This window comes from Serinus canaria, chromosome 14 (assembly GCF_022539315.1).
Source record: "Serinus canaria isolate serCan28SL12 chromosome 14, serCan2020, whole genome shotgun sequence".
NCBI lineage: Eukaryota > Metazoa > Chordata > Aves > Passeriformes > Fringillidae > Serinus > Serinus canaria.
The window spans coordinates 12,310,376-12,830,245 of record NC_066328.1 but is presented as its reverse complement, the minus strand read 5'-3'; the positions used below and the strand labels follow the sequence as shown (position 1 = coordinate 12,830,245).

Here is a 519,870-nt window from a genome sequence, read left to right as displayed (position 1 = left end):
TCACTCTGCTGTGAGTCAACAGCTGCCCAAATAACTGACAAGGGATCAAAAGTGGGGTGTGTGAACTCCAAACACTGCAAGGTGTGCAGATACACACTTCCTTCCTAGATGAAAAAAAAGGAAAAAATATTAAACACACTGTCCCCTCACTGCTGCAGGAAACTCAACCCCCCTGGGATGTTACACTGCAAGGAGCCAAATGTGGCACCCAAAAACAGCAAAGCAATTCAGGGCATTTTCTCTTTCATATATAATTTTATTTCTGGTTATAGAAACAAATGCTAAGAGGAGAAGCAACATTCCCCAACCACATACATCAAATTAAGGTAACAGAACAGTTAAAATAAATGAAAAAAAAAAAAAGTAGAAATTTAAACCTTTGTTATAGCTTTAAAATATTAACGTTCTCGATACATTAGAAATCACATTCAGATCTCAAATTACTTAAAAAATGTATGGCTCTATATTAAAAAAACAAACAAACAAAACCACTGTATCCCATCTGAAGTGGAAACACAGGTCCTGCTCCTGGGATGCAGGATCCCACACCCTGCTGGGAGCCAGGGCTGCCTTGAGCATCTCACAGGAGCAGCACTGCAACATGGCCAGAGAAAGAACATGAACTTCACATCCACTGCCCCCATGGAGCTTCCCCCTTGGGATACACACCTGCTTTTTAAAAAGCACTGATAACGAAAACAAGTCACAAAAAAACCCCAAAACAACTTTTGATATCAGCTGTAAAAAAAAAAACAAAAAACCAACCCACAAACCCCAAAACATCTGGCTGGAGGTGTCTTGCACAGGCAACACCAGGAACTGAAATGCAAGCATGGCTTTAGTTTCCCCTTTCCATCACCCTCTTATTGTATAAAATAAGTGCCAAACTGAGGTGAAAGGGGTAAGGCTGGCCCAGATCTCTGTAGCAAACCCTTCTGTGAAGCCACTGAGGTATTTCAGGTTTTCCTCTCAGCCTTCCCCAAGGACTCAGTGGGAATGAGCATCTGCAGAACAGGGGGGAGAGTTGGATTTCTCTGAATTCATTTTTTATTAGAGCAATTATTCAGAGTTGGATCTGAATTTCCAGCTTTCCCATCCGTTGCTCACACACAGCTTTTGATTTATCCCTAAACAGCTTTTAACAGTCCTTTGGATAACAGTCCTTTGGATAGCTACAGACTCTTAAAATGCTCTTTTTGGCTACGTGGAGGTTGGCTGGCAGGCTGGGCAAGGCCAGCCTCCTCAGCACAAACAGCATGTCCAGAACCCAACACAACATATGGTCTTGTAAGATTTTCATGTTTTAAAGCCATTTTCTGTATCACTATATATTTGAACGAGTTTGGTTTTGCTTTTGTTTTGTTTTTTTCTTTTTTTTTTTTTTTTTTTTTTACATTCTGTTTTCTATTAAATCAAAAAGATCTTACAAACAATACTCTGGTTCCCTCTACAAGCCCATTTGAGGGAGGAAAAAAAAGAGATTAAGCAAGTTTAGGTTTACAGTAATTCAATAGCTACAGAACCAACTTAGCAGCCTGCCCACCTCCCAAGAGCAGCATATAAATCAGCAGAACATCAAAATGCTCTGCACCAGACTTTTAGCAGCAAGACAGTGAAACAGAAGGAATTCTCACTTTTTCTGCTCCATTTAAATCTCATTTTTCTTCAGCTACCAGACATTTCTCACCATTGCCCTTAGCTTTAAGGAAGGCTCTGTTTCAGACTGCTTGAAGTGGGGTAGGAGCAGGACAGAGAGGTCCAGATCACAGCCTGGCAGCAAACACGAGGCAACAACCAAATATTAGGGGAAGTCTGGGTTTCACAGGGGCTGTTTTCTGCTGGATGAGGAGGAAAGCTGCTTCCTTCCACTGCTCCTATTCTGGTCACTCTTCCTATCACCAACCCTGTCCTCCCTGAAGAACTGAAGCCCCATCACCAGGCAGGGATTACTGAGGTGAAGCTTTCACTCAGATCCTCAAAGAGAATTTCTGCTTCTGGAAGAGCAATTAGGATTAGGAAGTCAAATATCACCTGCTTTTATTCTCAAAATATCCAAGTGGTTCAAAATACACCCTTCTGTGAATTTAGTGATTCCTGTGGAATTAAATCACAACTGAACTTTGGCCAGTTCAGTAAAATTTACTCCCTGTGAACGGAAACATTAGAAAAACTCTTCTGTGCTTGTTTTTAAGGGGATATGGACACACCTCATCTCAAAAAGAGATAGAAGCATGACAAAAGGAAAATAATCTCACCACAGAGGAAAAGAAACAATTTCCTAGCACCCCAGTGTTAGCTTAGCCACCTGACAGAGAGGAATTCCTCAGCCTTACAGCATCCTCGTGGACCCCCATCAATCTCCTCTGTTAGAAATCAGGTCCCATTACTTACAGAGCAGAATCTGTAAAGAACTCCCTGATATTGCACCTAGAGAGAACTGCAGACAAGAAAGGATTCCAGCTTTCATTAGTGCCATTTGAGGGGGTTTTCTTGCAAGAAAAGCAGCGTGCTCTGGGGTTGCTGCAAGCAGGACAAAGCCAGAAGCAGGGATCCTACACAAGGAAGATGCAAGTACCAAGCTGCCTCTTCTGCTCTGTGAGAGGAATGAAAGCAATCACTGAAGTAAAGCTGCTTCCACTGGCTGCTCACATTGGTTACAAAAATAGGTTTATCATTCTTTCAGAGTCAGTGCCTGGTGCAGGAATTACCAACACACTGTATAAAAGTCTGTGTAAGTACCATTCCAGAGAAAGAAATAGTCATGGACCATTTATATATCAATATTGACACACACACTCACACACTCACACATTAATAAATATAAATTTTATGTTTACACAGATCTAATTTAATATTCTCTGAAAAAAAATATTTAAAGGGTTTCTTCCTTAGCTGCCACCCATGAATTGTCAATGTTTTTTTTTTTCCTGTCTTGAGAACAAAGGAGTAGATTTGGCACAACTACCCTCGTGCTCTGAAACTTAAAGTGACACATAAGGAGAGGACCAACCATACATTCTGAAAGGTTTTAATTCAGTGTTGGTAAATTGAAAAGGTATCAAAAGAATTTTCCAAACATATAAATACAAACGTCACAAATTGATTTAAAATTTGGAATTTAAATATAGTGCTCCAAGAAAACCAAGTATTTTTCAAAATGTCTTGCTCAGGCCAAAGTAAAATGCTCCCTGGTGTTTTACTGCCCCATGAAAGACACCCTAACAGAGAAAGCCCACCCTCACAGCTGCAGAATTCCCACTGCTGGTTTTGTGGGAATGCACCCACACCTGCATGCACAAACACGTGCACTGAGCTGCAAACAACCCACCCAGCAGAGAGAGGTGCTGATCTAACACATCCCAGCCCAAGAGCTGCCTGGCAGCCCAGAGAGAGATTCCCCAGCCATGTTTTGATCAGGTGCAGATCAAGATGCAAGAAGGCATCAGCTCCAGCAGCCCAGATGACCTTGTAGTGTACCTGTTTTCTGCAGCACAGCTGGCTCCTTTGGAAGCTACACTTTCCAGCAGTAGTGTATGCTACAGTAGCAGCAGCTTGGACATAATTTTTCACCCAGAAGGACACAAAAAGTTCTACAACAGATTGTTTACTCGTGTAACTGCAACCTAACACAAGAATCCTCGCCAGATGCAGACCTTCAAGCAATAGAATTAAATTAGGAGTTGGATTAAAGGACTCTGGAGTTGACCGATGTAACTACAAATAGAGGGGAAAAACTGATGAAGAGCAGAAACAGGAGCTGCCCAAGAGACTGGCTGGCAAGAGAAGATAGATCATTTGCTGCAGGATGGCATCTGCAAGCTCAAGAACTCAGTGTGCAGCAAGGGCAAAATTATGAAGCAAATCCTGTTCCTTTAGAGGTTCATTCTTAATGCCCTAGTCCAACTTATTAGCAGCAGGACTTAAAAAAAACCTCACAGACTTTGCAGCAGGTAGAAACTCAAGGCAATTTCCACACTGGATTGAAACTATCACTTGATAAGATTAAGCACAGGTATCTTTAAAAGAGATCAGGATCCTTCAGTGCTGCTTCCTGCTCAGAAAGACCCAAGCTAGGACTGCTCCTTGGAAGAGAGACAACAGGGTTGCATCTGCACAAATGCAATCCAGCTTACTCTGTGATTTGCTCCTTACACTTCACATCTGTCATGCAGCAAGAGACCAAACAGGTACTGGGCTGTACTGGCAGAAGTGTAGCTACCAGGCCAAGGGAAAGGATTCCTCTTCCAACCCATCCATCATTCCCAAGATCATGTCTGCAGCACTGTCTCTGCCTCTGGGCTCCCCAGCACAAGACTCACAGTGACCTGCAGCAATTCCACCTGATGGACAAAAAGAGACCAGGACAACCAGGCTGGTTCAGCCTTAAGAGAAGGAAGCAAATTGGAAAAATCTTACTGGAATCTTCAAGTACCTATTTGCAACAGGCAGAGGAAGCAGAGCTGGTTTCTCCTCAGAGGCCAGGAACAAACGCAGCTGACCAGGAAATTCTTATGTTGCTGAGAAGTTTTCACCTTGTGTGGTGAGAGTGGATTCTCTAAGGAATGGTACAGAACTACCACTAGGTGAAATCCAAGATCCCCAAATCCAGGGAAACACTTCTCTTTCACCCTACACTTTGACATTCACTTACACACTAGCACACACCAGTGATATCAAACAAATACCCCCTTGCTGACACAGATGAAAAGCTCCAACACCAACAGAACATCCCCAGCAGGCAGGGAGAAGTGTCCCACACCACCCTGCAAAAGAGCTCAGGTCATATGCTCCCACTTGCTTAGATACAGGTCCCTAGCCTTCTGTGCTCCAAGTTTGATTTCATTGTGGGCATTTCTACTGAAAAAGGAAAGAGAGAAAAAAAGTGGAAATTAACTCTGAATGACAACTCTAAGTCAGTACAAAATACCAAACATACAAAATCAAGTTTACCCCCCTCAAAATCTGATGCTAGACCATGACATTGATGGCAGAAGCACTGTAAGAGCTTGAGCTGTTATTTCTTTCCTCTTAGAAAGCTTTAACTTGTGTCTGAAAACACTCTCCTGAATAAGCTCTGCCCAACAGTAACATGTCTAGAACACAACATGAAAATTCATACAGGGTGACCAAATTGACTCTTCTCAACCTGTTCTGGAGCTCCATGTATTCCACAGGTATTTTCATCCATGAGTCCTTAGACAGAGTTTAATGCCAGGTGCTGCTCCTGTCAGTGGATAAAAATGACTGGATATGCTACAGGGGACAGTGTTAATGGTATGGGGGAGGGAGGAATATGGGAAGGAAAAAGAGTTGAAAAGAATATATGAGCTAATCATGAACTTCAATTTTGTGCTCAGTACTGTGCTCTGTTATCACTAAATCAGATTAAATTGATCTTTCTCTAAAAAGCTTTCTGTAACATAAGAGCCAAGGTCAAGACAAACAACATGGAATTCCAGTGGAACAGAACAAAGAACAACTGCATTCAACTCTTGCAAACTGGGGCAAAGAAAGTTGCTATAAACTAACTGTGATCAAAGTAAAATTAGTCAATGTCATTGCCTAAGGTGAAAAAAAAGAAATCAATAGGGAATGGTGGGAAGTGAATTCACACATGAAGAACTTGCCTTTACAGTTCTCCCAGGTCCAAGTTATCGCAGTTTAAATATTCAATATGCCTTGACCTTCATTACACAGAGAGCAGAAAATCCAGTGAAACCTCCACCTTCACTTCCCCTCAAACCTTCTTTAGTTAATGTAATCAAAGATGAGATGCAACTTTTTAGACAATAAAAACAAGTCAGATTATAAATTTAAAATAATCAGAGTATGGCATATAACCATTAAGGTAAGCATTTTCTTCCTAGTTGAAGACTTAATTCTACTACCACACCTTTGCAGCCTGGAGAATCAGGACTGGTATGTAGAAAGAATGGTGCTGTCATCCAGACTGATCAGTGCTGAAAGAATTCATCTGGAGGCCTGAAAGGAGATGTCTTCATTTCACATGTTCTGGATGAGGACCACGCTTTTCCACAGCTCTCAACACGATTTAGCAAGACCAGTTATTTTACCTGGTACTAGGCAATGTTTAGACAAACCTACAAAAAAATCTGCAAGTGGCAGGACTGCTTCCTACAGCAGCAGAGGGATGCAAGACTGATAAAGCAAAAACCCCCTGACAGGGTGAACTGACAAGTTCCAGACATCTCAAGCAGAAAGGGTGAGCAGAACAAAGATATTTGCTTATCCTCAACTCCCATTTGAACCAGCAGGCACTGTGAGCTACAAAAAGAAGAGACAGAAAGTGTTATTCTGTTCTAAATACTCAGGAGGCAGATCTACACATGCAACTTGAGGATGGACTTTCAAGAGGTATCTACAAAGCAGCAGCTTTATGGTGGATGAAAACATTGTCACTCAGCTGATGTCTTTCCATGGTGCTGGATTATTTTACAAAGTTCAGGGCTTAATTATTTAGACTCTTCAAGAGAAAAGCAACAGCAGAGAAAAATCCACAGAATCTTGGCAGCTCCACATTCTGAACAGTTTTCTGTTGGTTTTTCATCTTGCTCTGACTCACCCAACATTCTGGAAAGCCAAGGACTCCTGCGCTTCCGGAGCGTTCCCGAGCCTCGGGGCTGTTTCAGAGGCGAGCCTGTACCTAAACCAGCAGTCACCCGAAAGTAATGATTCATCACAGACACTGCTGCACTCTCACTTGTGCCCTCTGCCTAGAAGTTCATTTTATTGACTCCTGGCTTTGAAAAGGCTACAGAAAACAGAGCTAATCTGTGTGCTCTTCTGCTGCGCCACACCTTGCCTTCCTAGCGGGAGAAGGGACAGCTGGAGGCCAGCCTGCTTCAATTACTTTGTGGTCTCTAACAATCCTCCTTCACAAAACCATTTCAAAGTACTAAAATCCCATCTAATAACTTGTCACTAAGGGCACACACCTGAATTCTGAAAGCCCAGCTGAGATAAATGATCTGTCATGAATATTTTATGTGCCTCTCTCCGCAGAAAGCAACCGCAAATCATGAGAGCAAGAAATTCTTTCCTTCTTTCAGCAATATTTCTCACAAAATAATGGACTTGAGAATTAAACATGTCTGGATCTTATTCAAGTGGTGGGACTTGATTATTGAATAGGATTTGGCAAAGACAAAGGAAACCTAGAAGGGAACAAGTGATGCCAGCTGTTACCTTGTGGACTTCCTCCCCAGATTCCAGCAGGCACCGAAGGGCTGTGCCTTGCCCTTAATCCCCATGGATATGCTGACAGTATCATTTACTGCACACTGGGGAAGGCTTTTTGCAATGTTTCTGCAGTGGGTTTTGCCTGTCTGCCTTGTCAGACTGCACAGGACAGCAAATCAGTACAGATGGGGGAAAGCCCACCAGAGGCACTGCCCACCCCTCTTAAGTCTCTCTTGCCCTTACCAAAGCTGTAACATTTGCTAAATTAAAAAATCTCTGCTGTGCTGCCAGAAGACATGTTAGCCAAGGGGACTGCAAAGGGTGTAAAGCCAAAAGGGTTTGCTGGAGGCTACAGGTAGGGGTGGATTTATTTGCCAGTCATAAGGTGTCACAAGTCAGATCTGCCTTCCTCAAAAGACATCCCTGTACTCCTCCTTGTGAGGAGCCTGGAATACAGTTTGAGTAAAGGCCTCCTCCTACTGGCCAACCCAAATGGTCCTCAAGGCAGATGAGATGAGAGAGGGAGCCAAGCAATGAAAGCAAACCTCCAAATCAACTTTGGTAAAACTGTTTGAAGACCTCCAGTGAGTTTTGCCACATGGAAAATAAAAGAGAAGTCTTTTGCCTTGGTCTACTACACCCTGACAGAATTTGAATGAACCATGGTATGACCTCTGCTGCCTCTCATCCAAGCCCTAAACTTCCCTCTCCCAAGAGTAACACAGGAATTTTGCTGTTAGCCATGAAAGAGGGTCAGCTCTGACTTCCTGACCAGGGTCCATCAAGCTAAGGACCACATCACCACCAGGAGATGAAGGTGACAGCTTTAGTGCAGGACATCAACCAATAGTTTCTCAAGTTCACAAAGACAGTGGCCATTCCTTCACCTACAGTGCTAATTTGAACAAAAGCTGGTGCTTCACACAAGCTGTGATCAATCAAATGCACACAGAGCCTCCTGGAGACACCCTTCCCCATGGGATCCTCAGGCATCAAGATACTTTGGCTGTTGTCCAGAGCAAGTGATGAACAATTGTAAGAAATTATTTGTAAAGATACAAACCCCTTTGTTTTTAACATCTTTACAGGAACCAAGTTAATACAGTTCCTCTGTCATCCTATTCTCCCTCAGAGGGAATGGAGAGAAATTTCATCTGGAAATCCAGGTGGCTGAGCCCTGTAACTCTTCCTTCTGAATCCCCATATAAATAAACATTTGTATTCAGAATTTTCTGTTTTAAAAGCCAGAATCATTTGCCTTTTTTTTTTTTTTTACGCTTGGTACCATGTTTCTTTAATGTTGTTGTGAGATACTGCACCCATCTTTCAGCATTTGATTGCCTTAGGTGACCTTTTTAAAATGGTCCTATGGTTCAAAGCTCTCAGAAGCGTGGTATTAAGGCATACAACGTGAGGAGTTTTCTTTCCAGGGAGCAGACTGTATTTGTATTACATTCCTTTAGATTCTGAACTGCAAATCCCATCCCCTTGGAGCCAAAAGGGGAGAAGACAGTTAAAAATATCCCAGCAGTCATACAATCAGTTGTCTGTACTTTTTTGAATCTTAAAAAAAAAAAAAAAAAAAAAAAAGAAAAGAAAAAAAAAGGAAAAAAAATCCTGTAAGTAGAGACAGAACAGAGTTCCAGATATGGGTTCTTGGGAGGGATTTTCCATTCTTTTTGGCACCTTGTGATTATAACAGCTGTTGTCCTCCCATTGAAAAATCTGCCTTTCAAAAGAGCTCTTTATCAGCTGTGTTTTGAGCTGTTACAGTTGTGGTTGGTTTCCTGTGAAAGCTGCTTTAGGGCTCCTCCCATCCCATGCCCACCCCGCCATCACTCCAGCTCCTCCCACCGCTTCTTCATTCACTGGTTGCCTGTCCTTGTGGCACTGTGGATGTGATGACTCCAGCCTGGGCTGGCACTGCTCCACTGGGCTCTTCTAGCCGTGCTCTCTTCACTTCAGGCTCGCTGGAGGAGGCTGCTGCCGTCTCTTCGGTCCCTGGCTCGCACACCCGGCTGACGACAACAGGAGTGGACGAGCTGGCCTGGGCTGCAAGGAGCTGCAGTGGATTTGTAAGGGCTGGGAAGGAAGATAAGAAAGAGAAGCAGAATTAGTGGGGTGAAGCAGAACAAGTGTTTGCTATTCCAAGAAAAGCAAGAAAAGAAAATCCCACTGTTAAACGCGACAGCTGGCACACGGTCAAGTGTTGCTTCCCAGTGCATTCTGAAAGCCTGGCTTGCCTTGTCCTTCCCTCTCCCCCCACAACCTCAGCTTTTGGTTTACCAAACCAGCAACAACCCCCCTCACTGGAGAACTTCCTTCTTCCCATGCACTGTCAAACAAGGCATTGCTAGCTAAGTATTTGGTCCCAGCAGGGGAGGATCAAGCTCTAGTTAAAATTACAGCACATCTCTTTGAGAGGTAATTCTGATTGTAGGTGGTCAGAGAATTTCTCATGAACTCCAGCATCCATGTGCTGGGCTTTTTATTTGGAGGTTTAGAGGCTCTCTTGGGCCCTGCTCACACAGGAAGAACAAACCAGGCTGTTGGGAAATAGAATCAAAATACTGAATGTACTGACATCCCACTTGTAAAAGGGGCAGGAAAAAGCTTACCCTGGACAACCACATGTGTTCCCATCAGAACTGGGATCAGAACAAAGGAATTTCTGGCTTCTAATCTTGTATTGCATTACTGACACAAGAACTCACCCTCCCATTAATAAAAGTGGTAAGAAAAAAGATGATTTAAGTAGCAACCCTCAGTAAAAATGTCTACAATTCCTAGTTCCAGACAGAGAATGTGCTTACACACTGACTTTGGCACACACCACTGCTTGGAAAACAAAACACATGCAGTTTTTGGACTCTGCATCAATCAGAGAGGAAGCCAAAGGGGACTCAGGAAACAGCACATCCTCTGCCCTCCAGACTCATTTGCAAGGGATGGAATGACTGAACATCAGTGCTGTGTTCACTGCTAAATGCATGAAAAAGGAGCCCTAGGATAAATAAATAAAGCCAACAGAACAAAGGCTCTCAAAGCCCAGTAACTTCTACCAAGGCATGAGAAAAAAGCTGTAGAGTATCAAGAAGATGAAGGGAAAAATATAGGGTATAGATGAGGGCAGTCAGCAATTACAGCTTAATGACTTAGAGAACCTAAATCTTTGAAGAGATTTTTAACTCTTTGAAGAGAAGTTAACTTAGTACAGATGAGAGTCAAGAGACTCAGGCTTTGTGAACCAGAAAATTTACTGCCACTTACAAAAAAAATCAGATGCAACTGGAATACTATCTACTTTACCCACTTTGATGAGAGTTAAAAATTTGATGAGATTAAAATATTTTAACATAAAAATGTTAAATAAAAAAACTGTCTGATTCTATATTAGACAAATGCTGCTGCTGGTTAGTAGAAGCTTGACTTATCTCATCTATTAATAGTTTCTAATAACTGCCCAAAAACCTTATCACTATCATTTTTTCATAGTTCCAATGAGATTCTTGCAATTGAAGTGCATGCCAGGTGATAACTGTGAAGAGAAATGGCAGACTGTGGCAGAAATTTCTGTAGAAACATTCCTACCTTGAATGAAAGGCATCCAAAGCCCAGCAGTGCCCTTCATCTCAAACTCCCAAAAGCACCAGCCTGAGGCAGCAGAAGTGCTTGGCTTCTCAGAGAAAAAAGCCATAAGAAACCTGGATATTCCCATCCCCAGCTGAATAAAATCTGAGGTGCTGAGCAAGCAAGAGGAGACTGCCAAGACATGGCTTGTATGGAATTTCAAGAAACCTTGCTTGACAAATGACTAGAACATATCCTGTGTATACAAAAATCCTACATTCATTCACCTGGTGAAATAGAGCTTGTTTCTCTCAGGCTCTAAGACAGTAAGATGGGAAAGTATGTTATTTTCCTTTTACTCTACTGAGTCATGTTTCACAAGATCTAAAGAGCACCATGGAAATTTTATTATTTGGCACGCTGCAAGCAAAGGCTGCTGATCAGAAGAAAATAAATGAAAACAGGCTCTCCACAAGAATCACTAACACTTTCAACAAGTAACCTCAAGAGGTAGAGAGCCTCAGTACTAATAACTGCATAGCCAAGGGCAAAGGAAGGACAGAGCTTTTCTGCCAGAGAGCAGGGCTTTTCCCCCAGGAGAGGCAGCAGAGGTGGACAGAAGGGAACCTCCCACTGATTTACAGCACTGGAAGCGGAAGAATTTCAGTACCTCTGAGCTGGACACATGGAATAACTTGACACACAGAAACCAAGAGGAGAAAACCCTTGCAGCTTTACCCCCTGGCTGCTGAGCTGGGGGAGCAGGGGCAGCCAGGAGCTGGGGAGCAGACCCACCGTAGGCGCTGCCGGCGATGCTGTTGGTGGGCACGGCGTGTTTGCCGTTCTGGGTCACCGCCCGCACCGGGAGCTGGTGCTGCCCCAGGGCCACAGGAGCTGCCTGCTGCAGGATGGTGACAGTCTGCCCAGGGACACCCTGGGCCATCTGGCTGGCCACTGTCTGGATAACACGGCTGGCTGTGGGGATGGTGGCAAACGCGATCGTTGGCTTCTCGTCCATGCCTGCGGAAGGGCAGAAGAAACAAGGATCAGTCACTGCCCTGGCTTAGAGGCAGGTTTATTCTCATTAATACTTTACAGGGATACACACCCCAGGATTAAAATACCTCAGCACCACAGAAGGTCAGGGATGAGTATTTGGAAACGTTAAAATATTCTCTATTGTACATTTACTCTATCAATATTAAAAACATTTTCCTTACAGCATAAGAATAATTTTAAAAAAATCAAACCCATCAATTTGACCTTTTGCCCTAAAAAGGCATCACCTCCCTTACTGGCACATCACAGCTGTGATATGGACAGCAAGCACTGCAAATCTCATAGCTTACTTTGCAATTTCAAACAAACTGGCCTGACTTTCAATACCACACAGCAGGAGAAGGCATTAAGATCTTAAACAATGCCTGGAGCCAAAAGTCTGCAGCAGCTTGCTGTCAGGCCTGCAAGGAGGCTGATTTACAAGGAGGTCTTCCCACAGTTGCCAGCTTTTGCTGTGGAAATACAGGAAAAAAACAGGATGGAGAAAAACAGAAAAGGAGAGCAAAGTTTCTGGGCAGAAGTAACTGCTTGAGAGCACTAAACCACTTTTCTCACTTCCCAGGATAAGTAAGGGGTCAATTCAGCAGGTATGCCACAGATCCAGGACAGCATCCTGCCAGGCATGCATGAAAGGAGAGGAACCACTCTTCCAGGGGCTCTGTGGGTCTCAAAGGAGAGAGGGCAGGAAGAACAATCTCATTAGTCCTGCAGGAAAAGAAGGCCTCTCCCATTTTAACGTTTGCACACATCAAGAGGAGTTAAATGGGACATCAGCACTAAGGTGAAACCAGCAGGAAAGCTGATGGGAATGGGGAGAGAAAAGGCAAGGAAAGCAAGGAGTTTAGGAAGGAAACAGCAGCAAACAAGGAAAGTAGAGACTAGAAAAGGATACAAGAGAGACAAGAAGGGAAAGAACAGGCAACATCAAGAACCAGTGAATGAGAGAAGGGAGCAGGTGATAGGCAGCTGCAACGGTTAGTGCTTCAGGAACATGTATGGGATCCAGACAGGAATTTCTAGAGAATGCAAGTGAAATTCAAGCAAGATAACCAGTGCTGAACTAAAAATGCCATGGGTCCTGCTGCTGCAAGAGGGGAAGCTCTTTGTCATTTTTTCCTTCCCTTAGAGAGAGGGACCATTGTCCCACTGCCCACATAAAAGCAGTCAGAGAAACCAGCCTTGCTGCTGCTACAACACACACTGACCTTGTAGCACTAAAACCTCCTGAAATGGGGAGCAGACAAGGTGTTGTCTAGATCACAGCAAGAGAATATTTAACTCACTAAATCCCCCAAGGCTGGAATTTCCAGCTTAGGGACAAAAAAAGGCCTTTGTTCTAACTGGTTTTTGAAGATTGCTGTAATGGGGCACTGCCTGCACTTCCAGAAGCACATGCTTTCCTCTAGGAATCCAGGCCTGCAGAAAAGAAGGGCTCAGTCATTTATTTACAAAGCCATCCTGAAGCAGAGTTGCAGCCTTTCCCAGGCTCTCTTTTGGCTGGCAAGTGCACGTGTTTTCATAGCCAATACACAGGCATAATACTGGTACTGGGGATAATTACAAAAGCATGGAGAAGGACAAAGGGGAATGGCTTCAAACTGAAAAACCAGGTATAGATGAGATATTACAAAGAAATTCTTTCCTGTGGAGGTGGTGAGGCCCTGGCACAGGCTGCCCAGAGCAGCTGTGACTGCCCCATCCTTGAAGTGTCCAAGGCCAGGTTGGATGGGGCTTAGAGCATCCTGGGATAGGGGAAGGTGTCCCTGCCCATGGCAGGGGGATTGGAATGAGATGATCTTCAAAGCACCCTCCAATCCAGATCATTCTATGATTCTATGGTAATAAGCAAATTTTAAGCACTGCACATTTTCTCAGGCTCTGAAGTCTGTTAGTTTTGTTTCCCAGGAGACAAGAGAACACAGTTGTCCTGCTCTCTGGTGGAGACAAAAAATGGATGAGCTCTCATTTGGTTTAAGTTTTACCTGGAGAACCATCTTTTTTAACGGCTCAGTGCCCAGTGAGTGAAAACGTTCAAGACTTATTAGCAGAGTAGCAAGGGAGGTGAACGCTACCTCGGTGGTCAGCAGCTAAGTCCAACACTGCTCCTGCAGCTTCATGAGCTCCTCCTGCCGTGCCCTGGTTTGTGAGGATGTATCCATTTGCAGAGTTTGCAGAGGAGGTCACCACTCGGACCATGGTGACAGTGGGGGCTTGCTGAACGACGTGGATTGCGTGGCACGAAGGCTGCTGGGAAGTCACTATGGAGGCTGGCATGTAGGCCACTGGTTTGGCCACCAGGGTGGATGGTCGGGGAGGAACAGCCATAATCACTGGCTGGGCACTCACTGGAGATCCTGAACAGAAAAGAGAAGCACACATTAACAGGAGAACAAAAAGATCCCCATTTATTTCATCTGTGCACTTCCAGCCTACTCAGTGCTTCAGTAGTGCATTCAGGAATGGAGGTAGAAATGAACAAATAAAAAAAAAAATCAAGCCTTCAAAAATACCACCCTCAAACTTCTCCTTCCTAATGTACAAAAACCCTACTTGTCATCTGAGCACATTTCTGTGAATAAAAGCCATAACAAACATAAGAAAATACCCCAAACCAAGCTTTCCTTAATGAGCTTTGTCTTCCAACCTCACCCTACACCCCAGATCAGCACAGCTGATATTCAGGTATTTACCAGGTCCTGGCCACAGCACCAGAACTTGGAGTAGCCAAGCTGATCTTACCCAGAGGCTGATAAATGAGAACAAGTGAGCTGTGTGTTGCCATGGCTGCTCTGCCGTCAGATCTTTACAGCCACCTAGCTCAAGGTTAGATCAGCTGTCTCTACACTTTCTGCCCCTCATCCAAAGAAGAGTCAGAAAAATGGTTTGAAGTTGTACTTGCACCATCAGTCTCTAACAACAAAGTGGAAAGACAGTCCTGGATCCTCCAGAAAAACACTGCAGAAGCCTTCCTGTGGTGTCCTCAGCATGGCACATGGGGCAAGGGAACAGCCAGGCTCTGGAACAAGAGCTACTCACCGGGTGCGCTCTGGGAATAGCGATACTCTGGAACTGAGGCCAACTTTGACCCAAAGTCGTGATCGTGCGGAATGGGTGAGCCCTCCCGTGACAGGCACTCTGGAGTCTGTAGGCCACTAGAGTGAGGGGACAGCAGGCCAGGGTGAGTAGGGGAGGCAGGAGCACTCCTGAAACACCAAAACATAGCGTTGGCAAGTGCAGATGCATTTTGACCACAAGACAGCAGCAGAGACCCAGAGTTATGTCCAGGAGAGGATTCTCTAGGAAGGACAGCCTTTCCTCCACACCACCCACTGCAGTCCTGCTGGGAAGAGCTGAAAGGTACACAGGGACCCCACAAACACTCCAGCTTCAAATATTATTGTGTTATTCCTTGCTGAAGGAAACTGGACCCTTCAGAGTACTGTTAACACTTCACTGTTAGACCCACTGCTGACAGAGAATCCCCAAATGCTGCACGCTCAGATCAGTTTTATAACCTCAAGTCATTCTCAAAGAACCTATGTCAGAGTTTGAGAGTGACAGAGAGAAGAAGAAAGATGCAAGTAGAGACAAATGTCTGGCCCTGCACATGCTTGCAGAGCAGTTGCTTCCCCTTCTCCCTGTTGCCTCCCTCCTCAACCACTTGGTTCCCACCTCTGGTCCCAAACACGTGAGGAATTGTACATTTCTTTAATGACAAACCAGAATAAAAAGCTGAAAAATTCCCCTCCTGTTTCCACCACATTTTAACAGAGAAAATAGGAGGTGTGGGAGGAATGTTCCATGAAATTGCTGCAGCTAGTGCTGAATTCTATGTCTTCTCCTCACAGCTACCAGGCTCAAAGAAGCTCTCATTGCACAAGGCAGTGGAGCTGACTGGAGCAGCCACACAGAACTCCTGTTGCTCCACTGCTGACAACCACCATCAACCCAATCTCCCTATAGGAGGGTGTTTTAAATACCACAGAAGTTATTCCCACTATGATCTAATCCACATCTAAACACAGCTTTCCTGAAATCAGAGATTGGCATCTGAAAACACTCACTCCAGTGATAACTGCTTTGAATTTCTTTGAAATGATGCCAAACCAGATACGTTATTTGATGCATTTTTGTAGTTTGCTCCTGGATTTTTTTTTTTTTTTTTGTTAAACACTTAAGAAGTCAGAACAATTTTCAGATTATGCCTCAGGACTAACTACATCACCTCTCAAACTATAAACAGAAGCAGAGTATACTCACTGTACTTCAGGAGAAGTTTTAGTTTATTTTCTTTGTAATGAGTTTGGCAGAGAGATGAGAGGAAATTGAAGTTACCTGGAGGAGAGAGGCCCAAAAGGTGTTCGGAAGCAGGACACTCCTCTTTGCCTTCTTTTTCTAAATGCTTGTTCTACAAGTTTGGCTTCAGAGGCAGGGTCAATCCTCCAAAAGGAGCCCTTTCCAGGCTCCTCTTGGGAGCGTGGGACTTTAATAAAGTAACGGTTCAAGGAGAGGTTGTGCCGAATGGAATTCTGCAGGAAGCAGAGGAATGAGGTGATTATTTTGCCAGGAAGTAACAAAGACAAATGAGTTGCACCACACAGCTTGGAAAAATAAATCCACACTGCCAGAATCAGTGTGGAAGGTAGAAACAAGTCACTCAACTCACACAGCTCAAAAGTCACAGGAGAACATCAGGAGAAAACCTGGGGGAAAGTGTCAGAATTTCTCCTGACCAAGCTGAAAGATGGGTTTGCCTGGTTGGTACTTAAATACATCTGGAGCCAGAGCAGTGACTTCTCTGTGGAAAGCCAAGAAAGCAGAGCTTTTGCTGAGGCAGGGGGAAATCACTGTAAACCACATCAGAACTCTCTCAAAAGTCAGGCTTTATTCTTGGCAAGTGGAAAAAGTTGCCTGAGCCTGTGCTAACTGCTCACCTGCCAAACGATTACCAGGGTGCCCAAACATGCCCTAGAGGACACTGCACCTCACAGTAATCACAATGCAAGGCAGCCAACATGCCCTCAGCCAGCTCTGGGAGGAATCCATGAGCTCTGTGGCACTCTGCAGCTCTCTGGATGATGACAAGACTGTTTATCCTTTCCATTGTAACAGCCCACCTCTAACAGGGTGTAATGCTGCCTTTTGGGCTGGGGAAGAGCTCAGCAAGCCTCTGTGTGCACAAACTCATCTCTCTTCCACTTCTAAAACAAAACAAAAGCTTTTCTACCAGGTTTAGACAACCTCCTCACTGGTGAAGCCTTACAATGCCACTGGAGGGGAGAGAAAAAGGTAGCAACTTCACTCCCTGCTGAAATGCAGCTCTCTGAAGCAGGATGCAGCAACTGGTTCACAAAGCACAACTCTGCTGAGCAGGTTAGGGCAGGAAGTGAATTCCACAATTAATTAGAACTGCAGGGAAAAGCCAGGGAGGCAGAAATGTATTTATTCCAACTGCACTCAAAGTGCACCAAGCAGTACTGCTCCTGCCAGTTGCACACAGTGAAATCAGCAGCTGCAAGAGCCTTTGCAGCTGTATTAGTGTATTACATTCAAATGCCAACACCCATGGCAGAGGTGTGATGCCAAGAAAAAGTCTGAAAGCAGGTGGAGTTGAGGTTCCTGAAACTTTGGAAGCAGCCCTCAAGTGAACAGTGAAGTTTGATTTAGCATGTGTTAACTACATCCAAACTCTCCTCTGAAGCTGGTCAGGTTTCCTTGAGTACCACAAGGAGTCCATGGACTCCCAGTTTCCCAAGTTCCCACTCAAATTCAGAACTGCAAACTGACTTAGGCAGTGAAGTTGATACACTGGGAAAACAAAACATCTGTAATGATTTAAGGAGTTATGATTAAAAACTGGAGCCTCAGTTTTAGGCTGGATATCCTCTGCTTGGAGAAATCATGTCAAAGATGAGGTGAAGGATTAAGCAAGTATCTGGGCAGAGGAGTGACTGATAGCAAGGATATAGGGAAATAAAATACAAAATGAAAGACACATGACTACAGCATTAAAAGAGGAACTAGAGAGCCCAACAGTAACACACTACATTGCCCTACAAAGTATTCAAAAAAAACCCCAACAGAACTAATCACCCACAAATGAACTAGTCAGCTTGTGTTAAACAAATTCACTCTGGGAACAGTCAAAGCAGCTCTATTCCCAGTGCCCCAAATCTTTAATAAATGCATTTCAAAGCAGATAAGCCATGTCAAAGTAGTTTAAAAGCTTGTCAGTGTCAAGAACTCACCTGCCAGCCTTTGTCAGCAGTCCTGTAATATGGATAATGCTTGGTAATGTGGGCATAGATCCCACTTAGTGTTAATTGCCTGTCCTGTGCTGAAGATATAGCCTGCACAATTAGCTGAGCATAAGAATAGGGTGGCTTGGATTCATCCTAAGCAAGAGAAAAAAAAAATGAACAAACAGAAATTTAGTAACTAACAAAGAATTCCTATGCTACAGTGTACCACAGCCCAAACTTAAAAAGCACATTGGGCTGTAATTTTCACTGATGCCAAGGGAGCAGCAGGGCAGCTAAGAGAGCATCAGCTCTCTCATTGCTGTTTTATGCTGCCACCAGCCCATTCTGCACAATCATTTGTGTTCAAACAGAGCTACAGGGCTGAGTCAGATGAAAGTATCTCCTTCCATCTCTCCACAAACACAGATAAACTCCAACTTCAGTCTGATTCCATTCCCCACTGAATTTCCCACACATGCTTACACTGGCACAAGGAAAGGGGTCAAGATAGGCAATTGGAATTAAAAAATAGAGTATAGGTACAGTCACTGCTTTCTGTGATCATGAATTAAAGCCTTCAGTTCTGCCTAGCTACAGCTCCACTCTGCTGGAAAGGTTTGAGGCTGTCTGTTATCAGCCCTCCTCCCAGCAACAAGCCCAACATGAAACCTGATCCCATCCCTTCCCTTCTCCAGCAGGATTTGTTTCATTCTAGGAACTTTAATTTGTTTGCTAGATCTCGTATTTCCAACTCTTCACATTACTGCATCAAGAACAACCCTTCTTGTCTCAAGGGAGAATTAAGTCTACAAAAAGAAGCCATCTACTAGTGTGCTCCTCCACCCAATCCCAAATCAGGTGGTTTTGGATATGGAACTTTTAACTTTGATCTGAAGATCAGCTCACCAAAATTACATTTTATCACTCTAACGAAGTTATTTTTTAATCTAGATTCCACTTGCCACTCTCCTCGTTTAACGCCTACTTGACAGGCCTTCATGTTTGTTTTAAAGTCTGACTACAGACTTCTCATGACAAGGATCTGGTTTCTTCCCCTGCTTCTGCTTTCTCCAACTGTGTTTTGCAAAACACCATTAATTAAAAGAAGAAAATGAGATGCTGAATTTTATGTGCCTGTTCTTTATGGGATCTTGATTTATCAAACAAGTAAAAATATTATTCTTGCTTAAACATTTTAGTGAGTGATTTAAATATATTTTAGGCAGCTAAGCAAGCAGAGACTACCACTAAGCCAAGCACAGTTTGAAGGAATGACCTCCACACCCTGCAGGACACTGTACACAGCACCCTTATGGTTCTTAAACCCCTTTTACTCTAACCAGGACTAGCAATAAAGCCCCAGGCTTTAATAATCCTCCCAAGGAGCACTACTGGGTAAATAATGTTTGTGTGAACCTTTGGGCTGTCCCCGCCAGATGCATCTGCCTGCTGCTCTGAGGCTGCCTTTGCCGCATACTCTGCTGCCAGCTGCAGATCCGAGGTAATGTTGTGAACAAAACGATATCCTGAGGATCCAGCACCACGTGGACTGGCTGGGCAAGAGTTGGGAACACTGGAGAGGCAAAAAAACCAAAATTAAATACAGTTGCTATTTCATTTATTACCAACGCATGCAGTTTACTCTCGAAGGTACAGTAAAGCTCTCTGGTCATGGAGAAGCAGATGCAATGGCCTTACTTTTGCCCCTGTGGCTTATCCAAAGCCCAGACAGATTGAGAAAAAAATCCACCAGAGATAAAATTGGAATTTCTACAAAATCCTGACACTCCCTGCCATATACACTTCCTGCAATCACAACAGAGCAGCGTTTCAAAGTATTAAACAACTTCTTTGTGTTTAGAGAAGCACTGCAAACTTCAAACAGCATACAGTGTATGAGGGATGAATATTTAAGTAAATGGATAGTTTATTACTATGACTTGTTAAGGAACAACACACCAATCTCCTTGTAACACAGATCACAGTTAATCAATCCTTCTAAGAGACAGTTCTACAGCACCAGAGCTGAAGCACCCAGAGCAGGGACCTGCCATGAAGGTCCCTGACACCACATCTGAGCCCCACAAGGCCATTCCCTGACACCAAACAGCTGGAGACAGGCGTTTCCTTGATTCACCCCACACCCATGCAGCCAGCAAAGGGGAGCTGCACTCACTGCCTACACACAGAGGTAGCCCAGCATCAGTTCTGGCTGGAAAAGGCACATTCAGAGTGGCAGGGCCACCACAAGATGGCATTACAGGAACGGTGACTGAGCACCACAGGCTGGGAAAGGTGATAAAATGCTACAAACACATAAAAGGGGCCTATAATTTGCAACATCACTCAGGCACACAGAAATGAGTGCTACAAGATGAGAACTAATTAGAGAGGCTTGTCTAGGGATCACACGTTCTTGATTTTTAGGGTTGGAAGAATCAAAGAATGGTTTGGATTGGAGGAGACCTTAAAGATCACCTTGTTCCAACCCCCTGCCGTGGGCAGGCACACCTTCCACTGCACCAGGTTTTTCCCAGCCCCATCCGACCTGGCCTGGAAGGATGGGAGGAGAGGGATGAGTCTGGGAAGCTGAAGTTCCCTTTCTCTGTCTCTCCTTGTCCTGTGCTGTCCAGAATTGAGGGATTCAGTGCCAGAACAGCAGGATGCACAGCCAAATCCCAGGATTACAAATGTCTTCTAGGAGCAGAGAAACAGTAAACAAGAAAGCAAACCAATACACAGAAGATTTACATAGCAAAACAAGCAGTTCAAATTGTATGAAAAGATGCAAATTGAAGCTCACAGCTGGAACTAGAATTCAGTAAAACTGGCATAAACAATCCTCTTACTGGTGAAATGCCTGATAACTGACACAAACAAACACTGACACTCATCACAGCACTGCACCAAATGCTGTATGAAAAAACACTGACCATGGGCCCTTCCTCAAAAGGTGATGGCTGGATAGATTGCCCCACATAGACACAGGGATGGAGAGGAAGCAGTGAGACAACCCTTGTTTGCTCAGGGAGCAATACCTTGGGTGCAGAAGCAATTTGTCAGTGTAAGGAATGAGCATTTCCTACCAGTCCAGCCTGTAAACTGAGAAGTGCTGCTACTCCTTGTGGTATCTCTGCAAATGGCTGCAGTGCTGAGCTCAGCACAACCCAGACTGGTTTCTTTTAAAAGTGAATTACAGAATGGGGGAGCTGGGGGCAGAGAAAAGGCAGCAGAAATATCCAAACAGCAAATCCTTGAAACAGGGAACTCAAGCCTTGTACAGCACCTGGTAACCCTTGCAGTGCCCACCAACAGTCCTGGGCATTCATGGGTGATGCTGTTCAGAAGCACAGCAGAAGGTAAAGCTTTCAGGTAGTGCAAGGTATAAAATGTTGATGAGCCCATACTTATAGATCTCCCTTTGCCAGAGATAAAGGCATTTCTTACCCAGCCTTTCAAAGAGCAGACACCTATTTGTGCAGGAAAATGAATGAAAATTTCCTACTCCAAGCTTTGGAAGTGGGTAATACTAAACCACAGAAGACACTCTTGATGTCTTAGTATTCTCATGAGGAGCTGGTGTGAATTTAATTATTCTGCTGTCATTTTTCCATAGCTTCTTCACGTACACACTTCTTATAATGTGCAGATAATTACAACCGAAAGCCATTTTCATACATGAAACAATGACAAACTAAAACCACAGTGATTCTTTTTGTGTTTGGCACCCAAGCAATTATTGTAACACACGGGCTAGAAGTGGAAGAGGATGAAACAGTTTTCTGATTTTGTTATTTGTCTGCAGAAATACACAAACAGCAAACCACAGAGACTGCAGCCAAAACTCAGGACAAAGATATGGAAGAAAGAAAAGTTCTCCAATAAATCCATGCTCTTCAGAGCCATATTTCTTGCTTTTCCTTTTTAAGAAATACATAAACAAAAATAGATAAAAGAATTTATTCCTTTATTCAAGATCAGCAGAGCAAGCAGCTCAGTTTTTGCCTCTCCAGCTGTAGCATCTGAATTTTAAGTATAATCTCATGCTTAAAAAAACAAACAAAGAAAAAACCAAAGAGAGAAACCCATTCCTTGCAGGGCTGTGATTCTCTGGAGTGTTGACAAAGCCCCTCCAAACTAAAGTGTTAGTAACTTGTAGAAAAGCCAGGCTCTCCCAGCAGATATTCACTGAAGAAGAGGATCAGATCATTCCCTAAAGAACCAGCTGCCCCTTGGGACAGCCACAGGTGATACCAAAGATTTGGAAGAGATCCTAATCTTTTATCAGAATGAAGCCCTTTTGTCCAGGTAGATCTGCTTCCTTTCAACCTGGATCAATGATCAAATCAAGAGATGTGGGGACAGAACAAACACCAGTGTTCAGGCACTCCAAGCCTAGACAGGGTAACATGCTGCTGAGTGCTCAAGCTCTCAAGTCAATCATCACAGCTCTTCAGAGGGGAGGCAGAAAGAGCTGACTGCTGGAAAAAACAAGGAGACACAATCTGTTCCCCTCCCAACACGGGACAGAAGGAGTGAAGAAACAGTTTTACTAAAAATACCCCTCTGAGGGTTAAGTTAAAATTAAACATTAGTGCAGTCAAAAGAAAACAAGCAAACACAATGCAGTGACATCAGTTTCCTGGAGTTCCTGGAATTCTCCTCACCACCCAAAGCCAGGGGCTGGCCGGGGATGCTTGCATGCATTCACACCCCCTTTAAAAATATTATGAAACAAAAAGTTTTCCCTACAAACACCTGTAAATCAACTGCAAGGACACTAATAATGATTTGCTGGATATTAACACGGCATCAATACTTGGCACTGACTTGATCCATGTTGATACTATAACCTTTCAATGAGAAAAGCACCCCTAGGTCTGCAATTTCACCCTGCTCTCACATCCCACCACGCTGCTGTGATCCATGCTCACTGTCCATGCTGGCAAACTCAGCTTACAAGCAACCCAAGCTAATTTGGGTTAAGCTTGCTTGATATTGAAGAGAGCATTTTGGAGAGGAACCAAGTGTTTTACACCACTGAAAGACACACAGAGCATGGAAGCAACCCAGCTGCAGTTACCCACAGTCTTAATCCTATGGTACCATGGCTAATGCCCCAAGTGCCAGAGATCTTTGATATCCATTGAGGATTCAGCATCTCAACTTGAAACAGTGACTGCAGGCAGCCACTGAGCCACAGTTCTCTAAATACCATGCTGAGAACTCAGCTTTAGAATCAGACTACAACCACGTGCTGAATCACACCAGTCCTCTGTAGCATGTTTTCCATTTCAGACTTAACCCTTCTCTGGCAGGAAGGCCAGAAAGTTGAGGGCTGAAGGCAGTGTCTGCAATACACTCACCCATGCTAGTGGCAGGATGCCTTTTAAACACGGGGCTTGAACGTTCTTTGTAACACCACAATTCACTTTCAACTCCTGCCAAAAGGAACCCAGCCTGCAAGTTCACAGCACTTGCTAGCAGCAATTAACTCTAAGCTGCTGGAGAGTGTGTACAATGTGCTGCATTGCTGTTGGAATGTCCACAATCAGTTTGTTTAACCAAAGAATCAGCCTGGACGTACCACTGTGTGCATGGGGCATTCCCACCAGGACACTGTGTGTTGCTTGTCTACTCTCATTAAAGAAAAAAAGAAAGGAAAAAGAATAAAGCAGATCCAGAAAAGGTACTGACAGGGATAAGTAGGATGATTGGAGGTATGGAATGGATTTCATATAAGAAAAAATTGTTAAAGACAGAAGCTGAGGTGCAAAGTGACAGAGCTATAAAAACAAAGCCAACAGGAAGTGTTTAGCTCCTGGCCTCCTGCACCAGAAGAGAGGGTGAGCACAAAATGAAACCAAGCAGCACGTTCAAAACAAAAAAAAGTGCTTCTGCTTCTGTGGCTTCACTGTGGGGTGCCATGCTCTAAGATGGGGCTGATGAGAAAGTCTGTGTGAATGGAGAAGGCCAGTACACAAATTCTTGGGGAAAGGGAAGGACAGGGAAGCTCATCAGGGCTTTAGAAGACAGTCAGCAGGCCCTGGTTCAAGTTAGTCTCCTGTCCAAGAAAATGGAGGCAAACTACACCAAAGTCAGCATTTCTCTGTTTTCTATGTTATACAATCCCCAAGATATCCATGTCTGAGGCAGAACACTGCTAGAGGGATCAGCTCCCTGGGCACACTGAGATTCTCACATAAGGATTTCTACAGCCTCTCAATACTAGGCACATTTTATTGACTAGGCAGTAATAAAAATAAAAATGAAGCAACAAGTACTTACATTATTTATTTATGGTCATATTACAAGTCTGTGAACAATCTGGAAACCAAAACACTCCCAAATTCCAGTGCCAACTTCCCCAGAAGGAGAGGCAGTAGTAGAATGCAGGAAAGTTGCCCTATTACTCAATCGAGGGATCAAGCTATGGAGGCTAAATTTAAGCCAGGTATATGGAAAAAAACACCCATCCCCTCTAAGACAAAGAGGAAAGATTACCTGGGATCCCATAAAGAATTGTTCACCTAACTTGGAACCTGCACTGCTAAAGAAGAACAAAACCATTGCTGGTTTAGGATATGGTATGCACATGGTAGTGCCTTTGAAATAGTCCCATGGGCATGGGAAGCAGGTACAGAGACACAGCAAGGTAAGAGTTACAGCCTTGGCATCTCTGCCAATATACAGATTCCAGTCTGACCGGGCATTTTTCAAGCCCCTGTTGGGTACAGGGGAAAAAAAAAATCACCATTTCTTATAATCCTCCCCAGTCTGTTCCTGGAATGCAAGCTGGAAGTGTGTTGCCCTGGGCACAAGGACTATGGTTAGGGAAATAGTACAAACCTCTGACTACCACAAAACTCCACTTCATGAGCCTGCAAAAAGGGGCATGAAGATACAGGGACGCTTTTCATGTGCAATAAGCAAGAATCAGGTCAAAGTACAGCCCTTGGACTTGCGAAACAAGCCCTTCCATGATACACCAATCAGCAAGAATGGCTGAGAATCCTCCACTGCTCTCACCTTCCCCAGCCTAGCCCCAAAATTGTAGCTCAAAGAAAGGCAAGTCCTTGCACGTTGCGTGTTTCAGACAGGTTTCAGAAGCAATCACAAGTGGTGAGACTGCCAAACCAAGCTGGATTTTGATGTGAAAGGAGAAATCTGAGAGCTACCCTGCATGCTTAATGCTGAAGAAAACCAAAGCTGTCGAACAAGCCACAAGTGAGAGAAAGTGAGCTATCCACGAAAGGTGAAATTGTTATTACTCGTCAGTTCTCCAGTGGTTCCCCTGGAAAGGAAGTGACTTCACTCCAACTGTGGATTCAGTGAGCATTTTATACTCATTGGGGAAGAGGAAATGCTCCTGTAGCTGGTGACATCTGCAACCCTTCCTCCAGCACATGGCTTGGCACATGTCCTCTAGCACACGGTCCATTATCTGCAATAAACATGCGTAGGAGCTCCCCAGCCCAGCACAGGCTGCTGCTTCTCTTCTGTGATGTATATGCATCATCCTCCTTGGCTTGTGGTTTGGAGACTTGGGTGATTAAAAATAATCACCTCTCTGTCCAACCGTGGGAGTTGCCTGAGCTGTGCATTCTGCCTGAGTGCAGGAAGTAATGTATAACTGAGATGATGCAAAAGAGCCTGCAAAAAACCTGCCTTGGAGCTCTTCAGGAGCGTTTCAGTTCAATGGCTCACAGTGCTCGGGGAAGAGGCAAAGCCTCAATGAAATGGAACAGGGAATATTTATGCATCCTGCTCCAGTGAGTGAAGGCATCCACTGAAACCAGGCTTCATTCAGCTTCCCCTACACACCTTCAGAGTAAACGTGCAAGCGCAGACTAAATCCCAAGGGCTGTGAAACAGCAGTGCATGGCTATCCTGGAGCCTATAAAAAACCCCCCTCCTTTTCCCCAGCCAAGTCTGGATCAAAGCAGAGCCAGCATTTGCAGGAACATGGCTCACACACACTCATGTCATGCTTTATGGAATAAGAGCTCAATACATAATTTATCTACTACACACGCTTGTGAAGCAGTAATTACACTATGCATGCATAAAAATCAGACAACGAATTTAAATGACCTGTTAAAGGCCACAAAACAAGTTGGTGGCTAAGTCAAGATAACTGCAGTTACTTCTGAGTAATCCACTATCAGAACATGCAATGTGTTACTGAACTTATTTCTCTCAGTGAAAAAAGGACCATATGAAACCAAGCAATTCAGCTCACACCTCCTGTTTTACTAATCAAGCTTATAGAACAAAAGAAGTTGATCTTTCATTATTCATGTCATTAACTGCATTGCAAACTAGTTATCAACCCTTCTAGTAACAGCCAGACATGGGCAGACACATTAAGAGCTAACAGTTAAAATACCAATTTGGCTTCACACACAAATATGTACCAGACTAGCTAGTAACACTGAACCTCACCAGGCACTTTTGGAGCATGGTTCTCATAGGACCCTAAGGACTTTTACTCCTACATGTCAAAGAAATTTTTTTACTGATAAAGACTTTGTTTGCGAGCTAAGACTCCATGCCCTTTCTGTGAAAAAACCCAAACAAGTACGAGACAAAACGTTCAAGCCCCAAGTTATTCTAGTGCAGAGATAAGCCAGAAGTAGCAGCTGTAAAATATGAATAATACTACTGACCTCCACAGGACTTTCAGTATTTCTGTATTGTAGTGTTTGTGTGTGTGTGTGTGTGTGTGTGTGTGTATCTCACTGAGAACATAATTAAATATTAAAACTACCCCAGCTCTGAGGGGCAAGGCTGCAGAGAAATGCTATTTGGTAAACTGAGTCAAGTTACTGCTACAGGGCCATTAACAATGACTGGATCATAGTAAAAAGGAAACTCAACACAGTAAATCTAAACTCCAACTCAGTAAGACTTTTTAGACCAGGAATAGAGTCCTGCATCACACCTCGTCTCTGTAGATCTGATAATAATCCAAGCACCAGCCACTCTGTGGGCTGGGTTATAACAGTCACATACATGTGGATATTGTGAATTTATCACAAAATCAGGCGAAGTGAAGTGTTTGCAGTATAGGTGAGAAACTCTGTGGAACCACTGTCACTCAAAGAGGAGCCCCCAAATCCAAGGTGCAGAAGCTTAAAGCCATATACTGACAGACAGTTCCTTAACTCCTGGAACTGTGGCTCAGTTTTATCTCCAAAAGGTAGAGCTGAATTCAAGCAAACCCTGCATGATTTTCACAGAGCTTTTCAATACCTTGAAACTACTGAGGAGCAATTTAGTGCTACTCTGCCCTTTCATATGTTGTGCAAAATGGCAGGCTGCTTCTACTGAGTTCCTACAACCACAGTGGCCTTTTCCTTTCTGGAAAATGAAAGAAAAATGCAAGTCTGATTTTTTTGAAAAGGAGTTTTGAACTCAAATCAGGAAGAAATAATCCATGCCTGTTTGCAACTCTCCCAGCATGTTGCCAACCAACATTTTCCCTTACAGCTGTACAACAGCATTCAAAACACATCCACACAGAGCCCCTCCTGGAGACAAAACACCTAGCTGAGAAAACAAAGAGCACATTTCTCCCCAGGAATAAGCAGGAATCTTGCTTTGCAAAGCTGCTGAGGGTGGCAGGTTTGGTTTTGTTTAACTGAAGCTCATTCCCTCTCTAGGCACTGCACTTTGCAGAGAGAAAATAAATAGGCTGGAAAAAACCCAGAAGCTTGCAGGAGAGAACCTGCAGGGAAGCAAGCTGCAGTGTAAACAGGGAGGCAGAGCAGGGTTGGGGGTCAGCGGGGCAGGGCTGGATCTGGAGGGGGGAGTGCAGGTACAGCCCCTGCCCTACACCAGGGCGGAGGCAGGAAAAGGGGGCCAGGAGCCACTTTCCAAAAAGGAAATTTCACCCTGCCCAGGATTTCCAAACTGCAATAATTTTCCATGGGCCAATCAGGGAGGAGCAAGGCAAACGCACCAAATTAGGAAAGTAAATACTAGAAGGGGGAGAGGAAGGAGGAGGAGGAGAACCCAGCAACCACCTCCCAAAGCCAGCAGTTGGAGAGGGGTCTGAGTTTCATGCTGAGTCCCACCAGCCCTCCCAGCTCTGCCTCTGGGAAGGAGGAGAGGACACTGTGCCAGCCTCACCCAGCACTGTGAAGCCACCAAGAGATCAGAGAGCTGCCCTGGAAGTCAGACAGCCAGAATGCATAGCTACATGCTCCCAAAGGAGCACTCCCTTCTCAGGCTGAAACACCCAAGTCACTTCCCAAGCCTGGCCCACAAGGGAGAGCTGCAAGACCCTGCCGGGGGAGAGGGGAAGGCTGAAGGGGCTGAGCAGGGATGTTTACAAACGTGTCAGGCCCTCCTCTGTAAGAGGAACTCGGAAATGAAAAGGCTTCAGCAAGCGAAACCTCAGATGTCTTTTGAGGTTTTCTGAAGACTTGGCTGGCTTAGCTTCTGCTCGAGACAAACGGATGCAATCATTAATCATCCTTAGTAAACACTGTGTTAGGGGCTGAGCACAATTCAACACTACTATTTCCACTTTCTCCTTATGCAAAAGAAACATTCCCAGGGAATCAAATATCAGTTGCAGGCATATGCCAGAGTCAAAAGATACAGCCTCTGTTAGTAACACAAACCACACCGTGCTGCTTTGCACAAGATGACTGAATGGAAACTAACTACCATATGTTGGCAAAGGAACCATCCCCCTCCCCTCCCAGCAACAAGCTTCATCTAAAAAGAGAAGGTTAAATATAAACCAAAAGCAGTGCCTGAACAGAGGACTAAAACCACAGCTACCTCCAGCCCCCTCTTTCTAGAATATCTGCACTGCACATCTGTGCAGCTCTGTAAGGCGGTCGGAAAAACCCAAACAAGCCTCTGGATCATGCAACCCCAAACCAATTTCATTGTGACTCTGAAGTCTCAGTCTCAGCCATGCAGATTTGAATACTACTCACTGAATTAGTGCTGTCAGAAGAGATTTGCATATTATACCTTTTTACAAATGTACAGACAAGAAAACAACCCAAAGGCTACTACTATTACCAGACACACTCTTGCTGTTTTGATGCCTACATGTTTTAAAATTCTAATACATCATCCTATACCGTGAGTCTCCTTTACTTTACAAAATGCATGATAATTCAAGTAACAGATTTAACTTTAAAAGATTTCACTGTAACTCTGTAACATCAACTCTTTGCTGAAGAAGAAAGAAAATATTCCATACAGTAACTTGATGTTCATCTTATTTCTACTGCACATCCACTGATCAGATCATTTACAAAACAGGATACCCACCCAGATGTACATTTAGATTGCTACAGCCCTTCAGTACATGGTCAGCATCCTACCCCCATTTCCTTCCATTCCCAGGAAACCACGTGCCAATGGCCACCCCATCCCTAACTTCAGATAACAGCAGCACCACCCAGCAACAACAGAATATTAATGGGATAAAAATAAAACAGGCAGTCTTAAGATAGAAAGTATATGCCTGCTTTCTTTTCTCCATGCATATAGGTAGCTCTCAATAAATATTTCTAATTCCACTGCTAAAGATAGACTCTATATGTAATTCTATAGTGTGAAACCAACACTCACATTTACCCTTGAACCCTCTGAGCTCTTGAACAAAACCCTTGTGCCCTACTGCTGGCCACCATAACGTTTCTTAGCAGTCTCCCATCGTTTTGAACATGAGAGATTTAATTAGTTATTTTTAATGGGACATTTCCTGCACCAAGGATACCAAGCAACACAGGGCTGACAGACTGATGTCAGAGAAGACATTTTTGAGAATGAACATCTTACCTGATAGTGCCTGTGGGGGATGGGAGGGGACTGACCACGCTCCGGAGATCCGGCTCCGGGATGTGGATCTTCAGAGGTGATATCTGAGGGTAAAGTGGCCGAAGGGGATGTGTTGAGGCTTCCTCTTTTACTTCCTCTTTATGGTATAAAGATGTGAACTGGATTTTTATAACCGTGCTAGGGAATCGGAAAGTACATCTGGAAGAGAAGGAGAGGAAAAAGTCAGTTTCACACATGATACTGAATGGACTTAAGAGGTTTTGTATGCAGCTGATGCATCATTAATTAATTCGAAGTCCAACATTCTCTACTGATCTTTCTGCCTAGTGTCTTGGTCAGAATTACTGATCATTCATAAAGCTCTGTAAATATCTAACAGTGAATCATGGGCCATCTAGAGATGAGATGCAAGCTGAAGATTTGGGTAAGTTCAGTCATTTCCTCAAGGCCATGTATTCAATCAGTGACTAAGCAAGACACTCTCCTGTAACAACAAACTCTTGGGTTCCTGCAATGTATCAAGGACTAGGATCTATCTATCTTTTATTAGCTCACTGCACACATCTCAGCAAGATCCAAGTCACTAGAAAGTATCAAACCACAAGCAATAGGGAACAAAACAGCCATAAAGTCCAGACAGAGCAACAAAGAGCTGCCAGGTAAGACCAGAGAGTACTATTTAAAAACTTGTCTCTATATATTGTATAATTGATATCCATTTATATTATTTGTGCACATGATGTTAAAGGATCATCTAGCAGGTTTCAGATTAAAATACATTACTTTAGAAGTGCCTCCCTTTAGGGTACAGCTAGCAGGTTTACAACAGGGCCCCTGCAAGCCTGTGGGGCCTCATTTCTTCTCTAAGTAACATTTCTTTCCAATTGTTATTTAGGAAAAAAATTAATCACTCAAGTGCAGCCTGCAGGAGATGCTTGGAAATTCAAAAGGAAATAAGCACTGACATTTTCCATATTTGAACAGAAAGCTTTCTAATTTACAGTGTCTACAACGAGCACAGGGCTGTAAGAGTGAGTGTTCTGCAATTCTTCTTATTGCACTTTAATTAGACAATCATGTGCAATCAATACAAGCTTTCCAGGAATCATTTCACTGATACTAAGGTTAAAGCAGCAGGAAATAAAAACCAGGTTTCACCGTGGGAAAGATCAGCAGAGCACAGTAATTGTGCTGGATTCCAGCATCTTGCCTATAGAAGGAAAGGAAGGGATTTGGGTGGTGTTGTTCTAGCACTGTAAGTGCTGGTGTGGGCTGAGCAGAATTCTTTTAACCAGTGCATTATTGAATCCTGCCAGGTAACAACAAGGTGACAAGCAAGTCAATCTGCACCTTATCTTAATGGTGCTATTGAAAGAAATGCAGCTCTAAAACACACTCACTTGCTCTTGGTTCTTTGGCACAAGCAGATTGTGCTGTAAGGTAATGCTCAAAATTATCATTCAGGCATGGGCAGCTCATTCCCATCTCCCACCTCATCTCTCAAATGAGCTGGCTCAGCATTCAGCGGCTCACAATGGCTCTGCTAGTATAGCAGGAGTTTGCATTGCATTTAATTCACTTCAGAGGTCCTGCCACCTGCACTCATTAATGCATTAAATAAGAACATCATTGCTGGCAATGCAACCTAATTGTGTTTATCTAACCCTTCTAAACAAGGTTCCCTGCAGACTCAACATGAAGGCACAGTTCAAAACAGCAGTGCCCATGCCTTGCAGCATCTTCCAGCAGCAGGCACCAACCTCCTGAGGTGAACCTGAAACAAGAATGTTGAGCCACTGCCCTGGATTTTAAGCTTTGTACTGCTACACGGATTTGCTTAAAGAGAAAAAGCTCAAAGTACATATATTTGCAATGAGCATCACATGCACTAAGGCTCAAAACCAGTACAAGCAAAGCTTCATCATTTCTCAAGCCCTTATCAGGGAAAAGCTGAGCTGCCTGTCACAGAGCGATGGAATTCTCTGCTGTAACACCAACTGCTCAGCATTTTCCAACACCTGAGTCAAGGACAAATCAGTCCCTGTTCAGCAGTGTTCAGTGCAATCCCAGCCTGCTGCTGATCAACAGGCCTGACTGCACGGAGCCCTAAGGCAGTTTTGCAGCACTGCTGAGGCCAGGAGATCCCCCACTGCAGCCTCACAGCAGTAAGGAGCTCTATCCCACTGCCACTTAGGTCTTCCTTTCCAGAAGGAGCCAGTAATGCAAGATCCACATCTCCTAAACTGCTCTGAGGTGATGGTAAAGTAACTCCTTAACTCTACCCCACTTACTGATGCTGCAGCAATATTAGATAAAAAGTGAAACCTGCACCCAAACCACTGTGAGAGGCTGTCCCATCAGCCTGTGAGTGTGGGCAATCTCAAGACAATCTGTTACTTTTCCAAAATCATGAGTCAACCTGAAGTGTGAAGCCTAAAGTAAGGCAGTAAATGTGCTGAAAAGGCCCATCCAGCACTGCTTTTCCTGCGAGCCTCCCCAGATCCACCCGAGCCAGCCATGTGATCTACCCGCAATCTCAGCCTGCAAGCAGGGCAGAGAAACAGAGCCTGGGCTGGGCTGACTACACAAGCAAACAATTCCTTGGCTGCTGTGATTTTGTTTTCAGACAGACAGGCTTCCCAGTTCACTGAAGCAGAACCCAGGATGTACAACCAGCTTTCATGGATTATGGGAACTAGCATGAACATGGGCATTTTGTAAGGAACCGGTCCCAGGAAAACAGGGGAGTAGATTTATGCAAGGGTGCTCACAGCTTTAGAAAGTCCTGTAGCCTGCTCTGTGCTGGCTTCAGTACTGACACTGCCTGCAAAGCCAAGCTGGGGTAACATAGCTGTATTTATGCTTTTCCTGATGTAAAAACCTGCGACCCAAGAAATGGAAATGCAATGCAAAACAGATTGTAAATTCCTGCGGAACTCCTCCCTTCCCCCAGGGGTGAGAAAGTGCCCGGGATTAAGGTTATTGTTCCAGTCTATCACAACCACCACAGCAATGCAAACAGGGCCACCAGCACGGCCCAAGCCACTGCTTCAAATCCACACAGCCTAAGCTGGGGAACCGTGTCAGTGAGAAATCAGAAGAACATGATTTTGGGAGCATCGTGTCACAGGAAGCTCACTTTCTTTTTGTTCCCTTAATTACCCTCTTTCCAACCAAGAGGATAAACTTAAATTATATCAGGTAGTCCTTTTTGGGAGTGAGGCACATTAGACTTAAACCTTTGAGAACTACACTTCTACAGAAGATAAGCAGGACAAGACAGACAACCCAAGCAGAACTGAGCATGCATTCCTTAAGATTACTGTGTATATTTCAGGTTATTTAAACTGAGTTATACTATTTGATCCATGTTGCATGATTCCTATCAAAGATGCATTAACAATTTTTACTCCTGCTTAACATTTTCATTATGAGAAAAGGATCAATCTGAAAGCACAGATTAGACTCAACATAAAAAGCATAATGAAGTTAACTGGTATTTCCAAGGGTGCCCAAGAGACAATTCTTTCACACACCTCTGAAATTTCCAGCTGATTAGACGGATGAATTAATGGTCTGCAAAATCTTTGGTCTTGTTATGGGCAGGAAGAGCCCTGCCTCAGTTACAGATCTGCTGAGTTTACTCAATAACCTGCTACAGACAGCTACATGCCGCAATCAATCCCTGGCCACAGAAGTCATATGGACTGAAATCACATTCACATATGGCACATTCATCAGTTCCTTGTGGGACAGGGCTCCCGTTTCTCTAGGATGCCTTGCAAGGCAGTGAGAATAGAAAGCTTTTTTCTTTTTTTGTTTGTGTTAAAGCTAAAAACACACACACAGCCTCCTCAACCTCTACAAACTGCACAGAAACAGTTACTGCTTTCTTAGGCTACAGGCAGGAGAGAGTCACAGAAAATGGATTGCTGGCTCCATGCTGCCTGCTGGAGTGCACAGAATCCATAGCAAGTGGCTAAATGCATGCTATATATACATTGGAGACCAAGGGGAAGAGAAGGAGTACACATGGTTACAGTCACATAAAAGATGTTGCTAGAATTTTGTTTGCTTGTTTTACACAAGACAGATTTTTCCAAAAGTTTCCTGGGTGAGCTCCTCCCACTGACAGCGCAGCTCTCATGCTATTAGGCATCCTTCATGTGGTGAACCAGTGACAGTGACCACAGGCATTTCATCTACATAAAGGCTGAAAATAAAATGCTAGGAAACACTAGACTTTACATAAACAGTCACCCTACAGCAGACTTCAGGAAAGATGGTTAGGGGAAAAAACCCAACAAAATGACTGCATCCCCTGCATGGCTCTAGAAAAAGCATTTTCCTCCTCCTCAAAGCACTCACAGATGCAAAGGGAATGGAGATGCATTTGCCAAAACATAGTACCAGGTTCAATTGAAGCTATTACAGTCACTGACTTCTTTGTTAAAGCACCCTGAGTTTTGTTAGCACCAAATGACTTCTGCTAAGATCTGCTGCATGACAGCAAGAAAAGGCTATTTAAAGATTTTAAAAGGAGGCAGGAAACTGTGCTGGATTTATGCTTTTACATTCACACTGAGGAAAAGCACAATGACAAAAGAAGACAAATCATGAGAAAGCCAAGGTGAAACATATATATAAAATATACATATAACATGCGTATATAAAACTTGGAATTATATATATATATAAAAACATAATGTAGTATGTTATGTTATATATAAGCATCATTCCAGTTAATCATGCAAAAGGAATAACTAGAAAAGTAAGCTGGAACTACTACACATGTGTTGTAATCAGCAAGTTGGTGCCATCTTTGTCTACTTTATCTCTCCATAATTTATGAAATCCTGTTATTCCTGAATGTTGGGGGTATAACTGCACCAGGAGCATCTGTGGTTCAGTGCTGAGATGCAGGTCGAGCGAGAAACATTGTAGGAGGTGCTCTGTTAAAAATATCACTTTTTACAATTTGAATCAGACAGTACCACAGGCCCCGGGTTTCATTCAAATCCTGCTTAAGCACGACTGTCTGCATCAGCCCTTTTCTTTTTAAACATGCAGATACTGTAACCGCCCTGCTGACACTCAGTATCTCAAACATTCCCTCCATCACCCTGACTTTGTATCAGCATTGGTGTGACCAGGGACCAGGACAGGGATTGTCCACTGCGAGGTGAGGCCACACCTCAAACGCTGTGTCCAGCTCTGGACCTCAGTTCAGGGAGGACATTGAGGGGCTGGAGTGTGCCCAGAGCTGGGGAAGGGTCTGCAGCAGCACAAGTCCATGAGGAGCAGCTGAGGGAGCTGGGAAAGGGGCTCAGCCTGGAGAAAAGGAGGCTCAGGGGGAACCTTCTGGCTCTGCACAACTCCTGACAGGAGGGGACAGCCGGGAGAGTCAGGCTCTGCTCCCAAGTAACAAACAACAGGACAAGAAGAAACAGCCTCAAAACCTTGTGCCAAGAGAGGTTCATATTGAACACTGGGAACCATTCCTTCACCTAAAGGGTTGTCAAGCACTGGAACAGGCTGCCCAAGGCAGGAGCAGAATTACTGTTCTGAAGGGATTTAAAAGATGAGTGAATGTGGCACCTGGGGACAGAGAGGAATGAAAAGACCTATGGAAGTGGCACTTGGGGACATGGTTCAGTGGTGTCATTGGCAGTGCTGGGAGAATGGATGGACTCAATGATCTTAAAGGTTCTTTCCAACCTAAACATTTCTGTGATGTGAGGGGACAGTAGTCCAACTCTTGAGGATGGGGCAGTTATCTCTAAGTTATCTCTACAATCAGTAAATACCTTGGATTCAGCAAAAATGGCCAGCCAGAGCTCTAATCACAGCACACATCATGATGATACAGAACTATGCCGTTACTGGCTAAATTTTGACCAAGAGTGCCCACAAAAACCCTTGTAAAAGAGAAAAAATCCCAAACAACCTCCATGAAACAGCTGTTTCTCTGTTCCCTGTAATTTCTCTGAAAATCATTAGTTTTGTGCCAATAACACATAGCTCAGCCCAAAGAATACAGTACTATTTCCATGCACAAAATTCCAAAATCCTGTTGGGTTTCTCAGTACAAGTGAGAATTTGCTGTCAGTCATCTCATGGTCAGGCTATTACCCTTACCAGCTATTTCAAGATACCTGACATAATTCTGTGGAGGGCAAGATGGACAGTTCTCATCCTTCCAGTGAATGTGTACCATAAATATCAACATTTCAGGCTACAATCAATGTGCAGGTGCTGTACAGAGCAGCCACTACAGCAAAGTGCCCAATTACCTCCTGTAACCCATTTTTCTTCATCTTCTGTAACCAGCTAAGCAAAGAACCACAAGCCTGCATCTATGAAAATCCTAAATCCACTCCCTATTCACAAAACCCTTTGAAGCAGTGTGAAAGGACGTGCCTTGGACAACATGAAAGACTCATTGGGAAAGTTTAAGCACCTGTGCATCAAAAATGAAACTAAATTTGGTTAGAAAAAGATAACAGTTTGCTTCACTTAACTAAACATATATCTAAGCCCTGAAGGTCTGCCCACAGACAGATAAACAGACTGAGATAAGAATTACTACCTGAGATTCTAATTTCTTCAAAAACAAGGCTCTGAGAATTGCTGTGACCTCTGCAACAGCTGAGCTGGGAGTATTTATTGACCAAGACTTGTTGCTTTGTGATGCTGCACTCTGCCCAGGGACAGCAATGCTTTTCAGAACTTCAGCTTTTCTACAGCACAAGGCTCACTGCATCACCCAGTACAAAACAAATCACTTCAACTGCAAAATACTGAGAAGGAGATCTCCCATTTCAGTAAGTAAAATAACCAAATCAATGTTCTCTACCTTCACAAAAATAAACTCAACCCTTACATCCCAACGGGAATAATCAACACAAGTATTTTGCTCAAAATGATTATGTTGCTGGAATTAAGCAGTCTGAAGCAGCAAGGTGGGCAAATGCACAAGTACAAAAACCACCTTTCAATCACAAGTGAATTAAAATGAATATTAGTTTGAACAATTGTCATAAAACCATTCAACAAGCTCTGAAAGCTGTCTGAGCTGTCACTGGAGATGAGGTACTATTCACCCCTCCCTTGCAATAAAATAATAATAATAAAATCATCTAACATTTCCTGTTCCACTCCCTACCCTCCAATTTCTCCCCTAAACAGCACTTAGTAAGCAATACCAGTAAGAAGCCAGTTATATCATCCACTTGGGTAGTACTATCTCCAAACAAAAAAGTTAATTGCACTGAGGCTACAGAGAGTTCTGGAGGAAGGCAGACAGGTACATTTTATTCCTTTTAGTCTAAATACACATCACAAAACAAGCATGTGCCTATCACCATGGTAATTTAAGAGTCACTAAAATGCTTTTCCTTACACAACTCTATAGGATATGGGACACAAGCAGTGTAACTGCCAGAGTTTTAAGAGTGCTTGGTTCATTTTGGAGATTACTGCAGTCTAAAATTAAAGGGTTTTCAGCATTTGCTATTTCCCTTTCAACTGCTCTACTGCTCTGAGCAGTTTAAGCATAGAAATCATATTGAAGACCTACCCATAAAGTCCTTTATCAAACACACAGAGAAATACCTCATGGCTGGTAAAATCACTTGTATACATGAAGAGATAAGCAAAGGGTCTGCAAGTAAATGGTGAAGTCCAGAACCCACATTTGTTCTTCCTGTAATGAATCAACTCAATCTGAAGAAAAGCAAGACAGGCACTTGGCCAAACAGCAGCAGGATAAGGAAATAAACTGCAGAGCTGCCTGCAAAAACGCCTCTGGTATTATCCGCTATTGTTCAGTGAGAGGAAAAGCTCGAAAAATCACTGCTACTCTTTGTAACATAACTGACAGAAAACTAGATTTAAAAAGCACTGAGATCATCTGCAAATAAAGGAGTACAGTGATCTCCCCCACTGCTCAATGACAGAGCAACCCATTGTAATGTTTGGTCATAATTAATTTGTAAGTCACCACATGAGTTTAGATCTGGAGGACTGGTTCCTAACCTCAGAGTTACCCTGAGCTCACAAATCGCTTGCCTTGCATGCTTTGTAGCACACTCACTGTATTTAATACATGCTGTCATGCTCAACACTGCAGATACACAAAGGAGTTCATCTGTCAGCCAAGACTGAACCAGAACTGCCTGTGCATATGTGAGCGAGCTCATGTTTGAAATAATTAGTTCAATTCAAAAGAGAGTGGTCTTATTTCTACTTCATGAATTTAATTTTCTTCTGTAGGAAACTTCTTCCAGAAACAGTTCCAGCAACTATTTCCCTTGCCACGTTCCACCAGATGCACAAGGAGCTGAACATCAGTGTTGTGGGGTCCCTGGCATTGCCTTAGGTATTGTTGCTGTGCTACAAATAATGTAAATCCAGTTTCAGTAAAGGCAAACTCACACTGAAGTCATCAGGAACTCCTCATATCCAATTCAGTGGAATTTTTATTGACTACCCTGTAAATTCCAGATTACTGGAAGGATTTTCTGTCCTTCCCCTGAAATACATCTGAGTTAGCTGGAAACCCTAATCTTTCCTGGACTTGCTGGGATGAGTAACGGGAACCTGGGTAAAATTCTGTGTCTCACATGGATGGCTCACTGGTTTCATCTGCCTTAAAAATAATCTCCCCAAAGAGATCTCAATTGTGTCACTCAATCTCATGTAGATTTATTTTAACACAATCTAAACCTGATTCCCTGCTGTAAGAGGCATTGCCTTCACTCCACCACCATTCCTTCTCTTCTGCCATTTTCTTTCAGTCCCACCCTCGTGCCAACAGTATCACCCAAACCTCTGCACAGCAAGGCAAAGCAGGTAATTATACCATCTCCTTTTTGGTGGGACTAAGTTGCCAGGCAGATCAGATCCCTTAGCCTGCCTTCCAGATGGCATCACCAGCACAGAGAAGCTGGAGGGAAAAACCATCAAGCAGAGAAAGGAGAGAAGAAGGTACCAGCAAAAATGCTGCAGGTTTGTCACGGACTATAAAAAAGACAGAGCATGTAACCACAGACTCAGATTTAAGCATCACATGATCCAGAGACTGCATTCTCCTTTCAGAAAACAAACTGCAATTCATTCATTTTGAGAAAAGCTCTGGTCTTTATCAGGCAAATCACATCAGCCACATGCCGATACTCTCAGACTGGAAATTTTCAAAACTTCCTGAATCAGAGAAGTCACCATAAAAAAAAAAAATTCAGCCTAATTATTTCAAATCCCAAGTCACTCAGCTGTGTACAAGGGGACAAAACATAGACCAAAAATGTTTTCTGCATTCCAACAGGAGCCTCCTGTGGCTGTGTACCCATGGCAATCCTCCCATGGCAACTGCCAGGGCCCGTCTGCAGGAGCAGGAGTGGGTTTGTGTATCTCAGATGGGATACACAGGCTCTGCATGCTGCCAAATCAATGCTGTTCAGTAGCTTTGTGCTTCCTGAGCTTATTCACTGAATAGTCTTGAGAAAGCAAGTGCAGTTAAGATGGCTGAACAAGAATAACGCTTCAGGAAAATTCAGAATTGCCATTTCTTGATCACAGACCAGACCTTTTCTTTATGCTCCTTGTTACTGTTTAGCTGGAACTGTGTGCACAATAAAGGGCTTTTTCCCTTAATGAGAAGGCACCCAGGTTACACTGGGATTTGCCTAACACTGCAGATCACCAAGCTTAAAACGAGGTATCCAACACAGCCAGACAAGATTTCAGATGGGCAAAGAGCGTGTGCAGGCAAGTGTATCTACTTAAAACAAATACTACCAGCAGCATCAGGCAAAACCACAACTTATGAATAGTTACATCTCTTAAAAGCACCAAGTAAATTAGCTGTAATGAATGTTTCTATTGAGCACAGTTGCACAGGGCTTCCCTCTATGCCATTTCATCAAGGTTCAAACAAATTGAGAAACACTTCCACATAGAGGCAGATTTTCAAGAAGGTATTTTAGCAAACTCCTTTTGAAGACAGCAAAGTTCACAGCAAAGTTTGGCCAGACTTCTGGTACTCTTCTCCCTGCCAGCAGCAGGCACACAGATGTACACAGAAAAGATCTGTGATCCCTCAGTCCCTGCAGACATCCCCTCACAGCACTGAGAGCAGCACTGCCACTGCCCATCCCAGCCAAAGGCAGCGAGTGAAACTCAGCCAAGCAGGTGGGGGGGGGAACGGAGCACAAATACCCCCAGGCTGATAAGAAAGGCTAAAAGGAAAAGAGATCCAAGAAGCCCAACCCAAAGAACTACAAAATGCTGCTTTGGTTCATATATTATCTTCTTTAAAAGCACACAGAAGAAGATGAGCAGTTTGGTTTGAGGCTCCAACAAATGGATGCCAAAAGTAAAACCTTCAGGAGGGTTTGCTCTGTAGATATCATGCTGTGAAGATTCAACAGTCATTTTATTCTACACATCTTTCCCACAATTTCTTATCTTTCTTAGCAATCCTTTTAATTGCTGTCAGAGAGCTAATGGATAAATTGAGTTAATTTTTCATTCAAGTGAGAACATTGGAGGCTGCTTCACACTGGAGAATTAGCAGTGAACAATCAAGAGCTGCATTTTTGTATATATGTCTTTATTTTACATTCCTTACATCTCTGTATTAATGTTCTGATTTCACTCTTTGAAAATTATTTGAGACATCAAGCGCAGCTTCACTTTCAGATTCTTCCCTTTGAGTAAAACAGCACAGAAAAGGCAAAAAAGAGAGCAAACCAGGTAAGTTATTATAGGTGCTACTTTTTCAGTGTAATGAAACACCACAGCAAGGTCAGGGAATAAATTCATGGAGTATCAAAATAGCAGCTCACAGAAGAGCAGGGGAGAAACTGCCAGAACTGCTGAGAAGGGTGTTTCAATCTGCTAATGGAGAGCCAGCAGGAATAGCAGGAGGCTCCCTCTGAAGTTGCCACCCTGCCTCAAGAACTGACATTATTGACAGGTCTTCTCCATATTTTACTATCCCCAGCTTGGCAGGATGCATCTTATAATAATCCTGCTCAGCCCAATGCCAAAATAACCCCAGCTAGAAGCTGCTCCAGTCTTCTCCAGAGAGCCATCAAAGTGGAAATGGTCAGGTATGTGCATTTTTAAAAGTGACTTTTCTGAAAGTTTTTCAGCAGCAACTACAAGCCAGCCTCAAGTGTCTGTTCATTTACCTTATTGTCTGGAAAAAAAGCTGAAGGATATTCTCAAAATACCATCACTATCACCAGTTATTTACAAACTCAATCCACACCTGACTAGGGATTAATTCACTTATCTTTTTAAAACATAAAAAGCCTCAACTACTAAAACGTATATTAAAATTCACCCAGAAAAATCTTGACAATTATTTCAGGACAAATGATAAGCAAGATGATATCAGAAACCAAGCTGTGGTATAATCAAATTAATGTAATTAGAAGGCTTTTATAACAAACACCATTAAGGTGAAGGGTCTCTACTGAAGCCCACCACAAAGTCACCTCTTAAATACTGATGACAACACGACATGGTTGTTACTGGGTGCCCATCCACTGGGCAGAGAGAAACAAAGAGGTGGTGCTGTAATTGTACCTCCCTCAGCTTCACATTTCAAAACATTGGAGTCAGCTTCAAAATATGCCATTCATTCCAAACCAGGAGCACTGGGCACAGGGCTGGCTATCAGAACACAAATTCCTGCTCCCTTCCCAAGTGCTCCTATTCCTCTGCACACCAGCACACTGCAGGTCAGCAGCATGTAGGGCAGATTTCATGGAGTACAGCCAGTGAAGATCTACCTCAAGTCTGCCAAGGTGCTAAATGTAGGAGCCTTAGTCTTGCCTACGCCCACAAAAATCAGATGTGCTTTTAGATCAAAATAAATTAATCTGCATCAATGACATCTACCTTTGGATCAATATTGGGTAGGGGTTTTGTTTGATTATTTTTATTAAAGGCTCCCCAGGGTGAATTCTGGCCCCACTTCCACCACAGCATTACAGAAGCTGCTCTGTTCTGCTGTCTGCTCCTTACTATAAACAACTTCATGTCTCTGAGCACAGTTAAGTTACAGTGAATTTTTTTCTGTGTGTCATATGGCAAACCACATCTTCACCCAGCACCACACTCTGCCAGACAATTCCACTCTCTCATTTATTCTGCCTTTCAGCTTTTCAATGCTGAAAAGCCCTGCAGTTGCATGCCCAGGGGTGTTAACAGACCTGCAGAGAACATTTAGTAAGATGTCCTGAAAGGCTAAAATTAACCATAAAGCTACTGCTTATTTTGAAGCTTGGGAACAGGGATGTGTTTTATGTATCAGAACGAGTGGCCTGACATCAAAAACCTGATATGAAAGTTTGCCACCGAAGAAGTGGGCTGGCACAAAGAGCAGACGAGGCTTTTATTTAAATGAAGTTGGCTGCCTGCACCAGAAAGTTTCACTATCAGCACTGCAGATGCCTGATACCATCTGTAACACACAGCAAGCCTATTATGTTATTTTGTTGTGTGTGTGGTTGTATACATAAAAATAAGGAGAGTTAAGAGACTCTATATAACACACAACAGCCTGTGTACCACGGCTGCTCTAATCAGGTATTCCAACCTGTGGAGGTCTAGATCCTATCTTAACCATTTCTGTACCAGCCAAGAAATATTTATCTTCAGAGAAAACGTAAATTACGTGCAACACGTGTGCCTATCTCATTTGTATCATCAAATCTTAGAAGTGCAAAAATCCCTTTCCATGTTAGGCTGATCAATCTGTTGATTTTTTAGTATATTGTCAATATTATGTCTTATTTTTTTTCCTGAAACTTGAAAATTATCAGTATTTGTGACTTGAAAATAAATAACCAAAACTTAATATGCTACATATAGACACTCCAAAAGCTAAATAGTTATCTGGTTTGTATCTAACTAAGAGGGGCCAGGAAACAAATTGCTTTAGTTCCACATAAGGATTTTTTTAATGAACTCTTTTAAACTCTATTTTTTAATTTATTTTCCTAAATAGTCTTCCATTTTGAACTTCCTTGCATTCCATATAACAGCACTGTTTTTCAAGATGTCTTTTTTAAAAGGATCACAACTAAAAACTCCTGTAGGTCATAACCCCTTTAGCATGTTTCAAATCCTGATTTCTCTCTGTGGAGATCACAAGCCTCTCCCACCAAGGGAAAAATAGAGATCCCCTCCTCAAGAGCCAAGGGGTGTTTCCAGAAGGCCAAGCTGAAGAGAAAGGAGTGCATCACCTGCACAAACTGCCTTGCTCGAGGTTTTACCATGTCACACAAAGGGAAAAAGGCTGTGCTGCCAGGGATCAGCCCCTTGCCAGTGATTTTGGACAGCAGCCTCTGGGACACACCATGGCCATTGCACAGACACGTGGACAACATCAATAACATCACTATCAGCTGCAAGTAGACACAGATGACCAGCCAGCCACTCCCTCCTCCCAGCCTCCTTTGTGTCAATAAATCTTACCCTGGCTGTTTGAGCAATGTTTAATCATAAACAGTTGGGAACATGCTCCAGAATATAAACAAAGGTGAGTAGGAGAAAAATGGAGAGTGCAGTACTGAGAATCGCTCACCACTTGCTGCTGAGCCAGGTAACAGAGAGCAGAGAAACAAAGAGCTGCTGGGGAACAGCACACAGGCACCTGGTGCTCATGTAAAGCAATGACCATGCAACAGTATTAAAGTATCCAGGACTGCAGCCACGGAAGAATTTGAAGGACTAAATGCATTAACATTCTTGGTTCTCTTAAAAACAAACAAAAAAGAAAAATTAAATTGCTTAGAACACCCACTCAGATGCATGGAAATAAACTAACCTCATTGATCTCATCCCACTGCGATTTACAACAGTCATCTTGATTCCCTTCTGTGTTGCTAATCAAGCTAAAATTAACTCCTCTCCTGCTTACCACACATGCTAGAGTCACAAACATCAACACAGGGGCAGCAGGATCAATTGTTTCTTTCTACAAGTGCAGCCCACCTTGCTCGTGTGGTAAATGTGTATTTAGGATTTACAGGATCTCTCCAGGGATTTTAACCACGTTTATCATGGGGCTGGGTAGCTGTTTAGACTGGGTGGCAGAATAAGTAGTTCTACACTTCAAACTCTCCTGAACAACTTCTAGTCATTACTGGCCTCTATGGACCTCTGTAAAATAGGCTGCAAGAAAGTGGGGATTTCAGTCCTGTTCAGCCAGGGTCCATCTTGGAAGAGTCAACATCATACTTGTCACTCCTATTCTGACTAAGAGCTAAGATGTGTCTTAAGGCAACATCTCCACAAAGCCCTGGAGGACTCTTCATTCCCAGAAGTTTGGAGCTTATTCAGAGGACACAGAACTTTGTTTATATAGCTGTCACTCTAACAACACGGGCAAAACCAAATATCATATCCGAGTGTTCAGTTCTAAAGCAGCTTCACTTTAGATCCCAATGCGATGCTTCAAAGGAAAAAATACCAAAGCAAAACTAAATCCCAACCCTACCAGATAACAGCCATTAAACAAAGCTGAAGTACAGATCAAATTGGCAGAACTGTGGAGTGGAACAGAAGTTTCAAAGAGAAAATGGAGATAAATATACTTCATGGAGATAAATATACTTCAAGTGTGTGCTTGACAGCAGCCTAGGTTTTATGGTATTGGAAAAATATAGTACATTGATAAACAAGGTTAGTCCATCCACCCCCATGGTAACATGCTGTCCCACTAAGTAAATTCAAGTGCACAATGAAAGGCAACTCTTATGAAACAATGCAGGATGACATTTAATTCTGGGTTCTGCTCTGGCCACCTCATCCTGCACTGATCCTTCCTCAGACATCAAATTCTACACTGCAAGGCTGAAATGGCAGACACTGCACAGCCTTGGATCAGGAGCACGTTTTGCTCAGCCTTTGCAAGGGCTCAGAGGTCTGACGTGTCTCACCCTCCTGTAGGATTTCTCATTTCCCACTTTCCCCAGTCCTAAGGGAGCACTGCCAAACCACAGCTCCCAATCCCAATGACAACACGTAACCCCTGGCTGCTTCAAGACTCCTGGACCATAGCTACTCTGGCAGCACCAAGCAGTGAGTCCGACATTGCTTTCCAGAGATGTCACAGAAACACTCAACACCAGCCCTGGAATACACACACATGTACCCATTTTCTGGTGCAGTGAACCAGAAAAGGCTGCCTAGCCCCCATTCACACTCAATTTTTCCCCGCTCCAAGATAAACCTTAAGATAAGAGCCTAAGTCTGGCTTCCATTCTACCACAGAAGAGACCACAAGAGGTGACTCAGACTCTACCACCACCTCTCATTCCTTCCCCACTTCTGTGAAATTCAAGAGCCCTTCTGAGAGTCTTTCCAAGCCTCTGCTGGTCCCACTGATCTTGGTTAAAATGAAAAAGGTCAATATTAACTATTTTCCTTCTTTGCTCATCTTGGCAGAAACACTCAACTATGTTTCCCCCTCAATCATAGACCACAATTAACACCTACCTCAGTGCCAAAAAAAGCCCCATCTGCACCCACGTTCAGAGGAACTTCCCTATACCAGCTTCTACCCAGAGTTCTGTTTTCAATAAGAAATTAAACAGTACACCAAGAATTAAATATGTACTGACAGTATGGAACTAACTGCAGGGCCACAGTTGGCCTCTACAAGAAGCACTGGTTATTCATTTCCATACCTCACTCAATCTCAAGAACTTAAAATCTTTGCTTAACTGCCATAGAACTTTTAGCTGGCTGCAGATCCTGCCCCTTTCACCACACAAGTCTGGCCAACTTCAATTCTACCCCCATCTTCATCCTAACTCCCAATTCCTCGAGAAGACCCTTCCTTATTACTACAAGCATCCAGACTCTTGGGGAGTCTTGGTACCCTGGAGAAGAAGGGGAAACTGTTTTAAAACAGGAGTTCATAAAATCTCCTAATAATCTTTCCAGAGAGAGGCACTTGTTTCAGCATCTTTGCTGGATACACTAGAGCAGTTTGGTTCTTGTGTAAAATCTCATTTACAATGCCATCAACTTTCTTCTAATGGGCCATTCATCATAGCAGGGTTTGCCATCAGGTAGCCAGCCCAATGCCTTGAAAGGTCTCACACAAGTCATTTAGCAGACTCACCCTTCCAAAGCCAGGGAACTACCTATAAACACATTAAGAAAGGCTGCGCAAAACAAAATCACCTCAGTAAAGCTCAGGAAAAAAACTCCTAATTTCCACATATATATGCCAGAAAAAGCCTGTGTGTGGGATGGTACTAACCTTTGAATTCAATCAGGCTCTCTAACAGGGCTCTAACATGCAGAGCATGACTGTGATGTATTTTCCTTTGAGGCTGGTTCAGTTCATTTAGAAAGTGATTTGGAAAAGCTAATGTACTATTTAGGTATGTTAGAAAAAACCACCCATATGGAGTTAAAACTTTGCAAAATGCTCACATAAGTCCGTTCCACTCCCTCTGAAGACATTTCACAATCCATTCAATACACAGTAGAGGAAGCCAGGATTACTGTTTTAAAACAGCTCTGAGGGCAGTTTAAATGTTTTAAAAGCTGACAACTTCTAGACTCAGAGCCAAATAAACATTTGGGGCAACAGTCTCTTACACAAGTGTCTACAAAGTGACATCCACCTGCATCCTTCCAAATACATTTAAAATAAGGGATAAAAGAGAATCCCAGGCACAACCTTCCTTCCTACTAAAAAAGAGAATAATTTTACTATGATTCAGATGATGATGATGTACTGAATTGGCTTGTGAAAGACCACCTAGCAGGACGTGGTTAAGACTGCAAACAATAAAAAAACAATCACAAGATTTCTAAGGTATTTTAAATCCTGCCAGTATATGCAACTGTGCTGAGGGGTTTAGTCCTTGAAAAGAGTTTAACCACTGAAGTGACAATGACTCTTGCAAAACACAGCATATGTGGAAGTTGTCACCCCAGTGGTTTCATTATTTTTAAACTACAAGAATTTTGGAGAGTTGCCTTGTCATATTAATGGCATAGTTTAGTGCTCCCCTTTCTTTTACTTCAGGAGAATATACAGAATTAGGGAAACATTTTACTTTAATGGATGTACCTTACATGGAAGATTTATATGAACTTCACAGTTTGCAGTATCAGCTTTTTGGGGAACAGAATTCTGGCCATTTTCTGCTATAGGATTTTAACAGGAATTCTCATTCTTGCAGTAGAGAACAAAGCAGGAAGAAATTGAGAAGAAACTGTAGTCTCTTGGAGAAGAGGATGCACCCACTCGGTGACAAGAGGCCTCACATTCAGAATCAATATCCACCAAAACAAACTTGTTTCCCAACTTCATCCTGTGGCTGTTTGCAGTGATTTTTACACAATTGTAAACAGACGATGTGCAAGTCTAAACTACTCGATTGTGCCTATTTTCAACAGCCAGTCTGCATATGCCTTGTTTACACAACATACACAAAAAAATTATAGCGATTCTTTTACTGAACCACTAGCCATCAGGAATTTTCTCCTAAGAATTCCTATGCCTGAAGGGAACTTCAGTGCTTGCCTTAATATTCCATAAAGGCATTAGCAGCAAAGCATGTGCCAGCCCTTGTCTTCCTTTGCAGGTCTTCCCAGGACTAAAACAGTTTCATTATCTTGTCTCATTAGACAGTGTCTGAGGGAGAGATGGGAAAAGAAGAGCTATAGTAATTATCCAGCTGAATGGACGAGGCAGAAGGAGGCAAAGCCACCCAACTGCCAGGCTTGCTGACAGCCAACACCCTTTACACATGGTGGGCAGGCAGCCACCAGCACCACGTTATACCAACCATGAGACAATTAAAAAAAGGAACGAGATCAATAAATAAATAGCAGTTGGAACAGCTCCCATATCAAGAGCCTACCCTTACTGGCTTGGGCTATGCCTCAAACTGAATATGAAAACCAAAATCATTTTTGGCCTACCCATCAGGTAGAGACAAAATTTGCTTTCTCTGTTTCCAGTCCTTTTCTCCTCCCACACAATCAGGATTCCGAGTGTGTTAGAGTCCAGAGTTCTTATGCCCTCAAGAGAGGAAAGGCCTGAAGTTGCTCAAGAACAATTCCTTTAACAAGTGCACAAACTGGCTCTGCAGGGAGTCCTGTCCTGCTTAGACAAACTGTTGGTGGCTTCTGTACGTGGCCTAAAGGGAGATGGAAGATTAAAACAGTTTGTGTGGGAAGATTTCCCAAGGCTCTCCTTGAAGTGGCACGAAGCAGAAAAAAGGGGTACAGCTCCAAGGTTGTATTTCAGAGAGAGGGGGAGGGATGTCCTTTTCCACAGTGCTTACACCACCTCTGCAAGGCTTTTTGTCTCCTCATTCTGTCCTAAAAGCTGGAGTGGATTGTACTTGCACATGAAAACAGGCTCTTATGCTAGAAGACTCTTGGGGCAGGTTAATAAGTGGTAACAATGTGCTTAAAGTTTCCTTCCACTTCTCCTCCTATCCTAATCACACAGCATATATTAACAGAACCAGACAAAGACTGTCCATCTTTGCTCCTTTAGCTAAGGCAGAGCTCCTAATTAACTTCTACATTATTTCTCCCCAACTGTCAAGATGTCCTCAAAGAACATGAAAATTACATATCTGGCACATTTAAAGGAGGGAGGAAAACCACCAAAGTAAATTGCACATGCACAACAAAGGACAGCCCAAGAAATTAAACTCACTTTTAAGTTACTAAAAATAGACAGGATGGGAGGGAAGGGACTATCAATCAAATCTTAGAGTTGCTGAATATTCAAAGAACAGCCTTGTAATAGACTGCTCTCTCAAGACTGCTTGAAATTTTTATGATAAAAAATGCACGAGGACATGAAAAAAGGAGCAGAAGGATAACGAAGAGCAAAATACACATGACAGAAGTGGATACAGAGTATTAATTAGGCCATTAAGATACTTAAATGTTTTACTGTCCAATAAAATATGTATTTCATAAAAATTAACTGCCATGCAGAAGGAATGCACACATGCATTTACTGAGCTGTTCTGAAGAAACCAAAGATGTGAATTACCAGCAAAAAAACATTTGTGTACGAGAGTGAATAGACATTAGTAAAATTGTATTTGTACTATGAAAACAAAGAATATACAATTGGATGGAAATTTTCACTCACATTTACTTAAGGGAGAAATTCATCTGCTCTATAAGCATCTCATCAATCTGCTTTTATGAGGAGTCTGCAGTCAACTGAAATAGGGAGACTTATAAATACTCGAAAAAACAGTTCAGTGATTAATACTGAATTATTGACTGAAGTGAATGCATTAAGACCAGACAATAATTTGTACTCACAATTAGTTGATTAACCACGTCTGGAAGTACATCAAGATGTCTTTCCATAGCCCACATTCAGGAGACAGAAAAAAATGCTTCAGCTTTTTCATCTTGCAAATTTATCAAAAAAACCCAAATCACTGCAAAAACGACACCTCCACATTTTCCCTGGTTTCAGTCTTGCAGTCAGTTACATCAGGGCCAATTAGCCATTTCAGATGCATAAACCAACATTTTAACCTAAGTTTACCTGTCAGAAAACACTGCACAATCTCAGGGGACTTCTTAGCATTTGCTGCAAAGTATATTCAACTGTAAGAGAACAATGACCTTCACCACCCAATACCCTGTGGATATTCTTTCTTTACAATGGATATCTCAGTCATGAGTCTTTCAACCTCAGGAAACTCCTGGATGTACAAGGATTGAACCAAAGAGAATGAAAGAAACCTGGTGTTGGGCATGACAACATGTGAGAGAAGCCTCTGTGCTCTGGATAGCTATTAAGGAAAAGGAAAGGAAAGAATCTGTACTAAAAGCAAATAAGAAATTTTCTCCCTTTTCATTAACATCACCAAGTTAAAAGCACATGATTTTTCTTTTTTTAACCACAATTCCACTTGGATTGGAAAGGAAAGCTGTCTCATCCACATACAACCAGCAGTGTGGTGAAGCTTGGTCTGTGAAGCATTTCTGGTTATGGAGCCCCTTGGCTCTGATGGCAGAACACCCAGACACTGCTCAGACACTGAGCTAGGGGGAACTCAGTAAATCACCACATGCCAGAGGAACTGATATGGAGCTGAGTGCTAGCAGAGATCCCCCCAGAATAGGAAAGCCAGCTGGAGGGAATTGTCAGCTCTCTGAGTGGTTTAACAAGCACCTCACCAGCCTGTGTCCCCTTTGTCACCCCAAGCTGTCACAGAGCAGCCCCCAAACCCTCACTGGCTCTGCTCTCTGACATCACTGCACAAACTCCTCTCAATAACAGACACTAATTCCCACACCTGGGCCAGCAATAAGCCTTTATTTGCATGGCATAAGTGGCAAATTCAAGTAGTTCCCTGTTCTCTACCAACATCCTGTTGCCACATCTACTCCTCCGGGCAACTGCAACACCGAGAGAGAGAATTTGGTGTCCCACAGAACAGCTCTGATGCCAAATGGCCAGTGGAGCAGTTACTGGGAGCCTGCTCACAAAGACAACAGGCACATTAATCTGCTTGTCATTTATGCCCTCAGTTATTCAGTGCAAGGCTGCCTATCACGTTTTTCTGGAGAGGGAGGGAAAAAACCAAAGCAAACAGCATTATTTTGATTTGTTACCAGGACAGATGCTCTACCGTGAGTATGCGCAGACAGCTGGCACCAAAATAACTAGGATATGAATTACTACAGACTTCATCACTTTTATTCCCCATTTTCAGAAAAGCAAGAACTTTCACACTCATTCATCCTCTAGATTAATATGAAAACAAAACAGTACCCACAGGAAGGAATCCACAGTCACCTAAGGATACGTGCCATGATTAAGAGTTTGCTAGCACAAAGAAGTTACACCAGCACAACTTGAATCCACATTTATGATTTTATAGCTGAGACTCCATACAAAACTGTACAAGACAAGTGTGGCATGTTCTCGTTAGATTAATCTTTTCATAATCAACACATCAGCTAAGCTAAACCAAGCCTGGCTTAAAAGAATCCATAAGGATATACAGAGTTTTGCATAACCTTAGTTTATATTCACAACCTGACTTACAGCACAGCTATTTTTGAATCAACAAATTGAGCAGCAGTTTCACATGAGAGAAACTTTCCCTTAAACGTTTAATATAACTCATGACAAATTGAGCTGCTTAGCCAAAAATTATTACTTGACATGAATTCCATAATTAAAATCAGGTAATCCTTTATCACATCTTGCTGTGCAACAAAAAAACCTGTTCTCAAAGACAGTCTTTGAAATTAAGTAAGAGCATGAAAAATACAAGATGAAGCACTAAGAAAGCAAATCTTTAAAGGGTTTCTAGCAAGAGTAAAACCACCATCCACAAGCTGTAGCACAGCAAACAACCTATTTCAAACAAAGAACAAAAAAAGGAAAATTGTTGCAAATGCAGATAATGCAATATTTAAAAAGCAAAACTACCTGAGGAGTTACCAGAGACAACATACATATGCAGCATTTCAGAAACAACTAGTTCTGCAGTTGTGGTTCTGTGGTCAAAGCATTTCCTTGGTGTGTACACAGGGTGTGCAGCTGCCCCCAGCTGTAAGGACACCTCCCTCGTACCCAGCGTGATGGCATCGCTCCAGCCACAAGAAGGGAGCTTGAGTGGTTGGTGAGGTCACCAAAACACTGCAGTGCATTGTGCACATCTCCATTTCCCTAGAATATGGCATTTTTTAAAACTTGAATTAGCACCTGGAGTTTCTGGCTATCAGACTGTACAGCCACATCCCTTAGAAATTGGATCTAATTCTCCATTTTCTGGTTGCTGAGACACCCCCACTACCCAAACACCAAAGGGAACTTGTGTACTCACAACATGGAAAGATTAATACATGTGTAAAATTCTGCAGGATCAGCACCTTGGTGTGTGGTCAGAGTATTGGACTATTTATTTTTGTCAAGTTTATTGAGTACCTAGAAAAATCCCATTATAAATAAAGCAGCATGCTCTTAATAAAACTTGACATGCATGGTAAGTTTTCAATTTATAATGGGGCTTACATACAGAATGTTTTTATTTTAAGTCTGTATTTTAATTTGATTTCCTACATCCATATATTTACTTCCCTTGAATTTATTCTCAAGCTAAAAAAGCTCCTCCATTTATTTCCTAAATGCTAAAAGAACTACAGGTTTAAAAACTTGTTTTTATGCTTAGAAACCTCATACTGAAAGAACTCATTTACACTGAAAAACACCAACTTCAGGCTCCATTAATTATGCTACTGCAAAATTCTAAATGGTCACAGCAGCAATAAGCAAATATCCCATGAAACATTCCCAGACAAGCATCATTTTCCAATCTATTGAGCTCACAGCTCAAAAAGCTCAAGTGCTATTATCAGGCTATGCTCAAGCAACACTTGCAGGTTTAGTCAATAGAACTTTTGTATTTAGGAGCATCTGAAGACCTGACTCATAGCTACTTAAAATTCAGGTTAGCAAGTTAAACTTTCAACTGTTACAGTTCCTTCTGTTCTGGGGGACAAAATAAATAAATAACTAAACAAATGCTTATTTTAGTTACTGAAGTGTCTAACTTATTATTGCAAATTATTTTAAAAACTGAGTCAATTTTGAAGAAAACAAAGAAAAAGTTAATAATTCATCATTAACCTGATCCTGTAAACACCTGATTACACCATAAATTTGAAGAAATTACTGTCTTCAACAAGAAAAAATACTGCACTTAATGGTTCCTGCTCTATCTTACACTTTTGCTGGTATCCAAAGTTTTTAAAACCTAGTGCATATTCTCCTGGTAGTTTTCAGTTCCTCTCTTTCTTATAGAAAAATACCCAGATATTTATCTACAGATTTCCAGCTCCCACCAGCACAGCTAAAAAAACATCACAAGCTATAAAAAGAGTTCCTAGCAAATCCTTAATTTGATTTGAAGCACTTAGTTTTGATGTAAGTACTTCCATCATTTCATCTTGATTTATATTTGTAATGTCTGCTGTAGTGTGGCACTTATTAATTAAACTGATTAAGGATCTTCAGCTGTACCATAGGCCCTCCACTCTTTCACCCACTTTGTTCCTAACTGTCATTAACCTCTAGGAAATATCCTCTTTGTTGGTTATTACTGTTTAATTATAGTGTATAGTTATGTCATCACATCTGTGAAATGCAACCTCCCATAACAACACAGCTGTGGAATATGATACTCCTGCCCAGCAGTAAAATCCTGGTTACAGCAGAGAATCCACACACACCACGTTGATGGAGGAAGTGATACAAAGCTTTTCAAAAGCCCTTGATTTTGAGTAGGGCTGTTGAGACAGGAGGTAAGTACAGCTTTAAAGAGAGGTCTCAAACTCCCCCTCTTTCCTTCCTTCCAACCTCTCCTGACAAGATACTCCATACATTTCAGGAATTACTTCTAAACTTAGAAAACTTAGAAAAGCGAAGCTCTACACAGAAATAGTAAAGTGAGAAGGAACTTCAGAAAACAGAATTTATGAGCTCATCATCTATTTTTTGACGAATTGTATGAACTACCACTGAAAGACACTTTTTCCTGGAACCCTCTGCTTCCATTCACCATCTCATGATGCACAAGCATTTCCTCTGCTTGTAAAGTAACAGCAGCAGTGACTGCAGTCATCCAAAGAAAACAGCACTTTGCACATTTCTGACATTCTTTACAGGTGTGGGGAGAAAAGGGAGGACAACCACTCAAAGAAACTGGTTTTTAGAATATTGTCAGTAAGAGCTCCCCACATCACAATGACCTCCCTCTAAAACATTGGATGGAATGGTAACTAATTCCTGAAATTGAACATAAACTGTCCATTCTGCTGGTACACGCAAAAGGTGTGGCTGCATCAAACACAGCAGGAGTGTTACCATAATATGCAGAAAACATTGTGTAAAATCCGTGTACTTACAACCTGTCCTCGCTTTGTCCTCGTTCTGACAACATTAGCTGGCACTAAGCACACAGGCTTCTCTACAGGAAAGAAATGGCACTTTATGTTTACTGGGGAGACATTTTCGTGTGTGTATGTGTGGAGAGGGTGACTGGGAGAGAATTGCCTGATTTTTCAAGAGTGGAGATAATGAGATAACAGCAGACAGTTTCAAGCCTCAATCAAGACTCTGTACGTCAAGCTTCAACAAGATTTTCTTTTTCCTGGTCTGAGTTACAAACCCTTGACTGGCCAGTAACGAGTTGTTTACCTGATAGAAGCAAGGGGGCAAATTCCTTTAGATTGATGCAAAACATTTTCCTACTCTGGAAGTCAGAAAGGGAGGAGCAGCAAGTTTATTTATGTAGCTCAACCAGCAGCCAAGCTATGAGGATGCCTTATTGTGTAGAGTTCAGAAGTGTACATTAAACTCCTCCCTTTAAAGCAACGCAGAAGGAAAGTTGCCATTCCCACTCCAGGAGTCAGGAGCAAAGGGGAGAGAAATAAGCAACGAGGTTGCTGTTTGACATGGTTTTCTGTCACAATGCTTATGATTAACCAAGTGAAGAAACAGAATGACAGGGAGCAGAGAGCTTGCACAGATACCAGAGCCAGAGGGAATGACAACAGAAGTGCCCAGGGCTTCGGGTGGTCTTGTTTTACAAAGGCAGATTAATTAACCAGCCACTAAAGGACATCTCTTTTAGAAAATGAAACACGTTAGAAACCAAAACGCCTCAGAGAGTGAGCAGCTAGGGAGCTATAAGTAAATTACTAAGTACAAAATGAAGCTGCCTGCAGAGGAAATGAGTAATTAAAAAACCCTCCCCTGAGCGACAAGCTGGTGAGAGAGGGATAACTCCAGGACCCTGGTGCTGAAGGTAAACAGTACCTAAGCCAAAAGGTGACAGACGAAAACAGATGTTTTATACCAACAACAACCCCCCAATCTCCTGCCTTTCCAGTGAACTCAGGAATGGCATTAGGCACAGTCAGGCTGGAACAACCTGAGGAGATGCACACAGGAATTACATCACCCACCACTATCACGCTGCTGCCCTGGGGTGAAGCACTGCAGTCACTGGACAGTACTCAGCAACTATAAACAATGTTTTCAGAGGAAGAAATAGAATAACACCAACCTCGTTCTTCTTGCTGCAAGAGAATTAACAGAGCACAGACCCTGGTGGCACAAAAAACCCTTCTGCACCCCTCTCTCCCTCCATAAGGAAGCAAAATGACCCTTGGACACCTGCTGTCCTGGTGAACAGCATCACTCCCAGCCTGGCCTGACTCCTTTTCTCCTGCTGCTTCAGAGAGACACCAAGAACAACACCTAACTTGCCAACCTTTAAGTAAGCTATTCTGGCAAAGTGGTTTCCAACTTTTTCCACTAGATCTCTTCCAAGGAAGACAAGCCTTGGGTGTAGGAAGTTTTAGCCCACTGAGAGTCCTTCCTTCTTCTCTGTCTTTTTGAAACCCTTAAGAAACACCAGTTGAACATGAGTCTGTCTGCAGGCAAGCATGGAGGATGATGACCATGGGGGACACCCTGCAGCAAGGGGCTTACACTTCTTCACACTTTTCCCCCAGACATTGCTCTCACAGAGGGAGCAGCCCCAGTCCCAATGAATATCATCCTCTTTCTCAGCCACAGATGGCATCAAGGCTGGGAAGGTGAGGACATCCCGTGCTGATGCTCAGAACCCCACCAGGCAGATGTCCCTCAACAGCACCTCAAGCCCTCCTCCAGGTGAGTGTTCCTCACCCACTGGAACCAACTTCAAGTTGGGACCTTCACTGCCCCCTAAGGCTCTCTGTGAGCAGAGGGATGCTACCTCAAGCCCTCCGCCTTATTCACAGGCAGATCCTCACCATCCCCTGAGACCCCTGGTGGGCAGGGGGACCCTTGACCCTTGTTTCCTTCATCAGCTGTGGCCCTTCACCATCACCTCAGACCCTTCTCTTGGCAGACACACATCCCCTGCACGGGACACGGGCAGCTCATCGCCGGCTCCGTGGGGCGAGGGACCCCTCACCGTCCCCTCCTCGAAGGAGCCCCTGCTCCGCCCAGCCCCACGTCCCCTCCCCGGGACAGAGAGTCCCTCTCCGCCCGCTGGGGCCGTTCCTGCCCTGCGGAGCGGGCCCGGCCCCGCCGCCCCCGGCCCCCGGCACTCACTGCGGCGGGAGCTGCAGGGCCGGGCCGCCGCGGCGCTGGAAGGCGCCGTCCACGAAGACGCCGTTCTTGCCGAGGCAGCGCAGGTAGAAGTGCGGCTCCTGGAAGCTGAGCTGCAGGTGCCGCCGCGAGATGAAGCTGGAGTGCCCCATGTTGACGTCCACCGAGCCCTGCGAGGAGTTGCGGCCTATGGTGACGGCCGGCTGCCGCATGAGGAACTCGAACTCGCGGCCCTGCAGCCGCGCCAGCACCGGCCCGGTGCAGGCGGCGGGCGGCGCGGCCGGGGGCGGCGGCCCGGGAGGGGGCGCGGCGGCGGGGCTGCAGGGCGCCGAGCGCAGCGCCAGCAGAGCCCGCGCCCCGCTACTGTCCTCCCCGACTTCGGCCATGTTCCCCGGCAGCGAGCGAGCCAGCGTGCCGGCCTCCGGGGCGGGGCCGGCGGGGCGGGGATGGCGGGGACGCGGGGCGGGGCGGGAGCCGCGCCGGCCGCCGCCTCCCCCGGCAGCTCCGCCGGGCGCGGCCGCCCCGCCGCGGTCCGGGGCGCGGGGCGGGGGCGGCAACGGCGGGCGCGCGGCGCCGCCTGCGGGTCAGGGCGGGCAGCGCAGCACGGGCAGGTGTGAGGGAGCGGCCCCGGCGTGGCGGTCCCGGCGGTTTAACCGCTCCGTGCCGGCCCCGGCGCCGCACAAACACCCCCGAGCCGCCGGGGTGCCCCCGCTGCAGATCAGTGGGCTCCGGGCTTTCTGCGGGCAGGGGCAAGTCCGTGCCGCGGCACGGTTCTGGTCACTGACATGGGCTCGCTTCAGCGGCCTCTTGCTGCCTCTCTATGGATTCACAGAATGGTTTGGGTTGGAGGGGCTTTAAAGATCACTCAATTCCTGCCCATGCCATGGCAGAGACACCTTCCACTGTGTCAGGTGGTTCCAAGCCCTCTCCAACCTGGCCTTGAACACTTCCAGGGATGGGGCAGCCACAGCGTCTCTGGGTACCCTGTGCCAGGGCCTCACCTCCCGCACAGGGAAGAATTTCTTCCCAATATTTCACATAAATTTCCACTTTTTCAATTTGTACCCATTACTCCTTGTCCTATCTCTGCAGTTCCTACCAGAGATGCTCTCTCCAAATCACCTCCTAAAGAACTCCCTGTGCTGGAGAGACACCCCAAGCCCAAACCAACCTGCTCCAGGTGTTCTGTGGGGCAGGGGCATGTACATCCTCTGGCTGGGCTCTGGTCTCTGACATGAGCTGGGTTCAGTGGCCAACTGCTGCCTCTCTATGGAATCAGAATTTTGGTTTGGAAGAGACACTGAAACTCATCTGGTTCCACACCCCTGCCATGGGTAAGGACACCTTCCACTAGACCAGGTTGTTCCTAGCCCCATCCAACCTAGCCTTGAACACTTCCTTAATAACCCTGGACTGTATGCTGATGCTTGCTGAAGGGGGAGGATCATTCCACATCCACAAAGGTGTGAGGTTTAAAACACCTTAATTCCATTTTGTAGAGTATATATATATATATACACACACATATATATATATATACACATATATATATAAATATATATACACTCATATATGAATGTATATTATCATATAGTGGTTTTATATAGCTTTACACTCATACAGTTTTTCATTATAAGGGACTGTGTAGGTTGTTTAGCTTGCACTACAGCATTTCTTCAAATTACTTTTTATATTTCTGTTTGATTATGTATTACATTTCTATCTATATTTATATTAATGATAAAGGTCATGTCCTGTGCCACAACAGCATATATTTGGCTCTTGTATAGTCTGTGTATTCATATCCATATATACATATATCCAGATTAAACAAAAAATGTTTCTGTATAGGTGAGCTGGTGATACTTTGCAGGGTTCTGAATAGTTAAGTAATTAGAAAATACAATGAATTTGAGAATTTGGGAGAGGGAGCAGCCGTAGGCTTGTATTGCTTCAGCTTGTATGGGGAATGTGTCAGCTCATAGCAAGGCTGCTCAACAGTTTTGAGGAGATGGGGGAAAAAAATCCCATAACTGGTCAAAAGTGCAGAGCAAATTTCAGCAATGAAAACTGTAATTAAACGAGCTGGAATTGGTCCCGGATCACAAGGTTAACATCCCTCTTCCTGGAACATCTTCCCTGAGATGTTTAATGACTGCTGAGCAGCCGGGACCTGCGGTAGACATCTCACCCGAGACACCATCCTCAGTGAGTGCTCTTTGCCTCTGCAGTTCAATACCAAGCCAGAGGAAGAGACAAAATCACAAAACACCAATGCCACTTCCTCTGCACCAGTGTCAGCTCTGCAGAGAGACTCAGCTGGGCTGGGCACAGCAAAGGGCTGCAGGAGAGGGAGGAAAAGCATCCAGAGGGGGCATAGGGAGGAGGGAGGTGAGCTGAGATCTGAGTTCCTCTCCTGCCCCAAACTGCTCAGCATCAGCAAATGCTTGTGGCCAGAAAGCAAAATGTGGCCATCAGGTAGAGCCAGAGCCACATGGTGCCTGACAAGAGCTGGCTCAGGCTTTTACTCCATCAATCCCTGGATGTGTGTGCTGTTACCTGAGCTTAAAAATGGACCCAGGCTGATAGGCAGGTGAGTGGCAGCAAGCAGGGTGAGACCTTGTATCAGAGCAGCCTGACCTGCCAAAAACAGAAAAAAAAGAAAAAAAATTAAAAGAGAAAGCAGTGCCAGAGATTTTAGTCATGTCTAAAGCTCTTCTAAATCCCAAATTTGACCAGGAGGACCCCGAAAGAACCAGGAATAGGGTGAGGCTGTTAGCAGATGTTGTCAGTAACTGTTTCTAGGGCTGCCTGAGAAAACACATTGCAGGCAGGCTGGGTCAGGGCAGGAGCCAACTCCCCCATGGGCAGGAGCAGGGCCCTGGTTCCAAACACAGGAGGTGCAGGGAAGCCTCGTGTGGCCCTCTGATGTGGGGCCAAGAGACATGTCACTGCAGGGCTGAGTCCTGTTACTGCTCCCACATTCGATACAGGCTATGGAATTCTGCAGCTCCAGTTAGGGAATAACTCGAGGGCTGACAGGTGAGGCTGGCTGGGAAGATCCTTGCCCTGCTCAAAGGCTCCCCAGCTGCTCAGGACAGAGCTGATGCAGCATTGGTGCTCCAGGGCTGTGGAGCTGGTGATGTCAATGGGCATGTCCACATGTGTCATGGTCATCTGCAGCCACTGGGACACTCCAGCCACACCAATTGATGAGATTTTTTTCTAAAAAGTCTAGTCCTTTCTGCTTGGAAATTTCTTCTGAGTAGCATTTGCTGCTTAACCCAGCACCGCTGCTGAGATAAATCCCAGCTTCATGCACAATGTGATCAAGTGGTGTACAGAAACAGGATTCCTCTGAGCTGCCTGGTGGGCTGTGCTTAGCACGGTGTCTCAGCAGCCCGTCTGCCTGCGGCATCCTTTCCCTAAGCTTCTAACAGAGGGCTCTGCTGGCAGCCTGCAACGCTCTGCTCAGCTCTAATCTGCCCTGCAACAGCATCAAACCAGGGGCCGTTCAGCCACGGCAATGCCTCGTGCTCCTCCAGTCAGCTAATCCTGCTTAAAGTCAAGGCGGCTGCCCCGCTGTAAATGCCTGATGTAAACGCACTCAAGATTGTTTGAATTAAGTTTATCTCGTCCTGCATGGCTGGACTTTATAGTTGCTCCTTTTCCTCTGCAGGGTTTTAGATGGATGTGTCAGCAGATGTGGCCAAACTTCTTAACTCTATGAGTTGCCTACCAAAGTGTTGGGATGGGCAGAAGATGCCTGCCAGGTTTTAAGAGGTGTAGGGAGCCAAGCACAGTCCTTGTGCCACCTGAGATGTGGATGTGGGAATGGCACCTTGGCCATCCCCGGCCATCCAAACTGTCCTGCTCCACCCTGTGCTCAGGCACTACCATGGTGTGACACCAACACAACCACATGCAGAAATAACCCCTCCTGGCACTCTGTAGAGATGCCTTTAGCCATTTTGAGATGCTGCCCTGCCTCATCTCTCTGTGCATCAGAACAACCTGAACTGGGAAGAGAAATCAAACATTCAAGCAAAGCAGCTGTGAGAGCAGAAAATAGCTGGGATGGAGTCAGGGTTACTCAGAGAGTGGTGTGAAACCTAAATGTCCTTTGTCAAATATTTGTTTGTCTGTGTGTCTTTGCTGACTGTCTCAATACAGCAAGAATCTGTTTCATGCTATCAGTTGTGGGCAAATGAATGTAATGGGTTGTTATGGTCACCCAGATACCACTGCACTGGGCAAACACAAATCTTGCAAAAACAGTGATAAAAGGGCACGTTTCTGCTTTTATCTGCTGGATGGTGTCTGCTTAAAAACACTGAGTTTCTAGAAGAGAAATGCTGCATTTCTATAGCATTTCACATGGCTGTTGCTCACTGTTCCAATGCGTGAGACTCAATACATATTTATCAAGCCCCAATTCAGCAAGGAATCTGCCCAGCTTCAGCACTGCAGGAAATCTGTTCTACCCCCAGACCAAAGCATCATTGAAAAGCAGCTTGGACAGAAAGGAATGATGAGAGCTGCACACTGGGCGTGAGCCACTTGATGTATTTACCCAGCAGCCAGACAACACATTGATGCTCACAATGAAAGGCAGCCTAATGTGTGCAGCCCTGACCTGGGAAGGAGGAGGAGAAGAGAGAAGGAAAGCAATTACTCTAAGGAAAAGAGAGTCTGCTGTCTCTGTGCCAGCCCAGTCCAGCATTTCTCCTGAGCACTGTGCCAATCTCATGGGGTTAATGGTGATCAGGCTTCCACTGATGTAATGTGCATCATTAGCAAGCAAGCAGAGAATTCAGCACCTGAATCTCACAAACACTTTGATAAAATACAAAAGAAGAGGGCAGTGTTCCCTCAAATTCCAGCCAATCTCTCTGGAACACTTTTTCCTTTCTCTTCTCTTAGCAATCAAGTAGGTTTTAAATGCTGTTGTGGTTTTTGTCCAAACTGATTTAAAGCAGTGTAAGTGATGAGCAATGTGCCTTGGATCTGTGGAGATATTTTCCCCTGCACACCTGAGCTCAGGAGCAGCCTCACTTCTCTCTCCAGCTGGGTGGGTTTTAATTCTGCTTTGTGTCTCAGGGAAATCACCGTGATGTGACACAGGAACAAAAAGGGGTTTGCACTTATACATATCTGGTAGGATTTTCTTCTTAACCAAGCAGCTGCATAAAGTTAAATAAAATTCATTGTTTTGAAATATATTCAGGCACATCACAGTATCTGTCTCTCTCACACACACACACACACACACACACACACACTTGCATGGTGTCTAACTCAGCCTCCCATGGGATTTCTACCTGTTTTCTCATGACCCTTATCCCTGATCTGGGACAACCATATAAATGTCCCTGCCTGCCAAAACTCTATCCATTGCATGGCTCTCTGACTGGAAGGACACATGCAAGGCTCACAGTGGCATTGAGGATGTGAGCTGGCATTGAGTGTTTGGGGAGGACAGCAGCACCCTAATCCCATCTGTGACACCCATAAATACCTTCCCTCTGTCAGAATAACTTTACAGATCTTTTACAGTGGCTCTGAGCCAGGTTTTAATCCAAATGGGCTGATAAGAAAGGGTTGGCCTGTGGAGGAGGTGATCCACTGATAGAGGAATTCTTTCTTCTTCAGAAGGCTGAAGAAAACAACATCAGTGAGTCAGAAATATGGTGGGAGCACTCACAGTCCTGAAAGCTCACAAAGGATACAAACCCTCCATTTTCTCCCCTAATGCCAATAGGTTGCTAAGCTGAAGGGAGCAGAATCAGGGAGAGAAAAAGGCAGGCAAACCTTGCCCTATAGTGAGGGGGCACTGCTTAAACCCTGCTTGTCAGGGCTGCCTCCTGCAAGGTGCTGTGTGCCCTGTGCTGGGTGCTGAGCAGCAGCCCTGCTGCCTGCAGAGATAGGGATAAATGAGATGCTGTGTCTGTTAGCTCCCTCCCAAGAGCAGCACAGCCTGCAAAGACTGTGCTTTCTATAGTAATGAAATTTTTTCATTTTTAAATCAGCTGTGGTCCTGTTTACTGTAAACTCCAGCATGCTTGAAATGTTTCTATCACAGTTTATTTAGGCTTCAGAGAGATTTTTTTTTTTGAATCACACTTATCAAGAATATATTTTCACAGCAAGCTCTCTGAAATACAGTATGGACCTAGGAACATCTGATGCCCAGACTCTGCCATTCCCTAAGATATTATATGATCTGCTCATTCCCCATGCAGAAATGCTGTCACTTTTGTAGAATCCAAGCCAATGCCTGTCTGATGCATGACACCTCACTTTGGAAGGCCTTGAACAAGACTATTTGTTGTCAAGATACTTTTACAAAAGCAATACAATTTCATGGGTTGCAGTTAAAATAATTCATACAGTTTACACTGCTCTGTGTGCTTTGAGATTTAAACCTGCTTAGCTAACTTAACTTTCATTTTGGCTTGAGACTTGGACCGGGGTGAAATGCACAACACAAGCCAGGTCTGAATTATTTGCTTTAGTTTTCTGAATGATCTCATTTTCTCACTATCCATAGATGTGGATAGAGGAAAAAAAAACCCACCAAATACTTTTCAACAGCTGAAAACAACTGAACCAGTAAGTATAAAATCTGATACCAAACACAAAGTATTTCAGCCCAAAAGGAATATGGCTTTGGACTTTTATGAGCCACTGCAGCATATAGAGCCTGTCACTGCTGAAAACAAGCTCCATGCATTGTCTGGAGGGTTGGAAGAAACTGATCTTAAATATCTTGCTTTACAAGCTGCCTGAGAAGCAAGAGGAGACAGAAAAGCTACAAAATTTGCCCTGTATTTTATAAAACATTTAAACAAAAGGCACAGGAAGTGTGTGTTTACTGTCCTAAATCCTAAATCACAATCCACACCTATGATGATGTATCTATCATGGGGTGCAGCCAGTGCAATGTGCTGCCAAAACTACAGCTGATCCCAGCATCCTTCCCCTATTTTCACAGGCACAAACCAAACAGGGAAGGTCAGGGCAGTCTGGAATCAGTTCCAAAGCCAGCCTGTTGTGTGTGTAAATGGCCTCTTTGCTACCTCACCTCTGTGCCATGACCCAGCAGCCCAGACTCTGCATTATCCCAGCCTTTGGAAATGGCTGCATGCAGGTGCTTCTTCAGCAAATTCCCCCCACCAAAATAAACAGCCTCCCTTTCTCTTTTAATCAGCTATCACCTATTAACCTGCTTGATACCAAAAATTTCCCTTCCAAGTACAAAAAAAGCCCCACCAAGCCATGCCAGAAAAATAAGGAAAACATCTGGATCCATCCTTTCTCTCCCTGTTCAAGGCTCCCTGCCTGGAGCATCCCAGGGATGCATGTACACCATGAACACTCTTTTGGATGGACTAGAACAAAAGGAATAATGTTGTGGTGGCTGGTGTTCATATGGCTCTCTTTTTGCTCAAGTAAGGGACAAGGGACCAAGGGCAGAGGGGTCCAGTTCCCAGACATGGACACAACCAAGGCATCCAGGGATCCATGTGGGAGCAGCCCTGAACTTCAGCCTTTGTGTAGCATCCTAGGAGAGGAAATTTGAGTTTCTGTGATCTATTCTTAGCTTTGGCTGTCAACACAGGTTATCCTTGAAGTAGGGACTAGCAAAGGCACTTGTAAACCATAATTGCTTTCAGTGGGACCTGAGCATCTTTTGGGATCTCTGGAGCCTCTCAGCAGGGAACAGATACTGCAGGAGGGACTCTCCTAAAATATTCTGCTGTTCTGCAGACACCTCTAAAGCACTGAGCAAACCCAACTTCTGTTTATAGTTCCAGCACTAGTGATGGTTCCCAATAAAATCCTGGATTAAGTGTGAAACTCTACTTTTCCCATTCTGTGCTTCTCTTTCTGGTTGGTTGCATTTATTAGGTGTATTAGTGACTTAAAGACATTTGATGTAAGTGCTGGGAAACCCTGGATTTACAACCATCAGGCATCACTTTCAGGGCCCACTCTCATCACCTTTAGAAAAACATCTACTATAAACAGTTTTACTTACTCACGTTACTAATAATACCATACTGTATTAAAAGTGAAAGGATTTTAAAAATCCAATTGACTTGTCCTTCAGCTTGGCCAGTGAAAAGAATCAATGAGATTCTTTCAAGTGTCTCACTTCAGTTTGGAGCACTTTTCACTCACCAGTATTCCTCATGCTGATGAACTTGCTTTACAGGAAGGAGAGGTCTTGCTTGAAAAGCCCACCTATGCACCCTGGAAATTGAAAAAAAATAAAACCTCTCCAAAAAAAGAGAGAGAAATAAGAATGCATGAAAACATGTCTATTGATTTTCTTCTTATAAATACATGCTTTACAGAAATGAAACTGTTGCTGAATTTGACTGAAGGTCATTCTTCATCAACAAAATAATAATAATGTAAGAACTTAATGGCTGAATCAAATTCTGTTTACGTTAACAAGAGATCACTATTATGGAGTAATTTTTGATTGAATTAAGGATGTTATTTTCCTTTTTCAAGGTAGTATTTTAAATCCCTAACCCTTAGAAGTAACTTATAGAAAGTTTGGGTTATGGACAAAGGTTGCATTAGCCAAAATAAAATATAAAAATAGGAACTTTGTAGCCTTCAGAAATGTTGACTCTAACACTGACTCTAACCCCAAGGGCTCGTTATGCTGGGCTATGTTCTCGCTTTGGGCTGAAAGGGAGAAACCAAGAGAAAGTGATTTGAAACAGATTTATGGATTTTTGTACCTTTACTTTCTGTATAGCTCAGAGTGGAAACTGGGTGGATGCCAGTGGGTCTAAACTCCCTCCAGGCTCTCCAAGGCATTCTGGAGCCCCAGGTCCCTTCAGCCCCTTTGATTCCCAGCACCACTCACCCTAGGGCACAATCCCTGCCCATGGAGGCACCCAACATTAGGAAGGTACCACTGCTGCTTGTACTGAATCCTTTCTGCCCCATTCACTCAGAAGCTGTTTTCCCTCATCATTTCTTCTTTTTAGAGGTTTGCTCAGAAGCCTGCAGCAGGCAGGCAGGCTGGCTGGCTGGCTGGCAGCACCCATTCTCTTTGGGATGTGCCTGGTTGAAGCCTGGGCACAGCCACAGATGCCCATTTGTGCTGCCCATGGCACAAGGACCACCCCTGGCAGCACTGGCTCTGATGCCAGACCTATTGCTAAATGCCCAGCATGATAATCTGGGATTTTATTTTCCCCCCACCTTGCATCGTGGCTGTAATAAATTGGAGTGATACTGTCTCAGGCTTCCTCTGTGCTTCTCCTGAAGCTTCTATCTAAAATTCAGCATTAGCAAAATGTGCCTCTGGAATAAGGCCTCATAAAATATTGTTAGGATTGCTAGGCAACCCAGAGGCACGTTGGGAGCTGAAAGAAGCCTTAAGTGGGCGTAGCGAGCCTGTGCTGGAGACTCAGATAAAAAAGAGAGGGTATTCTTTGTGTCTCCATGCTGACAACACTTTGCCTTTGATTTTCTTTTGGAAAGAGGTTGAGATACACTGCTTCCAAATGCACAGAGGTACATATCTGGGTAATTGTTGCTGCGGCGGCCTCTAACCTCAGATTAATCAGCTGGATGAGAAATGCACCTATCCAGGGCTTTTCAATAGCAATAAAAGTAAAATGAAGTTTTTATGGCCATGAAAATACCCATATTCCAGCTGCTTGCATCTTCCAAGGGCTCATTTTGTGAGAAAGAGAGGCCGTGCTCAATAAGAACTTGTTTTATGAGGCCACTGAGGCGTTACCTCAACCCCTGTGCACGCTGCAGTGGTGCTTAATGCAAACCGACTCTGGAAGGAAGGGAAACAAATAAGCACACAATTTATTGGCAGGGTCTAGCACAAGTAATCGGCTATTTGCAGATACACACACAGGAATTAAAGGAAAATTGAACTGGGCTTGCAAGAACTTCGGGAGGAATTACTGTAGGTGTAAATAGCTGGGGGTTACTGCTGATTTTGTTAGCTTAGAGGCTAAAGGGAGTTTCTGGTTTAGCCCTTCCTGCCTTCACCTCGAGAGCAGGAGATGCTGCTCTCACAATCTATATTTCAACTCTCCAGGAACACCTTGGCTTGCCCAAAGGCCCTTAGCCAAGCAGGCTCCAGTCCTTCCTTAGGCATATCTGCTTTGCTTCCACTCCAAGCCAAACCTCCAGCAGGCAGCACCATGCTGCACCTTCCTTAGAGGAAACCCTGGAAAAGCACACGCACACTTTGCCAGCAGCACATCACCCAGGTGCTGAAGCTGTCCTTGTGTCTGGCTTTTGCTCCTTCCATCCAGCATTGCCAAAGGCAGATCCTGGTGGCAGGTCCTGCAGGAGGTGGATGTGCCTCTGCTGAGAACAGCTGTCTGTGCCAGAGGCCAGCCTCCCAGCCACGCTGAGTGTGCAATTTGTTTCCCAGGGCTTGATTTAGCACATCATTTTCTGTTAAAACGGCCAGTGGCCAAGCTGACTAACACATCTGTCTGCTCAGAGTCTGTCTGGCTCCTCCATGGGAAGGGCTGCTCCCACCAAATCCTTTCCAGAGGTTACAAACGGCTCCCCCTCCATCTCCAGTGCTCCTGAGTGACTGAAATCCCTCATTCAGACACTCACAAATCCCACCCTGCTTTCCTCCTGTGCTGACAGAGGGCTTTGTCTGCCCTGTTACTGGCACAATGCATTTTGTCAGCACAAATGGAGGCACTGAAAATTAGTGGTGAGAGCAGGAGATGATGATTTTCATTCATCCTTTGTCAATGAAAACATTCCTCAAGCAGCCAACACACCTAGATATTCCCACACAACACAGAAGGGGACTGTTATAAGGTAGATATGCATTTCCCAAGACTATTAATAAATCTTTCCATGAGGCTGTTGTTGGCATAAGGCATCATGGACATATTTAAAAGATGTGTAGGTGTGTGACTTGGGGATGTGGTTCAGTGGTGAGCCTGGCAGTGCTGGATTAATAATTGAACTCAATGATCCTAAAGGTCTTTTCCAACTTAAATAATTCTACAATGCTGTGACCCTTTCTGTTGGAAGCTGCTCTTGAGCTTGATCTTGGAAAACAGAGAACTGATGGGAAGAAACCTCAGATTTCCTCAGTATTGCAAGGTTTCTTACATAACTACAGGTGGTCTAGATATAACTACACCCTTTATTTCTCAGGTCCCTTTCTAGCCAGATTTAGGTCAGGAAAGAAGTTGGTGAGGAGTTTATTCATTCCTGGCAGTGAAGTGGGCAATTTTTCTGCTCTGTTAACATTGCAGGTCTCATGATACATATTGGCCCAGGCCAGAGCAGTTGGCACTGCCGCTCTCTGCCCCTCCAGCCACAGGATGCTGGTGAGTCACGAGGAGCACAGTGGGGTTTCTCCTGCAATCTCCTTTTCCTTCCCCAGTCTCACAGGTCAGTTTTGGAGGCACATGAAATTGGGCCAAACCTGGGCTTTCTCTCAGTTTTCTCAGCAAAGCTCCCTCTTCACAGTGAGCCAGAGATGGGCTGGTCCTCAACATTATTCTAGCAGTTATTTTAATAAAAAAGGTGGCAGCTGGAAGTCTAAGAAGGATGGGAGCCAGGCACCTTAAGAAATTATAATTGCAGACTTGGAGCAGTGTTAAGAGTTAACAGAGAGATGTTTAATCCAATTCTCAGCTTCTATTTTGGGATCCTTTTAACTTTCAAAATCAAAAAAAAAGAAGAGGGGAGGGGAAGAAAAAAATAATCTCCATCACAGTGCAATTTCTTAAGCTTGTTCACAGCCCAAAGGTGAATTTTTGTTCATGTGAGGAGTCTGAAGAAAATCCATTCAGCTGTTTCAGAGGTTTCAGAGCATGAAAGCAACATCTGGTTCAAAAATCAAAAATAAAGAGAAATTCCCTTTGCTCATCAGAGTCAAAATGGGTTTTGGTTTCACACCTCTGATTTGGTGTATCTTGAGCTGTCCCCTGGAGAAAGGGAGCCATTTCTGCATTGATTTGAAGGGGATTAAATTGTGTTGCAAACCCCACAAAAATTATGGTCAGCCAGACAGGAGGGCAGGTGATACTCACACCTCCACTCCCATCCAGTCCAACACAACACGGGCCATGGCCCCTAAATTGCCAATTTAATTCACTGCAGGAAGGTCTCACACAGCCTGCTGCCTCCTTTGGGGTTTTTTTGGGGTCGTGGTGTGATTTTTGGAGCGTGGTTTGCTGTGCTCTGCGATGTGCTATAGGTGGCACTGCAGGATGGAAATTGCAGCCTCTTTGCTCTGGAATAACAACCCTGGGCTGTGGTGGCTCCTGCAGCTTGTCCTGGCAGGGGAAAACAGCTCTGATCACTAATTTCTGCAGCTCTGGTGGCAAATTTCACTCCGTTTTTTACCTGGTTATTAATAACAACACAAACATGACCCCCAGAATAGAGAGCAAGCGTGACAAGGAAGCTCTCTGTAAATTAAAAACCACACAAATGCTCAAAATCCACTGGCAAATGTAGCTATCCTGTTGCAACACAGGAATATTTTGCATTTCAAAGGAGGCAGGCAGTTGATTTCTCTGTACATCACATCTATGATAAGACCCTGCCTGTACTGAAGTTCTGCTGCTGTAAATGAAAGCACAAACTCTCTCATCATCCCATCGATGTATTTAGTATTTATAAGGATACTAAAGTCTACCCAAATCTAACCATGTGCAACAATTTTTTCTGCTCTCTTTGTAGGGTTCCCTGGAGTTCTGGGACTAAAAGTAAGAAAAGAAGCAAAATCCAACTCGGGTCTGCAGAAGGAGATGCAAAGCTAGCAGGAATAGGCATGCTACAGAGGAGATCAGGATGGGAAGTGAAGAATATCATAAGCAATTACAGCAAAATGCTTTTGGAAAATCCCTCCAGGTACCCAGGTGCATCTGTCGATGCTTAAACACCTTCAGAAATCTGGCCACCAGCCTGCTGCTCCAGATGTTAAAAAACCTCCAGCAATCAGAGAAGAGTAAAAGGTGTAAGAAAGACAAATTCCTTTTGCCATTGGCAAAATGAAAGAAAAACGCAACTGTTTTAAGGATTTGTGTGGAGAAAACTGCAGACAATAAATAACAGAAGTTGTCCTTGTATTCCTTTGGAAAATGATGCTGGAGGAGGATTAGATACCTGCAGAACTTTGTTGTTTCATTCCAGTGAACTATCCAAGAGCTGCCATCCACCTGGGCCATCCAAGGACTGGATGGATGAGCTGCTGCAGCTCTCTCTGCCAAGGAGCTGTGCAGCACTTCTCTCCTACGGGAGTTTAATGTGCTCTTACACATCAAGAGGATTCAAATGACAAGAATGAAGGGCAGTAGGCAACCTCATGGTTTGAGATTCTGATGAAATGATGTCCTGGCACATCCATCAGACTGTTCTGCTGTCAAGAGAACTCCCAGCTCTGGAAGATGAGTGTGTTTTTCTTTTACAGTGCTGGGAAAAGAAGCAGGAAAAGAAGAAAAGCAGCTGTCCTCAAATCTAACTACTACACAAATGTAACTTTGAGAAGAGACACAGCCAGATACATGAGATGAGGGCACAAGTGCACCCAGCTCTGTCTGAAGGCACAGGAGTGGGGTGAAGCCTGCACTGTGTGCAAGCAGACCTGGGACTCTGCAGAGCACAGCAGGAGGGACAAGACGAAAGACTGAAGGAAGATTCATTCCTTGCCAGCAGCATATGTAGACTTTGTGTGCCAATCCCTGTGCATTCATCTCAGAGAAGCAGATGCAGACGTGAGTGAGAGGGAGCAAAGTGTAAATCTGAGCCTGCATGGAAGGAAGGACCATGGTGAGGATATTTGTTAAGCACAGGGCTGGGGGGGATGCAGGGATGCAGATGCTGATGTTGCCCAGGCAACACTCACTTTTGCAAGGCGCCCCTTTGTCTCTCCTGATTTTTAAGTGTGGTTCTCACTCTAAAATGCAGATTCTCCAAGCTGTTAATAAGACTTATTATCTCCTAATGCTCTTCCCCTGTTTCCTTTTAGAGGCTGTTCACAGCAGCGCTGCTTGTGACTGAGCAACACAGGAAATTAGGAGCAGCTCTACAGCTGTGGCTGCACAGGATGGGAGAGGAGATCTCTGGAGAGAGGCAGAAGCAAGAATTGGTACTGGGGTGGTGGGTGAAAGACACCCTGAGCTCCATTTCCTACCCCACTGAGCAAACTGTGGCTGTGGAGCCAGCAAAATTTAGGGGAAAGATGAGCCTTTACCAAAAGCCTTGAGTTTATCCTTCATAAAGTCTTTCTTCCAACTTTCAGAGCCCTGATAAAGTTGCTCATGATGTCGCTGCTGTTGCTCTGTGCTGACTGCAAGGTTTCATGCCCAGAGCACAAGATTTAATGCTGGCCCCATCCCCAGCCTACATTTCTGTGCAGTGCCCACTGTTTCCTCCCTCCAGAGTGCTTTCAAAACTCAGGGCTGACATCACCCAGGAAGCACTGGGGACAGTCAGTGTTTTCCCACTGTGTCTCATTCCCCAGGATGTTGTACCCTGGATTATGATCACTAATTATGAGATGCTGATCCAATTATTATGATGGAGCAAAATTGCCAAGTGCTGGAAAGAGCACAACAAAAACTGGTGAAGTGGTAAGCTTGAAGTGAGGTGGAAATAATACCTGCTCTGTATGGGAGGCCTGGATTTGCTAATTGGACATGGCTAAAGTCAGTAAGGTGGAGTGAGGAGAGCAAGACTGTGAGGGAGATGAAACTACCTTTCCTGATGAAGGGGCAGACAGGAGATCCATGGGATAAATTGTGTCTTTGCACCTTCTAACTAGAAAACAGGACCCAAACACAGTGAGAGAGGAATCACAGCAAGCAAGAAACTTCACCTGCAAGAATGAGGTTGCACAGGAAGAAGTGGGGCAGCTGGAGAGATGTATTTGCATTTGGGGTGGGGATGGATTAAGACAGAGCAAAAGCAGGAGCTTTGCTGCCCTATGAAAAGCCCCCAGATTTCTTCTTTACCACAGCCTGGGTGGCTGCCACAACCCCACAAGTGCAACAGCCCCTCCAGGCAACGTGACCTGCCCTGTGTGGAGGACAGAGCTGGCAGCAGCCAACTTGTTTTCATTGCTATGTAGCGTTTGGTCGCCCTATTTTGCTGCTTTTTCTTTGATGCAATGAGCCTGTGGGGAATAAAGCTCAGTGGGAGATTGCTTACGTGGTTTCTAACCCATTAGTTTCTTTTATTGGCTGCTGCCTCAATAAAAAAAAGAAGAAGAAGAAGAAGAAAATCAAGGAAAAGTAGTTCAAGGTGTGAAAACTTCATGTGGCAGAAAAATATATAAAAAGTTATTGGCTCTGTCCCCCTTGGCTCCAACCTCAATCTTATCACCATGCTGTGCATTTATCCTTCTATTATGACACATAATGACAGGGAAATTCTAGCAAGTTCTATGCAAAAAGCCAGCCTGCTCCTCTCCCCTCCACAACAAGAAACTGTCCTGGCTTGAGCTCACATCGTTGGCATCTGATTTCAGCCTAGCAGGGTGTTTCAATACCAATAAACATCTTGTTTTCATGTGAACAGCCGCTTCAGCTACATTCTTTCCCATCTTTTGTGAGCATCAAAGGCTCCATGTAAAACTTTTTATTGATCACATAAATAGCAGCTCTGCTTCCCTACAGGCCCCGTCTCCACCAAGTGTTTTGATATCTGGAGAATGAAAGGTTCAATAGAAAACTGATTCCCCCGGCTTTCTGGGACTCTGAACACAGGGCTGCTAGTTTCTGCTCTCCTTGGCAGAGCAGGGTCTGGGGAGGAGACTGAGGGAGAAGGGAGGGAAAGGTTTGGCTTGTTCTGGCTGGGTTTGAGGCAGTTTTTACAACAGACACATTTTGTCTGCAACAAAGGCAGAAGTAAAGCCACTGTGCAAAGAGCTGGGAGCGATCATTAAGGATTTAATTGGTCTGAAAGCTCCCTGAAATACTAAGGAGAGAGTTAAACCACACAACTCGGAGCAGGAAGCCTCCCAAGCTGGAAAGCATGGGTGGCTTTGCTGCTTAGGGGTGTTGGTATCATGTGCTGGGCAGTCACTTGCCCTGCTGCTATGCTAAGGAATTTCCCAGGGATGGGATGCCTTGGCCCTACCAGGGCAGTGAGGAGCAGCTCCTTCACATCCCTGGAGAAGCTGTCTCATGTCTCACAAGCAGAGACTGAGACCTCTGCCTGCATTTCTGCAAGGCACTGCTGAGACATGCAAAGCATTGCCCCAAAATCCAAAACGCAGCTGGGATCCTTCCCATCCATGTCCTGGCTGTCAGACCCATTGCACCATCACCTTTTGTGCAAATGAAATACAAAACCTCCCCAGCTGCAGCCATGCAGAGCTCACAGGGAAGAAGATTAATGGGAGCTACCAGAGAGCCTCATCAGTCCTTGTTCAGGAATCAGAAATCCCAATCGAAGCCTCCGTGAGTCATGGCTGTGTGCTGGCACAAATTCGACCTCGTTTGGATAAAGAAGGGCACATCCTGTTCAGAGCAATCTCAGAAAACCTTTGTGACCCTGTGTTTATCACACCAGGCTGAAAGGGCACTGAGAACTTTGCTGACCTTGTATGTGGCAGAGTGTGACAGCTACGGAGGCAGCCAGGCTGTGCCAGTGGCTTTTGGAAGAGCCACGATGGCAGAGGCAGTGACTGCCTGAAGCCCTCTGTGGCTGGAGGGACCCAGCCCAGCAGCCTGGGGCTGAGCCACCAGCAGGTGCCCTTGGCTGGTATGAAGGCTCCACAGCTCTCAGATGCTGCACTCTCAATTAATTTGAATAGTGATTACTTGAGATCCACATGCCTTGGGGGAAGGAAGGGTTTGAGGTGTCTGTGCTCAGCTCTTGGGGCCAAAGAACAGATTTATCTCTAACTCCTGAGGTCCTACCAGGTCCTCTGTGGTGTCCCTCTGTTAAAATCTCCTTGTCCATGGAGAGGAAGATACTGAAGTACTTGCAGGCTGGAATTGGGTGGCCAAGCCAAAATCTAGCACCCGTTTCACCTCAAGGACCCAGTCCTGAGTACTCAGAAATCCACTTCTCAAAGCCTCACCTACAAGAGGGGATAATGGGGAGTTATGGGGCTTTTGGTTTGCTTTGCAATTAGACATTTTGGGATTTTCAATAGTTTTTTGTATAGGGAAAATCTGCTTGCAAACTCAGAGGTGAAGCCTGTTGCCACACCAATGTTTCCCCTCCTCTGTTTCTCATGCAACTTTATTTGTAGGGTGGTGATAATGAGAATTCCACTGCTATTGATTTTTTATGAAAACATATATAACTTTGAAACACTGTAGATATTGCATGGACTTTGGAACAAGATAAGAAGAGGTAATCACATTCACAGTATCTCTAGCCCTTTAATGAATCTGGATAGCAAACTCTAGCTGTATTCCTTGAGCAGACTGACTACCTCTCCTGAATATTCTCATTTTCTATGCAAATGTGGAGGTACTGGAGGTACCTCTTCTCTTTTTATAAGAGAAAATTGTCATGGCCCTGCTTGTTTGACACTGACTGCTGCACAGCTCTGTGGAATGGGTGGAAAACAGAGAAATACAGGCTTGACTTATACTAAAATAGTGAACAGTCTCCCTTTCTCAGAACAACCTTAAGATGGAGCAAAACTGTCAAGCTGTAAGAATGTACTGCAGAGGGAAAATAATAGAGATCAGAAGCTGAGAGGGTTATGGCCCAGCTTCCCAGAGACCTGATTGTGGAAGAATTGTCCCTGTGCATTTGTTCTGGGATTTGCAGAACATTCTGGGATTCCAATTTCCCTCATCGTCTCCTGGGAATGGCTCGTGGAGGGTGAGGTGCTGGAGCCAAGGCAGTGCCCTGAGCTCTGGCCTGCAGAGCCTCTGGGAAATGGATTTATAGAAAATTCTCAAAGCTTGACAGAAGGCTCACATAGTATGCATCTGTATGCAAACCTAAATTTTAGTTAAGTGTAAAATTTAGACCCACAAAAAGTAATTTTACATAATTAACTCTAATGCATTTACAGCATAGCATAACAAAAGCGAATAAACAAAAAACCACTTACAATATATTACAATTAAAAATAATTAACTTCTAATTATAATAATGTAAATTGTAACATCTATATTATCTCACCCTTCTCCTAAAAGTAAAAATAAAATGAAGCTTTTCAAAACACCTTTCAATTATCCCATCTCTAAGTCAGAAAAAACCTTAGTCCAATAGATCCCACTGCTGCCTCGCTCCCCACCCTTTGCTCTGGTGAAATCAATAGATTAAATGAGCACAAATGAGGCTGGAGCTGGCTCCTTGTGCTGGGGTGAGGCAGTGAGGAAGCTGGCCCTGATACATCCATCTGAAGCCTTGTATTGGATCGCAGCTGACAGCTCCAATAATGATAATAGATGTGGCCACGGCTGCCTCCTATTTGGAGGAGGCCAGGTTCCTCCTCACTGCTCTCAGGCAGGCTCACCACGCTGCCAGCTCTCATCTCCTGGGCATTCTGAGGGGTCTAAAGGCAAACCCTGCTCCTCACACTGCCAAAGCCCAAAAGGATGACAGACTCTGGCCTGGCTACCCCACACAGTCAATCCAAGTCCTCACAGGGCTCTTTGCAGGAATCCCTCTGGGCTCATAGCCTCTCTAGCACCCCAGGATTCACCTTTAATTTAACGTAAAATTTCCCTGGCTTGGCCTAACATGAGAAATGGTACCAAAGGGATGCCATGAACACATCCCACAAAGCTCTTCTCCAAGCAGAGGCTGCTGCTGCAGATCCAGCCAGCTCCCAGCCCACAGAGCCAAGGACAAGTGCCAAGGACACCGAGTGGATCCGGGGACACGGTGTGGACATGGCTCTTTCTGAACTTGCAAAGCCAGGCTAAGCTAACCCAAAGCTCAGTGACACAAAGTCAAGCCACATCAACATGAAAGGCCTCAAGAAAGAAATAAAAAATCATGCAAAAAACTTCAAGCATCTGGACTTCATTATGGCATTATCCATGCACACATGCTGAAAATCCCTTCGGACACTTCGCCCCTGCAGCCAGCCATGCTGAGTTAGCCATGCCCAAGCCCTGCAGTGGGGTTTAGCAAGGCTCAGGTTTTATCCCATATCCCAAACCCTGCCAAGCTGGGGTTGTGTCACTAAACAAGCTGGGTCAGGTAGCAATAGAGTAGCTCAGGGATGTTTATAAAATAAAGGGAGATGAACCCTAAAGTACAGGGCATGCCATGTGTTTGGGGAGCTAAGTCAGCAGGGAATAAATTGGGCTGCCTGCAGTAAGTGATGCTTCAGGGAGGAATAAAGCAGAGAAGCAGCTGGGACAGGTGCCTGTCCATGCACGGGGTCCCCAGCATGTCCTGCTTCCCTGTGTTTATGCTGTGACAGGGAGCTCACCAGAGCAGCCTCAGGTTTTATGGTGTGTACCCATTATTAGTGCTTCACGAGTAAATAATGTCATATTTCATTGTTTATTGCTGAAAATGCACAGCAAAAAGCTAAAGCCTGAAAAGCACAAGAAAATAATTTATGTGGGAGGAATGAATTTCCCATCATGTCAGACTTCTGCCAGAATTTATCACGGTGCCCTTCAGTTTGGGTCTCTGTCCAACATTTTAAAGGTCTGCCTTTGTTATACACAGAGGCACAGGGAAGCTGAAGGTTATTGGGAAGACTGGGAATTGCTGCTGGTGTTAGAGCAGGAGAGAGGAAAGCATAATGTGAAGCCTTCAAAAAAAGCCTTCCCCCACTTAACATGGAAAATAAGGAGAACTGACCACCAAGAACCACCCTGGTGAAGGGATCAAATGGCAGGAGGTTCAGCACTGGCTCTTGAAATGTGAAAATCAGGATGGAGATGGTCAAGGGCTACTGGCTGAACTGTTGGTAGTGATCAATATCTTAATTAATATCTGATTCCCACTCTCCACTCAGGCACTCAGCACTGTAACTCAGGTCACAGATGTAAGGATTTCTTGAGTGTATAAGGATTGCAGGGTGAGGGCATGAAACTTCAGAGAAATGTTTTGAAGCTGCTTTCCCTCCTGCTGCTTTTTCCTTGAGAACCTGCCATGCTGCTGGGCAGGAGCATCAGCCTAAGGGAATAATTGTGTTTTAAAGCTACTATTTCTGTCCCTGTCATTTATATGTGTCTTGTCAGATTTGCACCTGAATCCATCTCTGAGGTGTCGGTACCAACCAGTGTGGAACCACAGCTGGAGCGCTCTGGTGAGCACACGCCAAACTATTCTCCAAAATAAACTTCTCCCTCAATCAAAAGAACAGATGGAACAGCCTGCTATGGAAATAAGCACCCAAAAGATTTGGAGCTGTGGGGTGGAGATGCCCCCACCAGTCAAGCCAAGCATTTCTGCATATAGGCAAGGTGCCCCCTGCCAGGGGTGCAGAGCTGGTGTGGACAAGTCAGAAGCCAGAGAGGCACAAAATGGCATAAAAGCACAGAAGGACCAAATAAAAGTCTCCTGCTCCAGAGAAACCAGATGCCCAGTTTCTTGGGACTGGTGGGCATTTTTCTGGTGGGACTCATCCTCTCCCATGCTTCTATTAGGGATTTTCAGGCTCAACAAGGTGAGCATCACCACACCATTTAGTGACTGGTTAAATATTCAACCAGGCAAACTGCCTGGGCAAGTCAGGCTGAGAGAAAGGTTTTTACACCTACACCCGAGATCAGAACCCGTGACAACCCAAAGGACTTATTCTTGTGAGCCTCTCAGTTCAGATAAGCCAATTCCAAGGACCTTGTGACCCAGGTCTGTGCTACTGAGTACTTTAAACTCCTTTGACCCCTCAAAGTAATTTCCAATCTGAAATAATGATCCAACTTTTTTCTTTCTAGTTTTTTAAACAGACTTACCCTTAAAACAAATACAAAATACATAAGGACTTATCACACAGTGATTCAAACAACAAGCCTGTATTTTGCTCACATAAGATGATTTTAGGGACTGGTTTTTAAAATAACAAAAACAAGCACAAACAAACACACAAAAAACCCAACCTGACTCTAGGCTAAAACTTAAGACCCTGAGAAACCTCTGTATAGAAAACTATAAAGAAAAAGAACATATCAGGATATGACGTGATATGAAAATAATGCCAAGATAATCCTTTTCAAACTTTACCCGTGTCTAGGAGGGGATCAGGTACCTGATGGAAGGAGAGGCAATTTGGAAACACACCCATTTAGGTGAAAAGCATTAACCCCTAATCATCTCTGTTATCACACTTTCCGTGAAGCTCCAGGTGCTCTGACATTGAGCACTTTGGCACATCTTTGTCAGGAGAGCTGCCACGTCTATCCCAGCCACCAAAGAGCAACTTCCCCAAGTCAAATGATGGAGGCAAGTGATCTATGGTGTGAAAAACACACTGAGAAAGGATCCTGGTTTCATTTATCACAAATGCCGGAGTCTCACGGTCCTTACTAACAGTGTAACTCCAACTACAACGGAGCTGAAGCTAATGAGCTCATGGGAGCAGGTCACCCTGTGGGAGGTGGCAGGGACACCGACTGGAGACATGACGTTATTCCTGCCTTGGGCACAATCTCGGGCACTACTTTGCATAGCAAAAAGTCCTTCATACACCCGATGATTTGTCACCCTCTAAAAGATCCATTGTTCTGAATGAGTCAAGTGCCCTGACTTCACTAGGCTGTGACATCCCAGTGCAGAACTGACAGCCCAAAGCAGAATTCTGACATGCCAAAGCAGGACTCTGCTGGGCAATGGCTTCTTGGGATGACTTTGCCAAAATGATGGCACAACAAAGCACAACTCTCGTGCAGTTTCCTCATCAAAACATCCTCCTCAAAATACCAAGGAAAGAACATGAACTCCCCCTTGTACTGGAAATACATCTCACCTACATTTGCATTTGTCCCTCACCTGTATTTGCTTTTGTCAGGGATTTTTGCTGCTGTTCCCTTGTGGAATGTAACCTTGTCTTTCATTGCATTGTAGGTAAGTCTTGGGTGGAGCTGGCAGGGTATTTTATTATTTCTTAATTCATCTAAAAGGCTAAAGAACCTCGAACAGGCTTTTGTATTGGATTGGGCAAAAGAATGCAGTTCTCAGAGTTAATTAGCCATCCAGATTTCATACAGCTTTTGTAGCTGTCATTTCTTGGCATGGAAAGAAATATAATGATATATTGCAAAGATTATGAAGGAAGATTGGGATATATCAGGGATATTACTTTAACTGAAAAAAAATCAGAAAAATGTCCTAGTTTCTGTTTAATTCCAAAGCTCAGTATATGGAACAAAACATCCAGGGGAATTAATTATGTTTTTGTTGAGGTTTTTTTGCGAGCTTTTAAAATCCCACAGAAATCTAGATGCAGGAGGGTATCAGTCATCTATACACAGAACCACATAAAGTATCATTAGAGAACCCTCCAAATACATTGATTTTTTTTTTTCCAGCAGTAGTGTATCAATATTTTCACCACAGCAAAAAAACTTTACCCTTTATTATGAAGCATTTTTCTGTGGGTAACTAAGCCACTGTGTAACAGGGAAAATAAACAGTTGCAGCCCCATATCTTCTGTGTAGAAAGTGAACCTGCAATGCTCTGGCAGAGGAGCTCTGTAAGTTTAATGTATTACTCTCTCCTCCCACCAGCAGTTCCCTTATCTCTCCTCATTTTACATTATCTGACCCTTTTTTTCTCCCTTTTAACCCTGTAAAGACTCCTGAGCTTTCCAGGCCAGGACTGTGCTCATTTTCAGCCTAGCAGAAACTCATGGCTGGATTATTCCCATTTGTCTCTGGGCCAACATCATAATTTTATTCACTAGCTCTTCTACCTGGCATTTATTCTCATAGCAACCTCCTTCCAGCCCAGCTATCATTTAGTCAGTCTAAACAAACCACAGGGTTTGGGAGCACCTCTCTAAGGGGCTGAAAAGTGCCACTGATTTGCTGGACCTTCCCTTAACTGGACTCCAGCAAGTCACTGTGTTCTAGCACTGGGCTGCTCTGAGTCAGGCACAGCAACAAGAAGATCTTATAGCCAGAACATAAAAATATATAATAATGGATTTTGAACTGCAAAATCTTTGCTGTTGTTTTTTTTTCCTTCACTTCCTACTGGTTTGATTTCTTCTGAGCATCCTTTCAATGCAGCTGTTCAGACAGTTGAAAGTCTCTTGACAGTATTATCACAGGTGACTTCAAAAAGGAGGTTACAGACAGTCTACAGTTAACGTCCTGAGATATGCCACTGGTTTGTTTCACCTGTTTGTCCTCTTGAAAAATGAGGACAAACAGGTGAAAAAACAAAAATCAGTTACAAATTTGGGTTTTCTTTACACTTAATGTTAAATGAAATGAATGTGAATAATTCAACCCAAGGTAATATTACTCTTCACTGTTCTTCCAGAATATCTTAAATTACTCATCAACACTGAAGTTAAATCCATGTCACTGCTTGTCAGTTTGGTGTTTCTCCACCAAACTGGCAAGCAGTGACATGGATTTGACTTTGTTGTTGCCTTCTCCCTCCCATACAGAGATTAGCTGAACTCAGCATGATCAGCAGCAAATTGTATGATCTGTATATAGAGCGTTTAAAGTACTCCATAATGACACAACTTCCAAGTAATAGTTATACCCTGAGTAGCACTGCAGAGTCTCTACTAGTCCAGCCCTGGAAATCAAAAACAAATTCTCCAAATCTCAGGAATACCTCAGGAGAACCTCTTCCACAACCATAATCCAAAGTGAGTTAGACTTAAAGATCTAGACTTCTCCAGCCTGGTCTTCCCTATACTGATAGAATCCTTTTCATCAGGAACACAAGATGTTACCCACTGGGCTTATTTCCGACCCCCTAACAGCTCTTTCTCTTCTGAATGGCTCATTCCTCTCCACACCTGGGTCCCAGTCATAATTGCTATTCCAGGGTGTTCTTTCAGCCCTACATCCTTTGGTTTCACAGCTTGTGAAAGAAAGACATGTTCCTCCATTTTTCTGCCCCACCCTCAGACATTATTCCCCAAAAATCCTTCTTTCTCATTACACCTTGTTCACAGCCTGGATTTGCAGCACTCCCTTCATTAAACTGCACATAACCTGTGGTTCTTTTGCTTTTCTGAAAGTCATGAATCCATTAATCTGAGCATCATCTTAGGGGCATTAGAAATGGGAAAGCAGCTCAGTTCTCCTCTGAATTTGCTGCAAATTTTGGCTTTTTGATGTCTCAGCCATTGACCATCCTGGAAACTCAGTGACAACCGCCTAAATGACAAGGTCTAAGTGTCATATGTGTCACTGTCACCCATGAATGGGACTTGGGGTGTCACAGTAGGGTGTTCCCACAGCCACAATTAGGGGTTGCACCTTCTCATGCCCCTGAGCACTCTGCCTCTGTTCCAGACACCTGGAGGGCTCCCCTAAAGCCAAGGTGGGAAGCAGTGGACTTCCCAATGTCCACAATAAGCAGAGGATGGGCGTAAAAACCTGTGGTGGTGAGGACTAAGATGTTATAAAGGACCTGGAAGGGTGAAGGAACAAGTGTACTGCACCTCTGAGCAGCTTAGGGGACAGCACAGTTGGGACTTTACAGTTTGAATAGAGTGCACCTTTGGGCATAAACTGGCTCTGAGCTGGGCTTACATGTGAAAATCAGTCAATCCTTCCTGGGTCACTGACTTCCCTTTGACATGGATTAATCACCCAGGGCTTTTCCTGTTTATCTACCAGCTGTCTCTAGGGGATGGTGGGGTTGTGTTGCTTGTTTGAAGTCGATTGGCACATTCCATTTGGCAAAGATCATCAGGTCACCATGGAAAACCACAGCAAGACTTTGTTCCTCTGGTTTTTCACACCAATTTTCCCAGAGACTATAATTACCCCTAAAAATGGTGCAAAGAGGACAAAGATTGAGGCTTGTTTTTTCTGAGGATGGAGAGCCCTACAACAATCCCATTTCCTGAATAAACTGTGTTAACCTATTTCCCAACACTGCGAGTTGGGAACATTTTGGTGTCCAGTAAACTCAAATTTCAAGGCTGAGTCAAAATGGGCAAAGGGGACCCTGGGGCACCAGTCACTGCTGAGACCACTTCCTGAAGGGGAAAGCACCTCTTGAACCTTGAACCACGCTCTTGCAACATCTCTGCATCTAGAAAGGCAGAACCCAGCACAAGCTTGGAGACCTGTGTCATGAACTTGTCTGTTCACGTCAAGCGAAAGCAAACTGTGTTTGTTACAAAATAATCCACAACTGTTCTGTCTCCAAAGGCCAGAGCAAAGGCTGGGCAAAAGAGAAATGAGATACAAATGCTGAGATCAGGCAGATAATGCTCCTTGGGATGTGGACTGAGATCCACTGCTCGGTCAGTGCAGCATCTATCACAGCCACATCCTTGCAGACACAAGGCTTCTGAGGTGCCAAAAGATTAAAACACCCACCCAGCTTGCCTCCAGGGCAGGCAGTAAACTCCCTTCTGAAGGCAGCAGCTCTGCTAATAAGAAGGGAATTGCTCCTTCTCGAATTCTGAATAAAGCCCTAAAATTGCTGTAGTGCACACCGATACAAACCATAGAACTTCCTGCTCTGGCTTGATCCCCACTAACAAACACCATCCAAAGAGCTCAGAATTCTCCACATCCTAATCTCTCCTCAGCACATCCACACCTGCTCTTGCTTTTCAGCACCATCCTTACAGGAGAGCCTGTACAAAATTTGTGTTTTCCCTTATCCCGCGCCTTTTCCTCAGCTGTGGCAGAAGGGTGGGCACAGGTTTTTGGTTGTTTTTTTTTATTCACAAGCCACGAGTGCTTGTGCTTTGGAAAGGGTGGCACTTCAACTGTTCACAGTTGTGGAGTGGCAACATTTCTCTTACATAACACGTGCCCACAAGCCAGCAAATAAGGTGGACTGGGCTTCTAGAGCCTTCAGAGGGGACAAATTCCTGCCTCGGTTAGAAGCTGCTTCTGACGCACTACAGGCAGCTCTTGCACTTCACAACAGAGAGAGAGAGAGATTTCAAAGAAAATCTTAAATTCTGTCAAAGTTGATTCATCGGCTAGAAACCCTCTTGTCATACAATATGTGAATAACCTTTTCCCTTCTCTTTCCCTTTTGTAAACAAGCGCTGACACCTGCTTTGGGATTTACCTTTTCATTGTAACCAGATTTTATTTGTTTGGTGTAGGAGCCCAGGGGCATGAGTCAATGGGAAGGCTGTTATTAATTACAATAAGGAGAACAAGTTGAAATGTTTGGCAACACATGCATTAAATAACTTGGACCTTAGACAGTTCAGTCTATCACATGAATGGTGTTTTTCAGATTAGCAGACATTTCTACCTTTACCTTCCACTCCTCCTCCTTTGTCACAGAAGGAGGGCCCCTAAATCATATGACTGCATAAAAAACATTGCACAGCGTGAAACACTTCAATTTCCCACAGACGTGGGGCAAGCAGATCAAGGCAGAGCTCAGAGCCAGTCAGAGTAGAGCTGAAATGAACCTTCTGCCTTCTTTCTCTACAGAAACATGGGCCCTTATACTTCTTTTCGTGGCCCTCCTGCTAGCGTGAGTAAAATATTCTTTATTGATTCTCTGCTCATGCCATTTCTCTCTTCTTGCCTTTGCTCACTGTCATGCAACTAATCTGCTGAATAGTAAATGTGATTCCCAGTTTTCCAGAATCTAACCAGGCTCTGGGATGTAGCAGAGATGTCTAAAGACTGTACATGGGTGTGATCTTGCTCCAAGGTTTGGAATATTCCCATCCAGTTATGAGATTATCCACGAAATAATTGAATAATAATGATGCCAAGTACTGGATCCCATCAGGGTGCTGGTTCAGTCAGGGTCCTGATCCATCAGGGGATTTTTCACAGACATCCACTTGTGCCTTCCTCCCTGAGGCTGCTCTGCAGGCAAGCCAGCAGAAGGTGATCCTGCTGCTCAGCTGGAGAGCAGCAGAAAGGCACCAGGAGAAGAATATCTGTAGGATCAGTTTTTACTCCTTTTGACTTCTTCCATGGTGCCCAGCTAAGATTCTCCTCAGGTGCACCTGGACCAGGAGGGGTCCTTTGCAGAAGTCTGATTTCCATCCCATGTTCCACATCACAGCTACCCATGATGGGGGAAGGAGTGGAGCACAGAGCAATGCCAGCCACCTGCTCCTGGCTTTCCAGACAAAATCCCACAGCAGAAATGTACCCCCAGTGCTGCAAGGCAACCCTGGTAGGGAGGAAATGCTGTCCTTGGCTTTGCTGGTGCCATTCAGCACTGCAGCAGGGCTGGTTTAAAAACCCTGATTGACGTGGTGTACAGAAGCATGGCCTATTTGTCTGCCCTGGCAACTCTCCAGCCACAGCAGCTCAGCAACCTCAGAAAGTTTCAGCCATCTTTTTCAAATATTCCTGTGATTTGGATCACTGAAAAGCCTGTTTGGGGCTGGCTCTTACAAAAAAAAAAAACCCAAGCCACAAACCAAACCAACATAATCAAAATAGGCACCCTGAATATTGACCCAAGTTCTCCCATTTCAGTAACTCTGTGGCTATCTGAGATTGCTGGTTACCAGACTTGCGCCTTTGGGGGGCACCTATAATTCTGTTGCTGCAAAAGGGATTAAACCCAGATTGCTCTGCTTTGATATTAGAGCTAAAATAGAAATTTTGCTGCCCATTGACTCAGAGAAGTTGTTTAGATGCTTCTTGTCCAGCTGGGGCAACACTGATCTAGTTCACACAAGAGGGAATTTCAGGCATTTCTGGTTCACATCCATGGTGGGAAGAAGCAATGACTATACCTTGGCTTTACCCTGAATAGTCCTGTTCAGTCTGCAGAAAACCCTGAGAAAATTCAGTTGTAGGAATGTTAGATTACATTTTCCCGGCCATGCCTCAAGTGGTCTAAGCCTGTTTTCCTACAGTATTTGTGGGCTTTGTATTTCTGGGCTTTGTGATCTGCCCAGCCTCACATCTCCTGGTCTCCCGCAGCCTTGGCCACCTATAAACATTACAAAAGAGAACCCACAAACATTTGATTCTTAGTACTGAATTAACCTTTGACAAAAAAAGATTAAACATTGACAAAATGAATTCTGAGAAACTTTTCTTCACCAGAGGGCTCCCAGCTCTCCATTTTTCACCTGTCCTGTTTGGACCATAAGTTGGGATCTGTGTTTTGTGCTCTGGCAGAAGCTGTGCTGGGGCACACTGATCTCATTTGGGGTTCCAAGAATCTAAAGAAACATTCGTAATTATAAGGGAGACCCTTCCCTAAGTCTTAAACAAGCTTTAGGCTTTTCAAATAAGCATCCCTAAGATCCTGTCTCAGCAGCTGCTGCCTTGTGACCTGAAGAGGATCTCTGATAACATCCCCATGGCAAACCTTCCCTGCTTAACATCCCTTCTGCATTGAATTGCTCACCAGGGAAGCTGCAGCTACTAACTAAAATCAAATATTTTGAGAAGTTCCTTCAACACAGCCAAAGACAAGCTTCATAGGGCTTCAGCATAGGCCCTTGTTGAGAAAGAGAAAGTCCCAAGGTAGGAGCAACAACTCCAGAGCTGCCAGGAAGGGTGCTTCAGAGCAAAGAAACCTACAAGGCCAACAATAAAATCTAAAGAGAAAACCATCAAGACTAGGCTTCCAGTAAGCTAATGCTGGATTAAGGGAAGGAAAACAATTACTGAAATTGAAGTACAGTTTGACAAAAGCCCTGTTAGGGACAGAATTCCTGGCATTGCTTTGATTGCTCCTCAGTACAAACATGTAAGCTTGGTGTTCCTTCTTCCAGCTCTGTTTTCCGCCTCTCCCTATGTAGGCAATGAGCCCATCGCATGACTTTTGCTCAAGATTTCCAGATGTTGTCTCCACAGGTGGTCTGGTGGAAACAATTGCTTTCACACCAAAAGGATCCCTCTGAAGCTCTGTGTGAGCCTTACCATGGTTATGAAATTGTTTTTTACAGGACAGTTTTCACCAGCTTTCTTTCCACCACTTGGTTCAGCCTTCTCTGCCGCATGTCCCAAGGGCTGTTGCTGCAATCTCCAGCTTTAGGAGGGCTTGCAGCCCCAGTGCCACAGTGATGTGACACTGCTCTTTTCTGTCCCACAGATATGGGATCTGGCCATTTGGTCTGTTCAAGAAGTTGGGCATTCCCGGGCCAAGACCTCTGCCTTTCTTTGGGACATCCCTGGAATATCGCAAAGTGAGTGCCTGAAGCTGCCTTTGCTGGCACAGCTGCAGCTGAACAGATACAGAGTGGGGATAAGTTATCTCCAAATGCCAGCTGCTCTGTCAGGCAGGGCCTGTGCAAAGGCGTGCTGGGTTTGCATGGGAGGCACTCACAGAAGAGATGCAAAGCTTTTGTGTAAGTGACAATCTGTTAGAACCACTGGAATGCTTTACACAGCTCTGTGAAAAACACATGCTCAAGACAAAAGAAACCTGGGAACTCTCTGTTTCTTTTCTGGTCAGCAAAGAGGTAACAGGGCCAGGCCTGGTCGGGCCCCATTCCTGAGGTGCCCTCGGGCAGGTGAGGGCAGCGTGTGGGGGCTGAGGCTGGGCCGGGCCATGGCTGTGATTTCTTGCTGCTACTGAGCCCTGCCTGGCTGCCTCCCCAGGGCCCAGCTGGGTCTGCCAGCCTCAGGAGCAGCCCCTGGCCAGGCCAGCTCACCCAAGATTACACCACCATTGAAACAGGCCCAAAACCAGCAGGCAGGGGAGAGGAGAAGCCATCAGCCCCCCTCAGGCACAGTTTCCCCACAAATTACTGGGCCCGGCCAGGGTCAAGTGACCATCTGCAGGCCCTAGGGGAGATATGAACTCTTTGAGTGCCTCAATCCTCCCTTGACTGAGAGCAAGGAACAAAATGCAGGCAGTGTAGAGGAGTAACATGAAGACACCAAAGTCAGTGAAGGAGTCCCAAATGGGAGGGATGAGGAGATGTCTTGATCTTAGGGCTCAAGGAGCATTCGGACAACACTCTCACACATGTGGTGGGATTTTTGGGGCTGACCTGTGCAGGGCCAGCGGTTGCACTTGGATGGTCCTTGTGGGTCTCTTTCAATCCAGGATAGCCCAATAGAATTTTTAAATTGCTTTCCACAGGGTTTCATGCAATTTGACCAGGAATGTTTCAAGAAATACGGGAAAGTCTGGGGGTGAGTATGAACCACTGATCTCTTCTGAGAGTAAAACTAGAATCTGCACAAATGGGAGAAAATGTTCATTCGGAGAGCTCCCTTTTCTCCACCTGCAGCCCTGACAGTCCCAACAGGATGAGAGCAGCAGTGACAGGGTGCTGCATGTAGCTTACTTGGAGCCTGGTGACACAGAGCTGTGTCACTGTCACATCACACGTATATTGACCATACCTATTTTGACCAGTGCCGTGAAAAGCAATTTAAATCTGGTAACAAAAGGCCCTCATCTGCCCCAAACAAAATCATCAGCAGAACTATTTACTTCAGCAGGATCTGGAACAGGGAGGTTGGGTTCGTCTGGTTTACCAATAGCAGAGGAATGTGAGTGACTCCCTTTGGAGCTGACCCAAAGAATTCCTCATTCTGCTGAACCCTACCTGCTGCAGCAGGAGCTGCTGCAGTTTGTGGCTCTTCTGTTCTAGACACCTCCTCCCAGAGCTTTCATCACTGTTGTTTTAACTTAGGCTACAACCTTACATATCCTGTATGATGCATCCACTGGTCCCTACAGCAGCTTTGAGAAATGGAGTCTGGAAAATGTATGTTTGCACAAATGGGTAGAGAGCACAGATCAGCTTAATCTACATCTGTTCCTGGAAAGCCTTCAGAATTGGCAGCTTAAAAAGACAAAAACAAGGGCTGAGTTTCATCTCTAAGGATGTCTCAGTGCTGTCAGCCCAAGCCTCCAGACACCCAACTCAAGAGCCTGAAAGGGGTCGAACAAGTTTCCTTCTAATACTGTAATGTGTTTAAGTGCCTGGAAAAACACAGAGAGTCAGGGGAGGAAGTGAAGACACTTGCTTCATTTAGTATCTGGTCCTTTGAGCAACTGAGCCCTGCTCATTTCCCAGTGAATTTGGAGGGTGTTTATCCCCCTTTACCATTTCCAAAACCAGATGGGAAAAGGTCTGGGAGTCCTTTTCCATCTCTACTTTCTACATTGCTGTACTCAGACAAAAGAGCAACAAGGCTGCTGATGGAAGAACATTTGTTCAACACATGGGCATCTCGTGGGCATCAGCCCAGCCTTACACTTCAATTATCTGGGCTTATTTACCTGGTTCACTTCTCCCCCCACCAGGATTTATGATGGCAGACAACCCACGCTGGCTGTCACAGACCCCCAGATCATCAAATCTGTGCTGGTTAAAGATTGTTACACCACCTTCACCAACCGCAGGGTAAGAGCACAAGTGCTGGGAGGGACCACAGAGTCCAGAAAAGTGCAGGAGGAGACAGGCACGCCAAGCATGCTTTGGGAACCAGTGGCTGCACTACAGGGATTGCTGAACACAACCACTGCACGTCACTGTTCCTCTGCCTTATAGTCTGGACTGCACACATGGGCTGGCAGAGGGAGCAGACCAAGTCTGTTCTCACACCTATTATATATTTATGTATATATGGATGGATTTGAGTCTGTGGGAGAGTGCAGGAATCTGTAAGGGTGCACATGTGCTACCAGCTGGGATGCAGGGATGGGACATGCAGGTGTTAGGCTGATTTGACTTGTTCTGGGGCTGAGAACGGCACCTCACCTCTGTTGGAAAGGGGTTTATTTATGGATGTGTGCCTTGAGAGAGGCTGTTTGTCAGGCCATAGCCAGCTGCCAGCAGCATTGGCACTGGAAGAGCCGGGCAGGAGCTTGTGTGCCACAATGCCACCCCTGCAAGGAGGCTGCTCTCTTTTCTGGGTTAACTCCTTCTGTTTTCCCCTGCAGCGCACGGAACTGGCTGGGGTACTGACCAACGCCATCTCCTTAGCTGAAGATGACCATTGGAAAAGGCTCCGTACTGTTCTCTCCCCAACGTTCACCAGTGGGAAACTAAAGGAGGTAAACCAGAGGGGCAGGTATAGACTGACTCAGTCAGTAAGCAGAGTTTTCAGGCTGTGATTATCACAGGGGGCTGATTTCTTTAGTCAGAGCCTGGCAATTAAGCTGGCCTGTTTGATTAATGCCTAACTGAAACAAGAAAACTCTTACAGTAAAGCCTGAGCAGAGAGATCTTATTTGTAAATATTCATGAAACTCCTCGTAGTCTTCACAAGCCTGTGTAAAGGAGTAAAATGTATTGTCTTAAAGTACCCATGCCTGGTTTGTGTTACAGATGTTCCCTATAATGAAGCACTATGGGGAAGCTTTGGTGAAGAATGTTCAAAAGCAAGTGAAAGAGGACAGCTCAATATCTGTAAAGGAGTAAGTAGCTGCTAAGAGCAGCAGGCAGAGCAAAGCTTGTTAAAAGTGCTGTGGTTCATTGGCTACCAGCAATGCAGATCTTTCCCTGGGTCAGCCAGGGCTCTGAAAGGAGGAATGGGACCTACTGAAAGCCTGACTGGAAATTTAAAAGGGAAAACTTAATTAGGAAACTTCCCAGAGTAGATGGGAAGGGAAATGCTCCAGAACAGCTTTGTGAATCCAGAGATCCAAGATAACTCCAAGACTGGCATGAAAACCCAGTTTCTCCTGCATTCACTCAGGATCTCTGTGCAGCACCCTCTCCTTCCCCAGGACATGGAGGCTGCTGACCTCTGTCCTACACAGAAGTTGGGATGCTCAACCCTCACATGGCCCATTGCTGGGGGGACTGAGGCTGTAGAGTGGCCCTGAGAGGTTTTGCCTCATCTGTGCCCTCCGTATGGGGCTCTGGTCAAAACCCTGTATGTATTGCACCCACAATTTCAAAGCAAAAATGCAGCAGGAGCAGCTGCACAGCAGGAACCACAAACCAGCAAAGCTCCCCTTGGACCAAAACCCTGCAAGGGAGGCCTTGGACAGCTTGGAACAGGGGGCTGTGCTGGGTGGAACTGGACCACTCCCAGGGCTTGCTTGAGGCAAGGTGTGCTGCCACCTCTCCTCAAGAGGTTACCAGGCTAAGTTCCACATCCTGTCCTTCCACCAACCCATTCCATGTTGCTGTAAAATCCTTGGAGAAGCTGTCTGACTTCAAAACCTGTGCAGGCTGGAAACAAAAGCTCTCTAAAAATCTATCCCCTTCTCCAGAAGTGCTGTTTAGTACCACATAGCCAATTTTCTTTTCAAATCTAAGGCAGCAGGTCTTCTGAGACTTTCTATTTGAATGTCACATAGACATGAGGAAAAAATATATTCACTCAGTCCAAATATTTACCCACAGTGTATTTTTTCCTACCTTCCAAAAGCACCTTTGGGAGCTACAGTATGGATGTGGTCACCAGCACTTCCTTTGGTGTGAACATTGACTCCATGAACAACCCCAAGGACCCCTTTGTCAGAGAGATGAAGAAACTGGTCAAGTTTGACTTTTTTAACCCAGTCTTCATCTTGTCATGTAAGTGACTCCAGGTTCTGTTTGGACAACTTCCATTGCTAGGAATGAAGTCCTACAGAGTCCCTTATCGCATCATTTCCTCATTACCACCTTCATATTAAAACCCTGGGGATGAGACAGGTAAAAGCATCCTCCACCTTTGGCATTCCCAGTGCAAGAAACTTATGAACCACCCAGAAATATCCAGTTAAGTGCTGGGAAATTATTTAAAGGTTGAAAAGCAAGTGAGGCTTGAGGAGAGCACTGCTATCTAAAATGCATTTTCTGGAAGAGAGTGCTTAGTGGGGACTGTAATTAGATGCAATTTCCTCCAGTGCAATAGCTTAGCAGCAATGGAGCTTAAATTAATGTCAGATACCTTGCTGAAACCCAGGGAAAGTTTGGATCTGTCCACAGAGGAGGTTCTGGTGCTGTAGATTTCATGAATCTTTAGAGAATATCAAGATCCAGTTTCTGTGAGGAAGGAAAAGCCTTGAAAGGGATTTGAAAATGTTTGCATGATCACAGCAAGGCAGTGAACAGGTCAGCCTGAACAAAGAACTGAGAATTTTCAATATTTCTCTTGTGAGCCACATGCCTGTTGTGTCCAGAAGTAACCTGTCCTTAGAAAACAGAGCCTTAGAAATAGGAGGAGGAATATGCCTTGGTCTTCTCTTAAATGAATGATTATACACAGGTGGGTTGGGCCCATGTGACACAAAAACTATTCCAAGGGAACGAAACAGACGGGAAAAAAGCAAAGTCCATGCTTTTCTCATCTAAATAAATTAAAAAATAAAATAAATTCCCAGTAGCATCCACAGCTATAAGGAGTGTTTATTTACAGGGTGCATTTAATTCTCTATTTGTTTTTCAGTTGCTTTCCCATTCCTTATTCCTATCATGGCCAAGATGAATGTAAACATCTTCCCCAGTGACGCTGTAGATTTTTTCATGCGTTCCCTTACCAAAATTAAGCAGGATCGTGAAAAGGAGGCTCACAAGGTGAGTGGGAATTTGAGAGCAATTGTGGCAGAAAGTACACTGAAGTGAGATATAATTAGGGTGATGATATCAAAGGTGAAGCCAAAGTACAAAACCCTCAACAAAACCCTGAGCCAACTCAAGTGTAAACATTTCATTTTAATACTGTCAGAAAAGCCCCACCTGACCCGTCCTGGCAGAGAATCAGGGGGACTTTGTACATCCGTGATCTGAAGCTAAATCCAGATAAAGGCTCAGCAGAGCTGGACTAACCTCAATGTGCAGCACTTGTAATGAGAGAGTGAGAGACTCCCTGAAGAAGATTAGGCAGAGGATGAGTGAGTGCAGAGCAAGCAGCACATGAGCAGCAAAATCACCTTTAGGGTTATGCCTTCCCCTCTCACTTTTCAAAAACTGCAGCTTGCTTCCTGACCAAATTCTGCCTTGTAGAGTTTGGATTCTTTGCCCAAATTCATTCAAGACACTGCTCTCCCACCCAGTGGCTTAATGGATAGGACAGACAGGTTTCCAAAATAAAAAGCAAGCATTATGTTTTTCAATAAGGAAGTTGTGAGCATTTTAGGGATGCTCAGAGTCTAAAACTTGTGCTTAGGCTGTGAAATCTGCTTATCTGAGCCCTGCAAGGCATCTGTCACCAAAGAGACTCTCCTGCTTTCCCTCTCAGGGCAGGGTAGATTTCCTGCAGCTGATGATTGAACACCAGCGCTCAGCCAGCCAGGGCAACAGCGAAGCAAATAACTCATATAAAGGTAACAATAGCCAAACCCTCATCATGGGCATGGAGCTGTGGGAGTGACGAGAATAAGGGGAGCAGTTTGTGTCACCATCATCTTCACCGCCCAGCTCCAGATGGAGCTCTGTCTCCTGTGGCCAGCACCAGGGCTAAGATCCCTGTCCAGGGAGCTGGACTGCCATGTCACTTATTTATGCCCAGGAAATCACCTGTCTCCTCTATCAAATTGATTTTTCCAGGCAGGTAGAGGAGTTATGGAAGCTTTATCAGAAAACAACTGCAACAAACCTGCCTCAATACCCCCTGCTGCTGCCTGCTCCTTGTTGAGACCATCAGCCAACACTGATTTTTCTCAACTCTCCACAGCCCTGACCGACACAGATGTCCTGGCCCAGGCATTCATCTTCATCTTTGCTGGGTATGAACCCACCAGCAATACCTTAGGTTTCCTGGCCTATGAGCTGGCCATGCACCCTGATGTGCAGGAAAAGGTGCTGCAGGAGATCGACACAGTCCTGCCCAACAAGGTAAGGGGGACCCTGAGTGAGGGGGAGGACACTGACCCTGCAAGGCCTCCTGGTTCAGTCAGAACAATGAGACACCTTTAGCTCCTGAACACCATGGATTTTCCAAGAGCTCTGGGAGACACACACTGAGACAACTCAGCCCTGCAGTGGTTTTCTTTTGGCAGCTGGAACCTTCCAGCCACCCCAACTGCTCAAACTCATTTGCCACCCTCTGCAGAAGAGGATGTGGATTTCCAGGCATTTCCATGACTCAGAGGTGGAAAAATGAAACCAATTGCTCAATTTCTACCTTGCATTTTGCTCCTCAGTGAGTCTGAGTCAAATCTGGAGCACTGCGAGTTGGGGATACCCTTGTTCCACAGTCATTTTAGGACAATCCAGTTCTGATGCCAAAATACCTGGTCACCTTCTTTGTGTTGTCCTGCAGGCTCCTCTCACGTATGAAGCAATTATGAAACTGGAATATCTTGACATGACACTGAGTGAAACCCTCCGGATCTATCCCCTCGGGGGGCGGATTGAGAGAGCCTGCAAGAAAGACGTGGAGATAAATGGAGTGACCATTCCCAAAGGAGTCGTGGTCACAATCCCACCCTATGTCCTGCACCGTGACCCCGAGTACTGGCCCAACCCAGAAGAGTTCAGGCCTGAAAGGTACAAAAAGCTTAATGAAAGGGTAGAAATATCACACTGCTTTTTCTTCAGTAATTAAGCATTAATCTCTGATTAGCTTCCTAATGGTGTTTGTCCTATCTTTTGAGAAACAATACGGATGAGAATTTGTAGGCTTGTGGGAATGTCATTTTAAAAGGGAATTGAGCTTTGTGCTTAAAGAAGGGTTTCAAACAACATAATCTTCTTGGGAGAATAGCACTGATAGCTCACAGGATCTTGTACCCAGTTTTTCAGCATCCCGAGAGTGGGTAAATTTGGGGGTTTTGTAACTGCTGGCCATTGTCTGTATAATCCTTCTTGTTGAACCTGTTCCCTTCATGCAAGCTTCTACTAAATATGCCAGACTCGAACCTTCCAGAATTGCTTTCCCTCCTTGTTTTCAAGGACAACTTTTGCTACTTAGCTGGTTATTTTTGTAATTGATATCTACTTCTCATTCCTAGAGAAACTGAAGCCATAGGCTGCTCCTAACCAAAACAACTTCTGGTTCTTCTCTCTCTAAATACCACAGACAGGAAATAGCTGTCTCTGTGGGAGTGGATGTTGCCTGGATTTTCACCTTGCTTCCAGCTTCCACTAAACTGGATGGACAGAATGAAAATCAAACCCTCAAGTGGGACCCTACCCTGTCCCTGACAAGGGCTTGGTCACAGCACTCAGTTTCAGGGGTAGCCTGAGACACTTTAGGAAAAACCCAAAGCAGTCTCTGCAGGGCAGCAGTGAGAGATCCCAGGATAAATAAGATGAGTAGGTTTTGTGGTTTTCTTTTCCTCAACCATCATCCAGGTTCAGTAAGGAAAACAAGGAGTCCATGGACCCATACACGTACCTGCCCTTTGGGGCTGGGCCCAGGAACTGCATTGGGATGAGGTTTGCTCTCCTGATTCTGAAAGTTGCCATCGTCTCCCTGCTGCAGCATTTCACCTTCCAGACCTGCAAAGAGACTCAGGTGAGGGGCACGTGGAGGCTCAGGGCTGGCACAGGCAGAGCCAGGTGCCAATGTCAGACATTTCACACTTCTGGGCACTGCAGATCCAGTCATGGCTGGACCTCTCATCCCTGCATGTTTCACTTATCCAGCTCCTCCTGTGCTTTCCCTCTCACTGTTGCAGATCCCAATCAAGCTGAGTTCAGTGGGGCTCCTAACACCAGAGAAGCCGATTATTCTCAAGATTGTGCCCCGGACCAGCACCGAGCCTGCCGAGAACTGAAACCCAGCCACAGCCCCCAAGACACAGGGACTGCCAAGCTAACAAAGGGATCATACATCACAGGAATCTATCCTACACATACAGGCACAGAAGAGCAGCTCCAGTTAATTCTGGAAGCAATTACTACATATTTACTAATAAACATAACTGTCAGAAAGGTGACATGGATCACTGGGCAGGGACAATACACAGTCCCCTTAATTTTGATTGCAAAACAAGAAATAGATCCAAATGAGAATCTGATCATTGACTTCTAAAGGGACTTCTCCATCTGGAGGGAAGGAATTACTGCCACCTCCAAGGAAAGCAAGGTGTGATGGAAATTCAGACTGCCAGACCTCACCAGGCAGGGATGGGTATTGTTCTTCTGGGTGTATTGATGCTTGAAATTTCATGTGATCTAATTGAGACAACTGGTGTGGACTACACATCCTAGTTACCAACCCTCTCCTGTGCCATGTGTTAATTAAACTAAAGTGTGTACAAATACTGTCATTAAAAATGTTTGAGAGCTGCTCTGTGTTGTGTATAGTGGCTGATCACTTCCAATTTGAAACTCGTATTCAGCCTCAACCCTTGAAATCATCCATGTACATTGCTTTCCACTTAATTTAATGAATCTGATCCTTCATTTAACACCATCAAACCCTCCCATTTGTACAGTATTTTACAAACACTCCAGCTCCCACCTCTTACGTTGATTAAGAGAGTGCCTTCAGTTCAGTCCTGGCCAACCCTTTCCCATGCTGGAGTGACAGAGGATGGATTAGAGAGAGCAGCGTCTCCCAGGAGGAGAGGACAGTCCTGCAGGAGGGCCAGTGCTGCTGAAGGAATGGTCTGCAGAGAGCCTGGAGCTGAGCCTTTCCTCCCAGATCCATGGATGGGGTATAGTCATTGCTTGTGGTGGGGTTTTAGGTGCTTTGAGCTGCTCCTGTCATCAACAGGATGTTCTGACCCAGTGACTCATGCCATCCCTGGCCATTTAAAAAGGAAATGTCCAAAAGCAGGTGAGAGGTTCTCCCAGATCTGAGTTTCAAGACCGAGTAAATTGTGCTGGTCTTGACACCTACCAGCCAAAACAGAGAGTAGTGAATTGGGAAAGGTTTCTACAAGAGCTGTGGGATTCACATTCTCTGAACCTGAAAAAAGCAGTGAGAAAAGCAGAGAAAAGAATGATGAGAACAAGTCTTAACTCATTTGCTGTTCCTGTGTTGTGCCAAAGTAGAAGGCAATATGGAGATTGTTTACCCACAGTGATGGTGTTTTTTTTCCTTGGCCTATCAGGGCCAAGCATGTGTTCAGACTGTTGGTCAGGAAACAGTCACAAGATTTTGTTCTGTTGAGTTCCTGTTCTGTTTCTGTTTTGATGTAGTGTAATAAAGTGCAATATAGTATAGAATAATATAGTATAATAAAGTAAATAATTAGCCTTCTGATATCATGGAGTCCTCCTCATCATTCCTCCCACCAGTTGGGCAAATTTCAACGATAAAGAGCAGCAAATCAACTCATCCTGTAACTTTCTCTTGGCACCCTTCATCCCAAGGCATTATTTACTGGATCATGGTCTGTAATTTCCTCCTGTGGCAATGTGCTTTTTTCTTTGTCTAGCAGAAGACTTGCACAACACTGCAACATGACCCGAATGCTGCCATGCCACATAGCACAAATTTATTCAACAATTCAGGTCCATTTTTAACTAGTGAATATTCAGCAGTTTGGGTGTGGACAAGCAAGAGCACAGTGGGTTCCTCATCCCTGGAAATCCCCAAATCAAAGCTGTCCATTTTTCTGGAAGATTCAGTGACATTCACTAGGCTCTAATTCAAGAGTAAGCAGCTTGTGCTGTCCCAAAAGGCAGATAAAACAATTATAGTGCTCCCTTCTGATTCATCATCTGTGATAGACTGTTTGGGTTGTGCTGTGTACACAGCAAGGCTCTGAGGAGTGCTACCAATGAGGCCCTGCCTCAGCTTAATCTGTTGCCCATCTCTTACCTGGGATTGGAAACCATCCCTGGAAAACCTGGGCCTGTCTGACTGGCTGTGATGCTGCAGTGGCTCTGATGGGTAGAGGGCAAAGCATAGACAATCAGTTTAAAAAAGGCATTTTTCTGTAGAAAATCCAGTGCCTGGCAAAACTAACTCAGGTTCAAAGAAAGAGAAAAAAAGGGGAAACTATCATAAAAGCAGCACATCACTTACATGCCAGAGAGCTGCTTTGAAGTGATGAAAAATCCTTTTGGCACCTGATGAGGAAACCCAGGTGCCTTTGCCAGAAGCACAAAGGGTTAATCCAGCCACACCCCAAGCCGGGCAGTTCCTTCCCTGCACAGGCTCTCTGGGAATGAAGTCATTAAGTGCAACTGTAACAGATCATTCTTCCAAATGTGAAAAATGTGACTAATTTTCTGGCTTCAGCCAATTATGACCTGCCAGGACTATCATAACAGCACATAAATAATCTGTAACAAAATCATGGTAATGAGTCTTCTAGAAGAAAATTAGATCCTCTGTGTCTTGACTCCATAAAAATACTCTGCTTTTAAGGGCTGCCTCCATCATTCCCAGCACTTCCCATTGCTTTGCTGGTCACCCTTCAGAAGTGACTTGGCCAGGAGTCTGCTGGTCCTGGGCATCCATCAGGTTTCTCTGGTTTGGCTGTTTCCACTTCAAATCAGGCATAGCACTGTTTCGCTCACCCCTTGAACAGCTTTGGCTGATAAAACATTTATTTTATCTGGACTCCTTGCTGATTCATAAAATCAAATAATCTTTATGGTTGGAATAGGTCTCTAAGATCATCAAATCCAGCCATTAACTCACCACCACGCTCACCAGTGAATCATATAAACTCTGTCCCCAGGTGCTACAAACACTTTCTTTGAACACTTCCAGGGATGGAGATTCCCTCACTGGCCTGGGCAACCTGTTCCAGTGCTTGAGCACTGTTTCTACACACCCTTGGCAGGCCTGGGACATGGAATTGTCCCAGAATAGCTGGGTCTCATCAGAGGAAAGAAGAGAGTGTAAGACAGAAGTTAACTGTGAGGACACTTCTGTTTCGCTTTCCCACCAAAGTCCTCTCAAAACCCAAGTGAGAAGGAAAAAAGAACGAAGGAAATTGTTCTTTCCTCATCATTCTAGATCACACAGGCTTTTCTCAAAGGCTTTACAACCTTGTCTCAGAGAAGTTATTTTCACATCACTGCAGTGCAACAGACTCTCACTGAGGGAAACACCAGCATCACTCAGGAACTCCTGTTAATATGCAGATATATAGTCCCCTTAACACAGAAAGGACCTTTTCACAGGAGGTTTCATGGGATTAGTATTTCATGGGATGAGAACTGTTATTGCATCAGTCCTGGTGAAAGACAAAGGGCGGTTTTAAGAGGGGATTTGTTTCCTGTTTTCCAGCTAACTACAGCAGTCACCCTCACTCCTAACTTGCCCAAATGATGTAATGCTTCCAGTTGATTGCATGACCAAAAGGATGTTATGAAAAACATCCTGCTTACAGTGAGGGAAAGTTTCATGTGCTTCACCAAATCAGTTATGAGATATTTCAACACCAGGCTGAGCCCTGACAGAGAGAAAAATGGTCTGACTATTAGCAAACTAAGTGTCCCTAAAGTATTGAAGTCTTTTGCAATTCTGCTGTGCCTTTAAAATGAAGAATGAAACATTTCCAGGCATATTTCACCTGAAAGGAAGAACAGGCAGCATGGCTCCTTTTACCTCTACAGAGGCACAGTTTCTCTGGCACCAGGAGCCTGCAAGTCAAGGGACACAAGTAGAAAAGGCAGCAAAAACAGGGCTGGATTGATCTCATTCCCTTCTTCCTCTCTCCATCTCCCTGGTAAAAGTAACAAGGCAGCTTAGGGAATTACCAGATAGATTGGGAACATGGAAAACCTGTGGCTGAATTTATGCAGCGACATCACTTTTCTCTGCTGTAATGGAGAGAATGAGACATATTGAATTGCTCACCACACAGATATGGAATTTTGAAAGCCCTTACTACTGCACAAATGTTGACAGGATATTTTATTTACTGCATCATTAAAGGTTAAAGAGACTTGTTCTCTGGAGGATTCATTTTTTTCAACTCTTAATATCAATTAAAGCTAATTTCGGCTCTAACCAATGATTAACATAAAATATGGAAAAAGCTCTAACTGAGCATTTCTGTTCATTACTCCAATTCTCTTGTATTGCTGGGGCACTTTATAGGTACTGATGCAGCTTTGTATCACCCATGAGACAGATGATTTTCCCCTCCAAAGTTTTTTTTGTTTTGTTCATGAAAATGTTGCAAATATGCTCAAAATACCTTTGATGATTTGGAACAAAATTCTTATTTAACCATTTCATAGCAGATGATCAGGGATGTTCTCCATGGGCTTCCCTACATGGCTGGGTACAATGTCTGGATACAAATGTACCTTGTTCCAAGGCCTGCAGCTTCCATATCCTTCATATACATAATAAATAAGCCCACTCTGAGGTACTTGTGCAGCCACAAGTTTGCAAATGGAGTGGGGAAGACACTATAACTGTTCAAGGGAAAATGAAAAACCTTGCCTGCCACTTATGAACTGAAGCCAGTCCAGCACAGCTGGATGCATTTACCCATCTTCACTTGACAAAATATTGCACAGAGAGCCCAGGAAAATAAGCTACAGTTCTTCTGCTGGGCAGAGTCAGAGGTTTGTTCAGCCCAGCTGAGGGGGCACAGGTGCCACACCACAGCTCCCCCATCCTGGGGCTAACCAGCCGGTTTTGATTTGAAATTGGAGGTAGTAAAAACAGAAAAGACTTTGGGAAAATAGAGCACAAAGACAAACCCCCAGCATGGCCAGCACAGTCTTGCACTAATTTGCCACAAGATTGTCTAACCTTTTCAGGACTTGTCTACTTGTATCCTAATTTTAGGCTATTTATTGTTAACAAGCACTAATCTGGGATCAATCAGTATCCAAAGGTCACAGCAGAAGGCAGAGAGAAGGCCAGGAGTGGTACAGATGCTCTGAGGAAGGTCAGCTGCTGCCACTCAGGCTGCTCTCTGGGGTAACCACACATCAATCACCCCACCAGCAGCCTGAGCTACATCCAGAGGAGTCAGCAGCTGCCTGGTGCTCCCAGTAATTGTAACAAGCTCCAGTGGAAATCTGCAGGATGCACAAGTGAGAAAAATGCTTTTGGAGTCCAAGAAGGGGGGTGTTTCCCATGCTGTCACACTCCCGTGCCCAGTGCAGCTCTGGGCCAGGGCTCTGCACTGAGCTGCAGGTGTCTCAGACAGGCCACTGAACTAACCACTCTACTTTTCCTCAACTTTTCAAAACTCTAAGTGGCTTTCTTCTTCCCCCTCCTGCATTTTCATGTTTAACTTTCAGTGACTGGAATTCATTCGGCTGGGAGGAAGTGAAACTGCTCTCCTAAGTGGAAGAGCCACCTAATAAAGTTTTAATGGAAGATATCATTTCCAATCTTTACATTACATTAAAAGCCAGTCGGGAAACAAAAGCCCAGGAGGGTTAGGAGTGTTGGAAACACTCAGCAAGACAGCCTTATCTTCAGGGAGTTCATAGAATAAGTGCTGCCCTAAGGAACAGATTTTGCAGCAAGCAGAGAGCTGGGGCTGTTACAGACTTAGCAGCCACGTGTAGATAAATGTATTTATATTTGTGTGCATATCCACACATCCAAAGGGCAGAAGGATATCTTAGCCTTTGGACAGATTCTCCAAATCCAGCTGAGATATCTACCTGGGAGTGCCTGAGGTGATAAGCTTAGAGCCCAGACCCTGGCATGGAGCATTTACCTGCTCTGCACCACCAAGGTGCTCATTTAAACACCAAAAGCACTGCCATCTTCAGGTTTTTTTTTTTTTTTGTGACTTACATAAAATTGGTCAGTTTGGGTTCTTCAATAACCCAGAACCTGAATTTAAGAAACCTTCCCACCACCAGTTCCTTGCTGGGCTGAACATCCACACAACACCAGTAGGAGCAGTTACAGAAATCTGGTTCCAGGAGCAATAGCAGAACTGAGCAGTTCTCAGGCTCACTGTGGAGGGACTGAAACATTCAAGCACATATCAGAAAGACAATTAAAATGGGGCAAAAGAGTACCATGCATTTTTGAAACACTGGCCTTCTAGTTTAAAAATTTAAAATTTATTTTAGTTGCAAATTTTGGTTGGCTGAGAGGAACCATGTTCAGTGATCAATGTTCCTTCTCCCAGGTAACAAGTTGTAGGTCAAGAGAAAACAGCATCAAGTTGCTCCAGAAGAGTTTTAGGGTGGATACTAGTGAAAATATCTTCATGGATAGGGTTGTCAAGCATTGCATCAGGTTGCTCAGGGAAGTGATGGATTCACCATCCCTGGAAATGTTGAAAAACTCTGTAGATGTGGCACCTGGGGACAGAGTTCAGTGTGGGCTTGATCTTAGAGGTCTTTTCCAACCAAGCCAACTTGTGATTCTATAACCACCACCAAGGGTAAAACACATTCAAGAGCTGTTTTAAACTAGCAAAAGCCAAAACTCAGAAAATGCCAGAGTATAAATCTTCTCAGGGACCCAGCAGGCCCCAAGGTGGCAGCAATGAAGTTTCTGCAACAAGAACTGAGAGCTTCCAAAAACAGGAAGGACCTGCCAGGGTGTCCAAGCAGCAGCTGCCCCAGGGAAGTGCTCAGCCCCTCAGCTGGGCTGACCCTGCTCTAAGGACAGCCAGAACAATGAGAAATTAAATTGCACTGTCACAAACCCCCTGCACACAAGCAGCTTCTGGCACTGCTTTCATTTGTTTATTATAAAGCCACTTTGGCTTTGTGTTGGGTTTTCTGTCTTCTCTCTGCTTGCTGGCAGCAGCTCCAGAGAAGATCTTTGGAATTTTGCTAAAAGTTTCAGATATTGGTTTCCTTTGCAGCACCTGCTCCTTTGTGAGGAGTTAGAAGCTCCCTGCAGGCTCCCTCCCTAAACACACACCACAGCTGCACAGCTCATTATTTGCCACATTTATTATATAATCACCAAAAGGTTGAAGGTTTAAACCTTCTTGTCTCTTGCCCATCTCAGAACTGGCTCCCAGGTGGGTTGGAGCACCAGCAGCTGGCACTGCTGGGCTGCTCTGCCCCAGGGGAACATTGCTGTTCTCCAAATCACCCCTGGAACCACAAGGAAGGAAAACAAACCGGTGGATCAGCCTCTCCTCACTGCTCCTACTCGCAGCTGAAAGAGCAAAGCAGGGAAGAATCAAGCAAGTGGCTCTCAGCTGGACACTCTCTGAGTGCTTCCATCCCAGGGCAGCCTGATCCACAAAGCCCTGAGCTTTCCCTGACAAAAATCTGCTGAAATCATCCATTTGAGTATTCATCTTTCACCTGCAATTTCATTTCAAATCCATTTTTTTTGTAGGGGTTGCTGGACTTCAACCAAAATTGCTTTCAGAAATCTGGGAAATGTGAGAGGGGCAGTTTTCCCTGGAAAACTTCACCTCACTGCAGCCCTGAAGTGCAGGCACCACCTCAGGCCCAGAGCTGACCCCTGGGGAGGGTCTGGCAGAGGGAACAATCTGGACTGCACATCACAGACCTGTTAGCCTGGCCTGCCAGGTGAGAACCCCAAAATGTTCAAGTTTGATGGCTCCCACCAAAAATCAGAAAATAAAAAAAAAATCTGCGTTTGGGATAAGTGGGATCTGAGGATTTTTTTTTATCATTCAGGTGGTTTCTCAATGAAAGTTTTGTGGAATATATTGGGTACAACTGATGCTGAGATGCTGGGAAGAGGGAGCAGCAGCTGAGCCAGGAGAAAGTATCTGAAGCTTCAAACCCACCACAGGCAGTGGGTGGGCTTTTTGAATAAGGAGAAAATTCATTAACTCTGTGTCAAAGATCACACAGAATTTAACGAAAATCTTAAGTAAAAGATGCCAAGTGTTTCTGAAGAGGCCTCCTGGATCTTTCCTTGAAGATCTGCAAAGAAATGTGAAGGAAATGCTCCACTTTCAGTACCATACTGTGAAATTAAATGTTATCCTGCTACACATTCTTTTTTTATAGCCCACTTTCTATTTTTATTCCTGTTCTGCTGTGGAAGTGTTTGCTAATAATATATGATAGGATGCTTTGTCATGAAAAAACCTTGTATCATTTATCTGTTCCCGAAAAAAGAAATTCTCAGTACAAATCTAATAAGGGAAAAAATCCTATTCTAGCTCCTGTTGGAGGAAAGGGATTGATTTATGGAGAGAGATGAAAAGCACTAAGTATGTATTGCTTGGCAAAATGAGGAATTGTAGAGAACTGTCTTTATGCATTTGAAGGGTGTAAACATCAAAGAGGCAGAAGAGCTATTTAGAGCATTAGGAAGAGGCACATCTAGGAGACAAGAGCTGAAATTAAATGAACATCCTTAACTTAAAAATCATACTTCTGCCTGCAAATCTATTTCCTGGGATTATTACTTGCAGCACTTTAATGAGTATAAATGAAGCTTATAGAAAAAAACACCTAATCCATTTTTCATATCCGATCAGCAGATCTTCCTGTAACATTTATACAGCCCAGATCCGGCTCCTAATCCAGAAATTCTGGGAGAAGAGCATCCTTTAAGCCTCCTCCTCCACCTTCCTATTGCCCACCAAATGCTGATCGGGACAATGGGTAACCTCCCCACCTCTGCACCCTCTGATTGCAGCCTGTGGGGTCAGTCTGGGATCAGACTCATGGGAGCTGGGTGAGTTTAGCAGCTTTTACTGCAGCCAAAGGATAGTTCTGATTGTTAACAACCCTTCTGGGAAACAAGAGCATCCTCACTCACACCCTGCAGGAAACCCATCACTGATCCTGCAGGATGCCCAAACCTGTCTGCTTGGAATTCAGTTAATTGCCCACAGACCCGAGCTAAAGCATCAGGGAAGGAAAGGCTCTCTAGGAAATCAGAGCCTCTCCTCTCCTCCAGGCTTTGCAGGGCCCTCCAAGAACTCCAGAGTCTCACATGGCCTGACAGCCCACAGAGACCTCAAGGACAGAGTTTTGCTTTCCCAGCTCAAGGATGAAGTTTTGGAGTAAGGACAGTTCAATGACAGAGTTTTGCTCAGCTTTCCAGCAGACTTTTGGAGCCCCCCGTGCCCATCTGGGGTGGGATGGCAGCACAGCCATGCCAGGCTCCTGCTGAGCCGACCTCAGCCTGGCAGGGGTCTGCACATCCATATGGATGTGCCTGGATAATTGGAAATGGCCTGCAGCTGGAGGCTCACAGCTGAAAACCATCACTTGTTACACACCTCCCTTCTGATTCCTACCAGCCAGCCCAGGATAACAAGGCCTGTCTCCCTCCGTGCTTTTTCTCAGCAGCATTTCCAAGGTGACAGATGCTGGAGATGGCAGGAGAGATCTCCCCACTCTCAGCCTCCCCAGAGAAATCCTCAAATCCTTCCAGAATTACAGACACCTTTTATATTATTTTTTCTCCCTAGATTTTTAATGTAAGACAAGACTGCAGTTTCATATTAGCCATTAAAGTGAAGTAAAGGAGGTGCTTTCTGTGCTCCCTCACTTCACCAGCAGGAAAAGAGGTAAAACCCAGGGGAACAGAGGCAACAAAATTGCTAAGTCAGAGCACAGAGGCCATGCAGGCTGTGACTTCCCAAACATCCTGATCCCTTCAGTCAGAAGCCACTTCATCATCAAACACAGCATTTCATGTGCATAAATAAAAAGGAAGAGAAATGATTGCAATAAGCTTCTGATAATAGCTAAGGTTCACAAGTGAATCTGTGATATTTTAACAGAAAGCATATATTCATGTAAAATAAACATGATGCCTGTGAATGACGGGCTCTGATTTATACTCCTGATGTTTCCAGTCCTACAGCATCATAAGAACATTGTAATGAAAAATGTTTAGCAGCAAATAGGAAAGGCTGGATGTCTGTAGGCAAGAAGGGAATTACACTGCTTCCTGTGCCCCTGCCTGGGGCCCCTAAGGTCCCACACTTGTTCACATCCAGAAACATCAGTTCCTGAAGGGACAGAGCTTGTGATGGAGGCACAGCCCTGGGCAGAGCCTGAGCAGCTGAGGAAAGCTCACCCAAGCTGCAGGGCAGCAGCTGTGGTGCTCACCCACGGGCAGGGGACACAGGGCTGGGGCAGGGCTGTCCCCACCCCTCCCTGGACACTCACTCCCACTCTGCAGCCTTTGTGGCAAACTCACAGAGCACAAGCCACAAACGCCCCCAAAAAAATCAAAATAACATCTTACCATCCTGGGGGAAAGGCCAGGTGGGTGAAGGTGCTCCCGTGGTGAGTCAGAGTCATGCTTTCACTGGACACCTGCACAGCTCCAGCTGAGCTCAAAAGAGGACTAGAACCACCAGGCTGAGCTTAAATGGGCTCTGGGCCTGTGGGTGGGGTGTAGAGCCCAGGTGAGGCTGGGCAAGGTCTGCTCTCCCCACCCAGGAAGCCCTCTCCATCTTCAGCTGGAGGAAATCCCTGCCTGACAGTTCAGGGCCTGCCCAGGGGAGGTCTGAGGGTCTCCAAGTTTGGAATAAATTGCAAGAGAATCAAGGGATGCACAGGACAGGTGCTCACCCAAGAGAATCAAGGGATGCACAGGACAGGTGCTCACCCAAGAGAATCAAGGGATGCACAGGACAGGTGCTCACCCAGGAGAATCAAGGGATGCACAGGACAGGTGCTCACCCAAGAGAATCAAGGGATGCACAGGACAGGTGCTCACCCAAGAGAATCAAGGGATGCACAGGACAGGTGCTCACCCAGGAGAATCAAGGGATGCACAGGACAGGTGCTCACCCAAGAGAATCAAGGGATGCACAGGACAGGTGCTCAGCATCCACTGACCAATGCCCAGCCCGTCCCCTGCAGCCACTGGTGACTGCCAGCCAAGTCCCCCAGTTTATACACTGAGCATGGTGTTCTAAGGTAGGAATTTCCCTTTGGCCACTTTGGGTCACCTCTCCTGGCCATGCAAGGCAGAGCAGGAGACACTGAAAAGTCCTGGGCTCGGGGTAAGCTCCCCTCAGCAACAACTCAGCCATTTGGTGTCACCAGCACTGCTCTCACACTGAACCCAAAGCTCTGTACCAGCTACTGAAGAGAAAATTAACTCTATCCCAGCTAAACCAGGACAGTTTCCTCTGTCCTTTCGTGTCCCCTGAACACCAAGCTGTCCCTGCAGGCTGTCACCAGCTGGGGCAGGAACTGGAGCAGAAAGGCACTAACCCTGCACGGGGCTGCAGGAGAAGCTGCCCCAGGAACCACCTGCTGAGAGCTCCCTGCTGCCTCAGGCTGCTGCAGGAGATGCACCACGCCAGGACATGTGGCTCTCTGAGGGAGAGATGAGTCCATTTATATCAGGAGTGAATTTGGCCTCGGGCTGGAGCTGTTTAGAATGAAGTTGGACATGGTGACCTGTGGAAAGCACTTGTTCAGCACCTGGTGCAGCAGAGAGCCCAATCTGCAAACAGTAAAATCTGGATGCTCCATCAACCAGAACATGTCCAAACACTGTCAGAGATTTCTGGTGAGGTTAGAATTTTCCTGTCTCTCAATGGAGTTTCATTCTCAGGGCTCTGTATCCATTTCACTGTCTCCTACATAAACATCCCTTAGTCCTTCCCTTAAAAGGGTGAGTGTGAGCAAACACCCCAAATCTCTAAACTTCTTCTTGTGGTCAATTATTAAAGCCAAGGCACAAGAAACATGTTCAGAGGTGAAAATGTCAGAGCAGAGAAAGGAAAGTCTGGGTGTGGGAGCACCCAGCAGAGAAGAAAAGCTGGGAGAAGATAGTGTGAAAGACTGCCCTGTGCTGGCAAGCCATGGAGATTGGTGCATCTCATGCACCCAGACCAAAAAAACCACTACAATACAGCCAAAACAAGGGGAGGCTGATGAATGAAGCCATTACAGGTGACAGGGGACAGAGACACAAAGCAGAGGAGTTGAAGTGCTGCTTAATGACTCGTGTGGAGGTGTAGGAAAAGGTGGAGAGACAAAACATCCCAATCACTGTCAGCTCCAAATGGGTACAAAATGCTCATTGAAAACCCAGCAGAAGGTGACTGGCCCCTGGGGAGTACAAGGAGGAGGCAGCAGCCAGAACCTCTTGTCCTTTGTGCCACCACAAATAGCCCTGAGCCACCTCTGGACACATTTTGGTGCCTGGGAACACGTGAGGCTTCAGTGAGTGAAATCAGGTTTGTTTCACAAGTTCTCCTTCCTGCACTGCACTGTGCCCAGCTGGGGTTTGCCCCATTGACTGGGCCATGCTGAAGCTTTAATTGCTGCCCAGGAAGTGTGGGATGGGGGCTTTGGAAGGTCACTGCCCTCTGCTGATCTCCCCATCTCCTTTAACTGTGAACTTGTGGGATGAGGTAATGTGGCAGGACTGTTTGGGATGGCTCTGCTTTTCAAAGCTCTGCTCAGAAATCCTGGCAGGAATTGGCCTGTGGCAGAGCTGTGGGAGGCTGCTGCCTTTCTCTGCCCAGGGTTTCTTCAACTTGCCAATAAACTCCATGGGCTCAAAGATGAGTCAGGAAAGTAAGATGCAAGATCCTGATCTAAAGGCAGCACCACAAAAGGCTTCCCCATCCCCAGGCTCCTGGAGGAGGGCAGCAGGTCTGTGATTATTCACACAACCTGAGTGCAGAGAGGCTGTTCCTGTGCATTGTGTGTGTACTTTTGCATGAGAAATGCTTTAAAGAGGAGTAATTATAGAAAAAGTTGTCTAGTATCTGAAAGAAAAAGCAGGAAAGAATAAGCAGGTGTGACACTTCCTGGGGGACATCAATGAGAGCAGGGCAGTGGAAGATAAGCAACTGCATCAACTCTTCCTAGGGGCTGCCAGCAATTTGTCTAAATTGCATTTCTCAGCAATGTTGAGGAACACTCCCCCTTCTCTCAAAGCACAGATGAGAGCAGGGCTCCTGTGAGGTCTCTTTCCCTCATCCCTTCTCACACCTCCCCACACATCTGGGAACTGCTCCCTGCTTTGGGAGCTCCTGCTCAGCAGCCCACCAAGCACACACAGGTCAGGCTCTTCCCTCAGGTCCAAATTCACTGCTTTGGTAAAATTTTGGCCTCTGTTTTGGCAACAATGGGGTAGTTGGAGATCCAAACACAACCATTTTCCTTTTTAACCCTATCCCAATCTTGTGCTTCATAAATCTTGTCTAGATTTACACTGTTTTGGGGCAGGAGGATGTGGGGAACACTCTCCATGGAGCAGCAGAGCAGTGCTGCATTCCTGCATCCCTCAGACCAAAAGTGTTTCACCAACTGATTTAATTACACGAAGCTTATGCTGGAGTTATAGAGGGATTATCTGGGTTTTATCATGGTTATTAGAGAAAATGACTCTATTGTTACTATTACAGAGTTACAAAAAGTAAAGAGGAATCACAGGAAACTTGGCAAGGGCTCATTAGCAGTGTGGTAGTGTCTGCAGAAGCTAATTAAAAATGTCTATACCTCATAATAACCATTTATCTCATCTGAGCCTCCATTCCTTACGTCTCTTTCTCTGGATAGAGTGAGGGGGAATGATCTCTGCTCGCTGGTGAATGCACACACAGCAATCCATCTGAGCTTGGCACAGTACAAATGGCTTTGTTCCGGGATGTGAAGCCACCAGCACTGCTCTTGCCTGCCTGAGCTGGGGCTGGCTGTCCTTGCCTTGCTCACAAGGACACAGAGATGCTCAGGGACATCTGAGAGTCACTTCAGGACTCAACCATCACCTGCTGGGTGTGAGGATGGAGGCAGTGAGCCTGGAAGAGGTGCTGGTTGGAAGGCATGGAAGCAGCATTAAAGCAGAACAATGGCACAAGGGTTTGCATTTGCTGTGCCCAAAGTCCTGCAGAAGCCACTGGTACCTCTGGTGTCTCAGCAGAACTCTGGTCTGAGTCGCTGACGAGGCGGGCAGGATCTCCTCAGACAACATCTGTATCTCCTCTGTCATGTCACTCCTTCTTCAGGCCTCCAAAGCAAACAGAAAAATGACACAGCTCCCAGTTAATCTGTGTTATCTGGAAGAAGAAATCAAGGTGAAATCCAGTTTGTCAACAGGGAGGTGACTGCTGACAGGAGATGGATCGGAACAGGCAAATGCCAGCTGTAGTTTTGCCCGACAAGTCATTTCTCACACAATGCCTGGATGCTGATGGATATTCTGGAGATGATGCTTGATAAACTTGTTTTGGATTGGAGTTTGAGTTGAAGGTGTCTGTAGGCAAAGCAGAGGAGTAAATCCCAAAGGCCATGGTGGTTGTGATACCATTTTCTGTTCTGCCCCGGGGTCCTGGCCAGCACAGAGGAAACAAAGCTGAGAGGCAGAGCCAGCCTGCCTTACTCTCCAGGGAGAGAATTGTGCCTCCACTTCTTAGCCCATCCAAAATATCAGTCCCTTGGATACAAATTCCTCACCATGTTTAATCTTTGTGCACATTTTCAGTAAAGCAGGAGGAGTGGATGCTTCATGACAAAATCCTTGAGCCCATCCCAGTGAAGTCAGAGGTAAAATCCCCCTCAGCAGCACTGAGATGATGCTTCCTGTGAGAGCAAGGACCAAGTCTGAAACCCACTGGCCTCCAACACAACCTGGCTGGACCTCAGTGCTCAGAGATGCTGCTCCTCTTGCAAGAGTTCACAATCTCTTGCCCAATTTAAGTATTTCCCCAGACCTCTGCTTGACACCAGCTGACCAAGGTTTTACTGTGTCTCTTTGCCCAGAAAGAGATCTTACCCCATGACTTTTGGCAGAAATCAAAACATTTTTGTCTCAAACCATACATTTTTTATTCTCCCATGCTAAGGAGAATCTCTGTAAGTTCTCCTATTAGTGTTCTTACTGATGTGCACACAGATGATGAGTAGTGCCTGCTCTCTTCCAGCATATCCAGCTTGACCTCCTTGGCAACTGGGAACACTTTTTCTTTAATCCAGTTAATTAAACCTCACCACTGTGCCTGTGGAGCAGCTCTGGCTCTCAGGAAAGAAAACCAGGTACTGAAAACCCTGGCACATCCCCCAGAAATATCACCCTCCTTTTGAAAACAACACGATAAAAATCAGGATTTTGCTCCCACAATTTCTGCACACTTTCTCCTTTTCAGCTTTCCCTGCCAAACTCCATCCTCAGATGCATTCCTGCCTGGTTCTGTGTTGTGTCAGCCTGTCTCCCAGACATCCTCTGCTTTCTCAGGCACACAGCAGCCCAGCTGCTGCCCTAGATGGGGAAATCTCTTCTTGCAATGGCAGTAGTCACTAAGGGCCTTGGTGGATGAAGCAACCCATGACTCACTTTTACAGCTTTTCCAGAAGATGCTGGAGGCAGGACATTGAGCTCAGCTGAGATTTCCCAACACAGGAAAGAGTCAAAGAGCTGCTGTAATGTTTGGGTGGCCAAACATGAATCATTTCCAAGCCTAGATCATGCTTTTCTCCCCTGAAATCAAATTATCTACTAAGCCAAACCAATCATTCCTAATGAAAACAAGGTGGAACAGCTTTTCTGAAATGAGGGAAGTTATGAGGAGCATGAACATAATTCCCCTTTGATTTTTGGGATGTCCCTCACACCAGGGACTAGGCTGAGAAAACAGGTGGGAGACTGCACATATCCCATCAGATCCTGTCCTCCAAGACTGGAGTTTTGCAGTGCTGCAAAATCTCACCTGAAACAACCTGATGGAGGATCTAGATTTTCTTGCTGTAAATGACTAAAAGAGTAATTAAACAATTATGCAGTTGAGAATTGTTCTCAATTGTTATCTGAGAATTAGCAGGGATAAGCACAGTGGTACAAACTGTGATTCAGGCTAAGAGAGGCAGGGTGTTACACATATTCCATGCATGGAGCATGAGGTGCCTTGACATACACAGAGAGTAGAAATCAGCTGAAAGGAAGGAAGAGCTTTGAGCAGTGAAAAATTAAGAGACAGAAAAGAGGGAGGGGGGTTAATCAGCATTAGTGCTGCTTTCAGTCCCCAGGCCCCCTACAGAAATGGAATTGCTTGACTTGTGCAAGGTTACCCATTATCCATCCATGCCATTGCTTTCATCCCTCCTTTTCCTGGGAGAGGGCAGTGATGTCCTTGTGCTGCAGCCTTGGCTCCAGCACAGAGGGGTTAATCTGCTCTCACTCCCCTCCTCTTTAAATACAAGTCATAAATGTGATTGTTTGCTTGCTTTTATTACAAGAGCTGTAGCTCTCCTGGAGAAAATACACCTTGCACCAATACTCTGGAGTTTCCAAAGGGAAGTTTAGGTCTCCTTCAGCAAACGTAATGGTCACAGGCTTTAAATCTTATGATGTGGGCAATAAGCTGTTATTGGCCACAGCCAAAATAATAGCCAAAAGCCATTATTGCCAGAACATAAAAGCAAAATACAAGGCCTCACAGCCCAGAGCCTGCAGCTCCAAACCATAGATGTAACATAACTAACATATATAGATGTAATTCTTTGTACAGCTGCCATAAATACATGGCACATACCTATGGCACTTGCAAACACACATACACACATAAATAAATAAATATATATATGTGTATTTGATGTAGCCACAAATGGTATTGGAGAAAAACAAGTCTCTGTTTTTCATTACTGCCTGTAATTCCACCTGGGCCCATTACTTCTTTCACTGAAGTAAAGAATGAAGTAATAATTCTCCCTAAAAGCTGTGTGGCCACCAGCCTCCCACATCAATGGGGCACTGGGAATGGGCACTTAGGAGTGGTCAGACCCAGGGATAAGAGCTGAATATTTCCTCTCTACCCCAAATTCAGAAGAAACCCAGCAGTTTTAGGAGATTTACATTTAATTTCATGCTATAAGCCAGAACAAACTGGAGCTGTGGTGAAGCTGCAAGCATTAGGAGGTGCTCATGAAACCAGCACTCAGCATGAGTTGAAAACTTGGCTTTGTGTCCCTGAATAAGCCAAAAATAGGGACTTTTTCCATAGGGACTAAGTGACCTCCCTGCTCCTTCCTAACTCGGTGTGCTTTAACTGATGGGCTTCGAGGGATTTCCTGTGATTATTGCACACACCTCTGGAGACACATTCAGAAGGATCCTGAGTGCCTGTAAAACCTCTCCCTGGGAAGCCAGACCGTGGAGAAACTCACGGAGGAGATGTAAATCTTGGGAGGGTTTATGGCAGCTCCTCCAACATCTGTAATTCTTGTATCAGCAAACACTTTACACGTCGCTCTGGGATGTAGAAGAGGGAGAGTTATTTCAGAAAGCAATCCCTTAACATCCACAGCTCTACATGGCAGCAAAAAAAAAAAAAAAAAAAAAAGTAATCCCAAATAGCTTTCCTAATTCAGACTGTGTTAAAATGTATATATATATATATATATATATATATATGAACTTACAGCATTTCACTGCTGGTCATTTTCCACTGGCTGGCCATGGATAAACTCTCAGTCACGTCCAGACTCTGCTGTGCTACAATGACTGCTGGAATAGTTAAATATTCCTGCTGGCTCTCTTCTAGTGGTTTTCCTTCCTAAAAGAGGAAAATTGCCCTGTTCTGGATTAAAGGAGGTGAGTGGGTTAAGAGCAGAGCATTATTGGGTGGTAAGAGAGGCAGCAGAATTGGGATAAAAAATGAGGGAGAAGGAGGAGGGTTTTGGTGCATGTTGGCATTTAGATAGCACACCTAATTCTGGCCAGACTAAGCCCTCAGCCTGCTTTGGCTGCAGTGGGATGATGGGTTTGCAGCCTATTTTACAAACCCCAAATGTATTTTGATAAAAAGTGCCACAGCAATGAAAGGAATCAATACAGCAGTGCCTCTGTGTGTGTGTTTTATATTAAGACTTAGTTGATGACTTCTCATCATTTGAAAGAAATGTTCAGCCTCAGTGCTTGAAATTATCCAGCTGCAGCATTTTCTACTCAATCCAATCTCCAGTTAATTTGATCCTTCATTTATCTTGAACAAAGCCTCCTAATAAAAACATTTGTATTACAAATGATACACTTGATCAATGGGATTGCTTTAGGCAAGTATTTGATAATTTGAACACTAGCTAAAAAAAGTTCTCATTTAGTCAATGTGGCCGGCCAAAATTTGGTGGGAGAGAAAGCCCCAAACTTGCACATGACTGAACAGCCAGCCTATAATTACATATCAGGTTATTTAGATGTTTTTACCAACATTATTGTTAGAATTGGCCAGTGTAATTGGTGTGATATTAGCCTTAATTATTTTTGGTAACACAATTAATTATTTAGTTCACTCAAAGTGACAAGAATGGAATGAATCAAAATAAGGAGCTGGCTGGGCTAGGAACTATTAATTTTCTTTCAATCCCATGATTCCTTCAGTCTAATCAATGAGATAAATAGTCAGATGGAGAAAGCCAATGGGAATTTCCATTGAACAGGAAGAGCATCCAGGTCCCAGGCAGGTGAGGAGATGATATTGGGCCCTTCACAGGGGCTGGGAAGTTTCCCTTGGCATCATTCAGGTCTGAGATGATGTTTTCTCAAACCTACAAGATCTTCAAGGTCACGGGCTGCTCTGCTAAGGGTGGTGTGTTCCCCCCAAGGCTTGTGTCCAAAGTAGGAAATGTTATCCCTTGGCAGCAAAAGTGAATTTCTGCTTTATTGCATCTGTTGCTATCCTTGGATGCTTTGAGAAGAAAGCATGTTGCTTGGAATGTTATCATGTGTTTATTTTCATTAACAGTGGTATTAATCAACATTTTCCTCTGTTCTCCACAGATGGCTCAGGGGCACCTTTGGATAGCAAAGACAAATTCCAGGACAGGGTTCCTTTTGTTGGACATGATTATATGTGGGAAGTGAAATTATTCCTCTCCTTGCTCAGATTTGTGCAGGAACACTGAAAAACTGCTCAAAGCTTCCCCATCCCTCCTGCACCTTGGCTGAGGAGCTTTATTTGACACAGCCACCAGCAGATATATCATGAAAAAAGTTCAGAAGGACTAAAAAATATCCACATCAGATACAGCATACATCAGCATACATCAGACTGTTTCACTTTGTTTCTTCAACCCTTTAAAATCAGCATTTTAGGACTTTGTTTAAAGTGGGAGACAGGAAGCAGCGCAGTGAGGACTCTCTGCTGTCACTTTATGCACAGAGTTGTACAACACAGCAGCCCTAAATCTCTTTCAATCCATCACTTATTTCCCTCTAGAAACCTTTCCTTTTTTTTTTTTTTCCCCTCCTTCCTGGATTGTCTTTGACTGTTATTTATTTTTTTGGTTAGTTGACTTCAAGGGACATTTCTCATAGCTGGATAAAGATGTTTTACAAACAAATGCAGGGAAACATTTCTGATGAGGCTGCGGAGGCAGCCGGGTCCCCGTGGGCAGGTGAAGTTTTGTGTCACTCAGCTCTGCTCCATCAGGGAGCAGCATTTGTCACAGCTGCTCCACCAACAGGCCCCGAGCAGCAGCGGGGACCAAAGTGAGAGGAATTAAAGGGCTGCTGGAGGTTCCGTGGGGCTCTAAGGGCTCCCCTGGGGAGGATAAAAAAGAATTAGAAAAGGCTTTATTGACGCAGGTATGTTGCCTGTGCTATGAAACACAAGCAGAGAGTAATTGTCAGTGTGGGGAGGAGGGTTCTCCATGGCTGAAACTATCATTCATACCCTGTGGAGAGTTAAAAAACTCTCAGTGAAGAACACAGGTAGGCACGAGGGCCCAAGGCCCAAACAAGGGGTACTAAACAGGCAGCAAGGATTTATGAAGCAGCAATAGATAACATTGCTCCAATTCAGAGAGCTCCACAGCTCCTGCAGCACCCCAAGACACCGAGAGGGAAGGACATCACCATCAGCAAAACGTGTGCTGAAAAAAAAATCCACCACTGGGCAAATCTGCAGCTGCCAGGGGAGAGGCAAACACAGCAAAGCATCAGCTCATCATCTGGAGGGGAGAGCATCTGCTGAGAGACACCTCGATGCTTACTTGGAGTGAGAAATCATCACTCTGGCTGCAATTCTTCACCAGCCAGACGCAGCAAGTGAATGGAATCCACACAAATGAGGTCGTTAGCATAACCGAATACGCTCTTCATTCCTTCAAGAATGAAAAATATGAGTAATTCCCTGGCACAGCCCAATTACAGCCTGCCAGCACTAGCACATGGGTTATATCTATTATGAAATAATAAGATAACATTAATAAGATTCCCAGAAAGGACATTAGATAGCTAATCTCACTACTGTGTACAACTGGTCTAACTATTCAGGCTGTCTCCAGCCTTCATGGCTCTACGCTCTCCAGGTCTTGTCATTTTCCCTGGGAAAAGTTCAGGTCTACCAGCCTTTAAGCAGGAGGTTCTGAATGGGAAGCAGGGTGAGCTCTCTGGGAGTGCTGAGAAACACTGGCTAGCTGCTCTCTTTTCAGGAGTTTCAATAGCAGCCATAAACGTGAGTGCTACAGCAAACAAGTCACACCACCCGTGAAATGTCCCTGTAGACACAGCCGTGTTGGCAGCTGTATTTTGGGTCGTTAACCTGAGTGCTTCACACACCTGCAGGCAGAGCTTCCTAGCACCTCAATAATCTCCTTTTTTCCCTCCATTTCCTTGTGTCCTGAGGCTCCCGACATGCATGCACACACAGCACCCAGAGCTGTTTCACGGGTGTATCAGCAAAGACAAGGAACGGGGTTTCATCTTTTACCTTCCTGAAATATCCACAGCTAGGCTTTAAAGTGAAAAAAATGGACAGTAAAACATACAGAGAGTTGAGCATAACAACACACATTGCTCAGAATCCTGCTAAGGCAGGAGGCAGCCGAGATTTCCATCACTGTAATTTAGCAAGATGCATCTCAGGCTCCCGCAAGGAGCATCCAGCTCCCCAGGACCAAGGACACGTCAATAGCAGCAGTCAGACCCCGCGAGTTTGGCAGGTGGCTAAACTGGCTCCACAGCCTGGCTGGCCCTGCTCGGGGAAGGAAAGACTCCGAGTCTCAGCACAGAGGGCTGTAATGAGGATTAATAAGGCGTGTGAAGACGCTCTGTAATTGTCCAGCCGACTGTTTCCTTTGCACCTTATGCTGTCGTTTATGCTGGTGCAAAGTGGCTGTAAAACGCCCCAGGTCTGATTCAATAGAACTCTGCAGATTCCTCGCACAGGTGTAAATTGCTCTGGGAGGTTCAGGGCACTGTCTAAATGCAAACTAATCTGATCATCTCTGTTGCCTCTTCTTTTTTTTTTTTTTTTTTTCTTTTTTTTCCTCTCTTCTGTAAACTCCTCAGCAGCCAATTGAACATTTTAGTGCCCAATAAACTACAAAATATCAGGTATTTCGTTCGTGAACTTATGTCCCAGAAACAGAATTCGCAGTGCTGGCCTCAAGGAGAGCTGGAGCTGCATCAAGATGCCAAGACTCGACCACCAGCACGGCAGTCCTGTGTGCTGGTTGCTGCCCACAGCCGTGGAACATTCACATCACAAACCTCAGGGGCTGGTGCACAGTGACAGCGAGCCTGAACCCTGGAGAAACCATGAAAAATGAGCTAACGACATAATTTGGGAGGGAACGGGCAAAAAGCAATGCCTGACCTTGTTCAGACATAGGGAAAAACAACTGCAAAACGACAGCAGCTGTAAAATGAGCCTGAACTAAACTGTATGAGCTGGTATTGCGGGGAATAACCCTTAAGATGTGGAAGGCTTTGATAGACGCACTCCTACAGGTAGCTTCAATCCCTGGCAGCTGCAAGGCTTCGGTAATGAATGTCAGACTGCTGGGCAGCTGTGAGGGGAATAAACAGCTATTTGCCTTCAGTGGAAGTAGCATCAGTTTGACATATGACATTCAAATGATACAAGCTTTAAAAGTGTGGTTAAACGACTGCTGTTTGACTTGGAACCTCAGGCCCGCCGAAGCGGCATCACCGCTGTTTACCTTGGCTCTGTGGGGGATTGAATCACTGAGCTTAAAGATGAAAGATCAAAGTGTTTCTGCAAATCCAGCCCGCAGTATGTCGTGTGTCCAGCTGCTGGAGAACGTGTGCTGGAGTGATGAGAGGGGTGAGATGGATCCTCCCCCTGCTGCGGCCTTTGGCTCTGGTGATGGCTGCGGCAGGCACACGTGGGACTGAGGAGACACAAGATGGGGGATGAAATCTGGGGAATGGGGTGAGAAAAAGGATTATCCCCACCTGGTACTTCACACAGCACCCCCTTGTCCTGCCATCCTCCTCCTCCTTCTCCACATTGGTGGGTTCCTCTTCAAGGCTCTTTGCATTTTGCCTTACCAGCCTGCCCTGCACCATCTCTTGCTCAGTTTAGAGAAAAAAGCACTGCCAGAACTTACCTGCCTGTTTTAGGAGCCCTTGTTAGACCCTTGTTACATCAGCCTGTCAGCCAACTACCAGCACTCATAACCCTTTGATAACCTACCTGCTGAAGTGCTTTGGCTTGCAATCTTCACACTGAAACAAGAGCTCAGGACCAAAGTTGCTGGAGGAAAAAAAAATCCCTGCTTCCTGACCTTTGGGCAGACTCTGTGGGCTGATTATCTCATCGATTTTAACCGAATTGAGCATTCAATACGGGTGTCTGGAGGCCTGTGTCTCCTCAGCAGCGGGGACAGTACAGCACCAGCAGCAATAATACAGACAACCTCCATGCAAGCCAGGGTCAGGGGTGGGAGAGCTCCATGCTTCTTGTAAATTGTGGCAGGCATGATTAGTTCACCTGAGCCTGGCCCCGGGAGCACCGGGGCACATGGGGAGCCCACAGTGAGAGCACTTCAGAGAGGGAGCCCCCTGTGAGATGCAAATGGGTGCTCTCGCTTGGAAGGAGCCAAAATAACTGAAGTAGAAATAAGTGGGACCAGATTGGAGAGATGTCACTCGAGGGGGGACTGTCCTTCCAGAAGATGTGCTGACCTGAGGCCTGGTTGCTCTGGGAAGCAGTGCTCTGCTATAAGAGGGGATATGCAGAGCAGAGGAGTTCACACTGAGGGCCCTACAGTCATCCTGGATGGTTTTTAGGGGGAGTGCAGGACTTGCTTCAAGCTGTCAGCAGCTGGAGTATATTAGGGGAGCTCCTGAGGCACTTCTGCTGTAGTGCCCCCCAAAAGGAAGCCCATTTGCTCACTCTGGGACCTCACTGGAATCTGAATCAAAGCATGGCATAAGGTGGACACACATCAAATTTCACTATTGCCTAAGTGTAAATAATAAAAAAAAAATTATAGGTGCAGGTAAACTGAGGCATGGGGCTGTGGAAGAGCACAGCTCCATTTCCCCTGGATATGGGGGAGTGGTTACCTCTGGAAATCAGATAAGAAAGGATTGACACCAAATATCTCCCAGACAGCTGCTCAGTCTGGAATAAACCCAAGAAACAGCATCCCAGGTACGGAACCTGCTGGAGAATTCAGCATCCAAGCATTTCCCCTCTGCAAGATCTCACCCAAACCACTCCCCAAAGCCAAAGCTGTTGGCAAACCTCCCTCTAGGACACTTGAGAACCCATACAGATGTGTGCTTCCTGCTCTTAAGCACAAAATTCAGCAAAATAAAGATGAGATGTGACAAAACTCCAGTTTTGTCCCCTGGCAGAACCCTACCAGGTGCTGGGGGATGAGGCAGTGCTGTATCCATCTCTCTGCAGGTACAGCAGCGTTCCCAGCCCAGCTCTGCTCCCCCCCTCCCTTGGCACAGGGTGCAGCAGATGAAGATGCCTTTGAACAGACATGAGAGGGGCTGAAACCCTTTGACACCTCCAAGTGAACTGTATATTTCCAAAATGTTAAGCAGCTTTGTGAGAGAGATTATCCTGAAGGATGTTTTCCCATAGTGTTGACATTTCTCTGTGAGTGATTAATTCCATCATGGGCATGGGGTGAGGAGGCAAAACCCTCTTCTCACTGCCACCAGGCAAGCTCTGGCCTCTGCCCCAGCAAGGCCATTAACTCATCCCTGTGACACTGCAGGTGACTTTGTCACCCTCACCTTCTTGGTCACCTCTCAAGGCAGAGGATTTTTCATGCCCCTTGTTATGAAGTACTGTGGTGGAACAAGTACTTTTCAGCTGTTTGTCCTCCAAGGGTCTGACTGCTTGTACATTTAGTCCATGTGCTACCACAAGCACCCTGCCTTGACTTTGGAAAACAGGACAGCAACAGCTGAAAACAAAGATGGATTGTCACTTCTGGACATTGGGGGCAGAAGGGAGTTGCAGTGCCACAGGTGAGGAGGGCAAAAGGGCAAGCCATGGCTGCCTGAGCTGCTGGGAATTTTCTAACCCCCTCACCCAGCTCACTGGTGACTCTCTAGAGGAGCAGCCTCACTCCTCCCCTACACTTCCAGTCAAGGGTGCCTTTCACTGGGGAATTTAATTTGCTGCAGAAAGGTTATTATATCCCTTTGGAGGTTTTCTGCTCAATTCCTAAAAAAATATAGAAAGTAAGTATGAAAAGAATATATAATAACATATGTATAATCTATCTACCTCTATAAAAAAGAATATAAAAGAAATATAAAAGCTGCTATGTAGTGAATAAAATTCCTTTTGCAATAGGAATCACTTCACTCCCTCAATGACTCTGCTCAGCTGTTCTTTTTGGGCTGCTGCACCTTCAGCTCTGCATCTCCAGGAGCAGCTCCTAGAATTTATGGTACCCATAGGGATTCATCCAGGATAAAAAGAGTTTTCATCACCTGGCCAAAGGCTTATGAGATCTACAGATGGAGTCACTTGTGTATGGAGAAAGCACAGCAGCAGAGACTGGCATCAGTTGGACACACAAGAGGCAAGTTAACTTTTTATTGCAGTTAGCATTCCTGCAGCAGTTTTTGGAGGAATAATATTAAATCCCAGACTGTACAAAAATTACAAAGTTTGGCAAGATTTTGAAGCTCTCAATAGGCAAAGGCACCTTCCTTCCAGACAGGATTGCCCAGGACATCTGAAGGCTCTCAGTGCTGCACCCTGTATAATTATTATTTTAGTTAAATTGGTCTTACAGTAGCCTAATATAAATCAGACTAAAAGGTGTCATGATAACCATATGGATGGTGCCTGTGTTGACAATCCCTCCCATGGCAGGTGGCTGCATGCCTATGATAAAATAAGCAAACAATCAGGAAACACATGTGGGACACCTCTCCCACTCTGCTAATCTCCAGTCCTTAGGGGTAACTGCTTCTCTCTGGGCTCCTCCAGGTAACCTATCTGCACTTGGAATCACACAAAAGCCATCTAAAATCATTCCAAAATCTAAATAAATCAGCATCAGAAAATCTGCTGCAGGCATTCAGTCCTGTAAGGACGTGACCATTTTAACACTTGTCAGGGTCATAGCACAGAGCTGAGGAAACGCCCTGGACAACTCTGCATTCCCAGGAGAATAAAACCAGGAGATACACAGAATCACCCAGCAGGCAGAGGGAACAGGAGCAATGGCAGCATTACTTAACTATGTGCAATTTGCTCTCCCCATCTTGATTTAAATTACACTGTCAGAAGAGACTGACAGTGTCTGGAATCAAATTGCTTAGAAAAGTGCCTCTTCAGACAGAGAGAAAAAAATGCCCAAATAACTGGAGTGCAAATGGTGTTGCAAAATGCCTATTGTGATTGGGGACAGCAGGACCTGGGGCTCATGTTCATTAGAATAATGCTCATGTAATTTTGCTGGGCCAAATCCCCATGAGATGGGGGGGGCTGCCCCCCTGACACTCCTACAGAGCACACATTAACCTGGTCTCCTCTCAAGAGCTGGAGAAGGCACCATTAGAGTCTCTTGCTCTGTTCCTCCTTCTTTCAATTCTTCGGGTCAGCCTGGGCTCTGGGGACCATCTTCAGGACAATGGGCTTCTTTGGCTGCATGAAACCTTTCGAGTCCAGGACCAGTGGGATCTTGAGCAGGAGGGAGAAACAATGAAACAACCACATCAGCTGGAGAAAGGACAGACAGGAGGACAGGAGCCCTACAGCTCACACACATCCCAGCTACCACTTGTTTTCAATGCATTTCCCAGCTCACAGGTGTACTTACAGCAGGACCATCACTATTGCTCAAGCACAGCCACCAGCAGGTGTTTAACAGCCCTCAGCTCTTGGATAAACTGGTTGGTGAGCTCTGGCTTTCATGTGGCATGGTACAAAGAGCTCAGTGCACTGATCAACAGGCTGCACGTGGAGGGAAGAACAGCCAAACCCCAGCCAGGGTGCTGCAGCTAAATGGGGGCATGCAGTGCCATTCTGTTTGATGCACAACTGTGTCAGTACTAAGGGCTGCTAGATCATAATGGGAGCTGGAGGAGCAATAAGTTCTCCAGGAAGAGCAAATCTAAAATTGCTGCTCAGACCAAGTAGCAAAGCAAAAGCATCCTCAACATGAAAGGTTTCCATGGGTGGGCTGGGAATCTCATTAGAAATAATGTTTAAAGCTGGTGTTGGAGGAATCCCCCACCAATGCATGCTGCTCATATCCCAGCTCTCTTTCTCTCCATCAGGACAAGGGTGACACACCCCCAGCCCAACAGGCCACATTCACCCCCCATATCCCAGTAAGCTTTGTTTCAGAAAATTTAAATAATATGGCTTGGAGCCCAATGTGCCATCAGTGGAGCAGTGAGAGGAGGCTGCAGCTTCCATACACATGTTCCAAAGGGATGTTCCAGCATGAAATTTTCCCTCCCACTCTGATGTACATGACACATCCTGTAGAAAAAAGGGCTGAAAGAGCCCCATAAACCTATGGGCACCAATAATACAATACATATTTAACTTGTCTCCTTTTAATTAAAGGCAGTTATAAAAAGAATCAATTTTATGGATTGCAGAGGACTAGAAAAATGTCATTAGACTTGGGGGAGGGTGGATAGGTCACTACATTGTTAATGGACTATTACAGTCTTTCACCTCCAGGTTACCAGTTGAACTGCAATCTGAATCTGCAGAGATTCCAGCTGAGCACCCGTGCCAAGTAATAATTTAATAAGGACTTTTCTGTTTCTTACAACAAACGTCCTTTGAGTGACTTGTTGCCCCCTCTGCTCTGATTTCCCAAGCTCTCCTCACCAACAGAATATAATAATGGCCCAGCCTCTTGCAGCAGTGAGTGCAAGGAGCTGGGTCAGGCTGGAAACGCTGTGGTGCTGCCTGCCTGAGGCACAGGAGCTGCTGTGCTCTCAGCAGGGCTGGACTGACACATCATTTGCAACAGCTCCTGCTTTTATTTCATGTCAAGCACTCCCACCCTGCAAGGCCCATCCCATCAGTACTGTATGCAGCATTCACTGGGATCCTGGGCAAAACCAAAGCCTGGTGGGATCCTGCATAGCCCCAAACAGGGAGAGGGTCACCAATTCAAACTTAACCCATATTGTGCTTGCTTGAAAATTGCTACCCTTTAGGGACTTCCCTGGGTCATAAGAGATGAACTTTGGTGTCTTGGGATGTCCCACAGAGAATACCCATGTTTGTGTTGCAAAACACAGCTTTGGCATGGGCTGGGGGATTTTCTCTTCCTGCTCTCTGGAGCAGAGTCTTCCTAAGCTGGGTCAAACAGACCAACAGTGCACTGTGGGGGAGAGAGCACCCCACAAGTTAGGTGCACACAATGATAGGCACAGGACTTTAGGGATTTCAGCCTAAACTATCCCACCAACATTAAATATGCTTCTGTAGAGGCTTTTTAAAAAAAGCATAAGTAACTTGTGTTGAACCCCTTACAATTAACTGTGAGGTCTCATGTAACAGTAGGACCATCTCACAGGGAGTAAGGGGCAGATAATGAGAGACATCACCCCACATCCTCACCGGTGTGTCTTTGCAGGGTCTGAATGAGAAGTTCTGCAACAGGACAACCACAGCCACTTTCACAACAAGATGAGCAAACCTCATCCCTATGCAGTTCCTGGGGCCAGCCCCAAATGGCAGGAAGGTGTAGGGGTCAATACCCTCTTTGTTCTCTTTACTGAACCTGATTATAAAAAAAAAAAAAAAAAAAAAGAACAAGTTAGCAAGAGCCCCTCTGTTGCAGGATGTGTTAGCTTCCAAATCTGAAGTAATGAGGGGTCTGGGAAGGGAAAAGCTTTTTGTGTTTCTGTGCATATTAGAAGCTAAGTCCCTTATTTCTGTCTCAATAGATATGTTATGCCTCTGCTTTCATCCCAATGCTCAGACTTGGTTGTGCAAATCCAGGTGCATTGAGTGTCCTGGGAATACCTGAAATACGCTAATGGATTTCTTAACTGCTTTTTTCTCAGAACTCCCTCTCAGCTCCAAAACTGAACCCAGATTTCAAACCCTAAACCACACAGGTCTACAGCTCCACAGCTTCCCTGTAGATCAAAGGACTGAGCAAACACAAAGATGGAGTTCTCCCCCTGTGTGACTAAAGGCAGGGCTGCTTTTGAGACATGCCAGTCCAATTCCTTCCCTCATCATGAAAAACAGGGAAGAACAATCAGCTTCACAGAGAAATTTGCCATTGAGCATTTTCAGTAATACTTCCTAGTGATCAGTTGGTTTTCGTATCAGAAAGCGTTTCATTCCCAGTGCATGAGGTACAAACCTCAGCTATGCTAAGTCAGAAGTGAAGTATCTCACTACTGAGACACCAGCACATTCCTCTGATGAACTCCCAGCAAGGCAAGTGAGCCCTAAAGAGCTCCTGTCCAGCTACACACGCCAAATTTGACAACTGGAATAAGGATGTGGCTACTGGAGCAACTGGTGTAGCCTGGCCCATTGCCAGAGCACTCGTATTTGGGTGTTTCCTTCTGAATCCAACATGAGGTGATCACAGGCTTCACAGGTGCTTCTGCCTGACACCACTGCCATGTTTTGTCTCAAAGATCACCATGTCCCCACACCAGGATTAGCTTCCAGAGGTATTTCAGTTCTTGGTGCAAGGGCAGAGGTCTGGTCCTGCTCTCTCTGGACCAAGCATCAATGTCTTGGTGGCCACCTGAAGTTTACCAGGTTCATGGTATCCCAGGTGTGCCTTGGGCTATTGCATCATTTTGCAGGGTCTGACACAGCTCCTAAGAAAAGATTGCTTCAAAACTTGAGTTAAAAATTAAGTTTTATTTCCTACCCATCTTTGCCCTTCCATTGCTGATTTGCAGGGCATTGTGCCAGTCACCCAATGGCTCTTGCTTTAATATCTGGCCATAAACCCCTCAGTGTTACAGCTGCTGGGAGCTGCTCTCACTGTTGCTCCCTTCAATGCAGTTAATTAAATTCCATGCACAGTTTATGGATGTAGATCATAAAACTCCCCTCACGGTAATGCTGGGACTAGATGTCAGACAATGATAAATGCCTAATTTAAATGTTATAATCATGCATTCCCCACTTTTGCTGCCATTCCCACTCCCAGGGCTGAGGTTGAGTATTCAGCTATTTCCCCCTGTGGCCCTCACCTTTCAGGCCTGAACTCGTCCGGCTCTGGCCAGTACTGTGGGTCCCGGTGCAGCACGAAGGCTGGGATCAGGACCACCATTCCCTCTGCAATGGTCACTCCATTGAGCTCCACAGTCTTCTTGCAGACCCTCTTGAGCCGGCCCCCAGCAGGGTGGAGCCGGATGGATTCGTTCATCACCATTTCGAGGCCTCAGTCACAGCTTTCTCTCAACAACCTGTCCAGAGAGCTCATCTGACTACGACTGAGCAAGGCTCTCCTCCAAAAACCCACACACAGCTCCCACTCCAGCTTAGCATCTACTCCATCTGGGATGGACATGGCTCCTGGGCACGTGGAAAATGGACAAGCCTGGTGTGAATGATGTGTTTAGCAGGATGAACATACAGGCCATAGGACCAAGAGCCTCAGTGTGCAATGCCTCGTGTGCTGTTTCATCCCCCACCCCCTTCTCCTGACTCCCTCCCTGGGATGGCAGCCAGACACTGCATTGCTGAATGGTACCAACAATGCAGGTGCCCATGGATGTGGTCCTGGCAAACAGGGCGACTTCCCCATTTGAGGGGAAGGTCTACACTTAGAAACAGCTCAGTTCTCCTCCAGCTATGGATGCAAAGTACCAGTGGCTTGTGCTTTACCTCCTTCAGCTTCCCACTGGTAAAGGTTGGAGACAGCACCATACGAATCCCTTTCCACTGCTCATCTTCAGCCACATTGAGGGCTGACCCCAGGATCCCATTCAGATGAAAGTTCTGCACAGGGGAATAGGAGACAGGTGAAGGTTTACTGCCCCCTTCCATGTGACAGAAATGCAAAGAAAAACCTTCCATGGAGTGTTGACTCAGCCCCTGAAGTCATCTCAGCTTCACCTCAACCAGCAAACAACAGAAATGGAAACAAAAGTCTAAGAGCCATAAATGACATCAGCCCCTAGGGCACATCCAGGCTGATGGCCCAATTTCCCAGCCAGAGTGGCCCCTACACCTCCCTAGTAGAGTTTTGATGTTGGTACCATCAATAAACTGGGGCACATGAGAGAGCAAGTATCTGCTGAAGGGCTCAGAGAACAGAAACCAAGAAGAAACTCCTTCTTTCTTGCTGCATGTGCTCTGTACTGAAAAGCAAAGCACAGGACTAGGTACCTACCTGGCGATTAGTAAAAATGCTGTAGCACTCTTTCACCAGGATGTTTTTGATGAGGATGGGGTCCAAAACAGCCAGCACAGGCTGCCTGCCATCATAAAACCTAAGCCAATAGAAACCCACAGTCAGTCCATCTTCATGGTCAGCTGGAGCAAAAGCAGCCTCTTCTGCCTATGGCCAGAGCCACGGCACAAAGGGTTTGGGCCCTCTGACAAGACAGCTGGAAGGATGAGGCTGGAACTTGTTTATTATGTAGTGAAAGAGGAGAAAGGGAATGACAGTGACAAACATGGGCAGCACGAGCATTTCTAGCAATTGTCTGTGGTACTGAAGAGTTGCCAAAGCTGTGTGGGTTTAGATAAAAGGCAGCTTTTTGCCACGATGTTGATCCCCTGCACTTGGGATGTCTGAGCTGTTTCCATTGCTGGTGGCTGGAGACAAGAAATACACACCAAACAATCTACCTGTGGAGGAAAGAGATTTCCTGCCTGGCCTACAAGGCACTGAGAGGTGAAAACCTCATCTGTCTCTTCCATTTTCCAATCAACAGAGACAGAAAAACTTAAAAGTCATGGTGTGGGCTAAAGGGCAGGGAGCCCTGGGCCACAGCTAAGGGAAGCTGCCATCTTCAAGAAGCTTGCGAACATTTAATCTTGCAAAAAAATGCACCAGGTTTCATGAAGCCTCCCAGGATTTTTTTTGCAGAGCAATTTTGTTTTGGTTTGAGAGGTTCTCAGTGGAAGCATGATAAGAAGCCCCTACATAAAACAAGCACTGTGCAGGGAGCAGGGAGGCAGGTTGAAAGGTAGCTTGTGCCCCAGCTCTGGGAGAAGCAGGGAGCAAGATGAAAAAGACTGTGGCAGCCTGCAGCTTGCTTTCTGCTCCAGACACAGAAGAGCAGCTTCAAAGGCAGGAGGCTCAGTTTGACACCAAGCAGTAGAGGTGATTTTCAAAGCTTATGCAAAAAAATGACCCCATAAACTGACCATCACCATCCCAGCCCCACACCACACTGAAATCCCAGCTGGAGAAAGTCTTGGAGAGATGGGTGGAGACTTTCCCAGTGCTAAACCTTGATTATCCCACGCTGTCACTGCTGGAATTATAGTACTGGGGAATATAACATCAGTGTAACTTTCCCATTCTATTCTGGGGCTGTGGAGCATCCCAAACTGGTAGTTTTGTTCTGTAGAAACTCACCCCCAGATTTTTTCATACTTTTCAAAGCATTTCTGATCAAAATTGTGGACTCCCTGGAAAAGAAGAAAGGAGAAATGAACAGTTTGCCAGTGAAAAGTGATCAAAGCAGGCCACGGCTGTCAGCACAGTGCATCCCACAGCCCCACTGACAGTGGCAGAGGTTGAGGCTGGGAGGTGCATGGTCCTGTTAAGCATCACACAGATGCTTAGGGGACATTTGCATTAGAGAGAAAAAAGAGAGCAGAGATTGAAAAAAATGAAAAGGTACTTTCAACTTCTACCAGCCAACCTGATTTAAAAATGTAATGAAGACAAGGTATGACAGGGTACAAAGTTTTAGTGAGCAGAGTTAGGAGGCAGAACTGGATCCCAGGGTGTCCTTTCACCTTCTCAACAAGTTAGAGCTGCTGCTGTCTCGTCCTCATACAATCTTCCTCTGCAGTTACTGAACAGATATTTTTATTTTGTTTCCGTTTAGGTTTTAGCTGATGTTACATGTAACAATGAAACTTACCAGACACATAAGGCTCACTAAACCACTAGCAAGAGGCAACAGGAATGATGTGAACCCAGCAAATACAAGTAAAACACGTATTTTATTGAAGCCAATACACTTATTCTGCATTTGTAATCAGTTACCTGTGGTCAGCTACTGCCTTGCTATTTGATGAGGTTTGGTAGCTTGATGATGTTTGAATTCTATTTAAAAATGTATTTGTCTGGCTTAGTCTCAGGCTGGCCCAAAAGTAAGTGATTGGATGAAGCATTTCTGGGGCTAATTCAGCCTCTTAACATTTGTAATAAAAAGAAACATGCAGTTCCCAGAAAACAGCAGTCTTAGGAATCTCTCCAATACTTTTTTTTTTGTTTCCAACAGAACTTCAGTTGCTCAAGAGCAGGTAGAAACACGGGGAGAAACAAAAAAATTTAAATTACAAAGTAGTTTTAAAATACAGCACACCTCATTCAGGTCAGCCTGAACTTTTATGTTCTCCATGTGTCCAAAAAGCCTCCTACCTAAAAGCATAATTTTCATCTGACTGAATCAAGGACAAAGGAAAGAGATGCCCAAAGAATGTGGAAAACAGCACCAGCCACAAGAAGGATCTAAGACACTAGAGAGCAGCAGCTGCTGGTACTCACATGCCGGTACTCCAGGAAAGTTCCCACAAATGGCAGAGGCTGTGGGCCAGGAATGCCCAGCTTCTTGAAAGTCTGGTAGGGCCATATCCCACAGCTGTCAACAAAGAGCATGTGAGAAGTACTTATGCAACGAAAAGAGAGGATACTTCTTCCTGAGCATAGGGAACTGCTCAAATAAGTGGTTTCTGTCATTCAGGAAAAGCTGAAATTGTGGACCAGCAGCAACCTTGCTGAGGATACTCTTTGCAAAGAATGCAGGATCACTTGGGGTATGTTTTAATGGAAGACAAGGTCTGAAAGGAGCTGCAGCCCAGCCTAAGCAAACCAGTGTACCTGGGCACCTCAGGGCCTTATTGAGTTGCCCAGCTGAGACAACTGTGGCCCAGGTGACTCAGCAGAGATCTCGGAGCGATTGAGGCCTGCCCTTGTGTTTGTCTTTGCAAAGACCTCCTGCGATGCTCAGGTGGCCGCGCTACAGCAGCACGGCAGGGACATAAATTACCACAGCAAAATTAAGTTTTTGCCTGTATAGCTCATTACAGCTCCCCTGAGCCATATAAGCCGAAGTTTTGCCAACAGAACTACTTAATCGGGAGAGTTCTGCTAGCAGCAGCTCCGGCATCGCCCTGCGCGGCTCCCAGCTGGCACTGCCCAAGGACGCCACGGGCGCTGCTGTCTTTAAACAACCGAAAGTTCCTTCCAGGAAAAAGCTTTTAAAAAAATCAAGGATCTCCTTTAATTTCCCTCCCCGCCGAGCCCAGCTCGCTTCTTCCCGCTGGCATCGGGGCCCGCAGCCGCCCTGAGCAGCCCTCACTGTGCCCTGAGGGCAGCGCGGAGGCCCCGCGTGGTTTCAGCGCTAATTCACTCAAACCGCACTGGCACTGGGCTCTTCTGCCCGTCCTCCAGGGGACCGGCCTCTACTTACAGGGCCACAAGGCACAGGAGGGAGACGAGGAGCAGCCAGGTGACGGGGGAGAGGCTGGGCAGGAGCTGCATGGTGCCCACTGTCCGCCCGCTTCTGCCACCGCCGCGCCCCGACCCCGGCCCCGACCCCGGCCCCGGCCCCGACCCCGGCCCCGACCCCGGCCCGTGCCCGCCATCACGTGAGGGAGGCGGTGCCTTCCCGCCTGCCCGGAGCCTCAGGGCCGGGCCCCGGGCGCGTCCCCCGGGAGCGGGGTTCTCCGGGATCGAGGTGCCGGTCCGCGGTCCCCTGCGGCTGGAAATTGCAGAAAGGGCGGTTTGCACAAGCGGCAGCGCCTCGAGCTCCTCGTGCTGCCTCTGGAGGGACAAGGAGCTGCTCCTGTGTCCCGACTGTCCCAGCTCCGGGGGTGTCTGTGCAGACACCCCTTCCTTTGTGCCTCCTCTCCCACCGCCGTGTGTCGTGCCCTGTATCTCCTGTTTAGGGTCCAGGAGAGAAGGGGCTGAAGTAGACAGACCTGCGCCAAACACCTGCCCAGGCTGAAAGGCAGATCCTCTGAAGGATCAGTTCTGTGGCAGCATAACTTGTAGTGTCACCTGTGCCGATGGAGCTTCTGCCTGAGTCGGTGACCTGCCAGCCCCGGGAGCCACCCGGGCAGGGCCCTGTGGGCCGGAGGTGCTGCGGGCCGGGCAGTCCCACAGTCGGTGCCCGCATCTCCAGCTCTCCCCAGCCTCATCGCCTGGGGATGGATTCCCACATTCCCTCTGCCCCGGGCATTCTCTCTGCGCTCAGGTTGCACAAGATGATGGCATTTGGCTTTAGGCAGCTCAGTTTCCCCCGGAGGCACTGACACTGGGCTGGCTGCTTTCTGTCGGAGAAATAGGAAGTGCATTATGTGTATGGGAGACGCAGTGGAGCCTCTGGCCAATTTAGTTCCAGCGTGTGCAGACACACCGTGCTGGTGGCTGTGTGTGGGGATGGGTCAGGACATGGTGTCCTTCATCCCCGTCGCACTGGGAAGGGCCACAAATATCTTCCTCTGTTCAGTTCAGCACTGTCCCCTTCTCTGTCTTCCCTGAAGACACCAGTAGACCCACAAGGACCCTACATCACACTCACCTGCATTGGACATTACTCCCCTGCCTTTGTCATGCTCAGCCTTAAGGAAACCCAAGTGCTTCTGCAATTACCTGCCAGTCACATCTCACATGGCTCTACCTGCAGGCCAGCAGTGGATTTTGCCTCTGCCCAAACATTTATTTTGCCTCATAACACACATGCAGCCTGTGCTGAGCTGCCAGTGGGTTCAGCAGTGATCTCCACACCTAGGTGGAAGATCTAAGCAGCAGCACTGCCAGTTTTGGTAGGTCAGTGTCTCAGACATCTCCAGCGTTGCACAGCCACGATGTGCTCAATGGTCACATTATCACTGGCTGGCAGTAATCAATTAACCATTTTATGAAGTCATATCCTTGATTCCTGCTTCTCCAGGCTGCTCTGAAGAGCTGAGCTGTAGCAGTGTGCTATGACAGGAACTTTATTCTCCATTTTATGGAATCTGCCCCTTTTAAGACACCTTGAAGCAACTGTGCTAGGGGAGTTATCCTTTCTCTTGCATCCAAAGGCTGGTTCTTCTCCTTGAGAGGTCCCATACCAGAAGGACATAAAGAACAGCAGTGAAAGGCAGGAGGAGAGACCAGGTGCTAGAGCAGTAACTTCCAAGCTGGGATTAGCTGCATTTCTTCCCTCACACAAACCCTTTGATTTTCCAGTAATTTTTAACAGCTGTTGTGATTTCTCAGTAGGAAGTGGGTTTGTGGTTCAGTATTTTCTCCTCTCTCACACAGAAACTGAAGCAAGGAAAGACTTCAGAGGAAAATAAGAATGTTAGCTAGCCCCCCAAATATGTAAATAAACTGTGCAGCATCTTTGTGTACAAGGAAATTAATAATTTGTCCAAAGTAAATTAGTAATTAGATTTTTTTTTGCAGGTCTCTTGAAGTGCTGTGTCTCTCCAGCTCCCCAGATTTGAGAAAATCATAGTTGATAAAATGTCCACCTCCCAGTCAAAATTGCTGCCATGACTCAGAGCTGCAGGTGGGGCCATTCTGAACACTCTCTGTCAGATAATTTTATACAAATTGCATGTATTAAAGTGATGCTTTTATCCTTACACAGCTCTTTAGACCAAATGTGGTGGTATACTCTGTACTTACTGAGACTATTTTTCTAACGTGAATATAACTGAAATGGCACCCAGGAGGAATAAAGCAGAGGGAAAGGCTCTCCAGATCATTCTTCTGGTAACATTTAAAGGGGTTTAGCATTGTGGGCAAGCAAATTGCACAACAGGGCTGCAGGGGAGCGGCTGCTGTGGCATCCCAGCCTCTTGTCTAAGAGAAGGGAAGAAAATTGCCCGTTGTCTGGGCTACAAAACTTTTGTCTGTCCAAGGCTGGTGATCCAGCAAAAACATCTTGTGGTAAGAAAGGGGAAGCAATGAGTGCTCCCCACTGCACTCGTGCAGCAGATGTGCTAAAACAAGTGAAAAATAACAGCAGCAGCAGCAGCCTGCACATTGACATCACCTAATTCACCTCTTTCACAAAAATGTCACTTCCCCCCACCCCTCCCATTTCAGGTAATAACTTATTAATAGGAGATATCTCCAAGAGAGCTGCTAAACTCCATTGGTAGGAGCCACATCAATGCCAGTGATGTGCTCTGATGTGCTGGTCTATGTGGTTATATATTAGAGTGCAGAGCTGGTTCACAGCCCTTGTGATGCTTCCAGGGTTAGAGATCTGTACCTGTGAAGGACCCAGAGTGGTCCAAAAGGAATGTCCTCCTCTGGGTCATGAGCACACATGGTCTCAGCCTCTCTGACATCTCCCTTCTTACTGACACCATCACAGTGCCACTGTTTTCCCCATTGATAACAAATCCCAAGGGCTCTAAAAAGGCTTGCTGGGGCCCTGAAAATAAACACAGTGCTGTTAAAAGACCATTTATTCTTATGCCCTGGGGAGAGGAGGAATAACTGAGTGTGACCCTCTTCCCCCACAGCAGGGTGGCCCGTGATGGTCCTGGGCAGCACTGAAGCCATGGCCCTGCCCTCCACATGATCCCTCACACTGCGGTGGTTCCTGGCCTGTTTCTTCTTGCTGTGCCAGCCTGGAAACAATCCCAGTTCAATATTAACTCACACATTATCTACCACTCCTCTTTGCAACGGAGTGCTTTCATGCCCTGGGTACCCTTCATGTGTTTGTGTCAGTCACCCTGGAGCACAGTGCCCTTCTGCTGTGCCAACACGCTGCACTCCAAGGAGCCGGGAGGGAACAGGTGGCCAAGGAACAGAGATACCCGGGGGTTCAAAGGCTGATGGTCACCATGGCTAACACAAACATAAGGAGACATGAACTGTGATAATTGGCTGTAGTCACCAGTAAAAATGGGACAGTGCAATTCAGACCAGCTGGGGAGCAGTGACTGAATTGATGGGGCACAGAGGATGATGATATACCTCATGCAGAACTTCAATTTCTTAAAGCTCCTTGAGAGAGAAAACCGAAAATTTTAACTAGAGGGTCCTCCCTGAAGGAGAGGTGATTTTATGCCTGTCTGCTTGGTGGGACTGAACGAGGCCAAGGGGAGAGAAGTCCTGCAAGAGAGTAGAGCACTGGTGGAAGGCCATCCCCAGGAGACAAATGCTCCCCTGCATCTCAGACTCCCTGTTAGAGAGAATAAGACATTGTCTTACAAACAAGATAATGCTTATTATCTTATTTGCAAGAAAATGTCTCGTTAGCTGCTGTGTTACAGACCCAAAGGTTTCTCTTTCCTCCACATACTATGGGAAAAGTCATGTTGTAACACACACAGTCTAACAGCCATAGCAAAATGTCAGCCCCATTAATAACCAGGCTTTTATTCACTGACTGTCCCATCTTTAACAATTCCCTTCTTATTTTCCTCTCATCACACAAATGGCATCATGAGCTGTTTATTCCTGGCTCTTCCTTACAAACCTTGCTCTCAAATGATCCTCTTGAAAGGACTAAATGGGAAAGCACCAGATGTATGACATCCTCAAAGAGCTCCAGCAGCCAGGGGAGGACCAAGGGCTGGCACCAGCTTCTGCCTTCCCTCTCACCAAGCCCAAAACCACAGTGCTTCATGCCTGGGTATTTCTGAGACCTCTGCAGAGCAAAAAGACCACGTTGTTCCTTTCATCCAGCAATGCTGCTGAATGCTCCTGAAGCGTCGACAGCTGAAACCCATCTCCCTTTCACTCCTCTATAATTTCTGAGCAAGGATGGAAAATTATAAGCCACAGCCAGTGTTACAGTGTAAAACCAATTCTGAAAAGCACGGCAGGGGCAGTGCTGTGTGCACTCCCTACTCATGCTCGGACACCAGCTCCTCCAAGGACAACTTCTCCTTTGCCTGTCTCACATTGTACCAGAGAACAACTCTGGCTTTTCAGACCTCCCAGCTGGTAGCTCAGTCTCACTGCATGAAGCAGCCAGTGCTTTTCAGAAAGTGTCATTGCACCATTTGCAATGACCTCAATTTCTACTGAGCCGCTTCCAAACCAGAAGTCAAGCCAGAAAAGACAAAAAAATTATGACATGACCCTGAAACCATCATCTCCAAACACATAATATGCAGCCCTTTCTACCACCATCCCCTTACCTCCAAACCCACCCTATCTCACGAGGACACACATTAGAAACAATCCAGTGTTCTGGAATCTATTTTATAGCCATGATCTCTGTTCAGCCAGACCCAGCACTCAGAGCCATGTCGCTGCCCAAGGGCAAAGTTTAGCCCATTGTTTCTGTCTCCAGTGCCTGGGTTCTGGGTATTTTTTCTGGACACATGCTGGGTATGCACTCAGGGCAGAGATGAAGCTGTTTGGCTCTTGAGTCATTTGGCATTGTGGACTCCCTGTCAGCAGCTGCTGGATGTGAGCCATCCCCAACATGTTCAGGCACAGTCCTTGAGAATCCAAGCAGGTATGGCTGGAGGCTTATCACTCAACCTCACAGGATTTCTTTATTCCAGCTAAAGCCAAGCATTTGGCTGGTTGGATTAACCCTTGCTGGCTTTGTGAAATAGGCTTCATTGAAAACAAGCATCTTTCTCTCACCTTTTAATTTCTTCTGTGGTGTGGAGACAGCTATAGATCAATGAAAGTGTCCTCATCGATCACCCTGGATGTTTTTTGCTGGACAGAGGATTGAAATACTGAATCCTTCCTCTGCCAGTCCTCCCCATGGTGGGGGATAAAACATTTCCCAATTTCCATCAGGTTATGTGAGGTTTAATCCCAGAGGATACAGTCTCCCAGCAGATTAAGTCAGTCTCATAAATACAGCTGAAAAGTGACCCTTGTTTATCCCAATTTTCCCTCTATCAGCTTCTTTGATGACTCCCCTTGCCCTGCTCCTCCCCTGCCTCCCACCTCTGGGGTTCACACCAATCAGATGTGCTTGTACATACATAAAAAATAACCCAAGATTGAAAAAGTTTGTATTTAAAAGTTGAGCCTCGTACTGTTGGAATTAGACTCTAATTAGGTCAGTTGTGTTCCCCTGGTAGGGTAAGAACGATAGTGTCGGAAAACAGACAATTTATAAAGACCCAAAAATAACTCATCCTGTTTTGTAAGAAAGCTGTGCTTTCTTTGCCCTGTGCTGAGGACATTCAGTCAAGGCCACCTGGGCACACTGATAGCAGCCACACAGCCTGCAGCTTGGTCCCATAGGCAAAGCTGGCCTGCGCCTCAATTTCCTCCTACTACAGGTGGGATATTCATCCTTCCCAATTTGGCAGGGCTGTGGTGAGGTCACCTGTACTTGTCATGCATTTTGTCACTCTTGGCATGAGGCCCTAGGTTATATTACACAGGCTCTTTCTCCCAACTTGCCTTTTAGCCTGATCTACACCTTCTGTGAAGTTCACAGGGCACAAACTCAGATTAAGAAGGCTCAGGGTAAAGAACAAGTCCTTGCAGCTGCTTTTCTAGGGTGTATCATCAGCAGAGAACCCCTTGGAAGTTGCACAAAGCAGGAATTACCTTTGAGTGACACCTTGGGTGTTGGTCCCTTCTTCCTCTGAACACATTTTTGTCGTGCAACCATGGTTTGCAGCTTCCTTGTTCCTCCACAGGCAGGTGCTGATCCTCGGATTCCACAAGACTTCACAAGTTTCAGCTGCTGACAAGTTTGCCTTGTAAAGCCTCAAAGAATGACTTCACACATCAGCCTCTTCTGATTTAGGATTATCCTAACTCGTTAACAAATGGTGATGAACGTGCCAGTTGCCTGCTTAATGAAGGTTTCTACCAGGCTGGAAGTCAGTGGCCACACTGCCTTGGCTTGGAGGGACGTGCCAGGCATTTCTAAGTAAACAAGACAGCAAAGCTAAAGAACTCCTGGAGCACCGTGGAAGTGAACAAAAACCCAACAAAAAACATGTGTTCACGTAAAGTTCCTTTTGATTTTGTGGGAAATGCAGGTTTGAAATGAAAATAATTAGTGAGGCAAGAGGAGGAGAAAAAAAATAATAAAAACAAGAGGCAGGCTTACAAAAGAAAAAACAGAAAAGAAAAGGAGTGAAGAGAAAAATAAATAACCCTGGAGCAAAAATGCAGAGGGAAAAAGAGGGAACAAAAGAGACAAATAGCAGGAAAAGGATCAGTAATGAAAGCCCAGATTACTTGATTCAGTCAAACCACTGCTTGTGCTGTTCAGGGCAGGGCGGGAAGCCAATCTGTTTTCTCTGGTATTGTTTAGGCTACGAATACCATGGCAGATTTCCCATCCACTCCCATGTTTATATCCATGCTCCAATCCTAGCCACAAAAACGTGTGGGGGAAACACATCCCGAGAGGAGTAAGGGCTGGAAGCTGAAGGATGATACACTTTGGGGCCAAATGGCCTCAAAAAAGCACTTCTGCACCTTATGGCAATTTTGTAGGATAATGTCTCGTTCACAAAATTCTGTGGCGGGAGGATTTTCATCTTCAAAATGGGTACAGTGATACCTCTGGGTTATTACAAACTCCCAGCTGCAAAGGGCTGCCTGTATTTATACAACACTGCATTATTTATAATATCCTTTCAGGAGCAGGAGAATGAGAGTTCTTTCCTTCACAGTTTGACTATTTTTTTCTTCCCTTCTCCCACTTGGAAAACATTGATTTCTTGCCCTCATTTCTCCCACCAGAGCTGTAGCTGACCTGACTGTGTTTAGTTTACTTCTCTAGGCCAGATGCTCAGTGGGTGAAAACCACCCTGGAATAACAGAGCTGCCCTGATTTTCCCCAGCTGGGATCTCGTCCTGCCTCCCCAACATCTGCACGTTTGTGGGAACTGATTAACAACTGCTACAACTCTGCTAGGGAGAGGACAAAGGCATAAAAAATGTTGGCCCCATGATGTTCTGCTTCTGAGTGGGTTTTGACTCTCCTGTACTAAGGATCTGAGGAAGTTTACTGCTGCAAAATAATAAAATATTTAAGACTGATCAAATTTTGTGTGGAAACTATTTGAGAGTGTCAGCTTTGCTGAGAAGCAGCAGGGGTTGTAAGATTTTACAGTCCAGAGCAAACAGTGAGGAATTTCAGTCCATGTTACATTCTCAGTGTCCTGAGCTGTTAACTCATGTGCATGTTGGCAAGGCACCCAGAAACTTCTTGAGCAACAGAAAAGTCTGGAAAAATCCTTTTTTCCCCTTCTACAGAACAAATGTACCAAGGACACAGATGTTTCCAAAAGGGTTCTTTTAATCAGAAGCAAGTTTGCAAAAGAAGAAGTAACTTTCTCATATAAAATAGTGGAGTGGTGAAGGTGAGGCTAACAAGAGGTGTGGAACAAAAATCCAGGGCAAATCTCCAAGATTTCAGGAGACACTGAATTAAAAGCAATGATCCGATAACCGGAGTACACCGAAGGGTAGCTCAGACACAGCTGTGTGAGGTGTTCCTACCCCATAGCTGACAGCAGATACCAAATCAGAGGATGGACTCCAGCCCAAGAGAGGCAAAGTGACCAACTCCAAACTCACCAGAATATGGGGTTCTTGCACCTTTCTGCTACCTGAGAACTCCCACTGCACTGTGACAGGCCCCATCACGGCCCAGGGGTGTAATGACATCCAAGGGAGTCCTGGTGACACTTCCCACCTGCAGAATGTCACCATTCAGTGGTAGCAGAAATTCCCAAATCTAGTGAATTGGAGACAAATGGGAAAACACCTTGATATAAAGCTCTGTAACCCCAATCCTGTCTCTATATCCAGTGATTCAAGCCCCAAGAAAGTGCACAGTGATCAAACAGCATTGAAATAATGAATTTCCTGTCAAGTCTTGAGGCCCCAAGGCCATTTCAAGCGGGCAAGTGGCAGCTTTGAGAAGATAAAATTCTGAGTCAGAGCTTGAATCTCAAGTGCTAATGGTACTTCACTCCTTGTTCAAACAAATCTCACCTGTCCCAGGTGTCACGTGTGTGCTTATCCATTGTGGCTCTCTGCTGTCAGCATGGCAGACTCTACACCTGCACAAAGTGCAAGGCAGCTTTCTTTTTCTGGGAAGGCAGGGGGAGGACAAAAGGAGTACAGAAATACAAAGAACAGAAGGGAGTGGAAGTGTCCAAGGCCAGGTTGGATGGGGCTTGGAGCAACCTGGTCATAGTGGAAGGTGTCCTTGCCCATGGCAGGGGGGTTCAAACAAGGTGATCCTTAAGATCTCTTCCAACTCAAACCACTCTGGGATTTTATGACTTGTCAGGTGGAGCCATTTCAGGCCCATCGTGCTCAGTATTGGGGTGAGCATGCTCCTGATTCAAGGATGGTTCCCATAACGAGGTTTCAATGGGTTTTGTAGAACCACATCATCACATGTGTGGCTTTGTTTGAACACCACACCAACAAACCTTTCCTCACCTCTGGTAACATCGTAGCTTCTAGGAACACCTTGATAACGTGTGGATTCCACATGTGCTGGCAACAACCTATAAAAGCAACCTAAAAAATGTGACTGAACCAGCAGGAACTCTAGGCTGAGTGGAGCTGTCGGCAGTACAACCTGCTCATGTCCCAGCAGCTCTGTGGTTCTTCCTTTCCAAACATCACCCCTCATTGCATGTGTCCTTCTCGCTGCTACTGGTACAGGAGATCAGCAAAAACAGGAGGTCTTGGCATCTTGGTCACTCTTACACATCACGGGCTTCTGGACTTCAAGACTTCTAATGCCTCTGCCAGAGGTTATCTTTCTTATGTGGTTGTTTGCTGTCTTTTAAAGTTTCTGATAAATTCCTTTTCTAAAAGGATTTTTCTCCAACAACTTGTCCTGTATATCTGAAAGTAATGTGTGGGAGAAGACACCAGTACTCTGTATGTATAAAGATCTCTCTCTCCTCCCTTTTTGGAAAGCAGATAAGATAATCTTTGGATGACCCAATGGATTTCTTGAGGGAAGCAATGGCAAGGATAATAAATGCATCCCCGTGTGAAGATATTTAGTCCAAACAATTGCTACACAGCTTCTGGCAGAGACCTTGGTTTAAGGAAGAAAAATGAGATCTTGGCCCATCTGTAAAACATCACTGGTTTTAACACTCAAAATGAAGAGGGAAAAGAGTAATTTGAATAATAAATTCTTTTCTGTGTATTTTTCTTCTCTCCAGTCACGCCAACTGCTCCCAAAAGTGGGATCACTGGCCAAAGTGTGATTCCTTTAGTAACTGCTGATTAAAGCCTTTGCTCTCACCTCTCCCTGCCCTCTCCATGAACGCAGTCCATGAGTGACTCCCAGGGCAGGGAATAAGAGACTGTCTCTGATGAAAGCAAAGGAGTGCCCTCTCCTGTCCCTTGTCACCACTGCCATTTGTACCTGCACAGCGCTGGCCCTGCCCAAACATCAGAGCATTAAAAGGCAGGAATGGAAAATACTGCACCCAAGGGAGTGGGCCGTGGTGGGGACACACCACGTGTGACATGGATTTTGGGGGGATAAAATGCTCTACTCAGAGTGGACTGGAATAGCACAGCTCCTTTCATGTGTGCACTTCTGCACTTGATTTATGACAGGGACAACTTGAGGTCTGGGGGCATTGCTGACAGTGGTGACTGCTGTCACCTCAGCCCTGCATGGGGTGAAAACTTGGGCCAATTTTACCTGTAGGAGACTGGATATTGTTATGGCTATTGCATGAAAAACAAGCTCCTATTAAACCATTCCCTGAAATGTCTCCCTTGGTCATTTCATGTTGCTGCTTTTATTTTTCAGTAGCAGTCACCAAGAGAACTGAGAAACAGGGGAAGGGAAATAAATAAATAAAAATAAGATATCCTGAGAAGGCATTTTAAACATAAGCCTTCATTTTTCAAGACTATTCTAAACAGGAAGATGGAAATGGAAGCGAATTCAATGGTGAAGTTACTGTAACATGACAACTAATGTTTAAAAGTTGTATTTCAAGGCTGCAATTTCCAAAGATTGCAGCAATGAAATAGAGCTTTCTTCCTAACTGATGGAGTATTTCCTTCCAGATAAAACAATTTCCCTGATATGTGAAGTAAATAAAGCCTACCTATTAACCATATTTTACAAGTTGAGCATGTTAGCAAGAAGGTGGAGGCATCACACATGGAGCTACACACGATCCTGCACAGCAGAAAACACATCCTGTGCTCAGCTGAGGGCTGGGCAGGGCACTGCACCTCCTCACTGTGCAACTGCCTATCGAAAATAAACCCAAGTGTCAGAAAAGCCTGAACACAACATAACCAAGAGGGACAACAGTATGGATGAGAACGTAACAGAAACACCTTTGTTGGGATCAACAGGTCCTAAAGGAATCACACCTAACCTGTTATTTCAACAGCAGTCCGAAGAAAAGAGCCACACAGCCAACTCAGCAGGTCCTCAGCAAGCTCAGGCTTTTTAGTTGCAGCTGGTTCTGAGAAAAAAGGAACAGTTTCTTCTCCTCACTTTGTATAGATTGTGCTGCTCCCCATGTTGTCTCTTCAGCAGACCAGTGGCCATGAAGTCCATTTCCTTTATTCCCCATGGATTTCTTGGGTTTTTTTTCTCAACGTGGTATCAGATCAACCCCAGGGAGTAACTGCACCTTACAGCAAGTGTAAGGCAATCTTCAGGAGATGTGGAGTTACACTGTGCTTTCCTTTAGAGCAAAGTCTTCGGTGTTCCATCTACTTCCTACTAATTTACATCCCTAAAGTCCTCAGTGCTCCTTGGAGGGCTCCTCCTGCAGCACTACTTCTTACACCTGTTGGATAAGGGCTGTTAAAATTCCAAGAGCAATTGCATTGCTGTGTCAAATGTATAAAAACAACATGTCTAAAATATGTAATCTGATGAAGAAAATGGCAAAGGAAAAGGAAAACAAATCAGAAAGTCACGTAGATAATTTTGTCTAAGAAACAAAAAACACAGACTGAAAACAAATTTTGGCAGTTCAGTAATTAAAGCAAAGTCCATATGGCTTAAGAGAACAGTCAAAGTGCACAGAAGGCAGTGGGTTTTTTGTTTGCTTTGCATTCCTCTTCACAGCACACTCCAAGTCATCCTCTTTGGAGCCCCATCTCCATCCCACACACATCCTACCCAGGTGCAGAGAGGGAGATGACTCACAGGGTTTTGGCTCAGCCGTGTCTTTGCGAGTCCCTTGCCATCTAATGAGCCGCTGATCATTATCCCAAACTCAAAAGCCCTTAAACACACCCACTGGAGTTTTTGGTTTTGAACTATTTCTTCCTGGAACCTTTGGAGAGGAACAGCAATCCAGTGCCAAAGCTATGCAGAGTGTGCATGCACCAAGAGCAGCAGTGCTCAGAGGCAGTGCCCAAGAGTAAAAGCAGTTCTGAGATCATTTGCCCTGTCCAAGGGGCACTGAAAGGTGACAGCAAGGCTGAGCTGGCCCTTGGACCTCAGCTGTTCTGGTGAGGCGCCACCAGGATACTCCCAACCAGGCCTCTGGGGAGCCTGATTTCAACAACCTGCTCTGAAGACACCACCTCCCCCTGCCACAGATGTCCCACATCCCTTGAGAGGACAGGGACAATTTTCTGTGGCAGCAACGCCCACATGAGCCTTGACAGGACCAAGCAAGCACCAATTTTCCTGGCTTATCCACCTGGAAGGAAATGCCCGATCCTGATGTGGCAAGGACTCTCCTACTTCCAAATCCACTTTTCAGACTCTTATGATAAAAAGTCTGGTGACCCAGGACTGTTGCTACTTGGGCTCTTTCAACGCCTGACAACTTCCTTGTGAGTAAACAACTTGCTACTAAACATGTCAGACTCAGGAAAAGGATAGAAAAGAAGAAAACAAAAAGTGAGCTGTACAAAAAGATGAAAAATAAACTAAAAGTCTCCTCTTTTCTTTCCAAAGGCTGTAGGTTCAAGTGCACAGAGCAGGCTGTAAACGTGCACAAGGTAATTCATGACCCCAATGCCTGAAAAACCTGGTTAGCTTTATTTGGAGACACTTTTTTGCTTCTCCCAGATAGGAAGCTGCAGAATCAATAAAAGGCACCTGTGGACACCAAAACTCACCCAGTCTGTGTGGTGTGTCTTTGTACTAAAAAAATAAAATCAAACAAACCCTGCCACTGTGTACTTTTTTACAGACCAATAAACAGAACTGCAGAGTCTGGGTGAGAAAGGATGTTCAACTTCTGTTGGCAGGGCATGGTAACTCTGATGATCAAAACCCTCATCAATTAGTAAACTCTCTAGGTTGTCACTGCAATTTTAATTCAAAAATTCCTCTGGCTTGCTGGGTTGTGTCCTCTGACTTTTAAAAATGACTGACTCAAATAGTACACGCAGTCCACAAGGAGCATTAGAGCCACACCAAAAATAAACTGACCTTACATCTGAATTATTCCCACTTGTTTCACCCACCACTGCCTACAGTGCTCTTTTGAGCCATCTCCTCTTCCAAAGGCCCTGGAGTTGGAATATTTAAAGAATGCAGCAGGTCCCATTTGAAGAAGAAAGAAAAGCAGGTCAGTAATTCAATATAAATACACCAGTAGTGAGCTTAGAGCAGACACAGTGACACATCTGAGCCTACATTGATCAGCCAGTGCTCCTAATGTGTGGAGCAGCGAGGAGAAGAGAGGTGTCTGCTTTTCACCTAAAAATGTGTCCATTTTCTATGTTTTACTACTTAACTTGGATGACAGAGAAAAATTAAAAAGAAGAGAAAAAGAAAATAAAAAAGAGTAAGGGAAAAGGAGCCTGGGAGGTTTTATGTATCTCTTCAAATCACATCACAGAATCACTCATTGCATCTAGGGAATTCACCTGCTTGTTTGGGAGCAGTGGGACAGGAGGAGGGGAGAGAAAGAAAGAGGGAAGGAGAAGGGCATGGGAGCTGCTTCCTGAAGCAGTGTTACAAAAAGCGGTTAAAAAACCCCTACTATTCACAAGTGGTTAAAATCATCACTGTTCAGAATTCCTTTTTTTTCTTTTTGTTTTCTTAAACAAAGGTTCAGCTAGTTCAGCTCCGTGTTTTTATAGAGTTGATTGTCTTCAGAAAGAAAAAAAAAAAAAAAACCAAACCAAAAACCAACCAAAACACCACCAACCCAGCCTCAGGTGTGTTCCCATCCGTTTCTACCCTGATACGAGAGGTCCCCCAGAGTTCAGCACCCCGGTCACGCACACGCGGTCACTGCGGCTGTCCCGCCGTGTCCCCAGCCCCGCTCAGACAAAGGACGAGAATCCTGTCACTGGAGTCCGGGAGCCGGGCGCGGGCTGTCCCGTGGGGGTGTACACCCCTCCTGAGCTCTGTGTCGTGATGACAGTCTGGAAATAGGGCTCTGCCTCGCTGCCCGTGCACTCCTCGTATCTGTAGGACGCCGGGTGCTGCTTCACCCCTTTCTGCTGCCGCTTCCACGAGTTGTAGTAGGTGGGGTCGCTCATGTAATGGTTCACAAAGGAGTGCTTGGGCAACTCATCCTCGTAATCCGAGTCAGTGACCTGGGACATCGGGAAAAGTAGAATTAAATAATTGGTCATTAGCATTGATGATTTTTTTTTAGCCTGTTGTGCTCGCAAAGAAATGGGAGGCAAGTTTAGCATCACCAGCTGACTAAAGCTGTAATCTTAAGGTAAGAGGGATGGCAGTCCAAGTGTGGTACAGGCTGGGCTGTGGAAAAGCACTGTGCTCTGCTTTAGCCAGACTTTGCTGCTAGAGGGAGAGTCCCCTGATGATAAGTGACAGAGAAGTCCCTTCTAATTCCCTACAGAACGGTGCAGGGGCAGCCAGGAGCTCCTGCTTGGGCACAAGATGCAGAGAAGTGTAGAGAGGTCACCGTGAAACCAACAGCATTCAATTACAATCAGAAATATTGCAATTGCAACTGAGTATCTCTCTTCTGATGGAAGGACAGCAAGGATGCCTTCCACACAAACACTCTGGGTTAGCCAGGCCAATGTTTGGTGTGGCCAGCCCAAGCCACCCGCACAGGACTCTGGGAGTTAAGTATTGAAAATTAGTTCTATAACTGGAAGGAAGTTAAGTAAAATCAGACTTTTTTACAGGCAAATAGCACAATTTGCATGTTCCAGCTGATTATGGGTGGTACAAGGTACACAACCAGCGGGGAAAGAAGAAAGAGAATGCAAAATCTGGGAAAGAGGAGCTGCCAGGCAGGAGGGGCTGCTTCCTTGGGATGAGTCAGACCCAGCTCTGCGCTCAGAGCGGATCCTACCCCTGAAACATTTATGCATGGTGGCTGGAGAGCTTCAAAGCTCCCATCAATATCAAGCAGCAGCTCTATTGAGATGTAACCAGATAAGCTCTGTGCATCTGCCCCTCCTCTGAAGTGCTGCTGCTGGGATGCAGCTGGAGGAATCACAGAGGGCTTGTACATCTCTGCTGAACGCAGAGACCACGGCAAAGCCTCAGCCCTGGAATCTCAGAGCACTTTTTCCTTCTGTTCCCACTGATGTTCCCACCAGTAACTGCCCCATCCCATCCAGCACACAAACATTGACTCAGGCATTTCCAGGTCTCATGCCTTCCCTCAAAATCTCCAACTAGACCATGCAAAAGCTTTATTCCTTTCCCTCCCCCCACTCAATAATCTGCATTGCCAATTCTAGAGGCAATTAAATATCAAAGTAGGAGCTGCCTAAGACACACAAGAGAGACAGGTAAGTGCAGCTCATCACTGTTGTTGCTGCAATTAGTTTCAAAAGGTTGGTGTGGTTCTGATCTATGACACCACCCAGCAAACACACATCCTTCTTGATCCTGCCTGCCACGAAACTTGTCTTTTCTCCTCTAAAGCTCCTTTTTAATGGTCTCTGAAGAACAATCCTCAAATGCCTTGTGAACCATCATTTGAAAAGGGCACAGCATCCATCATCCCCCTTCTTTGCTTAGGTAGCTGCTTCAATACTATTCCGTGCCCATTTTCCAGCACAGAGGGTGATGGACAGAGCTGAGAAAATTTTCCCAGTGCTTTCCAAAAGTGAGCAAAGCAGCTCTTTACAGCTTTGCAAAAACTTCCCCTCCACTATTACCCAGGCTTTGGCTCTTCAGGAATTATGTACTGTTTGATTTTTAAGAATGAAAAGCTTCAGGTGCCTTGACAAGTAATTACTAATACAACAAAGCATTTCATAATTATTCCAGAAGGAACACAGCAAGCCTGTCTCCTAGAAAAACACTCCTTTGCACCAGCTGCCAGGCTTGGGAAGCCAACACCCGACTCCCTCCAAAGACCTTCCTGAACAGGTGGTTTTTGCAGCATTCCTGGAATATCCCCAGATCTGGACTACCTCACAGCCAGTGGGTGCAGAGAGCAGCTCCAGAGTCTTGGCACTGCTTCCAGGAACATCCTGCCAGCACTGCCCTGTCTGTTTTTGCAAGGGGCTCCAGCAGGAGTGCCATGGATGGCTGCAGATGTGGCAGCATGGCAGGGTCTGGCAGCAGAAGCTCAGGCTGGTCCTCAGCTGCAGACACAGCCAATTTCACCAAAAGATCCCCAAACCCTGGTTCCCTGTGTCCTCAGCAGAAAACAAGTTATTGCGCTCTGCATCAGTCTCCAAACACGATGCTCTGTGTCCATAGTGCAATTTTAAGGTAAATGCCAGGGAAGCTGAGGATGACATGGAAGAAAAGTCTCTGCATCCTGAGCAGAGACAGGATTGCTCACCAGAAGCAGCACCCAGAGGTGTGAGCTCCTCCAGCTCCTGTGGATGTGCTCTCTCTACCAAAGGCATGAGGCACTGCTTTCCCATGGCCTCTGACTCCTTCCCCAGCCCACCATCACTTTTACAGACTCAGACACTCTCAGCCACCCAACAAGGAAACAGAGCCCTGCTGAACAGAGGCATCACAGCTGAGCTGAGGTAGCATAAGCATGAGGAACAAAAGAACTTCCACAAACTTCTAGTGGCTCTTTATGAATCTTCCTGGTGTCCCCAGAGAAGCAGAGGATCTGTGGGGTTGGATAAAGCCAACTAAAAGCTGGAAGACCTAAGGAGAAATGCTAAGAAGCACGTGATGACTTTATAGCTGTAATAGTACTAATGCAGCCACTTGAGCTCTGTCCATCACAAGCAAAAAAACCACTCACTCACAAAGCTAATATAATTTCTGTTCTTAAGCCAAGTTCTTTCAACATTGCCAGAAGTCAACATAATAAAGAGGAGAAATCCTGGGAACACTTTAAGATGAGCTGCTACTGTTTGAAATACGGTGTGCTCAGATTTGCTATGAACTGAAAGAGGGAATTTAAAATAATACCACCTGCTGATAATTTGTCCACTAATTAGTTCATTATGCCAACTGAAAGGGAACAATAATTTGGTGTAAGTAAGGCCAGGGTCTTTCAGAAGGAAAGACTGTCATGAAGCAAATAGAGCTGCAGTAACTTCAGCCTTTCACCATCATTCAGACTGATGCTGAAAAGGATAACCTGCTTGTTAGTGTTGATACAACAGGTTTTTTGCATTTCTTTCAGAACAGGCAGGAAGTGACTGTTGTGTCCCTGTTTCTGAAGTATCTCCTAAGGTCTGCTCCCAGCAAGACTCCAGTAACCACCCTTATCAGCAAGTAATGCTCTAAACTGGCATTCCACAGCCCGATGAAAATCAAGGAGAAGTAAGATAAACCTGTTCAGCATGACAATACAGACAGCTTATACTAAAGGATTACTCTTTAGTGGTTTTTAAACTATTGAGTAAATAGAAATGCTGCAGGGCTTTTTGCTTTGTTTTCAGTTTTCTCCTTTCCCTGCGACTGTGGCAGTGTTACCTTGGAAACCTCCACAGGCTGGAGCGTGATTGGGTGTGTGGTGACATTACACACTGTCAACCAAAGGTGCATGGATGCCTATGAAACAACAAATACAGAAAATGAGAGGCTATTTAGGTATATTTTTCATAGTATAAAATGCATGAATGCTGCTCAGAGGCAAGTCAGCCACCAGAGTTGGCTGGCTTAGTCAGTGGGAAATGTGATAATAAATTTGATAATAGTTCCAGTTATCCTTTTAAGTGACTACAAAAGAAACAGCCTTATAAGATTACTTCTAAAAATGTAGATAACAGCAGGATTTTTTTTTTTTTGTTGGCCTGAAATAAATATGCTGTAAAAGAGACAAGGTAACCCAGTATGCAAAATATTTCTCTGGACAGGGGAACCCACTCTTATTTTATGTGTCACCTGCAGCTGGTTTCCACACAGTGCCCAACTTGTCAAAATCACTGGAGAGCTTTACTGGAAACAAGTTAAACCCTGTTTCCTCTGAAGTGTTAAGTGGAAATGAATATCTTCCCACAGAGCTGAGAAAGCCAAAGCCAGTCATATTGCAGACAGCAGTGGGAAGGCCAGAGCATCCAGCACTGACTGATAATGTGTGCAACCTGTGAGAGTATTTTCTCCTGGAAACAGTTTTTGGGAGACCACAAGGACACGTGAGAACACACAAATGTGCACCAGCCTCCCCTCTCCTCCTGCTCTTCCTTGGCTGGATGACACTGCAGGTACATCATCAGATTTCTATACATGGTGAACACCAAATTTTTTCAGATTATCTGTCCAGAGCCTTGTCCACTTGACTCATTAACTAAAAGCCTATTATTATTAATCATTTAGAATTACACTCATAGCAGTCTCCTGCTCTGTACCTGCCAATTAAACTTCTTTAACCTCATTAACAGGACTGGTGCTTGGCTTTCATGACATGGAGTAAGTTCACCACTTGATTTATGAATATTAAGAGTCCTACTTGATTTCCTCTTTGTTTCTGTGTGTCTCTTCCCTCCAGGAGGGAGCTTGGAAGAATGCTCCCAGGCAGCTGTGTTTTAAGTGCAGTCAGTCAGCCCAAGAGTTCTTCATGTTCAGCAAACCCCAGGAGACTTGAAGCCAGTGAGCTTCCTTCTTTTCCATATAAAATCTTGACACCTCAGGCAACAGGCATAATACTCAGCAGTAACACAGTGACAAGTGGATTGAAGGCAAAGGCACAGATTTTGTCCCTGCCTGCCCTGATGTGCATCACATTAAGTGAAATTTGAGACCCACACACAGATGTATTAGAGGAAAACAGCATCAGGACCCTCTGCTGCAGAGGACCAAACCTGGGTGGAAATCTCACATGAAAAGATGTCTTTGACTCTTCATCTAATGGCAAATGTTTCTCCCTGCTAAGACAGATGGAAAATCTGAAACTCTCAGAAAACAGAGCTTGTCTATTACGATCTCCTCTGAGAACAGAAACGAAAAGAAAATAAAAGACAAACAGGAAGAGCTAATAGGTACAGGAATACTTGAAAAGAGAGTGGTCAGTCATCTATGCCCACCTCTGCCCCAACCCACCCTCACCTCCTGTCTGCACCTGCCAACATAAACAGCATTTTCAGGCTGATCAAAAGGCAGCATCTCCTACTGCTACCTCTACTGGGAGCATATTAACATTTCATGACTAAAAGCACTCCCCACTACAAAAAACCCCAAACAAGCATCAAAGACATTATACAGGCAGAGTGCATCTCCAAGCCTCAAGGAAAAACAGGGGCATATTTTATGCACATACTCACGTGCACACCCACATTCACAAAAACACCAGAATCTCAACTGAGACCTTCAGGCTCAACAGCAATAAAACAGTAAATAAAAAATATCAATAGCCTGAGAAAAAAACACCCAAAAATCACTTCATTCTCTGCTGTACAAACAGTGCATATGGAAGGCATAATGACACCCTGCAAGGAGACTTCTGCACATCACCAGGAAATACCACACGGGACATTGAAATTAATGTCAAAAGGTGCCAGTGCTAAATTCACGATCATGCTCAGCAAACTGTTTTAATGACAGGTTTAATGCTGGGTTGTTACAGTGACATGACCAAAGCACTGTGGGTTTAATCTGGAGGGTAATGCTGGAGCATTGCAGAGACAGCAGCTTGAGCTGCACCAAGGAAAGCTGCCTGCACGACGGGTCGGCCACAGGGCAGCACAAAGCAGCAGGCTGTCGGTGGTAATTAGCAGGAGGTGAGAGCTAGGTAGCCAGGAAAAGCAGCTGTAGCTGCAGGTGCAGAAAAGCTACAGATGAAAACTGTCATCTTCTTTCACGACTTGCTGCCCGTGATATTTTCTTGCTGGAAGGGTCAGGTTTGGCATGGTTTGGCCCACTGCTCGCTTCTTGCGCTGTCAGTTCGGATTCATCAGGATCTCAGCTGACAGCATCTGATTTTAGAGACAGATTTACCTTTCTGGATCTCCTTTGAAGTCTGTCTATTCACCCATGGCCACTGCTGGACTTTCACAGACAGCAAGCACTGTCTTCCTTCTCACAGGGAGTGTGGAACACAAGATGGAGCCCTGCCAGGTGGATAATGCTGGCAAACACCCACCTTCTGTGGAGAGCAGTCTACAGGCAAGGCTGGGGTGTTCAGAGAGCTGAATGCTGGGCCCTCACAGCCATGATCATGTGGCTCCCTGCCAAGTTACTCACTCCCCACCTACTCCCTCTGTAACCAAGGCAGTGTCTGTCACCACTCAGGCCACTCTTCTGACTGGTGGGGTGTGCTGAAGCTGTGAAACTGCAAGCCACATTTCACACTGCAGTCAGTGCAACAGCCCAAAGCACATCTCACCTTTAACCTCACCCAGAAGACAGTAGCTGGTTATTTTGCAGCACATGTGTGTTTTCCCAAAAGTGCTCCAAGTTTGCAGCCCACAGACAGAAGGGGGTGTGTAGATCCTTCCAGAGAGGTCAGCACTCACTGTCTGACTGATTGCACTTATCTTTCTACCTGACTGGCAAACTGAATATCTGCCAAGGCCAAGTCTGGAATCTGCCCTGGCTGGGTCCTGCTTGTCAATCTTCCCTTTGATATTTTTATTTTAAGATGTGATGCAAACAGCCTGGTGAATTGAACCTTTTAAAATCCCTGAGACAGACAGTGACCGCACAGCATGTTGCAGATATGGGACTGGGACTTCAAAGACTTGCCAGGATTCAGCATGGAAATGATTATCTGTGGTGTCTGTGCAATGTGAGGCAGAGGGAAATCCTTACCTCTGACTCTGACACTTCCAGGGGCTTCTCATTGAGGCCCAAGCCCTCGGTCAGCACAGCCCCGTTGTACTTGTTGCAGATATCCTCATCAGAGTAGTGCAGCCCCCCTGGGCTTGGCCGAGGAGGTGACCTAGGAAATGCAAAGGATGAGTGACTGGGATGTTGTTATTCCCCTGATATTAATGAAATCATGCTTAGAAGCCAGAATCACAGCTTGAGGCAGAGACTTGGGTGTTTAAATCCTCTCTCGATTCTTCAGTCTCTCCCTTTTGCTTCCTTACCAGTGCTTGAAGCTAGAAAAAAAGACATTCCAAAAGCACAGCATTCCCAGATTTTTACCTGGTTCCATTCTTCTTTGAGAAGGTGCTCTTGATGTTCAGGTGTCTGCTGTTGAGCTCCAGAGCAGTGAAGCCTCCATTGTCCAGGGTGACTGACTCTTCCACGTTGGAGATGGTTTTACCTGGAGCCAGGAAACGAAAGGTTCAGCAGAAACAAAAACACTTTTCCCCCAAAGAGAACTGCAGGAGTCCTTGTCCTTCTTTCTGTTTATCCTTCTTTCTGGTTTATGACATCATTAATTATTTGAAATTCTCTTTACTTTTTCTCCTCGCAAGTGAGAAGAGAGTGAAAGCAAGGAGTGTATCAGGAAAGTGAAGGGGCAGAGGAAGCCAAAAGAGGAGAAGGGAGTCATGGATGGATGGAGGGATTTCATTCAGAGACAAGTATCTAAAATAGCACAGATAAACTGTGCTTCAAAAGTGCTTATTCTTGATTTTTGACTATAAATAGAAACCTGATAACTAATTTAGGTGGCTACTGAAGATGTCCTAAATCAGGTGCCGTGAATCCCATTCCACTCTGATTGGAGTAAAGCAAGAGAAAGTAAAGCAAGAGAAAGAGGAAAAGAAGAGAGAAAAAAGGCAGGAAAAAAAACAAGAGGAAGGGCAAGTGGATAGCAAATGGGAAAACCATGCCACAGCTGAAATGGGGATCAGGTATGGAGAAATCACCAGACAATGTAAGGCAGGAACAAGCACGGGATGGGAAGAAGGAGAATACAGCCCAGTATACTATTTCTTGTGATCAAATCTAGCAGGAGCTTGTTCTCTCCTGTGCTCATCCTTTGTCATCCCAAAGGTGTGAGCTGAGCCTGTGTCCCAGGGAGAAGGGCTGGCTGCCACTTTGCAGCAGGCAGGTGCTTTATCCTCAGCTTCAATTTCAGTGCTGCATTAAAGCTCTGTGAACACGGATATCTGACAGCACAGGTCAGACCTGCCTTTTCATGTCTGTCCCCCAAACACAGTAAAACTAAGAAGATGAGAGATTTCCTATGAGCTGTGCATACAAATATATAATAGTATTAACTTGGTAAAATGCCACGGTATTCATACATCTTATATCTCATGGGACTGGAATCTGATTTCTAACACTTGTTAGAAGTGAATTACAAAGGAAGAGAAGATCTTCACTTTGGGACTGAATTACTAAATAGTGCCTGGAAGACTTCATTACATTAATCCCTAAGAACAGGTAGTGCAGAGACCCATCCACCTGATCCTTTTCATTAATGTACCTTTTCTGGCACCTCCTGGTATCAGAGAAATTTCCTGCTGCAGGTGGAGGAGGCTATCAGAGAAATATACATGTGAACAACCCTCCCAGGGCTTTATCATGTAGGGAGAAGAAAAGGTAAAAACAATATTCAGAGCTCAAGAATGAGGCTTTTTAAAGGGGACTATTTGACATTCCAAGTTACAGAGCAGGTAACTCCTGTTTCCTTTCAAGAAAGGAGATTGGTAAAAATCATCACTAAAGGAAAATTCAAAGCTTGATGCTCACTATATGTTAAAATCTAACAGGTCCAGATAACCAAGACACCTCCTGGCTGCTTGGATCCCAGCCAGGCAACTGCAGCTTGACTTAGGGAAGGAATGGGAGATGCAGGGCACTCAATACAAAGGAATTGTGATGTAGTCCTCACACAGAGAGATTTAGAATATCCTCATTGGTACAGCCATGGAAAAGCAGAATCTTTCTCCTTCTCCCCGTCTTTCAGGGATTTATGCCAAAGTTAAACAAAGGCTCAGCTAATTTCTTACTTCTTCCTTATCTGCCAAGTGTTTGACCCAGACTCCTTGGCTTTTACTGCAGTCCCTGTGACTTCCAGAGTCTGTCCTGTCTGAGCCCGTGGCTGGTCAGTGTCCAAACCTTGATCCAGTGTAGCTAGGGGCAAAAGCCATTTCTACCAAACCAGACAGCAAAAAGTTCCAAGTCTTCTGCCAAGCAAAATAGCTCTAAACACAGTCCCTGCTGAGGAAATCAGAGGTTCAAAGGCAAGGCATCTCTGATTCCCACAGCTTTTGAGACTTATGCACAGCACAGAGATGATGCCTTACCTCCGTTGCAGTTCTTGTACTTCTTGCTCTGGCCGTGCAGGACCAATGCAAACACCACCAGCAGGATGAGGATGAGGCTTGAAAGAGCCATCACCAGCAGAAACCACCACTCCTCATAGAAAGGGGCTTCTGTTTGTGCTGAAAGAGCAAAAAACAAATAACAGCTCCTCTTTATGCCCCTTTAAAATTTTCTCTTGTTCCCCACAGGGAATGGTGACTCTGCAATGGTGCTCAGGAGAGGGGGGGGGGATTATTCAGACTCTCAAGGGGCTTGCTGACCCTTCTAGGATGGCAGAGAACAGGAGCATATCACAGCCTCAAGCCAGAATCCCAGGATGGATTGTGTTGGAAGGGACCTTAAAGCTCATCCAGTGCCACCCACCCCCTGTCATGGGCAGGGACACCTTCCACTATGCCAGGTTGCTCCCAGCCCTGTCCAAGCTGGCCTTGGACATTTCCAGGGATGGGGCAGCCACAGCTTCTCTACAACCAGTTCCATCTCTACAAGCACCTTTCATACCCCTGGAGCAGCTCCAGAGGCCCCCTAAGTTATCACCAGGAGAAGAGAGGCAGGTTTCTTCCCACAGCTCTGCACACCTACATTTATTGACCATGGCAGGCTTAGCACTCCAGGGTCAAGGAAACCAATAATACACGTGCCATGACCCATGATTATTCTACTTTTTGGGAGGCTTACCTTGCCAAAGTGCTGTTCAGTGGCTCTTTGAAAAATACAGCTAGTGCCAGGGAACAAAGCACACTTGGTTCAGCATCTTTCAGTACCTCCATTAACTCCAACTTCCAACATTCACTGCTACTCTATATCACTTCTCCATCCACTGAGCCAAGCCTGATGTGCAGCACAGGGATATCAATTCAATTGCCTGGATTTTGTGCAGTCTCAGGTCATTTCACCCCATTTGACCTCAAGTGGAAACACAAAATGACACTGACTTCCCCTTTCTGGAGTTACCTCGCCAGTCTTGGTTTAAAGTAATAAGTATTGTTGTTTTCTTGCAGTGATATTCTCTTTGTCCTCCCTTGAGCTCCCTCAGCTTTGGGAAAAAGTGCAGCTTCTGAGCATGAGCCAGAGTTGACATAATTTCCCTGTAGTCCTTAAGGTGGAACACCACCTGGCAGGAATGGGTGATGCCAGCAGAACAACTCAACCCCTCACTATCACCAAGCCCTCTTTCCCTGACTGTCCCAACCCTGGATGTGACTAAAAGTCTGTTTTATGCCCAACAATACGAGCTCAAATTTGTTCCAGATCACTGGGTATTCTGCAGCAGGGAAAAACAGCCACGCTCCTTCTTTGCTAGGAGGACAGTCCAGGCCAATAAAATCCTAGAGACAAACTGCACAAGCCATGCTGGGATGAGCAGATTCAGGGCAATTTATACCTCCCTGTGCCAGCTGAAGTGGCCAGCCTAAAATGCTTTATACTTTTATGACTGTGAATCTCAATGGAAGCCTCTTACTTTCATGCAGCAATTTGAGAGGAACACTGAAGCATCAAAAGGAAGCGAATTAAATAGTTCTGTTCAAGTGGAGAACTTACAAACAAGCAGTTTATTTATAGAAAGCATCACAAGGAGATGCATGCCCTGCTTCAGAGGAATAATGTCTTCGAGCAAAGGAAAGACTGACATGATTGCTGGTCCTTTGCACTGTGTTACAGCCTCTCTGAAACCCCAGACAGGAAAAACACTGACTCTGGGTGTTTGAAGTGGGTTGTCCATGCCCTTGTGCTGAAGCAGAAAAGCAGGGGTAGCACTCTCAGTGAAATCCATGGAAGCTCTCCCGGGGTAAGTGGTTAATTGTGTCAGGACAAGCGCAGCAGCCGCAATGGCGAGAGCAGCACTTGCTTCTCCTGCCTGCTGGGGAGTTGTTGAATGGTGTTCATGCCTTTCACTGGAGCAGCAAAGAGATAAAAGCCACTCCAGATACTGGAGCACTGCCAGGTTCTCAGGACTCTCCAGAATTTTGAATCACAAAGCTGCTTTATCAGGTTCTTTTATTCCCCTTGTCTTTGCTGACACAGCAAGGATGAAACCAATGGCTCAAAAGCAACCTGGAGTAGAGCAGGGGAAGAGGAGACCCAGCAAAGCCTTCCCAAGGGCAAGGTCTCTCACCTCACCACAGGCCAAGGCACTGCAGCTGCCCAGCCCAGGAAAGCTGAGAGGAATTTGATTTTCAAGGTATTCAAGCCCCTTCAGAAAACCAGAGGGCTGGGCTGCTCACAAAGATTTGGGAAGCATGTTTAGGTCATAGCCCTGTTACTGGGAGTAAGCACAGAGAGCAGGGAGAGTGGGAAGAGCCCCAGAGCATCACAAATGAGCTGTTCTGGTGGAGGGGGACTGGAGGCACCACACTGGAGCAGGACTGCCAGCACAAAGGATTGTCAGGAATAATGTGAAGCTACACTTCTGTATTTGTGAGAGCTAAAGACAAAGTAACACAGAACATGTTTATCAGAGTCCAGAGTTAAAAAAAAAAAAAAAAAAAAAATAGAAAGCAGAGCAAACAAAAAACAGACTGAGAATGGAGAAAAAGCAAACAAATTGCAGACTCTACAAATTAGTCTTATGACAAGAGATCTGACATAAACATTCTGAGTAGGTTCTTTATCAAGTTTAAAAATGGCACATGCACATTTTTCCTCTTGAGAATCAAACACACTGTAATTTCAAACCCTAATTCACCACTGTATTACTCCCGTTTTATCCTCAAACAAGTGAAAAAAGCTGCCTTTGACTATTTGCTGCAACTAGAGAGTCTGACTTGTTTCTTTTCCCCCACTTCTCCCTCAGCCTCAGGAAATTCCATTGAAAAAGACTTTTAAAAAAAAATCCATGATTACCTGATACAGCCACAGAAGGAACACTTGGCTCTCCATAGCCAAACTCGTTGACAGCCACCACCCGGAATTCATAGGTGACTCCTTGTCTGAGTTTGTCCAGGCCCACCGTGTAGGAGGTGGCGCTGCGAGGGATGTCCTTCACAAACATATCCCAGAGTCCTTCATCTAGGAGAGCAGCAAGGACAGAAATGGCATCAGCTGTGTGCCCTGGCACTCCCACCTGCTCAGTGAGAGAGGTTGTCACCAATGTCACCAGTGGTGTGCTGGAGCCACAGGCAGGGACACACTCACCTGGAGGCTGCCCTGTGGTACACACAAATGTCAGAATGCCCTGCAAGCCCCATCTATGAATGCATTAATTCAGGATGGGAGCTTTTCATAGCCCAGATGGAAGAGGTCTCTAAAATCAGCAGCAGCACCCACAGAGACCTGAGCTGGCTGGAGCAGCTGCCACTCCCTCCTGATTGGGTATGGTCACCCATCAGCACATCTGTCATTTGACAGATCACATAAACCAAAGGCAACATTAATGGGTCCTGATCACAAAGGTTCTACTTGCCTTTTACACTGCAAAATTTGCTTTGTTGTTGAAGCACTCGAGTGAGGTTTGGACTAATATAAATCCTGGGAGGCTCTGTGGAGCCAGGGGACTGGTGTCACTGGAGTGCTGCTTGCTCCATGACAGCAACAGTGATGAGTGCTTTGCATGGCACAGAGCTGGTGCTGCACTCTATGCTCTGCAGTTTTAAACAGAAATGAGTTTTGTTTATTTTTATAAAGCTGTTGAAATTCTTAGAAGCACAATGCCATTCTGATGGGAATGTTTCAGTAGGGTAATCTTGGCTCTCCACAGCCATAATGACATTAATCCTGATTCACATCCTGACCAGGCACCATTCCCTCACCTGTACCCTCACATTCACCTGACTACAATGGAATGAACTTTCAATGAGATGGATGCTGGTACCAGCAGCAACAAAACCAACTATAATTAAAAATACCACTTAAAAATTTTGAGGGCAGGAGTCAAACATTTATCTGACTGATTAACTTCCCAGTAAAAATTGGTGCCCAGCATTTCTGCTGAGAAAAGGGAGTCTCTATCTACACATGGGGCCAAACCTCATCTCTCCTACCCAGCCTAGCTCTCACAGACCTGACCTCACAAGCATCCCATTGGGCTTTTACTTTTAGCCATCAAAGCAGTTCCAACAATATCTATTTTTCTCTCCATGTCCCACAGCAGTGAGAATAGGATGATAACCTCTCCACAGACACAACTTCAGTGTGGGAGCTGCCTGCTTTGAAAGACAGTCGCCTGCTCTGTGCAGCTCGACAGCAGCAGGACTTCTGTAGCTCGAGGTGTTATCAAGGTAACAATAAAGCAGGAGCCAGCACTGTTACCCTCTGTGACTCGTTCTGCTGCTGCAGTGTGAGGCAGGAATCTGCTCTCATTTGCTTTGCCTTTACCTGAGTGTAACCTAATTGGAGTCACTGCAGCCCTTCCAGAATTGTGCTGGTATAACAGAGCAAGATCTGGCCCTCAGCCTGCTCCTGTGCCATGGGGAATGGCAGCAAAGATGGAGTGATTAACACTGCAGGTGCATTTCCATGTGAATGTTTTAGCTTTGGCACCAGTAAATATTGGCTGGGTGATTTGCACCGCGCTGCACGTCTGGTGACACACACAATGAGTAACAGCCCCAAACTACAGCTTTTCTGGTCAGGAGGATTGGCAGTCCCAGCAGATGCAAAAAGCAGGCTGGATTGTTATTGTTCCAGCTGCATTTGAGAAACACCAAAGAACAATAAAAATAGGTAATTTTCCTGCCATGTTTAAAACTCGGACCAATACATTATTCACCAGCATGATCAGCCTATAATGAAGTTATCATAATGTACCATTGTTATGTATTAGCTGGGTATTACAATGGCTATAAAACAAGAGATAAAATATTGACTTCCCTTTTACAGGGCAATAGAAGCTGAGATTATTTTACCACATAAAGTTACAATGTAATAAAAACAGGAGTTTGGGATTTAGCTTCTCTGAAGAGGGTGGAGTGAGGGATGCATTTTCAAAGTTGGATTGTTGCAGCCACCAATACTCAGAAGATGCATCTCACGACTATAAAATATTGCCATATTTGCTAGAATTGCCTAAGCTTTCATAAACACATTTGTAAACAGCAATAAGAGAATTTGAGCCCATTGTGAATTGTCTGAAAAGCAATTTGTTTGCATTCAAAGCCACTTAAATAGAGGGAGAAAAAGCAACAATAAAAGTGAATGTTCAGCACTCATTACAACAAACTCAACTGTTCAGACACACACTTTCTCACTCATTTTCCTCAAACCTATCAGGGTGCACAGTGCAGAAAACCCAACAGACCAAGAAGTGTAAATTTAAGTGCTTTGTGAAGCTTGCAGTAAGTTGGGACAACCACCCCTGAGAGTCAGCATTGCATTTCCTCCTCTCTGTCTCCTTGGCTATGGTGGAGATGGTGTGGGGCAGCAAAAGATGCTGGTGGATGTTTCTTCAGAGGTATTTCTGTCTCACAGGGACTCACAGATGCTCTGGCTGGTGGCCATGGTCATTGGCCCATCTCCCTTTCATTCACTGAAAGAATCTTTGTCAAAACTTTGGTTCTTTTCCTTGGGGTAGGTCTGTCAGTGCTGAGTTAATGGTTGGACTCAATGATCCTGGAGGTCTTTTCCAACCTTAATGATTCTAAAATGCCCATTAATGATTCTAAAAAGCCCATTATCCCTGGAGTTCCAGAGAGATGCTGATGCAGCTACAGTGGACAGATGTCCTACATCTTCCCCACTGCTGACCCCTAAGCACAGCACAGCCTGTGGCTTCCCAAGCCCTGGCCACCAAGATTTTTAATTCCAGAGCCTCAATTAATTTATCTTATATCCATCTGATACATCCAGACCCCTCTTTGACAACAATGATCATTATCAGATATATCTAACCTAAAAAATCACGTTATTCCAGTAGTGAACTTTGAGATTAAATATTGAACACACACTTGTGAATTCCTTCAGTGCATCTCCCCCCCATCCTCAAAACCAGGTGTGCTCTAAATGTTAGAAGTTCAGCTGAAAGAGAATTCCTTAGAAGGTCACCTGTGATGGCAAAGACTGGCCTTTCACTTCAGTGGAAAATCATTAGTGCACCATACACAGCGTTTTCTGCTCAGTTTAGGTAGGAAAGGTGCACGTGCCATGGCTGGGACTTCAGCTGGGTATAAACTCTTAGATATCCCTGGGAAGAGCAAATTTGCAACACTAAACAGGGCTCAGGTGCAGGGCTCAGAGGGACATCCCCAGGGAGGCTGCTTTGCTTTTTCTTTTCAGTCACATCAATCCCCATCCTCACTCCCCACGGCCTTTCACTGGCACTCAGCCTCTTAAACATGTGATGGAAAAGCAATCACTCCTCAAAAATGAAAGATTTTTTTTTGCTCCTTGTTTCTGCCAGTTTCCCCAGCCCCATCCTAACTCCTGCTGGTGGGAGATTTGCTCTTCACCTCCCAGCCTCGATGCCTCTGTCCCATCAGAGCTTGAGCTTCAGGCATAGGGAGAGGATCTGAGTGACAGGGGAAGGTGAAGCCACCTCTGCCCTGACTCTGTGTCCAGCCCACGTTGGAAAGGAGCTGCTCATCCTTCATCGGGGTCTCCACGCTAAATAAAGCTGTCAGTCAGCAAGGGAGGCTCCCAGCTCCACTAAATCCAGCCACTGACAACCCAAGGCATGGAGAGCTGTCAGTTATTTGGGTTTTAAACGCCAGCCATCCTCTCTCAGAGCAGGAGAGCTGGGCCATAAAGCTCCCTACTAATTACACATTAGAAGGTTTATGAGGGGAGAAGCTGCTGAGAGTTAAGGCCCGGCTGAAAGCCACTGGTGTTCCTCCTACAGAGGACACAATTAAAACGTGGCTGTGTTTGTCAGAGGCAAAGGGCTGGATTATCATGCAAAGCAGTGGAAGGACAAGAATGGGAAGTGAAGGCTGACAAACTGTCAGCCCCGGTGTGTCGCTGGGCAGCAGAAGTGAAAAAGGCCCCATGGCAGATGCTGGGGATGCAGCTGCACCCTTCACTTTGAATTTACTGACTTCTGCTGGTTCGTGTCCATGTTTGACACTGCGCTCCCTCGTTTGGTTAAAAATACATAGAAAAGGAAGAAAACAGAAAAACACAGCTCAAGACACCAGAAAGGAAACTAAAGTGAGAGCTGCCCTCAGGGCGTGGGAAGCAGAACCCAGCATTTATGAGGCAGACATTCCCACTGCAAGTAGATGGGTTCTTTCCCTAAATGTCTGTTGCCTTCATGGAACTCATCATCTTGGAAGCTGGAGAGGGACTTTTTACAAGGGCATGGAGTGACAGGACAAGGGGGAATGGCTTCAAACTGCCAGAGGGCAGGGATAGATGGGATTTCAGGGAGAAATTCCTCCCTTTGAGGGTGGTGAGGCCCTGGTGCAGGTTGTCCAGAGAAGCTGTGGCTGCCCCATCCCCTGAAAGTGTCCAAGGCCATGTTGGATGGGGCTTGGAGCCACCAGGTCTAATAGCAAGTGTCCCTGCCCATGGCAGGGTGTCTTCCTATCCAGACCATTCCATTTAGGTGCAATTCTCTTCCAGTTGCCTGACATCATCCCCTGCTTGGCAAAAGCACACAAAGTCCAAATCTGTGGAGGGGAAAGGAAGCAGAAAAGGAAATCTCCCTCTACTTGTCCTGGGTCAGGGAGGCTCTTTGTGAGGTGACAGAAGCCAGGAAGATGTGTCACTTATGGACATGGTTTTGTGGGGGAATGTGGCAGAGTTTGCTTGGACTTGATGACCTTAAAGGTCTTTTCCAATCTAAATGATTCTGTGGGGCAGATTGACCCAACACCTACAGCTGCTCTGCACAGGCTGATCCAGGGATGGAGGTCTCCAGGGGCAGCTCCACATCCAGGGGCACTCCTGGTCTGTGGATCCCCAGGGTGTTTCACAAACACCTCCCTTGCAGACAGGGGTCACTGGGAAGGCAGCTCTGGGTGAGACTGCTGGGAATGCACAGGTCACAGGCCCACCACTAAAGCACAGTGACAGGAACCTTTGGGTGGGACCTGGAGCTGGGAAAAGAGGGGTGAAGCCAGCTTCTCCCTTCCTCCCAGCAGCACTGGGAACCTTACTATCACTGTGCCATTTGTCTTTTGCTCTGTATATAAAAGCTGAGGGCACAATCTATTCCCCATTCCTCAGCCAGCCCAGCTGATGTCTGGGGAGCACTTACAGTGGCAGAGACAGAGCCTGCTTAATTGCATTTCTTGTAATGCACAAGGAGCTAAACTGGAATCCATTTTTCTAAGGACAGAGAAGTTGAAGGAAAAGAAAAAGTCTTCTGTTTCTGTAATGTCTTCCTCTAGCACAGATCACTCTGGAAAAAAATATTGGCTTGCCTGCTTCATCCCTGTGTGTGAGAGTACTCAAAATGCAGAGGAGGTACTGAGCCTGGTCACCTTCCATAAAGCCAGCAGAGAAACAGGGAAATCAAATGAGCAGTCTCAGCTGCCTGCTGCCACCATTGCTAAACCCAGCAGGGCAGAGGAGCCCTGGGAGACACAGCAGGGCTCCGAAAAAATTCAAAGGGAAGTGACAAAAGGGAGTAGGGTTTGCCATTTCTGACAGAAAGCCATCCTCCTACTCTGATGGAAGAGTCTTGGCAGGGAGCTACAGCAGGGAAAATGAGATGATACAGCATTTAACGTTTGGGGTAATGAGGCCTATAACAGATGACACTTGAGATGTGAAACACTAAGGTAGTGGTATTGCATTTAAATATTGGCAACAAGCTAAAGCTTTTCATCTGTCTGCTCAACACCCCCTTTTTTGACCTCAGAAGGATAAATATCTTTTCCTTTCTTCATTTTATGTGAAGAGCACAAGTCAACTGCTCTTCTCTTGGAACAAATCCTCCCTAAAAACAAAGGTTGGTCCAATCCACACTCTACTGCCTGTATAAATTAACATGCAAAAGCAAATTCTTACAATGATATTAAAACAGGAGCTGCTCTGAATGACCAGCCCTGAGAGGAAGAATCAGTTCCCTGCTTTTGTTAAGCTCGTAATTCAGATTTCAGACTCTTCTGTGCAGAGATGAGGAAGAAAAGCAGCACAGAGAGGAAGCCGAGGCTTGGGTGGAATAAGCAAATCTTCCAATTAGTCTGTCTCCTCTCCTGGATCACATTTCACGCTTCCTACAGCTGCAACCAGAACCAAGGATGAGAATCCAGCATACAAATGCCTAGTTCATTTGCTACAGCAGCATGAATAGGATTAAAATAATCTGAAGAGGAATTAAATGCCTCAACAGTCAGGTTGCAAGAGCGGGAGAATGAGACCTCTTGTGTGTATTTCCAGGATCAGTGGAGTGGGGCCAGCAGAAGTGACCCAGGGTTAATGCAGCTCAGACCTGCCTTGGAGGGACTATTTTCTTCCTACTCAAAAGGAGTGGGCCCCAAATCCTACATCCTTAGCCAGGAGCTGTGAAATGTTTGTTCACATCCAACGGGGAGTGGAGGGGATGAGTTCCCAATGTCACCGCTCGCACGAGCTGGATTTCCGAGCTCGCAGACAATCTGTACATGGGCTGCAGGTCTCCCCCTAAAATACTCTGACTCACAGAAAACCTGTCTGGGGGAAATGTAAGTTGGGAAGTGATTTTAAATGAACAGGCTTGGTTTAACTTGCTAAGAATGCTGTTCAAATAAGAAAATATTTTCTACATCTGATGAAATAAGGACAGAACTGAAAAAGTTGATGCAGGTGAAATAGAAGCACAGCAGTGTCATGCTTCTAATTGAAAGCAAACTTGACCACTCTGGGAAACCCCAGTGCTTTGAGAAGGTATGTATTTCCCTTGTTTTTATTTTGAAAGCAATTGTCAAGTTAAATGACAGAAATAAAGAATTTTTAGGATCAGAGCAGAGCCTCACTACAGAGCAAATTCTATCAGATGCAGGTATGGAAATCTGCATCTTCAGAGATGACCTTAATAATTTTCTTACTGGTCTGGTTAAATGTAATTAAAATAATTTGTTTTAAATGCAACCTCACATTCAAGACACAAACAAGCTTCTATATAATCAAACAGATAAGCAATCATTTAATCAATATATAATCAAGCAATGTGCAAGCACCTAGAAGTGAAAAAGAAAGAGCCAGCAGCCAAGATGGTTATGTCAAGTACAGATCATGTCTAATTTCCTTCTGTGACAGAGTAGCAGACCTTGTCAATAGAGGAGAAAGAGCAGACATCATATATCCTGACTTCAGCAAAGCTTTTGACTTGGTGACATTCAAACACGGCCTGTGTGGAACAAGGAGCTGGTGGAGGTATCACCAGCTGGAAAACTGTACCCAGGGAGAGGTTATCAACATCTCCTGTCAGGGTGGAGGGAAGTTATCAAGGGAGATTACACAGAGGCCTGGCAGCACTCACTGGCTCTCCTTAATGACTCAGTTCCCAGGAAATCTGTGCTTTTTGAATTTGCAAGGGGTACCAAGCTGCGATCAGGCTGGAGCACACACTGACTTTTGAAATTACCTTGTCCAAGTGGGGGAACATTCTGGAAAAAAGCAGAGAACAGCTTCACTGAGATGCAAATCCCAGAAGCAAAGGAGCTCTGGGAAAGCACCAAGGAAAACTGTGGTGATGGGGGATTTCTTCCCCCCTCCTCAGTGCTCTCCCTGCAGAACAAATGGGGGAAGAAATGTGTATGTGCTGCTGAAGCCCTGGCCCTATTATTAACATTAAAACAATAATTAGCTGCTGTGCTCTGCTGCAGAAGGAGATTTCTATCTGTGGTCCTCAAAATACAGCTCACAAATACTTATTAGTCCTTGCTCCTGAAAGATGCTGTAAGCATTTAAATGAGATTTAATTATTAACTATATTAGTTCATCTGTTGGATGATTTTCCAGTGATGTAGCACAGTGAAAGCCAGAGCAGTCGGGGTAATTTTCTGTGACTACTCCTAAAGAGGAGAAAATATGCTAAACTACATAAAAAGCCAGTAACATCTTAATACTGGCTGGAAACACATTCTCTCAAAAATCCCATTCCCTTGCTGGGATGACAAACAACCTCTCCACTTCAGCAGGGGCTGAAGGAAGGGAACTGATGACATCAGACCCCTGCATTTCCTGGGGCTCACCTGAGGGTCGTGCCTCTATTATGTAGCCAGTTGTGGGTTTTTCTCCTGAATCTCCCTCAGTCCATTGCAGTGTCAGCCCAGAAGCAGATTTTGTCACCAGGATTTCCTGAGGGGAGCCAGGAGATCCTGAAGGAGAAAAAGAGAGCAGTAAATGAACAAATGAAGTTGGCATTAAAATGTAGCATGAATTGCTTCTGCTGCGAGAGGGGAAAAATTATCTTGCAGTGTTGGTCAACAAATATGCAACATAAACCAGTAGCTCTATGGGCTAGTGACCTGATTTTTTCAGTAGCTCCAGTACCAGCAGTTACATATCCATGGGGCTTACAGGTCATAGGATCATAAAATATCCTGAGTTTGATGATCCTAGTGGGTCCCTTCCAAGTGCAACTCATGGGGATTAACCCCAAGAAAAGAGGGGGCTACACCTTCTGTGTTAAGAAGGCAAGAGAAAAAGGACTCTCATTTTATCCATTGCTGCTGCTATTTCTCATTCAGAGGTGGCACCAGCCTGGAGAGATTCATGGGGACAGGCACTGCCCATTGGCTTGGGAGGGTGCCATGGTCACATTAGAAAGGATTCCTTATCTATATTTGTCTGTGGTGTGGTGTTAGACTGGAAGTGGGAAACAAACAGAGCTGTGGCCACTGCACTGATGCTCTGACACTTACCTGACAGGTGGTATCATTGGAGGGCATTTGCCTTGTTGAATTATCTGTTTACCAAAGTCACTGATCAAATAAGAAAACCAGCTCTGGGTACAGGCACTGAACCAAGCAGGGAATGCTGCCCTGCAGCTGCTCTTGACACAGCAGGAAATCCACAGATCTCTCCCTCTGCGTAAGCCAACGTGTCAGGAGAGAACAATTGTCAATTCTTTCTGGTTTTGCATCCAGGAACTTCTGCTGGTTTCAGCAGCTACTCCAGTTCTGCCTCCTACTGCAGAGCAGTACAGTCAGAATTATGCACTGCGCTGTCAGACTGCAGCTTGGAAATCCCAGGCTGGCCTGTGCATTATGATTTATTTACAGTGTTTTGTTTATTCACATGAAACTTCTAGGTTTCAGGGAAAAAAGGAAACAAGTTTCTCATGACAGTTGTGAAACGCACTGAATCACGTCCCGTGACTCAGCTTCTCCTTGGAGCTGGAAATTCTCGTGAAGCCCTGAGTGCACCATTCCCTGCTGGTGCCCTGTGACTTGTGATTTGTTTTTATAGTCCCCCTCACCTTCTGCTGGCCCAGCTGTGATGTTGGCTTGCAGTTCAGGTCCATAGGCGATGGTTCGGGCTTGCACTCGGAATAAATAGGTCATGCCCTTGGTGAGGTCCCGCACCTTCAGCCAGCGCTGCCAGTTCCCCTTGATGTCCACAGTCACCACCTTGCTCACCCCTGGAGCAGCCACACAGGTAAAAAAATAAGAGGGAGTTTCGATGGAAAAATAGAAATCAAATGGAGCTTATTACATCTAGATGGTAAGTAAAATCATCTAACAGTTTGCTAAGAAAGTATTTCTTACAATTAGCAGGAGTTTAAGTAGTGATAATAGGCAATTTTCAGCACTGATAAGTATAATTAGAGTTTAAGCTTGATAAGTGGGTACTGACAAGGAAAAAAACCTTACAACACATCTGGGAAATTACCAAGAGACTACATGTAACCTCAGTAATTATTCTGGGAAGAAAGGAGGAGGTAAACGAAGAGGAGTGCACATTCCAGATTGCTTCCCAGGCAAGCATTTCCCTGTTGCTGCTTCCCCAAATAACCTCCAACATGGTCTGGAGGAAGAACAAGGGCCAGGTGTGTTCCATTCATCTCATCCTGCCATACCCACCATCCCCATGTGGATGCAGAGTGAAGGATGTGCAGCTCACCAGGGCCTTGGGGCTACAAATGCCATGGCAACAGGGGGTGCAACCAAAGCACTGTGAGCTTGAACAAGGCTGGAGCTCTGACTTGTGTTTCACTCTTCTCACTCTCTCAGAATTTTTCTAACAGGGATCAGTAGAAATCAGAGTTGTTCCCCTCACCAAGGTTCATAGCTAGTTTCCCCTTTAGGTTCTCAATGCTGCACAAAGGACAGAGGGGCAATGAGTGATTTGAAAACAAAAACTCTGGCTTCCACTGAAATTTTATAGAAGTCAGTCAATGGAAAGGATGTGATCTATAAAAGATTTTACAGAATAAAAATTTCAAATTTAGAGAGTCTTTCTGGTGTATATGTATATGTACATGACACGTTTCAAACCAAGAAGGTTGGATAGGAAGTAAGAAAAGATTTTTCCTGCTAGAAATGGCTGCTTGCTAGTTTATCTTTCCAAAAAATGCAGAAGGAAGAGGTTTTCCAGATGATCATTTTATGCAAATCAGGATGATACTTTCAGTTTTAATCACTTAAATAAAGAGTAATGTCCAAGCAATTTCTGTTCAAAGTTTTCTTCCAGATACAATTTATAACTCAGGGAATCTTTCCTTGGCTAACAAGGATGCAGTAAAAGTGCTCCCTCCTTCCACAGGTGAACTATTTCATTTCTCTCAGACAAATCAGGAGGCATTTGTCATTTTCAAGTTGTGTTCCAAAAAGAAAAAAAAAAAAAAAAGCCAACAAAAAACTGTTGAAAAAGGCTCTGGGGCAATCTTGTTGTCTATTATTGTGTAAAACATAACAGTGTAAAGCTTAAACAATAAAAGGTCAAGCAGGGATAAGACTGTGCTAAAGAACAGATTGCTGCTGGAAAGCTTGGAAAAATGGGCAGGTGAGTGATGGCTGGTGAGTGGGAAGGCAAAAGGTGTCACCAGGGGAGGATGCTCAGCCAATAATCAAGGATGGGTGGAAAGTTAAAATATGAATGAGAAGAGCTCTGAAAGAGGGGCCAGCCCATCCAGGTTGGTGAACTGCAGTGCTCACATGGAGGAATTTGGGTTCTGGTCCTATATGGGCCATTTACTTCAGCTGGACTTGATCCATGTGGGTCCCTCCCAACTTGGGATTTTTGTGAATCTGTGAAAATGATAGCATCAAGGAAGGGATTATTTTCCATGGCAGGAGAATAAATATGTTTGCTGAAAGAAAAATGTTGGCACAAGAGCAAATGGTGGGTAAAGACTGGATAATAAGTTCAGGCAAATGTTTTGCATCTGAGGAAGAGCCCTCCATAACCTTCCTGCTCACATCAGAAATCCTCCAGAGGGGAAGGAGAGACAGGCTGGAGTCAGAGGCAGCACAGGCAGAGGTGAGGAAGAGAGGAAAAGACAACAATGGTTCTGAAGGATGTTAAGTCAAATACATGCAGAGAAAACATGATCTGACACTTCCATATTTTTAGGGGGAAAAAGGTATTCTTGAACATTCTGTAGGAATGAAGGGAGGAAATGCCCAACCAGCCTGAACCTCCTGCATACCCTGTGCACATTTCTTGGCCAGAATTAGAAGTGCTTCCTGTATTAGCTCTTTGTGCTCAGACCTGCCAGCCATAAAGGCTGACAGTGCTTTTATTCTGGTGTTTTCAATCCTGAGTTTAACTTTCTCTGTGCATGAGACATGGATATTCAGACAATATAGATCATTATTTCTTACAGGAGAAGCAAATACAAGTGATTGATATCCTTATTTCTGTGGAAAAGAGTTTAAAATGGATTGGCAATGGCTGAAATTACTCTCCCTGCTGTCATGCTGCCAAAGCTGGACATCCTATTGAACTATTGGCAATCTACCAGGAATATAAAAATATTAATAAGCCCATCCACAAACTATGTCATCTTTTCTAATTCACCTTTGGAATGAATTTACATTTGTTTTCAGAGAAACTGCCAAATCCTTCTCTGTTGCTTTTCTGGCAAATTAATGAGAGGTTTGTGGCCTGCACATTGTTGTGGTTGAACTGAACTCTGGTGCTGGGTTAAAAATGCTGCCTGAGAGCTCCGTGTGAAGAGACACAGCCACGTCCCTGTCCTGTTATCCTGCCTGTCACAGCAGAGGTGCTGCCAGTGATGACCAGCACATTTGATGCCTGGGCAATCTCTGTGATAACAGAAGTGACACATGATGTGATAAGCAACACAAATGTGCCTGACAAGTATTCTGGGATGGAGCCTACTCAGCACTTTCAAAGGCAAAGCGTGGAGACAATCAGGCACTCCCAGGCTGAGCTTCCTCTTCGCCCAGCCCAGGTAATGACGGCTGTAAAATGACTTTTCAAATCACACAGACTACAGTTTGTGCAAGAAAATGAGAGAAGACAAGACAAAAGCTATATTCCACAATATCATGGCTCACTGAAGCATTTTGGCAAAAGTGAAATTGTTTTATTTACCCTTTGCCACCTGGCTTCTCTTGGAAAACAGCAGAGAGCAAGTAGGAAACTGGGCAGAGATGAAAGGTGCTACAGTACCTTTGTGTCATTTGCCATGAATATGTATGATCAGAGGTCTTGCTTACCCTGGACAGGAGCCAGAGGCTCGTAGACAACTCGATAACCCTGCAGGACTCCATTTGCTGCTGTTGGCTCGCCCCAAGACACGTTGAGGGTGGTGCAGGTGATTTCAGAGAAGGCCAGGAAGCTGGGAGCACTGGGTGCTGAAAGGATTGCACGCAGATTGAATTGCAGCAGCAGCAGTCAATCTAATATACATATATATTATAAAACATTGCTTTATTTGCCCAGCCTAGATCTAAAGGAAACAAGCTGAGAATGGGATTTGTCAGTTGTATCCAAATGTCCTGTAATCAGTCACAAACACAGCCTGTCCTAAAAATACAGCCAGTCAGCTGCAAAACTGAACCTCCAGAGCAAACAAGAAGAGAGGGCACAGAAGGGAAGGACTCTCAGAAGGGTGCAGTGGGAGCCACCTCCCCTTCACAGCCACCCCAAGGGCATTGCCTTCACCCTGTGCCAGAGCACTCCCAGCACATCCAGCACAGGGACTGCTCAGCCTGACTGGGAGGCTGCTGCTCCAGCTTAAAAAAAAAAAAAAAAAAAAAAAAAAAGGGAGGAATTCTAAAAAGCATGCTAATTGTTTCACAGGACCATCAGGGCAACTTCCAGGCACTGGAGATGAGCTCCTTCTGATTTCCAGGTGTGGCAGCAGAAAGCCGAAACAAAGCCAGACTGTTTCCTTCTGGACCAGCTCCGTTCAGGGACTGGCCCTTCTGCCACTCCCTTCTCATTCCAGCTGCATCACTCCCTTTCCTCACACTCCACTTATTTTACACCTTTTTTCCCCCTCTTTCAAGACGTGTACAATACAACCCAAAGCGCAGTGTCCTGCTGCGTGCCCCGTTGGCCCTGGCTGTGCCCAGGTGAGCAGGACACGGTCCCGTACCCGCCTGGTGCGTCCTGCCCGGGGTGGGGCTGCTGCGGGGACCATCCCCGGCCGCGTTGAAGGCAGAGATGCACACCAGGTACCGCGTGTGGCTCGTCAGGTTCTTGAGCCGCACGCTGGTCTCGGGCAGGAACAGCACCTTCACCTTCTCCGTGTCGTTCAGGGTGTCGCTCTCCCAGTAATAAATCTGTTGGGACAGCGAGACAGAATCCCAGCATTATTAAGTGTGGTGTTACAGTTTAGTTAAATGGGATGCTCTGTCTCACACCTCGAAAATGTCAGGTTTATCTGAAGCCCGTGATCCTCCCCTGAAGTATCATGGATCTGTAATCCCACTGGCCCAAGTCTTTTTCCATGCCCACTTGGAATCTCCCTGTTTAGCTGTGGGGGAGACCACAGAGTTTTCTCTTGGCCTTTTTTTCCTAGGCTCTCCCTCTCTCCCCCTTCCCCCTTCTCCCTCAGACACCATGCTGCTCCCAGGGGTGGGACCCCCAATAATTAGCACCCTCATCTAATCAGCACCCTCAGAAGCTGTGTGGAGTCTCCTTGCCTGCCTGCTGCTACCAGTGAACACACAGCTTAGGGGGTCCCCTGGGACTCCCTGGGAACCCTCAAATGAACTGCAACAATTAAGGTTGGAAAAGTCTGCTAAGATCACATCAACCCCCAGGTTTGCCACCCAACCATGTTCCCAATCCCACATCCACTTGCCTTTGGAGCACTTCAAGGCTCCACGATTCTACCACCTCCCTGGTCAGCCTGCTCCCATGCTGACCAAGCTTTCTGTGAAGATATTTTTCCTAATATTTAATCAGAACCCCCCTGGCACAACTGGAGGGCATTCCCTTCATCCTGTCATGTGTTGTACTGTATCCTACACCTAGAAAATATGTGGCCACTGCAGCTATAAAACAACCAGAGAGACACTGTAGTCCTGCCCTGGACTCCTCCATTAGCTGGGATACTCAGGTTTTTCAGCACGTGCCAAATCTTTTCCTTAGCAAATTCCTCTGAGTCAAATGACCACATAGCCTAGTACATCACTCAAAAACAGAGCAAAGGCTGAAGAATATGGCTTAATAACAACAGGTATGAGCTGCCAGGGTTCACTGAGGAGAGGTCAGTTTAAGCACTCCCTGCAATGCAAGCTGCCTGTCAGCACTGGCATCCTGACACACCCTGATGGTCCATAGCTCCCCTCTGCACACACACAGCACAGCCAGGAAAATGCCCTCCTGAAGAGGGTAACAAAGATGCTCCCTAAAGTTCCTTGAGGTGCTTTTCCCCCTTCTTCTATTATATAATTTTTACCCTGATGCTATAAAATTAGCCTTTGGAGAAGCTGTTTCCAAGCGGGAAATTTGTGCCAGCCCTACTTATTGGACAGGCCTGGCAGTGAGAGCATTACAACAGGCCAAAGCAAGCCAGAGAGCTGAGAGAACAAGCCAAGGCAAGACTCCACCTTGGCACTCCAAGCCAAGCTGCTGAAGCCATCTATATACGTACAAAAGGGAAAGGACAGGGATTGATATATAAGGATGCTTGTTACTGCCAAGAAGGGATGCCAGATTATTCACATTGGCTTGGCTTTCCTTCACTTATGGATCTAAATTCATGGAGAGAGGCAGAGCCAGACACTGAACCCAAGCCAAGCTCCAGTGTTTGTAGACTTGCCCATTCCCACTCTCTGAGGGTGCATTCTCATGCTGGAGATGCTGAGCAGCGTGCCTCTGCAACGTGCTCATCTCCTGCTAACCAAACACAATTAATACTCTGATTTAATTTTGTTAAAGTTAGGGAAATGAAGCAATGCTTCCAAAATCTGACCAGGCTTAGGATTCCAGCTGGGAGAAAGTTCTGCTCTTCCTAAAGGCTTGGAGTATTTGATGGAGGGAAAGCTTAGTTAATTTTCTTCAGTACATTTCCTGCCCCCAGCTCTTGTGTAGCCATGTTGCTTTTTGTAGCTGATCTGTTGCCTGCATAAGTAGAGCTGCCTCCTTATCTGCATACCCTGTTTCCCCCACGCTGTCTTTCTCCATAAATAATGACACACTCTCCCTTTTCTCTCCTCCCCCCTCCCAATCCCATTCTCTTTCTTTTGGTTCTGGGACTTGCTGCTGTTCCCTGCTGCAGCCTGAGCACTGCTCTAATTTGCCTTATGCGGTGAGGGAGACTGCACTTTGTAGAGCTCTCTCACAAGTAAATAGCAATGCCAAGCAAGATAAATGAAAACAGTAGAAATGGGAGGATTGCCTTGTAGCCTTGGATGTTCCCGTTCTGGCTGTCGGCAGGAGGGGGGTCCCAGGTGAGCTCCAGCTGGCTCGCGGAAAGGGAGTGAACTTGGATGTTCTGTGGGGCCAGTGCCGGTGCTAGAGAGGAAAGAGGACAGAAGAATTAACAGTGACAAGCAGAATTAGCTCTTAGCCAGGTTTTTCATTTGCAGGAGGACCCAGGACAGGCTCTGTTTATGCCACAAGTCAGCAATGAGCCAGCCCCGGGGTATCTGCGTCATCGGGATGTCTCAGCACAAGAGGAGTGAGGAGCAGCTGAGCCTCGGGACGTGGCTGTGCTCTGCTCCACACAGGCTGCCTTAGACATTGAATCAACTCAATCCTGCCAGCAGCTTTGAAAAAGAAAGGAAAATTTTGCCTTGGTTCCCTGGTAGTTTGGGGCTCACCTCTGGCAGTGGACAGTGCTCCTGATCGACTGTTCCTGGTGAGCAAGGCAGCCCCTGCCACCATCAGCCCAAATGCCACTCAGCAGCAAGACTTTGGGCTAAAACACTGCCCAAAATTACCTCCAAACCCAGTCAGCTGCTAATCAATGCACTATTATTTTATGTATGACAGATAACTTTTAGTTTTTTTCTACAACTTTTTGTTAGCTCCACTTTGATTACACCTCCACATGCACACACTGGCCCTCTTGGGCTCCTGATGGCATTTCTTCTTTGCATTGTGCAGTGCTAGAAAACCAATCTTTGAGTGCAGCTGGGTCACTCCATCCCTTCCCTTTGTCGGGATCCCACTTGGTGCAGGTGGATTTTCCTCCCCAGCAGCTACTGAGGATGCTCTGTTCTCCCATCCTGCAGTCTGAGCCTCCGGCAGGTTTTAACAAAGCAGCTCCTGTTCCGTTCACAGGAAAGGTGCTGAAGCGTGTCCTGCTCAAACTGCAGAAGTGGGGAGAGAAAGGCAGGACAGAGGCTTCACTTCTTTCTCTGTGTTCACAGTGTCACAGCCTTCTGCCAGACCCCCTGAGAAAGTTGTCTCTTTTCTCTCTGCCCCTTTCTGGGCCATAAATAGAAGCGATAAAATATTCACCGCGTGCACTGGATAGCGCCGGTTAGCTGCTCCTCTGGAGACTTCTTTCTTAAGAGAGAATGACCTTCATAAGTCACACTTTTCTACCAATACTCCCTCCCCCCAGAGTTATAAAATAAAAAAGTAATTAACACCCACTCAGCCTGACACCAACTATTTATTTTGTTCTAACTGTGTGGTTTCCATATTATCACTGCCCACCCTGCCGTTAATGGAAATGTTAATAACCAGCGCCAGGTTGTTGTGACAGATGCTTGGGCTCATTATCAGAAATTCTTATTTACCGCTCCATTAAACGACAGAATCGCACAAAAAAACAATTCAATCAAAACTAACTGGAGGAATTTTAACAGCCACATTAATAATCCAAAACATAAATAAAGTTAATGTCTTTTGCATGTTTGCCATCGGCAACTCTATTGCAAAATTATTGCTATACAATTAAAACGTGAAAGGTAAAATTGAAAATAGCCTTTATCCCAGGGCTTGGTTAAAACTATTTATTTGTTGTGGGGTTTTTTGTTTTCTTTTTGGCTGGATGGTGAATACATGAGGTGACAGTGACCATTAGTAAACCCTAGCTTGGTCACAAGGGTGCACTTGTCTAATTATTGACCTGCCTTCTGTGCTCATTGCTTGGCTGGATGCCCTCAGTGCATGGCAGTGCTGTTAGGGACCAAAAACCTCAAGATTTTGAGAATTTCACAACACAAACCATGAGTCCAAACTGATCACAGAGAGCAATGCTGAAAACACATCCCAGAGATCTGCCAGGATGACACGCTCAGGGAAACAGGGATGTGTACAATCACAGATGAAAATGGGTCCCTTTAGCAGCGCATTTCCTTTCTAAGGAGTGACACCACTGTCTGTCCTGAGCTGACAGCTTCACAGGGCTCTCAACACCCAGGTCTGAAGCAGCATCTACAAGAGAGTTTTTCTTTGGAAGCCATGTGGCAGCCTGGAACAAATACTGCTTCTGAGACATGACCATCAGAGGAGACGGCGTGTACAACCCACTGCCAGAAAAACACTGCTTTTCCTCAAGCCCTTCATGCAGCACATCTGAGAAACACCGTGGTTAAAGCTGCCAGTGATAACTCTGCACCGACACACTCGCTGCTGGAGCTGCACTTCTGCTGGCGCGCCAGAGGAAAATTCGACGGGAGGAACGAAAAAAAAAAGTGTGGAAAAAGACATTTCTCTTCACTACTCCAGAGCTTCCACAAGATGCAAATTGTTTGGTTTTGTGCCCTGTAAGTCTGTCCCTCTGTTCAACTTTCAAAGGCTGATGTGTGCCCCCTCCTCTGAGCACAGATTTCTTGTTGACAGCGAGGGACAGCAGAAGAGTGCTGCTGACCCTTGATGTGGCTCTGTGTGAGAGCACATTCCATTGAGGGTGAAGTGAAATACTTCAAAAAGAAGGAAACACATCCCTGAAGACCCCACCTGTTTGCAACCCCAAACCATTCCCTGAATATATGCATAGCCTGTGCCAATAAAAGCAAGTGCATTTTAAAGGTGAATTCAAAAGGCTTTTTACCTTCTAGGAACGCACTTCAAGATTACTGAGCTCGGAATTTTTCACGGCTGTTGAAATCTCAAATACATAAAAAGCAAGGTTAGAGCTACACACCTCACACTGCTTTAGGTGTTAGTGACATTATCAACTATAGCAGGAGCAACACAGACCCCTGAGGGTCCAAACACAGCTCTTGGCAGGGGGAAAGCATTTCACTTTCCCTGAAAAAAACATTTGTGTACTCATGAAGTCGAATTCTGCCCACGTATCCTGCCTTGGAATCTCATGCAGATATTTGTAAACATTTCTTTTCTTATCTGATTTCAATTTAGCTTTGAGATTGTCTCCTTGAAACTCTCTCTCAGTCAAAACCTAAGGAGAAAGACTGAGCAGGTTGTGCAGAAATTAGTAACAAACAGTAACAAATATGGGCTGGGCTGCCGCTGGCAGGACCACGTCAAGACAATAAATCTATTCAAAACGTGGCGAGAGTGTCAAAATGAGCCCAGAAATAAAGTTACACATCTAAATCCACATTTAAACATATCACTGCCCTCATTTCCCAGCTGCACCGAGCAGCCTCTGCTCTCACTGCAGGCAATCTGAGCTTGCAAATGCTTCTAACCTTTCAAGAGAAGGTGCTTTAAATCCCTGGTGGCCTCCCTGCTCCGCAGCTCTGTGCTCTGCAGAAGGCTCAGCTCAGCTCATCTCACGTGGGATATTTGTTCTCTGGGCTGTGTGGCACCCAGAGCTTTCCATCAACATGGAGCTACTGTTCCTTTTCCCAGTGACAATCGCCACGGTGCTCTGGGGCACAGGTAGGCTACAAATCCTTGAGATTTATTGGGCAAACTTGATAACTGGTTTTGTGAAGCATTCCTCACTGCTCTCATATCTGCTCCAGGATTTCTCCTCTGTTGGTTTTCTAATTGTTTCTGCAGTGGCAGTGTCACTGGCAGGACACTCACAGACAAGTTTGGGACAAGATTTCCTGATACTCACACGCCATTTAAGTAAAGATTCAGGCCAAAAATGAGGAGAAAAATGCAGTGAAACAGACTGAAGGATTTTCTGTGCATCAGCTTGATCCCAAACAATCCCAAGCAAATTTCTGGTTTTTAAAGACCACTGATCCTTTTCTATCTAGCAAGTGTTTCTCCCAAGTTCTTCAAAGCATGACTTGGAGAACATGCCTGCCTTTCTTCCCTGGTAATCAATATGTTTTGCATTTTGGTGTTAGCACCTAGGGGCCATTTTGGTGTTAGACCTAGAAAATCTCATTGCACAACGTGCTGCATAAACACAGAACAAAGACACAGCTCCAGGCCCCAAAATCCTCCAATCTGTCTCCTCAATCTAATGAAGGGGTGCTTGCAGCATGTTCTGAGTGTCAGCTGCATTTTTCCCCACCTAGTGATTAACAAGAAGGGAGGAGGCACAGCAGTGTTCAGTTCAGTGTGTGCTGATGGTGAAATCTTGCACACCAGAGCTTCCAAAGTTTACACACTGATTCCTGGCACACACAGTCATGGAAAATAGGGGCTAAAAGGCTTTGGAGAGGACTCAGACATCATCCTCTTGGGTCACACTGGGACCAGCTTGGTCAGATTTTCATGTAATCTCAATCACTGACTTCTTTCCAGATTGTGCTGTCATTCCCACACAAACTCTGCCAGCACCTCTCTACTTTAAGAGCTCTTTAAATAGGGGTTTGTGTAATACCCATGTGTTAAAAATAAAAATAAACAGAATAGGGATATCTATAATACAACAATAACTCACAAAATAACTCTCATATTATTCTTTTTTATACCTAACCTAAACCATCCTCACTGTATTGAAGTTATATCCCTGCAGTGACATGGAGATTGCTGCTTTTTCAGCTGCAGCCACTGCCTTCAAGTCACAGTGTAGATAAGCAATAGTTTAGTGGATTCTAAAGCCAAACACAACACAACAAACAGAAGGTCACCAGATAAAGCAGTGAGACTGATCAGCAGAACAGGCAAAGTGGGGTTTTCCTGCAGTACAGGCTTAGAGACAAAATGTGAGGATGGCACCTCCCAGGAACGACCAAAAAGGTGGATCTGCAGATGTCTGCAGTCCCTCCTTGCATGAAGGAAAAGTGGCATGAGAGAAGGATGTTCAGGGTTTATTGGCCATTTTCTGACAGAGCCTGGGAGAGAGCAGTGGGAGGATCTGAGCTCCCCCAAGCAGCAGAGCCCGGTGCCATCAGGAATGCTGCGTGAGGGATGCTGATTAGCTCAATAACAATTAGTCAGTTGTGCTTCAAAACCAGCTACTGTGAAGCTGCTTTCCACTGTGAAGAGCAGCACAAGCTATATTTAGAATGTAAAACACACTTTCCACTAACTTCTGCCTCTTTTAGGCTGGGCTTCGTCTCGTGGTAGAAGTCGGTGCTTTTTCCAAGGGCTGAGCTCTCTGTGGTTACTCAGATGTGTTTCAGAGGCACCAAAGAGAGGCAGAGCCACATTCCAGGGATGTGGGTCTTAACCCCTCCAACACTCTCCATTTGCTACATTGAGTGCTCCTGCCCTCCTACTCAGCAATTTGGCACCAACGCTGCCCTGGCAGGTTTGTGACACCCTGAGACATGAAATGAGTCTCTGCAAAGGAGCAGTCTGGCCTCCCCATCACTGAGATGTTCAACCAGATGGGGGAGGAGGATAAAACAGCTGTAAAAGCCAGATTTTAGTAGGAAATGCTCCTTTCCAAGGGATGGGGATGTATGTGCTGATTTACACAACTGTATAGAACAGTATAAGAGAAACTGAAACACCTCCTCATGCAGTGGAAGTGAACACAAGAAGAACTTGAAAAACATCTCTCTCACCTTCATGAATGCTGAGGAAGACAAGGCAGAAATGCAAAAGTAGATGTAGAATAGAAAGATAAAAATAGAAAAACCCGTTTTAGTGGAGAAGAAAGGGTGAAGAGGAGAAAGAGAACAGCTGTCAGGATGAGAACTTTGGGAGTCTGGAACACCTGCACTTGTTTTACTCTGTGCCATCTTGTCTGGGTAGGCAAACACTTGGCTCTCCTCTCTACACCACATTTAGCACAGTAGCTGTGCTTTGCCACATCAATTTTTTAAGGGTATTAAAGTAATGAAGAAACATAAATTAAAGCAGCTGTAAATGATCCCCAAATGTAACATCCCCAGCTTCTATGCTTAGCACTGGGAAGCTTCCCAATGTTGGCACAGGTATCTTCAGCACCTGCAGAGATCCAGGAGGGAGATGGGGGTGGAGGGGGAGAGGGATGCAAACTGAATTCCTGAAAACTGAAATGAAACAAGGACGAGAAGTGGAGTCTCTTTTCCACAGACACAGATCTAGGGGCTTACCTGCCAGTGCCCTTTTTGAACTGAGGAGCCATTCTCATCCTGTCCCTCACTAACTCTTCCAGTGGGGAGCACACTGTTGCTGTGATCCCTGATTTTTTACAGGGGGTTTGGGTTTCCCATGTGAGTGAGCCATGTGCAATCTGGGAATTTCATGGGGCAGGCATGATCTGGGTATTAGAGCCATGGCAAACCCCACAGAGCAGCACTGTGAAAGAGCCTGCAAACAAAAGCTACACACTTTTCTTTTGCTGAATTCCACAGTTGTACTTAGCAAACACAAGCCTAGAACAGGCTATCAGATTGCATCCTGAGATTATCCATCAAGGAAGTGAGAGAGCCTGGCCCAAAGCAAAGCCCTCACAGAGCTGTCAGACTGCCTCTGGAAAGGGCGTACAGGTGGTTAGAACAACAAGTGGGGGGAATAATAAAATGAGCTTTTCCCTCTATTTCTTTCATGTCAGGAAGGATATGATCACACACAGGCAGGCAGCCCATCAGTCAGCAGAGATGGGCCCTGAGCAGGAACAGCAAGGGCCTGACAGCATTAGGTAGGCACAAGCCTGCAAGCTAAAACCCCCTCTCTCTTACATCCATGCACACCAGGGATGGCTCCTGCAGCTCCCTCTCCCTCACGTCCCTGCACCTGGGGGTTTTCTCCACTGAAGAGCAGAAACAGTTGTGCAAGGAGAGCAGTGCCAGCTCTGATGAGTGCAGGATTCACCCCCAGGAGGGGCTGGAGGTTGTTCAAGGGATGGTGATGAGCTGCTGATCCTCTCTCGTGTGCACTGGGAGCAGTACAGGAGGGGAAAGCACTGCCCTCCACTCACTTACAAACCTACCCATTAGAGAAGCAAAATTACCAATTTCAGATTATTTCCCCTCTCCAGGACCCAAAATTCCTCCTCCTCTATTTGTAGTCACGTTCCACTTATTATAATTTGTTAATGCCACATTTGAATATCATAATATCACAAGTTCATGGCAATTGACAAAAGCACCCACTTCACATCCTCTAACAGCAATGGCAGCACCTACTGAAGTCTAATCCTTCTGCTTCACTGCAGCCAAGGGAGCGTATCAAATACCCTCCCCTGGGTTTGCCATCACCCAAATGTCAAAAGCTAGATCAGAAAAAAGTCAAAGGGCACAGGTGAGATCTGCCCCTGGAATAACCTTTCACTGTGCCTTTAATGCCAGTTTGGGCAGCTGACCCCCACGAAGAATTAATTTAGGATTTACAGATTGCAATGGTCAGGGAACCCCAGGGAGCCTGCAGAAGACTGTGTTCTTGTGCTCCTGGGGAGAGAGAGATTAAATTTAAATTTTCTTGACTCTCAGTGAGAGTTTTCTCTTTATTTTTCATCCCTGAGATCATCGCTGCAGCTTCACACCCCCATTCCATCTCAATGCCTGGACTGCTGCAGCCAAGATATTTTAGATTATTGCTAATACTTTCTTAAGAAAAAAATGCAACTTTTTTGTTTTCAGTCTACAACAGGCATCCTGAAAAGCCTCCAGTTCTGTGATTGACGACGGATCCAGCAAACAGATGTCAGAGAAGAAAACCAACTGTGTTTCTCCACAGCTGGCTTCACAGCAAAGCAGTACAGAGGAGGCAGAGCCACGGGAGTTGAGACCCATATGAAAATACTTACAGCACAAATTTTGCTCACATATCCCAGGATGACTGCAAACAAGCAGAGCAGGACTGCACAATTAGGCGAAATAGGAATTTGGCTGCAAATACAACCCTTTAGTCAAAAGCGCTGCAACTCCAGCCTGGGTCTGCTGGAATAGGAGCCATCAGCCAGGGGCTTCCCCACCTCTTTACCAGGGCAATTTCTGCTTCGTCTGACTTTACTACTGATCGCTCATGTTTTTGAAAGGAAGGTTAATTCCTCTGCTTTTAATGGAGTGGCTGTGCTGTGAGTTCAGCAGAGCTCTGCATACACGATCAGGCTTCTCCTCCCTGCGCGGGGCTGTCCCTCCCTGCTCTCACAGCCCATGGAGCACTGCAGCAGAACAGCTCATCTGTCCTTCCCCTCCCACAGCTGCAGCACACGAGTTCATGATGAATTTGGGCACGGAGGCCTGCCCGTCTCGGGCACCAAAAAAATCAGCATCAAAAGCTTGGGGTTGTGAGTTCATCATCAGAGAGAAACGCTGCCCAGCACCTCCGGCCCTGCCACAGCCTGGACCAGCGCATCAAAACCCACGGAGATTTTTGCTAGGACAGAAACATCTTTCCTACATTGAGACGTGATAAAAAGAGGCAATTAGAGCCGAGCTAAGCAGGAGCTGCCGCACTGCATAAAGCATTGTGCTGTACCAAACGCTGCTGATGACCAATATTAACAACTTAATGAGCTGTTAATGAGGCGCTCGCTCGGCTTTTACTTGCAGCATGAAAACATTGCAAATCATTTTAGGGAGCTTTGGACTGTCAATGGAGAATTAAAGATGTCAAATAAGCCCATCAAATCTATGTCTCAATCTGGACACTGCTTTCCAGTGCATTCGCTTAAAATTCCTTCTCCTGTATGGTAGAATAACTTGCTTTGACAGCACTACGATTCTCAGACTTGGCTTCCTTCTGCCTTGACATTAGATTTCAGTCTCCAGAGAGCTGCAGGGATGTCTTTTTGACATGTTGACATTAAGGACACTTCTTCCACAGACTCACAGTGGCACGGTTACTTTCTGTCTTGCCATTGTAAGAGCAGCTACTGAGCTAAGCTACCAAATCTGGAAGTCTAATTGGCAAAACCTTCACATCATCTGTAAACAGATTAAGAATATAAAATTACCCTTAAAAATAGCCAGTTTGAGTAGGAAAGGGAGCCAAGCCTTACAGAGAAAATTCATTTCCACAACTCCCCAGCATTGTAACAATACCAGCAGCACACAAGCAGTGACTAATGCTTTGATGTGGGCACACTTGAGTTTGTTATTTTCTGCTGTCCTGTCACAGCCCTGCAGGATTAGATCCCACAGCCACATGCTATCAACACTCCTGTTCCCTCCAGTGGAGCTGCACTGAGGGGAGCAACAAATCCAAATTGGACTTGCTGCAGAGAAGCCCTCAGTTGAGCCACTGTACATCGAGTGAAACTGGAGAAGTTTAAAATGCACCAAGAAACACTGATGGGAGGTGCCCAGTGGCCAATCCTGCTCTCAGAAATGGGATGCTGTTGGCATACAGGTGAATTGAATTCCAAGAGAAACTGGAAAGAGGTTACTTTCCCAGACCAACCAGGAAATGTCTCATCACTTCCTTTTTCCTTCCATCTTCCTACAGTTTGCCTTTCTTGCTGTCCTCTGACTTTGTCTTTTAGCATTGTTGGACAAGCTGAGAGGAGAGCTTCTCCTTCCTGGGAGAGAAAGACACTGGGACAGGATGGCAACCCAGTGTCACTCCTGGAGCAAGGCATTACCAGAATGAGAGGGTAAAGCTCATCCAGAACTGAGCATCACATTGGAACAGCTCTGCAGGTTCTTTAAATTTAAAGGGAAGGGGAAAGGACAACCAGTTTCTAAGCCCCTGCCATCCCTCGAAAACAGCCTCTTGCTGCTCTACAGAGGTGTCAGCAGTTAAAAGGCAAACTCCCTTTTATTTCAAAGTCTTGTTGCTCTTAAAGTGCCAAAGTTACCCTTTGTTTAAAGTCTGAGCACGTGAAAGCAATAATTCATTTAGCATTCCATTCCCCCCCAGCTTCCCTCCATCCCCTTTTGTTTATCGAGGGAAGATACTGTCCCCAAGGCTGACAGGTTTTAGACTGCTGCAATGTGAAATGGCCATGATAATCCTTCTCTTCCCTTCTCCAGTGGCATCTGGGATGGCAGTGCCACCCAGCCCTTGCAGCTGTGCCAGCAGCAAGGTGCTGCTATCTGCAGAGGCACAGCCAGCCCACACCGAGATAGGAGAGCACAGCCAGGGGCTGGCAGGGCGCAGCCTGCCAGCTGGGATGCACTGGAATCCTGTCATTCCTCTGCCAGCCTGAGACCAAGGAGGCACAGGGGACTCCACACAGCATCTCCTCTGCTCTTTGGGGCAGGGGAGGAGATAAAGCTGCTGTGCTGGAAGAGAAAAGGGGGGCCCAGGCAGCGCTGAGGGACCCCTTCTCCAGAAAGGGACTGAGGTGACACCACTGGGGGAATCTGGAGCGAGGCCTGAAGGAAGAGATTAAAGCACCCAAGAGCAAAGGAGCCTTGTCCTGCCAACCTTCCTTGCCTTCAGCACAAAGGGACGGTGCCCCAGCACAGGTAACCAGGTAAGAAGGGACATGAGCTCTGTGCTGGAAGCAGTTTCTAAAGGGGAGCCAAGTACTTGGAGTCAAGTCTTTGCTTCCTTACACGGCTTCTTTGTCCTTATCATGGCTCTCTCTCTCTCTCTCTCTCTCAGCCTTTTCTGTCCCAAACCTATTTCACTATTTTTAGTCTTGGAGCTTTCCAGGTGGTTTCTGTTTCTGGCCTGCAAAATGCTGGAGATGGCCAGGCAGCTCCAAGTGCGTCCCCTGACATTACTGGCAGAGCAGATCTTCATGTGTCAGCTACGGGTGAATTAAATAAAATTTGTGAAGCCCAGGAACACCTGTGGAGCTGCAGGCAGGAGGAAAGATGAAAATAATTGCACATAACAGGAAGAAATTTGGTTTGTCTGCTAGCTTTGCACTAAGAGGTGGATTCAGCTTTTGAAGACAGAGGTAAGAAGCAGACATCACTCTGTTCTATTCCTCCTCTTTTCCAAGGTACAGTTCCACTTGGAAGAAAATGAGAGAGCCAGGTAATGTTCTCTGAAAGATGATGGCACAACTAAAGTGGCATTTCAATGGAGGACTACTAAACAAAGGGATTTGTCTCCCAGCTCTTTTTACTCCTTGCCTTTCCCATTACAGCACCAGCTCTCGGAGATCATCATTAAAAAGAACAACAACAACAACCCGGCCTCATCAGTTCTTGTGAATTCTGAAGGTCACCAATGTCACCATCAGTTATAATGACACACATCACTCCCCTCTTCACACAAATGGATTTACAGCCTGTTTAAAGGCTGATGTCTCTCGAAGCACTTCACCCCTTCTGCCACCCCCTCTTTGCACACATTCACTCTACTCCAGCAACAGCTGCTGGAAGAAATGATGAATTTCATTACTTTTCATCCAAAACAGCTTTGCAGTATATGGGAGAAGCACTGAAGGCTGCAGGCTCGTTAGCACAGCATTTGTATTGCCACATTTTACTTTATTCACCTTCCCAAATTAGGTGAAGCAGGTCTGGCCCAAACCTGTGATTTCTGTTTAATTAAAATGCAGGTAGTGGAGTCTCCCGAACTCCAGAGCCCCCCACACAATCAGGTGGTGACAGCAACCTGGTAGAATAATGCTCTTGATGTAGTGGCTGCTCTAACAGAGTCTTAATTTCAGTGGAGCAGAACAGCACCTCTGGTAGCAGCTGCGTTTGGGGCTGGGATGAATATCAGTAGCCAGCCTCTGCTGAACACTCACTGCCTCCCCAATCAGAGCCAGCATCCCTGACAGCTGAACTGTTAAATGAATTAACAAGGCGAAAAGGGGGCTTGCCAGCGGGGCTGCGACTCCCTTCCTAATTTCTGCAAGTGGTGGCTTTCAATTTTTCTGTCGTTTGTCAGGAGATGCACATGGTTCTCTAATGAGCAGGGCAGAGCTGCAGCCAGCTCTAAAAAGGCAGAGTTAGAGGATCTTCTGGGCCTTGGCGGAGAGGGATGCAGATGCTCGAGGCAGGTGGGGGAAGGACACGGGCTCTGCTCAGCCTGAACAGGCAGCACATCCTTCCCAGCTGTGCTGAGCTCAAGGACTCCCAGCCCACTCTCCCATCTTGAGGAAGAACTGCTCTCCACACCAGTGAGTTTTGCCAGTATCCAGGCAGAACTCAAAAGGAAGCCTTTGATCTTATGGGCTAACCAAAAAAGGGAAAGCATTTCCTCCATCTGTAGAATAAAATAAAATACTTACCACCAAGAAAACCCAAAAGATCCAAACCACTGGCATCCAGCTTTCTTGTTCACCATGCAAGCTGGGCTACAGGGGCCTTTTACTCATGGCTGGCCCATTGTTCTCCCCCAGAATTTCCACCTGCCCATCAGTCAGAGGCAGGGAAGATGTGCTCAGGCTGCCCAAGGGGGCACTTGGCTGCAGCACAGCTCAAGAGCACTCCAGGGCTGGAGAGAAACTCCCCATTTGGGTATATTTTGCTCATTTAATTGGCAAAACTTGAAGAAGTTTGGTTTTAGTAGCTTTCTCCCCCCCCCACCCCAAGCTTTTCAGGTGGTTCCATTACCTACTGGAACTTTCACTGTACAAATCCAGGTCTGATCATAGGGAAATTTTCAAATCTAGCAGGGGGAGAGCACAAGAGGGAAGGAAGGAATCACAGACACTCCTCCTTCTGCACCACTCTGTAGAAGCTGAACAGCACAACCAACAGCAACATGAACACCCAACAGAAATGGGTGTTTTGACTGAGCTGGCCTTAGCCCAGCACAATTCCCCAAAGGCACAAAGGCTGTGTATCCCTTTTTATGAGCCAGAGAGGAATGTTCTCCCTTCTCCCAGAATTACTGCAAAGCTTAGGGCAGAACGAGGCCCCATTTAACAGCACTGAGACAAGAGCTACCTGAGAGCTTCAGCCAGGGACTGGCCACCTTCACTCACCCTGTGCTCAGGGCTGTGCCTGTGCCAGCACTTGTTTATTGGGAAGCTTTTCTCTGTTTTTAACCTGGATGCCCCATTGCTGGAGCTGAGCAGACTCATTTTTTTCCAGCTTGCTGCTTAACTGCCTTTACCGTGGGTAAGAACATTGAGCAAACAATAACAGCAAAAACCTTGTATTTCCACAGCACACTTTAACTCAAAGGTGTCACAAATCAATTTAAAACTTAAATTGCAATACCATCTCCAATCACTTTACTCACAGTATAAATCACAGCCAGTTCTGGAGGTGGAAGAGGCAGTTATATAACAAAGTGTAATAACTTCACACAACAAGAGTGAAAATCGGCAGGAAGATCCTACATTCATCATCTCTGCTGTGTGAACCTGGACAGTCCCTTTCCAGAGGTGAATCCAGGAACTCTAAAACAACAGCCAAGTCACACACTACAACTTCAGACACACCAGTCCTGCCTGGGAAAGGAGGCTCCTGGATAGCACAGAATCATGGAAGGGCTTGAGTTGGAAGGGATCTTAAAGCTCATCTAATTCCAGCCTCCCTTCCTTCAGACACTCAGGGGTCCTGTAATTATCTCAGTGTCCTCCCAAGTCTGTCTCCTTCCATTGCCTTGTTCCCTGAGTTATGATAGCAAGATTTGGACTGTGGGATTAAAAGACACAACATAAAGCATTTCCTTGTTTGCCCCAGCTGATTTCCCATGCTGTGTACATAAGTGCATGTGCTGGCTCCATTTGCAGCAGGGAGATACTCAGCTCAGAAACAAAAATGTATTTTGAAGCCAGATACAGTTGGCTCCACCTGGGACTTTCTTTGCTGCAGTTGCAGAAGTAAGTTGGAGCAGAAGCAAACTAGAAAAAAAAAAATGTAAATATTGCCAGCTGTCTCTCCAGGACAACGCTGCTCTGATTAATTTATGATGTTTTCAAAGAAAGATGGTGAATGTTGCACCATATTTGAAAAGAAAAGGTTAAGCAGAGTTTAAAAAAATGCACAGCAGAGTTCTTAAAAAAAATGTGCTTTGCTTAGTTTTGAGCAATAGAATGTTTAAAGAGTAATAATGAAATGAATTAGTGCTGGCTGTGATAGCTCCTCCATCCCACAGCCCTGAGACACAGAACAAAGTGCAATCAGCTCCAGGGCTGGGCCAAGCAACGGGAGGGTCGAGCTGCCTCCCCTTGCTCTGAGCTTCAAACGCTGCTGCTGCTGCAGAAATGGAGACCAGAACTAACGAGGATTTCAGAGCCAGCCTCCCTCCAGCTGGGATCACCATAACCACAGCCCTGCTGGGCTGCAGGAGGGCAGCAGCTATTCCAGTCCTGCCCTTCCCAGCTGGAGTTTCTGGGGGGACAGACTGGCTGGGGGTTATCTGGGCTCTCACAAGCCACCCGTTCCTCAGGGCATGCACAGAAGCGTCTGCTCAACTCTTCTGTCCTGATTTCCACCTCCAGCCTTCCAGTGGGGGGATTTGAAAATGATCAAAAGGACTCAGGCACCAGATGCTGATAAGCCAAGGCCTGAACAGTGGCACTGACTGGGGCTGGATGCAGGGACAGTCTGCACACCCTGTCCAAGCCCTGCCTCCAACACAGCACTGAACCAGACATGAGACATGCATCTCCTGGCTTCAAGAACACCAAAACACAGCCAGGTGTGGTGCCAGGCAATGTCTCTACACAGAGAGTCATAAAACAAAAGGATCAGCTTTCTGAGGGTCCCTTGTTTTGTAGTTTTGTTTCTTTTCCCTTGTGGCTTTCCTGTGCTCCACTTTTCACTTTTTTAACTCAAGTCAATTTTTCCCTCAAGCTAATTTGGTATGAACATTCATCCTCCTGCAACTCTAAAAATGTTTTCTTTTCTTTCTTTCAAATGTCCTTTATTCCCTCCTTCCTGCAGACCAACTGGTTTTCCAATGGCAAGAAACTGCCAGTGCCTATTCCAGGAGAGTGGGCAACAACAAAAAAACCCAAAAAACTGTCAGCAATAATGACTGGGGAATATTTCAAATAATGCCTTTCCTGGAAAATTATTGAACATTATCTGGAGAATACTACAACATGCTGATATTAAAAGAAAAAGAAATCAACTGATTTTCTTTTCACCTACCTGCTTCACCCACAAACACTTCCACTGGTGTGCTGGTAGGGCTCTCACCAATGACATTGTATGCTGTCATTAGTACTTCATATCTCTTGTATTTCTTCAATTCTGAAAAAGTCAAATATTACATGTTAATATTTTATATTATGATTTATACTGTATTACAGCTATCTTTTAGACTCCAACACCTCTTTATCTCCAGACTTGTCTCTCAGAGTAGAGCAGGGGCAATAGAACTCTACAATAGTGCAATGCCTACTTCAAGCCCTCCTGAATTCACACATCACAACAGCATTTGCATCATTTTCAAAGATATTTGTGATGAAATGGCAGGATTTTTCAGAATTCCCTCACAGTGTCACTCCAGTAAGAGGAATAATGATTTCTCTCTATTTCCTATGGATAACTAACCAGAGGAACATCTCTAGGTCATCCTTAAGCACAGAAAATGGCAGGATTTGGCTTTGAATGTCACCATGAGGTCTCATTTTGATCTGCACTGGTAGGGAAGAGCCTGCCTAGCATTTGCCTAATCCCTGAAATGCTCCTTTAGGGGGGCATCTGACAACTGCCCTGCTCCAGAAGAGGTGCACAGGGAGAGCTGCAGTGGGGAATCTGGAGTCCCATTCCAGGTCCTCCACAGGGAACTTCTCCAACGTGACCACAGCCCGACCATCAATCACAACCAGAAAGGAGAATTTGAAGGCTGGACTCCATTTGGCCACCAGGCAACAAATTTCTTTGCTGACACAGAGAAACGACTCTGACAGATGAGGCGGGAGAGTGAGAGAAGCGTGAAAAAATCTAAAAACCCCAATTGTTTGTGGGTAATTAACAGATGCAGCCAGGGTGGGGCAGAATCACATCAACGTCACTGAGGGAGGCAGCGCCTGAGTAGTTTCAGATTTTGCATTTTCAGGATGAAAGAATCAATCCTAACAGATAAATTTATCATCTACAATACTTAACAGGGAAATTAGAGTAAGAGGGCAATCAATAATATAAATTGCCCTATTTAAATGAGCATTGAATTAAGACACGCATGGCCAGAGGTCCAAATTTCTGCCTTTGCCAATAATTTTCCCTGCTATCTATGAATCAAAGTCCCCTTAACACAGGGCTGACAGTGTGCCATTGGTTTGGTATGGTTCAAAAAGTCTAATGAGGCAAGTTTGCCTAATTTCAGTGTCACAGAACTGTTGATGTGTGTTGTGCTCCAATATTTGACTGTGACTTCAGCATCATTCCCCAGTCTCTGGCACACTGTAAATTGTACCTAATATGTCCTCAATTTTTTAAATGTCATGTCACTAAATTTGGATGGACTGCAAAAAATGGAGCAAGCAAATAACAGTGCTGAGTTCATAAACAAACAATAGCAAGATACACACGTTTAGTACTGGGCAGCTTGCTCAAGGAAACTGTTTCTTTTGCCATGAGAAGTCACAAGGGAGATTTTAGTGTAACTGGATGTGGAAGAAAATGGAACAGGAGAGTTCATGCATGCAACTTTCAGTGGGGATCAGGCTTCATTTTTTCTTTTTTTTTTAGTCCATCACAATCTGTGACTCAAAAGCCTTGGGCAAAACCTATCTAGTGAACCATCAGCACCACAAAGCAACTTGCCTTTTAACTCTGTCGAATGTTATTTTATTCATTTCCAATTGAAAACACCTCTGGAGATGCACATAAATTCATTGGGCCCTTTCTAAATTGGCCTTGTACTCCATGGAATGCCCCAGCATCACAATGCTTGAATCATAGGACTAATGATGGGATACAGCTAAACTCAGATGGACTGCAGAATATATAGCAAGTGAATCAAAATTCATTTAGCATCAGCAAGGCTGGGCTGTTACAGTCACTAATGTTTTACCTTCCCAGCAGCCACATTTTTACCACAGCTACCTACTTGCATCATCGATATCTCTGGGTGTAGGGGGAGCAAAGGCTTAAAGAAAAAGAAGCTGGAGAAAGCCAGAGTCATTAATCTGTGTTGATTTCTGCTGGATCCAGGGAGGAGAGCCACAGGAGTTTGCCCAGGGTATATTTTGAACCATTACAAAGAGTCTCAACTGAAGGCAATGTGCACTTACGTGTTAATTCATACGTCGTTAATGCAGAGCTGCTGTTCACTGTCTTGAAGCTGCTTTGGGCTATTCAGGGTAAGCAAAGCAGAAAGCTTGTTACAGTGCAAGGAAATAGTTATTGCAAATGATGTACAGCAGAGACAGAGGCAAATGAGGCAGCACACCCATACACAGTTTAAGCTTTAGGAATATACCTTGAAGGGCAATAAAATCACATCACTCTCTCGTAACACATCGAGAGCATCTCGCCCACATGGGGCTGTTTCATTTCCTCCTCAAACAGAGAGCTCACAAAAATACACAACACAAAGATGTTCTGGCTTTTAGATTAAATAGGACAAATGAGTAAAAACGAAATGATTTCTAGGGGCGAAAGCTCTCAGTGGTGCATTACGCCCTGATTTCTGGAGATGCAAAATTCAAAACCTGAAGAGCTGCAGAGTGCTGAGCTGGAAGGTGGACCACAAAGTGAACACTTACATCAGGGCAGGACCTGTTTCTTTAGGTGTGAATTTGATTTCCCATGGTTTCACTGAAAGAATTCAAGATTCCTGCTGGGAGTGAACTGTAATAATATGCTAAGCTGTGCAGAACTGTGGGTCAGTGAGGAACAGAGGTGTTCTAAGGTGAGAATTATGAGGAGAAAGAGGGAAATTTATCTTAAAATACATTAGTCTCCACCCCTTGCTCTCTCTGCCTCTTGACTCCCTGAGAGGTACAGCTTGTTTTTTCCCCTCTACAGTAATTAGGAACATAGCTGCAGGGCCAGACAAGAAGAGGGAAAAGACAAAACTGGTTGGTTTCACAGGCTCCCCATCTTGTGAGAGCATCCAAATTCATGATTTCATAATGTACACTGTCAGCCATTCAGTTTTTGTCTGAGAAAAACCCTTCTGCATTCCTACACCTATGAGAGCTTTACATCTCTGTCCTGGTTCAAGCTGCTCAGTCTGAGAAGTCTCATTAGCTCTGACCACATAAGTGAGGTCAGAGTTAGGGGCTTTCTTTGTATTTAAAGCACCCACATTAAAATTCACTCTTGCTTTTGTAGAAATCTCTTCTATAGGTTCAGGAAAGCATGGCAATGATATAAGATATTAAAATAGTCTCACTGAACCCTATTCTGCTGCTCTTGGAGCATTATCTTATCCTGAATATTCCAGTGACATTGAAGAGGACAAAAGCTGGTCCCTACATGAGCACATCTCATTGCTGGACTTTATTTCTCAAGCTACTGAGTGTTCACATGTCTGCCTCACATCATCTTATTCTGCCTATTCTTCCCTCTGATTTCCTTTCTAGCCTTTATCTAAAAAGCCTTTTCATTTTTTTCTATTATTCCTCTCCCTCTCCACCTTCTTTCCATGTGAACCATAAATCCCAGTGACTAAAATGGAAAGCAGGCACCTAAAAATTCTTGCTCATCTTTGCTATTTTCTTCTAAAATGTGGACAAGCACCTTGAAATTATAAAAATTCTATTTTAAAATTCTCCTCAGCTGTTTTCCTCATACTGAAAAAAGAAAAACAAAACGTCAATTATAAAAATTATTGAAAAAAAAACAGCAAGAAAGGAAAAAGTTGCCAGCTGAGGAAAATGAAGTCTCTGTCGTTTGAAGGCAGAACAAAGTGTACCAGGGTAATTATGAAGGGGAGGGAGGGGAAGCAGGAAATCAGAGGGTACAGGGGGACAGACCATCAATTCCAGCATGCTGGCAGAGATCAGCACAGACCATTCCAACGCTGATCACACTCAAGGCACTTACATTTTTCAGCATCTTCAGGCTGATTGTGTAAAACCTGAATTATTCCCAGCTCTCTTAGACTTACATTTTATTTCCATGGGGCAAGAGAGATTACCACTGTGGGATATTTTAAGGTCCAAAGCACAGGCTTACGTGTGAGCTCTGCTCTCAGGGCTGAGGGGCTCTGGATGGTTCTGGATTCTGCCCCGGCCCCGCTGTCGTAGTCCAGCTCGCGGTAGTAGATGCGGTACCCCAGCAGGAGCCCGTTCACACTCTCCACCCTGGGGGGCTGCAAAACACCCACGGGAAGAACAGGCTGGTTAGGATGGGCTTGGCAACACATCCAGCACCAGGGCAGTGGCTCTGTATTGGGATTATTACCAATAGAGCCAGTCAGGAGGTGCCTGAGCTTGTCTGGCCCTCGCTGCTGAACCAAACAGCAGCACCCTGGTGTTTCAGCCAGAGACACTTTTGGCCATGGCTCTGTGGTGTTTCCTTGGGGACTGATCACAGGACAGTCTTCATTTGGCATTATTTTACTGAAAGACTGATGATCAAATAAAAAAGGAAAATAAAAAGGAATAATAAAAATGGCTCTGGCTTTGAGTAGGAAGACAAAACTAATGACAACCTCAAAGAGGCATTTAGAGAGGAGTTACAGTGTGATGGGCTCTGGGCTAGGCACAGAGGAGAACCAAGGGCTCCTCCATAACAGCTCAGAGCAGTTTGGCACATACAGCCATGGGATGAGGTTTTTTTCCTTTCAGCATCATGCTGGGAGATGCTCAAAGACAAAACACCTCAGCAAGGCTTCTCCAGCAGCCCCTCACATCCTTCTTCAGCTACAGATACACAGCTGGCACACTGGAAAGGAGATTTGTATCTGGGTGGCTTGCTTAGGTAGAGACAAGCAAAGGGATTCCTCATGTTTTGGGAAAAAAATACTTTCCTGAGTCTAATGCAGGATAAGAACTGCAGAGAAGAGATGCCTTGAGCCATTTATCTTCTAAAGATTCTTTAACTGAAATTTAAGGGGCTGAAAGTATAAATGAAAAGGGTTTTAATGATAATCTTGCCTTTAATCCAGAGAAATCCCTACCAGCCTTGAGAACCTTACTAAGGAAAAGCATTATGTAAAAATTAACTGCTGGTGTGAAACACTGTCACAACAGAAGGTAATGCCCCATGCAATTTTAATGAAGAAAGAAAGGACATCTTGACAGAAATGAGGAAGATCTTTGGTGATTCTGCTTCCAAAAATGACATGAATTTTCCATTACTCCATCTCAATGGCAAGAGGAGGGAGAGAAGTGTCTTGTCTCAGTGCCAAGGGCCTTACTTTGGGTGAGGGCTGAAGGAATTAAGTAGAAAGACTGCAGTTTATGGAAATGAAAAATAGAAAATTACATAAATAAGGAAACTACACCTGCTCCAGGAGGAAGCTGCCTTCTTTTGCAGCTGTCCTGCACAGAGCCTGCTGACAGCAACCCAAACTCTCCCCAGATTTCACTTGCTCTGCCTGGGTGGAGATCTCTTATTCATCATTTCATGCTCATCATTGTGCTCCATCCTCTGGCAAAGCTCTGACCACCTTTCACTGTTATTTGGGATCTGAGTAGAGAATGATGCTGTGGACACAGGATTGGGAAGGACCTCAAGGATCATCAGGGCTGGGAGCTCCCCATGCAGAACCCACCTGCTGAAAGCTTCTCTCACAGACAGAACAACCTCCAGAAACCAGAACCAGAACAACCAACCAGAAATGAGGCTGATTCTTCAGCCTCCCAATATTCCTGATGGGAGCTGTTCCCAGCCTCACCACTCGGGCGTTGGAAACATTCATTTAATTTCTAATCTAAATAATTCATAGCCAGTTTCTCACCATTTGTTCCTGTGCTAACATTGCCTTTTGGGTTAAACTGTTCTTCTCCCTGGGGGGTGTTTACTCCTGTGATGTATTTTAGAAAGGGCAATCATATTCCCTCTACGACTGCATTTTACAAGGCAAATAAATCAAGCTCTCCTACAACAGCCTTTCCTAGGCTCAGGCTGAGCCCCTTGTCCAAGGGACTAAGAAAATAGACCAAATAAAGTGCCAGGTTCCTCTAGGGCTGCCCTGTGATGTCACAGCTGAAACACTCTCCTGTGCAAGCAGATGAGATGGGGTACTGGAAATTATCAGTATCTCTCTCCTGATATTTTCTCTTTTCCTTTCCAGTCTTCTGCCTTTTTGTTTTCTGTATTACACTGAAGTTGCTTTAGCCCTGATGGTGCCCTTGCAGAGAAGGGCTCCACAGCACAGCAGTGTCCTCACCTACCTATGACTTTTCCTATTTTAATTACCAATAAACTTTTTTTTTTTAAATTTAGGAGAAAAAAATAAAAAGCTGAAGTGGAATATCCTGCATAACTCTAAAGGAAAACCCTGCTGAAGCTGAGGAGGAGACTGTGATTCCCTGCTCTGCCATGTAACTGCCTTACAAGTAAAGCTCAATTTCTCATTATGACCCAACACTGATGTTATTGTTTTCTTATAAAACAATACATAAAAAGAAAACATTGCTTTCTTATGCTATCATGTGGTTCTCCATTTTTTTCCTTCCTTGAGATTTAGGACAGAAAGCTCAGAAAATAAACAGCTTGCAAACTGTCTCTCTTTTTGCCATGGAAATGATGATTTTTCCTGGAAAGGGTACTCTGCTAAAAGGTCAGGTCTTCCCCTTCCTATCTGTCTTCTGTGGACAAAACTTTGCTTTTGATGTAATGGATTATTTAGGATTTTGTAGAAAGGCCTGGGGGATCTGCTGAAATAGGTAAAATGGTTATCAGTGGCAGCCCATAATGTTGTACAGAAGTAAGAGAAACATCTTTGTGCTGTTTCTAAAGAGAAATAAATAAATAAAGGCTGAAATGTAAGTCTGAGTAATTGTTATCTCTAAGGTAGGAGCAGAACAGTACATGATCCTGATGTTAAGTGTAACATCCTCCAGAACATTTGAAATAACCCTGCATTATTGATACAACAGACCTCACTGGAAATTACTTATTTTCTTCCTCCTTTAAATTTAAAAATAATGGACTGATTGGACCAAGCAGCTGAAAGCCCAGATAGTGCATCGAGAATTTGTTTGGTGAATTATTAACACAGCTCAAAGTTAAAAATTTAGCTTTGCTTGGAAATCCACTCTCCCATTTAGCTTGACTGCTGTTTTCAGTTTACATTATTTCTTAGACACTGCTGTGAAACTTCCTCTTAATTGGAGGCTATTGTGGGACTTCAAGATTTTTGTTTATTTGAAAAATATAGTACGGTTGAATTACCAGGGCCTATTAATATACATGTGGTAATGACATATAATGGCCCACAACTCCCTTGAGATGGCTCTGGCACAACAACCCCATTTCACTTTCCTGAAATGAAAAGCATCCAATTACCTAAACAACCACCTATTTCACATTAACTACACACCAGTAATCAGTCAGCTGGGGGAATGTTTATTCCTGTGGTCCATCGTGCCTCACATCCTCTTTGGCCTCTCTTTCTGGTTTTTTTTTCCCCTTTGCTGGGGACTCTTGTAGGTGGGGAGGTAGATTTGCATCTCTCCATAATTCCTCTGGTAGAAGTGCCCAACGTGTCTCCTATTTGCTCCACATGCTGTAGGCAATGGTGCTGCTCAGGATCCTCCTGTGAGAGCTGGGCCAGGCACCCAGCAGCACAGCCAGGCAGATTTTCAAGTGCTGCTGCACACCAATAAACACACCCTCATCCATCCATTTCTCTTCCAAAAATGCAAGGAGTCCCATCTGTGCTGTAAATGCATATGTACATTTTTCACTACAATGCAGTCTGTCCAGAGCCATCCTTATGATGTTTGGGGGGCACTGTCTGGGGAGCAGGGTGGGCAGAGGCTCTCCAGGATGGGTTGTGGATAACGTGCAGTGCCCCACTGGGTCCCTCTATTAACGCCCACTCTGCAAAAAGAAACCTCAGGCACTGGATCACAAAATGTTCCTGCATCTCCCAGGAGGCCAGGGCTGAGAGATAAAGGAAGGCAGAGGAAATGCCAATAAAAAATGCAGACTTGACACAAATACTTCCCCATCCAACCCGGAGAGACTGCAGAGAGCTCAAACTTCTTTTCTTTTCTCTGAAGAAACTCAATGTTTCCCTCTCAAAGAGTCAAGAGGGCATGTGGAGCTCCTCAGAGGTATGAATGGGATCTCAGGCACTGATCTCAGGCTTCTGATCATTCCAGCAGCAGGAGGAGGCTGTGCACAACATGAGCTTTTGATTACCTGATCTTACCAACACCATCTCCATGGAGTATTTTCTGTGTAAAGATGCACATCCACGGAGAGCAATGAAAGGGCAGAAGAATCTGACAAGAAACAACCTTGGACATGGCTACAGGCACTCCTTTACCAGTGCCCCAGTGGGGCACAAAGTAAAAGCAACTGACAGGACTCTCCATTCATCACTAAAATTTATGCTAGATCAGGCAAACAAGGAAGGAGCTGCAGTCCTTCAATGTTAGTACAACACTTCCAGCTCAAGAAAATGTCCCTGGCAATGTACCCTTAAATTCAACAAGTCAAAGCAACCAAAAAATTGTTCACAGGAACATCAGAATTTTTCATTTTACCTACCTGCCACTGCACAAGGACAGAGGAAGTCGTGTGGGGAGTTACTAACACGGAGCTGGGTGGTTCATCTGGAACTAAACAAGAGAAAAAGGAAACAAAAGCAGTTACAGCAAGAGGGTGGGAAAGGGACAGCTTTTCTTTCATTCATCAAGTTCTTTTCCTTCACTGCTGAGGGAAATCTGGCCCAGCTGCTTCCTGCTGGGTCCCAAAAGCAGGATGGTGGATGTGGATGCTGGAGCCCAGGGAGAACCCAGGCACTTCTCTCACATCCCCTGCTCTACCTGGGGCCTTGGCAGCTTGAGCAGAGCAAGAAAAGCTCAGGGCATAAACCTGGAGGAAGCTGCAGCAGCCAGCTGCTCACAGACCACCAAAAACCCATCTGTAAGAAAGTTAAACCAGCCGTGTGCTGGCTCCAAAGGGTGAGAAATCTGCTCCCAGATTTTCAGGAGATTTTTTTGCCACCTTTGGGGCAAGCCCACCTTGAATTTAGGAGCGTGTGTCACATAGCCACACATTATTTTAGCCAGGAGAGCTTGATTTACCACAGGTTAACCCTTTCCTGTGCCCATGGCCTGCAGCACTCCCAGACATGCCACAGCAGCTCAAAGACACCAAGCAAAGGCTTATCAGGAGCTCACAGCCCTCCACAGTGCAGTGCTCAAGTGGCAGCACTGGGGCTGCTCAGCAGAATAAATGCTCAGTTTGTTGAGGAGGAGAGAAGCTTTCACGGTTTTTTCCCAGCTGTATTGTGAGGAGGCCAAGCACAACTTTGGATCCTCTGTAGCTAAATTCAAAGAGAACTTAAAATGAAGTTTTAAATTCCAAAACAGTGAGTCAGTGCTGCCTCATTAGCACCAGTTACAGCCTGCACTGACCCTGCTGCTGCTGCTGTGCAGGAAGGTGGAGAGTCAGGATGCCTTTAAGGGGCTGCTCAGCACATTGGTCAGGTATTAAATGGGTTCCTGTTTAACATCCCACATCCCTGAGCTCTGTCCTCTCTCTGGTCTTCTGATTTCAAGAGAAAATGGAAAAATGGCTTCCTATTTTTATATGTCAGCGTCATTTCTAACTTGTCACTCCCTGTAGAAAATAATAGCACTATATCACTATATATATATATATATATATATATATATATATATATATATGTAGCTAAAATCATCCAGTCCAACCATCAGTCAGCACTTCCAAGCCCACTGCTAACTCATGTCCCCAAGTGCCACATGTGCATGGCTTTCAAATCCCTCCAGGGATGGGGACTCCACCACTGCCTCAGGCAGCCTTTGCCAGAGCTTGAGAAACCTTGCAGTGAAGGAGTTTTCCCTAATATTCAATCTAAACTTCCCCTGGTGCAACCAGGCCATTTCCTTATGTCCTACCACTTCTTACTTGGGAGAAGAGATTGACCCCCACATCACATGGATATATTTATCCATGTATGTACCCCAGGATTACCCAATTTCCCAGGGTTAAAGCAGATACTGATGCTTTTCCTACTTTGCAGAGTTCCTTTCTCCATTCAAGACATCAGAGCTACTTCTGCATTCAGACATCGACTTTATACAATCAAGGAATTAGAAGCTGATCTCTAAGGCTAAAAATAAAAGCCTTGTCAATGTCATTCACAGTTTATTAGTCCTGATCTGCAGGATTAAATGCTCATGTTTCCAGGAGCTTCATACTCTTTCTTACTTATACCTCAGCAATTTTGCCATTCTGCAGACTGACGTGGATTGTGAGGAGAAAACAATTGAAGAAACTTCTTCAAATGTATGCAGGGCTCTACATTTATTTTTAATGTTCTCTAGTAAATTATTCAATTTCTGCAAAGATAATGGTTAGTGCAGAGTTTGGAAGCCAATCAAACGAAGTTTAAATCCATTTTGAGACTCCTGAAAGTATGATTCATTATCAGGGGGCACAGCAGGACACTTAAAGGCTGCCTGTTAATTCAGCCATATCTCAATTGCTACCTGTGTCAACTTCCTGTGGACAAAACTGCTTTGGCTGTTGGTTTTCACTCCAGCCTCCATGGAGAGCACCCTGCAGTGGCTCCGGGAGCCCTGGGGAGCCCCCAGTGTGCCTCTCCTCCTCCTCCCTTACCATCCTGCAGGGTTGTGACCGCCTCTGTCTCCGCGCTGAAGTCGCTGTCCCCGATGTCGTTGGTGGCCTTCACTCGCAGCTTGTAGGAGGTGAAAGGGTTCAAGCTGTGGAATGGGCAAAACAAGGCTGAAAAGGGGATGAAATCTCCCTCCCTCATCACAGCTGGCCTCCACCCAGAACCTGCCCACTGCCCACCAGAGTCACTGAGCAGTTTGTCTCCTCTCCCCATCGCCTCTTCTCTGCAGCCTCCCCCATCTCCCACCCCTGCTGCCATCAGCACCTTCCCAGATGAACCCTGCCCTGAGTTCCCAGAAACATCCTTTACTGCTGAATCAATGAGACCACCAGAACACACACCTGAAGCTGCAGCTCATGGAGCAGCCCACGGCTGGGGCTTGCTATCTGAGTTCTGCATGGCTGTGCAGAGCCTGGCTGTCAAGGTGCTTTGCTGAGATAGCCTCCAAAGCCATCTGGGCCAGCCCATCCTCCGAGCACGGGTGGGCAGGACAGGTGGGGAGGAGGCAGGAGACATGCCCAGGGTCAGCCAGGGCCCAGCAGGCTCTGGAATTCAGAGTGCCAGCTCCTGACTAATCCCTTACACCACACCACTTGATCAGTGCATTTTGCTCCTGCTGAATCCCAAATTAATGCCATTACTTGGATTATTTAATAAAGACGGCGACAACAGGTTCCCTGCAGCTCTTTTATCTATGTGGTGCTTTAAGATATGCAAAGAGTGATTTCCAGCTGACATAACCTTGCAAAGAAGATTCTGTCTTGGCTTGGCAGGGGAGGTGAAGGGGAGGCTGCCTTTGGAGTCACAGGCAGAGGTTTGTAATGCAGAGCTGTAACTTATGGGGGATTTCACTAATTAATTGGTAGTGTCTAACCATCCACTGGCAGATGGAACACTGACTACAAACCCAAGCTACTTGTAAGGAATGATTAAACATCAGGGATAATGCATTCTGATGGGCAGCACTCTTACATCCATGACTCTTCTGGTCTTCCAAAGAAAGGGCTTTCAGCAAGGGGGAGAAGAAATCTCTTTTAGCAGTGCCACCCTATCAGGACAGAATTACTTACCTACAGCAACTTAATGGGAATCATCCTTTTTGATCTTTTGTTTTCAGTCATGCCAGTGTCAAGTATAAGTGACATAGATGGTTTTCTTGTTTTTGCAGGTTTTGACTGGAAAGATACTGGCACACAACCAGTCAGCTGCCATATGCCACAGCCACCAATGCTTTTAATAACAGACTCAGAAATCTGTATCTGAATGCTCGGAATACCTGATTCTAAAGCCTAAAGCTCACAGCCTTTTAGAAATAATCTGATTTGTACTGGCTCGTCAGCAGAGGAAATGGACAGCAAAACAAGTACCTGCTCGTAGACATTCAATTACTTCTGCTGATGTTACAAGGACTTTAATTACACCAGTATTGCAGAGGATATAATGAAGCCTGAATAACAAAGTTTAAACATTCTGATGCTATCTATAAACTTCGGTATGGAAAATACAGATAAAAATGGTTCTCATTTCATCTGGAAAAGCTTATATAGAGATAATTGCAATGCAGCATTCGGAGTAGATTTTAACATCAGTCACTACTGAAAGGATTTTTAACTAGTTGTATTTTACAGAGCACTGTGTAGCTACATATGATTTAGCCTGAGTAGTGTTATCTGTGGTGTTGAGCTTCCAGGAAAGGCTTCAAAAAGATGCACTGCAGTCCAACTTTAATTAGATTTATTGCATGACCTTCAGCAAATCTCTCAACTGCTGTTCATAACACCACCTCTAAAATGGGAGCAGTGGCCTCACTTAACCTCTCTCCCCCAAAAAGAACATGAAGCTGAGCGATGCTTGTTTTGGTTTCCTAACTAGTGGGAAAGTATGGGAATTTCTGTGCTAGCCTGGGAGCAGGTGGTACCTTTCGATAAGGCAGGATGTGGCCTCGTGGCTGATGGAGGAGGAGTAGGTTTGCCAGTCCCCGTGCGGCAGCTCCCGCACTTGGACGGTGAAATATCGGATTGGAGATGATCCATCGCTGCCAGGGACCCAGGTCAGCACCAGGCTCCGGGAGGACACGTCAGCCTGGGGGGTCATCACCTGCCTGGGAGGTGATGGTCGCTCTGCAATCAAACCATAATTTAGCTGCTTTGAGAGGGAATTCACAACAATGTAAAATGAGACAGCCTCATCAGATTTTCACAGCGGTAAAGCCACAGGGCATTGAATTTTTGGATTTGCCACATGAAGTATACAACCATCCCATTCCTTAACCTTCTACTGCAAGGAGGAACAGTAAAACTGGTTCTTATCTCCCTGCATCAAAGGTCACCATAGGATATAAACCTTCCTCACAGCAGACCTCAAACTTGGGGGTTCTTGACCCAGCAGGTTAAAGAAGAATCATCAGGACTGGCAGCCAAGCAAAGCAAGGCAATGGCAATCTTTAATAAAACTCAGCTGTGCTTCTGGCTGCACTTGCTCTTTTGACAGAATCTGTGTGTAAATCAGCTCCCTTTTTAACCTGCTCTTACTCCTTGGTACCAGGAACTCTGTTCTCTCTGTGCTACGCAGGCTCCTCTTCCCCCTGCTGAGGCATGAGGAAGAGGAAGGGGTGAGCTGGAACAGGCTGTTGTGTGGCAGAGTCCAAGCACACACAGCTGATGCTGAATTCCTGCACGAGGAGGCACCAGCAGCTCCAAACCCCAGCCTGGACCCAGTGCAGAGCTGGGGCTGGAGCACCTGCTGCAGGTCCCTTCCAGAGCTCCCCAACTCTTCCCTTCACACCCACTAACCTTGAACCTGCAAAGTCAAAGCAGGCAGCGCTGAGGGAGGTCTCTCCAGAGTAATTACCCTCACACCTCTGGGCTGAGCAGGGAATGGCAATGCAGGTGTAAGCATGCCAGCCCCCAACTGTTTCATTACAGATCTCCTTTCCCATCCCCGCGTCTCCGCACTCCATCGATTTCAATAGAGAAACTCTATAGAGTGAGGAATAATTGTTTAATTGTTTATCATGAAGATTATTGATTCTGATTAAAATGTGTGGCATGTTATAAAGCAGAAATTGATTGGAGACACGGCAGTGACTTGCTTTTGAGAAGCAATTCAATTCAACTTCATCAGCACTTGTTTCCATAAACACACCTCTGCCTGCCTGATTCCTCACAGCTCCCTATGGCCAGTGCTTCATTTCCCTGCCATCCCCAACAACCATTTCCTGCATGTTTTGGCATTTCTCTGCAGCCTGCTCTCGCTGACATCAGTGCCCAAAGACTTGTAAGCTATTAGCTGGAGGAAGCCCTGGGTGCCAGCAGCCTGTGAGCAGCAGCACGACGCGAAAGGTCAGTGCCTTACACTGACAGGCAGAGACAGGGACGTGGGGTTATTCCATGCCAGGGAGGGAGAGTCATGCAGGGATTTTATACATTCTGCTGATAAGCTCTGCACTTTTGGGCAGGTCAGATCTTGCAGTCAGTCTCTCATGATTTGGCTTCCTTCTGCTGCTAATGGGAGATCTTAAAATCACCTGTGTTGCAGGATATAGTCCCTGACTGTTTGTACAAACCCATTAGTATAAAGAGTTTATTTATGGGAGTTTAGCCACAAGCAAATGCTAAGGTGAGACTGCCAGTGCAGGCTTGAAAGGCCACGTGACTCCATAGACTACTTTTAATTTCTTGCTCCATTTTGTTTTTTTAACTCAGTTCTGCCCTGATCACCAGTGTTGACTATTCTGAAGTGTAGATTCAAAGCACTGCAGCAGAGGCTCTGGAGAATACAGCCACAGTATAACTTGGGATCTATAAATCACAGGTATCACTGTAAAATGTAAAGATTTATACTGGGATTAACCAAGGAATTTACAAGGGCAAGAGTGACTCATTTTGTTAATTTTTAAGAGAATTTCTGTGTCTCTCTACCTTAGTATCAAGGTTTATGAGGATATTAAATACATCTCTATTAACAGAAATTAGGTATCTTTACATTCTAGGCTATTTATGGTAATGCACACACATTTCAGTTCATTTCTTGTTAGTAAAACAGCTGCACTGGATAAATTTCTTTATCATCCCCTTTTATAATTCTTGCTGATGTGAGAAAACACATTGTTGTCCTTATACTTTCTATGGGATCAGTAAACTTGTGGTTCCCAAGCACGTAGAGACCCAGCAGAGTTGTCCATCAAAAAGAGAAAGGGGTCATGTTACATTGTGATTTGGGTACTCAAGATAACCCTAAAGCATTGATAGCAACAAGGGGTCACTGTTCCCACAGTGGAGCTGGGAGTTCTGCCTTGAGCTGTTGTGCATCCTTGTGCACAGTCTGGGGAATCTCAGCACATTTTATTGAGCAGGAGAGGCTCTGAGCTTTGAGAATTCACATTTTTTGGCATGGTGGGGTTTTTTTGTGGAAGCCTCTACATGTCAGGCTTTGAACCTCTCCTTTGACAGCAATCAGACCGGGGTGGGAGAAATCTTGAGCTGATAAATCTCTTTGATGGACAGTACCTTTAGCAGAGGCACTTCCAATTTCCTAATACATCTCCAGAGGTTCTTTCTCTGAGGACTGCACTGTTCTGCACTGGGAAGGCTGCACATGACCTGCAGAGCTTTGCCAGAGGGAATTTTAAACCCAACCAAATAAAACAGTAGTTGAAATGCTCCTCACAGGCTCTTGCTGTTGGTAAGCTGAACATCAACTTCCTCTCTTAAAAGTGTTAAAAGTGGAAGCCATTGTTGGCAAATACAATGGGAGATCCTTACTCTTGCAATAAATGATGTGCAAGGTGTAGAAAGGACTTTAAACAGATGATTGTTTATCAGGAACATTTTAGGAATTAAAAGCAAATGTCATTGTTTGCATTATAGTGCACCAAGAGCAGGCCCACAGGCACATACAGAAATTCCAACAACAGTTGGAAGATGTCTGTGGAGGCCTGGCCTGGTGACTTGCTGGAGTGTGCTCTTCTCTGAACTGTGACTTTTATAAGGCATGGGAGTTGTATGGTTCTAGTTTTTGAGAGAGAATTTTCCTTAAAAAATATCAATATCCAGACACAGCACAAAACCCAATGGTGCTGGTAGAGTTACCCTGGCTTGTTTTGATTTTGCCAGCTCAAGAGACCAGATACATTCTTTGCAGTGGAACATGGCCTATGTGCAAGACCAGGGGAAAACCCACACTTTTGTTCTCCACCAATATTCAGCAATATATTCTCTTTTAGCTCTGAATAAAAAAAAATTAAAAATCTTCATGCACATGTAGAAAATGCAAATTTTTAAACTGAAGCTCTACAGATCAGTTCTAAAACTGGAGGAATGAGCAGTTCCTTGAGCCAAAGCATTAAAAACAAGCAGTGATGCAGAGCAGATCCTGTAATACCTTACACGTCTTTCACATTTTGGTACATTTGGTATCAAAGCATCTGGTTTCATTTACACACACATATTAATGCCACCTTCTAGATTCCCTTCAGAACAGAACCTGTCTGGAGAGTCAGGATGCAAACAACCATTTAATGGCTGATGCAAGAAGCAGAAAAAGTCTGGGCAATCCAGATGCAAAGGCTCTGCTGGAGCGTGTGGCAGCGAAAGGCCAGAGTAATTACAAACACGTTAGGTCAGGGCTGAGGCACAGTGGAGGAGCTGTGGAGAAATGCTGCAACACCACTGCCTCTCATTTTGCGTTCCCTAATCAATATAATTCATCCATCACTTACTTTCTTAAGATTGCAATCTTTCTAGAAAATGAGAGCGCTAAAAAAAAAGAAAAAAAACAAAAGAAAAAAGCCCATCTGACTGCAAAAGGAGGCTGCACATGGCCAATATAGCAGCTGATGGAAAAATCAATTCCAACAGGCCGGCAGGTTAGAAGAACTGTGTCTCATAAAAGTCTGCCTTGCTTTCTCAAATCATGATGCTGCCATGGACTGGGGCAGGTTTATGGGGTGAGAAGGAGGAGGCGCAGCCTGCTATTAAAATCCCCCAAAGTGCAGTGCAGGCTCCAGGGCAGGCACAGGAACTCCCTGAACCCACGGCTTGCAAGCATTACCTCGTTTCTCAGTGGTGATCACCGTGGCTTCCAGAGGCTCCCCCCAGCCCTGCCTGGTCTTGGCAGATGTCCTGAAGATGTAGGCTGACTCTGGGCTCAGGTCTGTGGCCGTGAACTGCCGGACTGTGGAGCCAACCTCCACCGTGGTGAACTTGTTGGGGCTGCTGCTGGCCAGGCGGTAGGCAACCTGGTACCCTGCAAGCAGAGAGGGGAAAAGACTCAGCTGGCTTCTCTAGCAGGGACAAAAGAGCCCCAGCACTATTAGTTTATCCTAATTACATGCTTATCTGAAGTCGGGAGAAAAGTAATTTACTGCCTTTGGTGTTACACAACTCTGCTTTTTTGGCAGATGCCACACACCTTACAAAGGAAATCACTCACACACGAGGCTCTGCTGGATACAACTGCCATGGAACTGAGCTCACTTTCCATTCCTTAGGCCAACAAGATGCAAAACCAGTTTAATCCTTCCTGAGCATTCTGGCACCTTTTTGGAAAGCAAAGGAACAGAGTTGGTGCAATGTGTCACCTGACTCAGGTGGTTCAAAGCAACGCTCCAGCTCCAGCTTTCCAACCCACACTCACAGGTTGTTCTGCCCTCTCCCACTTTCACCACTGGCTCAAATTCAAGGTTCTTCAGCTGCAGCTCCAGCAGCTAGATTGACCAAACCTCACAGCCTTCACACTGCTCCAGTCAAAGCTTGCTCCTCCTTTCTGCAAGTGCTTTTCCCTCAGCAGTGAGTGGCAGAACTGCCAATGAAGCCACCCTCCTGTCATTCAGCATCGCTGCCCTTGCCCAGAGCCCGAGGAAGGAGCCTGCAAGCTCTGTGGTCCTGCTTCATCCATGCAGGTCTTAATAATCAGTTTTGCTGATGCCTGTAAGTGATAACCCCCCTTCCACCCTGCCTGACAATCAGGAGCTCACAGTTTAGCCTGGGTTATTAAGGATTCCACTGTGCAAGGAGGGCTTCCAGGGTTCTTACGCACCACTAGCGACAACTGTCCCCCAAAGAGGGTCTGCCAAATGTTCAAATCTATTCTGTAAACCCAGCAATTCAATCAGGCTCTCACTTCTGGAGCTCAATGGTAACGTCCAGTCCAGCAGCTGACTTCCAAAATCAATTAATAGCAGAACTGATGTGGGGTTTTATTGCCCGAGCTGAATGTATGATTAAATGCTCCATGGACTTACACAGGGCAGAGCACAGCCAACAAATCCAAATCAAACCAGCTGAAAACAAAACAGCCACGGCACAGTTCTGCCAACCCTCTGCTCACCCTCTGAATGACAAAAGAGGTCTGCAGCACCTGAGCCATCTCTTTCTCATGGAATTAATATCCCAGCTAGAGTCTGAACTCCCACCACATCTTGGCTGTAACAAGACCGAGGGGAGCCAAACCTGGCATGGTTCATTTGGGAAGGTCAGTGCATGAAATCTGAGGGGCTGGTCTTACCTATGGCTATTAGAGAAAACCCAACGACATTTATTTCCCACTGTGAATATGCCACAATTGCCACACTGCTGCTGACAGAAAAGGCCTGGAGTTCCTGCAGCCCCTGGAATTGATGCCACTCACGTGTGGCGCGCTCTGCCACAAACAGTGGAATTTAATTGGGATACAGATGGTATTAATTTTGTTGTGCTGACTCTCACAGTGCCACTGATGATGCACAAGGGTTTCCTTGTCCTTTCTTGTCCGGCAGCTGCTTGGGGACATGGGGCAGCAGTCACGGCTGCTTCATGTGGAACAATTTGCACCGACACCTCGAGGAGTGACCCGGCTTTTCCGAGCACCTGTGGCTTCAGCCCCAACTCCCCCAGGCTGTGCTTGGTTTAATCCTACAGGAACATTTCCACAGCTGGGTGGACAGCTTTAGATTTCTCCAGAGGCTGGCAGTAATGTCCTAGAAGGAGTGCCTGAGGACTTTGGGCTTCTCTAGTCTGGAGGCTGAGGGGTGACCACACAGCTCCCTGAGGAGGGGGTGTGGAGAGGGAAGTGCTGATCTACCAGAGTGCTAAAACAGGTGCAGAGAGGTGGTGGCTGCCCCATCCTTGGAATTACTCAGGTCAGGTTGGACACGGCTCAGAACAACCTTTATCAGTTGAGAATGTCCCCTGCAGGGGGGTTGGACCAGATGGCTTTCAAAGATTGCTGCTAACCCAAACTAGCCAGGTGCTATGATCTCCCTGGGACTGATAGGACACGGGGGAATGGTTCAAAACTCCTTCAGCCAAGGCTCAGACTGGACATGAGGAAGAATTTATTCCCAGAGAGGGTGGTCAAACCCTGGACTGCCTTCCTGGAGAGGTGGGCAATGCCCCAAGCCTGTCTGTGTTTAAAAGCAATTTGGATGAAGGCCTTAATAACGCTGTAACTTGGTCAGCACTGAACTGGTCAGGCAGCTGGACTTAATGATTGTTATAGGTGCCTTCCAACTGGAATAGTCTGTTCTGTTCTATTCTATTCTAATCAATTAAAAAGTCTCCTGATTTTTCAGTGCTCCTGAGTATGCTTAGATCCCAGCAAAGTCTTGGGGTCTTACACTTTCAACATTTCATTCTTTCACCTGCAAATTATCTCCTTTTATCCATGGGACTAGTTCTTCCATTACTGGTCCAATATATTTCAACAAAGTATTTCTGTACCTTTAATGCTGCAATATTTTGATCTTTTTTAAAAGTCCACAGAAAGACAGAGAGCAATGGGGAGAAGGAACTGATATATGTGATCTTTTTTTGTTTATACTGATGTGAAGAACGTGGGAGTGAAAACCCCAGTGCAGGATCTTAACAAGGAGGAAAAAATAGTCAAAGAAAGGCACTGGGGAAATTGTTACAGAAGCAAGAAAGATGAAGGAAAAAAGCAACTAAGATGGCTAAAGAAGCTTGATAAAGGGATATAAGAAGCAAAGAATAAGAGCTGGAGGGAAACAGAGAACATTAAAAGAATAGAAAAGTTGATTTATCTAGTTATTAAAAGATAAGTATGATATCTGGGACATATCCTTGTCGAGTAATTTCCTCTCTTTTCTAAACCTTTGTAAAATATGAAGTGTAGTTAAAGTGTAAGGGGGGAATAGAAAGATAACTATTTACTACTAAATGGTGGCAGTTATGCTGGAAAGCAATTACAAACACACCCAGATTAGGCAAAGGAACACATAGATATCTGGGCCATTACAATATCTTACACAAGAGTGGGTCTGTGGCTAGTGAAATAATTAATTTAGCTGTGAGAAAGAGGAAATCACTTGTCACAGCCTGTCTGTGTGACAGGCTCTGCAAACTCCCTTTCCTTGCGTCTCTGTGAAAAACAGCAGCAGCTTTCACTGTCCCCTCCTACATCTGCTGTTGGCTCAAAGTCTGAGGAAAAATCTGTTTTCCTGAGTTTACACAACCAGAGCCATCACCTTAACAGATTTCTTAAGAAACTCAACACCTCCATAGGTCTGATTCCAAGGCAAATATCCAAGCTCTACCTCTGAACTCAGCTCACTTTTATTGCTACCTACAACCTGCCTGAGAGGCACCCAGTACTTCATTCTGACCCCCTGTTGGAGAGTTTGGGACAATGATGATCCAGGCTGGCATAAAAAACATTACTTTTATTTTTTCTGAGTTGCACAGAAGACTCAGTACTTAAACTACAACTTGGATAAAAACTAGGGCTAATGCAAGATCAAAAAGATAAAATTATTACGTTGATGAATTTCAGCAACAAGGGATAGGAGAAGAAAGGAAATGTTAAGTGAAATCAAACGAGGCAAATCAATAGAGGTAAATGGAAAGTGTTCAAAGAGAAATTAATGTATGCTCGAGGGCTATAACAGGCAATTGCTGCAGTGGAGGAATGAGCAGCTTCTTTTCCTTGCTAGATTATGACAATAAGATGCTGCAGATATCTTAGGGAAAAAAAAAATTAAAAATCAAAGGCTATCAATGAAAGTATAACCTTTAAAAGGTGATTGAAGCAAACTTTTTGGGGAAAGGAATATTTTACAGAATATGAAATATCTGGATGGCCAATAAGAATTCATATTATTTTCTTAACTTTTTTGCCATATAGCATTAGATCCCAACTCCCTTCTGCTATTGGGAGTGCTGCCACTCACCAGGCCAAAACAGCATTAAAAACCCTCCCGAAAAGATCAAGTCTTCATGAGCTTATTTATTCATTAAAACTAGGCTTATTTTTCCCTTTTTGAGCATTTTTTTGCACAAGTGCAAGCAGTTCCACGAGCTGCACACTTCCCAAACTCAGTAAATGGCAGCTGCCTGTTACACGTTAGGTCACCGCGACACAGCCGCCGGATTCCCCGAAGCAAACAGGCAGCAGGAGGGTGACAACACCCCATGAATATCAAAAAGCTTTCAAGCTCATCACCATACAAAGCCCTTCCAGAAGTGACAGCACCCGTTGGTGCAGGCCACGGTGCAGCAGAGATACAAACAATTATTAATTTGTCACAGAACTCGGGGAGAGCCGAGCGATACCGCGAGGTTACGCTCGGCGCGGCGGAGCAGCAATCCGGTTTGTTGATTTTCCTGCTTATCTGTTTTAGGGCCAGCGGGTGTGCAAATGCAGCCTGGGATCAAAATGGGAATTTGCAAACATGGATTACATCCAATTTTGGTTCTAATTCTCAACGGAGATCTTACACTTTTTTTTTTTCAATAAGCTCCAGGTAAATGCTAAATACGAGGATACCGTGAGGAATACTAACCAGGGCCTGGGAGGATGTGGGTTAAGCTCTCGTTTTCAGGGGGAGCTCATAGCTTGAAGTGCACAAATGCACATTAATGCCTCATTTATCTTTAATAGTATTTTAGGGAACTATGTGGGTGCTGGCTGAACTGAGTGCAGGGAGGAAGACAGAGCGAAACCTCAGATGGTTGGAGTAACATTCCCAGAAGGAAAAAAGGGAAATATCTCACAGTCTTGCATGGTAAAATATTTAAACAAACAAACAAGTGGTTTTCCCTCTTGGTGCCTGCCAGTATTTCATCCTGCTAATCTCTCTCTGAAATGCTAGAACATGTTTTTATATAGATTACAAAAATGTGAGCTGCAAAGGTGTGCGTATGCTCAGAGGACAAGGCAGCCAGAGCAGGAACATTAGTTCAAAGGCTCTGAATATAAGTTGCTCTTGCAAAGCAAGTGGTTTTTCTTTTGAGCCCCAGGAGCGAATAGAAGGGCAGCACACAAAATTACATTCACTTATTTTTCCCAATGACTCCACTTTGGTGCACTTGACCAGAGAGTTGGAGTGGTGTTTTGGAGGTTCATTACAGTAATGAGATGTAAAAAGTGTACAGGGAAAAAATAAAACCCAGAAACCTCCCCAAATTTGCAACCTTTCCTTAGAACACTACACATAGTTTTTTATCTATTTTTGAAGCACGGTTCACTTCGTAGGAAAGATCACAGAAGTACCCAGCATGAGCAATTTTCCCTTTTTCTCTCTTTGGCAGCTAACTACTTCCTCCAGGAACCTCAGTGTTTCTACCATTGAGAAAATAAAAGTCAGAACTGTTGAACAAAGACAATGGATTTCAAAGAGGTGGATGGGGGGGACTGGCAGGTAACATCCCCCTGGGAAGGAATTCTAAGGGAAAAAGGAATCCAGGTCAGCTGACCATTTTAAGAAAAAAAAAAAAAAAGGTACAACTATCCCAACACAGACAAAAGATGTTAAGGGGCCAATATGTTTGCATTCAGAGCTCACTAATGACCTGAAAATCAAAAGTGAATTGGACAAAAAGTTGAAACAGGACACAGGTCTAAGGGAGTGTATAAATAGACAGCACAGGCACACAGGGACACAATCACAACGGCCAAAGAGCAAAGTGAGTTATCACCTGAAGGGAAGCAAAGGCAATGAGAAAGATTTCATAAATACATTAGAAATCTGAAGGAGAGAAGGAGAACAGGTCAGCCAGCAGGAAGGAAAAAAATGAGCACAAGACAGGTGAGGCAGAGACGAGATCCTCCACACAAATTAAAAGTGACAACAATGTAAGAAGGGATGCAGGCTGGAATGGAGAACAGGTTAACGAATATTTAGTTAAGCTGGATGTAATCAAGTCAGAAAGGCCAGATGAAGTTTGCCCTGCAGAGATGGAGCCATCTCTGAATAATTAGCCATTCTCATCTAGGACTTGTGGACGACAGGTGTCATCCCAGAACATTACAAAAGGGCAAACAGAGTACACCATCTTTTAAAAGGAGGCAAGACTGACTAAAGAAATTATGGACAAATCAAACTAAAGTTCAATACACAGAAGGAGCCTGGAAAAAAAATATGAGTCAATATACAAGCATCCATGAGGATAATAACGTGCCAGGGAACAGCCAATATCTGTTTGATTGGAGCAAATAATAAATATCAAATAATCTGTTTTCCATTTTGACAGTGTAATTGGCCAGGTGGGAAGAGTAGATATGATCCACATTGACTTTGAGTAAGGCTTTAATATGGTTGCACACAGTCCCACCAAAAGCAAACACAATAACAGAATCTAAGAAAAACATCAAACATTTTGAAATGAATGCTTAAAAACCAAAATGTTGTTATCAATGATTTGCTAACAACCTGGGAGGACACAGAAAGCTCTCATGAGACCTCCTGAATGAGTCTGGTCCTGTTTAATACTTTCATTAATGACCTCGCTGATGGAATTGCCAATCTGCTTGCAAACTCCAAAAATGAAACCAAGCTGTGCACACTTTAGAGGACATGAGTGTCATTTAAAGAGATCTGGGTAATGAAGAGAGATGGTCTGGAATCAGTGAGATGAAATTCAATAAAGGCATCTGCAAATTATCCCACTAAAAGAGAAAAAGCTGAATGTTCTAGTGAAAGGAGGACTGGCTGACCTGGAAGTGTACTGTGGGAAAGAGCAGGAATGAAGAGTGGGACATGAGCTGACTTAGTTACACCATCAGAGTAGTCACAGTGTGTGAAGTATCCTGGGATGTCTTACTGGGCATGGGCTGTGAAAGACATGGCAAACAATAGTCTACACTCCAAACATGCTTTTCCCTTCCCTTTCAACCCTGTTTTTTGTAGGATTTTATCATCACCATAATGGCAGTGAGCAAGAACCAGATGTGGAGGGGATGCACTGCACCAAGCACTCTGCAAAGACAAAATAAAGGAGAGTTCCTACTCCACTGATCTTGCAGCAACTCCAGCAAACGAGGCCGACAAAGTGCAGCAACTTGAGAGGCTGGAGCACAGTTGGGGGAGCAAAATGTCTTTTGTGCTTTCTCATCACTGCTATCAAATGATTTTTTTTCTCCTTAACCACATCCTGTGACTCAAATCTCAATCTCTGCTGAGAGCAAGTTCTAGGACACACAGTTCCTTAAAAAAAGCAACAAATCTAACCCACAAGACAACCTGGAAGCCAAACTTCCTTGAGCTGCAGAGAAACCCTGCGTGGATCCATCTCTGGCAGCTCACCACTGCCAAGCTTCACACAGACTCCTCCTCGTGCTCAGAAAATCCTGCAGACTCTGCCTTTGGATGCTGTTTGATGATTTCCCTGTGTCTTCAGATGCCAGGATTACTTTGGTAAACTACACACCTGAGCAAACAATTTGAGTTCTTGACTCAAGATTTAAGTGCAATGCAGGACAAGTTCTGTATGGAAAGCAATGCCACCTCTGCAGGAGGATTTGAAGCAGGCACCCTCCAGCCAGCAAGGAAGGCTTTAGGGAATATTGCTGGAAGGCAACACATGAGCCTGAATGATGGCAGTGAAATTAGAAGCAGAAAGGCCTGGCAGACTGAGTACTAGATAAAAACAAAAGCTTTTGCTTCTGTTCTCAGAATTGAGACACAAATCTTTGCTCGCCAGCCTGAATTACTGTAAAATGTGTTCAGCAGCAGCAGAAAACACTAAATTGCTTGGTAACTATGAGCCACGTTAATTTTAGAGGCAGGAATGGATTCTTACATTGTAAAAGTCTTCACATTTTAAGTGCAACAGTGGCTGGTGCACATTTTGCAAAGGCAACCCAAGAGTTATGAGATCAGGAAGGTGAGAAGGTTTTCTGCAAATGCCTGTAACGCCTTGCTGCCTCTCTTTCCCTTGATGAAAGGGCAAAAAGGATTTACCTCCTCATGACCTGTCAGACATATTATCTCAAGGAAGCAATAAAATGGAAGCACACATAAAACTGAAACATTGGGCGTGTCTGGCAAAGGTGGGGAAAATCCAGGTCTCCAGGCAGTTTTCCCAACAGCCAGCCAAACAGGTTACCAACCCAAATGCAGATGGGAGGAGAGATGACATTCAGACATGGGGCCTTGAACACCACTGAATTCTGGCTCAGGAAATGTGGTGGTGTTTGCAGGGGTCCCAGGACGAGGGAAGAGAGGAGAATCTTGACTCCATGTTTCAGAAGGCTGATTTATTATGATATATATTGTATTAAAAGAAAATGGTATATTAAAACTATACTAAAGAAATAAAGAATTTAATCAGAAGGCTAGCAAAGAAAAGAATGGAATGATAATAAAATCTTGTGACTGACCAGAGAGTCCGAGACAGCTGGACTGTGGCTGGTCATCAAGTAGAAACAATCCACATGAGACCAATCAAAGATGCACTTGTTGCATTCCACAGCAGCAGATAATTATTGTTTACATTTCATTTCTGAGGCCTCTCAGCTTCTCAGGAGAAAAATCCTAGCAAAAGTGTTTTTCAGAAAATACATCCATGGCAAGGAAAACCCACAGCACGGAGCCCTGCAGACTGGTCCCCTCACCACAGCCCCTCAGCTGACAGCAGCACATTTCCTTTTCTTCAGCCAGAGATTTACTTATGTGCAAGGCAAAGGAAATCCCAACAGCTGTAGCTTGCTCTGATCTCCATCCCTCCTCTCCCAGCCCGGGGTTGCTGCCCTGCCTTACCCAGGATGATCCCGTTGGGCTCCTCGGGCGGCTGCCAGACGATGCGCACGGACGTCAGCCTCACCTCGGGGAACACCAGCCTCACGGGGGGCCCGGGGGCTGCAAGGCAACACAGACACCATGGCAGCAAGGGCTGCACATCACAGGGATCACTGCTTTCCTGCTCACCCTGCACAGAATTACAAGCTGTACCTCCCCAATAGTGGCTGGGAGCAAGCGTGCACGTGCATAATATACATTTATTCTATATATAAATATACATTCTGTCCGTGGATAAAGGCCTCCAACACTCTCAGACACCAAACACAGCACAGACCAGTGCACCCTGTCTGGAAGGTGCAGTAAAAAAGCTCCTCGTGGTTTTTTACTGCACCACGAGCTCTGAGCTCTGTAGGATTTTCTTCACTGCAGGATCACCACTGCTGTAACTAAGAACACACTATGAAGCAAGACACAAAGCTGCCTTTACAGAGAGTTATATAGCTGAATCCACTTCATACCTGTTGGGATTCAATAATATCCCTTCCTTGTTCATCAGAACCAGCTTTGAACTGCTTCCTGACTTTACATTTGCATTTTAAACACTGAGGTGTGAGCAGGAGAACCTGAGGCAGGTGAGAGGCACATTAACACAAATGGTGCTGACCAGCCCAGGTTCACGAGGTGAGGAGATGCTAATTCATACATTACCATCCATGAATTTTCCCCTTCAGCACAAATTCCACCTGCATTACTCCTGGTGATACTTTTAATTAAGTTGAGCCCAAAGGAGACACAACATATTTATGTCAGGGGTATGGAGAGGGAAGAACAATTAGTTTCATTTGCCAACATGCACTTAAGGAGGGAAATGCTATAATGGGGTTATCCAGAACAAACAGTTTTAAGTATTTCTCATTACAGTCTGATATGTACATTTCATTGAGTGCTTTTGTCTCCCTGCAGAGTTCTGCTAACAGTAACTTTTCTTATTTTTCCTTTCAAAGAAAAGCCAGGTCCACACACAGGGAGTACACTGAGAAAAAGGCTAAAAAAATGTCAGGGAGTTGTTGTCCCCGTTCCTGATCCCACATGCTCCCACACTCCTCCCTCCCCTGCACTGCATGAAAAATGTTTTGTTATGCCAGAAGTCTGAATGTGCTTTCAGCCCAACCAAATTATCTTAATGAATTTACTTGTGTGAACCAATGTTTACTCCATTATTATTTTGAAAAGATTTTTATGAGAAAAAGAGAGACTTAAACAGAAGCCTCTCACACTGACCTCAACCTATTTATTCCTGAAAAGGTAATGAAAGTAAAAGCAGTTTTAGCATCTGCAAAGCCCAAAAATATTTCAAGAATTGAACCAAATTTCTGTAGAATTCCATCAGCAGGAATGCTTCCACCACACCAGGGTGCTCAGGGAGTGCTTGCTTAGGTTCCTTCAGGAACCCAACTGCACTGGGAAGCCCCTGGGAAGTGCTGGAGGCAGCTGCAAAAGGAAGCTGATAGGATCAACTTCCAAGGTCAATGCCTTATTCTTTTGGGGTTAAAAAAAAAAGGAGGGTGGATTACTGAAGCTGCAAATTTCACCTCTTTTCTTCAGTCCAGTCAGACCCAGATTTGTTTATTGCTTTCAATTGCAGCACATTTTTTTTTCCCTAGCACTATTGAACTTCAATAGGAATTTATAATTGGTCTCTAAAATTGTCTTCAATAGAAATTATCTCCACCAAGCTACAGAGTTCAATATTAGAAGTTTTCTTCCTCTTCATTAGCTGCAGGGAAGGAGGAAAATAGGGGACACTGTTTTTCTGTGCTTTTGCCAGATTCTCAGCCCATGACCAATGGGATACTGCTGAGTTATATGCCAGGTTCAGCCAGTGACCTTTGGGTTCAAAGCTGAAAAAAAATTCCCCCCAAAATCCAAATATTTGTTGCCTACACTTGCACCACTAGAAGAAATCTGCATTAAAAGGCTGGATCAAATAAGATGGTTGTTTTGGCAGCCTTTGAACTCACCATCATCCTTGGTTCTCTCTGTCACCGCGGGGGAGCTGGGGACCCCATCCCCAATGCGGGTGAATGCCAGCACCTGGAGCTCGTAGAGGACAAATTTCCTCAGGCCTGAGAGCAGCACTGACTGGGTGTGGTTCCCCCTCACCGTTTGGCTCTTGGGTTCTGAGTCCAAATCCTTGGCTTTGTAAAGGATCTGCAGGATAAATGTGGGTGAGACACAGAAGGAAAGAGATTGTTGCATGAGGACTGAAGAGAGGGAGATTCCTCCTTGTCACCCAGTACAAAATGAGATAACATTCACCAATCACCCTTTCCAAAGCCAGCACGCTTCCTGTATCTTCTCCAGCTGACTTTGAACAATAAGAATACCCAGCAGGTGAATAATAAATACAATATCCTGTTCTGGTAATGCACTAAATATCAAATGAGTATGAGACTCCAGTTGCATACCTTGTAGCCCAGGATGAGACCATTCTGCTCAGACTCAGGAACTGCTGCCCAGGTCAGCAGGATCTGGGTCGAGCTCACGGCTTCAGCAGAGACATTCTCAGGAGGAGCAGAGGGAACTGGAACCACACAGCATCACCAAAGAGCAGAAATAGGTCAGACATAGCAGATAAGTTTTCTCCATATCCCTACCTGCCCAGGAATCTTCCAGGATCCCACAGAAGAGTGTTCAAACCCAAAAGAGCTGGGATATGTTTTAGACAATCCCTTCTCTTCTTGTATTCATTCTACATCATCTTTATATTTCAGCCTGTCTCACAATTTCTTGCCAGTTCATCTCAGAAATGACAATGTTTGTAAAGAGCTAAACATTTAATACTTATCAGTGTCTACAGACAGACAGTAAATATTGACAGCTATGAATAAATTTCAAATTCTATATATTTGCAGTAATTAGAACCAAGTTTAAATTCCTGGACTTCTCCAGAAGCCTATCCCCCAGTATTTCTTTACCACACCTTTTATGCCCTATGCCAAAACCCAGAACTCTCTCTGAATGTGAGTTTATCTTATGGCATGATCTGAGTTTATCTTATAGCATGATCTGTTCTAACAAGAAGTTTTATGCCCCCGTGGCTTCCTATATTATCTGAAAGGAAATTGTAACATCTTGTCTAGAGCTAGCAATCATTCCCCCCCTGGATAGCACTGCCACTTCAGTAAGTTCTTTAACCTGTGCAGCCTTTTGATGATGTGATAGCGCTCAACATTTGCAAGACAGCAATTAGAGATGGATGCATTAACACCAGGAGTGTTTTCAGGGATTGATATGGTGTCAATGAGAGATGCCTATTTCATCTCTGTTGCAAAATTGGCTCTCATGAAACTGCAAACATCATTAGGACTGATGGCACAGGAACACTGTAATTTTCTCTGACTCCAGAGAAGAGCAAACTTGCATTTTCCCATGCCATTAAACCTCCAAGTGCTGCAGAACCACACAACTGCAGCCTTTTGTAGGCAAGCTTAATAGCATGTCACGTTATGCAAGCAGGATGCGAGGCTATTTTTAAGAGTTCACATTTTATGCTGCCCTTTTGCATTTTTTTCCCCATGGCATTTCCAGCATCTGAAGGGTACAATCTTTTCTAAAGCCTGATACACCTGTCAGACCTCCAGAGAACATTCACCAAGTTATGTTACACAAGCACTTAGGGACAGAACAGCTTGATTAGGGCCTGAATATATCACAGCAAGCAGCCCAAAGCTCTGCCAAAGGAAAGCTTTCCTGGCTGTCCGAGTGAAAGAGCAGATCTGCTGTTTTGGAGGCGAGCTCCTGAAGCTCCTAGCAACACGAATGAGATAATGAGGATGACACCAGAATTAATAAAAATGGAAACCCCCCACCTCCAAAACGTGGTACCCCCACCCCTGTGCACTCAAGGTTAAGGGCAGAGATGGTAATTTCTGAAACAATTTCCCTGATACTAATTATCTGGGGCATAAGAAACAGAGCACCATCACATCACACTGCAGCAGACTGAAATCCAATTTTTTCCCCTCTCCAACACTGAAGCGTCTTTTTTTAAAAAAAAAATCTTTTCCCAGATTTATCCCTCACAAGGATATAATTATGTTAAAGGAAAATAGATTGCCAGGAGCCATGAATGTCTTTGGATAGCTGCCATAACTTTATCTGTAGATCTTCACAAAGAGCTACTCCCACATGAATCACTCCTGGAGAGAGAAAGGGTGGAGGTGGGTCACAAGAAACCAGGATGTGTAGAGGAAAGAAGCCCTTTCCAGCCACATTTATTTCTGTTTTATCGGGTTTGAGGCCTCTCAAAAGAGAAAAAGTTACTTTATTTTACAAATATTTATTTTCCTCTTTGATCAGCAGCCAGGAACTCTCCCAAACTCAGAGAAGGTAGAGGCTGTGCCCGGGCTGGCCCCGAGAGCATCCTGGCTTTGAGGTGAGGATGGTCACACTGCTGGTGGGGCACTGGACAGCTGACAAAGGAGAGAAGGAGGTTCATTATCTCAGACCTCTCTCAATTCCCAGTGACAGAGCAGCTGAATGCCCCCTCTCACTGGAAAGGAATCTAAGTCCAGTGCCTGAATGGTAAAAATCCTTGTGTTCATTGAGCAAGCTTTAAATCTTCAGTCCTCACCTCAGTGTTGAGAATTTGATTTTAATATGAATTCAGGAACTGCAAGTGATTTTATGGATCTTATTGTTGCCAGCCTTTTATCAACTAACAGACTTTGACTGACCCTTTAAGAATGAATTGAAAGGTAACCTTCATTTCTCTGACCCATCTCCTCTCTCAGGAAGCTGTGATTCAAAGAAATTATAGTTTGCTAAGACTAATTAGTGAGTGAGGCACATAACCCCTCTTTCCTCTGCAAGCTCCCTTCTCTAATGCTGGTTTCCTTAAACTGTTGCACTGAAGACTTTGTTATAAGCTCCAAAAAGCTGAGTTCTCATTAGTAACCTGCAAGAACAGCACAGAGGCCAGGCAACAGTGTTCAAAAAAATCCCAGAGCATGAACAAAATGAACCGGAAACACTGAAACTAAACGATGAGCTAATCCAGCCAAGTGCCAGCACGGAGCACTTCACAAGATCAAACGCAGGAAATCACAGAGTTACTGGCACTTTGCACTGAAACGCCAATAACAGCTCAAGTTTTTAAGGTTATCCACTTTGGCATCTAAAGTCATGCATCCTCTTTCTACATCTGACACAGCCACATCTGATGCACAGCAAATTATGTCGTTTTATGTCTCTAACTGGGCCAAAGGAGGTTTTAATAAGCTACTCTGTATTCTGGCTTTCTAGGAAAGCTAGAGAGTGGGATGCAGTGGTTCTCTGCATTTTTGCAGCTCATTTTAGTGCACATCCCTCACTCTTTTTGAAAGCAAAAATTAAAGCTGCACATTGCGCATCTGACGTTGGCTGAGAAGTGCAAATTTCCAGCAAGGTTCATGGCAAAAGCAGCATGGCTGCAGCACAGATAAAATTAGGTACTGCAGGCCAAATCCTCAGCTTGTACAAATTCCCACAGTGACACTGGACCACATATGAATTGTCAAGAGGTGCTCCATCACAGCCCAGGAACTGCTCTGTGAAGGTCAGACTCCCAGGCACCGGGAGATTGATCCCTGCCATGGATGTGTGACCGTGCTCCTCCAGTAGCTCATCCTGTAAGACAAGTGTACACATTCATGCAGCTGAATATTAAGAGCACAAAATCCATTAAGGCACTGGGTTAGGTGTATCTGAGATGAATTGTTTTGAAAGCAACAGGGTCTGTATCTAAGAGGAAGCAGCCCTGCCAAGGTTGTTCTAATACATCAGATGCTTCTGCAATTTCTTGCTTTCTCTATATTGGACCTACTGTCGTTGTCAATTTATTGAGTGGAAACTGAGCTTGTTACTCTGCAGTTATTTTACACCGTAAAATTTAATGAGCTATTTAATTTCTAACATTACAAAAACATTTTGGATTGATAGAACCTGTCCTGTTTAAAAATCCTAATTCATCTCCCTCCACCTTCAGCTGCTTGCAATCCTATCCCAGATTTTAATTTTAGGAATTCCCAACTGTTTTTCAAGCCAGTGTAACCAAAACCTACAGCATTATTTATTCCCTCATAGTTTCTTTGGTTTTGATTTGTTTTATATATTCAGGAGCTTCAGAAACCAGTGAGTACTTGTAATGACATGCCCCACTATTGTTGTTGGCATTTGTGCTCAGCTATCAGTGCTGTGATTGCACAAGCTAAAGCAAACAAACACTCAAACAGAGCTTTATTTTCAATAAAGATTTTGGGCTCCAGTAGTTGCTCTGCCATCAGATACCATGACCTGGTTTAGTGCCTGGGCTCTACTCCTTATCTCCTTGGATGGCATAAAACATGGAACCAGGAGCTGTGCTAATGAAGTGCCACATGATCCTGGCCAAGGCACCTCTGGCCAGCTGTGCAGGATGTTTACACCCCCCAGCACCAGCAAACCAACTTCCCTAAGACTCTGTGTCTGAAAAACAGAAAAAGAAATATCTTGAAGTGCTTGGAGAACATAAGAGATAAATAGAATTTTTCTTATAGTTCCAAAGACAGACCTAAAAGTGCTTTGACCTTTCTCTCTGGCTTTAAATATCTTTTATTTGCATTTTAACCCCATTTGACTGTGCGTAGAGGTTAATTCCAGATTCCCTGAAGTGCTTTCATACAGTTTGCTGCTAAGCCAGCACATCTTGTATATTCTAAATCTAGGAAGATACAGCCAAAAGTCTGAGCCCCGACTTGCTCTATGCAAGAAATCAGATGTCAGTATCAAAGCAAACACATGGAAAAAACCAAACGAGTCCTTACGGCCTAGATCACAGCTTTGTGTTATTTTGATCCCAGGTTCTGTGTGCCTCCCACAATCAGTTTCAAGTCAACCTTCTCTTAATACTCCCAGAGAAAATGCCAGATCCACGCATAACCTCTGATCTTTAGATGCTGAGCAAGAGCGCTGCAATCCTAAGGTTTTATGAAATGACTTAATCTCAGTATTTACTACATTTCAAAAGAAGTGTTTGAAGAGCAGCGGAGAGGCGAAAGTGGAGGATGTGATATCTTTTTATTACGATAGAGAACTGCTTTGTCTGGGTCGTGCTATCTCTAACTCCAGCACAAGCCTTCTTTAAAACACCTCTGGCAATCGCTCTGCAATTACTCCTTCCCAAAGAGCATCCCTTCAGCGGAGGGGGATGACTTTGTTTAGCTTTCTCCCTGGCTGGTTCAAAGCAGAGTTATCTGAACCAGCAGACCAAACCCTGCTGTGCCTGGCCTCGCTTCCCACCAAGGAACACGGTGTGGTACACAGGGCACAGACATGCACACATCAGGCATGCACAGGATTAAATCCCAAAACTTCTTAAACGAAGAAAAATTGCAAAAAAAACGTGAAAACATCAGCATTGAACCTAGCACAAAGAAGTGTCATAAACAGATTTATTATTAAACTTTTAAACTGCACACGTCGCCCACTTTGTTGCTAACTTGTAACATAACTTTTCACTTTTCTTGGGCTTGTAGGGTAGGCCTGGAAATAAGTTTTGGGGAAGTCAACAGCTAGAGAGCAGCTTTTCAACATCTGCCTTCACTGCTCTCCTGAGCTAACAGTAATTTACTGTTGCCCGAGAGTGACAGCTTCCTTCTTGATATTTGAAGTCTCTGTGCTTGCCTGGACAATTCAGCTCAACAATACAGCCCTGCTGCTCCAGGTCTGTGAGCAGGTTATGTCTACACAGCCTTGTACACACAATTTTGGAAGGCAGGTTTGAAAACGTGCCATCAGAAGCTCAGGTAATTATTTTATTTCTCTCTGGGTAATCAGCTCTCTAACGTGACTTGTGCCCTTTTAGAATTATTTGGTGCTTGAAATGAAATTTCAGGTAACCACAGCTGTGAGAAAATGTGCCTCAGGCTAGAAGCAGACGGGGAAAAGGGGAGGATTAGGGAAAATAGGGTACTGGGAGGAAGAGGAGGCATGAGAGAGCATCTCAGCCAGAAAAGTATGTATATAAGCTTCTCCTCGTGCTGTCCACACTGGGCCAGAAATAGGGAGAGGTTGTTCTGTTTGCTTTAAATAAAAAACCTGAAGGTTTGTGCATGAAAACAAGGTAGGAATAAAAAAAAAGAAATAACCCTTCAAATGTCTATATGTCTTTTTGCCTGCTGTGCATCTCAAGATAATTTTTTTAAATTTAATTTCAGATTTCACGGCTCAGCAAACAAAAAAAAAAAAAAAACAACCCACCCAACACTGAAACACCAAACTAAAAAATTAAAATCTGAACAAAAGCGCAGAAAGTGATGAATTCCCTGGGTCGGATGCGGCGCTTGGACTCACCCGACTCCCGCGTCCGACCTCTGACGGCCTCGCTCCAGGGCCCTGCCCCGATGGCGTTGAAGGCCTGGATCTGCAGCTCGTACTCCGTCCACTCCTGCAGCTCCTCCAGCGTGCACTCCCGCGCCAGGCGGTCGGGCAGCACCTGCAGCAGGGCTGGCGAGGGCAGCTCCACGCGCCGCGCCCGCACGCGGTACCCCACCGACTCGGGGTTCCCGTTGTACTGCGTGTCAGGCAGCGGCTGCCAGGGACAGGAAACAAAACATCCCCGTCAGGACACACGGCCAGAGCTGGGAACTGACCCCAGCCGCTCCTCAGGAGGGGACACAAGTGGCATCAGTAAGAAAAGGATGACAAAAAAACCCAGGACCCAATGGTGTTGGGTCAGCTACAGAGCTTAGGACTTTCTTACTGAGTGTCACTGTGAAAAATCTCCATGGACTGCCACAGTTGTCCGTGTTTCTGTCTCTAGTTTAAGGGACAGAGATGAGAAACAAAGAGCACAATTATTGTTCTTCATTACATAGTTCAGCTTGCCACAGGGATCTGTTCCTCAATCCATGTGCAGGCCACAGCAAGGCAGAAATGATCAAGAGGTTGATTTTTCTGGTTTACGCTTTGTGATCTCTAGGTTTCTGTCCTGCTTGGAATTTTTCTTTTTTAATTTTGAGCCAAGTAGGTTTGCTCCCAAAACCAAGCCCTTTGCTGTGGGTGTATCAACAGAGATGATATGAATACAATATATTTCAGAGCTTTGTGATTAATTATGGAAATGAATGATAAATTGCTGAAGCATGTGACAAATTCATTTATCGTACATTTTTTGCTTTTTTTTACTGACTCTCTGCCTACTCATTTATCAGTAGAGATTCAGTCTAGTATTCTAACTCCCCAAGCAATTTCAGAGATTAAAATATGAAATAATTAGCCTACTTCATGAAGTTTGGAGTTTTTCTGCTGTAAAACTAACTACACCATGCCACGGATGGCTGAGATTCAGTTCTGATTCACTGGGAAAGCTGGATACACATTAACATTTCACAGCTTAGAAGGCTCTACCCCGCAGGCACGCAGGGCTAGAAGCGTGACCCTCATTCTGCAGGAAGGGAGGAATCCCCAGCTCCCAGGGGAAAACAGATTCACCTGCAGGTCTTGAAATAAAAGACATTAAACACTTTCAAATATTGATGTTATTAAGCATGAAAAGCGTTTATCAGGTCATTTTTAGCTGTGGCTGTTGCTTCTCCTGAACCCTGCAGTTTGACTCATGGAAAACAGGCTTTCGGGCAGCACAATCTTCATGTTTTAAAGGCTCTTAAAACAACCTGGAGTTAATTTTGATGGAAGATATGTAGGTCTGGATAGAGTACCAAGGTGGGCACAATATCGACACAGAAAAGCCATGGCAGAGTTGTGTGGGGCCTCTCAAAGGAACTGCAATGGCTCTTCTGTGGGTTGTGAGGTGACACCTTCAAGCTTCAGGTTTGGGTCTGGCAAGGTTCAGCTTTAAGTGCAGTGTCCTGTTGAGAAACTCAAATTATTCCTTTCCAACAGGAGAAAAACCCTCTTGTTCCCAGCCTGATTTTGACTTCCAGCCATAATGAGTTTATGCATGGAAAAGCTAACATTTGGGCAAAAGGAAACCTGTGCTTCATCAACTTCACACCGCAGTAACCCCGGTGGAAAACTCTGCCTAACAGGGGTGAAGAAAAACCATTCTGGAGCAGGTTAATTGCCAAGTAAATCCCAATGTGGCAACTCTGCAGGTAACTGAGATGGGCAAAGGGGCACAGCCATGTCAGCAATTGCCGCATCTTCGCAATTAATCATTTATCTCTGCATTTTAGCGCATAATTCCACACCGATTCAGCTAAATCTAATCTTCCCACAGGAGTGCCAGCCTCGCTGCTGCTGCTGCTGCACCACAGCTCTGAGAACCATGGGATGCTGCCCATGGCCAGGGTGCACCTTCTGGGGACCGTTTTGTACAGAGCAAACAACCGAGCCCTGGAAAGCAGCAAATTGGCTCGAGTGCCCCGTTCCTGCCCTATGTGTTGACCCAGACTGCGGTCCTGGAGCTCCTCAAAGCCAAGCTTTTACACACAGCCACATTCCCCTGATGAAGTGGAAGAAACAGTGGCAGTAGGCAATTTATTTGATTAATAGGCACTTAAGGCAAGGCTCAGATTTCCGACTAGTCTGGAAAAGGAAACAATTTGGCTGCTGCTCCTCTGGAGGAGGCACTTAGGGGAGGGCTGCCCTGGCCCTGGGGGAGCAGCCCCATCCCCAGCCCCATCCCCACGTCCCTCGAGGTGCTCACCACCCATCGCAGCCACAGGCTGGTCTCGCTGGCCGTGCGCACGGTGACGCTGCCGGGGGCCACGTCCGGCGGTGCCTGCAGGGTCTGGATGACCCGCGAGGGTTGGCTCAGGGGGCTGGGGCCCACCACGTTCACCTGGCGCATCCGGAACCTGCAGCAAGGGGGGAAAAAAGCAGCAAGTGACACAGTCAGGGCTCAGGGGATGCTGCCTCGCTTCTCCTGGGAGGCAGGACGGGTGGAAAAATCCGAATTAGCGGCTTCCGAAACGCTCCGCAAAGGTCGCCGCACGCGGGTCCCCTTTGTACTCACTGCTGAATGCTTGATGGTAACTGCTTTCAGATCCTCTCAGGTATTTGAAAAATGAAAATGAGATTAGCTTAGGGTCTATTAGAAACTTAGGTATTTGTGTGAGAAATTTATGTTAATTATACCAAGCCTGATGAGCTTATGCTGGCAGTAAGTGATTTTCTCTGGTGATGCTTATACAATACATTCAGAAAGGTATTAAAATATCAAACTTTGGATAGTCTCATTCCCTGTCAATATAAAAAATATACTGGTGATAACATTTCCCCTCAATTACGTGTTGAAAGAGGCTGATTTATCCCCGTGCTGCATTTTCAGCCTTCCTGCACAAGAAAGATTAAGTTATTTAATATGGATACGCATCTTTAAAAAATACCCTGTCTGCTTGAAACCATCTCTTCTACAATAGAAATCCTTATTGGGTCACAAAAGATTTAGGGAAATCTTTTTTTACAAGGAGCACCACGTAATTAAGATGTGCTATATATTTCAGATGCTCTCCCCCATCACAAGCAACTGGAAGCACCCAGCACTTGCACATAAATACGTGACCTGCTCACATTAAACCCTTAATTTTTGGACCTAATGACAGAGCTTGGGAAAAGGATGAGCCACAGTCAACACAGCAGTGTTTATTTACCTGCTCTGATCTCCCTCCAAAGTGCACTGAAGGAAACACATTAAAAAAATACTGTCCTGATTTCACCCTCAAACACTAGCCCAAAATACAGGAAAGAAGAATGGCCTGTAAATATGTGCTCTGAAAATCAGCTCTCACCATGCATTTCCTCAGTGAGCAATGACTGAAGCTGATCAGGGGACAAAAAATTCATTTGGCAACAGCTTTGTAGGTTTCAAAAATTTGTATAAAATTGGTCAAGACTGAAGCAAAACCAAAAAAGTTCCTATGTTTGCATGCAGTAGAGACAAAAAATAGGCAAAATTCAAGGAGCTGCCTTGAAATGAAAAAAAGTCAAAGGGAAGTGGATGTGTGAAAGATGGCAGCATAAATGGGACCACTCTAGAATTTAATGAATATAAGAGAAAAATGAGATGTAAGAATAAAATGAACCAAAAAGTTTAACAACCGGGAAAAAACAATCAGCCCAAATTTCTCATATTCTTCATTATTTGCTATCCCAAAAATGTTTCTCCTTTTTGCAAGTTTTCCTTATTCTTCATGGACAGTGAAGGTTGAACTGTGGTGCAACCTGCACTTTCTTGCTCGCCCCTGCCTTTTCAGCTTTAGGATCTGTCTTTAGGAGGAGAGCAAAATCCTCTTAACCTGAAGATAATTTTCCTAAACCTCTGCACCAGAAATCTCTACTTAAGTTCAAAAAAAATTTCAAAGACCTTCTAGTAAAACGTTTAGCTTTGGAAGATGAGGTTTAAAACACTTCAGTGGAGAGTTAGTGAGAAATTCAATGTGTTCCTAGGTTTGTGACCAAGGGAGGAAAATTACACGCCAGCCCTGAGTCAGTTGTAAATGACATGAGCCCTCCTTGGGTGCACCTACTCCTGGCTTACAACAGCACATGGGTAACTTAATAGCCCCTTCAGCCAGCACAAATGGACAAGTTTCTTGAGTGCTGATTTAACACTTGCCACTGGATTTCCTTTCCACCAGCCTCTACATTAGCAAGCTGGATCATGAAAGTATTTTCATTAGGGCTGAGGACCTGAAATTCTCCAGTCTTGTCTATACCACAGCATCACTTGGATTGGATTGATTTAAAAATCAATCTTGTTTAACTGGGGTGCACCCACAATGCAGAGTCACCTCAATCAGTTTAGGCATTGCTTATATCTATTAAGCTTAACTTGGTAAATTCCCATAAACAAAGGTTTCATCTAACTGATGTTACCAAATTAAGTTAAATCAATGAAGAGCTGTTTAAGCTGATGCAAATATGTAATTACAGGTTTGCACCAGTTTAACTACGATTGATTTGTCACTGGCTGATGTTCCACTGGTGCTCTCTTCAAGGAGGGAAGTCACAGGATAGCAGCTCCTTGTAAAAGCATCTCACTGAGCACTTGAATTTCCTTCTCAATGTTATCAACTGAATCTTATGTGAATTACAATTAACAATATCAGATTGGTAATTTTAAGTATAACCTATGAAAACAGCAAAGCTTTTCCCTTTTGTTCTGATTATAAAACTCAGCCAAATGTTTCTGAATAGGAAATTTCATGCTGCCATTCGCTCTTTTTTTCCCCCCCCCATGTTGCAGATAATTACCTGCTGTTCTTACCTGTAATGAGTGTAAGGAGTGAGGTTTGGTATTTCCAGCATCTGAGCATCAGGTTCATTCTCCACCTCATGTAGAGTCACCCATTCTTCTTCATCACCCAGCACACCAACCTGCACAAGGGAGAGGTTAAAGGAATGCAAAGTAGGATATATATATATAAAACCTCTTTTACAATGTGTGTCATCACAGCAGTGGAAGCACTAATGTTAAACACATTTTCCAGTTAATACTAATTTTTATATGACTAGTTATTTGTAAAGAGAAAACCCAGCCAAGTTAGCCAAGTCTCCTTGTACCTGATGGGACTTCACTGGATCCTGTGATAAGATCCATTCCAGAAAAAACACCATGAGAGCAATAATACCCTGTTCAATCTTCCTGCCACAATACAAAAGTATCAAGTAGTAATATAAGAGAATGAAAAATAGCCTTGATAATAACTCGCAGGAACTGATGCATACTAAGTAAGTCTCAATGGAGGCAAAATGCCATGGAAATGAAGACAGAGAAACAAGAACAAAGTCAAAGAACAAAAGTGTTTTAACCTCATCTGCTGCTCTGCACTTGGACCAGGCTTTTCCATGAGCAACCCTTTGTAGTAATTAATCACAGCGTGTTGCCCAACATGGGCCCTCAGCCACAGCAGAGTGAGAAGGGACTAAACACTGATGAGAACTGAGCATTGCTTTCTATGCAGCTTTCTGGAGATTAAATGAAGATGAATCAGGACTTAAAAGGAAACCAACAGGGAATGAGAGAGGCCAGAGCCTGACCTGGAAGACGCAGCAGACGTGGGCAGGGCTGTGCCTGAGCCAAGGGGAGAAGAGAAGGGCTGGATGGCCGGGCTTCACTTTGGAGATCTGCAGGTGCTGAAACCCAGGGGAGCTCAGGCAAGGTCCCTGGAATAATCCCCCAGCACTGAGCATGTTCCTCTGGTGTTCCAGCCCCACCACAAAGGGTGGGTGCAGCCCAATTCCCTCACCCTGGCATCCACAGTCAGGGATGAAGGGTGGCAGGGGGTGCCTGGGCAGCTCTTCCCTTCTGTCTATTCACAGACTTAACATCCACAGAGACACCTTATCCCTTTTTAACCTACTGACACTATCCACTCCCACAGGCTGCTGTGGCAATCATTCCAGAAGCTCACAACCCACTGTGTAAAGAGCCATTTCCTTTAATCTTTTTTCAGCAGATCCCTTGCAAGTTCTGTGTATGAGTTAAAGCCACAGACACTGTCAAACACTCCACAGGCACCACAGCCCCGAGTATCTCACATACCCCGAGTACTTCAAATAGAAAATTAGGTTCCATTCACTCTTTTCTTTTTTTTTTTTCCCTTCAGAAGAAGCAGCCTGGTTTATTTATAGATGTTTTAGTTCTTGGCTCACCCAGGACTTGATGTGCTGCATATTTATGTTTGTGCACGAAGAAATGACACAAAGAAAATTAGGCCAGAGAAGAAAGTTCTGCATTGCCCTGTGGAAAGAAGGCTCTCTGATCTTCCCAGCACAACACTGATTCCATGGAGGATGTGGCTGGACAGGTCTTGATGGGCCTTTCAGACTTGTTGGGGGATCAAGGTCGCTGCCATAGACTAAACAACATATAAAATAGATGCTAGTGAAAATTATGGACCTTTTAAAATTCCCAGTCCTAACTAAGCTCCACAAAATGCAGTGAAGCCTGTGGATGTGGAAGCTGAAGGGAAAACAGTTGAGATGGGTCTGCAGAGTAAAACAGAACATCCCTAAACTGAACCTGGAGAACAAAAGGTTGATAAAGAGATTGAAAAGAAAAAAAAGCCCTACACAAACAAAGAAAGGATGAGAGGGTTGATTTCAGTCAAGGAAACAGAGAACACTTTTTATTAAATGAATTTTCTATTAATACTGTAGGAAGTTTATAGTAAATGCTTATTTTTGCAAATTTTGCATGTAACAGCATCACCTCCAAGTGCTGCAGTAATTGTATAGCAACAATCCACAGTGTTCTGGAGGCTGCAAATAATCTCCAGGGGGGACAAAGTTGTCTTTTTTTGTATTCTAAGAGCAGTGAGAGCTTTTAAAAATATTTCTGACCTAACAAAATAATGAGAAGAAAAAAAAAGGGCCCACAGGTTGCAATTGCTGTGCAGAGCAGGCAGGTCATTAATACACATTAAGGGCCACATGGCCCAGCAGGGCTGACTTTGCCTCAGTGAGACCTTTTCTGGTGGGCTGCAAAGGTGGAAATAGAAAGGATCTTGTACTAGGTCTGCATTGCTCAGAAGAAGTTTCATGTATTTATTTAATATATATATCTGTATGTATTCTCAGAAGAAAGCCTTAGAAGAAAACCTTCAGTGATGGACTTTATATTTTTAACTCCCCCAAAATCTATTGCAGATTCCAAGTTTCAGGCTGAGGAAGGAAAAGGAAACTATTTTTGCTGAAACACTCTGATGTCAGATCAGAGGAAAGTTATCAATTTCAAGAATCAGAGTACAAAGGGATTCCCACGGGGCAGAAAGAACCACGGGCAGTGGTTGGGATAAAAGAGTCCTTTGAGGGGCAGGAGAGCCCACTCTGAGCCGCTCTGCAGAACATCAAGTGAAGTTAAAGGCTTTTCTTTCTTGTAGCTGTTTCTTTGGATAACAGTGTATGCACACTTCAGAGCAGGATGGTGTTTGTTGACAGATCACACACGCTGGTGGGTGCTTTGTTTTGGGAGGCAGATGAGGCACCAGCTGCTTTTCTGTTACCATCAGCAGAAAAACTCCTCGAGGAACACTCTCTGCACCTTCCCAGTTCCCTGTGCCACGGGGCCACAGCCCCCAGGGACCCCAGCACTGGCACAATAAAATCACCTCTGTCCCCTGAGACACTTCATGGAATGCTCAATAACCATCAGCCATCACTGCTCAGCACATATTCACTGCCATCCCTCAGCTGCTCCCAAGGCAATCCATCCAATAAAAGGCCATATTCCTTCATTATTGCAGAAATGAGACAGTGTAAAACAATATTGGGAGTGATGTCAGAACCTTTTACTTCCCCATGCATTAGTTTCTCCATTTCTTAAAAGGAAAACATTACATATTTTATAAAATGGCTCAACATATTCTGATGGGATGCACTGCATGAGCAAAGCTGCAGAATTCTGACTTTAAAAAGAAAACCCAAACCATTAAAATTTGGCATGAAAAAAATCATGTGTATAGGACAGAAACGCCTCCAAAACTTCAGTTACGAAGCACAAACTGCAGGAAAGGAAAACACAATGCTCCTGTACAGGAAAGGAAAACACAATGCTCCTGTACATTACAGAGGTAGCCCTTGTCCTGCCATAGTTCAAGATGTGCCAGAGTTTTCGTTTTAGAGGTCCATAACTCACACATTTGAAATCTCTTTGGGAGAAATTCGGTTCAGGGGATGTCAGCCCAGGTGCAATTTTTTTTCTTACTAAATCCTTACATCGATTCAGCCATTTTTGATTTAGAGATTGTCAAGGGCATAAAACTGTCAGAGTTTCAGACACTTTATTTACCAGCTCTGAAGTGAAAACGACACCCAGAGAATCACCTGGTGCAATGGATGAATCCTATCTGGGTCACTGGCTTCACCCACAAAACCACACAAATTCATGGCTAAAGTTGCAACTTCTTTCCCAACTCACAGCTTTAGAAGGCAGCACAGAGATAATACTTTAAAGGTTTTACCACTTTGAAACTCTGCTCCTGCTCACCATGACGTTCATACAAAAACCTTTCTAAAAACAGCAGAAAGGCTTTAAGCAAAAACTCTCTATAACAGCCCACACACACTCATGGCTCCAGGAAATGTGATGTCTCTTCAGAAACAGCTTTCAGCCATTCTGCAGGTCTTGGGCTGCCTGCAAATATCCAGGATCACCAGAAAAACACACCTGACTGGGCAGAAGTTACCCCAGATTCTGTGATCAGCTCGATGGTGTAGACTGAGCACCCACCAAGGCACAGCCAGGGTGGGTTGAAAATGGATGATCCTCAAGGTCCCTTCCAACCCAAACCATTCCATGATCAATTTAAACACATTTTTCCTGAAAAAAAATACCCAGGAAAAATCCAACAGAAGAAAAACTGGGCTCCAACTGCCAGAGAGCACAAACATGAAACTACATGAACACCAGCAGGGATTTGTGGTGATTCTTGGCTGAAAATTGCAAAAAAAAAAAAAAGAAGTCAGCAAAATATGCTCTAACTGCATCTGAGAGGACAGGATGGCTGGAAGGATTGATTGAAATTCTTTGTAGAGGAACAGGTTACCTGTGAGTGTCAATGCCACAAGTCAGGGGGACTGCTGGTCCCTCTGAACAAGTGTCAGTGGAACCTTTATACTGCATTTGAGCCTCATCCCTTTAATTCATACTCTATGTAATACTAAAAAAAAAATGTTAGAAGAATTTTTTAAACAGCATTGGTACATTTTTGTATTTCTCTGTCTGGAAATCCAGTTTCCTCCAGTCCTGAGTCTAGATAAAATGATGGGAAAGAAACAATCTAATGATTTTTTAAAAATCCTTTCACAAGTACAGAGTGTACTTTCACTAGAAACACAGAAATGGGATTTTTAACGCTTGGTATTTCAGTATCTACCAACACTAAACTCTTAAAGACTTGATCTCCTCTCATGCTCATTGACATAATTGGGAATTAGTTCCACAGTAGCTCCCATGAATTTACACCCAGGAACAAAAAGCAGAAACCGAGGCCAGATGCACAAAAATTTCACGTCAGCTGGAATTCCCAGCTGTGTTTCTCATCCAAATTGTTCATGAAGTATCAGACTTCAAAAATGGCTCTCAGCCAAACTGGAGCACTTGGAACATTTTCTAGACCTGCCCTCACCAAGGAAGCTTTCTGCCAAATAAAGGAACAAAGAAGAAAAACACGTTGGTGGCAGGTTGGTTGTGTTTGTGAATACAAAACAGCTGAATTTTGTCTGTAAGGACTCAGAGAGTGAGAGTGCAAGGTAAATTCCCAGTAGAGATGGAAGAGAAGAGTCAGAGTTATCAGGGATGTCCAAAGCAAAGGTGTTGCCCAGCTTACAGAGGGACAGGGACACAGAAGAAGAGCCCAAATCACAGATTAGTGTTTTATAGCTGAATGTCATGCTGTCCCTTGGCAATGCCATCAGCTTTAAAATCAGAGTGTGCAAAACCACCCCTCAAGTGGCTTTTAATTTAATGCCAAGGCATGAAACACTTAACACTGCTGTTAAAAGCTGTGCATGGGTCAGTGATGAAAGATGCAGAAGGACCAAACCCCTCCCTCCACTCCAGTATGGTACAACCACAGCCCTTCAATCCAACACAGTCCTAAGGAGCAGTTACGGCTGTCCCTGCTAAAATACAGATGTTGCAACATCAGCCTGCAGCCCAGCACGGACAAATCCCAGCTGAGAACAGACCACACCAAAGGCAGAAATGGAGACTGGGGTGGCACTGGCAGCAGAAAAAAAAGCTCTTTTAAAGGTGGGCAGGTCCAAGGCAGTTTGGATCCAAGCGGAGACAGAGGCATCCCTGCCCTTCTCTCTGCTCCCAGTCCATGTTCACACCCCCTCCCCTCACAAGGATGTTCTGATCACACACAGCCTGTGCAGAGTTGGTCTGTCTGAAAATCATTTGTTCTTGGCTGGATCAAAGCTCACAGCAGCTCCAGGTCTGATCCTGTGCCAGCAGACACAGGAGGAGGAAAAGTCTTGGTAAGTGGGATGGGGAGAGGGAACAGGAACAGGACAACCAGAGCTGTGCTTTAGATTGGCTGAAAGTGCTGTCAAATTGCACTTTCAGAGAGAAAGAGTTTGAGAGGAGTGCTGGCAGAAAGGGGCTGTGAACAAAGGATTACACACAGCTGTCATCCTGGAAACAGGATTTGCCATATCCTTGAGGACTCACCAATTTCACTGCGTACCTGAACTGATTTTCATTAATCAGGTGAGCAAGAGTTTTTATTTTTTCCTGAAATCCACTAGGAGCAACATTTCTTGTTGTGCTGAAGCTGAGCAGTGAGGTGTGGAGCAGCAGAAACTTGTAGGGCTGCTGTGGTTAAAAGGACTGCCCAGATTCCTCAAGGACTTGGCTGTGCTCCTTCCCCAAAAGGAGCAAATAATTCCTGGATCTGTCAGAACCAAAAAACCCTGGAGTTTTCTAGTGATGCATGAGATGTTGGTGAGAGTTTGTGAACAAGAAAGACCCTCCCTGCACACTGAGGACTGTTCAAACCACTGTTTGTACCCAGGGCTCTTCAAGGATGCAGATGAACTTCATGGTAATTATCAGTGCAGTTTTAAAGCATTCTAATTTGTTTCACTTCAGCAGCAGTCTGTAACTCACTGAATTAACAAATTCCTACCAATATCAATGCGGTGTTCCAGCAGGAAAATGCTCCTCAGAATGTGCTAAGCCACCATATTATTGGATTTTGGTGTTTAATTCTGTAATATGCCATAATGTGTATATAAATGGCACAAAATGTACCAACTTGTTCACAACAATCTCATTACTAAGTGAAGTGATTGTATCAACATGTCTAAGTGGTGACGGTGATTTAAGAAGTCCAACATTTGGTCTTAAAAACAGATTATAGTATTTATAAAGACCTGTGGGAGGAAAGGAAGAAGCAAAGCTCATCTGTCAGGAGAACAAATGAGGAATATATAACTCCTCCAAGGCATAATGACAGCAGAAAGAGGGATATTGTTTAAAGCTGATGAAGAAGAGAATTCATCCTATTCATATCTAGAGGCCTGGATAGAAAACCTTGATATATTCCATTACAAGATAGAAAAATTCACTCAATCTCATGAATAATGGTATCTTTACTGTTCAGTGCAATTCTTCCTATACTTCTGAATCTATGAGATAACAATTCCAAACTTTTGAAAAGACACCTCACAGAACCTGAACACAAGTTTCAAATCCTTTTCGAAATAGAAAGATGGACTAAAGCCCTGCTGTGTGTGCTGTTTTTGGTGTACCTGGTGTTCTTCTGAACATAAACAAAACCCCATGTGAATTATTTAAAGGATAAGCATTCTCACATCTATCCATCCATCCATCTATCTTATATATATATATAGATATATTATATATAACTTTTTTCTGTTGTTCTTCTGAACAGAAGTCCCAGCATTCATCTGCCCCTTTTCTCCCTGGCTGGCACAGACATTTCTGAACTGAGCCCCTCAGACTCCCCTGCATCCCAACCTTCCTAGAACCCCCTGGACAGCAACTCCAGCATTTACAGAGGAGCTCTGCTCCAAAGTTAAACAAAAACTGAAATCCCAAGAGGAATTCATTAGTCAGGCTCATTTAACTCCCCAGAAACTTCATTAAGATAATTTTGTCAGGGACACACCTGGCCTTCCACTATCCACTTGGAGATGGAGGTTTTGCCATCGTATCCCGGGCGGAATTGAAGCGTGGCAGAGCGAGGGCTGATGTTGGAAATCACCAGGTTGGTTGGAGCACCTGGAAGTTCTGGAGAAACAGAAAAATAAATGAGAGGTAGAAACACTCTTTGCTTTGCAAGGGAAAAGGGAAAATTTGCCCCAGTTGTGGTTATTTTTCTTTTTGGCAGAGTTTTACCCACAGCATTACTATTTCTGCTGTCTGAGCATGCACCACATTGCTACAGATCAAATGAAAAAAGAAAGAGCACATCTACAGAATTACAGGTACTGTTTTAGAGAAGCTTTCCAATGAACAAACCCTGGGGGTTCCTGGGGGAAGGCACTTCCCAGCTCCATGTCTGCCAAATCACCTAAGTCCACTGAACTTCTGTTTCCCCAGAATTAAATTACAGTAACGTTTATTTACTTCTTAAAGGACATACAACTTCAACTGGAAAAAACTCAAAGTTTTGCGTAGTGTATTTAATATTGACCTATAATATCTAGGTTTTCCAGGGCATTTCTAAAGCCTGATTAAAGTAGATGATTTTTTTTTTCAATTCCTGTAGCAAATAAAGAGGGTGACCTCCTACGAGGAAAAATCTGAAGCCCCAATCAGATCTTTGCCTCCCATCAGTCAAGATTACAGTGGCATTTGCATTTTTAATATCATCTGAATTAACAACAAAAGCAAGTTCAGGAAAGAGATTAAATATAGAGTGTTTATAATAAATAGTAAATAGTTACCTGCATTTATAACAAAAGGAAATAACTATTATAATCAGTAATTACATAGTGGAAGATGTCCCTGCCCATGGCAGGGGGTTGGAACTAAATTATCTTTCAGGCCCCTTCAAACCCAAACCATCCTGTAATTTTATGATAATGCTGCACTCTGTGCAACAGCAAAAGGCCAAAACTGGGCAGGGTTTTGGCATATATTCCAGATATGCAGAAATACCCAGTATTTCTTGGTTCTTACTTCACATTTGTGGGAACCACGATCGATCAACCAACCCTGCCCAAGTGGGATAATGCTGTTATCTGGCAGGCACCCTGCCATCAGATATCATGGCATTGATCCAGCCTGCAGCTTGTCATAATTACCTACCATTAGGGAACAGAAGGGCAAACATACTTTAGGACACAGAGAAAAGTTAAATAATACTGGGAAAGGGAAAAATTGGATTCCCTCAGCGATGAGCAATAACTGCTCCACTTTGGAAAATTCTACTTCTGTAACCTCTATATTAACTGAAACTGCTTATTTCAGGTATGAATTGGCTGTTTAGTTTGCTTTTTATACTGGATGGGGCAGAGTGTAGAATTTTAAAAAGAAAATACCAAAAGGGTAAATGTACAGGTGCCCAAATGGTAACTCAGACAATGTGGGACAGAACCGCCTCCTCCCAAATAATTTTTTAGGCCAAAACTTCAAATTCTTGTAAATAAGATTTCAGTTTCACTATACAAGTGAAACACTCATAGTTGACATAAGCTATGTTACTTCCACATGGAAATCCTTTCCCTTTTAATATCACCCAAAGTCTGGTTTCTGCCCCAAAGCAACACTTTCAATTGATTCAGGCTTCATTTTGATGTCACTTTGTAAATGTCAAGAGATTCTGTATTGCATCCACTTTATTACTTTGTCCATTCCATTGTCATACCCACATATTTTTTTGTATTTGTATTAAACACCCTCAACTTCCTGGAAATCTCAAACTGCAAATACCTTCACAACAACATTTCAGTCTGTTCCAAAAATTAAATCCAAATTACGCGGCAGAGAACTCCAGTGCTTTACAAATAAAATAACTTTTATTACCGCCGAGCTGAAGTAACCCATGACCTTTGGGAGACAGAAACACCAAGAAGCAGCAGGTTTGGTTTGGTTTGGTTTGCTGCAGGCTGACCAACCTGGGGGCACTCCAGAGGAGATGGTGGAGGAGGTGACCCAGCCGCTGCCCTGGGCGGTGACGGCCGCCACCTCGATGGTGTAGGTGGTGAGGGAGGACAGCCCCGTGATCTTGTACTCCAGGGTGCTGTTGGACAGGCTGCGGGCCAGGCGGGACTCGTTCCTGCCATACACCTCCCAGGAGATCTGGTACCCTGCAAAACAGATCACCCACAGCTCAGGGGGGCACCAGGAACACAGAGAATTCCTGCGTGGGCTTGTGGGCCGTGGTGGATGCTTGTTCCTTATGCCACTCCTTGTGATCACCTTTTATCAACAGAAAAAAAAACTCCTCGAAGTAAACACTGGCTAAAATACCCAAGTATTTCTAAAATATTGTTATTTCCAATAAACAATTGATGCAGACACCCCACTGAGCATTATCTCCCTGTCAGGAGGACATGAGGGCTCAGCTTTTTTTTTTTTTCTGTGCTTGGTATGGAATGGCCCGGAAACCTGGAAATAACCGGACAGAAAGGTGGACTTTCATTCTGTGAACTCTACAAAGCAAATGGGAAGCAACACTGGAAAATACAACATCTGCTGGAATATCTAATTAAAAAATCTCTATGTGCTTAGTAGGGCTTTCTCCCTTTGCATGCTCAAGTAACCTTCAGTGCTGCTTGTCTAGAAATATGACAATAACAAGCAGGCAGGAACATTGTGGGAATCTTCTAGGAACTGAAAAATCTCTACTCCCCACTGCTTGTTCCTTACAGAAATCCTTCAGCAGGGTGAATCATTATCCCTTCTTTCAAAACCATCTTGGAGCCAATGCATTGTCCAAAGCTGCACCTGCCCTGACCTCCATATTATTCTTCTATCATAACCAGACTTTCCTTTTTATCTCTTTGATAACCACTTGCCTTCCAAGAACTTTTGGAACTTTCCACTGTCTGATTTGCTCAGTTTTGCCTCCAAATCTGCTTGTCCTCCTCCTGCCCAGTCCCCCTTTATTCTCATTTGAACCCATGTGAACCTCGCTGTGCCAGTCCTTGGAGAGCATGTCTGAAAAGTTTGCTTGATTGCTGCTTTTTTTGTGATTTGACTCAGAGGGTGAAGAAAAAAAAAATACACATAGCTCTTGAATGCCTGTGAAATTGAAGTGAGTGAAAAGGACTAACAGAAAGGAATCCCACTGAGTGAACCCTGCACAAGGCAAACTGGTTAGAGAAACTCCCTACTGGTTTCCTGTTCCCATCATCTAAGATGAGGAATTCAGACCAGTTGGAGGGCTTGAAGGGTTTTTTAAAATTTTTTTTAAAAATAAAAGGACATGATAAGCTGATTAACATATATGAATTGATGTAGCAAAATCCCTCATGGTATTAACCAGCAAGAAAGAATCATCTCATGAGCCAAAAGCACGGCGAGACAAACATTTCTGCAAGAGCCTGAGAGGTGTGAGACGTTCTCAGTCCTCTCTTTTCAGCTGCCATCACTGACAGGGATTCATCTTGACCTGATTTTGCATGAAAATGGGCTCAGTGTGCTCACACAGTCACTAATTATGTTTCAGGTGAGGGGGCAGTGAGAAAGGGAGGTGATGCTTCAACAATTCCAGCTACACCACAAATGCTCCTCTGACTTTGCACTGCAGAGGGGAAGGGGAAAAACTCCTGAACGCTCATCTGGAACTGGTTTTAAACAATTATCTGAGTGGGAATTAATTAACTCAGTAATTTACTGATGTCTTGGAAACACTGTGGTGCTTGATGCTCTTTGAATAGGCTTAAGAATCATTTGCCAGACCAGAGCTGACGTAGCACAGACAGGATTGTAATCTGGTGGAAGGTTTTGACAAAGTTGAAGGGCTCTGTTGCCTGAATTAACAGAGGATGAGCAGAAAGGTGGGGGCTGACTGTTCCATGTGTTTGATGCTCAGTCAAAGGCACGAAGGAGTTGCAGACAGAAGGACCATCACAAGCCCACTTTTCCTTCAATAGCTGTGGGTGCAGCCTGCTCCAGACAATAAATAACCAGAGGAAGATAAGCAGGGGATTTTTAATGCTCCCTCTATCCATTTGTTGCTTATGGACAATAGAAATTGTCACTCAGCACACACCAGGCAATCTTCAGTGATTGAGATATCTCCTCTCCCATCTGGATAAGCTTAGGTTATACATCAAATGTTGGTGATTATTCTTTGGACATTTTATCTCTTCTCCCTTGTGACCACAGAAGAGACCCAGCTTTCCCGCCCATTAAGCACATAGTCCCTATGTATTTATTTTCTGGGGAAAAAAAGAAAAATGTTCACCAAGAAAATATCCCAAGTTTCTGTGTAAATTGAAGAAAAGGCAGAGAGGCAGTATTTACTGTCAGGGATTTCAGTCCCCAATGCATAGTTAAATTCCAGTCATCTAAAAGATGAGAACAGAAAATCTGTACATACACAGCGAGCAGACACAAAGCCAAATGCAATCAGGCATAACAAAAACAGATGGAAAAAAGAAATGCTGAAGGAAAGGAACAACAAGCACTGCACCCCCAAGCAGCACTCCAGCCACACTGAGTGGCAGATGGGCAGAACTCTGGGCCGTGTGGCTGGTGAGAGCACACTCCCTGTGTTACAGATGTGAGCCCTGCCAGGAACGAGCCTGGGGAGCACAGCTGGATTTTTCCAGGGGGATTCCCCTGGCTCCGGTGTGAGAGAGGACAGGGGAGGTGCCACAGATCCTTCCTGGCACTCTGGCACTCCACAAAACACTGCCTAACGGGAACTAATGACCAGAGGAGTTTCAGAAATAATTTTCTGTTGATGTGGAGTAAATTCTCTACACGAGAGCACTACACCCAATCACAGACTGTCCGTCCACATCCAGATCCTCATAAATCAACGTTTGCTGAGGGAACGAGGAAGATACTGAGATTTACAGCAAGAGTAATGGGCAATTTCCCAGAGCAGGTTGGCTGCTGGGCACCCCCTCCGTGCTTCCCTCCTCCCAGAGCCCCTGCAGGGGACAAGAAGGTCCAGTAAAGACATCAATGAGCAGAAATGATGAATAATTGCCTCCCTGAGCACTCAGATCTCCAAGCAGCCCTCTCTAAACCTTTGAGGTGCTCAGGGCATGAACAATTTTTGCTGTTCTTCTATCCCAAATGCAATTTGCATCAATAAGGAGGTTTCTTTTTCCTTACAGACTCTGCTGGGCACTTTCACACTGGTGTTTTGCCACAAATGTTTTCAGTAGATTCCTTTTGAAACAATTTACCCCAAATACAACCCAGTCCATCATTTGGTTCCATCTGGCTTCAACCCATTCTGGGAGGGGGCAGCTTGTGTTTGGCAAAGTAATTCTGCAACACCAAGCACAGAGCTGCTACCTGCTGCTTATCAAGGACCAGCATTACATCATCCTGGGGGAGGTACCTAAATTTAAGCACTTGGGCTTGCAAGGCTTTGGCCATCCTCTCTGAATCAATACTGCTCTGCTTTCAGGAGTCATTAGGTTCTCTTCTCAAACCACTTAGGTCAGTGCATATTTCAGGCAGGTTTCCACGGTGGAGAGGCAGGAGATGATCTGCATGAGGACTCCACAAACAGCTCAGAGCACCCAGCTACAATGGTGCACGTCACAGGTGCAGAGAGGAAAACACTGACAAGGGAAACCCTACCAAAATAATTACACCTGGCAAAGTGAAAATGCTTCAGGAAATTAGACTGATATAACATTTCAGTGGTCAAAGGTCAGAAAATCTGATTTTTTTAAACTCCTAAAACGCATTCTTAAAAAATGGTAACACAATTAAAAAAAATTAATCATTTTAGCATTCTAAAACCAAAATATTTTGATCCACATGAAATTATTTTCTCCCTTCCCAACTACCTCCAGTAATTTAAAATCTGGGAGCTTTTTTGTGCTTCAAAACCTTGAAAACCTTTGTTAAATGGAATGCTCAGCTGCTGTAGTTTCCATCTGAAAACAATATTGCCTCTGTTGATAAGAACTAGAGGTTTCCTCAAGTATTTATACCTTGCTTTATGAAAAACAATGAAGTTGCTGCTGTTGTATCTGCACTGGCATACAGTAAATAGATAAATAGCTTGTCAAATGGCAGACTCATCAAAGGGAAACAAGAGAGTTCTGAACCCTTGTGGTGGTTGATAACAGATTAAGTAATGACATGCAAATTCTGTCACGCAGTCCACAGCCAGACCACTTGATCACAGAGGAAGGATTCTGCTGATTTCAGGCTTGGTCTTGATTGCAAACCTCAGCAAAGCCAATGCAGACTTTACAGCTGTGAGCTCTGTGAGGGACCCCCCACCCTCGGGGCAAAGGCCAAGCACGGTCTCACAAAATTCCAAAAATTCAGTACAGCAGGTGGAGGGCACGGAGGATTTAACAAGAGCAGACACCCCGTGGGGAGCTGATTTCTAACACAAACTGCTTTTCCAGTAACCACAATCATGAGCTGCCAGTAATTGGAGCTGTACTTTGTGTAACGCTCCCTGGTGACATCTCAATTACCCAGAGGAGGGGCCAGGAAACCAGCAACAGCCCAAATTCTCCCTAAATGCTCCACTACACAGATTTTCACTGCAAAAACACATTCCACCCCCCACACACTGAATAATAATAAAAAAAAAAGAATAAAAGCAGAGATAGCTGCTGGTACCTGTGATGATGCCATTCTTCTCTACAGGTTCTTGCCAGCTGACCTTGAGTGAGGTGTCCAGAATCTCAGTGAAACTCAGGTGTCCCACAGCTCCTGGCTCTGGCAGATCAGAAAAGGAAAGCTGTTAATAGGTGAGCCCACTTGTCTGGGATCAGATTCACTTGGCAGGGTTAGAGATGGAGAAATACATCCCTGAGCCAGGGCTAAGGGAGGCTGGAAACCTCGGTGAGAGGAGAGTGCAAGGTGGGAAGAAACACTCTGGCTATCATTTTGTCAATTATTTCACCCAATCATCATCCCAAGAGTGTGGAGATCTAACAGCATTACTGCTTGACCTCAAGGATACCTGTGAGGTGTTTGCCTGCCCTGCTTTGTGCAGCAACATCACCAGCAATCCCCTCACCTGGAAAGAGCCTTTTCTCTATGCAAGGTCACAGCAAGGACAGAGTCACGAGTCACTGCTTGGATGAATTCCCTCAAAACAACTCTAAAAATGTCCAACATAATGGCAACTGTCTTCTGTAAAATGAATACAAGTATGTGAAACTTTTTAAAGGGTTTTTATGATGTAGCTCAAGAGCTCTTAAAAATTTCAGCTCCCCAGTGTGCAATGAAAGAGCATAAAATGGAATGACTGTCAAGAATATGCCATCCTCCCTCAATTTTGATCTTCAAGGGAGACAACCTGACTGATTTCTGATCCAAATGCTGTTCTGTCCTCAATCGATGCACTGGAAAAAGGAGGTTTTGTTCACTTTATATTCACTGTGCTTCTGTCATTGGATGCCTGCCCGAGTATCCTCCAGCTCCACTGACATCAGTTGGCAATTTCTTGTCTGCAATTTCATGTTTTGTTTCCTCTTCAATTTAGTCCAGCCTCTAATTCCCCTCCAGCTATGACAAAAAAAGCCCAAATCCTGCCAGTAGGTCAGCTACAACCCCATTTGCAATTCTGCAGTCCCAGGGAGGAAAATTCCCAAACCCACTCTGCAGTACCCAGCAGTCAAAGCACACAGAAGAACTGCTGAGCCTGCAGTGATCCCAGGAATGCCCAACAAGAGCATGGAATTATCACAGTTTGGGACTGAGGAGCTGCAGACACTGAAACCACACACTCACAAAGCTTTGCTCCAATCAGCCCCTGCAGTTGCAGCCCAATTTTAAAGACATCAGGAAGCAGAGGTGCAGGTGACTCCAGGCCAGGACACAACGCTTGTGACTGGTTGTCAGGTTTTATCTGACCTACAGCTTCTCAGCAAACAGATCCCTGTTTTCCTAAAGGATTGCCTAACTTGGCTATCCAGACAGAAAATGATCACCTGTGAACATGAATGACAGGCCTTTCACATCTTTTTTCCCATCACATAAATCCTGAAGCAACTCAGCTTCAAGGAGTTCTCTGCCAAGATGCATTACACTGTCCTGCACAGAACTTCTCCAGCACTGTGAAAACCCAGAGAAGCAGCTCTGCAGAATTTATAAATAAATAAACCAACCCTGCTCATCTCTCCTGCTGAGGCTCCTTGCAGCATGCAGCTGGACACACCAAGAAATGTCCCAGATTATCTAGAAAATACAAGTCTGGCTCTCTCTTGGTTTATGTTTCCTGATGGAATTCTCTTGTGTTTAAATCAGCATGGGATCCCAACGTTTCCCTGAGACAGCCTCAAGGACACAGGGCAATGACTCTGCCCCTGCTCCCACTTTGTGGAAAGTATTTAAGGTTCATTTCTGCAGTCTTTCCTTCAGCAGAAATATCAAAAGTCTCTTTCCTCTCCCCAGCTGATGACTTTTTGTGAAATCCAAGGAGTTTTGTACCTTTGGATTCTCACCCCTCTGCACTCACTGAGATCAACCACGGGGTTCTACTGTGCTGAGAGGGAGAAGACAGATGAACTCAAACACACTTATAAATCATCAAAAGCTAAAGCTAAAGCTTTTTTTCCTTAGGAAAATGGGCAAAAAAGCTGATAAAGCACAGAGGAACCTAATACATGTTTCTCCTTCCACCACACCTTTTGCTCCCATCCCAGACACACAAGTTGGAGTTCAGATCAGTGGCTCCCACAGACTTCTGGTCCTTAAATTCCTACCTCTGGCAACCTGTTCTAGTACACAGGGGAGAGTAACCACACTAGGAAAAATCCATGGGAGAGTAATTTACTCCAGGTTCCTTCAAAGTATCTCATGAAAAATTGGATTAGCACTTTAGCCACCCTCCTGTGAATGTTAATGACAATTGGATTCTTCTTTACGGGAACACTGACTAACCCACAAGATCCCTATCGAGGCAGAGCAGTATTTCTAAAAACAATATCTTAATGGATGAATGAGACCCTTTTTATTCTGGTTTAAACCTGCAAATGTGCAGCAGTGTTTATGATCCTCCTGAAGCACTGGCCAGAGCCAAGATCACTGTGGACACAGTCAATTTATCTGCATCAGACACACACTGCACTTGTTAGGCCCAAATATGTCATGAGAAAACAACTTTGGCCACAGAGACCAAACCTTTTTCTGATGCAGGAAATAATTTACATGCTAAACCATTCAGTTCATTTTGTTTAATCCTGCCTCCAGTTTTTCAGGATGCAAGAAACTGCCTTGCTGTGATCCTGGTTCTTTCACAGAAACACCTGCAATGTAATACAGATACAGAGATTTTCAATTTATTGAGTAACAGCAGGAAACAATCGTAAATTAATCATTGACCTCCACAGGAAGTTCCAGTGCTCAGTTCCTAAGAAGATCAATTCATATTTATTTGGGTGCCTGAATGTGGATTTAAGAGCACCAGGATTTGCAGACATAATGCATTATGTGTTGGCTGAACCAGACTACGAAGCTCTTAGCTAATCATCAATATAAAAAAATTCAAAATGAAACAAAAAAAATCAAATATTTGCCACAGGCTGAAAGAACATCCATGGAAAACTGGCTGAGGTCTTCATCTGACCCGAGGTCACATGAGAAGAGATTGCTGGGAGCCCAAGGTCAAATTTTAAGCAGAGAGATTTAACAAGTGGGTACTCACTGTCCTCCAGGGTGCGCAGGAGCTGGGGCGGGCTCCGAGGGCCGTCCCCTGGCGTGGTGAAGCACAGCACTGAGGTGTAGTAGCTGGTGAATTTTTTCAGGTTGGTGATGCAGCCACTGTGAACCCCATGGAAATCCGGAGCGATGGTGACCACGGTCACACTCTCTGGAGCATCCACCGGCCACGCCAGGAGCTGGGAGATTTCAACAGGGATGAGCTCTCATTAGAAGTTGTGTCTGTTTGGAGTCAAATCAGTTTGGCTGCCAAAACCTTCTTAATCTGATTGCAAAGAAGCAAGCAATGCTGTTAAACCACTGTCAGCTCTGATGCTGAGCAGATGGATGCAGCACTGTGACACTGGAGGGATGTGTGTAACACTCACTGCTGATGGGGATACTCCAGCATTGCCATTCTCCATGGCTGCTGCTGAGCAATGCCAAAATTATGGCAAACCATTGTTCAGATGGCACGAGCCTTTTGTCTCATCAGCCTGGCCAGTCTCCACTGCTGAAAGCAGGCTGAAGGAAGAAAAGTACTTTCAGTGCTACTCTGTCATAAATGCTTTATCTCATTTTCTTTAAAGATCCCACAGTCTGGGGAGGTTATTGGGATCAGAGGGAGAGAGATGGGGACACACACCCCCTCCTGCCCCTGCCAGAGCTCCCCCAGCACCCCAGGGAGCAGCCCTGCCTCAGAGGCTGGGAGCATTACAAGCTCAGTGGACTGGGAACAGCCACACTGTGAATGATTCAAGCGGTTCTGGAACTACAGAAAGAATGGAAAAATGGTTGTAAAGATGGTTACTACAATTTTCAACACCTGAGTCCCAAGAGTTAGACTCCCAAAGACATTTTCATGCATTTAAAATAGGGTGCTTGTCAGAGGAGCTCAGTCTTGCAGGTTTCATTCATCTCAGAGGATGTTCTGGGCGATCAATATCTCTGAGAGTGCAATACCTCATGTGTAGGAACCTAAATGAGGACTTAAAAAATTCATTTTTGGCAAACGACTTTGAAATTCTGAAACAATTTTTGAAATCGCCTTAAAGGCTCAGGGGTCTAAAACTTGAAAGTGTTTATGAAATTTTTATTTTGTCCAAAAATCCTTATCATGTGGCTTACAGGAGGATGTTAAAATTCCAGGCCTGACTCACTACCTGTGTAAATCGTGCTACCTGTATTGATTTCAGGCTCATAAACATGAATAGATACCTGAAATTAATAAGCCATATTTGACACATTTAGCCAATGTCTAGAGCCTCTGATAACCAGAAAGCACAGTTAGGGGACTATTAGGAGTAATTTTGTTAGGAATATTTCATATTTGAGAAAGTGCACTTTACAACTTATTGAAATGCAAATAAATTTCAAAGAAAATATAAAAATGTATAATGGCTAAAGAGGACAGTAAGTTTTATTTTCTTTTCTAAATCACCTCTGTGCATTACAATTGGAATTTATAACTTTGGAAGACTGAACTCTTGAGTGCATGTTCATGAGGAAACGTGCAGAAAACACAGGTGAACAATTTTGTCAGTGGAAGGAAAAAATGGGTTTAATCCTTAAGAAAGGCAAAGACCTGGCTTTGACTACTAGAAATTTATAAATCATACACAAAGCTACTGTAGAAATGAGTGACAAAAATGATCTCACACAGTCTTTGCACTGCAATTCCCAACCCCTGGGAGAAACAGGTTGGTAAAGCTATGGCAATCTACTGCAGTCAAAGAAATACAAATTTTGATAATTTCTGAAGTTTTTATTGGCCACTGACAGATACAAATGACAATTTTACTTCTTTTATAGCGTTGATGAAGAAATTGAAACAAAAAGGAGAGGTAGCTCTGCAAAGAGATGAAGGATCTTTAGGCTGGAACTCTGAATATAACAGAGAATGAAAATCTGAAATGAGACTTTTGCAAGTGTGGGCTCACTGTGCTTGGACCTGCACCAGAAAATTACAGTGCACTGCAGGCCACTGAACCCCAAAAGTGCTTTTATTCTCCAGAGTCTGAACAGAAGCCAAGTGCTATTTCTGTGCTGGAGTTTCAGGGTATTGTGCTGCAGCCCTGTCAGTCACTGAGCCTTGAGAGCTGATTCTATCCCTGCCAGAAGCAGACACACACATCTCCACGTATTTATTTACTTCAGCAGAGAGATTCTCAGACCACTGCTGGTCCTGATGAGAAATACATTGGTTTGGGCAGAAATACCAAAATGCCCATGCATATCTCTGTCTCACTTTCTCTCTCACTCTGAGACATTCCTAGAGAAGGATCAAGTCTTCTGAAACATCTCAAATCCTTGCACAATCCCTTAATTCACAGCTTGTCTTTTGAACTACAACATCCTCCTCAAATCACTCCATCCAGCACTCAAACCAACCCTGCTTCTCACTGCTCATAGACCACACCTGTGTTCCCTTTCCTGCTCTGAGATTCCTGCAAGATTTCTCCTTGTTCTCTCTGTGGAGGTTTTTAAACCCTTCATTTATCATGCCCTGACTGCTGAATCCCTGATGGAGGTTCTCTTGAGAGCAAACCACCCTACCCAGCTCCTCAGCAAACACTCCACTGGTCAGAGGCTCTTTTGAGCACTCTCTTCTCTGTGCTCTCCAACAGATGTTGCCTGATTAATAAATTCTACATTCTCAAATCTCAGATCATCACAGTGGGAAAGTCAAGGCAATTATTTAGTGTGATGCCTTGGTTCCCAGTGAAAGGAATGGTGATTCTGCAATAGCATGAACAGAAACCTCAAGGTTGGTTTTCAGTGCCACAATGACCTGTCTCCTGAGGTGACTTTCCAAACTGACATGGAATTGCTTTCTGGCTTTGGAAACTCTCCAGGAAAATGACAAAGGTATGAGGACTTCCACGCTATGACACATTCCCTTTTCAGAACTTACATAAATTGCAAATATTAGAATCATAGAACAGCTTGGGTTGGAAGGGACCTTGAAGATCATCCAGTTCCAACCTCTGCCACAGGCAGGGACATCTTCCTCTATCCCAGGCTGCTCCAAGCCCTGTTAGGAGCAACATCTGCTCACTTCTCTCTTTATTTTACCTGTGTAAGGTACTCCTGAAAGCATGGAGTCACTTTGGAGATTGAGATCATAGGGCTGAAGTTCTGGTTTACACCAGGCTGTTAATGCAGACGTTACTGGAAGGGTGCACTCACCTTGTAGCCCTGGTTGATGCCGTTGATGAACTGCTGGGGTGGAGGGTTCCAGAGGAACCGGATGGTCGTGGAATTCACCGCTTCGACCTGCACGTTCTGAGGTGGGGCTGTGGGCACTGCTCCCAGGAGCAGAGAGGGAGAAAGCACAAACAGAGAGGAGAGGGAATGAGGGAAAAAGAGAAAAATGAACACAGAACCCACCGAGTGTCACTTGCAAGTCGCAGAGTAATAACAACCTTGAGAGAGGGACGCACTTCCCGTGCAACAGCAGCGACTTGGGAAGCTGAATAATTGGGTTAATTTCTCATCCTGTGCTGGAGATTCCTTCAAGGGGAAGAGAAGAAATGGCTTCTGCAGCTTATTATCCTGCAGAGGAGTTTCTCAGAAAGACCTGAGCCACGTAAGGATAGGTGAGCACAGCTCTTTTGGTCATCCACGAACGCACAGAGAGTGAAGAGTTTCTGAGAGAAATTTCTTGGGTCCTTTAATGCTGCTCAATTCCCCAGATCAGACAAGAAAACATGGAGTTTGCACAGTTAAGGTTTTAATTGTGAATTATAATCTGGCAACAGCATCTGTTTATTATTTACTGCTGCTTAAAGAATTAGGACCAGTCATATCACATGTAGTAAAGATTTTTCTTGGGAATTGAGAGTTGTTCTCACTTTATCTTGATATGATATGCACTCATGTATATTGAATTGATTATATATATCCTGAGCCAATACATCCTCTAATCTACTAAAAGTTGCATAAACATTTTATGCCAAGGATTTAATTAGACAGATGTTTTCTCAATACAAAAGCAAGCATGGAACATAAAGGCATGCTGCCTTCAAACAACCAAAACCAGCACTTAAATATTTCACCATTTAATAAAACGTCTCATTCCAAGCAATTTCTTCAACTTACTGCTTTAAGATATCATTTCTATAGTTCTCAGAGGAAAGAATATTAATAGACAGGCCTATTTTTCTGAAATTATCAAGCTTATAGTAATTTTAAGAAGAAAACTGCTATCTGAGTACAAAAAAAAAAAAAATGCACCAAGACACTTTAAATCCCATAAAATAAGCTTAATAATGCTTCAAAAATATCACTATTGACAGCCATGTGCATTTGTATTCTACGAAAGAGGAGCTATCCACAAGTGGTTTTGAAGCCTGGAAGCCTTTGTTCCTTCTGCTTCCAAGGGAAAGTTTGTACCAAAGCCCAATGATTTGTGCTTCTAAGGAGAATCCACGATTCCCACTGAGAAATGGTGGTTCCCTCCACACTTTTCAAAAAACTTTTCAAGTTCCAAAGCACTTTTCAGAAGACGAGTCTTTGTGTGGAGAAGAAATGAAGCTCAAAAATGCAAAAGTGCCCCTCTTCCCACCAAAAGTCATTATTTGTTTGGAAGAGACATAAAGGGGCGTTATCTTAACTAGTGCTGACAACACGGTAAGACAGGACAGTGCACACTTACCAGAGATGTGCACAGCCCAGAGAAAACAACCAGAAAAGTGGAGAAATCCTCAAGGATGTCAGGTTTGAAATGACAAGAACATCCACTCCCATGCCCTCTGTCACTGAAATTCCCTGAAGATTCTGCCATGGCTCCACAACCTCGCTCTGCAGCTTTTTTAAACCTCAGTAGCTCTGTATTAGTCAGAACCTTCTTGCTCTAATTTAAAACTTGATGTGACAATTTATGAACTATGCATAATTATTGAGTTCTGGAAGCAGAGTTTATCTGATAGTACTCTAAATTTTCATTAGAATCTGGGCCCTACTTCCTGCCATGTATCATAATTCCCTGTGTGCTTTTGGAAGGTTATACTATTATCTGAATGACCTGTAGACATCATAAAGTTTTTCTAGTTAAGAGATTCACCAAATCATCCTGAGATACAGTCATAAATATTAAAGTCACTCCAGAGTCATAATGAGTTGCTTTGGCTACAGTCCCCCACTAAATGCATTTTTTTCTTATTCATATTCTTGATGAAACTGTTTATTATGAGAGCCACAAGATATATTTGAATCTGCTTTTGTGTGCAATACCTCATATTATTAATGGTGAACATGCATAAAACTTTTTAAAAGTCAAAATTTTTACTTTCCTGCACATTTTCACGTTCAGATATTGTAACTGCCAGAGAAATGTTATTGCTGAAGAAAACTGTTACAGGTCTTCATGTTAGTTTGTTATCAGAAATTCACCAGGATGCCACTGATAGATTCATCTCCTCCTGTCAAGAAAGCTAAATCAGCTGAGCACCACCAACCTCCAAGTTTTCCTTTGTGGTCCTCACAGTTCTCAAAAAAGCTCAGACAAACACTTGAGGATAGGTTTACTACAGTTTTAGGAATGTGGATAACCAAATGCATTAGTTATTTCTTTTAAAAAGGAAATAGTTTTTGTTCATTAGGAGATACATTTCTGAAACAAGAATATATGGTCATAGCAGAGAAGATACCTGCTGTAATATGAAAAGTGGAAAAAATTATGAACAGAAAACGTAAAACCTTCGGAATGTTGGAAATCATGATTTATATCACATTACCTCCTTGGTTATCTTTATTGAAAAATCAACATCTGCATCTCAATTAATGCATTTAAAAGATGGAAAGAACATGGTCCATCTGATTTGCATAAGCTTAATTATACTGCAGAAGGCATAATGTAATATATTTTTATATTTTTAATCAGTAAAATATTGGCATTATAATCTCAAATTTACTTCAAAGTGCCAGTATAAAATTCTCCTTTTATGTCCCGATATTAAAGGCTTTCTTGGGTATCTGAGCAGTTCTGCATTTTAAAAAGAAAAGAAGTTTGGAAGCTAAATCAGAATTGACCTTCTGGTCACTTCAAAACTCAAATACTTTTCCAAGACCATGGAGAGTAACTTCCTGAAGCTTTGGCTGTCTGCACAAGGGATTTTCTAATTTAGTGGTAGATCCCAGTCCTCTTCCTACAAATTTGTTGTCAAGCTGTACAGAAGCTGCCAATGTCAAACAGGTGTTTCAAGAGTAATCCCCAAGTATTCACACTCCCAGCTTTTAAACCTGCACTCCATCATGTCTGCAAGTATTCCAAAGCCATCTCACACTGGAGATCCATCTGGGAGTCATCTCAGAGCTGCAGATCAAATTGGTCAGACACAACCAACTGTTCCTTTCTTCCTGATAAAGTTCATGTGGTTGGAAATCCGCGGAGAGCTCGGCCCCCGGGACTGCGGGTTAATGCACGGCATTCCAAGCAGAAAAGGTCATGGAAGCACTCTAGATAAAAACCATTAAAAGGGTTTCACTGACAAGATAATTGAGAGGAGACAAGGCACTGAGGTTAAGCATGTGTACATGCAATTATTCTGTCTCTGGCCATGTGCAAACAGCATGGAAATCCCGTGGAGTTTCTGACTGCCAGACTCCTCCTCCTAAATATAGATCTTCAGCACAGGCTTGGAAAAAAGGCTCCTCTGGAGCTCCTGACCTCTGAGATGGCAGCTTGCCTGTCTCAGGCAGGCTTGTGGAAGTGCAGGTTTTCCTCTAGGTGAGGATTTGGTTGTTCCTTTAATGCACCAGTGTGATGTGCTGAGCTGTACATCCCACGGGAGCGGTGGGGATGTGGAGCTGTAATTCCTCCTGGGAAGCCTCTTCCCTCTGCTCCCTGCTGGTGTTCTGGGCTGTGCTCTGAACAGCAGTGGGTGCCTAGGAAAAGTGGTCTCTGTAACACTACACATCTGAAAAACTGAATTCTGAAATTCAGCAGAGTGAGATTTGGCACTAACTGATGAGTTGGGCTTCTTGTGGCTGGGAAATGCCTCCTTCCTTTCCTGCACGTCTCTCACACAGACAAGATTTTATTTCTTTTCAAGAGCTGGGAGCCTCTCTGAGACAACTGCTAATTTCATCACCTTGTGATAGAATTTAAAAATAAAATGAAAGCAGTAGATGGCAAATGACATCTAAGCAAGATAAACCCCCCAGCCACTACAACTCCAACCTGCTTCTGCCCAGGAGCAGCTGGGCCCAAACAGCCAGGGGTGCTCCATCGCTGTTGGGAGCTCCCCAAAGGAAGTGAAAGAGGATTTTAAGGCGTTTTTGCTAAGAAGACCCAAGGGAAAACTAAGGAAAGATCTTTTCACTGAGATAAAGTGAATGGTTGCAGAGGACACTCTGCAGTCAGGGGTTCCTTTTTCAAGATTATTTCCTACATAAAGCAGGAAGCTTTCAGTTACCTGCTTTTCCTCTGGCTCTTCTACACATTTCTCTGATTCATCTCTCAGTGCCTGAGGAAGAAGTTGCTTTGGACCTGGCTGAACAGACTCCTCTTGCTTTTATCCCTTCCACAGCATCGAGACTCACCAGTCTGGTAACTTTTATTCAGGAAGGGCTTTTGCTCAGACCTGCTTGGCCTGGCAAGGTGTCCATGCACAACAAAGAAGGGGAAACAGAACAACATTCAAATACATGTTGAGATCTGTGAACTTTGGGACAAAAGACTGGCTTATCTCAAAAGAAAGACATGGCACTAAAAGCAGAAACTGAAGTGGTTAATGTCAGTGGAGAGGCTAATGGAAGAAATGTCTCTACTTGTAAACCTTGCCCTGCCTAAATCCAAGACATGGTGGGAGTTTATCAAAGTGAGGGTTCAGAGATAATCACAGTGGTGAGATAAAAGGCATGGACCCAAAGTAAGGGGTGGAAGTTGCTGCTTTATCAAATCAACCTGCAAAAAAAGGCAAACATGCCCAACAGTACAGAGCAGAGCCAATACTGTCACCACACAAAGATGTTTATACCTTCACAAAGCTGTTCTTACTTGAAAAGGTATTGGGAAACTTCAGGTTTTCATATGGCAAGGAGAAGTCCTGCAGGACAATGCTTAAATAAGTAAAATTGCCCTATGCAGAGGGCTGGCACAAATCCCTGTGAAAAGTAACATCAAAGCAAGGAACAGCTGGAGAAACTCTGATGCAGAAAGACCTATATATACAGAGCATCAAAGGATTAGGCTGAATATCTCTCTGAAAAGTCTTTCAAGGTTTTAGAGACAGTCAACCTGTCTGACCCTCGTGCTGGGATGTTCAGTGCTCTGCCAGGAAGTCTTCCTGACATTTCATCTCACTGAAATGCACCAGTTTCCCCCAAGTTCAGATCCCTCAGCACCTCATCAGCTTGGTTGTGCTCTGGAAGTTGGTGATTTTTGAGGAGCATGGAGCAGCTGATTAGTTTTCAGTGGCTAAAGCAATGCCAGAGGACTAAAAAGGGATTAATGGACTAGCTCCTGGTATAAATCCACAGCTTATATGGCCAGTCAATACCCCCTATGACAAAGGTGCCAATATGCTGATGTGCTCCTGCCAATGGGCTGAGCTGCTCCTGGGGTTCATTTCCTCCCAGGCTCTCCCTGCACAGCACACTTGATGAGTTTGAGGTATTTTTCATCTGCAGACAGACAGGTTCCTGCCAGCACAGCTCACATCACTTAATGCATGTCAGAGCAGAGGCAGTGGTGGTGTGGTACTAGGAGAGGGGGATGGATGGGAGTGTGTGTCTTTGACATTTATCTCTGCTCATATTAAAATCAGAATATGATTTACAAGGCAGTTTTACACATGGCTTTTTTTTACTCCTGCTAGTTTGGTTGAGGAAAAACATTCTGGAGCAAGAAAAAGTCACTAGATTTCCCTGTCTTTTCTCAACTACAATAAGCATAAAAGAGGAGAGATTTGGACAGTAGCACATTACATATGGAGACTGGATATTAATCCAGTTTCAAATTGTATTTATACCAACCAGTCTCCCTTTTCTAAGTGTAAAAAGACTTCAAACTCTTTATGGAGCAGGACAGATGCCTTTGGTGAACCTAGCAAGGTTCTCCAGGAAGTGGCAGCATCCCTGAGGTAGGTATTAACAGCTATTAGCAAATACCAATATGAAATAAATCAGAAATATCCAGTTTTTCTTCTATGTCTACCCAGCACTGAGGAATTACACGAAGCCAAAGAGGCCATTGCAGGTTGGCCTGCAGTCTAAACACTCTTGCTGATTAACATGAATGCAGGACTGACTACACCTAATTTATAACAGAGGATTTATACCCTTATAAATGACAACAGACAGCCAATCAATAAAGGATGATAATAACTGCACATAATATCAAGGGAAATTAGAGTCAATTACAGGGTTTAAGAAAAAAGAGTGTGAAGTCCAAACCTGGGCCTCAATAGATGGAAGGTTAAGGTGCTATGATAGCTTAAAATGTGCAAATAAACAGGGTAATGAATTACAAGCATAATCACAAAAGGGATTCAAATTCTGTGGGCAAACCAATTCTCTGCAGAGCTTGGGTGTTTAGTGGGATAGAAAACATTAATCCTGGCTGAAAGAGAAGACTTCAAGAAAAACATTTCAAGGTCTGCTATAAATACTTCTAGAATGAGGTTGAGTGTGCCTAGGCTCCTCTGGACTATGAGACTTTGCATGCCCTAAGACAAAATATAGATAGTTCTTTCCCCAGTTGTTGTGGTTAATTAGTGTTGCATATGAATAATCTGCTCCTAAAGATCTCCCTACACCTCAAACTGTATCTAATCATGTTATAACCTGCTCCTAGTAACAATTAACAAACAACTACATCTTCTCCCCTGATTGAAAATTAACTGATGCACTGTAAATCTGCTAGTTTTTAAAACAGTATAATTGTTTTATGGCCAACGAAGTAGAGCCCACGTACTGTCCAGTGCTCAGCATCCAGCACAACCCTGCAATTATGGGAATATATGGAAGCCTTAAGGACCTGGCACTTAATTATCCTACAGATTTTTATACCAATCTAGAGGTGTAAACATGCCTTACACTGGTTGTAAAAAGTAATTACATATCCTTTTGTTGGGGTAATTTATATTCTTCTTAAAGCACTTAGAAAAGTGTGGAGGAGCTGTAGCATAAAAATCAGGGCTTTAAAGACCATTTTATCTTCCCCTTTGAAAGTATCTGCACCATTCCTGAAATGCCTCAGAACCCTTTCTCCACAGGTTGTATTTCTCTCTTGCAATTTATTCCACACTTCTAAAACAAGGTATTCTGTGATAATCAGAGCCAATGCAGCTGGTTCCCTCTATCTCCTATACTGCATATGCAGCATCTTGCATGCCTTGGCCATGATAAAACCAATTCCCTGCCATATTTTCTCTAAGTCTCCTGGCAGGGTAACCTCAGCCCCTGTCTGTCACAGGTCCCATAAATCCATTCCCCTGGACCCCAGCTCTCATCAGCATTTCTATTTATTACTTCTGCTGCAGCTGACTCTGACCTGCAATGTGGCAACACGTCATCACGAGGGTCAACAAAACAGATAATTTTTTACTTCACTCCCGGCTTTTCCTACAACAGAGATAGAGCAAAGCCTTGGCTCTGATCAGGCACTTGAAATTTGCAGTGCTTTCTGTTCCAAGCTGTCTATTAAACTTGACTGAAGTGACCACTGATTCTCCCAGGTTCTAAGGTGGGCTCGCCAGGCAGCACATCCCCTGAGGAAGCTGTGGGATGACCAAGGAGATCCTGCTGGGATTTGCTCACCTCCCTGCAGTGTGTACTCTGTCACAGGCCTGCTGAAGGCTCCCAGCCCAGCTCCATTGTAAGATGCCACCTGGATTTCATACTGGGTCCAAATGATCAGGTCTTTGACCAAGCAGTAGTTGATCTCTGCACTGGTGATGTTTTTGTACTGGTACTCTCCCGGGAGGCCGGCCAGGCGATACCTGCCATATGGGGACAAGAATTAGCTGGTTAATGAGATGGCATCAATTAGAGAAAATATCCTGGCTGGCAAAACTGCTTCCTTTGTGAAGAGGCAACATGCAAAGTTTTACAGCAGAATTTTACCAAGAATAATGAAAAATAATCAGGAGGAACATAGCAACTCCTGATAAGACCATATCATGTTTGAGTGCTATAGTATTTATAATCTGATCTCTCTGAGATTACAGGCTCAGGGCTAAACAAAACGGGTATTTTATCCTGTTTTATGGTTGCAGAAAAATTACAGCTTTTTAAATGTGGCTTGTCTAGTAAAAGCTGTGATTTAGTACAAAAAATAGCCCAGATGTGATTTTTATCAGAGTGCTGCTGTAAATCAGCCTGAGGAATTGGTTTTTTTCCTTCACTTCTGAAATGTGAAAAGTAAGAGCTCAGAGGGCTCTGACCTCCTGGGATCTCAGCCACTGGCACCCCTGGCTTCCTCCAGAATTTACTTCACAGAATAATTAAATAAGGATTGAATACTGTTGAGACTGAAGGGCTGGGGAAGCACTGGAGTTCAGGAGAAGGCTGTGTCAAACACAGGTGGGTGATAAATATCCTGAAACTCTTGCTGCTGAGACACGAGCAGCTGAAACACAGAATCTATTTTCTCACCTACAAACTGTATCCCAGAAAACAGAGCCCCTTTGATGTGTCTCTTCAGGCCAACAAACTACAGAGAAAAACTAAATTATAGAAAACAAACAAACCTTGCAAATCTGTGAATGTGAATAATACTGTTTGTTTTCCTTCCTTTAGGAAAGCAGTACAGTTGATGCTCACAATATGCTAATTCACAAAAAATCAAAAAACCAGAGGCCAAATAAGGGATGCAAGGCATTACTATTCCATGAAAAAGACAAATATGGAAACAATTGTATTTTTATTCACCACACTACTTTCATACACTCTTACCCATCCTTTTCTTCACTGCAATCACCAAAAGTTTATTGACACAGAACAATTTCATTGACATCTTACAGAGACATTTTAAATCCATCTAATAAAATCAGTGCATTGTTTATGACTAGACAACTTCATGTGTTTCAGCCAGAGAGTTTTGTTCTAAAATCTTCCTATAAAGAGATCACTTCTTAATCACTGACATCTCTGTTTTCTGCTGCTTGCCCGACCATCTCTAGCACACTTAATATTTGTAATGCTACACTGGTGTGATTCCATTTAGGAAATATAAATGGAAACAAAGAAATACCAGCCCTCAGCTGAGTTTATGGAATGTTTTGCTGCCCCTTTCTCTCTCTCTCTCTCTCCCCTGTGCAGGGTGTGTGCTCCCTGGCAAGTCAGTTCTTATTGCTGCAACATTCTGTCTCCTGCCCAGCAGACAAGGTGCAAGGGCTCCTGTGATTTAATCTGTTATGCTGTTAGCATGGCAAACCCCTAAATGCAATATTGGCAGTGAGAAAAAGGGCAGAGGAAGGAGGCCAGTTCAGAAATGTCATGTCTTCGTGATTTTTCTCACCATGGACTTTGATGGATACTCCACATGACTTGTGCAGTGCACCTTCACTTTTAAAGATCAGGTGTTCCATCAATTTAGCATCTTGCCTGTCTTGAGCTGTGGGTCTGTGGGATGGCTGGTGCTTTTCACTCTGCTATACCCTGATTCTGCAGAAATCAGGGCAGGAACAGCATTCTTCAGTGCACATTGCTGTGACCACACAGTTCAACTGGGAAGAACAGCCTAGTTTATTACCTGGGACTTGTGCTTTTATGTGATAATCTTAAATTCCCGTTGAGTAAATAGTTTCTCTGCTCTGCTGTCAAGACAAAGCAGGAAGACACCAAAAAATGCTCACAGATTAAGCATAATGAATATGAGCACTATGAAAATGGACAGAGATGTTCTAGCAAGGTCAGGGATCAATTATGCAGATAAATACTGTCGAAAGTACCAAAGTTAAATATCATTGGAAATGCTATATGGAGGAAACAGAACAGATTGCCAGAAGGAGGAGCCTATGGGAGTGCTTTTTAAAGCACTCCTATAGGCTCCAGAAAGACATGGCACTAAAAGCAGAAGCAGAAGTGGTTAATGTCAATGGAGAGGCTAATGGAGAAATGTCTCTACTTGTAAACCTTGCCCATGACTTAATGCTGAGTCTAGGAAAGACTCCCTGGAAATAACTGAGGAACTTTTCCTACCACTGGGGAGGAGCAGTTGGAAGGGAAGAATTGCATGAGGAATGTTTGCACCCTTGGCAGATGGGAACCCAAGACTCAGGGGTCTAATCTGCAGGCAGAAGTCAAAGCACCTTTCCCCACTGTCTGAGAAAACATTTTATACTGAGCCCAGCCCTAAAACCTTGCACCAACAGCTCAAGGGGCTCAGCTCTGCTGAGGGGCTCTGTGCAGGTGACAGGGAGATGAACACACCCAACTCTGCCTGCAGGCAGAGGGAACCTCCCAGGGCTATTTTGGGAGCTCACCAACACTCTTAACATGACAAAAGCCTTTCCATCCATGCCAGCAAAAGTAGGAGCACAGCTTGAACAGGATGTTGGCATTTAAACTGCAGCATTTAGTTATCTTTTACAGTTCTGGAGGACACTGTATTAAACATGTCAGCATCCTGCCTACAGGAGGCTGAAACCATCACTTGGAAATATGTCAGGGGCTGGGAGTCTTCCACAAAAAATGCCTCCCTCCCTAGAGGTGTGGCCCTAGCTGGCTGCTTGCACTGCAGGGCGTGGAGGATGCCAAATGAGCAGTAACCTGTATTGGAATTGGGTAGGAGTGAATACTGAGTCCCAAAAAATCACCTAAGGGAAATGCTCTGCAAAGTCTCTCAAGTGGCAGCATCCTTCCTAACCCAATGAACCCGGGGTAAGCTGCCAGACTGGATGGGTGCAGGATTCCCAGTTACCTGCCTGAATGTGTTTCTCATTAAGAAATACAAACAGGGCTGAAAGGACCTTACTCAACTGGCTGATTTTCAAAACCAAACCAAGGTCTGCCATGAAGTATCTGACCTGTCATTCCTCTCTCCATTTTGTTTGGCACAAAACTGAAGTTTATTGATTCTTTTGCTGCTCCTCCATAGGCAGGAGCCCTGTTGTGTCTTTGATAAATTTAATTAACCTTTTGAGCAGGGAGCTGAGCTTGTAATAAGCAAATACACATCTGCATAGGCCTCCCATGTGAACACTTGCATTACTTAGAGCTTCACTTCCCTTTGAAAATGGAATAAAAGGATTTTGTGAGTCTCCACAGGTCCTTTGGAACCCTCAGACTCTGTAGGACAGAGAGGCCAGAATTTAAGTGGCTGCACCCTTGTGACTCCTTGAAGAGTTGTTGTTTTCTCATTTTTAACAAACCAGAGCAGCCTGAACATTTGCACACAATAACTAATATCTTTAATTCAATTAGAGATAGCTTTTATTACACTCTTGAGTCACCTCATTTGAACTCCCTTGTGCACACCTGGACCTATCTCTGGACTTCCCAGGTTAAGAAAGGACTTACCTTAGGATGTAGCCATGAAGAACCCCATTGTGCTCACTCTCAGGAGGAGGCTGCCACTGGACCATGATGGACTGATTGGTTCTCCCACTGGCCACGATGTTTTTAGGGGGGGCACTGGGGGGCTCCTCAGGTAGCATCAACCTAAGCACAAAAGAATGTGATGGACATGAGTGTTGAAAGAAATCATAAATAACAGTCTATTTCCTGTATCCACTCCAAGGGAACCACTCTTTTATCACAGTCTGATGACCAGAAAGAAATATAATGCTGATCAAACTGCTGAAGACATGCATGAAATAGTTACAACAAATCAACATAATAGGAAATCAGTTAAGCAAGCAACAAGACAGACAGCTGAGGTAACCCTATTCTCTTGGAATCACCCAGGCTGCTACAACTCTTAAAAAAGATTACAAGCCTGAATGAGTAAGAGCTCAGGTCCAGTGTCTGTGACTCCTTCCAAATTGTTTCTTTCAGCTCTTTCAATATTTTTCATATCAAACTCCTACATTTTGAAAAAGCCATTTAGAGTTCACCTGTTCTGCAATTCAAGCTTGCAGCAAGCTTTGGTTCACAGAAGAAGGGGATGCATTTGAAACTGAATATGATGAAGCCATCCTTCTCTGTCACATCTGGGTAAATTCAGAAGTGACATTGCCATGACAGGGTGAGAGCTGTGCTCCTGCCTGGCCCAACTGCTGGGGCTTAGCACAAGAGCAAAATGTAATTTCCAAGATTCTGCTCAACCGATGCTCTGGAGTGTGAGGACACCTCTCTCATGATGAGCTGAGCTCCTGCATCCCCAGTGCCATCATCCCCAACTCTTGCCAGAGACCTGGGAAATGGCAACTTCTCCATCTCCCAATCGTTGCAGAAAAGATTATTTTATTCCTTGACTCCCAAGCAGGGTTTTCCCCTCCCCAGGTCCCTGTCCCTTCAGCAGACCCTCAGTGCCTGTCATTACCTGCTGGTCTCGGTGCTGTAGCGCCCCTTGCCCACCTGGTTGACTGCACACACCCTGAACTGGTAGGTCCTGGCTGGAGTGAGGCCACTCACAGTGACACTGGTCATCTTCGGGTCAAGGTTTGACAGGTGAATCTTCCAGGGAGAATCTGTGGGAAAAATTAGCATGGGAAGAAAAGAAAAAAAAGATCAAAGTGCCTGTCAAAAGCCCTGCAGAAGCGAGAAAATGCCTTTGACTGCTCAGAGCTCTTGGTGCTTGCTTCCCTCAGAGGAACTTTGGGAAGAAGTTTCTTTTCAGCAGAAGAAACCTTCCTGTCAGCCCACACGGTTATGCAGATTGCACATTTGTCTACTGGAAAGTGATGCTGCACATGTCATGGCATAATAAATAAAAACTATATTCATTAACATTTTAATAAAAGAGGAAACAAGCATGATAAAGACAGATGGGCTGTGTATTTCACAACCCATCTGTTTGGCAGGCCATCACACCACCACACCCATGAGTGGCTCTGGTGGAAGGATTCTAATGAAATTCACAGGCAGTTTGGAATATCTTCCTGCCCAGCTTGCAAGCAGGTGTAGAAGCGTGACTCCCTCTGCCAAATCAGCCCTTTGCTGCAAGACCTGAGAAAGCCTCAGCTGCTGATTCTACGTGTCTGCAGCCTTATTTTTTTTTTTTTTTTTCCTAGTGATATTATTCAGCATGGAATCTAATTGTCCTAGGAAGCTTTCCCTGGTAGAAAGAGCCCTGGCAGCACTCTAAACCCGTCACTGTCAGTTCACATTCTTGCCACATCAAGCTCCTCTGATGCCCAAATTACATTTACAAGTTTTCAAAGAGGTCAGGAATGAAACATGTTAAAAATTAAATATTCTGACTTCTTCTTTCCATAGCCTGGTGTCACACATTCTCCCTGATGTCATGACTGAAATAGTCAGGGAGAGGTGACATTTGGTCCGTGTTGCAACAGTACAGCAACGCAATCAGCCAATTTGAAGATTTGTTCAGTTTTTAAATAATACCAGCTGTTTTCATGCTCCCTGCTCAAAATTACTGACACTTCTGGAAATTGCTGAGGAGCCTGCTGTAGATTTTGGCAACGTTATCTGTGCATGTTGCTCATCAGAAGAGCACCGTGGCTCCTGGCAGGTCACCTCAACGTCTGCCTGAAAATGAAGACGAGATGTCCTGAACGTGGAAGGCTGCTAAACTTCACACCAAGACAGAAGCCACTCATTTTGTGCTTTTCTGGCAGATTCCTTAGCAAGTTTAAGTCCTCTAGGGTGTGATGCCAGTTGGGCTATAAACACTGCATCTTCAAATTACTCCAAATGTATTTATTCCAGTAAGGTCCCTGCCAGAACGAAGTCTTTTTTAACAGGAAAACTGACACAGCAGAATACTGGGAATGCTGGAGAGGGACATTTGCACAGCAGTGAAGGTCTCTCCTTGCCAATTTTTGATTTACCAACAGCCACTTTGGCTGCAAGATCTTGATGCCAATTTATCTTAGCTGAACATTGGATTTCTTTTAGAGAGCCCTTAGAGGAAGCACACCTGTGCCATCTAGAAAAGCGTTGCTTAGGATATTTTTGCACCTTAGCTCCTTCTGAATTTTCAAGGCTTCCCTTGAGACTTCCCAAACAGCCTTGTTACAGCCAGAGTGCACAGCAACAAACCAAGGGAAGCTGGAGTTAAGGTATGGCTGACCTAGTGCACTGCCTGCAGGAACTTCCTGAGGAAAATGGAAGAGGGGAGTGAAATACCCTTGTATGAGCTACTTGGGCAGTGGTCCGTTTCCTAGAGCATTTCATTTGTTTACTGCTAGTGTAAACACCACCTGAGAGTGCTTAACCCAAGCAGCTCAATGTAGTGAGCAGTTTGATTCAACAACAGGCCCTATTAATCTCCTCAACACCTTGGGGCTTTGCTCTGTTTATATGCTGCATCTGTAGAATACTTTATTAATTCTTTTTCCTCTCCTGGTGGAAGATAAAAGATCTGGCAGGAAGAGAGATTAAACTGGAAACTAATATAAACGAAGCCTATTCATCTCCTGGGCACTCTGATTCAGAGAGGAGGGCGGCTCAGGGAGCATTTGCTGGCTCCTGGAGCACTGGATACACTGAGTCTGCAGAGTATCTTTAAAATTTAAATGTCAGGTCTTTCTTATTTTTTTTTGAATCAGTAAACAAAACACTCTAAAAAAATGGATCTCCCTTTTTAGATACACACAACCAACCCCAGGATTGTGCAGAAGCTCTTTTCACTGTGGAGAAGAGCAATTCTGACAAGGGAAACATGGCATAAAATTTTCAACAGCACCTCTCCTGTCCTCCAGGGATGGCTGTCACTCACTCACCTGTCCCAGGAAGCCTGGAGAAGCTCCATGGTGACAAAAGACTTGCCAGGTCAAACTATTAAAAAGGTCTCTGTTAGACTGAACAGACTCTGCTAATCCTTCATTTAACTTAAGCTGCCCAGAACCTTCTCTGGGCTCTGCTGCTCTTCCCCTGTAATTGCTGCTGTCTGAACAACTTCCATGTTGAGCTGTCTGTCGTCTTACAAATATTGGCCATTCTGAATTAACTCTGATTGCCTCTCCAGCTTAATTTATTGGAAATGAGGAATCTCACAGGCTGTTCTCTGGTTTACAATGTCATTTTGGGGTTTTAGAAATGACATTTTTTTTCTGTCATGAATTTTTGGATGCGCTTTTGACGCGTTCAATAACTCTGGCTTTGTGCCAAGAGGCATTTCTTCTCTATTTCCCTGTCTACCCTACAGTTCATGCATTAATTGCACTTTCCCACAAAAATCATTTCTAATTTGATATTACTGATCAGATCTACTGCAGAAAGCTGATTTTTGCAGGTCTGGAACACATTTCCATCTCTTCCCTTCTCCAGGGGGTTTTGCATAGATGGCAGCATAGGAATTTGCTGTGCTGCTGGAATACACTGAATTCATCTTTCAAACCTTTGGAGCAATACAATATGGCAAAAAAATCCAACTGAAAGCTAAATGGCTCACCCTTTGTTTGGTAGGACCTATGCAACGTCTAGCAGTCACCTGAAAAAATTATCTTTTAAATTATCATATCTAGGCCTGAATCACAATCATAATGACAATGCAGTTTAACTTTGATTTTTGCAAAGATTTATCAATCAGTTCAATATTTTCCACTTGAATATTCCTACCAAATTAAGGATGACAATTCATAGGTTTTAGTTGAGCATGTAGAGATGCTTTCCACTGGAGCTTTTATTATCTCCTCATTGGCACAATGTGATGATTCTGAGTTATATCATCACCTCACACAGCACAGATATCCCAGAATACAATAAAACAAAAAAGGGCTTTTATCTTAATTGTTCTCAGCAGAATTCTACAAGTCTTAATTCATTTCTTCAGTTAAAAGACTATTCAGAATATTTTTGTGATTAATTCATCCAGTCTAAACCTCTTTGGAATAAAACAAGCATATCCCCTCCTAACTCCATGAAGACACTTCATTGGAATTCTGAGGTAAATTGCAATGGGGCTCAACAGGTCATGAAACATCCAAAATTATATTAGTGCAAATGACAGCAATGCATGGTACTATTTATTTGAAAATCCTATTTCAAATCAAGGTTCACATTCTTGGCTCTGTGTGGGCAGGAATACTTAATGACTGTGTTTCCTTGGAACTGTGTTTTTCAAATTAGATTATAAATTTGCCCCCAAATGTTTAAGGCCATATGTCTCAAGTCACCCACAGACAGAGTCTACTGTGAATACTTGTATTTTGAGAATTATTGCATTGTGCCAAATACATTAATTTTAAAAATTAGGTGGCTAGAGTCGTTCATATTCCCAGCAATTTATGTGCACGATCTGCCACTGTTTTCTTCCCTCTAATTAAAATGAGGGTTTTGTATCTCTTTACTGAATTGATATTAATGAAAAGGAGTTCTAATCCATGCCAGGTGGAGTGACACGCCTCCCTCTAATGCAGCTGGTAATTAAACCCCTGAAATTTATACTTGTTATTTTGAATCCTCTTCAGCTATTTCTCTGCAGCAGACACTGTTATGTATTCATTGATGGTAAGTGCTTCAAAACCTACCACGGCTGCTAAAGCTGTGAGAAAGTTATCCAAAACAAAACAGCTTAAAAAAAGCAACAAAACAAGGCTACTTTTCAGCGCCTGTAACCAAAACACTCCAACTCCAAACATTCAACCTCCACAGAACTAAGAAGAAAACCTGCACAGTGTAGCTAACTGGAAAATAAACCCTTATTCTGGTGTCCCTCCTTCACATCTGAAAGTGAAGGGGGCCTGGGATGGGAGGCACATTGCTGTGACAGTGACAGGGCTCGAGGAGGGTGCTCCCTGTCTCCCTGACAGTCACTCCTTCTGCAGCACAAACCCCAAACAGAAATTGCCTTTGAAAAGCAAAGACAGTTTCTGCAGAGTCATATCAGGCCAAGCTCTACCTACACAACATCAAATGCCAGCTTTTGCACAAACAGTGCTTGGCATGCCTGGGAACAAAGGGAAGGTGATGGTTTCCAGAGGAGCAGGAGGTCTGGAGGAGCTAAATATTAACCACACACTGCTGAGATCAAACTAACCCTGAAAAACAAACACTTCAGGAAAACAGAAACCAAACCAAGCCAGTGTCAGTGTGCAGACATTTCAGTCAGTGTTCCAAACCAAAGCCACTGCTGACACTGCTGTACTGCTCTGTATATGTGCAACAAGAGAGCCCAGCAACAGTGCAACATCCAAGGGCTCAGATCCTTCCCTCTTCTGCTTCTGTGGGCAATCATTTGCACATGGCACATAAAAGCAAAGCAAATAAAGACAAAAACTTAAAGGACAGCAAGACCTGAGATATATCTGGGAGTTAGGAAGCTCAGTTCACAACCAAGCTGGTCTGTTTGGCTTCTGCAGCTTTGAGCTGTGGCAGGACACAGACCTGTGCTTTGGGACAATGAGACCCTCCCAGTGGCAGACTGCAATGACATCAGCCAAAATGATTTGATTTGATCTATCACAGAGTGAGCAGTGGTTCACAGGACCCTGTGGTGTTCTCAGGGACTGTGTGCATGCTTTCCAGAGAACTACTGTTGATTTTGGCTGGGCCCTCGACGAATTTCAGTGAATTAATTGTAAAATGATGGCACATCTACCCCATTCCCATACAACTGCAAAGCATCCTTGGTAGAAAGGACTTGAAGACCTTCCAAACTCCTCCATGACAAAAGAAAGATGATGGAATGAGATGATCTTCAAGGTCCCTTCCAACTGAAACAATTCCATAATTCTCCTGGCACTGAATGAGCTGCCTTTTCTTTTAGGGGCTTGTCCTGTCGATGCAGCCCACTGCAGGATCCAAGTGCACATGTTCTGCCACCTCTGTGCTGTCCCTGTGTAAATACAGCTCTAGGACCTTGGCATCATGTTCCCAGACTGGGCCTTCAATAACTTATCATCAACAAAGCCACTGGGAAACAAGGAGCAGGAGGGAAACATCCTTGGGCAAAAGATCAGGGAGGGAAAAGAGGAAAAACAGGCAATCACTGGCCTGTAGCTATAGGAGGGAAGGAGAGAAGAGTGAAAATAGAAAGGAAGGTGGTGATAAAAAGGTAGAGGTGGAGTATGAGTGCAGGATCCTGGATTTTCTTACTCATTTGCTACAAAGATCCAGAGTCTTTGATTGAAAAGAACTATTTTAAGGGCAGCAGTCCTGGGCCTGACTTTGGATTTCTGCTAGGAACAGAAACCTGCACTTAGCTTAACAGTTGTCAAGATCATTGGTTCTGGGACCTTCACATCTGAGAAGTTATGCACTCCAGCCTGCAAAGCAAAAGCTTTGTATGTGATCTGAAGCTCAAGTTTCCCCTCAAGCCCTCCGTGTGGCAAAACAAACTGCTGCTCTCCAGATAATCACAAATCAGAACTGTTTCACATTCAGTTATGCAGTGACTAATTTCAACATGTCACAAAAAGTGATGCTCTTAATTTTTTCATCAAGAATCAATTGTTCAGCTTGGATTTCCAGCTCCTAGAGTGATAGAGATTAGAAAGTATTGCCAAGGTGACCGATTTCCATATACCCTCATCTTTCCATCAACTCCTAAAGAGGCATTAGCAATGTCCCTGAATAACCTTGCAGACTGAGAGCCACGGAGGGCCTGGTGTTCAGCATGATAAAACTGGCAAGTGGCAATTCCCAGGGCCCAGGTTTGTAATGCAGGGAGTCAGATATTTGGATTGCACTCAAACATCCTCAACCACCTACCTAAAGGAAGGGTGTAAAATGATAATCTACAGAAAGCAGAGAAAACATATGAGCCCAGAGAGAGGTAAGAGAGCAGCTCCTTTTGACATCCAGGTTTGTTCCTGTGACAGACCATCAGTTCCTTGAATTATCCCCTCTCTGCATCTTTTAGGTGAAATTGGGGCTCTGAATGCACCGAGAAATCCATGAAACTGCAGGAAAAGCCACAGGAAGGAACAAACTGACTACTGCTGTACTTAGGAATGAGCTGTTGCGCCTCAAGCCTGGCTGGCAACACCAGAGGTGCAACTGAGTCCTGTAAATAAATCCCTCCATCTCAGCCTTCTCCATCATTCCACTCCTTCAGCCTGCAAACACCTGAGTGTAAAACCCCTCCGTGCAGGCTTCAGCAAACTGCAGCAGCACTTTGTCAGCAGCTCTGGGGAGAGGTGAGTCTGAAGGAATGGTTAAGAACACCGTGGGGCTGAGAAGAGTTTGACTTACTGTTCTCAGAGAGCTCCACCACGTAGTAGAGCACGGGGCTGTTGCCGTCGAAGGGGCGCACCCAGGAGAGCACCACGCTGCGGCTGTAGGAGGAGTTCAGGGTGGCCACCAGGTTCTGAGGGGAGTGAGGCAGCTCTCTGCAGAGGGGGTTGGAAAGAAAAAATAAACCAGCACAGAAAAATTAATCTATATTTCATTCAGCTCCAGTCTTACAGGCAGTTAAAGGCAGGCGACATCAGCCCCGTGTGATGATGGATATAAAAGCACCAGCAGCTATTGTACAATTAAAGAAATGAAAGATATCTCAGAATTCTTCACAATTTTACCCTGTTTAGGGGAAAAAAAAAATTATGCTGAAAGTCCCAAGGCTGATGGATAGAACAGCTAATGGACATGTTGCTAAATGTGGCAAAAAGCCAATTTTCATCCTGTTTGTGACTGAGCAAGTTGGTCAATAAATTCCCTCTCTCACTTTTTCTCCCGTCTTACAATGATGTCCTACAATGTGACAGCAGTGATATGTATAAACAGTAAAACACATGGGAGATATGATTTAACATGGAATTTTTCATACTCAGGGAAGCAGAAGACATTGACACTATCCACACAGAGCGACTAATCAAAATTACCATATGTATTCTTAGGCTACAGAACAGCTTGATTTACTCACGGATTCAGGCTTATCCTGTCATGGGTAGAATCCTTCCTCCCTGTAATAAGGATTTTTTTTTGGAAGCACCCAACCATAAAATGTAGTGAAAATGCCTGCAGAAACCCCATGGAAATACAACATAAAACATTTCAAAACCAAAAATAAAACAGCAGCTCAATTAAAATGTGTAATTTCTGCACATAAAGGAAATTTGTGGAAAAACAGTTCATTTGCACCCATTGGCTGAAAGTGGGAGCTGCATGGTGAAGTGAGAACGCTAAATTCTGCTGCAACCCTTAAATGCTGATGTGTTTTAAGAGATAAAAGCCCTTCAGCATTATACTTAAGTGTGATTTTTGCTCCTTATCATCCTGATTCCTAAGGAGAACGAGGATTTGGGAGTGAAGGAAAAGCAGGGAGGGCAGGATTTTACCCATTCAATCTGCCTTCCTCCTCAGGAAGGCTGAGGGTGACCCTTCCACAGCTCAGGCCAGAGCAGAAAGCCATGAGGGCACTCACATGCTTAGATTTAAAATGCAGCAATTCCTGCTTGTGATGTATTTTGCCACTGAAGGCTCAGAGTTATTTAAAAACCGCAACTCCTCAGCCACTCACCAAAATAAATACAGGCTCTGGCTCCAAGCCAGAACAATAAATATGTCCTGGATTTCTGTTTCTACTGGAAGATTGAGGAACATATGGAGAGCCAGACAATAGTTTTATTATTTTTCTGTTAAGCCGTGAATGCTTTTGTTTACGCCTTTCTGATGGGTGCACACTGTGGAGTTAGCACCAAAAAAAAAAAAAAAAAAAAAATTGCTGGAAGAGCCAAAGAGTGGCAAGAAAAACACACAGCTAATGAGGCACCAGAAGCAGAAGGCACTTCCCTGCCCACCTCTCTCCAGGCAAGAGGGGCTGATATTTCCTAAGGCTAAACCTGAGACTCAAAGCCTTGTCTCATCTCATTTGACTTTAAACGCAGAACCAAATTAGCAGCACGGTGACCCCAGGCTCTTTCTGTAGTAAACATGGAATGACACCTCAGGGTGTGATTCAGATCTCAACTTCATTAAATTGCTTGCTTGAGATGCCTTGATGGTGAGGAGTTTAAGTTGACTGCTCTCACTCCTTTCTGGGCGTGCACTGACAGCTCAGACGTGGCCACTTTGGGGCTGGAACAAACATCAGGCACAGCAAAGACCACGTGTGGGCCCAGAGGGAGTAGATTTTGAACACAGCACTGTGAAATTTTGGATAAACACGTTTAGGGATGAGAAACCTGGAAACAAAGCAGGAGGGCAGCTGACCTGGGAGACAGAGTGTGGCTGTCACTGGAAAGTGTGGGGGTGTAAGATATGGCCATTCACCCAGGGACTACAGGAGTGTGATGCTTAATTTTGAATGAAACATTAAATTATAATAAACATTAAACCTCCACCACAATTTATCATTATGTCCTAGGCAAGCTGGTTGGAAAAGTTTTTGTGATTAAGCTGGCAAAGGTAATTACTGAAGGGAAGAGTGAAATGTCTTGTTGCTACATGGCTCACACAAGTCCCAGTCCCCACTTCATTTATCACCAGTCCCTTGGGGAAGAGCTCAGAGAGAGGGGCTGTGGCTCCTCCTGGAAGATGATGGCCACAGAAGCAGCAGTGTGGGAGGAGTGGCTGAGGGGGAGCTCACAGCAGATTATCCCCCTGTGTCTGCTTCTCTGGGCAGCCAGTGAGCCCTCCTGGTGTATATTATGGGTATTTTCAAGGTGTGCATTTGCTACTCTTGATGTCCCATACATTAGAAGAGCTCAGTTAACAGCTCCCTTGAAGACAGAGATGACACAATTAATGCTCAGTCTCTTTTTCCAAGTGCATAAGACTCAGAAGACTTTTGAAAAAGAGTTTTCCTGGTTTTCCATGTTTTCCCTGCTTTTAAATGCACAGACTGGGTTAAAACCTGGGGTTTTGTTTGCTTAGGATTTGGGTTTAGAGCTTTTTCTCTCAGATTGACAAGGACAATCAGCAGCAGCACGAGGGAAATGGGCACTTTCTGTTCAGACAGAGATTGAGTAGCGTGAGCTGCTGCCTCCATCCAGGACACCCCGTCCACAAATATCACCAATATTGGGTTTGTCTCTACCCAAACGTGTCCACGCTGAGCAGCAACAGATGGTGCTCACAGATTTAAACCCCTCGAGGCAGACAGAACAAGTGCCTAAGAAACACACCTGGACAGGAATGAATATTTAAAGCTACAAAGACATTTCAGCACAGGAGTGTAGCTCTCTCTCATTGCAGTATGCAAAAGCAGAGATTAAAAAGTAGTAATTTCTACTTGAGCATGCACTTACACTTTGTCTCCTTCTCATTTGCTGCCACATACCCTGTGGAAGGGATGATAAATGAGACCTGTACCACCATCATGAATATTCATGTTCCCCAAAGAGATCATCGCTTCTATTTTTCCTTTAAGAGGATTACTTTTCCTTGCTTTCAACACCCAAGAAATTATTGCAGAGCATTCTAATTTCAGCCCTTTCTCAGGGTGAGGAGCACCTCAGACTAGAACCGGTCAGCACCAAGAAAGTGGATGAGGTTTAGAGCAGTAACACCCAGAGCACTGAACAGATCTTGGCCAGACACACAAAGTGTAATTCCACCATTATCTTTCTTTTGTTCACTGAAGCCCCAACAGGAAATATGTGGAAGTTTTTCAATACAGAATATCTTAAAACCTCATTTTTCTAATGCTGAAGAGTTGCACGGAGCCAAGTTTTCCAAAACTTATTTTATGTGATAGCAAAATATGTGCATGGACACTTTAAAATCTGTAATTGATAGATAACCCCAGGGTTAATGGCATTGCCACCAAGGTGACCCGAGGGAACTCTGACAAAGCAATTAAAGTAGTGCATTTGCAAGAAAAGAACACGAAGTCGTTGTGACAATCTGGGAGAGAAATATTAGCCAGTTGCAGATGATACATGCTCAAAACAGAAACCCTAATGTTTTGAGTCAGCTCATCACTGCCAGAGGGCAGCTGAAAAATTCACTCAGCAAACACACAGAGTGTTTTATAAAATTAGCTAAAAGCAGACTATTTGCTAAGAAAAATAAACCAGACACGGTTTGGAGAGACTTCTGAGAAAAATGGTCCAACAGCAGGTAATTAGACAGACTGTGACTGAGGAGGGGATTACTAAAAAGGCACAGGAGATTAAGCAAGTTTTCCTGTCACTTTGTGAAAAGCCCTGCTCCTGTTTTATAATGGACTCCCTCAGTCAGGTCCAGCAGGCAGGGGCTGCTCAGGAGCAGGTGGTTCATCTGCCAGGGCTGATAACAGCTCTGGGAGGGAGGGCAGCGCTCAGCCCTGATGGCTCTGCTCCGAAAAGTTTATCATGGTTTAAATTAACAAACGTGGCAACTGTTGCTCAGGACTTTGCAGCTTCTCTTGCAAAAGAATCCTCTCCAATTCCTGCAAGGCAGCCCTGAGTTTTGAGGCTCTCTGTCTCTCACAGGTCTGTAACACGGGGAATTTTGGAATTAAAGGGTTGCTGAGTTCCAGAGTGCACAGATTTATTTCCCATTTCAATCTGCTCAGATCTGGAGATGACTTGGGAAAGAGGTTTGAATTTTATGCTTTCTTTTTGCTGAAAACACCTACACTCCTGCTGTACCTTCAATGACAAACAGACACAATGGCATTTATTTCCAAATGCATTTCTGGGAGATATTTCTCCTTTGAGTATCAAGTGCACTCAGACTCAGCAGTGAACCTTGAGTCTTGGATGACATCTCAATAGAGAGCTTGGAAAAATAAATAGAAGCCTTCTTTTCGGCGAGGAAGGAATAATATATTTTCAAGTTTGACATTCCTTCTGCTTTCTCTCCCTGGAGAAAGGAGAAGAGATGGGCAATTGAAACCAAGAGATGTGGGATCTGTATCAAGTTACATTTGTAATTGGACATCATTTTTATCTCTTACCCTGCATTTGTCACACTGATTTTAATTTTAGCAATAATTTTTTTATAGGATGTATTGGGAAGAAATTGGAAGAAGTGGCAATTATAAATAGTCCAGTAAAAAGGGTATCCAAATTCATGGATAGATGGCTGACAAAGGCAATACTCTGCATTCCTGGCAACCCACTGGGGTTTATTATAAGTGGTTAGCTCCCCTCTCCTGCTTTTGAAGAAGACAGAACAATAATAGCTCTTTCTCTGATGAAAGGGAACTGAAGGGAGATGAACTTGCTGCCAGGAATAAATTGCCTATTTTTGTATTACATTGTCCTTCCCATATATTTTGCATAGAGAAAGAGCCTAAAAGATTTTACTATATGTTGTGACATAACAGAGGCTTGTAGAGGGCTTTGATTTTCCAACAATGCAGCATTACCATACTTTGCAGTCACATTCATACAACAAAGAGATCCTCTAGCATGGGCTGCAGACAGGCTGATACTGAGCAGTGGGTATCATCAGGCACAGATAGTGGTAATTCTGCATATTTTATACATCCTGAGAATCCTCAGGATACTTTGAGCTGGAATCAGCACAGTTTCCCATCAGGTGAGAGATACATGGTGATAACTCAGCTCTTGCAGCTTTAGGAACAAGCCTTTTTTCCTCTGTATGTATTTCAGGCTGGTGTTTACAGGACTATAAAAGAAAGCTAAATGAAGCTGGGATGTTTCATAACATGCAATTACTTTCAGGATCAAACTCTGTGACTTGCAGGGATGCAAGAGAAGCGGGGGGCTCATCACCAAATGCTTCTGATACACAGTGGAGAAATTCTACCAGGAGAAAAACAAAGTCAGTGTAAAATTAAAATCTATCTCTTGCAGAATAGAAACATCACTCGCAAATGTTTTACCTCATGCAAATCAAATCGAGTGATGTACATGGAGAATAAACACATTTAAAGAGAAGACAAATGAATGAATTGAGTATCTTGACTAGCAATTAGTTTCTGTGCCCAAGTACCATCAGTGCAAAATTGATGAGCAAGGTAACCTTTGGCTGCACTTTAGCAAGTTCTTCATTAGTTTCTTGGCTTTCCTTTGCAAATATTTTATTTCTTCTTTCATGCTGAGGAAGATGATCCATCCTGTCTGCAGCACCAATGTCTGTGCCGTGCTATCCACGCGGGTTCTTCCAGCAAGGAACACCACCTTAGTCCCTGACCAAGCCTGACTTCCAGCAAGGGCAGGCAAAGGAAGAGAGAGTTTGCTTTCCTTCTTTTCAGAGATTTGGAAACTGGACCACTCAGAGATTAAATAATTGAATCAGCTGGAACAGAAATCAGTAAGAAACTTCTTTGTGCCTTTGATAATTCCTCTTGATGGGCACAGAGGTGGAGGAGGAACATGCTGGTTCCTGTGGGGGGAAAAAGGTGGGGAGAGATTTGGAGTTGTCAGGCAAGGCTGTGTGGGACACAGCTGTCCATGGGTGGCTGCTCCACTCTGTAACTGGTTGAGAGGCTTCATTTGAACATTTGTCTGCCATTAGTGCTGCTCAAGGCACTGAAGTGCTCATCGATGGGAATGTGCATGCCCTGTTTGTTAATGCTCTGCATGATGGAATTATCCAGAACAGGGAATCTTATAGATCTGTCATTCCTATACAAGCTGGAATTTAATTTAAGCTTTACTTCAGACGTTTCTTTCCCACATATTTTCTTCTTCATTTCACTCCTGTTGTATCGTGTATCTCTGTTCCTCACAGACCTGTGCTGCTGAGCCAAACGATAATGATGAAAGGTGCAAGGAAATGCAATGTTTCCTGGCAGTATTGCACTACCTGCAGCCCTGCTTTGAAATGAAATGTCACAATTCAAGGTATTATTGAGTGACTTATCAGTTACTTGACTCCTCTGAAAGAGTGGGTCTGATAGATTCCTTTAATTCCTCCAGGAAAAACAGGAGATGGGTGATCAGCAACAGAACATCAAAGGAAGTAGAGAGGCAGGATTAAGAGGCAGTGCCAGTGCATGGAGAGCCAGCCAACACAGCTGGAACAGCTGGGGTGCCTCAGCAGGGCACACAGGATGAGCCTCTCCCAACCAGCTCCTAACCCAGATTTTATGGACCATAAAAGAAGCTCCTCAGTGGGGAACTGCAAGTAAATCCAATTCCCTGTGCTGGACTGGGCAGCCTTTGCTATCCAGCATTAGGAAATCATGTCCTGCTACTGAAGTGTTTAGCACATATTTATAGCTTTGTTTCCAAGTCCAAGCTTTAACATTCTTTTCAGTCTTTACTCTGCCCTCCATTCAAAAACCGCCTCAGAGAACAGCGAGCGTGGTTATGGAGCTGCAATATATTCTGAATTGTCTTCTGCTCTTGGATTCCAACCAGCAGTAAAATGCACTCTGGGAGGAGAGCTGAGGAGTGCTTAATTAGAAAAAGAATGTATGACCGCTCTTGGAAAATGGGCATCTGATGGAGCCTTGGCACTGTCAGAATGATGCTGTATCAAACAGCCCTCTGCACAGCAAATCTCAGAGGTGAACTCATTACACTGCCAACCACACAATTGCCATCTTCTCAGAGACATCAGGCATGACCAGCAGAAACAGATGCAATTTTAGTTAAATTAAAGCGTGCGTACTACTCGAGCAAATAAATAAATAAATAACTCTACATAAAACATTACTTTGTTGATTTTTTTTTTCATTTGATCTGCTCCACACATGTACCAAACCCACAGCTGTTGCTTTTAGTGATAAAAATAAAATGGAAGTGCACTTCACCCCAGTGGAATGACAGAAATAGAAAATATGGAACCATGTAATGACATTTTTATAATCTTTTTCCAGACCTGAATGGCACTTAAAACATTTTTTTGTTTTTAATTTTAAAGATCCATAGGAATAAAGAAAGACATACATGAAAACATTTTTTTTCCTGAAAAATGATGTATAAAGAGAATGCAAGAGTCAGCTAAGCCCATCCAGGGAGCAGCTATTCTGATAAATGTTTAACAGATAAAATACTAAAAGGAAGAAAACATTTTCTTGTTTTCAAACTTTGGCATCACAGCACAGCTCCTGGGCTTTACAGGAAAGCCCTCCAGCATGGGGTGATAGAAGGATCCAGGTTTAAAGGGACCTTAGGTGGTCTCTGGTCCAGTCTCCTGCTCAGTGCAGGCTCAGCCCTGAGATCAGAGCATTTCAAAGCAATTTCATTAGCAATGAACCAGCCTTAATTGCCCTTAAAAAAACCCACACCAGAACATCAGAGCTGCTAACTCTCCACAACACCTAGAATGAAATGTTAGTGAAGCCCCTGAGGGTGGCTGAAAGCCAGTGCAGGAGTACTGGAGCACTCACATCACTTCCAGCCGCGCTGTCCTGGAGTCGTTCCCTCCGGAAGAAATGACCTCACAGGTGTAATCCCCGATGTCACCCGACCACGTCTGGCTGATCAGCAGGGTCCCATCCTCCTCTACTGTGATCCTGGAGCTGCTGGATGGGTTTATTACAGCACTGTCCTTCTTCCAGAGGTACCTGAGTGTTACAATGCTTCAGTTATTGATCACCAGGACAGATTTATTTGAGCTTTGCTGGGAGGGATCAGCTCCTGCCATCACATGATAAACCTGACAGGCCCCTGCAGCTACTTTCAAGAGCAGTGCCTTTTATAGATTTAAGTTTTAGGTCAATTGATCAGAATGGAAAATGTAATTCCATCTGAGATATTATGTATTGTACAAGGAAAAGATGGAGTACTCATACACGTCCAAGTTCTTAAGTTCACCCCCACCAGAACATTAACTCTGCAGTTTATGTTGGGTTCTGGCCAGCTCAGTAACATTGGACTGCCAGGATCAGAAACTTGTTGAAGGTTTGCTAGGGTTCACATATCAAAAACACCCTTCCAACACGTCACAGAGGTGTGGAGAGCCCACAGACTCAATTTCTCACCTCTAACTGAAATTTTTATTCCCATATTTCTCGTTCCAAAGTTCTTTCTGCAGCTCACCCTTCAAGCACTCTCCAAGCTCTTCCTTGCATTTTATTTCATTTATGTTGCTTTCAGACTACATTAATTTTTATGGCAAATTTATTTTCAAGTTTTGAGTTTTGTCTAAATGCCCTAATTCAAATTTTAATAGTCCAGACAAATTCTGCTTTCCTTTACATGGTTAGAACAGACTATAAGCCCGAGTTATTGAGTTGTTTCCAAAAACATGGGCATCTCTGGTGTGGCTTTTATACACCCCAGAGTAAACACTTCTGAAATCCTATTCCTTCTCTTTGGCTTTTACTCTCATTAAGTATCAGCCCCTGACAAGTTGGTTTTATTGATAGTGTATTAACCTTGACAGTAAAATCATGGAAGGCTATATTGAAGTCATGAAGTGGAACATAGCTCATTGTAAATAATACATAAGGCTGAAATGGAAGATGGGATTTATGTGATTAATGATACAGTGTACAGCCTTATAATGCAGTAATCAGGGGTTTGGTGTGAAAATCTGGGGTCTGGAAACTTTTCACCTAGTGCTATCCATACAGCTCATAAAATCAAACTGGGATAAACCCCACAAGTGAGAAGTGCCACCACCAACCTGATGGAAATTCTGGGGTCGTGCGTGGCCTCGCAGCGCAGGGTGGCCGTGGTTCCTTTGATCACCGTGCTGTCCTCGGGAGGGCGGACAATGGAAGTGCGATCTGAAAGGAGCACAGCTCAGGTGAAATTAGAGCCTCCTGCCTTGGCTACTCACTCAGAGAGCAACCACTGAGCCTCTGTCATTCAAAGCAAGAGGGACGCTGCTCTTCAAGCTTCTGCTGTGATTCCTCTCCCTCTCCAGACATTGTGACACAGGTGACACACTGAGAGGCACAGCAGCACAGGGCACGAGTTGAGCCCGGTGGAGAAGAATGGTTAGAGTCTCCAAACTCTCCCTTGGCTTGTGCAAGTGTCTGTGGCAACTCCCTAAAGTTTAAATGAGTGTGTGGCAGCAAACACTGAGTCAGGAAACAAGCCATGCTCAAAAACACAAACAAGACCAAGGAAAATCTGTACAAAGGAAAACACACTTGAAAAGTACCAAGAAAGAAGTAAACTTAAACAGCACCCTACAACCTCATCAACTCCAGGGCAGTGGAGGAGATCCTGGAAGAAAAATCTTCCATATCAGAAAGATGTTGTTTACTCAAATATTTCAGAACATCAAGCCCCTCCTAGAGGCTCAGAACACAATAATTGCTGTAACTACAGCAACCAGGTCCGGTGTGAAAGATCCCCATTATGTGTCACACACGGGAGCAGCAGCAGAGAGCGCCAGCTGAGGCAGGAGACAACCAGGATGAGCTTGGAAGATATGTGGCTAATGTTAATAAGCCCCAAATCCCTACAGAGATAATCAGCCTCTGCTGAGATAGCTCATACATGCACAAGGGAGGGACCATCAGCAAGATCAAAAGCTGACTCTAAATAGCATGGAATTTTTAGCATTACTCCTGATGCATATATGTAAGACTTCTGGCTTCATAATGGTGCTGCTGCTACACAAACATTAGGTTATATTCACTTTTCTTCCCCTTGTGCAGTACAATGAACAGGAACTATCTTTAATACCTGTAAGAACCATGGCTTTGAGAATGAATAGGAACGATCTCCTTTACTTGACCCATACACCTGGATATCATTCAGTTTACAGCATCCTGAAATTTCTACCAACTTGATATTGTCAATAAGACATAAACACGATGGCCACATGACACAAATACATTACAGCTACTGCCAGGAATGTTTTCAGGTATTCCCAATTTCAAAAGGAAAAATGTGGCTGATTTAGTTTGCAGAGTTTGGGGATTAATAAATGCCAAATATGCACCACACATCAGCAGCACAATCAGTAGTTCAAGTGCTGGAGAGGAGAGAAGCCACAACATTTCTGTATTAATCCTCATCATCTTCATTATTTTCAGTTGCTCTTAGTCCCTGCTCAGGGATCATTATTTTGTACCTTGAGCAGTAAAAACCATGTTACACTTCAATTGAACTCACTTAGGAGTTACACAGGTGAACCTCTTGGATCAGACTCACTTCCTCAACAGAAGAAATATAAAAATACAGAGATCAAGTGAAAATGGTGAATGACAAAACCATTTCCTAGGACGCCCTGTCCCACACCAGTCTGCAGCGTGAGGGATTAGCTGAAATCTGCTGCACTTTGATTTGGCTTCCAACAGCACCCAGAGCCACAAAAAATACAAAAGTGCGAGGAAAATCCTATCTGTTGTGACTGTGGCCACTGCCTCAGTACCAGCACGGACTGGTCTGTGCTACCTGCAGATTCCTGGAGGCAGAAGCCACCTGCAAACAGCCAAATCCACACGGTAAAGGCTCAGACTTGGAACGTGAGACGCCAAAGCAAAACCTGACTAAAACTGTAATTGTGATTGAAGCTCTATTTAAATACACTTCCTTTCACAAAATAGAGATTTATATGCATAATTCTCCAAACAAAAAGGGTATTTGTGATAGGCTTCCTAAAATAGACACATTATTCCTATTAAATCATACAAGTAAGGCTATTAACCAGAAAAGCATAATTACTAATGAAAATTTCCTGAGCGTACAACAAAAACTGATTAATACTTGATTAAAGTTAGACTTTAAACAAAGCACTATCCTTACTCCACACTGTCAGCATCACAAAAGCATTCAGAGCTCCTTCAGAGTTGGCTGCACAGCAAGTGTAATTGCCAGCATCCTGCAGGAACACGGGCGTTATCTGGAGCCCTCCAGACTCGAGGAGAAGGAAGCGAGGAATCTGCACCGAGCCACTGGCTAAGATCTGCTCTCCTGAAACACATGGGGAGCAGCATGGTTAGTGTCAGGCAGGATCAGGGCTCAGGGACTGCCATTCCAGCTCTCCCAAAGTGCTACAGCCTGCCCAGGCCAGGCTCACGATGGCCCCACAGCCAACCTGCTGCTCACAGGGCCAGGGGAAGGAGGCTCTGAATGGATCTACAGGGTCTCAGTAGCAGGAATGCACAGGAAAATGTGGATTACAGCTCTTCTACACATTGATAAATGGCTACCTTTCTTCCAGGAGATGGCAGGTCGTGGAGCCCCTGAAACCTCACAGGTCAGTACTGCAGTCATGCCCTCGGTGACCGTGGTGTCCTCTGGGGGCTGGATGAAGGCTGGCTTGATGTCTGGAATCAAAAATTCAAACCAACTCAATGCCTCACCTCTCAGAAAGGTCCTTTAACTGCTACTGGATTACTTTACACCCTCTTTTATAGAGCTGATCATGGAGAAGGACATGACAATAAGACATGAAAACCTTTCAGCAGTGACTGTAACCTTTTCTTATTCATCTCCCAGGAATTGCCTAATCCTGTTTATTACCTACACAGAAAATAAAAATCAATCAGTGCTTGTACCTGTACAAGTAAGATAGGTTAAAGAAAAAGGAAGATAAAGCTCGAAATGAGTGTTTGGGGGGAACTTGAGAAATCTAGATAAACAAAACTATTTTCCTTCATCTTCATAACAGAGTTCTTTAAGATGAAAAGCAACTTGAGAGAGGCATTAACTTTGAAACTTAAATGTCAGCCAAAAGAATTTAGAACCTGAGCCTTATCCAAGACATTTTCTAAGTTTCTCTCTCGCTTATTTTCCCCCAGTTGCATTTTATTGCAGTTTTTTTCCTGCAGTTTCCTAGATCTATATTGAACTGGGGCTGATTTATTTTCTTAGGCCAGTAGGAATTCTGGTCAGTATGTGCAAAGTGCTCTTGGGCTAAAAATCAGCTTCCTGAAGGGAAGTTTAATATTACAGAAATGACTGTTAATAATCACTGTTAAAAGAGACTACTAGGATTTGTAATTCTTCCATAGAGAAGCATGCACTTCATTAACAAAACCATTTAATCTGACTTTTTGGCCAAAAAAGACATTTAACTTGAACTCTCTTTCTTTTCCTTGACCAAATGCAGTTGCAGACAGAGGCAAATAAAATGATAGCATGCACAATCATGAAGCAGTAGCTCAAGTTCAGAATGGAATTACATTAGAGTGGAAATTGGAAGGAAACGAAGGAAAGATAAAAGTATTTCACAATTAATTTTTGCTTTTCTTTTCACTAAGATCTCTTTTTGCCACGTGAAATAGGGGAGTTAGCCTCAAGCTGAGCTCTCCTGATGTCATGGAGAGCTTCTCCAGACGATTCAGCAGATTGTGCTGGGGCATTTTGGGGTTCCTTACAGCTGGGGCAGCTACCCTTGACAAGAATTCCGAGTTCTGCAGGTTGAACTGAAGCAGCTCTGAGAAACGTGGTGGCAGTGGGGTCACCTACAGGGATGACCCCTCCTGCAGCCCGTGCCAGCCCTCCTGACTCACTGGTGACATCCAGGTAGGTGTAGGTCTGGATCTCCCCAGCCTGGTTGCTGGCGAAGCACTGGAAGATGCCGGCGTCCTGCGGCCGCAGCGCGTGGATGCGCAGCCCCCCGCTCAGCAGCACCTTGTACCGGGGGTTCTCCAGCCTGCTGAGGGGAACTGAGTCCTTGTACCACACCAGGGTGGGGATGGGAACACCTGCTCCAGCAAGAAGAAACCACTGTTAGTCTTTGCAGTGCATGTTTTAGGTCGTATCCCTGTTTTCCCCTCTTTCTCCGCCAATTATTTGTATTTTTTTCCAAGCTGCTTTAGATAAATGGAGGCTGCATCTCACATTATCAATGGTAATAACACACTGCAGGACGTGAGGGAATAAAACCAGCAAATACTAAGGGGGAATGTTGAGAAAACGTGTTATCAAATTACTTTCTTCACCCAATCATATTTCATGCTACTACAAAATAAGATTTGGAGCAATTTCATGTTGAAAGCCAGAATCATGCTCCTTAAACAGCAGCAGTGTGGCAATCCAGCCAGTCTGTAACACTGTTCCATCCCAAATAAGATTCCTCTGTGCTGCTGTAGCTAAGATAGCTGAAATACAAAGGAAATGGCAAATTACACATGAAAAATGAAGTGCTCACATGGCTGTACTTGAGTCCCAATTTAGCAGCTTAGTTTTAGCCAATGTACAAACAACATACTGCCAACAATAGGATAGCTTTAAATTATTATTATTTTTGTTCAGTCTCAAGCTTCACCTGCTATTTGAAAAAAGCAGACATAGAGAGAAATAAAATTCCTAGTCTAGATAACACTTACAGTCCCATTTATTCCTGTTTTCTTTCATGTGCATGTTCCACAAACACTGACACAGTTATTTCACACATATTTTTGTTGCTGTCATGTCCCCGTCACCTGGGATGAAGTGGCTGTAAATTTATTATACACAAATAGTGTAGGATTCACTTTTCTTCAGAGATGTCAGGGGCCTAGAACAGTCTTAGACAGCTGTTCCCATCCCACTGCTCATATCAGACAAGTTTTATGTTTACATCCCAGATATCCCCACTGGATCAAATGCTGGGGATTCCGTGCAGAGATCAGAAGTGAGGCAGGGATTTTATTACATAATTAGATAATCACTGAGTAATTAAGATTGGAAAAGACCTCCAAGATCATCACCTCCCTGAGCACCTCTTTCCAGGGGAAGAAATACTGATGTCCAACCTGACCCTGATGTCCAACCTGACCCTCCCCTGGCACAGTTTAACACCATTTCCTCTCATCCTGACCATTGCTTCCTGGGAGCAGAGCCCGACCCCATCTCACTACAACCTCCTGTCAGGGAGTTGTGCAGAGCCAGCAGGTCCCCCCTGATCGTCCTTTTCTCCAGGCTCAGCTCCCCCAGCTTCTTCCTCAGCCTCTCCTCACAGGATTCACACTCCAGACCCTTCTGTTCCTTTCCCTGGACATGCTCCAGCCCTTCAATGTCTTTCCAGAACTGGGCACAACACTTGGGGTGTTTTTGAATACTTTTCACTTAAAACCTCAGACCTACACAATTTCTTGTAATAAGAGGCCACAAACTTAAATTCACGGGTGGGTGAAATTTGCCCAGACAGAGAAGAAGTGTCACCGAAGCATGGAGGATGGGATGTCACTGATGAATTGAGCATCTGCAGACAATGAATTTCACTGCAATGCTGGCAGTCACTTGATGTTCCGAGAGCTCAAGTGCCATGGGAAGATCTATCTAATCATCATTATCATTTTAAAACTCCCAAAGTTAAATATGACTGTGTTATGCTTCCATTCACATCTTCTCTCAGTGTACTTATTCTCTTTACACAGACAAAACTGTATTAACTCTGGAAGGAATGTACAAACAATGTATGGAAATGACTGAAAAACAACATCCAATTGCTGTTGTTACTTTTATAAACACGTATCATTTACTTCAATCACCTCTGATGCTTTTGTTCTGCTGATAAAATAAAATGTACTCGTGATGCAGATAATCATCTCAGGAAGAAACCCACTATGTAGAAGTGCATTGTCTGATAGAGAATAGACGTGATGTAGGAGCTTGCAATAGGCATAATTTAAATTTCATACAACAGCCCATATACAGAATTAGCGTAAATTTCAATGTTCACAATTCTCGGTGAGAGTGTTATTCATCTCTTGAAAATCCTCCTGGGCAAATACAAATTATCACTGAGTAATGAAGAAACAGATGATGCAAAATGGAATAGTTCTCCTGATGCTGAGAAGCTCGGAAATGATTTCAAGTTTAAATAATAGCAACTCCATTTTCCCACACATTAGACTTGATAGGCACCGAGGAAATAATGAAATCCTGCATTCAGAACACTGAAACCTTTAACACTGGTGTCATTCCATAAATCCCGTTCTACTAACAGTATTGGCAAACCTTCTAATCCTATAATCACTCTGGGATACACCTTCCTATCACCAACTCAGCTGACAAACTGAATATTACCATCTCTATTTCTCTACTTTTCAGTTACGGGTATCTTCCTCCACTCAAAGTTATGAGTCTGAATAATAGGATCTTATCTGAGCACTCTGATGCCTGTCAGCAGCATTCATCTGGGCTTTAGTGATCTTCCCAGAGAGATTTGTCTTCCAAGTTGTACACACACTGTCTTCTAATTTTGCTACCTGTTTGGCTGTAAAAAATGGTTAAACCCAGCTTTTCTCATCTTCTACCCACCCCACAACCTTTCCTCCCCACACAAAGGTATTTTGCTTTTTTTTCTTCTCTAAACATCTTCTGGTGAAAAAATAAGAAGAGAAGAAAACACTTTAAAGACCTCTTGCACTCTACCTTTCCAAGCAGTATCAGCCCGACCCTGCTGCTCAGGAGGTGAGAGCGGCCTAAAAGACTGGCAGTAATAAATAAAATAACCTCATTTCTCAGTTCTGTGCAGCACCATTCATTTTTCACAGACAAATTAATCTAGTGTCGGGGGGGAGAAGGGAAGGCAGGAAACAGAGACGCTGGTTCTGGCTTTGCCACTTCTTCTGTAACCTTGGGCAAATAACTTGTGGAACCTGAGGCTCAGCTCCTCCATCTGTGAAACAGCTGCTTGACTCTCTGCCAAATTTCACTTCAGAACCTCGATGAAAGAATCAGAATATTCACTGTGTCATCTTTGTTATTTATTTTTTACCGCCTCCTCTAGATCCCAGTGAGCTCCTGGGGAATCCCCAAAGCATCTCTTCCATCTCTTTCTCTAAACAGGTAGAACTGAAGTCCAATTAACTGTGCTCCCCAGACACCACCACCGCTGCCTGCAGCTCGAAACCTTCCACAAGCAAATCAGAGAGAGCGTTTAAAGGAAACCCATTGAACATTCAGGCAGCATCAGCCACTGCTGGAAGATAAACAGCAGAGCCTGGTTCCTGTGGCCTGATACCCTGAAACTCCATTACAGGGAGCAGGGAGCTGGTGGCTGCAAGTTGCAATTTTATTTACAGTTAATCTCTGCTTATACTGTGAAATTAATCTGTCTCTCACACATCCATGGTGCACGGAGCCTTGGCAAATGGGCTTTGTGCACACAACCTGATGGGGCTAGGGGAAATACAATCTGTCTTCCATTTGTAGCAAAGGTGGAGGGCAGCTCTGCAGTTTCCCCAGTGCTTTGTTCTCCCAGCTCAGAGCAGGGAGACAGCAATCTTCATTTACCCTCTTTTTAAGTGCTGGCAATTGCTAGATTTGTGTAATAATGGATCAAATTTCCTCTATGTTTAATTCTAGTACCTGTCCCTTATATGTGTTATAGATACTCAGCAAAATAATCCACAAGGAAACAGGTTTTCATGCTCCTGCACCACATTCATCAGCAAATCAGATGTGCACTACAAGAGCTGAGCAGAAATAATTAATTTTTTCTAATAAGGGTTCCCATATCTCCACTGAGAATGGTTATGAGTGCCACATTAAGCCCCTTGGGAACTAAACTGATCAAAGAAAAAGTGAAGATAGAAGGAAGAGTTAAAGTCAACCTCAGGTCTCCCTGATTCCTCCAGGTTTTGGGTTGGGTTGTCTTTTTTTTTTTTCAATTCATGAAAAATATTTGAGACAGCAGATGGGTTCCTGGGGAACTCCACTGACAGCCAGTCCTGCTGTGTTTTGCTTAAAAAGCTATTAATGAACAAGAAGACATTGTCTCTTATCATCTGATAGCTTCATTTCCATAGGAGCTTTCTGTAAGAGATCTCATCACAGGCTTCTGAAATTCCAAACCAGCCACAGCACCCTTAACACACACACTGGCTTATCAGACAGCTTGCAAAGACTCCTTCTAGAGAAGCAGTGCTGACTGCTTTTCCTGCATAAAACACGGGGGGAAATGCTTAAATCACAGTGGCAATAACACAATCACGCAGTAAAAACGTCTTTATTGGCTCTGATTTGGTGGAAGAGACCACACAAATAAGCTGTTAGTTAGGTCTGGGTGCTTTTTTAATCAAGGATGTGATCTTTTTCCCTAAGGACCTCATGACATTTTATGTGTGTGGCTTCTTAAACTCAGCACCAGGGAAAGTGAGACAACAAAATGTTCAGACCCTCACCAGACTCACACAGAAATCTGGTGACTTTGAGAAACCTGCTCTAAACACAAGATGACCACATCTCCTACCTGACAGTGCTGGAATAGGTGGGGATTGCATTTCTGTGGAACTCCAAACATGATTTCAGGCAGATGGAATTCTAGACTTTTGAAGCCTTTTATATTAATAAGCCACCTACCAATTAAAACCTGCCTGTAATAGTCCTGCAGATTTCATAACTACATTCAGATGTCAGAATTACTGACATTTCTATTCACTTTAAAAATTCCCGAAGTTTTAGAAGAAAGGGCATTGTGTCTGTTGAAAATCAGGACTGTTTGCATTGCAAATGATGGGTTCCACAACCATGCTCTCCCCTCAGCCCATGCTCTGGCTCAAGATATCCAAATCTCTTCTCTGGTGACAGCTCTGAAGCACAGGCAGGATCCCAGAGCGACAGGAGCAGGACTTGTGCTCCCCACAGACAAACATCAACATGCCAGCATTGTTCCAAATGAACCTAAATTCCAGGAAATAGCCAATTCTCCAAGGGCAAAGGCCAACCCTCTCCCTTGTACATGGCACCTGGGATAATCAGCAATAAAACAGAGACTTCTAAACATTAAAAACTTACAAAGATGGTTTGTGTAAGATGAGCTCTTCCAAACTGGACAGACACATGCCATCAGTCCAGGATGGGACACTTGTGTGCACTCACCCATGGCCTGGCACAGGATGTCCACGTCCTTCTCCACCTCAGCCAAAATCACATTCTGGGGTTCAGCCGTGAAATACGGAGGTTCTGGGGGAGAGCAAGCAAAGGTCAACAAGCAAAGCCACAGCAAAGTGAGAAACAGGCACTCTTTAAAAAATATCCACCACAGAATCTCTCCACAGGTGGTTTAATGTGCATTTGATGTAAGGGGTTACAGACAGATTTGTTTGTCCAAGTTTGTCTCTATTTGGAGGTGGGGTTTTTTTTTTGGTAGTAAAAGCATCATAAAAATAAGGCCTGACAATGTTTGCTATGCTGAGCATGAATTCCAGAGTGGAGTCAATGGAAGGTAAAGATTTAGGGGCTTGCACTGCAAATTAATACCCAGAGCAGGGGCTACTTTTCATTTTATAGGACTGAATCATTGAACATGTTAATTTTTTGCTTAGAAAGGCCCTCCCGAGAGGTTTATAAAGGTTTATATTTACAATGTACATTTTATAGGATAGTTTGCTTCAGTATCTAGACTGCATTTCACCTCAGCAAGGCATGAAGTATGTCAAATAAAGTGCCATGGCATGTCACAGAGTCGACATCAGAGGACAAGTGCAGCATAATTAAAAGAAATTCCTCTCAAGTGTTTTATTTCGTGAAAGCAAACAGATTTAATGCTTTAATTGAAGTTATAGTAATAATCATAAAATTCTCCACTTTATCATTAGGGCTAAAGAAAAGATATTAGATGTTTAATTAAACAAAGACCAGACTGCAGAAATTGCAGAGTATGCTGGCATGTAACTCTTTCTTCTATGCAGCATAAAATTGAAGAGCATCATGTCAAAGTCCCAGAGGCACTAAGGTTGCAGTCATTATCATGGTAACTAAAGGCTGTCATAGTTTGTTCAATGCAATTATCATCTCAGTACTGGTTTCAGAAGGATTTTACTTGATTATAAATGCAGTTCTCCTGCAGCATAACAAAACTCACTGGTAAGCTTTAGGAAGAACAGAAGAGGCAATGTAACTAGCTTGTGAAACTGAGTTATTTGTAGTTCCATTTTAAGGAAATTGAGTATGTTTTAAAATACATAAGAAGCTGCAAGGTCCAAGGTCATCTGAGCTGACCTGCTCTCCAATCTCTTCACCAAACACGACTGGAAAAAAGAATTTCTGGTTATATTATTGCTGGGGCATCAGCATTTTAATATATAAAATCAAAACCATATAAATTAACCCTGCAAAGTCTCGTTGCTACCTGCAGAATGGCAAGTGTGACTGTCATTGCACAGGGGTGACATCAGGAGGCACCAGGTTAGAACAGAACCTCCCCTTTCCCAGCAGTTCTTCCCTCTGGCTACAATAAAATACTTGCTTGGGTGTACAGAACTGGGGTCTTGTCTGAGCACCAGTGGATATTACAATTCTGTATTCATTCCAAATAAAGCCAATCAATATTAGTCTTCAGCACGCCATGCAGGGGAGGAGGGGAGGTTGCAAACAGCCTGGGATAGTTGTTTACCCAGCAACACCAATAAAAACAAGCCACCTGATTTATGATATTCTAATAATATACACGTGTTAACATTATTGATCCTCACTGCCTAAATATAAAGCTATTAATAAACGTGCATAATAAGCTGTGATTTATTGCATATGATCTCATGCGTTAATCTCCACAACAAATTGAAAAGCTGAACATTTAATTGAAATTCACTGATGGCACACACTTTGACATGTTTGATCAGCTAAGTTGCTGAGTCCTCTGCAATTCATCTAAGTCCATGTTTTCACTCTGAGCACTCTCCTTCCTCTCACACCATCGTCCAGCCCTGCCTGGTGTTTTCCTTGGGCTCCATTTCTCTGGATGTTTACTTTTGAACTTGGAAACTTTCAGCCCAGTGTCCCTATCTATGTGTCCTGGCTGTGCCCACACATCCATCTCTCAAAATAAAATCTGAATCTTTCATTTTCTGGCAATTTGATGGGATTGTGGGGTGAGGACAAAGCAACAGTGGGCCAGGAAGGCATCCAGACTCACATCTACAAATCCAGACATTCCCTACTAAGTCTGGGCTTCTTCTGTGGATGTCTCTCCAGTCACTGAAGTTTATCTTTTGCTTAGGGAGGTCCCGACTGCACCTTTCCTTTTATAAAGGATTCTGCCCTTAACGGGCCAATCTCTAAACTTGGCAACCTTCAGCCACCAGCTCTAAACTTTCTCCTGGATCAGCAACATCCTCATACACCAGTGATAAATTTGCAGATTTATCTTCACTGTGGGCCTGCAGTCCAGCTGCAAAGCACTCGATGTGACCTCAAGGATGCTGGTGGTTCCATGACCTCTGTTTATGCTGCACAGCTCCTGCAGTTCCACCTGGCATATTTACACAGCTCTCTTTCCCAGAGTCCCTCCCAAAATCCTGACCTGCAACCTGTGCTCCTTCCTTTAAATCCCACCCAGACTGTTTGACACCCTCACGGAAACTTGTGCCATCAGGAGATGCTTTGGGGAGCAGGTGTCAAGCAATGAATTAGGTGACAAAGAGCCTGAAGTCAGTGACAACTGTCACTTAGCAAACGGGATGTGATGTTATAAAAAGAAGACTCACATCAGTGTTTCTGAAAGAAGCAGCGAGAAACAGGAGCAGACAAGACAGAAAAAGAGCAGGAGCAGCAGAAAGATGCAATCTAAAGGCCACAGGCACATCCCAGAGGACTTTCAGTGCCAACAGATTTGATTTCCAGCCTTGAAGCCCAGACTCACCTTTTCCCCAGAGTAAAGCCTGCTGAACTCTGTTCACAGGCACTGCAGCAGCTGGAGGCACTGCCAGATCCTGCACCTGACACAGAGACAGCAGCTGCCCACAGACAGAGTCAGATCCTACCCTTGAAAGAAAAGCAGTGATACAGAAACCCCTCCCTGAGCAACTCTGCAATGCAACTCTGCAATGCATGGCATCACTGACTAAAAACTGAGACCACCCTGGGTGGGACAGCCAGGCTGACTGAGAAGGGATTTCTGGAAGATCCAGAATAGCACAGGGCAGTAGAGCTGTGGCAAAGTCTAACAAATGTGGAAAATTAACCTTGGTGGTGCAAGGAACGAGGGAATTCCAGGAATATTGGTGTAGGGATACCCTAAGGGGTTTTGAGGCAAATAAAAAAATGATTTCACACAGCACCTCATTATGGCTGGAGCTGGAAATGACCCCTGGAAATTTCCCAGATCAGTCCCCCTGCTAAGCTGGTTCATCCAGGGCAGACTGCAGGTGTGTTTTTACCATCTCCAGAGAATGACATTCCACAAGCTCTCTGAGAAGCCTCTTCCAGTGCTCTGCCACCCTCCAAGTAAAGAAGTCTGAGTTTTCCATGCAGCTGTGCAGCTTTTCCACACCCATATGCCATTCACCAGCAGCTCTAAAGGTCCTGTGGAGTCAATAGAGCTTGGGCTGTGGAGGAAACAGCTCCACTTAGAGGTGCTGAAACCTCAGCTCCTCACTTTTCAGAGGTGTCAGATGTATCATCTCCCATCAGGTTTTGTGCCCAAGGGCCTGAATGCCCAGCATTAACTGCAAGGGAGAAATTCAGAGTATCTGAATTTGGGTTGTTCAGCACCTGGTGAATGACTGTCAGAAAGAGGCCATAAAAATGCAGCACTATTTATAGGGGTCAGATGGCATTCTGAGGGGGCATTCTGGGTGGCTGTATACATGACTCCACTGCATATTTATAAGGCTTGGTTTGAATCACACAGTATGAATTTAACATTTATTGTTGTAGGCAATAATCATGTGTTGAAATTTAATATGTGTGGTGAAATTATAATGTCTTCCAAAGAATATAACGTGCCAGACACAAGTCCCCACACACTGCAATTTTTAGGAATGACAGTAATTTGCCAGCATCAGGTCAAACATTTACATTTTTTGGAAATTATAGAATCACAATAGTTAGAACAGGAAAGGACCCATTACTCCAAGTTCACCCTGCTGGCATTGTGGTGTGTGGCAACGAGAGGGGTCACAGCCCACATTAGGCTGAAAGAAACAGATACTGCATTGCTCAGATATTGTATTGGTGTTTGACTGATCTTCACTAAAATGTCAAGTACAAGCAAGGGGGGAAAGAGTATTGGAATTTAAATGGGTGTTTTTAATAGTTGTTGAGGGTTTTGGAGTTTTTTTCCACTGCAGACATCACTGGAAAGATGTGTCTCAGAAAAGCCCTTGGGAGCCTGCAAAATTTGATCCTGTTCTAACTTCCCCCGTGCAGAGTTACATGGTCACTGATTTTAACATTCAAAAGATAGCAGTCAGCATCCATTACATCCCCTTCAAGCTGCACTGGAGATGTGTGACCTAATCCTAGATACACACATGAAAGTCAGAAAGAACAGAGAAAGCCTCAGGGGCTCCTCCAAAGCTGAAATTCCTGAATCTCTCAGAAACCCAGGGCTGCATATTTAAGAGGAAAATTGAACCTTCAACATGGAAGCCTTGCTCCAGCATTACCATAAACTAATTTATTTGGTGAATATCTTCTAAAGGAAGAGGAACTGGAAGCTTGACAGCCCCCTTGTAGGCACAAAGTCTGTAACTCCAGACAGAAGATCAGACTGGCCATGCTGGGAGAGAAGCCCCATTGTGGATGCAGGTACAGCAGGCTCCTTGGAGCAGGAAGTTTCTTTGCATGAATATCAGGTTAAAACAGGGAGAGATGAAAAGATCCATGTGGTTTCTTGCTACCCCTACTGTGAGCTGCAGTCTGTGTGCTCTGAAATAACAGCCTGGGGAGCACATGGCCTGTCTGCAGGGCTGAAGGGAGGAAGAACTGGTTGGGAATATCAGAGACAGAGCTGGGCTGCCCAGAAGTCCCCCTACTCCCCTCTGGGGTAGGTCCTGTTGCATTTAGGCCCAAGGCAGAATGTCTGAGTTCATCTCAGAACCTCTGAGGCTTGACAAATCAAAAGCTGCAAATATTTCTTCCCTTTGAGCCCGAACTGTGATTAGGCGACTCCGAAGACATTTCATATTATAGTTTCCCTGAAAACTTATTATTTTCTTACACAGTAGATGAACACAGTCATCAGGATCTTCCCCTTAAGCACCACACATGAAAAATTATTTCCACTGCTTTCAAAGAAGGCATCTGCATTGTTTCCAAGTGTCTAAGCTGGAGCCAGGAGAGCTGCTCTTTCCAGAGGCACTGAGGTGCTCACAGCTACAGAGGGAAAGAACTTCTGCTCTGGCAGTTCTGTACACACAATGCCAATTCCTGAGCAGCAGAAATGCACAAAGAAGACCCTTCAGCATCTGGACACTCCTGGAGAACAGGGAGGGAGAAACAGCCCCACAGTCCATGTCAGAGCCCAGCCAGGTGGCCCCTTAGGCCAAACCTGGAATTTTTCCGTGTTCCTGAATCCTGTGGTCCCACAGAGCTGAATTCTCCCAAGATGAGAATAACACGTCTTTTAATGGAGATCCCTGGGCACAGAAAACTCTCCAAGAGAAGGGAAGCCCTCTCTTCTGACTCTGTTTTATTCATTTGTATTCCTTTGGACAGACCAACAAGGCTTCAGCCCTCAGTTCTGCACAACCACTCATCATGCCAGGCCCTTTTTTCAAATTGTTTTTCTCATTTTTTTCAGGTTTTACTATCTGACTACATTTAATTTAAAGAGCAGTTTGGATTTCATACAGTGGAAGAGTTTGGCTCCCCATTTTTTAAAACTCCTAAAATTCATAATTTCCCGTAGAAGAGTCACTTAAGAAATGACTATTGCCATTTGTCACTAAAACTTGCAGAAGTGGAGCAAAAGAATTTAAGATTATCTCAGCTTTCAAATTGGTTTGTTCATGGGAAGACTCTTTAAATTACTTAATCTTCAAACTGTTAGTGATAAAACAAATGTGCTCTTATCTAATCTGCAACAAATCTTTCCCAAACTGTTACTCTGCCAAGCGAGGAACATGATACCCTTTAAAAATTTATAACAACTGCAGCTAATAAAACCAAGGTTTGGAACCACCTCAGTTTATCTTTTCTGGAACAATATGAAGATGTCAGGGAGCTCCTTGCCACATTGAGAAGAAAAGTGCAGCAGCACACAGCTAGAGGATTTTCTTCTTGTTTATGCAGCACTACTCTAATACATTGGAGATTCAGGCTTTTTCAATAGTATTGTGATTTTAATTTACAGACTGGGTATATTCTCAGAAATATCCAGAAAAACTTCTGAGATAATACTGTAGGTCACAAATAATAATTGGTTGAGTGGATGCCTTTGTGCTAAGTTCCACTGCCTTCTAATAGAGCTCTGGTTGCCATCTGAGCCACACTCAAATTGTGTGACTTCTCTTAGACAGCTAAGTCAAGGACTGATATATTTGGAAAAAATCTTTGATTAACTCAGTGTTTGTGACATCTTTTCATTGCTACCCCTGTTCTACCTGTTAATAGCAAAATATTTTTCTCCCTTGATCCACAGAAGCTCTCCCAGCCATGCCATTGAGGGGCTGCATTTGACTTCTCCCATTCTGCAAACAAACCTCTCCTTTTAAGCCAATTTCCTTTTCCTGTTAGTTGAGACCCCTCATTAAGTCCACGCTGTGTTATTCTCCCAAGAAGTACAGCTCATTATCAGTTCCCAATCTACACATCCACACCACAGATATTTTATGCATGCAAATGGACAAGCATTCCTGATTCTCTCTAAGTACTGCCCCCATGGACTAGGAGAGATACACTGCAGAAAGCCTGAGGTTTGAATCTTGCCTGCACTTTCCTCTAGAACCCGTCCCTTGACTAATTAAATGACAGCCAGATCCATCCAAGAATTCTAAAGCTGAATATAAGTTATGCATTAACTACTAATCCTTTGATTTGGCTCCCTGTTTAGAATTAGAGATCCATCCTGCAAGCTCAAGAAACTCATAAATAAAGAAATCTATCAGGCTTTGCTGACACGTTGAGTAAACACCTGCATCTGAAGTGTCGTGTTCCATCAGAAGGAAATAAAAGTAATTGGTAACCAATTTGTTTCTGCTTTCTTTCATCTGCTTGTTCTTATCTACAGACCTTTTCATAACTTCATTCCCTGACAGCCTCCTAAAACTGGATAGGAAATAAATAAAACATTTAAAAATAAGAGAGCAGGTAAGCTACTAAAGCACTGCTAGTTTAATATGATTCTCCAGTGATTATTTTTCAGTTTTATTGTAACTGTATTTAAAAATCTTTTCGATTAACCAAGAAGCTGCTTTAAGTATTGCATTAGGCTGGATCTGACACCACAGCAACGCAGGCAAACCAGCTACAATAAAATCTTATGAATAAGGAAGAGTTTAAACAAAACCTATAAATAAGTAAATCCATCTCTGCTCCTTAAAGAGAAGGTAATAACTCCAAGGAACAGAGGGCAAGGAAAGAGACTGGAACCAAACTTTGTCCAGCAGGTAATAAATATAACAGACACACAGTGCTCTAAATGAATCTGGAATGGAGCTTTGCAGAGGGAAGAGCTGCTTGCTCACTTAACAGCAGCTACTACAAATTGCTTTAGCAGAATACAAATCATACAGCAGTCTTAAAATTGTATTTTCAGAAGGCTCAAAGATGTAAAGAATCGTGGGCTGCATTCCCTCTGCAAAGCTCCAGGAGTGCACGTGCCTGAGCCCTGAGCAGCACCGAGACTGCTGGCACTGCCAGGGCTCCAGCCTCCCCAGGACACTCCCACAGATAAAAGCTCAGCTTTGCACAGTCATGTCTGGCTGAAAACATCTCAGTGTCCCCAGTCTAAACCACCCCACGCTGCCTGCACTGTGCTAACGTGCACAGCTTCAGACACACCAGGAGCCACCGTGTCCAAATCCCAACCTCCTCCCTAGAGCACCACTCGGAGAGGAGGTGGTGCTGGAAACAGGCAGGGAAAGGGCAGCAATGTCCCCTTCAGCAGTGCTAATTCCAAAGTTTCCCTGGGAGCTGGAGGTCCAGCAAACAGAGCTGCTTTGATGGCATTTGCAGTCCTGTTGCCTCAGCAATGCTCTGTGCCTGCAGAACGTCCTTGGCCCCCGACTGGCACCCGCAGCACTGGAGTGCTCCTAAAACCTTCTTGCAAAAACAGGCACTTGACATATGAAAGCTGGATGGAAGCAAGGCAGGAGTTAATCAGGATTTAATGCACCTAAAAGCCAAGATAGGGAAGCTGCCCATTAAGGATTTTACTACTGTATTTCTCAAAATTCCCATTAAATGTATAGTTTCGCAGGGGATTTACAATCACAGCAGTGTTTAAAAAAATCTATTTGATGAATTTATATTAGCAGGGAAGAACAGCTGAATTAATTTGGAAGATAACCCTCCTTCACCTCCTTTGTTCTGTTCTCTGAAGAAAAGTTCAAATGTAAGGTCAATGAAATATTAAGATATCAATTTTATTTCCTATTATACCTCAGCCCAGAGCCTTTTTTACCAAAAAACACATTGCCTCGAGAATTACCCAAGATAGAAAGGAAAGCTCTAGCTCTTGCTGGCTCCTCCGTGCTCTCTCTGAGTTTGGCTTCACAGAAGTACATCCCCACATCAGCAGAGGTTGGGTTGGTGATGGTGAGGCGTCTCCCAAAGCTGCTGATGCCACTGGTGATCTTGATCCCATTTCTCTTCCAGGTCACGCTCAGCTTCTCAAGAGGTCTGCCAAAAAAAATACAAGAATAAAATCGTAAAACATATATTACAGAATAATCTCTGTGTGCATATATATATATGTTTATACACATGAGGAATATAATATTACAGTTTATAAAACTTCTTTAAGCCTCCCTCTATCCCCCAAACACACTGTTAGAAAGTAAACACATGTATAACTTCTACACATCAAGGACTGCAGACTACTCAAGTGGCATTATGCAAGTACAGCTAATTGATACAGCAATAGAACTTAAGTGCTAATAATTTGATTTCTCCAAGCAAAAGGAGTAAATACTGCTATGGGAATCAGCTGCATGGGAAGTGCTTTCATTACAACTCAATTACCAAAACAATATTAATCATATCAAGAACATCTCTGCCCTCAGAGGGGAAAGTAAATCAGTTGGTCTTATCACCCAAGGACTTCAACTCTTCACTTCCACTGAAATTCAAAGCTATTCAAGGCCAGCTAGATGGAAACATAGGAGGAATGCTGTGATTCCTGTATTACAGTGCATTATGAACAGTTGAGCAATAATCACTGCAAAATGAGAGTGTCTGAAGAAATGACTTCACAGGAGATCCTCACTAAACTTATTTACTAGGAAGCACCAACTGTTCAACAGCATCAGCTCTGCTGTTGATAGGCAACAGCTGAAATATTATTAACCCTCAACATCATTTTTTCCTTAAGATAATGTCTGCTGCTTGAACAGCACTTCTTTTTCTTTCCACGTGAGAAGCAGGTGGGAAAGCACCCCTGCCTGACCCTCATTTGGGCAGGAAAATCAACAGGTTTAATTCAGTAATGTTGGACAAACGAGATCCCTCATAAGGTCGCTCCGAAGAGCGAGCATCCTGCTCCAATCTCCAAATTATCAACAATGAAAAAATGGAAATAACACCCTCTGTCCTTCTCTAGAGAGGACAGAGTCCCAGTGGGAGCTGTGGAGGTGTTCCCCTACCTGGCGTTGGCCACGCACTCCAGGGTGGCCTCGCTGCTCCCCGACACCACGCTGGTGTTGTGCGGGCGGATGACCATGGCAGGAGCCGCGCTGTCCCCGGGGCTGCTGGCACCTGCAGGGCACAGACACACCTGGTGAGCTCCAGGGACAGCCAGGGCTGGGACAGCCAGGGTGCCACCTTCCAGGCACTGCTGCAAGTGTCACCCTTCAGCCTCGGCACAGGGGGCCATTCCTGGTGGTGTTCCAACCAACCCAGCACTAAAACCCCACTGCCGGAACCCAGGACATCCCTCTGCCTGCCCTGGAGGGCTCCAGCCCCTGCCCGGGGGGCTCAGAGACCTTGGCACAGAGCCCAAGACCCCTGTGCCTTGGATTTAGCCCTTGGAAAAAACAATTACCAACCTTATATGAAGAATTACAAGTCAAAAGAGCTTAAGTGGAGTGATAGTTAGTTTGTCACGGGGTGAAAAAGAGATTTTTGTGGTTTTTAGAATGGGGGCTCAGGGTCCCAGGAAGGAGGAATTTGGGTGTGCCTTGTCCTTTTTCCTTCTTCTTCCTAGCCTCCATCTTCTGGGTGATGTTGGCACTTTTAGATTGGTTTAGAGCAGAAGCTCACTGTCTAACATAGGTGATAGGGATTGGGAAGTAATTGTAAATATTGTACAGATAGTTTTTGGTATAAAAAGGTAACACCACCCTGGGGGCAGGCAGAGTGCCTCTGACTGTCCTGCTGAGTGGACCTTGGCTGGACAGGAGAAAGAATTTTATAGATAAGGAACAATAAACAACCTTGGGACTGAGAACTGAAGAGCTCTGACTCCTTCTCTGGGCTGGGAAAAGAGACTTTGTGACATCTCAGGGTCACTGTGACCAGCTGGAGATCCCGAGACCCCACAGCTCCCAAGAACTGCCCTCCATCCAGGAATATTCTCAAAGACAAAGCAAATAAATTAAGCATCCTAAATGTTTTCTACTGTTGAGCACTTTTTTTTAATCAAACACTTGCTGACTTATTTTTTTAAGACCTTTTCATGTTTTGTTTAATCTTACCCCTTCCACACCATTTCAAAAGAGTCTGCCAATACTCATGTTAGTTCTTTAAAAAGATTTTACACACTGGGGAACAAATATAAAATTAACAAAGCAGCATATCACAGCAACTTCAATCCCCTTTTCTTATCAGGAAAGTAAATAACCCAAATCTGTTACTCTTTTGTGAGGCTTCATACTGTAAATAATTTAGCTTATGCAACAGTCAGCAGACACTTAAAAAATGGTAAAAAGGCAGCTTGTAAATTTTCTCTGTATGCATTTAGTAAGTGAATTAAAATATCCATGTATTCATAGGTACTTTGCTTCAAGCAACTCATTTGGGAAAGAAAAATTAGCTATTTTTTAGCTTGAATAACACAGTAATAAAATTTTCAAGGATATGGAAACCAATAAACAAATTACAGAGAAAAGTAATGAAAATAAAACTAAACTGATGGAAAAGCAAGCCAGTTCATCAAACGTTTTCTGCACAGGAGGCTAGTCCATGCTCACCAAACAGCATGGGAAATTGGGAAATGCAAGGCATGGACCCTAAAATTTAAGCTAATTGCCTAAAGAACAGAACATGGTCAGAAGATTCTTTGTTTAATCATACCCAGCAGGCCAAAAGCCAAATTAGATTTTACTTGTTGGATGGACAAAGACTTTGGTTATGGGGCTCAGAAAGCTCACAAGGTGAGCAGAGTTCTCAATGACAAATCCTTTTCATTTGGATTTTCTAATTGACAGCAGTTGGTGTAGTACAGGAGATAGAAGTGTGGAATCATTTTAAAATTTAAAGAATACCACCCACACTTCTGAATAAATTCAAACATTCAAGAATAGTACTTAAAGAGTAAGCAGATATTTATTTCTTCCCCTAAATATGCTCTGTCAACCTGACACAGCATCTCTCTGAAACACACCCAGGATCTCAAAACACAAGCTGTTAGGAGCTTTTACACCTCCTCATCAACATTCCTGGAAATACGACGCCATCAGGAAGCAAATCTATTTTCTAAGATATCCATGCTGGTCTTAAAAGTACTCATGGCAGAAATTTTCCAGTTTGTAATTAAAAAACCCAAACAAAACCAACCAAAAACCCCCAGAAAACCAGAGCTGATGATCAGATTAGCTTGTTTCTGATGAGAAGAAATAACCTCAGCATCACTGCTCCCCACCACCTCTGCCCAAGATGAAGGTGTACAACAGTGAATGCTAAAAGATCAACAAACCAGTGACTAATTTGGCAGCAATCATTCCTTATCTCCATCTGGAAGAGAGGAAAAACCCCACTGGTTTTAGTGGGGACTTATCAGCTCCCCACTAAAACCAGACAAGGAGAAGTTGGCTTTGTTGTCGCCCCCATCACCCCAAACATGTGGCCCTGTGTGCACCCAGCAGATAAGAAAGGAAATAAAAGTGCACATTCCCCATCGTGCAGCCAGGAAAAGGCAGAGATTTCTTAGTGACTGTAACAAAATCTAAACAAAGCATGTGTTTATTGTTATCATTTTGTACCATCCCTGAGACAAACTTAGTGGAAGCAGGCTCCTGCTAAGGCTGTGAGTGAACTGAGGCTGATGTGAGACAGAGGGCTCATCAAAAGGGTCACAACTTGGATTCCCAGGAATGCACCTACCAAGGTCAGCTATGGACATAACATAGACAGAAAACAGCAAAATGTCCAAGTGTTACCTGAACAGCATGGAGGCAGCATGAATATTCCTGCTTTATATTCAAAGACAGCTCAAGTTCCCCTTTGCAGCACTAAGAAACTCCTGCCCATAACTCACTCTGGCCTCAATCTTGCCAAATCAAACTCCACAGGGACACTCCCTTTGCAGAGGGCACTTTGCAGCTTTGTTTTATGGCTAATTGAAACACCAAAGGAGCATCTCAGTTTTACTTTAGAGCAGAATCTCAATAGGGCTGGAACTTGGGATCTGTGCCTTTGAGAACTTCACCCTTTTTTAAGAAACCCACAGGCTGGAGTATCAGAGTAGCCAAGATCCTAATGGAGATGAGCAATGTTGGGATTTAGTTTGGATGATGGGATGTGGCAGATCAGCTTTCCATCAGGCTGGGGAAGGCTGAAAGTTATTGCAAACAATCAGATAATGAACAGCTACCCAGACTCCCCAAGTTTCTCATCCTGCCTGTCAATAAAGCCACTCCATCCTTCTGCCTCCACATGCAGCACACAGATGTGATTTTACTTGACTGATGCTACACAAAAATCCAATGCAGAATGTCATTGTTAGTAAACAGACATTTTCTTTTAACATCCTTTGTCGAAAACAATTGAATTTTTCTCCTTTGCACTGTTCCTTTTTTTACTTCATCAGACTTTTTGTTGCCTGAGCTTTCTAGCACTTTGCTGTTTCTGGCTTTTCATCACCTCTTCCTTCTCCTCCTCCCCTCCCTCAGCTTCTCTGCACTCATCTCTGGCCATTTCCCCTCTTTTTTCCATCCCATGGTCCCCCTAAAGATGTTCCCCACTATTTAAGAACTGCTCAATTTCTGATGTACCCTCTGATTTAATTATTGAACTTCAGCTTCTCTGAAGGAAACATTAAATGCACTGAAATGGGGAAGTAGTACAAATGCACATGGGAACAGAGCTACAGTGGGATGAATGCACTAACAGGGGACCCTCATTCCCAGCTATATTCCACTTGTTTGGAAAGAAAAGGCCTTCTTTCCTTTCCATCTGCTTTCTGAACCCTCCTCTGAGCTAAGAAAGCAAAGCAGCATGAGGGAAAAACACTGAGCCCAGAAGTGCAGCCAGGGGATGCCTCACCATCAGACATAATCAGCCTGGTGAACCTGGGAGAGACAAGGCTGAGTGACACTGAAAAACATTCAGGGATGTGCTCTTAATCTGATTTTAGCCCTTAATAGATGACTGGACAGAAGGACTGCCACAGGCAAGGGGCCTAATCCAACAGGGACTGCTCTGCAAAGAGAGCTCACACTGCTTTATTTTCCTCTCTATCCATTTCAGCCACTGCACTCCCAGCATTTCCCATCTCCCCTTTGCCTCTAAACTCTCTCATTTGTCACTCTCTGAGCCATTGCCAGGATCTGCAAGGGCCCAGGACCTGCAGGGCCTCCAGGATGACCCCAAACAGTTTGTGAAGCAAGACTGTGGGAACACCAAAGTCTTGGGACAGGAGGCAGTTTGTCCTCCAGCCCTCCAGTGGTTGCCATCCCCAGCTGCTCATGAAACAGAGAAACAGTTCAGCTGCTGCCATTTGCAGCCCAAGATGTTAAGGTAAATTGGCATTGATATTATGTTTTCCATATTAAACTTTTTTTTTTTTTTTTTTTTTAAGAGCCAGAAAAAAGAGAAAAAAATGAGACAACAGAAAATGGAAAGGGATGATCTGGGGTTCTTTCTGTCCCTTTGAACATAAACTCCTCTCCAGACTGTGGAATTCAGGAATCTGCCAATCCCCCACAAAGCAGAGATAAACTGAGAGAAGAGAGAAGAAGAAAGAGTGAACAACTTTTGCACAGTCTGTTTGTTTTTATCACCTGTGGCTGTGAATTGTGCACATCACTGAGCCTGCTGAGCTTCTCCCTCCCTCCCCCTGCCTGATCAGGAGTCAAACCCACCCAAGGCCTAACACTGATTCTTTTTTCTTAGTACTGATGAGCTGTAGAACTGTCATCTGTTTTTTAAATACAACCATTATGTACCCTGCTCTATCATCTCTGCAAAGACAGTATTTTTATCTCTGCACATATATATTGACATGTAAGGTACAGGGAACTTTAACAATTGTAAATTACAGTTTATAAAGATCCCAGACCTTATCAAAGCCACTCCAGGGTGCTTAATTTTCCCAACAGGACTGAAATCTCACCCAGGCCAGATGACAGAAAACACAATAGGTTCTTTCCCCTTCAGGAGTGCATAAACATTAAGTTCTTCCCCAGATTTCACATTATGACATGCAAAGTTTATCTGTGTCTGTATTTGCAGTGCAGAATATTAAGTGTATTACTTCAATGGGAGCTCAAATTCATGTGACAGAGATAGGAGGTAAGCCAGCCTCACCAGAAACTGAGAGAAACTCTTTATCTCCTGAAAAGAAGTAATAGCTTGAGCTCAGACCTGAACACAACAATAAGGTTTATTTTTGAGGCTTGCTTAGAGGTCCCAACCCTCTGAAGAGGCTTAATCCAAACAAGGTGACCACGAGCAGGAGGAGGATTGTCCAAGTAATCAAGAGCCTGGAATGTGAGGTTGGCTGCACCTCATCTCTACCCTCACTACAAATTACTGCAAATTCTGCTCCATGTCCAGCTTGCAGTGAAGAAGGGATACCACAGGAATCAGTACTCAAAAATAAATTTACTTATTCATGTTATGAATTTTGTCTGTGTGAGAAAAACGCTCCCCAGAAGAGATCAGCAGTACCCTACCCTCAAGACAATAGAGAAATTGAGTACTTAAACAGAATTTTGAAACCATTTCTAAGCTATCCTGAGAGAAATAAAACACTAGAAAACTTTCACCCTAAAGTTCCCACAGACTTCAGGCTTGCACAGGATGCAGAAATGCCTTGGTAATTGCTAGGCAGGATGCATGCAAAGCTTCATTCCAGCAAATCACAGACACCCCTATTAGGAAAAAGCAGGATAGGAGATGAGAGCTCAGCACAAACAGCAAAAATATTACATCTAGTACAGCATTATGGCATCAGGGAGGTGCAATCTCTGCCTGGGACACAGAATATGGGAAAAGAAGAGAAATGACAATCCCAGGGTATCTCAAGGTTGCTCGAGGGGGAGAGAAGAAAAAGCAACCTCACAAATACCAACTACCTGATGGAACACACTCCTTGCTGCCAGCTACAGCCTGCAGATGGTTTGAATTATGAACCCAGAGTGGATTAATGCCCCTTTCCCTCTCCAGAACAAGGCACACAACAGGAATTGGATCCTGATCAATAACAGATTCATTTCCCTTCCCCTTCGGAGCAAAAGATGCACAACAGGAACTGGAGCCTGACCAACAGAAAAGCAAATGCTGACAACCACCTGCAGGCACCAGAGAGAAACATCATGCAATTAATGAAAAGAAAGTGTGTTCTCACTCATAAACCCATGTCCAAACCGTGTCTGTTGGTTCCCTGCTTGTTAGAGTGATTCTTAGAGCTGATACAATAAAAGAGCATTAAAATAATCAAAGTTATTGTTTCAGTTTTCCCTTTTGACTCTAGCAAGGACTATTCATTTCCAAGAAAAGGGAAATCTGATGCTGCTGTCACTGCACAGGTCTCTGCTCTGATTTCTAGACTTAAAGAAAAAGAACAGAGACTCTCCCATGAGGCTTCTTGGTCACATTTGTTTGGTTTGATGAAGAACATAAAAACTCCAGATGGGTTTTTTTTGAGCCAATATTACATGGTTACAAAATAATTAGCAAACTAATGGTGGAAAGTTGGTATATCAAGTATTACGACTTTTCAGTACCAAAGAATGACTTCAGACTTCTCAAAAATTTAAGTATTACCATAATTTATTTACCTTGGAGAACCCAGACTGTAAACCTAAAAAAGTAAATAAGGAGCAACATAAAAAACCTTAATTTTGTGGTTCAAATTTACAGGCAAGAAACAGCCTAGCTGTTTGAATTAATCACAGCAAGTGAATTCTTCTATATCCAGCCCTCATCTTGACATCACAACATATGAATAAAACACCAGGTATGGAAAAAGATTTACAAAACCAAAGCAAAACAAATGAGTGATCTAGGTCAGTTGTATTTATTGACTCTTTACACTCTTGTCACTGTGACTGAGCTTTGTCCCCATCACAACAAACACAGGATGCATTTCCACTGCAAGGAAAGTAAAAAAAAAAAAAATTAAAAAAAAGGTGACTAAAATAATAAAACTGAGAATGATATAGAGCAAGTAGATCCCAAGTTAAATATCCAGAGTTTGAGGAGGGATATGGTAAAGGAACAATTAGAAAAGATTTCATCAGCACCTGGTGAGGAAGCCTTGTAATAAATTGATTTTGCCTGAATTGCCCATGTCATAAAGGCTGAGAACCTCCCCTCCCTCCCCTCCTTTTCCACCCACCCCTGCTGGGCCTGTGGGATGGTGTGAATTTGTCAGAATGGCACTTCTGAAGCATTTAACTTCAAACCCCAAAGTTACCCACAGAAATGAACCCATACCAGTGGTGATTTCACCAGTCCAGATCCTTTTGTGCTTGGAGAGCTTCCTAAAGCTTTTCTGCTCAACCTGCTACAAACACTCCTAATTCCCAGCTTCAATGGCCAAGGCACTCTGAGTTCTTCTGCCAGAGCTGTCCTTGATGGTTTGAAGAGCTGCTCTCTCCCTCTGAGATGTTCACATCCTAAAGCATTTGCAGAAAACAATCCTATTCTTCCACAGCCTTCATTGCACTAAGTGAAACAAGCAAAACTTGTCCTGCCTGGGAGGATTCACTGAAAAACACACAAAAGATGAGGAGCAAGGGGAAAAATCCAATCCAGCATTACTCTATAAATGCCTCCAAATGTTTAAACAACTTACAGCCACGTTTTAAACAGCTTTTTTCTCCCCCTTTGTAAGGACTTTCACACAGACTGCAAGTGCTGTTAATTTAGCCCCAGGGAAAGATTAATGGAAAACTCAGCTCCAGCCAGAAGACAATTTATACCCCTTTGTGTGTAGATAGTCCAGTAAAGAGGAGATTTATGTATTTTATTGGATAAAGCTGAGCCTAAAACACAGGTTGAAAAGGTCTAAAACCTTATAGAGAGTTCTTAGGGTCTGCTCCTGGGCACAAGGAGAGGCTGGGGCCTAAATACATGGATTTAAAGGTGGGAAATGTATTTCTGTACCCAACAAAGTGCCCCAGGAGAGGCAGCAAGGCCAGGATGGTCCATGGTGACACAGTCCCTCAGCCTGTCTGTCACCAGTTCTGCTCTGAAGACAGGGACAGGGATGGGACAAGTGGCTTTTTTTCTTGATTTTCCTCTCTTTCTACAGATCATTAAGTGCAGGTGACCCAGCAGCTGCTATCTGGGGGGTGAATTCCTCTTTTTTCTACTTCCTGAGGTCTGCAGACCCACTTTGTATTAAAGCACTACCTCAGAAATAGATTTCTAGCATTGTCCCATGTAGTTTTAAGGAAATTAAACCACTGCTTAGTTACACAGCTCCCTGGGAATCAGCAGCTAAATTCAAAAGCAGACCAAATTCCTGCTCAAACACTCTGCAATTCCCTTCTCACAACTCCTCGTGCAGAAAGAGCAATTTGGAAGTTCAGTCTCTGTCACTGACCTGACCTTCCCCCATGCACAGTGAGGGGCTTCTTTCTGCCTGGAAACTTATCATCCAGCACATCATTAGAGCTTTTAACATGAAAAAATATCTAGCCTCCAGCTATTCCAGCCAAAGAACACTCAGGTGGCTTTTCAATTCACCAGATAGCTTTAATACCAGCTAAATAAGTGGATAGAGTGTGTAATCTTATTCAACAGCAGTTAAAAGGGGGAAAAATATCCATGGTCTGGCAGTGGAATCTATTAGCCTTAGAGTCATCTTCAAAGGGATGCAGGAGGCAGAAAGGCAGAGCAGCTGCACTGCAGCCAGGGCCCACAGCCTTTGGCTTCCCATGGAATCACAGAATTCCAGAATGGTCTGGGTGGGGAGAGACCTCAAAGCCCATCCAGTGCCACCCCTGCCATGGCAGGGACATCTTCCACTGTCCCAGGTGGCTCCAAGCTCGGTCCAGCCTGGCCTGGGACACCTCCAGGGATCCAGGGGCAGCCACAGCTTCTCTGGGATCCAGTGCCAGGGCCTGCCCACCCTCCCAGGGAGGAATTTCCCCCCAATATTCCATCTACCCCTGCCCTCTGGCAGTGTAGAGCCATCCCCCCTTGTCCCAGCTCTCCTGGAACCCTTTCAGACACTGGAAGAGGCTCCAATGTCTCCCCAGAGTCTTCTCCAGGCTGAACAACCTCAAATCTCTCCCAAAACACGTCCATGTTTAAAAAGACTTCAAAATACCTCATTAGTGGGAATTCCTTTTAAGAGGCTGTATATTTTTACGATGTACTTTAGGGCATTGCATGAGAAGCATCCTTTTAACCATAAACAGACCCTCATTTGGCAGGAGGAAACAGGCTTGAGGGGCTGGCAGGGCTTGCAGGGGTTTCTGCAGCACAAGGCAGGACTCACTTTATCCTAGGGACAGAATTTTAAGGCCTTGCATCCTCAGTGCTTGACACACCTGGATATTTACCATTTGCTTTCTGAATAATGGGAAATTGAAGTTAATAAACCACACATCAGTAGCTGGATGTTAAAGAAACCAAATCTGTCACTTCATAATCATGTCCAGAAATGCAAATTCAGGGGTGAGAAGAGCAGAGAGGAGAAAGGAGGGAGGAAAGCTGAGCTGGGGACATGGCTGTGCCACAGGGATCAGAGAGCTGCTGCCATTTCAGGGGATGCAATTCTCACCAGCTGATCCTGGTTTAATGTCAAGCAGCAGCAAAGAGAGAGAAATAGGAGATGATAAAATGCTGCTTTTTATTTGCAAACATGTCTTGGCATATGGCTTCATGTTGGGGTTTTTTTACAAATGCATTTCTTAACTCCTTACTTTGGCACAAATAAAATCACACAACTGACAGTCTACTTTTGCTTTTTCTTACTTGTGAGAAGTTTAAACTCTTCCTCTTACTTAGAAATGAAGGGTGGTAACAACTAAAGAAGAGAATCTCATCTATCCTTCAAAGGACTTAAATAAAGAAAAGCATTTGCAGAGACTTTGGGGAAAATTCTTTATGAAATACCTTCAACAATTTATTCTATGACAACAATAATGGAAGCACTGTTTTCAGAGGGAAGATTTAAGATTAAATATGCTCTGTAGAGCATAAAGCAGCTATGTACAATTGATCACATGTGAGTTCCCAAGATCTATTTCTCTGTAGCAGTTTTTTAAATGAACCTGATATTGTGGGGCATCACATGGGAAGGAGAGACTTGTGCACACAGAGAGATCACAGAATCCCAGAATGGTTTGGGTTGGAAGGGACCTTAGAGCTCATCCTTAAATTTCAGGGGCACCTTCCCCTGTGCCAGGGTGCTCCAAGCTCTGTCCAGCCTGGCCTTGGGCACTGCCAGGGATCCAGGGGCAGCCACAGCTTCTCTGGGCACCCTGTGCCAGGGCCTGCCCACCCTCTCAAGGAAGAATTTCTTCCTAACTTCCTATGGAATCTAAATCTCTTCTCTTTCAGTTTGAAAGAGTTCCACAGTTTCCATGCTCTTCACAATGAAGGGAGGAGCTTTTGTGTCTCAGATATTGGGGCAAGTGTTCAGGCACCACCTGGGCCCTATTCCCATATCCTTAAAAAACACTCAACCAAAGCCATGCAAGTCCATTTTTGCTGGTGATGGATAAGCAAAATGTGGGTCAAAGCTTTCTCCAGAAAAATCCCCTCCAAGAACTGAGATTAAAATTTGCCACATATAGACATAATTTGAACTTTAAAGGAAATAAAAAACCCTGCCAAATTTAAGAGCCTCAGATCCCAGATACCCCAGGCTGGGCACAGCTCATGAAGGCTTAAAGGAGAGCAATTCTACAGAGAGGATAACACTGAAATAAACAGGCATTCTTGGTTTCCCTTGTTGAACTTAACTCTTCAAACCCAGATGCACTCCCTGAGCAGCATTTTAAGCTCAAGGTCAACTCTTGCTGCATTCTATTTTTATATCTTTATAGACACACACACACACATCTGAGAAGCGTGGTTTGGGATCCAGATTGCTACCTTGCTCCCAAAGGTCTGCTACTTCCAAGTCTTTACATCAAGAGAACAGATCAGAAAAACAAGAAGATACCCCACAGCCTTCTTCCAGCAGCTAACTCCACCAAACATATGGAATGACTTGTCAAAATAATATTTTGAGAAATAGGTTATCAGGGGCCTCAGGTCCACTCCATATGGTCCAAAGTTCTCCATGCCCCTGACCATACCATGCTACTTCTCCACTTTCTTCTATAAAGGGAGACAATCCTTAATAAAAGGAGAGTTGTTCAGGTCACGGACATTCAGAATCAAATAAAATTTCATTTACAATATTTACAGTACTGAAAATACTAATAAAAAAAAAGGGACAAAGCCATGCACACAGCAGAGCTCAGAATCCATAGAAATATTTTTCTAACAGAAGAAAGTTTTGTTTCCCCTTACTAGCACAGATGTTTTTTTCTAAGTAAAGTGCAGTTTCCCCTTTGTGATTATCAATCTTTGGTTATTTTATAATATAACGTTGCCTCAGACTTCAGCAGGGAGAAAAATACACATTGCTGCATTTCCTCTGTCACCAGAATAAAACAACTCTGAAAGCAAAGAATGTTCCAAAAGAGCAAACAATAACCCAGCTAAAGAAAGTCTACAAATGTATCCATTCAAAAATAATTCCACAGATGGATAAGCATTTAATTTTCTGAAGTGAGAATAAACCAGCCTCTCTCTTTTCTGGGATGTAGAATGGGGTTTTGGACCTGCCTATTTATACCCAGCACATAAATGCTGCTCAGAGAATGCTGCAAGTGCTCTAAAAAGAAATCTAAAGGAAAGTTATTACTCCAGGCTCTTTGTTGGTGCTGCTGCAGCCTGGGTAGTGCCAGCATTGTTAAAAACTAACTCTTGGCTCTACCTTGCTTGGCCTGGACAAATGCTCTCTGCATTAATGCACTGAGGATCTCCTCTCTGCTGGGCCCTGCCAAGAGAGGAGTTGAAGAGTGGGATGTTTTCTCAATCTTGCATTGACTTCCTGCCCTCTCAGATGAGGGCTGGTCAGAGTTTTTCACTGTGTGGATGGTAAACAGCTTCTCCTGAATATGACAGGGACTCACTGCTGTGATAAAAACCATCAGCTTATTTCCACAGGGTGCTCTTGACTCCCAGCTCATCCAAAACTTCGTGTTTCATGCTGCTTCTTATTTGAAATTTTCATCATTACAATATGACACTCGGATGTCACAACAGAATTACAGTTAATAAGGAAAATTAGGGGGAGTAAGTGGAAGATAAAGTGGCACATTAGAAAATGCACCATCCTCTGAGACATGAATTTTTATATTGTTGAGGTACAAGTAACATCTATTTCATTTGGTTTTAAAAAGAAATCAATTCACCCCTAGGTTTAGAAACACTCTGTCACTTCCCAAAATGTCCTTGGCTTGTCAGTTTGAAATCAATTGGCAAGGTGTCATTAGGCAGAACACAACTGCATTGTTTCGACTCAATTAACCCATTTCATTCAGATTTGCCCCAAAAATAACCCTAACAATGTGATTCTGCTCTCCAGGTGGCCATGGGCTGTGTGTCAGAGCAGAACTATCAGCTCTCAGCTAAACCTGCAACCAAACACTGCAGGCTCCACCTGGAAGCCAAAAGCTGCAGCTCCCTTTCCTACAGACACCTCCTGAAAGTGCTTGCACAGAACGAGGAGGATGAACCACAAACACACACATCACATGCATCTAGAGGAGACTAAAATTCCTCCAGGCAGGTGAACAAAGCTGCCAGGAAGGCAGGCTGGAGGAGCTGGCTGCAGCCAGCACCTGGGCCCTGGATGCTGATGGGGGTGCCCAAACAGTGACAGCACTGACCTGGCCTGGCCACCTCCTGCTCAGTGACTTCCCTCCAGGTCTTTGGCCGTGGGATCAGTGCTGGAACCTCAGTGCATCCACAGTCACCCTCAGTGGGAGGAAATGCTGAATGAATCCAGCATGGGCAGTGTCAAAAGCTGCTGGCCTCTCTGCAGGCTTCTGCCAGCACCCTACAGAGTGTCATGAACTGCTCCATCTCCCTCCTCTCCTTCCTTTCAAAAAACATTATTAGAGATAAGAGATTAATGTGTGCCAGACCATTTGGCTATTCAGGAGCAAAAGAATTTTGCAGCATAGACTGAATTTAAGACAATAGAATGTGTTACCTACTGAACCACAAAATCTCTTAGAGGACTCAGAAATAGAAGCAGCTTTTTGAAATAAACCATAATCTCTCTGCCCTGTTCCCAAAGTCTGCAACTTCAAACAAAAAAACCCTGAAAAACACAAAGACTGGTGATATATAAAAATAAAAGTACAGATGAAGCATTTTTGACATTTCTCTATCACTCATAAAAATAGTAATAATCTTGAGCTATTGAAGTTGCTGAAAGAAAATAAAAATCAATGTGTTTTCACTTAGCAGGTCTGAAAAAGAAAAGGATTACTTGGTATTTCAGCAAAATGCTTTAATGCCACTCTGTAACAGAGCCCACTATAAGGTGCAAGCAAAGCTCTTGTCACTGAAGCATCTCCTGCAGCCCAGAATTAGGGCCTGGAAGGGAGCTGGGACAAGGCAGAGCAGGGCAGAGCAGTCCTGCCCCAGGGCTGAGCACCTGGGCTCTTCTGGGCTCTGGGGGCAGCTGCCCCATGTCCCACCCACGAGGCAGAGACTTCAGACCTATCTCCTGTGTGAGCATGTCACACATGGAATAAAGCAATTTATCTCCCAAAACGTGGAAACTGCACTGGGTTTGTGCTTTCCATGCTTCCCACTCAGCCCTGACCCAGCAAGCAGTGATGCACAAATCGCAGGGGGGGTTGTTGTTGATTTGGGGGGCAGCTTGATTTGCTTTTTAATTTTTATTTTAAATGACATGCATGGAAAACATTGCAAGCTTCAACTCCAATGTGTACCCAAAGCTCAGAAAATGTGGCATTTTAAGGGTTTCTTTACATTTCCCAGTTTCTGTCTGGTCACAAATTTTAGGTGTGCAACCACAGGCAGAATAAAAGTGACCAAATTTCTGAGAGACATTAAGAAGCTTCTGCAAATCATTGTCATCTACTCCCTTTGAAAGTGGTAAATGGTTGAGCCTTCCCTCAGCACAGGCAGGGTGGACATAAAATTGTGTATTTTATAGTCAATCACAAGTACCACTCATAATAATTAACAGCAATAGCCAATGGAAAGAACAAGAAAAAATAGCATGTTGCAAATGAACCTGGTTCTTTTTTCATATAGGAGAACCAGAGTCCCAAAAAATGCTTTTAAACAAATGTTTTTAACTGCTAACAATTTTTCTGTTGTTTCTGGTTCCTCTCTATGCATACAAATGCATGGAATGCAAAACCCAGCAAAGAGGGAAAGTGGAAAACTTTAAAAAGCTGATTTATTTCTGTACAAATCCTTTACTCCAACCATTAAAAAGTACAAATTATTACCACTGGAAAGCAGAAGGAGCACAAAGTGCTCTTGAAAAATAATAACTGCTTCTCCCAGCACACCAGAGACCTCTAGAGAAGATGGAGGAACCATTATCTCCATTTTATGTGTGGTGAAAATGAGGTGAGGACAAACATTACTGAAATGAGGCTGCACCAGGTGCACCTGACCTGTTTATTACAACCTCTTAACATATTAGGTTGCACTCAAATTCAAGATGGGAAGATTTTGTGTTTTCTTTCCAGTTTTCAGCTGGAAGATACAAATCCCTGGGGATCTTGCAGGCTCTGAAGGTGTCCCCCCTTCTCACAGTCCTTCTCAGGCCAGTTCTCAGTTAGAGAATTCCTTAATGAGATGTGGCAATCTAAATTGAATTCAGCTGCTGGGCAGTTATTTACAGAATCTTTGTCAACAGCAGAGCAGAGAGGGGGGAGCAGAGGATTCTCCAGGGTTGTAGCACAGGCAGGACAAGCCAGGCAATTTGCATTTCTCAGTTATTGTCCCAGGCTGCCCACAGACCCTGGCACATGTCACCACAGCAATTTAACTGAGCTTGAGCTGTTAGAGAGCATTAGAAACGGTGCCTAAACCCCAGAGCAGAACATGTGCTAAGGCCATTCAGCCAGCAGGTTCCATCCCAGGGTTAGAATCCTGCTGTCCTGCCCCTCCACCTCCTCAGCCATGTTCTGCCAGATCTTCCCTCTGCCCTTTCTCAGAAATCAAGTGCACATATCCAACAAAATTAAAAGTTTAAAAAGCCAAGATGAAAACCCATCTGAAGCATTGCAGAGGATGGGTTCAGTGGGTGTGAAGTGTCAGTGAGGACTCTCCCCTTTCCCTGGGAGCCAGCCAGGAAAGGAGCCTGGGCAGGGGGATGCAGGGGGATGCAGGGGGATGCAGGGGGATGCAGGGGGATGCAGGGGGATGCAGGGGGATGCAGGGGGATGCAGGGGGATGCAGGGGGATGCAGGGGGATGCAGGGGGATGCAGGGGGATGCAGGGGGATGCTCCTCTCAACCCCCTGAGCTGAATCCTTCCAAAATTCAAACCAACAGCATCTCTCTGCCTTCCCAACCTCCTCTGGATGCAAACGTGGTCAGTGTCAGACACCCTCCATCAACTCCTGGCTGCTCTTTAAGCTGCAAGAGATGAATTTGGACTATAAATTAAAAAGGAATTCTTTCCTGGGAGGGTGGGGAGGCCCTGGCACAGCGTGCCCAGAGAAGCTGTGGCTGCCCCATCCCTACAAGAGCCCAAGGCTGAGTTGGACAGGGCTTGGGGCAGCCTGGGAGAGGGGAAGGTGTCCCTGCCATGGCAGGGGTGGGACTGGACAAAGAGTTCTGTGAGAAGGAGCTCTGAGAAATCTCCCCCCAGCCCTTCAGCACTGCAGAGCTGCTGTCCCTGAACCCCAGACCCTGTTCCCTGCCACGGGGGCTGGGCTGGGCTCACACCCTTCAGGTGGCCCTGCCCTGTCACTGTCCCTGTCACACTCCTCCTGCAGACAGCGTGGGACTGTGGCCCTTTTGGGGGGACCTGAATTGTTAATTTAAACTGATTTTCCAGCCTATGTCCATCAGTGTGACTGATGCCAGACCACAGAGCAAAGGGGTTCAGTGAGAGGCTGGGAGCAGCTGCTGCTGCTTTGCTCATCCTCTGAGTGCATGAGCACATGGGGCATAACAGGGCAGGGCTGTCCCCACCTCGGGGGGCTCAGTCTTGGTGACACTGGATGCTCTCAAGATCATTTATACCAGGGAAGTCTCCAGGGCAGGAATTCAATTTTTGTATTTGCACATAAAAATGGTTTCTGCAGGCATAACTTGGGATGAGTTTGTTTTGCTTGATCACTTGATTACCACAACCAAAAGCTGTGACTGGGACAAGAGCACTCACAGAGCCCAAATGACAGATATCATCCTATTTCTGTGAGGATGTTAAGGGATATTTGAGAGGGGATATGACTTTCTCTTTAGGAAGAATGAAAAATAAATTCAATTTTTTCCCCTTAACCTTTATGAATCCCAATTTCTCATTTGTCTGTGGTGACAGATTCCTGTATTTTTCCCAGAGGAAAACCCAATTTTTCTTGAGTAAGGAGAAGCAAAAGAGAACACAAGTCCAAATACTTTGATTATTTCAGTATTTTAAAGGGCCACTTTCTAAGGAAGGAACTTGATGGATTCATCCTCCCAGCTGCCCTTCCCAAGTGCTCTTGTACCTGCAGGGTGGGATGAGTTCCTCAGGAGGAAAAGAGGAACATAAATACATTACTAGTTAGGACATCACTCTTTGACTTCATTTTAAGGACTCAATTCACCAGTAAAAAAAACCTTTTCCTTCTCATGGAGGAACACTGGACAGTTCAAGGATGAGGTTTTTCATGAAATCAAGGACTCTTAATTGAAAATTAGAGTAAGAAATACCCCGAATGCTGAGGATGTATAGAATGAGCTGCTCAGTTTGGTAAAATCTTTTTCCCTTCACAAATACCCTTGGTTTGGGGGGGGGGGGGAAATCTGTTTAAAAGACACATTATTAATTTACTAACTCCTCCAGTGAAGGTTACAATCCTCAACCCTTCCCGTTACATTGCAGAAAAGGCATCCAAAGATGAAAGGGAACGTTCACCAAAGCACAAATATCTGTTACCATTATTTGATGATCAGCTTCAGGTTAAACCTGTCTGCCTTGAGACTGGAGATTAATAGTGATAGCTTCTTTTAATGACTGCAGAAATGCCACAGTGCCTGCCAATAACAACTTGAGCAATGAACAGGTTGCTATAGAATGTATTGTTTATGCACCACTGACTGCAATCTCTATACAGAAAATTTAATAGACCCTTTTTTCCCTCTCAGCAAGCTTATGTGGTTGGGGATTTAGAACTGCATTATTCCTTATGACCTGACTTATTTATCGTGTCAATCACAGTAATGATGTGTCAGAATTATCACAGTTCTGAAGCTTTCCCTTTATCATCATTTTGAGAGTGTTCTTTCTCAGCATTATAAGTACATATGACAGAAGAGACATCAGAGGCAGAGATTTCATGCATGGCTCTAACACAATCACAGGGTTAAACAGCTGCTTCGAGAGCCAAAGCACCACGGAATAACTTCTTCCATTTTTCTAATTCAGTTCTTGTAATAGCAGCCAGACACAGCTGCAGCTGCAATTAAGGAGAAAAGATGGGGAATAAAACAGCACAGAGTCAATTGCCAAAGGTCAAATCAAGATGCTGGGATTTGCGGGTCCTGACCCACATAACACCATGTAGTTGGCCTTCTGATACCACCAGTCAGATTTAAAATTACAACTTTAGCAATTACTGGGAGTGAAGAAGCAGACAAGCAGGTTCTGTGGTGGTGAGAATGCCCTTCCCTGCCTGAGGAGAGAGGCTCCTCAAGGGCTGCTGACAGGGAAGGGAGGGTGATGCAGATGGAGCAGAAGTTTCAGACAGAGAGAGCAAGGTCAGGGCCAGGCTGATGAAGGTGACTGACTCAGTGCACAGGTGTCTCAGAGCAGCTTTCCCCACAAAAGCCTGGCCTGCATCCACACCAGGCTATTGACTCAGAGAAATTAAAGGATGAGAAATAGTTAACAACAGGAGTTCTGTCAGAGGTACAACATATATTCCTTTGGTTCAATTTTCTAAAGCCCGAGGTCTGAAAGAGATGGAAGCCTCTCTGAAAGGGTCTGGACAGCATTCTAAATTTCATGTACCATAAGTTTCTCTCAGTCACACAAGATTAATTCACCATTTACTCTGGAGGCTAGCAAGAACTCAGGGAGCAGGTAGTGTGTGCTGCCCTGAAGGAGTGAGACAGCAAAGCCCTGCTCCCTCTGGGCCTTGTAACTGGGGCTGAAACCATTTTTTAATGTAGTCAAGAAGAGTTTTAACAAGTTTGAATGCACACCTAACATTGTTACATCCTGAAATATGGATTCTCTAACCAGTGGCCCGTGTTGCAGCATAATTTTTGCTACAACAGCTGTCTGGAATGATCCTAAAAATCAAGCTAACACCAGACAGGTTGAAAAATACCTGTCAAGTCCAGTTGGGGCAGCATCACCATGATGCCTGTTTGAAGTGTCCAGGCTGTGGATCAGCAAAACCACGCAGCTTAATAAAGCTTAATAAAACAGAAACAGCTTGTTCTGGGCAAACTCTGATGGAAGTGCAGGATGTTTGCTGCTGAATTACCAGGGTGAGCATGTCTCAGGGGACCCCAGAATCAATAAAAGAGACATGACGTGGCCCTTCAGCAGGTAGAGTTGAGACAGACAGGTCCACTAAATGAACTGACAACAGCCAGCAAGAACTGCTTAGTTAGGAGAAGTAAAGTTGTGGAGGAAAAAAAAGTGTAGGAGTTGGAAGGAGTTTTAAGTTAAGCATAAACTTAATGGTATTTCAAAACCAATTAAAAATAAGCAACTCTAATGTCTAATCTAGCCCTGCTCTCTGTCAGTTTGAAGCCATTCCCTGTCTCCTGTCCCTCCAGGTCCTTGTCCCAAGCCCCTCTCCAGCTCTCCTGGAGCCCCTTTAGGCACTGGGAGGGGCTCTGAGGTCTCTCTGGAGCCTTCTCCTCTCCAGGCTGAGTACCCCCAGCTCTCCCATCCTACCTCCAGAGCAGAGGGGCTCCTTGTGCCCCCATTTGGTGCTCCAGCTGTTTGCAGCTGTGTGGAGCACCACAAAAACAGTGCAATGAGGGGGTCACATCCACCCCTCCCATTCCAGCACTGCCCAAGCCACACTCTGGAAAAACTGAGCAATGCTGCTGGCTGCAGGGACAGCACCCCAAAGGGTGTGTTGTCACCACAGCTTCTTATTGCTGCTGTGCCCCTGATAAACAAGTTCTATTTCTTAGGAATTTCCAGATAAAAGATCTGCTCCGTGCCAGTGGACAACAGAAGGGTGAAAGTGTTTCATGGGAGGAGGACAGTGTACATGAAATCCACTACACCATCAAAGTTTGGTGTCTTCCTTCATACCACACTGAGGTTGAACTGGGTTTCCTGGTGATTTAAAGAATATCAACCCACTTCAAAAAAAGGATAACATCATCTTGAGTGACTTAAATTTACAAAAGTGAAGAAATTAGCCAATCCCATTGTAGGGATCATTTCTCAACGTTCCATTTAGCTTTTAATTACCCAACAGACTGTAATGGTTGCTCTGGAGCTATTACACTCCATTGTGTCAATTTGGCTGCTACAAATGCACAGCACAAAGTCCTCAAGCTAAAAATCATTATGAAATTATTGTTGAAAAAGATTGTTGGGCATGTGCAATAGCTCACTTTTGAACTCCCATGTTTTACAATTTCTGTTTTTTATAAATAGCTGGAGCAATTAGATGCTGTTATAGAGCTATTCAAAACCTTTCAGTTTTGAGATCCAAAGCATTTCTTGAGTTACAGAACTGTAAAATTTCAGTTAAATTGGCAAAGTTCTGTTTGCAGTCTGTCACAGCCTCATATTTTCTCTTTGCTTCTGTATACAATCTATTCAAGTCGTATTTTTTACACAATTTTCCATCAGAGAAAACATCAGAAAATATTTTAGAAAGTAAATGAAATAAATCTTCTAAGAATAAATGTGTCTGCAGAAGCTCCACAATAAACAGCTGCATGTGTAGAGGAACAGAACTTGAAGGACTAAGTAGCACACCCAGCTTTGCCTGGACACAAGATTAAAAAGGGAAAGAAAGGATTTAGGAATTTGGGCATGCAAAGAAAATTGAGGTTCATGTAAATCAGCAGCCCAAAATAACAAGGAATTTGCATTGGTGGGATTTGCAGAGAATGAGCAATTAAACGGTTCATGGATTTGAGAGAAAGCTGCACCTAGGTGAGAATATCTCAGCTGTGCTCCCCAAATCAGGGCAATTCCAGCTGAAAGCACAGGACAGGCTCAGCCTGGGATGGAGCCTGGTCTAGGACAGGCCAGGGGCCCTCAGAGGAACAGTTCATCACACAAATCAGTCACTGCCTCACAGATCCTGCAGTGCAAGCTACAAACCAGAAGTTCCCCCTCCCAAGGATGATGCAGCCAAACAAGAAAGCAGAGGGAAATTATTCAGCTCTATTTGACAGCATATTAACTTGCTGGATCACGCTCAAACTTTCTTGTAGGCATCCCAGCACAGAGACACTTCCAGAAGGCGTTTTGTAGCACTAATGAGGCAAATTCACAGGATTCTTTTTTTTTCCCCTGGAATATAAATCAGGAGCAGCATAGGAATTAGCACAGGTGAGATTCTAAAACCAGAACAGGCAGGTAAGGGGCTGGGAAATGGCTGAGGAGAGCCAGGAGCTGATCTCTCCTTGCTGCCTCCATGATGGGAAAAGGTCATAAATCTCCTGAGAAGTGAAGAAGAGGGAGGAAAACAGCAGGACACAAAATGGGAGGGTAAATGTCAAAGCAATATCTGAGAAGGCGTATTAGTAATGGAGATATGAGTGGTTAGAAGCTTTGACAAGAGTTTTGGATTTATTGGGAAGGCTGTATCATCACAAGACTATTAAAAGTAAGATGAATTTGTAAATAACAGGCACAACAGAAATATGAGGGATCTCAGAAGATGACAGCAAGTAACTTCTGGCCAATGTCATTCTGTGGGAGAAGCAGCATGTTTACATTCTCTGGGGAGCCAGCAAAGAATGAGAGGAAGAGGTGTGGTGGGATCTGCAGGGACTGCTATGGGAAGATAAACCTGATGTTTCAAAAGGGGATGACAAGCAGTTGATATGTATCAAAGAGATTTAGAGATTTGGAAGAAAGGCAAAAAAGATACCCCAAGAAATAGGGATAAGGTGGGTGTTCATTGAAAGGGTGATTACACTGATAGGAAATCAAACAAGGAGGGTGGCAAGGAAGCAGAAGGGGTCAAGATTTCAGGGAGGATATGAGCTAAAGCCTCCAAGGAGATTACCACTCCTTTTGTAACTTGGACTGGTGTGAAGGACCAATAGCAAAAAGCAAAAGATCAGATAAAAGAAGCCTCTGTGTTATCAGCTTTTGTATAAAATTAACCTTTGATAAGTTGTGTACTTAAAATGGCAAGAAGTTCTCAAAGTTCCTCTGTATTTTTTCCTGCAGTTGAGTATTAAGAAAACCAAAAGCAGCATAAAATGTTGGAGGAGAATCACAGAGCAGCCCAGGATGGTTTGGGTTGGAAGGGACATTAAAGCTCATCCAGTTCTATCCCATGCCATGGGCAGGACACCTTCCACTACCCTGGGTAGCTCCAAGCCCTGTCCAGCCTGGCCTTGGACACTTACAAAAAGGCACAGAAAGCAAGTCCTTGGAAAGGACTGAAACAGAACCTCAGGTGTGAAATGGACAGAAAACCAAGGAGCAAAGAGAGCACTGGAGGTGAAACACAGCTGGGGTGACAGGAATTTTTACTGGAACACCATCATTTTACAACAGAGAAACTAGTGCCATCAAAAATGAAGATATCAAGAGTTTCCCTTCCTAGAGCCTGGTATTTTAACAATGCTGACTGGGTTTTAAAGATGCAAGTTCACCAGCAGACAGACACCTCTGTGGGCAGAGAACAATCCGGGTGTCTGCAAGCCTGCCTGAGAAACAAGAGGTGGCTATGAAATGCTTTTGTTGGGGCTGAAGTACCAATGCAGTGGCATAGTCTATTCTTGTTTTGTCTCTTAAAATGGGAGAAAAACGAATCCTGCAATTCTGCACATTGTTTGCTGAACACAAAGTGCTGCACTCTCCCCAGAAAGCTGCTGATGCAGCAGAGCTCAGAGCCAGGCATGGCACAGCTCCTCCAGCACAGACACAAACACTCCTTCCACTGCTACCTTCAGGGAAAATTAACCACATTCCTGGGCAGCTCTTCAGCTGTCCAAAATACTCATTTTTACAGTCTCCTCTCTCCCTTTGCTTTCAAAGGATTTTTACCTCCTGGCTCATGTACCTATGACAGTTTGGGATGTGCCTCTGAGAGGCATTTAGAGCTAAAGAACAGGCTTAGCTTCTATACTCTAAACAAGTAAATAAGAGGGAATAAGAAAAAATAAAATACCATCTCAGAACATAAGAAGAAGCAGCATTTTGGTTATCAAGCATGAAAATGTGCTCAGCTCAATACAAGGACCAACACCCAGTGAGGCAAGCTCAGCCCTCATGGTGCTGGTTGGAGATGTTGTGAGTAAGAAATATAACCTGCAATGCTTTTTGAAGCCTCTACACTCCTTAGGTAAAAGTTAATTTTAAAAGGTTGGTGTCAATGCCAAAAATCCCAGGCAGTGCCCTTTAATGCTTAGCTTTCATTATTTAAGATGCAGATTGCACAGCCTGGTTTTGCCATGAAACCTCACTTTATTTCATGGAAATCAAACAAACGTCTCCCCCCACTGCTGTAGGGCCCAATCCCTGTCACCTGATCCTCTCACAATTGCCAAAACACTGACTGAAGGAGATTTTCACCCTGAGGGGCTCAGAGGAGTCTCACACATTTCTGTCCTCAGCACTCAGCAGAAGCCACAACTTGGAACTGATGTGCCCTGGGAGGAAAGAGAATCTGCTTCTCACATCACCATTCCAACCTGCTGATGCTGGGGGCTGCCTGGCAGTCATAAACACTTCACACTGCTTCCCAAATCAACACTTCCACAAATACTCTAAACATGATCTTACTTTATTTTCACTTGAAGGAAAAAAAAAAATTAGCTTGTTTACAGAACACCTCAGTCTACACTCTTTAGTATCAGTCAAAAATAAAAAAGAAGCCTAGTTCAACTCCTTAAAATGTTGGGAAGTTATTTCACAAGATCTGGATGATAGCATACAACATCCTTCAGAAACTCTTGATTTAAATAAAACTTTTCATACTAATGGCAAATGATAAATAAGTTTTACCAGTGTCCATCCAAGTGATCCCTAGAAAACCCAACAGAACTACAGCATGGGTGAACTGAGAGATTCAGATTTCTTTGAGAATGAGGACTGAATCCACACTCTGGATGATATTGGGGACCCAGGAAGAATAATCCAAGACTGAATAGAAAATGGCACAGCATGATATAATTTTAATTGCATTTCCCACAACATTTCTTGCTGTAACATTAATGTTAATCAGTTAAAAGCCAGTTAAAAATCCACATGAAAGTTCAGTGAGATGCACAATCCTTCCTCATTTCAGCCCTTAAACTACTGTTCAGTTTTTTTGTAAAAATGTCATTACCACAGTACCTGTACTGAAGAGAAAGTGAAAAAATTTCTACTTGTAATCATACATAGCATGATTAGGGCAATTCTGGATGGCAAGTGATACACAAACCTCACAATAAATAATGCACACAATTTTTAGATTAGCACTGCTGACAGCATTTAACTTCAGCACTGCTGCAAGACTTTGATCTAACATCAATATAACTGACTGCAACCCTTTTGCTTAATTGCCATCTATGGAAAAAATCTAATTAGACCAAGAATTATTAAAATAGTTTTAATAGTTAACATAAAGCTTCATAAAAACAATCACTGCTGGTTCAAGGACACAATCAATATCTCTAGTTTGAAAAATATTGTGGTTGCAATTATAACTAGACTGGCATTCAATCCATCCTCTCCCCTTTTTCACAAAATCAGTATCTTGAAGAATGTTCCTATGGCACTGCATGCACTGTAATTTTTCACTCTTTCTCTAAATCTCAGAAAATGTGCTGTAGATGGCCCCAGGAGCAAACACAGCAAAGATGAAGTAAAACTGGAAAAGGAGCTGTCTGGTTTAATCTATGAATGTTCACAGCAAGGGCTCCGTGTAAGAAATTTGTAATCAGGATTTCCACAAATGATGGTGGCAAGGTTTCATTGGAACTGGTGTTCTTGTCATCTGCAGAGGCTGTCACAGCAGCCTGTGAGCATTTGCTGTTGCTGTGATTTGAGAATCCCCAAGCATCCTGCTTCTCCCCAGTGCCCAAACACACACACCAGCTCCTCCTGCTCAGAGCCACCCCAGCCTAATGGCTCTGCATTTGTTATGCTCTGCAGGGAGAAGTGCAGGAGCTGCTCAAACAAGCTGCTGGAGTCCCAAAATGCTAAGCAAAGCCCCACCAAATGAAAGCTGTCCAGATTACAAGTTAGTGTGTCAATTAGGAGCAAACTCCTCACACAGTGATGGGTAGGTGAGGGAGCAGGGGAACACCTGGGAAGGAGCACGGGCTGTCAGAGCTTCTAACAGGGATGACTTCACTCGGGGTAAACAAACACTGACACACTGGGTCTTGTTTCTTAAGCACATTTGTGGAATAAAAATACCTCAGAAGCAGGAAAACAAAAGCTATCCTCCAGCTACCCTGTTTCTCAAGCCTTTAATTTAATTTATATCCAATTACTCCAAGGCAATCAGCTTTACAAGGAAGAGGGTGAAGTTCTCATAGAAGTTTCAGTCAGCCCAGGATGCCTCAGCAGATCTGCCTGGTGCTGACTAAAGCCAGTAAAGAAATGGGGAGCTGCAGTTCTCCAGGGTGCCCTGACAGAATCACATCCTGGTGCTGGTTCTGGTCCACAGCCCTAGAGAAGAGATGCACACAGCTTCACCTCTCCTTGCAATTGCCAGACCCCAAACAACACTCAGCTAAAACCATGATCTACTAAGTGACAAAGTAAGTCAAACAAGGATAATGAAGTTAAACTGGTACAAAGAAGAGGAGACCCAGTTCCTTGGTGTCCTCCTTGCATCAGCCAAACCCTGCAGGCAGTTTCCAGCCTAGTTTTCAGTGATGTTTTCTCACCTTTTATTCTTTCCATTCTCGAGTTTTCCTGGTGTACAGGCTGTGTATGAAGATGTTCAGAAGCATCATCTCCCAAAGCACACTCCCCACAGGGGGTGATCACACATTTTCATCCAGAGCAACACCTCCCTACCCAAGGCAGCTCTCCTCACTGTCCTGCTTGTGAGAGACTTCAAAGCTTGAACTGATGATAATTAGCACCCTGAGATGATCATCATCCTAAATGGGAGGCATTCTCAGTAGCAGTGGGGAGCCAAGATGACCAAGGCACCACAACCCTCCTGGACATGCTGTGCCAGGCCCAGCTGGTGCCAGCACCAAGGAAGAGGAGCAAGCAGCACAACTTCCCCATTTCCCTAGCAAAGATCTGCAGCACAGAATCATCGCTTTGGGGGGATCAGTGGGGTCCAGGGAAGAAGCAGAAGAGAACAGAAATTAGGCTGGAATATGAGGTTTGACTGAGATTTAAGTGAAACCTCCACAACTGAATCTCTGCTTGCAGTCAGGTCACACCAGCTGGGCCAACACAGAAAGTACAGCCCCCTCTTCCCCACAAAGTTTAATATTAACACCACTGCCATATAACATATTGTAACTTCATTATCCTGGCACACTAAAATAGGCCATTCAGCTGCAAAATCTGGGGCTTGGACAGTAATTATTACCTTCTTAACATTTCACAAAAAAAAAACAATTAAAAAAATGGCTTGCAAATCAATATGGGAACACTTCGATGCCATACACAAAATGTTTTTCCCCAATAATTTATTCCTATTTTGCAATTTCAGCTTTGGATGATGTGTGTAGGGAGAAAGGGGAGGGTGGAAAGCAGAGATGGGTTTTGTATCAACAATTCCCATTAGCATTGATGGGAATTGCACCCATAAAGACTCAGGTCACTGATGCTTTTCTTTACTCATTAGGTAATTTCCAGCATTGTATTCTTCTAGTTTCTGCTCTCTGCCCTATAATTTCCAGTGCAGTGTTTAGATCCTCCCAAAAAGCTTCATTGTGTGCTGGCTGCCCCTTGCAAGTAAATAGCACTGTGATGAACTTAGGAATATCTATTTCTCCCATAATTGGTTGGTACCAGTCAGTGCAGTCCAGCAAAGGAAAAAACAAGGAAAATACACTGCAAAACATTAGCTGATTCAAATGCTCCCTGAAAATACAGATATTCCACTATGACTTCTCATTACCAGCAAAATACTAAAGAAAAGTATGATTCTGTGTCATCAAAAATAACTGTGCTGAGCTTGAGAACTAAGGAACAAAGGCCTGTATGTGCTTGACTGCATTCTGGGAGGGGAAATAAAGCAAGATCTGTCTCCTTTTCTCTCTGTAACATCAGGGAAAGGTGTTCAGAGACCTCATGGACAGCACCAGATATGGTGTTCACAGTTCAACTGAATGCCCATAATAAAATATTTTGCCTGCAATGAAATCTGAACATAATTCATTTTTCTCTTGATTTATGTATTAATTTTTAAGGAATCTGACCCTCTGTTTCTATAAGAAAGCCTAGTGCATCGTGCCATATACCAGGGATTACTGGATCAGAGAGAAAGGGGCTGTTAATTGTAAAATTCTGAATGTTGTTCATTAAGAGAACACAAAAAACTCAAGGTAACCCACGACATGTGCAAATTGCACTGGTATTCCAGGATCAGCACACCTGGGCTTCAAGTCTACCACCCAAATCAGTCACTGCTGATAATCATCCTTTAACAGAGCAATGCAGATCAGTTTTGATCTGTTAAGTGCTTCTGCCTTCCTTTATTACACCACTGTCTCCTAAAAAAGACAGATACTAAGGTATTTTAATAGAAATTATTTGACATAGTTCTTTTAAATTCCATAAAATAATTATCCTTGTGTTGCATGTAGGAGTCAATTTCGTTAAGTGAGGAGATCATGGGACCGAGAATTACAAAATGTGATTTCTAACCTTGTTTCTGCCCCTGATTCTAACTAAGTGATTTTAGGCTAATCACTTTTATCTTTCTGTGCATCAGTTTTCTCATTTTGATATTGGAATTAATAATCTGCATCTTGGTAAAGACTTTTGAGGAATACTGATGAAAAGCATTAGATATGAATCAGGCCTTATTATTAATAATAGGAAATTGCTTTGGGATCCTTGGCTGATGAGTGCTATTTAAATTCCAAGAAAATATTGGGACTTTAATTGCTTCATCTTTCAGATCTACCCCAGTTTTACTTACTCACACACTGACAGGTAAATTGAACTCAAATTATATCAGAGTGGATACACAAAGATATGAATGTATGGGCCCCTTGCATTATTGCTGTTGCAGCTTCCAAGGCTTTGCAACACCTCCTTTGTGCTGCTCAGGATCCCACATGGCCAACATCCAAATCTCCTGCTGCTGCTGGGATTTTGGGTATTAATGGAAATGCTGAAATCCCCAAATTCTTTCAACAGCCCAACTTCAAACCTCCCATTTATGAGACGGTTTATCAAAGTCATTACAATTGTGATGAAACTGCTGTTGTTTTGAAATGATATAGGGAACAAAATGTCATTATCAAGTAGTTTCACTGAGGGAAGATCAGAGCCACAGTCTATTAAAGTATTGCCATTGATTTATTCACTAATGTGCCCTATATTTTCATCTGCAAAAGCCTTTGTAAAGCCCAGTGTCTATTAGTGCAATTATCCCACATAACTGCTCTGCAGGGCACGGCTCATTATGGGTATTTTTTTTTTAGCTTTTAGTGCTGAATGCTGCCAGCAGCACCCGGGTACAGGAGAGGCTTCAGCAGGGGGTGACAGTGGGAAAACAGCTCCAGCACCAACAGGAGCCTCACCCACTGCCTCCACAACCAACTGCAGGGAAAACAACTGTAAACTGATATTATCATCCCAGCAGTGCCCGTGACAGACAGGCAACAGGCATGAGATGAAATGCAAAGAGTTCTGTTAGGCACAAGGAGTTTGAATTTATTCCTTGACTACTAGGGTAGTCAAACACTGGAGAAGGCTGTGGGCTCTCCAAGCTCAGGGATGCTCAAAGCCCACCTGAACAGAGCCCTCACAGCCTGCTGGAAGTGACCTTCTTTAGCAAGGGGTGGACTCCACAGGAGCCTTCCAGCCTCACCCACCCTGTGGTTCTGTGAGTAATAATTCCTCTCAGATCACCAGGCTGTTGATGTGTGACCTGCATTATTCACTACTGAAGAAGAGCAGCTGCAAACACTTAAAACCTGGACTGGATAGAAGAATACATCCCCTAATAAAGCACTGCAGAGAAAACTTTGTTTTTCCTGTTTACTCATCTTCCACCTGATGCAAGTAAAGCATAAACATGGCTCTTTTTAACCAGCCTAATTCTGGCAAGACAGTAATGACTGACTTAATTACTAATCAGCTTGCATCAGAAATTAGCAGGCCAAAAGCAGAGTGCTGCATTAGTCACGCAGTTTAATACCCAGTATTTTTGGTATTTCAGAAATATCTCTTTTCCTTAGAATTACTCAGCCAGAGGCCATTACTTTACCCCAGTGTTCTTTTGCAGGAACATTATTTCTTCATTATAAACAGAATTCCAGCCTGGCAATGGGAGGAGGAAGCCTCCCTGGTTGCCTGAGTCTCTATTAACGACAGCAGAAAGCCCAAGCAGCTTCTTCCCACCTCTGAGAAGCAAGGAGAGCTCCATGGGAAAACAGGACCATGCTTTGTTTTGTTTAATAACAAACCAAATCAATCTGATGAGCAGGGATGGCCTCAGCCCCTGCACTTCTGAGGAATCAACAGGTGACCTGTATTTATGGCCTGCAGCAACACTCCTCCAGCAGGGAGGGCTCCAAAGCAGGAGCTGCATTTTCGCTCCTCTCTGCTCCTCAATGGGGAAGAAAGTGAAAATCACTAAGCTGAGGAATTGAAGTAAAAAGCTCCCCTTTTCCCTCCATGAAACATTAATTATGCCCTTTTATGTCGTTATCAGAATTGTGACACCAGGCTAAGCAGCTGTTACTTCTGTCCAGTGCAACTTCCCCTTTTCAATGGAAATGACTTTGGAGTTCAGGACTGGTGTATTTGTACTTTCTTTATAGTTTAAGGTGCTTCTACAACAAAATCTGCAAATCAAAGCCAACAGACTCTTTGGGGCTTGAACTCCATGCCCTGTACCAGATCTTAAGTACTGCTAATATCCATTTCATTTTCCAAAACAAATTTAAAGGAACATGCATTTGTGGAGAAAAGAATAATGACTGCCAGTACTGAGTCTCCATATGGAAGGACAGGGACAATGAGAAGTGCATTATTTAAAAATACAAGAGGGCTGTGTTCCAGCCATAGTCAGGCACTATAAATATTTCAGCTACTTTTATAATTGGGTTCATTTAAAATACTATCTACTCCCAAAAACATTGCATTCAAAATGCATTGTGCAGAATAACTATCATTTGTTTTGGTCACATCAAAATATCACTCAAAAAACCATTAGGGATTCTTTTTTTTTTTTCCTGGCTGTGATGCTGTAAAACAACATCTCCCCGAGACAAAAAAAAATGATGTTGTAGAACATATAATTCATCTTGCCTCTGGATAAAATGACTGCTGTGAAACAATCCAAAAACTTTCAGCAGGAAGATAAAACAATGTATATTTTTGCCAGAAAAAGCCAAGTTGCCTGACAGCACCTAATCATAGCCCAATGGTTAAATCTCAGAGAGTCTTCTGGACAATGACTTTTGTTTATCTCCTAAGATAGGGGTAATTATGCAGTATTTTTAATATCAATGGCAAAAGTATTGCAAAATATTTGCAATATCATGGCAATAGCAATGTAAGATACAAGTCCTGTACAACAGCACTAAACTTTACAGAACTGTGCAGTAAAGCTTTTTCCATTGAATTCTTTGAACTTCTAAGTGAAAATGTGAAGATGGATTTTATTTTGTTCTTCTTTAGGGTGTATTTGCATTCAAGCTGCATTTAATATTTTTCTGTAAGAAATCAGCAACGAGGGAGACTGGCATTCTGAATCTGTATGAAATGGAGTATCCAACGGTGTTTTCTTTTTTTTTGTTATTTTTGAACTCCCTACAACTTTACATAAATAGGAGACTTCGTGGTTTGGATACTATGGATTGCAACACAGCAAAAAAACAGAGTCAAAAATTAGCGGTTCCTCACAGAGGCCTCCAGAAGAAAGGGGTTGTTCTGCACAGGGCAGAAGTGTTAATACCTCTGCACATTCCATCCCCCTCAGATTTTATCAAGCATGAATGTGAGAAGCAAGAACAGCAAATAATCTCCCAGGATTAACCCAAACCTTGACTAAGGGGACAAACCTGAAAATTCCCTCACGCTTTTTCTCCCGCACGAACGCGGCTGATCCGTTTCCTCACGGGATGAGCCCACCATTAACATCAGCTTTTGTACATGTGCCAGCTCTGCTTTTTTAGCACTTTTAGCTTTTGGTCTCAGTGACAGGCATATCTTTCACCATCTCTAATCTGGGAAGCTTTGCAGAATTAAGTTAAATGTGATGGCGAGCAGCATTATTTACAACAGCAGCTTTGTGAGGTGTTCTGAACATCAGCCTTTAGGAAACAGCTAAAAAACTTCACCTCTGGTCAGAAACAGAAAAAGAAAACTTGAAGTTTTAGGGGGTTTTTCTAGAACTAAAACTGGCAGGTTGAAGTCACAGCAGCAAACATAATCCAGATTCCAGTTTGTGCCTCTGTCTGGCAAGGCCAGAGCTAATGAGGACAGGCATATGTTCTCTCCATGACTTGTTCCAATCCTCCTGCCCTCCCGCTCACCTGCTTATCCCAGGAACTGCCTCTGGTGCTGTGGCCAAGCCCTGGCTGGTTGGGGACACCCCCTGTCCCCCAGCAGCTCCCCAAAGAGCCTCTGTCAGTCCTGCTGCCCCAGCCAGCTGTTAGGCAATGATCAAAATCGGCCAATTATTGCTCCAGCCAAGAAATATTCTTCCAGCAGGAGTAAGAAATCACCTCCATATTGCCAGTCCCAAAGTAGGCAAGGAAAATTACGTTCATTAAAAAAATCTTTCCATAATGACATCCTTCCTATCAAAAAGCTCAGGGATGACCGACCTTGGCATCCAGGATTAAGGCAGCATTATTTTTCTTGATTACCAGCAGCAGAATAGTGGGGAAATTATAAAGCCATTGAGAGGATTAATACAGCCCTGATCTCTCTCTCCTGGCTCTTTATCTCGAGCGATTAAAATTCTCCAGGAAAAAAAAAAAAAAAAACTAAAATAAAATAGTCATGGAGCATAGGCCTGCTGCCATGGAGAGAGACAGCATCAGCTCCCCGTGACAGCCAGGAGGGCAGAGGTTAATTATGCATTCTATACATGGCTTTAATCACTTTAATCAGATCACTGCTCTGCTCCATCTCAGGCTGTAACTTCCTAAAAGCCAGAGGAGCCCTTTGGGCCTGGCAGTGTTTGTTTTAGGCCAGGGGAATGGGAGGAAGAGGATGGGACACGCTGCATTAAGCACAAACAAAGCTGGTACAAGGCAGACACACAGGCTGAGCCTGGCCATTGGTGTGAGCAGGGCCAGAGAGGTCACACTGGGGACACGAGGGCCCTTCCTGCTTTAGAGACACCCGGAGAGCTGCCCCAGGGTCTGGAACAAAGCACGGCCCCAACACACGCCCTGCGTGCTCCTCCCCACCTTTGTCTCTGCTTCCAGAGCCTGATACCCCAGCAAAGGCCAAGGAAAACAAGGGAATAATTGCAGAGGAAAAGCCCCATGAAGGGAGAGGGAAGTGCCTGGCTGGGAATGACAGGAGTCAGAGCTCCGTGCCCAACGTGGGAACAAAGGATGGCTCCGTTCAGAACTTCGGCTGGGGTTATTATCAGCTCTCTTCAGGGTTTTGTGCTTGCATCTTACACAGACAAATCTCTCATTTAGGGGCATTTGATTTGAACAGAAAGAGCGGAATAGGCCTTTCTTTTTTTACATTTAATTAAGGAATATTGGCCCTCAGGAGGAAGGGAGGGAGTTCCACTGCGTGGAATGGAGTGGGAGAGAGAAATCTGTCTTTGTTCCCTTTGGAGCAAACAGAGACATTGTTACATTCTATTTAAAATATTTTCAAACTGGGTGGCATGAGGAGAGCGTTCAGGCTTCTCCCCAGCAGCCAATATTTATTGCAACATAAAAAATGTCAAACATGGATGGGTTCTAACTTTGAACAAAGCAATCCCTGAGCCAAACTGATCCTCATTACAAGGCTCCCTCACATCGCCAGACGTGACTTTAATGCAAGGCCACACTTCCCCTGCCAGGTACAATTTCCAGGTTACTTCACTTTTATATTGGGAGGCAGAAACCCAAGAATATCATTCAGTCCCAAATAAGCTCCTTTTTACAAAAACATCCAAAATATTTGACAATTTTTGTGGGCTCCTCTGCAGTGTTTTATTGAGCAAAGAGAATCTGTAAAATAAATCTATTTCCTTTCATAGCAGCCCATAAATACTTCTCTATATAATGCTTTGGATATACCTGGCTATACACAAGGGACTCTAAAAGTGTTGGAAGATAATTTATTAATTTTATTTTTAAATCCAGCCATCTGGAGCTATAAACACATTTAGTGAATTATATAACAAGACCAATATCTAACAAAATCCTCCCATGCCTGCCCAGAGAGCTCCATCATCCAAAAACCCAACTCATTCTTAATCCTAAAGCTGGCATATTCTTTTGGTCCGAATTTTTGCAAAAACCTGGGTTGAACAGCTTTTATTTCTGATTTTAATTCGTAACCAACCTATACATTGTACCTTGAAAAATATCTGCTGTAATCCAATAAAAACCAAAATAAATAAAAATCATGTTTTGGAGGTGAGGAAACAAAAAGGAGGAAGGAAACCTGCCAGAGACACTTATGCTTCACCTCCAACCTTCTCAGAAACACCTCTGGCCTCAACACCTTCCCATGCACATGTGGAAAGTGAGGTTTTTTTACCAACTATGGAGTACCCAGGTACCCAAGGTGGTGTAAAGCAGATAATGCCTGCTCACTGTCTGACCAAGTATGGAAATGAATGCCAAGAAGAGGAGAGAGCATTTTAGCAACAGATTTCTACACAAGTTCTCACAGTTGTAAGGAAGGAAGTTTGATCCATTTTAGAATAGAGTTTGTCACCTGTGCGTTTTTGAAGCCAAAAATCTGAACCAACTGCAAATGAAAGATTTAAAATCTAGTTTTTAACATTTGTTGATTAAAGAAAGGATTTGACTTTCCAAGGAAAGTTGTGTGATGAGAGCATTGCTCTCCAGTTGATCCCCAGAGTCTGGGGGAGCTGACAGAAAGGTATCAGGGTAATTCCAGGGTTCTCTCAAAGCCTGAGTTAATAAAGACAGGGTCACTTCCAAATGTCACCATCTCTTTATTCAACAAGCACCACTGGAGTTCTAAGATAAAAACACCCAGCTCAAAGGTTTTGCAAGTTGATATTATCACTACCAGGAAAATCACTTTGGAGCTTAGCAAGTAATGAAACACCTTTCAAAAGCAACTTAAGAAGAGGGGAGGCAATAGCAGGGAAAACAACCTTGTTCTTGGGCAAGAGGCTGTTTTCAATAAATAAAACAAACGGCAGAACAAACCCTATTGCACAGAGAGTGACCTTTCAGCAAGTCTAACCTCAGCTCAGTGTAAAGGAAATTAAAGTCTCTGGTACTGATGCAGGCATAGTCAAGAGCATCTTGTGCTGGCAGCAAGAATTCCTGTTGCTGCTTTACTTCTGACCTTTTGCATCCAGTAGGAGAAGAAAGGAGAGAGAAGAGAGCCCATCTGGATTTCCTGTAGACAAGATGTCTGTTCACATACATCATGACCCAGCTGGTAAATAAAGAAACCTTGGCAAGTGGTGGTGAGCAAAAACGTGTCCTGCTGATAGGATTTCTCCAGGAGAGGCAGCAGCTCTGAATAAAGTCCCCATTCTCAATAATCTGCTCATTGTCTCTGGGGGAAATCAGATTTCACATTTATTTGCCCTTTGGTTACCAGAGGAGCAGACTGACTGCAGACTGTCCTTTTCTCCAGGCCATTACTAAAGTGGCCTTTCAAAGCTGCCTTCTCTAAGAAACTTTCATCTCTTTCAATGACATTTCTCTGAAATGCTGCCTGTCCATTAACACAGCACTGGAAGCTGGCCCTGGCAGAAGATCCCTCCTTCCCACCAGTTCATTGTCTGCTGCAATTTCCTCCCTTCCTTCAACTATGTGCTCTGGACATTTCTTCATCTCCTTCCACACCTCAGCCTGTGTGAAACACCACTACAGCCACCCTCAGACAGATCCCTTCCATCAGTAATTTCTGAATCCTTTGAGAAATGATAGTTATGAAGAGGTAGAAGAACTTCTGGAATGTTTTCGAGCTAGTTGTGATCAGTAAGAGCTCCAGGTTAACGACCCAAAGGAACCCACAATGGATACATCCCTAAGAACTCATTTTTTAGGAATAAGATTCCTCAGTTCCTGTATTTCCTATATTAAGAACCTGCAGGGAAAAATGCTAGAATAACATGAACTCCCTTCTTCACAGAAGAATTCCTCTCAAATATTTATCCCCAAGGTGCAACCCCTAACAGGGACTTTGGATGACTAAATAAGAATGTTACTGCAGCCACAGCACAGCCAACTCTCTTCTCATGGTAAATCCACCCATGGCAACACCCAGGCTGCTGAGGGGTCTGAGAGCAGAGCACATCTGCACTGGGCATCCAAACCAGGTGACAGTCTGGAACTCACTCAGTCCTTCCAACACACCAAGAAATTCTTCCCTGGGAGGGTCCCCAGAGAAGCTGTGGCTGCCCCTGGACCCCTGGAAGGGTCCAAGACAAGAGTGGCTGGGGCTTGGAGCAACCTGGGACAGTGGAAGGTGTCCTTGCCTAGGGCAGGGGCTGGAACTGGATGATCTTTTAGGTCCTTTGTAACCCAAACCATTCTGTGATTCTTTGATGAGGCAGCTTTATCTCCTGCTGTTTAAATAAAGTTCATTTTTCTTAACATGACAGTTTTAATCTCATTCAACTGAAAATTCTGTTCAACAGTATTTAATAAACCCAGTACTACCCAGAGACACATATACTACATAGAAATGATACCATTTATAGGAGTAAGTTATATGGCACATTTTTCAAAGTCAGTGATTGGTGACAGGCTTGCTTACTGCTCATTAATAAAAAATAAAGGCATTGCTCCTGCTGGATACTACTAAGGTTTCTTGTTTACTTTTCCTTCCAATTACTGTAATTGACCTATAACTCACTGGAGTTCTGGGCATTTATTCTAAACTTTGCACAGAGCACAGCAACAATCCCTCAGCACGGCAGCTAAATATGTCAGGATTAACATTCTGCTAAATATTCCAAGAGAAATTACACTAGTGTTGTAAGCTGGGGGTTTATGAGAGGTTTTATGCAATTTGTATGTTCTGATCACATCTGGGACAATATTAAAGGGCAAGTAAAGGTCTATCACAAATCTGTGTTTATCTCTCTGCTAAGCCAAAAATAAAAATCTGACCAAATCTCAAAGTCTGGTTTGGGAAAAATTATGTAATAGTTTGCTGTATTTCCATAAGTTTGTTTCATTTGATGTCAGGCAAAACACCAATAACTTAGAGTAACTCTGCTTGGTACAACCACTGGGTAATGAGACCCTTTGATCACTCAGGGATGCTCTTCCACCCCCTGCTTTCCTCAAAGTTTGTTCTCATGTGGGAACCTTACCATCAACTCCTGCCTTCGAGAAAGATTCCCTTTTTTGATCACCAGATATAAAGACCCCCTGAGATGTGCTTAGACAAGTGACTGTAGATGAGACTGTCTTGAAAATCCAAACTAATTTTAAGCAGGGGGAGCAAAAATCCTCTCAGCACAAGGACTTGCAGGGTGCACCACGCAGCTGCTGGGCAACAGCCTCCAAAGCTCCACAGCCAGAACTTGTCTGACAGCTGGGGATTACAAACCTCTTCCAAAACTGGCCTAGCAAATATCTACACTGCACCCTGCAACCCTTTGGCAATTTAGTAGCTGCCTCAAATTGTTTTTCAAAGCAGATTTTTCCCTTTGCATAGCGATGGAATAAACACAAACTCTTCTAATTCAGTAATCAGGACAGATAATTACATCCTCTTAATTGTTTTCTTTTTCCAGCTTAGGTTCTTGTTGATGGGAGATGGTAAAATTAGTCCACGAGCCATCTGAAGTTTGCCACTTGCTGATTAAAGCCTTAATTGATTCAGAATGTTTTACAAATCAATCTCTGAATTACTTCGGGATCGTGGTGGCATATTGTAAAAAGGAATTCAAACACACACACACTCCCCTTGTGAATGAGAATCACATTCCCATAAATCCTTAACTGCATAAACAACTCGGTTATGTTGTTTCAAAATTCACTGTTTGACAAATTCAGGGGAAAACAGCAAAACGAGAATCGCCTAAAATACAACCTGCTGAGGCTCACAGAGGGTTCTCATTTCTTCTGCAGCTTATTTAGCAATTTTTGAATGGATTGCCATGATACAGTCTTGAGGGGGGAAAAAGAGTAAAGAACAGAACTGCCCCATCTTCTGCAAACTCATAAAACTGATCTACAGGCCAGCGCATTCCAGGCCAGATGTGTTTTTCTGATTCAGTGCACTCCTTCCCTCAATCAGGATCCACACTTTTCACTGAGCTCTCACGTTCCCTATCATGCAGTTCTGGTGAGCTTTGCACGTTTCCAGAGACTGAAACAGAGATTTTAAAGTTCTCTTGGTGATCAAGGATGAAAAGCAGAGATATCTGACATTGTTCTTAAGGGCTCATCAAAAGGAACAGCCCTGGCTGTAAGGAGAAGCCCCTCCCTTCCCAGTGCTGAATTTGCAGAGGTCAGAGTGAACATTAGACAGCTTTGATGTCTCTCTTCCCCCAGAATTGATCAATCAGTTCAGCTCACCTTTGTCTCAGTCTAACCACAGGCTCACTGCACTTGAGCACATGGAGACCACTTAAAACACACCACTGTGCCTTGAAAAAACAGAAAAAGAGGGGCCTCTGTCCTCTATCTCAAGAGCTGACAGATTTCACAAATCATCCTATTTTTATAACACACCCTGGCTATAAAGCTGTGTTCCCCCATTTTTGTAATAGCTGCAATGAGGTGGATCCCAGAGTATTGCAGTGTTTGTCCAGGGATCATTTCCTCTGGAGCAGAAGGGTGGGCAGCACAGACAAGGTTGGTGTTTGCACTCATGGACAGAGCTTTGTACAGATCACACACCCTGATGCCTCAACATAAAGGTTAAATTTACTTTGGAAAATTCTTATTCAAAGATGCAACTGACAAACTTCTACGCCACAAATATTACTCAGGTAATTCATATTCACTTCTGATAAATATTTAAAGAACACAACTCAGTTAAGGATAAGGATTTATGACAAACACACCATCTCAGCATTAACACACAAATGAGGTTTGTGCTCCCCATTCTGCTGCTGTGCTGTGTCATGAAGCATCTGTAAATGTGGTATTAAGGTACTAAAAAGTCATCAAAGTTGTTTGTGGCATTTTGAAGTGGAAGTGAAATCAAGTACCTGAGTCACACAAACCAAGGGTGGACTCGTTAAAACCCAGTCTTTTAAAAATTGCAATAAAGTCTTGTCAGCTGACTTCATAAACCTCCACTTGAAACACACAAAAAATACCTTTATTGCTTTAAAAACAGAAAATATATAGTTCTGAAAAGAAGCTGCCTTAAAGAACCAGTGTGTGCAAAGGCTGCAGGAAAACAGCTGGGTCATTATTCACAGTAAACTCATAACTTGTAGGTTTTAAGTCTCACAACTCGGAAATATTTTGACAAAACTAAAAACACCTCCTCTTGTGTGTGCAGTGAAAGAATGAACCAAGAAAAACACTATCTACCTGCATCTGCTAGCCATAAACTCGAGATAAACAGTATTACTTCATCCCTCTCACAGCTGCCACAGCCTCATGCTGCCACACTAATTAGGGGTCTGTCACTTCTGCCATTACAAACACCCTCTGAAAGCATTTGTAACAACCCTGTAAAAAAAGATTTATCTGTGGGTTTTAAGAATTCTGCTGCTTTCTCCACCTTTAAATCATTAAAAAAAGCCTTCCTGAATAGCCCAGCTGACTGCAGTGACACTGCTACAAGCTCTAACAAACCACAGCCACTTGTTTGCTCAGAACCAATTCTGCATTATGCTCAGACACTCAGCAGCCACTGCCACGTCCCAAAAGATCTGCCAGATCCCATATTTCACCCCATTAGCCTCTGAGGTGCCAATCCCCCTGTTCTGCAGGGGACACCCAGAGCTGCCAGGCACAATTTCATCAGAGTCTTCCTCTCCTCTCCTCCCCTAGATCAGGCTGTGCTGGCTGATGAGGCCGTGGCCCACAGCAGCAGTTTTAAAAGCACCCCAGGCCCTCCAAGTTAGAACACACCACATCAACCACATGAAAGAAATGATCAATATCCTCCCCCAAGTGGAAGTGTTCATCCAAACTCTCTTAGGATGCTTTCAATATTAGGCCTGGACCCATTTGCTGTGCTTACATTTTGTACACGACCCTTCCTGAGTTAAAATGTAGAGAAAAGCTGAATTTAAATGTCATCTTGAGGGTGGAAAAAAACATAATATTGCCTTAGTCTAATTCATTGCTTCTTTCAGTAGAAAAAAACTCCTTTTTAAATTCCCCATAACATCTTGGGCAGTGGCTATTTCCATTACTTTTCTTCCCACAGTTAAAGGGAAGTGCTGAACATCTGGTTAAACCTCCTCTCCCTTAAAAACACACCCGTGGCACTGACAAGCTATCCACCAAGCAATCAAGCTCAACAATTTTTAGAAAAGCTTTAAAAATACTTGCATGGTATAAAAGTTTTTTAAAATACTGGCAAGGTGCAGATATTTGTCACAGAGGTCACAGAGCAGCTCCTAGGCTAACAAGGTTAGAAATCTGTGTTGGCCAAGTGGAATGAGCAGAATTCTCTCTCAAATTTACCAAGGGAATACCCACAAGTGAAAAAATCTTAATTTTATATGAAGAATCAATATGCAGCAAACCCACTGACATTACAATGACCACAAAATTAAGGTGAGCAGAAATATTGTCTGAAGGGGAAAGTTTTCCTCAAATGATTCAACAAATGATCCCTGCTGCACCAAAGATAATAAAGAATAATTGCAAAGCACATTTCTATAAATCTTCAGAATCAATCCCATGGTGTTTTACAGTTTAAGAGCAGATTAGATAGGTCAGCATGATGTTGGAGATCAATACAATAATAACATGTTGAAGTATAAGCAACCATACCAAATTCTATTTGAAAGTGTGAAATTGGCCCAAAAGTGATGAGTCCATAATCACAATATTCACAAGAAAAACAGCCCTCAGGCTCCAAGTTCACAAGCTATTTAGATCTATGGGAAATCACTCTGCACTTATGTTAAAATTAAGTCAGCAGGGCTCTAAATGAAGATATTTATTTTTCACTTTTCTTTGTTTGCATCTGAAGTTTCCAGTTTAAATCACAGAACAAAATGAACCTTAGATTTCCCAGCTAAAAACCAACTCCCCTGTAACCTTTGCTTTGGGAGATGAAGATCACCAAATGAAATTAAGTCACTTTACAGTATTTCTTGGCCTTGCTCCAGGACAATATGGCAAAGAAACATTTGTCATAATCACTGCCAATAGGGAAAGAACAGGAAAAGATCCTGTTAATGACACAGCACTACCTGGCACAGGGGACTCTGCAGAGCCATCTCTGCTCAGTGGCAGCAGCCACAGACCTGGGGCAAAGCTCTGGATAAAACAGGAGAGAGAGGCACTGAGTTCTCTGCAGAGGAGAATTCACAGCCAAAAAGGGATTTATTTACTTCCACCCCCTTTGACACAAGGCACCCACTTGCATTACCTTGCTGGCTGGGGATTTTTGGTTGGTTGGATGAGCATGGCATGCCTGCAAGAGCCTCTCTTCATGCCATTATCCTCAGCATATTCACTCCTTGCTTTCATGGGCCTTTTTAGCTCGCTTTTACTGACTTGATTTAATATTCATAATCACCTTGAAAAGGCCATCTGCAATTTAATCACTCACTACCAATTACTTTCTTTAATAGCTCTGACAGTATCACTCACAGATACCTGATAAACCCACAAGGATGGCTGAAGGCAGCTCAGGCTTTGCAGTTCCTTTCCCAGCATCTGCAGAAGGTACAACACTGCTGGCTTTTTAAGCCTCCACCAAGTCTTTACTAAGCCAGGTTTATGAGCAGATCAAAATGCAGCCACACAGAGTGAAAAGGCAAAATTTTCTTTCATCCCTCCTTATTGAGGAAGGAACGAGCGGGCAATAAAGGAGAACCACCAGACACAACTACTCTGCTTTTCCTTCTTTAGCCAACACATCTTCCACTGCAGTACACAAACAGCAGAAGCCACTTCATCCTCAACTTGTAGAGATATTGAACAGCAAACATGGCTGGACAAAATTTAGTAACAATTTTGCACAAATGGGGCCTTGGAGGCCAGGACAATGTGTGCATTTTCCTGGTTGCTGTGCTCCATCTTTATCACAGAAAGCTTGCAGTCCTTTAGAGATGTGCTATTTAACAATGATGTTCTCCAGCATTAGAGGAGCTGTAACTTTGTTCACACATTCCATTGCTAGAACGATTTATCCACCCTCAAAAATAATCCATAATCTCAAAGCCTGCCTTTTTAAGAGCTTAAAAGCGAGGACAAAAGTCTGCACATGAAAAGAAAACAGTGTTCCCATCACTTTATAGCAAAGTCTGTAGGGAAAAAAAAAAATCAAAATTTGGATTTCTCCAATGTCTAAACCACTCCCCAGCTGCACACAACAATATGTGAAACTGAGCAGGACAAAACCAAAGGATAACAAAGATCCTGGCTGGGCAATTTACAGCTCCCAGGGTACAGCCAAGGGGACAGGAAATCAATGCAGCTTTTACATACATCAGGTGAAGCAACCCAGGTTGTGGCCAGGTCTGAGTTCCTCTTCCTATTACAAATGGGGTAGGAAGGACCAATTATTTTAAATTACTTTAAAATTCATAGCAAGTCCTTACTAAAATCTAAAAAGAATATTTATAGCTGTATGGGTGACCTTGGATCCTGCCTGTCCTGACTCTCCAGTGCTTGGGTTGCAGTTGTAATCACTATTTTCCCATTTTTTTCCATAGCCAGGCTGTTGTCTGCACTCCCACAATTACCTGGACAAATCACATCTCTCTGGCAGAAGGATGAGACAGACATCCAAGGCTTTTCCATTCTTATTCCATTTTCCTGCTTTATGATGTTTATTGAGAAGAAATTAAAAACATCTTTAATATGAAGAGCTTTAAAAATGATAACCCCTCAAGCAACCATATGTCTGGGAAAGCTGGAGATGAAAATTAGCTTTTGTGAAGGCTCTGGGAGGGCAGCTCTGCCACGCAGACCTCTGGCACGTGCAGAGATCTTTAGGATATATTTAGGTTTTTCAGTAACTCAGTGCAGAACATTCTCCACTAAACATCTGTTTTCACCATATTTACGATTCCTTATCTATATTGTTTAGAAGAGATTTCAAGTTTGCCTAACTCAGTTTAAAGAATGCCATCAAGTAGGTCCTGATGTATTTCTTTTCCAAATTGAAGAGTCCTTCTACAACTGAAAAACCCCTCCATGCTGCAAATTTGTCTGGTTGATAAGAAATAAAATGCTTGTCACTGTTTTCCTAAGCAAGAGCTTGGCATCTCTGCACTCTCACTTACAGATCAGCCAGGACAACTTTTCTCACAGCAGACCAGGAAAAAGCTCTCACAACCATAGATCAGAGAATCATTGATTATCCTGAGTTGAAAGAGATCCACAAGGATCATCAAAGCCCAAATCTTGGATGTTTTTCTTTCAATGGGGTTGTTTGTTTTTCCTTAAAATAGCACATTTCAGCTCAAGCTCGCTTCAGTAAGTTACAGGTTCTTAGTTTCTTAGTAAAAAGCACCTTCAAAAGGGTTTGCCAACTTAAAATAAATGAAAATTATACTTTAAATACACCCCACTGTGTAAAGATGGGAATCAAAGCAAAATAGTTCAAGTCAGCTCCTTGGAAAACTCCAGGAGTTTGGCAGAGCAGAGAAGACTTACAAGAAACCAGGAGTTAATGTTCAAAAGGGGTAAATTGATGCACCAGTCTCCAGGAGCTGCTCCTCCTAAAGCTTCAGCATTATGATCCTTACAGGAACTGAAATGCAAAGCCCTCCACAAATTCCTACAAATCACTGGGCTTCTGGCTGCTCTGGGAGTTTTTAGGCAGGGCAGTTGGATCTGGGGTGTACAGGAGAAAGAGATAAATAGTTCCAGGGAAAAGATTGTTTGCCAGACTGACAGGCCCAGGAAGCTGCTAACACTGAATGTTGTTTGACTTAAATCTGCTCCATTTTATGATTTCTACTACTGTTATTATATTATTCATCTAGATACTCATTTTTATGGCATTATCAGTAGGTATTAAAAAGCTTTTGCAAGATCCCACAGTAGTGCTTCAACTTGCAAGTATGGGCAGGAGCTACTACTCTCATGCCAACAATTAGAACTAATCATGAGCACAAAGTACTTACATGAGAGTGAGAAAATTAGTTCACTTATCACTGCACTGAAATGGAAAAGAGAAACTAAATAGAAATATGTTCTTGATAGAACGTGGTTAAATTGGAATTGGATTATACTATCAATTTTACCATTTCTGCCCATGAAAGATGATTCAGTCTCGAGTAACCAACACCATCTTTTTATGTCTGATCAAAACAATGTTTATTTTAACAGCTCCCTTTCATGTTATTTCACTCTGAAGTATTAGAACAAGATTGATTGAAGAAAAACACGGATCAAAAATGATACTTTCTTTGTAAATTCTGCAGTATTATTTAAAACCACTGTAGGTGGACCAATGAGATTGAAGAGCCTGTCTGTTGAACCAGCAATACTTTTCTGTCTAGAAAAGTTTCCTGGCATTTCTCTTCTGCTGATCTTCCAACAAATCATCGCAGTTTGTTCAAGATGGCATTTTCCTGGATGGCATGTATAATTGATGGGTGTCACATTTTATAAAATGATTGCAAGGTAAATTCAATTTTCCCTTTTCCTTGTTTGTGTCCTCTAAGAATCCCTTATCTCCAGATATCAATTACCAAGCAGTGACAGAGATAGGATACAAATCACTCCGATGAATGTAATAGCAAAAGTGATTAGAGATAGGGAGAGATTAATTGCATGTGTCAGATATAAATAAAGGGTTTAGGAGACAGCCCAGGATTTGGAGCCTGTGTTTGTGTGTGCATTCCAGATCTCTCTCAGACACAGTAACCCCTCTAACCTCATAAACAGACAAGTGTAACAAGAAGCCATGTTGAAATAATAAGTTTGATTATAGAAACCTCAGCATTTGCTGTTTCTTCAGAGCAACATGCATAATGGATGTGCATCTGCTGAGGGAACAGGCTCAGCTCGGTGCAGTTCTGTGGTTTCACCAGCCTGTGAGGAGTCCCCATAACAACAGGGTTGTTCTGCTACATTGGGAGAAAAGGAAATAACTATTCTTCCCATAAGCCATGCATTTAAAGCTTCATTACATTTGTTGATGCGATATGATGAAAATTAAGTGCCAGATATTTGAATAGATTTTATGCTGATTTAGGCTGTTTCAGTTCTCTCTAATAGGGAGACTGAAATCATCTTACAGAAAGTTCAGTTTATCATCTTTCCACGACAAAAGCTACCAGCAGAGGAGATCCTGCCTGCCTGGGGCAGAGGCTGCAGCAAATGTATCATGAGTGGCACTAAGTTTTATCAAAAATAGTCCAGAAGAAGATGAAACTGGAGACCAACCAATATTTCTGCTATTTATTAGGGAGAGAACTGATAGCATATTTGGAAAAACTAAGAAAAAAAAGCTTGAGCTGCCACAGAGGTTTCTTGGCTCACCTTTATTATTCCTGCAGTTTAGCAATCTATCATTTTAACCACAGCTTTTCCTCTCTATCTCTGCAGCTAAAAGTGAGCAAAGTTTTCCTTTAAGGAGAAGAAAGGTAGAGAATTATGGAAGAGATCTGGCTGAGGCTTTACAAATACCTAACAATGAAATTTGGAGTCCAAGAAGGCTGATAAATCCTGAACATCATCTGTTACTTCTTTGTAATGCATATAAAATCAGTCTACACTGCAGTGCAGTGTCACTTTTTGCAGTAGATAATAGGGTAAAGCACTGAGAATATCTGCCTCCCCTGAAATTGCCAGCTCTGGATAAAGCTTAAACTAACATTTGTTCCAATATATCAAACTCCAATCTTGAACACTAACTCAATTTAGTCCTTTTTCTTAGAGCTATTATTGTTATTAAAATGTGTTTTACTTAAATACATAACCATGCATTTGAGATGTGTGTAAATTGCACTCTATTCTCAAAGAAAGGAAAAGGATCCCCATTTAAAATATATGTCCTTGAATATAGAGCAACAATAGAAGAAAAAGCACTTTGACAGTATTTGACCAGGGAATTAAAGATGGCTTTTACACAGAATGTGTCCTTAGGGTTGAGTGTCAGACCCCAAACACTTCCACAGACTCCTTCAAATTAACATTTCGGATAGCTGAGGCCTGTTCAGTGCCACTCAAAGCCAAAGGCTCACATTTACTCTTGGAACCCTACCATGATATCCTTCCTGAAAATCCTGCTGGACAAAGAGAGAGCAAAACCTTTGAGGAAATGGGGAGGAAATGTGATCCTTTCAAAGAGCCACTTCAACCCAGTTCTCAGAGGGCTGAGCTCTGCTCTGTTGGACTTCCCCAGTATTGGGGCACCACCTTGGGAAATTAGGTAAAGTCATGGCACAGAACTGCAACTTCATCCAGTCTCCCTTCTTTTTCCCTCACCAAAATAACACCAAAAGTTAAAAAAAAGCATAATAGAACCACTGAATTCACCTCTACAGCCCTGACCCAGAGAGGCTAAAAGAAGTCAATTCTCTTGGCATGAACTAAAACTAGTCTGACAAGTCTGTAGAGCTTGTGTGAATTTGACATGAGAATAGAAATATCTGTTCCCTGGCTGTGCCAGCCCATTCCTTTTTTCCTTTTCCCTGCCTACACCTGAAAGCTGGGACTGGCTATGAAAAATTCATGCCTTTTGTGCTTCAAACATACCCACGAAGGATCCTCAGCATCTGCTGACTTGAACGAACCCCTGATGGTTAATATGGAAAATCATGTTAGTGAAATGCTCTCTTCCAGGGAGGAAAATGTCTGCTCAGAATCTTCTGAAGACTTTTCTTCTTACCACACCTGACAGAAGGATGTCAAGAAGAACATCCTCTCAAACACAGCGACAGGTAATGGGGCACTTCCCCCCCACCTCTTTCTTTCCTGACAACAGAAAGAATATTTCATTCTTACAGACACTAAAAGTCACCTAAATGTCCTGTGCAATCAGAGGAGCCTTCCTTTATAGCAGAAAACCAAACAAACAAGAGCTTTGAGGTAAATTCAGCCCCTGTGAGCCTGAAATGGGACTTCTGCCTTCTGTAAAGTTTGTGTCTTGATACATTAAGTTGAAGAACAAAACAGGCACCAAGCAGAGAGAAACAGGGTCTATATAGCCTCATGTCAATGTCTGCCATAATAGAATAAAACTCTTGTGGTTGCAAGTGGAAGTTGGGCAGAACAACATCACACCCTCATACTTTAAACTAATTGCAATGCAACCAAGCCAGGAGTTTAATTTTCAGTCCCCAACTTTTTTCTTTCCCTACTACTTTTTTTTAAGCATTGCCAGTGCCCAAGGGAAAAATTTATCTTCGTTAAATGATAATTGGCTTTATTATCTTTGACTCTTCAGAAACGCTGGCTGGCAAGGTTTTAAAAATTTTCATCAATCTTGTTTTCTGTTTTCACCAAGCCTGCATCAGAAAATGACATCAGGCTGCAGAACACTCTGTATCTCCTGGTGTTACCAACAGGTCTGGGGACTATCTAATTTACTAATAAATCTATTGGAGTGACATGCATCTCAATATTTCACAGCTTCACCAGGAGGTGCAGGAGCAGGGCCCGGAATTGCAGTTCCGGACGATTAGCGCCGCTAAACCAACTGAAGCAAGACCAACAAAACTGTCACAGCAGCTTACACACACCCATCTCCTGCAAGCCAGCAGTTACAGCACCTACTGAGGCCCACATTTTTTCATAAAATGCTTCAACTGGACTCAGGAAAAGCCAAGCACTCCATTAAAACTTCCCAGGATTAGGCCAGTGGTGCTGACATAAAGCGTTGCCCTGAAGTCAAGAATGGAAATATCTCACCAGGGCTTGGCCAACTTCTTCCCAAGTGGCTCCAGATCCTGGCCAGGGTGTCATATCATAAAGTGGAAGGATGCAGACTGAGTGCCCTGCAGGGAATAGCTCAGCCAGCTCCTCACAGCAATAAAAAGCTCCCTATGAATCTTTCTTTTCCCCCCCTCTAATAAACCCAGTTAAACTCTTGACTTACATACTAAAATCACTCATGGTTTCATTAAGAAGCACTAAATGGCCCTGCTCCCCTTTACCCTCAAAAAAAACCTTCATGCAAAAGTGGCTCAGCCAACAGCAAAGTAGCATGTACTAATTTCTTTGGTTTGTTTGGGTATTTCTGGGGGTTTTTGGTTTGTGGGTTTTTTTTATCATTACTTTTGAGGTTTTTTTGTTTGATTGGATTTTGTTTGTTTGTTTTTTAAGTTCCATGCTACAACCAGAAGAACTGTGATGCAGATGCAGAGATATTTGTTACACTGAGGATGGCCCTCAAGGAAGTGGGGGTTTTATGATGGCCTTACTTGAATAAACACTTCAATCTCGAGGTGCCCTGCCAACACTTGTAAGATCAAAGAATGTCACTTTATGCCCTGACAAGTCCCAGTCCTTAGGAACAGACCTGACCATCTGTGCTGCTGGGTATGTCTGGCTGTGGGACAACAGGCATAGGAAAGAAAAAGCCTAAAGAATTAAGGATCTATTTACAATGCCATCATCAAACCCTATTGCTCAGTAGATGGAAACAGGACTAAAACATTTAGGATTTTCCAAGTGTTGTTATTGAAGAGCAGGATTTACATCCCAAAAGCTCGTACCAGCCCAGAGACAGATTAATTCTCACACCACTCCAACCTAGTTAGGAAGTTCCAGCAATGGAGTTAACACTGAAACCCTCCCAAGCAGCAATAGTGAATCCTCAGCAAGGAGTAAGTGAGTAATTTGAGTAAAAACCCAAAGCCAGTGTTGTTACTGTTTCCACTGCCAAACTCTTGACTTTCAGACTTTCCGATTTTCCAAGCCAAAATTTTGTGTTATTTACACGAAAGCTCTGACATATGGTTTAAAAAGAGAGAGAAAAAAAAAGTGGCATGATTTTCATTAGTGTAGTACACAGTTCAACTCATTTTTAGACATTTTAAATATAGGCCTAATTTATGACACCTCACACTAATTTCAGATGTGACGTTATTCCCAATATGCTGCTGCCTGTTGGACATAATTTTTATTTCCCCAGAGCCTGTCACCTCAGAGATGATCTAATTCTCCTGAAATCAGTGCAAATGAGTCCACTTGAAAGAAACATCCATGGTTTTCAAGCAGAGCTGGGTGGACCTCACCCTGTGTCACATTCAGACACATGGGTCTTGTGGCAGGCATGTGGAACATGGGTGTTCAGCCCAGCTGGGGACTCAGCTGTGAAGGAAAAACACTGCTCAGGTTTTGGATCCTCTCACTGAGTGACCAGATCTACTGGGCAATAAATCTTTAGTGCCTTTGCACCAGGGGTGTGTAGGGACTGAGCCATGGGGATGGGGCGTGTGCCTGAAACTCCCAAATGTCCCAAAAAGCTGAGTGTTCCCCTAAGTGTTCCCTGGCACTCTGCTGCCTTCATTTCCCACGTGTGGCCATCCTCAGAATGTGGAGAAAAGCAAACCCAAGCACAGCCCAAGCAGCCCTGAGAAGGCTGCAGGCTTTCCCTGGGAGCTGTTTCCCAACTTCCCCGCGTGTTTGCAGTCAGGGGCGCTGGGTGGGTGTGAGACTTTGCAGTGTTGCACTCAGTGAGCTGCAGTTCAGACTGACAGAAACAACACATCTTTACTATTAATACTCAGAGCCCTACCAGAGAATTCAATGTGACTGGGGCTTTCAGGCTGTTTTTGAAACATGCTCAACAGCCTCTAATCTTTTCATACCACGTGTATCAAATACAGTTATTAATTGAAGGACAATTCAGTGTATTTTCCAGGGGATGCTCAAGCTCCATTTACCTTCAACCACTTTAATCTGCAATATAAGGCCCTGTAACTCATCCCCTGCTCAGCTCAGAGCCAGACCTTTCTCCTGCTGTCATTCTTGTACTTTGGAGCAGAACAGGACAGCTTACAGCTTTCTCAGCTGTTAGAATGATTCTGCAAATATGCTTTTCTTACAGGCTGAAGCAAATCTGACACTGGTCTCCTTCAAGGAATAATGAGCTGTGCATATCTAACACTGTTCTCAGAGAATGGCTGCCCTGGGAATTATCTATAGGGTTTTTTGCTCCTGCCCTCAATAACAGTGCCAGTGTGCACGCTGAGTCATGCAGCAAGGTTGCACTCAATAATTAATAGATAATCTACTTGCACAGAGATTGGCTATTAGGCTTTACTTGGGGTTTATTGGATTCTGATTAAACTGTTTTTAAATTTTATCCATGTCCTAATGAAAACTTACAAGTGTCATCACTCCTAACATCCCCTAAGATTCAGATAGTGACAAGTCAATGCAGTGTCTTCCTCATCTGTGTTACCTTTAACAACCTGTTTCCAACCTCTCCCTTGAATTCTTTATTACTCTTCCAAAATATGTCATTTTTCTGAAACCATTTTCTGCATATTGCTCCAGGACTGTATTTTTGCCTGATTATTTTCTGTTACCAGACTAAAAATGTTTATTCATTTCTATGTAATGTAGCACATAAGTTTCCTCCCCAGATCAAAGTTCAGAACAACCACATTAATCCAATTTTCTTTACAGACTCCAAAGCCTTACAGCCAGTGCCTTCCTTCACCACACACACAGAGCCTTAATAGCCCAGGATATCAAGGTGTCAATTTGAAAACCTCATTGGCTGACATTAATTCTAAAAGCAAATTCATTTCTGGCTTTCCATCTTGTCTCATCCTTCATTTTCTTTTATCCATTTTATCTTTCCTATTTGCCACATTCCAGGCAGATTTTACATTCATGGTATCAAGCCTGTGAGCATTTTGGAGTGTTTTCTTTTCCATATGCCCATATTACCTTCTGCTTTGCATAGCACTTGTTATGCATGCATGATCACAGACTATTTCTAGCATTAATTAAGACATGAAATTAAACTGGGAAGTATGCTATTGGTCACATAATACAAACAACACAAATTTGCTTTAAAAATGAAATTACTAAAGTGTTAGCAAACCTCTTCATACTGTCAGAAATAATAATGTTTACAATCTACGTGCCACAGAACAGCCAGAATTCACAAGTGGATTTGGAATATTATTTCCACTTCACAAAGATACTCAGGAAACCCCTGAGCAGTTCATTTAGTTTAGATACTTGTCTGGAAGAAGACAGAGGTTTGTGTCTCCTGCTGCCTGTCCAGACATGCAGCTGCTGCCCACAGTGACCCCAGCCCATGACCAGGGCTCCCCATGTTTGCCCAAGAACTGCTTTCCTAAAATCCCATTAGGAATTTTAGCAGGAAAATTACATTTTCTTAGAAATTGAATGTTTCACAGGACCATGTTTCAGATGAACTTCTGACAGACACAAGCACTGTTCCAAAAGCACCTTCCCAAATTTCCTGCCCAGAAACGCAGACCCCCAAGATTTGCTATTGTAAGGAAATGAGCCAACAAGGATTGTCCAAAATCTCATGGTTCCCCAATCATCTGGGCCATCTCATCATGCTGTTGATCCAGAGCTGAGACCTGCATCTTCTAGAAGCCCAAATTATAGACTGCCACTGTCAGCAGTGATTTACTCCATCACCTCTTCCCTGCAAGAAAAATGAGGAACCTCCCCATTCCCACAGCACTGACACTCACCCTCTTCTCACTGCTACATAAATAATGCCTTTATCAAGTGCCTCATACAAGGACTGAATCCATTTCACATGTTTAGAATATAAATTTTTCATGCAAACAGGTTAACTGGATGTTTTACAAGAGCTTGCATGTGCACATTTCTGCTGAAGGTGCACCTTGGCACTCTCAGCGTGCAGCATCTCCCTGACCCCAGAACTCTGCTGCTTTTCCCTCTGCTCTGCTGCAAAACCCAATCATGGAATATCTCTGGAGTGCTGGTGTTAATACAACCCATGTAATGTAAAATAATAAGTAATAACAATGAAATGCATGTTCCCTGGGACTCTGTGATAACTCCAGGTAAAAATAATGCCATAAACTGGGAATAGATTCATAAATAAATTTGCACTCGGAAGGATGACTTGTTTACTTAGGCACAATGGAAAACAACACATTATAAACACCTGCATTAAAAAGAAATTATAACCACAACTTCCCAATAAACAGTGAGGGATATCATCATGTACCTGCCTTCCACAAAGCAAACCAGCAGACAAAGGGCTCTGAGGGTGATTTGTGGAGGGCATCTCCTCCCTTAGGTCCCTCTTTTGCACAAGGAGTTCAGCGTGCTCCAAACCAAGCAGGAAACACTGACCTCCTTTAAAAGGTCCAATCCTTTATCAGCAAGGCTGTTTTTATTCATTAGCCTTTGTGGGTGCTGCCTGCAGCCCCAGGGTGCCAGGACAGGCCCCACACTTTGGGTACTCACGAGTTACGCTGAGATGAATGAAGGGACTGGTCTTGTTCTCCCCGTTCTTCTCGTTGACTGCCTGGACATAATAACCTCCTGCATCCATCAGGGACACCCCCAGGATCACCAGCTGGTTCTCCAGAGTGATGGCTCTGTTTGGGGAAGAGAAAGATCCCAGTGAAACAGAGGAATGTTATCCACACAGCACCTCAGACATGACAGCCTAATATGATAGTCACTGGTCACATAAATCAAGATGTTGCAGAATAAAAACCAGCCCCACTTCAAACACCCAGGAAATAAAGATCTCAGATGCCTCTAGGCCTTTTCTCTGTTTAGATCATGTAAGATGCTTATGGTGACACCCAGAAAAAGCTTCAATGTGTGAAACAGGGGCACTAAAGGGCAGTAAGGAGTTTTGCAAGAATCAACAAATGACACTGGTGACTGCCAGGCTGCATCTTTGCGGGGTCACAACAATCCTGGCGATCATCAGGATGCTGCAAAGCCTGAGTCATTGAAAACCTCAACAAGTGAAAGGCAGCCTATTAAAGAGTGACACTCAAGCAATAACACATAGCTCACTGAAATAAAGTAAAAATCAAAGACAGCAGAATGTCCAAAGGTAAACTTTCTGCATTTATGGCATCACTGGTTACCAGCTCATCACAGACCAGACCATGGCTGTCACAGAGATGATCTGTGTGGCCAGGGAGGGCTTCCCTGTCATCCACAGCAGGTAGGACAGCACTCCTCCTGAAGGAGTCAGTAAATGTCACTAACACAAGTCTGTTCCTAGAGCTTCTGCAGAACACAGGTTTCTGTGGGCTCCCTCACAGGCAGCTTTACACACTTGGCTACTTCACTTTTCACATGGGCTGGATGGCCTTGTCTTGCCTATAAAGGATTACCCTAGAGGAAACATGGAAATATTCAAGGGTTTGAGGAACAGGACACAGGAAGCTCAAAAACCAGAGAGATAAAAGAAAAAGTAAAGTTCCAGGGAAAGCCTGTGGAGCCAAGAGCTCATCTACTGCAGCCTGGGACAGGCACAGACTTGGAAATCAGAGTGTAAGGCTGGGAGGAAGAAACTCCCTTCTCTTCTAGTACTTGATGAGAAGCCATGCTGAGTTCAGCTGTGCTATTAGATATATCACTGAGCATGAGAGTGAAACAATTTATAAAATTATTATACTGGAAGAAACAAATTCACACATCAATAGGTTCAAAAAGAATGAGCACTGAGTCAAAGCATTTGTGCACTAATCAGTCAGTAATAAACACCCCTGCTTTCCATCCTCCTCTTGTGCCATGGGGTGGTTACCCTTAGTAATAAACAGCTATTTTGCTCTGAAAAGAAAAGACAAATAACAGTGGAAATCACACATTGCTAGTGCAGCAAACTGGGTTTTATACATAGGGAGAGCATTAGAAATTACAGAGAGAACATGGCTGTGTTCAAGGCAGGCACTTCACTCATAACACTTCAATTTCCTGATGTGGATACAAAGAAACCTGAACTTCTGTAAAGCTGTCCTGGAGTCAGAGAAACATTTAGGCTGGAGAAGATCTTTAGGATCATGGAGTCCAGCCCTGCCAAGGCCACCCCTGAACCATGTCCCCAAGTGCCACATCCTCACAGCTTTTAAATCCCAGCAGGGATGGGGACTCCACCACTGCCCTGGGCAGCTCTGCCAGTGCTTGAGAACACTTTGGGTGAAGAAATTTTCCTTTATTTCCAACCTAAATCTTTCCTGGTACAAATTTAGGCTGTTTTTTCTTGGCCTGTCAGGAAATTGCAGAGCAAAAAGGTCCCCCCCAAGCCTCTTTTTCTCCAGGCTGAGCCCCCCAGCTCCCTCAGCTCCTGCTCCAGACAATAATTACAAAAAACTGCCAAAAAATGAAGCTAAAGGTTCAGCTCTGAAATCAGGCATCACACATCACCTAAAGATCCTGTTTGTAACATCTTCCCTGGCAACTTTTACAGCAAAAATGACTAAAAAAAAAAAAAAAATCACAGAACTTTTTTTAATTCAATGACACTGTACTAGTTTAATTGATTTAGAAAATTAATCAAAGAAACTGCGATAGATTTACAGAGTGAGGATATAAAATACAATTAATAGGACATTTGATAGAACAAATAAAGATAAAATTCCAGTGCAGTGCTAATAATTGAATATTACAAGCCAATTACACTCACACTCATTTCTACTTTAATTCTAAAGAAAGCAGCACTAGGAAGATTCTTTGAAAATACTGAAATATATTTCAGGCTGCTTTGATTCCAGGTAAAACTGCACCCAAAATTTTAAAGGTGATCCTTCAATACTGCTGAGATGGACACAGTTACTATCTGCATTAAATTGGTTGAAAATTTGAACACTTAACCCATTACGCTCACTATTTAATAATCAAGAGAAAAGGAAATGAAAATGTATTTATGAAGGAAATTGTTTAAAATTAAGTGAGCCTTTTTCATTTTGATACACAAATTTTTACTGGAGTGTGAGCAAAATGTAACATTTGTGAGTGAAAAGTAAGCAAATTTTAGAAAGTAATCTACATAAGGATAAAAGTTTGATATTAATTTGTATAGAAAAAAAGAGTTAGAAGATAATGCAACTCCTGAAGGCAGCTCTTAGGGGTCATCAATTACATGGTCAAAGTTAAATTAAAACTCCACAAATGAGTTATTGATATCTTAATAGTCCTGTGAAAAATGGAATGTCCTGAGTTCATTAAGTGAAGGCAGGTACAGAGCCAGGAGCCTCCCAGGCTGCAGTCTGGGCGTTCACACATGAGTCCTGTGCATCAGGAAAATCAATTAGTCACATTTTAAGGACTCATTAATTCCAATGTTTCTAAACCACCCAAAGCTCCAGGCCCCAGCCCTTACCAGGGCTGCAGCCACTTTCTGCACAACAGCTGCATCCAAAAATTCCCTTAGCATGTTTTCTTGGGTTTCTTGTTTGTTTTCATTGTCTGATATAACTTTTAAATTCTGACAGCACCACTGTGATGTTCCAAGGAAAATCTGATTCCTGGGTGCTCAGTTTAGCAGCACATTTGATGAAGATGACTGCAGCAGATGGAGTGGACCTGTCAGTAATTCATACCCAGTGCAGAACTCATGAAAAATATAAATATTGCTTTTTTCAAGCAGTATCAAACTTAACTCTATCTAACGTTTTCGAGACAGGAGCAAGCAGCAAGCAAACCAAGCAGACTGATCCTCTGGGATTTCTTAAGCTGGGAAAGGAGCATTTTAAAGCAAACTTCTTAACAGAAGAATTGTTAGGATTTCTCTGGAGCCCAGCAGGAGCCTGCAGGGAACACAGCAGGCAGGGCTGGCAGTGGGAGGTGGTTGGAATGGTGGATCCAAGGTTGTCATGTCCAAAAACACCTTCAGCACAGGAGGAGCTGGAGGCTGAACCAGGCTGATCTCAAAGCAAAGGCAAGGGGGGCCTTTGAGATGACAAACTCTGTTTAAGGAATGCTGTTTAATCAAAGTTATGGGCTGAGGGGATGGGAAAAGGCAGCAGTGATGGACACAAATCATTGTACACCAGAACACAGAAGAGGAGAGGAGCCCTCTGAGGGTTCCTCACCCCCACTCTCTGCAGTCAGAGCTGAGCATGAGGATACCTGGTCTAAAGTAAAGCACCCTGCCCATGGCACAGGGAAGAGATCATCTTTGTGGTCCCTTCCAACCCAAACCATTCTTTGACTCTGGGCACTCTGGAATTTTTAATTGCACCTTTTCAAGTTGTCCAAATGCTATGAACTCTGCTGCAAATAATCTCTAAGGTTGATCTAAATCTTATGGGAAATCTTTTGTTAAGATCAATGGGACACACATGAGACTTTTACAAGAAAAGATAATTTTTCAAAGGGAATGCCATTCTTATGGTCTTTAGGAGAAAGGTTTTGGAGTTGATGCTGCAAATGAACCCTTCAGTATCTCAAATAGGTGGATTTAGATTAATAATGTTTTTCATGGGAAAATACCAAAATCTACTCTACAAGTGGATAATTCCCCAAAGTTAGATATTTGTTATGTGATTAGTCTACCAGATTACACAAAAAGTAGATAATACTGGGTTATCAAAACATAAAATGAAAATCAGAGTAACCTGATTAGGCTCTCTCTCAGAAGGCACCATCTGCTTCTGAGCCAGTCTGCAATATTTTAGTACAAAGGCCTTCATAAAGCCTCTTTTCCAATATTACCTCCAGCTAACACGATTATTAATCTCTCTATACCAGATATTTTTTACCAGAGAGCCTCTGTTCCCCTTTGAAAAACCTCTGTCCACATTACACAGCAAGACCCAATCTCCCATGCCCCAGACACCAAGGAACACCAGTGATGCTGCCAGAAAAGGGAGAGATTATGGAGTAATAACAAAATAATTACTGCAAGACTTCCCCCATGGGTTTCCCCTCTTGGAAGAGCAGGGATCTGCTGCAGTTGCACACACAGCTGCTCCAGGGGATCTCTGTGCATGCACAGCTTAACCCAACTTCACCACCCTCATGGCTCCCAGTGCTGAGAGGGAATTATTAATTAAAACTATTTAAATACACACCTCTCACAAACAGCCTGTGTTTCTCAGGACTCAGTCACAGAGAAAAATATTTGTGTTTGTGCTACAGAGCAGCACCTGCCCAGGGACAGAGCACCAAGAGCTGAGACTGCATGGCAGTTCCATGGGATATTGTTCAGGTTCCATGTACATTGTTACTGCAAATCAGCCATCTATTAATAACAATTTATACTTGCATAGACCCTGGATATTAGGTAAAACTTCACTGAATTTAGAATCAGGGCAGTTCATCTATTGCTGTGTTTCTGGGATTTCTAGTGGGATTTGAAGTGCTTGGGATTTCTGGTCATGGAAACATCCCAAGGTTACACAAGAATAACCAAGACAGAGGACACACACGACCCTGAAATGAAGGACAACCAGCTATTGCTGGGTTTAGCAGGTGTATTTCCAGGAGGGAAGGAGATAAACAGCAGAGTTTGCACATTTTAGAACTGATTTCCCTGTTCTCTGGTTTTGGGGTCCTGGTTTAACAAGGCTGCAGGCAACACTCCCTGTGCCTCATGAACACCTTACACTAAATATGGTCTGTGCAAAGCAGCTGGAAGGCTGGAAAGGAAGTGGATGGAAAACTGCACTTGACAAATCACCAGTGATCCATGACCTGACTGGAAAGTGAGAGCAGGTACAAACCCACAGGGTCTGGCTTTGGCCTGGCTTAATATTTTCATTGGTGTTTGTTGACTGAATATAGATTTCACTTACTAAATCTGCTGATAAAGTCCCAAAGACTCTGAAAGACAGAATCAGAATTACAAATGCAGGAGATCTGCTCAAGCCTCTCCACTGACTGAGAGGTTTGCAGTTCAGTGAACAAGCTCAAAACCTTGTATTTGAGAAAGAATAAGTGACTGAGCAACAGGCAAACCTCACAAGGGGGTGTGCAAACAGCAGTATCACTGGGAAATCTAAGAAATAACCCTGTTTCTCACCCAGCACGGCCTCCACTCAGCCCTGGCTATTAGATTTAAATGTGGGGGTGACTCAGGAAGAATTCAAACAGCACCAAACCACTATGACAACAATCCACTCCCCTCCTCTCCTATCCATCTGACCCAAAGAATCATCCAGAGAATGTGATGGGCCAGAAAACACTCAAAACAAAATACAAAATAAAAAACCCAAACCAAAACAAAGGCAAAAACCACCCTAATTCATCATAATCATCTTTATATATGTACAGGACTGGAACAAAAAAAAGCGTCTCAGATTTAAGCAGAATCACCAAATATTGAGCCTTGTTATAAAAATCTTAGCAGCTCACCCTAGAAAGGTTGTTTTTGGTCTTTGGAGATAGAAGCTCCCAGAAAAGATGCTCAGATGAATTACCCCAAATGTATCTTTTTAAATGATGCCCAGATCAAGCAATTACTTGGCTAGAGATTAAAAACCCCACCAAACCAAACCCAAGATAATCACTATATCATTGATCACGAGAGAGATGCTCACAGGGAGAGACAATGCTGCCAGTAGAGAGGCAAGGAATTACAGCAACAAACTCAGGAATAATTCCTAAGTGCACTATTTATGTTTAAACAGTTTGGTTTTTTTTTTTTTTATCTCCCCAGGTTTTCAGCAGCTTCAATTCTTTCTTAATGCAGCTTAATTATTATCATACAACTTTGCTCCTTTGGGGTTTTTTTCCTGTTTGCTTGCTTTTTTTCTTTTATTTATTATTACATTTGCAGCAGCAAGAGTTAGTGCAGCTGATATAAGGACTTGAATGTGTTTAAATCCCAGCTCCTGGGTGTTATCTTGCTGAACCACACTGAGGTCTGGCTGGATCTGCTACACCAGCAACATCACCTCTCAGGCTAATAGAAAAACCAAACTTCCAAGACAAAATACACATCTTGGTCAATAACAGAAAGCAAAGACCCAGAATAAAACAAGACAATTTTCTCCAGCCTCCTCTTCTTATAAAACTCTTACAGCATTCAAGATATTTGTAAGCAGGGTGTCTATTTTTCTTTGCTCTCTATTTTATGGCATAATCAACACTTTGAACTCCACTGGTGCCATCACCAGCTGTTGCCATGGACATTGCTGGCAGCCACAGGCAGGAGGAATAGTGGAAAGTTGTTGTTTTTTTAATACAAATGGGTTATTTAAACAAAACCTTGCAGTTAAAAAGTACCATAGGTTGTTGATTTACACAGCTGGCTGACTTCGCTGACAGCAAGCACAAAGACTATTTGTAATAATTTGGGATTTTATAGTTCAATTTTCAGAGACAGACATGAATATTGCTTCACTTTATGATAGTTCTCCTGAATTGATTATTTAAGGTGCTGTGGGGTTTTTTTAAGCACTGATTTGTTCCCCTTTCCTTCACTGTGGAAAGAAAACTTGTGTTATTAAATTATATCTTCATTTCTGATAAAAGATGTCAGCATAATGGTGTGTGCTCTAGTGCTTTGTGGAGAAGAGTGGAAGGGTTTCCTGTTGAATATTGTATATTCATACCATTACTTCACTGAGACACATTTGTTTTTATTCAGAGTACACAAGCCATGGCTGTGAACTGCACCAACTATAAAACAAATTAGCAGCAGCACGGCCCTGTCACAGGGCAATGCCCTGAAGGGATAATTGATCATGCAACAATGACAAAGGAAACTTCAACCTCTTAACAGCATATTTAACTCGTGTATTTAGATGTGCCACAACTGTGCCTACTTCAATGCTCCCAACATTCCTTTATTCATGTTCCTGACTCTGCCCCAGCATAATTTCTGCCTTTTTAATTCCTGATTTCACACATACCTCGTTCCATTTTCACACAGGTGTAGCTGAGAATAAGATTTGGCACAGCTGGGTTTGGGAACACGTAGTCCTATGGACTCAGAAATCAGTATCACAGCAACTGAAATAGCCACACCATTTGGAAACAAAATATCAACTCTTGGGCTCAATGTGTTTGCTCGGTTTTCTCAGATGAAAAGCTCCTTCAGCAGCAAAACACAAGCACATGAGTATATTTAAAACTGATTTCCAGAGTACACAGAGCAAGGACAGCAATCCTGTGTCTGGAGCCAGCAAACCCCACAGCAGCTGATTTTCATCACTGAAGATGAAACCCACAGGTGGAAAACCTCAAGAGGCCAGTACCTGCAGTGGCTACTCCTTATTGTATGAACCAAAGGCTTGGGTTTCCTTTTAATGCCAGGAAAATATAACTGCAGCTGGAACCCAGCCAAATAAATATCCAGGTGTACCACACTTGCTCTAAAGGAAAGAGAAACTGCACCAACCTGGCCACTCAGTGCCTTCAGAGGATAACAAACACTCCAAGGGACAGGAAAAGCTGTGCAAGACATAACTTGTAGGAGGCAATCTTGTACCTCAGGACTAACAGCCTGGTAGCCTCTTAGTTTTTAGATCTATTACCCTTCATTTTAATGGCACCAAATCTTTAAGCAAAGAGAAAGGATATGGTAAAAAGTGGCCACTGACCCAAGCATCAACCTCTGCTGCTGCCAGAGAGCAGCAGCACTGCAGCAATTTATTTAGACAAGTTTTACTATGAAAGATAATTAAAGATTTAGAGGCAGGGATCGATACAACAGCAAACACTATCTATGTACAGCACTGCAGTTTGCCAAGACCAGCATTTGTGTTACTGCTGCAGATCCATCATACAGGGCTATTACAGTGTCTCAAGTTTGCTGTCTACATCAAAACAGGGATTTTGTGGGGTCATTTCTACTCACACACCATTAGGACACACACCACTGCTGTGCAGCAGAAATTGAGCACAGGCCCTGGAGCCAGGTAAATCTAGGTTGGGTTATGAAGCCTTGGCTGAGTTATTCAGCCTTTCAGTCTCTAGGTTTTGCCACGAGAGAAAAAGGATAGCACATGTATATGTTTCTTTTTAGGTAGAAAAAAAAAATATCTGGAGGCCTAAATAGTTAACACCTGTGGCACTCAAAAGATGTAGAAGATTATGCAAGTGCTAAATTTTAATACTCCTAACTTCTTACATTTCAGTTTGATTGTCAGGCATTTGATTACAAATTGAGGCAAAGCACTGATGTTCAACTCTAACATCTCCTTAGTTCAACACACCAGGCAGGTGAGCTCTGCTTTCCAAACACCAGAATTCCATGGAATTGCACAACTTCAGCAGAACCCCCTCGTGCTGGGTATAACAAACACACAGACTCCACCAAATCCTGGTTACTACTGACAGTCATTCAGAAGTAGAAACTTCAAGCCAGTCAATCACAGAGTTACTTTTCCTAATGCCCATACTGCAAACGTCTCCAAGCACTTCAAGTTAGCAACAATAAAACATAAAAACCCCGGGTTAAAGAGAAGAAATAAGCAGAAATGGAAAAGGAAGCAGCAACTCCTCATTTCTAGCACAAATAGGTCATGTAGTGACCCAAAGTCAAAGCCAGGTTGGATTCATTCACCCAAATGTTGAACAAACAGATGAGGCCAACCACTGGAAACTATGGAGTGAAAAGAAAACGTGTAACATCAGAGCAGCATTTTCTGTTGTGGTTTCTACCCAAACATGATTTCCTGCCAATGGTGTGTCAAACAGCACAGCAAACTACTGGAAACTATTGTTCTATCAATAGCACTTTATCTTTTAAGGTAAACAACAGTATAAAAATACAAATGGGTAATTTTTCAGAAATAAAAGGAGGAATGCATTTTTCCAATTAATGAGCCAAACATACACAAAGCTGTTGTGTAGCAAAGCTATAGAATTCTGAAAGGTAGAAAGCAAAGTTATGAGAAGATTTATGTAAGAAACTGAGAACTATACCTGCACCTGAGCATTTGATGATCCCAGTTCCAGGCAAAGCAGCACTACCTGCAGTAAGATCTGTGACACCTCAGTATAACCATCAGAATATTTTAAAATAAAGTGTCCCAATGTGGCAGCAGCTCTGCGGCCACAGAGAGCAGCAGGCACAGCTTCCCCAGGCATTGTGCTGGGGAAGGCTGTGAGAAGAGCCAAGAAAAGAATGAGAAACGATTCTTATCTTCACTTGCTGCACCTGTTGTTGTGAGCAGGTGGGTTGTGCTATGGATATTTGTTTACCAAAGGCTGCTCTCTTGATTGGCCAGTGGTGATGGTGTTTGGACTCAAGGATCAATTGGTTCCACCTGTAACATGACTGTCTGTGAGGGTGATGGGTTTCTTAATAAGTATAGAATAATAAAGTGATTGATCAGCCTTCTGAGTAGCATGGAGAAAATGCTAATTATTACCTGGCTGGGGGCCTGCAGAAACATCCTAGAATAGAGGCTTCAGACATTCCAATGTAAAGCTCTTTTTTGGGATCCTTTTGTATGTCCTACTTGAAACCCTGTTGTAGCCCTTGTCTCCAACTCATCTTGAACACTTCAGTGGCCAACTCAAGTGTAAATGACACACAATTCAAAGACCATACAGATTTTTATGCTTTCAGCACGGATGGTGTTGCCAAATCTGGGCACACAGGCACTCGTTCAACTCCACTGATTTTTAAATTACTTGAAATCAAGACACAGGTGTTTTTGTATGACTTACTGCATATTTGACTTCTGAGTCTAATGACACAAATTTCCTTGCCCTAGAGCAATGAAATACACTCAGGACTTCTGGCTGTAAAGCTTAAGGAAGTCAGAAGGCCAAAGCTCCTGCAGTAAATCTGGCCACTCCTCCAGTGGAATGAGAGCAACTTCTTCTTTAGAAATAGTCCCAGAGGTAAAATAAAAAGTGCAGAACTTCAACTCCCTCCCAGTACTGAAGCTTTAAGCACCACACTTTCCCTCTAATGAAGGACAACCCTGCCTTGTTTGCATCTGCTGCATGATCCATAAACATTGTGCCCGTCGAGCAGGCCAGGGAAACCCTGAAGTGTCAGGAGACACAGCATGGTTCCCTTGATTTTATGGCTTCGAGAGGCTTTGCAGAGTATTTTTATTCTCAGTGCTGAAGAAACACTCAGCTGAGCTCCGTGGCAGAACAACTCACAAATCCTGGGGAAGAGGCATGTGTGATGCCAGCCCAGCTCCTGTTCCAGGGCTGGGAACACAGTGCTCCACACCCTGCTGGTGCAAGTAATTCCACTTAAGAGCTGGAGCAGAACAGAAAACCTCTGATGCCCCCAAAGTCTCTGCTGCAATCTGTCTCCCTGTATTTATCTCTGTACTTGCAGACATTCCTGCTGCAGAGGTTTTAGGGATTTGCTCCTGCAAAGCAGCAAAATGCTGCTCCCTGCGATTCCCCTCATCTGGAGGAGAGCTTCTATTACCCAGTTAATGGCCAGTAGACACAACAGTTCCATCACCTTCAGTTACTGACTCTTTTTATCCACTTTGCCCTGTAATGAGGATCTCTGCTTGCTCACATTTACGCAGCGGCAGCATCAGCTCTCCCCTAATCCTGCCACACATAAAAATGGAAAGATAGATGCAGAAAAACATTAAAATGCCCTTATCACTTGGCTGCAGGGGTATAAACTTAAAATAGGAGATTGTTTTTTTCTGTTGGAAACAAACAAATAAATACATTTACTTAATTTTCTTCTTAAATAATCCTTATGAGCATTGCAAGGAGCCTTTGATTATTACTGTATAGATAAACACTGGAACATTCCATTCTATCTTACCCAGGTTAGATAGAAACAAATCCAATTCCTTCCTGTACATGTTTTTCCCAGGTGCATTAACACGCTCTTTACATTCAAGAACCAACTTTTATTACAAGCTGAGTGTGTAGGGAACAGGGAGATAGGGAAAGAAAACAGAATGAACAGAATGCTAATGAGAAAGAAAAATACAGCCTCAACAGCCAATTCCTTTAATTAGACAGACGTCTGTGTTTTTAACTTCCAAGTTTTTAATCCTGTTGTTACTGAACTTGAAAGATGGAAAATGGAAACAATGCTCAAATAAACCCTGCAGGCTACCTTGCTAAAGGAAATGGGAAAATTAACCTCTTATCTCCTAAGATGAAAAATAAGTGTTTTATAAGAGCCAGATCCAGAGGCCAATAATAACAATACACAAGCCTCAGAATGACGTCTTGAAAGCAGAGGTAACAAAGAGGGGATAAGGAACAAGTCATGCAGGATGGGGAGATAAATGTCCTGTTTTCTCCCATACATTCTTCACCCAGTAATTAAGAGATATTAAATACATATTTGGTTATACTGCAGCCCTTACTCAATCATGCAAAACAATCGGAAAAATAACCATATGCAACAAGTCCTGCTAAATTAATAATAATGAAACAGAAAGATTTGAGGTACTTAAATCTCATTGCTTGATAAGGATCTTCATGCAAAGGGTCCAAACAAGTTCATCGAATTTCCTTGTTTCAAGGTAGCAAAAGCACATTGTTCAAGTGGTTAATATCAGCCTAGAAAACAAGTCAAACAGGTACCCAGGGATTGTAACTTTAAGCTAAAATTCAGGATTACATTCCATGCAGGCTCACAGTTCCTCAATCCATGCAAGCCTACACTTCAGCTCTGCAGAGTCAGAGAGACTGCAGGGAACAATGGAGCCATGGCACAGCTCGTGTCTAATTGAGTGCTTGTGTATGAGAGTGAGCAGGAGAGAGGGCACACATCCCACAAAAACACACAGACACATCTCAGGAGAGGTGTCAGAGCTGCCTCTTGACTGATCCCTCTGTCAACTCCAGCACTGAAGTTCCTCCTTCAGCTCATTCAACAGCCGAGGTTTTGATGTCGAGACTTTAAATTCTGCCACAAGTGAGCCAGGAGTGTCTGCACGAGGCTAGGGTTTGTTATCATGACAGAATTGAGCTCTAAGACCTCCCAATATTGCTCTACAGATAATTCCAGCCTGCTCAGTTTAGATGACTTCACCCAGAAGGTCACAAATGGAACGTGTTCCTTTTCCTCCCTCTTTCTTTACTCTTCAGTGCAGAGTGGCAGCTGAAAAGGAATATTTGAGAAGAGAACACAAGTCACCTCTCAAGAGCAGAGGCAGCACCAACACCACTGCACTGTTTTCCTTCGAGGGACTGTCTCAGTTTAAAGCATCTCCTCAATCCAACAGCACTGGGGACAGAAAGGGAAAAACTCTTCACCAAAATCCAACACTTTTGTAAGGAAATTTTCTTCCTATGTTTCTCTTGTCACTCAGAAGCTGCATCTCTGATGCCTCAAGGATTTATGCAAATACTCTTTGTTGGTAATCTCTCTAGCAAGAACAACATTAATAGAAAGCATTTACCTAGATAACACAATTCTCCTCTTCCCACAGAAAGCACCCAGAGGTTTATTAGAGCTACAGAGCTCCCCAAAACTCTGTTCTTCCACCCATCACCCTTTGCTGCTGCACAGACAGTTCCAGCCTGGGACACAGCAGTGGCTCTGTGCATGCACAGCTCAGCTGTCCCCATCCCAGCCCTGGGACAAACTGCCAGAGCAGCCACTTCTGGGAGCCAACACCTGACTGTAAAGGATGATGTTAAGTGAACCTGTGAAGGTGGATGAGGAGCCCCAAAACTCTGCATTTCCCAGCTGTATTGCTGTGGGTTCTCTGGTTGCTTTTTCTACCTTTGTCAGGGCCAGAACTGAACATCCAAAACCAAAATCCATGTTTACAGGACTTTTTTTGTGCCTGACTACAGGCTCAAACTTCTATTCCAGGGTAGAAATTCTCTATAGATATATTGACATACCTCTACATATTCCATGTCTGTATAAGTGATATACAGAAGTATGGAGAAAGACTGTAATATGCTGCAGATTATATTTATGGAATATATCTACAGATCCTCTGTATTCTACAGGACATATCTATAGATATTCTATCTAGAATAGGAAATCTGTTCACATATTCTCTATCTACAGGCAAGTTTCTGTTGGAAGGCCTGTGTTGTAGAGTCTAAGCCGTTGTTAATTAAAAAAGACACCACTCAAATTACATTTTACTCTAGTCCTTCATTTGTGCCTTCACACTGCCTGCATTTCATTCTTCAGTCAGTTGCTTCCAGAACTCCAGGGAGAAAAACAATGTGTTGCTGTGAGGATACGCCTGTGCTCCCCTTTAAGCTTTAAAGTTGGCTTCCAACAGTCAAAGAAATAGCAGGAAAGGGGAAGGTTAAAAACTTTGCTTTTCATCTCTGCCAAAACAGTAAAAGAAAAATGAGATTGCTGAATAGCTGACTGACTGCAGAATCAACACAGCAGTGATCTGCCTAGAAGCTGCAAAGGGCAAACCCAAGGCATCTGCTTAAAAGCTTATGCCAAATGTGGGATAAAAAGTAAGGAAGCCACAATAAAACATAATTATTACAGGGGCTATAATTATGGCATTATTCTTTGGTGTATTCAATGTTGTGCACATTAAACCTTGAACGCTGTGAATATTTAATGATTATATGCTTACTCAGAGCCCTTTCATGTCCTTAAAATACAGGTATTTTTCATGTATTAAGAAAAAATTACACATAATTTTTTTCCTAAGGGTCTGCTGTTGAAAGAGATGGACAATATTCTGTGAGTCTTCTGCAAATTTAAATCTCAAAGCTTTGGAACCTGTGTGTTTACAGTCACTGCATGCCAATTTTCAGTAGTTTTTGGAACAATACTCCACCGTCTTGACCTCAAGAAAACAAAATGTAACCTCTGAGTGGTCAACTGCAGCTGCTCTGTCTTGTCAGCTGTAAGAACTTCCCATCAAAAGTAGCAGCAGGTCTCTAAGGAGTCTGAAAAACTTTGGATACATGCAAACATTCTTCCTAAAAACAAGCCAAAGATGTATTTCTGCACTCAGGAGCAGCAGGAAGGAAGATTCACCAAGTGCCAACAGAGCAGAAAGCTCAGGAGTTTCTACTGAGCTGCCTCTCTATAAACCATGCACCAGGAAGCAAGAAAAGAATTCAGATTTCAGTATGTAATACAGTATAACAGGCCAAACATACAGTTTCCAGTATTTTATAAGGATAGAAGTGAAAAATTACCAGATTTTTCTGACATGCATTGAGGCTTTAGTACAGTAAATACTGGCAGTGGATCTATGGTATTTTGCATGTTCCATCCTTACCTGAATGGAGAGCACAACTTGATGTGTCTGGGTTTTTATATTGAAAAGGACTGACTTTGAAAACAGCTTATTGATTTTTTTGGGGGTCAGCATTCTGGGCTGTTGTAAGATTGCCAATAGCTTTGCTTAAAATGTGATTTTTCCCAAACAGCCACCTTTTAATCACTGCAAATGAAAGCAGAAGAAACAGCTTCCAGAACTGCTAGTGGGCTCATCCTGTCAGGATGGGAAACTTGCAAATCACCCAGCACGGAACTGCTGCTAACTCTTCTCAAAGTACAATTTCCCCATTTTCCATCCCTTTGCTGGTAACTTCTGGCAGACCAGACCTTCTTACAACCCACAAAAGCCCTGCTGAAATTAACATGTGTGACATCTGCTGCTCCACTTGTATCTACCAGCCACAGGGGGGTCCAGCACAACTCATTTCTGACACATATGAATATATATTTGTGGTTAAATGACCTTTCTTTTTAGTTTTTGTTTTTGTTTAGGAGATTACAATTAGTTCTTTTGGTTGCTTATTACAACATTTTTCCAGGAAAGAGAGGTGAGCTGACTGACATTTAAATTCCATATTTCTTTTTTCCCCTTCCTAAAAACAGACATGACATTTCTTGGTGTTTTGCATCCCAGGCTCACATCCTGCATTCCTTCCCTAGGATAACTGCCAACCATTCCAAAATCATTCCGTGGCTTTTCCAGGTAACCTAGATAAAGATCACCTGTCCAATTGATTAAGAAATATTTAAGCTATGACACCAAGTACGAGGGATGGTTATATATGTAATAAAGATGAAATATTGCTTGTTTTCAAAAGCACCGTGATGTTCTCATGTTTTTTATTATTACTTATTTCCAATTTATTACCTCAGCAACGCCGCCTGCTCTATCATTCCAGCTAGCCAGGGAGCACTTCTGATCCCCAGGATATGGTTTGTGGCCTTGAAAGGATATTGAGTTAAAAAGAAAATTAATGTGAACTAAATTAAGCCCCTCAATGCATGCCTCACTTTTTAAAACTGAAGCTAAATCACAGAGCCACAGGCTCCCAGGTTGGAAGGGGACCTCAAGGGCGAGGATGGTTGATAATGCTTCCCAAGCCTCCATGGCAATCCAGCCCTGAGCATTTGCTGCTTGCTCCGTGCTGCAGCTGCTCCCAGTTCTCCATCTGGAGGATTCCAGCCATCCAACACAAGTCCCAAGGTAAATCTCAGGCTCTGGGAGGAAGTGATTTAGATGCTTGCTAGAGCAGCTGATAAAAATAGGAGATTTCCTCACCCCGTGCTTTGTAAGACTCTGGATCAGGACAGAGGGAATGGAGAAGAGGAGAAACAAGGGGAGAAGAGGAAAAGAGAAGAAGTTTCTGTGTGTCCTGGGAGACCCAGCAGATCAGAACACACCAACCCCACGTCTGGAAGGCAGACTTTATCTTTCCCTGCTCTATAAAATGAGGAATGGAGAGACAGAGGTGAAGGCAGAGAGACATGAAGAGAACTTCTGCTTGTTTTCATTGCTGATGGTACAACACAACAGGATCCATGTAGGAATGGGCTCCTTAGCACTGCCTGGGCTCTCTTGACCATCAGTTTCTTGTTCTCTAAGTACAAAAAGCCAGCTGATCACTCCTTTAGAGTCATGCAAACCATTCCAACATTGACAAATGGAGTTCTGGGCAGAAAAGAACAGCAGCAGAGAAGCAACACAGCCCCCCCCAGAACAGCTGGGTATGTCACACACTGAATATTGATGTGAATTCCACACTCAGGTACTAACTAAATGCACATAAAGAGACCATTTACACAAGCCTAGCTGTTTGTAGTATTTCTTAAAGGAAGTTCCAAGTGCTCTGGGGCCAGGAATAGGAATTCTTTTGTATTAAGAAAAGGATGTTGAACACTATCTTATTTGCAAAGTCTCTCCATTTCCCAGCCAGCTCTGGTGTCTGGGGTCACAGAAGTGGCATTTTTGTTTTGTTTTTGCAAAGCAATGAATGTTTTAACATTTTCCATCAGTAGTATTTGCAGTATCCAAGGCTGGCCTGTTCCATGGCCTTCTATCACTTGATATTTAAAGGCTTGTAGATAATTGTGGAATATTTTGCATATTACTTGGTGCTGTATGTGCTGTTCATAAATATGTATTACCTGGCACAGTGTGTGTACCAGTCATAAAAGTTTAATGGATTTAAGAATTACCTTAAGAAGAACAAAAATTGTACTGGATATTTGTGCATTTATGAGCACATACACCCTACCCTTGTAAGTACATTTGCAAATGAAAAAGGAAATAGAATGGAAAAGGGATTTTTCTAATCACACCTTTGACAAAATAATGGCATCATTATCTTTCCTACATTAGGAAACTGGAGAATATTTCACTTTCGATGATTTATCTTCACTGTTTGTTTCTGTAAAATCTTTCTCATACCTGAGCAAATTGCAAAATGTAATTTCAGAACCCTAAAAAATCTGCTAATTCAAGAAAGTAGAGCTCTAAAAATATCTCTGTTATCAGGGCTTTCCAGGAAGTAGATGTAAAAAGGGAGAACTAATTCTTAGATTATGCAGTGTACCGATACGAAATCCATTTGATTAAAAATACAGAAAAAACAATTTTTTTTTCAACCAAGCCATAAATTTGATTTGTCTCCTTCCCCCTCAATTTTTACACTAACAGCTCCAACTTGTTGCTTCATCCCAGCCTCTCTCACGCCTCCAAGTCCAATGGAAAAGATCCGCAGTCACCTCCAATACCCCTGCAGTCACCTCAAATCTCCTGTTTGTCACTCTGCAGCACCAGCACCACTCAGAACTTCAAAGCATCAGCACAGACCAAATTGGGATCCTTGTTTTCCTAAAGAACTGGCTGCACAAGATAAGAAAATCTTCATTAGCTGCTCTCTTTATGGAGACGATGAATCAATATAAGGAATTCCGGCTCCACGGAATGAGAGTGAGCCCCTGAGATAACCCAGTTAAAAACGTGTAAAACTTCCAGTGCTTTAGATACTGCTGATATTGGAGCTGCTCTCTGACAGCTCTGGGCTTCCTCTCTCAGGGCAGTTTGGTTTTACTGCTCAGCACTGAGGCTGCTCTCTTTGTCCTTCTGGAGCTTTCCCCAGTCAAGGATTTGCTCGAGTATGGGTTTTTTTTAATTTCAATGAAATAGTTCATAGATTAGAAAAATTCAAGTTATGGATGGTAAACATTGCAATCCACAGAAAGCATCTTATGTGATAAGACCATGCTTAGTTTTCATAAGTGGAAGGATTCCAATTCCCTTTCTGGTGTTTGCAATTGAGCTGCTGAGAAGATACTGCTCAAAGATCCTTACCGTGGGAAATAAATTTGAATAGTTCATTTTCTGGAAGGCCTTGAATAAGTAGCTTTCTTATGCATTCATTCTTTAAAATTACTCAGTTTATTACAGTCAGTGCCACTGTTTTATTGTTCCCCTTTTAAATTTATTTTTAGCACAACATCCAAACAAAGCATTACAACTATAAACTCCCATGGGCTAGTTTGACTTGGAATTTAAAAATGCAGAGTTAGCAGGGGCAAATGGGGAGATATTTTTAAGTCACACACATATGAATAAGGCAGAGGGAAAACAGGTTGCATTGGATAAGTTAAATTTAGATCTGGTACTGCAGCTCTCAGTAGTGTTTTGCAGCACATCCTAGCCTGAATAAACACAACAGTAGGGTGGAGTTATTAGAAATCTCCAGGTAAATTAGCAGCTCCATCCACAGCTGATCATGTGCAACACTGCCCAAGTTATTCTACTTCATGGAAGCAAGGCCCCATCTAGACAAAATTACACTTTCACAAACTATTTCTCCAAAAAGCCCCCTATAACTCCCATTAATTAAAAATATTTATTTCAGTTAAAGTCAAAGCACTCTTGCATGTCTCCTCAAACCATTCCTTCACCAATGCATAAAGGGGCATCATTGAGAATTTTACATGGGAAAGGAATTAATCTATAAAATATTACAGATAAAACTTACCTAAGTGTGATATAAAAAATGATAGAAAGATAGAAAACTTATTTCGGAACAATAATAGAGGGGGGAAATCTCTCTCTTTTCTTTTTTTTTTTTCCTCTTAAAGGAAAAGTTTGCTTCCTGAATTATGAATCTGAATTTAGCATCTGATAAAGTCATGATTACTCTCAAAATCACACTGAGTTGTGTTTTGGGCTTTTTTTGCCACCTTTTATGTAAGCTGACAGCAATATGGATATGTAAGCAGTCTATATATGAGATTGTATAAATTAATCTAATCCCTTGACAAAAAAGAGATGAAAATGGAATATTGGAATGAAGAATTAACAAATGAGGGTTTAAACAGAACTTTAAAATCAAGGAACTACGAATCAGAAATCGTGTGGGAGGCAGCCCACAAAGGCCAAGTCCCAAATCTGTAAGGACAGAGGCAAAGCCCACCCAAAGCCACATGCAGGCACTGAGATCCAGTTATTAAAGGTGCTGAGAGGAATTCAATTTCCAGGCTGGGAGCAGAACTATCAGGCATGAGAGGGGATTTCTGCAGAGACTTGAGTAACTGCTCTGGCTCACAGATATCGATCAGAGCATGCAGATGAAAGGCAAACTCAGGGCTGGGCTTACAGACAAGCCAAAATATTATTGCTGTCACAAAACCAAGACATGTCCCTTTCCCCCTTTTTAATTAGGCACTTCAGAAAGTGTGCAGTGTACAGCTCCTCCTAATTTCACCAAGAACTGCCAGTAAATTCCCTCTTCAGTTTAAATGCAGGATTAAGCTGGTTGCTGAATCAGCTCACTCTGCCTCTGGAACTGCTCAGACTGCTACAAATTTAGGAACTACTTCTTAGAGATGCAGAGTTAGTCAGAATAAATCCTGTATCACAGTTCCCTCAGTGGCTAGGTCTTTTAGCTTTGGCTTTTAAAGGGCCACAAGCAATATCTTGCAATAAGTCAAGCATCCTGTGCTCCTCTAACATTTATTTTCTTTCTATTACAGTTGTTTGGAAAGCAGCTGTGGCACAGCAATCTTGCCAGGAAGCCCCAAAAGCCCAGAAAAGCAGACACTGCTGCTTGACTAAGGTGGTCAGACTCACCTTCCCCTGGGAATACAGATAAATATACTGTAATAGTGCATTATAGAGTATATAGTATGTGATATTTTATATATATATAGGATTTATATGGTGTATTTACTGTAGAGGGCAGGGCTGGGAAATTAGGGATAAAGGCATCATTTCCTCCATGTCCCACCCTGTTCCACATGGAAAGAACTGAACGTGTTCTGGCTTTTCTGGCATTTCTGATATAATACATGTCTATAATTACAGAGGTATCAGGAACTTTCTGGTTCCTGCAGACAATTAATGCCCAAATACACAATGTATCTGCCACAAACAGCCTCCCTCAGCAGATTCAGGGCCGGGGCCATTGCATTAATCAGTGTTTGCCCGAGGCACAGCACAAGAACTCCCTAATTGCTGCCAGGGTTCCTCCATCATCCTTTGGCTTCAGAATGAGAATTTCCCTACAGGCACCACCCTGCTCAGCACAGCCATTCCCACCCTGGAGAGGTGCAGGACACACAGCCCTGGCAGCTGCTCTTAGGGCTGCAATTACACCTCCCAAGTCCAGGGGCAAGAAGGGGATACAGTCAATAAGTGGGGAAGGAGTTCGGGCAAAGGAATCCAAACCTGCTTGGAAGGTGTCATTCCTTTAAGGCAGAATTTGACAAGAGCTCTGAAAATGCTGTCAGGTAATTAAAGACAGATGCTACAATTCCTGACTTTAAAGGAAGTCAAGACCATTTAACACTTTGCACCATCAGAATATTAAACAAACATGATCAGAGAGGATTGTATCACACAGCAGAAGGAAGGGGTTATGTTCTGCATCCTTACTGCAGCTCCATTAAAATCAAAAACCTTGTCCAGCCTAGAAAGGAATATTCAAAGGTTTCAGACCTTTTGGTTTCAAAGTGTCTGCTTATCAAAGGTGCAGTTTTGTGCACTGTGAATGAACAAATCAGCTGCATAAAATTCAGATATTTCAAGCACATCTTAGAGATGATACCCTTCTCATTTTTAATTTTCACTCAAAAAAACATTGATTTTTCTTCCTAAACACATCCCCATACTCTACAGACCCAGAATACTCAGACACAAGACTGCAAAGGCTGAAGAGTCCCAGCACTCACACCCAGATCCTGGGGAATCTCAGGTGGGGAACCTCTGCTTTCTGTTAAAATCACCTGTGACAGTTCCATATCACAATAGTCAATAAGTTATATGGCCATTTAATGAAAATTCCATTTAAAAAAAACAGATCAGTTTCTCAAGATCTATGTTTTTTAAAATAGAAAAGGTGATATTTAAATAAGGAATCCAGTACAAATGGAAGGCTGAGATGCCTTGAGGAAGAGTATCAGAAGTTCTAATGGTCATTACACAATTTCCAATTCCAACCATTAGAACAAATCCACAAATAATTAGGCTTGAAAAAACCCCAAACCCCCAAACAACAAAAAAAAACATGAAAGAGGGGAAAACCTCCAGATGTTTAAGGCAAAACAATTTTTTCTCTACCTATCAGACCAGTGTGAGATGGCTTTTGACACCAGCTCTGTCTACTTAAAAAGCCCCTTTTGTACCTAGCCTGCAAAAGCAGCTCTCACTGATGAGTTATGCCACTGGAATGTGGTATTTTGATGTGAGATAAAAAGTCACCCAATTTGAGAACATGTTTGGGAAAATAGCATGAGCAGCACTGAAAAGCAGCTCACTTTGAAAGCTCCTACAGTAAGGCAGCTTCATATGGAAAAAATTGTGCTTTTATTTATTTTTACACATCACCTCCCACAAGTGTTAAGACTGTTCACCTTCTGGCATGTACTAAAAGCTCTTGCTGAGTTCACAGACATCAAAGACTTGCTGGATTCCACCACATGGCTTAGCTCTTGCACAGAACTATTTTATAATAGTGGAGGAACTAAGAAGTGACCACAGATTATAAATCTGAGAGATCTACTGAGGTGTTTTCAAATTTCCTAGTGCTGTATAATATAAATTCTAGAATATAAATAACAACAACAGCTTCTAGAGGTTAGCCTGAATGGAAAACTTTCAGCACCCTGGGTTGGTGTTATCAATCACTGCACAGCACCCACAAAAGGAGTTGATGCTATCCCCACTTTTTGCCCCTCGGGATCATTTGCGACCCTGGAGGAAACAGCACAGACAACAGATCTGGCTCCAGCACCTGCCCACACCAGGACAGGGATTTATCACAGGTTCTTTTTACACAGCTCCAGCCTAAGATGGACAGCTTGGCCACCTCAGCATCTGCACTTTTTCTGTCCAAAATCCATTTCAGCCATGGGCGTCGAACCGCTCTGCAAGACAGACTGGATGTTTATTTCCTAAAATTGAATATACAGGGTAAGTGCAGGCAGAAGGACAGCAGAGGAAGGGAGGAGGGAAAGAACATCAATAATTTAGTGTTGTCTTTGTTAATTTAATAACTCACTGAGGTATTCTATTAAAGTGTCATGTACTAAAAGCACCTCTTCAGAAGGGATGCCAAATTCTCTTCAGTGTCAAGGAAGTTTAAGCCTCCAAAACAAACAGATACCTTCATCTAAGAGCATTTAGCTACTTTGTATTCCTGCCTGCTAATGTCTCATGTGAATTGTTTTTAGTGGTAAAATTTTGTCTATAATGTGCAAGCATTGCAGCACTTTGAAGTAATGAAACCCAATGGACCCTTCATCCTTATTCTGTTTATGTTATATAATTATAAACTCATTATTTTTATATAAAATGCTATTGTAATCTAGAAAAGGATGCTACAAGATACAGCAAATCAATCTGTCAACCTTGCAAGCCAAACATAAATCTGTCAACCCCACGCTGATGACAATTGTTTGGAATGGAAAAGAGATATGACTTATGATCATAAACAGCAAAACTCAAAAATTAAACTGAACATTAGGCTGAGCTGTTTTCCTGCCTCTTTTTCATCTTGCTAGCAATAAAGACATCTGAGCCCTGCTAGCTTCCACCTGTGCAGCATCACTGTCTGCACTGTGCATGACCTCAGCACAACCACTGAGCCACTCCTGGTCATTCTTCACACCCCAGTCCTGAGCATGGAACTGCTGTTTTAAAAGCCCTCCCTTGCACTGGAATTAATATCTTTCTTTAAAACCCCATTACTCTGCATGTACTCAAATTCTTATTTCAAAAGTGAATTATTTTGACTTATGTTTCCAGTGCTCCTTATGGTCATGTCCTGTGGTGTTTTGGCTAAATCAGTCACCAAAACCCTAAGGACTGTGTTTGGTGTCTTCTTTCTCTCCTCCTGATAGTCACTATCAGAGGAACACTTTAACATCACTGGGGTTTCTTATCAACTGTGCCAGAAGGATGACTGAGTCACCACAACCACAGCCATCCCTGTGGCAGTTCAGCAGGAGGGAGAGAATCTCTGTGTGCTCCAGGTTTGTACTGCATTAAAAAAAAAAATAAAATAAAAAGGTAAAGAGCAGAATAAGTCCCCATGGCAGCACAACTGTCAGAGGTACAAGACCTACCAGCAGAAGGAAATCTATTTTCAAGCAGCTGGAATCCCACAGGAGAAATCCTTACTCATTCATGCAAGAAAACATTTTTGTTGTAAACTTTCAGGAAACTGAAAGCTGCTTGTGAGGAAGGAATGGTTTGTCTAGGAACAAATTACATGTGCAAGATGGCAACACAGAAGTATGGAGCTGGAAGGGACATGTGCAGCATTGCTGTAACAACACTGATTGCTAATTCTTTTTTGACACTGAGTTTTGTGAGACAAGACTGTATCCTGCTATAAGTATGTTGTGCTTACTCCCTTGAGCCAAGATCATATTTTATCCAGCAATGTAACTTCTCTGTTTAAACCTGCTGTCAAAGCACACTGAGAGACAAGCCTCAATAAGGAAAAGGATGCAGTCAACCAGTAAATTATTCCTCTGTATTACTACTCTTTTTTATCTTAAAGCTTCTCTCTTGCAAGAACTTTGAGCAGTTTATTTTTATGATGTTTTATTTGTTCTGCAGAGTGCTGCTGCCGAGTGGTGTCTCCACTTCAGTTAATGCAGAGTAATCCTGTTATACAATACAAGCCTGTATTCTCCAGAGTTCCAAGGTAACAGCTTTTCTGTTCAGACTCCAGAAGATAGGATGTTTTCTCTGCTGCTCTTCACGCTTCCAGCTGCTCTGACAATGATGGTATTTACAGCTGGGGGAAAATGCTTAATAAAATTACAAGAATCTGCTAGAGGAGGATTCAGGCAGTGATGTGCCATCAGCCTGGTCTCTCTCTGACATGTTAGAGCCATCCTGAAGTACATCCTGGCTGAAGGCAAACTGCACATTTCCAGTCCCACCTGCCTTCCACGGCCAATCTTTATGCTGCACATCTCATTCTGCTTTTACCCAGCACGTGACTGGAGTGCAGGGAAGGACACATGTGAACAGAAAGAATTCCCTCCCCTCTCACAGCTTAATTAATCACATCTCCATTTTCACACCGTGTCCCCAGGTCCCTTTGACACTACCAGAGGTGAAAGCTGCACTTGGTGCAAGCACACAGCAGCACTGCAAGGGTAAGATCAGTGCTCTGCTGCCTGTGCCATGCAGAACTGTGCTCTGAGGACTGTGGTGTGAAGCAATTTGAAGTAAACAATGTAAGTGGGACATTCAATAATAAGAGTTTTTAACCCCAAGCAAAGAGAACTCATGCTGTGGTAAGGGCACAGGATGCACAGAGATGGCATTGCCTACTAAAGGCTCTGTTTTAAACAGCTCCATCTAGCAGGGGGTCCAAGATTTGGAAGAAATATTAAAGCTATGGGGATGCAAGATAAAGGCAGAGCCAGCAGGTAGGACAGACCTCAGGCACAGGAAAACACCCCCAGACTTTCCCAGAAATGTTTCTCAGTCACAAATATCATTTGTCAACAACTGCCCTGTTCCCATTGTCCCATTGACAACAAAAGGGTCCAGTTTATATTCCAGCCATTTTTAAGGTCACTTTATGTTTTCTGTGTTCTCAGCACAGCTTAGCACTCCAGAAGATTTCTGAACAAGCCCAGGAGAATGCTTACTGCACTAGTTTCAAATCTTTAAAAAGTGTAACTTCAATTGACTTCCCAGCTGACACTGTGGCACCTTCCAAAGGGTCTTTTTCTCTGAGCTTGTTTCTGCCTGTAATCAGCATCCTGACAGAAATCTTATCACTGTCAATCAGGATGGAAATATTAACTGGGGAAAAACACATATATTTAGGCATCCTTGGTTTCATCAACTCTCTAGAGTTTAATTATGAATAATTTTAACGTACAGGCAGAGATTTAGAAACTGTGTGAATAATACATACAGATAACAAAAGAAAAGAGAGAATCAATAGCTGAATAAATGACAAGGGTCAGACAAACATTTTCAGGGAACAAGAAATATTTACTAGGCCTTGCTCTTCAGTGATCAGTTCTGAATAAATTCATACTATCACTAAAAGTAGCATAATTTATTTAGAATAAGTGGGTGGAAAGGTAAGCGTCATAAACCAGCTTTTAACTGACAGCTCATCAGAACACTCTGCTGAAGATGATAATGTATTTTGGAAAAGGCTTAAGGAAGAAAAAAAGAACTTTAAGGTTGAATAAATATTTGTAGATATGATGCTTTGTCCTCAAGAGTCCTGTTTACTCATTGAGGCATATTTTTTCAGGAGAGAAAAGCATATTGAATAAATCTAACCCTGTTTTTCCATGATGAACAATACAATTTTACAGGAGAGGAATGCAGGAGCCAGTGGGCACCATTCCCCACTCCTGTCCTGTTCAGAGATTCCAAACTGGATTAGAATATTGGAAGGAAGGGTTGAGCTAACAAAGCACACTCACAGAACTGAGCTGGGATTTTACTGAAGTGAAGCCCATTGGTGCCCATGGAAGGAACCTGGGATGGTAGGAGGTGTCCCTGTGCATGGCAGGGGTTGGAGCTGGATGAGATTTAAGGTCTTTTCCAACCCAATCCCATGGTTCTGTATTCCCAGCCCACTGTATTGACTGCGAGAAGGATTTATCAGAACAAGAGAATAGAAAAATACAGTGAATGCAATTTCTAAGATTGCAGCATTATTCACTAAAACCCCAGCAAAGTGACATAAACCAGATGTGAAATTACACACTAGGTCTTAAAGCAAAGCTCCAGCAGAAAGATTAAGGTCTGAGAACACAGAATCATCTTCAGATCTTCCTCAAAGTCTCACTTCTGAAGCAACACCTCTTTCCATCCAACACCTTGCATTTCAGGGCACAAGCCAAGGTGAAGGTGTCTGCCTTTGACTTCTTCTTTGTTGTCTGCATTTGCCTTGTTGCCATTTACCAACACAAATAAAATCTCTGTGAAACACCACTCTGCTCTCTGCACTGCCCAGCTCATTCTAGCTCCTCACAAAATTATTGAACTTAAAAAAACAGATTTTTACTGGGTCAAAAACTCCAAAAGAGGGACAAATATTTTCTTTCCAGTGTTTTCTGATGATGCGAAAAAGAAACAACACCTACAGCATGGGCAACTTTCAATATTCAGTGCTCAGGTTTAAAGATCTGATCACTTTTTTTCTGGGCTATTTTTGTGCAAAAGAAAACCAGATGAAAGCATAGTTGACAAACTCCTGGGTCAGAGATTTCTAGTCCTTTCTCACTCTGAATTAGGTGAGGCTCACAGGAAGGCAGTTTGCAGAAAGAACTGTTTCTATAAAAGCTTTCATCAGCAGCACTGGGAAAAGATGTTTGAATATCAAAAAAACATTTTTCTCCATCCCCACAGCACCAGCTTACTCTCTATTTAAATCTTCAAAATAAAACATCCAAGGAATGGGAGGACATGCAGTTTGCAGGTAATGATATTTGGAGTCTGAGATGGAGCAGATTAGTGAAGCATGAGCCCACCAAGCATTCAAACTGAGCTGGAGGAAAAATGAGTTTGCATATTTTATATTTCCAATGTCTATGAAATACCAAGGAGGTAACACTGATCTCACAAGCACTGACAGGATTTTCTGTACAAGGAAAGTTCTCCTCTCTTGTTTGTGCAGTGCAAGGTGCTGCTCTTCAAGCAGAGAACGTCACCTCTGGCACTGAGAAAAGTGATGTCACCACATCCCATTGTGGTGAACAAACTCCAAGCCTCTTATCTTTCATTACAAGCCTAAAAGGTACCAAACACCCACAAGCCCTCTCAAAGCAATGTTTTTAAACTGTGCATGTGGATTGTTTGAGAATTGTAGTTTCAGTCTATTAATTGTCAGCTGATGTGTTTGTTCTTTGGCCTACAAAAATTTAGTAATGAAGATTTACTCCGAGGTTTTCCACTTCAGATTTCCCATTTGATGATTATGATTCTAGAAATAAATAGTGAAAAAAATACTGCTATGCCAGAAAATGCTATAAAAAAGACAAAAAATGTGTTTCTCCCAATCTTAAAGAGATAGTCAAGTTTTATGTGCCTATAAATGGAATTACATCATAAAGTGTGAGAATCCATTTGTACATGTAAAAGCTGAAACCCAAAACTGTTCTAACAACCCCATATCTAGCAAAAAGGTGGGCAGGAAAATAGTGAAATTCAGCAGGTGATCTGTTTCTATCTGACAATAATTTCATAATTTTAATAAAGCAAAGATGCCCATCAGTGTGTCAGACTTTATTCAATATTACCAAAATTGAGACTACATTGCATCCATTTGAATGAACCAAATTCAGTCATCTGCCATTTGATCAATACTGTCAGGAGACTGACCCAGTTCTAGCTCAGTGGAAACAGTGGATTCCTCTAAAAAAATTATTTTCCTTTTATTTTTCTGTGAGTAGCCAAGGAAAAACCCAGTCAAGAATTTATATGTGGAATTTCTTTTTGTCCTATGCCATAAATCCAATTATAATCCTAAAGACTGCTTCATTAATAACATTCAGCCTCTTTAGCCAGACTTCCAAAACAAATTAAATTAATTCTTTTTTACCACAAGACTTCTACATTGTCTCCCCTATCAGAAGAAATTTAATGCAGATCCCAAAAGCTGACTGGATCCTAAGCTGCTCTCAAAGCTCCCAACACTGCACAGAATTGTGCTCCTGCAGCTCCACTGAGTCCAGGAAAGACAGAAGAGCTTGCAAACTCATCTGCAAAATCCCTTCTCTTTGCTCATCCCTGAAACTGTTCAGCATTTCCCAGCTCCAACAGCAGACAAACATAATCCAGTCCCTCTAGGAGAAAAGTAAATCTTTACAATTTGCTCAGTTTAAGGAATCTTCGATATCAATGAGTATAATACTGAGATTTACCACATCATCAACTTCCAAAGCAACAATTTCATTTCCAGCCCTTTATTCCTTCCTGAAGTTCTAGTACAGCAAATGCTACATAATCTTTTTAGACTTAAATTTCAACTCTTTTAAAGTCTGAAGAACTGTTTTACCACTAATTGCCATCATATCTGTGTGGCAAATGGATTTTTAAAGCTTAATTTAGTCACAGACGGGGAGATACAAAAAATGGCTGCAAGAAAACACATTTGTGCTGATTGTGGTCACAGGAAGCTCAACCAGTGGATGTAAAATGACAAAGTTGAGACATTTTTGCCCATCATTATATTTACTTTAAACTTTAAGGAACTGACAGAACCACAGACATTCCTCCATATGTGCAGTGACTGGACCATTTTGTTCCAAACTCTTTTCAGTTCCTGATTGTCTCAAACCTGGAATATTTCAGCTGCTTCTGTTCACCTTCCTGACCCTTCTGGGCTGCCAATGTCTAATTTTTGAATGCTCTAATTTCTGTTTGCCCAACACTTACATTTTCATCCCTTTTTGATGAAACACAACTTCAATTCAGGCTGTACAGAGAACAGAGGAAAAAAAAGAAAATTCACTAAAGCAGAAAAGAAGAGTCAAAGCCTGGGTATCAGGTGCAAAGGGCATGATCAGCTCCATAAGCAGGGAACTGAGAGAGCCCCAGCTCAGCTCAGCTGCAGGCTGAGCTCCCAGGGGACACTCAAATGTCTAAAACAGGCTGGAGCTTTTCTCACACTGGATGGCATCACTGGGCTCTCCCTTCCATGCAGCTTCACACTATCATCAAAACGTTTTTGGGATTCAAGACAGCTTCCAGAGGGACTGTGAAGGTCAGGAGTGGGCAGGGTCAGAGACAGGAGGGTGTGGGACAGGGTGGAACCTAAGGGAGGTGACAGACAGCAGGAGGGGAAGTGGGAAATTGAGGGCTTTTAAAATTATCATTTCACCTCAATGTTCTTTTGATTGTAAAATCATTCATTCCTTCAGTTTGAGAAATAAATCAATGTACTTAAGTTTCCAGTTTCAAGTTTTGGAGATAAAACAGTTTCTCCTTATTTACCTTTGTGAGTAAGAGCCACATTAAAGGGGAGCAGAGAGACAAGGGAGCTTATTATCACTCTTTTACCCTTCTGCTCAATGCATGTTTCCATTCTATGCTTAATTTGCAATTCAGTACACTGCTTACTACCACTTGTACTGATCTTTTCAATTATTTAAAAAAGTAATTAGATAGATCATAATGTCTGGGTGGAATGTGGTGCTTTTCAGGGCTGCTTTATTCCCTACATGCCCATAGCTGCAAGTTCAAGTTAAAACCTATTTGAGTATTATCTGCTGGAGAGCCCCACATCATTAACTCATTTCTCCCAGTTTACCCAGCTGCCAACATGTGGATATACATGATTTTGGTCACTCACAGCCTCGACAGAATGTCAGTGAATGACAAGAAGTGAGACACCCCTGAATCTCTGCTTCTCAAGCCAGTGAGCCATCAAACATCCTTCATGGCCCCTCCAGTCTCCCTAGCTAAATTCCACTAAGGTAATACTGCTGCTGCCTGATTAATTCATTTTCCTATCATTTCCCACTGTAGTGTACCACTCTTGCTTTATTCCACCATCTGAATATTTCAATTTTACATATTTTGCTTCCCTACTGAGTTGCTTCTATAATTTCCCCATCTCTTTTGCTGCACATTGCTTTCATGTTTCCTCCTGCTTCTCCAGATCTCTGTCTTTTGAATCATTTCAGTCCCCTCTGCACATGTTCCACTTTTCTGCTGTGGGATCCTCCCCTTGCTCTCTTCATTCCAGGAGATCATGGACTGACCTCGGGCACGAGCAGCAGAACCAGCAGGAGAAAAGTCAGTGCTCAAAGTAACACAGACAAGGGAGAGGCTCTGTGCCCACCTGGGGGTGAGGCACTCACTAAAGAGCCGTGGCCAGCAGTGCAATCACTTTGCCATCACACACAGCAGCTCTGACATGGCTGATGATAACTCACATTGTTGGACAGGTTCAGAACAGAGCAGGCTCTGTTTACCTCAGAGCCATCAGCCTGTGCACAGCTGCCCCTGGCCAGGGCTGGGAGCTCAGAGCCATTAGAAGCAATAAAATCATAAACCCCACAAAAACTGGCCACAAATAAATAGCAGGCACAGCAACCCATCCCTGAAGAGGAAACTGGTGACAGCTCCCCGTGCTGCCATTCGCTTTCAAAGTCACAAAAACCCTTTTGAACCTCTTGTATTCCCCTGACTAATGCCATCATTATTTCAACACTGGCTGTTCAGAGTGAAACAGGTGCTATCTTGTCAAACGAGCCTCTCAGCTTTCATCATCCCGGAGTTCTTCATTGTGTATTGTTAAACTGACAAGGTTTTGGGTTGCCTGGATACCAGGTCACGCTGATAGAACTGCCAGTGATCTCTGCATAACCAAACTTTGTTGGTGAGAAGCAGGAGAGGGGAGGAATGGCGTGGAAAGGAATTGTTTTATTCCCATGTCATCCTCCCAGTAAAAAGAAGTTCCATGAGTTTATCTCAGAGGGCCGTGGAGAGAGGGCTGGTGGAAAGCTTCCAGCACCTGATTAAAATGATTCACTCCATAATAAGCCAGCATTTCTAGTCTCATCTCTAAAAGCTTTTCTCCCTCACTACTTACAACAGTCTGCTAGATTCCTAAATAGAAGGGAGAGATTAATCTGTGCTAAATTACTTGATGCGGGTTGAAAATTATTCTGGCAGAAAAGTAGAACAAAGTTTGCCCAAGGAAGCAAAGAATGGAGCATCCACCCCCCTCCTCCAGTTCAGAATACAGTGATGAAAATACCCCAGGAGCTGCAGCACCATCCAAATCCCAGAAATACTTAAAATCAGTTGAATCAGATTTTTTGTTCTGAATTTTCTTTCTCTCTCTCTCTCAGGACAGATGGCTCTCAGAAATAAATGTTTTTCAGCCCCATGCTTGCCTAAACTTCACCAGGAAATTTTGCTGTAAACATGATGCTTGTAGAAAGATTGTTATAGGAGAGGGTTTGTTTTATGTAAACTGGGTTTGTGTTTTCATAGCAGTGAAGTTGTTTTTACAAGGCATCATTTCCCACTGAGATGCTGGAGGTTCATGGTTCTCTTGTCCTGGCACAAGAAGCTTTCCCACAATATTGCTTTAGACAGAAAAGAGCCCCAGCCTCACCTGCAATTTCCTGCACAAAATCTACGACTGAATTCCTTAAAACAACTGAGTTTTATAAAATGTTTCAGACTTTGAAGACACAAGTTGTAAAACTCCAAACTTCTGAAGCCATAAACAAAGCAGGAGATCCATCTTCATCAATGGCACTCGTTTTCCTGTAGCCAAATAAAAAGGATTTGCCTAAATAATACACTTTGGCAGCTTGCTCAGGCATATCAATTGAAATATTGAAGTTGATTGAAATGCTCCTCAAGCCTTTAATGTTTTAAGCTAATGTTATATGAAAGCCATCATCTATCACATGCAAGTTTGGAACCAGGCAGGTTTAGCCAAGTAACAAGTTTTCCTTGGATGATGTCCTGATGATTTTGGGCAAGCAAGGTTTAAAGAAGTCATGAAAGCCACTTTCTCTTAAATAGATAAAAAGATGTCCAGCCATGCACATAGTTCATTTAGTCTGGTAATTAATAGGATTTTTCACAGCACCTTCAAGACAGTAATTACTAAACACAGCAATTAAAAATTGTGGAGAAATGTTCTTGATCACAACTGGAGAAAAAAAGAGATGCTAAATGGGTTGTTTTGATTTTCTACCAAGTAAACAAAACTTCATTCAGGCCCTGGGTATCATAAAAAAAAAAAAATTAAAACAGATACAAGGAGCAGGCCTGTAAGACAGGGGAGGGAGTGAAGGGACAGAAAAGAATAGAGCTGGTGTGTGGTGGAAAGGACAGAAACTGAAACTGAAATGATACAAAAATTAGACCAAAAAGATGTGATTTAACATGAATTAATATAAAGAAATCACAAGGAAGTTGGTGGGTTATTTTACAAATCTCAAACTGCACTGAATCAATAGCTTGTTTAAAAGGCAACAGCTTAATTCTTCCAGCTCCAACAAAACCTTGAATTGCTGTCATTCAGAAAGAGAAGCCAAACCAGAGACATCTGAGTCCGAGTTCATGTGTGAAAGTGTCCCAAATCTGATGGAAGGAGCTCGTTTGACCTCCTCCTCCTATCACTGCCCTACAGCTGGAAAACCAAAAGCCTGCACAGGGAAAATGGTGAGGATGCAGCTTTGCAGTGCAGCAGAACATATCTGCAGAATTGAAATGAAATGGGAAGAAAAAAGATTTGAGAAAAAGTCCACATCAACTGCCTTCCTACCCAAAGCCTTCCCAAGTTTTTGAACATGAACCCTTGGCTCCAAAGCAGAGCCATAAAATTCCCCCAGCCCCTGATGGGCAATGCTAATAGGCATGCAACTTGCAACACTTTTTACATGTATTTTTAATTTAATCCATTAGAACCACAACGGAATAATGTATTAAAGTGATAAGTCTGTACATTCAGTAAATAAATATCAAAGTGAGAGTCATGAAAGCTTTAGGAAAAAAAAAAAATCCAGTCAGAAAAGAGAAAAAAAAAAAAAGAAAAGAAAATTAAAGCCCTTGAAGGAATACATCACAGAAAAAAATAAATTGATCTACTAAATTAATTAAGTAAATTGATTGTAAAAATTTACTACCCTATGCAGTATAGAATAAATCTCACGGGAGGTAAGTTAGCAGAGTCAATTTGAGCCTTTCAACCATGAGAAACTTGTAAAGCACCTCATAAACCCTCTCAATAATATCATAGAAGAAAAATAAAAACTTTCTATACATGCTGAATACCTCAAGCAATAATCTACAAAGTACCATCCTGCACTGCTTTTTGCTACACACTTTGAGCCTGTCCATTTTTATTAAATCCAAAATAACAAAATATATGGTTCCTCCAAAGCACATTTATTTAATTATGCTCTCAGGATATGAAAATTTTAAAATAAAAAGGATCTGCTTGTTCTCCTTCTTTCAGTTGACTTGTTGAGCCTTTTATTCATTAGATATAAATAAAATAATAACTTCAGAACTCAGCACTTCTGGGAGGCGAGTGCCTTTCTAAATTTCCTACCCCGACAGAAGAACTGCCTATGAATAACAACCAATTCCTCTTAATCAGAGAGCCATGAATCACAGAATCAGCTCTTTCTAGAGCAATCACCAGAGATCATCTGGATAAATCCTCCAGTTTAGGGCCTGACAGCAAGACCTGGGCTATCACAAGGAGAAATTTCTCTTATACTTACAAAAATTACCTGTAAAGGCCTTGTCAAAAGCTCTTCCCACAGCAAGGTATCAGTACCCATTATTTCTGTTGCTTACAAAAACTTGCCTAACCCAAATCTCCCTCATAATAAATTATGCTCATTTATTTTTGTGTTCTATCTCCTTTCCCCACCAGCTATACAGAAGAACTCAACATCCTCCACTTAATAATCTAATATGTGCTAGAAAACGTTATCATGTTCCTTCCTAATCTTCTCAAACTAAACAAATCCCATTCCTTCATCTTTTCATCATTTGCCAGGTCTTCTGGGAGAATTGCTCGCTCCACACTGACAGTGTCTCACAGCTTTGAGGAGATTTGATCTTTTTCCAGTTAACCCAGCAACAGACACAAAGAAATAATTTCTAAATTCATAAAGAACCGCTTGTGATCATGAAAAGCACTTCAGTCAATGCTTCTAACTGATATGCTAATTAACAGAGATAACCAGTCTTAATCAAACTAATTACATTGCAGATTAAAGGTATTTGGAATTTAACACAGCTTCCCCTATGTATCTACATTACATTATGGTGACCTGAAGCAGCAACCTGGAATAAATACGTTAATATGTTTCTTTAAAGAATTCTTAACACATCATTTAACCACAGAACATAAAAGGCAAGAGTGAATAAGACATAATGGTTGTTATGATTCCTGCTCTTGTTCAAACTGTGGAGGGTGGAAAACCAACCCTGTCAGCTCTGCTAGAAATGAAGGCACTTCTTGGGACCACTGGAACTGAAACTTCTTGAGTTTCAGTTTGTTGCTGTTGTCAATGTCAGGCCAGTCCCAGGGCTCAGAGGCACAGGGGTGACACTGGGAGCACAGAGCCTGGCGTGCCTGGGACACCACAGGCACCACCTGCCACCGTGGCACCCAGTGGAGGTGACACTGGGAACACAGAGCCTGGCGTGCCTGGGACACCACGGGCACCACCTGCCACTGTGCACCCAGTGGAGGTGACACTGGGAACACAGAGCCTGGTGTGCCTGGGACACCACGGGCACCACCTGCCACTGTGCACCCAGTGGAGGTGACACTGGGAGCACAGAGCCTGGAGTGCCTGGGACACCACGGGCACCACCTGCCACCATGGCACCCAGTGGAGGTGACATTTGGAACACAGAGCCTGGCGTGCCTGGGACACCAAGGGCACCACCTGCCACCATGGCACCCAGTGGAGGTGACACTGGGAACACAGAGCCTGGCGTGCCTGGGACACCACGGGCACCACCTGCCACCATGGCACCCAGTGGAGGTGACACTGGGAACACAGAGCCGGGCGTGCCTGGGACACCATGGGCACCACCTGCCACCATGGCACCCAGTGGAGGTGACATTTGGAACACAGAGCCTGGCGTGCCTGGGACACCACAGGCACCACCTGCCACCGTGGCACCCAGTGGAGGTGACACTGGGAACACAGAGCCTGGAGTGCCTGGGACACCACGGGCACCACCTGCCACTGTGGCCCTCCTGTTCTCCTGCAGGATCCCTGTGACAGACCATGGGAACACTTCCATGAGGATGGGGTTGTGTGTCCCAGCCCTGCAGGGTCTCAGCTCCCCAAGGATGCTCCGTGCCTTTCCCCACCCTGGAGGGTTCAGTGTCCCTGGAACAGCACCAGCAAAGGCAGCTGGGCAGGAGCACCAGGGGTTTGTGTTTGGCTCAGGGCTGTGACCCTCAGCTCCCACTGCCCCCATGGGGTCTCACTGGCATCCAGCCCCTCCTGCTCACACAGCATCAGACAGATCCCCAGCTGCCCTGTGCTCTCTCTCATGTGAGAGCAGGTCCCACAAGGTGATCCTTAACTGCAGAGTGCATGAAATCACTGTCTGTGCTCAGAGAGGTGTTTTATTTATCAACTTTGTTGTGAAACCCTCACTGCTCCTCTTAGAGTGCAACCTGTTTGCTCTCCCCATTTCTGATACTGAGTGGCATCCTCCTTTTTGACCTTCTGTACCAGAGTTTTACATGAGGCCACCTGACAATAGTCTGAGGTGCAGAATGATAAAAATGGCCTATAAAATATTGTCTGTACCCATTATTTCCTCCTGCATTATGTTTAGTTTGCTTTTGCATTCTCACAATAACAAATGCCACAGCAGGATCACACTGTTATCAATGCCAAGAGGTTTCCATAGTGTAGAAAAGTAAGAACATTAAACTGTTAAATATCTGTAGAAGTGGGAAGGAAAACAATGGAGTAATTTTATTTTAATTGCTGCTCACACATTGTCTCGTAAGGTCAATTTGAGATGCATTTATTTAAACTAATTAACCAATGTGCTATTAAACGTGGTATTTGTTCTTCTTCTGTAGAGAATAAGAGCTGAGAGTGATAAGGCAAGTACAGCTTCTCTGCACTACATGGATTAATACCCACACATGGACATGCATGGAAGAAACACTACAGGCAAAAGGAATGGTGGAGGAACCCTTTCTGTATATTGCCATTACAGCAGTAAATGAGGTAAAAACACTGAACATTCCTCATTATTCCTGATACAGTCCTGGTATCAACCATGAAATGGGGAATAAAAAGTTGATTTCAGATGGAGCTGAATAATGTAACCATTGACCCAGTCACCTTTAAAAAGCTTATTGTTCATGTACTTAGAGTAGGAGATACACCTTGTCTTCCAAGAGCTAGTTGGGTATTTTTAGGCCAAATCAGAAGTTATATTTAACACAGTGTAAATTGTGTCCATGTACATTCCCTAAAGTCCTTAGGTCTCTCTCACACTCTCCCTTGTGAGATGTACAATAACATCAAATGGCTGTAACACAGGACATGCCCATGTGAAGAGGCAAATTAAATGCCTGATTAAAGAAGTTAGTACCCTCACTGTTTGTCCTCATTCTCTTCTTTAATTAGCTGCTTAATTGCTCACTTGTTCGAGCAGCTTGGTAACAGAACACATCTGCACCAGCTGTAACAGGAGCTTTTATTTGTATGGGTACTTGCAGACTTTTGGATTTAGGTTTTTTGAGCTGTTTAGGATTGATTCCCCTCGAGATGTGAATCCCTTGCCTAAATCCAGGCATGTGGCACCATGAGAGGTGACTGGGATGGTGATAATGGCTGGGCACGTGACACAAGGCACAATGCAGAGCTGTGTCCTGGAGCTGCAGCTGGGGCAGGTGGGACAGTGTGGAGTGTCTAAACCAGCACCAGACCGTGGCCTGAGTCACTGACAGCATCCACAACAAGCAGAAAAGCTGGAGATCATGAATCAGAGACACAAAGTGGGGAAGATCTGGTGGCTGCTTGGATGATGCTCTTATAGGTGTCAGACAGGTCACCCAGGCTCTCCCACCAGTGCATCCAGTCCAAGTGTAACAATGCACAGAAAGGATTGCACTGAGAGCAGGGAATGGTGTTAGACTGCCATAATTTCCAATTTTTATCCTTTAATTCAGTTCCTCCTGTAAATACATTCTAGATATGCTTGCTGGGTCCTTACAGCAAGTAGCAGGATTAATCCAACCCCTATTTCCATGCAAACATTCTTTTAACAGGCAGGTAAATTTTTCAAGTCTATCTCAAAGTATCAATTGAATTTTTCTGTCAGCACAGAGAATGTTTTTATTCTGTCCTTTCACTTGCTTAAAAAGGCCTCTGGCTTGAACATCCCTGGGAGCCAAGTAATCTGTTCAGAGCTACTTTCTAACAAAAGTAAGAATTTACTGACATTTTTTCTTGCTGATCTTGATATATCAAAATGAGAACTGAGTTTCTAAGAGAAAGCTGAAACCCACACAAATAACCCAGAGTTAAAGTGCAGCTGAACAGCCGCAGGCAGCAAGAAGAAGGTGCAAAATATCACATGGCAGAGACACTCCTGTAATCAGGAAGTTCTTAAATCACAGCAGCCTGTTGAGAGTGAGCCTCAGTCCTCAGAGCCCCTAACCCTGTTATGGTTTGTCAGTGCAGTGAGTGTTTGCTGTCTCCTGTTTAATGGGAATCTGGGCAGGACTCTGCAGCTCTCCTGATCAGTCTTCCTCTGAGGAATCGTGTGCACCTAGAAAAATTACTCCAAAAGTCAGATGTAACAAACATTTCCTAAAAGCAACAAATGAGCCCATCCCTATTTTAAGAGATAATAGTTACTCTGGCCACCTGTCCTGTCTGCATTCCAGTCCTGAGTACTGGAGGGTCTGGAAGAGTCAGGAGGGGATTTCCTTGGATGCTTTGGTTGGCTGAACACCAATCCATCACTTCAGTCAATTTAGCTCTTGCTGATTCTGTCATTGATGGCTGCATGCAAATATTGTAATAAACCAACTACTACAATGTGCTAACCACTATAATAACTGCTATAATATATTGACCTTTTTGTTGATAAAAAGTTCCATGTGCAGCAAATAATTTTCCATTCTCTGACATCATTACTGATGTCCTACTCTGTTACCCTTTAGTAAACTACAGCAACTCTGTGAACACTGGGTTTTTTTCTATTAACCTGATTAATAAAGGGTTCAATACAGGAAATTCCTACACTCCTCAACTTTTAGACTTAACAGCATTCATCAGCTCATAGGAGTAGCCAACATTAAGTGCCACCAGATAAGGGTTTGTAAGTGCTCCACAATTTCTTCGAGCTAGGAAGCATTAACCTTAAAACTGGACTAGAACTGAAGTACCAAAAAAACCAAAATAAGAAAAAACCAAAATGCTCCTACAAGATGCAATAGCTTGCAAAGGAAGCTGCTGATAAACACAGGCTCATCAACAGCCTCATCAAATGCCACTCCACTGAAAAACTAATTTTGATTTTTTTCCCTTATTCTGAATGACAATGAGTTTGTGATGAAAAAAATTACCATCCTTTCCCATAGGTTATGAATGTCATAGATGGAACACCAATGCCAAAAATCTGCTTTAATTACTGCATCTGAGCATGGCTAATTTAACCAATTTTAAAAAAAGGAAGTCAAGAAGTGTCTGTGTTGTTTCACATCAACAAAGGCACTCAAGTTCTACTGTGATCTTACCAGCAGAGTCTTCTGAAGATCATCTGTACTGAGTCACTCCAAGAGAAGTGGCATTTTCACATTTCTGGCCACAACACCGGTGGCAGCATTTGCCCAGTTGCACCTCTTGCCTCTGTGAGCTGGTGATGCCCAGCATGAACAGTGACTAAAGGCAGAACTGGATTACTGCTATAATTTACCACTGTGGTTTTGGGGTGCTGTTTGATGGGAGCTGTACTCTGAATCAGCTTCCTCTTCTCAGAAAGCACCTCCCTTGTGAACAGCCCTCAGGACACAGCACCCACTCAGGGTCACTGCAGCCCTACCCCAGACCAGTCACTTTGTGTTAGATGTCACTGCAATGATAATAACCCAGTCCAGGTTACCTTCTCTACCTGATTCACACTTATCCTCAATCTCCTTAAAATCCACCTCTGGGCTGCTTAACCTGCCTGCAACCCCTCCAGCTCACCCCTTCTCCTTCTCAGCCTCTATAATATATACTTACAAAATTTTCTTGGTACTGATATTTTATCTTCATGATCTTTTATTTACATCAGCTAAAGACACGGTGTTCAAGTGATATTTATATTCCTGTGATTTCCATCATCTCATTGTAGGAGATGACAAGTTGATTGCAAGATGTGAAATTCATCTACATAAAACCCTTTGTGAAGATGCACAGGAAGGTGAATCTCAGTAACAAAGTAAATTAAAACATACTGCATTTGAGCACAACGAGTGAACATGTCAGAAAATGCAAAGGAAAAAGCAGACCTGTCATGGTGACAGCTGTAAGGTTCAAAGGTGCTGCCTTTCATTCCATCACTTTCACCATCAGAAACTAATATCACAGAATCACAGAACCATTTAAGCTGGAAAACCCTCTAAGGGCATCAAACCCAACCATTAAACCAGCACTGCCAAGGCCAGCACTGAACCTTGTCCCCACGTGCCACATCTGCATGTCTTGAATCCCTCCAGGGATGGGCATTCCACTGCCTGTTCCAAGGCCTGGCAACCTTTTTGGTGAGGAAATTGTTCCTAATATCCAACTTAAACCTCTCTTGGTGCTAACGTGAGACCATTTCCTCTTGTCCTGTCCCTTGTTCCCTGGGAGCAGAGCCTGACATGCTCCTGGCTGTCCCCTCCTGTCAGGGAGTTGTGCAGAGCCAAAGGCTTCCCCTGAGCCTCCTTTTCCCCAGGCTGAGCCCCCCCTGCCCAGCTCCCTCAGCTGCTCCTGCTGCTCCAGACCCTTTCCCATCTCTGCTCCCTTCCCTGGACATGCTCCAGTCCCTCAGTGACCTTCCTGGAGTGAGAGGTGCTGACACATTTACACCTCTCATGTCTCTGCTGTCCATGGGGCTCCATCCTCATCCTCCTGCCCCAAGAGAGACCCAAGGAGCTCCTGGAACCTCCCTCAAGCTCTGCTGCCACCAGGCTCATCTCCAGGAGGCCTGGTTTCATCCCTTTCCTGCTTCAAAGCCAGTGCAATGCAAGGGAAGAAATTCTCCAGTAGGGAGTGCTTTGAGGAGCAAGGAGATTGTGCCAAGCTGACCTCTAAAATTACAGAAATTGGCTGCCTTCATTTCAATCATGGCTTGTGTGCACCTTGTAACACCCCGTGAAATCATTTGGCCTGTTTCAGAACTCAACATCTTTGAGCCCATTAAAGAGGAATTCTGTTTTCCAAACAGATGAAATAGTGTTCATAAACATGCCCATTAGAAAACCAGAAGCAACCTGTTTAGCTGGGAACAGCCTTCCAGAAGTGCTGATCCAGCTACCAGCACTTTTCTCATCTTTATTGGTACACTTATTATTTACACCCATCTATGATGCTGGGATTTGTAATTGCTGGTGGCTGCAATTCCTCAACATTAATCTTTCTCAATTTATGTGGAGTTACTGTGTTTATTTTAAACCACCTCTGGTTATGCAGATCACAAAAATGTCATTTCATGCATTGCCATATTTGCAGTGTCACCCTGATGCTTCTGTGTTTGCAGTTCCAGATCCAATGGGACAGTTCACAAATCTCTCAGCATACAGACAGATGATCAGAAGTGTCAAATTACTGCAGCTTAGAGAGTTTCCATGAGGCACCTGAGCCATGACAGCTGACTCTGTGTATCCTCTTAATCTGCTCAATTTACCCAGCAAATCATATAAACTGATTTATCTTCAAGGTTGTCACCAAAGGCTTATAATTATGTATAACAAAAATAATTTAAGCTACACATTATGGTCTGCAACTGGAGTGAGGAAAGAACAAATGCATCATTACTAAATCTAACAACACCCTTTAGATCTCTAACAAGGACCATCCTCCTCATAGATTTGTGGCTTTGTTCTCCCCTGGAAGGGAAGTGTAGTCATAGTTTTGGATTCAGAACTGTTAATACTGAGATGGAAGCTTTCCAATACCTTCTCCAAAGCCAGAGAGCACTGAAACAGGAGTGCTGCTGCTTCTGGGATGGGGGCAAAGCGAGGAGCAGAGCACTGGGCACTGCTGGCCCTGCTTGGGAGCCAGTAAGAGATGAAAGCCCAGGCAGGTGATGGAACAGGACATCCCAAAGGCTGCAAAGAAGCCACTGGAAGTCCAGCAGCCCTTGATTATGTCACAGTGTGAAACCATCTGCAGTGGAAGGGAGGTTAAGCCAAGAGCTCTTGACAAGAGCTTCTGGAGGTCTGCCCTGCTCCTCTGGCTGCACACAAATTATCTGAGCCTTTCCTCACCTGCACAGTCCTGAGAGGCCTCTGTGCCTGGCTCACAGGGAGCTCCAGGCTCAGCCCAGTGACAGGAGGAGGGAAGGGAAAGGAGAGACAGGAAAGACAGAGACTGGGATTTTTGCTTTAACACAAAAGCTCACGTTCTTGGCCCAAGGTGATAAACAGAGCCCAGAGGCCAGAGCTGCTCTCTGCTTTGGACCAACCCAATGCACACTGAAGGATCCAAACCCACAGATGGAAAACACTTCTGGGGAAACCGGGGTGCCTGACAGGAAGGCTGGAACATCCCTGCTCAGGTAGCAGCATGATGACAAGTCTTACAAAGATACTCTGTTCCTTTTCTGACTTAGCTGGGGGGAAAAAAACAGCTCAGGAAACCAAAAAAATCTGTAGAAAGGTTTGTGGCAAAACCCAAATAAACCAGGGAACTCCCAGGCAAGCTGAACCTTTGCCACTTCTCCTGGGCTGGTCACTGCAAATATGATCTCATGCATGGAAAGGCCCCCTGAAAGAAAAGCCAATTTATGGATCATGGCTTTAAAATGGGCAGGGGAAGATGGACAGAAGGAATGATGGATGGAAGATGAAGAGAAAAAATGTGGGAGGTAAAGGAAAACTGAGACATGTATGAATCACTTAGGAAGTAGTAAATATATAATAAGGCTGGAAAAAAGGTGGAGACTACAAAAAATATAATTATCAGCACTGGAAATTAATCCTAGTATTTTTTTCTGCACTTTTCACTATTTTCCACTTCTTTAAGTCTTCCTAGCACATCACCTTTCATTCTAATTCTGGGCTTTTCTCCTTAAAAGCCAATGAAGCCTAGCAAACAGAGTTCATCTGTTCAACTGGATGAGAAATGCATCTCCAATGCCTCTTAAGTGGTTGCTTGCTTTCAGTTCTTTATTCCTTTACTCCTGTGACACTCTCCTTGAAGGACTTTTCTGCATTAGAAGGCACTGAATGACAATTAATTTAGTGCACTTATCACATTTGTACTGGCTAGATACTCTCCAGATTCCTGAGCAGGGATAATTCTCCTCTCAACAAAGGCAGATCCAGTAATTTTGGTGCAACAGTAAGAAGATGTTATTTAATAAGTGAAAGTTCTTCCCAGGAGATTAAAATGAAAACCATGAAGAATTGGTTGAGATGGCACATGGCTACAAAACTTTATTTGAAGTTCTGTTTTCCCTCAGCACTATAATTCTGTGTGACAATTTCAGCATGAATCTGACTATAATGCAAACACTTATAATGATTAAAGTATTTAGATGAAAAGTCTTCCTAATTTAACAGACATTTTTGACGTGAAGAGAAGGCGTAGAAATCTACAGTTGGTGTTTAAGGGGAAAAAAATGTGAATATATCTCAAAATCTTCATTTCCTGGTCACCACCTTGTTGAACTGTTCACATTTTCAATGGCTATTTGGATAAATTAAAGCCAAATTTTCTGTTAGAGTTTTAAACAGCGACCTTCTACTTTCTGCCACTGTAAAACAAAGTCTAATGGAATTTGCTGTGTTCCCTGTTTAGGGATTCTGATTATACATTAGATCTGTGCACAGGAACAAACAGCAGTCAGATAAAATCAATGCAGCAACAAGATTCCTGTTTAAATGAAAAGCATCTCAACTCTGCTTTGCCATGCAAACAATCACTGAGTGGTACTTTTTCTCAATGTCTGCTTATGATGCAAGAGAAAATGGGAAAATCGATGCCCTTCAGCAGAGGGAGCATCAGTGTCTCTGCAACCACACAAACGACCCATTCTCGTTCCTTATCACAGCCATGACACTCTTGTAGAGCTTAAAAAACACATTCCCAGCAATGTCAGTCAGCAGAGCAAACCCCTCTAGTGATCCTTCACTAGCAAAGGGGTTAGAAAGCTTTTCACAGATGGTTCTTATGTTCTACACGGACCGAGAAAAATCTCCCGGGATATTGATTGGTTTATTCGATCAGAAAGCAAAAAAAGGAAAAGTATATAAATATAAAACCCCCTGAGAGCAGCAAAATTCACTGGAAATGTTACTTTCTGAAAAAAACCTGTGATTTCTTTGAGTTTGATCACACAATTAATCCTTTTTTTCTAAGAAAAGGAATAATTTTACCCGGATCAATCAAAAGGACTCACAAGATATTAAAGATTTGGAGAAGGGTAGAAGTAAAGTTGTTCAAGATATTTCAATCTAAATAAATTTATCCAAAAAACCTTGCACTGGGGCTTAACAGAAGCTACACAATGTACACATTTGCCACTGATGGTAATTATATCCTGCTGTACATCTTACTGATCTTGACTACATTTGTAAATGAATGGTGTAAGCCAATCCATTTATCTCTGAAGTCATTAACTACTTAAGACTGTTCAGAAAGCTACTGAGAGAGGGTTGCTAAGATTAAAAATAGAATGGTTTCATGTAATTTTCAACGTCACTATCGAGCATAAAAACACTGAATGAAGGGTTAATTTGCACAAGGCAAGAAAGCCAAACAAGAGATGACACTTGGGCTATGAGACCATCTTCAGGCTGTGGAAAAAAAATTGAATATATTTTCTCATAGCCCTAAGAAGAGCTTACAGCTGAAATGTCTTGTCTAATCTTATTGTTTATTTATAATCTGCATTTATTATCCTCTTTGCTTTAATTTTGCAGCTAGCATCCTCCTGCAGGACCCTATTTGTCTCCAGATGTTGATCAGTATACATTCTTTTTGCTAAATGTCTTCTGGATCTAAAGCCTTTTTCATACTGGGATTTGGTAATCAAACCCTTTTCTATCTTCCCTGCTCGGGTGAAGCCTCCTCCAGCAGGAACAAGAGCTGACACTCACTGGAGTTAACATCATGTGAGCACATGCTGTTGGATTTTTCTCTATGAGATTTTGCAAATATGCTTTATTGTAATATTCTGGCTGGGAAGAAAAACCAGAAAAATTTGAGTTCATTCCACTCTCTTCCTTAGTGTGGTGGAAGTGCACTCTAAGGCAGTCTCCATTTGATGTTTTATGAAATTGGATTTGGACTGCTGTAATTTCAGACACGTAATTACAACTGCAAGCTCTGTTTTTAAAGAAACTGTGATTCAGTCACACTGTCCAAAAGGTTTCCTCCTGAAGAAAGCAGTAAATACAACATTGCCCAGAATTTTTTACCTAATAATATCTTAGATATCTTTGCTATTTAGGATGGAAAATAATACTTCCATCAGGCATGGAAGTATTCATAGAATCCCAGAATGGTTTGGGTGAGGAGAGACCTTAAAGCCATGGGCAGGGACACCTTCCACTATCCCAGGCTGCTCCAAGGCCTGTCCAGCCTGGCCTCCTCATGTGCTCTATTCTAAAGAAATCAAATCTATGATTACATAGAGGTGCATTATAATTTCAATAATATTTAGTGACAGAAGAGAAAAAAAAAACCAAGGTAAATTGATGGAGGCTGACAACATCAGCAGGTTCAAAGGAGAATTAGACAAACTCGTGGACAGCAAGTCTGTAACCAAATACTAGAACTGGAAGGAGTAAACCCTCCAGCATTCCTAAAAATTCTGGATGCTGGAGCAGAAAAAGGGACAACAACTGCCTGCTCTCCCTCAGGAGCATCTCCTTCTCCTGGTGGCAGGACAGAATGTTTGGCTCAATGGGCCATTAGTCTGAGCCAATAGGGCATTTCTCATATTCTAAGGGAAAACCTGATTTATCCCTTCTAAAAGCCAATTAGACACCATAAAAGACAGATATTATTATCAAGTTAGGACAATCTGTAAATGGAGATTCCAAGCTAGCAGCAGGCAGAGAAATGTAACTGGTGTTAATTGAATACTAATTATAGGTGCAATTATTCTGGATTATGCTGAACACTGAGACAGTGAGTGAGAAGTTGGTGTTCAGTGCAAGTCCCCCATTGAAAATTCAAAGGAAAATGACTGCTTTCCCCTGTGCCATTTTCCACTTATTTTTCTTCAGCTTTTCCTTCTGCATGATCCAAGTTCAAGCACAAAACTCCCCTCCCATAATCTGTATTTTAAAGGCAATTGCAAACATGCAGAGGTGGAGAACTGGTCCCTTTTTGCCTTGTAGGGTTCTGATGCAGGAAACACAATTCCCCACAGATGTGGGGAACTCCTGGGGCACATGGGGAAATGGGATTTATGTCATCTTACTTCAGGCAGTATTTTACAGAATTAGCTGAAATACATCCCAAAATTCCCAACTCATCATTCAGAAAGGGTCAAAATTTGTAATTTCTGGGGTTGTGCAAACAGCCTCATCAAGGGCCAGAAGAGCAGAGCACTGGAAGCCTTAGAACAGCAGCTCAGATCCTGGAGCAGCAGGGCAGCATAACTTGAATTCCATTACATGAATCTAAGCCAGCACATTTCTAAAAATCATCTTCAAAAGGTAAAATGCTGATTTATGCAGCAAATTATGAAATCTTACAATCCATGTATTACAAGTGAGAGAGAAAAAGGGAAAGAAAAGCAGAAACAGTGAAGGAAGGAAAAAAAATATATTTGGTATTATAAAATTCTTCATATTTCTACTGTTCAAGACTTTTATTTTTCTGATTCACTGAAGTTGTTTTAGAGGACAGTATTGTCTTAACTAAATTTCTATGCCTGACAATCCAAATGGGATTTCACCAGAGAAAATATTATCCTTTGCAAATCTTACTGCTACTTATGCTAATTTCTTTCTTAAGTTTAAATTGGGACAACATCAGGTCAATCTATAACACAGCTACCCTGGAATTAATGCTGCATTTGCCAATTTAGCCACTTTTTCATGGGTTTCATTGATCTGTCTTTGTTTCAGTGAAAAAAAAAAAAAAAGATGCAAAGGCTTTATTAAAAGAAAGAAATCCTTACATCATAGAATGTGGCATTATCATAGCAGAAAGGAAAATTCCTACCTGTTGAGTGCTACAGAGGAGACCAGGAATGCAAACAAGAAATAGAAGCTTCAGAGAGGTTTTAAGCCAAACAATTCAGACAAGATTTTCAAGCAGTTGCTTCCTCATTTCTGCTTCAGTAGAGCAATAGCAGAAATAAAGAATCCAGTGACACACGAGCCACATGGTGTGACTGGTCACAGGAAAAGCTCCCTGAACAGCCAAAAATGAACGTGGGTGTTGTTTTCTGTCCTGGCACCCATCGGCTGAGGGCTGGACCAAGGGAGACTTAGGGGGAGATAATTTACCTGCTCCAGCCCTGGGCCAGCAGAAAAAACCTCCCAGTGACAGCAACACGTGCCCTGTGCAAGCCAGTGCCAACATCAGGCAGGAGAGCCAGGAAAGGAGGAGAGAAAAATGACCCCAGTCCTTCCCTCATTTCCAAACTCTATCTGATTAGCTGAATCTGCATCCTCAAAACCAGAGCTCAGGCAGAAACAAATCAGTAAATGACACTCTCAGGAATGAGAGCAGGATGAATTTGCCATTTTTTGCTGCTGCAGAGCCAACAGAGCTGTCCAGCTCCTCTGCCCAGGAGTGATGGCCCCTAATGAGATTCCCATTCCAGTCACTCTTTTGGTTTCTTTAAGGACTGGGATTCTAGCAGTCACATAAGCCTTTGGATTTCACCAGGCTCTGAAAGATTTGTTGAAAACCAACATTTTCAGCTAAGAACTCATCACCTGGGTCCTTTAACACACTTGGAATCAATTAGCAGCTAGGGCTTCTATTTATTCCACACTATTGTGTGGGTTCTCCCTATCCATCTAACTAACTCCATAGTGATTTTTTCTAAATGCAGCACCCTTATGTCTGAAAAAGTATCTAACAATAGGTCCATACCTGGTTTAGCTCAAATTTGCTACAATTTAAAGCTTTTGCACTGCCCAACACCTTGCAATGGAGTCAGCTATTAGTTAAGCCAGAAATTTCTCCATCAGAGCCACCAGTTGGCAATTTGCAGAGAGGAAACCTCTTTCCAGGCAATTCAGGGGCACAGCTTGAGATTCTCAGACCATTTCTGTGGAACAGCTGAAGCACAGCAAAGTAGGTCAAGCATCATCCATCCCCCCAGGTTTGGCAGGAAGCTCCCCAGGTGAGAGCTCCAGCACGAGATCAAAGCCACACCTCAGACTGACACACTGGAGGATCCCTCTAGGATGTTCTTCCTCACACAAAACTCCTGTCAAGGTTCCACAGGAGCTCAGAGCCTGCACAAATGGAACTGCAGCACTTCCTTGTTGTTGTTCTTTACAGCTCCTCAAAACACTCTGTTATTCCCTCTGAAGGCGGTAATTGAAAGTTATAAGTCATAAAAACTGATTTATTCTTGCTGAAGGACTATTTAAAATAATCTGAACTAACTGAAATTTAAAGTTAAAAAATCACATCAATAGTTCTACCCTCAACATTTATTTAAAAGAGGTTTCGAAGAGAGCAATATGATATAATTTAGAAAGGAATTCAACAGTTGTTTTTACTCCCTCCGAGAGCAGTTATTGCCTGTCAGATAATTAAGTGACTATGCCAGTGACAGAATACACAAAGCAGCAGGGAGCACAGGAAAATAGTGAAGCTTCTTGCAGTCCATGAGCTTCCAGGGAGAACAACCTGTCTAACATATTGGAGAGAGAGAGAATTAAAAGACATGATCAGAAAAAACAAGAAATCACCATGGAAACGCTCTATCAGTGTATTTCACTCTGGGTGTGATCAATTCAAATGATTCCCAGCAAATTTTATGGCATGTTGCAAAATATACTGCAACACTCTATCTCACATAAACATTTATTTAAAATCTATAAGTCAACTAAAAATAATAATTTACCTCGAGCAGCTACACTGAATGAACAGAAGATGCTCATGGAGCTTCATTCCTCACTGAAGAGTCACATCAAGGATCCAGCTACTCTATTCAAACCAGACTAATGTGTGTGTGCAACTCCAGACACCTTTGAAATTTGCTTACTTCAATTATGAGACACTTCTGAAAAAGAAAAGGAAATACCAGGCTCTTGTTCATCTCTAGACAGGAAAAAAGTGAATAGGAAGTGTTGGATTGTTGGAATTTGCTTCTGAAACAAATGTCATCATTCTAAATATCCATATTGCTCAAAACACACAGGATGTGTAACACTGCAAGCACAAAGCCCTGTGAGATGCAGGACTGGCTGCAGCATGTGGATTTGGGCACAGTCAGGGTGGCATTCCCAGCACAGGCAGTCCCTAAACCGACCTGAGCAGCCCTGTGACCACAGGCTGGTCAGGCCAGGCAGGGGCCATGTCCTTGGGATTTCTAGGGGCTGGGGGGAGACACACACAGGGCACAGGCAGCTCCAGGTTTTCCTCACTGTCTCCCACTTCAGGGCAACTTCAAGAGAGGCTGTTTCTTTTATTTCTTATGGTATTATTCACTTCTATGTTCTGTAAATCAATTTGTAGATTGGTTTTAATCTATTCCTGAAAATTCTGAAGAAGTTTTGTGGAAAAAAAAAGAAAAAGAAAACCTTCAGAAGCTTAGGCTGAAACACCAGAAAGTGAAATTGAAGCCCCAGCACAGAAGTTATTGAGTGAGCAAAGCTAAGAACACACCAAATGCTTCTCAAGGGCAGAGCAGTTTCCCCTAATCCTGCCAAGGGACTGAAGCAGTCCCAGGATCCCAAATCCCAGCACCACCCTAATGAGGCCACCCCAGCCACCTGCACGTGGCCGTGTCCTGCTGTTGAGGTATCTGGGAACGAGGATATTTTCTGAAGGAACAGATGGTTTCTGTCAGAAATGAAGGTGTTTCCTCCGAGGTGAGCTGCTGTTGTAGCCCTGGGATGAATTCCTCTCCTCAGAATACAGAATTAACCAGCAAATTTGGGTCCTGTGACTGCCTGCTGCAACGCTCCACTCATGGAGAACATTTTTCTGGAAGCTTCCGATCACCATGGAATTCTTCTTGGAGATTTTTTTTTGTGCCACTGATTAAAGATAATCACGAGAAGAAAACTATGGCTACTAATTGTTGAAATTGTAAGGGAATATATTGAGATGATTATCGACTTAATGAAGCTGGCATTGAAATACATTTTCCTGATCTGCTTACTCCGTGTACTGTCTCCTAACTGGATAATACTCTGTGATTTACTCAGCCTCAGTAAATAACAGACTGATCTCTCTTGTTTGCAAATGACAGCAAACATAGTTCCAGGAAAAATCATAAAACAAACAAGCACAACATGTAATGCAAGTATCAACCATTTTGGGCTCTGTGAAAATAAGCTTGGTAGAGAAATGCTTGTTTCAACATACTTCAACTTGATGCCAATTTGTAATTACAAATCTCATTCTGAGCTATTTTACTAATTAAAAATAATATGGGGTGAAAATCTTATATGAATGTCTTTTTTCTAGCACAAATCCACACAGATTGAGTAACAAAGATGAGTTATGTGCACCTTCTGAGGAGGAAAAGCTAAATTTATCAATGAAAGCAGTCCAGCCCTTCCTGTAAATTCAGTCAAGGTTGTTATCCCTGAACAGCTTTTTGAAAGTATTTTTTTATTGTTTGCTTTTATTTACTCAGTGCATTGAGAATAACCCTCTTTGCCACAGAAGGAGCACAGAGAGGAAAGGCTGGGTTTGATTTCCTCCCCCATTCTACCACAACTATTCAAACTTCTGCCTGTGAACATCCACTCTTCTACCACACAAATATATTCCAGCTTCACCTCTCATCTCCCCAGTACAAATCCTCCTTTCCAGACACTGGGAATTTTGCAGCATCCATCTCAGGCCACTTCTGATCCTGTGATGGAGAGAAGATCACCCTTGCAGGGAAAAGCAGCCCGAGCTCTGCACGGGGAGGGTTCCAGGGCGAGGATGACGTGTGAGCCCAAAGCATTTCCAAGTGTCTCCCAGAGTTCATCAGGCAGCTGTGATCTTATGATCCAACTAACCAGGATTAGTTGTTCTTTAAACAAACTAAATGTAGCAGAAATTACTCTTGTGGGACAAATGATCTGTCTGCGACAAACACGGATGACTTAAAAAATTAATGTTGTTCTTCATTTCCAGTGTACACAGAAGAAATTAACTCTTGAGTTCCACAGATGATCAGGCTGTAGCAATTCTTGGCTTAAATTTGAAATTAATTATGTTCTAAATGCTGTACACATTAACTGATTCACCTCACAAAATGTGAAATAGATTTGTAGGCATTAGCATACGCCCTGAAGCATGAGATTTCATTACCTTTACCATTATTTCAGCTTTCAGACAGATAAGTGTAACACAGAATGATCCAAGGGAAAAAGGTGGCTTCCTGCACCCAGAGCATTTGATTTGAAATTCTTCCAGGAGCTGAGAAATTCCAAAGCTTGGGTGCAAACACAGAAATGAACATTTGTGTCAAATCCACCAAACACATCACTGGTACAACTCGTGGTAAAAATCCCCAAACAAACCAAAACCCAAAGCCCAGAGCATTTCCTTCTGTCATTCGTGATGCAGACCCTGTGCTGGATTTGGAAAGAATAAGGGAAAGGGCTCAGGACAATTCTGATGGAAGCCCAGGGCTAAGCAGATCTTCTGTGGCTCTCTGTAATGGTTAAAAGATTAAAGTACAAAGAGCTTCTTAAGTGTGACTCTATTAAAGGAGTAGGAAGTGTTGGAACAGCAAGTGAATGTCAAAGGGAGAGGGTGCACCTTCAAAGCTCCCTGAATGAACTCAAAAATGTAAATTTAAAAAACTTATTAAAATACTAGATTTTATATTAGCATTTATAAAGCACAAGCTCAGAGTCCTTTTCATGATTCTGGTAAATCCCTTTTGCAGTTTAATATAAAAGAGATTCGACATTTGCATTTGAGGAACGACCCAATGGATTTTTATTTTTTTACAAGATCTGCATGGTAGTTAAAACTGCAACCTTGTGGAAAATACTTTGATGTTATACAAAAGGAGGTTTTATTTCTATGTTATTTCAGATGTGTAAATGATGTATTAGGAAATTTAAAAGTTTAAATGATTAAGAAATCACCTGGCAGCTGATTGGGTAGCTTGGATCTGTTGATGTGCTGACTCTTTTCCACGGTGCTCTCTACCCTTACAGAAAGTTACAGAAAATCTGAATGCACCAATGGAAAGTGTTGTCTTTGCTCTTGTGTGGAGCAATCCATCCGTGCCACCTCAAACAAACCTATCAAATGAGCAAAAATGTGCTGTATTTGATGAAAATGAGTATTTTCCTAGAGAAATGATTAAAATTCACACCTACCAGTCACAGGATGTGTTAGAGCAGATTAAGGGAATATCCCACGGGGTGCAGCAGGTTTCTGAGGAACTGACAGCACTCAGACACCCCACAATTCACTGACAGAAACCTCCCAGCAAGGAAAAGAGAGCTCTGAAAGCTGATCCTCAATCAGAAATTCTCCCACTGATGAAACAATTTTGCTTAAATAATCCAAAAATTCAGGCATGCTGTCCAGATCCTTTATCCACCCAGCATCACCTTCAAGGTTTCAGCAGAAAAAGCAAAGTGTGTTTTACACACTCAATTTCCTACTTTCTGCTCAGTAGTTTTTTCCACTCAGGAATTGTCTCGTGTATAAAAGTGGCTTCCCAAAGAGACAAGAGGATGACAACTGGAATTGTACCTTTATGAATCTTGATTGGTGAACCTTTCAGCACCATAAAGTCTTTTATTTAGTGAAATTAGCACTGACAGCTACGGATTAGAAGCTATCAGCCATTCTAATATTAAAGAGACACTTCTCTTTATTTCTCTGGAACCAGAAGAATTTGCCAACTCCCTGTTTTTATTAAATTATGAGTGGCATGTTAGTTAATTTCTTGTGTTGGAATATTTCTTTAAATCAACATACAATAAATTCCTATTTACAGGATTCCATCAAGGTATTTTCACTGCTTCTTCTAAAATCAATTAAAAATTCATAAAAATAAATGAATTTACTCTTCAAATAGTGCTGTTAAAACCAGAGTAGGGCGTAGTCAGTAGCAGATCTAGATCCCAGCAAAGCAGCTGTACAAAATTCTCTGCTCTCACCCTCTTGCTGTGCACCCTCAGCCATTTCTTACCAGGTTATTGATCATCCCCTCATGCAGCAGGTTTTTAATTACATATGAGTGCAGAAAAATCCATCTCTGGGAAAATATAAGCTTGAATTGTTCATAATTATGCTAAATATGAATAAATTATTGATAAATATTTGACACAAAGATGTGAGGGCAGATACTTTCTTTAATAAGTGGTTTTGGTGGTAAATACTGCACCAGTGATTACATGGTCTGAGATCAGCCCTGCAGAAGCACAGAAAGAAGCAAGAACTGAGATTTTTCAAGGCATTTCCATTAAACTCCCTCCCAGGTTAGATCTGGGACAGAAAGAGCCACAACCAAAGAGACAAAGACTCACTAGACTTGCAGCAGAATTAGAAATTTGGTAGGGGTCACCCAACAAATCAGGGAACTGAGTCCCTTTATTAAACAGATAATTCATTAAACAAATGAATTCCCTTAATTTATCTGAACTTAACCAAGAGCTTTAGCAGGTGACAAACAAATACAGGCAGAGGTTTTGCCAGATTCTGCAACAGCTTCCTGAGGTGTTTCATGTTAGTGGAAACTCCTCAGAGATCATGTGGGAGCCTGGAAAATCAGCATTTCTCCCCTTGCACCCCAGCACTAGATGGAGCATGTAACAGTTCCCTCTCTCCCCCTGTTTTGCAAGACAAATAATCTTGAATTTAATTCCAGCATGTTTATTAGTAAATATGATCTGTTTTGTCCCCAAATGCTTCCTTGTGATGATAAAATCAGCATCAGAAGGTGGGAGATGAGGGTTCTTGGTTTGGTAGAAGGTCTGTGAGCAGAACAGTTTTTCAAGATTTGAGATTTGTCTTAAATGGCTGCTTCACTCTGAACCAGCATAAGGCCAAACTCCAAAATAATGATTTCCACTCTAAAGCAGGTAGAAGGAAAGTAAAAAAGCTGATACATATTCACCTCAACACTGTACTCAATTAGCTGCCCAGTTACTCCTTTTGATACTGAAACACTCCACACAAACCTACAGCAAAACAACATTTTCAAATCCCCACTGCTACTCCTTGCTGATTTGATCACTGGGGTATAGAAATGGGGGTGAAACAGCAGCAATCAGGAGAGTTTGAGCTCTGGGGCAGAAGGGTGAGCTGCAGGCCTGGGGACATGGTTATTCTGGGGCCAAAGGAATTGAGGAAATCAGACTTTGGAAAGCAGGAACTCTGGGATAAGATTACCAAGGGAAAATGCTGCACCTGAAAAATGGGAGCCTCCAGCTGGTTTCAGCCCCTCAAGGCAGAGCATTTTTCTTTTTTTTTTTTGGTCACAGTCCTAGTTAGAACACTAGTCAAGACACTGCATGGAAATATCCAATATTGACTGCATATGATGGAAATTACTGACATTTCCCTCTTCCCCCATCATAATATTTCTGCTAAGTTGTGAAAAATATGAATAAAGACATAAATGCATTAAAATGAAATGTATCTAGAATTTTCAAAGCGTATTATGAGGTTGTTGCAGCAATATCTGTTGGGTAAACAGAAAATGCAGCTGTCTAACAACAGCCATTGAAATGTGTAAGTATCCCAATAAACTCTGCTTCTTGTGGCTGCTGAGGCCAGTTTCAGTTCCCATGGAAACTGATGATGGATTGCCAAAAATGAGATTTGATGTTTTAAAATAATCAGCGATTTGAACTAGTGATTACTATGGAAGTATTGCAGTCCTCTTGCAGAGAGGAGGTTTTATGCAGGGAGCAGGGAAAGGAGCACATGGCAGCTGGCAGGCAGCAGCAGAGTTGGTAAAATTCTTGCAAATGGTTGTGGTTGCTGAATGACAACAGCAAATGCAGTTCCTTGAAAAATCATTGAGTAAAATCCAGCAAAACCCCATTTTATAAAGTGAATTGGCTTTGAGGTTTTAGAAAAAAATACAAGAAATACTGTAGTACAGCCCTTAGGTGCAATGCTTTCAAGAGCTTTTCCTAAATAAGGCCTCCTTTAGACCTCAGTTCTGAGAATTCAAGGAGCCAGGCACATACAACCTTGAAATTGCTGGATATTTGTTCTGCTGTTATTTCCCAATGACACATTAGGTCCTGATTCTTCAAATAAGCCCCAACAAACAGAAATAAAATGCTGGCAATGTTCAGTTTTCCAGACACTGCAGGGGAGCTCCAGGGGGGACACAGGGCTGGGATGGATCAGTGGCAGCAGAGGGAGTTCCCTGCGAGCTTGGGTTGAGAAACTCACCAAGAATTTTTGGGGAAGAAACTAAAGAAAAGTGAATTCCACACTGCTGGGACAGTGACACTCCTGGGAGGTGAGGGAAGGAAGAGATTTCCCCCAGCATTTCCACTCCTTATCCATCCCCTTTGCCCTGCTCTGATGAAAAGCAGGTTGATCTATTCCACTCTTTCCCACTGGAGTGGCAGGAATTTAGAGAGAAAAGCAAAGAGAGTGAAGCTGAGCAAGCAAGTGCTGGCTGTGCTCACCCCAACAAACATTTTCCTTGTCTAAGAATTGGTCCTTTCATGCAAAACGAGGGATCTGTGTAATATATGAAAACAGCCACAGGTGTGTATTAAGAAATAAAAGGTAGCACTAACAGATAAATAGTTTTCACACAAATTTTGGCAGAATTTGACTGTTTTCTCACTTCTAATTGCAAGATGCCTTTGCAAAGTTTCACCAGAGCCAAAAAAGCCTCCACTGACAGGGATCAGCCTGAGCCATGGAAGAGCAGACAGCACATTTGCCATGGGTTTGAGTTCATTTGGAACCTGTTTGGGGAAGGCCAAGCACAGAGCAGCTCCACTCCCCACCCAGGGCACCCAGGCTGCCAGCTCCTGCCTCTCCTGCAGCACCAATTAATGCAAAACTGCTTCCCTTTTGCTCCCATGTAGAAAATTCTTTAAATTCAAGTTGAATACTGTTAACAAAGTAGACTTGATGCAAATCAACCACAAAAGCCACAATATATCCCCAGAGTGCCAGGTTCTGTGGTTTTGGGGTTTTTTTTTTTTTCCTTCCTGAATCACACAGCACTTTTCACTATAAAAGTAAATCTGCCAAAATGAAAGGCTTTTAAAGTATTCCACATAAACCTGTATCTTAAAGCTACAAACTTATATGTCTTAGCACCTTTTCACTTCACATAAAAATCCACTGGAATCACAAGGCAAGACAGAATTTGTCCTTTCCTGCGTAGATGGAAAATTAACAATCCTTTGTAGCACAGAGCCAGAAGTGCTGACAGACACCTCTTACTTCAGTCAGTTTTGATTAATAAAAGTTGATTGGTAAACATATGGCATTACCTTTTGCTGTATTTGATAAATCCCCAGCATTTTGCATCTATTTCCATAAAAGCAGAGATATGTGAGGGGCCACAGGAGATAAATTGTTCTCAGGGATTTGTGAACAATTGCCACTTTTTAAGCATAAAGCAATAGTTTTCTTTTGCATATTTGCTCTTAAGAATGACTGCGACACTTTTAAATAGCCTTATCTTGGCTGCATATTAAAATATTTCCATTTGTAGCCAGAGTAGTTCAAAGATTGACAGAAAAATGGTTTTCCACAAAAGCACATTAGTTATTAAAGGATTATATTCATGATTTGTCCCTAATAGCATCTTTAGTTCTGATTAGAAAATGCAGCAGATGCAAAAAGTAAGCCTGAAATACGATGACAACAAGTCTTCATATCTACTCACCTCTACACTGAGGATGGTTTTTTAAAAATAGTATATAATTCACTATCAGAGAGTAATGCTATTAACACTTCTTTCACAGTCCATATTTTCTTTCTCAAAGTACATTTGTCCCCAGAAAGCAACAAACTCATAAATCAATTTCACTGCTAGCTGTGATAAGTAAATCATACTTGGAGCAAAAAAGGTTTCCTTCCAGTGACACTTCCATTGCCTTTGTTTTACAAATTCCAAATCTATGATTAATAAGGGTAGTAGCACATAAAATGATTTTGTTCCTTATATGTGATCATCATAGGAAAAACAATATCCAACAGTCAGATTTTCCTCCTAGACAGTGATCTTTGAAGTTTTATTGAAATTTACAGCTGCTGAAGATTGTCCTGGAAGATACTGTGGGCAGCTGAGGCCCATTAAAGCACAATATTAGTTCCAAGCATCCACTTTATTCTAGCAAAGATATGGATTTTACAGTGCTACTGTAATGGCAGCAACTTCCCATGGCTTATGAAAAAAACATACATTACAAAACCCTCTGTGGTTTGTGGTCCAAATCCGTAATGAAACATATTGGTCAAATCCCAAAATGTGCCTCTCATCTCATCAGCTCGAGTGCCTCTCCTGGGAAGAATCCCCTTCCAAATGAGCCTTGCTAAAAGGCATTTTCTTTGGCAGCAATGTTTTTTCCCTGCTGGCCCTGTCCCACCTCCAAGGGCTGTGCTGCTGCCACCCACCCTGCACTCAGCATCCCCTGGTCCCCAGTGCCACCTCAGTTTCCTCCCCCTCCACCAAACAAACAGCAACAATCACCCCAGGAAGATGAGAGCTCTGAATAAATGAATTTCTGACACATGTGTTTGAAACCTGTGGCAAACAGACGATGTGCAGAGAGGAAAGCAGTGAGGCTGGATCCAGACAAGTCAAACAGCTTTGGGGAATAATGCTGGGATTGGCTTCCCTGGGGTGCTGCTGTTTCCCTCTGCTGAGCACGGAGATAGCCACAGCAGCCCCGACAGACAATGATGCTCACACAGCCCCTGACAGTGCCAGGACTCCTCAAACTGATGGGAGATTTCCCTACAGTCCTTCAAACCCATGCAGGCCTTGGGGACAACACTGAAATCTTGGAAGATGATTCCTGGTGCTGCCTGTTCCTCCAAACTGAAGTGACTCAGTGCAGAAGTTTGGCTAGATAAATTAATTACAGAGTGGTGGTGATGAATTTTAGTTTAAGGGAATAATTTAATTTTAGCAAAAACTCTTCTTTTTCAGGTACTGACCTTAATGTGGAGCCTGTGAGGTTCATACAGATAAACCCAATATTATAGGGCTTTTTCACATCTTATTGCTGAGAGGTGTCACTCCATGATGTTACCAGACAGGAGATCAGCAAATTTTATTTTTTTAAATTATTGCTCTGCTAATACATTGCAGAGTTGACAGTCTATGAATTTATTGTTCAGTAATGATAATCATCATGATCTTAATGAAAGTATTATCCAGTGTATGTGAAAAGTAATTATGTGCAACTGGCTTAAGTTGTGTGACAGGCTGGTCTCTGTGCCACTAGAACTGCTCACAGAAAAATGAAGTAGTGTTTGTTTTAAAGTAAAAAATATATACATGGCACATTAAGTCAGCTGCTATCATCAAAGCAAAACCTAATCTAATGCTATTATCAGCCCCAAATTTGATGTATTATTCCCAGATACTTTAATTTTTCTCATATTTTAAAGCCTACTTAGCTACAACTACATTTTTTTAAAGGCTGCCATTAATGTACTTACCATTTTACTTTAACAAATGTCTAATAAATTTGCACCAGCTTTGCCTATTTGCAAAGAACTGTGAGTGCTCAAAACCACAGCAAGTCATGAGAGTTGCTTGTGCTTAATGTGTTTTAACTGCCACAATCTGCCAGCAGCTTCAGTCTCCAAGAGTTAATAATGACCAAATCCATGCAGTGCTGAATTGATCTGAGTGCAAAACACAGACATTAACCCTTGTGTACCTGAAGGAGTGCAATCCAGCATTCCTGCCTAGGCAGGTGAAGACTTTGAAGTCTTTTGGTTTCTCAGGGGTTAATGAAGTGATTAAATGTCCATCCTGCTGAAAGGGACACCCCAGGAGTGCCTTTATACACCAAAAATGAACTCTCCTGTTTTGTGTCAGACATAATGCCACTGTCAAAAGACATGAGTTAATATTCATCTAACTGCAGCTTACATGGGGAACAGCAGTTTCACTGTATAGAAGTTAATGAAGACAGTAATGACATCTGCATAGAAGTTTTCTTCTTAGAGAAAGTGAATTAAATGAATTGGTGGCTGGAATGAACCTTTTCTCTGAAAAATGCTTCACTTAGAGAAAGGTAAAAACCCTCTAAGAGTACCAAGAATTTAATTCCTCAGTGCCACAAGTGAAAGGCAATTGTAGACCTTGATGGTGCTACTGTCCTTTGTGCCTCTCCAAGGCACTGTTTGTGCTCCTGTAAAGAAAGTTAAAGGTTCTTTGCTTTTAAGTCTGATGAAGTACAGGCAAGCAAGGCAAGCAGAATACTTGATATCCCAGAGCAGCAATTTCTTTTGATGCAGTCACCTTTAGAGAGCTGCTAGTTTTGGTAAGATGTGCAGGGAAACAGGCAAAATCATCCCATCAGTCAAGACCCTGGCAAACAGTGCAGCTGTAACTCCACATTTCACTGCTGCTGTGTTTGGAAATGAATCTGTCTGGCTGTAATGTGAAGTCTCTCCTAGAACTTCTTGGGGAATGCAGAATAATAACAAACACCTCAAACCCTAATTCTTCTCCTTGCTCATTTTCTCTTGTTCCTGATCTTTTAGTCTCCTCTCCAATTCTCCACTTCATGCTTTTCTAGCACATACAGAGCTTCATTCTGTTCTGGAAACACCTTTTGAAAATATCAGGCTGAGGCTTTGGTGACAGGAATGCATAAAAGCCAAAATGAATGTACACCCACACTGCACCAAGCCAGGAGGGGATGACAGTGACTTTTAGAACTTGAATTTTTAAACACACACCCTCATGTCCCACTGACTCTGCTGCACATTTGTAAGTTGCCTTAAGTCATAAACTATAACAGCAACCCCAGGAGTATGTGCAGGCCATTTGCTGCACATTTATGTATTATACAGGGATTTGTTGACTTTACATGCCCACTCATTTAGGAGCAACTTGTCCTCCTATTCCTGTTTTTATCTGGAGACTTTAACAAAATATTACCAACACCATGAGGATAGGTACTAATATGTGGTTATTTGCTGCAAATTCCACTTTGAGTAACACCAGCAGTTAAATTAAATAGAGTGTGCAGTTTGAAAAAAAATTGCCTGTGTCCCAAAGGAAACTTTCTCCCAGAAAATGTCACAGCCATGCACACTCTCAGAGCAGGATCTAAAAACAGGTGAAAGCAAAGCCATTCACTGATCTTTTCTCCCCCCACCCTGAACAACTGACAAGGGCACACAGTGGTTGGACAAAGAGGGGATAGTTTTAAACTAAAAGAGGGTGGATATAGGGAAGAAGTCTTTCCTGATGTGGGTGGTGAGGCCCTGGCACAGGTTTCCCAGAGAGCTGAAGAGCTGGCAGGGCCTCTCCCCAAAAGTGTCCTAAATACTGGTACACAGTGAAGGACAAACACATCAGCATTGAGCTCCTTAAACCTCTAGGAAAGCCTTACTGCAGAGCCAGTTAAATGACATTCCTTGAAACATCTCAAGAATTTCTTATTTTTCATTCTCAGAACTGTGTTACTTTTGATCTTTTGCACTTCTCACCTGAGGACAACTCTTCCCACACCAGTGAGATGAATCTATGCACACAAACATGAGGATCCTTTTTATGCCATAAAATGGTGCAGAGTTAAGCACATGTAAACTAAGGCTTTTGCAGGAGTAAGACTTTACCAACTATTTGAATGAATTTCACCATCACCACCACTGTTCTCCCTGTTTTCAGCACTGTTTATGCCCTCACTCCTCATGCACCACAGCAATGTCACTCCTAGAAGTCATTATTACAGCTGACACATGAAATTATGGCTGATTGATTCAGCCAAATCATTGTAAGCTTGTTTAAGAGCATTAAAAAAGCTTTGTATTGATTTAGCAATAGCAGGTACTTTTAATCAGATTAAAGAGCATCGTGCAAGGTGGTTGTATCAATTTCCCTGATCAGTTTAGCAGGAGATCCAGTGAGATTGATGCACCAGCCTAACTGGATCACTGGCTAAACTGATCAGGGAAATTGATCCCTCCTGGTGCACAACAAGCATGTGAAATGCACAACTTGCTCCACAGGTAAGAAACAGCTCCCATCAGATATTTCTCCATTTCTCACAGTTCTATTTGCATCCCCTCCACATCTCAGCTTTCCTGTATTTACAGGGCTGCCATACTTACTTTCCAAATTTCATGGGCAGCAAGATGTGAGTGGATGCTCTCTGGTTTTTCCAGTATTTTGAGACCTACTGCACACAGAGTGCTCTGATGATTGGTGTGTACCATAAATCTGTCACCTTCTGAACGGGTCAGACTCACTGTGCACCATCTATCAAACTTCCAAGCAGGTTCACACTTCCAGCATGGGCATTTCAGCTGCAGAAGTACTCAGAGACTCCTACACAGGCCAGAAAAATGTCCTCAAGTGTCCCTTTTAGACAAAATTTCTGACCAGGGAAATGGAATTTATATGGAAACCGTGAGGTGTGTTTCAGCCCTGCTGTAGCCAGGGTTGCAGCTCTCCCATTTGTAAGCAGGACCACAGTTAGAGGTGGTTTTACCCCAGCAATCCCAAAGGGGATGAAAGCAAGAGGAAAGCACAGCAGGTGAAAATCAGGATCTTTACATTAACTAATATATGCAATTTTCCCAAACTGCAAGAGAACTCAGGCCAATCTCCTTGTCAGGCCCTGCAGGCTTGCCTTGGTCCCTGTGCTCTGTTCCCTGCAAGGGTTCCCAGGAAACTCTCAGATATCAGGATAGCAAGGATTTGTCACTACCTGCAAATTCCTGATCTGTGTATTCTCAGCATCCACAACACAAAATTTGTAATGTGGCACAAGTGGGGGAAGAAGATCCTTAATGGTTAATAACTCAGGATTTGTCACTTAGCTCTCTTCAGGAGATTGCCCAGGAACCCATTGTTTCATCTTCCAGCTGTTTCCCATCAAATTGCTATTAAATTATTCATAAATTATTACATTGTTTCTTCACATCCCTGCAATACTAATTTTAACAGTTTCAAAGCTACTCTAATACCAGCTTTCAGATTTCAAAAAAGGCACCCAGCAGTAAAATATTCTGTACAAATTAGCAAAATTCAAATTTCAGAGAAGTTTTCCCTTTCTAATATGAACTCTAAAGCACTCCTGAAACACAGCAATATCCCATTACCATCACTGCAAGCACATCTATCCCTTTGAACACATGAAAATGTGATGCACAGTTAAAAAGTAACTAGCAACATCCCTGGCATTTCAACAGCTTTCTAATAAATGAGACAAGATTTAATCCACATTTTTTAATGTTACAGCTCTTCAGTCTCTGAATGAAACTGTGCAGATAAAAACATGGGGTGGCTTCAGAAAAGGATAAATGAGCACACCTTGAGATAATAACTAATCAAAATGCAAGTACTGTGTCATTAGGGGTGGGCTGCTAATTAGTAAAAAATAAATAAAATTGTCATTGTTGGCAAAAAAATAATGAAAAGAATAAACAATATCTAGAATTTTGTTGTGAGGGTAACAGTACTAAGCATAACTCTGTAACAAACCCCACAGATTCATGTTTGAAAAGAAAAAAAAACTCAGAATTCATTAAGTTAGTGCACTCAAGTAAACATAATTGAGAGATGAGCATTCCTTTTCCAAAATGCAGCATGGAAATGAACAGCATGAAGGAAGCTCAGACATTCTGCACATCCAGCCCCTTCTGCTGCACCAGGACCATTAAAAGCACATGAATTATTTTGTCAAACTGCTTCAGAAGTTCAGAGACAGTCTTAAAATAGTAATTTATCTCAAACTTAGTATGAACACGACTACTTTATTCTCTTTAAATCTTAATTAGTGTACTTAGAATGTAAGCTGTGTTATCAAATATAATTAATCATATTTTAGGGTGGGTGTATTTTGAGCTTTGCACTGACTTACATTCTGCTGCTTGGAATAATCTTGTGCCCGTCTCTGAACCATGTCACCTGGGGCCTGGGCTGGCTGAGGATGTGTGGGAAGTTCAGAACAGCAGCTTGTCCTTCAGTCACTGTTTTTCTCTGGTCTGTGTCCATGAAATCTCCCATATCTGAAAAAAAAAAAAAAAAAAAAAAAAAAAAATTAAAAAGAGAAGTTTTTGCCTTTCTCCCCATTTCTTTTCAGGAGACAGAGAAATCATCATGTTTCCCACCAACCACTGGCAGTGATAACTACTCAAGGGACACTGTGGATCAGGGGACAGTTTGGAATTGGGGGAGTTTGGTTTACAGAGGCAGATGAAGGAAACCCCAGTGCTGCTGCTGCCCACAGGCAGAGCATCCCTGAGCAGCCCTGAGCAGCCCTGAGCAGCTCTGTGCTCTTGGGCAGTAACTGAGGGGTTTTACTGGAAATCACATTTTAATGGAGGTTTGCCTGCTTGGGTTGGAAGCTTTTTCAGACAAATCCTTAACAATAAAAAGGAAACCCCTGCAATTCAAAGGGATGCTCATGGTGTAAATAAATGTGTCCATTTTTTGCTCATCTTTTTGTTTTTCATCCACAGCTACACAAACAGACAAGCAGCTCTTCCCCTGCAGCCAGGCCAACAGAGTCAGACCTAGGCAAGGATCCCAAAATGATCCTGGAATCCCAAGGTCGTGCTGGGGGCTGGCAGCTCTCCTGGCACAACATTTCAAGGTCAGTAGTGCATCCCCAGTGTTAGAGAGCAGCTTTTAACAAAAGTTTTACTGGAAGAAATGATGCTACCCTCGCAGAACCCCTGCCTCTGCAGGCTTTATTTCACAGGCAAGTTCAGGTATCTGGGGAGACCTTGGAGAAATCCAGTGAGTGTTTGTTTCTTGTTTTTCCATTGCCTTTTGTACTGCATTCTTATCCATTAAAATGAACGGGGCTGTAGGCTCTTACTTCTTCACCCTCCAAAGAACTTCTCTGCATTTTAATTGGATTTAAACTAGGAAACTGACACACACACAACAGAGACCTATGCCAGCTTCTGTCACTGAATTCCTTTTTTTTTTTTTAAGGACAGCAGGGTTCTCTACAAGTTCTGTTCTGCAGAGAGGGATGCAAAGGACAGAAAAGAAATGACTACTACCAGGTCTGTGAATGGCAGGAGATGAGAAGAGACAGAAGAAGAGCAGAAATTAAAAACACATGGTATTTTAAAGAAGCTTTAATCATCTTTGTGATTTTCAAGTTATTTATTCAGACATAATCAGCATTGTACTTCCTCTGCTGCTCCAGATTCCTTACAGCTGTAATCAGATCAGCTACTTGAAAAGAAATTTCAAACTGTGGAGGTGGATCTAATTAACTTCACTGTCGTGTGATTATTTTAGTTTTCACAATACAGGAGTTTTTAAGCCCATCCTGTAATTAAGATTTACTCAGCAGTATTCTCACAAATTTCTGTTCCCATTCAGTTAAGTAATATGTTAGCATGTGTTGAAATATTTTTTAAATTATTTAACAAGTTCCCTGCTACTTCAGATATCTAGGACATGGAAAACACCTCAGATCTTTCTCAGTGTCATTATAATTACACCTTTGAATTTTTCACTAGAGATCTTGAGCTGAAGTGTATTGGGAAGCATCCTCTACTCACTGGCAAAAATAGATAATTTCTTCTGAATCCTTCTGAGTTAAAAGACTAACATTTCAATCCCCACAAGTTTTGATGAGTGGCTAAGATGTTTTAGGAACCCCTTGGAACATTCCTTTCTGATATGTTTCGAAGAATAACCAAAAAGCAACAGATGATAAAATATCAGGAACTTCACTACATCCACACAGCTAAAATCAATTAATTCATATTAAAACCATTAAAACCGAGAAAACAATGACAGGGCATCAGTAGCTACCCTGAGTGAAGGAGAAAGGGGATATTTAAAACTTGTAGAACAGTTTAATCTGCAGGAATAAAGTGCAAATCTGACGGGCAATTTCACTACAGAAGCCACTGATGTCACAAAGGCTCAGGACCAAAGGTCTCCCAAGTCACACAGGATCTGGTTTGCTTTGCCTCAGTGTCTTTATCAGTGAAAAGAAATGAATAAATGAATTACTACATAGACTGCTTAATCAGACAGATTGAAGAGAGAACCTTTTAGCCTCCTTCAGCAATGCTGATCGAGAAATTGAATGGGGGGAACCTAAAACTGAAGAAAAGTAAACAATTGCACTTCTCACTCTCTGCAGAGCAGCCAAACACACACAAACCAGCCTGGAGAGACAAAACCCTGCACTGCAAAGGGGAATAAAGTTGTCATTTCAGGAGACAGAATTCTTCAGCAGCAGCAGCAGCAGCTTGGAGGAAAAGCATTCCTGTGTCTCCTTCTCACCATTGTTCCCACCAGGACTTCCTGAGGAATTGCTCCCTGCACTGTGCCAGAACCACTGCTTGCACAGCTGGGTAGGGAGCTGGGCAGGGAGGAGTTGGGAGACAACTTTAACAGCCCAACAAAAGAACTGTTGCTCTTTCAGAAAGTTTGGAGAAGTCTCCCAGCCCACAGCTGCTCAAAGATGTTTTCCTGCTGAGCCTAAAGGGGAGTGAGCTCCACTGCAATCCAGGAGTGGGAATATTAGTGGGATGCAGGAGGAAATGGGCACACTTTGCCCTGGGACTGCTGCCAAAGCCTTTGTCCCCTGAAACCTCACCTGGAGATGCAGCTCCAGAGGCTCCTCCAAAGGTTCAGTGCTGCTCAAGAAGAGGAACCTCACCCTCCTCTTCCCCTCTAAACCTCCTGCTCGCCCCACACCTCACTCAAAGTTGTGTTCACTCACAGCAGTAGATCCTCTGTGACCTGACAGAAGTCACTAAATCTGCAGAGGAGCATTTGGAAAAATGCTTGCAAGGGTCTGAGCCAGGTCAGAGTGAGCCCATGGTCAGTGGACAGCAGGGGCACAACAGCTGGCAGAGGTCAGGGAAGGAAAACCCCATCTTAGCAGCAGTTTATTTTTACTTTAGCTCCCAGCAGCTCTGAAACAATAGGGAGACCAAACATCAAATTACTGATTTCACTGACATTACAGATATACTGTGTGGAGTAAACTGATGAACATGATACCAAAACTTACATAATGCCATTTGCAACTGGTTTTATTTTAAAACACAGGAAATTCCATGTGATTTCCCTTATTGACATACTGGTTAGCTTGAATCAGTTCCTTCAAATTGGGTATCTAATAAATAATTGAATTTCTCTAAATTCTGCTTATCAACTGACACTTACTACTACTGAATTTCCAGTTACTGACCCTGATGAGGAGAAATCTGATCCCCTAAGAGACTTCTTAGGCACAGCACACAAATCTGCCTCTTTAAAATTTATTTTATGCTTTTACCTTTGGAAAAAAAATTAGGGCTAATCTTGTTATTATTTCCAAAGTTATTTGAATTCTATTTTCTATATGTTAACTGAGAAAAAGGAAATCAAAGGTATGTGATCATTTCTTATTTCACATTCATTAGCATGAACACCTGAGAAAATGAACTAAACTTTCCAAATGGCAGCTGGATTTCAAATATTCTGTCAAGTTCAAACTGAAGTGGGACAAACATACTGGGAGGGTTTGCTTCAGAAAGGTGTTGAGAACAGAATTTTAAAGTTTTGCTGTAAAACTGCTGATTTTGTACCACAAGGATTACAATGTGAACTCTTCCTGGTGCTATTTCACCATCCCATTCCTTTTAGATGCTGCTGTTTTCCTCTAGAATTTTTCTTCTTCTTGTTGCTGTTGTTTTGATAGTTTTGTGCATGGCCTTCCTTAATTCCATCAAGTGAACAGTTCTCTCATGCTCCAGATATCTCCAAACATCTCCAAACAATCTCATTTCCATGGCTTTGAACAGCTCCAAGACTGCATTGCACTGCTCTGAGCTGCTTCCATTTGATAACTGAAGTATGAAATTCTTATGAGGCAGTAATTGAAAAAACTTCTTAAGCCTGATATTTAACACCTGTTCAGACTGACAAATGTCACCACCCATCAGGTTTTTCACCCAAACAGAAGCTAATGAGTCACAGAGTGACCCCACTCAGACATACATGCCACTTGCACTTGAGATCTCCTCTGCAGCAGTGCCCCCATCCTGTTCCTCACGATGCACTGGTAGGAGCCAGCATCAGCTCTCTGCAGAGCTGGGATGATGTACCTGCAGGGCAAAAGGCACAGTTAGAGAGCACTTCTTCCTGGTTTGCACTTTGTCTTAAATGCTTATGGTATTTTTACTGACAAACAGCATTCTTGTGTAATCTCAGGTCTTTGGTTACAGAATTGACTGTTATATACAGATTTTAAAAAAGAGCTGACACAAAATGCATGAAAATACCTTTCAGTCTCCAGTTCTGCCTATGACAAATGACAAGTGTATCAAAAATTCACATGAAAGACAGACTTCAATTTTCCCCCTAGTTTTCTCTACCTTCATTCATACGGCAAAGCAGGTAATTAGTTCAAAGGAGCCACAAGAAGCTTAAGTGTAGTCATTAGAAAGACTTGCAAGAAGTATCAAAGCTTTCCAATGAAAGCTCCACTGTGTGACCACTGAAACTCAGGAATCCTGGAAGTGCCACCTTGTGCTGTACTTTGTGTTTGCTCTGCCCTTCAAACAGACACTCAGTCCACTAATCTCACCTTCCTCATTCAGCTACATCTGATTGCTCAACATGAAAATGAGCTGATAGGCACAGTTTTAATGGGAATAAAACACATGAATAATAGAGATAATCCTGCATTAAACAAACATTAATCACAAGCACATATTCCCCCAGTCACCTTCAGGAGATATTATGGCAGGATTAATGAAAGTCTTTATGGAAGATAAGGAAAAGGAAAACTGCTGAATTTTAATCTTCTAAATTTAAGTCCACTAAAAGAAAACATTTCTTCTTGGACTCAAATATATTGTACATACCCACGTGCAGAGCTTAATGCCTGAACAGGATCAGGGAGCATAAAACAAAAGAGGCAGAGGATTCTGGTGTCATCACAAAAGACACCCCAGCAGTTGGGTGACACCTCCAAACACAGGGGACTGAAGCAGAGCCCAGCACTGTGGGCAAGCCTTGGACATCCCTGGGGTTTCCAGGAGTCCCTGGCTGCCCATGGATATGAGCTGTGACTGCTGTGACCTCCTCAGGTCACTGCTGTGGCCTCCCCAGGAGCCACCAGCACATTCCCTCCTGTGGCTGTGCAGGAAGAGAAGGAAGATTCCATCCTGTGCTCTTTATGGGAGCCACAGCAAGCCCAGCACACAAAGAATGACTCTGAAGCAGGAATTGTTTCCTCCTGCCTGATGAGCCTCACCATGGGGAACAGAGTGAGAGAGCAGGTGAAAACACAAGGAGAGAAATCAATAGGACAGGAGGCTTCTCTAGTTCCTTACAAAATCATTTCCTTCTCTGCCAGGAAGAAGATTGTTGTAAAACATCATTATAAAAAAAGAAAGAACTGAAGATTCTAACAAATACTGAAAATTAATTTTTACCCAACAGTTATACGTCAACAATCTTTTATTCTCCCATAAAAATTTAGTGTCCTACTTGGCTAATAGCTTGTCTCTTAAATAAAGCCAAAATTAAAGGCCTCTTTTCTGAGTATTCATCTGTACTAGGACAGTAATACAGATTTAGTTTTGCTGCCACCAGGACAAAACAAATCAATTAGATCAGAAGTGTCCTACTTTGGTTTTCTTTTCTGACTTATTAAAGTTTCAGCAGGAAACATTCTTAACATGTTGCCTGAAGAAATGAAAATCTTTTAAAAATTTACAGTGAGAATCCCATCTACTTTGGAAATTCCAAGGCAGCCAAAACCTAGAGCAGCTGGATTCTCAGTGGACCTACTGGGTATAATGTGCAGGTACAGCAAGCAAAATTCAAGAATTAAATAACAAATGTGGAAAAAAAGAGATAGGACATGTGTTAATACTGTTTGAGACTAACTTGAAAATTGCAAATCTGGGCAAGGGATAAATATTAATGGAATTTCTGAGTCTGTGTTTACAATTTTAAACAATCTTTATGCTCTTCCTCTGTCTTATTATTGTTTTAAAACCTACTTTTCTATTGACCTAACAGCCTTGATACTGCTTGTTGAGCCATGCTTTTCCCATTCCACTTGTTTGCTGACGGGCACCAAGGGATATAAATAGCTTTCTAAGGTCTAAATCAGACTTTCTTTCCCTGAATGAACTGAAATCAAAGGTTAATACAATTCTTTACAGTGACAAGACAGAACTTTGCTTTATTTTTGTCTACGCTCAAACTTTGAAGACAGATGCTCCCCTTGCAGAGATGTGTCACGGTTTTGTGTGGAGGCTCCTGGAGTTTCTGGGGATGTCTGCAAGGACTTTGGAAAGTCAGCCCCAACTTTTCCCTCATTTTAAATGGCACAGCCAAGCAGAACCTGGAGTTTGGGAAGGTTCTGCAGAGAGATGGGAAGTGACAAGCGGAAAAGAGCAGCTTCAAGGGGAGTCTCCCTGAGCCTGACGTGCTCCATCACCCCTCTGCAAAGAGCTCCAGCAGGGAGTGACATCAGCCACCTGAGGAGAAATCCCAGCCAACACTTACAGTTCGCTCCTAATCTAAAATTTAAACCCTCATTTTAATTTTAAATGTCCTAAGAGTTGAAAGTGAAGCTATAGGCTACGGGATTTAATAGTCGTAATTATGGATACAGAATTAAAGCTAAGTGTGTTTTATTAGATATTCATGTTGCTTTTTATCTACTCAAGCTTTTTAACAAAAGACTTATGAATCAACTGATCTTACTTTTAAAGAACAGAAGCAAAACTGAAATGTGTCCATTGTTAAAACATAATAATCAGATACTTTTAAGTAGTTTGGTTGAAAGTGCATGGCTGCTCAGACATGACCTTAGTTTCTTAAATTTCAATAAATCAGTATCTTCAGGCCACAAAAGCAAATATGACAGACACACCTGGTGCAGAACTTAATTCAAAAGAAAACAAAGGGGGAAGAAAAGCAAACAGAAAAAAGACACTGCCTGAACATTACAGTCTCTTAACCTATAGACATGACCAAAATTGCTCCTGCAGTCAGCAGCATGGATTTGTTATCATAAGGTGGATCTCAGATCACAAAGAATTCCTAGGGTTGTTTTATAAATACTTAACACAAAGTGGTGCATGCACAGTCACTGTAAATGCTGGGCTGTGCACACAACCAGCCTGGTTAGACCAAGAGGAGCTGCTCACTCAGGGTCACCAATGTCACAATGCAGAGGCTCCAATTAGTTCTTTACTCACTTGGGCTGTTATAATAATATATTTCAGCCTGTTACAATATAGACATTACTTCAACTGAGACACACTAAGTAATATCAATTACCAAAAAATCTTTGATTGATGATTCAAATTGCAGCAGAAGTCACTTACTCAGGAAGATTCGTGCATTTAAACAGGCTATTTACCCAAGAGAACTGCACAGCAAACTGTTATGGGGTTAAAGGTTACATTTTGCAACTGCAATTTTTATGTCTGAGCATATCTTTTCCTTGCTTTCATTCATCCTAATGCACCTATGCCATTTTTTGGAAGCTTAAAGCTTTGCATTTCTACAGAATCAAAATCCTGTTTAGCTGAGCTCTGGCTGTGGTGTAGCAGTAGGGATGCAATTTCTAAATTAATATTTTCTATCAATATTATTATCATAAACCAGCAGCTTCCTCTGAGCCAGGTCTTTTAATGAGAAACAGAAATAAGAACAATATAATAAAATGCAGATTAATAAATATGGTTTGAATAATGACCTGACATTCACAAGAACAAATTAAATGCAATAAAAGAAGCAAGGGACTGAGTGCAGGTATGTGCCCACACAGCTTGGGAAAGGTGTTCCAATAACTGACTCACACTGTCATACACAGTAAAATTCCAATTTTGTATTGGGATGTCCACTTGTTTAAGAAATACCACGGCACTCAGGTCTTATTTCAAAATGTCACACATTCTTACTCAGGTTTCTCCTAATACCATGAAATGTCATCTCCCAGTGCCTAGCACACCTACAGGGCTGGAGTTCTAACCTTTCCTTGCTGCTCATTCCATGTGCATGTGTTTGTCCCCCCCACCATTTTCCCTCCCTCTCTCTCAGCATCTCACATGGTCAAGGGCTGCTTCCAGCTCCTTCCACCCAGCCACTACAACTGACTCTGCTGTCCTTGAGCAAAACAAGTGGCATTTGCACAAGGCCATGCTCAAACATTCTGTGATTTGTTGTGCTATTAGAGATCTTTTCATTTTCTAGAAAGCATTCACAAATCTCCTCTCATGTGCATGTGGCTCATAATCCACATCCCAAAGGCTTGAAAGCAGCAACCATGAGGAGATGCAGGGACTCAGGACTAAGGGGGCTCCTCCAAATCAAGTCTTGCATTTCTAGGGAACTTCAGATAGAACTAAATGCTTGGGTTGCTAAATACCCCACAAGTTTTAAAAAGTTTTTTAAGGGAATTTTTTCCCCACTGCTCTGTAAATGTAAATAATATCAAAAGCAGAACTAGTGCTAGGGTAAAATTTTGAAAATCTTTGAGAAAAGTAATTATGTATTATCTTGAGTAACAATATAGAACTTTATGTCATTATTTGCATTATCTGCATACCAACTCATACTGTAATTTCTATCTATAGTAATGGAACATGACTTTTTTCTACTGCCTTTTGTCCCAAAAATGCAGAATTTAGCTCACTTTGCAAAAGGTACAGGTGTTGTACCTGGGCTCTCTCTGTCACATACCCACCCCTCACAACATCTGAACTCACCTGGCAAATTCTACAAAATTTGAAAGCACCAAATAAGCTGCATAAAAATTAAATTTCCGTAAGGGTACAGAAATTTCTGTTTGCACGGAGAAAACCCAGTGAATCCTCCCACATTAGAGAAAAGCAGCCCAAGCCTGGCTGTCTGGGGTTGGTGCTTGGCCAGCCATGAGCTGCCTATCAGCAGAATGAGCTCTGATAAGCCAGGCTGTGGTTTAGCTCCTGTTTGATGGAATGTCTGTGGGATGGGGAGGAAGGCAGGAGGGAGGTCCTGGGGGCAAACTGCACAATCATTACAGGGCAGTTTGTTAAACTATCAGCTCCCTTTTGGAATTGCTGGAATTGAAACAGAAAGTTTTGTGTGGAATTTAAGACAGAGCACATTCCTGTAGATCTGATGGAGACGGGCAGTCCCAGCGAGCCTGGCTCTGTTCAAGGATGAGTTCACGCATCATATGTAACATTTAGCTAAGGAATGTGGCTCCTATTTATCACAAACACAGGTCAAAGTTACATCTCCAGCAAAAGGCACTTCTGGTACTTAAAAATTCCATCTCAGGACCCATGTTTTGAAGCATTAAATCTTATTTTTAGCAAAGGAATCTCATCTCATCTGTTTACAAAACCTCCTCTTCTTTCATAATAAACCCCCAAGTCCCTGTGCCTGTATCTACAAAGCTCTCTGAGGCATTGGGAAACTGAGGGGGTGGGGTTTGGTTTGGGGCTGTTTTTTGCAATTCCACTTGCAGAGGTGATTATATGGATGCTATTTACTTGTATTCACTGGAGTAGGAGGTGATTTCACTGTCGTTGTGCAACCACTTGAATTCCAAGGGCCAGCTGCCTTCGGCGAGGCACGTAAGGACCAGTCTGTTTCCTTCCAGGTGGATCTGGGGCAAGCCTGGCTCTGTCTTGAAGAATGGTGCAACATCCCCTGAAATACAAAGGAAAAAATGGGTTTGGAGGCTATTTAGGAAAATATAGGAGAAACTACTGATATTTAGCTATTTTCTCCCCAACACGGTCATGGTAAAACAAGAAACAACATGATTCAGTTAAGGCTTGCACTGGTGCATTCATAACTGAGCTTTATCTTTAGGGGCAGAATTACCAAGATCTTGATAAACTTTGTCCTTGCCCTCTCAGACAAGTTTTTGTCCATGTTTACTCTTTCTCCAGATGAGAATTCCAACATTGTCTGCTGCAGCAGGCAGTGAACAACCCAACTGGATTTTTTTCCCCCCTTCTCCTTTCTGAGGATTAAATCCACTCAAAGCTTTTATTTTTTTACCAATTTTTTTTAAAGTTTCTTGAATAGAAACCAGAATTGTAATCTCGGATAGAAATGATTATCACAGCAGGAGAAGTCTCAGGGTAAATGAAGATTCTTGATAGGGAAAAGAATTTAGAAAAAAACACCTCACAAGTTAAATGTATTTTTCAATGTTCTTGCAAACCAAAATGTGTTAAATAATAGTACCTGAAACCACTAACAGATTTTTGAATTAGGGTACTTCAGTAATATGCAAGGGTCACTTGTAATCTCACACTCTTGTGTATCACAAATAAAACACTCCAAGCAGCAAAATTCGTGATGGGTAAATTGCCAAAGCTCTGCTCAAATACAGATTGATTCTGAGTCCACACCTGCTGGAGATCTACCCCTGTCACCTCTGGAAGATGAAGACTTTTCACACTTTACGTGTTGAATTTCTACCTGTAGCTCTAAAGGAACTACAGGCTTAGTTTTAGAAGCATACAAATACCTTCTATAACCAAATTAGCACAGAATGGGAAGGGATGCTACAAGTCATCCAGCTCCAACCCTTCCCATGGGCAGGGACACCTTCCACTAGACCAGGCTGCTCCATCCAACCTGGCCTGGAACACTTTCAGGATTTTATGATTGCACATAAAACACAGGAGTGACATTCAAAGTCAGAAATTTTATAGAAAACATTAATAATACTGAATAAGTAGACAATACTGAGCTCTTCTTTCAAGTGTGCAGGGTGTGTGTGTGTACTTTATATATAAAAGACAGAAAAAACCTCAAGATACACAAATGTTGTCCCACTGCAAGTAATGGTTCAGTTAAACTGCAAACCTCCCTTTAAACTTTTATTTTACACAAAAATCTCAGGCATTTCTATACTTGGAATTTTATGTTTAAACAATTATATTTCATTCTTATACTTGGCATTTTATATATACTCAGGCATTTTATATTTAAAGAGTTTAACCTATTTTTTAAAGCTTGGAGTGCCCTCACGTGCTGTTCAAGGCTGGCTGGAATTTTTGCATCCACAGGTTCCAGAACCACTGGCAGCCCCAGGAGCTTGGGCCAAGGGGGGCTGGTGGTGGATTCCCAGTGACCCTGGTGTTCCACTGGGGTTCACAGCCCAGCCTGGGGATTCTCAAAGTCCCCAAGCCTTTATCTTTCACTTTGCCTCTGCTCAGGGGATGTTTCTGGCTGCAGAGCAGGCGGCAGCACAGGCTTGTTATCACTGAGGGGTCAGAGCTGGGCTCCAGCTGAGCGTGGCCAGGCAGCCCCAGGCCCACTGGTGCCAAACATCTCCTGCTATGGGCCATAAATCAACCACAGCTCCTCACCCATCTGATGATTTGGATTGACAAATTCTCTCCTGAGTTTTTAGAATTTAACTTCAGGAACACAGTCATTTATGCAGAAAGAAAAACCACATAATCTTAAAGCAAGGCTTATAAACTATCACACAAAATCCAATCTAACAAACTGAATTAGAAACTGTGTTTGGGGTAGGGCTCTTTTCTGATTTGTAGCATTTTAAATAACCTGTCTTTCAAACAACCTGATTTATGATGAGTGCAGATCAGCAGGATCTTCTCTAAATTGGCTATATAGGAAGCTACAACAATACAACATATGAGAAAATTGGAACAGCTCCAAACTAGCAGATATTCCCAGACAAGCCAAGGAGAGCTTTTACACTTCTCCACAATATTACATGACTGAAAATATATTCTGCAAAGCTTCTCTTCAGTTGTTGTTTTAATGACTGCAATTATTGTGAAATCATCTTCTCCCAATTCTCATTGTCTCCTAAATAGTAAAACCAACCAATATTTTAAATGTTATAAAGAAAAATTTAAGTTGGAGTTACAGGCTGTTCCTGTGAAATAGAGTTATTTTACTCAGAGAGAAAAGCAGATTTTTACAAAGGTATTTCTAAACAAGAGAGAAAATGTAAAATCCTGTCAAAGGTATTTTGGGGAGTCTCCCAAGGGAGCTGCAGACATTCTACCCTGGTAAGATTAAAGGTGTCAGGCTTCCTCTGGAGATGGAAAAGCAGCAGCTGGGAGCAGTGCTGGTGTTCAGGGGAAGATAACAGAGCCCTGCTGGTAAAGTGAAACGATTCGTGCTGAGTCTCCTGCAAACAACACTTACCTGCTCATGTACAGAGGCTCCTGGAATGAGCTCCCTAAGCTGCTCCTCCCCAAAGAAAGTTCAGTCCCTGAGGGAGAGCTCAGTGGAAGTGGTGTCTGCACCAAACTGAGTCATTTGTTGATCCTTGTTTTCAGTAATTTACAGACTCAGCAGCACAACCTCCTTCATTACTTACTCTGAATTATCCACTTACTCCTAACTTATGTCTTTCCAAGAAAAAAAAGATGCATTTGGAAGACAAAGTGCTGCCCACAAGTCTTCATTCAGCCCTATATTTCCCACTCAAATATTCCAAACCCAGTGATGCTGCAGCCCACTCAGAGCTATCTCCCATTTAAAGCATCACAATCATGCTGTTATTACATGAAAATGATTCTCAAAACCCAATCCAGTTCTGTTAGAAGCTAAAATTTAATAGACCTACGGGAATATTTTTATAAAGAGTATAGCATGCTTTATAAATTACCCTGGCTCTCTGGAAGATTTACTTAAACCCTTGAAGTAATTTTATCTTCTAATCCTTTATTCCTGACTTTCTCATCAATCACATACCATCAGTTTATCAAATTCAATTATGCAATCAGAGCTCACTAAATATTCACTAAAAGCAGAAATGAAAATAAAATACAGAGCAAAAAATCCTTGCAGAGAGGCAGCTTTGATGACATTGGCTTTTCTGCTGCTCACACCTCAGGCTCAGGTACCAAGGGCTGCACCCTGGGCTTTATTTACAGCTTGAAGCTGTAATGGAAAGCAGAATTTAAAGCTGGACCTGCAAGGAAAGGTTTGATTGTTATAGAGCATCCCAGGGAAACAGGAAAATTGGCAGGGAAAAAATCAAAGCCGTCTCAGAAGGGTTGTGGGAAAGAAGTAACTGGCTGAGGGATGGAAAGCACAAGGGGGCAGTTAATAGGTATGAGATACTTGCACTCAGTAATTAACTACAGAAAGGGCTCACCAGGAGGGTAACCTTGGCCAACCAAGGGTTTAGAAGCCAGGAAGGCATTTTTTGTTCTATACTCTCCAAGAATGGAGTAAAATACTAATGAAAAGACAATCTGAGTCCTAAAACCAAAAGTAATGAAATACCGCAATTATTATTCTTGGCTAGAATATTTAAAAAAAATAAAAATTAAGCAAGCTTTCATGCTATACACTGTTGCTTTTCCTAAATGTGTTGATACTTCCAGCCTCTCTAACTCTTCAGCTATGCTGATTTAAAAATAAAAGTAATAATAATTAAAGAACTTTCTGAGTTGCAAGAAGGAGCAAAGGGATAAGGTGCCAATCTGTTGGCACATGTATATTTACAGCTTCAGTAAATTTTCATTAAGTCTGCTTACCAAACTCGCCAACATCCTGACTTCTGTCCTTAAAAGGATGCTGCAGATTTATTTTTATGTAAATCTCAAGAAGAAGTAGAATTGAATATGCCAAAATTATCTGGAAATTTGCTCCAAAACATTTCTGCCTTGCTTTTCTGCACCTCCAAACTGCTTGAGTCTCATTACATTGCTGGGTTGGCCCATCCAGTTTCTTTCTTTAATACATGCAAGGCTTAGATGGATTTTACCTCAAAATAAAGATTCAGGACTAAGTTCAACAAAACCCAGACAGTTTTTCTTGCACTAATGCTGACATTTAAGTACAAAATGGTGCTGGGTCCTCTACCCTGGGCTTGTCCCCAGCCCTGGCAGATGAGATGCACAGCAGGAGAGCTGAAAGCTCCCTAGTGCTCCATTCTGCTTGAAAATCACCTTCAGGCACAAATTTACAAACAGGACTTGCAAGAGCAAAAGGCAGCCTGGCTGGACAGCTTTGGAATGGCAACAAAAATTCCAGGAGCAGATGCTCATTAAAAGCCAAGGAACCCCAATCTCAAAGGGACTGCATGAGTGAATGTGACTCCAGAAACAGGAGAGCACCATCTCGAGGACCTCAAATATTTCCTCTAACAAACAAATTAGCAAGGCTCAGCTAATGATTCTGAACTCTTGAAGAGCTTACATTTGTAAAGCACATAAAGCAAAGGCAGATTAAATAGATCTTTCAGTTAGCACAAGGTCCTACAAGATCTTGAAAGCAGTTGCACAGTCCTGTCCCTCAGGAATTAATAAATTTTAATAAAAGACTGAATTTGATCTTGAGAACCTCTACCCTGCAGAGAAAAGGAAAGTTGCAGTATTCCAGAAAAATACCACATCACCCTCATCAGTAAAACCCACTACAACTACCCTCTTCAAATCTCATCTTTTTTCCCTCCAGAAAAGTTGGATACCAACAGTTACAGGTAAAATCAGGTGCTCACTTCCTGAAAAAAAGATTCTGTGGTCCTGAACACTCAGAGGAAGGAAAAGGCAGGGAATGCTGAGAGCAGGTTGAAAGATCCCCAGTGCCACTGCTCTTTGTCTTTGTTATGCATCTCTACTTTTAAGTCTTTTTAGGTGAGCTAATATTGAATATTAAAAGTAGATCAACCTGCACATAAATCAGCAATTCAGAGCAAATACAGCTCAATCACTTAACAAATACCAGGTGAGCAGCTGCCTTTCCATTGCTCCATTGGCCCTACAGGTTCAACATTGAAAAGAGAGTTTTGACTGAGATACATTTTTCAAACAATGAGTTTATTAAGTAGCACACTTCTATTGATTTTAGCTTATTAATCTCCAGTCAAAACATGATGCACGTTACTGTTTCTTCATATCTTCTAAAGGTATGATCAGCTGACACAGGAAAATAAAAACCAGAATTATTGCTGAGGAATTCTTTGAGGAAAATGAGGTAGAGACTGAATGATCAGCCCAGGAGATCAGCAATACAGAATGGTTTTTGCTCTCAGTGTCTGCTAGGAAAGGAAATGTGAGCCACCTTCAGGTGGGTGAACAATGACTGCTGTGGGAAGAGAATCCCAAAAGGGCTGTCTGGGGCACTGAATGTGTAATAGAAAAATAAAGGTAAAATGGCAACTGGAGTCAGGAAACCCAAACTAGAGACAGGAAGAATCTTCTCAGTAATCCACAGAAATTGTTACAACTGTGGACAGCAAAACTCCATTGAAGACCAGACTGAAGTTCAGCTGTGAGCACAAACAGTCGAGCACGAGCTGCTCTGCTCTGACAGAAAATAACTGCAGCTCCTGGGAAAATGGCTTTTCTTCTTATTCCCAAGTTGGACATAGAAAAGGTTTTTCTCTATTTCCTTTTCAAAAGGATCTTTTAGTCTTGCTATCTCAGTTTTCTAATCTCAGTGTTTCTGATATGCATGCTCTGGATGCAAGTTGTACTCTCTTGTGGAAATGAGCTTCAATAGATTATATGGCATATGAATTTGGAATTATAACACAGTAAATCCTGGGAAATGTACCAGAAAGTCAGATTGAACTCAGATATATCTGAATCAATCTTCTTTTGAATTCAAATTTTCTAAAACGCATTGGTGAGATGCTGGGGAAGTTAGTACATGATCTATTCATAAACTGTCAACAATGTCAAACATACATTAGAGCATTCAGTCACTTTAACTGTATTGATTTGCAGGAAGTCTATTTTACCCAAAACATTGGATGTTTGAGATTCAAATTTTTGTGGTTGGAAGTGTGACATAAATCACCAAGTACAACAATTAAATTTAAATTGCATTTTACTACCTCATTCTAAACCTCAATTGCAAAGGACTGATGCATCATAGTGAATATTTCATTAAAATATCAGGTTATTTTTCAAATATACTGCAGCAGCTAAGAATTTTCACACAATGGTATAAAGCATTCTCTCAAAATGGATTTCCTGAACTTTCATCAGAGACGATATCTGATTTTATATTAGAGGAGTACTGAGGCAACTGTATTTAAATCAGTCTTTCTTCCCCACATTCACACATCAAGGAAATGAGCCCAAGCTGCCCATTTTTGTCATCCTACAGATTAAAAAGATAACCTTCTTTTTGGTACCTCTATTATAATCCCTGAATGCAAATACAGATATCAGCTGAGGCTGATGGATGGTGCTTTTAGAGGTTTAATTGGGGATGGAATTAAATTGTTTTAGGACTCAGCACATTCTGTGAGGAAGCCCACATATTTTTAGAATAAGTGACATTTATTTCTTTTAAATGCACACTCACAGGGAGACAAGATTTCAATGGATAATTTCTTTTTTTTTGCCTTGAACAGCTCACATAACTAATTGGCAAGTTAGCTATTGGGTAATTGCCAATCATATATTTGATTTGGACGGAGGAAATATTGAACTAAAGATTGCAAACCTGTTGCAGCCCATCCCAAGAGGAAAACTAAACATTCTGTAATGTATAGTTATGATTAGCTTTCAACAATTCAATAGAATAGGAGTCCCAAGCGGCAAGAATGAGTGTTTCACACTGATAGTTAAGTAGATTTAATTAAAAATTCTTTTTTTTTTTTTTCTAAATTGAAGCATCACTTCTCTATTTCTGAATTACCTAAATGGCTCTGCAGATTCCAGTTGGCTTCTCTGCTCCTCATTTCTTGATGCAAACAGACCAAATGTTTTTCCCAAATCTTGGCTAACACATAGTACTGCTTAAAAGAACAAACATCCTAATTCATTCCCTAGAAATGTCCACAATTCTAAGATAAACACTATGAAGTGACTAGCTACACTAAAACCTGTTTTGATATTTCCAACCTTTCTTCCCTGTTTTAAGGCACAAACATTTCCTGTTATCTCTCTTAGCCTTCTCCCATTTTTCTCTATAAACAGCTTTAGATGATCTACAGAACTCCATTTGCATCCTGAGACAACAGAAAAAAGCCAGGGCAGGATTTTTTATGATAAAAAAAGAAAATCTTACTATCACAGATGTTTAAAATTCCTTAAACATAACCTGTTCTTTGTATTCATAAAATCTACTCCCTAACAGTCTGCCATCTATTTAAAGACCATCTTTTCATTCACTACACAATCACTTCTTGAAGAATCCCCTTTTGAGAAAAGATTTCTCAAGTTTTATTAGAAACACTCAAAACAGAACCACAGCAGACTTTTTATAGGGCCTGGATTGTGATAGAAAAATAAAAAAGACAGTGGTTGGTAGCATATCTCCATTAAAATTCAACATAAACCTCTCTCAGTTATCCCCAAATACACCAAGAAAGACTTTCCCACATGCAATTGTATTATTCTTTTCTTAAAATTGATTTCTTCAGCAGACCAGCCAAGGAGAAAAAAAAAATAATGAGCTGATATCGTTTTAACTGAGCCTCAAGCAGCTCCTGATGTATTAACCTAAAATCCCACTAAGGCTTCCTTTTCCCATTTAATTTCTACACCTCATGTTTTAGTCTCACTTTCTGATCACCTGTAATAATTCAGTTCAGTTGGGGCAAAAAAAATTATTGGTTTATTGTTTATCAGAAGGCAGTGAGTATTCATAGCTCTGTGAATTCATGGAATACCACAGAATCCCAGGATGGTTTGGGTTGGAAAAGATCTTGAAGCCCATCCAGTTCCAAACCCCTGCCATGGCAGGGACACCTTCCACTGTCCCAGGTTGCTCCAAGCCCCATCCAACCTGGCTTTGCACACTTCCAGGGATGGGGCAGCCACAGCTTCTCTGGGCACCCTGTGCCAAGACCTTACCACCCTCACAGGGAAGAATTTCTTCTCAATATCCCAGCTAAAGCCACCCTCCTTCAGCATAAAGCCATTACCTGCTGCAAGATTAGAAATCAAAAAGCTACATGTGATGTTCTAAAATTATGTTTACTGTAGTTCATCCAGAAAAAGGCTCCAGAATTCTTTTTCTTTTGTTTTAAATATTCATGAGGATGTTTTTCAGAAAGTTACAAATGCACTGAAAGAAAAAGGCACATCCGTACAAAGCGGGCAAATGAAAGAGAACCCATTAACTATGAAAACCAAAACAAAATCTCCAAAGAAACCTCCAGCCTCTGAATTTGGTATCAAAGCACAACCTCTGTGCTTTTCATATTCTCTTCATACAGTGATGTTTACAGAGCCTCGCTCAGAGACTCGAGGAAATAAGTTGTTAGTGTTTAAACCTGAGCCCTCAGCAGGTGGAAGGCAGAGCTGCCTCGCTGAAAGGGAACCCAAATATAGCAGGATTTCCTTCATTATTTTAGCCACAAAGGAAGCTATTGTTGCTGCTACATAATCTACAATCTCCAACTACTGTAGGGCAGCCTGATCACACTGATATCTAACCAGCAATTTATAAATATACCCTCTAAATATTCCAATTGACACTGGCACGAAGGAGAGATGAAACCCTACACAACACGTAACAGGAGAGAAAAGATGAAAACAGAAATGTGCTTTCCTCAAGTTCATGCCTGCTATATGAGGCATTCTCAGTGTGCAGACAATAAATAAAATCAAAAAGATAAACAGCTGAGGAGTGTCTGGAAGTACCAGAACAGAAACACAAGAGCAGCAGGAGGAAACAAAGGAACAGCAAAGGCACTGCCAGACCTGAAAGCCATGTCAGGCACCTATTTATGTTCTCAAGGAGAATTTATTTCTAAATAGCAAAGCAGAAATGAATATCCAGAGAAGATATAAACACAACTCTTTTGATAAAGGGGGCTGGAGAGGAAATGATTCATGCTCAAGCCTTTGTTAAAAGCAATGCCTACTGCTCACTGCTATTGTTATTTTGTTTAAATGTAACTTGTAGTTTTCTTTTTTTTTTTTTTTTTCCTTAAACTTGAAAGATGTAAATAGGTTTAGAAACTGGGTAACGCCTGCCTCAAAATACTCAACACAAAGGATCTGAGTGGTGTAACTGAACTGGAGGGTGGTGAGCACAGGAGCCCACATAATGCTGAGCAGAGACAGGACTGTTCAAGTCCTTGTGTGACGCTGGATTAGGACAGAAATGCCAACAAAGCACAGCACAAAGTTCACAGGACTCAACTGAAATATTCCCCCATCTTGAGAAAGCTCTGGGACAGGCACCTGGTGAGAGACAGAAGCACAGAATGACCCTTGCAGAGCTCTCAAGGTATTTCTGCAGACACGCCCAAGGGGATGGACCAAAGGCTCTTTGGAAGCCTCTCACAAACTGGGCACCTTCATTTTCCCAAATATCACCACTTATTTCCATCTCTTTTACACCAAATCCTTTCAGAACCAAGTGGAATTCTTTCACCACTTCAAGGAAAATACACAGATCTAGAGGCTATAGAATTATTTTGGCAAAACATGTAATTTCTTCTTGTCAAAATGGGAAGAAACATATCACTGTTCTAGCAAACATAACTGAGCTTGACATATCTGAAGGCAAAGAAAAGGAGTTAGTTGATTAATCTGGATATTTTATTTAATTTTCTTTAGGTTATAAATAAGCAGCAAGTTAATACTGTTTTCAACTTTTGACAGTTCTAATGTTAATTACATGTACTGGATTTTATAAATCAATACTTCTTACATAAAGTGTTATTTAACTTGTCAAGTGCAGCAATAGATCAATGCATTTACTGTTCTTGCTAACATTGATGGATGACGTGCATCAAAAGCATATGTAAAGGAAAAAGAAAAGACTTATTTGTAAGCCAGACAGGGTTAAGCCCCAGTTAGGCAGATGGGGGATTTAAACAGTGTTTTGAAAAGAACATCTTCACTTTATTAAGATGTGAAAAGTTTTCTTCTTGTTTGGGTCTTTGGAAGTTTGGGGGTTTTGGAGTTTGGGGTTTGATTTGGGCTGATTTGTGGGTTTTTTTCTTTTGATCCTAAAGCCTGCAGCTATCAGCAGCAGACTGCTCAGTGTACAGAACTGTTATATTAAATCTGGGGATCCTATAGGATACAGAGGCAATCAATTGCATCTCCCAAACTTCAAATGTACCTCACTAAAGAGCCACATCCCCACATGTTCAGCACCCAGTACTTCCATCTAAACAAACAAATAAGGTAGTTAAAAATCCCAAACAATAGTTGATAACTACTTCACTATTTGCAAACATGCTACAGTTAAAGTCTTTAAAATTTTAAAGGATGTACATGAAAAATTTTGATCATAAATCAATTTTAAAGACTGCATTCACTGCATTATGAGCTGTCATAAAAGAAAAACTCAGTCAAAAATCATCCTAAGAGCCAGTACTACTGCACCTGTACATCTTGAAGAGAGATAAAGGTCCCAAAGTAACTAATTCTCATTATTCATTTGTCCCATTTGTAAAGAAGACATAAAGTATAATAAAACTATGAAATCCCAAAGAACTGAAAGCTATTTATTACTCTGTATGTAACTACAGTAAATCAATAAAATATTGGTTAAAACCCATTATCAGCAGTGTGTACATATACAGAATGTATAATCATGTACTGAAATAGAAGGGGAAATTGTTTTCCTTCTATTATAGACAGATTTCTCAGAACACAAGTAATAATTGCACAATATGTTATTTCCAGTGCACAGAATGACAAAAAAAGGTCCTTTTGCATTAAAAATTGTCATGAGGATGGGCTTTTCCCAGTTGTAAAAGGTAATGAATGCAAACTTGAAGTGTTATCCTTTGGAAGTAATTCAAATAATCATTATATTTTAGAGTAATTTATCTGAATAGAAAATAAAAAGAGACCTCTGTTGTACGAGTACAAGATTCAGGGAAGAACAAGGAGACTCTATTCCATCAGCTCTGCTGCTTTGGATAATATTTATGAGAAGTAACAAGCAATGACTACAATCTGTGAGTTGTGTTAGCATGTCTGAGAAATAATTAACCAAAAGGAAAAACTGAAAAACAATGGTGAATCTAAGAGAGAAGTTTTTAAAGTTGCCTTCAAACCCTGGAAAAAGATGAAATGCTATTTAATAAAAAAATTTAAAGCAAAAAAAACTATAAAAGAAACCGCTTTGTCTATGGACTAACATATGTCCTGCAGGACCTTGTTAGCACCTTCAATCAGACTGAGAGTTAATGCAAAAAGAGTCATGAGGTTGTCCTCAGAGTTGGAGTACTTTGTTTAAAATAATGCAGCAAAAGACTTCTCTTCACAAAAGCTCTTCTGAACTGTTAAAGGAGAATGGGTGTGAAAGAGAGAGGGGATCAGCTGCCTCACATCCAGCCCGGGGTTGTACACCTGCAGGATTTTCTGGGAGCTGTCAGCACCCAAGCCTTGAGAAAAGATCATCCCAGTGAAAAGTGGGAATTGTGCCTGTGTAACCTTTGTGTCCCACAGGGAGCTGTGAGTGGGGAGAAGGCAGAGCCTGTGGAGGCTGGCCAGGAGATCCAACACAGAGCACTCAGTGCTCACTCAGAAATCCAACACCAGGCTTTGTCCTGTCCCACTGGCCCACAGCACCAGCCTGGCAGGGAGGAAAGCACAGCTACCAAACCCTCCCCATCTCACTGACCATGCTGGATCCTAGTCCTGCTCTCACAGCCAGGCAGCAGCCCCTGCTGGAGACCACCCCAACAAATACAGGCAGGCTGGCCAAAGCCTGCTGAGCAGCCCAGAACTAACAGAGAGCAGAGCTCTGCTCCTCGCTCTGAGCCCTGCCAAGCTGGCAATAACAGAGATGTGCATCCACAAGGAGCATGGAATCAGCCAGAGCCTGGGCTCAGGAGCACTCCTGTGTCCTGTAGGAGGTGAGCCTGGGTGGGTTTACAAGTTCCATAAATTTGCTCCCTGGGGGAAGCAGTCTGCTGGCTCAGCTCTCTGCAGGATCCCCCCAGCCCCTCCAGTCTTCTGTTCCTGCTCTATACATCCACAACACCATCGAGCTGACAATTCAGAAACTGGACCAGATGGATGTATAACCCCAAACAGTGCTGTTTGTTAAATCTAAAAGCTATTAATCAGAGTAATTTCCTTTATTAAACTCTGTGGGAGAAAGGGATAAATATAGATGAAGGATTATTACCTGAGTTTACTGGGAGTGCATCACAGGATGACACACACTGAGCTTATTTTCACCCAGCAACACCAGAGAGAAATGGTGACAGCAGAAATGTTCCTCCTAGAAACAGTAGATTATTGCAGGACAAGGAAAGCAAGAAAGGGCAGCCTAAATGCTTTCTTTGAGGAGCTAAGGCATGTCATTTTCCCCAGAGGAAATAATTACACTCTCTGAAAGGACTGGCAACTTCAAGTTATTTTGAAACAAAGGGCAGTTCTTTGTGTAACAGGAGCACTGAGTTGTTTCAGAGAAGCAATAGGTGAGACTGGATCAACAAAGTTACCTTCACCTTCCACCAGGCACTTAATGCCAGCCCAGGGGGAAAACAGCTGGGCTGTTTGAGGTTTAAACCTCCCAAATAATACTTATTCTCCCTCTTCTGACTCTGAAATTCCTACATTTTTAGACACAGGGCCAAAAAATATCAAGGTATACTTCCTGTCCTTCCAAACTAAAGATTTACAAGAAAACTATATATCTGCACCACATAAAAAACATTCCAATTTTAACAGTCAAGAAAACTTTTACAAACAAATGACAGAAAAAGTCCTCTAGAAATACCTAGAAATGGTTTCTTAACTTTTAAAATATTTACAAAAGGAAAGAAAGCCTGTAGCTATTTGCTTAACAGACAAAAGAACACATTTCTATCCACTAATTTATTTGGGGGAAAGTCACAGAAGCAGAGCACAGTTGTGATTCTTTAGTGAAGCTCTGACACATCAGTGCAAACAAAGCTAATTTTGCAGGTTCTGTTGCAGGGCAGAACACCCCTACCCCGGCACAGCAGAAATCCCTGGGATCCCAGTAAGGGAGGTGACAGGGCAGCCTCCTGGCCACTTGCTCTGCTCTACCTCCCACCACGGTGTGAAAAAGGGAAAAACAGGAAAAAGCTCCAGGTCATGTCCCTGTTGGATGGGGCTTGGAGCAACCTGGTCTGGTGGGAGATCTCCCTGCCCATGGCAGGGGCTTGGAATTGGATGAGCTTTAAAGACCTGTTCAACACAAAACATTCTGTGACCTTATGATTCTATGAATTGATTAAAAAACCCCAACTAGTTGGACCCAAATATCACTTATGTGATATATTCCTATTACCTTTTAGGGGTTTATCACAGAAATACTCCTATTCACACATTTTTCACAGTCAGAGCTTTCATTGGTGAGGTTTATGAAAATGTCTTTCACCAGCATGGATTTCAAAAGGCTTCTCCATGGAGGAGAACCTCTGAAACAGCCTCCTCCAGAGCCCCTGTCTGCCTTAAGAGCAAACAGAATGAAATGTTGGTGCATTATTGCTGGCTCATTAAGAAGCAAATTAGTTGTTTTTGTCTTTGTTTAGCAGTACTCCACAGGTACTTATTTTGACACCACTTTAATGTGCAAACACATTAAATTAATGTGTTTCACAGTTACAGGAAACATTCGTTGGACAAAGGCCAATCCTGCAGCCTCACAGCAAAAATTATTATTTCTATATTAAAGAAGTTAAATTACATAAGACACTTCCCCACGTGTGCTTTTTACCAACCCACTGCATTTGGCAGAGGCTGATTATTTTTATCTTTCTATTTCATATTTCCAATGTATCTCAAGTACAAATTATTACAAAAATAAATAAAGTAATTAAAAATGGCACAAATGGCTAAAAACCAGTGGCCAGCCATGACCTTCTCCTCTGTGTATAGAACCAAATCATTGCAATTGTGTGTGCAAAGTTCAAGACCAACCTCTGTTATTTGTCTGTACTATATATAGAAACCAAGTTCTATTAATAAACAGTCAGCCTAAATTAGCATGAAGATAATATTTATTTAGTTTAGACTTTTGGCCTTCAGTTTATATCATCTTAGAAGTAAACAGAAAAAGTATAATAATGGCAAATAAAACAATGCAGCAGTAAAAATAACATGATGATGGATTAAAATATATTGTTCTAGTTGGGAGTCAATAGGGCAAGTGCTTTATAAAAATTATGTTTTCCTTTGACAAAACCAGTACAATATTTGCTGGTACAAGCAATAAAAAAACCCTCCCATAAAACACTTCCGACTTCGCTTTCCATTTTAATGGCTGCAGGCAAAATTCAGAATACATTTGTCAAGTTGATATTATCAACACAACAGGGGTATGCCTGACTTGTTCTACATTTGTTCTGAAAGTTCACTTCAGAGGCCATGGGCCAGGAAAGAACAACACAGGAAACTGAAATCATTCCTACCAGGCAGACACAGAAATATATCTTCAAATATTTAAGAGAAGTTTCAGTAAATATTATCACATATTACTCTGCAAGGCATCAATCACATTCAGTTTAACATTAAAGACCAACCATTCTGAAAATTAAAGGTGATTCACACTCTCCCTTTGCTCAGTTTAATGAGACATCCGAGTCTGATCTGTGACAACTACTGCCAACATCTTTAACTTTCTTCCTGACATCTGAAATTGATTTCAAAGGCAGATACTGAGAAGGCAAGAATACTACAGAAAAGGATGTAGGAAAAGCATTGTAAAAGAAAAAATCAAATGTATAGCCTTAGCCTTTTTTCCCCCCCTTTGGTACTTGGAAATCATCTGCATCATTAAGCAACTGAATTTCCATTATAAGTTCCTAAATGTACCTGAACCTTATTCTTGTGCCTTTGAAATGAATACCAGCCAAGTATATTAAAAACAATTCTTTGCTTTCATTCATTGTTCATTTCCTATTTTTGTTCACTTTGATAATGCCTGAGCTAGTTTTTTTCACATAGTGAATGCCTGCTCTTTCATGAAAATGTAAGTCCATGTGCTTGTACATTCTTCTATTTTAATTTCTTAGGTTTCTTCTTTTCCAGACTAAAATTTACAGAGAGGACAGAGATATCATAGAGATCAAAGAAAACAACTGCTGCAATTGTGTCATTTTGCAATTTGCTCACAGATGAACGAATGAATGAGTGCTCAGCTGAACTAACTGATAAAAGCAACATTTATGAAATCATTCAAATGTCAAAACCAACTCCTTATTAACCCTGCCCTGGCTGAAACTGCACTGAGCTCTGTGTGCAAGAACCTCTAGCAAAGACCAATTGTAACAGGAGTTGGTGTCTCATTCAATGGATTCCAAGGATCACAGAATGGGCTTGGGCTGCTTATTTTTGATGAGGGCCCAATGAGATGAGAGCAAGGAGCTTCACTTTGGCCCCAGCACCAGCTTGCAGGAGAGGGATCTCAACAGCTGTCCTGCCCAGATGGCTGCTTTTACTTACACAGCTTTGAACTGAAGAAAGATTAAATCTATGGATGAGAGACCTCTACCTTGTAGCTCTGCCTGCATGGTTGGCAGAGCAAAATAGCTGAGATAAACAAGACATTGATTATCATCCATCTTAGGCACACAGGATTTCGTAAATGGACAAAACACCCTGTTCTGTTTGATTTTAGCTGCATGTGGTTCCTGCTGAGCATCCTGGAATTCTCAGGAAAAAAAAAAAAAAAAGGAATTTCAGGTTTTCTGTATTCCCATCAGAATGTCCACAAGTACAAAAAAAAAAAAAACCAAACATAACAAACCAGAAAAAACAAATACAAATTACACAGAGAAAAAGAATCTGAAGTCAGAAGTAACCAGCACAAAAGCAGATTGCCACACACTGCATGACTAATGGCACATGCCTGTGTTCCAAGGTAATTAATCCTATTTTTCAAAGCTAGCTGAAAGTCCTGACAGAGTCATTCCTGGGGAAAACTGTGCTTTTCCTTAAAACAAGGCAAAAAAGTGAAGGATTTGATTTGCTGTGCTGACATAACCTCAGCAAGCAGCAATAACCACTATTCACTGAAAATGTTTTTGTGTAGAGTTCACCAAACTCCAGCTCCTGTGTGGGTCTGACCTGAGGTTTCCCTGGTGGGAGACAGTTTCCAGACTGACTTTTTAGAGATCTTGGCAAATTCCTTGGTTTACTACAAGTGTTTACTGCAAATTGCTGCCTGATACCAGCTGTTCACGTGTCACAAGAGTATCCCCACCACTAGCAGGTTTTATTAAGCATTAAAATTGGATATCAATATATGAAATAAAGGAACTACAAAATCTATGGCAGCTATCACACAACTTCCAGCCTTTTACTGTTAATGACTGCTTCAGGTGCACACTGAGGTTCAAAGAAAATACTAATTTATTCTATTCTGGCAGCTATGTACTACATTTTGGAAGCCAAAATGGAAGGAATCTGCAAATTTCTAAGGTGAAAATTCATTTTAAATTGTGCAAGAGAATTGGAGAGGTCTAAATTCTCTCAGGAGATTTAAAAGTGAAACTGATCTTTTGATTTTATCAGCTGCATTTATAACAGAAATACTGCTTTATGAAAGAGAAGTGGAACAATAAAACACAACTGAAGCACATAACCCCCAAAATTCTAGAAGTCAAAGAAGTTGAGCTTTTTATGCTCTCCCTATTTTCTTACAGTTAACAAATATAAAATGTTCCTAGTAGGCAGAAAGGGAGAAAAGAGTGGGAGTTTTGAAATATGGTGTAGTTTTCAGTCTGAGGAGGTCAATAATTGGCAGAAATGATCTTTAACCCTAAAACAAGTGAGACTCACTGGCAATTTTTTTTCAATTTACAATTATGAGTAGATTGCAGATGAATTGTTTTCACAGCAGCCCTTGCAGGAGGCCACACTCCAACCCCTGCCTTCATCAGAGGATCCGTTTGTGGCCCCAGCCTAGTGACAAATGACTTCTGAAAACATGACAAGTCACGGTCACGTCTCTGTGTGTATCCTGCAGGATAAAACCTCTGTGGATCCCATTTCTGCTCCACCCCTCGGGGGATGCAGCTCATTTCACAATGCTCTGATTGTGAGTCTTGTTGCTGACTCCCCGTGCTGACAGAATTTGAAAAGCTGAATCCAGAAATCACTCAAAAGTACATTTCCTCCTGATTGTTCAGCGAGAGAGCCCTGCAGCAGCCTGCCCACCTTTCCCTTCTGATCTATTTACCTCCACCATGCCTTTGCAAGGCCTCTGTGCCCTCAGCCACCAACCAGCACCACCAAACCTACAGGAAGCATCACAAACCCATGGCTGCCTCATCTCCTGAGCCTTGGCCCCCTGGGATCAGGTGCCCACTTTGAATTTCAGCCCTGGAGACACCTCTGGAAAGGAGCTCAGAGACAGGAAGGGCCCAGACATCTCCAGCCCTGAACAAAAATACCCTCAGCAACCACACAAATAAAAAGAGCAATCTCCTCTTCTATTCTGAAGGGATAAGATTATCAAGTATTAATATCACACGCTTCTAATAACCAGAGTTGGGTCATTAATGAAAATAAGCTCCATGAGTTCAAAATAGATCTTGGCACACACATAATTTTAAACTGTTGCACTTCATCTAAACCAATGCAGTTTTTCATTTTTTTATGGCAATAACAGTTCTGCCATATATTTCTCTATGCAAAAAGACTTGAACTATGCATTCTTGTTCAAGCCTTCAAAAAAAAATTTACCCTCAAGCACAGCTCGGCATAAAATATTCCAGCTCAAAATTCAAGCAATTAAGAAAAAGTTTTCTGCAGCCAGATATGCCCCATAAAAAGTAAACATATGTAGGCAAAATAAATTAGAGTAGCTACACCAGCACAGTGATACAGGTTTATGGAACAAGGTACATTTAATGCTTTCATCCTTCTCAGCTCTTGTCCTCTCATTACCAAACACTGAAAATAGCCCTTTTTTCTCTCTTTTCTTTGTTGGTCTAAACAAGCTACTTAGGGAAAAATGTAAGAGTTCATCAGTCCATCCTTCTGTCTATTGATACCATGATTAGAAGTTGTAAAATATCTGTATTTATATCAATGGACACATGAAGAATCCATTTATCCATCAAGAACCAAGGGATGAAATTAGAGATGCATCCATAGGGAAATAAATCAGCACAGATTCCTCAGGGTCCATGGGATGTAGGACTGTCACTTCTTGAGAAAACTGCAGTAAAACTGAAGACATCTGAAAGATTCCCATGCTTTGGAGAACAGGTGGAAGCTGAAGGAAAACCAGCTCCATCAGGTGAAACTGCAAAGGAACAGAAGCTCAGCAGAGAGAATGGTGGACATTTAACACAAAAAAGGCCTGGTAAGGGGGGCTGAGTAACAGGCTGAGTGAAATTGGGCTAGCTCAGGCTCTGTGGAGATGGAAAAAGAGAAGAACAATCTGAATCAGGCTCTCCCAGAGCAGGCACTTGTGTCTGACATGAGAAAAGATCAAAAATGCAACTTTAATTCTTACAATACCAGCTCAAATACTGAAAACACTCTGCAATAGTGAAGAGTTTTTCGGTAAAATTTCACAAGAATTTTGATTCTCTGTATTGAATTCTCCTAAAATACCCAGTATTTAGCATTTAATCTCTGTTTGCTTTAACCTGAGATCTAGATTTGTGCATGGAAATTCAAAAATCCAAGTAGGGTTCTAGTAATTCAACTGCCTTCTGTTCATGCTGTCTCTGGTTAAAAAAAAATGGTGAAAACTAGTGTGTCTTTAAAGTCAGAGGAAAATAAGCATGCATGAAATAGAAAATAGAGATTAATAAATATAAATCATTTCTTATTTTCTACTTATTTCTTCAAATTGCACAGACTGGAATAGCCAGGTGATACTCACAGACATCCATTACCTACTTTAGTTGCAGTGACAGCTAGAGGCAGACAAATGAGGGGTTTTGATTGGTTTCTTCCTCTCTTTTTAAATTTATTTCCCCTTTCCCCACAGCTTCCATAGTCACTGGAAGCTCCTATTCCCTTCTCCCAAGCACACACCTCCAAGTCCACCCCTGAAGACAGAATTTCCCAAGTGACTGTAAATTGTTTCTAAATTGGAGCCACAAACTGCACTGATATAAAATTCATTTCTTTAACCCTGCTTGAAAAACAAACTTTCCTCCCCCTTATCTCCCCTTGCCACCCAAATAATAGATGACAGTCATCTGTTTTATGTTAGACTATCACTCCCAGATCTCTCATGCTGATTCATTCTCAGCTTTCACAGCACAGGCACAAGTTGTCAGGAAGAGCTACACTGGCTGCATTTCCCATATGGAATCCAACAGCTGGAGGTCATTCATTAGAGCAAGCAAAAAATCCTGAGATGAATTAAAGACAGCAAAACAACACAGTGCCAAACACATCTCCCTTCACCTCGAGTAGGAATCTGAGAAGTGCTGGAAAGCAAGGACACTGTTCTGTCTGCCAGGGAATTAACAGAGTCCAATTAGCCACGGACTTGTTTGTGCCTGTGAAACTCCCCTGCTTTCAAATTTCAATAACCCTAAGGCTTTCCCTTCATTCCTGACTCCCCACACAAAACCCAGGTGTCCCCCACATCCTGACACCTTCACTTCCCATCAAATCTAAAGTTTGCTTCTGCCTTAGGTAAATAATAATCAAATTATTTTCCTGTCTGTAGCTTATGCTTTAAAAAATCTAAATATTTACCTATTTTTTAACTAGACTATCAATTTTAACAGCTCTGCCAAATTAGCTCCTGTTAAGACTTTTATCCTTAAAATTATCAGCTTTCTGCTAGAAGCATTTAAGGAGTCTGCAATACTCCACAAGTGATATTGAGCTGCTTCAAACTTTCTCTGTGATATTTTTAACCAAATTTTTAAATTTATGTCAAGCAATTTCCTAAAATGTAATGGTTTAATACAGAAGCATGGGATTCTTTTCACAGTTTGGATTTTGTTGCTTTCACAAAAAAGCCTATTTTAAGCCAAGATTTCAGGGGTTTAAGTGTTACTATAATAATGACAACATCAAGTACAGTATTTTTTTGTCTCAGAAGGGAAAAGTGCCTGGAGTAAGGAAGCGTATTAAAAGGGCCAGAAAGGTTAAACAGCAGGATGGAGAAGTCTTGGAAGAAAAGGTCCCTCAAAACATCAAAGTTCAAATGATAAAGAGAAAAAAAAAATAACTCAAAGTCTTGTGTGGTAAAATGTGAAAAAATACAGTGAAGCCCCTCTCTCTCTGATCCCCTTTCCCAAATATTTTAAGAAGAGAAAAACCCACCACCATCAAAACACAACCCAAAAACCACCAAAAAAGCCCCTACATGTGTATTTTTTGGTATTCGTTTGGAAATAATTTATATTACAGAAGAGAACATTTCACCACCAGTTAAAGGTTCTTTTACAAGGGAAAAGGACATTAGCTTTAATAATTATCATAGCCACTGCCTGAGTGTTTGATGTTAAACAGCACGTTGCAAGACTAATCAAATATTTTAAGAGAATTATTTAAATACAGATATTTGAAAATTGGTGAGCCACCTGCAGATTTAAATTCTTGGGTCTGTGAACACAGAGAATCATCCAAAGAACTCTTTGTATTAATCAGGAACAGTTTTAGTACTAAATGGTTAAAAGAACTAAAATTTGAAAGGCTCTGATAATCCCTGACGCCAGGGAGCAGATCCTAAGCACCACTTCAGATTTTCACTCTGTCCTTCAACAGAAAAGACAGGTCTGAGTTTTAGCATAAAGAAGTTGTAGTGTAGTTCTAAAATTACTATTATTTCTGTTGCAATAATTAACATATCCATATTAAAAATTATAGTACCACAAAGATAGTTACGTGGAGAAAACCAAGTTTGGCATTATTTCTCAATTTTCAACACTTTTAACATTTTTCATGAAATTGATCTGTTTCTTCCTTTTCTTCTAGAAAAAGCCACCAGTAGCTGATGTAATTTTTGATGTTCTTTTTCTTTTAAGAACAAGAACCTGGATCTCAAAATGCAATGCATTTTCTCCTGAGGTGGAATAATTTTCCCTGGGAGCTGTTCCTGGGAAGACAGCTCCTAGGTGAGTCATCACTTGTCCCTTGGCTGACCAAAAGCCAGCCCTGCTGTACTGCCAAAAAGAGTAAATATGCAAGATGGAAACCACAAAAAAGTAGCACATCAATAGAGAAACAAACAGAACTATCCTTTAAATATGAAACAGCAGGAAGTGCACTATGTTCCAGAGGGATATTGATCTTACAAACTCTGATAGCAAACTGTCCAAGTGCCTTTATTTAAAGGAAGGCTTCAGTGAAATTCCTGGTCGATTTTTTTTAAAAAATCATAAAAAAGAGCTACAAGGCCATGCATGATAAATTGGGAAAACTTCTGATGGATGTAGCATATATTTGTGGATCAAAAGATTTAATGTAAGAACTGTAAAACGGCGTGTCAGATAAAAGTCAGGCTTGCAAACAGCAGATACAGCAGCTCCGATTTATTGCCAGCCCCCACCCTTGCCATCCATCTCCTTTGTCAAGCTTTAGCAATGACTGGCATTAGAGGAGCCTTGGCCTTGGAGCTGTGTCAGTAATCAGACGTGAGGCTGAGTGACAGCCAGGATTGAGTGATTAGAAAGGAAGCGCGCCGGGAACGGCACGGCCCAACCAAGCGGTGTGACTGGTCCAGCAAGAGAGTGGGGAACTGTTTGCTTGAGGGTAAACCAAAGAGCAGGCAAAGGCAGGTCATGGCAGGAGGAGGATCTGGATCTGGTAATGGTTGGTTTTGTGCTTTCTGGTTCTGGCAGTGTGCCCTCGGTGCCTTTGGAGCAAGGAGCGATGAACGCTTTGTTTGGTGACGCTGCTTTAGGGTCGTTTTCACCATGGGGCCGATCTCAAAGCCAACAAGGGAACAGCTCTAGATGCTCAGCTGGGCATGGGGCAGTAAAATAGCTGTGAATAAAACACCCAAATCATCATGTCTAGGAAAAGGGGTACAAAGTTTTCAACTGGAAGTGGGAAGAGTGAAATGAAGAACCACTCAAGGTGTGCAATGAGGGGAATATGGAAGTTTAAGGAAGTTTCACCCATCACCATGACACAGCTAATGAGGGAAGACACAGAACGAACACAATAACTCACCTTGCACTGCAGTCAGAGAACCTTTTGATATAGAACTACCTTATGCAAATACTAGATTTAAAGCCCATCTTCCCTTCCACACTACCAAGTGGCATAAGAAATACTTAAAGGGCCTTGAGGCTTCCTAGGCTATTTATTTCAGTTTTGTAGCACAACTTTTTCAGGAAAGATATGCTGCCATTACAATTAAGCAGTTACTTTTCCTAGTTTATTATTTATGATTTCAATATAAGACTTAGAGTCGCACTATATAATTGCAATCCATATCCTTGTATCATCCTGTCCCATAAAGCACAACTGTTGAAGTGTTTAGCAATTTACCACTTTGAATTATATTACAAATTTGCCTGGAAGTTGGTTCTTAGACTTCGATCTAAAACTATTACCCAAGTCTTGTACAATGTAATTAAATAAATTACACCAGCCCTTGGGGACCTTTTGCTCTAAAATGAAATTTCAGATCCAAGAGTGCCTGTAACCTTTACTGTAACCATGTCTAAAATGTTACTTGTAATTTCACAACTAATCAGATCTTGACAGAAAGGCAGACACTTGTTGATGGAACCCCTCCTTCCTCCTATCCCCAAGGATAAATTTACTGCATCATGATTGAAACAAATCTTCTTCTAGCAGAGCCAATATTTTAGGCAGGCTATTCTGGGCTCTGAAGAAAGGCTTCTGGAATATTGCTCACTTGTAATGCATGGATATCACTCAACCTCTCCTCCCACCCCTGGACTGGTCATCTCATTGAAAGAATTCATATTTTGTGACATGCAACATTTTTCTTTCAATTCAGCCCTAAATACCAGGCTGACTGCAATACCCACACTAGTGACCAGCTGTATTAAATTGGTACCAGGAAAGGCACAGTTGAAGCTGTAGTGTCAAAGGCCATGCTAAACCTGAATCACTGACACTCTAAATGAAGGCAAATATTTTAAATCCTATCTCTCAAAAAAAGAAAAGCAATAATCACTAACTGAAAAGTCATAATTAACTGGACAGACAGCAGCTTCTGTGTCATTATGAAAACATGGCATCAAAATCTGCAAAAAGCTGTACTCATAAAGAATGTAAGCACACAGTAAAAGACAGGCTCTAGACAAATACAAGAACCAATCACAAAGTGTTATGTGACAGCTGAAAGTGTCACCCCTTGGTTCATGGGCCAGGGCACTCCCCACAGCTCCCACCATGGGCAGAGGATGTGATTTTATCAGCTTGCACACAGAGGTAGGAGGCACAGGATGACAGAGCAGCTGGATGGAGCCTGATGCTTTGGTTCCTCCCTGCACGAGGACTTGGGAGAGGTTCCAGCAGAGCTGGGGCACAGCACTGGAGAATTGGGGTACAGCTCTGGAGAGTTGGGCACAGCACTGGAGCTGGGGCACAGCACTGGAGAGTTGGGGTACAGCACTGGAGAGCTGGGGCACAGCACTGGAGCTGGGGCACAGCACTGGAGCTGGGGTACAGCTCTGGAGAGTTGGGGTACAGCACTGGAGAGTTGGGGTACAGCACTGGAGAGCTGGGGCACAGCACTGGAGAGCTGGGGTACAGCACTGGAGAGTTGGGCACAGCACTGGAGAGCTGGGGTACAGCACTGGAGCGTTGGGGTACAGCACTGGAGAGCTGGGGCACAGCACTGGAGCTGGGGCACAGCACTGGAGAATTGGGGTACAGCTCTGGAGAGTTGGGCACAGCACTGGAGCTGGGGTACAGCACTGGAGCTGGGCTCAGCACTGGAGCTGGGGCACAGCACTGGAGAGCTGGGGTACAGCACTGGAGAGTTGGGCACAGCACTGGAGCTGGGGTACAGCACTGGAGCTGGGGCACAGCACTGGAGAGTTGGGGTACAGCACGTCTCCCAGTCAGCTCAATGATCTCCCAAAACAAGAGCTGGGGGCCATCCCCTGCTGGTGCATCCTCTGATGTTGTTTGCTACTTATTTGTTACTCCTGACACATTAGAGCTGAAAGGCTTTGTAAACCTGGGTTGCAGCAGCCAAAAAAGTGCCAGGCATTAACTGCTGCCCAAGACTTTGCATCCTTCACTTCACACGTTTTTCTTCTCATTAGAAGGTTTTTTATATGAATGACATTGAGGAAGAGAATGTTCTGCCATCTGAAAAATTTGTAATTTTGCCCATGGCAATAGGGCCATCATCTCCCAAGGGTCACCTACCACCTCCCTGCCTCTGCCTGACATCAGCAGAACACTTCCCTTCAAGGTGCTCCCGTTCAAGGTGGCTCTGTAATTACATCAGCATCAGTTGTGCTCCTGGAAGCTCTGGAGGGGACACAGCTGATTCCTCAGCCAATCATACCTTCCTTTTTTAGGCAAATTAGGCAACAGTTTGCAAAGTACAACACATGATTCTTTTGCAGTCAGCCGGACAGTTCATAGATTCATCTTCAGCAAGTACTGGGTATTTAGCTAAGCTGCATCTTCAGTGATCACTGCATTGCAACTAAAGACACAGTTATCAGTAAAAAGGTATTGTAAAAAAGAATCCCTATGGAGAGCCATGGAAAGTGTTCTAATGCAGGTAGTTTTGTTCTTTCCAGCTACAAAAATAACACACCATCCATCCTGAAGCACGAAGGTAATCAAGAAAGCATTCTGTCATTTGTAAAAGGTTCCCTTCCCTAGAGCAAGGTATTATTACTATTATTATTACTATTATTGTTTAAATTCACCTACTTCTGTATATTTAACTTTGAAAGAAACACCACACAATATCCAAACATTTCTGATGAATAACAAGCCTGTAACAAGAACTACCAATGAAGAGATATTAAGAAAACATTGATTTCTCCATGTGAGTACTTTCAAAGGTCATCTCTGTTTTATTCATTTCTCCAAGCATGATCCTGCCTGGTCCAAAATGACTCAAGCTTTTATCCCAGCTCTTCAGTTTTGCTACAGCCCAGGAAAAATTCTAATGCTGCACTAATATGATCTCCCTAGCAGATGAATCAATATGTCTGAAGAGCATCACTAATTATAATAAAAGTGTGTTCATTAATAATAAAATGCATTTTCATGCATAACTGAATTTTAAGTTTTCAAACACATACTCCAAAGAATATAGTTCCAGAGTCCCCACATGGAAACATCAGAATAGCATCAGTGCAGATACTACTTCTCAAGGTGCATTTGGGGAAATAAAACATAAACACATGGACTTATTGCATTAGAGCCAGGAAAATACAGTCAGCACGCAGCCAACCAATATGTCCAGGAAACAGGCAATTTATATCAATGTATATATACAAATATACATATTTAAACAACAACAGCCACTCCAAACCCTCTGCCAAACTCTACAGTTTCCTTCTGGCAGCCACTGCAATTAGCAGCTTAAAGGGGTGCAATTTTCCTGACTTTTCACCTGGCACTAAAACAGAAATCGCCCCAATTTTTCCATTGTTTTAATCTCTTTGTCCCCATAGTGAACTAAAATTCTGAGCTATACCAAGTGTAACAGGAAGAGCTGGAAAGGCTTTTTCATGTCCTAGCTGAGTGCACTTGCAGAGCAAAGCAGCAGAAGGAATGACATTTCACCTCAGTGCCAATGAACCAGGATACTCTGGTATTTGCAGCCTTTCCTTTGTAGATATGATTCAATATGACAGAGCTCACTAGGATTTAAAGACCTGCATGAAATAACTGCTGCTTCTTACTTACAAATCTATTAAATGGGTTAAAAGTGACTTAAACTATTGAGTCTCAAAGGGGTTTTTTGTATCTTCCAAGTGATCTTTTACTCACAGGGTAACAGCAGGTAACAAGATGCAAAAATTCCCTCATTCTCCAGAGGCCTGGTGCCTCTGTGTGACTTTGTACAGGTTATAACCTCTCTGGATTTCATTTACCCATCTCTAAAATGTGAATAATGCTTAACTTCCTCCTGGGAATTGTGTGGAGGCTTAGAATATTAATCCTGGTAAAGTGCTTTGAAATCAGTGAATTGAAAACAGCACAAAGCACCAAGTTTTATCTTGTGCATCCATTCCTTATTGCCTTTGCCTTGTCAAATTCACATGGAATTAACTGTGATCATTTAAATCAGTTTAGCTTTTGCAATAATAATCCTGCCTACTTCAATAATTAGAGAAAAAAAGAAGATGATGAAGGTAAAATAACTTCAAGCAACACTTCAGGTATTTCTGCTTACAGATGTAATACACACTGTGATATCACACCCAGTGCTGAGTTTGATACTTCTCTCTGCTTTTCTCTGTCTGGATGAACAGTGTTTAAGGAGCCTTCTAAAAGCAACAATCTGTTTCATTATGAAAATCTTTAAAATGGTTCTGCAGTGGCCCTAGTGGATGATTTTCTGTATTGATATCAAAAAGCTTTTTCTTACATCTTTGTGTGCATAAAATAGATTAAGTAATTCAATGCTATGGAACATAAAATTTTGTTTAAAAGTTGTAAAAATCACTATAAAATGTGAAATATTTTTCTAGTTTCTATACAAATTAATGACCTCGCGTTCAGAGCTAAAGAACAATAAAAACCAATGGTTTACTAAATCCCTACTGATGTCCATTATACATAAATACAGAGAGGATTTGCTGGATTTTTTTCTTAAGTAAAAAGCTTAGAATTCATAAGAAGTATTTACGTTCTGAAGCATAGGGTAGAAAAATAGTTGCTTGCATAAGAACTACTCATAATATATACATGTTTCAAACCCAAGAGAATGTGAAATTCAATAAAACCCAATAAAATACGGGTGGGGGGGGGAATCCATGATTAACCAAAATATTTACAATATATACAGAACATTAGCTAGAAAGAAACTCCATAGGCTAAGCAGGCACCCAAATGAGCAGCTGACTTTTCCAAAGCTTATTTAAACATTTCAGTACTCCTGCCTGTCTTATATCACACCTGCTTCTGCCTGCACCTCTCCTGAAATTCCTGTGGTTTCTGCATGAGCAGGTCATGAGCAGGTGATTTTTCCTGCACTCACATCAGCCAGGCCTGGATCCACAGGATCTTGAAATGTAAAATTCTCATAAAAGGTCATGGAATGTTCAATTTTTTGCTGCACTCTGAATCCACCTTGATCTCATGGAATTTCCATTCCTGCTGTTGGGTTGTTTTGGATTTTTTTCTACAAGTTATTGTAGAGAGGCATCTCCAAATGCTCCCCAGAGTATAACCACAAGTAAATATGACAAAGTGCATTTTGTAGGACCTCGGGGTAGGGGTTTATTGGCTCTGGTGCCCCATTAGAGCCTGGCTGACAAGGACATCCCCCAGATAGAGAAACAGGGCAGTGATGGATTTACTGCAGAGACTGGGGCAGGAATTCAGCTCAAATAGGGCACAAACCCCTGTGCAAACACAGTGGATCAAAAGACTCTGAAACAGATCCCTCCCAAAACCACATCTTTTGATCTAGCATTAAACAATAATGAAACAGCATTTTTACCATTGGTGTCACTCATTGTGTTTAAAAAATTCCCTTAAAATTCAAAACTGCATTTTTAGGGAACATTAAGAAAGAAATATGGAGAAGTTTAGAAATACACTCATCAGAAACACAGATGAAATTTTGCTACAAATCCACAAGCTTGGGCATTAGATTTAATAAAAATAATAATTTGTCAAACAGCTTCCTTCAACAATGAACCAAAACAATCTAAATATGCATTCTCTGGAAACTGTACTCATGGAAGTTTGCTGTAATATACTTTCCAGCAGGCTCAGCACGAGGGCAGTTAAATCCCTGCAAAGCTCCTGCAATTGTTCTGTATTGTTTTAGGGAGCCCAGGGGAGCAGCTCTCCCTGTATGTTTTAGTGATGCACACAGCTCTGACGACACTTCAATTATCTCTGCCTGAAATTGAATCTGTTAAGAACACTGTAAACTGAATAATCCAATTCCTTCTAATACAGCAGCCTGAATCCCTAAGCCCTAATGAACATTTTTCCTTTTTCACTCCCTCTCCCCAGAGCCAACTAAAGAGTTGAGTCAAGAACCCAGCAATTACGTAGCATTTAAATATTTTAGTTTATATGCATTCATCATTTGCAAGTGAGGACATGATTGCAGTAAACTTCCCAACAATGCTCTCTAATTTTAATTACCAGAAATCCAACACTGTAGATAAACCAATGCCATCAATATCCAAAAAAATGCACTAACCATGGCTATCAATATTGGAATTATAGGGAAACAAGCACAGGCTATGTACAGAGTTTTTAAACACTGTGTTTTTATGCAGTCTACTCCATATGTAGAAGTATATATTAAAAAGAACAACAACAAAAAAAGCACCTCACATCAAAAACCAAAATGCATGAAACTTTAAATACCTGGTGAAAATATATTCTCAAAAAACCTGAGAGTCTTAAGAAACTTCCTAGTCTTGAGGAGAATTCATATTAATCATTTTTCAAAAATGTCATAAAACTCAGCTGAGAAAATAATAAGCAACTGGAAAAAAAAATAGTGACAAAAAGTCCTAGCAACAAGCCAAAACGATTTGTATTATTCTTGTGTGGTTAAAAAACTTATTTTAAACTTACTTAAGGTCACAATAAATGGTGAGATCAATGTTTCTAAAGGAAGTCAAACATGTCCAGGGCTTCCGAAAACACTTGCTTACCATTACCAAAGCAAAAGCATATTTAGTGAGTCCATGCAATCTTCAGAAAGTGCTATCAACATTTATTTATCTCTAAAAATAAACTTTAAACTCCATTAAGTGCCTTTCCAAACCCCAAATGTGCAGCATTTAGAACTGCAAGCAGCTGAAGCTACTGAAAGCCATTTTAAAAAGGATGTGATCATTAAAAAACATTAGTTTTTTAGCTAATAATCCTCAGTCTTGCATGTTTTAAAGTACTTCATTGTTTTCAGGCTGGGAACTAAAGGCCAATAATTTTTAAGATAAGAAGGAATATTGGATCTGGGAGAAAATGGGGGGTGCAAAATGTAAAACCCCGGGAAGCCGAACAGAAGAGTGGGAATGCTGAGAGGAATGGGCTCTCTTCACTGTTGATTGTCTACTTCAAAACAAGCCCCCAAAGGCATTCCACAGAATCAGAGCAGCAGGGTGACAAGACCCACCTTGCACATGAAGCCTGCAACACTTTCACAGAGTCATCTTCTCTCTGAAATCCAGCCAGAATCCGGCAATTTAAGGGAATTGCCGCAAATGGCTGGGATGGAGCTATTTTGGAGAATCCCACAAACTGCTGTGGGATTTGGGGTTATTGCTGACCATCACAGTGATTGAGTGACACAAATTACTGTAGCTTCTCTCAGGTCTTTACAGATAAGCCAGAGAAAACAGCAATATTAATTTTCAAACAAGCAAAGCGTGTTTGGATCGATATTATTATATTGATCAAAATTTGATGGTACCTTAAGTACCCAAGACAAACTTCAGGAAGTAATGCCAGTCAATACAAGACCATTTGATTTACAAGCCAAACAGAAGTTGGGGCAGCAGTAATTGAAAAATGCCATCTTCTCAGAGCTCTATTTTCCAGACTTTGATTCTGTTAGATCTCCAAGTAACTTTCATGCCTTTACCCACATTATAAATAAGTGGCATCTTGCTTCAAAGAAGAGTAAAACTTCTCCCTTTCTTTTTGGTGACTCTTTGGCCTCTTTCACAAAGATGCATCTTTCCTTGAACTTTTCATTCTATAGCATCTGTACAATAAAAATATGCGCGACACATTTTAAACAAGGCTGGAGATATCTCTACCCTCTTCCTCTCAGGCAAATTGAAATATTTCATTTCATTAAAAACTAAGTGAATTTCGTATCAGTTGAAGTTCCCAGTCACTGTGACTAAGAATACTTTTCTGCAAAAGAGTTTAAAACCAAATGTTATTTTCCTACTCTTTTTTCAATGGCCAATTTAATGATTAGCACAATCAAAACAAAGTGTCACAGCATGGGGGTGTGAGTTCCAGGCTTTGCAGAATTAGAGAACCTTGAGTACAGGCAATTACCAGCCACCGAGGACAATCCAAGTGCTTTCCTACATGCTCATTAACTCAATTTAGACAAATGAGTAATGTCAGTAATTTCCACATGCAGGTTATGTACAACCCTCTTTACAAAGTGGGCATCTTACTGTCCCCTCCTTTCTCTTTACCCACAGCTCAGGACTTGTTTCTTCATTTTAAAAAGAAAAAAAAAAAAACCGAAACAATTGGAAGATTTTCAAAGGAGCCTGGTATCTGACTACTCCTCTATCATCTGTGATTCTATGCCTTTCCAACTATAAATAATACCTTATCTTTTAAAAACCTTTCTCAATGAAGGTACATAAATCTTCTAGCCACCCAAGCCATCTCAGAAACTAACATTTGCTCATTCTGACTTGCAGTTACTTTTATATTTTATTTACAAGTTTTATTCTGCATTTGTTTCCCTCCCATCCCCTTTGGGGCCATCCCTGTTGATAGACACCACACTGTCATTTCAGGTACCTCGTTTTAAAACTTTCAGACATCCATGCACAGATAAACTTTTTGGCAGAACTATAACAGAGCACAACAGGATTATGATGAGAGGTGACTTTTGGCCTAGGCAAAGCAGGTGACTGACATTTGGTAACTGACTGCTTGGGGCAAACGAAAATATTTTGAGCATGTGATACCCAAAGCCCTTGCCTGTGTGAGAGGCAGCAGTAAATATTTTCCTGAACATTAGCAGGCATCTGCAGGATATTCTGTTCCCACTGCTTTAATTTCCACTGAACCTGACCCTTCATTTCCCATGCTGCTTCTTCCTTTTTACAGCATCTTAATATCCCACCTGACTCCTCACACCCAGTCTAAAACCCCTCTGAAATCACCTGCCTCACACCTGATCTTGCAGAGGACTTATGTTTTTGCATGAACATATTTTGCTTACACTCCTGAGAAGCCTCGAGACAGCCTGGAAATGCTGTCCTTCAGGACTCTCCATTCCCTTTTCACAGTGGTAAAGATAAACAATGCTTGCAGAAGTCTCCCAGGTCACTCTCTTTCCCAAGGAAGCAGCAGTGAAAGGATTTTATTGTCAATTTTTGGATGAGACTGAAAAATCAAGCTCTGGAAATAGATTAAATAACTCAAAGGGTAATTAGTGAATTAATACTTGGTGTGGGTACTCACACTCGAGGGTTTATCCGGAGCTCAGGACACAAGTCTCACCTGCACTGCTCCCCCCAGATTCATCACCTCCAGAGCAGTGTGCCTTGTGATTGTCACCTTCCTCCTGATTCACCCACAGCCTAATAACCTACAATTAATACTTGCTTAATTACTCTCACTTAAAATTCACAATGCATGCCCAAGTCACTCAGCCCAGACAGTCATGCATTCAGAGTGTCTCCATTTGGGATGTGTAATTGTGATTCTCCCCCAAACCCCTTCCCTTCCACAGTCTCTGGATTCTTCTTGAATTGAGGGGCCACCCATGCTTATTTTATTTCTTTTGCATTCATTCTGGAGCCACCCACCCAACCTGAACTGCTCCCTCTGCACAGCTGACTAACGACCCCTTTAAAATAAATAACTCATTGTACACATAAATCTACAGGATGTAGGATTTTATGTGTTGGTATCTTTCCATTGGGGCCACAAGTAAAACACTATTAGAACAAATGACACACAGCATTAAATTATTCTGCTTTGAAAGGTTTCAGACAGAAATCATAGACTATCACAGGCTGGTTTTGGTTGGAAGGGACCTTAAGGCTCATCCAGTCCCAAACCCCTGCCATGGCAGGGACACCTTCCACCATCCCAGGCTGCTCCAAGACCTGTCCACCCTGGCCTTGGATACTTCCAGGGCAGCCACAGCTTCTCTGGGCACCCTGTGCCGTGGTGTCAACATAAAGAACATTACACTAAAAAGATGTCTGTTTACCTCTGGTTTGAAAAAGTCTCAGGAGTGTTCAACCAATTTGGGCCTGTTAGTTACAGCTATTGAAATATTGAAAGAAATTGTGAGATTGTGGACAGAAATATCTACATACACATAATATTTATGTGAAAATAGGGAAAGTTGGGGAACTGGATAAATCATTTATCTTTTATGGAAAATTGTTGAAAAGATCCTGCAGCTCTTCAGGACCAATGAGCAGTTATTTGCTATCTCAACCATGGTGAACTCCAGCTCTCTTCTTATCTTTCTGGAATATTCAGATATTCAAGGCTGTTTTTTGGAAAGACAATAGCATTTTACCACCAGAAGTCACATTTTCAGATTGCATTTTACAAATCAGATTGAAATGAGAGGGAAAACACCCTAAAGGTTAAGGCCACCACATCAAGCACTTATTTAGCTTGGGGTTCCACAGCACCAAGCTCTGGAGGATCACTTTCTTCAAAGCAATGACGATCAATGGGAGGCAGATGGCCGGGCTGTCATGCTGATGGAGCTGTCTGCATGATAAGGTCACTGCATCTGTCACTGGGGAAATGCTCCCCACCCACCCAGCTCTCTGAGGAGAGGGCACCAGGATTAGGATGTGCACTAGAGGGATTGCTGGAGGTTCCCACATCTGACAGCATTTGTCACATTATCTCGTGCCACCTTTACAAGAAATAAAACCGCTGCACTGCGCCGTTAGTCAGAAGAATTTGCCAACAATTTTCCCCCGTGGGGAGGTATTTTCTTGCCTTCTATTTTCAAACAATATTTGGATGTGATTTCTCACAGACTGTATAATTTTAATGCACACCATACTGTGTATCAGCTATCAGTAAAGCTATTACCATAATTAAATGTCATCTCTTTGAAGGGGACAGAAATTGCAAGTTCCTGCTATATCATAACTGGTATTGTACAGCCACTTGTAAAACCAGCTCTCCTGCTGCTCCAAAATCTCACTCCAGAATAGCAGTGATTACCAAGGTACATTGCTTTTATCCTTCCTGCTACTGTACAGACAGTGGTACGTTGCATCATTGTGGGGAAAAGAATTAATACAAACTTGAACAGGTTTAAATCCAAGTAACTAAACCAAACTGTCTTCAAAGAAGATAAAATACCCAGATGTTTTCTTTGGTGTTTAAATGTCAGTTTTTGTTATAAGTATTAAATCATAACAGATAAAAACACATGCTTTTTATTTTTTCTTTTTTTTTTTCTAATAGCCTTAGAGCCTTACTTTGCTTCCCTAATACAATAATTAGTAGTAACAGAACCTACATGACTCAACTGAAAAGAAGCTGATGAATCTGTGGTTTTTCTCCCCTAAGATATTTTAGAATTAGTAGCTCTGTGCTAATAGCCTGAGTACTAATAAATAATTAACCACAGAAACAGTTTAAAATATTCAAAGATTGTTTGAATGGGACATTTAGTCCATAATTTACATACAGTAAATTACTCAATAAAATTGTTTTCCCTTCATGTTCTTTACTTCATTGTTGAAAAGAACAAAAGAAACTATGAAGAGAAAGAATTAGGATCATTTGTCCTCTGCCATTAATAAATGTTCTCTCCACATATGAAGGAAATTGGAGCTACACTTCATAAGTACATGGGTGTAAAAACACTGTTAAAAGAACTCATTAGTATTTCCAGCTAAGAGAGAAAGTTTTATGTGTGTTCCCAGTTGCCATGTATTTATTGAACTTTATGGGTTTAACAGCAGAGTACCTTCAATAGCCAATGTGTCTGCAATACAAAATACCTGAAATTTACAGACACTAAGAACCCTTTAGATTCATAATCAGTAATAAAACATGACTGTTAAGCTTTAAGACATGCAAACTAGAGAGCCTTAGAGGAGCATGTGAGCTCAGAAAGGTGTTCATTGTATGTCCTAATCTCAAACTCTAAATCATCATTTAAATTTTATTCTCTGCTCAGCTCGTTCCTTCCTTGATAACAAAAAAGAGCAAGTTCTCCAGGAAGATGCATACCAAGAGTCCAGCTTTGAGCTCCCAGCAGCAGAATACCAAAATGACAATTTCTGATTCCCTGGACAAGTGAATATCCATTTATTAGTTAGAACATTTCCTCTACGTTTCACCTGCTAAAATGGTAAGAGACTGATGTATCTTCTCTGACTTGTCTGAGAGAATTATAGCAATGCCTTGGCTAAACTTCCAAAAGTTGCTCATTTTTCTGCAAAATAATCCACTACTGAACTAGATGGGTGATGTTTTTCATTTCACTGTCTTCACACAGCTAAAAATATCTGAAGTAATGAAGAAAATTCATCCAAGAAAACCAGAAAATGTTTGGGCTCTCTGGCAATCGACAGGATGCCTTCAAAGACAACCATGTGTCTGTGCCATTTTGTTAATACTGCATTAACATTAACTTCTGTGCAGAAGTTTAAAATTGCCATTTTAAAATGAACAAAAATACTTCCCACTGATCCATCCATCTCAATTTACAGCTTCCTGAAGAGCATCCATGCATCCAATGAACTGAGAGATGAGCCTGAGGACTTTTCATGGGAGCAGGGTAGAGGGACAGAAGATGATTCAAAAGTGCTGAGAACAGAACACAGGAGACCTCTCCCAAAATCCCCCTCAAGCCCCAGTGGACAGCACAGGGAAGCACTGACAGCACCAACAGCACAAAAGCACTTGGAGGAATTAATGGAAAGCACATCAGCATGTACAACGTGTTGCTAAATTCAGTAGAAAGGTTTCCCTTTGATTGCAGAGCTTTGAAATGGAAACTGAAGTCTAAACAAAGTGGATGATGTGCTGGGGGCTCCCACAGCAGAGGCCTCCTGCAGACAGCACCAGGGACTTGCTTGTCACTTGCATGCAGCACAAAGTGTGGGTAAGATCTGAAAACATGAAAAACACATTTCGTGCTGATCTTTGTTAGCAAATGAAGCTTCTGGTTCACACAACTACAGCCACTGACTTTGGTTGCTTTTGTTAAAGATTTGAATTTAACCCTCTCTCCTAATACTTCAGAAATTAAATATCTACCTCACAATTTGGTAACATTTATTACTTCACTTCATGCCTCCATTAGTCATCAATGCAACACAAAGGAAGATAAAGACAATTTTTTTTCCAGTTGTATGTTATTACCACTGATTTGTCCTACTTGCCCTGAACAAAACAGGTTTTCTTTAATCTCCCATTTCTGCATGATGGAATGGAATGGAATGGAATGGAATGGAATGGAATGGAATGGAATGGAATGGAATGGAATGGAATGGAATGGAATGGATAGAATAGAATAGAATAGAATAGATAGAATAGAATAGAATAGAATAGAATAGAATAGAATAGATAGATAGAATAGATAGAATGTTAAATTCTTTCCCCAAGGAAGAATTTTAGCAGTCTAGGGTCCCAGAATGGTCAGATGACATTAAGTACTAAACAGCCTGTCAGTATAAAGGTACAGAATCTAACTAAATGCAGAAATATGCTTTATTTTTCCTTCAGTTTATTCTTAGGAAAAAAAAATCTTACAAGTATTTCAGCTCCTCAGTAGGTATGAACCACAAAGAGCTTTTCAAAGAGGAAATGTTATTCTTCTCTGAGATGCTTTCCTAATATAGATCTCTCCACAGAAAGAGAAGTGAAGCTGGAATCCAAGAAAAAAAAATATTTTCTGTGATACTTGAACAAAGAAAACTGTTTAAGTACTCATTCACAGGTGGAGAGATGAGGCTCATACACAAAAGATAGTTTAACTTTACTAAATGGAGAGGTTAGGGATGCAGAAGATGTGCAGGGGAGACAGAAATGAAAAAGAATAAAGTATTTTCCAGAGTCAATAACCTTATTCCCTCACATTCAGCAGCTATAATCCTGAAACACTGCTTGACAAATCAGTGCCTTAAATCACATTAAAGGACTGATGGATCTTGAAATTTCAGGGAGGTTATGGGACAGAGCAAGCAGCTTGATGCAAGTGAGAGAAGCTGAAGCACTGAAGGCAGCAGGTCACAGCTGGGCAGGACACTGTGCTGGAGGGACTTCTCCACACTCTGTCTCTCCAATGCAAGAGGGGATTTCCAAGCTGGAACTGGAATGCCAAGGACACTGGCAGGACAGGATATATTGGTGCTACAGTGCTGCTTGTGACCACAGCTTCAGCCTTGTGCTCAGGTACCAACAACAGCCCATCCACAGGAGCACAAGGCTGCTGCCATTTGGAAAACCTGAAAGAATGGGATGAAATGCTCTGGGGGTACCTTTTGCAGAATATTGGACTGCTAGAGGTGTTTATGGCTAAACTGGTCCTGTCTGAAGTTTAAAGCCAGGCTCATGAAGTCTACAGAGGTTGTGATGCTGGTCAGATCCTGTTTGTAGCCTAGGGTTAGGCTTCTGGAAACCACAAAGCCCAGAGCTCCAGGCACCCTGCAAAAGGCATCCCAAGGGGAACACAAAGCTGCCACAACATGGCTTTTTCCTTGGAACCAGCCTTAGCCACAGCCATATCCCCATCCTCCCATTTGCATTTGGTGAGCTGAACACACAGAGTGTCTTTGACACTCACCTTGCTGTATTTATTCATCAATCAGCTCTGCAGCTTCCACAGGGGATTACTGAAAGATATACTGCACAGCCTTGCTTTAAATCCTGCCTTGCTCTGGCTCAATCTGCACAGAAGAACTGTGTGAGATTTCCTGAGCAGCTGGCAGTCATAGTTTTGGGTCTGGCAGCATTAGAGGACATTCCTACCCCTCTGGTTTTTATTTGATAGGATAGGTTTTTAAAAGCAGCAGCTCTTCTGGGTGTCTTACCTCCTAGGGGAAAGGGATATCAGCCTGAACTTGGGGTGTGGAGTCTGACAAAGGCAACAGGGACCCTCAATGGCACAGAGACTTTTCTTTTCTCTGGGGATAAACACCCATCAATTTTGTTCATGTTTTAGAACAAACAAATTACAACTGAAAAAGAGTTGTAAGAGGCAAGGCAAACAACCTATAATAATCTTTAGGCCCAACTAAGCAAAAAGCAGGCCATAAAAATGGAAATACAATACCTATTTTTCACACTGGGATGTGATAATCTTTAAACACCTCAGCAAGACAGACAGCTGTCCTCCGAAAGATAACAGGGGGAAGGACTCAAAATCATTAATCTTTCATCTAATTACCATTTGATGAACAGGAATATTAACCCCAGTTATTCCCAGCTCCTTCAAGAGACATCTAGTAGCTCAGTTGCTGAGCCTCACTGAGGCAGCCCAGCAGCTACAGGATTAAGCAGTTGCTGACAAGCCCAAATTACATCTGTGGTAATTTCACTGAAGGCACATTTCACAGCTAATTGGAGCCTAAACCCAAATATTAGAAGGAAAAAAAACACAGGCAAGATGGAAACACATAGTGTAGCATTCTTGATTAGTGCTTCAATATATATAAATAAATAAATAAAGGCATTTACAGGAAACCACCCAACAATTAGGGTTTTAATTGTTTTTTGCTTCATAGCCAATTGATATCATTGCCTTTAAGGGAAGGTTTTTAAAGGTTCCTGCTTAGAATATTCATGTAAGAAAATATTTTACAACTTTTTCAATTTGCTAAAATTTCTATTGTGCATCTCTGGCTAAAAGACAGAGAGGCATCTAATTTTAAGTATTCATGGTTTAATGCCCCTTCATTGTCTTCATCACCTTATACTTACCATGTAAAGAATTGCTATGGCATCATTTAAAATAAAGGAGTTGCTTTTCTAGAGTTTCCCTACCATTATTTTTAAAAAATAAGCATTTTTTTAGAAAATCAAAATCTCAAACCATGAAATTATTCAAAAAATACTGTTTGATATTTAAAAAATAATTTTTCAAATTTGTTTCTTTAAATCTGGGACAATATAGATGTGACACCATTGGGTTTTTTTTGGCACAGAAAGCAGATCTGCTGTTCATTTGACCAATATAAGCCCCAAACCAAGCAGCTGCTGTCAGGGGTTCAGGTGCTGATCCCCAGCAGACACAGAACTATTTGGGAAGATGTTTTTTGAAGGGAAGGACTGATGCACAAGACATTTTCTCAAGGACACCATCGACATCCTATGACAGCTCTGGGCATTTGCTTCAGAACAAGCTGTCTCGTTCTCACCTGAGCTATTTAGTGTGAAATCCTGCTCTGAAAAATGACTGTGCAATGATAAGAACATCCTCCTCCCCTGTGTCTTAATCAGTTAGCAACAAAAGTAATGTTAATAAATCCACCACAGAACAGTGTTTTCATGCTGTACAAATCCCTTCCAGATGTTAGCAGCAATACCAGTGTGTCGTGACCTCAAAATAATTTTGGTATTTATTTACCTACCCCCTTAGTGCAATCCTTTTAAGCATCCAAATATGGCAGAAAGAACTTATTAGAAGAAAATATTGACATACATTTGAGACTGCATACCTCAATATCCACAGAGTCCTGAGAAATGGAAAAAATTACAAGTTTCTTAGCATTCTTGGCATATTCACATTACTTATTTGCAATGATACAAAAGTTACTCATCTTTACCTCCGAGATAAATTGAAAAAGTGCAATTACAAATTCACCCAACTTAATATCCAGCAATACCTTCACAGCAACCTTCTCCCACATCATGTTTATTCATCAGCAAGGTTATTTCACTTTGAGCCTTATTGCTTTGGCATGAGATTGTTACTTTTTAACATGAGGAAATGCAAAGAAATGTAAATAAGAGTTAATACACAATAAGTACTATTTTACCATAGAGACCTGGGCAGAAATGGAGGAAGGAAACACAATAAATGCAGGTTTTACACAAAAAAGCGCATTTGAGTTTAAGTGAGTGGTGAGGAAATGCTTAACTTTGTTCACAAAGTACTGGTTAAAGATGCAAATCCATAGGATAAAAAAAATAGGAGAGAGACCTAAGTTATTTATCATAAACCTCGCCATACAAATGCTGCAATTATAATGAACCAGAATAGGAAATGTGAAGTTCTTGTTTACAGAAAGAAGTGGATTTTAATAAGCCATTAATCCATCACTGCGTATCACAAGTCAAGCAATTTGCAACTGAACACGAGAAAAACTTGTCTAGGTCACACCTGCTACTTACAAAGTGTTGACATTCTTGCCATGTTTCACAAATATACTGTCAAAACTTGAAAGTACATGACAAATTTACGCAATTAAGTTTTTGTTTGGATTACTAAAACAAGCCATAATTGATTGCTCATATTCTTTACTTCATTAATGACTCTCTAATTAGCAAAAAACTTATCAGTATCTGTGGCTGGAGGGTTAGCAGGCAGTGATGGAAATGCAGGTGTGAAATAAAGCAATTTACCATATCAGATGATGTTAATGATTTCACAGGACCAAGGAAGGTCCCATGAAATACACTCCTGGTTCCTATTACTAACTACTGACAATCACAGTTTTATATCACAAGAAGATTACTACACTTATCTTCTCATTAGTAGCTAATTTCACTCATTCCTCTTGCCAAACTAATTATACAAAAACTTTTCAGGCTGAAATGAATTAACAGGGTACTTGGACCCCACTCATTTTTCTCGTGATAAAATAATTAGTAAGCACGCACACATAAAAATCAAAATAGTTCTGTTAACTAATTAGCAACACCAAGGACAATAAGCCCTGTAATACACTAGAAGTGATAAAAACATTTTGTGGGTAAGGATCATCAGGTTTCCCTAACTTGCAATTTTATTAGAACGGCATCAGAGAAATGAAAGCAAAATAAAATCATTATATTAAAAATATTTTCTTTTCAAAGTCTCAGGAGCTGTTCCTCAAAATGGAAATGTAACACTGTGCCCCTGAAGTTAGTACCTAAATCAGTGTTGTGACTTACTCATGGTTTAGAGGGACTGATTAATGAGCTGATGGATTTCACTGATTAAATCCCATTGGTTTTGTCAGAAAAACAAATGGAGAAAATATTTTAAAACTCCACAGCTTTGGTTTAGAAGCATGAAGACAAAACTTAATATCTTTGAGTGGCATTTATTTTCTTCTTTAGCCCTCCCAGGACTGTTCCTGTTCCATCACATCACGTTTAGCAGAGATGCCAGCCAGCAAGGAGTGGTAAATTCCCAATGACCAAAAAGCACCAAAATCTTGCCTTTGGAGGCAGCCCCAGCCTTCAGAGGGTGAGACTGTTTGTCTCCATTTTTTGCCACCAACCAAAACATCCTAAGCTAAGTGGAACAAGCATTTCTGTTGGAAAATGAGGAAATAACAATTGATAGAGAAGGACTCAGAAAACAGCAGGGTCGAATGCTGTGGCCTGTAAGCAGCCAAAGTGATGATGTCTAGACCCAACCTGTCCCTCCAGGTGAACCTCAAAGCTCTTGAACCTCTCTTTCCACTCAAGGAGCAGCTGGTTCCATTTATGTTTCTGACACAGAACAGCCACAGATATGTTGTATGTGGTCTCGAAGGAAGAAAAAGATAATGTAAATGTAATTTTGTGTGCTGCAAATTAATGTAGCATTTAAATGTTTTGAATTATAATACAATCTGTAAGCACAGCAGACTTTTTAACTTGCAAGAGCAAATTTTGATTTATCTGAACATCAGCACCTCAATATAAAGTAAAAAGTGCTTAGAAACATATTCTGTTTCAATTACTTTATTGGAATCAAGCCCCTTTTAGTATCTTTAAACATAATTTTGACCAGAGGGTACTAGATTCATCCTCCCACTGGATTTTAATGAACATAAAATGTTCCACAGAGAGCTGGGTTGGTTTTTTGTTTATTTTTCTTTCCAAAGGGTACAACACACATTCATGTATTTTCAGTTTTTGTTTAAAGGAAAAAAAATAACACTGTGATCACAACTCCAAATCTCAATTCCCTAAAAACAAACCAGCCAAACCCCCCAAAAACTATCTGACTTGAAAACACAGGCAGTATTTGCATTGGGAAAAAATGCCTGATAGCTTTGCTTTTAATCTATCTTTACAAAGCTCTCTGAAGATCAAAGAGGTCTCACTCAGACAGCTGCATTTTCATGCCAATGGCCAGCAGAAAGAATGGCCTTCAAGGAAACTGCTCAGTGAATCCCTAAGTAATCAGCCAGCAGAACAGAGGATAAAAACCTTCAAAAAAGGTCAGTGGAGATGGAATAAGAAATCTTGACTGTTAACTTCAAGGGTTTTTTGGTTGGGGCTTTTTTTTCTGTTTGTTTAACTCCACTACCCTGGAGTTAAGCACCAACTGTGGAATTTCGCAGTATTTGGCATCAATTTCTCTAAAATAAAGAACTGTGTTAATGAAAGCAGCAACTGCTGTGAAAGAACAAGAAACATGCGAAATTCAAATCACTGTGCTGTTTCTGCTCAAGATAAAATGCCTTTTGTTTCTTATTTCTAGCACTACTGCTTAAGCAAATATTTAAAGAACAGCAAAAAATCCCTCAGGATATTAAAAAATCAACTGAGCAGATGATTAACCTCACTATGCATTTAATATAAACAATTAAGAAAAAAATATACAGTGCTTCATAAGAATCAATTACAACTGTCTTTTTGTAGCATAATGAGAATCTAACAGACTAATTCTAATCACATATCAACTCTTACCATCTGAACAGATCTTATCCCCCATCCCCACATTATCTCATAAACTCAGCACTGCCATTTGTCCTCAGGAGGCTCCCACGTGCTGTTTACCTTCATTTTCCCCCTGGATTTCTGGGGGGGCATTTATGCAACACTTGTGTCATCATTTTTTGTGCATCTCCAGCTCACCAGGCCGGCAGCAATTGTACTGGTCACACACAGCAATTCTGAATCAATTCTGCATGTGCCATGAGGCTGAACCGAACATGGACACCTGCCAAAGCCTCTTCCTACAAAAACATCATTTCCAGACAGAGCAGGAGAACTGGTGCAGCACAGCCAGGCATGGGGGATACCAGGCCAAGGAAACAAATGACATTGAGAGGTCCTCGAGCTGCTTAATCACATTCCCTGCTCTGGGTGTGCTGCTTTGTGTTTATTCCTTAACTCAAACTGTTTGCATTTGCATTTTTCATTACATAATTCTTTCCTTCAGTGTGAGTTCACACCACAGACATGTCTGCACTTTATTCTAAAGCACTGAAGTGATGAAAGGTGACCTTAAAACTCCAATACCAGCACAACAAGCCCTGCTGTCATATCAGCACTACTCAAATGAGCACTTCAGCTTCTTCCCCTCCACCAGCCTTTTTGTTTGGAGATATGGCGAAAGCTCCTGCAGCAATTTTTTCATTGAAACATCAGAATTACCTTTAAAACACTGAAGTAATACCTGGATGATGAGCAGGAGTACTTTTTCTAGCACGGTTTAAACTGATAAATGGGAGGAGACAGCTCCACAGGATCCCTGACAGATCTCCTTGAAACCCTGCACCACGGCTTCCAAATGACGACAAAGCAAAGTGCTTACTAAGAGTAACTGGGAGTTCAGACTATTTTCTATATAGGCCAAAATGTACTTGATGAGGTTGCAGTTCTTTACATCAATCCTAAAGTTTAAAAACAACCCACTCTATTACAACTGTCTTAGCTAAAACTTCCCAGGCTTACCTCAAGAACTGTAAGAGTGTGGTCCCTCCCTTCACTCCACTGCCCATACAAGCTTAGAAATGAACAAAGCATTAAGAATGCTCCCAGTGAACCTCAGCCATGGAAAGAGCTCACAAGACTCCTACTTGACTGACACTGGAATTCAGCCAGATTTATGTCTGGGAGCTTACCAGAGGGCCAGGTCTCCTTCCTGGCCATTCCATTAACTGAGAATCTCCAGGGACACGGCCCTGAAGGCAGGTGCCACAGCCTGGCTCATCCCCTCACTGCATCCACAGCACACTGCCAGAGCAGAAGTGTTATGCATCATAGAACTGGGCTCTGAATCTCCCTGGCCTTGCTGGAGATCCTTTAAATATCATTTTCTGTGTATTTATCTGGTCAGAGTGTGTAAAACCACTTCAGGGTATTGGTTTTAGGGCCTGGAACGCAATTCTCTTTTGCTTGCCTGGAGATTCATATAAAGACATGATGTGAGTGGGTTTTTTTGAGTGTTACATTGCATTTTACTCTGTTGTGTTAGTGACTCCAGACAAACCAAGGCTGGCACAACGTGGGGAAGACACAAGAAAGAAAAGATTTAAATAAAACTCCTACTTGCAAGTATGACTAGGGAAATTTAAAAAAAAAAGGATGAATCAGAATTAATTGCACAACTATTTATAACACATCCTTTATGTCACAGACACACTCCTACATTTCGGAATAAATCCCAAAGTAAACATGGTGCTTCACAGTTAATTTTTATGGTGAGATTAACCTCATTACTGGAATAGCACAGTCTCAAGTATGATCCACAAAGCACAAACTCTTAGACTGCTAGGAAGACAAAAAAAATCTGGGTACAATTCAGGCAGCTCTGAAAGGGAATTTTGTCATGTTTCTAGCATTCAGCGCTTCTCTTCTAAAATACTCCTTATATTCAAGATGGAAAACAGGATAATATTCATTATCTTTGGAAATATCTCACAGAATTCACTCTGGCTACACAGTGCAGCAGAGGGAAACAGCAGGGCCCCCCCATTGGAAAGGTTCTTATCCAGACTAACCAGTAGTTGAGGAACCTGTGCCATATACATTGTTGACTTTGTTGTTCACTTTCCAATATTACACATTAACACCACCCCTACAAGACAGTTTGCAACCTCGTTTATATGCCAGCAAAGTAACAGAGAAATTAAAACAGATGCTTAATGATTGTTTTCAAGTTCAGGGAGGACACATCTGATATTTATTTTACCTTCCAAAAGCTGTTCCTGAGCTGTACCTGCCCCAGGATGTTGAGCACTGGTTATGTGACAGCCTGCATGCTGTGAGCTACAGAGGTGTGACAGACAAGAAAGTCGCCTTGGACCATCCTAAAATTTGAAGACTAAGCAGAGTCTTTGAGCTTCTCCCTTTTCTCTGGTTCTGGAGTCTTCCAGGTTAAAACAATCATATGTATCCATGTACCTCTCTGCAGCTGCTGGATTCTCTGTGTTTGCAGAGCTCATCCCTGATCCAGGTCACAGCTCCTTCCCCCAACTCAGCCCTGGGGCACCTGTGCTCCCCAATCCAGGTAATAATCCACAGAACTTCTCTGCAGCCTGGAGTGAACCAGTCTCAGCCCCTCAGCTCCTGCTTTCCCAGGGCTGACAGCATTTACCTCATTGCCTCCCATTCAACTAAGAATTCAACTTGCAAGAGAGAGAGAGAGAGAGAGGGAGAGAGAGAGTGAGAATCAAGTGTGAGAGAGCAAGACTAGAGAATGAGCATGAAGATGCACAGGGGAAACAAAAATTACAGATGGGGAAACTGGATGCAATTATTGAATGGCTTCTGCAGGACAGCTGATCTTTCAGAGCTTCAGAGAACTCCTAAAACCAGTAAACAACAACCAAGACAGCAGGAAAAGCACAGAAGAGAAGTTTTGTTTTTCTTATCTTCCTCCTGGATTCTAGAACTGAACTAGGTCTTGAAGGGAGGGGTGTCACAGACTTCTGTCAGGAGAGCACTGTGTCCCCAGCTGGGAGCCGGGGAAGGGGACACCATGAGCTTTCCCACAAACTCATATTTTTGTTATTGCAACACACAAATTCATGGTCTCCTTCTGATAACACAAACCCATTGCTCATCTTCCTTCTCACAGTGCAGGGATTTGAGTTCCCATCTCCCAGAGCCTGAGCTTGACTTTATTTCTGGTCCTCAGCCCTTGTGGTAGGTGCTGTCAACGGAATGAAAGAGAAAAAGAAAGAGATCTAAGAAGTCCTTTGAAGAAGCACAGAAAAATACATTTGAGAGAATGGGTGACAGGCTGCTAGTGAGTGAACTCCAAGCTGACGAATCACATCTTTTTCCCGTAGATTAACCTGTTTTATTTATGTGGAAAAACAAACAAAAAAATGTATTTTGCTAAATTACTCTGATTATTGTGATCCCCTCCCTGCTGAGTCAGTTGTCAGCTCACAGCACTCCTCGGGTATGCACGAATAAATAAATCAGGAATATGCAGTGTAAACCAAAGAAAGGAAGCATAAAAAAGCACAAGAGTGGAATTTACCACTCTCCCCTAGGAAAATTCTCTGCCATGATTTTAGACAGGATACAAAAGAAGGAAACTCTGAGTTTTTTTCCATGATGTTATTTTAAAATTGCTCCAGCAATGTCAAATATGATAACCTGAGTTTCTGAAAACTCAAAGCAACACTAATAAGTTTGTTGTATATACTTTAAGCAATTTGACAGTAGTTTGACTTTCCAGTTACTTCCTTTCAGGTTTATTCAAATCACCATAATATTTTAAGAGTTCAGCCATAGTGTCATCTTGTCACATCAACATGCATGACAAAATAGAGATAAGTAAAACTTATTCAACCTCTGGATCGTGGTCAGAACAGCTCCATGAAATTGTGAGATAATTCATTCATACCAACTTGGATCCCTCCTGCTCACTTAAAGTTAACATTTGCTGACTTCAAAATCTATAAAAAACAAAACCTGTGGAAACATTCCAGTGCCAGAACCAGATGTTTTTCACTTCAGCACCACCCAGATCCTGCAACTGTGCAAGTCACAGCTGCCTCCAGTGTCATCACATGTCTTCCTCATCATTCACAAAGATATTAAACAATGCCTGAGTCTACTCAATAAATTCTGCTCTCCTAGCATGCACACACGTTCATAAAAGGTGAGGATGCCTTTTGTTCTTTTTAATATTACAAATATTCTCTTCAGTCACTGCTAAACCTTATGCATGATCAGCTGTAGTAGTGATAGGCTTATACCAATATATAAAATATAAACTCCTTCAGCCTATATTGCCCTAATGAACAAAAGAAGATTCAAGTTTAACTGCACATTCTTACAAGAAGACTGAGTAATTCAGCATGCAAGACCAAGAGTCTGAAAGTCAGTAGCAATCAATGAGAAATGGTATATATAGTGCATAAAATACTTAAACCTAGAATTTCTGCTATTCTCAATATTGTATATTAATTGCAGGCCTTTATAATTGATCAGAAACCAAAAAATCCTTATTTATTCAATAACCATAATGGTAAAAAAGCTAAAATTAATTCTTAATGGTACACTATATTACCATGTGTGAGCTGCATGATGAGACACACACACACATTTCAAATTCCCTTGAATTTTTCCTTCAAACATTGTAGCTACAAAGATCCTTTGTCAGGAATCAAAGGCTTCCCAAAGATCAATAAGCTCAGCAGCAAGCTTTTGATTTGGAGATATTTACCTACTTATTAACAAAGGGAAACAACAGAAAGCACTGATCAACAGCAGAATACAAATACCCACAGCCACCCTGGCTATCTTACCATTGGAGGAATAATGCAAGTTTCTTAATGCAAAAGTCTCCTGAGAAAAAAGGCCTTACACAGATTTTTTTGCAGGACCACTAAGACCAATAATATCTCAGACACAACAGCCAGGGTCAGCTTTTCCACTGTCCTTGCAAACTGGAATGATGTTGGTTACACCTACTTCCTAAGATAAGTGCAGGAACTTGGAACTTAGAACAAAAAGGCTGAGACAACATTTCTGGTTTGAGCAAAACCATATCCTGCCAGGCCTAGGATGTGAGCACCTCCAGTGGAGCAATTTCAGAGAAGCAGATACTGGACTACAGGCATTAAATGTGATCATTCTGGTACTCAGAAATTAAAGAGAAGGTTTTTTCTCCTCCCTGTTGTTCCTGTAGGTTATGGAATGACTCCCTACACAGCTAACCACCCACATGGCCACTTGTTCCCTCCCCCCACAGCAGGATGAGGCAGAGAATGAAGTGAGAAAAGTCACAGGTGGGGAGAAAGATGGTTTAATCAGTGAAAGATGGTTTGATAAGTGAGGGGAGTGAGGGGAGTGGGGAGAAGGAACAAACAGGTGATGCAAAGCCAACCACTCACCACCTCCCACAGGTGGAGTGGTGTCCCCCAGTCTCTAAGCAACAGCACCCTTGGAAGGCAAGGCCCCACCCTGTTTGTTCCTAGGGTCTGGGGTGTGAGGGGCTGTTGTTGCTGAGTGTTTCATGGGATGGAGAGTCCCTCTGGCCAGTTTGGAGCTGCTGCTCAGCTGCATCCCCAGGCTGCAGGGGAAGAGAAATCCCCAGCACTGGGCAGGCACTGCTCAGCAACAGCCAAAACATTGGTGGGTTATCAGCACCATTTCAGCCACAAACTCAAAACACAGCACCATCTGGACCACCACAAAGAAAACTAACTCCATCCCACAACCCAAAAGGATGGGGCATAAGTTATTAATAGGTAATACCTAAGATGGGAATAGATCTGTTTAAAAACCTCTTTCCATCTGCTTTGTTTACACAAGTGTCAGTGTTTGCTGTGAATTCCACTTGTCATCAGCAAATCCTACGGGGACTTGAATCTGCAATGAAAAATTCTTAGTTTCAAGTAAAACCTTCTATGATTTTAGTAAAAAAATCCAAGTCTAAAAATGCTCTAAAAACCTCAGGAATTCTTTCTTTTTTCCATCTTGTCCTGCTCTTTCTAGCAATGGAGTCTACAAAAAATACCTTACTTCTGCATTCCAAAGAACACCAAGAGAAATCTCTCTCATCCCCAGAGTAGCCACAGATTTGAAATTCATGCAAAAGAACTGTGGACACTCCAGTACTGAGTCAGGTACATCATATTTATGTCGAGCCATTAAAAAGCATTTACAGTATTTATTTCTGCAAGCATCCTGCCTGCCTAGACATTTCTAAACTTTATGCTCCTATATGCAGGAAATATATGTAAATGGAGTAGCCACTGTAAAATACTCATCTTCTGCTCTTCTCATCTTTTTTCTTGGTTGGGGAAGAGAGAGGAGCTGAAGATTCTATCATCAGTTTGAGACAGAAATATTATATACACTGGGTTATCTTGAGGAATTAAAATGTCCCTCGGTTATCATATTCCAAAGCAAAACCTATTACACTTACTCTGCATATATTATGAAAGTTTTAAATCCCATCTGACATAAATTCAATTAAGCACATCCTTAGAAGACGGCTGTACAGGTAACGGAACGACTCATAAGGATGTTTAAAACTTCATTAAGGGATAGAGGTAAATTGTATTAAGATTTATTCAACTAACTCAGCAATAAAATAACTCAAATGCAGTCCTTAGCAGGAATCATGTTCACTGACTAAATCAGTGCCTTCTGAAAAGCAAAGGAAATGCTGGGATGCTCCCAGTTTCCACAATTCCTTCAGGATTTCCTTGCACATAGTCCAGGTGGCCTTGCTGTGGAGCTACTTCACTGTGAGGCCACCGAGGTCACCCCCAAAAAGGGTTCAGAGACACAAATCCAGGGGCATCAGCTGTGCTCTCACCCCTCCCAGCCCCACACACCCAGAGCCTCTATGTTATCCACAAACACAGCCCAGCTCTCTTAAAAACAACAACCAGAGCACTTTATTTATAATTTCACATGCCAGGAGGGAGGGCAGTTGGGAACCTGGCTCTTGGGAATATCTTGAATGCCTCGAGGGCAGGAATTCTTCTCTGTGCAAACAGGAGCAGAAGAACCAGCAGAGAGGTCACCCAGGTTTCATGGGGACTGAAGCACTCCTCTATTCAGAGGACTGCATTCATCCTGGCTCTTAAAAAACTCCCAGAGTTCTAATGGCTTTCTCTTTAAAAATTGTTAATAAATAGTCTACTTTATAGAGATTTTTTTTTTCATTTTAGCTTTTCATTTTGTTGTTCCTGGAAGTAAAGTGAGCTTATTCTGAGAAATAACAATTTCTTTCCAGATTCAAAGACAACATATGAACTATCTCTAACTTATTATACAACAAATGTCATTCTTGTTGAATATAAATGTGCCACATAACTTTTCATCTTTCAAAACAACAATTTCACACTTGTTCACCCTAAAACCAATGCTGATTAAAACCAAATAATCAGAATGACAGCAACATTCACTGATCCAAAGTTGAAAGCAAATACTACTCTCAGCCTTGTATCAGAATATTTACAACTATTGTTTTTAAATAAAGTATCTCCAGCACTGAGGAATCTTTTGCTTAGCATCTAAAATGAAGTCAAGTTTTTAATTTGGTTCTTAAACAATCACACCAATAATGATAACAGCTGCACCCTTTATCAAGGCAGAGAAGCCATCCTGCTGTGCCAATTCATCAAGAACATGAGGCTATTACAACAGAGAGAGTTTAAACCTGTTTAGTGTTGATTATGCTGGTGGGAAGGGAAACTGCCTCATCCTGGCACACAGCTGGAGCCCTCTCTGCTGTCTGGGGGAGAAACACCAAAGGAAAGGTGAGACTGCCTGCAGCAAGGCCAGGAGGGGAGGGATGTGAGGACTGGCTCCAGTCAGCACCTGGGACACCTCTGGAGCTCCATGGTCCATGTTCCCATTCCTCATGCAGGAGGGACATGGTAAAGTCTGGACTGAGCAGCTGGAGGGCCAGCAAGGCCCTGGGAAATTGGAGACAGCATGGAATGGGAAGGAGCTGGGAGGGGGTTTGCTGTTCAGATGGGATGCTGCAGCTCCTGCCTTAAACAAGGAGCTTAGATTTTGCCAGAAGGGCTGGCAGCAACTCTTGCAAAATTCCTGAAAAAGTCCCACCTGCTGCCACAGTGACTTTAGAGTGAGGAGATGTTGGTGACTGTCAGGAAGCAGGCTGTGTCTCAGCCCTTTGGACAGCCACCTGCAGAGCACCAGGGCAATCAAACCTTGGGCATGGGGTGTGACCCAACCTGTACAAAACACAAACATCTCGTGCTTTCAGCAGCCACAAAGGTTCATGAACTTGATCTTCAGTAGGGTCATTGATAAACAGGGATTTCTCTCCAAGTGCAGCAGAAGGTTCCCCAAATCATGTCCAAAAACCCTATTGATATTCATCTTTTTGATAAGAAAATCAAACAGCTCCATTTCAGCAAGGACAGATGGATTTGCCACCCAAGGAAGTGAGAGTAGAGTTGTGGAAGACTAAATGTGTTCTAAACCTAAACTTCATTTTGTCCAGGCTTTAGCTCCATTTAGTAACTTTGAGGGGAAGAGCTCTCATTAATAGCACAGGAAAAAGGTCCCTTGAAAAACGACTGGATAGAGTTAATTACAGAAAATGGAAAATATCCGGTTGTTTATTGATTATACTTTTGTATTTAAGAATACCCCTACACTTAAAGCACCAGGCTGGGAAAGTGATATTGATTTCAGCTTGATAATTACAACCCGAATAGTCCCTTTGTAATACAAAGCTTTATTCAATAAAATATTTACCATGAAGTTCTTTGGGCCATACAGTACAATCAATTACCACCCATGGTTTCTTGCAGCAGCTGAACACTAACATGGACATTTGAACAAATTTAGCAAGGTTTTTTTGTCTGCTTTGGCTTTCTTGTTTTATTGTTTGGGTGGTTTTTGGGAGGGAGATTGAGCTGGTGTTAATTCCTGGGGAGGATTCCTTTTATTTGTTTTAATAACTGAGACCATTAATGCTACCAAAAAGAGTAAAACCTCCTAAAATACTAGTAATTTTCTTCACCATGACAGAGCATAATTATGTGTTCCAAGCTTTTTACTTGCATGCAGTAAATAATCAGCCTCAAACGAGAGAGATATTTCCAAATTCTTTTGAGATTAAACAGTACAATTAACATATTAAATATTTAGTGGTTTTTAATTTCCCAGTAGCCCACACTACATTGCTTTTAAATAACACAGCACTCACTATAGAGGTCTAGGTATATAAAAACAAGAGAAATGTAGAGACAAAAACAGGCCAACAAACATGCAATGTAATCAATATTTATGCCTATTACAAAGGACTTTTTCTGAAAGAACAGTTGGTAATTTAATTAGAATGCACTAAAAAAGAATGATTGATAGTTCAGCTAAATGATACCTTTCTCTTATCGTCATTTGCTTTATGATTACCTGTAATTAGAGATGACTTTCAATCAATTGAAATAAATCTGCAGCCACTTAATGAAAAATAGTCTGAGAACATTTCTGAGCAGGGAGGGTCAGCAGGCCATGAAAATACTAAATCTGAATGTCTAGAAAAGAGTATTCAGGATAAGAAAGAATATTTTATATTTATCTAGTACACTGACAACATAGTCAGTATATTAATTCTTATTCAAAATTGAAAATAAGCCTAAAATAATGTATTCTAAGATAAGCTTTTCCAGTCTGGGATGGATGTGCAGGTCCAAATAATCATTTCTCAGATGCTAGTCAGAGTTCAGACAAGGTCAGTTACCATGAATTTATATAAGCAATAAAACAGATCAAGTTTTTTCACTCAAGAATTAATGTCCATATTAAATATTTATACTCTTTATACAACATAATTAATGTACCATACCTTGTGAAAACATCACATACTGACATATTTGCTTCAAAAAAATATAAACATCCTTTTTTTGTCCCCTCTCCTCCTTAAATCACTTTACTCCTCCAAACAGGGGAATGTAATGCTGCAGAAGAAAAGTAAAGAAAGCCATGAGAGCATTTGTACCCTGCTGTAACAGAGAAAAATCCAGCAGCATCCTGGAAACCACACTGGAGCCAAGCACTCTCCTGGAAATTACATCAAGCTAAGAAGTGGAGTTCTGTCACCCCTCAAAGTCTATTCTATACATTGCTAAAATTGAAACTTTAAATCTTTAAAAAAGGCAGCATTATGAAATCCGTCACTTGCTGTCACCATAGGAGTGATTTTAACTTTCACCTGAACATTGTTGGCACCCTGAATTCTACCTGCAGGAAAAATAAATAACATTTGTGACAGAAACTAATATTTCTAAGTCAACACTATTTTTCCAAGGTAGTTGCATGAAGTAATATCAGTGTGGTTTTTCTTATAATAGACATCATTTGTTAAAGATCAAATTGGAATGGCATATGAACTTTCTCACATCTTTTCAATTTGTTCAGTATATTGACTATTTCCCTGATTGATGTACCCAGATGAAATGCTGCTGATGGCTACATAAAGATCTTTAACTGTGGTACAAGAAAATCCCTCAGCTCTAATGGTTCTATTCAATATTCTCTGCAAATGAGCATTTAAAGGTAGAAATAGGAAACCATGAATCTACAAATTAGAAATGCTCACCAAATATTCTGTAGAAAATTGGCACAACAGTATCCACTGCTGGTTTATTTCATAAATGCTAATGAGAGCCCTTCAAGAGGAAGCCTGAACATCATTTTTAAGCCACCAACAGAATCAAAAGCAGCTCCTCAAAAAAGCTTTTACCTTTCCAAGGTCTTTATAAGTTCTAATATATTACATTACTTTTTAAAATTACTGGGAATCTTGCATTTAACAAGCCTTTTGAAGTTGAATTAGTACTTTTTAAAATCACCCAGCAAAATTCAGAAAATGCTGCTGTGCAACAGTTACCCAGTGTTAAATGCCCAATAACCAGAAACAAACCAGAATTTGTACCCTGTACTTATCCTATTTCACTGTTGGCAAGAACCTGACCAGGATTTTCAAACATCTGTGCCCAAGCTCAAGAAATGACATCAGATATACCTCCAGTCCTCCAAATGCTCATGTATTTTGATTATCTGAGAGTGATCATCTTGAAGTGTAGTGGAAGTGAAGTAAGATGAGGAAATGCAGAAGTGGTGCTGTCTGTGATTTCAGTTCAGCACTTCAGTCAAGGTGAGTTCTCACTGTGCAGCATGTTTAAAAATCCAGTCACTTACTCAGGCAACTGTACCTTTATTTCAGTGTTAAATTTAGACAGGTTTGTATTTATATGAACATTATAATTTATCTCTACAGTGTTTGCTTCTAAGATGCTGCAGAGCCAAAATTCTAAAAGTGCTATTCCTCTTATATCTGTTAGACTAGCCCTATATTTTATTAAAAAAAAATTAAAAAATAATAAAATAAAAATACTGCTGTATTTTGTGTATCCACATGGACATAAATTATTCCAGGAAAAGATAAGAGAACTACTACTCTAAGTGAGAACAATCAAGTTCTCATTAAAAAAAAAAAAAGTTTTATTTTTTAAAAAGCACTGTAGAATATCCTCCTGCATCAGCAATTAAAAACAAACCCAAAAGACATAGAGATGTAGCTCATCTTCAAGGAGAAGCCTTAAGGGAGAGCATTTCCAGCTCTCTCTAAGCTTTCAACAGAGGATTTTTCAGCATTTAATACATATTCTCAGGACAGTGTCTAGATCTGCCCTATCAGACAGACACAGAAGCATTGTCACAGGATGGAAGCCACTGCAAGTCCAGTACCAGGTGCCCCAGGATGCCAAAACCAGGGAAGGCACAGGGTTCTGGCACAGGAGAGGTGCAGAGGGCACAGCCCCACACTGCTGTGACAGCAGTGCCACCAGGCTCCATGCTCCAGGTGTATTTCTGGAATCAGGAGGTGTCAGCTACTGCAGCAGAGTGAAAAGGAGAAGTTCAGCCCCTCTGGAGAAGTTTCACCACACCCATCAGGGTCCTGGGCCACTATGAGCACACGCCATGACCCTTGAAATGCAAAGCCAAACACAGAATATCCACCTTCCTGCTCCCCTGGCAGCAGCTGGGCAGCTGGGAAACAGAACTTTCAACTTCTCTGCATGAAGGAATGAGGTTCAGGTAGGGAACAGGAAACTCTTGGAGAGGAATGCAGGGAACCACTGCCATGGGCTCTCTCTGGCTGAAACTCTTTGGAAAAGCCTGGAGACTCTTGCCCTGGCCATGACTGCTCTGGTGCTCCAATGCCTCTTCTCTAACTGGTTCCTATGCAATTAACAGGAATCTTCACATGACTATGGGATGTTCTTGTATTAGACAAAAACATCCAGATCAAAGTTCAGAGGCTGTTACTTCCAATGCACTTTTGTTTTTCCAGATCAATGGATCCAGTTTAGAACAGGACAAAAACAGTGACCTTAATATACAAATACATATGTTAAAACAAATTTATTATGTATTAGGATAAACAAAACTCTTCAAGAAAAGTAATTTCCAGACCTATACTCAGCTAATAACATTAAAGAATAATTCCAGAGAACCAATCTTTAACTGTAAAAGAACAAGTTATTTTATGACAAGAGCAGCTCTTGCACCTTGAAACTTCTGTAATTCTTCTTTAAATCACTGTCACTCTTTAATACATCCCCTCCTATGTGCCTGAGGCAATACAGTATTCAACTACCATTGTGAAAATGTGGGTTTGTTGTGTGTGATGTGCCCTGGCTCTCTCTAATGTGACCTTTTTTATGCTGTATGGGATACAAAGGAGCAGCTTATACAACTTTATCAGGCCTCAGTATTCTGGACAGAGTAAAAATAGACAATATTTATTCTGGAAACTTAAAAAGACAAAAGGAGATGACAGAGAATTCTGACTGAGAAGAAAGGTGACAGATAATTCTGACTGAGAAGAAAGGTAGCAGAGGCTCTGTGTTCATTTTCTTCCAACTCCCTACACTCCAATTTAAAAAAAATACTTTCTCTATTAAAAATGTTAGCTGAGCTGCTGTTTACCAATACTGAGTCACGTATCAAGAGTCCACCAGACAGAGTTTCCCAGCTGCTGCCATGGTCTTCAGAGTAAGTTTGGGGAGTTTTCTGCCACAGACTCAGCTGGGGCACACAACTTCGCCTTGTTATTTGAATGCATGGCAGTGCCCTGTAATCTGTCTGTTTTCCAATGTATTAGATTAACATTTATCTCTTTAAGCACACAGCTTATCTGTCAAAAAAATCCTCTACAGTGTCTGGAGCAGTGTCTCCAAACAGAGTGTCCTAGTTCCACACAGGCTGTTATTTAGTGTCCCAATTTTCTTCACTTTGATAAAGAAGAAAACTATTCAGTTCTGACAAGTTGATTAACAACAATCAGCATTATTTTCAGAAAAACAGATCAGCTCTTCCCAGAAAAGCTGCAAAACTACTCTCATCTATTTTTGACATGGCAGAAATGTACATCAATTCCAAATATGAATGGCAGTGATAAAGTCAAAGCAGAATTAAAGTAGGTTTAAAACTCAGTAAGAATTACACCTTGTAGTGAGCATTTTTATGCTCCAAATGCATAACTCGACCCAAAATTGTACTTTGAAAGATGCAATATTTTCTACAGATTCAAAAGCTTTCATTTCAAAATAAATCTTTCTAACCTTATAACCACAAAAATAATCTCCAAAAACTGGGTTGAAGCTGTTTTGCTGTATTAGCAAGAGTAAGAAAACAAACAAACAAACAACATACATTTCCTTTTATTCTATTCTGTTTCCTTCTATTTCTGTTTTCTAACATGTTACACAAGTCAGCCCATCTCAGGAACTGCACTGGTTCTCATTTTCTTCCCCAAGTCAGATTTTATTGACACATCATGAATTATTAGGTCGATTTTGACTTCTACATTCCCATACAGCTCCCCAGCTTTTCCAATTAATCCTGCAGCAGGATTCAAAAGATGTGCTGCTTTGCACTAAATCTGTTCCAAAAAGGTGGAGTTCTGCACTCACTTGTGTTTTTCTGTCTAGCTGATAATTATTGAGTTTTCCCATTCAAAATTGGTTATTAAAGATCCAAAGGAATTGTATTGAAAATCCTAAACTTGTTATAATAATCTGCCCACAGATTTATGGGTATAGTGTCAGAATATGTATTTTTGAACATATAATATTTTATTATTAATACTAGATTATCACATATTATTATTAGACAAGACCTGCTGCTGAAAAACTGGAATACTATTAATAATAAATTCAGGAATATGTAGCATATGATTTTTCTTTATGAGATTATATATCTGGATCAAAACTTGGGCTATTGCTAATAAGTTATCTTATAACCTAATCTTTGTGAGGTTTAATGCATTTTTATTGAGCATGGCATTCCTAGATTGGAAAATTAAAGGATTCTGTGTCAGGGAAAAAAATAAAATGCTGCAGATAGCTTTGGGTAGAAGTAGATGGAAATAGGGCCTAACTTGCCACATCTCGTGGTTAATAATGTATTATTAACAATAAATTGTTCTGCTGCATCCCATCACAACTGGGTAAGTCCCAACCATCAGGATTACAAACAGTATTCTTCTAGGAAGAGCATTCCAGGAAATTTTGTATTAATTATAGTAATTTGCAAGCAAATTTCAGCAACATTGTAGCTCTGTGATTTCCATCTCAATCAGCTGTACCACATCTCAAACAGAAACAAAGAATGATCACTGAGAGAAATCTCTTTTACAATGGGGAGTTCATGGGGGAATTAACTGCACTGACAGCAACAAAACCAGATTTGATTTTAAAATTTCCAGCTTTGCCCCTGCTCCTCCTCAGCAGGCAGTAACTTTCTCCTTCAGAAAAAGTTTTCTACCCCTTGCATGCATTTCTGGGGGATGAAGAGAATACAAGGTAGACATTAAAATCTCTGACAAGGGCCACAGAGCAATTCCATCTGGTGACCATGGTGAGTGACCCCACGTATTCCAACTGGGAGGCCTTGAATGCTGGCAACAAGAAACAAACTTATGAACAAGCTTAAAAAATTCCCTTTATCACACAGAAGCCCATTTCTATCTCCAGGCCCCCTCCCTCTCCCCAAAAAAGCCAGATTAATGGCAGCACCTGTATTTTTTTCCCACAAAGATGTTTTCCCCCTCAAAATTTGATAGCAAAGAAAGGACTGAGTAATTAACATGTTCTCAGTGCTCCTCATATCCCTGTCTGTATTCAGAACACTCAACACATTCCACTGCAGTAATTTCAAGCAGTATTATTCAGGTTTTCTTTTAGATTATTATGATTAAATATAAATAGGTAATTTCTATTCAGCTTCTTCCCTGACAGAAACTTTGGAAGCCAATTTTTATTTCATTATATACAAAAGTTACATCTTCAAACATCAAAACAATCTTTGAATATCAGTGTCATAAACAAGACTCAGAAATTCAGAGTTAAAAATGAGAAGCTGGTGTGTGGATTCGTGCTGAAATTTGGAATCATTTGCAATCCTAGACCACAACAGAAGGAAGGCAGCTCATCACATTCCTTTGTCCACAGTAAAAAGCCACAAAATAATAATGGTAAACTGTGATTTTACATGGAATTCTGAAGCATCCCAGTTGCATTAAATGGAAATGATCCAGCTCTTGGATGGAATATTTTAAGGAAGTTCTGCCAGCACACAAGTCAAGGTCACCACACCTCCCCTCACCCAGTGCCACACGGGCTCCACCAGGCACCACCCCACTCCAGGCAGAGCTCAGATGTCACATTTGGGCCCTGGCTGTCCAAACTGAAGTTCTGATATGATCAATTTAACTGAGAGTCCCTATCAATGTTCTCATTTCATGTCCTCTGAAACACTTGCAAAGAAGACTTTTATGTTTTTGGATCCCTGCATTGCAAAGTGGCTGTCACAATGGGTAGGACAAGATTTATCTTTTGAACCTTCTATGGAAACAACTGTGAAAGGTCAGCAGAACAGACTACAGATAATTCTGCATAAAAAACCAATAAAAGAAATCACTTCTAAATCAAATCACACTACTCCATAAAGCAAGATGTAAAACTTGCAATCATTATATAAAACCAAAGGCAAAACAATATCCATTGTGTACTTCTGTCACTAGGGTTTTTACTAAATAAATAAGAAATTTTGCCTTAAAACCAAATCCAAAATACTTGATGAATTTCTTAACATGGAAGTAAAAGTACACTGATATAAACCACCTCAGGTTCAAGGATGCCAACCCCCTGAGGCACAAAAATTGTAATTACTACTTCAAACACTCACAGAGACTATCTGGTCTTACCACTATCGAACTGAATAATCTTGAAACACAAGTAGTTGATGTAAAATAAAAGTAGTTACATTAACTGCAACAAAATTACAAAACAAAGTCGAGGAAGCCTCTATTTAGAACTGCTCTTCTTTCTGCATTAATAACATCAAAAAACATTGTGGTTGTGGGCTTTATTTAATAAATGCAAGTTCTACAAAGGATAAAAGTATTTTTTGCCTGTTATAACAGTTATTTTCATCTATGTCCAACACAAATGAGAAAACTAATACCACATCAGTGGCTTATTAAACGGAAAGTTTATAATTGAACTTCCCCTTCATTTGCTTGAAAATCAGGAGCTGAAATCCCTTGCCAGCTAAACCACTTTTGTTTTTACATATGTACTTTCAATACTGAGATTGCACATAAATATAATTTAAACTGACAGAAAAAGCCACAAAGAAACAGGATTTTGCATCGTTAGCATTATGCAGGTACTCTCTTGGTGCTGTTGAAGTTTTCCTCTTACTCTCCCTTGGGGGAATAAAAAAGCAAAGGGAAAAATCCATTATTTTCTATCTATCAAGATATTTCTTTTCCTACTGGGAATCTAAAATGCCTGATCTCAGTGTGAGATTTCTGAAAGCAGTAGTAAGAGAATTCACCTGATAAGAATGAGAAAAATAAAAATTACAAATGGCTAAGTCAGCCTTATTACCTCCCTTGGTCACTGGAATTCATTGCTACTTAAAAGCAACCAGTTGCAAACCAATTTCCATAAATAAAAGGAAAATTACACACCATCCTTTAAATTTGAAGTGTTAAAGAACATTGCCTAGAATTTAAAATGAGCCAAAGATTGTCAACTGCCAGCAGCATTTGTGGCAGGAGCAAACCAAGGGAGAAGGTGGGAGTTTCCACAAAAGAAAACAAAACCCCACCAGAAAACAAAACTCCAGCAGCATTGCAGAGTGCCTGGAAGGCATGGACCAGACACAACTTCCTCTTTTGTTATTATTATTTTTGCTCTTTTAAGCACAAAAGCCCTCCAACAAGCAGTGTGGAGTGACAGTGAGTTATAACACAGCCAGGGCACCTGCAGGAACTTGTATCTGACTTCAGCCATCTCCACTGCCAAGTCTGCTCTCAAATAACAATTTCCTGAAGTCTCCTGATTTCCAGAAGGAAAAAGGATATGAAGAGACCACAATATGAAATAGGCCTTGAAAATAATCTCTTACCACAAAACAGAAAGAAGAGATGCAAAATAGAAATTTATAAAAAGTTCTCCAGTATTATTTTTATGTAAAGAAGTGGCAGCATTACCTGTGGAGGATGAGCAGAACACTGGAGTGCAGTGAATGCAGAGCACCTGCCTTGACAAAGTAAGAAGCTTTAGAACATCTTGTAGTGCTTAGAGAGAGAAAGGATCAAAGATCCTGCATCAGCACTGTCACTTTCCTCAGGAGTGATGTTTTTCCACTCAGTGTGGTGCAGAACTACAGCATTCCAAGCACTGAACTTCCAGGAGAGGCTACAGAGAGCTGCTTCATTTGCCTGGGAAAGGGGAGTACTTGATCCATATGACAGCCCAGAGCTTAAGAGGTAATTTAATTTTTTCATGAGATTATTAAAGACCATGAAAAATACATCAGTCTCCTTGCACAAGGACAACTGTAACCGTCAGTTCTAAACCTGTTTTGCTAAATGTCATCACATGTTAAATGTAAGTGCTTGGCTTCCCTGGGCTCTGGGGAGCACGGCAAAGGAAAGGCTGGGGTGGGAAACATTGCCAGGGCCTGACCACTGAGTGGTCTCACCCACAAATTACAGCATTTTGGGGACAACACTGAGCCAGCTGCCAGGCAGAGAGCAGGAGATGCCAAAAGCAGTGTTTTCCACTTCATTATGACCTTCCTGAGCTGCCCACACAACCTGTGTGAAAGCTGCCAGGATGCAGGTGATTATTTACCCCAGCAATTTGCCCATCACATCTTTTCTCTCCTCATAGATCCAGAGCAACCCAGCCACAGTCTTCCCATCACTATTTCAAGCTTCCTTTATTTTAATGAGAAGTGAAGTGTTTTGTGTTCTTGCTATTTATTCTCATCAGGCCACAGTAATGAAACTCAGTGGAAAGTTAAATATGAGCAAAAACAAATACACAAGGTTAACTGCCATGACCGAGATACAACAGCCCCCCACACTAAAAGGAAGAAGGCAGAATCACTTTAAGATCTCTCATTATAAATACAAGAAGTGCATGGGGCATTTTTGAGACTAATTTATGACAATAGAGATAGGAGATTTTCTAGATATTTATGTAGCATGCCAGTTAATCTGTACTTATTAGCCTATCATCTTAATTTATCTCATGATAAGTCAGCTATCATTAAATTCCTGATAACTTTATGGTAGAAAAAAGTTCAGTCATCTGGTGGTATAAATTTTTATCTAAATTATGTGGTTTCTGTTCACAGCAAAGTATGTTCAGCTGAGCAATATTTCAGATCATCAGTTTGGGGGAACCAAGGCTGGTGGCACTGCAGCAAGGTGCCCACACCTATGTGCAATGACATCCAGTACAAATCTAAATTATTTATAAATTCTGAAGAACACTGGGGATTTACTGACTTGGAGAATGTGCCAGAGCCATACTGTTCACAAAATGCCCTTATTTTTAAATCTTTCTTAGTCATAATGGTACTCTCTGAAGTGAATCATAAAGAATATCAGATGCCATTTTAATCATCACTGGCAATGTCTTTCCAATCTGCAAATCACCCACTCCACCAACAACTCACACCAAACTCCTGTGCAACACAAACCACAGAGGCTCTTTCACAGCTTCCCGCCCAAGAGCAAACCTTGCCAATGTGGAATCTGCCCAAATCAAAAGCTTTCATACCCTTCTCTATTAATCCACACACCAAATTTTATGTATCTAATATTAATGCTAAAAACACAGAAGAATGGTAAACAGGATCTGAGATTAAGACTCAAAATTCCAACGTAATTCTGACTCAGTTCTGACTGTCAATAAGCTCCAGTTTTGGATGAATCCCTTTATTTTGTCATGCCTCCATTTATTTCCACAGACCATTGAAGGATTAGCTCAAGCTTCTAAACCATTTTAAACAAAAAGGGATTTCCCTATAATTGCTAAGTAATACAATTACTGAACTGAGAGAAAGGAATTCTTTTGAACACAAGTTTGCTTTTACAACTTGCTTGTTCTGATTATAGTTTTTTATGGCCCAGTAACAATGTGAAAAGCATTTAAACTGGCTTTACCATTTATATTAGGTGCTCTTTATTATATGCAATGTGTAGCTCCTTGGGGTCCAATCCAGTTTTCTTTCTCAAAGAAAAGGAAAATTATTTTTTTTTTTTAAATCTGTAAAAGGTTTACTGTAGGCAAAAAATGAACAAAACCCCAAATCAACCAAACAATTTTTGCTATAAAGTAAAGCAATCAAGATTCTCAAATTAAGAGTTTTCCTGAGGTATTTCCACAGGCTGATTTTGCCTTTTTTTAAGCAGTTTTTTCAACTTGCTTAAACTGGATAACAATGGTTTTGCTTGAAACTTAACCCTTGTCCCTAGAAATATGAGCAGGATTACTACCAACACCAAGGTACAGCTCATTGTGTAATGATGGCAAAAGAGTCGCTCTCCATCTACTCCATCAGTAATCTTGGCAGCCACATCCCTAAGTCTGTGCCAGACATCATTTGCATGGAGAATCTGCTGCTAGTTCCAGGTTGAAGAAATTGAGATGAAGCTGCATTGCAAAGAGTCAGCCAGAACTGCAGCTTTTCCTCATTTTTGAGAAAAAATAGATTCTACCTGGTGACACCAGACAATGGATTTGCTACCTTAGCATTGGCAGAAAAAAGAAAATAAATGGGGAAAAGGGATTAAAGAACTTCAGAGCTTTAGGATCTTAGTGATTTACTAGAACAGCTTGTTAATGAATATGAAAAAGAGTGGAAAAGCACAAAGCAAACCAGTAATTATATCAAATGTCCTTGGTCTATTCTCACCAATAAGGACTGTAAAACAATGAATAACAAGAGTATCTGGAAAAAGAAAACCTGACAAGCCCTTCAGAGACTCAGCTTTTCCACTGCCACACAAATGGCCTGAAGTACTTCATGTGAAATGAAGGAGGAAAGATCCTGCAACAGCACAAATTGTAAAGGTACTCCAGCCTCCCACATCCTCATTTCACACAATAAGGAGTGTGAAAGAGAAACTCTACTCTTGAATCAAACACACCCATGGTTTTAAACAGAATTTGAAGCCTAAGCAAGCCCAAGATAAACACCAGGTTGTTGAGACATGTAATAAAACTAAAATAGACTGAAATAAAGAGGCAGGAAAACCACAGGAGGGGTTCACCAAGAGTTAAGAATTTCAGCTGCATCCAAAATCTAATTACTGCTTTAACAGGAACTAATGAGTTCCAAATAAAAACACAGGAGGAACACAAAGGTAGTGAAACCACTGGCACTGTGATACCCTTTAGCACCCCCATCCTGGTAATTCCTCAAATAAAAAAGTAAATATTACTCCAGCTATTCCCTGCTAGCTCTGTTTGTTTAAAATTCATTAGGTTCAAAAAGTCAACTCAATGTACACCCTCAGAGTTCAAAAATTATAGACTTAGTGTAGAAGTGATTGATAAGACATACATTAAAATATTCACTGAGAGTACCACTCAAAACTTGGAATTTAATAGAGACTTAGGTAATTTTTACTGATACTTGTTTCTGCTACTAACACACCAGGTCTCCTCTGCTCACTAAATCACTGCTGCTCACTTCAGTCAAGTACAAATCCTCTGCTTTAAGCAGATGTAACTAATGACATCAAGTTCACACCTTTTACAAACTGAAAGATCTCAAATTACTTTTCAGCCAATTCATGACTTCCACAGCCACAAACACCCTCTTAAAAATCCAAAAACTAAGAACTACTTCAGGGTTAATTTTTTTATAGAGCCTTCATGCACTGCTGAAAAGCAAGGGATTTCAGCTAGAGGTTGATTTATGCTCTTGTGCACTTGTCATTTCCTTCCTGAGACATCAGCTCATTGCTGCACATGCTTGCCTTACAAAATCAGTGCTATGTTAACTTCTAATTAGATACAGCCCAACTTGCTTCCAACACAACTAGGAAGGCATATTAAGGCATGTAAGGCAATTTTTATTTCTCTTCACCCATTATTTCCTTTACCAGTTGATATTTATCTCTTCTTCCAATCCTGGACTATCAAAACACTGAACTTGTAAAATGTCTGAGTTACTGAGATAATTTTTTTTCTCCCATTTCTTTCACCACTCCCTGTGCACACCTGGAATTCTGGGCTTCTGTAACCAAAGGGATAGAACTTGTATCTGGAACAGGACCTGGTTTTTGTGCCAGTCTGTGCCTCTCTGTGCCCACCATGAGAACTGGGAGGGCACACCATAAGAACTGAGATCTCTGCCCACGTAAGACAACTCCAGACTGCCCCACTCAAAGTCCTTGTCTTCAGCACCTGCCTCCCTTTGTAGCTGTTCTAGTGAACCAAGAAGAATTTAAACTCTCAGCAAAGATTTTCCCACCTTAGGACATCTCTCAAAGCAGCCCCTGAGATGTGTTTAAGAAGACTGGAGTGTTCTTAGGGACTGGAGAACTGAAATGCACATGGGTGTTTGCAGGGTCCTCCTCCCCAAACACTGCCTTCTCAGCTTTTCACCATTTTGGGACCTTTCAGCTGCAAAACTTCAGTTATGAATGACAACAAAAAAAAGCACAACCATAAAACTTCATTTGGAGTTACATTTAATAAAGCTCATCATGACTCTAATGGATATGAGTTACTAAATTTGTTTTTCTTTTCCTCGTTTGATCAATATAGTATTTTTTCAAAACATCATGATTCAAAATGGTGTTTTGCAGTACCCTAAATCTTAATTAAAAGTGTCTTGTACTGAGACATGAATACAAATAACAACCTGCTAACAATCTTACATCTTCATTTAAGAAATAAGAAACATGTAATTGTAGCTCTTAGCTTTCTAGTGTAGATAATCTTCCCAAACTGTGTGCTCACTATATAATGAGTAACAATTTAGTAAGTTTACAATAACAGGTTATGGGTAATATTGTTTCTTTTCTTCCTGCTCACTTTCCTTTTTTTTTTTTTTTCTTTTTCCAAATTAGAATTCACTTCATGCTGTAACTAGAGGAGCTCTTTCTTACCCTTCCAGCATCAACACAGACTCTCACTTCTGGAAATTTCATTTGGGATTCCTTTGTTTTACACTTTCATTATGATTTATTTCTGAAGAAAACCAATAAGTGAGGCAAGTCTAAAAGAGTGTTGACTTCCCTAGATTTGAATCACCCTGACACAACATCTTAGATCAGTATGGAATTAATTGAAATCTGTTATTGACTCTGAAACCTAAATATGGCAATTTAGATGTCAACATTAGCAGAGTTGATGTTAATGTTAACATACAACAACTCTGACAAATGAATTGATGACATGTACAAATTCCTGACATCTGTAACTCGGGACAGCAAATGGAGTTGACAAATGGATCTGATGGCAAATATTATGTGACTCCATAATTAGAGATGTACTGAAGTTTGCACTGAAACTACACTGCAACAACAGAGTGAATTTTCCACTGACTTGCAGATTAGGCAGCTATTTTCAGTTATGTGAAGCACACACAAGCTTAATTATTAAAAACCCCTACAATCTAATTTAGTGTTGTCCACCTATTTCACAGAATCAATTAGGTTGGAAAACACCTCTGGGGTTATTTCATAGAGGTGCAAAGCAGGATCAGGCACTAATTCTCCCTTTCTGAGAAATAAACAAAAAATGGTTGAATATTTACTTCAATTGTACTAAAGACTGACCTGAATCAGTTTCATTAATATTATATAGAAATGTATTATGAGAACTTATAAAAACAATCCACTGGTTTATTAATTAAAACTAATAATTAGGTTTAATGACTCCAAAGAAACACATGAGAACAAGCATTTAAGTGAATGAATTTCTCACTAAGAACAAATACAGACTGAACTTGCTCTCCATACTCAAGGAGATCCACTTCCCTCATTATTTCAGTATCTTATATTATCACTGCACACAAAATTCCCCATCAGACAAGGGACTTTGCACTCTGCTGTTTTTACACACTGGGGCAAAGTGCATTCTCAGAAGTTAGATGAAAGCCTTTTCAGACCCATTTTAAAGATGCAAATTGAGTAACACTTGAGCAAATACTTTGATTAAGTCCATCCATTAAGCTGTGCTTTTCCTAAAATGGTCAGGTCCAGCTGCTTTCCCCAGGGCACCAGAATGATCAGGCACAGCCCCAGGGGCAGCTCAGGTGTGCACACACTGACCCCCAGCACAGGGCTCTGATTTGGGGTGGGATAACTTCCAGAACCTGGTACAGCACTTTGCTTCCTCAGGCAGGTAGGGAAGCTGGAAAGTAGCCACAGTGGTACAGCAGGAGCAGTGCTGAAGGGCAAGGAAAAGGGAAGCAGGGACTAATTGGGAAGGTTTATGTGCCTTTAGCTCCTCTGTAATTCCAAAGCTGGTCTTAAGTACAAATTTAAATAATACTGTGAACTGGGCAATAGTCCTTCTGAGCCTACAAAAACCCCAAATGTCCTATGAACAGTCACTTCTCTGTCCCAGGTTTGGATTTCACTGTTCAATTTGCCATTCCTAAACTGTAATCACAGATTATCAGCTAAAAAAGCAGCTGCAGTGAGCACTATTTACATACAGAGGGGATGCTCAGCCCCACAGTTCTGCTCCCTCTCTGTCTGTACTACCTGTGACAGCTCAGCAAACAAAGAACACAACAGTGAAGCTGCTTCTCCATTTGGCTTTGTGCAAACAGCATGGCCAAAAACTGCAAGCCAAAATTCTGCTACAGGGTAATTAATATTCTTTAATATGGTTTTCCAACATGAAAAGATTCCAGGTTATGCACTGTTGATAGATGCTCTTAGGCATTTTGGGAGTGGGGAGGGAAAATTAGGATTCCAAGCTATCCATTAAATTCATGTCACATTTCTTGGGCAAGTCAACATAATCTACTGAACAAACTGTAATAGATCTACAGCAATTTTAGATCTACGACTTGAACCTTCTAAATTCTGTGTTGAAAAAATAGGCCATAGGGGAAAGAAATGGCCTAAGAATAAAAATAATTCATTTGATTCCTGTTGAAGTCAAAATTGTCATCATGAACTATACCTGCCTTTAAAAATATCTTTCAAACTACTCTGCTTTCTCAGGGCATATTCTTGTTTCATTTGAAGAAATATAATTATATTTTTATGTATGACCTTTACAGCCCCTTTGTCTCAGCTCAATAACAACTTCCTGGTAATTTCTTTCCACACAACATTCAATCTTACTGCAAGAAAACCGTAATAGAAAACTCCAACAATTCACATAAACAACGGCAATTCTGCCAAATGTTAAACTCAGGATTTTCCACTTCTCAAATTAATATTAGATTTGACTTTTAGGCAGTTGAATGTGCAGAAAGCAGAGGCAAACTGAGGCGATGAAAACACTTCATTTTAGGGGCATTAACTGAGTTTAAGTCAAGCATTACTCAGTTAAGTTACAGTTACCTGATATTTAATTAAAACCCAAGATTTTGACTTAGCAGAGGTTGATACTTTTTAGGGCTTTCACAATGCTCAAACCACCTTTTTAAATGAAAAATTAATCTGTGAACTTCTATAAAAAGTCATGAGGAAAAACTAGCTTTAGATGTTGTAAGTTTTTAATCATTCCTTGTGATCAAAAAGTGATTTTTCTTTTCTGAAATGATTCCCTATACTTACAGTTCTCACACGTGACCAGAATGGCAGTATGAAAGAGCTGCTGTTAATCTTACTCATTGATAATTCCAGTTTTACTGCAAGTCTTGTGAACTGGCTTACAGAACATGCAATTACTGAAAGAGCCCAGGGTATGTAAAACAAGGCTCCACAAACCTCCTTAGCAGCAAAGCTGACTTTGGGGTTTTCCTTTCCTCCTACTCCCCATCCTTGTCCCCATTCTGCCCTTCACAGCTGTTCCCAGGGCTGCACTGTGAATGTGACTGGGGAACTAATCCAGGTTGGGAATGGAAAAAAAAAAGAAATAGAAATAAGGGAATAATCAAATCAAATCAGCTTCCTGATTCAGTTCAGAGAGTACTCCCAGAAATAGCTGTAGGAACAAATCCACAGGGCCAAGGTGAGTCTGGGGAGGCAAAAGCAGAGTTGATGGAACAGCTTCAGCAAATGTGGCTGCTCAATCTCATTTATGGTACAATTACTAAAGAAAAAAACTGATAAACATTTCAATAAATTCTAAATGTCAAGCATCTACTATTTCAATAAATTCTGTTTGTCTGATGTATTTTTTAACGAATAATCTGAAAAAAAACCTACGACAATATTTTTGCCATTTGTTCTTTCTACTAAAAAGACATTCTCTTTTCTGTCAAGCAAAATACCTGTAAAAGTGTGCATCACACAAACAACAATTGGGTACTAAAGGGGAGATTTCTTAATATCCAACTCCTCTTTTTCTTCCTTCCATAACCACACAGAGCTGAAGATCACCTCCTACACTCCCAGCTTTTTGAAACCATGCTGAAGTGATTACAATGTATGGAAAGCTTTCAATAAAATTTCTGTCCATGGCCAAAATTACTGTTATCATGCCACTGTTTATCTATTTTACTTTCTGAAGTGGCTTGTCATTTTCAGCAAATGCCAATATTTAAGTTAAAAAAGGTAATTAGAGAATATGATTAGAATTTGCTAGGAAAGCAGGAATAGAGAACATAATGTTTTAGTATCTAGAAGGTCAAAACTGTGCCAAACTCCACAAAGTTATTCACATATTTTATCATGGGCTTATTGCATATTTCTATGCATTAATTATAAAAACCTCATGCAGCTGTAAGTGTGGCTTCTGTAATTATCACATTTCTGGAATGGTTCAAAAATAAATGTACTTAGTGGAACAATTATAAATAAATGTTCAAAACAAAAGGCAAAGTTGCAGCAAAACAGAGCAACCTGTTCTTCACACTGAATTTTGAAAACATGATGCTGCCAAAACTGCTGTAGCATGTGCCATTCAAAAATATTAGATTATGGTTGATTAGTGCCATCAAAAATTACCATTAACACAAAAGAGCTTCATAGCAGAGCAATATATCAGGGGTCAGTGCAGAAATATCAGCCTCAGGGCAAGAAACCAGAAAATAGCCAAGGATGTTTCTTCCCCCAGACCTGAGTTCAGTGTTCGCAGTGAGTGATTATCGATCTGCCAAACACAAGGCTCAGACCCTACATTTCCATAGAAATACTGGTTCATAGTTAATAAAATTATATTGCATCCCTACAGAAGTATTCTGTGATTCATTGTCATCTTTCACCTCAATTAAGAATTTAAGATGTAAAGTACATGAGCCATATACTTCAGTTATTGGGCACAGCTGGCTCCATTAAACTACAGAAAGATGCAGGCACCCACTGCATGAAACACAGGCAGGAATTTCAAAGGTTCCTAGAAATTCTGAACTTGCTCAGTAGGTGCCACCTAAAAATAGGCAGAAGTCCATAAAACAGAGGCCTAAAATATTTTGACTTGCTATACAGACTTCAGTTTCAACTGAAGTTGCACAAAATGCCCAGTTGTGTCCATGAGTAAATTCACTTTTTGCAGTGAGCACAGAGAACAGGCCTGGGACTGTCCAGTGTGGAGCAGCCCAGCTCTGCCAGGCAGAAGCTGTGCCCAGAAATAAGAGCAAATCCATCAGAAAAATACATAGAGAATAGATAGAAGATTAGATAGATAGATAGATAGACAGACAGATATTTCCTCCAGAAAAGAAAAATCCAGGCTGAGGAGGAGTCCTGATCATTCACAGCATGATCTTTACACCAGCAGGACTTCCACTGTAAATTAAATTAAGCTTTGCTGTCAGTTTTTTTCTGGGTGTTAGTACCTGCTCAAGAGCTGGATTAGGACCCTTCAAGGCCTTACAGCAGTCAGGATGTGTAAACAAGGGTAAAGGAACCCAGAGAGAATGTTCATCTAAATTTAATATCTCTATGAATACATAATTTAGTACATCATATAGTAAAATTGAAGAACTAAATCTTGTAGTTAACATTGTTTCCAAAAGAATTTAGAGCCTGCATACATAATTAGGTGAAGATGACATCTGGTTGTATAGCAGAAGACACTAATTTGAGAGAAAACAATGAGTTTAGGCTGAAAGACTGGAAACAGGCATAAACTAAACATGATTTTTTGTTTTGTCCCTCCTATTAATTTCTATTAGGTTTATATTTATTCTTTTTTTTCATTTATTTATGCATGTAACAAAATTCATTGCAAAATTCTGCCTTTGGGATCTATTACAAAATGTAGCTCCATTTCCATATCAAATACAAAGAGCAATATACAGAAGATTTAATGGGGCTTCCAGGTGGAAGGCCTGGGTCTTAAAAAGATCAGCAAACACAAAGTTTAACCAGCTCACTAAATGCAGCTCCAGTGATAAGACATGGATCAACTTGGATAAAACTCAACCACTTTGTATATCATAAACCTCTGCAAATAAATGCTGGGAAATGTTAAAATCACTTCTTTAGGAAGCTAATCTTAAAGTATATTAAATTATAGTGTTCCTACTTTTTTCCATCAGTAATGGAGCCTGAAGAGGATTAGGAATAATTCCAGAGGAAGATAAAGCATGAGTGTGGACTACAGAAGAACACTGAGTGTTAATCTGGCTAACGAATGGAAAGCACTTGTGGCAATATGGTGGCACAGCCACTTGGATTCCACTGACTGACTTGAAGACAGCAAAACAACAGAACTACACAGATTTTCTTTGGAAAATTACATGGATTTCATGTTAGAATTGTCAAGAAATAGGAAAGAGGAGAGATTTTATGCACTCTTTTACCTATTGTGAAAAAGAGTACATAAACTCAGGGCACTGGCTGCTCCCTGCTCCAGGACTGGAGCACAAGGCTCAGTGGAATAAATCGGGAATTAAAACCACAACAGCAACTTCCATCTCAGCTTCTTTAGTGAGTAAAAGCAGCAATTACTTTAATATTAAAGAGTCTCTTCTCCTGTAGTATTTAATTCCTTGAAACTGCAGAGAATAAGAATTTAAACCTAACTTTAAATTTTTTTCTAGTTTTATAGTTCTTCCAAGTAGTTGGAAGAATTATAAAACTGAACTAGTAGTTTATTCCACAGAACAAACACAGCTGAAATGATCTTTGATGTAACATGCAAATTCTGGAGAAACGTTTCAAAACATTGGCAAGATTTTTCCAAGCATCAAAAATAACTGTGATGTAAAACTCTGTAACCACACTGGAGCAAGGATGGAAGCACAGGAGAGCAGCAGCCCTGTCAAGAGCTGCATATGAAAGACAGCAAAATTCCCTGGGTAAAAAACTGCAGAGCAGATCAATGTGTCAATATTTAATGCTGAAACATGCAAGGAGCTCCTTGTTTCCCCATATCCACACAGCCCAAAAAGTCCAGAATTATTCTGCACTGCAAATACTCAGTATCACTGCCTGTTAGTAAGGGTTAAACAGAATAAACCCCATGACCTGAACTTTCCAGGAGCGCACTCTGACACATAGAGGCATTCATCACAAACACAAGGGATCAGCAATTAACTCAGATTATATAAATAACAGTGGAAAACTGACTCTTTCATACACTGCAGGTCACCAACAATGTGTAAATATTTTCAAATGGCTTAAGGGCATCCAGAGGGCAAACACATCACCTTAGAGTTTAGCTAGGAAGCATCATATTACAGGCTCATGAGATTATTACAAGTAGTGGAGGGTTGGGGAGGCTTTTTTGTTTAGTTTTAAAGATGTGAAAGAGAAGATCTGATACTATAAAATTGGAGGAAATCCTACAAAGGAAAAAGCCAACTGAGATCTTCCATTGCATATTTAAAGGGCCATTTTTTCAAGACGCTCGACAAAATTGAAATTCACTGGGGAGAGAAACAAGCATTGCTTAGACCTCATTAGAAAAGTATTTCAAGAAGGAACACTGCCTCAGCTTTCTTAAAAAAATAACATAGCAAAAATTTAAGTTACAGACTTCAACAGCTTTTTGTTACCTTACAGGAATAAAACAACCCAATTGAGATATTACTAAAATAACAGTAAAAAAATACTTAAGTGCTACTTTAACTAACTATATAGATATTTCCCTGAGAAACTAATGGATCCATGATTTGCTATGGGCATTCTATTCTGTGGAATATAAAAATACCATTTGTAGTAATTTTTCCTATTAAAAGACTAAATTGCATTTTACAGCTTTCCAGCTATCCTTTTTTAGTGACAAAACAATAGAATACAATTAATTTTCAGACAGTTTTATGGTAATTTTCAAGCCCCAAAATGAACAATACAGGAAGGCTGAAGTTTGTCACCTGGTATCTTGCTGGTTCTGCAGCTGATTTAAAGTTTTAGACAACATCAAATCTGAGAGGTGCGCTGGCCTCAAGTTTTTTCAAGCTTAAAAATATATCTTTCTTCCAGATTTTTAAGTAATTAAAATCATCACTAAGGAACCTCTGTGGAGTCCCCCTGAAGTACAGTGCAAGTGCTGGACTGACCTACAGAACCCCTTCACAAGCAAGGAGTCACCAGCTCCCTTTGCCTTTGCTATATTTCAAATTGAACAAGGAAAATTTCCTCCCAATAAACACTCGGTGAAATGTTTTGCTGAAAGGCAATATCTTCTGAACTTGAGTTTATCCTGTGACCTTTTCTAGCTTCCCTGCATCTGCTCATTTCTTTACCACCATTTTCTTTGTGCTACAATCAATCTGCTCTGATCCCCACCATGTCTTCTGCCTTTTGCCCTTGCCCACTTCACACTGAAATGCAAATTCATTCCTAGATTGTTGTCATCTACAAGCCCCTGATTCCCCCTGTTATGAGCACACTACCAGGCAAAACATTGGCAAAGCAGCAACGACTCTCTGCACATAAATAAAAATTAATCTCAATTTAGTCTCTTTAAGCTTGAAAAAAGTATTTTAAAGCATGCAAAATATTTATATGTAAGGTAAATAAACCAGGAATTTCTCACAAAGTAGTACCAGAGCCTTCCAGTGATGACTGAGAGGCAGAGTTTTGAGTGTCAGCAAATCATAAGCAGCAATAATTCAAATCTATATTTAACATTTTTTTCATCACATTATTATTGAGTTAGGACTGAGTAAAGAAAAAATTAGTGCTAAATTCAGATGAAGCACTCACTGTTGATCATAAAGTAAGCTCTTACATCTTGGAAACATGAATTTTCCTTCCCATCTCACACCTCTAGCCCCAAGATCCATTTTTTAATCACAAGTTGCCAACTAATATTTATGTAAACCTCTGAGGTCCCTGGATGGGGGGTATTGTAGCCTCTTCACTGTCCTTGTAGAAGTTGATGCAATTTATTCATTTATATCTATCCATAAATGCAAAGAACCCTAAGGCAGAAAGCTAATTTCATTATTATCTTCAAATACAAAGTCCAGCACCAGCAGGTAGCAATCAGCAGCTTCACACTCCCACAAATCCTTGGTTACTTCACTCTACAGCAAACACTTCTAACAATTTGTTTTTGCAGTTTTACCATACTCACACATTGCCCTGTCTTCTTGAAGCTTGAAACCACTCAAAGATATAAATTCTCATTTAATTTACACCAACTTTAGCAAAACTACTTGCTCAGATGCAGAAAAAAGATTGTTATCTGTTCAGCCTGACCTTCAAATAATCCTATGCAGGGTCAAGGGCTCATTCTCACGGCTCAGGCACCTTCTGGCACTATTTTTGTTACAAGGAGTCATTTGACTTTGTGTTCAGAGGCCAGCAGAGTTCAGCTCCTCCATCAGGTGACTTTATAAAGTCAGGATATTCCCTCACATCTGGTGCTCCATGTGTTCACTGAGGCTCTGAGCCTCTCCTTGGCACAAACAAGTTTAACGACCTCTACTGCACTAAAAGGAGGGAATGAAAAGAGGCAGAAATAGGCAAAGAGTTTTCAGACTTCCTGTGTTTCCATTGATCAAACATACATTTCTTGGATGATTCTCTCCATGATGTACACTCAAACCCTTGGAAAAGGAAAATGACTGCCTGTTTGGGGAATTTCTTCTCTCCACTTCTCCTCAGGATTGCTCTGATTGCAGGAACAAAGCACTCAGCTCAGGTGAACGGATTCACTGCCTACAAACAAAGCATCTTCAAGATCTCCATTTTTTAAGACATGTTGCTGCCAAAGTCTCATGATTCTTTGTCAGGGACGAATTAATTTTCTTGTCAGGTTATACTCTTCAGAGGAAATCTTTCTCTGCACAAATATATTTGTGTCCTTTGCTGAGATGTAACAGTTTCATCTAAGTTTACTTGAGTAGAACAAGTGCTTTCATTTTGAACCCTGTGATATTTTAAATATTAATAAAATCAACATTTTGCCAAAGACTACTCAAAACTCAACTTTGCACTACTGCATTCAAATAAATGAAAAGCTTTTCAAAGAAAGAGGGGAGAATCTCTCTATAATTAAACATTTTAAAACTTGTTTGGAATTCTGATTTACCTTACCTCATTTTAGCTTTTACTGCTCTTTTTCTGGACTGTTAGCACACTTAATAACAATATTTTATGGGGTTTTTTAAAAAGCAGAAGTGAAGCCTGAGTAACACCCAAAGCCAAGCAAGTATTTGTGTTCATTAGTTAGGGACAAATAAGAACAGTGTTAAGATAATTCAGAAATTTTTGTCCCTAAGAACACTACCAGAAGAGATTTGTCCAAGGAGTTCATTGGAGTATCACACTCTTCCTCACCCAGACCCTCCAGGGTTCAGCACAAAACTTCACAAGGAAATCTATGGAAATAAACAGAGGTAGAGCCAGTGACAGCAAAGCACTGTTAGAACTGACATTTTCCCTTGCTCCAGTGCTATTTCCTGCTGTGCCTCACTTCTCCACAAAATGTGTTCCCTGGATCTTTTTTGCCAAGCAATTGTATTTTTAAGAGATCAAGAGCTGCTCAGAAAAAGCTTTGCTTTCACCATTAACATTTCAGGAGACAGACAGAAATAGGATAATCTTCTCCCTCAAAAAATGTTTCTCTCTGTGTAATGTCAAAACTGTGGAAATTTAGCACAGGATGACATTTGCACACAATAATTTTAGGTTTATCTCACTTAGCAAACTAAAACCATATGTATTTTCATACCTCCTTATCCCTCACTGAAAGTTACAGAGGAAATAAAAAAGCCCACCAAACTAACGTGCGACAAAAATCACACCTATGGCAAAACTGAAGAAGTTACATTCCCAAAATGCAAAACTTTTGAAGTTGGAGGGGATTTTTTTTTTTAATATCCAGGTTGCAGATAAAAAATCTGGTCTATCTGCTGTTTAACATATTTGATGTTTAACTTTTTGGATCCTCTTGGAACGGATCCACAGATGGCCAATTTGATAACTCAGAGAATTTTGAATGAACACAGATTAAAAGCTTCCATGAACTTAAGGTACCAGCAAAAGAAAACAACTATTTTTCTTAAATACAGCTGAATCTTGAGCTGACACTGCTCCTTCTCATGACCTTATTTTTAGATGTATTCAATCAAAACCACCCTAGGACATGAACACTCCTTTCCCTTCTCCTGGGGGTTGCTATTTGTGCCACAGTGAGAATGTGGTGAATTGTTACTTTTCAGTTCTATTCCTATAATTAAAAAAATATAAAGTCAAGCTCTCCTAATATTTTTCAAGACTTGGTCTATTTACAACAAAGCAGTTTGTTCATCATGTCTTGACACTCAAAGAGCCTTAAAAAGGCAGCACAAAGGAAAATTAAATATAACATGAAATTATACAAATAAAGGGAAAATATCCACTTGACAACCTGGTTACAGAAAAATAGAGGTACAGAGAAATCTTTCATTAGTGCTTTGCCAGTGGCAGAGCTGGTGAAAGGCATCACACTGACTTGGTTGAAGGTCAAGGCTCCTTCCTGGAGGGCATGGGGTGTTTTTGAGCTCTCCTGCTAACTGACTTGCCAGCACAGTTCAGTAAGCTCCATTTTCTCTTATTCTCCAGTATACTAAAAGCTTTTCTAAGGAACAGTCCTAATTTCAGACTGTGTTCAGATGTGAAAAAAAATCAATTTAAATTCTATTTCACAATGGAGTCAAATCATCAATTGCTGTCACAATATTGGACCTTCATGAAAAACAGAGGAGACACATATGCATCAAACTAACATGATCTCAGATTTTCACTTATAATTACTAATTATTTTAACTAAGGGTCTGAAAGAAAATGTGTTCTCTGATTTTTGCTTGCTGGACTTGGAACTGTATCAAAACAAGGTAACCCAACTGCAGCATCCAGTTTCTTGCAATAAGGGCAAGGATAAGCCCAGAGAGGGGAGTGCCAGAAGCTTAAGAAACAATTGTTTACGGAACAATCACCCAATCAGGCATTCCCAACATCAAGGAGTAATTTTCCCAATACTAAAGAAAGCACAAAAATCTCCTTTTCCATGATTTTAGGAGAATAAAGTAAACCCACCCCACCACCTGTCTCTTGATTCCAATTAAAGCTTTGTAGGAAACCAACCAAAAAAAAAAAAAATAGGATCAATTTGCCACTCTATTTAAGAACATACAGGTGCTTCTTCTCAATATTTTAGGACAGATCAAAGAAATTAAAGAGAGTCTTGGTAACAATCATACAGGAAAATAAGGTAAAACCAAGGATTGTAGGAGGGAGTATTTCACAAGAAGTCTAGAGAATAAGGAGTTTACAAAGATAATCTAGAAAGAACATGCGTGATTTTCTCTCAAATACAATTAGTGATTGCTAAAGGTGCCAAAATTATTCTAGGTACAGAAGGCCATGCCAATGTAAATTGCTATAAACTGCCCTGCCCTAACTTATTTCACTAAAAAATTGGCCTAAACTCTACTCCATCAACAACAAAATGATTCCTTTATTTGCAGCATTGGAATGAAAAAATACACATAAATTAAGAAATTAAGAATACTTCCTGGTCTCACTCCATCTGACTCTTTCTTTCACCACAGACCAAGAGCAGAGGAGAAAAGTTCAAGAACAAGAGAGTTGACACAAATTGATCCTAAAAAAGGCTTTCACAGCCAATGGGTGCACGGCATACACAGAAAAAAAACTGACTGAAAACAAGTGAGGAATGGGGAAGGTTGGCTACTGGTTACCACATGCTGACATTTTGCAGAAATCATTTGTGCAATAAGAAGTGAGGGCATAGGCCAAAAATAATGTCAAGTTGGCTTTTTACATAAAAAAATAAAAACAGTCAAGCAGCAACGTGCAAAAAAAGAAAAGCTTCAGTGAGTGCTGAAGTCATTTAAAACTACAAGGCTATCTGGAAATACAGTAATGTTCTCTGATATGTGATATTGCATTAAATTCTATTTTAGCCATACTCACAAGTTACTCCAGTGTTTTTAACGGGACAATGCAGAGTTGTTCCTATATATTCAGGAGAGGATATAAGAACATCCAAAATGAAAACATTTTGAGTTGAAATACTGCTAGCAGAACAAATCTATTAGCATTTATAATGTGCCTTACATTACATATAAACACACAGTTATAACTAACATAACCAAATAAAATTGGAAATGAGCTGATGGAACTCTTTGGATTCATCTTCTACTAAAGTAAATTAAAAATATGCAAATTTAAAAGGTACAAGTAACTGTTGTGGTAACAAAAAAAAACCAATCACATTTTCTTCAATATGAGATACCTTTCATAATTTCTGGGGCAACTTTTTACTGTATTAAAGAAAAGGATCTGAGAAAATGGTTCACCCTCCCCAGGTGTCCTTTTCTCCTCCTTTTCTTTGTACTCTGATGGGAGCTTCCGACACTGCAGTGGAACTGAAGGAACTGTAATGACTACAGAGCATTTGCACAGTCCCAGAGCTGGGCAGGGCTTCTCCCCATCCTCCAACCCACCCTTATGCTACCCAAGGAAATCTTCAAGTCTGCTTTGGAGCAGATTAACTGCCATTTAAAAATAATCAAATATATATATATATTTTTAAGAAGCTGATTTATCAAGGTGAAATGATCAGCTGGATATTGAGGATGCAGCTGTTGCAGGTAAAACTGTTCTTTACAAAGCAGGTAAATCTTAGAGAGGTTTTACTGGTGGTTATAAAGTTCTGGTGGGGTTGGTGCTGCTCAGAGTAAGAGAAGCCCTGGTATGAAAACAATACTGGAAAATATTTTAGGAGATGTAAACAGGGAGGTGACAGGTGGGCACGTTCCAAGTGAAATCAAGCCTCAGTAGGGTGAGCCCTCTCACTTCCTTCAGGAATCAGGAATTCAGAGCATCCAAGAGCTGCCTGCCCAACCTACCCACAGCACCTGATTCAGCTGGGACATGGGAAACGCTCAAATGTACAAGACTAATTTCCTTGCTCTAAAGCCAAGAGAGTCTGAGCACTGCAGATGAGCTTTACCAATTCAGAATGGGTTTAGTACTTAAATAATTGGCTGGATTTGACATGCTACCCCTGCTGTCTTCAACTCCTACCACATTACAATTCATATATTATGGATATATACATCCTGGTAGTGAGGCTAGCAGAATCCAGAAATGAAAAACCAGCACATTGAAAGAAAATTTAAATGAAACATTAAACTCAGGTACCAGTGAGAATGACAATTGCACATTTACATAACAAACCTGATGCTAGAACTATAAAATTCTCTTCTATATTTTGTACTGTTCATAATTTCTGTCAATAACACTTTAATAACTACATTTTTTAATCTGTCCTTCAAAAAAACTTTGCTGTATATACACATAATGTCATTTAAGCTTGCATCCATATCATTATTTAATTAGACAATAAGCCCTCCTCTCTCATAGTAACAGTAAATAACATTTATGTAAGATTATTTTGCAGTTTCCACACCGTGTTAATTGTTTTCAGCATTTCAAATTTAGCTTTTTACTGTGAAATAACCTTGAAGAGCTGGCTGCAGCTATTTTTTTATGCTTCACAACAGTCACAATTTTCCTAAGCTATTTGGCTCAAAAAAAATTTCAAGACCGGTGTTAACTCAAGGTTACTCTCTCAACACAGAGGCATCAGAAATTCGGACATGATATTGATCTATTATGTTATGACAGCCACAAAAAGTTATTGTTGGGGTTTTTTTAATTCCTTTTTAACAAGTCCAGCCATGTCCTGGACACCAGAATCGCAGCCTCCTCCTCCTCAATTGCACCTCAAAGATATTACCTGGACATCATGGAAGCCATGATGGGGGAAAAATATCTGAAAAGGGCACTAAATTGCACATTTATGAACTGCAGAGTCCTTCATTCACATTATTCTCCTAATAACAATAATCCAATGTACAAAGGATGCTTTCCCTTTAATAAGGAGGGGAACTCAGCCCCAGAGAACACTCTGAGGGCTCTTCTTGTTCCAACCCCAGTGAGTGGATGCTCCAGAAGAAGAATGAGTGTTATTTATTTCTATTTATTTCTTAACTGCTGTACACAATCCCCTGCTCTGAACCACTAAAGTTTCCATCAACCTCTGCTTCTCTTTTCAATCATTTCCCTCTCTTATTCTGTTTTGTAAATAAAGGCAAACAATAACTGCTTGTTCTGTCTGCAATATCTCAGAATTCCTCTTTCTTGACAGAAAATTAAATTTCCCTTCTACACCTGTTAGAAGCCTTTATTATCTAAATACAAGCCTACATAAAAATCCAGATAAGAAAAATGCTTTCTTATTTTCAAAACAAGAAAATAAAAGCAACATTAGTTTGAATGTGCACAGAATAAGCGTCTGAAATTTACTTTAAAGGTCCAAAAATTGAAGCTTTGTTTTTAAATCACTACCTTACCAAAACCACTAAATCCTGACATTGAGGAGATTTCTGTGACTCTTAAAATTCTTTTTCTAAGACCCTGAAGTTTTAGGTCTATTTCCTAGATAAGTTAAATTTTAGACTTCAAACTGTCTTGGTAAAGTACATAAACCAAATTACTTCCAACATCAGAAAATAAATCTCCTTGCAGTTAGCCCATGAACAAATCAGTTCTGCAGCAAGTGAGTAACCACTTTTCTTAAATATCTGTTAGCATCTCCATGATGCTGCAATTGATACACAGATGACCTGAGGCAGATTTGGGTTTTTCATGCTTCATTATCTACACAACCACGTTAAACACCAGCTAATCAACTCCATTACATCCCTGTACATGGGTGTCTTTGGAAAGGCAAAGTTTGAAAACTTACATTTCAAACCCAGAATCTCTTTCAGTAATTAGATCAGAATTGTTATTTTGCTCTTCTTTTCAAACAGACAGTTGAGGGGGGATGGAGGGAGGTATTGACAGAGATTTCTCGATCCCTTAGGGGTTAACATTTGTATAGCTGTCTCTCTTTGTTGGCACAACCCAATTTGAAAAGAAAGAACCATCTGCCCAGCTGTCTGGAATCCAGCCCTGTCTGATAATCCCATGTTGAAAAAATAAACATTTCCCAAACCCCATGCACTCAGCAAACTGATTCCCTTTCCTTCAGCTCCCAACCAGGCTATCGAGCAACACCTTTGAAAGCCATAAAAACCACTGAAACTTTAATTTTGGGTTGGAGCTCTGATGTTTCTCTTTACTTTTCTATGACGTACGATTTTTCAGGAGTTGCAAATTTTGCAATTTGGCTCAAGAAATAGAGCAATTACCTTAAAAAAACTCAATTAATCCAGTTCTAGTTTGTGTGATTATAACCAGCACGACTATGAAAGCTCTCAAGGAACAAGTGATCCGAGTATGATATTGTAATAACAATTCTGGTGTGTAAAAATTAATTCAATAAAAAGCCTATAAAGTGGTAGTAATAGCATGTTATGGAGTGATTATCAGAATACTCTTTTCTTGAGTAAATAACTTCAAACTGGCCTCATTAGGATTTTCCCTAACGTTACAATTACTCTTCAGACTAATTCAAGAGTGGATAGAGGATACTAAACTACCACATGCTCCTACACATCTGTAAAGAAAGGGGTTTATTTTTTTAATTTTCATATTTCAGCTCAGATTTGGGGCGTTTTAAAAGAAAGGATGGGGAAAATAGCGTTCTCACATAGCAGAAAACATTTGGATAGGTGGATCCATTCAACTCCCTCATCTCCTGAAGATCTCAAGCACCAGATGTGCAAGGCTGAGCTTTCCTCAGCTTTTACACTCTGCTGAGTTTAAGACTGAACTGAAGTTCAATCTTTAGCCTCCTTTTAAAACTCAGTAGCAACCATTGCTTTTCAGACTCACGAAACACAAATCCACCATTTTTCTCTCACACTGGCCTGGAATTGAGACAGTATTTTCTGTTGACTCAATTACCATTAAACGTGGCATTACTAAATCCTCTGCTCACTCTGAATGACCCAGTGACACCTTATGACTGTAAAGGTTAAGAAACTAAGAAAAGGGCTTGCAACTGTGTAGTATTAAAACAATCTCTATTATTGCTTTAGGATATCTCATGTATTCTCAGGTAAATAAGGTTTAGAAGGAAATAATAATTTAACTTCATCTGTTTAAGTGTCCAGAATGAAAACATCCCTAAATGGGCAATTCCTTTTGTGCACCAGTTCACAAAACTGTAGATAATCCAGTCAAAAGGCTACTGCATTTGTAAAAATGGCAGTGAAACTACTCCTCTCTTCTATTTCTTTGCTGCCACAAAACTGGGTGTTTCAAGTAGGACTAATCAAAACATATAAATAAATAAAAGAAAGACTGCAGAGCTCTATTTGGTTTTTAAAAGGCCTCAATGCAAAGTAGTAATTCTCCATCTGAATCCTGTGACAAAATGTTGGGAGGCATTAGTTTAAGGAAGAAAGTTGGTCTGATTGCAAAGCTTAAATTGCAGAATTTCTTTTTCCAAAAACGGCAAACAGCTTGTACATACAAAACATCATCCTTATGATGTTAATTGCAGAAAAATAAACAACCATTAGTTATGAAAATGTTTTTTTAGCCCATAATTTTCCATCTTGAGTGTTCTGTCTAGATCCAACAGTGTGTCCCACCCAGTCTGTGAGGATACTTCCTGTAACTACAAATTTAATACACGGTATAAAATTATCCCAGCATTATGAACCTAATCTGTTTCCTTATCTCTCCCTCCCCTTTTAATTACAAGCTATTATGCTGTTCTAGACTATTTCTTCTCATCTTCACTTCTGCATCCTTCCCTATTGCAACACACTTATCTACTCCTCTCCATCTTCAAATAGTGAGTGAAAATTTCAGCACTGACATATTTAATTTTCCTGCTCCAGCACTGTGCTCTGTCCTCTGATTTCTCAATCCTGCAGCAGCAATATGCTCAGATTTGTATGCATGAAAAACTCACAATATAACCTTACCACACCACATGAAAAGGGAGACCACTCTCCTCGCTTTGACATGATAATTAAATAAGAGAAATATTGCTGCACTGATCCCAAGTGAAACACTATTATATGTCATCATATATCCAAGATGAATTCTTCACTTGAGCAGTTACCAGGTTAAATGCAGAAAAAATACAACAAATTAGCTTCTGCTCTTCATTAATACTGCCAGCTTCACTCTAACCAAGAAAACTCCAAGCCCCCACCACATCAAAGAAATCCATTAGGTGACTAAAAAAAAAAAAAAAAAAAAGAGAAAATGTATTGGAGTTTAAAGATATACTTTTTCAACAATTTTTTTAAAAACCCACCAAAACTGTGTGATGTTGAATTGCTAAATCTTAATTCCTCACATAACAAAGCTTTGCTATCTGCCACAGCTTCCAATTCAAACCCACACCACTTTACAGCCTCTTCATTGGTACAGTGCTCTGCATTAAACTCACAGGAAATAAGTATTGTGTTGATTTATATAAATCATTCCATGGTCTCACCCCCATTTGATACTCAAAAAAGATGTGTTTAAAAAAGCAGAGCATGATGTGAATATGAGACACTGAATGCTGTGGAACACTGCCAGCAGATACAGGATATTTGGTGAGTTAGGCAGATAAAAACGATACCCAGAAAACTTTCACAGGTGTGAGAAGCAGTTTCAGAACTGTAAAGTAAAAATTCAGAATGTCAATAGATGAATCATCTTGCACCATGAATACCAGACAGCTATTAATAATCCTCTCCTTACTTGGGAAGGTGAAGTATTCAGTAACATTTCAGAAATATCCCAATCTTCCTGGCCTCAACTGCTTTCCTGAAAACACCAAGAAAGTTGGTTCATGCTCTCCCCTTCAGAAGTTAAGGACAAAAATATGGAGACTGGGAAACTGTGGAACTGCAGCACCACAAAGTTTCATATAAAGTTCCAACCACTATCACATTTAAAAAACACCAAAAAAAACCAAAAAAACAGCTTCTACTGTTTTTCAAAGACATTCTGACTGACTGGAGAGCACAGGACATCTCTAGCTTTGATATGTCAAGGATGTATAATGCAAAAAGAAACATTATTAAAAACTCAGTGGCAAACCCAGGCTTTCTTCCTCTTTTTTCTCCTGGAAGAGAGGAAAAATCCTCAGGTTAGATATCAACAGAATTCCTATTGAAAACAAGAGCTTTCATAAGCACTGTGATGTTGTTACTTAAAAAGGTTAAGAAAAACTTTGTCTTTTGCAGAGGGCTTTTGAGGCTTCTGAATTTCATTTTCTTCTTAAAGGTGAGAAGTTCACTTAAGCATTCCATAAACTAAAGTTTGAAATATACAGTCCTAAATATTTCCACTAAAATGAAAACCTTATAAAAACTATGATTATTTTGATTTAAAAGTTCTTGGGCAAGTAAAGAAAGGCCATTTGGTGCTGGGTGGGTGTCTTGACAAGGTGAAAGCGTGTAAGTTGAGTGTCCCCCCCCAGATGAAAGTTGTGTTGCACACACATGAACTGGGGATACTGGGGATTAATTATAGAGCCAGCAATGCTTCTGGAAATTCCTCACCAAAGGGAGAGAAGTGCCATGAGACAAACAACACTGTGTGCCCAAATACGTGTTATGAACTAGACACCAAGAATTCCAAGACAACTTAGTACAAAAGTTTTTCAAGAAAGCAAAAGCTTTGTGTGTTGAAAATCAAGCAACTGGAATTACAAAACACCAAGATATTAATTTCATTAAATACTGATATAATTAAGACATCATTAAAAAATGCTTAAAATCCAAAAGACAAGGACCTTGAGAAATTTCCCCTACCAAGCTAAAGACAAATTAAATTGTCTATTATATATAAAACAGGACAAGTCTTGTTGCAGGGGAAGTTCCTGCCAGCAGGCTGAATTACTCAGCCTCCTTATCCACCCAAGTGATGTGACTAATCTATTCCTGCTAACAAAACAAACCAGCCACACACGAAGAATTGCTTCATCCTCCAGCAGGCGAAGGCTGAGGTCCATCACCTGCTGGAGGCACCTGGAGTTGAGTGCTTCACATTCCATTTACCAGAAAGAAAGAACTCTTCTGATTTGTTTTGAAGCTGAGATTTCTATTCAACCATTTCATTTAATAAGTTTTAGTTCAAGGCAGGAGGCAAGTAATCAGATTGGATACCTGGTGACTTATTTAACAAAAACAAGAAAACAGGTTACTTTGGATAAATACAGTTTCTTATGGTTGGGGCCTCTTAGAATCTCAGCTTTGATGTTTACCTATAACAACTCATTTTTAAACTAATGGAACTGAACTCCCAAGTACAACATTTTGCTCACTTTGACACCCCCATGCAAGCAGATAAACTGCACTGTATCCCCTTCCTGCTTCTTCCAGACATCCAGAGATCTATGAAGGATAACACAGAAGACAAGTTCCCATAAAATCCTGACCCTGTTAAAGTTACTGGGGCTTCAGCTGTATACTAAATGTAGTAGAAGATCTTACATGAAATATTCCTTCAAATGTGAAGGCCATTTTCTGGGATCATTTTATCTTGAGAAGGTAACTGGATAGCCAACAAGTCATTAGTTATCCAGAAAGCCTCCTGTAACTATTAGCTCATCAAATCCTTCAACAGGTTAAACACAAAAACTGAATCAAGCATGTTTTTCTGACAAAAATCAAATGGATTTTGATAACATTGAATTATTTGCTGGATTAGCCTCTACTTCTCTTGGACTGAAAGAAGAAGAAAAATCCATTTCTCAACTGGAAAAGCAACGTTAAATCATCACCTTCAGCGATCTTTCACATTTTAAGTTCTTAATCCTACATTAAAGTGTGTCAAATCCTTTCTCTTCCCACCTTGAAACATTCATAGCCTCCTACACCGGACCGAAGGTGTTTTTACTGAGCACTCGCTGTTCCAGACATCCTCCTGCACATCCATGCCCGGCTCCTGCGGCCACTGGGGCAGAGCAGCGCCTGCTCTCCATCCCTCCGCGTGCGCTAACGGGGATGGCGCCCTGCATCAAACGAGCCTATTTCAATTAACACCCAGGGCTGGGTGTTAATTGAAGGTGCGGGGAGGGTCCCGGGCGGTGTCCGAGGGCGGGCTCGGGGTGGGCTCGGGGCTCTCTCGGGGCTCTCTCGGGGGTCGCTCCCGCCCCGCCGCCGCCCCGCCCGCGCTGCCTGCGCCGCCCTCTGCCGCCCTCTGGCGGTACCGCCGCGGCCTCGCACCGCCCCTGCAGCCCCCGCGCCCCGGGCTCGTCCCTGGGGACACCCGAGCGACACCGAGCGACACCCGGCCTGTCCCCGCCTGGCCGCGCTCGATTCATGCGGCTTCCAGGCTGCCTTCAACTGGATATGTCCCAGCACTGGCTGTTCATCTTCTTGTGATGATTTCAAAACTTCTGGTACCTGCGGCGGCGCCGTGGGGACAGAGCCCCACGGCCCCACGGGCGGCTCAGGACACCCACGGGCTGCAGATGCTTTGACATCGCTCTCCTCCAGAGTTCCAGTCTGATACACAGATTATTAACTCTAGGAGATTTGGGAACAGAAGCACAAAGAATTTCACAGTTTAAAAGAAGTCACGGAATGTATGATGGTAAGAAAAAAAAAAAAAAAAATCTTCCAATTGTCCGTTCCCTTGAGTTTTCCTTCTATTCTTGAGTGTTTGTGAGAATTCAGGGTTGCAAATTTCATGCCTTGGGTCTCTGATCTCCTGGCTTGTCCTGAAATGTGGACTCTGGTCCTACAAAGAGCTTTCTTTGGCAACGGTATAAACTCCAATCTAAACAAAAAAATCACATTCTAAAATCTTACACTCCTGCTCTTCTCTTTTGGTCCACTTCAAGTTTTTTCAAACCCCACTCCAACACCTTTTTTTTTCCTCCCCCAATGAAAATTCCTCCTTCTCCCTGCAGCTGGAAGCAGTCTTCTTCCAAATTAAATAACTTTGGCATTTCCTTGGGGAAAGAAACTTAAACCTTACAAGTCCAATTAACAAATTAATACAATTTTTCTTGAGCCACAGGTACTATTTCCTTAAACTCTGAAATCTCCCATATTTTCTACACTTCAAGATTCTTACTTTGTAACTGCCCTGCAAGCATGCAGTCCTGCAAGAACAGCACTTAATGCAGCTACTGTTAAGCAAGAAGGAAGCTGGACTTCGGTCTCTGATAACCGAAATTCTGTAGCTCAGTTTTATCTTAAGAACTTTGTTAATGGTGTTTCCTCCCCAGCTGAGCAGTCCTGAAGAATTTGTACCAAGGGGAATGCTGGGGGTGTCTGATTTAGCAAATGCTCAGATCTAAAGGATTCTCACCAGATATCCCTGAAAGATGACTGACTTCACCATGAGAATACACTGAGAATGCACCCGCCTGCACAGAATCACATCTGGAATGAGCAGAAAACTCCACCACCACTCCTGACTGAAGGCTGCAAAAGTGCCAATGCCTACAGAAGGTTGTTTTCTTGTGGCTTTTTTTGTTGTTGTGTTTTGGTTTTTTTTCTAATGAAGGTCCTAACTGCCAACTCTTCCTCAGCACTCTTAAGACTTTCCAAGCAGTCTTCCAAAACTTGGCTGAATAATCTCTTGAGGACACAGTTTGGATATGTGTTTACTTCACTAACAAAGGACAGCTCAGTTCCATTTTCAAATTTCAATGCAAGCAGCAAAGGCTCATCAAACCCATGAAACAGAAAAGGATTATGGATAGCAGGTGTCCAAAATACCATCTACTTTAGCAATCTGGAGTACTGGTAGCAGCAAAAGCAATTAGATTCTGAACTCAAGAAAATTTGTTTTTTACAGCTCGGATAGTTAAATAGTGAACAGATTGACAATGGAATAGCTGGAATCTCCCTTACTGAAGTGCTTAGAAAACAGATTAAATAAATATCTGTCAGGAATTGTGTTGTTATGATTGATCCTGACATAGCCCAGGAGAATATACTGTTGAACCTTTGAATCCCCTTCCAGCCCCCCTGCTTTCTTCTTCTCTTTGAGTTACTGAATTGTGGCATCTGCATCATCGTGTTTCAGTTAATTTCTCTTTTAAAACCACACTCAAAATTAAACATATTTAATTCAGCCATGAAGCAGCAGATGATCACAAAAAGCTCACAGCCTTTTGGCCATGGTGGTGAAGAGTGAGCCTGGAAGAGGGAGAGTCCAGCAAGGCGAGGGCTCAGAGGCAGGTGTGAGGAGCTGGGAAGGAGCAATGGTGCCAGGAAACTGCACCGAGGCAGGGAGCTGTGTCTGCCACTCCTGCCACTGATGGAAAAGGACAACACCAGGAGGACTGGCTGCCAGTGCTGGGAGAGTCTCTTTACACGGGACACTGAAGCAGTGTCCAGCAGCAGCCAGGGCTGGCTGTTCTCAAAGGGAGAGCAAAGCAGGACCAAGTGTGATCCCAGGCCAGGAGCTTCCCCCAGCATTCAGGTGCAGCCCCAGAGCACCTGAGCACAGCAGGGAGAGGAGAAACAGGGAGTGGAGCCCACTGGCAACCCCAGGCAGGACAGGAGACAGTGCCACCAGGACAGAGCAGAGACAGAAATGGGTACAGGGACAGCGCCAGGCACAAGGCACATCCGAGGGGCCCATCCAAACTCTCACACAGGGCTGGGATCCCTCCAGCAGGTAGGGACCAAACTCCCAGCCGTGAGCTGAAAGGGAGCTCAGGCCCAGGGGTAGAGGGTGTGGATGGAGGGTCCTGGAAATTCTTACCTAATGTCCCCAAGGCCCTGACAGGCTCAAAGCCTTCGTGTACACTGAGAGGCAAAGATGGAAGGTGGACCACAGCCACACCTCCAGTCTGTCAGCCCAAACAGAATTACTCCAGACAGCTGCTAATTCTGACCACGTGAAGCTCTGACCTTCCTAACTGCAGACCACTTTGAGTCAAGTCAAAACAAGACTAGAGATGTTAATATAAGAAAAGAAGGTGCCCTGAATAGAGAGCAAAAACATGTGACTTCAGTGATGCTCCTGACGGTTTTTGTAGAAATATTACACTACTGGCCTAAAAGTACAAGAAATTCTGCACACCACTCAGAAATATAAAAAAAAAAAAAAAAAAATCTAGAGCAAACAAAGCCAAGTGAGACCAATAAGAAATTCTTCATTTACTAAGAATAATTTACATAAATTTTTTATTATGAAAGACCTCAAATGACTGAGAGAGTATATTAAATACAAATGATGATATAATTGAGTAGGGTAAAGCATGCTTGACTTATCAATAATATCACTTCTCATGTTGCTGAAATTAAGCTTCTGCTGAAGTACCACACTGAATTTGGCCTATGAAAAGAGTATTCATTTCATTAGTTTTAATAAAATTGTATGGAATCATTGCTCAATGATTTGAGGATGGGACTTAGCTAAATGAAAACCATAATCAAACCAGCCTTCCAAAACCAAAAATAATGAATTAATTCTTGGAAATGTTCTTCAGAGTCAGTTTCTAGCAAAGAACCCTTTCACACCATGAGTCAGGTCAAACTGCCTGTAGATCTCTTGCCCTGGCTCGGCAAGTACCACTCCTGTTTCTAAGATGGAGAAAAACAGTTTTTAGAAAAGGCAGAAGTGTACATGTAACAACATTTAATTGCAGCTAAGCTGAACAGAAAACACTTAGCAGTAAAAGCAACTATTTTTAACATCTTCTACTGTTGAAGATCTAACAAGTGGGTCTGTGCTCTACCCAGCTCTTTGACATCTGCTGCAGGCAGTTCAAATCACAAACCCAGCTTCAGTGTCACTGGAGAAGAGCTGAGCACTTGAGATTCTCAGCAGCTGCTTCCAACAAGGAGTGAAAAACCTTGGATAAGGTTAGCTGGAATATTCCAAATTGCACACGTGATCCAGAGGGCAGGGACAAGATCATGGAACCTCCCACTTGAACCCTGCACCATTACTGCAGATTATTCCATGGTACTCAAGACAGCTTTTCAATTCAGAATTTAAATTTATCTCTGCACAGCCCCGCAGAAGGGGGGACAGAGGAAGATCAACGACAGTTGTAACAGAATAAGTATCAAAAAGGGGAAAAATAAAGACAAATATCCTTCTATGTGAACAGCAGTATGATGGCAAAAGGAACTTTCCATTTTCCTGGAGATTTTTCAGTTATTGGCTCTATACTAATAAAAGCCTACAGAATTTGAATTTATCATCTAATTTTCCTTCTTTTCCTAACACAATGCCTGTGACTAAGTCCCAGTTGATAGATTAAAGGGTCATTTCAGTCAATCTTTTAAACTTGTTTTGTGATTTTTTTTCTTTTCTGACATTGCTCCATCCCCCCTGAGAAAATAATCTTAATTATTTCTAAGCTAAACATCCTCTTAGATATATAAAACTACTTAAAATACAAACATATGTTATACTGAGCTTTGCTCTTTTATTCACAAGTATTTATCTGCAATTTTTCCATCAGACCAAGCCCCAAAGAAATGTTGTCTGAAAGGGAACAAACACACAATTAACAGAACCTCCAAGACCTCTTCAAACATCTGTCTGCTTATAACACAGATAAATACCCCAGATACTTCTCAAAGTCTTCTAAGTACATGCCATTGAACATACTAATTTTCCCTGCCAATTGTACATTTTTATGTAATAGAAAGTAGGTTGATGTCAAAGAACTGAAAATTACAAACCATATGTCACACCAGAAGCAGCTTATAAAGATTAGCATATTTATAAGACAAAAAATGCATTTTAAATAATGCAAATATGAAAACATCTTTTTATTTGTAAAAGCATTTTTTTCCCCAAATCAACTTAAAGTATGCTTTTCTACTTCACTTTTACAAGATCAAAGAAATTAGATTTCATCCTCTGAGAAAGATCATAGAGTAAAATCTGATATTGTGGAAAATGCCAACAATCAATAATTTATCCTTTCAAACTGTAATTCTAGGCTCTAAACAATAATCCATTTTTTCAGAGACAAAACACAGAAGTCAGTCAATTTGGTAATGGTCATAATGGCCCAAAACATTCCAAGATGAAAACCACACAGGGCAAGACTGACCTTAGAACTCAAGTTTTTGACTGAAATCCAGTATTTTTGACACAAGCCTATTTTTTACACTTGTGTCTCAATTCATTTAGACAAACTTTTTAAACTTATTTAAAGCTCATTCAAAAACTGTGAAAAGCTATGCTAATTGAAGATGAACAATTAAAACCATGTGTTTTCAGCATATGACCAATATACAAATTAAAATGTTATTAAAACCAAAACTAGTGGACAATTAGCAAGACATTCTTATCGTTATTATGGTCATTAACTCTCAGAGCAGAAATAAAGCCAGAATAATATTTGTCTGCCTCCCAGAGATGTGGTTTCCTGTAAAGCTGTGGGACAAACAGGAACTTCAATGTATTCCTCACAAATTTTGTTGTATTCCTTGTGCTGCTAATATATCACTAGGCAAACTGAATTATCAAAATTATCATAGAATCAGTGAGGTTGGAAAAGGCCTCCAAGATCATCGAGTCCAGCTGCTGACTGATCACCACCTTGACCACCAGCCCATGGCACCAAGTGCCTTTATTTTTTCTGAAACACCCCCAGGGACAGTGACTCCAGCACCACCCTGAGCAGCTCCTTCCAATGTTTAACCACCTTCCAGAGAAGAAATTCTTCCTAGAATAGCAGGCCAGAGAAAACTGTGTGCTAGTTAAATATATATTCTACCTAGCAGGAAAATTATTTGTTATACAGGAGTCCTCATAAAAAAATTCTCAGAAAAAGTTTTCAAAATGTGAAAATTGACGAAATATAAGTTTCAATAATAAAAATACTGGGGAAAAAAAAGAATTGTAAAATTCCCTTAGATGATGAGACCAGTTTTCCCCATTACTGTGGCATTAATTTTAAAAATCTAAGGCCTCAATTATCAGATTTTTTATAATATTAGCACTGCTTTATGAACTAGTCAATATAATGAAGTGTCTAGCCAACTCTGATCAAACCATATTCAAAGGTTTGATTCTTCTGTCTTTATAATTCTCTTCACTTCAACTGAGAGCACTCACACAACTTTATGATGCACCACTAATAATCTGTAATAGAATTAAATGGGTACTTTCCAGGAAGTCAGCAATACAGCTACAAGAGTATTTTTGTTGCACAGTTCTTTTAACGTACTATTCATAGCTGAGAAAGTACTTTAATTTCCCTAATTAGCTGTTCAGTAATACAGAAATATGCTAATTAAAATCTATTTTTCTTCTCTTAAATTATGTCATGCTGTCAAATAGATACAAAAAATGAATGAACGAATGATATTTGCAATATCAATGCAATATTGACATTGTGCAAGTGCTCCACCAGCACTTGCTCCAGTTATTTTGCCTTGAATGAGTTTGCATTGTTTAATTGTTCAGAACTTAACAAACAATTCTGTAGATGATGTATGAAGAGGATATGATATGAATAAGATCCAAGATGGTCAAATAGTGATCAAGACACTATAGAAGATAAATGATGAAGAATTCCTCTGCCATTCTGACCACAGTACTCAAACTCTTCAACCTGCAGCATTATGAACTGGAAGTGTTAGAAATAGGGGATCCAGGAGATGGTCTGTGCTAAGTAGGTACCATTTTAAATTAGTTTTGAGATATACTATTTTAAAGTGTAACAACACTAATCCTTGCTTGATGTGCAGGAACTTGTGGCTTCCCTGCAATCTCAAAGATTCCATGTTGATTTAGATAAACAGGTCAGACTTCCTGGCACCAGAGGAGCTCCAGGGTGAGAGAGACAATTGCAAAGGCCTCAGGATCAGAGCAGATCTCTGCCCTCCACAAACCCCAGAGACCTGCTCAGAGAAAACTCTCAGCAAGAGCCCACAGCTTTTAGCCAATTCTCCTTTTGAACTTTTTTCCCTGTACCTCACAGCTGCGAGATATGTGTTCTATTCTCTGCCCAGGTGGATGACATCAGGAATTTATAGATAAGAACTCAAGAAAGATTCTTCATCTTCCAGCATGGAAAAAGCCATCTATGCAATATCTCTGTTTTCTCCCACACCTTAGGACATCCATTCTGCTAACCAAAGTCTCTGCACTAGCTACAAAAGAAATAAATTAACAAACAACTCCAAAAAACTCAATCAAAGGCAGGGTAAAGGAAAGCTCTGGGAATATGGAATGCTTGGATTTACAAGAAGAAGCTTCTACAGGAGAAAAAATGTACATAATGAAATATCATTAATTCCATCAGTGATTTTTGAAAGCATGACGACTAGAGGAAATCTTTTTCATTTATTTACTTGCATTTTTCTGGACTGTGAAACACCTAAAAGCTGGACAACTCCAAATATTTGTGTTACTGAGAACAAATGTCTTTCTTTTGGATCTAGGTAATGGAAAGGCCAGAATTCAGAATAAATACTGCCTTCTTGAGATTAGGGGATCTACAAATCTGGAATAGCCAAGTACAGGCAAATGCACACCACAGTTCAGTAGTGCTGTTTCTGCCTGGAACATCTTCATAAACAACTAGTAAGATTTAAGACTTGGAAAAAATATCTAATTTTATTAAATAGCTCACACATATTCAGTAGAAGATTGATGGTTATGGCTTTTACTAATTTGAGGAGCCATCACACTGCTCTGTGCAACTTGATAAGCAGCATTAGTCAATATGTACTCCATTTTTTTTCTTACCATACATATTTCCTTCATATACATATGAAGATATTGACTCATGTCTTGTCTTTTCCTGATTCAAACAAAATTTCTGTTTAAAAAATGTATTGTGGTTTTGATCATGTCAACAATCTGATTCTGTTTGTTTTCCTAAACCTGTTGTACAAAGCCGAATTACAACATAAAAGGCACCAACCCAAAAAAGCAACAAAAAAGCAACCATGAAACTAAAATTGAAACCAGACCATGGGACTCCTTGGCTTTATTAAGAACTGCTATGAAACATTTGTATCTCAAAAGTCAGTATTTCATCTCAAAATCCCTACATTTCAACAGACTTTTTACCTGGAAAGTGTATTACTTCCACTACCAATCTGAGTGGGGGGACAGACCAATATCTCAGTTCCTGGAACCTGCTGAAACACATCCTTTTCACACAGAATCCCACATTTGTTTAAGTGGAAAAAAAAATTAAATAAGTGACAGTAAGAAGAGGAGAGCAGTTTACACATTGACTGAAGAACTTCATTGGAATTAATCTGTGTAACTTCAGTAACACTAATTATAAACCCCATTGTATACATTAATTCTTTTACCAAATAAGTTTTAAAACCATCCCAGCACCACTGAAGCTTTTAAATGTCTAAAGGAAAATTAAGAATCTTATAACTGTGATACAAATATTTAGTTTGTAGCTCTTCAAAACTGTTTAAAGTATAAAGCACTATGCCAAAGAATGTTCCTAACATGTAATCTCTACAGAATGTAGGATAAAATTAAAATCCCTTGCTTTCATACATCACATTGTTCTATTAGTATAATTACATTTGTTATCATGTTCAGCTAACTCATACAAATCCTACCCTTCCTCCTTATACTAGTTGAGATGGCTCCTCCTACTGAAAGCGTTCACTGCAATTAACTGAACTTCTGCAAGTTACAAAATACAAATGTGCACTATATAAGGAAAAATAAAATGCCTTTCTGTACTACATGAATATGCAATAATGCGCTTCATGTGATTTCCCACCAATTTAGAAAGAGACTTAGTAAGTGACCAGTAGATATGAGACCATCCTTTAACAAGGACTCAGAGAGAAAAGGCTTCAAAGAGCTTGAAACCTGTTGCCTTTAGCTGTTTCTTCAAAGATGGTACGTCTGAGAGCTCTGAACTCTTTGTTTCTGACAGAACTGCTTCACACACAGTGATATGAAAAAGCACCACTATAATTGAAAAACCACAAGTGTTCTGCCTCTAATACCATTACATTTCACAATGCAGATTTATGAGATTCGAGATCTCCATTTAAGATCACGCCATTTCATACAGTTTCTCTGTCAATACACAAGGTACAAAATGAAAATGCATTTACAGATGCAGTCATTTGCTGGTTTGAGCTGGGGATGAGCCAATTTTCTTCACAGTGGCTGGTAGGGGTCTGTGTTTTGGATTTGTGCTGAAAAAGAAATTGTTGATAGCACAGAGATGATTTTGTTATTGCTGAGCAGCCCTTGCACAGAGTGAAGGCCTTTTGTGCTCTCATCACCCTGCCAGCGAGGAGGCTGGAGGTGCACAAGGAATTGGGATGGACACAGCCTGGACTGCTGACCCAAGGGACATTCCAGACCATCTGGTGTCATGCTTGGCATGGGAAGCTGGAGGAAGAAGGAGGAATGAGGGATGTTTGCAGTGATGGTTTTGCCTTCCCAAGCCATCATTAATCACCATTAATGAGCCCTGCTGTCCTAGGGATGGCTGAGCACCTGCCTGCTGAGGGGACGAGGTAAAGGGACACCTCGGGTTGCCTTCTGTTTGCACACACAGCTTTTGCTTCACCCAGTAAAATGTTTTTATCTCAACCCACAAGTTTTCTCACTTTTCCAATCCTCTTCCCCATCCCGCTGCTGGTGAGGGAAGTGAGTGTCTTTGTGGTACTCAGTTGCCAGCTGGGCTTAAACCATAACAAGTCTTAAACACAAACCATTCCTAGAAATCTGAAATTCAGCAATATATATGCATCTAAATCACAAAAAAAATCTCTGTGTATAAAAATGAGAACAGTAAGGGAACTTCTGACCAGCATCAGAAATGGGACTTCAGAAGCCTTGAACACACTGAAGACTTCAAAAAAACCCCAATATATCAATCACTACAGACAGCTATTCATCTGTACAGTACATTCTACTGCCAACTTACTACATGAGTTCTGAGTAGCTGTGTCTGGCGTTCTATTTGCCTTGATGCAGCATCTAAACAAGCAGGCAAACACACATTTTTTTTCATGTAGCCACTTTTCCAGAATTTTGAGACAGCTGAGACTGCTGGATGTCTGGAAGAGAGCTGCAAATATGTGTGAAGGCAACATTTGCCTTTCACTCAGAATAGAAGATTTGACTGAATTATGAGAATGCCGTATCTGGCAACCCTAGCACTGGTTTGGGGAGCTTCCCAGTCAAGGCAGTCACGTGCTTAGAACTGCACTGTAACTTTTATCTTGTCTTGTACTTATTTGCTATCTTTTCTGAGCCTCTCATATATATCTCCATTGTCTTTGTCACATGTTTAAAGTTCCAACAGAAGTCTTCTGGTAATGGCACAGATCTGGATGTTAATGAAATGAGTGACAACTGGGTGCACTGCACGTGCCCAACACCAACACTCACTAATTGGTTACAGAAAATGTGCAATATGCCATAATTTACCAAAGCACCAATGCCTAATCACTTCACACTGCAATGAATTTCAAGCACACATGAGAAATTAAGCCATTAGTTTTAATAAAGTGACAGCTAGCACTAACTCCACTCTAGTGACCATTTGCACAGAAGTTGGTTTAGCATGTTTATAATGTCCTGCAGCTCTAAAGGCTCTCAGAACACGAAGAATTCTTTCAAGATTTGTTGTGACATGTATGAACATTTGTTCACATGTTAAGCGTAGAAATCCAAAATTACTCAGCATCTCCTTTTTTAAATACTACATGAAAACGTGACTTCACTTGTCAATTATATGGATGAGAACTGTCCATATCTGCCATGGGATCACTTGCAGAGCCATCTTGTCTTTTCTAAATGGCTGCTCCAGTATTTTTTTTTATACTGGATTTAAACCATTTGAAAAAATATTTAAAAATTAAGTTTTAGATCTGGCCTGGACTTCCTTAACAGAATCAGTAAGATTTTCACTCTTTGAGTTTAAACAGGCACAACAGTAAACAGTGCAGGTTTTTACTGACACCAGTACACCATAAATATGTCTTGTTCAGGTTTTGGATAGGAGAAGACAGAGCTACATCCAGTATATGAAAGCTGAAAATTATACTTACAAGAAACCTGAATGGCATTGACAAGGCATCATTTTAATTATGATGCATTTACATAGTGAATGCAATGTTGAATTACCAGCACTTAAAATTCTGAATTTGACATGAGTGCCATTGACTCAGAATTCTCAACTGAAGATTCAGAAAAATATGCTTAAATATTTGACCCATTAAATGCTAATAATAAGCCATATAAAAGTAATTAAATCTGAGTAAGATTGCTATCAACGCCTGTATAAAGAAACTTGAAATGAAGATGTTAGGTACTACATAAACAGCTTGAAAAAAGTTTTCAAAATACAAATCTTGCTTTGTTATTCACTGCTGCTTCAAACTTGTGTATGAATGGGAGGTTTATCTTGAGAGTCACTTGAAATTTTTCTGTTGATGATTTCATTAAACAATAGCATCTCTGGCATCACTGCCTATCTTGTAATTGAATTAAGCTAGAGTCAATTGACCTATTCTCCCATTTCCCTGAAACAGAACACCTAAAAGTGAAATTTTAGCCTTGTTCTATGGATAATGAGCACTAGCATGATTAGGCTCTGTGAACAGGAAACACCTTCTGTCAGCTGACTAATTTTATGAAGTTACTGTATAAAATATGTATTCTTTACAAGAGGAGGAAAAAACCCCAGAACAAAACACTGACCTCTCATTAGCTCTTAAAAGGTAAGAGCCTTGCACAGCAGTTCCAAGAGATAAGACAAAACATAACCTTAACATTGAAGTTTAAGATTAAAAGAAGGTATTCTTTCTAGTTAAAATACAGCATTTTAGAAGATAATGGTTGCACATGCCAATGCAAGAAACTAATTTAACAATAATCCACATATCTTTCTTCATTTAAGATACATCTGATGTTGTTCACAAGTAAGCAGCTATGTTTGTAAAAACAAAACAAATTCTAGAGAGAAACAGGAAATTAGCTGATAGAATTTATGTTAAAACCTGGTGTTTGCAGTGGCATTAAAATGGTTTTAAATTTCAGCTACTCCATCTTCAAAAACAAATCTAATGTCTGCATGGCAATAAAAATAGCAAAAGGTGAAACACAGGAGCTACTGTTCTTGATCTCTCTCGTCTTAGACGTATCTAACATTTTAAAAAAATGCTGGGATAATCTACCATTAAACAATCTTCCTGCTCATCTGCTCTCCAGATGACAAGGCCTCCAGCACAATAAAAGCCCTGCTTAACACAATGCACGTGTCCTAGAAAAGGCACTCTGTGCCCAGGGAGAGGATCACGGTGGGATCTGCTCCACATTGCAAGTGCAGAATCAGAGGGTTTAAGCCTCCTCCTCAGCCTGTCCCTGGCAGAAGGCATTACTTGTAGACAACAGCACGGAGGAGCACTAATCTGAGAGCAGAAGCACATTGTGTCAGCCTGAGACAAAGGGATAAAGACAACAGAGGGAAGGAAGGGTGAGACACACAGATGGATGTGCACACAAACAACAGCACTGCCTTTGCCATGGCACAGCAGTATTGCCAGAGCACTATCAGCAAAGCTGCTGTTAAAGTTTTTTTATGCATCACAACATAAAACAGAAGTGCCAATGACTTTCTCCTCAACAACAGGGACAGCAAGGAAGAAAGCACAAAGGTGCTGGTTTGCAAATGTTACATTCACATGATGGGTAGCATCTGGGTTTATTTAATCTCTTGACCCTGAAGGAAAGGAAACAGTCAGAAACAAGAAAAGTTTGCTTACCTCTACATGCACAGATTCAAGAGGACTTAAAATTAAACTTATCAGTACACACATTTAGAAATACTGATGCAGAATTCCCTTCACCTCCACCCACTCACTTCAATACTCCAGCAATGTGTTCCATGTTATGATAAATGTATTATCCTTGAACTGCAGGTATGGCACAGCACCATATATTTCTTTTCCAATAATCATATACCATTTAGTTACTTCAAAGTATTTAGTCATAAATGGCCTTTGCACTTCTTGACAGATAAGAAATAAGAAACAGGGACATTCATTCCTCAATGCACCAGCCAGACTGCAACAACAGCATTAGAACTGAGTCTGTGCTTAACACAAATGTTAGGGGAGCAAACAGCACTAGTTTACCAAAATGATTTTTTCTAAGTGTCTAAACATGTTAAATATTTGCACTATAGTTCCATTATTTCTTTAACACCTTCTCTTAGAAGGTAACATTGCTACTGCGTTGATCTCCTATGAACTCAATGCCAAAGCCACAACATTCTCAGCTAATAAATACACAAAATTTGACAAATATGAACCTGAGGGTGAAAGCAGTGTCACCAGATCTTCTGGTTCTTTCTGTAATAATGAGTTACAAACTTCAATTGCAGCCTGGAATCAATGTGGGACCCTTCTGGCAACACACACTGAAGCTATGTTATCATGATTCTCTACTTTCTGGTCCAAGAGAGCAATACCCAACAAATTATTTTTTAGGTAACATGTTAGACCAAGGAGTTTATTAGGAAAAATATATAGCTTAGGGCTTAAAAGACCATAAAGTGGTTTAAAGAGACCTAAGGGACATTGATTTATCTACCAGAATCAACTTTCTCTTCAGGCTGCCGCAATAGAGCATGGAAATGAGAAAAACAGGATTAAAGAATCACATTATCTGCATAAAAAGCTCTAAAGCTTTATTGTTTATAAAAGTGACACTTCAAAAGTTATCTGAATGGTGTGATGTAAGATTGTCCAATCCACTTCCACATCTTGCATTAAGTGCTGTTAAAGACTTCCTTTAATCAGAGTTGTTGGAGCTCACACCTCCCCTTTTTAACCCTCAGAATCTGTGCATTAGATAGAAACACTAAAAATTAATACTGGCGGAATATGCAACTTAAGTTGCAAAGTTTCTTTTTGTTTAAGAAAAAAAGTATTTCTATCATCAGCCTACAGAACTGAGATATCAGGGAGTTAAGGGGAATTTTAATATTACTTAAATTCAGCATCTACCTTACAAACTCGGGTTGGGAAGACTCCACCCAACAGAAACTCATTGAAAGACACTTTCAGAGAAAAAACCTAAAATTAAGTCTTCTAAACGACCTCACTTCACTATTTTCTCCCCAGACACAGCAGCTTGAACATATTTGTAAGAAGTCAGGCCGTGTACATTGCCTTGTGTTTTGTCAGAGTTGGAAAATTCCCCCCCAGTTGAAGCTGATCTTAGGAACACTGCCAGGGTCATGCCCTGGCCAGGCTGTCCTGTCACCTCATTTGCATTGTCCCTGATGCCTGTGTGACCAAAGTCTGTGCTAGTCCCAGGAGCAGAACAGCTGAAAATTAAAAACATTCCCCTTAAAAATCCTAGATCTACATTTCCAATCTTAGTGAGGATGCCATTTGTATTGCACCTCAGGGGCATTTCACTGCTAAAACACAATTAGCAACAGACCAGTGTCTATTCTAGGAATAGATTTGTTATTTTCTGTAACAAAGGCAGAACAAAAAAAACATCCTTGTAAACCAAAATTACAAATGCTCAAAATATGATACACAAGTATCACATATCTAGAAGTCAAGGATCTGTACCATGAGCAGATCCTACAAACCCAGTCATGTTTGTTTAAAAGAAATGAAGTTAGAATCACTTTAAAATAAAAGGCTCCTCCCTTCTCAGCCCTGTCACCCTTTGAACCCTCTGGGGCTGTGACATTCCAAAGTCCATGTCTGTAAAGGAATTGCAAAGTCTTACTTTATTCCAGGGGCAGATGTAACTTCAGAAACCCCAAGTTCTTTGGGAACAGGCCTTTCCACGAAGTTACATTTTTGTTCTCCTTGAGCTCTATGCATGGTGAAGGGTCGTCTTTGAGGCACGTGCAGTGAAGAGTCTTTATTCACTAGAAAATACTCACTTGATGGTCAGAAATAGAACCCAGATCTCACCAATTACTTACTCTCCAGCTGCAATAACTGTAAGTAGTCTAAATCCAATGCCACGCTATAGCTGCTAACAGTTCTTCCTTTGGTTCACACAAGAGTCTTCTTGTGCTGAATTTAAAAGATTTCAAGCAAATGAAAGATGGAGGCAAGCCCTGACAAGAAAACAAAATACTGAAAAACTGATCAGTGGGCAGCACTCAGTCTGACTGTGTAGACAGGAAAAATAATAGGAAACAATTTAAACTGAATCATAATGTACATGCATTAAGAATTTGTATTAAAGATGCAAAGGTACCTTACTTCTGGCATTTTATAATCTCTACACAAATCTTATGAAAATTGTTCTATCTCATATGTTTTAACTTCAAGAAAGCACAATCTTAAAAATATCAACATATCATCAATTTGTTCCTTAAAAGCTATTTAAATATATGCTATGTATGTATGTATGCAGAGGGAGGAGGAAAGGCCTATTTCTGTAATGAGCTCAGCATGAACAAGATTTTGCTCCATGAGGAATCTAATTGCCTCTAGTCAGCCCACAGATTCATCACAGCACAAAGGTCCAGCTGGACCAAATAACCAGGCCATCTAGAATTTGATGTTCAGGTAAAGCTGTAGAGAAATATGATAATGATAAATGCATGGAAATCTTTGGAGTCAAGAATGTGTTCCAGACTTGTACATGTATGGTGATCAGAACAATAAGACAATAAAAAAATCCCTCTCAGAGCTACAAAAGCCCAATCCCTTTACTTAACAGCATTAACACCCTTCCTGAACTCAAAGGGAGTTCACCTTGTGATTGTTTTTTAGTATTTCTATGGTTTAAGCAATCTTTAAAATATTGGACAATATTTGCCTTCGTTATTCAAAATACATGACTATGCACAGAAATGGCAGAACCTTCCAGAACAACTTTTCAAGGACACAGATTTGCTTTCTGTTCTTCTTAAGTGAGGTGAAAGCCACAGAGCAGAGCTACCACAGCCTCTCTCCACACCCAGGCCATTCCTGCTCTGAGCATCTCCTGGCAGTGCATGAACACAGTGATAATAAACACCCATTACTTACGGTCTCCCTTCAGCTCTAACAGGACCATTACACTGCACTCTCAAGGTATCATCTGAAACTCTGCACTTGGAATGTTAATATTATGTGCTCACAGCTCTTTGAACTTGCTGTAAGAAGTCTTAAGAACAGGTACTTTTCCAGCAAAACATAAACATATGAAGCAAACCAAGAGTTACCACAGTAGAGAGTGAGAAGTCGCATGATCTGGCCACAGAAAATGCCAACTATCTCCACCCCAATTCTATTTAGACTAGGCCTGGATCTACTCCTCCAAATCAATTGCTTAATTATTATAATTATATATACAAAAAATTCAACTGTTTAAAAACTAGCACATAATTAAAATGCTCTTCTAAAGAAAAGAAACACAAAAGGCAAGCCCAATACAAAATCTTGAGTTTCCAATAAAGAGTAACAGAGTCTTCTGGAATTAGAAAGAGTTCCTTCTACATTTAACTCATGATCTTTTTCACTCTCCAGTAGGTACTGCCCTAACATTGTACCACCTCTCCATCCTCCTAACAACCAAATACTCTATGCAAGTTATTTATCATCTTTGCACCTAATGCAATTTGAAATTTGCTTGAAAAGGCTTCATACACTCAGCATATTTATAATACACCAGATCAAATATTTGAATTAAGGAAGTTGGGCCCCAGAAACATTTTCATCTATCTACTGGGTCATGGCTTCTTTCAAAGCACAATGCATATCAATATCACCTTAAATGTACATTCAGGTGTTTGTAGAATTCTTAATACAGATTTGATTAAGTAGCATAAAAAGATTGCAGTTCCATTGCCATAAAACTAAGAAAAATCAGACCAGCTTCTCTTTCTTAATACTTAAAGATACCAGGCTCCTGCTAGAGAAGCTTAAAGCTTTGCTCTGCTTTTATCTATTTTAAAATCTTTCTGAACAGCAGCTATCAATCCAAAGAAATATATTTTCAAAGTATTCTTTCATTCTTCAACAAAAGATAGACATTGGGAAGGTACTTAAATCCATTAAGATACATGTAAAGTAGCCTCTAGCAACTTCCAACCTATTTTAAATAAGCAGATTTTTTCTATTTCCATACAAATATTCCAGTAGTTTAGTAAACATTTTGTACCTCAGTATGCATCCGTGTTTGTTAATCTCATACATAAGGAATAAATTCCAAAGCTGCAGGAGCTCTGTGTATTCCCAGGACTCTGCCCAGGCATGCAGACCCCTGAGCCAGACTCTGCAGGAGGATGTTCCTCCAAGTACAGTAGGCAGCTACTGGGGCCAAATGATTCACTCCTACCACCACCTCACAAAGTCTAATTTGATAATTATAGTGATTATCAATTAGCATCTCATCACTATTTGATGACACACGATGACTTGAGGCTAACTAGCACTCGTACATCATTTAATAAAAATGCCATGAAAAAAGGGCTGGTGGCAGAGGCCAGCAGCAGAGAAAGCTGAGTAAACAAAGGAATGTGCAACAGTCTGGGGACTCTTACAGGTTAGTTTTTTTGAGATGGGCCAGTGCAGACACACCCCCAGTGTGAGGGGGCTCCGTGCAGAGTCCCGGCCATCACTGGAGTGGGAGCTCCATTCCCAGCCTGGGACAGACCACAGCCTTTGTCTTCTGTACCCTGAAAGTCACTCCCACCATGCACAACAACACTAATTTGTTGAAGAGAATCCTTTATTACTCAGGACAACAACCCAATGGACATTTTAGACTCATTAAACTCACTTTAAAAAGGAAAAAAAGAAAGCAGATAAAATTTATATTGAAATATATAATGCAACTATCAGAAGACAGAACAGCTGAAGATCTAAGCACAAAATGAATTTACAAGTGGTTTTGTCTACAGTTCACCATGAGATCAGCTTACACATGGATGATCATTCAAGTTTAGAGAATACTCAACCAACCTGTTGCAGCTGAAACTCATTTCTTCTGTTCACCTTGAAGTATAAGATACTTGATCTCAACAACTTTACCTGATCTGTTTCCTAGGAATGAAGAACCTGCATTTCAGTATGCCTGAAATACTTCTTATATCTTTAATGCTGGAATAGTTATTATGGAAACATTAGCTGGTTATAGTATTGTATTATAATTCATTCAGAAGAGCCATGGCCCATATATTTAGAATGTTCATATTTTTATCTTATAAAAAGATTGAAGTCATGTAATTCTCTCATGCATATGACCACATCATTCCATTAGAAACTTCTGTGGCTGTAGCAGAATTTCCATTTTCATAAAGGACTTTTATATTGTCATCTTCTCTCTAAAGTAAATTTTTGCATAAAAATGATGAATGTCTTAGAATCCATTAGAATTCAGAGTGCAAAATGAAATGTAAGTTATAAATTAATACAAATTTTGTGAAATTCCAATAAAAGCCCTCTACATCAAGACCTCCACACTGGTTTATGTGTCAAATAATTCTTAAGAAGACTAAGTCGAAACTTCAGCATTATATCAAAATTACAATGTATTTTGTTTCTGCATTACATAATTGTTTTATCTTTCATTGTTTCATGTCTTCTGTACTTCATAGCTTTATCTGCCCCAATATTTTTCAGAAATAATATATCTTATTCTCTTCCCTTCCCTTCCTTGCCTTAAATACTCTTAGTTACTTAAAACTAACTTGGTGTAAAGACTTACTTGGGGGATAGTTTGTATACACTGCATAACTCCCTTCACTACGTGAAACTGACACTACTGCAAATGCTGACTAATCTGAAATAAGTGATTGAAAAATTATGCTCTACTACAGGCTAAACAAAAGTTTCAATTAACTTTGAATCCAGTAAGATGGCTAGTTTACTACTAACCATAGAAAAACTGGCACCTAAAATTATTCCCTGGCGTCTAAAACTAGCTTTTGTGATTTTTTTTTAAATTTTTAATGTAAGCAGAAAGAATCATCAGCATTTATCTGCCAATATGAAGCATCATATTGGCACCTATCAACAACAACTACCAAAAGAAAAAAAGCAAAAAGTGACGTGAATTTTAATTTGCAGAGATAATTATGTCAGGTATGGCTTGTTTCAGGATAACAATACCCTGTTAGGGCTTGCAGGCCTCAGCAGAGGTAATTTGGGAATAGCAGTGACAGCATAAACAAAGCACTGAGAAAGGTTTATGAGGGTGGAGTCCATATAAAACACTGGATTAAATCTCTTCTGTATCCTGCGGCTCCAAACTTTCCGAGGATGCAGCAATAAACCCAGAGCAGACAAACTACAGCAGACTTGGCTTCCAACTCCTCTTCCTCAACACATGAGCCCCATCCACTTATTACAACTGAATGCACCGTTGTTCCCCGTGAAATACTTGAAAACAAAGAGCTAAACCACAAAAACTATCCCCCTTCATGGAGTATTAACTTCCGCTTTAATAACTAACTCCTGGTCCCACACGACACAGTTCTGCATTGTCCAGCACACCCCACTTCAGCCAGACAATGCACACAGCAATAAAACTCAACCCAGCAAAGAAAGTGAAAGCTGCGTTTGTTCAGCGTGTTATTTGGCGCAGCCAACTGTAATGCTTCTGCCTGCCATTTATTGTTTACTCTGTCAAAGGATTATTAAGAATTAGGCTACATTTGGCAATTTTTTGAGAAGGGAATTTACATGCAAAGTGACTGACACTTGGTATTTAAAGTCTATTGGTCGACTCTGACCCTTCGTTTACAAGTGACTCATTTGACTGCAAGGATCTCTGATGTGGAAATGCTCAGATACGAATCAATTGCAGTTTTTGTCTCGGGTAAATGTTACTTGGCAATCCAAAAGAAATGAACAATGCTGAGACCGAGGCTCGCATAGAATAGTGCTCATATGTTTAAAGAATTCCTTTTACATGCCTGGTTTAGTTCTAGTCAGAGGATTTATGACTCCCCTTCTCCTAATAACTTATCTCAGAGCACAGTGGTTTTAAACACACACACACACAGACACAGAGACACACACACACAAAACCAGCAGTTAACTCTTTTGCTGCCTGAAAGAACAGCACGGATGCATTTAAGTACATTTAAAAAGCAGGACTGTGATTCTCCGTGGGAGGTTGGGATAGGATAAGGATTGGACTAGAAAGGGAGAGAAACATGAAGGTACAGTTTGCAAATCCCTGCTCCATAAAGAAACGATTGTGTGTAAGAAACGACCATTCCTACATGAATCAGCTCAGTGCGAATTCTGCAGTTTATCTCTGATAAGGATAAAAGTAAAAGGGTTTCTCTGTACCCGAGCAAGATTCCCTTCCTCTCAAAAGGCAGATGCAGCATTTCTATAAACAAAAATGTCTCTAGCCCTACCTTGTGCCAGTGCTTGCAACATGTGGAGCTGAAGCAACAGAAACGCCCACCATCCCCGACAGAAGATGAAACAGAAGTTTAACTTTATCATCATTCCGCCTCGCCTGCTATTCCTTCGGGCAATAATTTCGCGATCCACCTTTCTTTCAACCGGTATTGCCTCACTGATGCCCATCCGATCCGACTGGCTGCCACTCCTGACAGCGCTTTGGTCATTGCTCATTCCGCACCCGCGGGCCGGGCTCTCTGAGGAGGGTCGGGAGCCTGTGCCCCGCGCTTTGGGGGGAAGCGAAGCCCCCACTTGCCAGGATCGGCGGGCTCTTTGATTTGTGCTCGCTCCGCCTGCAAGCCGGGAGCAGCGCTCCGTGTGCCTCCCGCTATGACAGTCGCCACCTAAGTCAATGTTTCTTGTGGAGGTATTGATTGCACCAAAACAACCAGTCAGAAATGTGAAACACATGTTTCTCTGCACTGTCACATCCGATGCTTTCAGCAGAGAGGGAGTAAGTTCATTGGGCGTCAGTATTTCAGTAAATCCGGATCCTTCAGCACATCGCAAACAGGAACAGGGAGAAACTGATCCATCTTAGCAGCCACCAGCAGACAATCCAAAGAGAACCTTTTATACCGCAACAGTGATGGAAACTGTTACCCCCTTCATTTTTATGGAGCGTGGTGAGTTCTCCAGCATGTGTCCCATTCTCCTGTAAAAACCCTCCGATAGAAGTGTTAAAAATTCTCGCAGGAGGCGGGGAGAAAAAGCGACAAGGAAGAAAAAAAACTAATTGAAAGTATCTCGTTATTCCTTGCGCTAAGGATTTATTTCAGACAATTTCGAGATTAGCCATGCAGACAGAGTAGTCTCCCGATATCCCTGCAAAGCTCTGCATAGTTTATATTAATCCGATTTTCCTTGGAATACAAATCTCTACCGTCAATAGAAGATTTGAAGGGTCCTCGAGCAGGTAAATCGAGCAGCTCCGGCTGTGATTCCAGCTCGCTGTGCAGTCAGTCAGCCACAGGCCGGTGCCGGTGGCACTTGAACTCCTCACGTTCAGCCGGAGGTAGGGAAAACCTCAGTTGATCCTGTCTCCGTCCTCGAAGACTGGTGCCGATCCCTTCCTTGCAGGGAGACCACGACAAAAATCACCTCTAACAGAGAAAGCGCTCTTTCTCTGGCCGGTTGTGGACGTAGTAAGGAAGCAAACCCTCAGCTGGACAGTGTCCGGGGTGGGGGGAGCGAAAATCTCCCGAAACAAACAGCAACAAGGTGAAATCCTCCCAGCTCTGCTGAGCCGGGCTCGTGCTCTCCGCGCTGATGCAGCCCAGGGATCCCGGTCCTTCCTCCGGGCGTCTCTCCCTCACAGGCGCTGTAAACACAAGGGGGAAAGCGCGATCACAACAGCGGCAGCGGCGGCAATAAAACCCAACCGAAAAAAAAAAAAAAAAAAAAAAAAAGGAAAGGAAAGGAAAGGGAAAGCAAGCGCTGGAGGTTTTATATTTGAACAAAGCATCGGGGTATTGTTTCAGTCCCGCCTTCCGTGAAGGGAAAACTTTCGTGGGAGATTCCCTCCCCCCCCCCTTGTTAAAAGAAAGGAAAGAATAGGAGTAGTTATAAAGGAAGTGTACCGAGGATAAAGGCGAGTTAAAAACAAAGCACCTAAGAGCAAAGTTGATCAAACACGAGCCCCGCCAGCTCGCCCCCGCCCCCGAAAGCCGCCTCAACTTTTCTCACCGCCCGAGGCGGCGACGCGGCGCGACCCTGCCCGCGCCCCCCGCCATCCCCCCGCGCCCACCTCGGCGTCCCCGCCCCGCGTCCCGGCTCCCCCTTAGCTCCCTCCGAACCGGCAGCGGCGCTGCTGGCTCACCTCCCGGCTCCCCGCACGGCTCTCCCGCCCACAGCGCCTCAGCCCACCTTCCCCTGACCTACACCTCACTAGCGGGGCCGTGTCTGGGCTGGGAAGGGCGGGGGGGGGGGGCGCATCCTGCGCGGGGATGAGGGGATGTGTGTGCGTGCGTGTTTATCTGTACGCGTGTGTATCTGTACGCGTGTGCCACTGCCGGGACTGGGCGGTGCGGAGCTGGGGGGGTATTTTAGTGCAGGTTCTGCGCCTCGGGAGGGGGGACACGAGCACCTCCATCCCCTCACGCCCCCAGCGCGGCGGGACCTGCGCTCCCTCCGGCCGGGGCGCTCATTGGGCGGCAGAGCGGGGCGGGCGGCGCGCGCGCGCAAGGGGCCGCTCGCGCAAGGGGCCGCGCGCGCCCGCGCATAGG

General features: G+C 42.8%; 4 protein-coding genes across 8 annotated transcripts; 1 reads left to right on the top strand and 3 right to left on the bottom strand.

Annotated features, from left to right (window-relative positions):
* Positions 1-1,352: 1,352 nt before the first annotated feature.
* Positions 1,353-56,450, bottom strand: FOXK1 (forkhead box K1). The gene is made up of 9 exons (XM_030229603.2): positions 56,035-56,450; positions 29,883-30,080; positions 19,488-19,644; positions 18,078-18,224; positions 16,165-16,358; positions 14,866-15,032; positions 13,902-14,183; positions 11,566-11,790; positions 1,353-9,282 (listed from the first exon to the last, which is right to left on the bottom strand). The coding sequence occupies exons 1-9, from the start codon at positions 56,415-56,417 to the stop codon at positions 9,062-9,064; spliced, it is 1,974 nt and encodes a 657-aa protein (XP_030085463.1). The 5' UTR covers positions 56,418-56,450; the 3' UTR covers positions 1,353-9,061.
* Positions 56,451-82,444: 25,994 nt separating this feature from the next.
* On the top strand, positions 82,445-94,189 carry LOC103817855 (cytochrome P450 3A9-like). Its single transcript, XM_009092083.4, has 13 exons — positions 82,445-82,600; positions 85,145-85,238; positions 86,141-86,193; positions 87,317-87,416; positions 87,956-88,069; positions 88,344-88,432; positions 89,395-89,543; positions 90,400-90,527; positions 91,192-91,276; positions 91,627-91,787; positions 92,215-92,441; positions 93,249-93,411; positions 93,575-94,189. The coding sequence occupies exons 1-13, from the start codon at positions 82,530-82,532 to the stop codon at positions 93,671-93,673; spliced, it is 1,533 nt and encodes a 510-aa protein (XP_009090331.2). The 5' UTR covers positions 82,445-82,529; the 3' UTR covers positions 93,674-94,189.
* A 25,275-nt stretch (positions 94,190-119,464) lies between these two features.
* Positions 119,465-127,577, bottom strand: LOC103817856 (cytochrome P450 3A12-like). Its single transcript, XM_050980285.1, has 9 exons — positions 127,507-127,577; positions 126,582-126,675; positions 125,439-125,491; positions 124,242-124,341; positions 123,734-123,847; positions 123,483-123,561; positions 123,097-123,286; positions 121,487-121,649; positions 119,465-119,578 (listed from the first exon to the last, which is right to left on the bottom strand). Exons 1-9 carry the CDS (start codon positions 127,575-127,577, stop codon positions 119,483-119,485), a joined length of 960 nt encoding a protein of 319 aa, XP_050836242.1. The 3' UTR covers positions 119,465-119,482.
* A 7,699-nt stretch (positions 127,578-135,276) lies between these two features.
* Positions 135,277-519,552, bottom strand: SDK1 (sidekick cell adhesion molecule 1). Of its 5 annotated transcripts, none has more exons than XM_030229673.2 (46): positions 519,465-519,552; positions 517,597-518,966; positions 412,499-412,658; positions 406,989-407,095; positions 402,883-403,030; positions 340,894-341,027; positions 289,885-289,996; positions 288,732-288,922; positions 280,238-280,321; positions 274,936-275,130; positions 273,631-273,747; positions 273,224-273,391; positions 271,146-271,248; positions 269,905-270,081; positions 261,924-262,060; positions 255,145-255,292; positions 254,181-254,321; positions 250,476-250,657; positions 242,901-243,016; positions 239,719-239,911; positions 236,685-236,783; positions 232,025-232,216; positions 230,071-230,192; positions 222,696-222,805; positions 220,134-220,284; positions 217,817-218,054; positions 211,912-212,027; positions 211,465-211,654; positions 209,462-209,560; positions 200,539-200,733; positions 196,406-196,607; positions 194,472-194,575; positions 192,372-192,442; positions 187,878-188,013; positions 185,987-186,046; positions 183,897-183,998; positions 169,130-169,245; positions 166,877-167,063; positions 165,993-166,130; positions 162,785-162,946; positions 161,556-161,681; positions 153,346-153,510; positions 150,483-150,620; positions 148,426-148,546; positions 148,087-148,216; positions 135,277-141,524 (listed from the first exon to the last, which is right to left on the bottom strand). In XM_030229673.2, the coding sequence occupies exons 2-46, from the start codon at positions 518,054-518,056 to the stop codon at positions 141,249-141,251; spliced, it is 6,819 nt and encodes a 2,272-aa protein (XP_030085533.2). In that variant the 5' UTR covers positions 518,057-518,966; positions 519,465-519,552; the 3' UTR covers positions 135,277-141,248. The 5 variants fall into 5 exon arrangements, with proteins under 5 accessions (XP_030085533.2, XP_030085531.2, XP_030085530.2 ...); XM_030229671.2 differs by having other exon boundaries at positions 519,393-519,472; XM_030229670.2 differs by lacking the exon at positions 519,465-519,552 and adding an exon at positions 519,257-519,361.
* Between the last annotated feature and the right edge of the window lie 318 nt (positions 519,553-519,870).

Coding starts and splice junctions, on each gene's coding strand:
- FOXK1 (XM_030229603.2), bottom strand. CDS start 56,417: ATGGCCGAAGTCGGGGAGGACAGTAGCGGGGCGCGGGCTCTGCTGGCG. Junction 30,081..56,034: donor GCCCTGCAGCTCCCGCCGCA/GTGAGTGCCGGG, acceptor CTTCTCTTCCAG/ATGTACTTTCCGATTCCCTA. Junction 14,184..14,865: donor CTATTCCCAGAGCGCACCCG/GTGAGTAGCTCT, acceptor TTTTCTGTTCAG/GATCTCCAGTGAGTGCCCAG.
- LOC103817855 (XM_009092083.4), top strand. CDS start 82,530: ATGAACCTTCTGCCTTCTTTCTCTACAGAAACATGGGCCCTTATACTT. Junction 89,544..90,399: donor CCCAGTCTTCATCTTGTCAT/GTAAGTGACTCC, acceptor TTTGTTTTTCAG/TTGCTTTCCCATTCCTTATT. Junction 93,412..93,574: donor AGACCTGCAAAGAGACTCAG/GTGAGGGGCACG, acceptor TCACTGTTGCAG/ATCCCAATCAAGCTGAGTTC.
- LOC103817856 (XM_050980285.1), bottom strand. CDS start 127,577: ATGCAGCTCCTGCCCAGCCTCTCCCCCGTCACCTGGCTGCTCCTCGTC. Junction 123,287..123,482: donor GGCTCTTGGTCCTATGGCCT/GTATGTTCATCC, acceptor GCTGTGACTGAG/GCCTCGAAATGGTGATGAAC. Junction 119,579..121,486: donor GACCCTGCAAAGACACACCG/GTGAGGATGTGG, acceptor CTCCTGCTCAAG/ATCCCACTGGTCCTGGACTC.
- SDK1 (XM_030229673.2), bottom strand. CDS start 518,056: ATGTGTTTCACATTTCTGACTGGTTGTTTTGGTGCAATCAATACCTCC. Junction 289,997..340,893: donor CATTCATCTCAGCGTAACTC/GTGAGTACCCAA, acceptor TGTGCCCTGCAG/GTGCCAGCAGCCCCGGGGAC. Junction 218,055..220,133: donor GCCTGTGGCTGCGATGGGTG/GTGAGCACCTCG, acceptor TGTCCCTGGCAG/CCGCTGCCTGACACGCAGTA.